The sequence below is a fragment of the Hemicordylus capensis genome, chromosome 11 (assembly GCF_027244095.1).
Source record: "Hemicordylus capensis ecotype Gifberg chromosome 11, rHemCap1.1.pri, whole genome shotgun sequence".
Lineage (NCBI taxonomy): Eukaryota > Metazoa > Chordata > Lepidosauria > Squamata > Cordylidae > Hemicordylus > Hemicordylus capensis.
In genome coordinates this window covers 11972809-12549524 of record NC_069667.1, presented here as the reverse complement: position 1 = coordinate 12549524, position 576716 = coordinate 11972809, and the positions used below count along the sequence as shown (strand labels likewise).

Sequence of the window (576716 nt, the reverse complement as noted above, 5' to 3'; positions counted from 1 at the left end):
ACAGTCCTGAGCAAGTTGCTCTTTCCTAGACTAGCATTGTGGTGGGATGAAATGGGATAATCCCATGCATACTGCCCTGAGCATCCTGAAGGAAGGCATGATAGATTACTTGCTTTCTTGATTGCTTGATTAAGTGCCATCAAGTCGGTGTCAACTCTTAGCGACCACATAGATAGATTCTCTCCAGGATGATTTGTCTTCAACTTGGCCTTTAAGGTCTCTCAGTGGTGCATTCATTGCAGTCGTCATCGAGTCCATCCACCTTGCTGCTGGTCGGCCTCTTCTTCTCTTGCTTTCAACTTTCCCCAGCATTACGGACTTCTCAAGGGAGCTGGGTCTTTGCATAATGTGTCCAAAGTATGATAGTTTGAGCCTGGTCATTTGTGCCTCGAGTGAAAATTCTGGATTGATTTGTTCTAGAATTCATTGGTTTGTTTGAGGATACCATGGACCTGGTTGCCCATGGTATTCTTAAAAGTCTTCTCCAGCACCTAAGGTCAAAAGCGTCAATGTTTTTTCTGTCTTGCTTCTTCAAAGTCCAGCTTATGCATCCACAGAGTGTCACAGGAAAAATTATTTGCTTACTATTATTATTTAAATAGCACTTTTCAACTTAAAAGTTCTCAAAGCGGTTTACATAGGCTGCCTTCAGACACAATGTGGAATTGGACCCACGGTTCTGCTCTCGACCTCCACCCGCTCTCCTGTCTGAATTTGAACATTCAGGAGAGCTCCCTCTCTGCAGTCTTGCAGAGTACAGAAAGAAGGGGGAAGTGGCTGCCACCTCCTCCTTGGTGTGCTTGACATCCAAGGTCTCCACATGCAAGATGGCCCACCTGTGCTGAAATGTGGGGTGGGATGCGCTGGAGCCAAAGGCAACACCAGAGGTCCTCTCTCTCCCCAGATCCCACCAGTAGGAGGTCAGGGCCAGGAAAGCAGCATGCATCCCACTCACACTGTTTCAGAGATCAGTGGTGAAATGCATGCTGGTGCCAGCCGGTGCTGCACACAGCATGGCTGTCACGAGCTCCCTGCACCACCTGTACAGGGAGGGGACAACGTTCCAGCTGAATGTGGTCCTTGAGGGGATGGTGTAGTCAGGCACTAGCAGCTGGAGTATCCGGCAGAAGTCAGAATTCTCGACCACCTGAAAAGGCTGGTCGTCAGTGGCTATCACCTCCCCTATAAGGTGGGTGAGGAGACATATGTCCACATGACCAGGGTAACACTTGCCCGATGACTGTGTCCACTGGTTGACTGGCAGTGTGCCCTGCTTCATGGAAGCTGGTGCACCGCCCTTGTCAGCGCTAGTCGCAGGCACACGAGGAGCACTAGTGCTGCCAGCGGAGTCAAGGAGCTCCAGGTGATGCCGTCACATGTGTCATAACATGCAAATCGTCCCCAGATAGCACCCTTGCCCCGACTGACCTGTGCCCTGCAGTGGACACAGCGAGCAGTGGTTGGGGCATCTTGAGGGACCTCAAAATGCCACCAAACATCACTGCTCTGGGTGGCCTTCGATGTCCTGGGTGCCATCTTGGGCCTCTTGGGTGACGGCAGACCTAGGGGGGCTGCTGGTGTTTGCCCACTGCCATCACCCACCCCCCTTCCACCCTGCATGGAAGAAGAAGGGCCCATCATCATTGGAGGAGAGGCCGTCCCCTCCACCTCAGCAGCAGATCCCCCTCGGAGACAGACTGGGAGGACCCAGCACTGGACTCCACCGTGACCTGGGCATCATGGGGTGGGGCACTGAGTGGTGAGAGGAGTGTTTCAGGGGCCGCAGGAGGGAGGGAAAATCTGGCTGTACTGCCATCTGTAAAGCCCCTGCCCTCCACCCCCACCACAGAAGAAGCTTCCCTGGCAGGAGATCCCCCTGCACCACCAGGCTCTGCACTGGGCACCAGCCCCGGCAGTGCATCACCCGATGGACCCACCACTGGTCCAGGACCTGGCTCTGCCACAGCAGGCTCCTCCAGATAGGAAAGCCTTTGTGCCACCCCCTCACCTGGGCCAAAGAATTCACCGATGGGGACCTGTGGGACCCCAGGATTGTGTCTTATCTGCCCCCACTCTGTCTCCTGCACCAGCTTGGGGAACCCTGCCACCCTGCTGCGAGCTTTGCTCTCCACATGGCACTCAGACATTCTCGAAGACCCTGGGGGCTTTTTTAAAAAGAAAAATTGGGAAAATGTAAAAAAAAAAAAAAACCCAAATGGAGGGGGATTTTAAAAAAACTATTTGGTGGGTGGGAAACCCCCTCATTGTCCTAGAGATCTTCTGCCTCACACACTGGTCAGGAGAAAAAAAGACGGAATTCCAGACCAGTGGCAGGCTGGCACAGCTGGGGCAGGGGTAGGGCAGAATGAAAAGCTTTCCAGCTATTTCACCCACCCCAAAAAACCAAATTAAAAGTAAAAACACTGAGTAAATAAATAAAAACGCTGGTGGGGGAAAAGGCTGTGGGGGTGGGGATGGGGGGGGAAGGGAAGGGAAGGGAAGGGCAGAGAGGTGCTGGACTCTAGAGCAGGCAATGTGCTAAGCACAGCAAGAAAATAATTAACAAAGAAAAGGACCTGCTCCAGAGAGAACAAGGAAACCCCTCCCCCCCAAGAACCCAGAATAAAATAAAAACAACTGGCAGTGGCTGCTGAGCTGAGGACTCTCTCTCTCTCTCTCTCAACTCAGCCAACAGATTTAAAAGCAGCAGCCACCAAAAGCAAAAAAGGTGGGGGAAAGTGGGGACTGGGTTAGGGAAATGGGCCAGAGAGAGGCCTCAGGCCAAAGGGCCTGGGAGTCAGGAGCCTGTCTATCCAGCGTCCAAATCAAGGTCTCTGTCAAGGTAGCAGGCAGCTCCTTGAAGTCCTCCCTGACCTGCAAAACATGAGAACACTTTACTGGAAGTATCAGGTTCAAACTGCCTTCCCCCACAATCTGGTTCGCTTACCAAATATCCACAGGTCCAGAGCCCAACAAGGTGCAAGGCCTCCTCCATGGAAGGAATAGTGACTGGGCACAGCAGTCTGGTCATGAGCAGGGAACAAGGGTTGATCAGGAACAGCCAGAAACTCCAAAGCCAACACGAAGCTGGAATCCGTCAGAGCCTGGAGCTGCAGCAACGCTCCAGGAATGACACGTTGCTTCTAGCAACTTGGTCATGGTCTGTTGACAGATGTATAGCACTTGGCTAATTGCCTCCTCTTTCAGCCAGCTGCTGTAAATTCAGCATTTATCTGCCTGTTACAGAGATGTTCACTTCATTTCAAAGGCTGCAACTGCACCTCACGCTGTAGCTGACGCTTGGTACACCTTCATTCTTTGGGGTTACCACTTGTACTTCTAGCAGCAACGAGTCTGACTGCTGACCCCGCAGCCTGTCTGCTTCTGATGGCCCCTCGAGACCTGCAGCCTCAACTTGGGCTGCCTCAGCTTCTTCCTGCAGCCCAACAAACGAACTCTCCTCCTCTTGCTTTGCTGGAGGGTTGCCAACTTTCTCCTCCTCTTCGCTAACCGAGGGTAAGGGCATGATACTGCCCCCCCGGCCCAAAGGAGAGAGAGAGAGAGAGAGAGAGAGACTCACTCACTCACTCACACGGGGGGGGGGGGAACAGCAGAACAAACACACACACAATCACTCGGGGGGGAGGTTTAAAGCAGGGGAGAGAAAGGGGGGGCAGAGAAACAGGCAGAAGGGAGGATGGGGAACAAAAACACAGCAGTCTGCTAAGCAGACTCTCACCACGCCAGCAGTAGCTACAGCAGGCCAGAAGGAAGCCAAGGATCCCTGCAGCCAGAGTGATTTTGCTAGGTCAGAGGCTTGGCTTTAAATAGGATTTGAAACTCCCTCCTTTGGGAGCCCCCACTTTTGCCCTCCCCCCTGGCCAATAGAGTGCCAATTCTCAAGGACTGGCACAGTGCAGAGCCTACCAGAGAGCCAGTCTCATCTGGCCAATCAGGGAAGCAAGCAGGCGCGAAGCCTGACCTCCAGCGGCTTGTGTGCGGCCGCGACCATGGCCCTGCTCACTCCATCCCTTGCGTCGGATGTCAGACGCGGGGGCTAGCCACACCCTTGCATCTGATGTCAGACGTGGGGGGCGTGGTCTGGCTCCTGCACGGAGCCCTGTGGCTCCGTTTGGGAGTCGTTCGCAGCGCCGGCCATTTAACTCCCGAAGGGATCCCATGGCCCCTTTGGGAGCTAGACTGGGGCTGCACTGCATTTGCAGCGCAGCCAGGAGCAGCTCTTCCCTGCCTTTAGGCAGGGAAGAGCTGCTCCTGACCACGCTGTGAATGCAGCGGCCATTTAACTCCCAAATGGGGTCTGCACGGCCCCTGCACAGAAGCTAAATCAGCAGCCCCGCGTCTGACGTCAGATGTGGGGTGTGTGTTGGGGCCATGAGGCTCGGCCCCTGTTTGGGCACAGCCCGGGTTCTTTGAACCCATCCGCCCAATGGTGGCTCTGCCTCTAGAAGCAAGAGCTCAGCAAATGAAATCAAGCAACACAAGTCACACAAAATGGAGGACAACCTCTAAAATGGCCCCTAGAACCTTCGAACTGGCTCGAACCGAACCTGGCTCAATCATTTTGAATTCAGACCGGCATTGCCAATGCAATGCCCTGTTTGGTCTGAGTTTGAACCTTTGAACCGAACCAGTTTGAATTCAAACTGGTTTGCACATTCCTAGAAATGGAGACATAGTCACAACCATAACATAGTTCAGTACTCAGCTCCGTCAAAGGCTAGGCAGAGCAAATGTGCCTTTATCAATCTCCAGGAATTCTCCAGAGATCGCACCTGAAGGACATTCCACCAACTGGAAAGCCCTTCCCCCCACAACCACCAGTCTTACCCCTGAAGGAGGAACAAAGCTGTTCAATACACAATAAACTCTGCAACCATCTTTAATAAGACTAATCTAATTTCTGCACATTTGTGAACGATTGCTCCGTCCATCTTGATTGAGCTGTTCCAGCCAAATAGTTTCCAACATATGGTGACCACAAATGTCCCCTAGATTCACCTGTCTCTAAAATCAGTTGCTCATTTGTGAAGGAAATGCATCTGGGACAATTATTGAATCCTGCATGGAAAATCTTGCACGGACGCAGAGCATATGGCCTCTGGATGATACTCCAAAGCCTTCTTTTAACCAAAAATAGCTCCGTACACGATCAAATGAGAATTTTCAAAAGGGCAACATCAATAATTCAAATGGAAATGCTATTTTTTGCTAGGATACTGAAGAGAAAATAAGGTAGTAGGATTGCTCCATGGTGAAGATAAGTCCACTGTGCTATTTACTCTGCCAACAGATGGATGAGATTGCAGAAATCTACTTTCCTTTTCCTCAGAATTGTACCCGGAATTTGACCAACTCCTTGTTCTGTGGGTTCTGATCTATACTAATGCCCATATTATAGGGGGAGTTCAGATGTAGTGGCATCCCCGCGAGAGCCTCCATGTCTGGTCTCGCTAACAATATGCTGAGATTGATCATGTTGTACAAACCCACCAGTCTTGACATATCCTACCCTACTTACAGCAGGGAACCCAACATCCGGTTTAATTTTCTGCATTAACTGTTGATTTTAAAGTTTATAGATGATTTGATGAGCTGTGAACTGCCTGTTTATAGGCAGTATAAAAATGTGCTGAATAAATACATAAAACAAATACACCTGTTATTCACTTAGAATCTTAGTTACGGATCTCGGGTTTCCTGCCACAAGTAAGGTAGGATATGCAGAGACTGGTTGTGTCATGTGACAAGAATATGGTTACCAAGGCCAAAAATTGGGCTCACTTGTGCTCTTTGGGTGGTGGCAGCTCACGGCAACCTGGGGTGCCATGTTATGTGTGAACTCGGCCATTGAATGAGAACTCAGCTCAAGAGCTGGCTATGTCTCACTTCTCCTACAAGGTATATTCAAGCCACTGAGGCTATAATTGGATGCGGGTTTGAGAGTGTTCCACTGAACACAGGGAATCTTGCTTCTGTGTAGCATTGCATTGCATTATCTCTCAGCTCCTGCCTCTTCTCCCTACTTGCAGACTTCCCAAGTTTGCCTGGTTGGCCTCTGGGCGAGGCAGGGTGTTGGACTGGATGGGCCTTTGGCCTGATCCAGTAGGGATTTTTTTCTGTTCACTCTACCTACCCACCTAGCACACACAATGGGTTTATTATCACAAGGGAAAAGTGGTTCGGAGAAGCATGCTACCTGGCTTCAGGAGCTGAGTTGGATGCCATTTCCTCCACCCATAATAAATAAATAATATGCTGCATACAACTTCGGCTCAGGACAAGGGCACCCTCTGGCCAGCTCCTGCCTCTCACACAAACACTTCTCTCTTCTTCCTACCTAGGTTTTTCCAAGTACACAATTGAAATTTGGGAGTTCTCGAAGCCAGGTAGGGCACTTCTCCGACTCATTTTTCGCTTGCGAGAACTGGCTAACTAGATCTTATTTACATTGTTTCTGAACCTTTTACAACATGCATTTCCAAGGCAGTTTAGGATATGAAACCAAGCAGAGTGTGTATGAGGCAATTACATTACAACCAATTTAAAAATACAAACATGAATTAAAGCAGCACAAAGCAAACCATGTGCAAAGGAGAGGACACAACATCTGAAGGCACAGCAAAAAGGGAACATCTTTGAGTTCCTTTGGAATTATGACAGAGAGGAAACCAAACAAGCATTCCAAAGAACCTCTGGGGCTAATGTAGAAAATGTAGAAAAGGGGCTAATGTAGAAAGGGCCATGTTGCTTTCAGAAGTTAACTTAGCTTCTAGACCAGATGACATTTTCAGTAGGGCCCCATTGGTGGATCTCAAATCTCAGGGAGGTGGAGATTAGAGAAGGCCTTTTCCACGATTTTCAGGACCTAGACTAATCAGGGCTTTATAGGTCAAAGCCACCATCTTGAACTGATCCTGAAAAGAAACTGGCAACTAGTGCAGCAGAGTAGATGTGATATGAGTAGATGTGATATGCCTTTGCTGACTTACACCCCACAGTCATCAAGTGGCAGCATTCTGAACGAGCTGGAATTTACAGACAATCTCCAAGGGCTGGTCCCTGAAGCCCACATCACAGTAGTCTAGTCTAGAATTCACAACAGAGTTGTGCGGATTGCTGCTAAGTAGAAGTTTGTCTGAAAAGATCTAAGAAGCTTTTTAAAGTGAATCTAAAGTATAGATTCTCCAATCCAGTGACCAATACATACCAAGTCCCTCCAAATGTTGTTACCAAAGTGTAGCAACTGCAGATATTGGTGTGGATAGAACTGGGTCATCTGAATTCTCTTTCAATTAAGAGTAGAGTTAAGGTTACATCCAGTATTATTCTCTGTTTCTTCATGCATGTATGTGGAATAATCAGTAAAGGTGTTGATTCAGTGCCTGGTAATTTATGCTGGTTGTAATTTCTGCTTCAATTTTTTTAAAAAAAATTGCATTTATTTCATTTTTACTCCAACATCCTCCAGGTAGTTCAGTGGTGTATAGGGCCCCCCATCCTGCAATTTCATCCTCCCAGCAGCCCTGTAAGAAGGGATCTCAAACTGCAGCCCTCCTGAAGATGTTGCTCTATAGTTCCCATCTCCCCTGCCTACTAGCCATTTATAGCAGGGTATGATAGGAGCTGTAGTCCAACAACAGCCAGAGGGCTTCCATTAAGAGCCCTGTTTGTAAGGTGAATGAAGCCGAGAAAAATTGATTTGCCCAAGATCACTCTGTGAGCTTTATGGCTAAGCGGAGATTTGAACCCAGGTCTCCCTAATCCCAAGACAGCACTCTAACCACTACACCAGCTCTTTTTTCAGTGCACCATTGAGTTCAGTAAATCCTTTATGCATCTTTACCACCAGGTGTCAGCACAGCAGCACAGATGACAGGGAGGATAGAGATGGTGCTCCTCAAGGCCATGTTTTCATCAGACAGGGTATGCTGCTATTTGACCCATTCATTTGCATGCCTCTTTTAAAAATGCTCTCACACATCAAGACTGCTTACTTATTTCATTTGGAATGATCTACAAGGAGAATTTTTACTGGTAGGGAGCTCATAATCCAAAAGATGCCATAAGCTTCCGAAAACCTCAGCTTTCTATGACAAAACTATAACAAAAGAGCAAATTATTAGTGCTTATGATTCTGGAGATTAGGATTTGGGTATGTTCCTGCACCCCCCACCCCCTGCCAACCCCCCCCCCCAGCAAACAACAACAACAAAACCCATCAGGTCAAATTTTGAGATTCCAGCACAGCCAAAAATTAAAATAAAATAAGGTGTCCAAAACCACAAGCTGATGCACTAAATCCCACCTTATCATGTGTAGCTCAGACAATAAGCTTACTGTATTACTGGGATATTTTAGCCTTTTCATGTAGTGTATATGCATGAGAAACAACAGTTTATGTAGTGCTATGATCACAAAATCCATAGTGTGGTGAGAGTGTGAAGGACAATCTGCATGAACTAGAATAACATGGACCTGTAAATGAAGGGAAAGATTGCCAAATCTCAAAGGTATTGCAGGACTGTGTTGAAAATGCATCACTGCTGTTGTTTTTAATGCAACTTTAAAATGTTCCACCTTGATCAACCCACAGTGCTTGCTAATAGCAGACTATTCCCTCCAGATATCATTTTAACATCCATGGAAAGATTATTCATGGAAGGTAGAGAGGACAAATTCTACATATTGACCCAAAAATTCAGTCTAGGTTAAAGGATGTGCAAAGGCGTAACTAATTCACATTGAATCTACTACTGCAGGGGTTCCAAACATTTCATCTCCAGAGGTTGATGGACTACGACTCCCAATATTATTGTTAGGTATGTGGGAATTGATTCATTGCTGAATTGATTTGACTTGAATCTGGTTGATTCGAGTGATTTGACTTCAAATCAAATCACTCTAGGAGTTACTGACCAGATTCACGGTCAAATCGAATCACCCTAGATTCGAGCTCAAATTGATTCAGCGAACCAAATTGCCATTTTGTCCCCACAACTACATGGACTACAGCTCCTGAGATTATTGTGGCTGGAGATGCAGGGAGTTGCAGTTCACAAGGTTGAGAACCCTTGACCTACAGGATGCACCCATGATTTACAAAACACTCAAGTCATTTTTTACTTTCCCAAACCAGTTAGCTAAGCTCCCTATATACTGCTGGATGGAGCAAATCAGGGGCGGAGCCACCGTTTTGTGAATGGGTTCAAAGAACCCAGGCTGCCGCTTTCAGGGGCAGTGACTCATTCTCCAGCCACGCCCCCTGCTTCTGACATCAGATGCAGGGGGCGTGGTTTGCAAGCAAATTCCATTTGTGAGCAAATTCCATTCACAGCATGGCTGGGAGTGGCTCTCCCTGCTTTAAAAGGCAGGGAGACACATTTCCAGCCAGGATGGAGAGCCTGCGCTGGCTAAGCTTCTCAAAAACGGAGCTGCCTGTCAGTGTAGACAGTACTGAGCTAGATGAAGCAATGGCCTGACTCACAAAAGGCAGCTTCCTATGTGCTTTTACGATGTTTAGCAGGACCCTATTGTCCCATGGCTGTTCCCTCGCCACACACATCTTTAATGCCTGGTGCAAGTGAAATGCTTTCGTGCATGGCTTTGTTTTCCAGGCAACCATCTGGCTTGCTCCCTCTAGCTGAAGCTGCTCATTTCAGCTTGGTATTCATGTGCTTTTGCAGGCTGCTAATCGCTCTATCAATATTGCAAGCCTCACACTGCATTAAGGATTTCAAGCCAACCTTCTCTGCTTTGCCCCAGTGTTGATACTGCTAATTAACAGCTTGTAGAGATGGAGAGTGGCAGAGCAAGCTACAAAGGCAGCGGCTCCACGCAGGACTTTCATCTAAGCAGCGACATCTGGCAGCCATCCAGATCAGCCGGCAAGGGGAATTCTTCCTTGTTTGGGTGAGAGAATGAGAAACCAGAGTTTTCAAAGAGAAGCAAGAGCATCCTCTCCCATTTAGTCAAATGTTATGGTGTTTTTAAAACACACACACACACACACACACACACAGTAGTTGGCATTAACCTACGACAACGAATATGACTAATATTTGCATACCACTTTTCAATGAAAGTTCCCATAGATAGATATAACTAACCAAATAAATAAATAAATAAAATGGCTCCCTGTCCCCAAAGGGCTCACAATCTAAAAAAGAATCATAAGATAAAAAATCATAAGATAGACACCAGCAACAGCCACTGAAGGGATGCTGTGCTGGGGATGGATAGGGCCACTTGCTCTCCGCTCTGCTCAATAAAGAGAAACACCACATTAAAAGGTGCCTCTTTGCTCAGTTAGCAAAGCAGATGCCTCTTCACTGAACTATGCCCCATTCCTAACTGATGGGAACATAGGAAGCTGCCTTACATTTTAGTTTAATTAATTAATTAATTAATTAATTCAAATCATATTTATATACTGCCTGATATATGCATCTCTAGGCAGTGTTCACAGACCTAATACTTGCAATCGGCTTAGGCCTGGAGCACCTTCCTTACAAGGCAAGGCTACAACATCTGGGACTTTGTCATTTAGAAAAAATGGTGACTGAGGTAAGACAAGATAAAGATGTATAGACTTATGCACGGTGTGGAGAGAATGGAGGGAGAGAGAGAAGTTCTTCTCCCACTCTCACAACACTAGAACCAGGGGTCATCCCATGAAACTGATTGCCAGGAAATGTAAGAACGGCAAAAGGAAGTCCCTTTTCACACAGTGCAGAATTAATCTTTGGAACTCTCTGTCACAGGATGTGCTGATGGTCACCAGCTGAGTTAAAGGTAAAGTTGTGCTGTCGAGTCAGTGTCGACTCCTGGCAAACACAGAGCCCTGTGGTTTTCTTTGGTAGAATACAGGAGAGGTTTACCATTGCCATCTCCCATGCAGTATGAGATGATGCCTTGCAGCATCTTCCTTTATTGCTGCTGCCCGATAGAGGTGTTTCCCATAGTCTGGGAAACAGACCAGTGGGGATTTGAACTGGCAACCTCTTGCTCACTAGGCAAGTTACGTCCCGACTGCGCCATTAGGTGAAATGGCCACCGGCTAGAATGGCTTTAAAAGAGGCTCAAATTCATGGAAGGCAGGTCTATCAATGGCTACTAGTCTTGGGGGCTATAGGCCATCTCCAGGCTCAGAGGCATGATGCCTCTAAGTAGCAGTTGCAGGGGAACAACAGCAGGAGAGGGGGGATGCCTTCATCTTTTGCCTGCGGGCTTCCCAGAGGCATCTGGTTGGCCAGTGTGGGAAACAGGATGCTGCACTAGATAAGCCTTAGGCCTGGTCCAGCAGAGTGGTTCTTATGTAAGCCGCATGCCTACCACACTGGCCAGAAACCACCAGTTGTGGGCATTGGCACACTGGGGTTCTTTAGTGTCCTGGCTTTGCTTCCAGTCTAGGGCTTCAGAAACTGCGCAGCTTTAACAACTGAATTTACCACTTCCAGAGGGATAACCGTGATAGTCTGTAGGGGCAAAAACAACAGAGTGCCGTGCCATTCTAAAGGCTCATCAGTTTATTGGCGCAAAAATGTTTGTGGGCTACTGTCCACTTCATCAGATGCACGAAATGTGTGCATGCCTATTCAAAGATCTTGGGGTCGAAGAGGAGAATTGATGCTTACAATTTTCACACGTGCTCTAAGAAGCATAGAGATTGCAAGTTAAGGTGCAACCTTGACTTCTGCAGCATGTAAGCCACAAGGACTCTGTACATTCTCATATATTATGCAAGCGTCACAAATTAGGTACCATGCACACAGCATTTTGATCTTTCAGCTCCACACTGGGTTAGGGAGGGATTCACAAAGGCACAGAGGGAAGCTGGCAGCAGCCCATGTTTAGCCGCTGCCGTGGCCCCCTGGCCCCGTCTCCCACATCTGACATCAGACGCAGGGGACTAGCTAGAGGACAGCTGGTCTTGAGGTAGCAAGCATGACTTGTCCCATTAGCTAAGCAGGGTTTGCTCTGGTTGCATTTGAATGGGAAACTACCTGTGAGCACTGCAAGATCTTCCCCTCAGGGGGTGCAGCTGCTCTGGGAAGAGCAGAAGGCCTCCCTGGCTTCTCCAAGAGAGGGCTGAGAGAGATTCCTGCCTGCAACCTTGGAGAAGCCACTGCCATCTGTGTAGACAATACTGAGCTAGATAGACCAATGGTCTGGCTCAGTATATGGCAGCTTCCTAGGTTCCTATGATGCCAGGCATGGGGGTGTGGTCTCTCTCCCAAACAGGGCTGCATGGCCCTGTTTGGGAGGGCGATTGGCTCCGCTGCATAGGCAGTGAGGCCAGGAGCGACTCTCAGAGAGTCACTCTGGCCACGCTGCCAATGCAGTGCAGGCCGATATCGGTCCCAAATGGGGCTGCGTGGCCCCGTTTGGGAGCAAAATAATGCCCCCCCCTTCTGACATCAGACATGGGGTGTGTGTCTGGGGCCATGAGGCCCCAGGGGGGCCACCCCTGGGGATGGTGGCCCGAGTTCTTTGAACCCATTCGCCCAATGGTGGCTCTACCTCTGGATTTGCACCAGCAGGAATTCAACAGGTGTAGCTTCCAGAATCCCTTCCACTCCAATTTGGCTTCATGGCAATATCAATCAGAGCAATCCGAGTGAAGCAATCCGAGTGAAATCAGTGTTTCCAAAATGGCGCTTCCACTCATGCAACTGCAGAAATCCCTACCAACTTTGCATGCTATGACTGAGGTGTGGGATTCAGCCCAGCCTGAATCATAACAGTCCTGTCCAAAAAAAGAAAAAAAGGAAAAAATCCTCTAAGAACCAGGCACTGTGTCCATTTTTCTCTTGTACCCACAAATCAGCTCTTTTGAGTTGAGAGAAGACAGTGTAAAGGCATGTCTTTCTTACTGGATTCCCTTCAGGCCACCCCTCCGCCCCCACCTCATCAAAAGAGGACTTGATTTTGCAGTCTCTTTTACTGTCAAAAAATGACTAATGAAATCAGTTGGATAAGGCAGCTCGTAACTCAGAACGACTCGTTATCGGAACTGGGTTACGTCCCATGACAAGCCACATTTGTATCAAAGACCCTTATTTATCCAAATAGATTCTACTGCTATCTGCATAATCACAATTCTGATAGCTGGCATATAAAAAAAAGAGAACCCACTGGCAATATCTATGTTAATGAACCAAAGAATACATTATTCTCGGCACTAAGAGAGCTTCTTTAAATAACCTTTCCTACATGGATGCAGCACACCTTAAAGTTTACTTTTCCAAATGACATTTAAATGCTGGAGAAAGGAGATCTAGTGTCAGACGAAACCCACTCGATGGAGACGAATGGATTGCATCAATGCCGTCAGGTCCCACCAGGTCTGGCTCTACGTGTTGCTGCCCCTGATGGTAGCTTGCTGCACAGCAGTTCATTTTTAAGCCTTTAGTCCAGGCCTTCTTAGTTTAGGCCTCTCCAGCTGTTTTTGGACTACAGCTCCCATTGTCCCTAGTCACAGTGGCCAATAGCCAGGGATTATGGGAGTTGTAGGCCAACATTTGTAGGAGGGCCCAAGTTGAGCAGCCCTGTTTTAGGCCATCATGCTTGGCCCAGGAGCCAGTGGTGGCTCCCACCAACCATAAGTGTGGCTCCCTCCCAGACTAATATATTGGGCCTGTGCGAAGCTTCGGTTGAAGCCAAATACTTGGCAGTGTCCCCTGGCACCATATGGAGGCAACCATCCCCATCCTGCCCTGCTGTGCTTCACCCAGCATCAATGGGGCTTCTTTAAGGGAAATGGAGCCCTTTGGAGCCCCTGCACCATCTTGGAAGGTGTGCACAGAATGCTGGGAAGTGTAGCCTTTCCCAAAGAGCTTGTGGGAGAGGGCTCCTCTCTTGAAGGGCCCTCCCAACACTGAGAAAAGTGCAGTCAGTGTTGGCAGCCTGCCTCTTGGGGTTGGGGGGGGCAGAGGGAGGAAGCCGGGGTAACCATAGATGGGGCTAATAGTAGGCAGGTCCAACCCTAAGTTAGAAAGAACCAGCCTTTAGTTTTCTCCATCTGTAAAGTCTCCCAACCCCAATCTCCATACCAGCACTCGGCAGCTGGCTATCTAAATGCTGATTTAGTGCTAAATTTGTCCCTTGGTTGGCTGTGGCCACTTTCGGTTATTACACCAATCCTCAGGCAACCATGCCAGAGGTTGGAGTTTCTGGTTGTCCGAATGCGGGGGCCCTCAGTTCCATTCAAAAAGCGACCTGAGGTTTCTGGTCACAAACCTGAATTTGTACCCTTAGTTGCTCTTTGGTTTTACAGGCAATAACTCTGTTTAGAAAGCAGCATTGCGTTATCTGAAGGCTGTCACTGTTTCCAACCAGAGCTGAGGCTTATCCCTCTTGTCATATGTGGTTGGCTGCCATGGCTGTCCTTCATGAGAAGGAGGAAACCTGTTCAGCCAGCCCCTCCCCCATTTTAGGTTCCCAGGTTCCAGATCAATCATCTATCTTTATTATGGTTCAGGACCAGCATACAATAGAACAGTAAAGCATGATTCAAAATACTAAAAAAAAATTATGGAACCATAATGTTGCTCTAATAGTATAGAGCTATATTATAATACTATAAAGCTGCTGCTATCCTTAGAAAAGAGGGTAGCTATGAGATTATTACACAAAAACTATGAACATATAAAATGTGAAATATATAAAATGCAAAAAGCGGTGGCTAAAACGGGGTATATAAAATAAGGCATCTAAATGGGAACACTAAAAAAGATAAAATAGTCAGTGGTTTAAACCTGTGCAGAGCTGATGCAAGAGAATGGCCTGGCAGTCACGACCCTGCGGATCCGACTCGCTGCCACGCAGAACCTGGCAGTGTTCTACGTTAAGGCCGCACCTTCATCTGAAAGCAGCAATGGGGTATAGGCATGGCCAAGGTACTTGCGAACTAGCGGAAATACGAGCTTGGCCCGAATGTCTCTGTGAAAGGGGCAAATGAGGACTATGTGTTCTGTGGTTTCTACCTCCCCAGTACCACAGGGACAAAGTCTCTCTGCAACTGGGATCTTTCTGTATTTGCCTTCCAATACAGCAGAGGGAAGGGCATGCCAACGGGCGAGGGTATAAGCCCTTCTGTGGCTTAGGATTTCTAGCTGTGACAGGTACTGTACATGGTGGGGGAGGCAGATTATCTGAGCCTTTCTGAGGACAGGAAGGATCGAGCCCTGCCTAGGTCAGCCTGGCGCTCAGTGTCATTATCCTTTTTTTGATGACTGTTTTCGCCTGGTCACGATCCATAGCAAGGGGGGTGGGTAAAGCTCAGGAGCAACCATTTAGTCCACAAGGCCCTTTTCCAGGAAGATTGAAATTGTCCTGTAGGGTCAGAGGGGCCAAGCCCCAAGGGTTGAGGAATAATTTAAGCCAGAGGTTAAGAATGGACAACCACACTCCAGCCTCAACCTTTATCATGCCTGTTGCAAAGCGTAGGGCGGCATTTGAGACGCAGTGAGGCACTTGGAGGACTGCTCATAGAAATTTGGACTTCACCCATTCCAAGGGCCCCCCCGATTGGGCACCATAGAGGAGTTCCGCAGGCTTGGCCTCAAATAATTTGAGCGCTGTGGGTATGTATTGGCCTCCTCTAGTCCGTAGGAATTTTAGAATGGTGGTGGAGCTCCTCTGAGCAGTGAGGGCGACATGGTCACAGTGGGCCTTTTTTGAGCCAGAGGCATGTAGGACCACTCCCAGATATTTGAAACAAGCGACCTGTTCGACCTTGTGGCCATTTATACTCCAGGGACAGGTCTTGGCTCTTCTGGTGAAAGCCATAACTATAGTTCTTTGATAGTTGATTTTTAGTTGATAATTCACTACTGAGCAAGAGCCATTAGTGATCTGAGACCTATAGGAGTCCTAGGGAGGATTGCAGCATCGTTGGCATAGAGCAGGGAGAAAATGTTTCTATCTGCCAGCTTGAGCTACTAAGCTCTGGGCTACTAAGGTGTCTCACCATGTCATTGATGTAAAAGTTGAAAAGGAGCGAGGCCCAGATGCATCCTTGTTTGACTCCCTTATGTGTCAGGATTGGGCTCGTGAGGTACCCTTGTGGGTTGCACCTTACCTTGAGGGTCGTGTCTGCATGAAGAATGCAGATCAGATAGAGAAGATGTTGGTTGATTGAGGAGGCTTCCAACTTCTCCCATAGCTTGACTCGGGAGATGGAATCAAAAGCAGCCTTAAGATCAATGAAGGCAGCGTAAAGGGAGGCTGAGTTGCTGGAAGAATATTTTTCAACAAGGTGCTGAAGCATCAGACATTGATCGATTGTGGATCTACCCTCCCTAAAGCCAGCTTGCTCCTCTGCACGCAGATTTTTTTTATTTTTTTTTGGACTAGCCAGTCCTTAGGTTTCCCATGCAGATGTCTAGCATAGAGCTTGCTGATGGTGTTGAGCAAACTGACGGGCCTTTAGTTGGTGGGGTCATCCTTTCTTCCCTTTTTGAATACGGGGCTGATAATCACCAGCCCCTAGTCCTTGGGATTACGGTCATGAGAGTCGATGTAAGTAAAGAGCGAGGCAAAGACTGGAGCCCACCACTCTATTATTTTTGTATAAGCTCTGGAAGGATAAAGTCTTCCCTTAGACTCCAGATCGAGATTGTCTTGGAGTGCAGCAGGGGAAATGTTATGTGCCAAGGTGGCCTGTGAGTAAAGGAATCTTGCCTTTAGACTGGTTAATTGTAGGTGTCAGTGTGGAAAGTTGCAATGCCCCCTCCCCCCCACCAACCACTGGTCCCCATGCCCTTCTTCTCTTCAGTGGCTCTGTCCTGCCTTCTATCAGCATTGCCTCCACTTCTCCCCCTCCTTGCAATCTCAGCCCTCTCCTCCTCACCCCACGCAGGACTAGGCTAAGCAGGTCAACTGAAGTGGGGAGGGGTTGGAGTTTTGAGCACCTGTTTGCAGATAGCACCTGCATACGCACATTTCACATTGCTTGAAAATACCACAACGTATTTGGCCACACAAAGAGCCCCCTAGTTTCCTTTCTTCTCACCAATATGCACATACAGTACATATTTTCTTTTTGTTTTTAAAGCAAGCCTCATTTCTCCCTTTCTCACAATATAAACATTTCTGGGATATGTCCTTGGGCTGCAATCCTATGCACATAGCAGTTACTTGGGAGTAAGCCCCAATGAGTGCATTCAGGCTTTACTTGGAATAAACTGTACAGAATTGGCTGCAGTTCTATGCAACATTTATTTGAGAAAATCCTTTATCAGATTTGAACATGAAGCCATATAAATCACATATCTGTCCAAAGAACCTAGGCCGAGGGCCTCTCCTTTCAATACTACTACCACCCACCTCCCCCCACCCAAAAGGGGGTAAGGTAAAGTGTGCCGTCAAGTCGATTTTGACTCCTGGCGCCCACAGAGCCCTATGGTTCTCCTTGGTAGAATACAGGAGGGGTTTACAATTGCCTCCTGCTGCGTAGTATAAGATGATGCCTTCTAGAATCTTCCTATATCGCTGTTGCCCAATATAGAACCAGCGGGGATTTGAACCAGGAACCTTCTGCTCGTAACACACAAAATAGCCAACCAACAGTGAACAAAAACGGGCATAAGTACTCCAGAGGGGTGGAGCTACTTGACTATTTTGGACTGGGCTGGTTTCCAAGCTGTGCCTGTTAGGTTGCCCATGAAGGGAAGGCAGAATCCTCAGAATCCTTAAACAATTAAAACAAATTTGTCTGCATAAGAGACACACACATTCCAAACAGGATAAGTTGTCCAATTAACAATTTCCATTAAAATGCCATCTTTTATTTGGAAGCCATAACCCCCTCCCTCTCTTTCACCCTCAAGAGAGTAAGAGAAAGAGAAGGGAGCTGGCAAGAGGCTTTGCTTGAAGTCCCAGAACAAGAGTGGAGGCAGGGCAGGGGCTGCTTGCTGGTGGTTGGCCTGATAGGAAAAGAACTACCCAGAGCAAGTGCCAGCCCACCATATCTCCCTCTCTGCCCCTCATTCTCTAGATCTTGGAATGTTGCCATGATTTGCCAGTGGCATCTTAAAAAAAGGGGAAAGGGAAAAGAAAGGGAGGGAGCTCCCAACAAATGCTGGAGAAACCCAATGCCTCAGTGTGCTGAGTGAAGAGAAGAGGGCTGGCTTCCTTCTGGAGAAAGGTAGCCAGGGCTCCTACCTGTTCTGAACTTCATTTGCTTGCAGACTGTATGTGACCATTTCACACAAAGTTCTCCAGAAAGTCAGCTCATTCTGGCCAGAAGGAGCCTGGGAACTCAGTTTCCTGGGCTGACTTTGTTTGCTGGCTATTGGTCAGAATAGGTGCCTGTAACCTATTCTGACTTCTGATTGGTTGGGGGCAGGGCTAGCCTCTGCCCACCCGTGTGTGTGTGTGTGTGTGTGTGTAGAAAATAAAGGCACATCTTGTGCCTTTATTGTTTATTTAATGTTGGGGCATTAAATATGCAATTTGGGTAGTGACTAAGCGTACTAATTATGACATTTGGAACATTGGAAGCTGCCAAATACTGAGTCAGACCATTGGTCTATCTAGCGCAGTATTGTCTACATAGACTGGCAGCGGCTTCTGCAAGGTTTCAGGCAGGAATTTCTCTCAGCCCTATCTTGGAGAAGCCAGGGAAGGAACTTGGAACCTACTGCTCTTCCCAGAGCGGCTCCATCCCCTGATGGGAATATCTTACAGTGCTCACATGTGGTCTCCCATTGAAATGCAACCAGGGTGGACCCTGCTTAGCTAAGGGGACAAGTCATGCTTGCTACCACAAGACCAGCTCTCCTCTCATTTGGGAGCAATGGATCCCACTGAACACCCTAAGAGGGAGGAAATGGATTTACAGAGGAATTTAGGGAAAAGACTGAGCCAGTGCTGGCATGCAGCAGAAATGCAAGAGCAACATTCAAGCAAGAGAGACATGAAAGACAGAAAGAGATATGTTGGTGAGAGAATGGGGGGCTGGCACAGAGGAGACCAACACCCCCTCTGCCCAAATGAGCAGCCTCCACTGAGTGCAGTACTGAGTTGGAAACAGCTCTCATGTTTTAAGTTTTCTGTTTGATTGTTAAAGTGCCTCCAGCTTGAAAGATAGTGAAGACTGCTGCTTTGGGCCCTGGGCACCCCGTCCCATGAGAGCAACCATTGGATCTCCCTGCAGCAGGAAAAGTAAAAGCAGCTTCCTGCCTGAGGCAGGGCTTGCCTCGGTATTGAGACCTTGTTGTTCTTTGGCAGTTAACTCTTCCTTGACCACCAGTTCAAGCCCCAGTTCCTGGCTGTCTGCTTGGCTTGACCTCCGATCTCTGGCTCCTTCTTTAATCCCTGATCTCCAACTGGTTGCCTGGTTTGCCAGTCCTGGTTTCGAGTCTTGCCCTGCCTTGCAACTGTTGCCCACAGCTCAACCCTGAAACAAATGGCTGCCCGCCAGATGCAGAACCACCACTTGCAGGCCACGGCAGATGTCCTAATGAAGCAAAGGCATAACCAAGTTGTGTTACTGTAAGGAGACTGCCAGAGTTGTGCAAAACACAGGGACCAGCAGAATTGTGATAAAGCGCAAACATTCCCTGTAAAACAAATGGGGCATGCTGAAATTATGGTAATTCAACACTGAACTGGAACACAATCGGCAGGCTTCGTGCAAGTAGCTAGCGCAACAGGTCTGTGTTGGTGCAAAATCCTTCTGCAAGCACTTCATTAAGATGTCAGCCAGTACATCTCTGTCAAAACGAAGCCGAAGAATACCACGAAACAGATATAACAGTCATGCCTTCCTTGCAAACCTCCCTGGGGCTTCTGGCTGTGGTTAGAAAACAGCAGGCAGGCAGTTGAAGTCAAGTTGCATTAGGGAGGCTGCTGAAATTGGAATTCCCTGGAAACTGGTCATGGATTTTAAAATCCAGGGCTCTGTTTGACTGGTTGGGATGTCACACTCTCCAAGGTCTCTGGAAGAAGCTTGGAAAAGTATTTTTGGGGGGAAATCAGTCTGTCATCATTTGATCCAAGTTCAGTTTTTCCCTGAACAGGAGACTGTGGAGGCTACAGAGGAGGCTAGGTAACCCAGGACAAAATGGCTGCCCTTCCTAATCTCAGAGATTTGTCAAGAACCCTGGGACGATCTCACCTGTGCAACGTCTCCTTCCAAAAAAGGGAGTCCCTCATCTATTTTCTAGAAGCTTTCCCTTTGGTAGTCTTTTTTCCTCTTCAGACATTCTAGGGTCAGGTTCTGCCCATGAGAGTTTTCTTTAAAAGATCAAACAAGATTAATCAAATCTGGGAATAGTAACTGTGAGACTGGAAATTCTGATCTCCCCAAATTCTGTGGAGTCAGGTGCTGTAGGATCTGGAGATCCTAGAGCTGGGCTGCTCAAAGTTGATCCTCCTGCAGATGTTGGCCTACAACTCCCAAAATCCCTGGCTATTGGCCACTGTGGCTGGGGATTATGGGCACTGTAGTCCAAAAACACCTGGGGCCCCTCAAAGCTGAGCAGGCCTGACCTAGAGGATAGACCTGGATCTGTCCAACTGGGACCTGCTCACCTTGGAGTGATTGAGAGTAGGGCCTTTATGAGCAGTTGTCAAAGAATCAGGACCTGTGTGGTCATCTGCATCAAGACTGAGATCTCTGTTTAGAGGACATGCTTGACCTGTGAATATGGGCTCCCCAAAGTTTCCCAAATCTAGTGTGCCATTTGTTTGGGGAGACACTGCTGGGATGTCTCTGGAGAGTATACTCATGGGCAAGGATGGTGGCAAGGGGGATCTTGTATGCTCACTGGTTGGGAGGGTGAGGTGTCAGACATTTTGATCAAACACAGGGCTTAGAAGATTTGCCTCCAATATGGATTTGATTTAACAACTTATTCTAAGCATATGGAAATACAAGCCCTTGCAATTCTGAGAAACCTTGCCCTGAGTGGGGTGAGAGTGGGGGATAGAGAGCAGGGAACCCATAGCATTAGATAACACAATCTAAGGCTTTCTTTGAATTTTTCAGGATCAACAAAAAACTGGGCAGCAGATATGATAGTACAGGAGCCAGCTAGGGCTGGTTGAAAGTGTTCAGTGTGGAACTGGTTTGGTTAGACAGTTCGGGGACAAACTGAACCCCCCCCTCTTTGGTCTAACCCCGGTCCAACCCCCCCCCGGTCCCGTTCGAGGGGTTCATGAGCGTGGTTTTTAAAAATTCCCTCAGGGGGGTTCTCCGAGGCAGTGGGGTGTGTGTGTGTGCATCCATCCTCGGAGGATCCCCCTCCCCTGCCAGCCTCCCTCCCAAAACCAGCCCATTTGGCCATTCTTCCCCCCAACGAGGTGGCCATTTTGGAGGTCACTGCACCTGTGCAATGGGCCTCTGTGTGGGGGCCAGTTTTGAAAGGGATGGAGACCAGAGGGAGGGGAGGGCAACCTCCACAGACAACCCCCCCATGGAGAACCCCCCCAGAGGAGATAAGTTTTTTAAAAATTCATGGACCCCCCCCTCCCTGGACCAAACTGGGAGGGGCGTTCGAGGGAGTGTCAGACTGAACTGGCCTGTGTCCGGACACCCCTAGAGCCATCTGGGGTGGTCAGAGCCATCTTGGGGGATGAATGTTCATTGTGATTGTTTACAAGGTCTACACTCCTGGAGATGGGAAAAAGTTGAAAGCATTGCACTACTTTCAGTGTGCTATCATGCTTTTATTGTCCTAACCATCAGGCCTGCAGAGGTCAAATTTGCAATGGTGTTTTAAAGGCTTTAAAAGTTTTAAAAACACAAACTTTGATGCTGTCAGAAGAATGGAAATACAAATTGACAGGAATGTCCTCCAAAGATTAGTCCATGGAGAGAGTACAGCCATTTGTTCAGGTGTTACCCTAACCCTCTCTACTGTGTAAAAAATGCAATTCTACCTGAATCGTTTGGGGGGTAGGGATAAAGGGGGGGGCATTATAACTCACAGAAAGCTATCAGTGCAACAGTGTTCTCACCTATTATCCATCACTAGTGGGGTAAAAATCTCTATAAGCATTTGTCCCCCAAGATAGTATTGACAGCCAAAATTTGTGGGCCTGGCTCATGGGCGATGAGGCCCATTTCCCCCAGGACTATTTTTATCAGGCTCCGGAAGCAGTCAAGTCACCTGGGCTGAGGTAAGGACGGTTGTCATTTCATGCTCTCAGCCTTTGTTACTGTTTACAGCTGTTGCATTCAATACTGTGAAGTCTAGATTAAGTAGTGAATTCTGCAGGCCAACAGTTATAAACATAGAAACTGAAAACTTCATGTAGGAAAACGAATCACTTATCCTTTATTGAATTTTTCCAGTCTTTCAGATCTGGTAGATGTAGAAAAATATCCTTGAGTGTAATTAGACAAAGGTAATTAGCCCTTTACTCTGACCAATTTGACCTAACAGATACACTTTTGTAAGAAACTCAATTTATTAATTAAGGTTTTGCCAAACTATGTCTGGTAAACTGAGGGGAAAAAAATCAATCAATGACAATTCCTAGAATTATTCAAGCGTGCATTTCACTGTGGATGCAAAAGCTTTTTTAAAAAGGGAGAAACAGTAAGAAAGAAAGAAAAGATGCAGCTACAGAGGACAGATACATTTGAAGAACAATTGAACAATATGGATGAATTTGAAACTATCCAATAACCAAAATATAAATGTTCATATTTTACTTACAATTTGAACCAAAGTCTTGATAAGCTATAAGTTAAAAAACTCTATGGCACAAATTTTCACAAAAAAAGTTAAGGCAGAGAACATTTTATATAAAAATAGCTGAGCAGATTTCTAATGAAGGAAATAAATGTTTCTGTGTGTGAGAGATGGATTTTGTTAATACAAGATTATAAATATTCTTATATATACACTGGAACAAGATCAATACAAATGGATAGAATCCATATTTCCAATAAGCCAAGATTATCTGTCTTGGATTGCAGTGGAGGTACTCAAGTTAAATATCTGTCATAGTCTTCTTGCTACACATAACCATTTACATGTCATAAAACTGCAATATAAATACTGAGTTTCACAGAGAAATTCAGTTTTAAACCACACTAAGTTTACAAAAAACCTGTCAAACTGGCCAAAAGGACATTATACTAAAGATAATTACATAGACTTCATTGGCACATTTGAATAACATACCAGTTTATTTGCTTAGAAAAACACACACACTCAAAACCTTCAGTAGAATAAGCTTCAACAAAAATTGAAGTGTCACTATAGCAAAAAGAGTGGAGAAACTTTACAAGCGTAGCTTCCATGCCTAGATCACGTGGACTGCTTCATCTTGGGGTCATCCGTGCAGCTGCCAATGTATACCTAGGGCCTTAACACTGAACCGTGAAAGAGAATTCATTGCAAACACTTCTACAGTGTGTTCGGTTTTGATCCACACTGGTTTGGCATGTGACTAGTTAGGGAATTAGCAAGCAAAATAATGGATATCAGGCAGGGACGTGGGCAGGGAGATGGTGGAAGGTTTTGTGTTTGGATATTCACCAACCCAAGAGAATGACAACACGTAGTTCATCTGTAGTCTCCTGCTCTTTACACATTGCACACATTCAAGGACGGCACCCACTAAATTCTTGGCCAGTGGAAGAGGCTGACAGCAATACAAGCAGCTGAAAGGAGAAGAAGCTCACACAGCATTGTTCTGTTGTTAATAGTCCATGAGCCAAATTTTGGCCATTGGTACCATCCAGGGTAGCTATAATTGAGCAGATGGGTTCAATGAATCCAGGGCTGCCCAGCTCCGGAGGGCCCTCCAGCTCTACTCCTCCCTATTTTCATTATCTCCCTTACTCCAAGGGGCCACTGGGGGGGGGGGGGAACACAGGCCCCCTCTCTCCTAGCTATGCCCCTGGTACCATCTCAGGGGATGAATGCTCCTGGTGATTTTTGGCAAAGTCTCCCCCGCCCCAAGATGGAAAATAGACAATCACATTCTTGAGCTTACAGCTTTCTGATCACCTTTTATTATCCCTACCCCCAACAATTCGTCATTTTTGCATGGAGGAAAGGATCAGGCTAATGATAAGCAAATTGTTGTCCTCTCTCCATGGAGTAATCTTTGGAGGACATTCCCGCCAATTGTCATTTCCATTCCTCTGACAACGTCAGTACAATTTTAGAGTAGTTGGTGTTTTTAAAACTTTTGAAAGCTTCTAAAACCCCATTGCAAATGTGGCCGCTGCAGGCTCAATGGTCACAATACAAGCATGGTAACACACTGAAAGCTGGAAGTCCGGCAATGCGATCACCTCTTTCCCATCTCAAGGGGTGTAGACCTTGTCAAAAATCACCATGAGCATTTATGTCCTGCCTGCCCCCAGCACAATGGTACCCACCACCCCAGCAGGCTCATGCACTACAACTCCTTGTCTTCCTTCCTCTTCATCACCTTGTGCCATGGGAAGCATTCTCAGCTAGAAGGAGGCACAAACTGATGACCATTGCTCTTCTAGCCACCCAAAACCTTTGGGACCACATTCCATAGTTGTGTTGGGGTGGAGAGGGAGGGGCAGACTTTTCAACTGGCACACAAGTGTTTGTACAACATCTGTTCAGAGGGCAAAACCCCAGCACTAGGCCAGGGCTGTAAGAGGTACATGCTCTTGTCTTTCCCTTCCCTGCTTCTTAGTAGGTGTAAGAATTTAAAGTCCCATTTTGTGTATATGTGTGTACCAAACTGGTAAAATAGAAAAGGGTGCAAGTGTGACTGAATTGTTTTACATGAAAGCCTCGCTGAAACAATCGCATTAGTGCAGGGCACAACCTTGGCTCTCAGGGGTAGCCAATGTTGCCTACCCTTGCATTAGTGCAATGTCCCCAGGCACAATCCAGATAACCTTCACAGTGTCCAAGACCTACTAAAACCAACATGACTGAAGCATCTAATTGTGTGATCATTTTTCACTGGGACTGGGCCTAATTGTTCAACAGCCAAGTTGTGTTTGGAGTCATGGCGCCTGAAAAAGTGGGGTCACAATCCCAACCACATATTTCTAAGTGCAAAAAGACTCCAGAGCAAGCCACTTATGTTGGAAAGTCTGTCTTGTTCTCTTGTCTGCTAAGAAAAGAGTATTTCATTCAAGTGGTGTTTTTCGTTTCAGTTAAGCACCTGCTTTAACTCCTGCACTCCAAATGTTCTAGGCAGAGAAGGGGAGCTAATTCACCATTTCAAGAGGCTGTTTCATGCCAATGAATTTTATTTCAAGGAAAAATTGCCGAGGAGAAGGAGCATTTTAAAGTTGCAACATTTCCCCCTTGTGCTGAAAAGCCAATCTGTTACATGCTCAATGTGGGGGTTTTATAGCAATTATTCAGATATTATACATGCTACCTTTGACAACAAGTAAGTTCCCATCCATTGATGTAGCTGGTAAAAAAGGGTGTGCAAGAACACACAAACCAGAATGTTCTTTAAAACATAGTGTACAGGAATTCTAGTTAGGCACAGGTAGTGCCAGGGATGGGCCAGTCAGGCCTCGGCCCGGAGGGGAAGGAGGTGCCCATTTTGAGGGCAGGAGTGTTTAATACAGGAGAAAGAGGCCCTTCCATTTTAAAACACAGTCCCTATCACTCTAAGCATGACAGTCTAGAAGGGAAGGGGTTATTTCCCCCTTCAGCAGAGAGGCACCTGTTAGAAAGCTGGAAACTCAAAAGGGAAGAAGACAATAAGCTCGTTCACATGGCCAAATTTGGGGATAAGGAGCAATCCAGCCAGCCTCCAGGTCCTGTGTGCACTCCCAAGAACCCATCCTGGATTCAATTGTGTCAGCAAAAATTGAGGCAGGAGGAGGGGAAATCTGGGTAGGATGGCCGTGGCCAACCCAGCACTGTATTGAGGATGAAGGGAAAATGTGTCCCATGCTGCTCTACCCAGATCGTGGCCAGCACATGATCACTTTCCCATCCTCCTGCCTTGATTTTTGCCAATACATGACCTGATCTCGGGAGCACACATGAGGCTTGGAGCATGGCTGGATGTTCTCTCTACTCAGCCTCTGGTCATGAGAATGGGCCCAATTGATTACAAGGGTAGGGTTACATAAGAACATAAGCTCAGGTCCAACAAGGCCCATCCAGTACAGCATCTTGTTTCAAACATGACCCACCAGACACCTCTGAGAAGCCCACAGACAGGGGGTGAGGGCATGCCCTCTCTCCTGCTGTTGCTCCCCTGCAACTGGCATTTAGAGGCATCTAGCCTCTGAGGCTGGAGGTGGCCTCTAGACACTAACATCATGGGTTTTGCTCCATGGATAAGATTGTGCATACGGGCCCATGCAAATCTGAAGCTGGCCCTGTGCTAGGAACCCTTTGGCACTGGGACTCACTCAAGCACCACAAAAGCTGCTCTACTGGAAAAGTCAGGAGAAAGAGAAGAGGGAAGAGTTACAGCACCAGCTTATTTATCATCATACCCATTTTAGCTTTAAGGCACAAGCCTGTGGGGAACTTGTGTAACTCCCATTCAACAGGACATGCTCAGGAAGTGTTCCCAGCAAGCTGTGCCCTTACAGTGTAGTCAGATTTCACTGTCATAAACACACTTTCTCAATCGATCTCTCTGCCACACATACACACGGAGCTGCCTATCGTATCAACCATCCATTCTCATAGCATTAACATTTTAGGACAACAAAAATAATTTCCAAACAAAATAACTTAAAAACCTCCCATAATCCTAATGTTGCAATGTAAAGTTACCTAGGCAACAACAATAAAAAGGAACAGTATCCATTTTCTGGAAGCTATGTATTGCCTGGGGAAGGGTGGAGAGAGAGAGACAGGAATCACATTGTAGCCCAGTGTGGCATCTAAGGTGGTGCCATCTTTCAGAGGTAGCATGTAAACACATCATGGGTTTTTTCTTTAAAGTATTGGGTGCATTAAATAATACAGTAAAAGGCGTCATACTCCAGATCTAACCAGGAAGCATTAAGTATAAGCAACATTTGTCATTTTGTTCAATCTATTCTTCTTATAACGCCTTATAGCCTTTCAAACAAAACACTGTTATAATGTGTTGCTTATCTGAGATCTTTGAAGATTCATAGGAAAAACATGGTTTTTCAGCAAGAGCAGAACTGAGGAAGCAACTCTGTGAAAGAACACAGTTCAGTACCTATGACTAAGGACTCCTAAGGTATTTAGATACATTCTGCTCCCTCTTCTGCCCTCAAATATAATCTTGCTTATTACATATTTTGTAAGGCAAATGTACAGGGAGGTTCATGCACAGGGAGGACATAATGAAGAAAGTCTTTAAATGAACAGCATGTTCACATGTGGGTCACACCCTGACCTAAAGTGGGTCACAGCAGTGAACTCTTTGTGTACGGGTTTTTGTTTTGTTCATTGACGAGAGGATGACTAGAGGCAAAGAAATACAAGCCTTCTGTTGTCTGTACTAATCGTGCAGGAAAAGACATTTCAACAGGCACAACTTTTCTCTCCTTTGCATGAGATGTGGCTTCTACCAAACTTGCCTCTTCTATGCAACTACAAAAAAAGTGCAAGTGCCAAGCTGTCTGTCTGGTTGCCTGAGAGATATAAGCAGAAACAATGGAGCCATGTTGCGGGTTATAGTAAGAGGTACGTTCTGGGTCTGGGAAGGAAGGGCCAATTGATAAGAGCCAGCATATTTTCTATTTGATAATTGAAGTAACAAATGCTGTATCTGTTGATGAGCCAGTCAAGCTCACAGTCAGAATGTTGCATCTTTCATAATGGCCTGAAACACAACCCCTTTTCAAAAGTCAGTTCACACATGCAGTTGTGAGTCAAGTGATCCACATGCCTATGTGAAGTGGCCAAAAGAGAATTAGATTTAAGCCTCACAGAATTGCATTTAAAGCCCATCTCGGCCATGGACACACAGAGGCAATGGGCAAGCCAAATATCTCAGCTACTGTGCCATGCCTGTAAAATTGGAATAAATGACTTGACTATGTTGATATGATGGATACAGTTTCATATAGCACTTCCAATGTGCAAAGAATGTCATAACCCTGGATCTAGGACCTCCCCACCATCCTAAAATGGAGGATGCAGTGGATGAGATAGGGTAGGAAGACTCCGATGACCCAGATCCCAGGTGACTACTTGACACCTAGAAAACCTAAGCTAGCAACTTCAACATGACCCAATCACACAACCTGCCTTCATCTTCCGACTCACTGGAGTTCCCCGAGCACCTGCCAGCCCTAACAGAGGCCCTTGGGTTACCAAAGCAAGCATTTAGAAAATGAGGGAAGGCTCCTTTAAGAAACAGCTTTTCCTAGTGTAGAGGAGGGGCCGATCCACTCTGTCTGAGCAGCAATAATAAAAACAAGCAGTCTGCTGCAAAGACGTGCTGGAGCAACATCTCTCCCACTTTGCTAGACCCAGTCCTTGTGGATTCCTGCTTGGAGCTAGCCAAGGTCCTGAACCCTTTCCCCTCAGAGCTGTCTGTGTCCTACCTTGGCAGAGAGAAACACCCTGGTTTGACCTAGAACAGAATAATAAAAATGATCTGACTTCTGCATTTTTGCTTGCCACAATTGCTCTGGCAAGTGAACTCTACCATCTGGAGAGTGCAGAAGAATATGAAGAGTCTCAGATTTCCTCCCAACATGGGAGCTGAAGAGATGGGCAAGGATCATCCTGGTAGTTGTCCAGTGATTCCCATCCCCTCTCTAGCATCAAGGTTTTGTTTAGTTGAGAGGGCTTGGAGTACCTTGATGACATTGGGAAGAACTGGCTATTCCTTCTGCGCCTCTCTTTTCTGTTTCAGATGCTGCTTGGTCATGGCACCTTGAGCACCCCAAATGGGCATGCTTAGTGCCTCCCTTTCTTGGTTTTGAGCAGGAAAAACCTTGCTTGAACCTCTGCTAACTGAGCAAAGAGGCACCTTTGAAAGTGGTGATTCTCTTATATTTAACCGGGAGAATGACTGGCCCTATCCAGCCCCAGCACAACATCCCTCCAGTGGCTGTTGCTGGTGTCTACTTTGTACTTCCTTTTAGATTGTGAGCCCTTTTGGGACAGGGAACCATCTTATTTATTATTATTCTATGTAAACCACTTTGAGAACTTTTTGTTGAAAAGCAGCATTATAAATAATCATAGTAGTAGAAAAAGTAGGGGGCCTCCTGGCATATTCTCAGTCAAGGAACTTCATGCTCACTTACTGCTTTCTGGAGGTGAGGAGCAGGGCAAGGCTTAGATGACCACAATTCTGACATGGTAACCACGGCCAGCCAAAAATCATGGAACCCTGAAAAGAATAAATTTCTCAGAAGTTTCAGCCTAAACAAGACAAAAGGATGTGCCTAAGCAGTATTCAAGCTCTCATACTGCATTTCGAGCCTAATTTCAAATTTGAAAGAACAGTGAGAGATGCTAACTCCTTCATGATTGGAAGATTTGGAAACCCACACTGGAGGTAGTTAAGTAAAGAAACCTAAACTCTGGGTTGAAATGTTTGCAATGTCTTGATTCTTCTGAGATTCTGCTTGGGATCAAGCATTCAATACCTACATTAAAAATGCACTGGTGCCTAGCAAACTGTACAAGTCCTTGCTACTCTCTATACACAACAGTGATACCAAGCAGTGTGATCAGGGAAGCCCTCTAGGGCTGCACTGTGCCAAACCGAAGCAGTATGCGGGACAGTTTCCACATAAAAAGATACTTTGCAGGGCAGTACAGATTGAGAGAGGGCTTTACACACTATGCTATGGCATAAAACCCACCTGACCAGATTCTGTGCTGTCTGAAAGGATCTTGAATCACATGCCCTGTCCTACAGGTAGAGTTCAACTGCTGGAGAGAGCAAGGCTGGAAGGAGAAGCAGCCTGGCAGCCAACTTCCTCACACTGCTGAAATGTTCTCCTTCTCTCTCTATTTACACTTCATATTTTTCACCAGTGCCATCCACTGCCTAAGCCAGTGATTTTCACTATTTTTCAAGTGGGGGGCACTCTAGCAAAATACCTTCACCGTGAGAGCCGTTTCCCACTGTGCTGACCTCCACAAAGTTCTGCGCTTTTCTCAGTGCTGGGAGGGCCCTTGAAGAGAAATGGAACCCTCTCGCAAGAGCTCTAGGAGGAAAGCACTTCTTGGCACTCTGTGCATGCCTTCCAAAGTGGTGTGGGGCTCAAGAAGGCTCTGTTTCCCTTCAAGGAGCTCCCAGGTGCTGGGCAAAGTTCAACCCTGCACAGTGAGAATGGTCATCTCCACATGCTGCCGGGGGACTGTGCAGAGTATTTTGCTTTGACCGAAGCTTCACAAAGGCTCCATAAACAATTAGTCAGGGAGCCACTTGATGGGAGTGACCACTGACTTCCAGGGCCTTACAATGAACAACACTAGCCTAAGCCCATCAAACCGTTTTTTTATGTCAGGTAAGAAACTCATCTGGCCCTGCTGTGAACTGCAGACACGTTTCAAGCTCTATTTCTATTCTGCAAAGCAAATGTTGTACAAATGCCACAATTCTATGGGAACACAGAAAAAGTCTGTGACATGGCGGTGAGTGCAGAATTAAGCTTCCTGAGAATCAAAGCTTTATTTTTTTTAAAGGCAAGTTTCTTAGCCCTTATTGTTGTGAAGATCAAGCTTGAAAATGTTTGTGATTTGCTGTAATGTCTGGGGGTGGGGAGAGTGGGCTTCAGCCCCCTCTATAGCTCCTCCCAGAATGAGCCAAAGAATTATACACAACAGTAAAAGTGGCAGAAGTGAATTCTGCAAAATAAATTTGCTTATTTTGTACAGATCAGAGAATACAGCCTTTCTTGATGCTGAATACTGATTTCTCAGGTTCAGAGAAGTGTGTAGGGGTGTGTGTGTGTGTGTTTTGTGCAAAGTAAATCAGAATTTTCACACAGAAATGTAATTCATTAATTGCCTCCTGGTCTGGAGTAAAGAGCAATTGCCTGAAGGCAAAAGATTAGGTTTCCTCTTGGCCACTTCAATAACATCCTATCTTGGTGCCTCTTGCATCCTATCTTGGTGCCTCTCTTGGAGCTTTCCCAGACAGTAGGCTTTACCATAGGTTTACTGCGAGTTTGAAGTTGCCCCCGCAAACAGACACAAAAAGTTGATTTTTTAACCCTGGATATAAACCGGGCAACACTATAATGCGCAATGAAAAATCTGAACTGTTTGTGAAGTGCTCCCTGATAGCTCACAAGGACTTTGGGTTAAATTTGGCCAATAAGTGAACACACACTCCATTCCGGAGATGCAAACTAAAAGCCAAGTGTGAAAAAAATCCTGGACCTTGCAAGCTGGGAGAGTGGCTAGGAGGACAGCACATAGATTAAGTGAGTGAACAGGGAGAACAATGAACTGATGATGGACAAAGGAAGGAGCATACAAGCATTAGGAACGATATTCATCACTGCTTTAGAAGTAGGATGGCAGAGTTCTTTCACCAAAGTTTCAGTAATCGGAATTTACGGGCCCAAAAGGAGAGAAAAATTGCACCTTTTAGCTTTGTGCTATGGCACTATGGCAACCTCTCTTACTTCTCTTGTATTTTCATGGGATAAATGAAATACCATAGAACAAACTATACATCTTCCCTGGAAACTGAAAATCAGTATCTGACATTTTCACTACCCACTAAAGACACAAAAAACGATTCTAGATCAAACATGAAAAAGGTCAAGGTTAAGCAGGTTCGGCATGGGTTGAGAGAAAAATGGGCAGTTTACACAGTTGGCACCATTATTTTGATGCGCATTCAAGATTTTGCTCCACTCAACAGCCCAATGGATGACTGAAATGCATCTGTCACCAAGCTCCATTCTGCATTGGCTTGCAGCTTCCTAGAAATTGGAGGAAGTGACATCTGATTTAGAACTGCATGCAAGCCGCTTCCACTTGTTGGCCCATACGCTGGAACCAATGGATAAATCATGTTTCTATCTGAATGTATGTTTGAACAGAGCAGTTTTTTTCAAATCACAGTACTGTAAGTATTTACCGTGGGGACTTCTTTAGTTAAGGCTTCTTTCAGCCCTCCTTTTCCTGGGGCAGGTATTGAGGACAAGGGAGGATTCAGTGATCCTACCTTTTCTCACTCTCTTAGTCAAGGGCACTGGGGTGGGAGTGGGAGACGTGGGGGGGGCGCTTGGGGAGAGTCTGAGCAGCTCAGCAGCCTTCATTTATGGTTGAAGTCAGGAGCAATGCATCTTTTGGATCTCTGCACACCCTTATTTTTGTGCACCAGTCCCACGGTGTACTAGATGCCAAGTCCCCACTTGATTGAAAAACTGTTACTATCCTCCCCCAAACTGAACATTTCTAAGAAGAGTTTTTGATTTCAGAATTTCCATCTGGCATTATACATAAAATAATTTATTGGCATTAATTAATATGGAATAGGTTTAGTTTTCAGATAATTTCCCAGGCATCTGGGGATGGATGAGGTGAGGGAGATAAGATACAACAATTTGCTGTTACACACAGAAAAGAACACTTCTTTAGCTTGATCCCTGGTTTGAATCATCAGTTTAATGAAGGCCCACATTTTCCCACTGATCTCTTCAAGCCCATAATTTCCGATTATTAGTCCACCTACCTGAGAAAGGGGCAAGAAAGGGAGAAGGCAAAAGTCACACTAAACAGGACTGGTGGGCCACACAGGAAGATACTGTTGAACTGCTAGTTTTCTTCCATCTTTAACACCCTGCTCAGACCAGGGCATTGTTACTAACACGGTTAGTGTAAGGTACCATAATCAAGGCATAGCTGCTCAGAGTGCAATGCCTTTTTCTCAAGTAGCTTTCACATTTGTCAAGTACCCAATTTGCAGCTACCATCAACTACAGCCACTATGCAACACTGCTAGTCTGGGTGCAGCTGTAGTTCACTGGCAGAGCACATGCAGAAGGTCTCCGGTTCAATCCCTGGCAGCATCTCGAGGCAGGGCTGGGGAAGACCTCTGCCTGAGACCCTGGAGAGCGGCTGCCAGCCAGTGTAGACAGTAATGAGCTAGATGGACCAAGGGTCTGACTCGGTCAAAGGCAGCTTCCTATGTTCATATGCCTTCCTCCACCCCCTCTCCTGTTTCCCCTTTCATAATTTAAGGGTATTGGCTAACAAACTGTAATTAGTTCAAAACACACACAGTTAGGCAAACTGAGTTGTGTGGTTTCCCTTGACAAAAGAAAGATCACAAACTGTCCAAGGCATTTTTCTCCGATGAAGATGACAAGCTGAATGAGGTATCATCAGGTTCTGGAGATGCGTGGTTGAAATCCATCTCTTCTAACTCTGGGGGTAAGTCTGCCAGAAGTGCCTGAGTGAGATACACAAGGAACAGAATGAAAACCGGGCCCCAGTGCTCTGGCTCCATGCTACAGTGTGGGAAAGGGAAGGGAGAAACGCCAGAGCTGCTCCTTGGGGAGGCAGACAGACCAACACCCACCACCTGGCAGCACTACAGTTCATCCCCGCCAACCCTGGCATAATAACTAGATGGTGGACACTCATTCCATTAAAAAGGCAATTATATTAAAAGCCTTTTAACAGGAAGTTCTACATTTCACTGCAGAACTTGCTTCTAAGTAAGCATGGATTAGACTGCATGGGTACCAGTGTCCCTTTGGGCTGGAAGAACAGGGCCAGCCTTCCTTGACTAACAGAAAGGATATTATGCAGGAGCCCTGTTAAGGGCTAGATTTCTGTGCCTAACAGTAAGGTTCTTCTCATGAGTTTTGCACAGCCTTCCCCACTTCCGGTCATGTGAACAGCCTTAGTATCTAGAGGCTACAAGCATAGATAGAATATACACCCTGATCTAGATGGATCCATACGTGTGCCAATGTTCCAGTGCACTTATGGAGTTCTCACATGCACAAGGTCTTCCTCATTCACTTCAGTAGCTGAACCATATCTGTATGTGGAGAGCCACTCCTATCACTGAAGTGAACAAGGTACCACCAGAAATGTCATATGATGGCTGGAGATTCCATGATGTTGGATCAAAGCCATTAAGTCTTAAAAGTAACAGACACAGAAAAGAGTAAAATATGGTTAAAGTTTTCCATTCTTACCTGTTGCTGTTCTTTATCATCTGTTTTGATAGCAAGTATCAAACTCCTAGTGAAAGCCTGAAGTTCAAAGTATTTCTGTTTCTGATGCTCCAGTTCATTTTCAATGAACCTAACTTCCTCATTCTAAGGGGAGAAAGAGAGATACAAGTGACACTTTAGAACCATCTTTAGCACTTAAGAATACTCCTCAACTAATCCTGTAATGTAATGTAAAAAAGGAGACTGCAGTTTCAGGCTTATGGCCAAAATTGAACTGAGTTTTATTTTTCAAGCACATTAAAGTATCCTAGAACAGCATTATTGTGGGGGAAAGTCCTAGGAAGAGGACAGTACTGTTTAAACTTTTTAGATAAAACAAGACATACTTCATGCTTTAAACATTGCAAAATGGAAGTGATCCGACTGGCTGATGTGAACTCATTCCACATCTTGCATACCCCATTATTGCATATGCCAAACTAGTTTCTGTTCAACCAGAATTTGGTTCAGCCAGTGCATGTCATCTCTCCGGTGGCTGTCAGCAGCTTGCACTGGAAACTTCATGGTTTGTAGTTAGGAACCCAGCTACCTATGACAGTCTGCGCTCAGGTTTTAGAGTTCAGAGAACAGGGACTTCCAGCAGCATAACCTGAGATTGGCAAGGAGGATGCTGTCTCTGGATTGGCCAGCCATAAAATAGTAGGCACCTGGTCCTTGTCTGGCAAACAGAGCAGTACTTCCTACCTGCTTTCTTAAAGCTCCAGCCCAAGCCCCAGAAACCCTGGTTTGAAGAATGCTCCCCTCCCCCCAGGTTCCTGTTATGGCTACCTGCCTATAGTACTGGCCTATAACTGAAAGTGTAAAGCAAGACAATAAGAGAGGGAGGTGGGGGTGGGGAGGCTCTCCAGGAGGCTGGACGAGATGGTCTTTTAGATCCTTGGAACTGTACAATTCTATTCTATTTGAACACAAGAAGAGCCCTTCTGGATCAGGTCCAAGGTCTCTCTAGTCCAGCATCCTGTTCCCAAAGGGGCTTACCAGATGCCTCTGGGAAGCCTACAATCAGGAGATGAAGGCAGGCCCATTTCTCTGCTGTTGCTCCCCTGCAACTGGTGTTCAGAGGTAGCCTATACCATCAGGATAATAGTCACTGATAGATCTGTCCTCTATGAATTTGTCTAAGTCCCGCTGAAAGTCATCCAAGCTGGTGGTCATCACCACATCCCACAGCAGAGAATTCCATATATTGTGTGCTGTGTGGAAAAACTACTACTTTTTGTCAGTCCTAAATTTTCTGACCATCAGTTTCATGGGGTGACCCCAATTCTAGTGTTTTGAGAGAGGGAGAAAATGATCATCTTTGTTGTTTAGCGACAGATTGACCTGCTCTGCTTCCCTTTTTCCTCCCCCAGTTTTCTATACAGGTAGCACTTGTTATTTGTGGCAGTTCCGTTCCCACCTACAATCATGGAGAATGAAACTGTGAATAACAAGACCTTGAGTCTATGGGAATGGGGTGTGTGTGTTAGGTTCCAGAGACCTGGAAAATGACATCCCCAACCAAAAAAAAATCATGAAAAAACTGGGGGGAGGGGGAGATAAGGACGGAGCACAACGTGGTCCCTTGGCCACCTCAGCTCTCCCACTGCCGCTCTCCAGGTGCTCCAGCAGTGGTCCCCAGCTCCTCCAGTAATTCATAATAGTGAAGTTTCCCCACCCCGCAGTTGAAGTCCAACACTCAGCAACATAAACCTTTGGCCTGACAGGTTGGTAGGTTGGCCAAAGAGGCAGCACAAAATTTGTTTCAGTTCTAGTAAATGCACGTGGGGGAGTTTCTTCACTCCACTGATGGGTTAGTGAAACTCCATCTCTCTTCTGCAGTCTCTGGTCTGCAGTGGTAAAAAACAAACTGAAAAAGCACTGGAGTTCTTTCACTCCACTGCTGGAATTAGTGGCACTCCATCTCTAGTCTTCTGCTTGGAGCACAGATCAAGTAGCAGAAGCAGGGACTGCCGAGTCAGGCCTATCACAGCTATTGTTGTCGTCATCACCATCCTCTTCCTCCATGAAAGTGCAGGTGATGCTTTCTGGTGATGACCACTCTGCAGCTGTGGTTGTGGGTGTAACTACCTTTGAAAAATAGCTGGTGATGGTGCTTTGCTTGGTCTTTCTTTGCAGAGCCTTGTAGGCAGCTGCCTTCTGAGCGTGATGTTGCGCTCCATCAGGGGATCAAGTTCAAACACTTTGTCCAGCAAGGCAGTCGCCAGCCACAGGATCTCAGAAAGCCCCTTTGTTGTTAAAGGCTTGGGGAGCGTCTCTTTCTCCTCTTCTCCCGCACTCTCAGGAGCTGCCTGGATGATCTCCTCCAATTCTTCCTCTGTGAGCTCCTCCTGATGGGATTGGAGGAGTTCTTCCACCACATGTGGCTCAACATCTTCCAGGTGTTCTTCACCAATGGTGTGCACAAGGTTGGCAATCTCCTGCACCTTGTCGACTACAGAGGGAATGGCTGCAGTAGATGAAGAGGTGACTGCCCAGGACACAACTTTGATAGAGCGGGATCGGCTTCCATGAAATCCAACAGCCTCCTGAAGGTGCAGCAAGTATAGTAGGACTTGAAAGTTGTGATCAGACCTTGGTCCATCAGTTGGATCAAGGAGGTGGTGTTGGGTGGCAAGAAGGCGATCTCTAGGTTTGGGTGTGCAAGCTGCAGGGCTTCAGGATAGCCAAGCAGCAGGAGGACTCTGAAGGCCAGGTTCCTGGAGACCAGATATCACTGCACCTCAAGAAAGCAGTTGTTTGCCCAGTCAGAGAAAACCGCTGTGGTCACCCATGCTCTCTAGAAGACAGGAAGCTGTTTTTTATCCTTTCCTTTCAAGGCATGAAAGGCATTATCTCATACTGCATGGGAGATGGCAATGGTAAACCCCTCCTGTATTCTACCAAAGACAACCACGGGGCTCTGTGGTCGCCAGGAGTCGACAACGACTCAACAGCACACTTTACCTTTTATAAGGTACAGTACTGTACTATAATTACCAAGAGTAATTTTTTTAAAAAATTTAAAACTAAATATAGAATTTCATTTAAAAAAATTAAACTTATTAAAAGTGATTCAACAGTGTAATTAGCATCTTACCAGGGCTGTACAATGCTGCAAGAGGCTCCTCTAATAATCTCCATAGGGATGGCTAAAGAAAGGCTCCCAAAGGCTCCACAGAAAGACACAAAAAGCCTCCAAAAGCTCTACAGCAATGGCTTCTAAAGACACCAAAGTCTACCCAAGGCTGGCAAATGCTCTCAAATCTATCTTTTAAGACAACAACAACAACAACAACCACTTAAAACCCACACACCAAATGACTCTTCCATCCACCTCTCACTACCCGTAAGCATGTGCAGGAGAAGCGCGCCAAAAACCACGGACAGGCGAAACTGGTGAACCGCAGATACCGAGATCAGGTTACGGTATATATTTCCTGACTGCAAATATGCAGAATCGCAAATACCGGAACCGCAAATAACGGGGCCCACCTGTACATCTATGGCTTCCTGAACTCCCTAGTTAAAAAAAAAAAAGTCAAGTTATGTAGAATATGTAGCATTTTGGAATAAGGAAATGGTAATTATCATCGGAGACGGGAGGACACTAGCATGATGTTCTAGAGAACTTGTTCAATAAGCACCTCTGTGAGAATAACACCATAAAAACTGCAGTTATCCTTTGCTGCTCTTAAAACACTGCTTGATCTGCATTTCCCCCTCTTTTGAAAAGATGTGAGCCTTCCTGAAAGGAAGGTGTGAAGGAAGATGGTGTGCAAAAAAACCCAACTCCACACACACATTTCAACAAGCATGAATGATTTCCTTTCTCTCATTTGTGAGGATGATTTGCAAATTAGAACTCCAAGTGTATTTGCTTAGAAAGAACACTGTGGAGGGCACAGCAGCTGTGTGACAGAGCAAAGATCAGCTATGGGGCAGCAAAAGGATTGATTGTTATGTTCCTCGTCATGTAATACAAGAGGAAAAAATATAAAGAAAACATTTTTAAGAAGAAACCTCACTTGACTAACAGAAAGGAACATACATGACTTTCATTCATTTTTAAAATATGTACAGCAAATGGTTTGAAGACACTTGATCAATACCATAAGTGCTAGATTAGATGATGTTTTTTAAAAAGTGTATTAGACAAATTGATGGAGGATAGGGCTGTTGACAGCCATCTGGCATGCTAGCTAATTGGAACCTCCCAGGTTCGGAGACTATACACCACTGAATGCAAGCTGGAACATAGGAAACTGCTTTATACTGAATGAGACCCTTGGCCATCTAGCTCAGTATTGCTTACACTGACTTCTTCAAGGTTGCAGGCAAGAGTCTCTCCGAGCACTACCTGGAGATGCTGCCAGGGATTGAACCTGGAACCTCCTGCACACAAAGTGGATGTTCTGCCAATGAGCTACAGCCCCACCCCCAAAAGATGGTATATATGGGTCTCCTGTCCAGGTACTGACCACACCAAGTCCTACTTAGCTTCAGCAAGGTGGGCGCCTTTCGACATGCTTTGGAACCCATGCTGAAGGGCAAGAACAAGGGAGAGGGGTTGCCTATGCCACTTAACACAGAGCCCATGGTTTGTGCATCCTTCCTCAGCCCTGGGAGCTCATGCTCCTCCTTCCCATCACCACACACACACTTCCTTGGTAGGTTAGGGTATGCCAAGACTTGTTGCGATGTCTGAACCCACCAATTTTGGCATTGCCTTACCTACTTGCTCTACCCTTGGGTTCTGATCTTGGGTTCCCTGGAGCAAGTAGGTTAGGCCCATCACACTCTTCTCAACCCAATGGGCATTCCAGATAGGACAACCACATCATAGGCATAAAGCAGTACCAAGAGATATTTATTGGCTAACTTAGTGGGATGAAAGTCTGGATTAGCCAGACACTTAATGTAAAAAGTTAAAGTTTTACTGTAAACAAAAGCTACAGGAAGCCTTGGTTGCTTACTATAATGAGGAGCATTAGTATATTAATTATCAAGGGACGAAAGCGATGGTTTTTGCCAGGAGACCCATTTTGCATAAATGGCAGATAAACAGGACCAGGGCTGAGCAGGTACCAAGGTCATTCTCACGACTGGCTCTACCGGTCTGCCCTACCTGAGTAGAACTGGTTGAGAGAAGCACTGGGATTGGTCCCAATTCTGGGTTTTTTAGCTGGGCTAATAGTGGGGTTGAAAGGCCTGCATGCACCTTTCTACCCCACTCCCCATTATGTGAACGGTCGGGCTGCCTGCAGCCAGAGCATGCACAAAGCCAGGCAGCAAGAGTGCCCAGCAGTAGGGAAATCCCCCAATGCACCACGCTTCAGGCTCTGGTGCTTGCTGTGGGTCAGCTGTGTGTTGCGGTGAGCAGCAGATCTATCAGGGAAGGGCAATCGTGTGCAGGGAGGCAGGGAGGAGCGTGCCTCCCTATGGAGATCATGTGAATGACTGTAACATGTCACAAATATCTTGGAGTTGTTTTTCATGCGACTGGTAATTGGAAGGTGCAAGTCAAGCATGTCATTGAGAGCACAAAGAGAAGTGCTACTGCCATCTTCCAGTTCTTTCACTCTAGTGGAGGCCTGTACATCCCTTCAACTATTAATGTGTTAGAGGTAAAAGCTTTAGACCAATTGTTATATAGCACCCAGCTAAGCATCTATGGTACTTTTGGCCTTTTGGAATTACAGTAGTTCCATCAAAATTTCTGAAAACTATTTTCTCGGTCCTTGCGGAAAAGCTTTTGTCTTATATCACTGGGTTACAAAAATGCCAAAATGACTCTTAGACAGCATATTCTGGATATGGAACAGCAAAAAGAACCAAGTTTGGTTCCTAGGTACTCTAGTCTAGGGGGTGCTAGGATTAACTTTGGACCAGCTAATTATTTTACCAATCTCATAATCCCAAAACAGAGGGTGGCATTTACAATGGCATGTTTTAATGTTCTGAGGCTTTGCTTGAGACTAGATATCATAACAGCCCAGTCCCTGAACACACATGCCCTTGCAAAGCGGGTGAAGTTGAAACAATGAGTCATGCTCTTTTGTAGGGATGCCCAGAACATTTTGAAACATTTCTACTTGAAATGGGCCATTTTGAGTGTTTCGAGCTTGGAACAGAACAACCCTGTTTCAATTGAAACACATCAAGCACCATGCTGGAGGCCTGTTTCCCCCTTGCTGATTGGCTTGTGATCTCCTTGCTTCTTGATTGGCTTATTATCATACAAATCAGGTGTTTTCATGGTCAACTGTGCCCTTATTGGCTGTGTGGGAGGGAGAAGGGACAAAAAAGGATTATGGACTTCTTAAGGGAGCTGGGGTTTTGCACGTGTCCGAAGTGTGATAGTTTGAGCCTGGTCATTTGTGCCTCGAATGAAAATTCTGGATTGATTTGTTCTATGATCCATTGGTTTGTTTGAGGATACCATGTACCTGACTGTCCATGGTATCCTCAAAAGTCTTCTCCAGCACCAAAGTTCAAAAGCGTCAATACTTTTTCTATCTTGCTTCTTCAAAGTCCAGCTTTCGCATCCATAAAGTGTCACGGAAAAACCACTGCCCAAATGATTCTAATCTTTGTAAGTAGAAACATGTCACAGCATCTAAATATCCTTTCCAAGGCCTTCACTGCAACCCTACCAAGTGCTAGTCTGCGGCGTATTTCTTAACTCCTGGATCCGTTACTGTTGATGGTCAATCCTAAAAGGCAGAAGCTACCCACCACTTCAATGCCTTCATTATCAGTTCTGAGGCTGGCTGCTGTACCCGTTTCATTAGTTTAGTCTTCTTGACCCTATTGGGAGTATACCTCCCGGCGTACTTTGCTCATCCCTTCCAGGAACACCCCACCCCCACCACCATGAGTCAGCACAGCAGGACTTGAGAGGGGGTAGCTCCTAGGGACACCCAAGTGGCTTGGGTGGTAGGATTTGGGGGGAAAGTTAAAAATTTGTTTAAAATCACCCACTTGCCCATTTCTTTTGCGGGTTGGGTGGTAGGTAGCATCCATCATGTCTTACCTCCCAACCCAATTTGGTGTCCCTAGGAACTACCCATGGGGAACAATGGCAGACCACATGTGAGCACTGTAAGAGATTCCCCTCAGGGGATGGAGCCACTCCGGGAAGCGAGAAGGTTTCAAGTTCCCTCCCTGGCTTCTCCAAGAGAGGGCTGAGAGAGAGAGATTCCTGCCTGCAACCTTGGAGAAGCCACTGCCAGTCTATGTAGACAATACTGAGCTAGATGGACCAGTGGTCTGACTCAGTATAAGGCAGCTTCCTATGTACCCTATAGCTGGAATACTTTTGTGCTCAAAACAGGACGCAAAATCTGTTCTGTACCATCCCTGTTCTTTTGTACTGTCCTTTTCACAGAGACATTTGTAATAGTTTTATTTTGCTTTAGAGAATTTGCCAGGCAGGTCTGTGGAACTTTGTTTTTCTCCTCCTTTCAGATTAGAACCCTACTACATTGTATAATGTAGCTACATTATCTGCTGCAGCTTGTAGTATCTGGCAACAGTTAACCAAAAGTAATTAATTCCGGGTGCTAGGGTTGAGTATTTTTAACCTATTTATATACCGTACAAAACTTGTGTCTCTGGGCAGTTTACAATAAAACAGCACAAATTAAAATGAAATTAAAATGAAATTAAAACATTAAATTTTTTTAAAAAAATTTAAAACACAATGTTAAATCTGTAAGTATAATTAAAAGCCTGAGTGAATAAATGTGTCCTAATTGGCTTCTTAAAATTTATCAGAGATGGGGGACACTCTTATTTCAACAAGGAGTGTATTTCAAAGCCTTGGGGCACCAATGGAGAAGGCCCATCCCTGAGTAGCCACTAGACGAGTTGGTGGCAACTGCAGATGGACCTCCCCAAGATGATCTCAACAGAGGATGTGCTTCCTCTAGTGTCCGTCTTCGCAGTTCATTTCTTAGGAGGGAAGTCGTCCTCCTCCTCATCCGTGGAATAATGTCTATGTTTCCTGCGTCAGTGGTGCTTCTTTTCCACCACTTCTGGATGCTTGAACTCTTGCTCCTTGGTGGCTTTAGACTGCGTCATTGCAGGGTCCACCAAAGGAGTTGCAACCAGGCATGATCCCATGCTCAACGACTTTGATGGTGTGTCGGTGTCCGTGTTGGTGGTTGAAGCACTTCGTCATACAAAGCTGCTCGAAGATGCAGTGTGCGATTCTTGAGAGTTTGTTTCGAGAACGAGCAGCATCTCTTACATGTTGCCAGGCTATGCTGCTCCCCTAAGCAAAGCAAACACGCGTCATGGCTATCTGTCATCAGTAGCTTTGCTTGGCATTCCGTGCAGCACTTGAACGTAGTTTTTGCTACAGGCTTGGACGCCATCATTAGATTTCTTTCTTTCCATAAAAAAACTTATGTACTGTCTATCACGCTTTCAATTTGTCGTTAAGCAGTCCTTCGGTCGCTAGTCTGTAATTCCGAGTTGTGCGTCCCCCAGACAAGTCTGGGGTACGCTCCATTTTTATTCTTCTGTTTGAATTGATTAGAGTTATTTCGTTATCTTGAATCCTGTCTGAAGTCCTTTTACCGTGTTTATCCAAACTTTTATTATAATTCACTGAGGAGCTAAGTAAACGAGGTGTAGACACATAGGCGGTCTAATAGAAACTGAGCAAGAGCACACCCCAACTGCTGAAAATAACGGAAGCACGGAGGATATGCAGGGCAGTTGGAGGCATAGTGAGGAGTTAGTCAATCATCTATCTGTGAGGTCCCTGCGCAGGCACAGAACCCATTCATTATGAATGCAACGAATCATGATCCAGATAGTTTTCTTATATACTAGCTGTTTAGGGCTTTATAGATTATAACCAGCACTTTGTATTTTGCCCAGCAGCATACTGGTAGCCAATGCAGTACTTTTAGTATAGGTGTAATGTATAACTGCACTATACTAATTGCATACATAACTGTATAATACTAATGTTAATGGCGCAGCAGAGAAGCAACCTGGCTAGAGAGCAGGAGGCTGCTGGTTTGAATCCCTGCTGGTGTGTTTCCCAGAATATGGGAAACTCCTATATCGGGCAGCAACAACCCCCCACCTGCCTTATTTCAAGTACTGGAATAAGACAACAGAACAGCAAAACAACTAACCCACCACTCAGCTGGTTTTTTACCAGCAACAAAAGCTTGCAAGTCACCTCCTCAGCTCATGCTTTGGCCCAGTCAAAGCAAACATGCATATTTATTTGGAAACAATGCGGCCAGGAAGACTAACTGCTTGTGTCAAAAATGTATTAAAAAAACCAAACAGGGCTGTGTAGGGCAGGCTGTCATAACACGCCATTCAGCTGGGTGACAAGTGACATTAAGAAAAGGTCATATCTCCCTCTCCCCATCTATATTCATTCAGCACTGACCTTACCCTGAAGGCAGCACTCAGGAAATTAAACACGGGGGTCCCAATTATGTACACAGTATGTGTGTTTTCAGAGACACTCCACTCATTCCAAATCTAGACACAGTTCTAGTACAAAATACATCTTTTTTTCTAACACCAACTGAAATTTGTTTGAGGGCGTTAGTTGAAAATGAACCACCCCCATTTCTTATGTACACATGTAACCTTTGCAGTTTCGGCAAAAAGAAACAGTTGTCACGTTTCCAATAGTTTTTTTCTTATATTGCATCAGAAACAAATGTTAGGGCTGCAGTCCACAAGCTGCTGAACTTGGCAATGCCCATCTGTCTTCAAAGAAACCAGCAGCCTCCTCCTAAACATCTACTCTAGCACCATCTGCCTGTGACGCTGGGATAGCATTCACACAACCCCAATTAAAACTGCATTCTTAATTTTAATTCTTGCTTTTTACCACATATGAAATCATTTCCAGCTATATTACTATTTTAAATTCCCCTTTTTATCTTTTCTGTGCATTTTATTATGGAAATAGTGTTCTCAGTGGTTTTAATTTCTTAGGATTGCAGCTTGTTTCTTTTTATTCTTAATTCTAGCCTTTTCACAATATCTGTCATCGTATTTGCAATCACCTCTATCAACATGTAACTTTTCTCTAGTATTACCTTCATTTAATGTGCAATTTTATGCTGGTCTCTGACCGTAATAAAGTTTACTTTACTTGAATTAAAACTAGGGATGTGCATGGTCCGGAGCAGTCCGGACCAGCACCGAAGGGGGGCCTTTCTTTTAGGGCAGGGAGGGCTTGTTTACCCCTCCCGCCTCTTTGCCCCCTCCAGCGCCCGTATTCTACCTTGTAAATGGGGCGCTGGAAGCCAACCGCCCCCGCCGCCCCCCCGCGAGCGGATTAGGGCCCAAAATTAGTAGGGTACTGCTGCTGCCGTCCCCCCCCTGCCGTCCCCCCGCCCCCCGAGTGCTCACCGTGTTATTTCCAAAAAAAGGGAGGAGCTCGCGAACAGAGCTCCTCTCTCGGCAAAGTCTGTAGCAAAACTGGGGCCTGGGGCGCGCGTGCGCGCGATAGACGTCGAAAGGAACTTCCGCTGGAGGCCCGGTCTACCCGGAACGAGGCCGGGTAGACCGGGCCTCCGGCGGAAGTTCCTTTCGACGTCTATCGCGCGCACGCGCGCCCCAGGCCCCAGTTTTGCTACAGACTTTGCCGAGAGAGGAGCTCTGTTCGCGAGCTCCTCCCTTTTTTTGGAAATAACACGGTGAGCACTCGGGGGGGGGGGACGGCGGCGGCAGTACCCTACTAATTTTGGGCCCTAATCTGCTCGCGGGGGGGGGGGGAGCGGGTGGCGGCTGGTTTCCAGCGCCCCATTTACAAGGTAGAATACGGGTGCTGGAGGGAGCAAAGAGGCGGGAGGAGTAAGCAAGCCCTCCTGCCCTTAAAGTAAGACCCCCCCCACCCAGACCCGGACCAGCCAGGTCCGAACCGGTCTGGCAGTTCGGAGGCCTTTAGAATGGCCTCCAGACCGGTTCGGACACACCCCTAATTAAAACTGCATGAGCATGGCATTGCACTCTCATAGTTGGCAGTAATCTCCATCCCAAGCACTAAGATGTAGTCCATTTTAGGACTAGGCCATGAGCTAGCTTGAGAAGCAACAGATTATCTTAAAAGTGGTATGGATCATGTTGTTGGATCAAAATGGAGGGCAGAGTTGCAGTGCTGTACGGCATCCAGAAACTAAAAATTGGAGCAAAAGGGAAGAAGAGGAATGGATCTCCTGTTTCTCTACATGAAATCCAAAATATAATGCAGTAAGAAAGATAGAGAAGCTTGTGCCCTCCCCAAAGGAAAAGCTTGAGTCCTGAGCCAAGTGTTCAACCACAATGTGAAATGCACACACGGAAGAAATTGTGTAAATGCTTAGAGTGTGGAAAGAGCTTCAGAATAAGGGGAAATCTTACTTTACACTTTAGAAACCACACTGGGGAGAAACCACACAAATGCTTGATGAGCATGCCCCCAGCTCTCTCTTGTCCCCACCAAGCTCTCTCTTGGTGGAAAGAGCTTCAGCAGGAGTGGAGCACTTAGTTCACAACACAGAACCCACACTCGGGAGAAACCACATAAATACTTGGAGTGTGGGAAGACCTTCAGTCAGAGTGGAAAACTTACTATACATCATATATATCACACAGGAGAAAAAAGATATGTATGTCTGGAATGTGGAAAGAGCTTCAGTGGAGGTCTTACCTTAGAGCACTGTAAGATATTCCCTTTAGGGGATGTAGCTGCTCTGGGAAGAGCAGAAGGTTCCAAGTTCCCTCCCTGGCAGCATCTCCAAGATCGGGCTGAGAGAGATTCCTGCCTGCAACCTTGGAGAAGCCACTGCCAGTCTGTGTAGACAATACTGAGCTAGATAGAATCATGGTCTGACTCAGTATATGGCAGCTTCCTATGTTCCTATGTCAGGCTGCAACTGATGCTCTCCAAGTGGTCACCTGTGCAGACATATGGAAGATCTGCACCCGTGTAGGGCAGCATTACAGAAACTTACAGAACTTAGCAGAGCATTCTGAACCTCCCCTTGAGTAAAGAGAGTCCATGCCATATGCATGCCTTGAGAATAGGAAGAATGCCCATTTCCCTTAGTTACTTGAAGAGCACTGTAACCATGGTATCAAGCCTGCAGTGGGGAAGGAAGTGTGGGTTGTGTGTCTGCTTCATGATGTTGCTTATCAGTCATGACAAACCTGCCCCACTTATTTCACTGGTACTTCTAATTAATAACTTGGTTTGGATATCAGCTGATGGATGACATCCTGACTAACACTGTTCCTGTGTAGTAAGAGGATGCCCAGACATAGTGGTATTGTATCTGTTTCAGAAGTGGTGACACAAAGTGTTGTTGAGGTGGGGGAGGGAGCATGAGAGATTTGCTGATCTTCCCTTCCCCTGGAAGAGCTCTTTGCAATCCAAGAATATGTCCCTGAGAGTTGCACAGCCCTCAGGGACATATTTCCAGGTTGCAAAGAGCATTTCCAGGGGAAGGGGAAATCAGTGGAAATCCCGCACCCCTCATGCAAGCATCCGTGCTTCCAAAGCAGGGACACTAACACTGTGGCAGAGCATTTTTTCATTGCACAGACAAAGCATTAATCAGGATGTCGGCCAAGATCACTCCACCAAAATAGGGAGTGAAGGATGACTGGTAGGAAAGAAGCAGGGACTGAGTATATGGTTGTGATTTGAACACAGACAGGAACTGCATTTGAACTGGATGCACATGGGTCATGCAAAAAGAAATTACAGTTATTTTCCAATTGTAAAAAATTATTGCTGTTATTCTTAAATAAGCTAAGAACATTTGAAAATGAAATTTGAAAAAATCTGAGCTATTCTTCCCACCCTCAAGGCATGTACATGGCAGGGGGTTTCTCAGCTTGAGGACAGGAGCAAGAATTTTCTGATGAGCTCTAGAAATTTCTGAAGTGCTGCTCTGCACATGAGTAGACCTTCCATATTTGTGACTGCATAAACACCACAAAGAAGAAGAGCTTTCCCACCTCTCTATACCAGTTTGCCAGCAGTACTTTGTGTTAACAAGACTGGGAGGGAAAAGAGATTCACTACCCAGAGTGTTCAAAACGCAGTCAGTAAACAAAGAAAAAGTGAAAGAAAACCATGAAATGCTTTAAAAAAAGGTTAGTAATGGATGAACTGAGGAAGACAGAGACACAAATCCTTATACAACTGGGGGCCTGTCTGAATGACAGCAGGGTTATTTATACAACTGCAAACTGGATAGGACAAGAGACCTACCCAGTTTCAGGAGCTGAACACACCCCTGATTTTCTATTGCGTGTGAGCAAACTAGGGAGGAGTGATTGTGTGAGAGAGGGGAGCGGGGTAGGACGGTGCTGTCCTACTCAGGAATCATACCCAGTATTTTAGCAAGGTAGCGGGGAAAGGCATCCTGCCCAGCTCCTCTCTCACACAAGGTCAGTTCCCCCTCCTCCTACCCACCCAAAACAAGTCTCTGAGTTATTACCTAGCTGTTTGCTCACACACAACTGAAAATCAGGAATGTGCACAGCTCCCGAAGCTGGGTACAACTCTTGTCCTACCAGTTTGTAGTTGTGTGAACAGCATGAGTGTGTTCTATGTTTCCATAGGGTAAGAGAAAAGCAGTAGTAATGGAGTAGCAATTCTGCATGATACTCTGAAGACCCGTCAGTCTTTTATACTAAACTGAAGCTCAACTTCAGCACTTGCTGGTGTCCTGAAATAACCCCATCCTTCCATACTCCTAATTCAGTTCCTGGAATGAAGCCTAAATTTTGGTTTGGAGTAACTTAACCAACCTCCTACTTAAAAAACAAATGTAAGTTACTTGCTTTGTAGTCCAGAAGAGAATTCATTTGATCCACTTCAGAATTACTTATCATATCACTTTCTTCATCATCTATGATTTCTATTTTCTGAAAAAGAAGCAAAGTACACATTTTATTTCAAGTTCAAAGATTCTAAAGTCTTGTCGGAATGACAGACACTCCCCCCAATTAATGTATTTGCAGTAATAAAAGTTAAGAAATGGAGCATTGGTCACTTACCGTGAAGGCTTCTTCTGGTTGCTGAAGTCAAGGCATCTCATTGGGTTATCCTCATCACGTGCTCCTGGGCAGGACTATGTAAAATACTAATAGAAGCCTTTAGAGCCCGACGGGGATAACCCTGCCCCAGTTCTTATAGGCCGCGTTAGCAAAGAGAAGCTACATCTAAACCAGATATAATGGACTAAAACTGAATACAACATCAATAAAACATTGGTATGTAACATGAAGGCAATATAAAGAGAAGATAGGAATTGGAATCCAACAACTTTTCCCATACCTATCCTAAGAAGCAGTTGTCCTGGAGTAGAGCAGAATTTATTTAAGAATGAGACGGGTGGGCTGAGATGCCTTGACTGCAGCAACCAGAAGAAGCCTTCACGGTAAGTGACCAATGCTCCATTCTTGGTGCAATCAAGGCATCTCATTGGGACATACCAAAGCAGTACGTCTCCGGGGGGGAACCCACATATTGCTCTACTCCTGGGGAAGTACTCCCTGGAGAACCCGCCTCCCAAAGGCCGCCTGAGCGGAGGCATATAAGTCCAGTTTATAATGTTTGATATATGTGGATGGGTTCTTCCAAACTGCCGCCTTACAGATCTCCTGAAAAGGGGCATTGCTTGCGAAGGCAGCTGAAGTTGCAGACGATCTGGTGGAGTGGGCTAGTATGTGTTCAGGTGGACGGACTTTTCGGAGCTCACATGCTAGAGAGATGCAAGCTCGTATCCATCTTGCAACTGTCCTGGAAGACACTGCCTCTTCCATAGAGGCCGGTAAGTATGACACAAATAGCGAGTCTGTCTTACGAAAACTGGCGGACCGTGCAATGTATTTCTTTAGGCAGCGCCGGACATCCAGCTTATGCCACAACTTTTCTTGAGGATGTGTCTGATGTGGGCAAAATGATGGTAAGTATACATCTTGTGACACATGGAAGTCGGATAACACATTTGGGCAGCTGAACAGGTCCGGTATCAGGTGAACAGAATCCTGTGAGATTACACAGAAAGTCGCCCCTCTCAATAAGTGTTTTAGCAAAGGATGAGTTATTGAAACCTTTGAGGATTCCCCAGTTATGAGAGGAACCAGAGAGGCTGCCTGTCTTCTCAATGTGTTCGGTCTTAGTCCTTTATCTAGGCCTTCTTGCAAAAATTGAAGGAGGTAGTTTAGGTTGGCCTGACCCTTGGCGATATGGTGATGACAAGCCCATCGGAGAAACACCCTCCATGTGTACTGGTACATTCGATTTGTTGATGAGCGACGTGAGGCTAGTATGGTAGTGGCCACCTTTTCCATCACCCCCTGCCTGTTCAGCAGCCGCCGCTCAGTCTCCATGCGGCTAGCTGAAACCAGGCTGGATCCGGATGCTGGACTGGTCCTTGTAGTAGCCATGGCTTGTCCATGCTGAGGGAAATCAGTTCGGCAAACCACGGTTTTCTTGGCCAGTAAGGGGCCACTAGAATGACCTCTGCCTTTTGTTCCCTTATGTGCCTTAACACGCGAGTCAGCAATGGGATTGGAGGGAAGGCATACAACACACCTCTTGGCCACTGGCTGGACAGTGCATCCGTCCCCACAGCCATCCGACAATGGAATCTGGTGATGTAACGCGGCAGCTTCGCATTGAGAGGTCGCGAATAAGTCCACGACAGGGCATTCCCACCTGTGTGCCAGTTGTTCGAACACTTGGAGGTTCAGTGCCCATTCTCCTGGAAGGAGGTCCTCTTCCCTTGAACAGAGTACTGATGACAGTGTGCTCCCCAACCTCTGATGCTGGCGTCCGTCATCACAATGGTCCTTGGGAACTCTAGGAATCTCTTCCCACAAGATAGATTGTTGATAGATTGTTGGGGGAGCTCCACCAGCTAAGAGACATCTGGACGCTGGAGGGCATGTGTACCATTATGTTCCGTTTCCTCAAGATGAATGATTGGAATGGCTAAAGGAATCACTGCAGTTCCCTGAGGTGGAACCTCACCCAAGGTACTGCCTCTAAGGAGGACACCATTAGGCCCAGAAGCCTTGCTAGGGATAGCACGGGTGTCTCCCATGTATGGAAGGCCATTTGTGTTTCCGAGACCAGAGTTCGAATTCTGTCTTCTGGCAGAAATAGTCGGTCTTGCATGGTGTCTATAAGCACCCCTAGATGCAAGATCTTGTGAGAAGGCATCAGGTGGCTTTTCTTCCTGTTTATTAGGAACCCGTGTTGTTCCAGGGTAGCCAACGTCACTGCCAGGTCGGATGTTGCCGACTCTGGTGACCCCGATTTTACGAGCCGATCGTCCAGATAGGCAAAGACGTGAATGCCCTGTAATCGTAAGTGTGCCATGACTGGTGCCAGGATCTTTTTCTCCCAGCATCGCACCTGACATTTTGGCGGACTTTTGAGAAGAGCTTTCTGTGCGGCCGTCATTTGCCTCCCCTCTGAATCGCCCGATTTTCCCACCATTTTCACTCCCCTGGCTAAAGCCCTGATCTCGCCTTGTGGGAGGGGGATTTGCGATGGGTCTGAGGACCCCTGCCTTCAATTTGGAGTTCATCAGCGCAAACACGGCTCACGCCTTTTCTTCCCGCCGCATTTGCTCTAGGTAAAACACAGCTGCCGTACTGCGCGTCAGGTGCTTCCGCTGCGGGCTGCCTTCTTGCTCCCCTTCTGTTTCCTCCCCGCTCGTGCCGCTCAGAAGTGGGAGTGAAGCGGGGGCCTCTCACTCTGCCCACTCGGTCGGTTCAGAGACTGCCGAGAAAGGGACAGGGAGGCGGGAGACTTCTGTGAGCGGCAACGCGGCCCTGGCCATTAGCGGGCTACTGGCGAGCGGGAGAGTTGAACCGGGAGCCTTAGAGCCCCATGGAAAGTCCAGTTTAGCTCGCCCCCTTGGCACATAAATGTTTAAAACCCTCCCTGCGTGCTCCATATAACAGGGGAGTGGAGAGTGGGGCGGGGAGGTAGACAGGGGAAGAAGGAGTATACACGAAGTAGCTAATAATTTTTTTTTTTAAACAGAAATGAGAGAAGAGCTAAAAAGGACAGTAACGACAAATAGGTCCAAGTACAGAAGAATGATATAATAACCTGACCAGAGGAGTAAGGGAAAAACCTACCAGGAGCAACGCAGGACTATAAGAACTGGGGCGGAGTTATCCCCGTCAGGCTCTAAAGACTTCTATTAGTATTTTACATAGTTCTGCCCAGGAGCACGTGATGAGGATAACCCAATGAGATGCCCTGATTGCAGCAACCGAGAAGCTGCTCTTTAAAAATGAAGCTAGAGATTTCTAAGATGCAGTTTTACACACAGTACATCTGCTGTACTTAGATGGTATAGCCTTGTGTATACCCTCTCAGAAAAACATGAGCGTGGCAATCAAACAGTTTTCAAATGTGACTATATTAACTAGATGCAATCAAAATTACTACAGGGTAGGAAGTGTACCTACCACATTATCGGCAGATACAGGAGTCTGCCCCCCCTCTTTGTGACCAAGGTCTTCATTCTGAAGAACTTCACTGTGTTCTTCTACAGAAATAGAGAAAATAAGTTGCTGAATTGCAGTGCTGTTAGGAAAAACCACTAACTCTTACAGAAGCATAATTTTACTTGTCTCTTTCACACACCCCATACCTTCCTTTTTTCCAGCACTGAACTTGCCTGAGGATTGACAGCTATGACCAGTTATGCCAAGACAAGCTTCTCAGACAATTTAGTATCCAATTTGTTCAGCCTCCAGTTTCTTCACCCCCATGTTGAAGGCTGAGTGGTAGCAGCCCCATCACAGACCACATTAGATCACTTATCCTGGGCTAAGTCCAATACCACTAACTAGAAGTTCTCCTGCCTACACATAACACTTTTTGTACAAGCCAGCGCTGTACAACTTTGGGGTTCCAGGTGTTGAACTACAACTCCCATCATCTCTGACTGTTGGCTACCGTGATTGGGGATGATAGCGCTGTAGTCCAATGGCTGAAGTTGTGCAGCCCTGGTTTATACCATGTTACATGACAGAAACATCCCCAGTTAGAGGTTCTGGACTTAGACCATACTGGATCACTTATCCTGTATTAGATCATCATTTATCCTTTATTGTCTTCATCTCCCCTCCTGGGGGGTGGGTTTTCAGTCCTGCCTTCTAGGGATAGGGCCATAGCTCAGTGGTGGAGCATCTGCTTTGCACGCAGAAGGTCCCAGGTTCAATCCTTGGTATCTCCAGGTAGGGTGGGGAGAGATTCCTGCCAGAAACCCTGGAGAGTTGCTGGTAAGTCAGTGTAGACAAGAATAAGCTAGATGGACCAATGGTCTGACTCTGTATAAAGCAGATTCCTATGTCCCAGAGGTGGGACCTAACCTATCTAGGAATGCCCTCCTACCCATGCAAGGAGAACCGCCACCATTTCCTTTCTTCCCTTGTATTTTCCCCACAGCTGTGTAAGAACCAAGTACAATAATCTTCTCATTGGCTCTCCCCAACGGGTCTATCATAAGCTTCAGAGTGCCAGAACCAATTGTTATTAAGACAATTTTCACTGGAAATTGCCAAATGCTCTGAATTCACTCAACTCTCCTGTAAGAGGGATTTCTTCTCTCTCCAGGCAAAGAGAAGATTCTCACATTTTGGCAAGTTTTTCAGCTTTCAATCACTTCTCCCCAATTCTCTGTTGTTGCTCTTTTTAAAGCTGAAATTTTGACAAAGTTATGACAAGTATTTTCCCAACAGTTCTCAGTTTCTCAACTCCTTTCTCACTCTCCAAGTTGTTCAAACAAAACAGGAAGATCAAGCCTGGAGACACATCTGCAGCTGTGCCCCAGAAATGGGCTATTTTTGAAGTTCAGAAGCTGCAGTCTCAGTTGCTCCTGGTGCTTCTGACTGGAACAATTAGTTGAACTTGTGAAACTAGAGCAATGTGTGAACACATCAAATCCTAACTAAAGCTGCTTCTCTACTGCAGCCTGCCTTTATCAGTGTTAACATGGCTAGGATTGGATACAAGGAGAAAGTAATACATTCAAGAATTTATGACTTTCTCCTCATACTCTACATCTACGTATTTTTGCTGTCACTTTAGGATTGGTAGGAAAAAATAAATGCATGTGAATTTGAAAGAAAAAGGAAGTGAGGGAGGAAAGAGAAAGTCAGGATTGTTAAATAGCATGCAAGATGGAACAGAATTTAGAATATGATACCAGTGATAAGTCTGAATACCTTGTGAACTTCCTTCTGATAAACAGATTGATACTTCATCATTCCTGTCATTATCATCTCCCACGTCAGTCAAAGCATCATCTCCTGGAATGGGCATTGATTTACTGCTGGAATCCAATTGGCTGGAGAAGTCAGCAGGGCCACCCCGAGGAGGAGGAACTTCAATTCCCATCAGACGATATTTTCGCCTTCGATTTCCAATCCAAGTCTTTTGCAATGAGAAACAGATATGGAAAATATCACAAATATTTCTATAATTCAGTCCGAAGTAGTTCATAAGTCAGCCTCCTTTGCTGGACGTTTTCAGCCAACGGCTGGATGGCCATCTTCCAGGGATGCTGTCCCAGTTTCCTGTGCTGAGCAAAGGGCTGGACTACAGGTGAAACTCGGAAAATTAGAATATCGTGCAAAAGTCCATTAATTTCAGTAATGCAAATTAAAAGGTGAAACTGATATATGAGACAGACGCATTACATGCAAAGCGAGATAAGTCAAGCCTTAATTTGTTATAATTGTGATGATCATGGCGTACAGCTCATGAAAACCCCAAATCCACAATCCCAGAAAATTAGAATATTACATGGAACCAAGAAGACAAGGATTGAAGAATAGAACAATATCGGACCTCTGAAAGGTATAAGCATGTATATGTATTCAGTACTTGGTTTGGGCACCTTTTGCAGCAATTACTGCCTCAATGCGGCGTGGCATGGATGCTATCAGCCTGTGGCACTGATGAGGTGTTATGGTAGACCAGGATGCTTCATTAGCGGCCTTCAGCAATTCTGCATTGTTTGGTCTCATGTCTCTCATCCTTCTCTTGGCAATGCCCCATAGATTCTCTATGGGGTGAGGTCAGACGAATTTGCTGGCCAATCAAGCACAGTACACTGTATACTTTTCGGAGGTCCGATGTGCAAAAAATTTCGGGCACAGATCGATCTGTGCCCGAAATGAGCAATTTTGGGTGATTCGGGGCCGAACCGAATCACCCCCGATGTCCCCCGATATTTTTCGGGGCCGAGCCGAATTACCCGAATTTCGGGGCCGAAAAATTCGGGTGATTCGGCTCATGGCCGATTTGGGGTTTTTTTTTAATTTTTAGTGACTTTGGGGCAGTTTGGGGGCATAGAATGGGATCTGGGCAAAAAGAATGGGGTGGGGTGGTAGTGCCTAATGGGTGCAGACTACCACCCCAATTTCAGGGGGATTGGGCAAAGGGGTGATTTTTGGGAAATTTCTGAAGTTTTCGTGTCTTTGGGGCAGTTTGGGGCAGAAAGTGGGGCCTGGGGCAGAAGAGTGGGGTGGGGTGGTAGTGCCTAATGGGTGGAGGCTACCACCCCAATTTATGGGGGATTCATCATATTCATAGTAAACGCGAGTGTGAAAAAGTGAAAGCGGGGTCATGAGTTCTTTAATTGAAAAAAATCTCATTTGCTATCATTGAATGAGAATTCACACCTCAGAAAATAAGGGAATAACATCCCTTCAGAAAAACTTCTGAGGTGTGAATTCTCATTCAATGATAGCAAATGAGATTTTTTTGAATTAAAGAACTCTCATGACCCCACTTTCACTTTTTTCACACTCTCACTTACTATGAATATTGAATGACTCAATCTACCACACTGCACTTTATGAAGAAAAACCTCAGAAAATCAACAAAATCCAGCCCTCTGGCCAATCACTCTGAAATTGGGGACAGGTGGTAGCCTCCACCCATTAGGCACTATCTACAAGCCCACCCCACTCTTTTGGGGCAGATCCACTTTCTGCCCCCAATCTGCCCCAAAGACACCAAAACTTCAAAAATTCCCAAAAAATCAGCCCTCTGCCCAATCCCCCTGAAATTGGGGTGGTAGCCTCCACCCATTAGGCACTACCACCCCACCCCACTCTTCTGCCCCAGGCCCCACTTTCTGCCCCAATCTGCCCCAAAGACATGAAAACTTCAGAAATTTCCCAAAAATCACCCCTTTGCCCAACCCCCCTGAAATTGGGGTGGTAGCTTCCACCCATTGGGCACTACCACCCCACCCCAAAATTTTGCCCCTGGGCCCTTCCCCCCCGAATTGATTCAGATTCGGGTTAAATCCAAATCCGAACCGAATCAAGGGTGATTCGGGTGGCCCATATTCGGGCACAAAAAAGAACAGGGGTGATTCGGTTCAGGTCCCGAACTGAATCACCGAAAATCCGAATTGCACACCCCTACTAAATGGCCTAGTGTTAGGACATCTTAGAATTTCCTCCTCACATATGAATCTATCCTCTTGCTCAGATCTTCCAGTGGGGCCTGGCTTGGCACACCTTGTCACCTGAGACTAGGCAAGTGGGAATGTGGGAGGGGGCTTTTTTCCAGCCACACAGGCTTTGGAAAACACTTATCTGGGATGCTCTTCTGGTCTCCCTCCTCTCCAGCCTTTGCGAAGACCTTTCTGTTTCAGAGGGCTTTGTGGGTGGGGTGTAGATGTTTCCTTTTTCACAAGCCTTTGGATTGTTCACTGTGAATTTATTTTTCTGTGTTCCTTTGCAATCATTTCTCCCTCTGCTGCTCTTTAATGTTATTATTGGATTTCTATTCTTGATGTTAGCTACCTTGAGCATTCATATGGGTTGGAAAAGAAACATATAAACGTTAATTACTACACAGAGCACAGATCATCTGGGCTTCCTTTCTGGGACTACTGGTATCTTACAACCTAAAATGGTGGGTGATATACTTCAGTAAATGAAGGGGTAGCCATTTGGTCAGAGAAGCAAGACATTCAAGAAGCAATTGTGGCTCTTGTGAAAGTGAGCTGCATCTTTAAAATTAAAGATTAAGGTTTTTTAAATTAAATTAATAAACTAATCTAATTGCTTAGATATTTTCTTCTATAATAGAATACCACTAGCAATTTTAAAACATAGTTAAATTAGATCAGGCCATAAGGCATTTTAACTATTTAACCTTAGAAGTCCAAGTGCTTAGAAGTGCTCATGAACTGCTCCTTCAGCTGAAAAGTCAACTGTTGCAGCAAATCAAGCTTTTTTAAATAAATAAATATATATATATATATATATAGTATGCTTCCATTAATTGTTGATTAAATTAAATTGTACTTGCCAGACACCTACTTAGTCTTTTTGAAAAGATACTATTTCCATTCCAGCAATATTTAACTGAGCACCTGAATGTTATTTTGAGAGGGAGAGAGAGGGAAAGAGAGAGGTGTAAAATAGTACTTATAAGTACATTATTTCCTGCCCCCTAGTTTAGAATCTATATAATATTTAGCTATGGAGAGGCAGGAAAAGGGAGAACTTCTGCCATCATTTCCATCCTCTCAGTAGTTCACAGTTGCCCAGGGCATCTCTCAGCAGTGGAGCCATGCTTCTTTTCTTGGTAGGAGCACAATGAAAGGGGTGCCCTGTACCCTGGCATTTCTCTCCTAGCCTGAAAAGGCATTAAGCCTGCAGTCAGGATTAGAACTCTGGCTTGGCCCAAGGCAACTCCTAGAAAGAATTTCCTTTTCTATATTCCTTATCTAAGCCAGCCCCCTGACCAGTTCCAAAGTCTACCCCGCCGTGATACTTCTGAATGTCAGCTGATGATCTGCCTGGATCAGATGAGGTCCTTGTAGAGCAAGTGCTAGTTGGTATAGCATCCAATTGTCTGAAGAGATTTCCTGCCAAGCTGAGAAAATCAGTAGGTGGGATCCAAAAGTGTGAGTGTGTCATATGCATTTGGGGTGAGTGGAATATCTAGCTTTCCCCAAACAAGGTCTGGCTGAGGTGCTCCAGTGGCACACCAACAGTTATTTATTTTCAGTTTCCAAGAAGGTCCTTGGTTGTTTAAAAAGCTATATGAACCTCAGCTCAAGTGGAGTGTCAATTTGCAGATTAAAAGGTCTGGGCAATAGAGGAAGAATATGGATATCTTTGCTTGAGGGACTAATTCCAAAATTTTGAACAATTTCAAAGTTTTGATTGCATTTGAGGGATGTCAAACTCGATTGCATTTTATTTATATTTATTTTTCATATTTTTATACTGCCTGATATGTACATCTCTAGGTGGTGTGCCACTTGTTCCATGGACATTTTGAGGGATGCCCATGGAACAAATAGGAGAGTGCAGTTCTTTTACTTTTTTCATTGTGTCATTGGGTCTGGATCCAAAACTAGTAACTAGCTAAGTAGTCTTTGGGAACAGAATGTCCTTAGTTTAAAAAAAGGTGAGATTCTAGGTGCCAAAAGACTTATCTGAAACAAGTACCAATTCCAGGTAGAAGTGAGAAATCTGCTTTTTTGTGAAACTGTCTTGAATGGTTTTAAAAGGAAATCAACTATCTTACAACTGAGTAGCCCAGCTAGACCAGTATCATCTCTATGGATGGGCACAGAGGTCTCTCCTAGACTCTAACTCAAGAGAAGAAGCACTCAACCTGCTTAGCATCTTGACGTGCAAGGCATGTGCTTCTGCCACCGAGCTCCATCCCTCTCTTATGAAAAAAATTTCAACTTCCTTCTTAAAGGACCTTTTAATTCTGGTCAACCAACAGTTATTTCTTTTCAGTTTCGAAGGAAGTCCTTGGTTGTTTAAAAAGCTATATGAACCCCAGCCCAAGTGGAATTTCAAACATTCAGCTCATGCTACTGATTGAGAACTGTCTCACCTGAGGGATTTTAGCTATAAATAGTCAGGAAACAGAGCACTTCCGAACGTGGCCATTCATTATGTAACACATGCAATCTATTTCAGTGTACCTCATGCAATTTTTAAAAAAAGCTTTCATCTAGGCTATTTTTGCTCCTGCAACTAGAAACAAGAGGACTGGAGGTTTCTTACCCGTACTATTTCACAGTCAACATTTAACTCTGCAGCGACAGCTTCAATTTTCTCTCTGCAAACAGAACCAAGGCTGGTCATGCCCTTGTCCCAGTATTTCTTGAGGGTAGCTAAATCCCGGTCACTGAATTGTGTACGGTCCTGTAGCTATAAAGACAAGCATCTGTGCTTTATTTTTTATTGTCCCTAAGAGTGGACAAGGTACAAGAACAGATATCAAAAATGAAGAAATTCCACACAGTGGTGTAAAAGAAATCAAAGCTTTGTTCACAGTTATTCAGCTTGAGAAAACTTGCTTTTTATTTTACTGATAATTTTATTAACAAATATCACTCCATAAAAATATGATAAGTACAGCATAGATCAGGGTTTATATATTGTAAATAAAGCACAAGTCTGGTCACCTGTGTTAAATAAAAATGGTCACATTCAGCTAGAGATGCAGAGTACTTTCCCTCCCACAAAGCAAGGCATGTGCCCAAGTGCATGGCCACCCAGCAAGCTATTAGCTGGAAGACAGATACAGACATTGGAAATTATACTATTAAAAAAGAACTCTTCATCTTCAGCCCCTAAAGACTGGCGCCCAACGAGAAGCCTTACATCATCTGCAGAAGATGCTGAGACTTGGTGGCAATGTGAAGAGGAAGAGAGGGTTGGAGCTGGCAGAAATCTCATTCTGCATAAGGGCATATGGTATGCAAGGTGGGGTTCTCCGGCAACTGTCCTCAAACTGTGGCAACAAGCCATGCATAGTGGCAGTGGGTACCGCTCCCATCACTGGCTGCCTTGACTGCAGACAATTCCATTTTTTGCCATACAAAGAAACCATACGAATATAGCTCCACTGTATGAAGGAGGAGGAAAGGCTGCAATTGTGGAAACCTAGGAGAAAGCAAGGCACACTTGCGCCTCTCCCCACAGACACACCGCAGCCCTTGGTGCTCCCAGAGTGAGGGTGGGGACAATTCTGCCACTTCTCCATTAATGGTTCCAATGCTCCTGCTCCAGCCCTCCTCCATCATTTCTATTCCCCTCAATTAATTTGAACCCACATCTAACTCTCCAGGGTTTTTAATTAGTTTTAATTGTTTTAATGCTCTAACCTGGTTTTTAGGGTTTTAATTGTTCTGTTTAATTGTTTTTTAAAGATATTTTAATTGTTATTTCTATCTATCTATCTATCTATCTATATAATTGGTTTTAATGGTTTCTGTTTTAATTGTAAACAGTCCTGAGCCATTTCAGAAGGGCGATATAAAAATCAAATCAAATCAAATCAAATCAATCAATCAAATAAGAAGAGTGCAATTTAAGTTGTGGGCAAAGCCAGAACTCTGGCCAAGGTTGTCACCAGCCAAGCATCAGGAGGGTTTGGATTAAAAGAAAAAAACTATGTTAACTATGTAAACAAGCTCTCCAACTGAGATTTTACTTTGTCCTTTGAAGCATCACTGTTTGCTAAATCACTTGCAAAGTGCCTGGTGTTAAATTCATCAGTCATGTTATACACATTCTGAAGGACAGGTTGTCAGACAGTTTTCTGGTGAAGAGCTTCAAATAATTCACGATAAAAAGCAGCCCTGGCGGCTAAGCAGAGGCTGAGTCTCCATCATGTTCAAGATTACACATGGTTTCTCATGTGTGAAGGTCAACATTTGCTTCATTTCACCATTGGGCAAGTACTTCCCAAAAACAACACTGGCTATTTGAAACAGTCTGTAATAGGCTGCCTAAGCCCCCCAATGCAGGCAAAAATATTCCTGACATGAGTGGTCCTCAAGTCCCCTTAAAAGCAACAGTACATGTTACATTAGAGCCGATGTGCTTGGGGTTTTAAGATGGATATTAACACAGCGCAAAAGAACAGGTTGCTTACCTGTAACCATAGTTCAAGTGGTCTTCTGTGCATCCATGCTTTGGTATGCACCTGCACAGAGCCACAAACTCTGAATGTTCCAGAGCGTGTCCTTAAAAAGGGAGAAAGAGTGGGAAAACCCATTATTGGGTAAACTACTGCTCTACTTCAGTCTAGGAGACTGATGCAGCCAACCAAGGAATTTCTTTTTTAAATTTTTTATAGGCTGCTGCGGAGAGGCAGGGAGAGAAGTATGAATGCACAGAAGACCACTCCAAGAACTATGGTTACAGGTAAGCAACCTGTTCTTCTTTGTGGTCTCTGTGCATCACACTTGGGATATTAGCAAGCTAGGCTCATCTGGCTGGAGGGAGCAACCCAATTTCATACTCTGCAAGAAGAACCTCAGAACCAAACGCAGTCTGTGCCCAAGACTTGACATCTAGGGCGTCGTGTCTAACAAACATGGAAACCTGCCTTACAGACATCCTCCAGAGGAACTCTGCTCCAAAAAGCTGTAGAAGCTGCTACTGCCCTGGCTGAATGTCCCCATATGGGGCAAGGCAGGGGCTTTTTAGCCAGATGGTAAGAGAGGGTGATGGTTTCTTTTATCCAGGCTGAAATTCTCTAAGTTGAGACTGGTAAATCCTCAGTGGGGCCAGCATAACTAATAAATAGTGAACTGGTTTGTCAAAACTGTTTATTCCTTTCCAGATAAAAAGCCAATGCGCTCCCCTTACATCTAAAGAGTGAGATGTTCTGTCTTCTGTTGCAGGGTTTGGGTAAAACACAGGCAAACATATGTCTCGGGAAAGGTGGAAGTTGGAAACGACCTTAGGAAGGAAGTTTATGTCTGGGTGTAATACCTCTACCCCATGGAAGATTAGGTATGGGGAGTCACATCTTAGCACTTTTATTTCACTAACCCTCCTTGCTGAGGTGATTGCCACCAGGAAGGCTGTTTTAATGGTCAGTAACTTAAGATTACAAGAGGCGACCGGTTCAAAGGGATGCTTCATTAGGAAGGGCAGAACCAACTGCAAATCCCAGGAGAGCAACAATTAGGAGCTACTAGAAAAAACATCAACCAAACCTTTAAAAACCTTTTTAACTGCTGGGTCAGAAAACAACCCTATTAACTGTATGCTTTGCAACAATCCCTGCCAAATGAACACAGAACAAACAAAGAGCAAGACCAGTGTTCTTCAAGGTTAACAAGTAGTCTAGCACTACCAGTATGGGAGCATCTTGGAGGATATGCCTCTGCTGGAGGTATAGGCTGCAAATCGCTTCTACGTCAGGGTGTAACTCTTTTGGGTGGAAGGCTTCTTAGAGGCACAATAATTCTTTTCACATCCTCACTGAGCCCACTGAGCCCTCTATTTTCCAGATTGCCAAGAGCAGGAAGTCCAGCTCAGGGTGCAACTTTGTTCCCCGATCCTGTGTGAGAAGACGAGGCGACAGAGGAAGAGGCGGGTAAGTCCGCCTGGATAGATGTAGAAGGGCAGTGAACCAGGGCTGTCGTGACCACCAAGGGCTGACCAACAGGACTTACGAATTGTCTTGCTTTATCTTTTGGATTATTTTTGGAATCCGCGGAAACACTAGGAAGGCATAAAGAAGCTGATGACTCCAATTCCTGAGGAAAGCATCGCCTAGCGACTTGGGGTCCTTGCCTGCCCTACTGCAGAACCAGGCATACTTAAAGTTGAACTGAGTTACAAATAAATCCAATGTGGGTGTGCCCCATCTGTGAAAAACCTTGTGCTGTGGTCTTTGGTCCAACAACCATTCATAAGACAGGCAATCCTGCCTGCTGCGGGTATCCACTAGGGTGTTCTTTTTCCCTTCTACAGGCACAGCAATTGGCCAAATGGTCCTCTTAATGCATCAATTCCACAGATGGAGATCTAGGCACAAAAGATGGTAAGAGCCCATGCCACCCTTTCTGTTGATGTAGTGATGTTTCTGTTGATGTGAATGCGCAGTTGTGTTGTCCATTAGGATCAGTACCGGGGATCCCTGGATCAAACGACATAAAAAATGGTGAGCAATTCCAGGTAGTTTATGTGCCCGAGTTGTTCTGCATGGGACCATCTCCTTGCTACAGCCAGGTTCTTGAAGTGTGCCCCCCAACCCTTAGTGGATGCATCTGTGGTTACTGTCAGGGTCTGAGGTGGTTGTTGAAAAGGGACCTCCTTTGTTAGGTTGCTACATTCCACCCACCAGAGGGCAGATGCCCATATCCTTGTGTGGACATGAAGCCTTCTGATGTAATTCTGGCAATGGGGCTTGAAATGCCTAACTAGGGGAAGAACTGCTGTCATGGAGGCCATCAGAACCAATAAGCACTGGACAAAGGAGGAGGTATGCAGCTTTTGTTGCCAAAAAATTGTATACTGCTTCCTGAATAGCCAGGATGCAGTGTTTCATGAGGAATGCTCTCCCCCAGCAGGAGTCTAGGGGCGTGCCCAAGAATTCTATGGACTAGGTCAGCTTTACCTTTGACTTTTTGTGATGGATGTGTAGGCCTAGTAAATTTAACAGGAAGAGTGTGGTCTTTATGATGGGCGAACTGACTGATATATCCTGCAGCCACAAGTCATCTGAAGTGATGGCCACCCACGTGTGGTAGTATTGACACAGTTTGGAGGTTGTAATGTCATTGCCTCTCTGTGTAGTGGGGCTTGTATTTCGTTGAAGAATTGGGCTTTGTCGCACAGAAAGCAATTGTTTCCGCTGCTGGCATTGGTGCTGATGGTGACGAAAGGCATCACCTGAATAGTATGATGAGGGCGATTGTCTAGATCAGGTCTAGATCAGGTCTACTCAGCTTCAGCCCTCCTGCAGATATGGGCCTACTGCTCCCATAATCCCTGGCTATTGGGCACTGTGGCTGGGGATTATAGGAGTTGTAGCTCAAAAAGAGCTCGGTGGGGTGGGGGGGCTAACGAGCAGGCCTGGTCCAGATTGATGCTGCTTTTGCCAGAATATTTTTCCTAGGAATGGAGACAGAAGAGGAGCAGCAGGAAAAACCCATAGACCGGGCAGCGGTTTGAAGCTTCTGCACTGGCATCTGTTTTCTGCCCAAAGAGGACTTCCGCATCGAAGGGTAAGTCCTCTATATGTGCCCTAGCCTCTTGTGTTAACGATGAGGAGTGTAACCATGCGTGTCTCCTCAGAGATACAGCCACAGCCATGGAGCGTGCTCCACAGTCTGCCACATGGCATTTATAGCTGCTGTATTTCCACCCAGAAACCCTCCTGCAAAAGAGTTTGCACTGTAACCTTCTGTTCCTGTGTAGACTTTCCAGGAGGGGTGCCAATTTTTCTAGAATGAAGTGTTGGTATCTGGCCCAACATGCCTGATGTTTGGCTACTCTCATGAGGAGACTCACTGAGGAACAGGTTATTTTGCCTACTACATCTAATTATTTGCCTTCTCTATCCACAGGTGCTGATGAAGATCTAGAATGAAGTGTTGGTATCTGGCCCAACATGCCTGATGTTTGGCTACTCTCATGAGGAGACTCACTGAGGAACAGGTTATTTTGCCTACTACATCTAATTATTTGCCTTCTCTATCCACAGGTGCTGATGAAGATCTTTCGTGGGACTTGGACTGTGCAGTCTCCACCACCATCAAATTAGGTATGTGATGCTTAGTGAGGTACTGTGAGTCTTGTTTACTTTATACATGCTCTCAAGATTCTTTGAAGTCGGTGGTATGGAAGCCAGTTTCTCCCATGCTGCCTTTACTACCTAAGAAAGAGTAGGAACTTGGGGCAAAGCTATTGCACCCTGAATGCCAGTCTGGATAAGTTGAAAAATTGGGTCCTCCAGAGGGGCTGACTGTTGTATTTCAAGCCCCAAGGAGGAAGCCATGCAAAGGAGATGATCAGTATACAGCTTGAACTCTTCTGATGGGGTCTCATCCTATGGCAACTTCATCTTCTGGGTTGTAATTCCTGGCTGGGACCGTGGGTGTTTCTGGGTCCAACTGAATGTCAGGTGCATTATTTACACCTGGAGAGTGTTCTGGTTGGCCAGCCAGTGGTATTAACAGTGGCTGATGCACTGGCTGGGTAGGAGCTGGTGGGTCCAGAGGAGGATAAGCTATTTTCCCGTGTAGACTTGGTATACGAGGGCTTTCCTCTTTATGCAGCTGTCTCTCTGGGAAATTTGAGGGAGACCTGGATGTAGTACGTGACCAGGAACTGCAGCAATGGCAATGACAGCCCTGCTTGCTTCCAAGGGCATGATGTGATGGGTAGCCCAAGGCATAATAATGTGGCTCTAGAGCATAAAATTCAAAATAAGAGTCTTTATAACATGGACATGGTCCATAATAATAATAATCATAGTCCCATGAACCCTGGGGAGAGCGTGATCTGTACACCTCAGGGGACCAGAATCTGCACCTATCCAGACCGGAATCTGTGCCAGTCATAGGGCCCATATGGGTGCTGTGGTGACCTTGGCTAAAGTGCAGATCTGCTGCCATCACTCGCTTCTGAGTCCCTGTGCTGGAACTCAGGCTCCGAAAAGGTTTTGTAAGTATGCTTTTTCACATCAGATAAGGATGTAGTGGAGCGCTCTGGGAAGGCAACAGTGGATATTGCTCAGGGGAGTACGTGACAGGGATGGCCAAATGCTTTTGCTTTTTTGGCTGGTCTCCCTGAACATCCTGCGCATCTGGTTGTGTATGGGGACACTTCTTCCTATTGGCTTTCATGCCTATTGTTTGCCCCATGCCCTCCAAAGGCTGCACCCCATCAATATTCCCCTTCGCTTTTTTCCACACTGTACCTTCATGGTACAGCTGAGTAAGGTTGGAGGCAGCTCCCTTTTTAGCTGCAGGGATAGCACCCGGGTTGCCTTTCAGGATCGGAGGAGGAGGTGCTGCTGGGGCTCATGATATAAGAACTGCAGGGGCTGGTACCGAAGGTGGGGCTCGTGGTGAGGGCACTGCTGTGGTCGGTACTGATTTTAAAACCAGCTGAGCAGTGAGTCTGGCACCATCAGGTCCAGCAGCAGCGGTGGGTGCTGGGGAGGTGGAAGCAACTCAGGTCTCAGACCCGACACCTCTAGTGGGTTTTGAGTGGTAAGATGCAACAGAACAGCTTGTGAGCCCAAGCCCTCCTGCATCCTCGCCAGTGCAGCTCACCTTGAAAGATTACGCTCCATAATGGAGATTAACCGTGGGGAGGCCATAGATGAGTTCTGCTCCATACTGAAGACTAGTTTGGGTGTGTTGCTTGCAACTGAGGAGCTAGCTTGGAGTGCGCTCTCCCACAGGAGTGCCCGAGATAGGACACCCTATTTTGGTGAGTCTGTCTGGTGAAAGATAGAACAGACTCCTGCAAAGACTGCCTATGTGCCTCTCTGAGGCAGCAGAGGCTATTGGAGTGCCTGTCTGAAGATGGGATCTTTGAGCAGCATTCCGTACACTGCTTAAAATGGACTTTTGTGGCCATATGGCACCTGCAGCCCAACTTGGCTGGGGCAAGAAAGTGGGATGGGGGTGAGGTGGTACAAAAAACCAAACATGCAAAACAGACAGACTATAAATAAAAGAAGAAAAGAAAGACAAAACAACAACAACTAAACAGAAGTTGGGAGGGGAAAAACTTGGACTAAACCTGCCGTTCTCCCACAGATGAATCTGATGAAAAATTCTGAGGACCTGCTCAAGCAGCTGTTGACGAAAAACTGAGGTAAAGGGATAGTTTAGCCAATAGAGGGATCATTTCCCCACTCTTTTTTCCTTTTAAGGACAAACTCTGGAATGTTCCAAGTTCATGTCTCTGCACAGGCATATACAGAGACCACGAAAAAGAGCCATGGATTCCCAAGCAGTCTGTTTTTGTGATTTTTCCCAGAGTAGGCCACTCACTTGTTCCAGGGCTCCCTCTCTCAATTATACAGAGATGGACTTTCTTCTCTTCAGAAAGCAAGACAAAATACTCTGAGATACCCTCATACAAGAGTGGATAACAAAGAATTTACTTTCGTCACACTAGAACTCAAGGCTACTCAGTGAAGTTGAATGGCACTAGATCCAGGACAGGCAAATGGAAGTACTCCATACAATGGACAATTAATTTATGGAATTGATTACCAAAAGATGTAGTGATGGCCACTGGCTTAGATGTCTTAAAATGGGGTAAGACAAATTCCATTTGATAAACCTATCAACGCATACATAACTAGTTAAGTTGTACTGCTGACTCTGTATACTGCAAGCCACACTGAGCATGTATCTCTGAGGATAAGAGATATATAAGTTAAAATCTAAATGCCATTTTGGCACATAGGAAGCTGACTTATACCAGGTCAGACCTTTAGTTCACCTCACTAAGTACTGCCTACACCAACTGGCAGTGGTTCTCCAGCGTTTCAGGCAGGAGTAGTCTAGCCTCACCTGGAGAGGCTGTAAAGGATTGAACCTGGGACCTTCTACATGCAAAGCAGGTGCTCTACCACACAGCCACAGCTCCTCCCCAATTTAGGGAATGTACCTCTGAATACTAAATGGTAGCGGCAAATAATAGGGGGATGCTTCCTGCCTTACTTGTGGGTTTCCCAGAAGCATCTGGCTGGCCATTGTTAGAAACAAGATGCAGAAGAAATGGGCCCTTGATCTGATCCAGGAGAATGTTCTTAAAAAACAGGACAGCCCCATTGACCTTGCACCTGCGGAAGACCACTTTGCTCTCTGAGAACGAAGGCTTTAAGCACTTTTCTTTTGAAGCATATTAACATGCAATGAGATCTCCGTACAGGCATTTCAGCTTTGGGCAATTTTCTCCACAACTTGCTTAAGAAAGATTACTCTTGGTTGTGAACCCTAGTGAACTATTGTATTATCCTACTGTGACCAAAAACACTTACCAATTACCTCAACCCTCTTCTCAAATCTCATTTGAATATAATTTCCTTGTGCAAATGGAGAGATTATATGAAAACCTAGACATTGCACCATTTGTTAGACTACAATGCCGACAAACAGCTTTAAAATGGCTTTTAAAGCATCTTCAATCACAGGGATTCAGGCTATTTAACACTACAGCAAATTAATAGTAAGATTAACCAACAGCACTAAAAGAGGAGTCTGTGCATGGTTATTTTTTCAGGGTAGATTTAAAGTTACTGCAAAACTAAAAGATATGTGGTTTGCTATCACATTGCGTTCATTTCTATATGTGCCAGGGCAACCAAGATTTCATTCTCTGTAAATTAATTAAACTATATATAGAGAGAGAGAAAGAGAGAGAGAGAGAGAGAGAGAGAGAGAGAGAGAGAGAGAGAGAGAGAGAGAGAGAGAGGTCAAAACTATTTGGAGGCATGCAAAGGAGAACTTTCAATGGTGAGCTGAAATGGACTATACATTTTAAATATGAAGGTTTTACTTTGAAAGCTATCGATTAGAGTAGTCTTTGTTACTCTATTAGCAATGCTCATCCTTTAAAAAACAACAACACCTATGTTATGCATTTCCAGAGGGCTGTGCTATTTTTCACTCCACTGTTTTCCGCACTTGCTTCTAGTGACACCAATCCATCAGTAGAATTATTTGACAACTGAAAATATATCACAGTCCACATATACATGAACAGATTTCTAACAGCAGCTGTAATTTCAAGTTTGAATTGCTATTATGCCATTATTTAAGCTGACAATAGAAACTGTATTATTGATAACTAGCAATTAATACACTATTACCATATAAGACAGTAATCTTCACTATTTTTCAAGAGGAGGCCATTTTGAAAAAAGAAAACACACTACTGTGACAGCCATTTCCCACTGTGCTGACCTCTGCTTGTATTCTATGTGATATAGTATATTAACAGATGGTCACTGACCATAATAAAATTCAGTTCAATTCAATGCACAGTACTGCACTTTTCTCAGTGTTGGAAGGGCCCTTGAAGAGAGACAGAGCCCTCTGTAGGGAAGTGCATAAACCAGATTTTGCATTCCGTTTCAAGCTCGAAACAAAAATAAAAATGGTGTTTCGTTGAAAGAAGTGGCTTTGCTGGCTGAAACAGACTTGAAACATTTCGAGTATTCCGGCCATAGGAACAATGGGGAAACGCGAAATACCCCCATTGTTCCCCATGGGTAGGTCCTAGGAACACCAAAGTGGGTTGGGTTGTAGGACATGATGGGTGCTACCTAGCACCCATTCCACAAAAGATATGGGCAAGCACAAATTTTTAACCTTTTCCCCAAACCCCCATAGGATCCTACACTCAAGAGTCCATGCACACAAGTTTTGCATTGCAATTTTCATAGCCATAAGCTCAACTAGAGCAACTTGAGCCACATTTTGACTGAGTACACCTTGCGATGCAGATTACAGAGCAGACTAAAGCAGTGAGTGAAGCGCATGTCAAGGCCAGACATGGAGCTCATCAAAGCAATCACCGAGAAACATCACACACACAGACACAGCTATCAGTGTCCATTTCTTGCCACAACACTATCTAATGAACAAAACAAAGCACAATTTAAGCAAGGCAGGAACCCAAGTCCTGCCTTAGTCAATGTGAGATCGAGACAAGTTGTTCTAGTAAAAACTAATTAGTGTACTTTCCTTTCATTGTCTCTACAACTGGACTAAATTTGGTTCAAATTGAGATCCACAAGTTAGATCTCTTGCTCCTCAAATGTTCATGTGTCTGCCATTTTGGATCGGGGTGGATGGCATCATTACAAACTACACCATTGAGGTGTCCCTGTGTGTGACTCAGTACAACTATACCAAATATGTTTCAAATCGGTTAGACAGTCCTCAAGTTAGTACACTTGCGCCTTAAAAGTTCACATGTCCATCTTGGATTGAGGTGGATGACATTACACACCATACCATTTGGGCATCCCTATGTGTCCCTTCAGCTATAGCAAATTTTGTTCAAATCAGTTAGGCGGTTCACAAGTTAGCCCACTCGCACCTCAAAAGTTTACCCGTCTGCCATCTTGGATCGAGGTGGATGGCATCATCACAAACTATGCCGTTAAGGTGTCCCTACAACTGTACCCAGTTGGTTCATATTGATTCAGGCGTTGCCAAGTTGATAGTAGGGACACACAGACAGACACACGGACATACACACAGAATGCTGGGTGATCTCATAAGCCTACTGGAAAGTAGGCTAAAAAACCAGATAGAAGTGACTCTCCTGATTTTCCCTTTTGTTTTTCTTTCACCATACTCCTCATTTTGGAGAAGTTTCCTCTTCTGAAATTCTAAGTGTCAATGACTTCTTTGGTGATTCTCTCCCTGCATGTATGCTGAACTTGATCGCACTATGGTCATTGTTCCCTAAGGGGTGCACAACACTGACATCACGCATCAGGTCCTGGGTGCCACTCATGATTAAGTCCAAGATCTCTCTGGTTGGTTCCAAGAGCAGCTGTTCTAGGGCACAATCATTCGGAGTATCTAGAAATTTGACCTCTTTGTCATTACCTGATTGTGAATTTACCCAGTCTATGTGTGGGTGATTGAAGTCACCCATTATTACTGCCCTGCCTCTCCTTGACGACTCCCTGATTTCCTCCTGCAACTCTCAGTCACCGTCAGCGTTTTAATCCAGAGGGCAATAGCATATACCCAACAGCACATTTCCTTTCAGGCCTTGTATTGTCACCCACAGGGTTTCTGTGGAGGACTCCAGTCCACCTAGGTTTTCTAGCTTGTTAGATTCTATCTCTTCTTTAACCTACAGTGCTACACCACTTCCAAGGTGCCCCTCCCCGTCCTTTCTATAGAGTTTATATCCAGGAATAACAGTGTCCCACTGGTTCTCACTGTTCCACCATGCTTCTGTTATGCCCACTATATCTATTTCTTCGTTAGCAACCAAGCACTCCAGCTCGCCCATCTTGGCTCGGAGGCTTCTGGCATTGGCATATAAGCAAGCACCTATACGCTGAATCTCTTACCTGGTATATGGTATCTTTCTTTTGGCTCTTTGATCTCTTTGACCAGCTAGCATGGCCTCCTGTCTGCTCTTTATGGGATTCTGCTCTGTCCCCTTCTGTTTTATCAGAATTTTTTACACCCTCGCACCTTATGGGACGGTATTTGCCGAACCCGATACTGCCCAACTCCTGTCAGTGCAATGAGGTTGTTCCACTCAGAGCTCCAAACAGGCCTTTTATTAAAAAGGCATTCTGTTTTGAGCTCGAAACTACTGCCCGTTTCAAGTTGAAATGTTCTGCACATCCCTAGCCCTCTTTCAAGAGCTCTGTGGGGAAAGCCGAGGGAAGAGCTACACTTCCCAGCACTCTTTACATGCCTTCCAAGATGGTGCAGAGGCTCAAGAGGGCTCAGTTTCCTTTAAGGGAGCCCCACTAGGGCAAAGTACAGCAGTATATGGTGGAAATGATAATCTCTACATGGTGCCAGGAGACCATGCAGAGTATTCAACTTTGGCAAAAGCTTTGCACAGGCTTAGTATAGACAGGGAGCCATGGCTCCCAGACCTTACAATGAAGAACACTGATTTAAGATTGTGAAGTCTTAAATCAAAGACTTAATGATTTAAGTTATTAAAAAGATATTTCAGAATATCTGTTTATGCATGTTATAATCTTTATCCTTACAAATTCCATGCTATCAGTAGAGTCAAGAATCTGACAGGGTTATAAGCAAAGAGTAATTTAAATTGGAATTACTATAAATGTACAACGGTAAGTCTATATGCAAAATTGACTGGAAAAACAGTAAAGAGTGAATCCAAGGAAGCCAGGAGGAGGAGATATTTCCTTTTAGCTCAAACAGTACCAAAAAAGTTTAATACTTGCTAAGCATTACAGTTAACAAGATTTAAGTTGAGAAATACAACCTACGTCTATGCTTGGCCATTGCTTCAATGAAAAGTACTTACCGCTCTTTTTCGGGAACACCCCATAATCCAAGGCACAGTAAGGTTTCCTGAAATCTGCAGAACGGGGAAAAAATGTTACTGAGAAGGTATATTTGCCAAACTTGGTCAATGCAAATGGATTTGAGAAACGTGTTCACACAAAAAAACTGTGCCTATAACTTTAAATCGGGGAGCATAAATTCTCCTCCTCCATGAAGGAGAGGGAGGGGGAAAGTGATTCCATAAAGAGCCAAGTTCTGTCCTAACATAAGTAACGAACTGGACTTTATGTAAAGAATTACACATTCGCTCAAACTAACGAGGAGGCTATTCACACAAGATGCAAAATTGGGCTAAGGGAGCCCAGCCCTGTTTTGCACACTCGTGTGAACCACTGGGATTGTGCCCAATCTCAGTGGCTACACATTGGCAAATCCGCCTATTTATTTATTATTATTTATTTAAAATATTTATACCCTGCCCCTCCAGCGCACTACTGCTCGGGGCAGCTCACAACAAGAAGATAGATACAATAAAAGTAATAAAATTAACTAAATTAAACAAAAAGGTTGTCAGATTAAAAACCACAATCATTATTAGGTTCAAATTAAAGGTTATATTAAAAGCTAAAAACTGAATTATAAAAAGCTGAAGAACCTACCAGATATAACCAAAATAAAAAATAAAAAATGGAGCATTAAAAAGTCTCCTTAAAAAGGGGTGCTTTAAGATGTTTTTTTAAAAAACTGAGGGAGGGAGCATGGCGAAGCTCTTCAGGGAGGGTGTTCCAAAACCAAGGGGCCACAACCAAAAAGGCCCTGTCTCTAGTCCCCACCAACTGGATCTCTGTTATTGGTGGGCCATGAGCAGGGCCTGAGACGATGGGTGGGGGGCTCTGGCAGATTCATTTGGGCGAAAACGGCCCGACAGATACCCTGGCCCCAAGCCATGTAGGGCTGGAAAGATCAATAGCACCTATGAAGCCTCCTGCTTAAAATGAGGTTAAGGGAGTGAGCGCTCCCTTAACTTCTTTTTTAAAATTGTGTGTCAGCCATGATCCACCCACCCAGGAACTGACGGGAGATAGTCTGCGGGGAGGTTAAGCGAAACTCTCTCTCCCCACAGACCTCCATGGAGTACTTCTCTCTGAGCATGAGAAAAGCTCCAAGTTCTTGCTAAGCCAGTTGACAAAAATGAGCTGTCCCAGTCAGGATCCAACCCTAGCTATGTTCTAGTCAGAGTCAGTTTGGAACAAGAAGGGCTTCCCCTCCTTTTTGGCTATCATGTGCTTGTATCTCTGGCACCACCTTTCTGTTGCCTTTTTAATGAATAGTGAATCTCAAGGCCCAATAATATAAGAGATGCAAGAAGAGAAGAGAAAAGCTTGCCCATATCAAAATTCCATAACCCCATCACTAAAACAATTTCTGGACACAATCTCTTGAGTTATAAAACAAGTGCTCAACCTCATAATTGGATTCTCTAGTAATAGGGGGCATAGTCCCCCAGGATTTTTTTTTCCTCCTGTGCAGTCCCCCTGAATTCATAACACTCATTTACTTCAGCTGAGCTGAAGCTTGCCTATGACAAAGTCTCACAGCTTGTGCACAAGTGAATTTATCCACTGTGTACCATACCAGAATCAAATTTTTGCATCTCTCATTTATTTCACTAGCTTTTTTTTTTTTTTAACATGGCCTGGCTAACACCCATATTCAGCCCACAAAGAGAAGGAAAAAGACAGTAGGTTAGTCTAAGATTAGTGGATTGAACACTTTTATTCCTATGTTACAATTTGATTCTAACTGCTGTAATCTTTGTTTTTCCGAGTTCCTGCAGGTTTATACTGTGTAGGTTTTTAGTGACTGAAAAATAAGAGTCCCCAATGATTAATAGGGCTTCAGGTACTAGTCAAAGTCTAGTCAAATAGATTGTCAAAGTATATTTATCTTCAATCCACATTTTGCCCACACCACACCATGCTAAAAGCGCTATGTGCATTTCCTTGAATTATACACTTGTCTGAAGATGCTGCCATCTCTTAATACATGCACACGGGCAAATTCTGTGTCTGAATTTGTAGTGAAACTGGACACTTGAGCAAGAGTCACCCTTATTATGCTGGGAAATGTTCTCATGAATGTAAGAGTAAGAATCACCATTCAATGGCTGACATACAACAAGAGTGTTAACTGGCTAACAACTAGGGTGTTAGGCAGTTAGCCTAGGGTTAACAACTAGCTACACATCCTGCAGAGCCATAAACAGCATCTCTCTGAGTGTGGCATTGAGTTAGTTCAGGAAGCTGTATCAGGTACCATCCTAGATATTTATTTATTTTAAAATTATATTATACTTATACACTATCCTTCATCCTAAGACCCCCAGGCCGGTTAAAAATTTAATAAAAACATAAACACAGAATAAATACATCTAGTAATTTAAAAAGAGCAAGGGACAGTTCATTGGCCAAAAGCCTATTTTATTTGAAGCCAAATGGTCTTGCTCCTCTCCCTCTTCCAAAGGAACCAAAAGCTCCCTTTCTTCCAAGGGGAATGAAGGGGAAACCAGCAAAGGTGCATGGGGGTTTCCATAAGGTCTCATACTGGGCAAAGCTTTTTTAGTCGAAGCTGGCAATGAAGGAGAAACAAAAGGCAGATGCTGTCTCACTAGGGGAACAGCGGAAGATTAAGAACATAAGAACAGCCCAGCTGGGTCAAGCCCAAGGCCTATCTAGTCCAACATATGCTTTCACACAGTGGCCCACCAGATGCTTCTGGGAAGCCCACAGGCAAGAGCTGAGGACATGCCATCTATCTTGCTGTTGCTCCCCTGCACCTGGTATTTAGAGGCATCTTGCCTCTGAGACTTGAGAAGCCTGAAAGCCTTGATCCTTGAGAAGAGAGCTGGTCTTGTGGCACTGAGCATGAATTGTCCCCTTTGCTAAGTAGGGTCTGTCTTGGTTTGCATTTGGATGGGAGACTATGTGAGAGTGTTGTAAGATATTCCCCTTGGGGGATGGGATCAAAGCTCAGTGGAAGCGTATCTAGGCTACAGGTTCAATCCTTGATAGCAGCTGGGCTGGGAGAGACTCCTTCCTGAAACCTTGAAGAGCCACTGCCAATCAGTGTGTAGTCAATACTGAGCTAAACAGACCAATGGTCTGACTTGGAATAAGGCAGCTTCCTAAATTCCTATGAGCCCTCCCCTCCCAACCTCCACTATAGTGGGAAACTCTGTATCTGCATGTATCATAGCGGAGGGGGTCCAAGAAGGTAGAATGGAATTCACTGCCTTTTCACAAAGAGGGAGAGAGGCTTCCTGTCCAAAAAAGAAAAAGAAAAATCAGCCCCAACTTATGACACTGAAATTAATGAGTTGGTGCTCCCACTTTGCAACGGAAAAGGAAGACAATGCCCTAAGCATTAAAACTTATATGAATACAAATTACCTGGTAGTTATTTTGGTTTTGAGATAGCCTTAGTTGATTGGATGCTGAAAAATGAGAAGACAGGTTACTTCTTGAGGGGCAAGAACTGCTATACAGTGCACTGGATGTATTATGCAATGAGGTCCGTGGAGGCAAGCGGTAGTCTCGGTTATGATACAGAATATTGTCATGCAAGTCCCTAGTATTCACTACGTGTGAACTGCAGCTGACGTTTTTGCCTGACCCAGATAAACCTGTCCCTGGATTCTCGACTCTGAAGGATGTACCACTGAGTCTGGAGTAGTTTTGTATCTGGGCACCCATTGATGCCAACTCTTCTTCTCTAGCATATTCATCATCAACGTCCCCAGTTTCCATGGCAATCGACAAGCAACTGTCTTCTCCTGAAGAAGATTTCTGCACATTTCCTCCCAGAATTCTCTGAGGTTGATCAGTAACGGCCAAGGAAAAAACCTCACGGATTTCCAAGTTGTGCGTGCTACAGGAAGGATCGCGAATGTTAGCCCTTTGTCCAGAGGGGATGTGTGAGGTGAGGATTGGGTGCTCTTGCTTCTGTAGTCTCTGGCACCCCACCTGCTCCACTTTACATGGTCTGTGGTACAAGACGGGCTTCTGAGGTAAAACCAACTCTGCGGTCTGAACTGAAGAACCACCATAGCTTTTCTTAGTATGGTTATAAATGGAGTTAGCTGAATTCAACACACTGGTTTGCCTTGACAGGATAATTGTTTTTTCTCCCAGGAAGAGTGAAGCATTTTTGCAGTGGGGCGCCTGGCGGGCCACAGCAATGTGCTGCCGCTGAAACTCAGGCTCACTTTTTCCTGGTGGCCTCTGAAGAGAGTTTTTATGTATATCACTCAAAGAATTAGTCTGTTTACTGGACACCAGTCTGCCAGATGAACTAGCTGGATTGTAGATACCAGTTACAATGACATCATTGTTGGAGGATGTCCAAGATGACTGTTGGCTTTGGGATCGAGCAATGCTGACCATATTTCGGACCGCAACCTCTGGAGGCATGGTCAGCGTGCTGGCAAGAGTCCCCGATGGGGAACCTCCAGTATTCACAGTGTTCTTGCTGCTCATCTTCCTTCTTTTATTGCCAACCCAGGTCTGCAAACACAAAAGGGCTTGTTAGCAAAATATGTTTATCTATCTATCTATCTATCTACCATATCTATCTATCTAAAATCTCAGGGTGGTTTACAATTTACAACAAACAACCGAAACCTAAAAATAATAAACAGATTAAGATTACCATAAATAAAATTTTAAAACATCATAAACTAAAACTCTGATGAAACAGGTGTGTTTTCAAAAGTCATTTAAAAACAACCAGAGATGGGGAGCAGTGTTCCTTGTAAGAGGGCTTCCCAGATGATGTTGACTACTACTCCCAGCATCCTCAGCTACAGTGGCCTTTGGCTGGGGATTATGAGAGTTGTAGTCCACAACAACTGGGAAGCCCTGTTACAGGGAACACTGATGGGGAGATTCTGATTTCATTTGGGAATGTGTTCCAGAGCCTCAGGGCAACTCTAGAGAAGGACCGCTTTTAGGTTGCCACCACGCCAGCAGGTGGCAACCACAACCGGACCTCTCCCAATTATCTTCAAGTTTTCTCATCCAAATTCATTTAACTCAAACCAGAATACCATTGGAGCCTCTGAGTTTGTAACATAATGCAGCACTAAACAGCCTACATGGATGAGAAGCATAAGTAATCTCTATCATGAACCCCCACTGGCAGTCTTCCAGTTGATGGCTGTGAACTGCCATTAAGTACTATACATACAAAGTAGGTATGAGAGGAACCAGAGATCATGTGCTTCCATCAAGCATGATGTCTAAACCTATCCAACTCTGGTTCCCAATCCTGATTACCCACTTCTGTCTTTGAAACTGGCCTGACAAAAGTAAGAAAAATCTAAGACAGATGTGGGTAACCATGGTTGGGAACTGGACTTGGGCAAGTTCAAGCATTACACCTGAAGGGAATGTGCACTCCCCACAATATCCAGTTTCTCTTGTATCTACTTTTAAAGTATTTACTGACAGTTATATGTCTCACCTATCAGTGAGAAGCTAGAGAGCATGATTTTCCTATCCAAAAGTGGCAGGGAGGCCCCAAGCTTTGATTTTTGTGGACACCCAGTAACTGGAGACTTCAGCTGTTTTCACCCATGGGGAAGGATAATCAACAGCAAACATCTAGAGATATGCACAAATAGGTTTTTGCAATTTGTTTCTAACTCGAATCGAATAGCAAATACTTGAATCGATTCACTGAAACAGCAGCTGTTTTGACAAATCAACTCAAATTGATTCAAGTGATTTGGCCATAGGGAACAATGGGGAACTCAAATCACCCCACTGTTCCCCGTGGGTAGGTCCTAGGGACACCAAAGTGGAATGGATGGTAGGGCATGATGAGTGCTACCTACCACGCAACCCACAAAAGAAATGGGCAAGTGGGCAATATTTTTTAACCTTTCCCCAAAACACTAATAGGATCCTAAGGGGGGGTTGGTGAAAGGTTAAAAATTTGTTAAAAATAACCTGCCCATTTCTTCTGTGGAAGGTAGCACACATGGAAGGTAACCTGCTTGCCCATTTCTTCTGTGGATGGTAGCACACATCACACTGTACTACCCAACATACTTTGGTGTCCCTAGGACCTACCCATGAGGAACAATGAGGTTTCGAGTTCCCTACTGTTCCCTATACAAGCAGAGTGCACAGATTTTGCAACCTGTCTTGAAAAACATGGCAGGACAGAAGCACACAAACCCAGCACAAAACACCGCATTTTGCCAAACACACAGTCCAAAGATGTCCCCCCCAAAGAATCACTGACCCAGAATCCATTGCCAGCCAAAGTGCCTGCACTGCAGTAACATCATTGGCACAAGTTGCTCTCTCACACAGTTATGACTCCTTACTTCAGCATTGCAACAACTGCCACAGCAGCACCCTTAGCAGCAAGCATAGCCATAAGCACAACTAGAACAACTTATTCAGCCACATTTTTACTGAGTACAACTTGCAATATAGAATGCAGATTACAAAGCAATGAGTGAAGCACAAGTTAGTCTCAACGCCAGACATGGAGCTCATCACAGCAATCACCAAGAAATATCACACACACACCTGAGATGCCACTGGTCATTTCCCGCCACAACACCATCTCAAACACAGACCAAACTACAATTCAAGGGAGGAAGGCAGCCAAGTTCTGCCTGTCAATCTAAGATCCAGCAAAACCAGGTAGTTAAAGCAGCAAGCATATTGTACTTACTCAGTGCTGAGAAAAACACAAAATCAAACCTTCCTTCCTCCCATTCTGCCGGCTACAGAGAGACAAAGCAGTCACGGCCTGATGGACAGGAAGAAACAAAGTTTCTAGACTCTTAACATGAGAAGAACTCTTCTTCTCCAGCGTACATCCCAGCCTGCCTGTGTCTGCATGACACCATGGTCTCAGATTTGTGCTGGTCCCCACCTGACAGCCTGACACATGGGTCAGAATACCAGTCCATCATCCCATCATTGGCCATGGCAGTAGCATGCGTGCATGTCTGCATGTGTCAGCAGCACTAATGGGCAGACCGTAACACATCTGGTTTGGGGGCTGGCCTGCGTGGGGCGAGCTGCCAGTGGTGGTGCACTGGGTGGGGATGACCATGAGTCACTCACCCTCCATGACCAGCTCTGGATACCCCAGCAGGGGGAGGTTGTCCTTCAGGAAGACCAGCCGCTCCACCAAGTCAGCATCCACACATGCACAATAGGCTGTCATCCTTAGTCATGGAGAACACCCTCTCGCTCTGGATGCTGTTTAGTGGGCATAAGAGGAATTGTCCGCCAACCACCAATTCCAGACAGACTTGGCAATGCATTGCCCAAAGCTGGATTGGCTCCATCTCCCGGACTGCCACCGGCTCCTGCAGGTACTGCCACCAGCTCCTGCAGGTACACACTGCTCAGCACTGCTGCAGGGCTCAGTGGGCTCCACCCTGGCAAGGCACCAAGGAACCCCCCCATGAACCACCAGGTGGAATGCAGAGGCAGAACCACCGGCTCACCTGGCCCTGTCAGGGTCACCACATTGCTAGACTGGGAAGTGGTGGTTATTTATTTATTTATTAAATTTATACCCTGCCCAAACTTACGTCTCTGGGCGGCTAACAACAATTAAAACACACATAAAAGTTAAAACAGTTATGCTGTTGATAGGGGTGGACTATGCACTAGAAGTAGGTGCTCCAGCATCCTCCACCTGGTTGCCTAACCTCTGCAACCAGGAGATCCCTCCATGGGCAGCTTGTCATGGGTGATAGCTTTGCCCTTCATCCATGGGTCACACAGGCAGGACAAAACACCCAGTGCATCCAAGGAGGCACCCAAGGATGTGCAGAGACGATCCACCACTCCAGTCCTCAGCTGACCTACCAAAGGGATTGCTTTCTCCGTGGTCAGCATAGTCTGGAGCTCATCAATTGTCTTCTTGAGGAGAAGAGTGGTGGGCAAAGCCTGGCTCAGCATTTCTGTCTGGGCACACAAGCTGCTCATGGCAACAATGAATGGCTTGAGTCCCAAGACATCCTTGGAAAGTAGCACCCGTTCCTAGATTGATAGGTCTCACACTTCTAAGCCATGGCTCTTTGCCAAGATGTGGATGGCTGCCTCTTGCTCCTGCAGGTGCTGGAGCAAGAGAAATGAGGAGTTCCACCAGGTCACAACATCCTGATGGATCAAGTGTTCAGGTAGGCCCAGCTCACGCTGCCTCTCCTTGAGCATCTTTTCACTCCAGCGGAAGAAAGCTGCTCTCTTGCGGCACCTCTTCACAAAAGCAGCCATGGCAGCAACAGGATGGTACCCAGCACCTGCAGTGATGATGTATTGACTGGCTGCAGCCCCAGAAGGGCCAAGTACATCCTGTACAGTCAGGTTCAGAATGTGCGCCACACAACGGATGGACACAAAATGAATCTGGGCTTATGTTGGCAGCATAGTTGCCCTCCACCTGGCGATCCATGGCCACCGACAGCTCATCTGCCATATGGTCAGTGTCCAGCACCTGCACATGCACCACCTGTGCTTTGATACATGGGAGGGGCTGTCCCCTCACTTTCCTGCCCCCACCAGTGCACTGTGAGGGACCGGAAAGCAGCATGCCTCCAATTGTGGCTGGTCCACAGATCTGTAGTGAAGTGCACTCTGGTGTCAGGGGCTTCTGCGCACAGCAGCCCTGACACGGCCCTCCTGCATGCCCGGTACAGGGAGGGTACCACCTGCCTGCTGAAGGTGGTGCATGAGGAGATTTTGTAGTCAGGGGCAAGCAGTCAGAGCAGTTGGCAGAAGCCAGCATTCTCTACCACCTAGAATGGCTGGTCGCCTAAAGCAATCTCCCCAATGGCTGGGGTGATGAAATAAGGCTCTGGGCAACCAAACTGCTTGCCAACCGAATGCACCCACTGCACAGGCAACATCCCCTGCTTTGGAGCAGGAGCCTTGTTGCTAGTCGAGGACACACCAGGCCTATGAAAGCTGGTCTTGTGGCAGAAAGCATGACATTTATTTATTTATTTTTACATTTATATTCCGTTCTTCCTCTAAGGAGCCCAGAGCGGGGTACACAGTTATGTTTCTCCTCACAACAACTCTGTGAGGTAGGTTAGGACATCTCCCCTTTGCTAAGCAGGGTCTGCCCTGGATGCATATGAATGGGAGACTACATGCATGAGCACTGGAAAATATTCCCCTAAGGGGATGGAGCTGCTCTGAAAAGAGCATCTGCATGTTTGCATTTAGTAGGTTACAAGTTTCCTCCCTGGCATCTCCAGTATAGGGCTAAGAAAGACTCCTGCCTGCAACCTTGCAGAAGCCACTACCAGTCTGTGTAGACAATACTGAGCTAGATGGACCAAGGGTCTGACTCGGTATATGGCAGCTTCCTATGTCCCTATGCTGTCAGCAGGAGCATGGATGCCCAGGTGATGCCACTGCAGGTCCTGAAGCACCCCTGTCATCCCTGCTGACCTGTATGCCACGGTAGATGCATGGTGTGGTTCACCAGGGCGGAGGTCAAAGTGGTTCCACACAATGCTGCTATCAGTCCATCAGTCCAAGACCATTTGAGGAGGGGGTGTACTGGGGCCCACTACTACCCACAGTTTGTAGCCGAGAAGGTCCAGGAAGCGGAAGTACTTCCTGCTCCTCCTCAGTCTCAAGACAGGTGTGTGTGTGTGTGTGTAAGGATGGAGCGAGCGATCTGGCTGGGCTGGCAACTGATGACACCTCCTTTTTTCTGTTGCCACAGGAAGAGCTTCTTCTCTGACAGGGGAGGGGTTCCCCCCATTCTACCTCAGCCGCCACAGGCTGTTGTGCTGCGGGACCAGGCTCCTCTGGGAAGGAGAGTCTGTGCGCAACTACATCAGTGGAGATGACTCGGAGAGTAGACCCCCCTCGACACAGCCCATCACAACCAGCAGCATCACCCCTCCCTCTGCCTCACCCCAGACATCTTGGGAGTTCTTTAAATAATTGAAGCCCTAACTCTGATGCAGTCAGAGGGGAGTATCTTTAAGGGGCTGTAGGATCGGGGGTGATCTATTAGTGCACACACAGAAGCTAGAAAAATTAACCCTAACCCCCGCAATAAAGAAGCAGGCTGGGGGTGTGTGTAGGGGAGCGAGCAACAATGGGGTAAGTCTAAGGCAGGCCTGCTCAACTTTGGCCCTCCAGCTGTTTTTGGACTAAAACTCCCATAATCCCCAGCCATGGTGGTCAGTAGCCAGGGATTATGGGAGTTGTAGGCGAACATCTGCAGAAGGGCCAAAGTTGAGCAAGCCTGGTCTAAAGGAAGGGAAAGAGCAGATGATAACTCTTGCCTCTCTAAACCAAACCCACCCCTCTTGTCCTAATATCTCCCTTCTCTAAACTTGGCCTATTTAAAGAACTATGTTCTATAACCTGACCAAGGCAGGGAGGTCTCACCTTCTTCACCCTAGTCTTCTGCTGGGGGTTTCCGGTGTCTCCAGCTGGAGTCTGCCAGGCATTTCTCTTGGAGACACTCTTGGGCTGAACAGACACCAGCAGAACTCAACAGCTGGGGAGAGGGCAGGCACGTACCAGTCAAGCACCCACCCACAACGCCCCCCCAAAAATAACTGGGGGGGCAGAGGGAGGAAACAATGAGAGCCTAGCAAACGGGGCACCAGACAGAATACACCAACCTACAAAAATAAAACATGAATCCACTAGGCACACAGACAGCAGCAGCAAAGGCGCAGCTTGGGGCAGCAAAAAAAAAAAAAAAAGCACACAGCACCTCAGTTATTAAAGCCACTGGGGGCTACGAGGAAGATGGGCAAAAAATGCACAGAAGAAGAAAAAATAATCTGCTACTGTTTCTATCCATGATGTGAAAAGCCTCATCTACTCATTATCAAACTTCTGTTAAAGATGCAAGAGAGCAGGCCAGGCCCTTTACTTTTTCTGGTGAATTGGCTTGGGTAGGTGGGTGGGAGCAGTATATGCCATTTTGTTTTAAGGACGGACATTCAACTATCTAGTAGAAACCTAAATATCTAGTTCTGCCAACACAACAAAAGGTTTTACAAAGATGCATTATCACCTTAAGCTACACAATTTTACACTTTTAATGTTTAAAATAAAAGAAAATAAAAGGGGGAGAACTCTTTAATAAGTATTGACTTTCTTGAGTTTCAGTTGCCCAATACATCATTCTGATGGCTCACTGGGTCCCCCGCAACCCCGTCACATACCTTGAACTTCTGTCATAAAATAGCCCACATATATCAGCACCTCAACACAGAGTTTTAATATTTGAGGCTTGAGTATTTATTCTCCCCCTCACACGGTGATAAGTATTTTTCATACAATGTATTTTTCATACAATTTTCATACAATGTAATTTTCATACAAAGTATTTTTCATACAATTTTTTCTAATGGAATCATACTCTCAATACACACACACCCTTGATCCCTAAACTAAATTTTCAATGGCCAGTTCTCAAATTATGGCTACCAAGGGGAATCTGTGGAAATGTAGCTCCATACCAGGCAAAACCAGCCCCCAGCAATGTGTGGAGCTGGCAAAAAGATGACCCCATAGTTAGGGATGATCCACATGGTGGATGGTTTTCATACCCTCTGCAAGGAGCTATTGTGTTTTGTCACATACAAGCATTTCCAACAGCTTCCATAAGGAACCCTAACATGAAAATTGCCACCACTGGAAACTGAAAAACTAACATGGGGTGCTCCAAACAAAAAGGCCAAAGTGAAGGAAGGAACTTTTCTAGTAAGATAATCACTAACTGGAGAACAGGAATGAAAGGCCAACAGTTGGGTTTAAAACAAAAAACAAAAAACAACAACAAGTAAAACTGAAAAAACAGTAATGTAAACCCAAAATGTCCCCAAAGGTACCATATATGTGCAATTGCATCAATTTCCTACTAGAATCAATTAATAGGATGAGCTTTGGAGAACAGTTTCCCACAGTAAATGTTTATTATGCAAGAAGTACTTTCTTTCTGTGGTTTCATACCAATAAACGTTCCTAGTATTTCTATAAATATATGCTAGAAACCATCCCCTTTAAAGATAATTTCAGTATAGCTGTACAAATTGCTTATTAGTATACCCACTAATGCCACATACACAAGATCACAGCTTTGCAATGTGCATAAATCTGAAGCAGCAATATCCCTTGATTCTGCATTCAAAGTGGCACCCACTTCATACAAACTTTCTTTTTGTATTACAAAAGTTCAAAATACACATATCACACATCAGCTATGAAGCATTCATGTATTTTTAAAAATGTTTGTTCCATTAAAATATATGCTAATGAAAGTATGACCCCTTTCAATAACAACTAATTTATCATTTAAGGCGACAAATAATAAAAAAGACAGAGTAATATGAGGTGTATTACTAAACTGAGTGATCTTAGGTATGTGCTCTAGCAAGTAGTACCAGCTACAGCAATGAGGAGGGATCTACATAGCTATAAGAGGGAGTTGATTGCATCAAACTGCAGGCAGCAGGTATACCGTGGTTTGCAAGGAGTGTCATGAACGATGGGGGTGGATACAAAGGGATGAAAAGAACACCAATTGTAGGGAGCAAGTAGAAATAGATGACCCTGGGGCTATGAGAAGCATAACTGTATAGAAGTAAGGTAAAGGAGTCTGGATACCTCCTATTGCACATGGCCAAGAAGGGCTTGCTAGTTTTCCTGAATAACCTATAGTGGGTATCACCCCAAGGGTTTAAAACTAGATTAACTCAAACAGTGTATTCAATAGAAAGGAACATCAATCAATAGTAGTAAGGTTCTTCAGTCAAAGTATTGTCTGAAAAGAGACACGTCTTGTTCACAAAAAGCCCTCTGCTGGGTTTTTATAGCCACACAAATGTTTTTTCAGGTATTAAACTCTTCCCATTTTTAGTCATATATACAGGCAACAGATGCCAAATGAGGATCATCATCAAGTTCATTGCGGCCTGCAGTGGGTAGGTAAGGATCACTGTACGATGGTGCTGTTTTCAAGCTATGGTCTTCATGTCTTGCAATGCAGCATGTAGGTAATGTATTACCAATCCCCTGAAACAAATCCTAAGCAGTACACAGGGATATAGAAGGGATATAGAAGCTACCATATGCATCAATCCAGCTAGCTCAGAACTGTCTTCACTGACTGGTAGTGGCTCTCCAAGGTCTCAGGCCGGAGTTTCTCCCAAGGCTACCTGGAGCTGCCAGTAGGGATGTGCATGGAACTGATTTGGAGGCCCTTTATGGGCCTCTGAACTGGTTCAAAGAACCGGCAGTTCTGCCGGTTCGAAGGTGGCAGGGCTTTGCCTTTAAGAGTGGGGGAGGGTGCGCTGACCCCTCCCACCGCTTTCCCCCTGCCAGCGTCTGTGTTTATTAATGCCCATTGGGGTGGCAGCGTACTTCCCTGCCACCCCGTTGCCCTCATCTTCCGGATATGACTGGAAGTTGCCGACATGCCTGCACGCGCCAGCACAGGCACGTGCACATCACGCATGCACTTGACTTCCGGTTATATCGGGAAGATGAGGGCAACGGGGCTGCAGGGAAGTACGCTGCCGCCCCGATGGGCTTTAATAAACACGGACGTCAGAGGGGAGGAAGCAGCGGGACGGGTAAGTGCACCCTCCCCCGCTCTTAAAGGGAGAACCTCGCCGCCTTTGAGCCTTCCTGCCGTGATTCCGTGCACATCCCTAGCTGCCAGGGATTGAATCTTGGAGCTTCTGCATGCAAAGCAGATACTCTACCCACATGTCTGGGGAAAACGTTTCAGCTTCTCAGGCAAAGAGTGCATTCCCCACCCCACCCCACCCCTAGCTTGCCCCAGAGCTACCAGGAGTTAATATCTACCCTATCACCAATGAGAAACACAGTATGCTCAATTCAAAAGGAAGGGTTTGATATCTCTAATTATAGGAACAAGTCCTCACACTGCAAGATTCTTCCTGATCTCCAAGCCAGTTCAAGAACTTCTCAGAGCTTCAAGTCTAAAATGTTCCCCATGTCCTCCTTACCAGCCTTGAAGGAAAAAACAGAAACAAAACAGAAGTGTTGTGAAGAAGAAAGCTGTCTTAAAACAAGCGCCCCATGTCACATGTTATGCCTGCCAAGGAATGAACTGAACTGCCTGCTCCTATTTTAGCATAATTAAATTGCAACATTTTGCTAAAGTCACACACACACACACACACACACACACACACACACACACACACAGAGCCAGCCATTTCCGAGCTATTTCACATGTATGCAGAGACAAATCCAGATATGATGCCAATCACGGCTTCCTGATGAGTATACACCTGTATTTCACAGGTGTATGCAAACACATATTCGTCACATTCACACTTTAAAAGCTTAGGTATTCATCTACAATGCTTTAAACGTACACCTTTTTAAAGGGTGTTTTGGAACACAGCCCTTGCATCTTCACACCATCTAGCTTTTTGAAAACATCAAATATCTAAGCTGTTGATAGCAAATTTTCAACGAGTTACAAAAGCCAGATTTTCAACAAGAGCTCTAACTTCAGATGTTAAAGAGACTCATGTTGCTTAGACAAGATGAAAGTACTTCAAGGCACTCTCTCAAACAACATAGAAAACTACAAAGAGCTGTCAATAGGTGGGGGGAAACTGTCAATAGAAAAGCAAATCACATGTTATATCAGGGGAATGAGGTTTTCCATTTCTTAACAACTCCATCCCCCGCAGATAAATAAGCAAACAAGTGTATTTAATAAACTGTTATGTAAATTCAAGCATGGAAGGCCTCAGTACTTACCCTGACTACACTGAAGTCCAGCTTAGTTTCTTGTGCACACTGTAATATGAGCTGAAAGCAATTTTTACTCTGATTTGTCATTCCATTTTCATAATAACGCTGCAATATCCTTTGTTGTTCTGCAGTAAATACAGAACGTAGATTCATCTAAAAATAAAAGAAGATACTCTGAAAATTGGAATAGTTTTAGACTTGCAGTTTGTTTTTTAAAAGCAGTCTCTCATTTATCTAGACAAATAGAAGCCTACAGTGACCTCAGCTCTGCTGTTTTCTAGATCTAGAATTCATCAATTTTCTTCAAAACAAACAAAAAAACCCAAGAGCTGCTGACATGCAGAACTCACTTCATCTGCACATAGGAAAAGCCACCACACCTAACATGAAAGAGGTTTGTTGATAGCATCACATATGTGAAAGTTCAGCAATGGACTTTATCTCTTCTCAGATCTTGATCACACTGAAGTGTGATCAAGAAATGGGACACAAGAAAGAGGTGCCCTTGGTTCTCAGCAGCTTCCACCAAGTTCTATCGGACAGAGTACATTGCTTGTAACCTGGGACACAGCCGATAACAAGTGAGAGAGGAACAGGCCAGCTCTCTCCGTTACAGACCTCTCTGTAACATACTGCAGTGAAAGAGCAGAGTCTTCACTCAGAATCATGGAAGCATCAAGTGGTACAGCTGGCCTACCATCACTATGCTCTAGAGCAAGAACCACCACTGTTTTTCAAGAGGGGGCCACTTTAACAAAAACCCTTCAATGTGAGAGCCATTCCCACCACACGGCACTTTTGCCAGCGCCGAGAGAAAGAAAAACTCTCTCTTAGTTCTGGTTTAAGAGAAATCAAGCCCTGTTGAGCCTCAATGCCACCTTGAAAAGCATGCCTAGAGCACTAGGAAGCATAGCCATTCACAAAGCTTTTCCCATAAAGCTTTACAGGAAAAGTGCCAGGAAAGACTACATTTCCCAACACTCCATGTCCACTTTCCAAGATGGCGCTGGAGTTCGACAGGGCTCTGTTTCCCTTACAGGAGTCCCACCAATGCTGGGCAAACCACTGCACTGTGTATGGGAACCATTACTTTCATGTAGTGCTGTAAGCTGTGAAGAGTATTCAGATTTTGCCAAAGCTTCGCACAAAGGCCTAATAAACAATTTGCCAGGGAGCTGCACTTAGGGAGGGTTGATAGAAGCTGCCACTGGTTCCCAGGCCTTGCAATGAAGAATGCTGCTCTAGGGATTTCTTCTCAGAAGGAGGATTTGGTAGCAGGGTATTCCCTCGGAGCCATCCTGAGTGCTAAACTTGGGGTCTTATGCTTCCCAATATCGAAAGGGCTTGCATCACCCATTTCTATTATTTATTATTAATACTATTAATATACAGAAGGCCCTCTTTATTCGCAGGGGTTCTGTTCCCGCCAATTAGAGCAAATATGGAAACTGCGAATAAAGAAACCTTACCCCTATGGGAATCCAGCGGTTAGGTTCCTTGCTCTTAAAAAAAGTGTAAAAAAAGCAGGAAGGAAGGAGAAATAAGCATAGAAAAGCATAGTACCTTTTTCTCCAGATCTCCAGGAACGTCCCCTATTTTTTGTTTATTTTTTTTAAAAAAAACCAAAAAAAAAAGCCACAAAATGGCTCCGTGCTTCAAAAATGGGGGCTGGGAATGATTTCAGAAGTCATTTCTGGCCACTCAGGAACTGCGGATAGGCAGAAATTACCTAAATTTCCTGCCATGGATAAAGAAAATGGGTCTCTAAGACCCATCCGCAGATACATGAAACCGCGATCTGCAAAATTGTAGATAAAAAGGGTCTCCTGTACAGCACTTCAACAGAAAAGTTATCAAAGTGTTTTAAATGGGAGAAGGAGGAGGAGGAGGTGGTGGTGGTTAGGAGCATAGGAAATCGCCATATACTGAGTCAGACCATTGGTCAATCTAGCTTAGTATTGTCTTCACAGACTGGCAGCGGCTTCTCCAAGGTTGCAGGCAGGAATCTCTCTCAGCCCTATCTTGGAGAAGCTAGGGAGGGAACTTGAAACCTTCTGCTCTTCCCAGAGTGGCTTCATCCCCTGAGGGGAATATCTTGCAGTGCTCACACATCAAGTCTCCCATTCAGATGCAACCAGGGCAGACCCTGCTTAGCTATGGGGACAAGTCATGCTTGCTACCACAAGACCAGCTCTCCTTTCCAACACTTGTTTCTCATCCTGTCCCCAAAGGGCTAATAATCTAAGAAGAAACACAAAGTTGATACCAGCAACACTTGTGGGATGTTCTGCTGGTCTGAACTGGGCAGTTGCTCTCCCTCTTCTAAAGCCACCACTTCTAAAGCCACCACTTTGAAAGGTGCCTCTTTGCCCAGTTAGCAGGGAGATACACTTTACTATATTTCTATGGGGACAGTGTTCCCTCTAAGAAGGATTCCTAGATGTTGTTGACTACAACTCCCAGAATCCCCAGCAGCAATGGCTTTTGCTTGGGCATTCTGGGAGTTGTAGTCAACAATATCTGGGAATCCCACTTAGAGGGAACACTTTATGGGGTTCCTAGGAATTTCTCAGTCAGATACTGGCCAGAACCAGAGCTTAGTTCTCAAAATGGTCTCAAAAGGGACTGCATAGTTGCCACCAGCTCAGGTCTATATTTTCTGTTCACATGCACAAGGTGAACTGTGTTATGTTCCATCCTGAAAGCAGCAGCCGCCAGAGGACTCAAGGAATGTAACATGCAAACTGAGCCTTGCTTCAATATAAGCTTCCTTAGGATTGCAGCCTTTGAAACAAGATTCACAACATAAGCTAATGGATGACACCATCCTATATTTATAGGTCTAGCATTGAAGTCAGTAGTAATTACTTGCAAGTTCCTCTTCATGATCTTCCATCAAGCCTCTGCTATGATCAACTCAGATCTCAGGAGTTCTTGTTGACTCAATTTTTCCCATACAGAAACATATCAGGTTTGATCAAAAAGTCAATAACTGCATATGAAGTGGACACTCATTAGAGAGACTTTCAACTGCAGCCAGTTAAAGTGCGAAAAATCAATAGCACAAATACTTGCTGACAGAGGCCTCAAAAGATTTCAGGTTGACTTTTATCTCCTGTGTATGCAACCAACAATTCATCAGATTGCGCCTTAGTCCAGAAATTATCTTGAGATTCATCAAAATTTCCAGGCAGAAGTAGATCAGCAAACAGTTACCTACTACCGCCAAGAAAGCGATTTACCATATGCCAGTGATCTTCACTATTTTCCAAGCAGAGGCCACTTTAGCAAAAAGCCTTCCGTGTGCGAGTTGTTTCCCACTGTGCTGACTTCTGCGCAGTGCTGCACTATTCTCAGTACTGGGAGGGCCCTTTAAGAAAGATGGAGCACTCTCTTAAGAACTCTAGGAGGAAAGCCCTGGGACGGGCTACATTTCCAAGCAGGGTGGATTTGATTTAAATCAAACTGATTTAAATCACGATTTAAATCACTAGCAGGGAGGATAAAAATCAAAAAAATCTGATTTAAATCAAAAAAATCTGGTTTTTTTTACTTAAAATGGATTTTTGATTTAAATCGGATTTTTTTGATTTTTATCCACCCTGCTAGTGATTTAAATCATGATTTAAATCGTGATTTAAATCAGTTTGATTTAAATCAAATCCACCCTGTTTCCAAGCACTCTGAACACCTTCCAAGATGGTGCAGGGGCTCTAGATCCCTTAAAGGAGCCCCCATGGTAGTCTACACCTGGTGCCAGGGGGAAGGTGCACTGTACTCAGCTTTGGCCAAAACTTCACACAAGCATAACAAACACTTAAGTCTCAGAGCTGCACTTAAGGCCTGGGGGCCAGTGGCAGCCCACATCAACCCTAAAAGAACACTGCCATATACAAAGATATGCATCTAACTCATCCTCAAAGAGTTGTGCATACTTCTTTCACTTTCAGATAGGCTGGCTAGCAAAATTTCTGGACTAAATGACTTGTACAGACATGCAAGTCAGCTGAGTCAAGCCGAGTCATCTGATGAAACGGACTCTCATCCATGAAGACTTATGCCACAAAATTTCGTTAGCCTTTTATATGTCAGAAGACTCTCTTTGCAGCTTTTGCTGCAATAAGCAAACTCAGCCATTCTTCTGGTACTTATTATCAGAAGGTACTTATTACCAAGTTGTTACTTCAAAAGTGACAGGAAGACCAATTTGCATTATCACACAAAAGACAAGCTGACGCTGGAAGAACTCTAAGAGCCTTTCCTAACAATAATGGGGCCAAGACCCAAGAGCACAAAGATCTTCGTATATAAAAGGACTTCATATATAGATGGACTTCATAAAAGTCCTTCTTGCTCTGTATGAATGGGAAACTATACGACCACTTGTAATCTCCACAGTACAAGATGAAAGAAAACTGGGTTCTCTGCTAACATGTACTGTTGACCACATCTTGAGCTACACAGATAATACAACTGAAAGTAGGTAGCGCCAGTGAATACAATGTAGCCAGCCAGAATCCTACATGCCCCCATTGTCCTTAGGTGACAAGGAATACACACATTATTTGGGATGGCAAAGTTTCAAGGGATGATACTTTCTCCAGATAGCAGGGTCATCCTAGGAGAACGTAGAGAAATGTAATTATGCATTTCTAAGCTTGAATCTGCTTCAGGATTTAATGGAAACATACCACCACAATCACAAAAATTGTTGATCATATCTATAATTGCCCAGTAAATGCATTAAATTTGCCCACACAAGCATTAACTTGAGAGAAACCAGCATAGACAAATAGGTACGGCCCCTCAGCAATATGAAAACAGGCTCACTTATATTAAGTCAGACCAGGAAGTCACTCCCTTACTATGCCCTAGATAGCAAACCCAGAATCTGACATACCATACTAAATAATGGTGGAAATATGGTGGGAATATAATATAAATAATGGTGGTGATAATCACTCTCCTTACCCGTTTTAAATAACATGTTTTTAGATTTTAACAGAGCACAGAACTGTAAACTGCTCAGTGGACCACACAGTCTGGTTTCACTCTTCACACAATGCAGCTTAATTCATGTGCATATATACCCGCCAGTTATCCCTACTTTGGAAACATCAAGATTAGATAATGAATGCGTTCTGTGTGGAGCTGCTCTTGAAAAGCATTTGGAAACCCCAGGTAGCTCAGAATACAGCAGAAATTTTTTTAACCCAAACTCACTGCAGTGGACATACTTCATCTGCATTCAAAGATTTACACTATTTCACAACATGTTTCTGGATGCAATTCTTTTTCTTCTCCATTTCCTTTCTTCTCTAACTTTTTTGCTTGTTTGTTAAAAAGCAAAATATAAACACCACCAGCTGACATCCAGACATCTATAATACAGAATACATCAAAAAACATTTCACAAGCTCTGAGGAAGAAGGGCGATTTTTGCTGATCTCCCTTTCCTTCTGAAGATCATTATGCCTTTAAAAAAATGTCCTGAAGGTTGTGCGACCCCCAGATACATATTTTCAGAAAATATACAGGGCTGCAGATGTGGAGGTGGGAATCTGGCAAAAATCACTCCTCCTCCATTACACACACAAAACATTTTGGTGAATGCAACCTTAGTCTGGATGTCAGCCAATAACAATAATTCAAAGCACTGGCTTTAAGTTAAACATCCCCTAAATTAATTGAAATTAGGGTATCTGAAGGACCATTCTCTGCCACATAAGCTTGTCTGTTCACTGAGATTAGAGATCCTGCTCCAGGTACTTCTGCCTTCAGAGATTCAGCAACTAGGGTCAGGGCCTTTTCCCCCCTCTGGTGCTCCATCTCTGGAATGCCCTCCTGACCAGTGTTCCCTTTAAGGCATGCATGTCTGCACATGCTCACACATTTTTTTAATGTCTGCTCAGTCAATTTTAGATCTCACTCAGGCTGAATAAGGAAAGCCCCACTCTGAATTCACATGCGCACACACTGCCTTGATACTTCCGACCAGAACAAAACTCATTCCACACACAGATGAAAAAAATTAGAGAGAGCATTGCTCCTGACAACTGTACTTCTGCCTTTTAGAAGTCACATGAAGATTATCTTATTCTCATAGAGTTTTACCTGATGAGATTTCTTACTGCTGCTGACCTTTATGCTTCATTGTGATTGGTTTGCTTTTAATTTCTATTGTAATAACATTTTATTCTAGGTTTTTATATTATTAGCCACCTTGGACAGATATGTGGAAAGGCGGGGTATAAGTGTTTAAATACAGTACTTACTAATACTGTTACTTTCCTAGAGCTTTTTCTTTCTTCCTCCAGACACTGCAATTTTAGAACACAAATACTACTATATACCACTTTTACATTATAAACTTGGAACATTATTATGAAGAACATCATGAACTTTGTTTAAAAGGAAGAAAGCAGGAACTAAATCGATATACTTGGGTGGCATGCACCCCACCCATTACAGCTGCTAGAATCCAATTACATTATAACTACTGTGTAGGTACTAGGCAAGCTTCAACTGCTAGTGTAACCAAATTTGACACACCCTTCCTTGCACTCCTAGTTCCTCTCCTACAGCCGGCACGAGAAACCATAAGTGAGATACTCCAACCTCAATTTCCTAACAAAAAAAATCCCCAACCTCACTACCACCATGCCCAGTTTTCCCTTTTGTGATTTCTACAACCCATCGCACCACCACGCATGCGTTGCACTTCCCATTCATTAAAAAAAATGAAAAAGAAAAAGCAGCCCTGTGGGTGAGCATGCGCAACCCTCCCACACTCAAACACTTAGCACCAGCCGCATGCGCAGAACTGTTTTCTGCCTCAACCTGCTCCATTCGCAGCTTTGTCAGACGCTGGGGCTTGCGTACGAGGGACTGACGTCCGGAAGGCCAAGGGCACGCACGGCGAGGGCTTGCTGGAGCGCGACGCTTCCCCCACTCCGCATGCGCACTTGGCTGCCGCCAGCACGCTAAGCGCACGCGCGGGGATTCTCGCGCGGCGGCGGCAGGTGACACGGGCGTCCGCTGCCGCAGATTCCAGCCGAGGGCCGACGCGCATGCGCGCCCCGAGTCATGGCTCGCGAGCGCCAGGCTGAAGCCGAACCCCGCTTGCCCCTCCCCTCCCCTCCCCCACACTCCGGCCCTCAGCCAAGCGGGCATCTTCCTCCAGCCCAGCCCCCACGCAGGCCAGCGCAGAGGCCGCCCGCCTAGATGTCCCCAGCCGCCGCCCTCCCCTTCCCGCAGCCCCCCACTCTTTCCCCTCAGGAGTCGCGCGCCGTCCCCGCCCCCACACTTCTCATGCCCTCCCCCCACCGCCGAACCCACCGTGCTCTGTGGGGCGGGTGGGGCCGGTCCGGCAGGGGGGGCTCAGGGCTCCGAATTCAGCCGGTTTCGGCTGGGTCGGTCCCGGCGTCACACAATGAAATCAGCGCCTCCGATCATTAATTCTCATCATGATCGTGACGTCAGCGTAGACAGCGGCCAATCGGAGCTCGAGATCAGCGCCGGCCGGGACAGTCTCTGCCCCCGCCTCCCTACCCCGGGGGGGAGAGCCTGATGCAAAGAACAGCCCTCGCTCGGGAGGGGAGGGGCCGCGTCCTGGCGGCCCTGGAGCGGCCCGGCCAGCGAGGAGGGAGGGCGGCAGGTCCTGAGAACGGCGGCTCCAGGGCTGCGAAGGGGTGCGGGCGGGCTGCGCGGAGGCAATCGGTCACGACGCGCCGCACGAGCCACGGAGACCCGCCACGACTGGGGCTGTCCGCCGTTGCGCCCCCTCGTCCACGCCGGGGTGGGCAGGATGGCCGAGTGGGAATTTAGAAGGAGACCACCCAGACAGACGCACAGCCCTAGGCGCTGTGGCGGCGGCGGCGGCGGCTCCTACGAGGCTGCACAGAGAAGAGTCACGGATGCCTCGTCGTTCTGACGCCAGACTGCCAGTTGCAGAATTCGACACGATGTACCGCTTTTCAGCCACCACCACGGCAGAAGTTCGCGTGGCCGAGCGAATGGGAGGAGGGTTCGTCCTGGGAAAAAGAAACCCCAGCAGCCTTTGGGTGGGAGGGATTTCACTGTGCGGAAAGGGGCTTCTGCTGTCCATTGATAGCCCCCCCCTTCACCATCTATTAAAACCTGTCAATAACTTATGCAGGTCCGTGGAGAAACCAGAGAACCCACAATAGAAGAAGAGGCAAGGAACAAGTGTCAAAAGCAGCCTCGACATTGTTATGCCCTTCTCTCTTCCTACAGATCAAGCTAGGCTGCGATGGCTCCTTCCCTGCAGCCTTTACTCTGGCCCCTGTCAAAGTGTTACCTTCACTTGTCAACTGCTCTGCCCCTGCCGCTCAGGCATGTTCCAGTCATTGGAGCATGTGTTACTTTATTGTATATTTTATAGAAATATACATTCCCTTCTTATTGGTCCAATTTTGTTACGCTATCCAGGCAGGCCCGACGACTTTTCTGTAAAATTTCTTCTTTCTGACTCTGATGCCGAGATTAGCTATTGTGGGGCCAAATTTTGGCCCCTGATGTTACAAATGCTTGTAACATCAGGAAACAAATGGTTAACCCTTATGTTATGTAAGGTACATGTGTTATTCTGGTGGTGGGCGGGTAGTTTAGTGTTATTCATTATTATTTAGTATTGGAGTATTTTAAGTTATGTTGTCTGTAACTGTTGATGATTGTAACTGCCGGACTGGTCGTGGTCAGTAATAAATGAATGTGATATATCCCTACAGGTCCCTCTTTTCGCCCCCTTTTTAAACACAGGTTTATGCCTTTGGCATGCCTTGTTTTGTATTTTTTTATTTAAAAATCTATATTTCACTGCTTCCACCCCACCAAGGTGCTCAAAGCAGCTGACAACTTAAAAACACACAAGCAACCAATAAAATTGACTTTTATTAGAGAATGTTTAACATATGGTTTACAGAAGCAACAGTAGTACATTATCTTTCAAACCCTTTAGGATGAGTAGACTTGCAGGATCATCTCATCCCTCTGCCTGCTCTTGTGCATTCTGCCTCCAGATAAGGGTTGTTAGGTGGCCACTTAGGGCAGGGCCTTTTTTGCTGTGGCCTCATCCCTTTGAAAAGCTCTCTCAAGGGAGGTTCTGTAGGCCCCCTCTTCTGTTTTGAATGGCTGGTGAAGATGGTTGTATTCAGGCATTTGTTTGTTTTGTTTTTACATTTGTATCCTGCTCTAACCCTAACCTTTTGCCCCATCCCCAACCCTCAGAAATCAGGTAGGCAGAGTAGGATCATGCAGCGACATGGTCCAGGATCAAGCTAGGAACACAAACCAGAAGCAAGGGCAACAGTAAGACCAAAAGGTCAAAAACGGAGCCAAAGATCAGAGAAGCCAACTAAGTAGAGCAGACACAAGACACCAGGACCAAGGAGTCCTTGAAAATAAACCAAGCTTTGCCTCTTATACTCTTCCTGCTGCAAGGGGAGCCAACGGTTGTTCCCAGCAGGCAGGGCTTGGAAGGTCTTGGAAACTCAAATGTCACAAGGGGCAGTGACCTGCAGAGCCATAGCCTAGGTAATGGCGCAGTGGGGCTAGCAAGCAAGAGGTTGGCTAGCGAGCAAGAGGTTGCCGGTTCGAATCCCTGCTGGTATTTTCCCCAGACTATAGGGAAACACCTATATTGTGCAGCAGCAATACAGGAAGATGCTGAAAGGCATCATCTCACACTGTGCGGGAGAAGGTAACAGTAAACCCCTCCTGTATTCTACCAAAGACAACCACAGGTCTCTGTGGTCTCCAGGAGCGGACACCAACTTGATGGCAGAAGTTTACTGTATGACATTTATATATCACCTAACAAAACATCTAGGCGGTCTGACAATGCACGTTGTGACCACACTGAACATTATTAATGAGTTAATTAATTTACAGAACTGAAGAGCTCAAATGCCCAGTTCCTGCAGGCAATACAGAGAAACCCCAAATCTTCTGAGCCAATGTGAGTCCAAGGGCAGGTTGAGGGAGGACTTGGTCCTATTAGGCAACTGGCTAGTCCCACATTGAAATAGAGAGAGGTTCCTCTCAGCCCATGTGCCATTGTGCCCCCTTTAAAACTATAGGGGTTGGACTGACCCTGATGTGTGGAGCAGGGTTCGGGTATGACAATATTTGGTGTCTTGTCTTGGGCACTCAAATACCTTCAGCCATTCCTGAGTGTGAGAATGCATCTTGACTCTAGAGCCCATGCAGGTAGATGCATGTACACAGACACGATGCCTGAGTTCAGATGTAGCATGAAACGAGGCTGGCGAACCCAGTTTCAGTTTCAAACTGTGAATCACACCGTAGACGTTCGTCCAGCCATGGCCAACCAACCTCCAGTTGCAGGAGAAGGGGAGCCACTCCCTGCTTCCCGGCCACTGTGACCAATCCCAGCAAGCACCACGGCCAGACTGGGCAAAGTGTCACCATGTCAACGGAGTGGCCAGGATTTGTCACGATCTCAAAGGGGGCATGCCGAGTGTGATTGGGCATTTTCGGAGTGCTTTGCCCACCCTCAACACGGAAAGGGCTTTAAACCCCTTTAAACACCATGCCATGCTAGCACCTCTTCTGACACTGATGGCACCGTTGCCCCACAAAGAGCCCTGCACCCACATAGTCCAGAATTCTGTGGTGGGAGGGATGGGGGACCTCTATTTCCACGATTCCGTGGTGGGAGGGAGGGGAACATGAAGACATCCTAGGAGGGGATATGTAGATGAGAGGGCAAAGGATGCGGGGGTGGGGATCTGTCTCACCGTAACCTGGGGAAAGTGAGGGAGAACCCTGGCAAAGCAGTTCATGCGGACCCAACCAACATCCAGCTCCACACTGGCAGCTTGCTGTCGGTGAGCTTGCCCTCTCATGAGAGGGCTAGTCTACTGGGGAGGACCATGCAGCTTTGAGGGAACTGGTTAACACTCGGACCAGTTAAGCCAACCCACCTAAGGGTTGTGTGGGGTGCCCAACTCTCCATGGTAAAAGATAGAACAGAATCTCTGCACGCGCACACACACACACACACACACACCACGCAATTCCCTGTGAAGCCTTGTACGCACCCAAGAGAGATTTTGATGCTCCATGTGCCGTGGACTGGCCACATGCAAGGGCCAGGTGAGACACTGGGATGGACCTTTAAACCCATTCGAAATTCCTGGGTTTGGTCCGGCGTTCTGCCGTATGCAGATCTGCCAGCGTGGGGATTTGTGGGAGAGGGGAGCCCCCGCTTTCCAGTGACCCCAGGACAGCAGGGTTTCCATTTCCATCCGGGCATTGGCAAGAATGCTCATGTCCACATGGGTGGATGGGCAGGCAGGGGGCATGCTTTGACAGCAACTTGGCCACAGTTGCCAAGACTCTGCGAACAGTAGCTGGGGTCTCTGTCCCCACTGCTTTCCTCCGCACAGTAACCTGACTCAGTAACCTGCCACTATCCAGCGCCTTTCTTCCAGCTGAAGTGGCCCCTCCCTCCCCCAACTGCCACCACAAAGTGACCAGGGATCATCTTGCTGTGAGGGGAAGAGAGAAGAAAGAAGTGAGACTAAGGCCCATGTAAAGATGTAAACGTGTGGCTTGATATATTGTTCTTTATTCAAGTTTTTTGTAAACCGTTTTGGGAGGTTCACATGAACAGCAGTTTATACTTATTTATACAGTGTATTTATTTATTTAGCTAGCTAGCTGAATAAATAGATAAATACTAAGCCCCAATGGCCTGTCACTCCCATGAGAGAGCAGTCCGTGGGGGAAGGGGAGGTTTTGCTGTCGGGCATCATTAGAGATCTTGCTTGGCAATTTTCTCCCCTCTGACGGTCCTTTCCATGAGTTGTATGGCGGTGTCCCCATGGCCTTATGCTCTCATGACTGAGCGGCGCATCCCAGGTTGGGTGACTCTGTCTTCACAGTAGTGGGGCACTCTCCTTAGACCACAGCTCTGCTGAACCTGAAGATTGGCCTTGCTCATGAGGAAACCTAGGGAGCACAAGCCCCCTAAAGGGGAAGGGGCTTGGGTCCCCCTTCCCCAGACTTTCAGTGAGGGAAAAATAGAACTTGTTGGGTTGTTCAACTTGAACTTGTTGCTCAAGAATCCCTAAATTATTATTTTTTAAGGTTGTGTAAATTGTGGATGATGCAAGTCATTTAATGGTCCTAGAGAAAGACAGGTTGTTCTGGTAGCTCCAGGTCTTAACACTCACATCAATTTCGGAGGATGAATACAACTGAAGGAAGCCCGGGTGGGTGCATGGCTGGGGGAGTCAGTCATGTGACTTGCCTCTCCCCCGCCCCCGCCAAGGCATTGGGTCCCCAGGCAACTGTCTCCCCTTGCCCTATTATAGTTACGCCCCTGCTTAGTGGCCAAATTTGAGCTCTTGGCGGTGAACCTTTGTGCTAACTGAAGGTTTCGTTTGGAGTTTGGTGAGACAAACTGGAGGCCGCTTTTGCCATAAAACAGCAGTTTTACACGTTCAGACAGTGTGTAAAACTGTCTGAACAGTTGGAACGATAATCTGCGGGGGAGGTAAGCACTTTCAGGCTTCCTCCCCACAAACTGGATAGCCCTTTCTCACTGCTTGTGAGAAAGGGCTCAAAGTATTTTTAACTGTCTTTAATGCACACCTGCCCAACTTTGGCTCCCAGCTGTTTTTGAACTACAATTCCCATAATCCTGGGCCACAGTGGCCAATAGAAAGGAATTATGGGCATTGTAGGCCAACATCTGCAGGAGGGCCAGCAGCCCTGCTTTAATGGTATTTAGCAGATACTAACTTACATGAACAAATGCTCCATCCAAACTCTGTATTTTTTAATATCAGGCTACAAGAGTTTCTTCAGGATAATGGGGGAATAGGGAACTGTTTCTGAACACGGTATGTGGGAATCTACAGACGATAGAGGTTACATGGAGCTTTTACTGTAGAGTCTAAATGATAGTTATTTTCAAGTACATAATTACATACCTTTAGCTAGCAATGAGCTTATTATTTTAATAAAATTTCAAAGAGCTGTAATAGCCCATAATCAGTACTCAGCATTTTAGATGGCCTGAGATGAGCACATGATAATGAATCCCTAAACCATAAAGAGATTTTCTTAGGGGAGATGCTTGCACAGTTAAAGGGAAGTGTGATCTAGGACTAGAATGCTACCTTTTATTTATTGCACATTGCTGGAAAGCATCTTCTGTTCTTGTCTATTTGCTGTATTGCTTTAATAGTTCAATTCACTTGCTGCCTTAAAATTACCAGGCATAAATACAAAACATATCAAAGAAATGCAACTTAACTATGCTATCATATGGCACAAACACTGAAATCAAATTTAGAGTACTTTATTTTTGACTGCTTTCTTTTCAGGGGGAATAAAGAAACGGATCTTCTGCGATATAGTAAGATAACATGCCATCTACTGGTAAAATTACCATTATCAAGGAATTTAAGATATATCAGTTTTGTAGGACTAATCCCCTCTTAATTTATTTTCTTTTTTATAATGCTAAGCATTTGCCAATATTAAGCATGTTTAGGTCTCATTGGCTGACATCCTGACTAGTAAAGCGTGGGTGTTCTTAACGTCAGTACCGTGCTAGGGATGTTCACAAATCGCTGTTCAAACTGCGGTTCAGGCACAACCCTAGCCCATGCAATGCCAGTAGGAATGTTGTCATGACTCAGACTTCTGACTCAGAAGAGTCAGAGCAGGAATGGGAGGATTCGCCTGCTAGTGAGGACTCAGAGGCACAGCAACAGGATTTGGCAGGGAGACCAGACTCTGGAGCTGAGGATTCAGAACAGCTGCCAGACATGATTTCTGATGAGGAGGAGACTGGGATTTCACCTGTCTCAAGAAGACGTCTCAAGAGGAAAGCTCAGTGGGAGTCACGCAGGCGCAGGAGATCACAAGAGAGGAAGCAGAAGTGCTGACTCAGGGAAGCCTGATTGGCTGCTGGTTCTCTCGAGCCATATATATTAAGCAGTCTGTCAATTGCTCAGATGCTGTTAGCAACTTTCGCTGACCGCAGACCGTGTGCTATTTTGAATTCCAAACTTTTCTGAGTTCTATTTTGCCCTTGTTTGTGCTTTCCTACTTTGTTCTATTAATTCCTTGTTCTGGTGTCCTCTGTTCTTTTTTCATTCCTTACTTTGTGTTTTATTTTCAGTTATTACTCAGTTATTGTTAGAGGGGGGTACCTAGTTCAGTTCAGGGGACTTAATTCATTTACTATGTTCTTTGTGAGCCTTTTATTTTCCTTCGTGTAGCTTCGCTGCTACTTTCTGTTAACTCACAGGGGGAGTACTGAAGGAGGTTGTAAGTCCTGTTGGGTTAGCTGAGCTAACAGACTTACGACAGATGTGCACAGAACTGGCAAGGAGTGGTTCAAAGGTGGGGAAGCATACCTTTAAGGGTGGGGGAGGGTTCCCTTACCCCTCCCACTGCATTTTCCCCACCGGCGCTCCATTTAAAATGTCTCTGTCAGGATGGAAGTGTACCTCCCTGATGCTCCAGTGTCCTCCTCGGCCAGAAGTAAAAGGAAGTACCCATCACACACTCTCACCCTTAAAGGTATCCCCCCTCTGCCTTCTAAATGGTTTGGAGGCCCATAAAGGGCCTCTGAGCCAGTTCCATGCACATCCCTAAATGCTAGTCCCCGAATGGTTTCTGCACTTCCCCAAGTGCAGACACTCTTGCACAAGAGCGCAAATATATTTCAGAGCTTGCTCGTGCTTTGAAACTGCTTTCTTACACCAGAAATATGTCATTAAGGGTCAAGCGATAAGTTTCTGCTCTAACAGAGTTAGTTCCTTAGTCTGGGCCAGGTCCAAGAAGTAATTGCACCAAAGCACCCATGCTTTGGAAAGTGTGACGACCTGCACAGGCACTGTATGGACACTCAAGGTAGGAGCACCAACGCTTCTTTAGTCAGGTTGTCAACAATGGATTTCAGTAGGATAATTAAGAGGTTCGTTCTCATGATCCAAATAAGAGTAGGCAGAGCAGCCAAACAGGTGCTCATGTGTTTGTAAAGAAGGAGGAGGAGAGAGTGATCATGCGGCAGCTGGGTAGGAAGGCTTTTCATCCACCCTCCGTAGAATGCTGGAGGCAGAATTTGAGTTCGCCATGTCCATCCTACCCAGTTCCCATATTCCACACGATCATTCTCCCCTCCTCCTACATTGATCTTTGCAAACACATGACTGCTGATCAGAAGTGTGCACAGCTCTCCTACCTTGGCTGGGCACTCCCTCAAATCATGATTAAGAACCTGAGAATGAGCCTACATATTTTTATAACTGTCTTCTATTGACATCTATGGGACTTAAAGGTGTTTAACTTTGGCTGGGTCATGCCTTGCTTTCCCTTTTAAACTATGGGATACTGCAAAGGTGCTACTTATTTAGTGCAGTCTTGCATCACCAATGTACTGAGCAACTTTTTGCTGAACAAAAATCATAGATAGCCATGTTGGTTCACTAGATAGAAATCCAAAAGCCAAAGGAGGGTGCTATCTTTATTAGAACCAACTAAATTATCACGAAGTAATCAGCAAGCTAAATTTTTTAGTTTACGACTTTTTGGAATTTCAGGTTCTGCAGATCTTCTGGCTTTTGGATTTTTGCTGAGCATTTCCCACAAAATAATTTGTAAGGGGGAGAGGTGTTTTTGTTTATTGCCTGTTACACTCATAATCAAGCAATTTGAACAACAGGCTGAGGAGCATTTCTGGATATCTTTAGCCTGTGCCCTCTCAAAGTGATCAGATAATAGGATACGTGGTGTCCCCATGTCCCATTATGTTATTGTTCCACTTGAGTTCTGCTCTATTCATCTTCCAGTAGGAACCCCAGACTTTGGAACACCAGTAATCGATTATGGGCATGCACCCTCACAGTTTAATAAATAAAGCAACCCCATGATCTGCTTCCTAAAAAGAATATATTTAAAATCTTCATGCAGAAGCATAATTGTGGTTCTGCAGTGTATGAATGACATTCTCCAATTTAAAAGGCTTTAGAATCAGCAACATTTACCCCTACTAACTTGGCAAAGAGGCACCTTTTAACGTGGTGATTCTCTTTATTTAGCAGGGGGAGAATAACTGTACCACCAGTGACTGTTACTGGTGTCTATCTTGTGTTTCTTTTTAGATTGTGAGCCCTTTGGGGACAGGGATCCAACTTATTTATTTATTATTTCTCTGTGTAAACTGCCCTGAGCCATTTTTGGAAGGGCGGTATAGAAATTGAATAAACAAACAAATACATATTTGCTATTGGAGTTCATTCACTGGAGCTCATTTTACCCAAGGGGGCAATTCACAATATTTTCTTCAATTGTTGAAACTGGGATTTTTTTTAAAAAAAATCTTCCTGTTATTGTATAATTGTGGGTTGCAAAGGTGGATTCTGTAAGCATCCTTCATAATTTAATACATATCTCATTAAAAACCAAATAAAGCAAATACTGTTAAATGCCCTTGATCACAATTCTGTTCAAAGTTACTTTGGGAAGTCTCAAACTAACTGAAAAACCAAAGAAGTGCAAATGAAATTTATTAAAGATATGTGTACAGAGTGATTACTTGAGTACAGTTACCTGGAGCTTAGTTATAATTGCTGTTTGGGGGGAAATGCGCTCATCTTTTTTAGCTTTTAGGTCCACGACATAACACAAGACCACCAAAAAAAAAACACAACCCACATATTTTGCCAAAAGATCACTCTATATCAAAGCCTGCTATCTCTGTTGTTAGAAACTCATTTCAGTGAAGAATTTGTGTGATGAAGTCAGATGCTGATGTTCCATTAATATCTCAGCATAGCTGTAAAGTTGAGGTATCGATGATATGTTTTCACATTATTTTCCTAATGCAATAAGCTTGTCATCATTTCGTATTTCCAACAGCAGAATCCGTTCAACTTCAGACATTTTATCTTCCATAAAAGAGAAGTGTTATTGCTGCTCTTGTCTTCTTCAGGCTGTAGCCCTGCTGTGTAATGTCACGTTTCAGCACACAGTATGTGAGTCCCAATTCAGTATTATCCTTTCACATGTGGGTGTCATTTTGGCTGCATTAGAAAGAGATGGTACTAATGGCCAGAGGGGAGCATTAAAAAAAAAAAAGTGTCAAAGACCATGTGATCTCACTTGCTGTCTATTCTCAAATTAGGTCACAGTTACTAGAGAGCTGTTCTTCTTAACTTCAGGATAGCCATGGCATTCACAATATTTTCCCCTTCTTTCTTTCAGTCTTTTTTTGGACAATTCTTTTTCAGATGTAAGCTTAGTCCCTTCCTATTCCAAAACCATTCTGCTGCAATTGGCCCTTGCCATGACTGAGAGCTGTGAAATCTTCAAAGAGCAAGGTGGCCTATGCCAGGGCAAATCAAAAGGATTTGATTTCAATATCAATGAAGTCTTCTGCATTTGGCTGTCTTAGCCTTTTTACAATGCATTCATTGGTACTCCCCTCTCCAGGCAAATGTGAATGCCTTTTCAAGAAAATGCAAACAGAAGCCCTGCTGGTCTGTCTTTGGGGTATTGTGCAGTAGCTTTAATAACTTTTGCAGCAACTTGAGATCAGAAAAGGAGCAGAGGTTCTACAGAGAGGACCAACACAACCACGTGGTGTAGTGGTTAGAGTGCTGGACTAGGACCAGGGAGACCCAAGTTCAAATCCCCATTCAGCCATGAAAGTAGCTGGGCGACTCTGGGCCAGTCACTTCTCTCTCAGCCTAACCTACGTCACAGGGTTGTTGTAAGGAGAAACTCAAGTATGTAGTACACCGCTCTGGGCTCCTTGGAGGAAGAGCGGGATATAAAATGAAATAAATAAATAAATAAATAAACAAACAAACAAATAAATAGTCAAGTCAAATCCAGCACAAGACAATAACACTTCTCAGGACTGTAGCTACGGGGGAGGGGGAGAAGGAGTTGGAGAAATCCTTCATCCATGGGTTCTCAGCCACAGGTCCCCAGATCCAACACCAGCACAGCATCCCTTCAGTGGTTGTTGCTGGTGTCTACCTTACATTTCATTTTAACACTGGCCATGGATCAATTTTGCAAATATGGTTTTTATTTTGTGTACAGTTACGTAAAGTTTAATATGGGATTTCGCTTGAGTCTTTGATAAAGGGGCCCCTTAGAGTGGTGGCCCTCCAGTCAAAACTCCAGGAGTCAAACTAAATCTGAACCCAGACCCTCTCTTTTCCTAAACCACAACAAAAACCTGAATGATTATTTGAAAGTCTGGGATGTGGGGGAAATGGAGCAAGGGAGGATGAGTGTCCCTGGACCGTCAGGGACTGGAGAAGGCCAAGGTGCCCCTTGAATGAAGCGCTCACCAGCTGGGACCACAAGGCATACCTCTCTCCTGCCCAGCTTTGTTCCAATGCTGGCTGGCTGGGTGCTTCTTTCCCTGCCTCACTTCCAGTGAGGCAGAGAAAGAAAGCCCCAGCCAGTCAGTGCTGGAACGAAGCACTGACTGGGGTGCATCTAAGCAGCTCCTCTTCCTGGCAGTGGCCACGCCCCCTGCATTAATGTCAGATGCAGGAGGCATGGCCAGTATTGGGAACAGGGACACTCAGCCTCACTCCCAACTTTGTTCCAGCGTGACTGGGAGCTCCTGCCTCTGTCTCGTGCACACAGCAGTTTCCAATGGCGTGGGAGCCACTGGCTGGACCTTGTTCCCCAGTCACTAATGAGCTTGCTACGCCCTTGGCTGAACCTGAATGGAAAGAAAGCCATACAATAATTAAGTGCGTAAGTTCAAAATAATAAAATCATCATCACCATCACCATCACCATCATCATCATCATCATCATCATCATCATCATCATCATCAGTGTGCTGATACACCCACTGACCCTAACCTGAATGAATCACCATGAGCATGTCAAATGGATGTCTGGAAGGATTCCTTTACACATGTTTTAGCTTTTCTGAGCTCCAGCTTCTTAAAGGGCAGGGGAGGAGCAGGCAGGACACATAACTGATTGAAGAGTGAATTCCATTGTAATTAGACAGTATAAATTAAAATCTTATAAATGTATCATTAAGTGTTCTATCTATTTTTATTTCATGCATGCTTCCTAGGCTTGTGGGTTGGAGTTGACCCTTATTAGTAACAAATCAAATCCTTTAGCATGTTCCACCCAACCCTGCAAATTGGCACTGACTAAGCCACCTAATGGCACAGCAGGGAAATAGCTTGACGACCAAGCCAGAGGTTGCTGGTTTGAATCCCTACTGGTATGTTTCCCAGACTATGTTTCCCAGACTATGGGAAACACCTACATCAGGCAGCAACAATATAGGAAGATCTTGAAAGGCATCATCTCATACTATGCAGGAGGTGGCAATGGTAAACCCGTCCTGTATGCTACCAAAGACAACCACAGGGGTCTGTGGTCGCCAGGAGTCAACACCAACCCGACGGCACACTTTACCTTTACCTTTAATGGCATTTAGGTTTCCCCACACAAACCAGAACTGGTTCCAGTGTGCCAGACCAGTTACTGAGCCATTCTTGGTTTGAACAAGAACCAAAGTGGAACAATTTGAGTCAAGGCTGGAAATGAACTGGAATTGAACTGAAATATGTAATGGTTTGCCTCTCAGATCTCTAGTCTACTAAACTGTGGAGCAGGCATTAATGCATCATTGGGGACGCATCAGGGCTGGACTGGGGGCACTGAGAGGGCGCCGGAATGTATATGGGGAGGGTGCCAGGTTTGAGCAGAATAGATAATTAAGGGTAAGAGTTGGGGCGCAGGGGCACCGCGTGGGTAGGGCGCACCGGGAATATGCCCTGTTGACCTATGGGCCAGTCCGAGCCTGGGACACATTGCCCTCTATCCAACCCCAGCACAGTACCTCCAGTGACTGTTGCTGGTGTCTGTATTATGTTTCTTTTAGATTGTGAGCCCTTTGGGGACAGGGATCCATCTTATTTGTTTATTATTTCTCTGTATAAACCGCCCTGAGCCATTTTTGGAAGGGCGGTATAGAAATCAAATAAATAATAATAATAACAACAACATCAATAACAACAACTAGCCGACCCCGCACAGAGCATCTGTGCGGCGCCTTGGGGCCGGCTGTTTTCCCCTCCCTCCCAGCCTGGTCTCTCCTCTCTTCCCCTTCCCTCTGGCCCACGCTCTCCAGCCCTCCTCCCCTCCCGTTCCTCCACACACACAGAGCTGTGGCGGGTGGCCAAGAAGGGCCCTGCCACCGCCACTTTTTCTCCATCCTGTCTGCCTGCTGCCGTGGCTTTTTTCTCCCCCCTCCACCCACCCACTGCCCGCCGCCACTTTTCTCTCCCCTGCCCACTGCCCACCACCACCTTTCTCTCCCCCATCCACTGCCCGCCACCGCCTTTCTCTGCCCCCACCTGCTGCCCGCTGCCACCTTTCTCTCCCCCCGCCCGCTGCCCACTGCCACCTTTCTCTCCCCAGCCCGCTGTCCGCCACCACCTTTCTCTCCCCCGCCCGCTGCCCGCTGCTGCTTTTCTCTCCCCCGCCCGCTGCCCACCACCACCTTTCTCTCCCCCCACCTGCTGTCCGCCACCACCTTTCTCTCCCCCGCCCGCTGCTGCTTTTCTCTCCCCCGCCCGCTGCCCACCACCACCTTTCTCTCCCCCCACCTGCTGCCCTCCACCACCTTTCTCTCCCCCGCCCGCTGCCCACTGCCACCTTTCTCTCCCCAGCCTGCTGTCCACCACCACCTTTCTCTCCCCCCACCCGCTGCCCGCCGCCGCCTTTCTCTCCCCGCTCCTCCACCGGCCGGCCACCGCCAGCACTTTCTTCCCCCTCTCCTCCTTAGTCCTCCTCAGTCCTCCTCACTTTGGAACTCTCGCAGCGTGTCGTAAGAGTTCCGCCACCAAATCCTGGGCACGCATGTCCCAAGAGAATTAAATATATAGCTAAGAAGAAGTCAAGAACCGAACAGAAAAATGGAAAAATAAGCCACTACATGATCAATATTTGCACAATGTAACTGGAAAATCAAACATCACCAAGACCTGGCAATGGCTTAAGAATGGCAACTTGACGAAAGAAACAGAGGGTTTAATACTGGTTGCAGAAGAACAGGCACTAAGAACAAATGCAATAAGAGCAAAAGTCGAAAAATCCACCACAAACAGCAAGTGCCGCTTTTGTAAAGAAGCAGATGAAACAGTGGACCACCTAATCAGCTGTTGTAAAAAGATTGCACAGACTGAATACAAACAAAGGCATGACAAGGTAGCAGGGATGATACACTGGAACATCTGCAAAAAATACAAGCTACATGTAGCCAAAAACTGGTGGGACCACACAACTGAAAAAGTTGTAGAAAATGAAGATGTAAAAATATTATGGGACTTCCGACTACAAACAGACAAACATCTGCTACACAATAAACCAGAAAGAACTGTAGTCGAGAAGAAAGAACATCAAGTTAAAATAATCGACATAGCAATACCAGGGGATAGCAGAATAGAAGAAAAAGAAATAGAAAAAATCACCAAATACAAAGATCTACAAATTGAAATTGAAAGGCTGTGGCAGAAGAAGATCAAAATAATCCCAGTGGTAATTGGCGTCCTAGGTGCAATTCCAAAACACCTTGAAGAGTACCTCAACACCTTAGGGGCCACAGAAATAACCACCAGCCAATTACAAAAAGCAACTTTACTGGGAACAGCCTGTATTCTGTGATGATATCTATAATAACAACAACAACAATATTGATAATAAAATTCAGCCATCCCAGGTCCTTGGGAAGGACTCAATGTCTGGATAAAACAAACCAGTCAATAACACCTGTCTGACTGTGTAAACAACAATAAATAGTAAGTGGTAATTAAATCTAAGTGGTAAGTGGTATTAAATCTAAATAAAAGGAAGAGCTGTCTGCTTTGGATTGACTAAGCGTTTACGCAATCAGGTGCTCCTGGGTAATCCCATGGCATATAGACTAAGAAACTCTAGACTTGCAGTAGGACTAACAGTTTTTCTACTTGTTTGGATGGTTTCTATACCCACCCATGCTGCTCCTGTGACAATACAGAGCCGTCTGGCTTCTATGCCATCCAGTAACATTTTTCTCAGGATCATGTCATTCTCCTTGCTTTCTGCAACATCTCCCAGGCATGTGTCATGAGCTTAATCTGACTGAGTTTAGCTGAGGGTGATCTTTGATGTAGCTATTCAAAGCAGGGAGACATAATCATATTAGCAAGACCCTGATAATAACCTAGCTGCCAGATCTGGAGTCAGGGTTTCTGAACAAGCTTTGAAGGCAACCTCACATATAATGCATTGCAAAAATCTAATCTGGTTGTTACCGAAGCATGGATAACAGCAGCAAAGCTTCCTCTATCCAGGATAGTTTCATTTGATAGGACAAATGGTTGCTAGGGTCGGTGGTTGCACCCCATTTATGGAATAGCCTCCCCAGTGAGATTCTCCTGGCTTCATCACATTGTTCTTTCTTTCTTTCTTTCTTTCTTTCTTTCTTTCTTTCTTTCTTTCTTTCTTTCTTTCTTTCTTTCTTTCTTTCATATACTGCCCAACATCCAAAGGCTCTAGGCGGTTCACAAAAACAAATGCAAGAAACAAAATAAAACCAATTATTTAAAACAGCAATTTTTATAAGGAGTTCATTTCATAGCCCAGGAGTGACTATGGAAAACACCCACCCACGAGTCTCTGCCAGATGAGCCGGCAGCATATAGAGACGGACCTCTCTCAATGATCTCCATGTGTGGTGGGGATCATGCCAAGGAAGGCGCTCTCCTAGGTAACCTGGTCTCACGCCTTTTAGGGCTTTAAAGGTAATCACCAGCACTTTGCATTTTGCCTGGAAACCTATTGGTAGCCAATGCAATTGCTGTAAAACAGCCTAGATTGGTATCTAATATGGTAATTTCTGAGACACCCCAGAGACCAATCTAGCTGCTGCATTTTGAACCAACTGGAGTTTCTGAACAACATACAAAGGCAGCCCCAGAGTGCATTGCAGTTGTCAAGCCTAGAGGTTACCAGAGAGTGTATCACAGTTCTGAGATTACTATCTTCAAGGAGTGTACACAGCTGTCTATCACTCCAAAGTTGATAGAAAGCACTCCTGGACATAGCCTCATCCTGAGAAACCAGAGTGAGGCCTGGGGCTGGAAGCACTCCCAAGCTACATACCTATTCATAAGGGGGGCATGCAACCCCATCCAGAAAAGGATGATCTATCACGTCCCTCAGAGTATGGCCCCTTAGCATGAGTACCTCTGTCTTGCTTGGATTCAGCTTCAACTTATTATCCCTCATCCAGTCCATTACTGCCTGTAGGCAGGCATTTAGGGGAGGAGGTTATGCCATTTCCTGATAATGTTATCATGGAGAAATAGATTTGGGTGTCATCAGCATATTGATAAAACCTAGCTCCAAACCTCCTGATGGTCTCACCCAGTGGTTTCATGTAGATGTTGAAAAGGAGATAGGATGGAGCCCTGAGGGACACCATACAATAGCTCTCGTTTTAGAGAACAACTATCTCTGAGCAACACCATCTGGAATCTACCAGAGAGATAGGAATGGAACCACTGCAAAACAGTGCCACCTATTCCCAAAGCCCCCGGGCTATCCAGAAGGATATACCATGGGTGATAGTATCAAAAGCCACAGAAAAGTCCAACAGAGTCACATTCCCTCTGTCCTTGGTAGAGATCGTCCATCAGGCTAACCAAGGCTTCCACCCCATAACCTGCTGTAAAACCAGTTTGAAATGGATCTAGATAACCAATATCTTCCAAAACTGGAAGATATTGGAAGCCCGGATCAGCCACCACCCTCTCAGTTATCTTGCCCACTCAAGGGAGATTGGAAACTGGCCTATACTTATCTATCACTGAGAGCTCCAGGGCAAGCTTCTTAAGCAAAGGTCTCACGATTGCCTCCTTCAAACATGAAGGCATCCTGCCCTTCCTCAGTGAGGCACTTATGATGGCATCTAGGCCATCATAAAAGGGTTGCACTTGATTTAAGAGGTTTTGTGTCAAGCACTGTTACAACAACATTAAAAGCAGTCTCACATTTCAGGTCTGGACTAAAGATGGGTCTCAAGACTGTAAAGGCTGACATATGTTGTCCAATAGGAAGGGACTATGACAATGTATAGTGTTAACTGAGCAAAGATGCACCTTAACTGAGCAAACATGCAACTGAGCAAAGATGCATCTTTTAAAAGTGGTGATTCTCTTTTTCTTGAGCAGGGGGAGAGCAACTGACCCTATCCACCCCCAGCACAGCATCCCTCCAGTGGCTGTTGCAGGGGTCTATCTTCTGTTTCTTTTTCGATTGTGAGCCCTTTGGGGACAGGGATACATGTTTATTGATTTTTATTTCTCTTTGTAAACCACTTTGGGAACCTTTGTTGAAAAGTGGTATATGAATATCCATTGTTGTTGTTAATTCCAACCCCAAGATCTCATGTAAATACTTCTCATAAATGTATTCAGTATGCTTTAAAATAAATGACATTACCATTGCAAAACAGGGATAATCAGGACTAAAAAGGACCCAGTGTGTTATCTGTTCTAGTGAACCTTTTCTAATTTATCAGCCTAAGCACATATTAGTGTTATCTAGGCAAAAGTGTTGGAGGTGGGGTGAACAAGCTGGACAGAGTTGCCTAAATTAGAGGCAGCGCTTTCATGAGGCAAGATGAGTCAGCTCAGGTGGCTGGTTATTGGGGAGCTGCAGGGTGACAAGATGCCCCCTTGCTGTTGCCATCAGGGCAGGAGAGCTGGTCTATTAGAGGAGAGCTGGTCTTGAGGTCTCAAGCATGACTTGTTCCCCCATGACTTGTTCCCCCCACCCTGGTTGCATATGAATGGGAGACCACATGTGTGAGCAGCACTATAAGACATTCCCCTTAGTGGATGGAGCCGCTCTGGGAAGAGCAGGAGGTTCCAGGTTCCCTCCCTGGCTTCTCTAAGATTGGGCTGAGAGAGATGCTGCTGCCAGTCGGTGAAGACAATACTGAGCTAGATAGACCAACGGTCTGACTCAGTATATGGCAGCTCCCTATGTTCCAGTTCTTTGGGACCAATCTGACTCCTGCAGACTTTGCAATGTGTGCCTCTCCTCATGTTTCTTGAGAAGTCTGCAAGAAGCACAAGAAGAGAAGAGGAGGCTGCTGGTGACCTTCCCTCCTCCCTGCCCCCCTCCCCAAGCACTTTCAAAACTCGCAAGGGATGGTTTTTGAAAGGGGGCTGGCCCTTCTCAGGGGCATGGGGCAAGGCGGCCATTTGCACTTTGCCTCTGTCACTGCAGTCCCTTGGGCACCCCTGGCCTAACTAGGGCTGGGAAATGCAGCCTCTTTCTACACCCCCCCCCCAAAGAGTGGCAGCACACAAGCCTCCCAATGAAGCCTCATGGTTGATGGATTTGGCTTGCAGCTGCCTGCATGAGGATAATTGTTTGGGTTTCACAATTGATGAAGACTACTGGAGCATATTAATTAAAAACCCTTCCCATCCCTTCACCCCCGAGCTGCTTCTTCCATCAACTCCAATTTTGTCACCCTCAAACTCTCAGAACAAAGATGCCCAGGAAAGTGCTGGCAAGAGCTATAGTGCCACCATCGACTTGTTTGCCATTGTGGAAGCATTTCTGCAGAGAGGCCCCAAAGACACTGAAATGAAACAAAAGCAAAATGGTGCCAGGAAGGACCAAGACACCACAGCAAGCTTTCCAAAAAATAGAAATACACCTCTTTGGCAGGGGTTGGTGGTCAGTTTTTGCAAATATTCGGTAAATGCACCTCTGCTTTGCCTGTTTCCTTAGGAATCCCCACAAAATATGGAGCAAACATAATAAGCTCATACTCATGAACCTAATCCTGGTACGAGGAAGGCCCTGACGGCATCGGAGAGCTGGGCACATTCCCAGTTGGTGGTTGTGTAAACCCAAACAACAGGTAGGATGTGGGGAGAGTGGTCATGTCTGAGGTGGAAGCATGCCCTACCCAGATTCTGAACCCAGCATTTTTCTGAGGGTGGATGAAAAGCCGCTCCCATATCTTGTCTCCTCCTATCATTGCGTTCTAACCCAATGACAGCTGAATAAGAGAAAATTCAAATCTCAGATGTGGTGTTAAATCATGAACCAAATTATACAGTATAAATGGTTCCCACATTGAAACAAGTTTATCCTCTGATTGCCATGTGTTATTTTTATGTGTTTGAATGAATCAGGTAAATCTTCAGATACATTTCAATCATCATCATCATCTTTATTTGTTATCCGCCCCATAACAAATTCTTCTCTGGGTGGTTTACAACAGAGGATTAAAACATACAATAAAAACACATAACATGTTAAATCATAAGAGACAAAAAAAAGGTGAAAAGAAAATACAAAAAAAATACAAAGCAGCTTTAAAACTCATTTTAAAATTAGTTTAAAATCAGACAAATCTGAAAATCAGAATTTAAAAGGCCTGGATCTTTTAAAAGGCCTAGTCTAACATAGATTTAGTAACCTGAGGATAACAGCTTCCATTAAAAAAAAAAAGTAGTTAGTGGCCAACACTGTGACTAAATTTACTTGAGGAAGGCTCACTGAAATTAAAAGGAGATATTAAACATGCGTAATGTGTCCTTTGAATTTCAATGGAACTTCCTCAAGTAAATTTAGTCATGATGCCAGCCCATTATACTACACTTTTCTCCTTGAGGAACTCCATTCCTCACTCCAGCATTCCAATTTTTAAAATAACCCATTGGATACTGAAATCAGAATAAATTATGCACAAATGGTAAACTTATTTGCCAGGACCTTACGGAAGATGCTGTGATTCTGTCCAGCTCTTTCTCTGCAGGAGAACAAAAGCAGCCATTTAACCTGATCATGTCTTGTGGATGATGTATATGTTGATGCATCATCATATATTCTAAACAGAGACTGTGGATATTTTTGTGCAGAGGGCACATGCCCCTGCCTAGCAGCGTGATCCATTGTAGTCTATGTTTAAAAACAGCTGATGGAAAACTAACGATGACCGGGTGCACAAGTGTGACGGATTTTGCTGGGCTGGATCAACAGTCCCCATCCAGCCCATTCCCCCTAGAGAAGACTGCCTTTTCTTGGGAGAGACAGCACACCTGCAAATATTTGCTATATGGGAATCAGCCATTTTTATATTTAGGTCACTCTGCAGTATTCCCAAAGGCTTCGAACAAGAGATCGGGAACGTCTTCGGATAAGATCTGAACAACTTCAGATAAGATGCAGACTTCTCTCCCCCCCCCCCCCCCGATTTACCTCCGGTTGCCCCAAGTTGTCCAGAAGTGAGCAGAATTTGTGAAGAATGCTTCAAGTTCATTTTTGATGCATATTTGTGAACTCCTTATCATTACAGAAGATGAAGTGTGCTTGTGTCCACTGGAGACCCTTTGTTGAGAGAGCACAAAGTGCTTCCATATTCTTTGCTGTAAGGCCCCAGGGACCAGTAGTGGCCCCCATCAAGCAAAAATGCAGCTCTTTGGTTGTTTATTGGGCCTGTGTGAAGCTTTGGCTGAAGCTGAGCATTCTGCACAGTCCCCCCGGCACCATGCAGAGATGACTATATTCACTGTGCTGTGCTATTCCCAGAGCTGGCAAGGGGCACTCCTTTAAGGGAAACGGAGCCCTCTTGAGCCCTGCACCATTTTGGAGCTCATGTACAGAGTGCTGAGAAGTGTAGCCCTTCCTAGTGCTTTCCTCCTAGAGCTCTAAAGAGAGGGTTCTATCTCTCTTAAGGGGCCTTAACGGCTCTCAACTAAAAGGTATTTGCCGAAGTGACCCTCGCTTGAAAAATAGTGATGATCATTGCTCTACACGGGCACATTACCCTTTTGGGGTCCATGTTAGGTTGCAGCACCAGGTTTCAGAAGCATTTCTTGGAGGGCAGTGCCCCCACCGCCACCACCACCTCCTCCTCCTCCTCCTCCTTCTCCAAGTAAATAGTAAGGATGCACCCAAATCATTTTGGCACTTCTTTGAAGAGGTGCCAAAACGATTCCACTCCCTGCAGCCGAAACGTTTTGGCGTGGGGTGCAGGGTGCCTTTAAAAGGAAGCAGGAAGGTCCCACCTGCCCTACCTGCATTGCTGGCCCCACAAATTGCGGTAGCACGTGCATCAATGCCATTTGCATGCTGCGAGGGCTGCTGGGAGCAGCATCCTGTCGCCGCAGCAGAGCACTTTAATGGAGGCAGGCTGCTACTTTCAGGGAGGAGCTTTCCGAAGAACCAGAGCCAGGAAAGGACTTTGGCTCACTGAGCCAAACTGACATGTTGCTTTACGTGATTCTGTATGATATCGTTGTTTGCACAGGAATGTTTTTATGGTATGATTTTAAATGTGTGTAGTTGTTTTATGCGGAACTTGTAAATTAAATTAATATACAGTATACCCATTTTCAAGTACATTCTGCATTTTGGGCAGCCTATTGAGCCACTTAATGGTGCAGCGTGGAAATGACTTGGCTACCAAGCCAGAGATTGCCAGTTCAAATCCCCACTGGGGACCAAAGGGGTGGCGGCGGCAGCAGCATTTTGAACCTACTGATAATACAGAAGAGATTTAGAAGAAGCCTAGCCAGGCAGCTCAGCAGGGATGATTCAGCATTTCTTTCCCTTATGTGAGCTTGCTCTGAGACAAAGGCTTCAATACACTACACCACTCTTCAACAGAATTCTCAAAGCAGTTTACATAGAAAAATAAATAATACATCAATAAGATGGCCCCCTGTCCCCAAAGGGCTCACACTCTAAAAAGAAACATATGACAGATACCAGCAATAGCCACTGGAGGGATGCTGTGCTGGGGTTGGATAGAGCCAGTTGTTCTCCCTCTGCTATATATAAGATAACCACCATTTTTAAAAGGTGTCTCTTTGCTCAGTTAGCAGGAAGAGTATAAGAAACTTCCTGTCTGAAGCTACTCTTGCTCATTATCAGGGTTCCGTTGCTCCGGTGCAGTTTCCTTGTGGTATATCCTATCTGCTTGGTTTGATCCTTGTCTTGTCTTTGACTTCTGATTACCTGCTTGGTCTTCTAGCTCCTGACTACTTCCTCAGATTGACCCTCAGCTTCTTCTTGACTCTCCGCTTCACGGGCCACCTCCCCTCTCCTTATGGTGCATCCACCTAGTGGTGGTGCATGCGCTCATGCGCTTATGCGCACAGGCACCCCACAGCTCCTGTGTAGCTCTTGGCCAATGGAAGAAGAATGGGCAGAGCAGGGCCAGCTGCCAAAGGGAGGCAGCGGCAGTGAAGCCCCAATTGGGGGAGCTTGATGGCTCCTCTGGACACTCCGCAACTCTCCAGCACAGGCATGTCGTTCTGTAGGAATAATCAGGCGAGCTGGTTGTTCCGACGAAAGAGGCTTGGAACGTTTGAATGTTCCGAGCATTCTGAGTGCCATTTTGGTGGGCTGTTTTTCCCCTTGCTTCCTGTTTTTGGCACTAGCTTCTGATGGGCTTGCAATCTCCTTGCTTGTCAGTTGGCTGGTTGTCATACAAATCAAGTTGCTTTGTATGATAACAAGCCAACCAAGAAGCAAGGAGATTGTAAGCCAATTGGAAGCCAGTGCCTAAAACAGGAAGCAAGGGAAAACACAGCCCGCCAAAATGGCACTCGGAATGCTACAACTGGGAATAGTTCCAGTTCCATTCCAAGCTCAAAACAGGCCCTTCATTTGAAGGGCATTCTGTTTCAAGCACGGAACACTCAAAACGGCCCGTTTTGAGTCCGAACATTCCAAGCTCGGAACATTCTGCACATCCCTAATCTGGTGGTTGTAGAGAAACATGGTCGCTGGCAGTATATAGGAAAGATGCCTGGAATCCATGGAAAAACAGCAAGGAAAAGTGGAGCATCTGAGGAGCATGAAAATGAGCGTGTCTACAGGCACTGAGCCTATCAATAGTCCCAGTGGAGCTGTTAGGAATAAAGAGCTTGTAACTAGAAGAGCAGTGAAGGCTCATTCTTTCACAGTAAATAGGGAGTACTCTAAGCAGTGGGGTACAATAGCTGCTGCCATTCAGGAGAGAAGGAGCCAGACCTCTGAGATGCAGAGGCAGATGCTGTAGCCATCACAGGAGGCCTGCGAAACCAGAGAACCTTCACCTCTCCAATTTCCTTTGAGGCTTCCTCTGGCTGTGACATGGCTCACTTCCTTTCCTTCTAATGGCATGGGGACTCCAGCAGGCCTAGACATCCTGATGGCTCCTTGTGCCAAGCTAGCAAGATGAAGGTGGATGGGAATTGTCCTGTCCTGTCCCAGGGCACACAGAGCACGAGGTCTAGTGGCTCATGGAGCAAGGTGGCAGGGCAGCAAGGCAGGTCAAGAGAGCACCATGGGCAGCTTTATGGGACATATTGATCTGACAACAGCCAGAAGCAGACACAGTTCTTAAATACCCCTGAGATCAGTCTAGCCCTGCTGGGCTCTCTGCCTGCCTGCCCGGGTGACAGCCTGTTGGCCTGGGGTCAGGCACTCCTACTCTCCAGCTGATCCTGTCCCACCTGTACTGGTAGGAACATAGGAAGCTGCCATATACTGAGTCAGACCATTGGTCCATCTCGCTCAGTATTGTCTGCACAGACTGGCAGCGGCTTCTCCAAGGTTGCAGGCAGGAATCTCTCTCAGCCCTATCTTGGAGGTGCTTCCAGGGAGGGAACTTGGAGCCTAGATGCTCTTCCCAGAGCGGCTCCATCCCCTGAGGGGAATCTCTTACAGGGCTCACACTTCTAGTCTCCCTTTCGTTTGCAACCAGGGTAGACCCTGCTTAGCTTAAGGGGACAAGTCCTGATGTGCAGCTATCAGGAAGGGTGACAGAGGCAGAAGAGCTGGCTCTCTCAGGGACTCAGGTTCTGAGTGGAATGCTGTGTGTGTGTGTGTGTGTGTGTGTGTGTGTGTGTGTGTGTGTGTGTGTTGGGGGCGGGGGGAGGTCCAGGCTCTACAGGTGCTGGTTTTCAGGGGCTCCATCTGTGCTCTCATCTGGTGTCAGAGCCCAAGGCTGGGCTCAGTGCTGATCCTGTCTCTTGGGGTCAGACTTGGAGTCCCAAGTCAGGGCTGGGATCATGACACCAATACTCCCACGACACTTAATTAAAACATTATCTCATTAAGGAGCTCCGAACAAGTAGTTCTAAGTAGAACTAATGGAGCCTACATTCTGCTTTATTCAACATCCAAGTCACATTAAGGGTTTAGAGTCCCCCCGCCAACAACACATTCTCAGTGTCAACCATTCTCCCCTTATAGTGTTAAGACACATATGCTAACTTAATATTTTGCTGCTGTAATGGCATCACCATGTTGCCATAACTTGGATTTATGCTGGCGCATGGGGTATATGGAGACCCTATCCTTCTTCGCCACTGTAATTCAATGAGAGGATTGCACTGTTCGTGTTTTAGATGTCCCTGGACCATCCTAATAGGTGAAATTGTATTCTGTTTCTCTGGTTGTGGCTGTCTAATGATGATGAAGTTGAAAATCACATCAGCTCCCCAAATCCTCCTCCCCTGCTCATTCTACTACCCCAGGACCAAAAGCAATTAAAATGAAAAAAATATATTGTCATGCAATTAAATAAACTCCATCTATGCACTGGAATACAAAACATTTAAAAACACAAGTTAAATGTGTTAACTTGCAAAAAGGAAAACAGATTAGGGTGATCTGTTGTGTGCAGATTTAGACTGGGCTAGCCCTGTCTGACCTGCTGGAGGATATGCCGCCTTCGTTTGACTTGATGAGAACTTCTGCCCCATTGCCTCCCCCACTGTGGTAGCAAGCATGGATTGTCCCCTTGGTAGGCACAGTCCCTTCTACAGCTTAGAAGGGCATCTGCTTTGCATGCAGAAGGTCCAGATTCAATCCCTGGCAGCATTTCCAGGTAAGGAAGGGAAAGACCTATCTGAAACCCAGTGGAGATCTGCTAGCAGTCAATACTGAGCCGTATGGACCAAACGGGCTAACTCAGTATTAGGTAAAATCCTACTTTCCTACCTAGTTTTTGTTGTTACTCTGCACAGTTCCATGCATATTGATGGCACTATATAGATATCTAATCATGGATGCCAAGAGATTCCTACCACTCGGGGAAGAGAAAGCTCAAAGCAGAATTGGTCCCAAACTCTTCTTCATTGCACCCACACGGTTTCCATGTTGAGAACGTGGCAAACAATCCTGCCTCATTTTCCTCTACGCTCTTGTGGTGACAGCAGAGTATCACCCACTTACTGTGAGTGTTGCCCACTTCTAGGTTATTTTTAAAAAAGAAGGCGCTCCAGCCTCCCTGACTTGCCACCATGCCATGCAAACGTGAGCAAGGAAAGAGACAAGTGCGGGCACGAAAGTGCTGGCAATGAGTAAGGCTCGGGGAAATGTGTCTGCAGTTTTGATATTTTTAGACAGGATGAGTGCCACTTAAACCATGATACACAACTCTATTTTTGAAACCTTTTTTAAAACGACAAACCCTGCAAGTAACTCTGAACAGACTCTCTAGCCCTTGAGCAATAATGCGAAGGGCATCCCTCAAGAGCTCTTTCAAGGACTTAACTCTGCTAGCTTTTCTTTTCTTTCCCCCTTCCCTTCCCTTCCCTTTTTTCAAATCAGTATCAATGGCCTTACTGAATTCTCAGTGAAAACATTGCAGCACCAACATGGCATTACATGCAATTAGTATTCTTTTAATACAGCCCAGAGCCCCCCTTTTGCCACTGCCTCTCATGCCTGTTGCTCTTCTGCAAAACACAATATAGGTCCAGCAATATAAAAACTACGATGCAACAGAAAGAAGGGATAGAGGGAGGAGAGCCAAGTGACACTGGGGCTGGAACGAATTTGGCAGAAACAATTACTCCAGGAAATGCTCCTACTTCAAATGTACTTGCAAAAAAGGTATTTATATGCTCCTAATTAAGGCATGTTTTCAGTCTGCCCTATTATGGATGCAGTTAGATTTAGGGCTTTGGAGAAAATAAGCTGTGTAAACAGTGAAGTTGATAATTGGGTGCTTCACAATACTGCCTTAAACATCACCCACAAGGCATAAAGTGCAATCCTGTACACCATCCGGGAGGATTTAGGATCTGATGAAAGCTCTGTACGCGGGTGCATCTTGAAAGGCACCCCCACCTTGATAACTATATTGGCACAATTCCTGTGGCAGTGGGGACAAAGAGGGTGGCAACAAAAACATTTGGGGGTGTGTGTTCTGGACGGAGCAGATTTATGCTGAACTCTAGAATCTCACAGATCCTAGACAACATCCAGACTAGCTGGTCACAACGATGCACCATTTAAATCAATGAGACCAGCCAGCCACGACTAATTTAACCCTCATTAATGTCAACGACTTAGTCATGACTACCGTAGTCTGGATGTGACCTGCTCCCAGCCCCTTGTAACATCGCATTGTCTTCAGAGATGGTGTGATTTTTAAAAATCAAGTATCTCATTGAATCAATGGGAGGGCAAGATATAGCGCCCGCACCCCTGCCCCCTTCTGGCCACTCCACAGCAGAGAACAGGATTATGATTAAAGCGCTATTTGCACCTTAATATCCAACAACTGCAACATCGATGTACAGTGTAGATGTTGCACAGGTACTATGTATCTGCATTCAAGTATAGTTGTTCACATGCTATGTTGAATGCAGCGTTATGTAGGTCCAGTTTCTGGCTATATCCTGCATTTCAGGGAGTCTGTACCCAGGTTCAATTCTAAAATGAATGCAGGTACAGCGATTCAAAGAAGAAACATTATGTGTGTGCAGACATTGGAATGTAGGCACAACACAATAAAAGCCCTTTCTCATGAGCAGTGAGAAAGGACTACAGGGTTTGCGGGGAGGAAGCTCGAAAGCGCTTACCTCCCTGCAGACAATCATTCTGCCTTCCCTGGGTGGGTGGACCACCCTCCGAGACACGCACCTGCCGCTGCTGGCAGATCTGAGGGTTGGGGTGCCGGGATGTGTCACCTCACCCTCCGGAGCACCAATAATGCACTGCGCGAGTACGCGGTGCATTATGGGGATTCCCACCCCTCCCCGAGCCTGCTAGCCACTTGCAGTGTCAGCTGATAGATGGTCTTAACAAAGAGGTTAAAGGAGAGCCCACTCCCTTAAGCTCGTTTTAAAGGGTGTCTTAATGGGCAGGTTGGCCACCATGGTGCCGCTGGGATCGGCCCGATCCTGGCGGTACACACGCAAGTGCAAAATCCGTCTGGGCTCCCTTAGCCTGGTTTTGCATGCCTGTGTGAATAGCCTCAGAGCCTCTTCACGCGATCATTTAAACATGGGCTAGAGACAGATAACCCAGGGTTGCATGCTTGTGTGAACCAGGGCAAATCCCCCAAGCCCTGGTAGTCCAAATCTGGGCAATCCTGCTTCTAACCCTCAAACCTAACCCAGGTTAGTGAAGAATAGGAGTCCTGCTGCCTCAAAGAGGGGATCAGGTGTCCACTTTCCTCTCTTTTTTGTAGGTGCTGGCCAATGGCCACTACGTGTGTCAGAGAAAGCTGCAGCTAAAGGGGCTGTGATCTGTGCATGTGCCGCTCTGCACAGCACACTCTATGATTGCTTGCTCAAAAAGGCTTAAATGGGACTTCTCCTGACTCCTCCCCCCATGGCCAATCAGAGGGCAGCTGTGATGTAATAAGGATTTTCCTACTTCTGGCAGCACAGTACATTGTGGGAAGTCTCTCCTGATACCTGAAAGACTTTCCCTCATCTTGGCTCTTGGAAGCCACTGGGTGGTAAGTTAGGAGAGCTGAATGGGAGCTCTGTGGGCATTAGGCTTAGGGCTCTTCCTCACCCCAAACCACCCATTGATTGTGTGCAAGGCCCCAATGCCTGAACAAGACTTTACAGATGTATTCCCACTCCAATATATACACCCCTGACAAGAGAGGTCCTAACTCCGATGAGAGGGCACGTATCAAAGGGCTACATCTCTCCAGCCTCACCTTGTGCATGTTTGGGGCACGCAGTTACTGAAGTTATGCCCTTTGCACCAACAGGCTGGCCTCAGAAATACAGCGTGAGTAACCCGCTAACACTTGTCTTCACAGAACTCAACCAACAGAAACATCTACTCCACCACCCCAGCTGGTGATGCAAGGACCACCACACAGGTAAGCAAAGAGAAGTGGGCAATACCATATTTCAGCCTGTGAATGCTGGAAATGTCTCCTACATCTCTTTCCACCACCATCCCATCCTTCAGTACTGACAACTGTGTCTTGGCTAAATCGTACTGGCTAACCGTTGCATTGTAAGGACACAGGACCTGCCTTTTTCTGAGTCAGACCATCTAGCTCAGTATTGTCTGCATAGACTGGCCGCAGCCCTCCAAGGTTTCAGGCAGGAGTCTTTTCCTACCTGCAGGGATTGAACCTGAAACCTTCTGCATGCAAAGCCAATGCTCTGCCACTAAGTTATGGCCCAGTCCTTCAGCAGCTAACCCACATAGGATGAGTAATCATTGCACAGAAAGGTGTGGGGCTGGTGGACAACATGAGCCCCCACATGCAAATAAGCTCTCCATTGGTGAATCCCAGGCACTCCATTCTGACTGTAAGGCTGTTCTCATGAGCAGCCAAGACCAAACTAAGGAAGCCAAACCAGTAAGAACCACCAGGAGGCATGTGGCTCCCAGCAGCACCTTGGCAGCAAACCCTCCAAGGGAGCCCACCACATAAATAGGTTAAGGGAACGACTAACCATGTTTCCCTGATGGTGTGCCAGCACCAGCTGCTTGCAGCCAGCGCTGAAGCACTGACGGGCACCCCCACAATGCAGTGCATTGTGGGATTTCTGGGGGCCAGAATGATGCATCCGAGTCCCCACCCCATGCCCCTGCATTCCTTGGGGCAATGGCAGACCATCTGGGTGTGTGACCCACATTATTTATTTATTTATTTATTTATTTATTTATTTATTTATTTATTTATTTTATATACCGCCCCATCCAAACCGCTCTGGGCGGTGCTCACCGGCATGCCCAGACAGCCCTCGGAGATCATTTGTGGGGATGGCTTCTGCAGCCTTCCCTGCCACCTGCCTGCCCGGTCATGAGAACAACCTCTACAGCTACTCAGAGCATGCACAATCTTCTTTCTGGGTGTGAGGAAGCAGCAGAGAGACAAATGCTGGTAGAGGATCTCTCCTATCCTGCCTTATTGGCCACACATTTGTTTGAATCGAGGTTTAATGTGGGTTACCAAGATTGAAGTGATTGTGTGAACCCATTCCAAGGTGGGAATCTTGGGCCGTAAACCACTTTGGCAAGGGTTCACACAGTGATGATAATGGTTGTAACCCACATTAAACCTATGGTAGGTTCAAACCATTGTAGGATCAAGCCTGTTTACTACCATCCAGTGACACTTTCTTGAGTCCTGATCAGAGCAGAAGTCTATATAAAGGGTCTCATGTTAATTTGAGGACTGCTGTAGCTCAGTGGGTTAGAGAGGCTGTTTGGACAGTTCAAGTCTCCACAGGCGGAAATAGAAGACAGACCTCCAGGAGCTGCTTTGATGAGGCTATAGCTTCCGCCTTGCATGCAGAAGGTTCCAGGTTAAATTCCTGGCAGCATTCCTAAGTAGGTTTGGAAAGACTCCTGACTGAAGCCCTGGAGAAGCCACTGCCAGTCAGTGTAGACACTACTGAGCTAAATGGACTGATAGTCTGACTCAGTATACGGCAGTTTTCTATGTTCCTGCATCTCGATCCAGAGAGCACCCTTTTTTACTCCTTTGGGGTGGATTTGTAGTAGCTTCGTGACCTCACCTGCGGGCATTCTGTAATCCACTGGGCCACCTCATGTGGCTTAGAGAGGCTAAGATCCTCTTATTTAACAGCCAGGTAAGCCATTTTCTGTAACCACCCAGGCACGTGGAAATAAAGCCATTTGCTTGGCCCTCAGATGCATACATCATCCATCTTGAAATCCCTTGAAACACTTGGATAAGGGGTCCTCTCAGGGCAAAGCGGCACTAATAAGACAAATTAGAAGCCAGGCAGGCAGAACTGATGTGAAGCATCACCTGTACATGATCAGCCTCATCTCTGAAATATTCCAGAGATGTGTAGCTGGCATTGCAGGGCCTATGAAAAACAGTGCCTTGCTGGATACCTGATCCTAGGAAGCGGCCTTATACAGAGTCAGACCATTGGTCCATCTAGCTCAGTATTGTCAACACTGACTGGCAGCGGCTCTCCAAGGTTTCGGGCAGGAGTCTCTCCCAGCCCTACAAGGAGATGCTGCCAGGGATTGAACCCGGGACCTTCGGCATGCAAAGCAGATGCTCTACCAATGAGCTACAGTTCCATCCCACAAATACAGTTTTATTACCCAAGATAGGAGCGTAGGAAGCTGCTGTCTACTGAGTCAGACCACTGCTCCATCTAACTCATCATTGTCTACACTGACCAGCAGCAGCCCTCCAAGGTTTCAGGCAGGAGTCTTGCCCAGCCCTACCTGGAGATGCTGTCAGGGATTGAACCTGGGACTGTACGGGAGATGGCAATGGGAAACCCCTCCTGTATTCTACCAAGAAAACCACAGGGCTCTGTGGTCACCAGGAGTCAACACCGACTCGACAGCACAACTTTACTTTCACACTGCTCTGGGCTCCTTGGAGGAAGAGTGGGATATAAATACAAATAAATAAATGTTTTGCTTGCTTATTGCAGATGGGTACAGGCTTACTATTGAAACAGGAGAGAGAAAGAGAAGGGAGATACTCTATTTCAGTAGTACCCTTTTGAGATAAGCAAGCAAAACGTGTATTTATTTTTTGTCACTGCCGCTCTACACATTGTTGTGTGCTAGTATTTTATTATGTTTTAAACTTTAATATACTGGTATTTTAATACTGAAATTTAATATTTGTATTATTTGAATTATTTAGAATATTTGTCCTGCTTTAAATATATTCTCAATGGCCTTGGGATTGTTTTGCTGAAAGGCGGTATACAAATCTGACAATAAATAAATAGATAAATAGATAGGGATAAATTTAGGGGTACATTGAATGAAAACTGGTTATTTAGGGCATCCTTCAAGGGTTGGTTTCACTGAAAGAGACTGCAAAGACTCTTCGCAGAGACAGCTGGCAATTTTCTCGAGGCTTTTTCTCCTCAGGGCTCACCGCCAGATTTCCCGCCAAAAACCAACCGCCCAAATCAACGGTCTCCCCCCACCCCAAACACCCCTGCAGATTCTTTCTGTAAGAGGGACTCCTCTGCTGATTGGCAGCTCTTCAAGCCCAACAGAACCCTTTTACTACTAATAATATTTACTACTAATATTTAGCTGGAGTCAAGACCTACTGAATGTGGAACCAGGTCATATCATAAGACTTTATACAGTCAGAGACCATCATAAAATCATACGTTAAATGAAGGTAATTCTAGAGAAAGGTTACATGTTGATAGAGGTGATTGCAAAAATGATGGTAGCTATTGTGAAAAGGCAAGAATTTAAAATAATTACAATTTAAAAGAAACAAGCTACGCTGCTAAGAAACTAAAACCGCTAAACATAATAAAATGCACAGAAAGGATAAAAGGAGAATCTAAATAGTAATCTAGCTGAAAGTAATTACATATGTGAAAGTAATTACATATGTGTGGAACCAGGTGCATGTTTCAATAAAGAAGCAAGGCCTAGGGGAAGCCAAAGACACCCCACAGCAGAAAAATAGGCCTGGCCCCTAGGAAAGGATATCTGTATGCAGACATAACTGACTGGTCTGGGGAAGTGAAATCCCACTGAAGTCTAAGACTGGCTTGGCCACAGAATTCTTTCATATAATATTGTGTTGCACAGGACTGGTGTATCCACCGCGTCAGGTCAATGAGCTGGTTGCCTGAGAAAGACCTGTCCCTTAGAAAGGCTGAGAAGTAATAGCTCCACTAAACTCTGTCCTGGTCAGAGCTTGCCCGTGTCCACACATTTTAAGAAAGATGTTGATTTTGTTTTGTTTTTTGTTTTGTTTGTTTGTTTATTTATACCTTTATATTGCGCTCTTCCTCCAAGCAGCCCAGAGGGGTGTACATGGTTATGTTTATCCTCACAACAATCCTGTGAGGTAGGTTAGGCTGAGAGATACATGAGTGACCTAGAATCGCCCAGTGAGCTTCATGGCTGAAGGGGGATTTGAACTAAGGTCTCCCCAGTCCTAGTCTGACACTCTAACCACTACGCCATGTATCCCAATCAATTTAGTCCAATTGATAAATTGGAATGGGTTCTGAGGAGGGCAACAAAGGCAGTTAAGGGTTTGGCAGAAACCAAATTCTATGCAGAAAGGTTGAAGGAGCCAGGAATATTTAGCTGGAGAAGAGAAGGCTAATGGAAAGCTACATCCATCTGAAGGGCTGTAACATAGAAAATGGAGTGGATGTTAGGAAGAATTTTGTAATTGTAAGAGCGGTTTTGACAGTGGAACATGCAGTGGAGGGCTCACCTTCTCTAGGGGTTTTCAACCAGAGACTGGGCAGCCATCTGTCAGGGATGCTTGGAAGTGCCCTGTACTGAGTGGGGTGGGGGTTGATCTATATGACCTTCAAGGCCCATTCCAGTTCTAAAATTCTATGATTCTAACGCATGTAATCCAACACTAGTAGACCTGGCTTTCTAGCTTTATCCTGAGGACGATTAGGCTCCTGCATGTCAGAACAGTGCAATATTTCTGTGGTAGCTGGGTAGTTGTGGTAGTTTCAAATGTGGGGCAGGATGTGTGGGAGTCTCCAATTTGGGGCGGTCCTGCCATGCCACTGTATGTTTTGTACACGCTTCGAGGGACACGGGTTTAGGGTGTTAGAGCCGCCCTTTCCCAGATTCTTTTGCCATGATCAAATGGCAGCTGTTCTCCTCTCAGGTTTCTCAGTGAAAAGATTTTCAGTTCCTCTCCCAAGTCTCCTTCAGACTGAACAACAGACCTACATTTTATTTTCAGCCTGTTCTTCCTATGGGACTTTCTGTCTAACAACAGCAGATGCATAAATCAGACACGCTTAGTAGGAACGACAAAAACTGGGAAGGTTGGCCTAAAATAAATAAATAAATAAAAGCAAAAGAGCTGAAGTCCCCGGTCCCCGTAACCATGTCGTTGCTGCCTAGGCTTCCAGAAGGTTTTGACCTTATTCCCATTCCCTTGAAACCCCCGATCCTCTTCTTATGGCTTCTTCTTTGAACACTTACAGTTTCATATCAAAGAGTAAATAAAAAGACTACATCTCTCCAGGGGAGAATGAGCTTGAGAATCTTTCTGGGATGTAATCCATGCTGATGCTGCAACTGAAGCCACTTTTGGCTGCCCAGAATGTCTCTCCCCCCCCCCATGTGCTTAGTTCTGTGAGAGAAAGCTGTGCCAAAGGTATGACATGCAGGCCCAATCCACACATGACATTTTAATGTGTCAGTGGCTGTTTAGTTTTTCTTCAGTCCAGAGGTTCCCTTCCCAAGCCTGATCCCCAAATGTGGTGGACAACAAAACCCATCGTCCTCAGCTGCAATGTCCAAAGACCACAGCTTTTGCAGTCCAACACAATCTGGGGACCTCTGGGTTAATAACCCCTGTTTTATGCGATAGCAGCTGGAGGGTGAGCAGGGAAGTGATGTGATATTTATGTTTATGTTCCCAGGAAGTGGAGCCTTTGGTACATTAATGACCTGACTAATTCTGGTTTTCTTGTTTTTACATTTATATCCCGCTCTTCCTCCCAGGAGCCCAGAGTTATGTTTATCCTCCGAGAACCCTGTGAAATAGATTAAACTGAGAGACAACTGGCTGGCCCATAGGCACCCAGTAAGGTCATTCAGATGACCATTTTGGGGCTAGGGAGGGTGGGTGGGGGGAAGGGCGGGTGTAACCTACCTTCCCCACAGACAATCCGCCAGAGTCCTGAATGACGCAGCACGCATGCCCACACAACGGGCACTACAGCGTGATGCACAACGTTCTGGAGACCAATCCAGCCTCTGGACATCCCACAATGCACCATGTGATAAGCACAGTGCATTGGGAGATACCCCTGTGGGAAGGGTGCTCTAGGTGCCGGCGCTGTGTTTACCTCAGCTGCTTGCAATCACTGAGCCTGGGTTAAGGGTGCACTTGCACTGTTAGCTCTGGCTAACAGGCAGGCTCTGGAGCCAAGTGTGGCAGCGTGGCAGCGCTGTGGCAGTGTGGCAGCGTGGCAGCGCTAACCCTAACCCTAACCCACATGGATTCTGGCAGTTCTCACAGGCAGCCAAACCCAGGCATGGCTGCCCAAGACCGGGCTTGGCAGCTGGTGAGAACAGCCTCAACGAGTTTCTAACTTTTATTTTTTTTATTTATTTGTCGTCTCTATATACCGCCCTATATAAAATCCCAGGATGGTTTACAGTCTAACCAAACTGCAGCTAAAACCTAAAACTCATATTAAACAGATTTAAATTACCATAAATAACACTTAAAAAATCTGAAACATCATAAACTAAAAGCCTGATAAAACAGGTGTGTTTTCAAAAGTTGTTTATAAACAACCAGAGATGGGGAGATTCTGATTTCATTTGGGAGCATGTTCCAGGGCAACCCTAAAGAAGGCCTGGTTTTGGGTTGCCACCAGTGGCAACTGAAACCAGACCTCCCTCGATGACCTTAATAAGAGGCGGGGTTCATAAAGAAGAAGGTGCCCTCTTAAATATCCTGGACCCAAGCCATTCAGGGCTTTGTAGGTAATAACCAGCACTTAGTGTTTTGCCCGGAAACTAATTTGCAGCCTATGTAGTTCTTTTAAAATAGGAGTAATGTGGTCTCTACAGGTTGCCCCGGAGACCAACCTAGCTGCTGTGTTTTACACCAGTTTCAGTTTCTGAACAATGTACAAAGGCAGCCCAAAGTAGAGCACATTGTAGTAGTCTAGCCTGGATGTTACCAGCATATGCACCACTGTTTTAAGGTTGTTTATATCAAGAAATAGATGAAGCTGCTATATTAGCCAAAGCTGATAAAAAGCATTCCTGACCACTGCCTAAACCTGTGATATCAGGGAGAGATTTGAGCCCAGAGGTACTCCCTAGCAACGTACCTGATCTTTCAAGGGGCGCATAACCCCACCCAGAACAGGCAGATCTAAATCATTTTCTAAGTGCCACAATGAGTACCTCCATCATGTTTGGATTCAGCTTCAGTTTGTTCTTTCTCATCCAGCCCATTACCGATTCCAGACAAGTATTTAGAGAGATTAAGCCTTCTCCTGACAAAGCTGATGGAGAAATAGATCTTGGTGACATCCTCAGTGGGTGAACAGGGATTTGAACTTGGGTCTCTCCAGTCCTAGTCCAATACTCTAACCACTACATTGTTGTTTTTAAAGATGGGGACATTGGTGTGTCTTCTGCAGCTCCCAATGAAAAATGAAACATTTTATAAGGTCCCAAATGGATTGGTATATTGTACAGGCTGAGGAGTCTGAAGATGGATTTACAAAAGCATTACGCACCTGTACACACACACACACACACACACACACGATTTTATGATCATTGTCTTCTTATATCCACAGGACCATAGACGGCACAAGGAAGCACACAATGCTATTGGAACAGGTCACCTGAAAGGAAACTAGAAGGTAATTCTACATGCATGACTGCAGAGACACAAGAACTATGTCAGTGGAGAGCCAACACAACAGAAGAGTGAATCAACACAACTCACGAGGTAAGGCTCAGCTGTCTACAAATATACCTTCACAACTGTATCGGGCACCTGACTGGATAGTGCCTGTGATGTTTCTGGCAATAAGGTACATATTCTTTCCCCTGCTCCATCCCAGAGGTACAGACAGAGGGATAAGCTGTGGGAATGCCCACATTGTTTTGGTGGGGAAGGGGGAGACCCTTTTAAGGAGAGAAAATATATTTGGAGGACTGAAGATATGAATTACTAGGTGTATTGGGGAAGGGGGTTCAGCAAAATAAGGAAGGGATTCCTCAAATGCTTGGCAGGGAGATCTACATTTTTGCTCCATCTACACTATTTTCAGCATTTTCAATGGTTAGAAAACAAGAACAGCCATGCTGGATCAGGCCCAAGGTCTATTTAATCCAGCACCCTTTTTCATATAGATGCCTCTGAGAAGCCCACAGCAAGAGGTGAAAACATGCCTTCTCTCTTGCTGTTGCTCCCCTGCAACTGGTATTTGGAGACATCTTGCCTCTGAGACTGGAGGTGGCCTATAGCCACTGGACTAGTGGCTATTGAAAGAGCTGCCCTCCATGAATTTGTCTAAGCCCTTTTAAAGTCATCCAAGCTAGGCCCAAAAACTGGGAAACAAGAGTACAAACTAAGAGCCTTTGCGGATGATGTAGGTTTTTTAAAGAAAATCCATTAGAGAAGATTGGAAGACTCTTGGAAAAAATACAATAATTTGGCCAACTAGCTGGGTTTTATATAAAAAAAGATTAAAACAAAGGTGTTGACAAAAAATATGGATCAGAGATCTAAGGAAAGACTTTTTGAAATAAGTGAACTGAAAGTGGAGAAAAAAATCAAATATTTGGGCGTCTGGTTGACAAATAATAACTCTTTGTTGTTTTCAAATAATTATATTAAAATATGGAATACAGTAAAAATTGACTTGCAAAGATGGTCTAGAATGAACTTATCTTTAATGGGAAGAATTGCAGTTGTGAAAATGAATGTTTTACCTAAAATGCTGTTTCTTTTTCAGACTATTCCTATAATTAATACTTTAACTTATTTTAAGCAATGGCAAAAGGGCATAACTAAATTTGTTTGGCAGGGTAAAAGACCAAGAATTAACTTTAAAAATTTAACAGATGCTAAAGAAAGATATGGTCTTACCCTGCCAGACTTAAGGTTGTATTTTGATGCTGTCTGTTTGACGTGGTTAAAAGATTGGATAACATTAAGAAATCCTAGAATACTTGATTTGGAAGGATTTGATAGAAGGTTCAGATGGCATTCATATTTGTGGTATGAAAAAAGTAAAATACATAAAGATTTTCTGAATCACTATGTAAGAAGGAGTCTAATGAGGGTGTGGGTAAAATATAAAAAATGGCTGGAACCTAAAACTCCGTTATGGTTATCCCCGATTGAAGCTTTAGTACGTAAAGAGATAAATATGCAACCACAATGGGATCTGTTGTGTTTTCAAGAAAAGGGCTGTAAGTTAAAAAATTTAATTGAAGTACAAAATCTGGTTAGTAATTGGTTTCAGTACCATCAGTTAAATGAAGTTTTTAAGAAGGATTTCAAACTTGGATTTGAGGATCAAATGTTGAGATTTGAGAAGGAGCTATGTGAAAATTAGTGTCTAAGATGTATAGGCTGTTGCTTTTGGAAGAGACAAGAGATGAAGTGGTTAAAATGACTATGATAAAATGGGCTCAAGATGTGGGTCATAATATAGATATGGCAGCTTGGGAAAAATTATGGAAAACTGATTTAAAGTTCACTGCATGTTACACTTTAAAAGAAAATTATTATAAGATGATGTACAGGTGGTATTTGACGCCTAAAAAATTGGCGATAATGTATAAAAATGTTTCAAACAAATGTTGGAAATGTGGACATTGTGAAGGAACTTTTTTTCATTTGTGGTGGTCTTGTAGGAAGGTAAAGGCCTTTTGGGACATTATATATAATGAGTTAAAAAAAAATTTAAATGATATTTCCTAAGAACCCAGAATCCTTCCTGTTGGGAATAATGCAAGGAGAGTTTTCCACAAGCAATTTAACATCCTTCATGTATGCAACCACAGTGGCCAGAATAGTATATGCACAGAAATGGAAGGACAATGAACTGCCCTCAAAAGAAGATTGGCTGATAAAAATTTTGGAATATGCGGAGATGGCAAAACTTATAGTACTGATAAGAGATCAAAATTTGGAAGGTTTTAAAGAAGATTGGAAATCATTCTTACTGTACCTAAAGAACTATTTTCCTAATATTGATTTTTCAACAGGGTTTGAAATTTAGTAATATTAGCAGGTTGAGTAGACTAAAATTGAGTTTGGTAAGATATAGGATATATGTTTTGAATTATTATAGCAAGGGATAATTGTATAGTTAGTGATTCGCGCTGATTGGTGAGCTGGAAGTCAATTTTTGTTTAATTAGATGTAATGAGATGTTCAAGACATTGTTAAAATCAATAAAAATTTAAAGCAACAAAAATAAATAAATTAAAGTCATCCAAGCTAGTGGCCATCACCACATCCTGTGACAGAGAATTCCATAGATTAATTATGTGTAGTGTGAAAATTATTTCCTTTTGTTGCTCCTAAATTTCCTGGCATCCAATTTCATGGGACGGCCCCTGGATCTAGTGTTGTGAGAGAGGGAGAAAAATTTATCTCTATCCACTCTCTCTACTCCGTGCATAATTTTATACACCTCTATCATGTCTCCCCTTAGTTACCTCTTTTCCATACTAAAAAGCCTTGACTCATAAGGAAGGTGCTTAAGGCCCGCGATCAACTTAGTTGTCCTCTTCTACACACTTTCTACAATATCAAGAACCGTACACAGTACTCCAAATGTGGCTGTACCATAGATTTGTATAATATTAGGATTTTTATTTTTAACCCCCTTCCTAATGATCACTAGCATGGAATTTGCCTTTTTCACAGCTGCCACGCACTGAGATGACACTTTCAACAAGCTGTCTACCACTGCCCCAAGATCTTTCTCCTGGTCAGTCACTGATAGCTCAGTCCCCATCAGTGTATATGTGAAGTTGGAGTTTTGCCCCAATATGCATCATTTTACACTTGCTTAAGAACATAAGAACAGTCCTGCTGCATCAGGCCCAAGGCCCATTTAGGTCAGCATCCTGTTTCACACAGTGACCCACCAAATGCCGCTAGGGAGCCCACAGGCAAGAAGTGAGAGCATGCCCTCTCTCCTGCTGTTGCTCTTACATTTAACTGCATTTGCCATTTTGTTGCCCACTCCCCCAGTTTGGAGAGATCCTTTTGGAGCTCCTCACAATCTGTTTTGGATTTCACTACCCTAAATAGTTTGGTGACAACTGCAAATTTGGCTACCTCACTGCTTACCCCAACTTCTAGATAATTTATGAACAAGTTAAAGAGCACTGGTCCCAGTACAGATCCTTTGGGGACCCCACTTCTTACTTTCCTCTATTGTGAAAACTGTGTATTTATTCCAACCACCTGTTTCCTGTTCTTCGATCAGTTCCCAGTCCACACATGAACCTGTCCCCTTATCTCATGACCACTAAGTTTACTCAAGAGCCTTTGGTGAGGAACTTTTTCAAAAGCTTTTGGATGTCCAGGTATACTATGTCAACCAGATCACTTTTATCCACATGCCTGTTGATACTCTCAAAGAACACCAAAAGCTTAGTGAGGCAAGACTTGCCCTTGCAGAAGCCATGCTGGCTCTCCTTCAACAAGGCCTGTTCTTCTATAGGTTAAACAATTTTGTGCTTAATTGTGCTTTTCCCCAATTTATCCAGCACAGAAGTTAAGCTAACTGGCTTGTAGTTTCCCAAATCCCCCCTCGATCCCTTTTTGAAAACTGGAGTTAACATTAGCTACTTTCCAGTCCTTTGATACAGAGCCTGACTGTAGGGACCAATTACATATTTATGCTAGGAGATCAGCAATTTAACATTTGAGTTCCTTCTGAACTCTTTCTTGGGTGGATGCCATCTGGCCCTGGAGATTTGTTTATTTTTAAAGACAGTTTAAAAATCACCTCCAAGCCTAAGAAGCTCAGATCTGGAGTGGGTATATGGTCAGTATCCTCCACCATGAAGACAGATTCTCTACAATCTCCTGGTCTTGTGGCTGCAAGCATGAATTGCCCTCTTTGCTAAGCAACTGTCCTTTTTGCTAAGGTCCACCCTGGCATGCATTTGAATGGGAGACAACATGTGAGCACTGCAAGATATTTCACTTAGGGGATGGGGCCACTGTGCGAGGAGCAAGAATGTTCCAAGTTCCTTCTCTGGCATCTCCAAGATAGGGCTGAGAGAGACTCCTGTCTGCAACCTTGGAGAAGCCACTGCCAGTCTGCATAGACAATACTGAGCTAGATGGACCAAGGGCCTGATTCAGTAGAAGGCAGCTTCCTATGTTCCTTAATAATCCCTTTCACACCCTCATCATCTAAGGGTTCAACTGGCAGGTTTTCTGCTTCTGATATCGATATTTATTTATTAATTATTTTTATTTTACATATTTTTATACCACCCAAAACTTACGTCTCTGGGTGGTTTAGAACAAAAAGTAACAGAAAAGTTAAAACATTAGTTAAAACAAATAAATTACAACAGAGAAATTAAAACATTGGTTAAAATAAATGGCAACAGAAAGTTAAAACATTACAACAATTTAAAACCTTAAAACAATATTTTAAAACAATGTTAAAACTATTTAAATGGTATTTAATTAAAAGCCTGGGTGAACAGATGTGTCTCTAAAGATTTTTTTAAAAAATGTCAGAGATGGAGAGGCTCTTATTTCAGCAGGGAGCATGTTGCAAAGCTTCAGGGCAGCAGCGGAAAAGGCCTGTCCCGAGTAGCCACCAGACGAGCCGGTGGCAACTGCAGACAGACCTCTCCTGATGATCTCAATGGGTGGTTGGGTTCATGACGAAGAAGACGTTCTCTTAAAAACCCAGAAGAAAACTTAAAGAAGTTTTTTTGTTATTTCCCTTGACACTTCTAGCTATATGCTGCTTAAACTCTATTTTTGCATCCCTTCTTGTCTCTTAACATTTCTTTTGCCAAAGTTTATGTTCCTTTCTGTTCTCTTCATTTGGGCAGGATTTCCATTTTTCTGAAAGAAGACTTCTCCCCTGACTCTACTTGTTATCTATACTGGCATTCTCCTGAACATGGTAGTACCTTTCCTCCTTCTTGGTATACATTCCAACTGAATTTCTATTATTATGGTTTTAAATAAGATCCAGGCTTTCTGGAGTGATTCGACCCTCCTGACTTTCTCCTTCAGCTTCCTTTTTACCAGTCCCCTCATTTTTGAGAAGTTTCCTCTTCTGAAGTCCCATGCATCTGTATTGGATTTCCTCATCAATGCTCCACTCACATATAAGCTGAATTGGATCACACTATGGCCACTCTTCACCAATGGTTCTAGAACTCTGACATCTCGCACTGGGTCCTGTGCACCACACCACTCAGGATTAAATCCAAGGTCACTTTATCTGTGGTTGCTTCCATGGACCATCTGTTCTAAGGCACAGTCATTTAGCATGTCTAGAAATCTGGCCTCTTTGTCAATACCTACATGTGTATTTGCCCAGTCTATATGAGGGTAATGGAAGTCACCCATTATTACAGCAGTGCCTCTCTTTGATGCCTCTTTGATTTGCTTCTCCAACTCCAGGTCAGTTTCTGTGTTTGATCTGGAGTGGAGGGTGATAGCACATTCCTAGCCACACATTTCCTTTCAGTCCTCATATTGTCACCCATAATGATTTGACCTTTTTGTCCAGCTGTCATGTGCTTCCATCTGCTCTATTCCTGGTTCTACTTTGTCCCCTTCTGGTTTTTCTGAAATGTTTGCACCCTCACACCTTAGGGGATTTTGCCTGCCAAGCCAGATACCACCCAGCTTCTGTTGGCAACCCTCTAGGCATCATTTTAAAAGTTGCTCTACAACCTTTTTGATTTTAAGCACCAGCAGTCTGGTTCCACCGTTGTTCTAGAATCAGAATCAGCTTTTATTTCGATCAATGACTAGAACAAAAAACAAGCAAAAAAAGGAGAGAGTAAGACGTCATAAAATGGTAATACGCAACTTGCAAGCAATATAACAAAACTTTTAAGCACCAGCAGTCTGGTTCCACCATCGTTCTAGTGGAGTCCATCCCTTTTTGTACAGGATTCACTTGCCCCAAAATGTATCTCAGTGCCTAACATATCTAAACTCCTCCTCCTGGTACCACAACCCACAAATTGAGACCCCTCAGGGCCGCCTCTCTTGCTGACCCTGCACATGGAACAGGTAACACTTCAGAGAATGCTACCCTTCGGGTCCCGGATTTCAATATGCTACCTAGTAGACTAAATTTGACTGACCTCCCAAATGCATTCCCCAACATCGTTAGTTCTGCTGTGCACCATGATAACTGACTCCTCCCTAACACTGCCTAACAATCTATCTCACTGCTGCGTGATATCCACAACCTTCGCACCAGGCAGGGGAGTCACTGTGTGGTCTACATATGAGTCACAAGCCCAACTCTCTATGCCTCTAACAATCAAATCACCCACTACTAGGAGGCCCCCAACCCCCAGAGGAGTATCCTCTGTGCGAGACGATATGGGCACATCATCCAAGGAAGTGGATCCTTCTGAGGGAGCATTCCCCTCCTCCTCAGATTGATGTCCTCTTGCCCTGAAACCCTCATTCTCCATGATAGCAGAGGAGCTGTCAGCCTGGGAGTGGGATGCCTCTATCACATCCCTGAAGGTCTCATCCACATATCTGTCTGCCTTCCTGAGCTCCTCCAAGTCAGCCAACTTGGCTTTGAGGAAATGAACTTGTTCCCTGAGAGCCAGGAACTCTTTGTACCAAACACACAACCACAACTTCTGCCTCTCAGGCAAATAGTCATGCATGCAATACTCCATGCAATATTCTCCATGCAATGCACTCTCTCTCCTGCTGGAATTCTACATTCATAAGTGGTTTTATTGACTATTTAGAATATATATATATATATATATATATATATATATATATATATATATATGTGTGTGTGTGTGTGTGTGTGTGTGTGTGTGTGTGTGTGTGTGTATATATATATATATATATATATATATATATATATATATATTTACTTGAAAGCTAGGTCTTAGCTGTAGTTGTCAGCTATTTAAAGGATTTAGGCTCTGTCCTCCAAAAAAATTGCAAAAGTGGGTAGTACTTGCCTTCGCATTGTGCTGGATGCCTCCTTTGTGATGAAGGGGAACCACTTGTGTGCCTCCTCACATACTTCCCCAATAAGCTCCTTGCAAAAACTCCTTCAATATCAGTTAGCAAACTCCTTTTAGCAAAGCTCCAGGTAGCAAAGCTAACCTGGTCTGAGCCTTGTTTTCTCAAAAGTTGCTTCTGAAATGAGCCACCTCAGGGATTTGGCCCCTCCCACAAGCTGTGTGACTCACCTGCAGCTAATCCTCACCCACTGTCTCCCTAGGCAAAATGAAACTGAAATTGCCCTGTCAAAAACAAACTCCTAGCCAGCCAGAAATCAAACCCTAGAAAAGACTAGCCACCTAATGGCACCACGGTGAAGTAACCTGCCTAGAGAGCAGGAGGCTGTTGGTTCGAATCCCTGCTGGTATATTTCCCAGACTATGGGACACACCTCTATTGGGCAGCAACGATATAAGAAGATGCTGAAAGGCATCATCTCATACTGCGCAGGAGATGGCAATGTTAAACCCCTCTTGTATTCTACCAAAGAAAACCACAGGGCTCTGTGGGCGCCACGGCACAACACACAAGCACAAACATACCTTGTCCTTTCCCCTTTTTTCTCAGTTTATTTGTGTATTTATTTATTGGCTTGCTTGCTTGTTAAGGAAAGAAAACAAATGTTTGCTATCTCCGCTGCTCTGAGCTGTCTTCTCAAGAGCTGCTTCCAACCTCTTCCAAATTCCAATAATTCCAAAGTTATTTTGCTTTAAATTTTATTATGATTAAATTATTTCCAGGGTGATCCTCTGATGTGCTACTTTAACTCTCATGTAGCCCCTTGAAAGTGCACCTCTATGGAGGAACAAGATTCAGTGTCTATTATGTTTGAAGAGTTTGGGATGCTGGTACCTGAAGATTTGAGGGGAAGAGTGCCTGGATTGGAGCCTCTGAGACTGTGTTGCTGGCTTTCCTCAGGATCAGTGCAAATCTTGAGATATAAATCATCCTATTATAACTGGACACAGATCTGAATGACTGCTGGGTTGTATATTTAAAAAGAAAATGGGTTGGGGGAAATCAATTTTTATTTCCTACTCCAAGTGGCCCTCATGGCAAACTGAAATCCATCTGGCAGCTAGCAAAGACTTATCAGCCTGTATAAAAGCTCCTGCGCTCATCTTAAGATATGTATAAAAATTAGATTTTATTTATTTATTTATTATTTATTTATTTATTAGATTTATATACTGCCCTTCCAAAATGGCTCAGGGCAGTTAACAACATGATAAAAACAATTAAAACAAATTAACAATTAAAATCAAACTATTAAAAAACAATAAAACCAATAAAACAGCTAAAAGCCCTGAAAATCAGGGCAACAGTTTAAAACAATTTAAAACAATTAATCATTTAAAACCCTGGAAGGCCAGGCCAAATAAGTACGTTTTAAGGGCTCTCTTGAAGGACAGCAATGATCTCAAATTACGAATTTCTGCCGGGAGTGCATTCCATAGCCCAGGAGCAGCTACAGAGAAGGCCCGTCTCTGCATCGCCACCAGACGAACCGGTGGCAACTGGAGACGGACCTCCTCAGATGACCTTAACGTGCGGCGGGGATCATGTAAAAGGGGGGTTTCTGTCATGTCCAACTTTGTCTCTTTCCCCCTCTTTTGTTCTGCTTAGCACCTAGCTTAAGAAGAATAATGGAGAACCAAAAAGTTTGCTCACTACTTTGTGATGTATTAGTTGTAGTAATAACAGTATTTCCCTACTTGGGCTTTTAGGTCTTTTTATAATGGACCTGTGTAGCTACCTGCAATTTTCATCTGCTTGAAAACTCTTAAGACCCTTGGCCTCCAATATCCAATTAGGAGAGTCTGTGGTGTCCCATGAGGTCTGGCTTATGATTTACTGAAGTGATGGGAATTCAGCAGAAATGAATTATTTAAGAGGTCTAATGTGTGATACACTCTCAGGTCCTAATGGAGATAGAAGGCATGGCCCTCAAAGCTCAAAAAGCTAGCTTGCTGAAACATTGAGAGCAGCACCCTCACTGCAAGGTTGGGGTGGGACAAAAAGTAAACATGTCTGGACATCACTTGTACTCAGACTAGTATGTTCAAAGAATACCTTCATAGTGAGTTTGTGCTGGTACTGCACAATTTTTGACTTTGCCTTCCAAAAAATGTTCACAATCTTGATTGGCCTGAAAATTATTGGCTTAAACCTAAGCACCTGGTTTCATCAGTTTTTGCAGGTTGTGAATAATGACATTTCTCACTATTTTGGGACATTTTAGCTGGTCCTAATAAAAGGTGTTTCAGGCTTTTGCATTTTTTTCTGAATGGGCCATTTTTGTTTTAATCCTCATTGTTACTACTCCTTGCAGTTCTAGAGACATACATATTAAGGTCGTTCTCATGACCCATGATGGCGGGATGGGGAGGGCTAGGAGCTGTGGGGATTGGATGTTTCCTGGGACTGAGGGGTCGCTAGGCAGGGCAGGTAATGGGTGGAGCCACAAGTAGTGAGAAGTGGAGCCAATTGTGGGCAGCCGTGGAGGTGAAGCCAGAACTAGGCGGGTGGCAAAATGCAGATTGGTAGCTAACAAGTGGGATCAAAATACAAACACACACACAAATCTCAATTGCTGATCAACAGAGATACAGAGAAATATAGTTCTTAATAGGACTACAGTAGTATGTAGATCTGTATCTAACATGGCAGGATCAAACACAAGCATACACACAGGAAAAGAACTGTACAAGCCACAAGTAAAGCACAGACCAACTACAAAAGGCTGCTTCTGTGGAGAGTAAATGCATTCTGAAGTCACCACTGGGCAGCTCTGTCTGCCTGATTATTTCAAAAATGAATACTACTACTAATAAACAACAAACAACAACAATAATAATAATAAAGGACTGAGCCAGAATGGTACAGTGGTTAGTGTGCTGGACTAGACTGGGGAAATCCAAGTACAAATCCCCATTCAGCCATGAAACTCAATGGGACAGTCACTTATCTGGGACAGTCACTGGGGCTGTCGCCCTGGGACACTCACTTATCTCTCAGCATAACCTTCCTCATATGGCTGTTGGGAGGATAAAGGTAACCACATGTACCACTCTTGGCTTCTTGGAGGAAGCACAGGCTATCTATCTATATAATTCTCTAAGGCGTTCCTGTGGTTAATCCCATGTTAATTACGGTTAATCCCGTGCTCACAAACTCTCACAAGAGTTTGCGAGCAGAAGCACCTGCTTGGGCAGAGGGAGGCAGTAGGCACACTTAATTGAGGCAGAGACAACATGGCTGACTGAAAAATTTAAGGTGAGCTCTGCCCACTTTGCCCATAGATAAGATCCTCCCCTGAGTTGGGGGAAAGCAAGAGCACTCTTACCCCCTGTGTTAGATAATCTTCTGTGTTCTTCGGGTCATACTGCCCCGAGCTGCCCAGCAGCCATCTGGAGGCTGGGGGAATGCAGCCTGGCATGTAGTAATCCAGAAATCCCTCAGTCCACCACGAGTGTGCTTCATTGGGGGATTTCCCCACAGCTGGGTGTTCTAGCCACCCAGTTCTGTGTCTGCTCAGGCTGCATGCTTGCGCCCTTCTACCTCAGTAATAGCCCCGGGGGAACCTCGGGCTACCCGGTGGGGGGCAGCAAAGGAATTCGGCATAATCCCAGTGCTCCTCACAAGCAGCCCGGGTAGGGCTGCTCATGTGGACAGCCTCATTGTATTTTACTGTTATAGAGAAATATCCTCATCTTCTTCTTTTGATGATGTTCCAGCTCTCCCCATAATTTATTCGCCATATTGTGAATCTCTCTAATTAAAATGACTATAGCATTTGTAAATCAAACCACAATTTCAGGGCTTCTGTTCTCTTCCTCTCTGAAACTGCATTACAACTTAAGCAGTGTTGGGGAGATACAGTGAAGCTATTCTCACATGCAGTGGGAACCAGGCTAAGGCAGCCCAGCCTGTTTTCCACTGCCCATGTGAACCAGTGGGAGCTGTGCAGCTCCTGGTGGCAAGTCTGCTTAAACCACCACCCCCCTGCCTTAAATGAGGTTAGTGGAGCGAGTGCTCCAGTCACCCTGTTTTCCTGGTTGTGTGTCACCACGGCTCAGCTCTGCACCGCGGCAACTCACGAGTAGCCCCCCAACCGGGAGGCTACAACAAGCCTCCCCATGTTGCCCCCCACCCACCCACCCAGAATGCTCCACGCACTTGCACGGGTCATTCTGGGACTGCCGGGGGCCAGGAAGCCCCCAAACCCCACCACCCCAACTGGCTCCATCATGGAGCCGGTGATTGTGTGGGCAGCCAATCCAGCCACCCAGGATAGGCTCCCTGCTCGTCTGCAGGGAGAGCAGGTCAAGCCCGCTCTCCCCGCAGAACCCTCTTAGGCTCTCCACACTGCTTGTGTGGAGAGCCTTAGTAAGCTATTTATTTCATTTGCTTTTATTGTCTATTATTTCAATATGCTTAAAATCTATAAAAGGCACATATTTCCATCATTGCTGCTTATTTGCCACTCAAGAAGTCTTGGAATAAAGATACATTAACGAAAAGATAATATCTTTATTTTGGATCCATGTTAGTGTTTTAGGTTTTGGGAAGTTAGTTATCTTGGGAAAAGAGATAGAAATCAACTCTGGTTTTGGTTTTGATTTTGATCACTTTGAAAATCAAGTAACATAGTTTTGAGCCTCAAACCAATCAACATTATCCTGATGAACAGAAAGGTGGCAGAAATTTGATGCATTTTGAAATATGCTAATGCAATGCAAATTGCTGTATAAACCAACTTCTGCTGGATCCTTTGATGCACCTCCCCAGTGGGATACACACATATCATTAGCATTGTGATATACATAATAGGCAGAAGATATAAATAGGTTTAAAATTAAGAAAAGCAGGCTGCCAACTTCTTTAAGAAAAGATGCAACAGAAAGGCAGGAGTTATTCTCTGTTTCTTGTGGCACCCTCTAATAATCATGCCATCTCACCTCAGCATTTGTTCCTTTGGGCAATGCCTCTGCATGGATAGATTCTTGCATATATCCTCTTATCTGCTCTACAAATGTGGATCAGGTCGGTTTTATAGTAAGGCGACATAAAAAATGTACGTAACACTTGCTTAAATGTTTTTCTTTTTCTTCTTTTTTTGCCAACGCCTGTTTTGTGGAGGAGGCAATGGTGATGTTAATCCTAACACCTGCAGTTGACAGCTCCTCCACCCACCCAAAGTGATGCTCAGTTCAGACACCATGTGAGAACTCCATTAAAGTTGGGCTCCAGACTATGTCCCCGAGGAAGTAGACACTCATGCAGGGATTGGAGGGGGAGGCATACATTCTTGAGGCTCAGGGGCATTGCACGGATCCCGGCTTTAATTGAGGTTCCGTGTGATGTCTGAACCAGCCATGTGAGATCATGGGCTGGTTCTCACAGTCCTAAACACCCAGCCAGTGTAGGAGAGGCAGGCATGCTCCCGATTGGCAGTTGTGTGAACCCAAATAATCAAGGTTGGAGGGGAGGAGAGTGATCATGTGGGAGGTAGCAACTGAGTAGGATGGGTGTGCCCAACCAGTGTCCCTTCAAACAAGGATTCCCAGATCTTGTGGACGACAATTCCCAGATCTTGTGGACGACCCCAGAATCCCCAGCTGCAATGGCTTTTGCTTGGGAATTATGGGAGTTGTAGTCAACAACATTTGGCAATCCCTGTTAGAGGGAACATTGTGCCCAACCCAGATTCTTTCCCCAGCATTTTCTCAAAGGTGGACAAAAAGCCATCCTACTCAGCTTCCACAAGATCATTCTCCCCTCCTCCTACCCTGATATTGGGGTTTACACAATCGCTGATCTGGAGCATGTTCTACCTGGTTTAGGATTGTGGGAATGAGCCTCATAGTTAGGACAAAAACAAAAACAGCTTCAAAACTTGGGTTCCACTCATGGTTTGACTGTCCAAAATAACACCTTGGGGTTTTTTTTTACCAGCATGGGTTCAGACATGCAAGCTAATAACAGTTAGAATATCATGGTTCCACATGATGTCTGAGCCCATCCACAGTTAGAATGTGTTTTCCTAATGTCCCGTCCAAACCTAAAACTCCCTTCCTGCCGTTTGATCCCATTGCTTCTGGAGCTATCCTCAACAGATAGGTTATTTTTGCCGCTCTTTTTTTTTCTGGCAAAAAACTTTGGCATTGTTCAGCTGTAGGGAAACTTTTGTAAAGAAGAAAGAATGTCTCCAGATGGAATTTGCTGTGCTTGAGAAGTAGTGGCCTGTGAAGTATGATATGGGGAAGAGGGAACTGGGTCACTGGAGCCCAAGATTAACAAGAGGTGACAGCACTGCCATTAAGTGTGTGTGTTTGTGCGCGCATGTGTGTGTGTAATGTTGTAGGTTAACCCTTTTGTCTTGAACGCCCGCCAGACATTTATTGGAAGACCTTGTGTAGCTTTCAGTTTGGTGCTGCATATTCTTCTCAGTGGTAGCAGTGTCCTAAGAACATGCTGCTTACATCCCTTGTAGAAATGTTAGAAAAATGAGGGAGAAAAGAAATCAGAAAAATAAAGTGAGACTTGGAGTCAAGCTTCCAAGCTGTGGCTCAAACTGCACATTAAATGGAGTCCAGTATTTCTTTCTTCTGTGCCCTGTGCAGATTGCAGGTCTGAAACTGAACTCATGCGGGGCATCTTGGGACTGACGGGGGCCGAGTGGCCCCCGATCCCTGCCCACCCACTCACACCCGCTCCATGACAGAGCCAGTAATCATGTGGGTGGATGATCCAACTGCCCGGGGCTAGCCACCCGATCGTCTGCGGGGAGCAGAGCAGGCAAGACCACTCTCCCCACTGAACCCTCGTAGGCTCTCCACACTGCTCTTTCACAACAACCCTGTGAAGTAGGTTAGGCTGAGAGAGAAGTGACTGGCCCAGAGCCACCCAGCTAGTCTCATGGCTGAATGGGGATTTGAACTCGGGTCTCCCCGGTCCTAGTCCAGCATTCTAACCACTACACCACACTGGGTTATTGAGGGCACAAAGAGCAACTGAATTCACAAGAATGTAAGACTATAAAACAGGTCTAGTTATGCAAATATGCAGTAGCAGAAACATTTCAACACACCACTTCACATATTCCCATCCCACCTATTTCTTTCCCCAGTCCTCCCTCTGTCTCTAAAGCAGAGGTCATGCTCGGCCACCTGGTGCAGTGCAAGTCAGCCATGCAGCGCAGTGACCACACCACCCAAGACAAACTAAAGAGGATTTGGGGGCCCCCAGAGGGTGTGGAGGCCCTGGACTTCTGCCTGGAAGTCCCAGGTAAGAGTGCCTAACCCTCCCTAAACTCCCTTTCACTGACAAGGCAAAATGTATAGGCTCCCATATCTTTTCCACTATGGGTGAAAAAGAAGTTTAGGGAGAGATATTTTAAGCTCAAAAATGACTGTAGGGGAGTTAATCAGCTTCTCTCTGCCTGACCTCCCACCACTCAGTCTCACAGACTATGCAGATTAAATTTTAAAAGTTTGGAGAGAGAAATGCAGAGCTTTGTGTAACATGTCCCTCAGCCCCAAGGAATGGCTCAATATGCTTCTCTTCAGATCAAAAGAATGAAGGGTGTGTGAAAATTGGTTTTTGGAACTGTTTTCAGTCTAGAGGCCTGAGTTCAAATCCCCACTCAGCCATGAAACTCCCCGGGTGACTGGGCCAGGCACTTATCTCTCAACCTATAACCTACCTCACAGGGGTTTTGTGAAGATAAATATAACCATATACACTGCTCTGGGCTCGTTGGAGGAAAAACGAGATATAAATGTAAAAATAAAATAAATATCCAGGGATGTTTTCATGCTACATTACTTAAGTGAAAGGCAAGATTTGTAGGGGTTTCTGAGGAGGCTTCCCAGCTAACTAGTTTTTGCAGACCCCAATATCATAGTATCATAGAATTTTAGAATTGGAAACATCCTTAGAAGTCTTGCTCAGAGCAGAAAACTACAGAATTCCTGAAAGATGGCTATCCAGCCTCTGTTTGAAACCCTCTAGTGAAGGAGGGTCCGCCCCTGTGCAGGAAAGACTGCTGCACCATTGTGGAACAGCACTTGCATTTTGGAAACCCCTTCTAATGTGTAGCCTGAATCTGCTTCCCTGTAATTTCAGCCTATCTGTTCTAGTCCCGCCCTCAGGAGTGCAGAGAACATGATAGAGCCCTATCAATGGTCCTGGGGTAACCTTGGAACCTTGCTTGAGTCAGAAATGTTGGGATAAGGGCACCAGCCAAATATGCCTGGCAGTGAAGACTTTGTTAGAAAGCAAGCGGTTTACTTTGGGCACCCTGTTTCCCCTACTTAACTCTGCCTTTGATTAGGATGAAACCATCTGGAAAATCCTCTACCCTGGCTTGGCTTGGGTGTCAGTCCAGATGCCAGGCCCTCAGGAGCACGTGCTCCTCCCCTTGCAAGGCATGCAAGTCTTGTCACCATCAGTGTGTTGTCCTATTGCCTGAGAGGAAAGATTAGTGCTAGGGATTCAAGTTTAGGAACCCCTGCCAAAGAGAACACCTGAAGTCACCGTCTTCAGGGCTGGAAGAGATCTGATCTATATGTATGCTCACTACACGTCCCTCCCTTGGCCAAAGATGGTGCACTTGATTCAAGCACATCATCCAGGTAGGAAGTGAAACAGACTGCTCGTGGGGCTTGAGAACCAGGCAAGGTAGGCTATTTCTTAAGCAAGGCCAAGTATTCATACCCAGAAGGGGTCAGCAGTAGCCAACTGCCTTCCTCAGGACAGGGCACTACAAAGTGGCAACCCACTTATCAGAAACGTCTTCTGGATCAAGCCTGCAGCCAGATTGGCATAGGAACATACCAACATAGGGAGCTGCCATATATTGTCAGACCATTGGCCCATCTAGCTCAGTATTGTCTACACAGACTGGCAGCAGCTTCTCCAATGCTCCAGACAGGAATCTCTCTCAGCCCTTTCTTGGAGAAGCCAGGGAGGGAACTTGGAACCTTCTGCTCTTCCCAGAGCGGCTCCATCCCCTGAGGAGAATATCTTGCAGTGCTCACACTTCTAGTCTCCCACTCACATGCAACCAGGGTGGATCCTGTTTAGCTAAGGGGACAAATCATGCTTGCTACCACAAGACCAGCTTCTAAAGGCATGTGGGCTTTGGGGATGGGGTTGTAGCTCAGTGGTAGAGCATCTGCTTTGCATGCAGAAGGTCCCATGTTCAACCCCTGTGACCTCCAGGCAGGGCTGGAAAGACTTTTGCCTGAAACTCTGAAGATCCTCTGCCAGTCAGAGAAGATGAGGAGGCAATTTACACGGTTGCCCTGGGTGGGCAGGGAGGACATGGGGGAAAGGCTGCCTTCACCTTACTTCCCCCCACAGATGACCATGCAGATCCTCCTTGGTGCACCTCTCACATGCCCACACAGGCAGCCCTGCTCCATATAGCTCCGTGAAGCACGGAACAGGGTGGAGAGATCTGGGGCCAGAACTTGTTGTTCCGGCTTCCAGGAATCCCTCAGTGCAATGTGCAGTATGTGTGTTGCATCGGGGACTCCCCCCTCAGATGGGCGCTCCATGTGTCTGTCTCTATGACTTGGGCTGCACAGAGCCCAAAGGATCACATGACATCTGGGTCAGCCCAGGCAGGATTAGGCTGGCTGTGAGGTAGGTTAGGTTGAGAGATAAGTGCCTGGCCCAGTCACCCAGTGAGTTTCATGGCTGAGTGGGGGTTTGAACTCAGGCCTCTGGGGGGCCTAGTACAGCACTCTTACCATGACACAACATTGGCTTAGTTTAGTTTATTTACAGTCAATGACCAAACAAAACAGCTCCTGAACAATAATAACACATTGACAAAACTAAATTAATTAATTACTTTATTAATTAATTAAAATCCAACTTGTGAGCAGGGGCATATCTATGCTGGGGCAGGTAGGGCACATGCCCTGGGCACCACCTGAAGGGGGGGCACCATTTTTTATTTTCTATTTTTAAAATTTAAATGGCCACCGAAAACAAAATGACCACTGCGTATGCTCAAATGGCCTCTGTGAGGCCCTACGCCATGCCAGGCCTCACAGAGACCATTAGAGCATGCATGGTGGCCATTTTGTTTTCAGCAGCCATTTTTTTTTAAAAAAAAATTTTAAATGGCCACTGCACATGTTCAAATGGTCCCTGCGAGGCCCTAGAGGCCAGTGGGGGGGACCTTTGCAGACCCCCCACAGCCTTTAGGAAGCCCCTCGAAGGGGCTACAGTTAAAAAAAATCTTTTAAAATTTAATATAATATAAATCACTGTACACATATTCAGTTTGGCACTATGTACAGAGAACCAGGGTTTGTGAATACTGAGCTGAAGCTTATGAGCTAGGACTGTATTCATTTGCTCTTACTTTGCTTCTTGTGATGTGAGTTAAATGTGATGTCTTAATAATATGGCTATTAATGTTGAGTTTGTCTTTGAATCAGTGTGAAATCCTTAGTATTAAGGCCCACTGGGAGTTTCTTGCTCTCTTTCTCTCATTTTAACTGTCTTTCTGAAATACTAGAATATATTCTAAGCAGTGACACAGTTTACTCTGTATATCCTTTAATTATTTTCAGAGTATCTGGGAAAAGTCAAATTCTCCATTTATTTTTAAACTTATGTAATAGTGATGTTACAATGCATAGTAGAGAATTAGACAGGCACTTCTGTTTAGTTTTCCAAGTACACCTCCACATAGTATTTGGGTATTTAATGAGCCCTAGCATACTGCAATTTGTAGTTTTCCAGCATTTTTTGGTCTGGCTACGTCCACTGCTAAATAGTTTTTGAAATATTAAAAGATTAATAAGCTTTACTTGTATTTTTCAGCTGATATTATGGTAAAGTTATCTGAAAGAGGGGGGTCAGATGCTTGGACAGGGGGAGCAATTTCAGTGCTTGCCCTAGGCGCTATTTCCCCTAGATATGTCTCTGCTTGCGAGCATCAGCACAGCACAAAAATGTGGGAACCCCTTCTGAGATATTTTGCTAATGTTATCAATGTTCTTTTAACTTCCCTCAGACGTCCTATGGATGTGTTGCCTGAGGAGGACCTCCCAAAAATGTACCTGAATTGTTGCTGTAGGTTAAATTCATTGACAATTTAGAGAGGCACGATCCTGCTCCAAGAGATGGTGCTAACCTCAGAGAAATTTGCTCAGCTGCCCTCAGAATTCCTAGAGACGTTTTGTGCCAGCAGCAGGTGACATTTGGCAGCAGATCTCTGTGCTACTGATTTTATGCTATATCACCCAACCGTGGAAGGAGGAAACTGGAATCTGGAATCTGGACATGCTGGGAGGAGAGGGAGGGAGTGGGGATATGGGAGGCTTCTGTGCAAGAAGCTGATATTCCAGAGGCAGGCAGGAAGTGGTGGTCCATTGCTCCTCTCCCCCACTTTCACTTCCCCTGAAAGAGACTGTCCTGCGGCTTCACATCTTGGACAGTGAAAGATCCCAGAGCATGACTGGCTCAGCCCTATGACAGAGGACAAATGCTCTTTGATGCTCTGGAGATCCCCCCAGGATGCTCTCCTTTGCAATAAGCAATCCATCCAGGACGGACATAATGCTTTGAATGCGATGATCACTCTCCCCCCCCCTCCTCTTTAAAGTACCAAAAGTTTAGCATCAGCACTGTTGCAAAATATGGCCAGCCCGGTGGGTTTCAGAAGGAATTGAGCACCGGTGGTTAGTTAGCAATGCTCCTTAGGCGAGTGGCATTACAAGCCATGGCCAATGGCAGTGAAGTAGAGGCTTGGGGAGGCTCTGCCTCTCCTTTGCCATAAACGAGGCGGGCAAACGCAACGAGGAAGGGCACCGGGGTCTGAGCACAGCCCGGAGAGGGCAAGGAAGACCCCGCTCCGCGACGCGCAAGTTCTGTTGCCAGCCTTGGTACGGCTCCCTCTCCCGTGTTTGACATTCTGAATTACATGATTATAGATTCTGGTGACATCCTGCATTGTGAATATGGAGACGCTCAGCATTTTTGCCAGCTGCCAAACGCGATCGCGCTTTCTTTTAATTCGTCGGTGACAGTCAGCATCTTTGCCACTCGGCCGAGACAATCTGCTATCAAGTTCCAGTTAGCAATATTGTTGGTGGTGTTTTTTTTCCGCGGGGGGGGCCCGCGTTATTTTCTTCTCCTCTGCCCCCGCTCTCCCCTCTCGTCCGTCATCCCAGTGCCAGCCAGATCTTGGAGGCTGGGATAGCAGGAGAGGAGCAGGCTGAAGTGTGTGCGCTGTAATTTCGTATTTGTGCCAGCCTAAATAAGTAGATCATTGGGTGTAGAGGAGGCTGCCCTTTTTTTTTTTTTTTTGGTAAGTAAGTAGAGACATACTGCACCATTTCCTGATTCAGTGAGCTCTGGAGGGTTGCTGGCTGTGTGCAGCAGGGGAGGTGCTAGGGCTGATCAAGCTGTGTAATTTTATACATTACTGAATCAGTGCAAGGAAAACCTGGAGGGACAAAGCATCAGCTCATCTTTGGACTGCATTGTGGAATCCTCCCGCTTTCTCCTCCAGCCATGCTCTGAGAGACTGGATCGTTCCCCTCGCACACCCCCCACCCCCATTGCTCCCCACTCCTCTCCTCTCTCTCTCTCTCTTTCATCCCCCCACCCCGCCGCTTTCTGGTGTGAATGATAAAGTGGTCTGATGATGGCCCTCGTAATGGAACCTATTAGCAAGTGGACGCCCAAACAAGTAGTGGATTGGATGAAAGGTAAGAGCCATTCTGGCTGGCGATGGGGCTCGCTGCTTTCCCTTTCCCCCTTGCAGCCTGCGTGTTTTGGGCATGGTGCATCCCCCCCTGCTCCTTGCGATGTGGCTGTGCATAGCGCGGAGTTCTCTCACTTGGCGGGGCGGGCGGAGGGTGGTGGTGGCGGTGTCCATATGCTGTCTCATACAAGCGAGTTGAATGGAGGAGCTGGTTAATTGGGCACTCCGGGTTAACGTGCCGCTGGCATCTCTGGCCGGGAGCTCGTGCTTCCGCAGGCACAGACCCTGGCTGCACTACAGAGCGCGTTTATGCCTTCAGAAGACCCCGTGGAGGGATTGCACGGTGCAAGGATCTCCTGCGTTGGTCCTGCTGAGCTCTGACGGCGGGCTCCGAACAGGGGACTTGGTGCAGTCCGCTGGGCGCAGCACTGGGATGTCTGGTTTGGGAGGGTGGCGAAGGTGGTGGCAGGATGGCCCCCTGCCTCCTTGGGCCACATGCGGGCTGCTGGGAGCCAGGCACCCTGTTCCCTCCTGGCTTTCCCTGGGTTCCATACCATGCATACATTAATCCCCCAGCACCGTGGACAGTGCAGCCTTGGCCATATATGGAGAGCGCAAGGAGGAAACAGGAAGGAACGCCTGTCTGAGAACAACCTTGCCGGGGAAACTCTTTAGGAGAACTTGTCAGGAATGATGGATTCTCCCCCCGCCACCCCCACCCGCCGCCGCACCGTACGTTGTAGTGCTACAGACAGGCTAGAGCTGGGAAAGGTTTTCCTCCTGGATTCCTCCAGCTCGTGGTGCCAACAGGCATAACTGGGGTGGGGGTGGGAGGGAGCTAAATTCTTTTTCCGGGGGGCGGAAGCGGGTGGAAACCTCTAAATATCTGTAGAGTAATATCTTCACATTGTGAAGAAAGCTTGGCCTGGGGCGGTGGGTGTGTGTGAGAGCAAGCCCCCCACTCTCTGCAAAAAAAAAGGTCCTTGCATTCGAAAGAAATCTGGTGCAACATATGTTGGTGATATATGCAGGGACGCAAATAAATCCATTCTAAGCGTGTGTATGTGTGTATATACACGTGCATAAAATGACTTCATATTCTTGTAATGTTTGAAAGGCCATCATCACCTTTTCTTTTTCATTTTTTTTAAAAAAAGAATGCTTGTTACTTAGCCCAGGAGGAGGGTATGCTTTGTATGAAATTGAAAGAGAGAGAGAGAGGACAGCAGGAAAGTTGCTACTATTATGCTGTTGATCCCCCAAAGTGTCTCCACATGCACATATGTGTTATTCAGTGTATGCCAATACATGACCCGAGTCATAGTCCCAAAATGGTTTGTAGTGCTTATCATAAGAACAGCCCTGCTGGATCAGGCCCAAGGCCTATCTAGTCCAGCATCCTGCTTCACACAGTGGCCCACCAGGTGCCTCTGAGAAGCCCACAGGCAAGAGCTGAGGGCATGCCCTCTCTCCTATTGTTACTTCCCTGCAACTGGTATTTAGAGGCATCTTGCTTCTGAGGCTGGAGATGGCCTATGGCCCTCAGCCACTGATAGACTTGTCCTCCATGAATTTATCTAGACCCCTCTTAAAGCCATCCAGGCTGTTGGCTGTCACCACATCTTGTGGCAGATAATTCCATTGGTTGATTATGCATTGTGTGAAAAAGTACTTCCTTTTGTCGGTCCTAAATTTCTTGGCAATCACTTTCATGGGATGACCCCTGATTCTAGTATTATGCGAGTGGGGGGGGGGAATTCTCTATACCAACTTTCTCCACACCACGCATGACGCTATAGACCTCTATAAAAGATATCTCCCCTCAATCATCATTTTTCTAAACTAAAAAGCCCCAGGTGTTGTAGCCTTGCCTCATAAGGAAGGTGCACTAGTCCCCTGATTACCTTGGTTGCCCTCTTCTGCACCTTTTGCAGTTATCTGAGCACTATGTGATGGTATATATGGTGCACTGTTTTTAAGATTCCTAAAATAACCCCCACTCCTTCCTTACACACCATACCCTACTATCCATTCATGCAATAGTTTGTGTAAGTGTTATTGTCAGCACAGCTGTGTATATTATACACCCAAACTCTCCACATACACTATGACATTGGCTGGTAACTTTGAAAGAATCCACAGAGCTGGTTTATCAAATAACCATCAGTTGAGGTTAGTTGAAGATCTCCTTAGTATGATTAAAAATAATTATTCCAGACTGGCTCAGCTAAGGAGGGTCTTGATATTCCTCGATGTATACGACGACCCACAGATCTAGTGATACTTTTGGAAGGTGGATGTTGATGCCTTAGAGAGGAAGGAGTGTCCTGGGAATTCATATTCATATTGCCAGAGAGGGTTTTAATTTTGGTGTGTATTGTCGGGGGGGGGGGGGCAGGTGGAGAGAAAACATTTTCGTTATCCAAGCGTTGCAATAGAGAGGCACAATGCAGCGGGCATTTTTAACAGGAAAAACAGTGTTTAGTTCTGGATTCAGAATAAGGCTTGGCATCCTGGTTCTTGTTAGCTTCACATCCTAGCTGGGCACTAAATATCCACCACTGGTAGAATGAACAGCTTCATCCCTCTCCCAGATGGGCAAACAGTTCTTGGAACAACACATCAAGATCTTGCTTGTCTCCTTTTAAGCAGCTGCAGCAGTTATAAGGCAAGCTAGACATTGGAGTGGCACAATCTCTCTGTGAGAAGGCAGGTCAAGCTGAATACTTATAAACTGAGTGGGTGAGGATTAAAAGCGCTGCATTGGAAGATGCTGAACCCTTCCCCCCACTGGGCTTTCACCCCTAAACTTCCAGTTGGAATCCCACCAGGAGAAAAATGACTGAGGGGTGGGAGCTTCATGAGGAGAAGGGGGTGAGGGTAGGGCTCAGTCTAGCAACTCATTGCTTTATAAGAATTCAGCAGTGACCCAGTTCTAATGCATGGATTTGCTGCTGTAACACTGAGCTTGGCTCTGAGTCCCTCAGTTGGACATGGTGCACATGTGAGTATAGAACCTGCGTGCATCTGTCTTGTAACAGCCCATCTTCCTCGTCCTGACATAGCAAATGCCAAGGGACTCCTTGCAGTGTTACAGGTTGTCCTTTCAAAACTAAATGTTGCGAGACAGACAGGAATGTGTGTGGCAGCAAGAGGTTTCCTTCCGTGGGGGGCTTCCTGAGTGCCCACCGGCCTGCACACTTCACTGAAAACCATTTTAGAGCTGCATCTGCAATAAAGGATTCGGTATCCCCTTAGCTCTGTAACAGAATAGATATTACAGCATGAACTACACACAACCAACCAGAAAAAGTTCATTACATGTCATATTGTAGCCAAAATGTAGTGCGATATGACTTGGGGGCTTGTCCAAATTAAGGCTAAGCCAAAATGGCTTGTTGTTTCTGCACTCTTTGTAGAAATTGCCCTCAGTGGCATAATCTATAGCCAGAATTGATTGATTGTGTTGACCCACATGGCTTTATTTACTGCTGTCTGGTGGTGGCCTGCTAACCTCTGCTAACTGGGCAAAGAGGCGCCTTTTTAAAATGCTGACTTGCTTACAATTTAGCAAGGGGGGAGCATCTATTCCTATTCAGCCCAACATAACATCCTTTCTTGTGGCTGTTGCTGGTGTGTGTGTGTGTGTGTTTTATGATGTGAGCCCTTTTGGGACAGGGAAGCATCTTCTCACTTATTTTGCAACCTAAACTGCTTTCAGAACTTTTATGTTGCAAAAATGGAATATAAGTATTCCATAGGACTTTTCAAGCTTGGGTCTCCAGATGTCATTGGATTACAGCTCTCATCATCTGCCGGCTACAGTTACCTTTGGGGGTGAGGCGAGTTGTAGTCCAATGACATCTGGGGACCCAAGGTTGAGAACCCCTGTTCTAAATGATAAGCAATGTCATCATGTCAGATCGATGTAGCAGTCTGTTTGCAAGATGCTCCCAGACTGGGTGGCATCACCAATGGGATTAATTAAGGAAGGAAAGGAGCATCAGCATCCAGGGGAATCAACTGAAAATATTTGTTGAAAATATTTGTAGAGTCTAAGCCGGCAATGAGGGAGGCTCGGTTGTCGTGCACGCGTGACAGGGCCTTCTCTGTTGCTGCCCCCAGACTCTGGAATGTTCTCCCAATGGTTATTCGCTCCTCAGTCTCCATCACAGCTTTTAGAAAGCATGTTAAATCTTGGCTTTTTACCCAGGCTTTTATATGATTGTCTCTGCTGTGGCTCTTTGTACTTTGTATTGTTTATATGCTTGTGTTTTAAATTTTTAAATCAGATTTGTTTTATATTTTTAGCTTAATATTTTAATTGTGTCATTTTTACAATCTTGTTTTTAAATTTTGCTGTAAAGTGCCTTGGGATTGTTTTAATGAGAGGCGGTATATAAATTTAACAATAAATAAACAGATAAATAAATAGATAGATAGATAAATAAATAAATAAAATAAGCCTTGACCAGAAAAAGTGTCTAGTCAGCCCACCAAAACTGCTTAACCTTAAAATAGAATAGCCCGGGGTGGCCCTTCCATTAAGCAGGGTGGGGCAGATGCTTCAGGCGTCAGTATTAGGAGGAATGCAGAGGATGGCAAATGATGGACATATCCACTCTGAAATGAGGGACATCAAATTGTCCTTTGCCCCAGGCAGCGAAATGTCTTGGGCTGCCCCTAATGCAGACCAAATCCAAATGTTTACATTTATTTTGGGGGTAATTGCGATAGTGTCCCAATAAACATTTTGGGTTGATTTTGTAGTCCTTGAGGCTTAGATCTGACACTGAGTTTGCACAAGGGCTGTAATTCATTTTTAATTTCCAAGCAACTCTGGAACATGGGTGACTACATTTGAGTGCTTTAAGATATTCCCTTTAGGGGATGGGGCCATAGCTCAGAAGAAGAGCATCTGCATGCTTGCATGCAGGTAGAGCTCTCTAGGTAGAGCTGGAAGAGACACCTGCCTGAAACCTTGGAGAAGCTGCTGCCAGTCAGTATACTGAGCCAGATTGACCAATGGTCTGACTAAGTATAAGGCAGCTTCCTATGTTCCTAGAATGGCCTTTCACTGAGGAAGCCTTATGGAACTCAGAATTAGCTTGGACTATGAGAATATTCCAACCTTATATTTCCTTGTAAGGTCAAAATCCATCCTTTCACTCTTCTTGTTGTGGAAATCCAGCTAAATCCTGATCTGGTGAGTGGTTCAAGGCTTGAAAAATTCCAAGTCTGAAGAAGTTAAGATTTGCAAACTTGAGCTGGAATGGACTAAGACATCAGCAAAGGCTGAACCAATCATAAGTCTGACGTTAACAAGATGACTGAAGATATGGCCAAAATATTATTGGACTCCACCTTTGCGTGGGCTAAAGGTAAAGTGTGCCATTGAGTCTATGTTGACTCCTGGCGACCACAGAGCCCTGTGGTCTCAGACCACAGAGCCCTTTGGTAGAATACAAGAGGGGTTTACCATTGCCATCTCTCGTGCAGTATGAGATGATGCCTTTCAGCATCTTCCTATATTGCTGCTGCCTGATATAGCCAGGGTCTAATCCAGGGCAGGGGAAGAATGTTTGTGGCAAAAGTTAAAAGACCATTGGTGGTTGTCACATTCATTAATCTCATGCTGTTGGCCTCAGGGGTGGAGCCACCATTGGGTGAACAGGTTCAAAGAACCCGGGCCGCCACCGATCAGGGGCTACAAGTGCGGCCCCAGACATGCCCCCCACGGCTGATGCCAGTTGCAGGAGGCATTATTTTGGGGCCGTGTGGCCCCGTTTGGAGCCAAAATCAGCCCGTTCTGCATTAGTGGTGCAGCTGAAGTGACTCTTTCTGCCTTAAAGGCAGGGAGTGCTGCTCCTAGTCTCACTGCCAATGCAGCAGGACTGATAGATCTCCCTCCCAAATGGGGCTGTGTGGCCCCATTTAGAAGAGAGCTCAGACCACGCTGCATTGGCAGCGCGGCCGGAACAGCTCTCCCTGTCTTTAATGCAGGGAGAATTGCTCTGGCCCATGCTGCCCAATGCAATGCAGGCTGCCCTTCCTTCCAAATGGGGCTGCACAGCCCCATATGGGACGGAGACCACATCCCCCACATCGAGGGTGGGGCCAGGTGGCCACGGTGGCTGCCGCCGCACACAGACTGCCGCCAGCATCCCTATGCTGTTGGTTGTCCTCTGGAACAAATCTCAGAGCTGAGGGCAGGCAGTTATCATGGAGACAGGTGGGACACACTGAAGATGCTGGCTGACAAGCAAGCTGGAACCAGGAATCTGGCAATGCAGATGGAGGACTGGGATGGGGGGATCTTCCCCAGAAACAAATTGCCCAGACTGAAGGAAGGTGACAGACTTGCAAATCTTTATATCCCTCAGCACGGAAGGAGAGCTGGTCGTGTAGTCACATGAATTGCCCATTTGCTAAGTGGGTTCTTTCCTGGTTTGCATTTGAATGGGTGGCTACATGTGAGCTCTGTAAGTTATTACCCTTAGGGGATGGGGCTGTAGCTCAGTGGTAGAGCATTTGCTTGGCATACAGAAAGTCCCAGGTTCACCCTCTGGTATCTCCAGATAGGGATGCAAAAGACCCCTCCCGGAAACCACCTTGGAGAACTGCTGCCAGTCAGAGTAGTCAGTGCAGTCATCACTTGCCAACTGCAAGGGTTCTGTTCGTGGTTGGCGAATTCACAGTAGATGAGCCATTGAAACCAATGGCAAACAGGAGGTTAGGGGAATCACAGTCGTGGAAATACCAAAAATAAGGCAAACAATAGATAGAATCACCCCCTGACCCCCCAAAATCACCTCCTGACCTCTGGAAATGTCCCCCTGATCCCCAACTGCCTGAAAATCACCCCTTGACCCCAGAAATTACTGCCTGACCCCCGGAAATTACCACCTGACCTCAGAAATTCCCCCACCAAAACCACCCAATTAAAAAAACCCTCACCAAGTCATGGATACTCAGGTCGCGGTTGGTGAGGGCGATCATGATTTCCCAGTCATGGATACTCAAAGCTGCGATTGGGAAAACCGTGAGTGGCGAGGGACAACTGTACTGAGCTAGATGGACCAATGGGCTGACTCAATATAAGGCAGCTTCCTATGTAGCATCTCCTGACTTCTCAGGCCAGAAGGATTATAGGATGCTGTAGCAAACTCCTGGCTGGAGCAGCTTGTAGTTCCTTCTGATCAGCAGTCCTGGTGGGGTAGGAAGCCAGCAACTGATCCATAGGGCTTCTGATTTAAACCCCATGGCATCTGATTGAATGTTCTTGCTAACTGCCTTCCTATTTGCAGCCCTGGGTGGAAGCAGCAAAAGTGGCACCTGGTATTTATCCTGGATCCTTTCTTAGGAACAACCTAATAGTATACTAACCAGACAGTAATAGTCTGTCTGGTTTTCACATTGCAGATATCCTGTGAAGGCTGTGAGAAATCTTGAGAAATTGATTTTTTTTTTAAAGGCCTCTACAAGTCTTGGCACTGAGGATCCTGGGTAGCTTTGTATGACTGAATTTGTCATTGTATACACACAACAAGCAAAATTATAGGAGGATTTCAGCATGGAAGCAACAATGGCTTACAAGGGGAAAAATAGATCTGTAATAGAGATGGATGTTTAGGGTTCCAAAGACAAAAATGCAGCCATCTTCATTCGTCTTTATTTCAACTTATCGAAGGGTGCTCGGCTTTCCTTTCCACTTTCTTTATGATTGTCACAAACTTCTTCCTTATTCCATTAGAATTGAAATATATCTTTGGGCTAACAAAATAATTTGCAGTGGTGCACTTCATCATTGTTTAGCTGATGCGTTTATTTAGTATCACATTAGGTATACCTATATGCTTTGTGTGTCAAACCGTATTCAAGATGGTATGCTTAACTCTCCCTTCATTGAATGGTGGGTTGCCTTTAATAGCCATAGGAATTCATCAGTTCAAATGACATGCAGAACCATGATTAAGTCTTGGTTCTGAATGACATTTCTAAGCCCCAGTTCAATCTGAGTTTTATATTCTGTCTTGTTCGTAAACAATGGTTAGAATACATCGGCATACAGGATAACCACAATTATAGCTGTCTGAGTTTGTAACTGCAAGACACCCAAACACACGAAACCACCCAAACACACAAAACCAAAGCTAACTGCAGTTTGCCTCACCAAACTCCAATTGGAACCTTTGTTTATCTTTAAGTTTTGCCACTGACAACTGAGGTTTTGTCATTGAAGCGTTACACCCAAATGCTGACTCAGCTATAACTGCAGTTTCATGCCTATTCCAAACTCCAATCATAGAGGCGGCAGGGATGAACTTGGTGGCTAGGAAGTAGGCAGGGGCTCCCCTCTCTTTCAACTGGAGTTTGGCTGGCCACGGTTTAGTAAACAAAGCGATCCTCACAATTGCTGCAGGAGACTACTGCCTTCTGCGGGGAAGAAGCCTGAAAGGGCTTACCTCTCTGCAGACGATCACTGCCTCCCCTCTGGGCGGCTGGATCGGCCACCCACATGGCTGCCGGCTCCGTCACAGAGCTGGCGGGGGGCTGCAGGGATCAGGGGCCGTGCGGCCCCCGGAAGTTCCAGGATGTCCTGTGCGAGCATGGGGGCCATCCTGGAGAGACCCCTGGCAACCTCCTGGCTGGGGGTCTACTCATGTGTCACCACACGACGTGGCAACAGACGAGCAATGAAATGTAGTTAAAGGAGTGCTCGCTCCATGGATGGATGGATGAATAATAAACTTGCTGCTGGAAGAGGCAGGCCAAGTCACCCTCCCTGAGCAGCAGGCTATAAAACCCAGAAGTCCACTGAGATTCACCCTATGGAGCAACTTCCTCCTTTGTTGTGATATCTAGCTCTGAATTCTGCTGATCAGCTCTGACCATGGTCCTGATGCCCTGGGAGCTGTCCAAAGCCTGGTTTTTGTCTTGGAAGAGACAGGGGCAGTGCCTGGAGCAGGACAGAGTGAGATATTGAGCTAGAGCTAGAGTCTGTCATCAGCTAGGACAGAAGCCAAAGCTTCAACTCAAAGGGGGCTGAAATAGGCATGGCAAGCAGAAAGGTGAGCAGGCAAGCAAGACCAGAATCTGGCTATAGACCTGATCAGGATGCATTTATAGCCAGGCCACCTTTGGAAGAACCAATAAGGCTACTTGTGGGTGGAGCCATAGTTAGACTAGGGACAACAATACTACCCCCTTCTTCCAACCTGAAATTGCTCACCACAAGGGGGCATCATTGTATTGACCACAAGGCTCCTGATATGAGTCCTGGCTGATCCTGAAAAGTAGGAATAGGGGATGGCTATTTCCAAGTTTTTCTGGTTAAGAGTTTCCATGCAGGGCACCTGGTAGCCAGCAGGAAATGAAATGCTAATCTAGTTCTTGTGTCACTGAATAGTGGAAACTTCACAAAGAAAACAAGATATGTTCCATAGCTGATCTATTGTATTTCCATCTGTTTGGTAGTAGTGATGTGAATTCAGAGCATGTGGCAATGAATGCCAGGTGGCAGAGTGTACTTTGATGTTTTCTCTTGATGACTTACAGCTTGGGGGACTACCCTTGTTGTTTTAGCTTAGAGTAACAGCAAACACCACACTTTACTCTGTCACTCTACGAAGCATAGCAGATAAAAATGCCTGTTTTTCCAGGCGCTGCATTTCCATACTGAAAAGCCACCCATTTTCTTACATTTTATTAATGTAATTACTTATTAATGTGCTTCTGAATTCCTATGCCTGGGTGTGTGTTTGCCACCAAAGTAGTACCTGAAACCGCGCAGAGCACAAGAAATTAAATTCACACTTTAAAAAAGCTTAAACTATAAACAAAAACCCAATAATTTGTAACTAATAGTGGAATATAAAATGTATAACCACAAAGGTGTGTGCACTTGGCTGTTACTGACAAATCCATTTAGTTCTGCTTTGAAAATAATTATTTCATGTATTAAATTGCAATATTTCTAGACCACCTTTCAACAAAAATCATCACAAGGCTGTTTGTGAATGTTTTATAAACAAATAAAAGTATCAGATAAACCCAATGAAAACAATATAAAACAATAATTAATTAATTAATTAATTAATTAATTAATTAATTAAAATCAGCACCATAAAATCAATAGTAAAAACCTCCAGCTAATTTCCAAGACCTAGGGCAATAAGCAAATTATTCAGCTTCCTCCACAAAGAAAGTAGGGAACAACACATATGGGATCATTGCGGGAGTACAAACCGTAATTCCGGTGACAATACAAAAAAGGCCCTGCTCCTTGTAGATGGCAGTCTTACCTCCTTAGAGGATAGGTCCTGGGGCAGGACTTGTTATCTATCTTAAAACTTTGCACCTATCAGCTTTTTTTGCAGACTAGGCTTGGGCCAAACTCTAGTATGACAACTTAGATCTATTATTTCATCTGTGTGGAGGCAACCGAGTTCACCAGCTGTCCTTATAGAAATGGGGAGAATAACACCAAGTCCTTCTTTCTACTCCATGAGGCCAGTAGATGTGAAGCATGTATTGGTGGAGGCTTGGTGCCTTTCTTCTGAACCACTGCAGAGTCTGTTACATGCCCCATAGGAGTCTTCCCACAAATCCACTGGGGTTAATCCAATAATCATCATCCAGAATTTTGAGGATATTAGTGGCACCCTGACTATTATCAGTGTGTGACCTGGTTCACACAATCATTTGAATCTAGGTTTAATGTGGGTTACTAACATTAGTGTGCTTGTGTGGACCTATGCCCAGGCATGAATCTGATTCATCTTGGTCCGTAAACCACCTTGGCATGGGTTCACACAATCATGCGAATGTCATCAATCCACATTAAACCTAGATTCAAGCAGTTGTGTGAACCAGGCCAATGTTTAATTTAGGAGTGTTGGTAGTTAAATGACATATAAAAGTCTTGTTTCATTCATTTAAAAAACCCAGCCATGGCATTTCTTTCTGAATGAGGCAGCCAGCTTTGTCTTCCTTTGGATACATTTATTCATAGCCGAGAGATGTCATGTGTGGGTAAATTAAAGGTTCTGTGTGTGGCAACCTAGCGTTTCCCATAAAACAGCAGCAGCAACAAAATTAGTTGTGGTCCTCAGGAGCCTGGCAGGTGATTAAACAGCCGGGGTTGTAAATATATAAGATCAGTCCCTTCCTAAATGCACCTTTTTAGTAATCGCTTCACATGGAGTCATTTATTCAAAGTCCTGCTGATTGATAGCAGTTTGCCTGCCAAAGCTCTGGAGGTTCTGATGATAATGAATGTTCAGAAGTGAGTGCAGGTTTCACAAATGGAGACCCATTCCCCCCTGCCCCACCCTGCATCCCTTGTTCTCAGCAAGGCTGCAGTCATGAGCCCAAACGCAAGGATGTTCAGTTGGTAAATTGATTAAGCATGCTGCATTGATCCTGTGCAGAATAATTGCATGTTCTCAGTAGAAGGGTTTTCCTTAGTTTGTAATCCCTGGATTCAAGATGGTTCATTAAAAAAAAGGCGGAAGGAGGGGCCGGGAGCAAGGCTGCTGATGACGTGAGCAGGCTTGTTAACATTCACATCACGCCGGGTTCTGGCAAACCCCTGTTCAGCCTCTCTCTCTTTTTGCCTCCCATTAAGTCACTACCTGCTTTGTAGCTGTGTGTCATAAAAAGGGAGTCTCCCTCGCTTGCAGAGAGCAATGCAGAAAACATTCGAGCACCATGGAACACCAAGGCAATTTTACCACCTACTAGACAAGGAGCTGGGCACAGTTCTGTTGTCTGCTTCTTTGGTATTTCCTCTTTTCAAATATAGTCTGCCACTTTTGCTCTCTGAGGGCATATCCATCCATACAAGAGCCCTCCGCTGGTTTAACCGGCATTCCTTCTTCTCAGGGAAACCTGGGAATTGTGGGGGTTTGTCAGGAAGCAATAAGAAATTCTAACAGGTCTCAGCTTTTTGCCAAATTGTACTTCTCAGGACTCACTGGAAGTAGGCATGACAGCAGAACTGGTATAAAACTGTGTTTGTATGCAGAGAGGGCTGAGATCACCATCTGAAATGAGGCGGTGCTTACTCTTATCAGTTCGCCAGAGAGAGTCACTCTTTAATTTGCATGAAAGCCCTCATCTGTTTTTACAGTGAAAAGGTTATGCAGGAATGAGACTCAGCCAAGGAGCCTCATTGGATCTGAAAGCCAAAATATACCTGACATGTGGCCCTCCCTGCCCAGTGATTTGCCTGTCTGAACATATTTTCTATGTTTTCCACATGTATATCCAAAGGGCTGGGACAAGCCATTAGAGCAGCTGTTCTCACAATAGTTATTAGGGTAGGAGGAGACACATCCCACCCACAGTTAGGAGTGGTGACTGTTCCCATTTTGTTATTATCTGCAAGCAAAAAGTAAGGGAGGAGGGGGAGGAAATGGCAGTCTGCTGAGGAGCAGCTGGGTAGGAAGGGTTTTTGTCCTGCCTCATTAAAGAGCTGGGTTCAACTGTTGGGTAGGACGAAACCCTCAAATCTAACTACTGCTTATCAGACAGTAGGGCTATTCTGACGATCTGCAAAAATCGGGCTAGGAGAGCCTAGCTCAATTTTTGCAGATTGTCAGAACCACCGGGCTTGGCTGAGAGCCCGGTGGTTCTAGAGTGGGTAACCCACTCAAAAACCCCTGCCCCCAAACCACGTTTGCGGAGCGAGTGCTCAGCAAACCTGGTTTTCAAAATCGTGAGTAGCCGCAGTGCGGCTTCATGCCGTGCCTACTCATGAGTTGACTCCCGGAGGGGAGGCGAAAAGCCGCCTCCCAACTTACTGGGGCTTCCGGGGGCCGCACGGCCCCTAGCTCCCCAGCCCCCGCCGGCTCTGTCACGGAGCTGGCAATTGTGTGGGTGGCTGATTTGGCCGCCCAGGGCTCCCTCCCCACTCGTGAGCGGGGAGGGTGGGCTTAGCCCTCTCTTCCCACTCACTGCCCCAAACCGGGTCCCATGGATCATGAGACCTGGTCCAAAGAGGCTATTCACATGACTCTAGAAAATTGGGCTAGCCGCCGCTAGCCCAATTTCCTACAACCATGTGAACCACTGGGCTCGGCTGCAAGCCTGGTGGTTCCTGAGCAGGTAACCTGCTCAAGTAGCCCGCCCCTTAAACCTGGTTTGTGGAGCGAGCACTTCACAAACTTGGTTTTTGGAATTGTGAGTAGCCGTGGTGCGTCTCTGTGCCACAGCTACTCATGAGGAGACCCCAGACCGGGAGGCTTAAACGCAGCCTCCCAGCTCGAGGGTCTCTCCAGACTGGAGCTTCTGGTTGCCGTGTGGCCCCCAAACTCCCCAGCCCCCACCAGCTCCGTCACAGAGTCAGCAGTTGTGTGGGCGGCCGATCCGGCCGCCCAGGCAGGGCTTCCTGATCGTCTGCAGGGAGAGTGGGCTTAGACCGCTCTCCCCGCAAACTCAGACAAAGCGGGTCTCACTGATCATGAGACCCGCCTCAATGAGACGTTGCCCACACTGCTGCTGGCTCTGTCACGGAGCTGGTGGGGGCTGCAGGGATCAGGGGCCGGAGAGACCCCCCAAGTCCAACTCTTGTGTTGCTGCCCACCGCAGCGACACACACACACACACAAACAAGGTTAATGGAGCAATCGCCTCGTTAACCTCATTTAAGGGGAGGGGGATTTAGCGTGGCTAGCTGCCAGCAGCTGCTTGGCTCCAGTTGCAGCACATGATGGCCCAAAAGTGGGCTGGGCTCCCTTAGCCTGCTTTTGGGTGATCATGGGAATAGCGTCATTGAAGCTATTCTGACGATCACTGAAAACCGGTCTAGGGGAGCCCAACCTGGTTTCAGTGATCGTTGAAACCACCGGGCTCGCAGGTGAGCCCGGTGGTTCCACAGCGGCTAGCCCGCCTAAAATCCCCTATCCCTAAATGAGGATAACAGAGCCAGCGCTCTGTTAACCTCATCCTTTTGATCGTGTGTCAGCAGCCACGGCTGACGCACTCGGGCTGGGGGGGGGGGGAGAGGGGAGGGGGACCCCAGGATGGCACCACACGTTCATGCGGTGCCTTCCTGGGGTTTGGGGGGCTGGGGCACCATGCAGCAATGCTCCCCTTCTCCCAACTCCTGGAACCCCCTGACGGAGCCATGGCTGGGTGTGAATCACCTCAATGAGGTCATCCACACAATCAAAAGCAGTGTTCTACCCGGGTATGGGAGCTGTGTGTGCTCCTAATTTTTGGTTGAGTGGAAGCAAGGTAAGAGGGAGACCAGGGTAGAAGTGATTGTGTGGAAGTAAGGTAGGAGGAACAGCTACTCAGGTTTTCCTCCTACCTTGCTTCCACACAACCAAAAACTGGGAGCACAGATAGCTCCTAAACCCAGGTAGAGCACAATTTATGATTGTGTGAATGACCTCAGTCACTTCTGCCCCTCCTCCCTTGCTCTTTACTCGCTAACAATAACAAAACAAGAATGCACACAGCTTCAAAACTTGGATAGAACATCCCCCTACCCAATTAGGGTCATGCAAATCACCCTGTTGTTTTGTCTGAAGCAGGAAATGTGAACAGCCACTTCACTTGCCTCTAAAATGTAATATCAACTGATGGACAATTGCCGCTCTTTAATGGTGTCCAAAATCTGTAGCCTGAGGCAGCCTGCCTACAAGTTACTAATATAGTAGGGCATGGTATGCCCTGCCTAATGTTTTATAGCTGGAGTCTATCTGGAGTCTATCTTTTATAGCTGGAGTCTATCTTTCCAAAAGCCACTGACTGTGATGCAGTGTAGCATGTTGGCATGGGCCTAGCATCAGGCCTCCCTCAGGCTCAGACCCTGATGAGGTCTCTTTGGGGGAGGAAGAGGAACACACCCCACCCCTGCACTAGGGAGGACCTCCAGGAACCATAGCCCCTGAAACCCACTTCAGTCCAGGAACGGGGGGGGGGTGGTGGTGGGTGGGATACAGAAGGGGGATTATAGGAGTTGTAGTCCAACAACATCTGGGGACCCAAGGTTGGGAACACCTGTTACAGATCATCTTGGAGCAGACATGACTTGATGTCCTGCACAGAGCATTGATAGTCTTTTGCTAGGTTTTCTGTTGACAATGTTGTTTCTCTTCTATCCTTCCTTCCACGGCATATTACAGGGATGGAGAGGCAGTCTTGCGATAGCGGGCATCAGTTGTCCCCTTTGGGTCAGCCCTGGGTTGCATTTGGATGGGTGGCGACGTATGAGCACTATTATTCTTAGGGGATGGGTCCATATCCAGTGGTAGGGCATCCACTTTGCATGCAGGAGGTTCCAGGTTCAGTCCCTGGCATCATCTCCAAGAAGGGCTGGGAAAGAGTCCTGCCTGAAACCTCCTGCATGCAAGAGTCAGCCGCTGCCAGTCAGTGTGGTCAATACTGAGCTAGATGCGAAGTGAGCAAAGAGGCACCTTTTAAAAGCTGCATGCAAATCCATCCCCAGCACAGCATTCTGCCAGTGGCTGTTGCTGATGTTTATCTTGTGTTTCTTTTTAAGATTGTGAGCCCTTTGGGGATAGGGAGCCATATTATTTATTTACTTACATCTATGTAAACTGTTTTGGGAACTTTTGTTGAAAAGTGGTATATAAAATATTCATCGTATTTGTATTCACCCTAGATGGACCAATAGCTTGACTCGTGTAAGGCAGCTTCCTCTATTCCTATGTTTAAACTGCTCTTCCCAAATCAGTGACTGAGTCATAACCAATACTGTACCTTACTGTCGTGCATATTACAGGTGGGAGAATGTTTTGATAGCATTAAGACAGGCATAGACAGAGCAGCTTTCAGCATCTTCATGCAATACCTGAGTTATTTTTAGACCTCGTTATTTTTGCAGCAGGGTTTTAGGAGAGTCTGAGTCTCAGAGGAGGAGGTGGAACCAAAAGTGGGGGCTTTTACAGATGAATAGTAGTTGCTTGAGTTGAAAGCTAGTCTCAGAAAACATGTTCTTCAAAAGCATTACCTTCTGCATAATATTTGTAGCTATATTTGCTCCAGGCAGGGTAAACGTGCCTTAACATGAGGGCCGTTGCTGGCATCCCACAGGGAGATGGCATCAGTACTGGGAATCAATGCAGGGAGAATCATCAGTGAACTAATAGGTCTGCCATGTGCAGAATAAGATTATTGTTCCATTTAGCCTAGTATTGACTACCATGACTGGCAGTGGCTTTCCAGAGTCTCAAGCAGAGAAGACCCTTTCCCAGCTCTGCTACCCGAAGTCCTTTGAAGAGAGACGGCAGAAATCTGGGACTTCCTGCATACAAAACATGGCCTGCACAAATAAAGGATTTTGTGTTATTCCTACAAGCACATTATGATATTAGTTCTGGGCTACTGTTCTGTTCCAAGTGCTGCTGCATTCTCATGTGATAAGAGCCAGAGGTTGCCCAGGCCTTGGACAGCTCCCAGGGCAACAGGTCAGGACCATGGTCATTGCTAATCACAAGAATTCAGACAATGGCCTCATTCGTACATAACGCGGAACAAAGGGTCTAATGGATCTACAGTTCTGTTCCCCCCGCCTCCCCCGCCCCCTGCTCACCTTGGGATGAGACGGAGAGGAACCAACTGCAGAGATGATGGGTAACTGGCTGTGTGGGCTTCCTCCTGGCATGAAGGACTGCCCAAACAGCTAATCACAGCCAGAAAGAGGTAGGAGCTTCCTCCCTCAACTCTGGTTACAGTGAGTTCATCCTCCAGTTATGCATTCGCATGTAATACTGGAGGCTGGAAACCTCGCGTATGAACAGCAACACTCACTACAACCCGAGGTTTCAGATTGGAGTTTGGCAAGGGAAACCTCAGGTTGCTTTTCTGACGGGACCAGGGTTTCATGCATTTGCACGTACAGGTTTGTCAACCCCAGGATCCATCACTTCTGGTTTCCCATTACATGCAAATGCAGCCTTTTTATCACAGCAAAAGAGGAAGTTGCTCCAGCGCAAACTGCTGGGTTTCATAGCCTATTGATCAGGTTGGATGCTCTTTCCAGGATCAACCTTTTGTCTTTAAGAGGGCCTTTCCTGATTTTTCATGCACTTGCTCCAACAATATTGGTGGCTTCCATCATGTCTGGGAGATCCTTGGAAGATTCCTCTTAACTAGAGAACATTGGCAGGGCGTTGGCAAGGCCATATCCTTTGGCCTTGGTGAAGGTTCTTCCGGTTTATCTGTTGTGGGTGTTATTCTCAGTGGTATGGAGTTACCAGTTGCCTGGGTAAGTGGTGCTTCTCAATTCGACTCTTCTCCTAGACTCTCCACTTCATCTCTTACTCAGGGAGCTCCCAGGTTCAGGTGAGGAGAGCTGGTCTTGTGGTAGTGAGCATGAATTGTCCCCTTTGCTAAACAGGGTCTGCTTGGGTTTTCATTTGGAAGAGAGACTATACATGAGCATTGTAAGATATCCCCCCTTAAAGGATGGGGGCTATAGCTCAGTTGGAATGGCATGTAGAAGGTCCCAGGTGTCAGAGACCCCCTGGCTGATCCAGATGGACTAACACACCAGGAGACCAAAGAACTCTCAGTGGATGAGGGCTGTGGGAGCGGACTTTGAACCTGCCTTGATGCCAATCCCCGAGGAAGTCCTTCTTCCAGGACCCCCACAGATCCTTCAGACCCTATCCTACCCAGTTTCACTGAGCCCCTCAGAAGTACCCCTGGAGGAGGTACTCACCGCTCTCAGCTCCAGCCAGCCCCCTCCCCCACCGGATCTTCCCAGCCACATGCCAGTTGCTGATTTCCCCAGGACATCCTGAGTCCCTGACCATCCCCAGGACTTGCCAGGAAACCGGTTTGGCATCCCCAACTCACCGTTGTAACCAAGCTCATGAAGCCCTTCACCAGTGCTGTAAAAATGCTCTCCTAGCTGCCAGGAACCAAAATCCTGGAAGGTCTCCTCGAGAAGAGGAATACCAGTAGGACTCCTCAGGAGTAAACTTTGTTTGCCACTCCAGGAAAGAGGTGTGGCCCTTTTCAAAGATACAAGACACTTCCTCTTCCTGGTCAATTGCTGGCTACAACTGTTTGCCTAGGACTTGTTTCTAGGACCCCCTACTAACTGAGCAAAGACACACCTTTTAAAGTGGTGATTCTCTTATATTTAGCAGGGGGAGAGCAAATGGCCCTATCCAACTCCAGCACAGCATCCCTCCAGTGGCTGTTGCTGGAATCTGCCTTATGTTTATTTTTAGACTGTGAGCCTTTTCAGGACAGAGAACCATCTTATTTATGTATTATTTATTTTTCTATGTAAACTGCTCTGAGAACTTTGGTTGAAGAGAGGTATATAAATATTCGTAGCAGTGGTGGTGGTAGTAGTTTCCTGAGTGCTCTTGTTGGCTCCACTCTGGAATCCTCCCAGTTTCTGCTTTGCCTGTTCGCCTCCTTCTGCCTGTTTCAGCCGCATCCTTGCTGTGCTCACTTGCTTCTGTGCAGTGAACCTGGCCTCTATGCCTTGGCTACCACAGATCTAACACTGGAATGGTGGTGCTAGTGGAGGTCCTCCCTGCATTGCCCTGCCTCAACCCCAGACCAGTCACCTGATAAGCCTTATGAGACTGGCACATGACACCAGGTTCACTCCCTGGCAATATCTGCAGGTAGGGATGGGAAAGACTCCTACCTGAAACCTTGGACAGTTGCTGCCAGTCAGTGTAGATAATATTTAGTTAGATGGGCTAATTATACCAGGCCTCACCCTCATAGCCTCTCAGGTGGAGGCTATGGCCTGGAGTGCCTTCTATCAGTTTTGGCTGAATCACCAGCTGTGTCCATTCCTTGAAGAGAATGATCTCAAAACAGTGGTGCATCAGCTGGTAACCTCCAGGCTTGATTATTACAATGCACTCTATGTGGGGCTGCCTTTGTACATAGAGTGAAAACTTCTGTTAATCCAAAAAGCGGCAGCCAGATTGGTCTCTAGGGTAACCCGGAGAGACCATATTTTGCTGTCAAACAGTTGCACTAGCTGCCAATATGTTTCTGGGCAAAATACAAAGTGCTGGTTATTACCTTCAAAGCCTTGAATGGCTTAGTTTAGAGAAGACCACCTTCTGTATGCCCCCCACTGCATGTTAAGGTCATCTGGGGAGGTCTGTCTCCAGTTACCACCACTTGTTGAGGCTCTCCACATGAACAGTGTGGAGAGCCTACAAGGGTTCTGCCGGAAGTCCGCTCTCCCCACAGATGATCGGGCAGCTAGCCCTGGTTTCACCTGGTCATGGGAATAGCCTCAAAGTTGGCCTTCAGGAGAGTCCTTAAAACCTATTTGTTTGGTCTGGCCTTCCAAGGTTTTAAAATTGTTCTTAAAAGTTTTAACTGTTTTTAAATGGCTTTAAACTGTTTTAAAGGGGCTGAGGGAAAGTCCCAGTGGCCTTTGGTTGGGGATTATGCGAGCTGAAGTCCAAACATCTCTGGGAACCCAACGTTGAGAATCCCTGGTCTAGACCAGTGGTTCCCAGCATGGGTACCTCCAGATATTACTGAACTACAACTCTCATCATCCCCAGCTACAATTTATTGTGGCTAGAATGCTGGGAGTTGTATTCAGCAACATCTGGAGGAAGCCAGGCTGGGAACCACTGATCTAGACTGACTGGCAGTGACTTCCCCAAACAGGAATTTCCCCCAGCCCTACCTGGATATACTGCAGGGACTAAACCTGGGACCTTCTGCATGCAAGAAAGTGCTCTACCAAAGTCATAGCCCCTTTCCAGAAGCAGATCCATACAGAGTCAGAACATTATTATTTGTTTATTACATTTTTATACCACCCTAACCAAAGGCTCTGGTTTTTATACAAAAAAACAAAAAAAGAACAATCATTTAAAACAATCAGCTGAAAACAATATAAAAACAAATTTAAACAGTTTAAAGCCATTTAAAAACAATTAAAACTTTTAAGAACAATTTAAAAACCTTGGAAGGCCAGACCAAACAAATAGGTTTTAAGGACTCTCCTGAAGGCCAACTTTGAGGCTATTCCCATGACCAGGTGAAACCAGGGCTAGCTGCCCGATCATCTGTGGGGAGAGCGGGCTTCCGGCAGAACCCTCGTAGGCTCTCCACACTGCTCGTGTGGAGAGCCTCAACAAGTGGTGGTAACTGGAGACGGACCTCCCCAGATGACCTTAACATGCAGTGGGGGGGGCATACAGAAGGTGGTCTTCTCTAAAGTAAGCCGTTCAAAGCTTTAAAGGTAATAACCAGCACTTTGTATTTTGCCCAGAAACATATCGGCAGCTAGTGCAACTGTTTAAGGACAAGCAAAATATGGTCTCTCCGGAGAGAATCCCTAGTTTAGACTACACTGAGCTAGATGGACCAATGGCCTGACACGGTATAAGGCAGGCAGCTTCCTATGTTCCTTTGTTGTGACAGTTTCATCAACCAGCATAGAGATCAAGATGAGGTCCATTGTATGGGACACCCAGGTGGAGCATTTGATTCCTACAGCATTCAGCTTGCTTCAGATATCCCAGCTGACGGTGTCTCTCTTCTCTGTGAGGTTCATCTGTATCTGTACGTGGTAGCTGGATGCCCAGTCGCAATGATGCTCACTCTCAAGAAAGCGTTCATAGGACCCAAGCCTTATTTATCTCACCAGATTCCAGATTTTGGCGCCAAATGCAATCTTCAGCTGTCCTAAAAGTTGGATGCCTGCATTTTGTTTGCTTGAAACCACAGAGAACAGTGTAGCTGCCGGGAGATGATGGGCAAAAATAAATAAAAGCTATGCTTTTTCTCTTGCATTAATGTTAGAATGGAGTTTCTGCTGAAGTCATCACTAAGTCCAGGAATAATGGATACAGAAAATGGTCTTGTGTGCCCAGAATATGTTCACTGGGCTTGGGGGCAGTCCTAACGGCTTCATTAGCAAGGCAACCTACAAGCCCAGAACTCTCAGAGGGACATGGTTTTCTATTGAAACCCTTTCATGCCAGAGCTGTGCAGGGCCACTATGTCTTTTAACCCAGCCTTTCTAGCCCGTTTGCTTTAATAGGCGATGAAGTCAGTGGCATGTTTATCACTAACCAGTCTAGACTCTGCATAAATTGCCCCTGAGAACATGTGTCATTGAAAGAGCCAGCAAAATGCTGACAAGGATTCTCAAGCTACAGTTACAGATGCAAAAGTGATTGACAGTGGCATCACGTTGCTCCCTGTGACATGTGGAACACGGTTTATTTTTATTTTGTTTTGTTTTGTTTTGCTATCCTTTTCAGCTGTTAGCTAATTTTGTTGTTAGATCATGTTAGGGACCAACTCTTATGGAGAGTCTGTCCCACGGGCAATTACAGAAACAAGATTTAATTCTGACAAGTTGGAAGTTCATGGTGAGAAGCCTGGGGCAGATACTAGTGATAAAATTGGGATGTTGGATCCTAGATGGAAGTGTTTCTAGGAACTTTAGGCAAACAGGAAAAAATCAGGGCCAGAAATGCAAGCTTCATTGAGTCGGAAAACGGGTTTAGTTCTCAAGTTATTGATACCATGAGGCAGATAAAGCACAGGACAGAAATAATAGGCAAGGCAGACTTAGGGATGCTTCTGAAATTCTCCTGCCCTCTTCCCCTTTGGGACCAATTCCTCAATTTCTTACTTTCCCCCTTGCTATGCCCTCATGATGTCATGGTTGGCCCTTCTCTGATTGCACCGTGGGTGTGACTGATAATCGGTCAATTTCCTTTGGAAGCCAGTAAGATTTCCTCTCCCATTTGAAGATGCAATTAATACTTTGTTTCATAGTCCACTTAGAAAACAAGCAAGCAAACAAACAAAGGGGGGGGGAGATAACAGCCCACAAGGAATTTGGGGAGAAATGAGTGGGGCAATGGAAGGTTTTTTTTAAAGGATGTCCTTTGGCATGCCTTCCTGCTGTAATGGGTCAATCTTTGCAGATGACTAGCTCAGGGAAAGCTTCCTAGAGGTCAGGGTTTCAAACAGTGGTACTCCTGCAGATGTTGGCCTACAACTCTCATCTTACCTGGCTACTGGCCATTATGACTGGTGATAATGGAAGTTGTAGTCCAACTGGAGGGCTCCAATTTGAGACCCCTGCTCTGAGTAAAATCCCACCTCCCCATCCCTATCTTTTCCAACAGGAGGCAGCTTTCATCTGCACCAAATATGTGGTGAGGGGAGCTCAGAAAAAGAATGTGAAAAAGCTCAGCCTCTGAAGAAACTGAGGTGACTCAGAGACAGCACCATCACAACCCAAGAGCTCTTAGACTGTGGTACCAGCTTCCCCAAGTCCTCTTAATTGCTGTTGCCCTAGAAACACTGCGGAGGGTGATTTTGCAGATATCAGCACCTGCCAAAAGGTTCTCAGGCCTTTTCTCCACCCCCGGGTGAGAGGAGTCTGGGGAGGCTGCTGCCAGCCTCCCCAGGATTATGTTTCCCACAGTTACTTCAGTGCAGGATAAAAATTGCCTTGAAGAAAGTGCACCAAAGGAATCGAGGGATGCTGAAGTAAGCCAGCTGTGCTAGCTTCACATTCATCCAACAGAATTCCTCCATACATACCACTGCCTTGTAGCAAGCATGAATTGTCCCCTTTGCCAAGCAGAGTCCACCCTTTGAATGGGAGACTACATGCGTGCGCACTGTAAGTTATTCCCCTCAGGGGATGGGGCTGCTCTGGGAAGACACCTACATGCTTGCATACAGAAGGTCCCCCAGGTTCCCTCCTTGGCATATCTGCCACTGCTGCTATTGATCAACACTGTAAAAATGAATCCCTACTCATTAACTACCAAAAACCCTAAGATAATGTCCCCCCCACACACACACCGCAACAGACCCAAAGTCTATTAGTGGACCATCAATAACCATAAAATTGAGCAGGTCAATACTTTTAAATATCTTGGGGTTGTATTTGGGGCCAACGGCAAGGGGGTCTCCCATGCCAAATATGTTACTGATCTTGCCCACAGGAGTGCATCGACCATCTTAATATACCATCACACTCAAGGCAATTGCTTCCTGCCTGCTGCGATTAAACTCTTCCAGGCCAAGTCTGTAGCACAACTCTTATATGGAGTGTCACTCGGCCATATACCAACTTTGGTCTGCTTGAGAGTGTACAATCCAGGTTTTTCAGGTCTTTCTTTAGTACATCTAAGTGCTTTGCCAATGCTGTATTGAGATTGGAGGCTGGCTTTGTGAGAGCAGAGTCCAGATTATGGATAATAGCAGTTAATTGTTTGCATAGGTTGAACAGGGGACTGGCTCCTCTTACCTTGAATGATACTTTCCATTCTAGTTGGTGGAAATGCTTTATCTGAGAATAAATGCATTGCAAAAGTGAGAGCTTTTGTATGGTGTCCCTCAGGGCTCCATCTTGTTTCCAATGCTTTTTAACATCTATATGAAACCATTGGGAGAGATCATCAGGGGATTTGGTGCAGGGTGTTATCAGTATGCTGATTACACCCAAATCTACTTCTTCAAGTCTGCTTCATCAGGCAATGGCATAACTTCCCTAAATGCCTGCCTCGAGGCAGTAATGGGCTGGATGAGGGATAACAAACTGAGACTGAATCCAAACAAGATGGAGGTGCTCACTTTAGGAAGCCATAGTTGGGAAATGGGATAGATCTGCCAGTTCTGGATGGAGTTACACTCCCCCAGAAGGAATGGATCTGTAGTTTGGGAGTACTTCTGGACCCAACCCTCTCCCTGATACCTCAGGTGGAGGCGGTGGTTAGGAATGCTTTCTATCAGCTTCAGCTGGTTCGCCAACTGTGCCCTTTCCTGGAAGTGAGTGACTTTAAGACATGTGCACATGCTGGTAACCTCCAGGCTTGACTACTTCAATGCACTCTGCGTGGGGCCGCCTTTTTACATAGTCCGGAAACTGCAGTTGGTACAGAATTCTGCTGCCAGATTCATCTCTGGGAAGTCCCGAAGATACCATTTTACTCCAGTTTTAAAAGAACTACACTGGCTACCAATAGGTTTCTGGGCAAAATACAAAGTGCTGGTTATTATCTATAAAGCCCTTAATGCCTTGGGCCCACGGTATTTAAGAGAATGCCTTCTTTGTTATGAACTCCGCCACCTATTAAGATCTTCAGGGGAGGTTCATCTGAGGGTGCCACCAGCTCATCTGGTAGTGACTCAAAGGCATGCCTTCTCTGTGGTTGCCCCAGAACTGTGGAATGCCCTTCTTGCTGAGATTAGAGCTGCTCCATCCCTGTTGGCTTTTAGGAAACACCTAAAGGCATGTCTCTTCAACCAAGCATTTTAGCTGTTTTGCAGTTTTTATGGATAGTTATTTTAATTTGATGTTTGTAATAGTTTTAAAATTTCTTGGTTTATTTTATTGCTGTAAACCACCTAGAGGTTTTGGAACTGGGCAGTATACAAATATGTTAAATTAATACCCAGAAATTACTTTCCTGTGGCCTATCTCCGGACAGTCTGTATGCTAAACAGGGAGAAGGCCAAAGAATTTAATGTACAACATTTTTTAGAGCTAGAACAGCAATTTAATTTGAGTGTAATTCCTACCTTTGGCAGGACCCTACCCAAGACTGATGGGAGAGCAATGGCACCTTACTTTACATGCCCAGATTGTTTGCCTCTGGCCATAATAAAGAAATCAATTCATTCATTCCCTGGCATCTCCATGATAGGGTTGGGGAGCTGGTCTTTTGATAACAAGCATGACTTGTCCCCTTTGCTAAGCAGGGTCCACCCTGGTTGATTTTGAATGGGAGACTACATGTGTGAGCACTGTAAGATCTTCCCCTTAGGGGATGGGGACACTCTGGTAAGAACATCTGCCTGCTTGCATGCAGAAGGTTCCAAGTTCCCTCCCTGGCAGCATCTCCAAGATAGGCCTGAGCGACATACCTGCCTGCAACCTTGGAGAAGTCACTGCCAGTCTGTGTAAACAATACTGAGCTAGATGGACCAATGGTCTGACTCAGTATATGGCAGCTTCCGATGCTCCTAGGCCTGGCACATGCATGTTGCCCTCTGCCACCTCCCTAGCAACATGAGGAAAGTGTACACTCATTTGGACAATTCTGGTGCATGATAAAAGCAGGTTGGCTCTACTATTGGTAGGGATCTTGCCCTCCCTCTATTTAGGGACCCAGGACGTTGGCAAATGGCCATCACACTTTAAAAACAGGTGGATGTCCAGAATATATTTAATCTGCCTTGGCTTGATTGTTGTTGAACTTGGTCCATGTATGTGGGAAATCATTTTGACCTGGGTTAAGTCATGATTTCTAAAGTGGAATGAGGTTTGCCATGTGCCAGGCCAGACACAGGCACTGGAATTCTCATTGTCAGATAGGCCTGTATTTCTTCATACCTCAATCATATTCATCTGGTTTCTCAGCAGCTCCTTTTTTACTGGGCTATTTTATTGTCTGCCATTTCATTTTCCTTTCTCATTTGTGTCATAGCAAGAGATGAGAATCTGAAAACTAGTCAACAGAGGATGCTTGCTGTTTACCAACAAGAATTCCCACTATAACGATACTGTTAGGAAGAAGCGGAGTGTTTCAATCCATTCTTTGCCAGTGGTACCATCACTTGGCATTGTCTCTAGTATTAGATAAGAAGGAGGGAGGGAAGGCAGGCAGGCAGGCAGGGAGGAGAACACACTTAAAACGTGGAAATCAAGGCAGAGAGAAAAAGTGGGCCTGAGGAAGTGTGAATCACTTTCTTTCTCCAGTGTACAGTATTTGCATCACAGATTATCACAGATATGATTCAAACATGCATGTATATTATTTGGTCTCTTGTATGTTGACTGAGGGTCAGATCCCTTGGGGGATAATGGGGGCTATTGCCCCAAGCCTCAGATAATAGGGGCATGTCATCAACATTTTGACTCAGAAGAGAAGGAACGTAGACCTTAGAAGGCAGCCCAGAGTCTAGCTAAAGAGAAGTAGGAGCTAAACTGGCCATGAAGGCCTGCAGCACCAGCGGTGGAGGCAGTTGACTTGGCCCAGCACAGAGTCTGAGCCTGCCAGTAAGCAGCCCTCAAGCTGGAGACCCCTGTGCCACAGCCCTAGCAACACCCTCCACCCAGTCTGATGCTCCTCAGGGAGTGCCCCCTTGCTCCTGGGCCCTTGAACTGCCTGCTGTCTGTTTACTGCTGCAGACAATACACCAGGCAGGGATTATCAGAGAGGCAGAAAAGTGCTGTGGAGGCCAGAGGTCTATCCCTTTAAAGCTTGCCAGTCCTCAGAAGGGACTGGAGCTTAGGAGAGTAGTCCAACCCAGAGGAGTACCTAAAGACTCAGTTACGTTCCAAACACTGTCAGAGTAATTTCTATGCTTGATATAGTTCACACAACCATTCAAATCTGGGTTTAATATGGGTTACTGACATTAGCATGATTGTGTGAACCAACACCAAGGTGGAAATCTCAGACTCATCTTGGGTCATAAACCACCTTGGCATTGGTTCCTACAATCATGGTAATGATGCTAACCCACATTAAAGCTAGATTTGAATGAATGTGTGAATCAGGCCCTCGGTCTGCAGCTCTTGTCTGACTCCACCAGCTAGTCTTTGCCACCCTCAGGTGCTTCCTGTGGACTCCCACTCATGGTAAGGACAGAACACCCAGAAAGACAGTATTGCTTCTAGCAACGTACACTGTCAAAATTTGAGCATGGCATTTCAAAATCAGAAGTAGGGACAGTGATGTTCTCAAGTCAGGGATCAGAAAATAGGGAGGCTATTCTCACGATTAGCAAAAATTGGGCTAGGAGAGCCTAGCCCAATTTTTGCTAATCATAAGAATCACCGGGCTTGGCTGCGAGCCCAGTAGTTCTTGAGCGGCTAACCCGCTCAAGTAGCCCGCCCCTTAGCCTGGGTTTGCAGAGCAAGTGCTCCACAAACCCGGGCTATTGGATTGTGAGTAGCTGGGGTGCGGCTCTGGGCCATGGCTACTCAGGAGGAGACCCCCGGATAGGAGGCAAAAAGCCACCTCCCAGCTCTGGGGGTCTCGCCAGCATGCCCTGCGCGCTTGTGCAGGGCATGCTGGAGCTTGCGGGGGCTGATTGGCCCCTGCTGGTTCCATCACGGAGCTGGCAATCATGTGGGCGGCCGATCCGGCCACCCAGGGCTCCCTTCCCACTCATGAGCAGGGAGAGTGGGCTTAGCCCGCTCTTCCTGCTCACCGCCACAAACCAGGTCTCACTTATTGTGAGACCCAGTCCAGGGTGTCTTCCTGGTAGATAGGGGCAGTTAGAGTATGGTCTTTTGAAACCCAGTGCTTCATTCTGATCAATCTGCCAGTTTACCGGAGTGGATCCTGTGTGGGGCCAAAGTGGGCACAGCCCTCTTAAAGATCTCTACCTGCAGCTGCCATATTACTTTAATTTGCAGGCACCATTTTGAAGTCAGTAACAGAGGTGTCCTCTCTGTCTCTCAAGATTCTACTGCTCCAGGTCCTGCAGTTGGTGTGGCTATGGTGGGCTCCAGACTCTGTGCCCACCATGGACAACATTAGCATAAGAATCCTCTCCCCAAATTTAATATTTAAAAGCCTCATGGCCAATAACCAGCTTTTTGCTTGTTGTTGAAAGGTGGGCTGATCCTCCGGGAGCTCCAGCTAATAAGGGCCCAGATATGCTTTACCTGACCATCAATCAGGAGCACCTGGAGGCAGGTACAGTTTTTGAATGGGGCTAGAAGCAAGCAGCAATCCTCATTCTTATTGGAGAACATGATGTGTTGGTGGTTCCATCTTTTGTGACCAGGGAAGGCCCCAGGTGAAGACCTCATTCCACCAGAGGTTGTTAAAAATAATCTGGATTGGTGGGCCCCTATCCAGGCATTGCTCTTCACTTATATTGACACGAATAGCCAAATTCCCATGGACGGGGGGGGGGAGTGATAATTGTTCCTATATTTTAAAAGGACAAGAAGGATGACCCCACCCATCAGCTTGCTCAATACAGACCCACCAGCTTGCTCAATACTATCAGCAAGCTTTATGTGAGACACCTATATGGGAAACTTAGGGATTGGATGGAAGAGGAAAATCTTTTTGCTGAGGAACAAGCGGGCTTCAGGGAAGGGCACTCCACTATTGATCAATGCCTGGTTCTACAGCATCTTATTGGGAAATACTCTTTCTGCAGAGTGACCTCTCTTTATGCTGCCTTTATCGATCTCAAGGCAGCATTCGGCTCCATCTCACGTGTCAAATTATGGGAGAAGTTGGAAGCCTCCTCCATTCACATCCTGCATGTAGACACTTCACTCAAGGTGAGATGTAGCCCCCAAGGCCACCTCACAAGAGCTGTACCAAATCAGAAACGCGTCAAACAAGGATGCATTTTGGCCCCACTCCTCTTCAGTTTTTACATCAACTCTTGGTGGGCCAGCTCAGCAACCCAGATTTCCAGCCCCTAAAGTTCGCAGGGAGACACACTGCCATCCTGTTATATGCAGATGATGCTTCCATCCTCTCAAGGACTCCCGTTGGCCTTAGAAGAGCACTGAGGGCTCTGACGTTGCACTGCAGGGAGGATTGCCTGGAAATCAACTTTCACAAAACACTTGGTGGATTGAGGGACACAAGATTGAGCAAGTTGCACACTTTAAATACTTGGGAGTAGTTTTTCATTCTGGCGGCTCTAGGAAAGCTCATGGAAAACACGTGGCTTTAAATGCCCCAAGAAGCTCCTCTGCCATTCTCAAATTCCTGCGGACAAGAGGAGGCCATTTTATACCCGTGGCTCTTGAACTGTTCACAGCTAAGTCAATAGCTCAGCTTCTCTATGGTGCTCAATTGGGCCCTTTCCCCAACATTGCGACTCTCAGACTTGTACAATCTAAATTCCTGAGGGCAGCGCTTCAAGTACCGAGATGTGTCTCCAATGCCACTCTGCGCCTGGAGACAGGTTTGACCAAGTTGGAGGCTAGGGTGTGGGTGGCCAGTCTCTGTTATTGGCTCAGACTATCTTATTGCCCAATTGGTCTTGCCCTCCTAACCCTACACGATGACTACCAATCTAACTGGATTCAGACAACTAGGTCTGGGCCTCTCCCCCCGCCGGCCTTGCTCAACATGGGTCACTATCAGGCAAAAGCAACCATCAAGCAGCACATAATAGACATTGAGCGCCAAACTGATCTCAGCAGAGTTCCAAAATTTCCTATCAGTGATGGACTTAGATATTCTAACTCCCCAGCAGCATACCTCACCCAACTGGAGGTTCCAAACCACAGAAAGGCATTCACTTTGGCTCGCTGCCATGGCCTCCCCTCAGCAGTGCTAGAAGGCCATTACAGAAGGACCCCACTTGCAGAGCAATTATGCCCCTGTGACTTAGGGCAGATCAAAACTACTTAGCATGTTCTCCTATACTGCTCGTTTTCTAGAGACACATGTGCCCCTCTCATCCTTCCACTGCTAAGCAAGTATCCAGGTCATCCAAGCCAATTCTAGAGCTCCCTGCTACTCTCTGACTCTAAGCCTGCCATCACATATAGCATAGCCAGGTACTGTGCAGCTGCGATCAGCATTCATCGGTGGATGACGGGCAGTGAGTCCTATCAACCTTAATCTGACTCCCGGTGACTCTGGGCAGGCCCTACAATTGCTCACGCACCCCCCTTTTAATGTTCCTCATAACCCTCAATTCAGCTGTTTTCTAGTTTTATTACTCAGGATTTTATATATTTTATATATTTCTGGTTTTTTATGCCTTTTAACCTTCATACAACTTTATGCCCCTGATTTCTTACGCTTTTAAAGCTTTTTGTGTGTTTTTATGACTGCATAGACTATTTTACTGTTTCTCAGGTGTGATTCTGTTTTTAATATTTTTAGTCTTTTTAGTATTATTATGTTCCATTTTACTTGTAATCACTTTTACCTGCTATCATTTTAACTTGTAATCACCCTTGTGCTTTATGCTGGTCTGTGACCGTAATAAAGCTTGATACATTTCCATTTCCATTTCCTTCTCTTTTTTTTTAACTTTTAAAAAAATTGCTGCCTGCCTTATTAAGACATGAATTTCACCCTAAATGAGACGAGTGCTTCAATCACCTGCTACTGGTGGGCCATGCTGCCTGAGCTCCTTCCCAGGACTCTATGCTCATAGGAACATAAGAAGCTGCCATATACTGTCTCAGGCCCTTGGTCCATCTAGCCACGAGTGGCCGGATGAGGGCAGCACTGGGGATGCCGTGACAGGCATCTTTAATACTAAGCAGGTGCTTACCAGAATGTGAGCAGCACCTGCAAGCTGCTGTACTCCACCTGTAATCCTGCGTGGTGCAGCAGCGCTCCGCTCGGCATCTGGCCATGGCATGGCCTTAGCCTCTGCGTGGAGTCACCGCACACATGTAGAGATCAGGTCCAGGGGAATGCTGCGGCCGCACCAGGTGCTGGACGGAGCGCTGCTGCCCCACGCGGGATTGTGGGCAGAGCACGGCAGCTTGCAGGTGCTGCTTACACGCTGGTAAGCACCTGCTTAGTGTTCTTTAAAGGTGCCTCTCGCTGCCCCTCCGGCGCTGCTCTCACCGGCTGCTCCTGCATCTAGCTCAGTGTTGTCTACCCAGACTGGCAGCGGCTTCCCTGAGGTTGCAGGCAGGAGTCTCTCTCAGCCCTATCTTGGAGATGCTGCCAGGGTGGGAACTTGGAAAGTTCTGCTCTTCCTAGAGAAGCGTCACCCCCCTAAGGAGAATATCTTATATTGCCGACACATGTAGTCTCCTATTCATAATCAACCAGGGTGGACCCTGCTTAACCAAGGGGGGACAAATCATGCTTATTGCCAGAAGCTCCTTGCATGCTGCTTCCACCTCGACCCACCAGCCGGCCTTCATCCCTCTCTCCCACAGGAGAAGAGAGCAGAAGGAACGCTGGCCCCTTCTAGGGCTAGTGCGTGCTCCCCACTCCCCGGAGCCACCAGGCCCCCTTGGTATAGACATCCAGGTGGTTTTGTCCTAAGCTTCTTGTTTTGTGAAGGTTAAGCTGTCTTTGAAGGCATGAGAACAGGAATCTAGCAAGTACAAAAGTGTCCTTGTTTTCCTCTGTGAAATGCTGGAGCAATTGTTCTCTTACACAAATACCAATAGCGTTTTGTTTCACTGCAGGTGATGCAGACCAGATTAATTTTTGACATGTGCCTATAATCAGGACTGGCGCACAGAACAGCCATGCAGACGCAGGCTAAAACCAGGACTACCTTGCATAATAATCTTATGCTCTTGAATGTGCTTTTCATTTATTCAGATAAGAAATATACTCGATAATCATCTAAATAATATAAAACCCAACTGCTTTGTCCTTCTGTCTCTGCGCTCTGTTTTTCAAATGCAAATATCTCAACAACAAAACTCTAAAAAAAGAGAATGTGTCCTTGTTAAGCATAAAAAGGCAGCAAAATCTCATTCATGTTGATGTGGCATTATCCACAAGCTTTGATCCAGTACTCAAAAAACTACTGATATTCCATAACTGACAGCAGTTATGGAACAGATTTTTTTAAAAAATAAAAATAAATAAAAATGGACTGCCTTTTCATTAATATTAAAATTCCTTAAAGTGGACTGAAACTTCCACCTGTTCTTGGACTACAATGACTTTCAAAACAAAAGCTCTGTTTTGTTTTATAATCTGGACCCAGTCTTTAAGATTTCAGTGGCTATTCTTGTTGATGCTGTGCTGAATATCACAAAGATGTTCTCAGCTGCATTCCATGAGCTTGTTTTGAACTGAATGAATGACTCTGTAGCAGCAACCACTGAATAAATCAAATACAGACAAGCTAATCCTAATGAGGGTTGCCACTTTCCCTTTTTTTATTCTGCTCTTGTGCCTTAGCAGCAGCTGAACAGAGCAGTGGAGTAGGTGAAGCTTTTTCTAGTCTGGAGATAGGAAAATTTTCACCTGCTAAATTGCTTTTTGTCAAGCCACTGCTAAGGAAAAAGAGGACCACAGTTGAGGACTTTGAATTTGGTCAGCGGATCAGTGGGGGCCTCACAGGTGGGACTGGGCTGTCACCCACTCAACATATGGGATTATGAGGTGAGGTGGGAGAGGAGCCACCACCAGGAGGAGTAGGCTGGGTAGGGTAGGTACCTGCTCAAAAAGGAGGTTGCCCAGTGACTGTAAGGAGAGAAGGACACCTGGGCAGAGGAAGCTCCATCTTATGCAGAGGCTGGCATCTAGACTAGATTACTCCTGAGCAATTCACACCTACTGAAATGAAGTAGTCCTTTAGAGTAACTCCTGAGTAGTACTATTCAGTATGTTAGTCTGGATGTCAGCCAGTGTAAGATCAAGGCATGGGCCATGATGGAATATGCCATGGGTGGGAAAACCGAAACAGTGTGCAGTTATCTCCCTGTATGTCCTGCACAATACTCTGCAATAAAGAAGTTAGCAGTTGAACCCCCCCACCCCCAATATCATTCATGAATCTGGGGCCAACACAAGGGCTGTTTTGACAAGGAGCTGAGCCTAGAGCAGGCCTGCTTAATGTCCCCCCACCAGCTGTTTTTGGACTATAATCCTGATAATCCCAGTGGCCAATAGCCAGGGATTATGGGAGTTATAGGCCAACATCTGCAGGAGGGCCAAAGTTGAGCAGGCCTGGCCTATAGGGAGGAGAACTCGACAACAACCTTACTCATATCTTATGGGTTCCATGATCTGTGTTCATGTAGGCAGCCATTTTGAAGTCTGCAAAACATACACATGTATGTAGTTATACTATCACTTGAGGGACCACTGGCTACAATAGCTAAATACAGAGACTGCATACTTCCTAATACCAGATAGTGGAGGCAGACAGTGGGGGATAATGGGTATATCTTCACATCCTGCTTGTGAGTATGCTCAAATGGATTGGAGTTCAGTTTTTTTCTGTGTAAACTGCTTTGAGCACTTTGCTGCAAAGTGGTATATAAATATTAGTATTATTCATAGTGTGAACCAGCAAGCCAGTTATTATACTATTGATTGAATTTGTTGTTGATTGAATCTTGAACCCCACAGGACTTCTAAAGCTTGATAAAATGAAACAGCACAAAAGATATTACAAGGTGGCGACATCTTAGCTGTGTTGGGGTGATGGGCTGTCCCTATTTCTCTAGTCTCCAAAGTGCAGAGAAAAGGACCTTTATGGTTTTTCATTAAGACTGATATTTTTCCCCCACTCCAGTCTGAATGTCAACCTCATCATTAATAACTAACCACCAAACTGGGGATGCTCTAACGAGCTACTAAATGACTCAAATGATGATGTGTTCAGAAGACGTTTGTTATAAATGTTTGCTATTTTTAAATGGTTCACTAATGGCTGCAATATATTATCAATTCCCCCCCATTCCACCTGTCAGAGCCATGCTCTGTCCAGGGACAGATTGAAACAACAGAACTGTAATAAGTACAATATTCTAGGTCTCTATACTTCTCTGGTGCAGATGCCTCATCTTTCTCCTGGCTTCCTTAATTAAAACAGTGAGCCCTGAACTGGGTTTGCTTTGAGTCAGAGATGGTCAAGCTGGGTTTTTATTTTCCTAATGCAAATATCTTGTCCAAATTCACCTAGCATTGCAAGGTTGCATTTCATACCATATGTTTCTATCACTTTCATATCCCTGTTTGCAAAATCAAAACTGATTTTGCATAATCTGCTAGGACAGAGATTCTCAAAACGAGTCCCCAGATGATGTTGGACTACAGCTCCCATCATCCTCAGCTACAGTGGCTGAAGGCTGAGGATGATGGGAGTTGTACAATTCCTGGGAACACAAATCTGAGAACCCCTGAGTTAGGAGGTTATTCACAGAAAGACAAATCAGATACACAGTTAAAGCACAGAAAATGTAGATTTGAGGGGGAAATGGGCTGTGCGGGGGGGATTTGTCCTCCAAATAGAAAAATGTTACCAGTACAGGCTGCAGTCTAAACCTTCTCTGACTGTTGGCTGTAAGAGCTCTAATTTTTTTAATGGGCTTTCTCTATCCCCATTTACTTAATTAATTAATTACTTTTTTGTACCTCCCCATCCAATGGCCCATATCCTTTGACTAAGCTTCCAAGGTATTAGGGAATACTTATGAACATTTCAACTGTCCAGAATTTTTTTTTTTAATCTATCAGGACAGCAGTAGCAGATCTTACTGGTGGGCTATGCCCCCCTTTAAATTCCTGCAGCTGCTATTTTATATTGCCCTTTGCTCTCTTGCCTGCTGCTATTACAGGGTCTCTGGGGGTGCTGCTACCAGCATCCTGAAAGTACCAATTAAAAGCATGGGCAAGTGTGAAATGTTAATATTTATGAGGCTACAGCCAGTCATTATCCTTTCTTTTGTTTTCAGAAAGTGGGCAGTCCATCAATTGCCCTATGGCCAATCAGAGATGGGCTAGGGTGGCTGACTACTTACCTGTAGGTGCCTAATCAGAGCACTTGTAGAGTGGGCAGGCATTTTTCCTTTTCAGTATTCCAGGGAAAGCAGTAATCACCGTTTTGTTCTGGTTGGAAGCAAGGAGAGTTAGTGTGGTGGCTTGCTGCAGTGAAATCCTTGTGCAGATCGATTCAAAGCTCGCTGGACTCTTGCTAACAAACCTTAACGTCCCCAAGTAAGAGCAAAAAATGTTTTTACTTATGCTTTTAAATGTCTAAACGTTTTTCCTTACGAGTACTTGGGGCAGCAGAGCCTCGAAGCTGCAAGGAAAGGCTTGTTCTAGCCCAGTACTGGGGTCCTCCAGCACAACCAGCATGGTTTGTGTGGTCCTGATGGCCAGGCTGGGCAGGGCTTGTGTCTCTCTCTCTCCTTCCAGGTGAGGGCCAAGTCCCTAGGATGTACTCTGCTGCATATGTCGGATGCCTGGAGGGGCTCCTCTCCAGGGACTTTTATGCACAGCAGGTTTTACTACAAGTTTATGGGGATGCTTTACTGTGAACTCGAAGTTGTCCAAAAAACCAATGCATAGTGGATTTTTTTAAACTCCGGATATAAATTGGGCTACACTCTAACAAGCAATGAAAAACCCAAATTGGGTGTGAACAGTTCCACCATAACTCACAGGGACTTCGGGGTAAATCTAGCCGATATGTGAACGCATATCTCCAGGGGAGATATGAGTTAAGCTTCCAAGGCATTTTTCACACAACAGAGTTTACTGCAAGTTTACTGAGAGTTCGAGGTTGCAAGAACAAACAAAAAACCTGACGCAAAAAGTGGATTTTTTTTTTTTACCCTGGATATAAATTGGGTTACACTCTAAAGTGCATTGAAAACCCCAAATCTTGTGTGAAGTGCTCCCATGGACTTTGGGGTAAATCTGGCTGATATGTGAGCTAAAAGCCCTGTGTGAAATAGGCCCAGGGCTTTAGCCCAGGCTGGCCCCAAGGCCGGAGCTCCTGGCTGGAGCTTCTACACTGTGCAGACAGCCAGTCACATTGTTGGGCTGGGGAGAGTATTGGTGAGGGCTCTTGGTGCAGCCAGAGGGCCCGAGGCAACCTGGCTGGGTTAAAGGGCTCTCCGAGGGCCCTTGTGGTGGTGGTGATTTTGCCAGCACCAGCACAGAGCAGAGCAAGATGTGCATGCAATGTGCCTTCTTCAAAGGGGAAGGGAGAAGGATCAGGTGCTTGGAAGAGCTTGCTGAGGATCCTCAGTACAGAGGGACTGATGCTAATGCACAGCAGAGCTCATGGGATCCGGCTGGGTTGGGAGTGGGTCTGGAAGCAGCAAGTAAAGAGTGTCTTTGGTGGGCTCGTGTCTGCTGGGATGTGTGGGGATGAGAACCTTACAGGGGCGGAGGAGGCGCAAAGCAGAGAGGAGCTAGTTCATCTGCCATAGGCAGAGATTGCTGCCTTGTTTAAGACCCCCACGAAGCAGTACTCTCCCTGCTAACTGAGCAAAGAGACACCTTTTAAAGGTGGTGATTCTCCTTATTGAGCAGGCAGAGAGCAACTGGCCCTATCCATCCCTAGAACAGCATCCCTCCAGTGGCTGCCACTGGGGTCTATCTTATGTTTCTTTTTAGCTTGTGAGCCCTTGGGGGACAGGGAGCCATTTTAGCCATTTAATTTACTTATTTACTTTATTTCTATGTAACTACCTTGGGAAACTTTTGTTGAAAAGTGGTATGTACATATTTGTAGTAGTAATATCTCTGCATTTCCCACTGCATCAACTGAGTCTTGAGTAAGTGAGTATCACAGCAGTAATATCTGCCTGCAGCTGATCAATCACTAATCTCAGGTAGCTGCCAGGTAGCTCGGTAGTTTAAATGGCCAGCCCCGCCACAAGATGCAGGGGAGGTTGGGCTGTGCCTCCTCCAAGAGGAACTGTTCCCGTCTGGGTCTGAAGGTGCAGCCTCCTGGGCTGCTCAATGGTAGATTGGGCACTCCCAAATCCAGCAGTCCCATTGGGCTGTGCAGTGAGGCTTGCCATGAGAAAAGGTGGAGAGAAAACCTGCATGGGCAATGGTTGTAGGATTTTTCAAGTGGTGTGATATTTCAGACTCCTCTCTTGGTTTAAGAATCACTTGAGATTCAAGCTCTGTAGGATAAAGAGACGATCCTTGTAGCAAACTCGCCCACGCCCTGGGGATGGGGTAGTGGGGTGGGTAGGTGGAGTGGGGTCATGTGAGTGGTAGTGGTCTCTGTGTCTTTTCTTGCTTCCCCACTTTTTAAGTTTAGACATGGCGCTTACATTTTTATGGACTGGTCTTGGGTAAAATATTCCATGAACACCAGCAGTAGCATTGCTAGTGGTTCAAAAGGAAGAATTGCATGTATACCTGAAACTCCTTGTGTGGTTTTAAGAGAGAATAACTGTATGTGTGTCCAGTTCTTCTTCTTTTTAACAACAGAGAGCTAAAGTATTCATTTTCCCTTTCTTTCCCTCCTTGGTTTGGTTCCTGTATTCCATCCCTCTTGTCCTTTGAATTATCCCCCTCACTTTGGTGCTGTGTACGGGAGTTTTGTGGTAAGAAACATTCACCCACATATTATAGTAGGTGCTCAGGTTTTGGTCCTGGTGCGTAGATGGAATGGGATGCTGAATTTGGGGTCATGCCTTGCTTCCCTTTTTTGTTTTAGTGTGTGGGGCATGCCGGTTGTTGTCCTGTGCAGTTGAAAAGGAGGCAGAGGAAGGGATGGGGTGATGCACATGGTGGCCTTTGCACCGTTTTTGTTGTAGTGTATGGCATGCTCGGCCACCAATTTATGAGATATTCATTGCTGGCACTACTGCCCCCCCTACTTTTAAAAGCATAGGTGGAGTGTTCCATTATGGTCCTCAATTTTTGTGGCTTTTATTGATGGCACTGCCTGTTTCCTTCCCTCACTTATCTTTGGTAAAATAGCCCAGCCCACTTTCAAGTGGTCCTCAGGAGTGGCATTGCTAGTGTCACCCCTACCCCTGCTAACTTAGCAAAGAGGCACCTTTTAACATGGTGATTCTCTTTATTTAGCTGGGGTAGAGTAACTGGCCCTATCCACACCCAGCACAGGACCTCCAGTTAATATCTCTGTGCAAACCACCCTGAGCGATTTTTGGAAAGGCAGTATAGAAATCAATCAATCAATCAATCAAATAAATGTCTTCTATTTATTTTTACACTTCTATCCTGCTCTTCCAACAAGGAGCCCAGAGTAGTGTACATAGTTATGTTTATCCGTAAAACAACCCAGTGAGGTAAATTAGGCTGAGAGATAAGTCACTGGGCCAGAGTAACCTAGTGAGTTTCATAGCTAAATGGGGATTTGAACTAATGTGTCCACTGTCCTGGTCCAATACTCTAACCAATAAACCACGCTGCATTCTTAGATTTTCAGTTTTGCATTATTTTAAGAGGGAATGACTAAAGGGCTAGTCTCACGACTGCTTGAAAGTGGGGTAAGGGAGCCCAGCCCGCTTTCAAGTGGTCGTGTGCAGCACCAGGGGCTGTGTGGCTCCCGGCTGCTAGCCCTCCTAATCCCCCTTCCCCTTAAATGAGGTTAGCAGAGCCAGCACTCCGCTAAACCCATTCCCCTGATCGTGAGTCACCCCGGCACGGCTCCGCACCCCAGCAACTCATGAGGTGACCCCCAACCACGAGATTACAACGAGCCTCTCAGTGTTGGGGGTGCTCCCTAGGATGCCCCACACACTCACACGGGGCATTCTGAGACTTCTGGGGGCCAGGCGGGCCCTGATCCCCGCAACCCCAACTGGCTCTGTGACGGAGCCGGTAATCGTATGGGTGGCCGATCTGGTTGCCCAGAGAAGGCAGAGTGCTCGTGTGTGGGGCGAGTGGGACAAGCCCACTCTCCCCACCAAACCCTCCTTGGCTCTCCGCACTGCTCATGTGGAGAGCCTCTAAGTGTGCCAGATCCTTTGAAGTTAATAGGACAAGTCAACTTGAACTAATTTCAGTAGCACTACTCATGAGTGCATAGGAAGCTGCCTTGTACTGAGTCAGGAGTGCACCACCCACACTTGGCTCTGGCTCCAGCTACTTCTGGCTCTGCCCATCACCTGCCCTGCCGGGCACCCCCCACCCTGTCTCAGATGACACCATCCGGCCCTGCAGAACAGGTGAGAGTGATTGCTGGTGGGAAGGGCGGGGGGGGGGCAGAAAGAGAAGGGAGGGGACAATATTCCAAGAGTACTCAGGTGCTGGTCCGACCAAACGAATGTGTGATTGGTGTGTGCATGAGAGAGACTAAATGGGGAGAGAAGGTATTCAACTATTTAAAATTTTTCACTTGAAATGCATAATTTAAAAAAGATCCGCATTTTTGTTGATGCAAGTTTTTGAATGAATTGTTCCCTGTCTTGTTTGAAATACAAGTGTTCAACTGTAAAGTTTGTAAAATAAATTGTAGGAAACCAAGATTATGGGGGTGGGGAGGGGTGTCTTTTGATCAAAGTTTCAGCCTGCTTCTTGTGGACTCCAAAGAAGGGAGTAAAATCTCTGTATGAGGCTAGAATAAAAACAGGCTGTCTGTCTTTTGCCTGGATTAATGGCAATGTTTGCTTTTAGCTGCACCCCATATCCATTAGACTCCACCCTGAGCCATCAATCACAGCTGGGCTCTGCCTTCTGACCCACCAAGTACCACAAAGCTCCACTGTCACCTGACCTGTCCCCACTCTTTGTTCTCCCAGGTTCCACCCACTAAATCTTTGGGGCTAGGCCTCAATTGTCTGGATTACAGCTGTAACTGATGAGCTGGCAAGATTTGTCCCATGAATGTGGGAAGAAGTGTCCTGAATCTTGCAGCCGCTCCCCCACTTCTTGCACATTAGCTTTTGTTGGTTTAGGGATCCTCAACGTTGGGCCCCCAGATGTTCTTGGACTTCAACTCCCATAATCCCCAGCCAAAGGCCACTGGGCCTGGGGATTATGGGAGTTGAAGTCCAAGAACATCTGGGGGCCCAACATTGAGGATCCCAGGTTTAAATGATAAGGTGGCTGCAAGTTAAGAATATGTTCATTGGGTTAAGGCTATTTTTGTTCTAATGTGAACAAAGTGAAAGGCAATGATTTTAGGAGGCTCTTCTAACAATGAGTGGAATAATCTCTTAAATAATAATCTCTTAATTAAATTATAACGCCAATAATTCAGAAAGAGTTACACTTATTTCAATATCTTGATTCCCCCCCACCCATATTTGAAGGTTTGCCCATATGCACTTTTATTTAAATTTAATTTATTGGTTAATGTTGTATTCTATCTAGTCCTTTATGTTTGCTGATTTTGGAAGTTTGTCCCAGTGGGGATCCTATAGAGTGTGGGGTTGGAGTGAGAGAGAAAAGGGAGGTGAAGGAGAAAAATTGAGTTTTTGAATAAAGTCTTAGTTAAATCAAGTCAAGACTACTTCATGTTTGTCACGATCAAAATGGGGTGGGGGAATACAAAATCCCTCCTCAAGCTGTGAGGAGTCACAGGTAGGCAGCCACCATCCACTTTTTATATGAGCAGATTCACCCTTCCAAGGAGTTATTCCGGGAGAGTAAAGTGGAAAACCCCTCCCTACAAGAAAGGCTTGAGCAATCTTGGGCCTTCAAGAGTGTGTGACTAGGGCAGGACCCAATCAGGAGTGATACTCTTTAACAACAACAAAAAGAAGAAAGAGGTATTAATAATTGGATAGTAAGGAAAACTATAGAGGCATCAACAATCATTGCTTCCGTTCAAATAAAACCCTTTCCCCAGGAACTAAAAGAACCATGCAGTCAAATCCAAGCACATAAGAATAAATCCCCTGAATCATCTAGCTAAACTAGTCCCTATATTTCCTAGTTCCAGGTAAGGAAGTTCCAGTTGATTCCCAACCCAAGGCTGTTAGTCTCCCTTTTCTTACAGTAACTGCTGATCAAACCTCATTCTAAGGCCTCCAGGGAAGAACTGAACTTTCTCACACCCCTCCCCTACTTCTCTATAGGCTGTTGTCTAGTAAGCCCTGCCCCTCACTCTGGATTGGGCCCCAGGGATTTCATTCTCCTGGGCTTTCTTCCTTATTTGGAGAGGCCCACCCTAATTGAGGCCTATCACTACAGTGTTTTTGAGGGAAGCAGCTATAAAAGAATTTGCTGAGGTGTAGATTATTATTGTTGACTAATAGTGAAAGGGTATCATTTATTTATATTATAAAAATATGTTAATAGGAAAATGACTCGTTGAGAAAATCAAATTTTATGTTCATGGATACATTTCTACTGCTCCTCCCTTGGTTTTTTTAATCCATCCAGCCTGGATAAAAGGTTTTTCTTGTTTCAGAGTTATCCTACACATTACCTCTGAGCAATTTATGCCATTTCTGTATTTCAACTAGCTGCCTCAGTGCTAAAATTAGCGCACGTAGCAGACTGGAGGAAGCAAGGCACAAGCTGTGGATAGAGTTGGAGATGGCATATTCCTCATGTTATTCCTCGGGACGTGCTGGATCATCTGTATTTTTGGCCAACTCTGATTAATCACTTTAGCTCTTTTCAGTATGCAGTTCTCCTGTGTTGTTGTTGTTGTTTTTAAATATTTGTACTCCACCCTTCCAGTACACTCTCTCTCTCTCTTTCTTTCTTTCTTTCTTTATTTTATTTACAATATGTTTATACTGCCCAAAACTTGCATCGCTGGGTGGCTTACAATTAAAATCATTTAAAGCATTAAATACATTTACAACCCAATATTATTTTTTAAAAACTATTAAAGAAAAACATTTTTTTATTATTTTTAAAAAAAACCTACTGTTTGGGGTGACTCACGACATTAATAAAATAAACACAATGTAAAATAAGACTAATAAAGTTAATCAAATTACCTTAAACAAGTTAAAAGACCAGGCTAAAACCACAATTAGAATTGCATTTTAAAAAGTTTTTTTAAAAGCTATAAAACTAAAGAACCTACCAGATGTAAGCAACGGTACCAAAAATGGCATCAGTTTTGTTTTCAAACTGCTGCAGGAAAAGAAGCACTTCCAACAGGAAATGAACCCCTAGAGAGCGGCTGAGGAGAGAACTTGCAGGAGTTGTGAACTAATAAGAGCTCTATTCACAGTCTGTGTGCACAATCTGAATGCCTGCAAAGGGCTTGTGGCTGACCATTTTGATGAACAACTAGAAGTCCTCATGTCCTATGGATGCATACACCCCCTTACTTAGAATGGGAGAGGTTGGTGGTTGATCTACGTTGAGAATGTTATTGTATCATGTTCAAGTTATCCCAGCAAATATTCCTAAAAATTTTTATTTTTATTTATGTAAATATGATTGACTATACCCAAGAACAGACCTTGAAACCTTGTGGAGAATCTTGCACTCTCCCCTAATGTCTCTTCCCTTCCTGGAAAAAGCTTGCCAATTCCAATTTAGGAAGACATAGCAATATTTGAATACGGTTATGGGTAGCGACATGGCCCTCAAAGGCTTTCCAACCTAGCAATTCTAGATTTGCTGCCACTTTGAGATATTTTCTGTATAAATCAGGCATTCAGAGGAGCCTAAGATATGCTCAGCCTCAGTGGTTTTTACAAGCTTCATTAAGGTCCAGGGCTGCTCTATTCCTTCAGGGTCCTTTCTGGCTGACTAGCCTATACTGCATCGCACTATGATTGAATACCCTGGCTGGATTACTTGCTTATAGAGATGGAGAACACACCACCTGCTTAACCAAGCTCTAATCCTTATACAAGAATAAAATAGGTTGGCTTTTAAAAAAACCCAAATATAAGGAAATAGATCAAATATTTGAGAAGATAAATCAGAAATGGCTCTGATATGGTGCCTCTGAAATCTTCATTCACTGTAGAATCATGGCAAAGTTGTTCCTCCATTATGAACCCAAAGGAGAAGGTCTCCAGTACTGTTTTATTGTTTATTAAAATGATTTCTACTTGGAAATGGAACTCTCGAGATGACATACATCAATACGAGAGAACTGAACTGGGTTCAAATCCCAGCCGGGCCATCAAAGCCAGACCAGTAAAACAATGGCCTGTTTGTTCCTCTTCTTTTGTTCTAGCTAAGGATTTTCAGGCTTGCATACAGTGGAACATAGGAAGCTGCCATATATTGAGTCAGACAATTGGTCTGTCTAGTTCACTATTGTCTTCACAGACTGGCAGTGGCTTCTCCAAGGTTGCAGGAAGGAATCTCTCTCAGCCCTATCTTGGAGAAGCCAGGGAGGGAACTTGGAGCTTTCTGCTCTTCCCAGAGCGGCTCCATCCCCTGAGCGGAATATCTTACAGTGCTCACACTTCTAGTCTCCCTTTCATATGCAACCAGGGCAGACCCTGCTTAGCTAATGGAACAAGTCATGCTTGCTACCACAAGACCAGCTCTCCTCTGGACACTGATCCCAAAGGGAAAAGGTACATGATGTCTGAGTTTCCTCCAGAGCCTTTGCCTGACAGCAACTACCAGCAGGCACACTTTGCTGGAATTTAAAAAAAGAGAAGCTGTGATTGGCGACTTCTGGGGGAACTGCTGCCAGGAACGACTCTAAGGGAGATTTGGGTTTGTTTCTAGACCTCTTCTATTGTTTCTTGGGAGAGTGACCAGTAATATTATTTCAGTAATAAGTAGGCTTACCAAAAGTGTAGAGTGAGCTCTCTCTCGCTCACCTTGAAATTAGCTGGGCTTTCCTGAGGTTGCTTGGAAAATTGCAGAATTGTTGTCAAAATTTCCCAGAGAAAGTTTGAACTGTAGGCTTGCTTAGTTTTCCTGCCAGTGGCCTGCTTTCTCAAACCAACTTAGCTTTGTGATGGTGGCAGGAGCGATCAGCCATGAGGTCATTGACCAGCTCTTCCCACTGCCAGTTCCCATCTCTTGTGCAGTGGTAAATTTTATTGGGGAAAGGGAAGGGGCTAGCTCTTTTGTGAGCTGGGCTCAAACTTCAGAAGAGTTTTAGGCTCAATTCATAAAGCTTGAGGGGCCTTGTGCCATTACAAGTCTCCCATTCTGAACTTCAGATGGGCCACTAGTAACCAGACAGTGCTCACTTCTCTCATCACTTTGGTCAGATAATCAGTTTCTCAGGCAGGCCCCAGAACTGGCTAACTCTGGATTCTTCCAGGCTTTGTCTCTGATCTGTCAAGCTCTCACCAGCCTCCACTCTTAGGAACATAGGAAGCTGCCATATACTGAGTCAGACCATAGGTCCATCTAGCTCACTCTTGACTACACAGATTGGCAGCGGCTTCTCCAAGGTTGCAGGCAGGAATCTCACTCAGCTCTATCTTGGAGATGCTGCCAGGGAGGGAACTTGGAACCTCAGATGCTCTTCCCAGAGGGGCTCCATCCCCTGAGGAGAATATCTTACAGTGCTTATGCATGTTGTCTCTCATTCATATGCAACCAAGGCAGATCCTACCTGCTTAGCAAAGGGGGCAATTCATGCTTGCAACCACAAGACCAGCTCTCCTCGTGACATTCCACCCTGACTCTGCCTTTGGCCTGCCCATTACTGCCTGTCCTAGTTCCACCCACGGACTCCTCTTTTGTATTCTCGAAATCCAAAGTTGGCCACCCAAGTAGTGACCTCCACTGGCATGTGCTTCAGCTATTGTTCTGGCACTCTTAAACAGGTGGGTCCAATAGGTGATAGGCTCAGGGCATGATTTATGCTGAACTGCAGGGAAGCTAAAAACTGTTAGGGGGGTGCTAATGAAAGGAGGGAGTCTGGAAATGGGGACTTTGGATGTGATGTAGTTCAGAAAGAGAAAGGAATAAGAACAGACAGAACTGGGCTTCGGTCCTGATCAAGGTCCTCTTGGGTGCAACTGTACTATAAATGTTTAATGCTAACAACAGAAAGAGAGAATTGAGATGAGATTGGGATGCAGCACAATGGCAACTGGCAAACCAAGAGCTTGCTTGTGTGTCTAATATCAGAGGGGAAACATCTCCAAATGTTCTGTTCTAGTTTCAGAGCTGCAGAGGGAGATGATTTCCAAAATTAGTGCTCTCTTTTGTGCACAGATGCATACCCGAAGTGGCTAGGTCCTCAAATTATGGCCCCTGGCACATTTTCAAGTGGCCCCCAAGGCCACAATGAGATAACTGAGGGGAACGTAGGAACACAGGAGGCTGCCTTATACTGAGTCAGACCATTGGTCCATCTAGCTCAGTATTGTCTTCACAGAGTGGCAGCGGCTTCTCCAAGGTTTTAGGCAGGAATCTCTCTCAGCCCTATCTTGGAGAAGCCAGGGAGGGAACTTGGAACCTTCTGCTCTTTCCAGAGCAGCTCCATCCCCTGAGGGACTATTTTACAGTGCTCACACATCAAGTCTCCCATTCAGATGCAACCAGGGCACAGCCTGCTTAGCTAAGGGGACAAGTCATGCTTGCTACTACAAGTCCAGTTCAGAAAAGCCAGAGATTGTGCAGATATTTGTATTATGTACATGATCAATAAGAAGAGCTCCTCTGAAGTCTGCGGGGAGAGCGGGTTTGCCCAACCCTCTCCGCAGACGATCACTCACCTTTTACTGTGTGGACAGATTGCCCGCCCAGACGAGTGGTGGCTGTCCTGCAGTCTGCCTGTGATTTGCCCAGCAGCTCTGGGGGGGGGCAGGGAAGTGCCACTGTGTGGCGCCCCACCCCCCGGAGCCCCAATAATGCACCGTGCGAGTATGCAGTGCATTCCTGGGATCTCCCTCCCCCCTGAATGTGCCTGCCGTGGCTGCAAGCAGCCACAGTGGAAACACGATCAATTAAATGAGGTCAGGGAAGTGCTCGCTCCCTTAACCTCATTTAACTAGGAGGCTACATAGGCGGGTTTGCCATCGGGTAGCCGGGTAGGTGCAATTCTGGTGGTTCACATGAGCATGCAAAACTGGGCTGGGCTCCCTTAGCCCAGTTTTGCACGCTTGTGTGAATAGCCTCTGGGTGTCTCAACAGTGTTCCCTCAACAAGGATTCCCAGATGTTGTTGACTACAACTCCCATAATCCTCAAGCAAAGGCTATTGCAACTGGGGATGCTGGGAGTTGTAGTCAACAACATCTGGGAATTCCTGTTAGAGGGGACACTGTCTCTCACTCTAATACACTGTATAGGGTTGTTGTGATGACAAAACCTGAACCTCACGTACACTGTCCTGAGCTTCTTAGAGGAAGGGTAAGAGGTGTGACTTGAGATCGGGCTTGCAAGAGTTAGTCGCAGATTCTCCTTTGAGAGTTGAGGCCCAGCAGTGGAAATCAAAATGTCTGGATTTAGAGAAGGAGGGGGCTCTGTATCTTAACTAGGAGAGGTAGGGGCATGACCCAGGGGGTCGAGCACATGCTTTGCATGCAGAAGGTCCCAGGTCCAGTTCGTATAGGCATTTCCACCTGAGAGCTAGCATGGATGGGCAAATTCTCTCTCTCAGAGTTGTCACCCATCAGAAACAGGATGGCCCAAGGTCTGATTTGGCAGAAGACAGTTGGGCCGCACCTGGTGTGGTGCTTGTGCTTTTCTCATCTCTTCATGAAAAGCTGCACCTCCTGAGGCCTTTTCAGCACAGCTAAGGTCTCATGTCCTCCTTTAAGAGTTCATGTCCCTCAGCACTGAATAACCCAAATCAGCTCTCACATTTCTGTGATAGGGAAGATGATTTCCAGGCAGCCCCACCCACTTCCCATTTTAGAAGTGTTGCCCTGAATAACACCACAGACTAACTTGGGCCAGGATTCCTCACGCAGGACAGGAAATGCTTCTGTCTGCACTCCACAGTCACTCCGTCCTTTGTCCAGTCATTATATCCTGTTGGATAATGAGTGTACTGTATTCAGACTCATTCTATTCACAAATTAGCTCTGCCCCCAGAATTGTAACCGGAATGTTCATTTTTTTAAAAATACACTAAAGTCAGTCTTTGTTGCTTCTACTTGTGCAGATACAAGGGACAATATGCAGGCACGATTTGGCTCAGTTTCTCATTGAGATCTCATTAATCTGTTCCTGCCTTCCAATATTTTGTCCAGTGAGTGCAAAGCACTGGATAACTGTCAAGCACCAGACACTTCAAAAACATTTATAACCTTAAATTGCATTTTATTCATATTTAATACAATTAAATTGATTTCTGGCCTTGTCAAGCGCCTACTTGCACCACAACATTTCTACCTATGGGCTGTTCCCCTCCCCTGTTAAATTTTGCTAGCTTTATAGACATGCTTTGTTCCTCTCTCTAAATTCCTTGGACGTTTCTCCAGAGCAAGAATATGCCCATTCACTTTGGAATGTATCCTGAGGTAGACCTTAAGGATACGCAGAATTTCATGAATCCTTCCTTGCCACCTTTGGTGGCCTGAAATGGACAGAAAGGTGGATTAACAATGCTGCATTTCAGTTGTTTACTCCTGTTAATATTGGAATGACTTTTGCTTATTTTGAAATGCCGTAGACATTTTGCTCAAGCAGGAACATCCCATTTTTCCTTGACATTTTTGCTTGAGGTGAAATTTTGTGGCAACACTCTACTAATAATCTAGTATTGTTGTTATCCGGCACCCTGAAATGGTTCCTCTGAGAAGAAGAAATGTGAAGCTTCAGACAGCTGGCACAGCCATATGGGTTGGGGATCATTAGCTAATAGCTATGAAAATATAATGAAAATATAGCAAGACTAACATTTCATGAGAGCTTTAAAATCCTTTGTAGAGTAAAAATCACCTTGCCATCCTATGCTTAACAAAAAAAAAGGTTGAAGGTTCTCATTGTGCATGAAATGCACCAGAAATGTCTTATCTTATAAAGCCTGTTGTGTTTGCTGTCACACACCAACAAAGTGCCTGTCATGATGAAGGATGCTTGCTCTCAGTGATCCTCTGGTGTAGCCCTGAACAGGAACAGTTCTCTTGAGGACTAGTGAGGGGTACACTCCATAATTTGGGGATGGAAAATTTTCATAGTGAGCCTGGATGATCAAGTGCCTGTTAGTTTGGTAATGAATCAGGACCACCCGAAAAGAAGGTGGGGGGTTCTACATACATGGAACCCCCATTGTATGCAGAAGTATATATATTCATTAATTAAGAAAACAAGATGGGGGGAAACCAACAATCAACAACAAAGAACATGATGGACCTGTGAGTTTCTAGGACCTATCAAATTTTGAAGGTACAGAGGTAAGAGAATACTATAGTACCCCATCTCAGTGTCTGGAAAAGGAACTTCTAAGTTCACACTGCCTTTGATAACCAAAGACAGGTATTCATGTCTTTAATGCTACCTTTTGCTCTTCTGTAAATGGCTGGGAATTCATAGCAACATTTTATTTATTTTTCATATTTCTATACTGCCTGATATAGACATCTCTAGGCAGTATACAAAGCTAAAACATAACAAATGTAAAGGCAATATAAAACAGTTAAAATGCATAAAACAGATAAAGACAATCTTGGTGAATAAAACCATTAAAAAATTAAAATTTCAGTTAAAAGCCTAGGAAAACAGGAATGTCTTGAGGGTCTTCCTAAAAGGAAGCAGAGAAGTAGATACTCTTATTTATTCATTCATTCATCACATTTATATACCGCCCAAACTTTTGTCTCTGGGTGGTTAACATAAAACAATTAAAACACATATAAAAAGTTAAAACAATTCAACGACTTAAAATCAATCACAAAATTAAAATCAACAAATTTTAAAAGGCTGAGAAAGCTTGGTTAAAAAGATGGGTTTTTAGATGTTTTTTTAAAATTGCCAGAGATGGGGAGGATCGTATCTTAGTGCGGAGTGCGTTCCACAATCTTGGGGCAGCAACCGAGAAGGCCCGTTTCTGTGTAGCCATCAGACGAGTTGGCGGTAACTGGAGATGGACCTCCTCAGATGACCTCAATGGGCTGTAGGGCTCATAGTGAAGAAGACGCTCTCTTAAATACCCAGGGCCTAAGTCATTTAGGGCTTTATAAGTTATAACTAGCACTTTGTATTTTGCCCGGAAACCTATTCCTTTCAATGGGGAGTGCATTCCAGAGCCATGGGGCAGCTACAGAGAAGCTGGTCCCAAGTCACCACCAATCAAGCCAGTGGCAACCGTAAATAGACTTCCCCAGATGATCTTAATAGGCAACAGGGTTCATGACAGAGAAGGTTATTAAGGGCTTTATAGGTAATAACTAGCACTTTGTATTTTGTTGCAGCTCCCCACTTGTATTACATGCTAAGGGTTTCAACTAGTTAGTGAAATCTTTGTCATTAATTGGGCTGGGCAATCTTATGATCCCACCAAGCTGGAGACAGCTCACACTGGGCAACATCAGTGTAACCTAGTTGGGCTACTATGCACTCCCAGCCCAAAATACAAAATATGAGAAGGAAACCACATAACAGTACAATAAACTGCAGAGAATGTAGTACACTTACTGGGGCGCTTTCCAGTTTGCATGCTATCAAAGTGTTGCAATGGATCCCTTAAGTGTCCTTCCGTATTGCCTGTGTTCTGACATTGCACCCCCTGCATTGTAAGGAAGGTGCCGCTCATATTTCCAACACCTTCATTTGGATTTTATTGCTGTGTCACAGCCTTATAATGTTGCATCTGCATTGCAAAAAAGAAAAAAAAAGCTGTATTTGCCCATTGTAGGAGGCTTGCATACTTACAATGGATCTCTAATGCGGTTTGAATTCGGTGCCACAAAACATTGCAGTTTACACCGCTTTTTGCAGTGTAAGGCTCACAATCTGGAGCGCCCAGCCACTCTTAGGTTGCCAGTGCTGGAGTCTGGTGAAGATATCAACAATCATCCTAGCAAAGAACTAGGGAGAGAAACAGGACCTGCCCACTGCCTCAGAACAGGACAATGGACAGAGCACTGGGTACCAGGCATCTTCCACAGGTAGCAATTTAAGGTGTTGCTTCAGCAACAGTCTGGAACTGAATGAGGGCTTAAATAAACATGCCCTTTTAGAAGGAGAGCTGCTTTTGTGGTAGTAAGCATGAATTGTCCCCTTTGCGACCAAAGGGTTGCATTTGTATGGTGACTATATGTGAGTGCTGTAAGATATTCCCCTCTTAGGGGATGGAGCCATAGCTCTGTGCTAGAGGATCTACTTTCATGCAGAAGGTCCCAGGTCCAGTCCCTAGTAGCATCTCCAGGTGGGGCTGGGAAAGACCTTGGAGATGGATGGAGCTATAACTGGGTGGATAAGTTCAAAGAAGTTGGGCAGATAGGTTCAAAGGTCCCTCGAAGAGAGGGAGAGAATACCCAGCGGACAATGAAGCCGGCTGGGAAGTGAGGTCTGGGGGGCTGCACTGACCCTTCTGGTGCTGGCCACACCCCCTGCATGTGGCATTGCGTGCAGGGGGCACGGCTGGCATGTGCAAGAGACTGCCAGGGAAAGGGGTGCACACAGGCCCACTCTCCCCTAGCTACATGCCTGCTTGGTGAGCTGCTGACGGTCAGTGCAGACAATCCTGAGCTTGATGGACTAGTGGCCTGACTCCGTATAAGGCAGCTCCCTAGGTTGCTGTCTCCAGCTCTATGCCTTTTTTTTTTTTTTTTTTTAATGCTGGGTCCAGTGGTGCTGGGGAGCTTTCTGTATTTTTGAGTGAGGATTCCTTGGAGTCGGAGAGGAAGGGCAGGGCTGTATGAATGAATGTTCCTGGGACTTCGTCTGGAGCTGTTTCCTGCACCCAGTCCCCCCCCCCATCTTCTGTGTCTTCACAGAAGCGGGGTCTGATCCTGAGCTCATGATGACAACCCACCAGTTATGGAGTGGAATACCCCCCTCAGCGCTCAGACAGAGAAGGCGCCGATGCACGGATGCCAGCTGGAACATGGCCCACAACACCAACATACCAGACGCTGGGACATCACAGTACCCTCAGCAGTAATAACCACGGTGGCACAGGGAGCAAGGAGTAGGGTGCCTCCCTCAATCTCTGCCCTTAGAGTGTCAAATCTGCTTATCACACATGCGCAGAGAGCTACTAATCACCCTTTTGACAGCACAGCTGGAAGGGCCCTATCCCAGTTGTACATTTGCTGCACCCCTTTGGAGGTGGGGGGACAAATGGCCTTGGGCCCCTGAGGGAGGGGTCCCTGCTGGTCAGGTGCCAGCTTGCTCTCCCTTGCACACCTCTCTGAAAAAAAAGATGGAGAAGGGGTCAGAGGACCACCTTCAATTTTGTCCCAGGGCCCACTCCAACCTTGCTATGCCTCTGCTGCAACTTAGTGGCAGGGGAATTCAGAGAGAGGCCTCCATCTTGGAATGGCACAGGCTCATAGGGAAGGAGGCAGTTCTTGGCATTAGAGATGAGATGAGGTGAGATCACATCTGTCTATATCTTTATCTATATCTTTATCTATGATGTTTTTACCTTAATAAACAGGCTAATTACTAATTGCTAAAAGCAAGATCTCCTGCTTTGAAAGGGAGTTTTATTTTCCTTCTGCACTCTGATTTCATTAGAGATTTGTTAAGCTAGAACTGATTTCTCTATCTTCATCCCTAAAAAATGCTTTCGTACATTTTAGTTTACCTTTTCTCTCTCTCTCTCCAGTTTGTCTAAAAATGATAGACCTTTTCATTTAGTTTAGGAGGGAAAGCCCAGCTTGAAAGCATGACTGACATTGAGAATGCCAGCTGCTCATCAGATAGCTGACAGTTCAGCTTACAGAAGATGCCAATTAACCTAAGCAGGTCATTCAGGAAGAAAGCTGAAATTGCTAGCTCGGAGTTAGATTCCAGTGCCCATTGACTCAGCCAGCGATGATATGCTGAAGAGGTATGTGGGATGGGGAGAATGTGCTAGTATAAATCCTGTCAATATTTAATAGAGTAATTATATTAGAGATGAAATTAAAGCACGCTGGTATAAATGTCAAGAGACGCCTAGGCTTGTATCCAGGAGCATGATCAAAAAGCAAGGAAGTACCATTTGGAGAACAGCAGCAGGGTGTGTGTGAGTGTGCGTGTGAGAGAGTGAGATGGAGAGCTTTGCTTTGATGGGGGCTGGTTAAGGAGCTGAAGTTCTGAAAATGCAAATAGTGCTTACTATTGGTGGGTTTGTGACAAGTGCTCTGGTTCGAGTGCTTAAATGAGCAAAGAGACACTTTTTAAAGTGGTGGTTCTCTTATATGTAGCAGGGGAAAGCAACGGGCCCCATCCAACCCCAACACAGCATCCCTCCAGTGGCTGTTGCTGGTGTCTATCTTATGATTCTTTTTAGACTGCGAGCCCTTTGGGGACAGGGAGCCATCTTACGTGTTGTTTGTTTTTCTATCTAAACTGCTTTGAGAACTTTGGTTGAAGAGCAGTATATAAATATCCATTGTAGTTTGTATATAAATATAATAGTTTGTATACATTGTAGCAGTATATAAATATCCAAGTGCTAGCAATCTTTTGAGTGCTAGCAATCTTTTGATTGCTAGCAAGGCCTAGCTCCGCTCTGCCCCCTCCCAAACCTGGAGAATTGGCAAGCCACTGGAACAGAGGGGGTCACAGACAGGCAAGGTACCATCTGAGGGGCAGCGCAATAGGGTGCTGGCGGCTTCCTTAGGCAAGAAGTTGGACAAACTGGGGAAGTGAAGCAGAGCTGGAGGCTTTGTAGCAGGCTGGGGCACAAGATTGGCTGCCTGGCATCACCGGATCCTAGGACCAGCAGGATTCTAGTCTACGGAGTTAGCATTCCAGCTTGAACTTCACATGCTTCCCTCCTCCAGCCAGCAGTCCCACTGGTGCAGGGCATAGGAAACTTTGAGAGCTGCCACTTAAAGCCTTGCACAAGCCTTGCATTCTGCACAACACCACTCTGTTGACCGATTTAGGTGAAAAACTCCCTGCTTTATCCAGTGTCTTGTTGGCCATCCCTGCCTAGGCTTCTCCAAACAAGAAGGAAAAGAGGGCTGGCAGATTTCACACATAGATTACACAGGCAGCTGCCTTCTATCGAGTCAAACCATTGGTCCATCTAGCTTGGTATTGTCTGCACAGACTGGCAGCAGCTCTCCAAGGTCTCAGAACGGATTTTCTCTAGCCCTACTGGAGAATGCCAGGGATTGAACCTGGGACCTTCTGCATGTAAATCAGATGCTTTTTCACCAAGCCACAGTCCAAGCTATGGTCCATCTCATAATAATAGGGGAGTCTGGAAACTCTTTCCTACCAATTATCAATCTGAGCCAATCAGGATTCACACAGGTAGAAGTATGTCTTCTTATCTTGCTTCTAAAAAGAGCTGAGTCGCTTCCAGACATCTACTGAAGGAATTTTGTGTGTGTCCATTATAATACCAAATCAGTCTCTTTCCCCTGACTCTGCTCCTGTATTATTCTTTTGTTTTCTTGTCTGGAAGGCCTCTTGTGATGGACGTTCCTGTAATGAACTGTGGCTAGACCTTGATAGTTTGTAAACATGTGCCACTGAGCCCTCCAAATGTGTTTATACGTCTATCTGGGTGTTCATGGCTAGAAATATCTATGGTAAGGCTGTGACTCTCAAGTTTTGAATACAAACAAATAACTTTGCCAGGGTATATATTTTCCTGATGAAGAATTGGGTTGTCCAGTTATATTGCTCAGCACCATTATTTCTCCTAGTAGTTACTGCTTTCTCCTTCCTGAATTAGTCATATGCATCCCACCCACTCAAGGTTCATGTAGTAAATGAGATAATGCCATGATGCTTTATTAGACATAACAGTAAATAAAAGGGATCAACACATCAAATCTGGTGACCTAACAATGTCACTGAGGGCAATTGATAGAGCAAGTGAGAGCAATTTTAACTAGTTTTCCCAACCAGGATATTGCCTGGTGTATCATGACAACTTGCTCTGAGTCAGCTCCAGACTTGCTGCTCCTGGAACCGATTTGCCCCATAATGCACTGGGAAGGAGGTGTCCCTCCTGGTGCATAATGGAGTGAGTGCCACAATTTGGGAGTTTGAATTTCCTACTTTTGGAGATGACTTGCTCCCTACACACAAATAAATAAAATAATGCTGCAGCTTTGCCACTGCAAAAATTGGAGAACATGGTGTGTGTATTGAGGGAGCAGTGTGCCTCCATTTAAAAAAAAAAATTAAAATGAGTGGGAAACACAGGTTTAAGTGAAGAAGCAAACATTATCCCCAGACCCTAGCCCAAGAAGACACAGACAACAGTATAGTGGGTATAACGGATTACAACTTTATTAATCAAGATCATTCGCCCCCTCCGGCCTTCGTGGCCTGCAAGCACTGGGGCTGCCGCTCCGTCCCTGACTGCCAAGCTGCCTCCACTGCATTGCCGCCGCTGCTGCAAAGCCTGCAGGCAACCCCTGGTCACGCTATCGGCCACTCGGTAACTTGGAGGAGCCGCACTGGCGAGCTCCTCACAGGACGAAAACCTCAAGCCAACTGAGAGTTGGGGGCAGGGGATCACTGGAATGGCCATGTAATCCCTGCTCCCTGCAGGCCCTTGGCCAATCAGAAGCCTTCTAGGGCTCGTGCTAGGGAGTGGGCTGGGACAAACTACCCTCCCTTCAGCATGAGGCCTTGGGTGGGGCATTTTTGCAAAATAGTGGCTAAAAGGAAAATGCCAAAAACATTCACATATATGTAATCCCACCTTAGTCCTGGTCTGGGGTGATGATGATAGTAATCCATTCTCCTTTATCCTCTTAATTCTTCTCAAATTAGGACAAGTCGAAGTTCTGATATTGTATGGAACTATTCATAGAGTACATGACAGCTATGGCAAATAATACTGCAGGTTTTAAACATTTTGAGACGATTCCATTCTTGACTGGAGGTTGGTTTGAGTTCCTGGTTTTCTGATCAACTGTAAGGAGGCTTTTAATAGAACACTGTGCTTCTATAATTATACAAAACCAATTTGTAACAATCAATGCAGATTGAGTTCAGCTGAAGTAAACAGATTTATTTTTAGATATTCTCACTATAAGAACTATTAGTTCTGTAAGGAGTATCAGTGTAATTATGCATACTCTGTGTAAATAAAGAAGATAGTTACAGAAATAGGCCCAAGACGCTAAGAAGCTAAAACTCTGTATACCCAAGTATCCAATCATATCTGAATAATGGGGACACAACATATCGCAATCGGTTTTTCTGTTCCAGTGGATCTGGGTAAAACTATACCAAATATTCCACGTAGCTGTGTGCAGCCATATTTTCTCCCTAGGGGATTTTGAGAACCAGAGAGCGCTCTGTCACCAGGACTGAAGGGCAAACATCTCTCCAATCAAGGGTGGAGAAACACAATTAAAAATAATTTAATTACAAATTACTGGGATCTAGGATCTGGTGCATAGATGGTCAACAATTATTAAGCTCACTGATCAGTGGTCTAGCCACATTGAACGAGGAGGGAGAAAAGCTCCAGGTCGCTGGACTTGGGGGGCTGCCCATGCCCCCTGTGCTTGCTGCTCACCCCAGTGCCAGCCATGTTGCTGAGCCAGTGCAGAAGTACACTAGGTCATTTTTGAGCCTGGACCTAAAGGCCTTTTGGGCCCTCCCGCCGCCACTGCAAGATAAGCGGCAATGCCTCAGAACATGCTCAGGGAAAGCCAGAAACCTTTTAAATTATTATTCTAAGAAGAAATGGTTAATAAGATACTTCCCACTGAACTGCAAATACCTTGTGACACGAGGAGTACCCGCTGGCCTGTCTGGCTTGCAGGGGCTGCTGCTGCCGCAGTGCCTCTCCTTTTTCTCCCTGCTGCTTGCGCCACTGCTTGGGGAGTAAGCTCTGGAGTCTCAGCCTCTGAGAGTCGGTGGCTGCCTCTGTCAGACTCTTGCCGGTGGCCCCTACTGGTCACGGTAATAGCTTGGCTCTTCTGAGCACCTCACAGCGCTCGTGCATGCAGCCTGCCATGCGGCAGAGTGACACCAGCTGATGCAGCTCACATGTATGCGAGTGCAATGAGTGCACACACACACAGAGCACTGGCTGGCTGGGGAGAAGCAGCTGTCTTCTCCTCGGTCAGCAGCTTCTCTCGCCCGGCCCCACTGCCACCATGAGATCTCCAAGGACTGAGCTTGGCTCTGGCTGGCCTGGAGGCAGAGATCAGGCAGCCCGGCCATCATGATGGCACGCTCAGTCGCCTGGCATGGTGTGAGCAGGCCACAGTGGCCCACCACGTCTCTGCTGCTGCTCCTCAACACAAACAGCAGAATTGGGGGGGGGGCTTTAGGGACTGGATTTCTGCACTCTGATCCAAAGGGTGCCCCTACATCCCAACACAAACAAACTGCCCTTTTAAGGCAGGCCTGTTCTCCTCCTGGCATGGGGCAATATACCAGCATGGTGACATCACCAGACAAAGTTGGGTAGGCACTACCAGAAAAGGTAGGCTGGTGGCAGTGGGCAGGAGGGTTGGTGGAAATGGCGGGGGCCTGTGAAGGCAGGTGGTGGCAATTTGATGCCTCAGATTTCACACCAGGGCTGCCTTCAACCTCTGGCCACTGATCACTATCCCTCGTTACTTATCCATGGGAAAGAATGACATTGTCAGGCACACCTACAAACATAGCCCGCATCTGACGATGAGGGCTACAAAGAGAAAGAAGAATACCAGGTGAATGATTGCTTACACAAATAGTATGGATGGGAGAGGTTCCTTTTCTGGGACCATGATTTAACCTCCTTTAATTCAAGTTTACTGGAAGATGATGGGCTGCACCTCACAAGGACTATATTCTGTATTTGGAAGAAGCCTTACAAATTTGACCAAGAGGGCTTTAAATCAAGTCATGTGGGGGGCAGAGATACAAGTCCAAAGTCAAGTACCAAAGGAAATCCTAAAGTCTCCTGGAGACACTGGGGGAGTTGTGGGCTTGCCTGGGAAAACCCCACAATAGAATATCAGCAGAGACACTGGAGCATAATGTGGCTTATGATGTCTGTATATACACTAACACAGAGAATATAGGAAATCAACGAGATGAGTTTGCACTCCTATTATAGGAAAGTAAATACAACTTGAGACTTGGTGGGATGACTCCCACGTGTAGTGTGTAGCAAATGAAGGATATAGCTAGTTCAAAAGGAAAAGATGCCACAGAAAGGGAGGGAGAGTAAAACTCAATGTCAAAAATGTGTACAACTGCCATGAAATTCAAGAATGAACATGGTAGCCCATTAGAGAGGATTTGGGCAAAAAAAAATGGGGAAGGGAATAAAAATGACATTGTAGTTGGATTCTACTACAGAGAATGATGTTTTATTGAAACAAATTTTAGAAGCTTCAAGAAAGTAAAAATGAGTAGTATTGTCAACTTCAGGTACCCTGAAATACGGCATGTTTCTGACTTTTGTGGTGTGAGAGTTTCATGTCAGTGAGTGAGTGAGGCCAAGCAGTTTTCACACACACACACACACACACACACACACACACACACACACACTTGGAAAGCTAGAAAAAAAATCCTTCCATACAAATAATAAATTAGCTAAAAATAAGGATGAATATAATTACAAAACTTATTGTTCCAAAAGAGCTGGAACATGGCCTTTTCAATATAAACATATTCTGTATCCTGAGATTTTCTCGTGTTCGCTCCTGGTCTGCTTCTGGTTTGTTTCCTTGTTTTGGTTCTCTCTCCACTAATATTTAGCTGAAATGCAAACTAGCAGGCAGGAGGTGGAGGAGATCATGTAGGATGTCATGTGATGACTCAGATTGCTTTGTCAGTCCTTAGGTAGAATCTCCATCACCCGATGTAGTGCACTTATCTTCTCCCAGCCCCATCTCTGCAGCTACAATCCTGGCTGCGGATTGGCTGCGTAGCAGTTTTCTCCTCCTCCTCTTAAACAGGAAAATACAATTACTGCCTCCTGGGGTGGAGAGGAAGCAGCCCTCTTGAGAGTCCATTGCCTGCTCATTGGAGCACACACTGTGGGAAGAACTTGTTGCCTGGTTCCAAAGAAAGACAAGGCACCCCAAGGCGTTCAGGGTCTCACTCAACTGGGTGGAGGAGAGTCTATTTATGTAAAAAGTGTATACCCTGCTTGTGCCCAAGTTGGCTTACAAAAGATAATAAAAAGCATAGATAGGATTTTTAGTTACTTTAGTTTTATTTAGAATGTAATTTTAGTGCTGTTTTGTTTTGCATGTTTTTGTACACCGCCCAGAGTCTTTGGAGTGGGCGGTATATCAAGTGTTTCAAATAAATAAATAAATTTGCAGCAGTTGCCAAGGCAGGGAGAGGTGTTGCAGGTGTACCCATCTCCGCAGCTTGCTTGTCTCCAGCAACTAGACTGGGTGGCATCTGCCATCCAACCCCCATTCATGTTTCCATGGCTTGACACTCTTGTGAGAGAATGGTCCTTGGAAGAAGGATGCCATCACACATGATTAGTGATTCTGCCCGACACCCCTGTCCCCACAGATGCTTCTTCTCATGAGTTATGAAGGGGTATCCCCATGGCCTTCCACGCTCATGAGGAAGCGGTCCATTCAGGAGCAGCATCCATTGTCATCACAGATGAGGAATCTCCCCTGTCACTGTTGGCAATGCTGATCCTGCTGCCTGGCCCTCCACATGAATAAGCCTAGGAACCGCACACATTCACCCGAGGGGAAGGGGCTGGGTCTTTGTACAAAAAATAGACCTGAGCTATTCAAGAATTCCTGATTGGGGCTGCCCTTTAAACCCAACTCCAGTTTTGCTGCCTTGCCATATGTTCCTGTCCCAGCAATCTAACAGGCTTGCCCTATTTTGCCATTGTGATTGCATGTGCTTCTGAACATACATCTTGATCACTTTATTTTCAGAGAGCTACGCATTCGGTGCCCATCTTGCCATCCCATCCCCTTTCTCTCCAAATTGCCAGGAGGGGGAAACAAGGGACAGAGTGGGCAGAGGGCATGCCCCCGTGTGTGACTTTCTCATTTCACAGGCTTGGAGGCTTGGGATGGAACATGCCGGTGTCCCTGTTGCCAGGCAACTGCTTTCTTAGATCAGAGTAAAGGTGTGGGGCAATGCTTGGAGGGACAGTCAGAGAGAAGCGCTGCAGGCATGGAGCAGGCACGATTCCGGCCGCTCTGTGATTTCAGTTCCAGAAACTGCATGGAACTGTGGTTATGGTGGCATCCACATTTGGACATAACGCTGCCACCTAAAAACCTCTGCTTGCGGCGGCAAAACTCACTACAAACAAAGTTCAGATTGGAGTTTCATGAGGCAAACAGCAGGTCACTTTTGCTGCAAAACCATGGTTGCACGGATTCGGATGTTGACAAATGCCAACCTCTGCCCCATTTAAGTGCAGTTTCACATTATGTGTGAATGTGACCATAGTGTTTCCCCAATGCTGTTGCTGAGGTCTCCTTTGTGTATGTTGCATCTTTATTATAAGAATAATGCACATCTCTGCTAGACCCTAGCTTAAATCGAACCATATATTTGTCCACGAGACTGGAAGAATTTGACCTTTTAAATATTGTGGAATGGAATGGTTTCATGGTTGCCTAGAGTTTTTGAAAAAAGAAGTTGCATGCAACCAGAAGCCTAACAGTTTAAAAGTGTTGATGCATTCATTGTTTGGGTTCTGGGCAATGCGTGTATATTTTGTATTCTCTTAAACATGCATAGATTCATTAACTTATGTGTGACTTCTAAATGAAAGTGTTATGTTCTACTTAGACTTAGACTCCATATACTGCTGCCCCTAGTGGTAAGTTGCAGCCCTGCAGCAGCCCTGGAGTTTTTAAAGACCTAGCCTGGCGCTGCCTAGTGAGACTAGACATTGGCTCTCTTCGTAAACAGGAAGCGTATAAGAACTCTTCCCTTAGCATCAGGGTCTCTTTGCTTCTGGTGTTGTGGTTCTTGCTTTCTTTCTGACTGGCTGCGCAATTTGACTTCTGGTGTGTTCCTGACCTTTGGCTACAGGTTTGTCCCCTGACTGGCTACTGGCTGACCTTTGGTTTGTCTATGTTGAGCTCCCAGTTCTGCATTCTCCAGGCTAGTTGCCTGTGACCCATCTGTGACAGAAAGGTGCTGGGTGCACAACTTGGTCTGGAAGTCATAGGATATTAAGCATTGGAAGGGCTTTTTATTTTATTTATTTAGTGCATTTTTATATCACCCAATATATACACCTCCTGTAGGACTGATTGATTAAGTCCCATCAAGTCAGTGTCGACTCTTAGTGACCACAGAGATAGATTCTCTCCAGGATGATCTGTCTTCAGCTTGGCCTTGAAGGTCTCTCAGTGGTGCATTCATTGCTGTTGTCATTGAGTCCATCCACCTTGCTGCTGGTCGTCCTCTTCTTCTCTTTCCTTCAACTTTCCCCAGCATTATGGACTTTTCAAGGGAGCTGGGTTTTCTCATAATGTGTCCAAAGTATGATAGTTTGAGCCTGGTCATTTGTGCCTGGAGTGAAAATTCTGGATTGATTTGTTCTACGACCCATTTGTTTGTTTTCCTGGCTGTCCATGGTATTCTCAAAAGTCTTCTCCAGCACCAAAGTTCAAAAGCATCAATGCTTTTTCTATCTCGCTTCTTCAAAGTCCAGCTTTCGCATCCATAGAGTGTCACGGGAGAAACCATTGTCTGAACGATTCTAATCTTTGTAGGTATAGACACATCATGGCATCTAAATATCCTTTCCAAGGCCTTCATTGCTACCCTACCAAATGCTAGTCTGTGGCATATTTCTTGACTGCTGGATCCTTTACTGTTGACTGTCAGTCCTAAAAGGCAGAAGCTATCCACCACTTCAATGTTTTCACTGTCAATTCTGAGGCTGGTTGCTGTACCCATTATCATTAGTTTAGTTTTCTTTACATTTAGTTGTATTCCCATTTTTTCACTGTGCTCCTTGACTTTCATTACGAGAGCTTGCAGACCATCCTCATTCTCAGCTATCAGAGTGATGTCATCAGCGTAGCGCAGGTTACTGATGTTTCTTCCTCCAACTTTAAATCCATGCTCATTTTCCAATCCAGCTTCTCTCAGTATATGTTCAGCATATAAGTTGAATAAATAAGGAGAAAGTATACAGTCTTGTCTTACTCCTTTGCTGATCTGGAACCAGTTTGTTTCACCATGTTCCGTCTGCACTGTGGCTTCCTGTCCTCTGTATAGGTTTCTCATGAGAACAATGAGTTGTTCTGGGACACCCATTTTCCTAAGGATATTCCACAACATGGCCGATGCAATCGAAGGCGTTTCTGTAGTCAATGAAGCACATATTCACTTCTTTTGGGTATTCTTTGGGTTTCTCAATTATCCAGAATCCATCAGCAATAATGTAGTATTAACACACTAAAACCCATTAAAAACCAGCAATGATAACATTTTAACACGATTAAAACAATTTAAAATCTCAATATAAACTTTTAAACTTGTTAACTAAAAGGCCTGATTAGAAAGGCATGTTCTCCGCTGTTTATTAAAAACCAGCAGAGGTGAGGAGGCTCTGGTTTTATTTGGGAGTATGTTCCAGAGTCCCAGGGCAGCCCTAGAGAAGGCTCAGTTCCAAGTCCCCATCAAATGTGCCAGTGGCAACTGCAACCAGACCTCCCACAATGAGGCTGGGTTCATGGGGCGAGGCACACTGTATTGATACAGTCACAGACCAGCAAACAACCCAATTCATGTCAAACAGGAGGGAAAAAACCAAGTGTTTGAACATAACACAATAACACAATTGACATAGGAACTATACCTAACAGTATCTACCTATACTATACAGAGTAACTGCATTCGCTCAACCTGTACCCGCTATGAGGAAGCTAGTGTTTGTTTTCTAATTTTGCTAGCAATCAAACAGAACTTGGCAACATTTAGAGAAATCTCATCTTTCTGGCCAGACCGCAAAAAACTGACATAAAATAAATCTGTGTGGCCTAGAAAATTAATTAAAAACGGAGGGATGTAATGTTGATGAAAATCCCTATATAACTCACAATATAATATAACCTGGGAAGTGGTTTTGATGGTGCCTGATGCACAGAGACAAAGTCTTTGAGCATATGGGATTTCCCCCCCTAAACTTTCCTTTGAGATCTGCAGTGGGTAACACATTAAAACGAGCTAATGTAAACATCCTGCAATATTTTAAAACTGTAATTTGAGTTAAATATCTATCAGGGTTGGAACTAATGGGTTGGCTTCCGAGAAAAAAATCCCTTGGGAATCAAGGATTGCTCTGTTTGCCCATGTCAAAAACACATTGAGGCCATTCTCACAATCAAAAACTGTGTTCTACCCAGGTTTGGGAGCTATATGTGCTCCCAATTTTCGGTTGTGTAGAAGCAAAGTAAGTGGGAAGTGATTGTGTGGAAGCAAAGTAGGAGGAAAAGCTATCCATGTTTTGCTCCTACCTGTGAAGTGACACAGTCACTTCAACTCAGGTTTTCCTCCTAACTAGCTTCTACACAACCAAAAATTGGGAACACACACAGCTCCCAAACCCGAGTAGAACACAGTTTTTGATTGTGTGAATGACCTCATTGTCTAAGTACTGTTTTGACTTGGGCATACCCCATTCTTAATAAAATCTCTGGGTTGAAGCCATATAAATTTAGCTTCTGGCAAACTGCTCTTTTCCAGGATGAGTTAAAATTGTCTACTAGGATTAAGGGGGCTAGCTGGGTTAATGAAGAAGAAGGCACTCTCTTAAATACCTTGGACCCAAGCTGTTCAGAGCTTTACAGTAATGACCAGCACTTTGTATTTGGCCCAGAAACTTACTGGCAGCCATGTAGTGCATTTAGAACAGGAGTAATGTGGTCTCTTTGGATAGCCCTGCAGACCAACCTGGGTGCTGCGTTTTGCGCTAATTACAGCTTCTCATCCATGCTCATGTCCTTTCATCTTAATGGCTATGTAGAGAGTAGCTGGCATTTTCCAGTGCAAAGATGATAGCACTCTGCATATTTGAAGATGCCTTTGCATTTGTAAGTGTTGTATAACCCTTGGTGCAGGGAAGGGAGAGAGGTTTACACATTGTGATCTTGCAACAACTCTGAAAGCTGCCACAGCTGGGAATGGTAGTTCTGTGATGGGGCAGGGATCTTTCACCTGGTTGCCCACCCATTCTTGATTTCCAGGATAATTAGAAAGCAGCTGTGACAGCTGGGCTAGTATAAAACCTATAGAATTTGCTAATGGATACATGCCTTTCTGGAAGCATCCAGTAGGGATTAGGTCACATAGGGTGATACACACCAGGACAAAGTTTATGAACCTTTGAGACAATAAAAGGAGACATTTGGTTGACAAGTGTTCTTTGAACAGTTGCCTAAATGGATCATAGGAACAGAGAGGAAAGGAAGAGGACTGACTCACTACAGGAAGTATCTGAGGAGTCAAAGCAGAGGTCATTGAGCAGGGGCAAGCAGACAGGTAAGACGACCGTCACTAGCTACCTCTACTCCCAGTGCCCCTAGTGGTAATTAGGATAGTTGGTACAAAAGGTTGATGCACTGTAATTCTATCTCCAACAACAGTGAGTCAGACCATTGGTCCATCTAGCTGCATATTGTCTACCCAGACTGGCAGTGGTTTCTCCAAGGTTGCAGGTAGGAGTCTCTGCTAGCCCTATCTGGAGATACCAGAGAAGGAACCTGGAACCTTCTTCATGCATGAATTGTCTCCCATTCAAGTTCAAATGAGGGTAGACCCTGCTTAGCAAAGGGGACAATTCATACTTGCTACCACAAGACCAGCTCTCTCCTCACATGACACTTCCTACATTTGAGGATTTCCCCTCTAATGGCTTCCTCTGAGAGAGCTTGACAAGGCAGCCTGGCTAATGATGCTATGACACACATTCTCCTCTTTCTGTATGAAATATATGTATTTATTTTAAAAGGGCTTAGGTGACATTTGAAAGTCAGGAGGTGTTTACCGCTGCAGTGCTAGAATTAATGTCTCTGCAATCTAGGCAGTGTCATTGTTAAGCCAATTTACATGTTAAAAGGACCTTCTCAGGCTGGAATAAATCACAAGGTAGCAGAGGGATTCCCCCTCCCCTGTGATTCCTCTTCTGCCTGATTATCTTCCACTCCCCACAGCAGAAACAGTGAAATCGCTAAACATGCTACTTGTGATGACTGTCGGGTCTATTTCACCTTATTGAATTAACCTTGTGAAGAAGGACCCTTGTGTGTGCCATGTGAAAGGGGGCTGCTACAAATCACTCCTGCCGCCTATCTTCTGTCTACCATCTCCTCTGAAGCTGTAGCGTATGATGACTGTTCTTGTGACCTGCAGTTCTGCCCTCCAAACTCCAGAAGCTTGATCTGAATTGCACGATGCAACTGCATGATGCAGACTGGCATAGTCTCGCATGTAAAAAGACTCTCTATATGTGGAAAGCTAGCCTGTCAGGGAGAAGGGTTCTCCCTCATTTAAGAGAATGTCATGTTCGTCATGATCCCCACTACACATTAAGATCATCCGGAGAGGTTCGTCTGCAGTTGCCATTGGCCCATCTGATGGCTACTCAGGGACGGGCCTTCTCTGTTGCTGCCCCAAGGCTTTGGGATGTGCTCCCTGTTGAAATAAGAGCCTCCTCATCTCTTTTAAAAGGTCAGTCAAGACGCATCTGTTCACCAAGGCTTTTAATTAGATTTACAGTTTTAATATTTTTAATACTTTTAATATATCTTAATATTATAGGGTGTTAATGTTTTATTTTGTTTTAATTGAATTTTCTATTGTAAACTGCCCAGGGATGTGAATTTGGGGCAGTAATAAATAAATAAATAAATAAATAAATAAATAAATAAAATGTGCTAACTTTCCATGTGCAGAGATTATTTAACATCCAGTCACCCACTTGCATTCTGATATGGGTCTGTCTCGGCAGATATGGACTATGTATTTTCCCCCTCTCAGCTTGTGAATTGGCATGGTTTGCCCTGTGACGTTTCATTTCTAGGAATGAAGTAAGGGCCAAACTACATGTTGCAGTAGTAATCACTTACTTGGCCAGGATTTGTTCAGTCTTTCTGAGCTAAATAGCAGCGGGGGTGAAGTGGAGGGGAGATCCAGATTGGGACCATGTTGTGGGGGCAAAGGTGCTATGCTCCCCTCTCCCCACTGAAGTCCTGATTTGGATAGCTCTTCCTTCCTGTCACTGCTTCCTGTGGCAGTTACATAGCCCAGAAAAGTCGATCATGTCAGGGCCAAGCACAGTAACATGAAATCTGGTGCTAATTCTTAGAGTAGTTTATGGTCTGAGAATGGAATAGTCTTCTTTAAAACCTGCAGTTTTGACACCCATGTGTTGGATCAGCCCTGGGACTGATTAACCCATGTGACACACAGTTACACAGCACTTGATAACTTGCAGCTTTGGACACCATTCAAAAACTGTGGTGGAGGTGATGTGTGCAGGCATGGGAAGACAGGAACATAGGAAGCTGTCATATACTGCACAGACTGGCAGCAGCTTCTCCAAGGCCCTCAGAACAGGGGCGTAACTATAATAGGGCAAGGGGAGACAGTTGTCTGGGGGCCCACTGCCTTGCCCCCCCCGAGGCAAGTCACATGACTGATTCCCCCAGCCGTGCACCCACCCGGGCTTCCTTCAGTTGGATTCATCCTCTGAAATTGATGTGAGTCTTAAGACCTGGAGCTACCAGAACAGCATGTCTTTCTCTAGTACCATTAAATAACTTGCATTGTCCACAATTTACAAAACCTTTAAAAATAATTTAGGATGATAATTTTTACTATGCTTTTTGTTACCACTATTCAGCCTCATTTAAGATTTCTTTACTTCATGAGCTGAGCTTCAGTGAGGCGGTGGGGGTCCATTTTAAAATTTTGTCTCTGGGCCCACTCCAACCTTGCTACGCCCCTGCCTCAGACCTATCTTGGAGATGCCAGGGAGAGAATGTGGAACCTTCTGCCTGCAAGCATGCAGATGCATTTCCCAGACTGGCCCCATCCCCTAAGGGGAAGATCTTACAATACTCACTGTAAGTTTCTGTGATAACTCACCAAGAGCCTGGCTACAGGTTACACTAACTGCCTCTGTTTGCAAACTTCTGGTGAGGTTTTCTGCATGAAGCAGACAGTTCCACTATGGAACAATGCTTGCAGTCAGAAAACAATTCTGATGTATAGCCAAAACTTGCTTTCTTATAACTTCAACCCACTGGTTCTAGTTCTGCCTCTAGGAGCAGCAGAGAACAAGTCTCTCAGTCCGCTGTGTGACAGCCTTTCGGGTATTTGGACTGCTGTCATACCCACCCTGCCTAGTCTTCTCTTCCCCAGGTGAAACACACCCAGATCCCTTAAACTGTCCCTCCTAGGACTAGCTTTCCAGACCTCCTGCCATCTTGGTTGCCTCCTCTGAATCTGTTGCAGTTTACCAATGTCCTTGTTCAAATGTGGTGGCTGAAACTGGATGCAGAATTCTCATATCTTCAAGTTGTCGGTGCAGAACAGGCATCTGTGAAAGCCACCCCACCCCCAATATAGTGTTGGGTTTCAGGGTGGGAGACCAGCATCAAATATGTAATTGGCTAAGAAATTGACTAGGTAGTTCTGAGCAAGTCTCTCTTTGTCTCTTTCCCCTTAAACTTTTTATTTTGATGTTTTTCCACATAACACATTGGAAACATCAACATAGTAAATAATTTCACCTTGGACAGAAAAGCCCCAATAGAGACATCCCATATTTGAAAACAATATTACAACTGAATACAATATTGTACTCAGTTGAAAGCACTGAATACAAAATTCACTTTTTAGTATCATAGACTGACTTCTTTTAACAGAGCTGTAATGAGGGCATCAGTTTTGTACACCTGGAAGTTCTAAAGCAGGGATTCTCAACGTATGGGTCCCCGGATGTAATTGGACTTCAACTCCCATAATTCCCAACCAAAGGTCATTGGGGCTGGGAATTATGGGAGTTGAAGTCCAATAACTCCTGGGGACCCACACGTTGAGAAACCCTGTCTAAAGGAATGATTCATAGCACAGAGCTACTTAAGAGTGTCAGACTACTGGTCCATCTAGTCGGGCTGTGGCTACTCAACTAGCAGCAGCTCTTGAAGGTTTCACTCTGGGCTCTTTCCCACAGCCCTGTCTGAGACTTTTTAGAAAACCAGGGATTGAACCTGGGACTGTGTTACTTGTTCTGAACAACTGATGGACTCACTTACAAAGCTAAGTGCATGAGTCAAAGATACCCGGAACAAGGGTTTAATTTTCTCCTTGTAGTCAGTGAGCCCTTTCTCACAACCCATGAGAAAGGGCTTGAAGGGGCAGGGGAGGGAGCCTCAGAAAGGTTACCTCCCCCACGGACAATCTTTGCTGTTGGTCTGGGTGCAGAGCTCACGTGCCCAGGCCTACAGCTGCCTCCTCAGCTCATGTGGAAGGGCGTGGGATGGGACGCATCACGCCAGCCCCCGGAACTCCCATAATGCACTGTGTGAGTGTGCAGTGCATTATGGGGATTCCCCCGACACCAGCCAGGAGCCCCACACTCTCCCAGCCCTGGTTGAAAGCAGCTGGGCCTGGCAGACAATTAAAAAGTGGGGCTATGGGGACACTAGCTCCCTTAACCCCATTTAAGAGGGTGGCTGGCTTGGTGGGTTTGCCATGGAGGTGCCACTGGGATCCGGCCAGTTCTCATGCATGGGCGAGGTTGGGCTTGGCTTCGTAAGCCTGGTTTTGCCTGTGCGTGAGAACGGCCTCCTTGTGTAGTTTGCTTAAATCTTCCCAGGCTTGTGAATTTTAGGCAGACTTCTAGATTTCTCTCATTCATCAGGAGATACGGACACGACAAAAACTAAAACCTAATTTGGTTGGTAAACTGATTAACTTTGCTGCATTGATCCAGTTTGCAATAATTACATGTTGAGTGAAAGGGTTTTCCTTGGCATGTAATCCTGCTGGCTTCAAGCTGGCTTAAAAAGAGAGGGTTTGCAGGGAGAACGGCAGGGATGCTGGAGACATGAGTTGGCTCCTTACCATTCTGCTCACACACGATTCCGGCAAACCCCTTTCAGATCCCCGCCCCGTGTTTTTCATTAAATTGCTGTACCTTCCTTTGTAGCACATGAGCTCAGTCAGTGAAACTCCCACATTTACATAAGGCAGATGCAAGCGGTGTGTTAAATATCTTTGTCTGAGTGACAGTCACGTGAGCTTTGCCCTCCGTTGTGTTGCTTTCTTTTAATCACGTTTGTCTATTCTGTCGGGGGGGGGGGAGGGGGACATCAAGCAGACAGACAGGTAAGCTTAGAGCCTTTTCCTGTTCATATGGATCACTGCAATTTAAGGAGGCACTGCTAGGCCTTTGATTGCGTTTTGTCACCCAGACATGTTAATTTGGAGCTGCAAGAATTTTCTGAGACCAATGGAACGTGACTTACCACTGAGCAGGCTGCTACAGTATGAGAAAGTGCGGCTGTTTTCCCTCAGAAAACCTCTTCTCTTTTAATTATGTCTATAGCTCTGTCAGTGTTCATTTTGCTTCACAAAATAAGGCTCTGCCCCAAGTACCCTGCAGTTTTAAATCCGGTAGAGGAAATGGAGGGAGAAGGGCAGTGCCAGAACTAGGCACAAACTAAGCAAGCTACAGCATAGGGCACAGGTATCAAACTGGCTGCCTGCAGGCTGGGTGTGGCCCATGGGGCTCAATAGACTAGCCCCTGGAGAGGTCCCAGATGGAGATTTTACTAACCATGGCAGGGCAGGTGTGCATTCAGATATCTTCCAGCTTTAAGTCGAAGTCCCTGCGAGCTATCAGGGAGCACTCCAGACACAATTTTGGGTTTTCATTGCTCATTTGAGCACAGCCTGATTTGTGTCCAGCGTAAAAAAATATATCCACGTTTTGCATCATTTTTAAAGGCAAATTTGAAATATCCGTAACTCGCAGTACTTCACCCCTCTTAATCCCCTGCTAACTGAGCAAAGAGGCACCTTTTAAAAGTGGCGATTCTTTTTATTGAGCAGGGGGAGAGCAAGTGGCCCTATCCAACCCCAGCACAGCATTCCTCCAGTGGCTGTTGCTGGTGTCTGTTTCTTTTTAGATTGCGAGCCCTTTGGGGACAGGGATTTTCTATCTATATATCTATCTATCCAGCTTTGGGAACTTCTGTTGAAAAGCAATATATAAATATTTGTCATATTTGTATCTCACGGTAAAGCCTGTTGTTAGGAAATCTCTGGACGCACCCAAGGACTATCCACCATGTTTCGTCCCTCCACCATGCGCTGAAGCAGCCACATTTCTTGCCTGGCCCTGGAGCCAACTGTTGCTGCACTGCCTGGTGCGAGGTGAGTGCGAGGCAGCCACATGCAAAGCGTGAGGCAACAGAAGGCAGGGCAAAGCTAGCTGCAGCCTCCCCAGGAGTTGCATTGGAATCGAATCTGGCACACCACCTGGTTGAGTTTTGATTCGGGTTTCACATTACGAAGGGCCTCTGAACAAATATATTTGAAAAGACTAAATTTTGAGTTTTACATAGCAGGGCATTTTCACAGGATTGTAAGTAGGGCTGGGGAAGTCTCCCATCCTCATCTGGGAGCTAGGCATCCTCCTGTTTGCTGAACATCTGTTGGTTAAAAGCAAGACTGGGGGTGCTGTCCATGATTGTGTGCTAAGCTGAAGCTGGATCGGAGGACTTGTCCCCCTACCTAGGTCCAGCTGCTGAGTAGGAGGGAGTCTTCCAACCCAGCTGCTGCGTACCAAGTGATCACAGATGGCTCTTCTGACTTTGCTTTTAACTGGCAGATGATCAGCGGACGAGAGTTCACCCAGCTCCTAAATTGGGGTAGGAGGCTTCTCCTACCCTAAATTATAATCATGTGAACTGCCCTAAAGTGATTTCATTTAAAGGTGCTCCTAAGGCATGTTTTGCGGAAGGACTGTTTTTGTTAGATTATTAGTTTTTTGTGGCATCTTTGTGTCTGATCCTGTAGGATCAGAGATGGCAAGGCAGTGTGGCAAGCTTTAAGCACCCAGGTGGGAACAGGGCAGCATAGCACCACCAGCAGCAGCAAACAGGGGACCAGAGCAGGAGCTAGATGAGGAACCACGAATCAGGCAGCAAGTCAGGGAAGCAAGAACGAGAGGCTGGGATAGGCTCTCTAGGAGAGTGGAGGAACCAGCAAAGACCAGGGCTAAAGTGGGAATCTTTTAGAGATATGCACGAAATGAAATTTTCAATTCCTTTCGAATTGAATTCCACAGATTCTTATCATCTTTGAATCAAATTTGAATCTGGTCCAAAAATCCAATTTGTATTTGAATCAAATATGAACCAATTCAGCCTGTTTTGATGCCTTTTCAAAAACAAATCAGGGGACCTGAATGGTTTTTAAAAGGTGCCAAACAGCTCTCGAATCAAATTAGAATTGAATTTTTAAAATTCAGTTCAAAATTGAATCGAATTGCCCTTCTAAGGGGTGATTCAATTTGAATTCGAGTCAAATTGATTTGAATTCAAATTTATTTGCACATCTCTGGAGTCTTTATAGCCTGGAACAGCCATGCCCTTTCCTGCCCTGCCTGAAGTACCTTGTTTCCGGCTTCCCTCTCCTCCCTAGCCTTGTACTTCTCCATTGCTGGATCTCTGCACGGGCACATTGTAGTCTCCTCTCCTGAGCAACTGGGGATGAGCCTGGGGGTCAAGGGTAGTAGCCGGCTGGCTCCTGGGGGCCACAGGGCCCAGTGTCTCCTTAGAGGTTTCTACAGGGGCACCAGTTTCTATAGGCAGCAGAACCTTTGCAGGAATGGTGGGCTCAGGGGGCAATGTGGCCTCAGCTGGGGTGGCAGGTTCAGGTGGCATCAGCATCTCCATGGAAATAGCAGGTTCAGGTAGTTCTGGCAATGGTGGCATCAGAGGTCTGATAGCCAGAGTGGCTTCATCTAGTGGTGCAGCATCTCTCTTATGCTCAGAGCCACTGACCTCCAGACCAGGTGTCAGGGTCAGTCCTGAAACCTTGCCAAGTAAAAATAAAGCTTTAATATTTCTATAATATATGTATTATACGTGCATACATTTTTAAGCTATGTTCACTAGGGCTTAGTTACATATTACAGTGTGTATAAAATGAGTCATCTGGGGCTAGGTTGTGTGGACAAGGGAGATCTATTGATAGGCAGATATTAATATTTGTCTGAAATATTAACAGATATTAATATCTGCCTATCAATAGACTGTAGCATTGCATGAATAGGGAGACCACAGGGAAACAGTGAGGATCTCTTTCATTTTCTTTCCTCTGATAGAGGAGGGACCTTTAGGTCTGGTTCAGACATGCATGTATATCACTTGATGATCTGCATGTGTGAATGGCTCTTCACAGGGAAGCTTTCCTATTCAGGGAAGAGTGGTCTCCATCATGAGTTGAGTAAATGACAGCTGATAGGCCCCACTCCTCTGCTTTGGAGGTCTTTTTCAGGAGCTATTGCCTTGAAGGTGAAGAGAGTGGTACCAAACAGTAACTGAGAATAGCCAAGGATGAGAGGAGGGATTTCTGCCTCAGTCATCTTGTCACCACATGGAAACAGCCTTATTTCTATTCTTGGTACTTAATGTGACTTTGTTGTGAGGGTCTCTGTAAGCTATTTTGAAAACCCCTTGGGATTATGTTGTAGTAGAATGCAAATATTTGTATCAATAATATCTCATCACACAGGCATGTTCTTTGCCTGATGGCTGTAATATCAACAAAAATGCCTCTGCAGAGATGAATGAGCCATCACAGAATACTGCAGAGAATACCTCCATTTCACCTGCAACAGAATGGCTGACACACTGAGGATGTCAGTGAGGCATGTATGGCACACCTCTCTGTCCAAATATCTGCTTCTTAGTTCTTAGGGCTTAGTTACCAAGGCCTCTGTTTCATCTGTGCTGTATGTCTTACTAAAGCTCCACAAAAACACTTGCCCTATTCAGACATTACATCATAAATGCCCCGGCCAAATGAAGTGGGCAGGAGACCTGGTCTTGTGATAGCATTAATTGTCCCCTTTGCTAAGCAGGGTCTGCCTTGGTTGCATTTGGATGGGTGACTTCCTGTGATAACTGTCTGCTGTAAGATATTCCCTTTAGGGGATGGAGCCATAGCTCAGTAGTAGAGCATCTGCTTTGCATGCAGAAGGTCCCAGGTTCAATCCTTGTCAGCAGGCGTGGAGCTTGACTGCCACGGCCTCGCTGACCCCGCCCCCCCCCGCACCTGACGTCAGATGCGGGGTGTGTGGTCTGGCTCCTGAATGAAGTCTTGAGGCTCCATTCGATAGTTGGAGTTCAACTCCCGAAGGGGCTGCGCGGCCCCCGCTCGGGAGCTAAACTAGCACCCCCGCAACTGACATCAGACGCGGAGGGTGTCGGGACTGCGAGGCATGGTCCCTGATTGGGCGCAGCCCGGGTTCTTTGAACCCGTTGGCCCAGTGGTGGCTTCGCCCCTGCTTGGCAGCACCTCCATGTAGGGTTTGGAGAAACTCCAGCCTACAACCTTGGAGCATCACTGCCAGTCTTTGTAGACAATACTGAGCTAGATGGGCCAATGGTCTGACTTGGTAGAAGGCAGCTTCCTATATTCCTATGAGGTCAAGTGGATGGCTGCTAGGGAGAGGCCTTTTTAGTGGTGGCACCCCATTTATGGAATAGCCTCCCTGGTGAGGCTTGTCTGGCAGCATCACAGAACCGGAAGATCAAAATCATCTCCCGAGTTCCGACCCCTCACAATAAGTACCTCTGTCTTCTATGGATTCAGTCTCAGTTTGTTAACTCTCATCCACCCCATCACCACCTCCAGGCAGGCATTTAGGGAGGTTCTGATGCTGTTAACATGGAGAAATAGATTTGGGTGTCATCAGCATACTGATAACACCCTGCACCATATCTCCTGATGATCTCTCCCAGTGGTTTTCATGTAGATATTAAAGAGCATTGGAGACAGTATGGAGCCTTGGGGGACACTGTATAAAAGACCTGCCCCCAACCCCCTCAGATGCTCCAGAAGGAAACTATGGTCAATAGTATTGAAAGCCACTGAGAGATCCAAAAGGACCAACAGAATCACATTCCCTCTCTCAATTCCTAATTGCAGATCATTTATCAGGCTAACCAAGGCAATCTCCACTCCATAACCTGCCCGAAAGCCAGTTTAAAATGGGTCTACATAATCAGTTTTCTCCAAGACTGCCTGGAGCTGGGAGGCCCCCACCCCTGATTACCTTGCTCAGCCAGTGTGTGTAAATTACACACACATAAATGTGGTGTAAACTAGAGATGTGCACGAATCAGATTTTGCAATTCAAGCTCGAATAGCAAAATCTTCAAACCGATTTGTCAAAACAGCCAGTTAGACCAGTTCTCCAAAGCGAGCCGACATGCTATGTCCAGGGCAGAGGGCTGGTCTGGTCTGGAGGGTTGATAGAAAAATGGCGCTTGAATCTCTTGAATCAATTTGAGTCGAATCAGGGTTGATTTGATTCAAACTTGAATCAGGCCCTTTATTCTAAGGCTAGTTTAATTCCAGTTCGAATAACTTGAATCACCCTGATTCGAGCTCGAATTTATTTACACTTCTCTAATGTAAATGTTTGTATATGCATTCATTTTAAAAGGGAACCCAGGAACAGGTCCCCTCTAGTCGAGGGTACAGATAAGGATTCAATGCATACACAGCAGTACAATATAATATGGGAATGACTGTACGTGCATACAGATCTTTATGTGCAGATATTGCACAACTTGCACATAAAGGTAAAGTGAGCCGTCGAGTCGGTGTCGACTCTTGGTGACCTCAGAGCCCTGTGGTTGTCTTTAGTAGAATACAGGAAGGGTTTATCATTGCCATCTCCCACACAGTATGGGATGATGCCTTTCATCGTCTTCCTATATCGCTGCTGCCCGAAAGAGGTGTTTCCCTTAGTCTAGGAAACATACCAGCGGGGCTTCAAACTGGCAATCTCTGACTTGCTAATTAAGTCATTTCCCCACTGTACTATTAGGTGGCTACAACTTGCACATACATTGAGCATAATATGTAAACAGGACAGGTGTGTTCCACAAATGAATCATTTACCCAAAATTCTAGTTAGATTTTTGTTCCAGTATTCTGAACCAGAAATTCTTGTCGTCTTTGTCTCTGTTTTGCAAGCCCACAGTTGAGGATGCACATGGCAGTACTGGTTTATTTTTATCCATGTACAGTAAACATATTGGGGAAGACACTGGCATTAAACAAAGATCAGAGCATCCTAGCTCTATCATGTGACTGCTTCACTGAGTCACCCGGCATCTCTCCAGGCAATCCTCTGTACTTCTTCGTCTTAATGAGACCTTTAACCACAGCATAGATTTTATGGGAATTCCCGTTTGGTACATATCTTTCCTACCTATCTTCTGCGAGCTCCAAGCTTTTATTTCCTTTTTGTGTGGTGCAGTTTAATAAAGAAATTCCTTGTGATGCACAGATCGTTAGTAGACAAAGTAACAGAATCAGGTAGGTTGTGTGATTCTTTTAGTTTGGGGATCTATATTCACAAGACTATTTCAGAATGTGGCTGCTTGGGGAAATCCAGAATTGGCTACTCTTTCTACTTGCCTGTGATAAGCTGGGTATGTGTGCTTGGCTTTTTATCCATCACTGGAAGTGTCACTTCTTGAGAGTTCATGCCAAAGGGTGGGCCTAGTTTTGTATTCTGTGTGTAGCAGTAGCTGTACATGTGCAGCTGGGAGTCAACATGGGTTAGGCTTTCTGCAGTCAAGAAGGACTACAAGTCGTAGGCCCCACCTACTAATCTCTCTTGCTCCTTTAGAACATAAGAACAGCCCTGTCGGATCAGGCCCGAGGCCCATCTAGTCCAGCATCCTGTTTCCCACAGTGGCCCACTAGATGCCTCTGAGAAGCCCACAGGCAAGAGCTGTGGGCACAGTCACTCTCCTGCTGTTGTTCCCCTGCAAACTGGTATTTAGAGGCCAGTTCTGACCAGAACTGCACGCAGTACTCCAAATGTGGGTGCACCATAGATTATAATTATGGTGCATTATAATATTAGCATTTTTATTTTCAGTCTCCTTACTAATGGTCCCTAGCATGGATTCCATGGATTCCTAGCATGGAATTTGCCTTTTCTACAGCTGCCGCGCACTGAGTCCACACTTTCTCTGTTCAGACGGCTCACTGGGAAATGTGGTTTCTTCATATTTCCCTTCCCTGGAGCAAGGAGGGGCCCTTGCTAATTCACAGGAATCTCCTGGGTGCTTGATTTTGGAACCACCTTCTCTGAACTCGTCATGTTTGGGGTTTATTTCTGGTTTAAGGCAACTAAGAGGTTTTAGTTTTGGATTCAGTTCCTCTCCACCGAAGATCTCTCTGTGTCGATTCTTGGATTTGGTCCAACTCCTTGGTTATGATAACTCAATGGAGAGGTGTGATTATTACTGCATGTTTGCTGTTACCACAACCATGTGGTAATGAACTTTAAAGCTTAATTACATAAGAATATAGGAAGCTACCTTATATCAAGAAACCTTAAGTGGCACAGCGGGGAAATGCTTGACTAACAAGCAGAAGGTTGCCAGATTGAATCCCTGCTGGTACTATATCAGGCAGCAGTGATATAGGAAGATGCTGAAAGGCATCATCTCATACTGCACGGGAAGAGGCAATGGTAAACCCCTCCTGTATGGAGGGGGCCCAAAGACAACCACAGGGCTCTGTGGTCGCCAGGAGTCTACACCAACTCAATTGCACACTTTACCTTACCTTACCTTACCTTATATCATCTAGCTCAGTATTGTCTGCACTGACCGGCAGTGACTCTCTAAGGTTTCAGGTAGGAGCCTTTCCCAGCCCTCCCTGGAGATGCTGCCAGGGACTGAACCTGGGACCTTCTGCATGCAACGCAGGTGTTCTTCCACTGAGCTTCAGCCCTATCCTCAATTACATGTTGTATGTAGCACTTCTGATGGTCTTCAGCCTACTGTCAGTCAGCTTCATTGTGCGATTGATCCCTGAATGTGTGTGTATGTGTGTGATATTTAATGCTGTTTCTAGAATTAAAACTCTAAAAAGTCATTTACCTTTTAGGGAAATCTATTTCCCCCAAAGTCTCCACTTGACCATTCCATATCAGTTAATCCTTTTTGACAATTTTTAGGGGTCATGCTCAGTTTATCTCCTCCGGTACCTTGGTCTGTGGCAGAAGCAATTAGATTTGGCTGTCCCTTAACCTCCTGCTTCTTATATTCGTGTGAAACTAGAATCATTGGAACAAAATGTTTGTGTCCCTTGGAGGACGGCCTGCTTGAAACTCCAGATATGGGGCAGAGCAATTGGTGAGTTTAAAAACATCTGACAACTCTAACCACTGCACTGCATTTAAACACACACACGCACACACAAAAGCGTATGGTGTATTCCCTTTCCTTGAGGCTTTCTAACCCAATATTTTCACAGTAGCTGATGCATTAAGGTAGCCAGGATGTTTAGATTCTATTCTGTGCCTCTCTAAATAGCATTCTTTTTATTTATTTATGTGGATTTGATTTTTATCCCACTGTAGCCTGAGTGGGTAGCAATCCTTGAAAGCAAATCTTGTGTGTTGAAAAAACAAAACAAAACCCATGTCCTTCAGCAATTCTAATGATGGGCTAAGATTGCATTTCTGTGCAGCCTGACTTGGAAGGAAGCTATGTTGGACTTACTTTAAAATAAGCACAAGGTCTGTCCACACAATCCTAAACCGGGTCAGAGGAGCACTCAGCCGGGGGAGAAGAGCTTTGCATGCTCTTGCTCAGTGACCTTATAATTGCAAAGATCAAGGGGGGAGGAGGAGTGGGGAGTGATTATGTGGGAGCTGGGTCGGACACCTCTGCATCAACCCTCAATAAACTGCTGGGGACAGAATTTGGGTTGACTGCACCTGTCCCACCCAGCTCCTACATGGTCACTCTCCCCTCCTCCTACCTTGGTCTTTTCAAGCACACTGCCACAGATCCAGAGCATGCCTATCTCTCCTCCAGCCCAACCTATATATCGCCTACTTCTCTACCAATGGACACAGGGCGGCATATATGGTCCCTCATGCTATTTTAGTCTCACGACAACCTGGTGAGGTAGGTTAGAATGGCCTCAGATCACCCCCTGAGCTTTACTACGGAGTGGCAATACAAAGAGTGCTTTTTATCCACTTCAGCTGATACATCAGCTATGCCCATTTCTGGAGATAAATGACCTTAAAATGGTAGTGCATATGCTGGTGACCTCCCAGCTTGATGACTGTAATGTGCTTTACATGGGGCTGCCTTTGTATGTAGTACAGAGGATGTGGCAGCCAGGTTCATCTCTGGGACAACATGAAGGGACCATATAACACCAATTCTGAAGAGAAATAGGTCATTACCTATAAAGCCCTGAACAGCTGAGGTCCTGTGTGTTTAAGAGATCGCCTTCTTTGTCATGAATCCTGTTGCCTGTTAAGATCATCTGGTGAGCAGAGGTGCACATAGATAATTTTGGATCCTGGACCTTTAGTTCCTTTGGGTCCTTGGGTCCTTTGTCCTTTAGGACCTTTGGAGCCCCCCCCCCCCCCGCCCCACGATGCTAGTTGAGCATCATTTTTAACACGTAGGTTCTTGAGGACACAAACCACGCCACCCAGGACATACTAAAAAGGATTAGGGGGCAGGGGGTGTGGAGGCCCTGGACTTGGACTCCACAGTCAAAGGGTAAGAGCTCCTCTGCTGGTAAGGTCAAGTTACAGTTGCCTCCAGCTCATTTGGTGGTGACTCAGGACCAGGCCTTCTCTGTGGCTGCCCCAAGGCTTTGGAATATGCTCTCTGTTGAAATAAAAGCATCTCCTTCTCTGCTTTTAGGAAGACCCTCCAGATGCACCTGTTTTCTCAGGCTTTCAACTGAAAATTCTAAACTGTTTAAGGTGTTTTTATCTTGTGAGATTGTTTTTATTTTATTTTGTCAGTTTTAACTGTTTTTATACTGTTTTTACTTGCATGTTAAATTTGTACACCACCTAGAGATTCACATATTACCTAGTACAGAAATGTGATAAAATTAAAAAATGGGAACAGTTCTTACATTTCCAAATAAACATAGGGTTGTGTAGCCCAGCATTCTTACTGTGTAAGAATGTGCTGTAAATGCTATAGCAGGTGCTATAATGTATTTCTGTGCAATACCAGGAGCTTGCCTTCCAACTGCAGCTGCGTGGCTGCAGAGACACAGTCCGTGGTACCCACAAACTGAGGCTCACAGCTTTGCAACTGTGCACTGAATATTTACATTCTGAACATTGAAGCTCTCAGGAGCAAAAATACTGGGAAGCACCCAGACTACAGAATCATAAATGAGAACCATTGACATCAAGGAGACAAGCTAGTTGTGGCTGGCTTTGTCTGCATAGTGTTTATACCGTACTGTTGGCCTTTTGCATCAGTAACAACCAAGATAGGGACCTGCCCCAATGAGTCTACAATCCAAAGCTTGCCACTGCAGACAGAACAGATAAGCCATGAGGCTGGGGAGGACATTGGAAAGGAGGTCGTATACCTCTGAATAGCAGGTGATGAAGGCAATCACCAGTGAAGGGTTGTTGCCTTCATGCTTGCCTTACAGGCTTCCTTAAGGCCTGGCAGCTGCTGGAAACAGGATCCTTGAAGAGACAGGTCTTTGGTCTGATCTAGCAGGGCTCAGTTATGTCCTTCTGAAGCTACAGATGATCTCTATGTGCAGAGGGCCATCAGGAATGAACAGGAACCAATGGAATCCTACATGGACTTTGTGGTGGTTGTGAATGAACAGGGGTGGCCCAGTGAGGGTTCTGCCCCAGGCAGCAGATTATGGGAGCACCAGCAGCAAGGTGGGAAGATGGCACCACCAACGCCACAGCCATTCCTCAGGTCCAGTCTGACCCTGGCAAGGGAGCTCTCTTCATTCTCCTTGCAAGGTAGCAAGAGGCAGGAAAGGAAGCTGCTGGCAACCCTTCCTCCTCCTCATCCCCTGCGCCACATTCAAAGAGGTGACTGGGGGTCTGCTTTGAAATGGGCATGGGGCAAGGCAGGATTTTGCCCTTCACTTGGGGCGCTGCAATAGGGCCACTGCAATGTAGGCACTGCACTTAGGGCCACCCTGGGAATGAAGACTGGGAGTGGTAGGTTGAGCAAAGAACAAAAATCTGCATACCATATTTACCTGTCTAGAAGACGGCTCTGGATTTAAGATGACCCTCTTTAAAAATACAAATATAAAACATGTTATAACCTTCACTGGGAAATTTAATCCATTGGCTGAGTATTCCACCAGAATAGTGAAGTAGCTGGCCTGTTTGTCTTGATCTCTGCCATATCATGGACCCCAGATGCACTTAACAGGCATCTGATGAGCCGCAATACCTGTTGCTAGGCTGTGGACAGCGGGATGGATCCCAAGTTGTGAAGGGCTGGCATATACTGGGGCTGCTCTCACAATGTTCTTCAAGGCAGGAGAAGCAGCCAGGCTGGGCTCCAGGGCTGTGCATGGTCTGGACTGGCCATCATGAGAATTCCACAAGCAGGGCTAGAAGAGGGGGGATGATAGTCTGTGAGCTGGGTAGGGAGGTGAGAGGCGGGGAAGTGCTTTCCCTCCATCCTCACCAGTGATGTTGTTGCAACTCCAGAAGTGCAGGTGCTCTCCATGATAGCCCCCGTAGCCACACCCACCATGACAGCCACACCCATTCTAATGGTCACACCCCTCCGATGTATCCTGTAATTTGGGGGAGTCTGTTACCAGAAGTCAAGGATCATGTAGACTCTAGGGAATATACTAGAATGAATGACAGGGAATGCCCACTGAAAGGCTCTGGTTCTTTCCAAATGGCCACTGGCCATTTGGAAATTCAGTGCATTCCATGGCTATTTGGAAGAAACCAGAGTATTTTAGGGGGCATTCCCAGTCATTTGTTTTAGGATGTCCTGACACTAGTCCGCTGTAGGATTTGCATGCTGACAGTCCCAGATTCAATCCCTGGCAGCATCTCCAGGTAGGGCTGGGAAAGACCATGGAGAGCCTGAAACCATGGAGAGCCTCTGCCAGTCAGTGTAGACCATACTGAGCTAAATGGACGAATGGTCTGACTCAGCATAAGACAGCTTCTTCTGTTCCTAAGACTGGAAGAATTGAAATAAACAGGTGGAATAGCAAGAGCAGCACATGATTTTCACGTAGAAAGCCAAGGGCTTTGTGTCCCTGCTGAGACCCTGGAGGGGGAAAAGTAGTGGGACTGCATCCCTGCCTGTCCCTGCAGCACTATGCCACTGATCTGGAGCTGAGTACAAGTTCTGGGTTCGTAACTACTGCCCACTTCCATGTCCAGCTCACAGAGGAGCATTTCCCTTCCTCCTACCTTCATTGTCAAATTCTCCACAATTGCCGCCCGAGAGCATGCAGAGTTCCTATGCCCAGCCTGGCTGTCCTTTCCACCCACATAAGGATTGCAAGAACCTGCCCACTTTGTTTTGCTCTTCTTTGTACAACTTAGCAACCACTAGAATTTGGATGCTTACTCAGAATCCAGAACGGCCTGCTTCAGTCACCTTAGAGTCAGAGCTGAGGCATGATCAGCCGTGGCAATGTTGACAAAAGTATCAATATGGCCATCTGCAAGCTCCACCTTCTTACAGAAGAGTTAAGTGGAGAACCTGCACAAGTTACTTGGAAGTCTGCTAATGAATTTAAAGCAGCCAAGAGCTCTGGAGAGTGCTGGTTTGTGGCATTGCCTTCTCCCCAGCCAACAGTGTGAGCACAACTCTCCAGCCAATGGTGGGCTGTGCGTTTCTTTTTCCTCTTGGCAAATTGGCCATGCAGGAACCTCCTCCAGACTTTAATCAGGCTCAGCGTTTGTCGAGGTGGCTCTCTGAGGTCATTTAAATTCTACCCGATGGGCGCCATGCTGCAAGAACTTGCTACAATCCTTTTGCATCGTTGCGATTTGACAGTCAGTCTCAGAGCTCCAGTACAGACTAAGCACTGGCCATTCGAACAGTGCTCTGAACGTGATGTGTATTTTACAAATGCCATTGCAGAAACGTCACACATCTTGGATTGACCCTCAATGACATGTCAAGTGAGCAGATAATTGAGATCAACTTCTTATGTTAAGTGATGAATGTGTGTGCTCAAATCATCCAAGCAGGGCTGCAGAAGAGAGGTGTTCAATGCTCGAGCATGGCCACTTTGCACCAAGTTACCCCCCCCCCCCATTTTAGTTGCCTGAAACTATTAAAACATTTAAGGGTAAGATAAACCTGATTTAAATTAAAGTAACATGGGAACCTTTTGGGGTGGGTGGGTGAGGGCAATTGCTTGTTGTTGCTGTTCGACATGCTTTGTTTCTGACTGCTGATATGATGAAGCCAGCGTGGCATAGTGGTTAGAGTGCTAGACTAGGACCAGGGAGACCTGAGTTCAAATCCCCATTCAGCCATGAAACTAACTGGGTGACGCTAGGCCAGTCACTTCTCCCTCAGCCTAACCTACTTCACAGGGTTGTGAAAGAGAAATTAAAGTATGTAGTACACCGCTCTGGGCTCCTTGGAGGATAAATGTAAAAATAATAATTAAAAAAATGAAGCCAGCTTTGTAAATAATTTGCAAACATGCATGACAAGTGGTGGGACCATCGTGTATGAAGATGTGCTCATAAAGATGAACTGAAGTTGCACAGATGGGCAAGTGGTGTTCTTTGCTTCCATCTGTAGATCCACATTCATTTTTGAGACTTTGGCTTTGTAGCCTGTGAAGCAAAGCAGCCTTTGCCCTCTGGTTCCTAGCCATGCACATGGGTCTGAACTCAGGGGGGAAATTGGTGTAATGACTCTGGTGTTGCAAAGGTACTGATGATGTTCTCGTAGACAATCCGTAGGGGGAAGGAGCATTCAAGAGATCCTCTTCTGGGTGAAAAGTTGCAGGTTCCCCAGACACAGCCTATTACTGCCCCTGCTCTCTCAGCTTTCTGTCTATTTTCTCCTGGGCCTTCCGCAGACAGCAGACTTGACCACGGGATTAAGAGGGGTGAAATACTGCAAGTTATGGGGCATACTGCATATTTCAAATTTGCCCCAAAACTTGACGCAAAAAGTGGAATTTTGTATCCCTGGGCATAAATCAGGCTAAGCTCCAATGCGCAATGAAAAACCCAAATTCTGTATGGAGTGCTCTCTGAAAGCTTGCAGGGACTTTGACACAAATCTGGGTTATATGCGAATGGACACCTGCCCTTCCAAAGTAAAAGAGCCATCGGGCAGGGCTCCTGCTCATGCTAGCAAAGCCATTTGAGAATGTGGATTGACAGAGGTGTAGAATATTTATTGCATAGCTCAGGTTTCCAAATCTGTGGTACCCTAGATGTTGCTGAATGACATCTCCCATTTTCCCCAGCCACAGTAAATTGTAGCTAGAACCTCTGCCCTACAAACAGCATACAGGGAGGTGATTCATACAACTGAGCAGGTGGTGTGTGTGTGTGTGTGTGTGTGTGTGTGTGTGTGTGTGTGTGTAAGGCTGGCTATAACTTACCTCCCCCTCCAGTTGAGTACTGTTTTGTTGCTGGGAGCATGGACCATCCTCCCAGACGTTCTGCACTGTGTGCTGCAGCGCCGAGCTCCAGAGGCCAGGGCAACACGTCCTGGCTGCCGGAGATCCCACAATGCACCACGCAATATGCACAATGCATTGGGAAATTCCCCCAGGAGACAGCATTCTGGGCACCCGTCTCTGTGTCCCCTAGGGCTAAACATAGCCCCTGTGAACACCCAATCCAGTAGCCCAGGTAACAGCTGGGCTTAAAAGCTGGGCTAGGGGGCACTGCCTTGCTGGAATTGAGCCCGATCCCTGCAGTCCTCAATCACAGCCTCACCCAGGCTGGGTCCCTAGCCTGGGTTAGGCTGCACGTGAGAACAGCTTCAGGGTTTGCCTTCCCCAGGCACTGAGGCTTTCCTCAGCTAAACGTTTCATTTCATTAAAGGAATCAGCACTGTCTGTCAACATCCCATGCTGACAACGTTGTCTTCAGCAGTTTTTTGTACATTCCATGACATCATGGCAGATCCGTACATTATTTGGAGGCAGAGAGGTTTTAGGCAACAACCAATGTCCTGCTTAGTGTCAAGTTGGATGAGATATTTACTGTCTGCTTGTGTGTTTCACTTATAAACAGCAAGTGGATCAGGGCCTGATCTGGACTGAGACCATGCCAGGGAAGCTTTAACTCTTTGTCTCTGCAGTGATCCCAATCTGGACTGGGGTCCAATCCAGTTCTTCTTTGCCTTGAAAGGGAAGCTCCCATTGGAGGCAATTTACATTGGACAATGTCCTTTTGATCTCAAATCTGCATCCAGGGAAGACGGTACCCTTCTCACTGGGGTACTAAACCTATGTCTGGACTGTACCCCATATGAGTGGGGCTCATGTAACTGGATTATCTTCCATGCAAAAAATTCCCTCCACCTAGATAATTGGATGTTGGGGACCTTCACCACCATCTTGGCATGCTAGTTTCTATATAGGGGAGCATTCATTCCCGTGAACCCTCACCAGAAGTGTGAAGTGCTACAGCCCAGGAACAGCTTTATTGCATCAGTGAAAGCTAGGCCTTAATTAATCATTCAATAAAACATGTCATGTGCCTGGAAATTCCACGTCTGCATGCTACTCTGGGGAAGGACAAGCACACGTTTGCTGAGAAGATACATAGAACTGTGCATACTGCAAGCAACCCTCCCTTTCCCAGTTCTCCCTGAAGGCTACCTAAATTTTGGATTACCAATTATTTGGGTTAGAGAAGTCATAGCTACTGTCTCCATTTACTTACTGGCCTTACAAACCCTCCCAGTCAATGGGACCCTGTTTGCAGGTGCACCATAGAGGTATGCCTAGCTAGGAATGCTTGCAAAATTCTTAGTACAGATACACAGAAACAAAATTGGTTTTTGCCAGCTGCTTTAAAACGACATCTTGTTATGTTTATGGGTCTTTATATTGCTAAACAGTCTAAATATTGTAATGCAACCATTAAACTTGTAAACAGATGCACATTTGCTTCCAAACCCCTCAAAAATTGCACATATTATTACATACACATGGGACCTGATGGGTGGCTCATGGATTTCTAAACTGGTTTTCGTAGTGATTCAGTCTTGCAAGAATGCACATGGGTAATCCAGGTTGGATTCGAATAATATATCTCTATTGAGTGAGGAACAGGGCTGGCACCAGGGTGTGTCAACCCTTGGCTCATGCCCACATGCCATGGGCCCACCACATATGGTGGGGCACAGTATCCTCTCCCCCTCCCATCCTTAGAGGTGAGAACAAAAGCATATGTTGCTGCTGAGGCCCTTGTTGGCTTTGGCAGGGACTTGTTCATCTATCTTCTGATACAATTTGCTGGCTTGGATGAAAGCCTATTGGCTAGTGGGAAAGGTGGTGGATGAGGATGAGGATGAGGATATCCTTGCAAACTGGTAGCTGGAGAGGTTGCTGCTGAAATAGAACAAAGACCACTGAGGCCAGTGTTTTTCTTTCCAGTGTTCCACTAGATGCCCCTAGGAAGCCTACAAGCCACGCATGACAGCAAGAACCCTTCCCTATTGCTTCCAAATACCAGTTGCAGGGGAACAGCAGCAGGAGAGGGGGCATGCCTTCATTTTCTGGTTGTGTGGCTTCCCAAAGCATCTGATGGGCCACTTTGGGAAACAGGTGCTGGACTAAATAACCCTTAAGCCTGATCCATTAAGGCTCTTCTTGTGTTCTTAAAGGCTTCATTTAGCTATCTTCCAAATATTTTGACAATTCCTTAAAAAAAAATAATAATAACACCACAGAGGCAGTTATCACATCTTGTGCTTGTGAATTCCACTCCATTCCAAGTTAATTATACATCGTATGAAGCAGTCGATGCTGGCTATAATTGCTAAACAAAATAAAATGTCTATATTTCTATCAATCTGTATTGTAGTTTCAGTGTTGGGAATCCATGTAAATGAAAGGGATTTGTAAAAGAGGAAGAGAGATACTTTTAAAAATCTGTATTTGTTCTGATCAAGAAGGAAATTATCCGAACAAAGTTACTTGTCGGATAGAAGTGCCAGTCTCATTTGCTTGGTAATGACTTGAAATTTATGACTAAATGGGAATAACCTGCCTGAAGAATATTGTGACAGGGCTCATTCAACCTGGGTTACAACAGCCTTGTGGAACAGGGAAGAAATAATGATGGAATAAGAACATTGCTAACCAAATTTTTTACTTCTCTCAGATCATGAAGATCTGTACTTGTTTGCAGCTAATGGGGAAGTGGTGGCTCTCTGGAGGAAGATGAGCCCGTTGGCTTGGATAGGCGTTGTGTGCAGAGACTGCAATTAACATAGGTCAACTGCATACCATAATTGTATTGACCATTGGCATCACATGGGAAAACTCTTATTTTCCTTTTCATACTGTATCAAATCTCCATGGAAGTGGAGGGAAGGTTGAGATTTGCCCAGGAAGGAGATTTTGTCTTGCAGTAGCAAGCATGAATTGTCCCCTTTGCTAAGCAGGGTCCACCCTGGTTTGTATTTGAATGCGACATGACATGTGTGAGCACTGTACGATATTCCCCTTAGAGGATGGGGCTACTTTGGGAAGAGCACTTGCATACTTGCATGCAGAAGGTTCCAAGTTCCCTCCCTGGCATCTACAAGATAGGGCGGAGAGAGATTCCTGCTTGCCTGCAACCTTGGAGAAGCCACTGCCAATCTTTGTGGACAATATTGAGCTAGCTGGACCAATGGTCTGACTCTGTATACAGCAGTTTCCTATGTTCCTATAATCCACCGGGCTCACTTGCTTGAACTATCTAGAACTGCTTCTGTGAAAGCATCTCCTTATGGACCTTGTTGTCCTCTGGTCTTTTGGCTGTTGGCATGAGACATTGGCATGCAGGGATCCGCCCCATGATGAAGAATGCTGGGCACCCAGCAACTCCTATCCTTTCCAACTCTGTCCTCTCTTCTCCTTTCAAATACATTAGCCCAAAAGGAGGAGGATTATATGGGCTGGCTCACTGTGGAGGAGTAGACGGAGTCGGGCCTGCCATTTATTTATTTATTTATTTATTTATTTATTTATTTATTTATTTAACTTCTATACTGCCCAAATTTTCATCTCTGGGCAGTTAAAATAAAAACAATTAAAACACATATAAAAGTTAAAAGAAAGCAACAATTTAAAAACAGCCATAAAATTAAAAACAGTTTTAAAAATTAAAAGTTTTTAAAAGTGGGGAAAGCTTGGGTGAAAAAAATGGGTGTTCAGGTGTTTTTAAAAAATTGCTTAATGATGAATGTTTATTCATCACCTAATGATGAATGTTTATACAAATTTGATGAATATTTATATACCATTTTTCAACAAAAAGTTCCCAAAGCGGTTTACAGATAAATGAATGAATGATGGTTCCCTGTCCCCAAAGGGCTCACAATTTAAAAAAGAAACACAAGACAGACACCGGCAACAGCCATTGGAGAGATGCTGTGCTGGGGATGGATAGGGCCAGTTGCTTTCCCCCTGTGACATAAAGAGAGCCACCTCTTTAAAAAGGTGCCTCTTTGCTTAGTTAGCAGGGCACTTTTGTGTGGCAGTGACCTCAGGTGATGCTCGGGGTAGCAAATGCTGGGTCCTTGCCAAAACAGGCACCACCTCTGGCTGCTGTCCTTCCTTTCCCTTCTGGCCAGGCTGTTCAGTTCCCCCCACACACACACACACCCTGCCGGGGGCACCCTCTTCTCCCCTGCTCCCTGACATGAGCTAGGAATGTCTCTCCCACTACCTGGATTGGTGGCATCTTCTGAGCGTGCTTGTGTGTGGCCGCTACTGCCGTGCTCAGCATGGCCTGAGAATGCTGAGCAACTACCTGCAGCTGTGGAGCGCCTCTTATTGTCCTTTGCCGCAGACAGCAAATTGTCTTGGACTGGACAGGCCCTGCAGATGAGGCAGCAAGGGGCCTTGGCCTGCCCCTGCATGACCTGCCACCTACCTTTGTGCCTCTGTGCATGTGTGAGAGCCATTGCCAAGGCAAGCATCTGTCAACCCTACACAAAGCAAGGTCTCGCTTCCTTCACTTGCCAGGTTCTAAGATACTAAGAAGAGCTGGGCAGCAGAGAGATGCTCGCCAGCTCAGCAAGGCAGTCCTTAAACTCTTGGCACAGCTAGAACCGTGGTTGGCCAGCTTTCTACCCAGGGAACCCTTTTGGAATTGATCTGTCTGCCAAGTTACACTTGCACAGCTGCTACTGAACCCCTGTGACTTGCAGAGGATTATGAGAGCTTAAAGGCACATGTGCAGTCCTACCTAGAATGCTGGCCAAGTCTGTTGGAGCCTCACTACCCCACTTGTGAACTGAGAGTGCCCCCTGGAACATACCCAGCTCTACCCTGCAACTCTGGATTGCAGGGGGAGATCAATTGCTTGAGGCAAACCATTTCAGAGGTTGGTTTGCCATCTATATATTTATTTCTACTAGGCGTACCTCTCGCTAATCCCATGTGTGGCAGCTCTTGCAAGAGTTGGCGAGTAGCTGCCGGACTAGCTATGGGGACAGGGAGAAAAGGGCCACCAGGATGAGGAGGTGGTGGTGGCCTGGCCAGGCCACCAGTATGAGGGGACAGCAGCAGGCCAGGCCTCCGGGAACAGGCAGCGGTGGGCAGGAAGAGGGGACGGGCTGGCTTGGAAGCAGGCCAGGCCGGCCGACAGAGGCGTAGATGTTTTGCGCCCAGCTCAGCTAGTTACTCAAATTTTTATTGAAGGATGCTTGAGAAGCTTCCAAGGACCTCCCCTAGGGATGTGCAAGCCAGCCTCCAAATGGCCAGTGTGCATGCATGGCGGCCCAAAAAATGGCCATCACACATGCATAGAGGGCTGAACCAGCCCCCAAATGGGCTGAATTGGCCCAGAGAGACTCAGGGGGAGGCTGGGGGAGGGGAGCTGGTGGAGACTGCCCCGAGGCCACTGCAGCCATTGGAGGTGGTAAGTTATTACTTTTTAAACCCAATTGTATTGCCCACTGACACCCTCGAACCGGGCCCAAACCAGTTCAAACCAAACCAGGCCCACCTTGAGGGGGTGTCAACTCCAAACATGTCCGGTCCAGTTTGAATCTGGTTTAGATTCAAACTGAACCAGGAAAAGTGGTTTTGTGGATATCCCTAACACCCCACCCCCATCCCACCGCAGGTTTCTCCTGAACACCATTTGAGAACACCACCAAGCTAGAGAAGCAAGTTCATCCGATGCAATGATGATTTATGAATTGGAGACCAAACTCAGCATTTTCTACACATTTGAGAGGACTGAGGCATTAGTGCAGTTGATGAAATAGCCCTTCCTATGGATCTTGCAATAATGATGGTGTTTGGAGCTGGCACGTGGCCTTCATTGGTAATGACAGTGAACCTTCTCCTGGAGCAGAATTCTGGCATGTCAGCCATTTCCCTAACTCGACTCAGCAAGGGCAGAGACAGTTTTCTAGAATCATTAGCATTCTGCCTCTTGCAAAATTAATGCCGAAAACAGCCCTCAGGACAAAAAAAATACTATGCTGCCAACTTCAAATAGGAAATTAGGTCACTAACTCGAGAAGCAACATCATTAGCCAGCTCTGCAAGTGCATTTTTTTTTTTTGTCTTTGACAGATCAAACAGTAATGGACCATGGGATTTGGCATCTGCAGTCTTCATGACAGTATCTGTACCCTTAACTGCCTGCAAAGCCCCACTTTTGAATTTTGTTCTTAGGGTAAATAGCTAAGAGATCAGTGGCAGCATGAAAGAGCGGTAACATGAAAGAGCTGTGATGATCATGCTCAAGACAGATGTAGGCTGCTAGTGTCTGAAGAAAGCACCTTATGGGAAATGTACAGTATAACAATGCACTCAGTAAACCATATAGACATTGTTGACCTGTTGCCAAAGAACTGGGAATTATTATTATTTTTTAAAGAAAAAACCTAGCCCTCCAGGGGTGTAATGCTGCAAGGACAGGCAGGGATGCAGTCCTGACACTTTCCCCCCTCCAGGGTCTCAGCAGGGACTCAAAGCCCTTGGCTTTCTACATGGAAATAGTGTGCTGCTCTTGCTATTCGAACCAATAACTACCATTCTTCTTGTCTTGGGAAGCTGCCTTATACTGAATCAGACCACTGGTCCATCTAGTTCAATATTGTCTACACTGGCTGGCAGCAGCTCTCCATGGTTTCAGGCAGGAGCCTTTCCCAGACCAACCTGGAGATGCTGCCAGGGATTGAATCTGGGACCTTTTGCATGCAAGTGCTACAGTGGACTAGTGTCTGGACATCCTAAAAGAAATGACTGGGAATGCCCCCTAAAATACTCTGGTTTCCTAAAAATCAACCAATCAAAATGTCTTTCCAAGATTTGGAAAGAACCAGAGCATTTCAGTGGGCATTCCCTGTCATTCATTCTAGTACATTCCCTAGAGTCTACATGATCCTTGACTTCTGGTAGCATACCTCTCCAAATTATTGTGTCCATCTATGTGAGGGGTGTGGCCATTGGGATGGGTGTGCCTATGGGGGCTGACATGGAGAGCTTCTGCACTTCTGAATTTGCAACTACATCACACAATACCTTTTGGGTCCGCCTTGTTGCCTTTGCTGCCCATTGCAGCCTCTCTACCTTTATTATCCTTCTCCCCAACAGCCCAACATCCCTGGGCCCCCTGTGATGCTTTGCTGCTTTGCCCCCTCTGGTTCTTTGCCTCCTACCTTGCCACTACATCTTCCCAAGCCTCCATGCACCACATGGCAGTTCCTATAGTTGTAGGTGTTGGAGTCTTTCCCACTCCCTGGTGCCAAACTTGCCTTACAAAAGTGGAGCTGATTATCAGCATTCACAAATGTTCTTGACATTCTATACCTCTCTTGTTCCGAGGTCTGCGTTGGTGCCTTTCTGGGCCCAATTCAGTACTTTGCCTTGGTAGGACTAGGGAGGAGAGCTGGTCTTTTGGTAGCAAGCATGACTTGCCTCCTTTGCTAAGCAGGATCCATCTTGGTTGCATATGAATGGGAGTCTAGAAGTGTGAGCACTGGAAGATATTCCCCTTAGGGGATGGAGTCACTCTTGGAAGAGCATCTGCATGCTTGCATATAGAAATTTCCAAGTTTCCTCCATGGCATCTCTAGATAGGACTGAGAGAGACTCCTGCCAGCAACCTTGGAGAGGCTGCTGCCAGTCTGTATAGACAATACTGAGCTAGATGGACCAAGGGTCTGACTTGGTAGAAGGCAGCTTCCTATGCTCCTATGTACTCACACTGATTACTAGGGCAAGAGAACCCCCCACCCCCACCCTAAATTGGTCATTGTGAGAAGTCAAAATAGGAGGAGGGGAAAATGCTGGTCTGTGAGCTGGGTACAGAGACGGGAGGTGCAGGGAGTGCTTTCCCTCCACTCTCACTCTGGAGCTGGGTACAGGTTCTGGGCTCGCTGCTAGAGATGTGTGCAGAACTGGCTGGGCTGGTTTGGTTTGAGTCTGAACTGGAACCGGACCAGGTCAGTTCAATCTGGCACCCCCTTGAAACCCGCCCCAGTTCAGTTTGGTCCAGGAGGGGGTTGCGGACCAAAAAGATTCTATCTATCTATCTATCTATCTATCTATCTATCTATCTATCTATTTTCAACTTACCTTACCCCCTCCGGGGGGCTTCTCTGAGATGGCAGGGGGTGTCCATGGAGGTCCTCCCTCCCCCTGCCAGCCTCCGTTATGCACCCATCACTTGGTCTGGCAGTCTTTGGCCCTTTCTGGGTCTTTCCCCCAGCACGGTGGCTATTTTGGAGGCCACTGCGCATAAGCAAATGATCTTTGCATGGCCTGGGTTGTGACCCAGCTGGGGGAGGTTCAGTCCAGGGTCGAGCTGAACGGGGAGTAGTTTGGTTTGACCCTGAAATGTCAATCTGAACTGGTTCAAAGTCGAACCTGTTCTGTTCCAAATCTGTTCACACACCCATACTCACTGCTGCCTCCCACCTCTGTATCCAGCTCGCAGATAAGCATTTTCCCTTCCTCCTATCTTGCTTGGAGAATTCTCACACTAGCCAGTCAGGAGTGCAGGTGGCTCCTGAATTAGGGTAGGAGGCTTACCTTGGGTTAGGATTAATAAATTAATTAGGATTACCTTGGTAATCGGCATGGGAACAGCCCTAGTACTTTGAAAGCCCTGAATGGCTTAGGTCCAGGGTCTCTGAAAGACTGCCTGTTAACTAGCTCACCCTTTGAGATCTGCTAGGTAGACACTGCTTTACAGTTCTTCTCCATCCACAGTGTGTGTGTGTGTGTGTGTGTGTGTGTGTAACACAGCCTACTCTGTAGCATCCAACATCTTCCCTCAAGAGACCAGGCTAGTCCCTTCCATTTTAACCTATTGTAGGTTAGGGAAGACCACTTTTTTCCAGTGATCCTTCAATATGGGTTGGCTTGTACCCCACTGAATAATTATTTCAATATGGCTGCACGGTTGTCTATCTTATGTGCAGTTGCTTCTACATTGTTTGAATTATGTGTTTTGCTGCCATTAAGACAGCTGAATAATTATTGTGTGCTCTGGTCTCCCTGGTCTGGCAGGGTAGCAAAAGTATAATTCCCAGTTCTTGGAGTTGTGCATGCATCTGGTTTTTGGTCATGTGCTTGTGAAAACCTCAGTGGGAGGAGCGGAGCGTGACTATGCGCAAAGCAGTAGCTGCTTAGGACAAGCGCACCAGACCAAGATTCCATCACTAGCATTTTATTTATCTGTCTATCGTATTTATATACTGCCTGAAATATGCATCAGGTGTACATAATTTAAAATACAAGAAATATAAAACAGGACAAGACAATTAAAATAATTTTATGAAGTAAAACAAACAGTTTCAAATTAATTAATTTAAAGCCAGAGAAAACAGGTGAGTCTTAAGGTTCCCTTTAAAAACAGCCAGAGAAGGAGGAGCTCTTATTTTGACAGGGAGTGTATTCCAGAGCCCTGGGGCAGTCACAGAGAAGGCCTAGTCCCGAGCTGCCACCAAACAAACTGGCAGAAACCACAACCAGATCTCCCTAGATTATTTTAATAGGCGGGAGGATTCATCACAAAGGAGGCACTCTCTTAAATACCCTGGACCCAAGCCATTAAGAGCTTTATAGGTAATAACCAGCATTTTGTACCTTGCTCAGAAACATATTGGTAGCCAGTGCAGTTCTTTTAAAATTTGTGTTATATGGTTTTTGGGGGTTATTTTGCCAAGGTAGGAGGAGGAACTGTCCTATCCAGCTGCTGCTGACTCCCACAATCATTTGCCTGCTTGCATGTAGAAGGGTCCCTCCCTGGCAACATCTCCCAGAAAGGGCTGAGAGAGACTCCTGCCTACAAGCTTGGAGAAGCCACTGCCTGTTTGTGTAGACAATACTGAGCTAGATGGACCAAGGGTCTTGGAATAAGACCCTATATTCCTATGATCATGCTCCATTCCTCCTATCTAGGGTTTTGCAAGCACACAATAGATAGAAAATCAGGAGCACACACAGCTCACAAAGTCAGGCAGGAGCTGCATCTACCCTGCCAGTGGTTGTGTGAATGAGCCTAACTATTAAGGCCTAGCATATTTTGTCATACTATGATTTTATGAACTCTCTTTATTCTCAAAACTCGTATGAGAATAAATTACTGTTTTGTCTTGTGGGGATAAGTAATTGCTTTCAACTGTGTTGCAAGAAAAGAAGTGTGGAAACCACTGATTTAATATACTTGCCAAAACGAATAGAGAAAGTATTTAATTCGTGGGAGAAGGAGAATCTTTTCTTGTCTTTTTCTGAACTGCAAACCTCTGCTCCAAATCTCTGCTTGCACAAGACTGGAGAGTGTTCTGCATGGGTGAAACGGGGGGGAAACTGGAGCATGAGTAACCCAGCTGGAATCATAAAGCCATTAAGACATCGTTCCATCATTCACTAACTGGAAACAAGTCCAGAGACCCTTCACAATATATATATAGGTCAGCATATGCCACTCAGACTTAGATCTTTTCTCAGAGCCAGATTGCAACTAGAGGGGAAAAAATAGCTCACTCAGTAAAAAGTCCTGAGTAGGACCGAAAGTATTTACCAACACAAATTAATTTGCCATCCTTTACCTAGGAGTTCTAGGAGCCATTTATAGACATGTGGCAAACAGGAAAGGGATCTTACGTACTTGATGCTGTGTGTTATGGAACAGGTGGTGATAACCACATGTGATATTCACACAGTGAAGAAAATCCCAAAGAACTTAGTACACAAACAAGTGACACTAGTGGATTATGTGACACAGACATGATTAGACTCACTAGATAACACAATGACCTTTGGGATGTGTTCTCCCCTCAAGGCATGAAGCTCTTGTGGATACAATTTAAAGGACCCAAATCAAGTCTTCCTGTACCTGAAACAGAACATGAAAGGCACTTCAATTGATGAGGTTTCTTTTCCTCTTTGGGAGATTGCAGAAATGTAACTCCACATGTTGTAAAACTTGTCTGAGCCACTTTGGCTTCCCACATTTGGCAGGTAAGTTTCAACATAGTTGCCATGTTCCTAGGTTTTATCATCCAGTCTCTGTAATTTGGAGGATTCAAATATTTCCATTCGTCAATTCAAACTGTTTTTTCAGTTAGCAACAGACTGAAAAGCAACTCTTTGTGTTGTTACTCACTGGCTTGTCTTTCTTGATAATATGTAGCAAAATAATCTTTAGATCTTTTTTCTGTTGATATATTCTATTGATATAATATATCAATATATTCTAAAAAACATTCCCTGGAATGTAGGAAGTTGCCTTATGCCAAGCCAGGCCTTGGTCCATCTAGTTCAGTACTATCTTCACTGACTCCCAGGTTCTAGGCAGGAACCTCTCCCAGCCCTACCTGAAGATGCCACCAGGGATAGAACCAAGAACCTTCTGCCTGCAAAGCAGATGCTCTACCACTGAGCCATGGCCCCATCCCCTGTCCCAGGTATCCTGAGCTACTGGGCAATTCCACCAGGTGTGGTGGTAAAAGCCTTTCCAACGGCCTTTCCAACATTTGTTGGTATTCCATCATGGATGTGAGATATATAATGCCTTCAACTGCAACACAATGAAACCTTACAAAAAGTAGGTCCCACTAAAATCAAAAGAACGAACTTTAGAGTAAACATGCTTAGGATCAAGCTGTACATTTTCTTTTTGATTAATCCTTTGCAATTTTATGTTTATGGTACTGACCTAAATACTAAACAAATCAGCTATGTATGTATGCATGCTTGCTTGCTGGGGGAGGGGGAGGTCTTTCCTATTTAGTCTCTGTAATTGGGTCCTTTGTTTGATCTTGCATTTTGCTTTTTCCCTTCCCAGACTCCTTGCAAGCATTAGACAAACCTCCTCCAGTCTAACTTCAAAACCGACTGACAGCAGTAAGACTTGCAAGGCTGTTAGCTTCTCTCAAGCTATGCCACCCATTGATCCGTGAATAAATGTTCTGGCTTCAAGGCACATCCTGGCTGTAAAGCTATCCCTTCAAATTTCAGAGAGAGAGAGAGAGAGAGAGAGAGAGAGAGAGAGAGAGAGAGAGAGAATCAGCTCCTTGTCTGGTGCCTGCTATAGTTAGAGGGGGAGTCAGAAGTGCAACTCATGGTACAAGCAGCAGTCACTTTGGCTCTCTGTCCTACTGGCCCCATCAGCCAGCACTGCTCTGTTTAGATGAGGCATGCCTGCCCAACCCAGCTCCCCCATCCCACATGATCACTCTTCCGGCCAGCCTCCTACCTTTCTCTTTTGAGTTCTCACAACTGCCATTTGGAAGTGCACCCAGCTCTCCTACCCTGAGGAGGATCTTGTGAACGAGCCTATTGTGTTTGAGTGATGCATGGAAACATGCAACTCCTACCAGTAATGTGATACTTGTGATGGCCCATTCATGCCTCTGAGCCATCACTTGATGCTGATGTGTGTGAATGAACATTTATCAAGCACGTGTGAACAAACACTTGATGACTGGCAGCTGAAGGTGTATGAAATGAGTGTATTGGAAAATGTCATGTTTGAGTTGATAGGGTTTTGGGGGCCCTATGCAAAGTTTTGGTTGTTTTGGTGCCCCCCCCAGTTTTTTTTGTAAAGTATTTTAATTGGTTTTAAATGGTTTTAATTGTTTTTGAATTGTTTTAATATTGTTTTTAGTACTGTGTTTTGAATTGTGTGTTTTAATGTCTTTTTAAAAAGTTGTTGTACACTGCCCAGAGCCTTTGGATGGGGCGGTTTATAAATGTAATAAATCAATAATAAATCAAGAAGAAGAAGAAGAAGAAGTGTAGAGCCCCAGCTTTAACTTGAGCCACCAGGCTGCTCATTTGCTGGGTTGGATGACTAGCAAATGCCTAGCCTGTGTTAGTTTGCGGATACAGTGGGAGAAAGTTCCCAGTCTATTTGGGAGGCAAAACCCTAATGCTTCAGAGACGAAAAGATGAAGCTGTTGGCTTAGAAGTCCAGCCTGAGGCTTTAAATGAATGCTGAGGCAGGCCAGGCATCTCCAAGAGACAGAGTGCAGCTCATGAGACTAGCTGTTTATGGGGGACTGAGGTGCAATGAGCAAAGAAGACTGTGAGCCCTTTCTCACAATCAGTGAGAAAGGGCTTGAGGCCATGAGGGTAGGAAGTGTGACCAATTATTAAGGGGGTCACCTTTAATTAGGAGTATTGCTTCGGATAAGGCTAATACAAGTCCCAAAAAGAAAACAGATCCTGGACACCAGCTGGATTTAGTTCATCAGTTTATTGTTACATCCTAAACATTAGCTAAACGATAGTCCATTCTCTCTCTCTCTCTCTCTCTCTCTCTCTCTCTCTCTCTCTCTCACACACACACACACACACACACACACACACACACACACACACACACACACACACACACTCACCAGCCCCATTTAAAAGGTGATCAGTCTTTAAAACGGGGTGTTGGGAGAAGCTGTGGGCCCCATGATCTTCGGTGCTTCTCAGAGAAACCTCTGTTGATGCCTGATTTTAAAAAGGGTTGCTTTTCTTTGAAGCTGTTTGATGTTCTATATTGACGTCCATCCTTGTCTCTGGACTGACCATGGTCCTTGTTTGAGCAACTCCTTTCCTGCTGCCTTTGGCATTTTACTCTGGTTTTCCCTGGTCATTTTGGGGTGATCTGTATCTTCTTCCCAACATTTATCCTGTCTTCAGGGCTGGTATTTCCTTTGCTCACTCATGCATTCTTTCACGTACACACACAGAGTTGTTTAACCAGTCTATTAGGTTTGCTAACAATCCTTGAAGTGGGAGCAATTCCCCTTATCAACATCAATACTTCATTTGGTTATACACGTAGGCTATAGAACTACAACACGGACAATCACTTTTAATCAAATAATTATACTAGCTGTATTATATGTCACAAGCCTTGAAAAGCTTACCTCCCCCACAGGTGGTCCCTGGTCTGGGCACGGAGATTGTGTGCCCAGATGTGCCCAGCCTGCTCTGGAAGCACGGAGGGCCAGGGGCCGAGACGCGTTGCCCGGCCCTCCTGTAATGCACCGTGAGGTGCATCAGGAGGCTGCTACTGTGTTGGTGCCACACAGCACCCATCATTTAGTGGCGGGCCTGTTTGGCGGGTTTGCTGCTGCGTCGACTTCAGGTTCTTATGATCTGCCAGGACCAGACTTGGCTTCCTTAGCCCGGTGGTGGCTGATCATAAGAACAGTCTCTGAGTCTTTGGGGGTGCAAAATGTGCAGGCCCTTTAGGAGCACAAAATGTGCAGGGTCTTTGGGGGCGCAAAATGTGCATGACGCAGTATTGCAATCTGCATTCTTACACCACCGCGCAGGACCTTAGGGAAGTAATACAAGAGGGGGGGAGAGAGAATAATGGGTAGTGCTATATTCTGGCACTGTTAATGTGTCCCCCAAGAACTGGTGTCCTAGATGACTACCTAGGTCTGCCTGGTAGACAGGTTGGTGTGAAAGTTCTGTCCGACCCATTCAGGTCCTCACTGGTTCTTGCAAACTCAAAGGAATGACTATACACATGGGAGCCAGCCTGTTGGGTAAGGCGGAAGGACCCTCTGTTCTAAATTTGATATCAAATTGCACCCCAGCTAAGCAATCTTTCCTTTGAGTTGGGGCATTTCAGATTGTTTGTCTGCACACACAATAGATACAGGTTCTCCTCCTCCCTGAAAAGAGCAAATATCTGGCTTGCAGAGAGAGAAATTAATTGCATCATTTTTCCCCATTATAATGAAGGCAAATCAGTTTTCCTTGTTAATCCCTTTAGATAATCTGAAAATCCACTGTGCCCATTCTGTGAGTAATAATCCAAATTAGCTGGTTTACAGTCTCAATTTGTAAGGAATTACTGGCAGGGTTAAATTATTAACAGAAATACTCTGATATTTGCTTTGATATAGCAATTACTACTTAAAAGTTCTGTATACCTGGTTCCCGGAGCCCACTGTCTCTAAGGTACAGAGAAGCATCCTTAGAAGGGATGGGGCAGACCCTAGCCTGGCAATAATTGCATAGAATTGTATGCCTCTCTTTAAAAGCAATTGGCTTGTTTCTCCCTTAACCCATTGCTCATCAAATGGAGTGTGAAAGGTCTGTTAAACTCGAGTAACCATGGGCTGAACCATGGGCAGCTTTGCATGTCCCCCAGCAAGTCCAGTGCCTGGGAGAATGTCAGGAACTGGGAGGTCACACTCCCAGCAGGCATGTTATGAGGAACATAGGGACATAGGAAGCTGCCTTCTCCTGAGTCAGACCATTGATCCATCTAACTCAGTATTGACGACACAGACTGGCAGCAGCTTCTCCAAGTTTACAGGCAGGAGTCTCTCTCAGCCCTATCTGGAGATGCTGCCAGGGAGGGAACTTGGAACCTTCTGCTGGCAAGCAGACAGGTGCTCTTCCCAGAGCAGCCCCACCCCCTAAGGGCAATATCTTACAGTGCTCACACATGTCACCTTCCATTCAAATGCAAACCAGGCAGTCCATGCTTAGCAAAGAGCACAATTCATGCTCCTTACCACAAGACCAGCTCTCCTCCCAAGTCCAGTTCCTCAGCCGTCTGCCCGACATTTATTTAATTAAATTTATTTATTTATTTAATTACATTTCTACTAATGTCCTCCATCCAAATCTTGGTTCTAAGTGGGTGGAGGATGTCGGGTGAAAGTCAGTAGCATGTTGTGGGGGATGGGCTGGGAACCAGACCTGGACAGGTTTGCATGAGATGCCAACCGGGAGCATGCTGTCCCACCCAACATTTCCTTAGACACTGTATGAAGCTGCCCTATATGTTACTGGAGAGATCTATGACTGGATACCCTGAGGTATTTCACCCCACTAAAAGCAGTGGTGGAGTGGGGGAGGGATTTGGATCAGAGCCAGGGTGCAAGGGAAGGTGAGTACCCCACCCGCCGGCCTGGTCAATTCCCTGATGCAAATCCTCCATTTAGAAGGATTTACTTTGGGAAATTGGTACACGGTGAAAAGGTAACATCCATCTTCTCCCATGGCATGGTCCGAGTCCAGATTCCCTGCTCCCATGCAGAGCTATGTTTTAGAGCTGCTTCTCTCACAAACATAAAGTCATCTTATATAGATTTAACTAAGAGTTTATTCAGAAACGAACTCCATTTTCTCCTTCTTCTTACCCTCCCTTTTCTTTCTGACTCTCCTCTTCCCTCCCCCCCCCCACACACACTCTAGAGCAGGCCTGCTCAACTTAGGCCCCCCAGCTGTTTTTGAACTACAACTCCCATAATCCCCAGCCACAGTGGCCAATAGCCTGGGATTATGGGAATTGTAGGCCAACATCTGCAGGAGGGCTGAAGTTGAGCAGCCCTGCTCTAGAGGGTCCCCCACTAGGACAAACTTCTAAATATAAAAAATACTGGATAGAATTCAACAAGCTGCTTTTAGGAGAAAAACATGTTGGGAAGATCCAGTCTCAGATCTACCATGGAATACATAGTGTGGCCCGGTGTGAATGTGGAAGATGAAATATCAGTTCTATCTTGGAGGAGGTGAAAGGATCAACTGTAATTATCACTAAATGTGTACTGCTCTGCCTCTAGTTCTGATTTTCAGGTAGAAACCAGGAACTTCTGAAGGGTAGAATTTTCCCCTGGAAAATTGCTAGAATGTACAATTATCCACCTTTTCCTGTTCAATGCCATCATTTTATCTGGCAGCAGCAGCAGCTGCGGCTTCATCCTTCCTTGATAGGTGACATAGGTAATCCCACCCAATCAAGCATCATGCAGTAAAAGGCATGATTTTGCAACAATGCTACATAGCCAATCTGGGCTGACTGTGTAGTGACATCACTTACAGCAAGTGAGGCAAAGTAAATGGGGTGAGTGGGAAGGATTTTTCAGCATTGATGGAATTTTTCATTCTCTCTCATATGTGTGTACATACACATAGTGAGTAATTTTAGCTCAGTTCTAGTTCTAGTTCTAGCATAGCTCCTACCAGAGCCAGAGGAGGAGGGAGTTCACTGGGGTGAATCCTTGACTGTAAGGGATTCACAGTAAGCTGCCACCATCCACTCTATTCTAATATGGGACAAAGCACTCTCTCCATATAAGATTTCAGAGGTGGGGGTACAAAACCCTCCCTAGAAGGGGTTCCACATTCCTAGGCCTCCAGAGACGTGTGACTAGGGCAGACTCAAAATGAAGAGTAGCACACTTCACCAACAAGGGTTTATTATTAAATTAAAAGAAAAACAAAAGTATGCAATAAGAACAATTGTCTCCCCATAAAGCAGATTGTAAGAGAGAGAAGTTTCTCATTAACTACCAGGCAACTCAGATTCAAGCAATACGATAAAGGAAAATAACTTCCCTCATACATCTAAATGAACTGGTCCCTATCATTACTCACAGACAGGGGCCTTCCTACTGTCTCCAGCCTCCAGGCTGTGGCCTTCCCATTTCCCCAGCTGTTTCTCAGCCAGCTGCTTCCTCAGGGCACTCCTGGGACAGAACAAACAAACAAAGCTTTCTCTTCTTCTGTTGGTGACTGTGTGTGTTGTTCCTGCCCAGTCCTTTGTTCTTTTTTTATTTCACCAGGTGTTTCCTCTTAATATGAAAGGTCCATCCTCCCAGCAGTTGTTCTAAGTGAAGCCTAGTCTTCCCTCAAATTCTTTCCATCACCACACAGGCAAGATAAAAGTAAGCCTTATAAGAATCAAGCAAGAAAATGTAAAGAAATTGAAAATAGATTGCACAGACTAATCCAACAATTACATGGCTGTTTTATAGCCTATTGTTTTTGCCCTTGGAATATTAAACATTATAATAATTTGTTCTTATACAAAGCAGTAAATCTCCCAAGCAGTTCCCCAACATTTACTAAGTAGGTTGCCCAAAATGCATGCAAGCTCCATTTGAAGAAGTTGCTAATTAGTGATGCATTGCACAAGCCTCTACAACTTCTAAAGAATAATCATGCAATTAAGTGGCTTCTCAAAATGTTAAAGGAACTTTGTCCCATCTTTAATTACATACAACTAAAACCACTGATATTTTCTATCTGTACAAGAAAAGACTCTACTGTAATTTCCCAAAGATATTAAAATGTTATGTTTCTCAGATGTTTGCACAACGTACCAAATTTGGAGCAGTTCTCTGAATGAAATGCATCCATCCCAGCGACAGTGGCAAGACTTGAGACTAAGCATCCTGCTGATGTCTGAGAAATGCTTTTGTTCCTGGTTCGTGTTATAGACTGAAAAATAAGCCCTATTCACATTTTGTATGCAATGCTCATACAATGAGTGTACAGTGTACACAGATACAGACCAGTACACAGGTTCGGTCATTCACACATCATGTTGAACATGGGTACAGCAGCAGTACACTTCCCATCTGTACCATGCATTTGAGGGGCCTGTACCCAGGTACACTTTTAAAATGAGCACAGGTACAGTAATCCACACAAACACATGTACGAATCATATAGCATGTGTGGATAAGAGTGATCCAGCTGACATAGTATACCTGGACTTCCAAAAAGCTTTTGACAAAGTTCCTCACCAAAGGCTCCTGGGAAAACTTAGCAGTTATGGGATAAGGGGACAAGTACATGTGTGGATTGCTAACTGGCTGAAAGACAGGAAACAGAGGTTAGGTATAAATGGAGAGTTTTCACAATGGAGGGAAGCAAGAAGTGGGGTCCCCCAGGGATCTGTACTGGGACCAGTGCTTTTAAATTTATTCTTAAATGATCTAGAAGTAGGGGTAAGCAGCGAGGTGACCAGATTTGCAGATGATACCAAACGCTTTCAGGTAATGAAATCCCAAACAGATTGTGAGGAACTCCAAAAGGATCTCTCCAAACTAGGGGAGTGGGCAACAAAATGGCAAATGTGCATCAATGTTGGTAAGTGAAAAGTGATGCACATTGGGACAAAAAAACCCCCAACTTCAAGTATACGTTGATGGGATCTGAGCTGTCGGTGACTGACCAAGAGAGGGATCTTGGGGTCATGGTGGACAGCTCGTTGAAAGTGTCAACTCAGTGTGCGGCAGCTGTGAAAAAGGCCGATTCCATGCTAGGAATCATTAAGAAGGGGATTGAAAATAAAACTGCTAATATTTTAATGTCCTTATACAAAACTATGGTGCAGCCACACCTTTGTACTGTGTACAATTCTGGTCACCACATCTAAAAAAGGACATTGTAGAACTAGAAAAGGTGCAGAAGAGGGCAACCAAGATGATCAGGGGCCCAGAGCACCTTTCTTATGAGGCAAGGCTACATCACCTGGGGCTATTTAGTTTGGAAAAAAGACGACTACGGGGAGACATGATAGAGGTATATAAAATAATGCATGGTGTGGAGAAAGTGGATAGAAAGAAATTCTTCTCCCTCTCATATAACACTAGAACCAGGGGTCATCCCATGAAATTGATTGCCGGGAAATTTAGGACCAGCAAAAGGAAGTATTTTTTCACACAATGCATAATCAGCTTGTGGAATTCTCTGCCACAAGATGTGATGACAGCCAACAACCTGGATGGCTTTAAGAGGGGTTTGGATAACTTCATGGAGGAGAGCTCTATCAACGGTATCTAGTCGGAAGGCTATAGGCCACCTCCAGCTTCAAAGGCAAGATGCCTCTGAATACCAGTTGCAGGGGAGTAACAGCAGGAGAGAGGGAATGCCCTCAACTCCTGTTGTAGGCTTCCAGTGGCATCTGGTGGGCCACTGTGTGAAACATGATGCTGGACTAGATGGGCCTTAGGCCTGATCCAGAAAGGCTGTTCTTATGTTCTTATGAAAAGGGATAGAATTGCAAACAAGTGTGTTTCTCTTGGGATGAGATGATTTCCCCCATTCAGTTCCTTTTAATTGTTATCCTGGTTCCCTTGGTCCTGCATTCCAGTTCCACTAAATTCAAGTTATCTGTGTGTGACCAAATAAACAGAGTAAGGATGAACTATTGCTGAGATAATGGCTAATGGGGAGGGGATGAGTTTTCCAAGCAGGGGTGCCTGACTGTGTGAGGGCCCCTGCTCAGGTTAGATTCAGGTGGGCACAGTCCATATTGAGCATGTCTTCCATTCCAATTCCATTAACATATAGAAGGCAGTATTAATGCTATCTCCTCCGCTATGGGTGTGTACAAACCTGGTTTGTTTGGTTTGAGTCTGAACCGGACTTGAACCAAACTGGGCATGTTCAGTTTTGCCTCACAAACAAAACCCACCAGCTCGGCTTGAATTCGGGCTGGTTCAAGGGTTCTACAGTTTAATAATTTTTTTTTTTTAAATTCACCACCTCTGGGGGGTGCTGCTGTGGCCATAGGGGAGGGTCTCCGGTGCTGCCCCCTCCCTCGGCCTCCCCCAGGCAGGTTTGGCCCATTTTCAGGCTGTTCTGGCCCTTTCTGATGTGTTGGTGGCCATTTTGGATGTCGCCGTTCATGCCCTGGCCATTTGTGTGGCCAGATCAAGATCCAGCCACACAAATGGCCAGGGCACATGCATGGCGGCCTCCAAAATGTCCACTGCCATGTCAGAAAGGGCCAAGATGACCAGTAAATGGGCCAAAATGGCCCAGGGAGACCGGGGGAGGTTGGCAGGGAGAGGGGAAACTTCTAGAGACTCTCCTGTGGCACCCCCCGAAGTGGTTAGTTATTTAATTTTTTAAACAAATTCTTTTTACTGTAAAACCCCCAAACCAGCCCTGAGCTGGCCTGGAGTTCAGCTTGATCTTGAGCTGAATGGGGCCGGCTCGAGCGTGAGCCCTCAAGCTGGACCAGTTCGATGGCTCAAGGTCAAATCGGTTTTCACATCCCTATCCTTTGCACAAGGAGAAAGGTGAGCTTTTTTTCTTATGGAGAAAAGAGGCAGGGGATAGCAGACAGAGAAGAACTTCACAGAAGACTGGAGAGCCTGATAGGCCAATATTCTGGTGGGCAGTGATGTTCTGTATCTTGTTTGTTTGTTTATATACTACTCTTCCAAAAATGGCTCAGGGTGGTTTCCCCACATGTTTCCTCTCCCCCTGCCGCCCCCACTAGGAGTTTGTAGTCTCCCAGCTCCATCATATCTGGGGGGAAGAGATACTCAAAGCATCCTTTCCCATTGAACAAGAGTCTAATCATTCCTGTCTGGTATTAGTGGAACCCTCCTCTATCCACGATCCCTGCCTCTTCCCAATTAATTTTTCTTAGGGGAGGGGAAGAATTTTTCTCTTTTCTATCAGGCTTTTGGGTGTTTCTGTTGAATGCTGAGCATCTCAGGGATTTGTGAGTATTTATTAAGAACTCTTGAACACCATCCCTACTAGCTACTGTCCTAAGATCCAGAACTTCTATCTTCTTAAAATAAAAAAGCCTTCAGAGTTGAATGCCTAAACTGGCATCATCTTTACTTAGCTCATCAAAGCATATGTCCTCCTGGATGAATGTTGTCAAGTGTTGAAATTTGGAATTGTTTTCAAAACAAAAACAGCAGCAGAATATTCTGTGAATAAATGATTTCCCCCACCAGGTTAGAAAGACTTATCATATTAATTAACTTCTCTAGCTTTCTCTGCTCAATAAACTTCTAAGTGCCTGTTCTTTGGATGGGTACCCAAGCAGCAACTCCTTGTGATGTTATTCATATGTATGTTTAAAAAGAAGACAAGGCACGATAAAACTGAATTATAGTAATAACCAGGAACTATAGATTTAATCACTGTAGTAAAATGTCAGCTTTCGAATTGGAATGATTGCTGATTTTTGCCAGCGTAATTGAAATGGAATTTCCATTTTCCTCTGGACCAGGGAATGCTTCTCCTGCACCCAAGCGACTTTTATACTGCAATAGTCAATTCATCATCCACGGGATAGTCTCTCTCTTTTAGGCTTTGTACATGCTGCTTATACTTTTAATTTGACTGCTCATGCCATGAGTATTTGGAGTTCCTCTATCCAAAAGGTGAATGCACTTAGGATGGCATGAATTTTAAGTATGCATCTAATGGGCTCCCTTTGTTAGTCTGGATGTCAGCCTATATTTTTAACCATCAGCATTAAAGTGGCACCAATGCAGGGTGTTTCACTGTAAGGCTCAGGGGACAGTGGCGGCACCCATCAGCCAAAAGTGTGGGTCCCTGACTAATTGTGTATTGGGTCTGTGTGAAGCTTTGGCTGAAGTGGAATATTCGGCACAGTCTCCCGGGCAACATTTGGAGTCCATCATTCACCAGTACTGCACTTTGCTCAGGAGGTTCCTTTAAAAAAATGCATTAAAAATCAACAGGTAGACTGATCACCTTTAAACTGAACACATGTAGTTCCACTGTTGGAAATTTTAAGTGACTTTCCATCCAGCCATTCAGGAATTATTTATTGTGTATGTGTATGTTTCTCATTGATTGATCACTATGGGAGGGTGGGGGATCTGGTTTAACTAGGGATTTTCAACTTAAATTCTGATACAATCAGACTATACAATATTCAAAATGTGTGGTAATTAAAAAAAAAAATCTATATCAGATTGGATTGTGCTGGATTTGATACAATGTTTTTTGAAGTGCAGAGACCATCTGGTTACATTACTTAGAGCTGCCATACCTTTTCACCTTCCCCATTCAACTCATGTAAGGCTTTGGGCATTTACGTAGTTCTGAAAATAGCTAGTTAAAGTGAGGGACCATCACTCAGTGACCAAGGACAGACTTGCTATGCAGAAGGGCCCAGGTTCAATTCCTCATATTTTCATTTTCTGCCTGCTACCCTTGAAGCCTCCAGCTCCATTGCGTGGCCTGAGGGAGCCAGGGTTGGAGAAAGAGCACAGCACATCAGGTCTGGATTCAAGTATGGCTGTTTATGATCACAGGATCATTGGAAGCTGCCATATACTGAGCCAGACCATGGGTCCATCTAGCTCATTATTGTCTATACAAACTTGACATCTCCAAGGTTCCAGGCAGGAGTCTCTCTCAGCCCTATCTTGGGGATTCCGGGAGCATGCAAATGCTCTTCCCAGAGCATTAGATATTCCCTAAAGGGCATATCTTGCAGTGCTCACATGTCATCTCCCACTCAAATGCAAACCAGGGCAGACCCTGCTTAGCAAAGGGGGGAATCCATGCTTCTTGCCACAAGACCAGCTAGGCCCTGACAATATCACACCATTAATTGCTGCAAGCCTTTTTAGAATAAATATCAAAAAATGTTTTGTACAATAAAGCCCTCTAATTTAAACTGAAATTCCAGTGCGGCAAACATGTTTGTGAAAATAATAGGACAGTGTCTGGTGCAGCATTGGGCTTTATATGAGATTTCTTTATTAACTGTCAAGCACGAGGAAGTGCAAACTTCTTAATAATGTAATGAACTAATAAAACACTTTGGATTGCTGCTACGGATTTGAGGTAATTATATTGCCACTACCTTTCTGCTGACATGCTTGTCTCCCCGCACCTTATTAAAACTATATTTGGAAAGGTCTATTTGAGTCACTATAAATGAATATCGCCAGATGACTGGATAAGCAACACATATTCTGGAAAATAATGTCCTTAATGTGAGTCAACAATTTTCATTAACTTGTCAAGTGGAATAATTACATTTCCACTAACTATAAAAATATACAGGTTTTCAGCTACAAGCTTGTCATGTTAGATAACCTCGTAGTGTATAATTACTGAATAGGGTGCACTGCTACATTATCCAACACCTTGGATGCCACTTTACTTCTAGAACGATGCAACGTTTGTGTGGGTGGGGCCAAGTTCAATGGTGGAGCATCAGTCTTGCATGCGCAAGCTCCCAGGTTCAATCTCTGGTAGCATCTCCAAGATAGGGCTGGGAGAGACTCCTGCCTGAAACCTTGGAGAGCCACTGCCAGTCAGTGTAGTAGACAATACTTGGTATAGGGCAGTTTCCAATGGTCCTATATTTCCAAAGCAAGAGGCAGCGATTGACATCCATAATAATGCTGCACATGTGCAGCCTAAAAATTGCATATGTATAGTGGCTGCATGTCTGCTTTTGAAGTTTGTGTGCTCAAGTGCAGGAAGATGCAACTTCGTCTTTCTTTCCATCTTTCCCTCCCCCCAAAGTGGGGGAGAGCTGGTCTTGTGGTAGCAAGCATGACTTGCAGGAGTGCACCAAGGTAATTTGGGCGCCTGGACTGCCCAGCCATGAGGGGCCTCCCCATGCGCGCAAGGCCCCGTGAAAGCACCTTCAGGTGGCCTGCCCCACCCAACCTCAGCTGTTTTTAAAAAAATTCTTACTGCAGCTGAGGGGTAACTCTGGGGGGGGGAGCGAAGCAATCTTTCTCCCTTCTCCCCCCTCCCCCAGTGGCGGCGGGGACTGGAGCAATGCTGGTCCTGTCCGTTTGAGCCAGCGTCTTTAACAAATTGCAAGGTGCACCTGCGCAGTTGAGATTGTTGCAAGCCTGTGATATCTGACAACAAGTTAAAATAATAATAATAAATATAATAATAATATAATAATAATAATAATAATAATTATTATTATTATTTCTTGTTTACACAGTCAGACAGGTGTTATTGGCTGGTTTGTTTTACCCAGACATCGAGTCCTTCCCAAGGACCTGGGATGGCTGAATTTTATTGTCAATTGTTATAGATATCGTCGCAGAATATAGGCTGTTCCCAGTAAAGCTGCTTTTTGTAATTGGCTGATGGTGATTTCGGTGGCCCCGATGGTGTTGAGGTCTTTTGGAACTGCACCCAGGGCGCGAATGACCACTGGGATTATTTTGGTCTTTTTCTGCCACAGCCTTTCAATTTCAATTTGTAGATCTTTGTATTTGGTGATTTTTTCTATTTCTTTTTCTTCTATTTTGCTATCCCCTGGTATTGCTATGTCGATTATTTTAACTTGTTTTTCTTTCTTCTCGACTAGTTATATCTGGTGTATTGTGGGGCAGATGTTTGTTTGTAGTCGGAAGTCCCATAATATTTTTACATCTTCATTTTCTTCCACTTTTTCAGTTGTATCGTGCCACCAATTTTTGGCTACAGGTAGCTTGTATTTTTTGCAGATGTTCCAGTGTATCATCCCTGCTACCTTGTCATGCCTTTGTTTGTAGTTAGTCTGTGCGATCTTTTTACAACAGGTGATTAGGTGGTCCACTGTTTCATCTCCTTCTTTACAAAGGTGGCACTTGCTGTTTGTTGTGGATTTTTCTACTTTTGCTCTTATTGCATTTGTTCTTAGTGCCTGTTCTTGCGTATTACTACTACTACTACTACTACTACTACTATTATTATTATTATTATTATTATTATTATTATTATTATTATTATTATGCTATTTACACACAGTCTACCAGATGTTATTGACTGGATTTGGTACTTTAATTATCGGGCCGTTTCCAAGGGTCTAGGATAAGTAAAGAAATGAATTATTATTTCTTGTTTACACAGGTGTTATTGACTGGTTTGTTTTATCCAGACATCGAGTCCTTCCCAAGGACCTTTGTTGTTGTTGTTGTTGTTGTTTTAAAAACAGTTCATTTTGCAACAACGTTGTGTACTCTAATGAGAGTCTGCTGTTTCCTCTGTTCCAAGGGAAGGTAGCATATGGCCAATGTGTTGCATCCAGGCCCATAGGGCCTTTCTGCCGGCTCTCCAGTCCCACACTTTTGGATGGTTGTAATTCATAGATGGATAATTTTGTTCTTGGGGGGATGCCTTGTCCTTTCCAAAAGTGGTCCTTCTGACTGTGGCCTCTAGTTTAGCATTGTCTGACCCAGAGATCTCTCAGCCCCTGTAACTACCATAAATATTGGGGAGGGGGTGTTTGTGTGTTTGTAATGCCCTGTTAACCTTTCTGAAGTACATGTCACATTCTGAATCTGGTACTGATATTACAGACCCTTTGGGTGAAGAATCTAATGTCTATAGACATTTTAAGGAATGGCCAGACTGTAAGAGCTGTTCAACAGTGGAGCAGTGGTTGGCTTTTTGTGCAGTAGTTGGCTTTTCTTCACTGGAGATGTTCAGGCAGAGGCTGGACCGTCCTTAGTCAGGGATGCTGTAGCAGTTTCCTGCCCTGAGCAAGAGGGTGGACTGGGAGACCTCCAAGGTCCCTTCCAACTCTAAAGTTTCTATAACCAATCCACTAGCCACTCGGGGCTGTCCACTTTAGCAGAGCTCACCACCCTGCTCTCTTGTGTCTTCCCAGAAGCTTCTGATAGGTTATTGTTGGAAACAGGATGTCAGAGGAGGATACAGGAGGACCCTGTTATTCGCGGGGATTCCATTCCATGAGGGAGCCATGGTTACCGAATCCGCAAATAATGGGGTATTAGAGCAATGGGAACTGGGGGTGGGGAGAGGTTTAGGTTCCCAGGTGCAAAAAATTGGCCAAAAATTGTGCACCCATTTTGGCCCCAAATTGCCTCCTGATAACATCCCCCCCCAAGTACACTACCATGCTGAAACCTAGTATCAGCGTGGAAATTGGCTGGAAATCACGGTTTTTGCCCCAGTTTCAGCCATAAAATGGCTCCCAATCACTCCCACAATCAAATTGGTGGCCGGAAATGACCTCTGAGGTCCTTTATGGACACACCTGACCCACGGATACGTGGGTTTAACACTTTATTAAACCCGCCCCCCTGCCAGCGTATACTGGGGTTGGGTGCTAATTTCCCAATTGTGGATACACAAATCCGTGAGTGCTGGACTTGCAAATTGTGACGTCCTCCTGTATAAGCACAATCTGAGATTATTCAGTGGTATCATCGTGTACAGATCTAAACCAGGTCCACACCTCTTTAAGTCTCTGGCACATTCACCTGACAGAGAAGGCTCTGGTAGTTAGTACGCCTGCCCAGGACACACAAAGGTTCCTTTGCTCTTAATAGGCTTAGAGAATTGTGGGCAAGCAGCTTCAGCCTCTGTGTCTGCAGTTTCCTCCTTCAGCCTGCTGTTCTCCATCTGTGACTTCTTGAGGCCCAGCCACTTACCTAGAGATTTCTTTCTGTACCGAGTGTGGCAGGCTAAAGGTCTTGTGATAGTAAGCAGACTTGTGCCAGAGGCTCATCTCTGGAATTTAATCAATTCATTATTAAAATTAAAGACATCTATAGTGTCTTCTTACAGGTCTGTACCCCACAGAATCCTTTTGAATTCAGCAAATCCCATCTGAAATGCAGCACAGTAGCTGTGAGATTTTTTTTTTTTTTAAGAGGTTAGAAATCTGAGGATATTGATATTATTCGCTGCATTGCAGTTTGGCCATATCTAATATTATCATTGTATCAGTTCAATTAAAACAGAAAAATGTGATTACAACTCTACTGAAACACCTGCTTTAGGAACATGTGGTATGAAATCTGGATTAGTTATTCACATGAAGAGCTTATAAACAGTGAAAACTATGGAAGGTTGACTCAGCCTTCCATCCTTCCGAGGTCGGTAAAATGAGTATCCAGAATGTTGGGGGGCAATATGCTAAATCATTGTAAACCGCTTAGAGAGCTTCCAGCTATAGAGCGGCATATAAATGTAAGTGCTATTGCTATTGCTATTGCTATGTGGTTCTAGAAGAGATAACTAATGTCTGATTTTAATGGAATACTGCACCAGAAAGAATGAACAAGTGAAATGTTGTGGTTTTAGTGCATGTCCCAGATTGGAAGCTAAGAGCACTTTGAAAATTTGTCATGACTCAGCACTCATGATGGTTGAAATCAGGCTGCTGGCAACTTGCCTACTCAGTACTTTTGCCCCTGTGGTTTGCTTTTAGCAGGAGTTAACCTGTTACAATTTCTGGTCTGGAGCAGGTTTGGATTCAGCTCTGTTTGAAGCTGATTTTGTATAGAGTGTCAAATAGTGTTTCTGGTTTGGAAAAGTAAACCTTTGCTTTAGTTTTAATTTCAGATTTTGTTTGACTCATTGGTTTTTAGAAACCCCGGGAAGATATTGGTAGATGTCTAGTGACAGGCAAAATTTGTAATGGCTACTTGTGCATACCAAATGAGTGGGTTTTGGTGTCATATTGAACTATGGTTAAGCTTAACTGAAGTTGACAAGCAAACTTCAGACCTAGGGTTCAGATCTATGTTTCAACACCCATAAATAAACTGTGGTTAGTACTGTGGCATGAGTTTGGATGATCAAAGCAACCCACTTAACAAACCAAGCGGTTGTTCTCTTATGTGGGAGAGGAACTGTTCCTAACCGATTCCAGTACACTATTCCTCCCAATGATTGTTGCTGTTGTCTACCTTATGTTTCTTTTTAGATTGTGAGCCCTTTGGAGATAGGGAGGCATCTTCAGTTTTCTATGGCCACATTTGCATGTATCGTGAAACTGGAGGTTGCCAAACCCATGCTTAATTTTTCTAACTGTGAATCGCATCACAGACGTTCACCCAAACGCAGCCAGGCAACCTCTGTTTTCAGGGCAGGAGAGCCCCTCCCTCTTGCTGGTCCCAGCAAGCTCCATAATGCTCACATGGCCAGACTGTGGGCAAGGTGTCAAAACGTATCCAGGGCAGCAGCCATTCGCCATGATCTCCAAGGGGGCGTGCTGAGTGTGATTGCGCCTTTTTGGAGTGGACCGCCTGCCCTCAGCAGGAAAGGCCATTTAAATCCCTTTGAATGTCATGCAAGCACTTATTCCGACTGCAGTTGCACCACCTCCCTCATAAGAGCCCCAGATCAAAACAGTTTCACACAAGCACTATTTCTGGCAATGGGAGGGATGCAGTGGGGCACTATCCCCATTCCTACAAGGGGATGAGTATATGTGGGAGGGCAAAGGATCCTGGGGTCTGGCCCACTGTGACCAAGGATGCTCTTGTGATGGCTCACCACGGCGAAGCAGTCCATGGAGACCAAGCCACACTCCTGCCACCATGGCAGCTTGTTGCCAGAGGAGCAGCACTCTCATGTGAGGAGGGCCAGTCTACTGGGGAAGACCTTAGGCTCGCCAAGCTTCGGTCTTCCATTGGACTATGCGCTCATGAATTGAGCTATCAAAAAAAAAAAAAAAAAGAAGAAGGAGATCCTGCTTGCAGAGTTATCCCCTCCTCTCCAGGAAACCCAAAGAAGATTTTGACACTCCATGGGCATAGTTTGGTGGGCAGACTGGGGAAAACTGGGACTAGAGACAGATCTCAACTTGCATTTAGATCTGACCGGCGTTGTGGCTTATGCAGATCTGCTGCCCTGGGGAATCACAGGAGAAAGGAGCACCAGCTATCTGTGACCCCAGGAGAGTGGTGTCACTATTCCGGGCAAAATTAAAGGTGGCCGTGTTTGAATGGATGGATGGGCTGGCAGAGAGCCTGCTTTGACTGCTTTTTCACGACAGTCACCAAGACAGGGAGAGGTGTTGCTGGGATACCCATCCCCGTGGCATGCTTGTGTCGAACAACCGGGCTGGGTGGTACTGTATCTGCTGTCTGGCCTCCTACATGCATGTCTTCATGGCCTGACACTCTCATAAGAGAGCAGTCTGTGGGAGAATGCAAAGTCATCACACTTTAATAATGATTCTGCCCATCAACCCTGTCCCCACCGACAATTCTTCTCATGCATTGGGAAGGGGTATCCCCATGGCCTCCCAATCACATGAGGAGTGGTCAGCTTAGGAGCAGCATCCATTGTCATCACAGCGGAGGAATCTCCCTGTCACTGTTGGCAGTGCTGATCCTCCAATGGCAGTCCTATAAGGGAAGTCCAATGAAAGACCATATGCTGAGAGATTTTGCCCTTGTAACTGTGGGAGTATAGAAACAACAGCACATGTACTGCTATAATTTTTATAGGGATATTTGAGATTATTATTTGTTATCCCTCATAAAAGAATTTCTGGGGCATTCAGATTATTTTTTTTACCTTAATTTGCTTTTAGCTGATACATCTGATGAAGTTTCTTTAAATGTTGCCACATTTTGTTCAATAGTTGGGAAGGTTCGCTGGAAGCTGGTAACTTCATCAGTTTAGTGTACAGTTTGAGTGGTGGTGATTAAAAGTGATTTTCTCCCTCTTTATTGGGATTTTGGATATTTTTTAATTTTATTCTCTGTATTCTGGACAATGATCAAAATAAATGATTCATGCATCCATCCATTTGATCCTGCTGCCTGGCCTTTCTCATAAGTAAGCCTAGAGACTGCACACGTTCACCCAAGGGGAAGAGTCAGGGCCCCCTTCCCCAACATCATTGTGCAAAAAACAGACATGAGCCATTCAAGAATTCCTAGTTGGGGCTGCGCTTTAAACCCAACCCCTGGATTTCACCACCCTGCCATATGTTGCCATCCCGGTGATATTAATGGCATTTCCTTGTTTATGTTTCCACTATGACTGTACTTCTGAATATACATCTTGATTACTTCATTTTCAGAGAGCAAAGCACATTGTGCCTGTCTTGCCATCCTGTCCCCTTTCTCTCCTGGCTGCTGGGGGTGGGGGAGAACAAGGGACAGAGTGGGGAGAGGGTGTATCCCCATGTGACTTTCCAGTTTGACAGGCTTGGAAGCTTGGGATGGGACGTGGTGGCTTCCCTGTTGCTGGGCAACTACTTTATTTGATCGGAGCCAGGGGGCAGGGCAAGTGCTCAGATAGGCGGCCAGCAAGAAGCACTGCAGGCATGGAGCAGGCACGAACCCAGGCAGGTCTGCACCACCCACTCTAGGTTTACGGTTCCAGAAACTTCATGAAACCACAGTTATGGTGGCATCTGTGTTTGGACGTAATGCTGCTGCCTTCAAATTCCAGGTTGGGGTGGTGAAACTCATTACAAATCAAAGGTTCAGATTGCAGTTTAGTGAGGCAAACCACAGGTTGCTTTTGCTATGAAACCATAGTTGTAGGCATTCAGACTTTGACAAATTCCAACCTCCACCCCATTGAACTGTGGTTTTGCGTAATGTGCGAATGCGACCTATGTAAGCCCCTTTGAGAACTTTGGTTGAAAAGCAGTATATAAATATTCCTAGTAGTAGTAGGTTCTGTTGGGCATACTCAATCAGCTTGACTGTCATTGTTGGGCATACTCAATCAGCTTGACTGTCACTTAGACCAAGGTAAGCCTCTGTCTAATTTACAGTCAAGCAGATTGAGTATGCCCAAACATTGGGTGGATTCAGATGTCAGTACAGCCATCCTCCTTCCACTGCCAAAGGAGCTTGAGGTGGCCTCAGAGTTTTCAGCCGGGGGAGCTTTAAGGCTTACAAGCAAGGTTGGTTCCATTCACCAACGCCACCCTAGTGTTGCTCCCCCCATCCAAGGTTCAGTTAGAGTCCCAGGGCTCCTTCCACACCAAGCCCTCCTCCTGGACTGGCCCCTCATCACTGCCCAGTCCTCACTTATATAGCTCCTGACAGCTGGGGCAAGTCTCATGTGATCTCGCCTTGAGATCCCGCGAGAGCTGATCCTGCGAAACTACGCCATCTATTGATGGCAAGGCAACATCTCCCTGCTGGGCCCAGCGTTAATGCCTCTAGGTGAGCATATTGATGGCTACTTCTTCCCTCTCCTGATAGGGTCCTCCCTGTAAGACCCGGGCTGGGGAAGCCCCGACATGATGCTCGCCATGTTTAACTGTGGTGATCAGCTCCACCTCCAGGGTCCCCTACAAACTAGAAAAAAAGAATGTTGGTGTAACAATGAGTCGTGTTTCACTTTTGTGTCAAGGCTTTTGTTTTTCTTATACAAGAAAAAAACTAATATGCACTCATTTTCCTCTATCAGACTTCAGAAGCCACGTCTGGGAATCTCCCCCCGCCCCGCACACACAGAGAGACATTTTTAGTTATAGAAGCAAGTACCCTTGTCAGTCCAGCCCATCTGTGCTAAAAAGCTGAGAGACTTCAAGATGCCGCTGTCGATAAATTTGGTTGTAGGCTTATTTTTGCCCTGATTTACACTCCGTGTGACTCCACTTCTGCACCATAATGCGTGCCGTTGTGAGTTCCTAAATCCATACCAAAAGCAAATCATTGCATATGCTTTATTTTTTAATTTGGTTCCATCTTTTTAACAATCTGTTATTTTGCTTCCCTGCTTCCCCAGAGAGATGTGAGGGAAAGAAAACTTGAAGCAGCTCCCATTAATAATACAGAAGGAGTGAGCACGCAAATTTGCTGAGCCAATGTTTTTTAGATGAATAGCCTGTGAAGAGTCTCTCTCTCCCCCCCGCCCCCGCCTTTGGTGTACTGCATACATGTAAAAGATTTGGTCCGATCTTTTCCTTGATGGAAATTGGAGCTGTTTTGCCCATGCTTCTCCAAGGAAATGGCCTAGAACTGAAATTCAAGGGGAGATGTTGAGGGAGCCCAGTTCTTTTCTTCTCCCTTTGCAAGCAGGCTCATGCAAGGCTTCGTTTCTGGAGTACAAAGGCAGTCCCTGTATGCAAGGATCAATTGCAGTAGGACTGAGTTGAAATGGTGGAAGGTGTTCACAAAAAACATTGCTCCTTCAACAAAGGCACCCTTATTTCAGTCTTTATTTTGGAGAAGGGGCTGTGAAAGGGCAAAAATGTTTGGTCTTTGAAAGTGAAGGAAGGAACTTCCTTCTTCAAGGTTTGAGGCAGGAGTCTCTCTCAGCCCTGCCTGGAGTTGCTGCCAGGTATTGAACCTGGGGCCTTCAGCATGTAAAGCAGATGCTCTACCACTGAGCTATGGCTCCACATCTGAAAATGCTGCCCTTCCTCTTATTTGGCTTTATGATGCAGTTGCATAACCAATAAGCTCACTTGTCCCATTAATTTAGATGGGAATGCTCAGTGCAAAAATGTAAGTAGAAAATTTCAGAAACCTGTCAGTCAAGCAGAGGGGTATGCTGAGCCAGTTAACCAAAAGAAGCAGAGGAGGAGGGTCTTCATCCTGCTCCTCCCCTTCTGCAGCAGACACATTGCGGAGAACATGTTGGCTTCAAGCTGGCAATCCTTCGATGGAGAATAAATAGCATGGTTGGGGAGGCAAGAGGGTTCTGAGTACCCCCTGGGAGACTTTCAAGTACCCCTAGACTGTGGTGAACCTAGGTAATTTTGGAGCCTGCACCTAAAGGCCTTTGGCGGTAACCTCCCACTGCTGGAGGCCCCCCCATGCAAATTAAGCATCATCAGACCCACCCCCACCACATTAAGGACAATTCTACACACAGAGACACCCCATGACGCACACAGATATGTTTCACACGACACGTGTGAAGCGCCTAATGGGGTTCTGCAGGGAAAATGGTGCTGCCCACATGGCAACTGAACCCACAAGAATGTAAGAATATAAAACAAGTAGAGTTATGCAAATATGCAGTAGCAGAAACATTTCAACATGTAACAACATATTCCCATCCCACATATTTCTTTCACCACTCCCTAAAGGATCCAGTATTTAAGCAACTGAATTTACAATAATGTACAATTGTAAAAAACAATTTTTGGGGATGGGTGGGGGAAGAAGACCTTGGGGGCTTTGTTTCTTTTTAATTCAATGTGGGGGCTGGGTGGGAAAGAGGACCCACCATTCAGAAAAGCAGGTAAGAAGTTGGAACTGCTTTGCTTTTCTCTCTTAGAGTTGCAATAAATGCAACTGAACAAAATGTTGGTTTTTTAAAGGGGGGGATCTTTAAAAGATACTTCCCACTGACCTGCTCATTCCATATTTTGCATTGAGAGTTCTGGCTTTTACTGAATGCACTATTTTTTACACCAGAACCTGGTCAGGGAAAGCTGGAAATGTTTTTGTTGTTTAAAGAAAAAATTCTGAAGATACTTCCCACTGCGTGCGCACATGCACATGCACAAACGTGCGCACGCACACATACACGGAGGGATATTGTTTAAACAGCATTCTGAATAAAATACTTCCCTAGTACATTCTAGGCTTGTGTATTTTGATTTGGGTACAAAACGTTTTGTGCCCAAAAATGGCAATTTCTGAGGTTTTGTAACCAAAACAAAATCAAGAATTAAAAAACAGAGATTTTTGTTTCAAATCAAAATGACTGTGTTTCGGGCAGAATGCTTTGTTCTTAGGAAAAGCATTGCAATTCAAATTGATTTCTCTGACTCTCTCCACTCCAGCTGAGGCACTGAGTGATTAGCAGAAGATAAGATATGCAAAAAGATATGCAAAAAAATGCTCATGAATGGTTTACTTAAGTATGTGTTGTATTCAGTGTGATTGAAATGCAAACTGACCTTGCAAAGGGATTTGGAAGACAGCATTTTGAGACAGAAATACCCAGATATCTTTGGGAACTCAATGCAATTCCAAAGCTCTTGCTAAAAGCCATGGTATAAATTGTGTGGAGAAGCTTTTCGAGAAGCTGGTTAGGAAAGTTCTGAAATTACACAGGTTTTTCTTTCTAAAGGTTTAGAAAGAATCTCTTGATTTGTTCAGGGGTCTTTTGAAGAGCTATTTTGTTTTTCTTCTGATTTTTATGAGTTATAGTGGTGTCTAAGTTTTGTTGCCCAAGTTGAGCAGTCTAATGTAATTTAAATTTGGTGGGACATGATGTCTAAGCCAGTGGTTTACAACTTTTGCCATTGCAGGGACAGGTCATCCACATGGGACTACAGGAGACAAAAGGAGGGGGGTGGGGAAAACCCCCTGTCAATCTATTGACATCCCCAGGAATCTTAGTTGCTTCTCTCTTTCTTGTAACCATGATCCATGGTTTTGCACTTTCTTAAATGCAGTGATGATAAATCTCAACAATTCTGAACAGTAGGCTGATTTGTTTGGGCTACGGCTCACTCCACTTCAGTTAAATGAACATTTGAAGCTTTTCCATAGTACCAAGGCAGTTCATTGGTCTATCTTGCTATCTCAAATGACCTGTGGTCACTGTTCCGTGGGGAGGGAGTGTTTTTATTGAAAGATTGCTTGAATCCACAAATGGGTTGTGCTGCTGTGCTAGTGCCACAGGGACAGGCACACAACCGCTGCAAAATTCTCAAATAACTGTGCCAAAAAATTAAGTGTTGTTGTAGTGCATCATTCTCTTCACTCTTTCAACTTGTTTATGTGGGACTTCAGGGGCAAAACAGTGGGTTGAGTGTCAGTGCCCCAAGGGTGGTGTACCCAGATTCCAAATAAGGCAAAGGGTTGATTTCTTAGGAATTTTTGAGGTTTACGCGTCTTTAAGATTTTTTCCCCCATAGGGAATAATGGAGGTTTCAGCAGCACCATAACTCCACCTGGGGGGCACTGGGATGGCCTGAAGCGAGTGATGGTGTAGTGCACAGAGGGTGCCAACCATGCCCCTGGATTGCTAACCCATTGGGGTACTGGGCTTTGTTGTTTCTGAGGTGTTGAGTTTAGATTCTCTGGTAGCAAATGAGATTTTTAATGAAAAACCATGGATCCACTCTCATATGCTACTAGAGAATCTACTCTCAGAACACCTCTAGAACAACAAAACCCTGTACTTCATGGGTTGGCAACCCATGTGGGTGGTTGGCACCCTATGTGCACTACACTGCTAATTGCTCTTGGCCACCCCAGTGCCCCTCAAGTGGAGTTATGGGACTACAGAAACCTCCATTATACCATACAAGGAAAATCTGAAAGACACATAACTTCATTAATTCTTTAAAAATCAGCCCTTTGCCAAATTCCTCTGAAAAAATTGTGGTAGCTTCCTTGTACCAACTGGGCACTACCACCAACCACACTCCACTCTGGGTCACCCCTCCACCCCTCCTGCGTGAAGCTATACTTTTCCTGAAACCTCCATCATACTCTATGGTGAAAAACTGAAAGACTCGCAAACTTCAAAAATTCACTAAAAATCAGCAGTTTGCCCAATTCCTTTGAAATTTTTGTGGTAGCTTCCACTCATTGGGCACTATAACCCCCACCCACTCTTTTGACCATGTGGCCCATTTTTTTAATCTGAATTAATTCAGATTTGGATTAATTCATATACAAAACAAAACTGGTGATTCGGAAGGCTTAATTTTGGACAAAATACAAAATGGGGTTGATTCGGATTTGGTACAAATCAAAACAGAAAAAATACAAAACGTGCAACCCTAGTACGTTCTCCTGACATTCTCCTCAATGTCTGGAGCCCAGGAGCAGGAAGGAAGTTCGGCATGCTGGACAGCCTTTCTTTCTTCTGCTATCCATGCTCCAATTGGCAGCATTCCTCCCCACACGCTGGGGCTAGTTGTGTCGCCTCCAGCCTGCAGCACTTTAAACAGGCAGAAATGAGGCTCCATTTGTGTCTTCTCACTCCTCTTCGTCTTGCTGGTGTTGGCGTCGCTGCTGCTTCCCTTGTGGTGGTGGTGCCGGGCGGCATGCATGCTGCTGCTACCGGCATGACTGAGATCACGTGGCGTTGCATAGTAGCACACTGCATGCTGCTGACTGCCTCAGACCAGAAGAGGGGGCTGGGGCAAGCTGCACACATGGCTGGTCTTGACTAAGCCCCCCTGCTCCCTCCAAGCACAGACAGTACTTCTTGAAGTTGATGCAGTACATGTTTGCTGCTGGTCTGCCCGCACTGAGGCCCAAGCACAGGGCCAGTGGGCGGTGCTAGGAGGGCGCCCCCCATGCCTGCCCGCCCAGAAGTACATGGCAGCGGCCGCAGGGGCTGGCAGCAGGGCCGACTGAGTGGCGAGTGTGCAGTGCTTTTTCTTCTCTGTGTTGGGCACTGTGGTGCTGTATAGCATGGCTGCTAGTGGCAGTGGTGCAACCTCCCTGCCGCTTAGACAAATTCACGGAGGACAGGTCTGTCAATGGCTACTAGTCTGGGGGCTATAGGCCACCTCCAGCCTCAGAACCAAGAGGCCTCCAAATACCAGTTGCAGGGGAGCAACAGTAAGAGAGACGGCATATCTGGTGGGCCATTGTGTGAAATAGGATGCTTGTCTGGGCTTGTCTGGGCCAAGGATGGGCCTTGGGCCTGATCCATCTGGGCTATTCTTATTAGGGATGTGCACAAATCGAATTTTTAAATTTGATTTGTACCCAAATCGAATTACCCCCAATTTGTTTGGGGTCCAATCTGCCACCCCAAATCACCCCAGATTCTATTTGTACCCAGATATTCTGAATCCAAATCAATCTGGGGCAAAAAAAAGGGGGTTTCCAGGGGCAAAAGAGTGAGGTGGGTGAATCCACTCTCATTTCCTACCAGAGAATCTACTCTCAGAACACCTCAGACATTGGAAACAACAAAACCCAGTGCCCCATGGACTTGTCATTCTGCGGGTGGTTGGCACCCTATGTGCATTACATCAAAACTCGGTCTGGGCCACTCTGGTGCCCCTAAGTGGAGTTATGGGGCTGCTGAAATCCTCATTATTCCCTATGGGGAAAAGCTTAATGATTTTTCAACATTTTTTAAAAAACCACCCCTTTGCCCATTTTCTTTGAAATTTTGATGGTAGCTTCCACCCATAGGGCACTACCAACCAACCCAGTTTGGCCACAAAATGGAGGTCTGAATCTTCAAATTCTTTGGTTCCGAATCTGGGGTGATTTGTTTTGTACCCAAATCTGGGCAATTGAGCACAGGGGTGATTTCTTCTGTCTACAGCTCACCAGAATCAGCCAGATTTGGATACCCAAATTTTGTACCTAAATTGAACCAAAAGGTTTTGTACCCAAATTGATTTGCACATCCCTATAATTCTTATGTTCTCATGTTGTTAAACTGCCAGCCAACTGCAGTGTCCAGTGTTACAGACCATCTATACCCTTTGTGTTCCATGCTGTTTTTGAAAAAAAATGCAGAGGTCTCTGTCCATGGGGAACTAACTTGTCCAAGACCCAGTCTCAGATCCTGAAGCTTTGAGCACAAGCCCTCAAAGTCCCTGGCAGCTTGAATATGTTAGAATTGGTAGCTCTGTCATTGCTGAGTGTAAATTGGCAATAGGCAAAGGCTTGCCAGCAGTACAGAATGATTTTAAATTGGTTTTTGGATGTGGGTGGCTGAAATAATGGTTAATCACCCTACTAATCAGTGTTTTCCAGCGTGATCATGGTTTGCTTTCATTCCTGGCAATAAAACATGTTATATTTTTATATCTTCAATCTCCCTTGTTGTCCCCCCACCCCCTTTATCACAGAGCCATTAGCGGGTGTATGTGTGTGTTTTAAAAAAGAAATAATATTATGCTTTTTAACTGAAGGGATGTGCTAATGGCGAGCATGCTGGTTTCTTAAAGAAAGGGCTGTGAATGGCAATTATGCACAGCACAAGTGAATATATCGGGCTTAGGTAGACAGTCATTAGCTAGTTAACCAGCAATCAGACTGCACCCCCCCCCAGCACACGCACACACACACACGCACGTGTGCACACACACACACACACAATTCTGTCAACCCTTTTGCATTCCTTTTGTATTCTGAGAGTGCTTTTCACAAAACAACTATTAAACGTAAACATGTGGCACTGAGAGAGGGCTTCCCTCATGTGCTAAAGAAGAGAGCCATTCTGTTGTATGGTTGTGGTCGCATCCACACCCCAGAATGGAGCTCCAAGACCGGATAAACGTTTTTAACTTATGGGCCACCTCTTTGTGTACTTGAAGGTATGATCCAGAATGTCCTTAACTACTTAACTGCCACACCCCTCTAGCTCAGTGTTGGTCTATGTTAGGTGATAGTTTATAGGCATTATCTCCTGCTGCCTGGGTCTCTTCTTGGCTGGGCTGCAGGCAGCCAGGTTAGCTTCCCATTTTGGAGTGGGAAATTCTTTCCAAGAACTTCAGGTGAGGGTTAAACAAGGAAGCAATCTCTGCCTATGGCAGATGAACCAGCTCCTCTCCTCTCTGCTCTGCGCCTCCTCCACCCCTGTAAGCTTCCCATCCCCACACATCCCAGCAGGACAAAAGCCCACCAAAGACACCATTCACTTGCTGCTTCCAGACCCACCTCCCAGCCCTGCCAGATCCCATGAGCTCTGCTCTGCATCACCATCAGCCCCACTGCACTGAGGACCCTTAGCAAGCCTATCCAAGCACCTGATCCTTCTCCCTTCCCCTTTGCAGGCAAACCGCATGCAGAGCTTGCTCTGCTCTGTGCCAAAGCTGCCAAAAGCACCGCCACAAGGACCCTCGGGAGCCCTTCCCAGCCAGTTCAGCTGCCTGACTTGTGGTCGCCGTACCAATAGCCTTTGCCAGTACTCTCCCCAGCCCAACTGGCTGTGCTGGGGTACCCTGGTGCTGGGCTGGAGCAAGCATCTCCCTGCAGCTACGAGGCTGAGCAGCCTTGGGGGCCATTAGATTAAGTACTCATAATTAGTGAGTCTCCTCAATCTGCACAAGTATTTCACCACGACAAGCCACCACACTAAGGCTGCTGTCTTCGCACATAACAGGAAACCATGGCTCCAATGGACCCACAGTTTGTCCCCATTCTCCCCATTGTGCTCCCAGACAATCCCAATCTGGACTCTGGGAGCCTGAAAGTGGGGAGGAAGTAGTTGTGAGGGCTTTCTCCTTCTCATGAAGGACAGCTGTGGCAGGCAACTGGATATGGGGAGAGGGAGGAGCTTCCTATCATGAACTCCAATTAGAAAAAGTGGCAGCCTGTGGATGACACAATGCTGCTTTCTAGCCTGATTTATCACCTGTGAAACCAAAGAGCAACCAAGCATGCAAATTCAAGTGTGTGACCTGAAACCTCAGATCACTTTTTGAACAGAACTGATGGCTCCCAAAGTCAGATGACCAGAATGAAACCCCAACCTCTTGCATGGTTGCCTGAGGTTTGGCGTGATGTTCAAAGGTGGCCTAACTCTCCTTGCTTCCGACCTGAACAAAATGGTGATTACTGCCTTCCCTGGAGAAGGAAAAGTAGCTACCCACTCTACAGTTGCTTTGATTGGTTGCCTAAGAAGTCAATCACACTAGTCTGTCTCTGATTGGCCATAAGGCAGTTGATAGACCGCCCACTTTCTGAAAACAAAAGAAAGCATAATGACTAGCTGTAGCCTTATAAATATTAATATTTCACAGTTGCTGATGCTTTTAATTGGTACTCTTAGAACGCTGGTACTGGCGGCCCCAGAGCCCTGGAAAAGCAGCAGGCAAGAAATCAAAGACCAATAGGGAAAGCCAGGGAAAGAAGCATATAAAATGGCATCAGGCAGCGGATACAAAATGGTGGCTGCAGGGGGGCATTGCCCACTTTGCCCACAGGTAAGATCCACCACTGCTTCAGAGTTTTAAGATTTTGTTTGGGCTATGCTACCTACACACTTGTAGAAAAGATGATATTTCTGTATTTTAACATGTGATTAACATATACAGGAGAAGAAAATGGAGCATTTTATATTTCCAAAGCTGTAATGAAGATGGAATTTAATTTTGAGGAAAGGCAGTTATTACAAAAATCTAAAGAGGTGCAAGAATAGCTTCATTGCACTTAATGGCAAAACTATTTTCTGCTGTAGTACATCTGGCTGTTGTTAACAACACACACACGACCAAATCCATGGCATTTTAAGCAAATCAGAGGTGTAGATATAATTGAGCGAAAGGGTTCAAAGAACCCAGGCCCCCAGCTCCTGAGGGGCCCCAGCTCCACCCCTCCCTATTTTCTTCATGATCTGCCTCACTCTGGGGGGCCACCAGAGAGAGAGAGAGGTGAACACCAGTGTGCCCTGAGAAGAAGGCAAGAAAGGATGCACCCAGGCCAGGGAGCTCTTGTCCTCAGCCCTGAAAAGACCAACAGCCTAAGACAACATTTTATTAATTGGTTATTTGCTTCTTTTAATATCGTAAACCATTTTGGGTGCCTTTGTCAAGGCAGAAAGGCAGTATAAAAATGTAGTAAACAAACAAACAAACACGGGCCCCCTCTCCCTTAGCTATGCCCCTGAAGCAAATGGTTGTTTATTTTGAAGTTAGTAAGATTAAACAAAAATATTGTTAACTATTAATATTAATATTAATTAATATTAATTAATATTAATATTAATAATATTGTTTAAATGTAGGATTTGTCCTGCATTTTGAATCGAATTCTCACAATGAAAACATTTGAAATGATCTTTTATAAAACATCCTAATATACACTCAGGGCCCACGCAGCTAAATGTGCATAATTAGATACAATTTCCATTAATGAAAAATAATTGTTTCCAAGAAAAATGACTATTTTGTGAAAACTTGTGTTCTGTCTGAAAACCTTAACTTTGTTAAATTGGTTCTGAATGTAATAAATTTTAGACTATTTAGAAAGTGATGAATTTCAGATTATTTCTCTTCTTTCATGTTGTATTATTGCATATGGAATTTGTGCATTGTTGAAACAAAGTTTTAGAATAATGTATGGCTTCTGCCCTACCCAAAGAAATCATTTAACATTTCTAACACAATATAGCTGCCTTTTTGGGCAGGTCTTCATTTTTTACTTTACAAATTGGGTAAAATCCTTTCTCTGCATACTCAAGTGAGACGAAACATTAAAAGTTGGTCTTGTAAGTATCTGTGATCATTCTGTCGAAACATGCTTCTTTAATAAAATTACAGCGGCACTGCTAATTTCAATCAAAGTCACACTCCTAGAGTTTGCCATTAATTACTATTTGTAATTGATGGATTGTTGCCGTGTAATTGTGTGTACAGCATTTATGGTGAGACACGAGGCATGTCTGCAAATATGAGGCATTGATTTGGTGGTCGTCGTGCTCTCTCCCCACCCCACCCCACTGATACTCTCCCTTTTTAAAAATTAAATTTGCCTGAAAGTCATTAACTCAGGCTACAGGAAGCTGTACATTTTGTTGCAACGGATTATGACTGAAGATACAGACAGATCAGATTTGCAATTAGTCATGAAGCTATGAACCATTGGCAAATGACGATGAAATGGTTCAGTCTTAAGCCTCTACAGTCAGTGTCGGGGTGGGAAGAGGATTGCTCCTGTTCATCCCATCCCCCTTCAGCCTCCAAGTGTTTATTGGATTTTCTCAGTATAATACAAGCTCATGGCTGGCCCATCCATGCCAGTGACCTGGTCGGCTGCGTAGGGGGATGAATACTGAGCCGTGGTGAATTTTGAGGTCTTGTTACCACTCCCACCCGTTTGCCTGCTTACGAGGGAGGAGAGCTGGTCTGGTGGTAGCAAGCATAAATAGTCCCCTTTGCTAAGCAGGGTTTGCTCTGGTTTGCATTTGTATGGGAGACTACATGTGAGCATTGCAAGATCTTCCCCTGAGGGGATGGGACTGCTCTGGGAAGAGCACCTGCCTGCTTGCCTGCAGAAGGTTTCATGTTCTCTCCCTGGCATTTCTAAGATAGGGATGAGAGAGACTCCTGCCTGCAACCCTGGAGAAGCTGCTGCCAGGCCGTGTAGACAATCCTGAGCTAGATGGTCTGACTTGGCATAAGGCAGCTTCCCATGTTCATATGTTCAGGTTGCTGTTGCTGCTCCTGGTGCTGCTGTGAAAGCAGAGAAGATGCTCTACTAGGCCATCACTCTCTCTCCTCCTCTCCTCCACTTCCTTTCCATTCCTCCCACTCCTCCTTTTGAAATTCAGCAGCGGAGGAGGAGGAGGAGGAAGAGGAGGCGGAAAAAGAGAAGCAGCCATTGGCCTGTCTGCTGCTGGGTGCTACAGATAATCTCCATGAAAGGAGGTGGGGATGGGATAAGATTTATGTCCTTCCGCTGGCAGGAGCTCTCCAGACCTTTCTCCAGGTGTTTTCCAAAGCTTCCCTTTATCTGAGATACTCCTACAGGTGACAATGTGGACCGAATCTGGTACTTTCTGTGTGCAAAGAATGTACTCTGCCATTGAGTTATAGGCCCCTTTAGACATTTTAGTTCTGTAGAGAGTGTTGGGGGGTAGGGCGGTATGTATGTAGATAGAATGGATGTGCCCCTGCTAACTGGGCAAAGAGGCACCTTTTTAATGTGGTGATTCTCTTTATTTAGCAGTGGGAGAGCAACTGGCCCTATCCATCCCCAGCACAGCATCCCTTCAGCGGCTGTTGCTGGTGTCTATCTTATGTTTCTTTTCAGAATGCGAACCCTTTGGGGACAGGGAGCCATCTTATTTATTAATTATTTCTCTTTAATAATTTAATTAATTATTAATTTATTAATTATTTCTCTTTAAACACATAGGAAACTTTAGTTGAAAAGCAGTATATAAATATTGTGTTGTTTTTGTTGTTGTTGATGATGTTTATGGGCATTAGGCTTCATCCATAATCAATATGTATTTGTTTCAAGATCTAAAAAGAACCCTATGCACAAGATGCATTCATTGTACATCCAGGAATTCTAGGAAAGAATAGTTCCTGATTAAAGAGAGATAATCCTCTGCACTTATAAAGCCCTAAACGGCTTAGGCCCTGGGTATTTAAGAGAGCGTCTTCTTCACTACGAGCCCCACCGCCCATTGAGGTCATCTGAGGAGGTCTGTCTCCAGTAACTGCCAACTCCTTTGGTGGCTACACAGAGACGGGCCTTCTCAGTCGCTGCCCCGAGATTGTGGAATGCACTCCTTGCTGAGATACGATCCTCCCCATCTCTGGCAATTTTTTAAAAACACCTGAAAACCCATCTTTTTGCCCAAGCTTTCTCAGCTTTTTAAAATTGTCTGTTTTAATCTTATGGTTGATTTAAACTGTTGATTTTTTAAAACTTTTATATTTTATTATTATTTTTTTATGTTAACCACCCAGAGATGAAAGTTTGGGTGGTATATAAGTTTAATGAATGAATGAACGAATGAACGAACGAATGAATGAATGAATAAATGTATAATTGTATACATGGGGCACTCTTCAGACTTCCACATGAACACATGGAGAGCAGGTGGATGTGATCTCACCTTCACACACTCATTAACCTGTCTGAAAGGGGTATCCACCATTGGACCCACTGGTGACTGAACCACCCAAGTGTGTCGTTAGATATGTCGTCCAATACATTTTAAGAGCCGCCTTTCTGTGCAACTGCAGGAATTCAGCAGCTGATCTGGTTACAATGCCTAGAATTCTTTGTGAGAAGCCTTGACACTTCGAGCCGCATAAAACCAATATACGTTTATGGTGCAGCTACATCTTGTGTGTTCTTTAGGCTGTAAAAAGTGGCCTGCCACTGGAAATGCTATTTATGATCTGGAGATTAAACCTTAAAACAGTCTATGAAATATTCAGCTTTTTTTGGAGGGCCTTTATGTTAGTTCGTGATTATAGCTTAATATGTTTTCAGACTTTGTACATCCTGTGAACAAGGGAAAGATGTTAGATAATTTGTTCATCAATAATGCAGGGACAGTAACGCTTCCTTGTGGACCATTCGGCTTTCCCTGTGCTTTACGAATGCAGTGAGGAAGTCCGTGCCTTCATTTCTGCCTGTGAGTCACATGAATTCAAATCGCTTTAACCATAATCCAATTAAGCACTCTATTTCCCCACTAATTACCTGTTTCTTAAGAATTTCCCCCCTCTTTCTGCTTATACTTCTGTTTAAAGAAGTACAAAAGCTTACAGATTTCCTACCTGCCTTTTGAAAAGATTAATTGTGTTCTATTCACCACCAAACAGGGAAGCTGTTTGACATTGTTTGCCAGAGTTTCCTACCAGGAAAGTTTCTAATATAATTTCTTTGTGGCATTCTTAGTATAACCAGATTCCTTTGCTTTTTAATTTTTTTTAAAAAATCATATTTTGGGGGAGTTAATTAGAATCTGTCCAGGGAATGATTTAGAATGAATTCTATGGTTGACAGTGTGTGCTAATTACACGTCACATCATCCTAATGGCTTTTTGGTGTTCTTGCAATGAAAACAATTACTGTTTTGATATTTTAATTATAACTTTTTAAACTGTGCAAAGCGATCTTAATAAATGCTCCGCATAAAATAACATTATTTTCTTAAAAGCCTACAAGAAAGAACAGTTAATGTGTCGGCTCATTCTGATTAGAGCTGTTCTATTCCACCCCACAACAGACACAACACACACACACACACATACATACACAAAGACTTCAATGCCTCCACTTGAGTGAACCCTTCATGTAGGTCAAAAAGTGATTACATCATTAAAGAATTAATAAGAAAGCATGCTTATTGTGTTTGAAAGCTTCTACAGAATAGGAATCAAAGCATGTTGAAATGATGGCATCAATGAAAGCTCCAGCAAATATATGGATTCAAAGGCTCAGAGCTTATCCTATTGGGACAAAGACCTGGCATTTGAACCTTGCATCAGGAGAATGTGGATGTGGGCTTGAGACATACATGAAAAAGATTATGCCTCTGGGCTTTCATGCCCCCACCCCTTCCTCAAAAAGCCAAGTAAAGATCCTTTTTCCTTTACTGGATGGCTTTGACTCATAAAATCTGTCACCAGGAGGATGCAAACTGAAGGCTGAACATGCAATTCTCAGGAGATATCCTAACATTGTGTTGCAGTAAGATTCAGACTGTCTTTTTGGGAAACCTGGCCTCACATTAATAATGATTTTCATGGCTCCTAGGTTCTCCCTGATGGCATCAAAAGCTTGAATATGCCATTAATATTTATTCAGAGAGGAATCGTGTCCCCCCCTTCATTCTGTTATGTGGAGTTTCATTCTTGAATGTTGTCATTTTATTCCCTGAATCAATGCCAGCTACCAGCTGTGATTCTAATTGCAAGAATTTTTTTTTTAAGTGGATGGATATTGAGAATTTATTTTCATCTTATGCAAACATCCCAGTACTATTTAGCCATTATCTAGGCAGTACCCAAGCCTTTCTGGCATGGGGCATGCCGCTAATGTGCATGGGACTCAGGTATGTTGTCCAGTTGCCTTTCTTAATCTACTAGCAAAATGGAACACAGTAAGCTGCTTTCTACTGAGTTAGACCCTTGCTCTATCCAGCTCAGTTTTGTCTACATTGACTGGTGTGAGGGTTGCTGCCAGGGATTGGATCTTGGACCTTTTGCATGCCAAGCAGGTGCTCCACCAGTAGGCCCCATCCCCTAAGAGGAATATCTTACAGTGCTCACATGTGGTCTCCCATCCAAATGGGAGCCCCTGATCTACACTGACACTACACTCTCCAAGGCAATAGGCAGGAATCTCTCCCAGCCATATCTGGCAATGCTGGGGATTGAACCTGGGACCTAGATGCTCTTTCTCTGAGCTATGGCCCCATCCCCCTCTGGGGAATATCTTACAGCACTCACATTTAGTCTCCCATCCAAATGCAAACCAAGGTGAACCCTGCTTAGCAAATGGGACAATTCTTGCTCACTACCACCTTAAGTTGTGCAGCAGGGAAATGCTTGACTAACAAGCAGAAGGTTGCCGGTTTGAATCCCTGCTGGTACTAGATTGGGCAGCAGTGATATAGGAAGATGCTGAAAGGCGTCATCTCATACTGTGCGGGAGAAGGCAATGGTAAACCCCTCCTGTATTCTACCAAAGACAACCACAGGGCTCTGTGGGCACCAGGTGTCAAAATCAACTTGACGGCACACTTTACCTTTACCACAAGACCATTGTGATGAACAAGGGTAGTCATGATGGGAAAAGGCCCCTGTGTTGCATATACTTAAGGGACTGGGGCAAGATATCCCAGCTGCAAAATGGTACCAGTCCACCAATGACTAGTCAAGTTCTTTGCTAACAGGAACTCTCATCCATTGCTTTGGAGTGATCATGGAGCAGAGTCTGTGCTTTTGGCTAGTGTACCTGATGCACACAAGCCCTGTTAGCATGTTCAGTATCTGTGAATCATGCAAGCATGGCATAGGAATAGGATTGTGTCCCTGTTCCCAGCAGGAATCAATGGGGTCTCAGGAATCCCAAGGCCAGCTGTGGAAGTGGACCTTTTCAGAGCAGGAAATCGGAAGGGGGACAGGACCAAGGATAGCTCCCAGGACACCGGGGAGAAGCAGGGCTGGGTGCAAGGCATCCAGCCAAGGATAGGATGCTTTGGCCAAGATCAGATCTCGCCTAAACCCTTAAATAGCCCTGGCTCCTGTAGAAATTGCCAGAACTTCTAGGGATGATGTGTTAACTTGCAGGCGCTTGCCATATAGTGCTGGCAAGCCTCCACCTAGGCAGACTAGTCCTTGAAGGAGTCCTCTGAGTCCAAGGATGGAGGCAGGGGCATTTCCTCTGGTTGTGGTGGAGCAGATGGATCTCATTCTACTGGAGCTTCTCACTCTGGCTCATCCTTTGAACTGTCCATGTTTTCACCTACTTGCAGGGTTTCTGGACCCAAGATCATGACACCCCACAGTCACCTCCATACATTCATCTGAAGGTCTGGATAGAGCCTTTGCTTGTATAAGTTGTGCATGCATAGACTTAGTTCAGACTTTCAGGTGATTGTATGGCAGTCAGGAGGAGTGGTCTGCAAAGCAGTAGTAGTAGTAGTGGTCTGTGTAGTAGTAGTAATAGTAGTGGTTTGCAGGAGGAGTGGTCTGCTATTTAGTTGTTGGGAATATTAGTCACCAGAGAATCAATGAGTTAGCCTGAAATAGTACTCCTGAGGAATAATTGCATTTGCCCTGAAAAATGGGGCAGGATTATGCCCACCCTTCTGAGGGAGCACCAGGGCACCCCCAGCACACACACTCAAACCCTTGCTCTAACGGACATCTAGGTTTGTCAGTTGTAGGGTGTCCTGACGCTGATGAAGGAAATTCCTCATTGAGCAATTCCTGACCCCAGTGGTCTGCACAGTCATTTCAAAATTTGTTCTGCACTGTTGGGAAATAAAAGGCATCAAGACCTCTACAAAGCTGGGAGATGGGGCTGCTTAATAGCCATGCAAAAGTGACAATATGGAAATAAGTTATGTGCACGTAGTTGTTAATAGCTATGAAATGAATACTTTGGGGAAGAAGTGAGAAGATCTGGAAACTGCATTAAAATACTTTAACCTATGATTTCTGAGCATTAGATAAAATGTCCAGTTAATGAGTGGTTCATAGGTCTCAGTGAGATCGGAGTTAAAGCAGCCATGGCTTTTAAACGACACTCTTCTTGGTTTCTCCTTTTGACAAAGCCCCTCACCAAAGATTCCTGAATAGACTTGACTGCCATAGGATAAGAGGACTTGTCATCAAATGGGTTAGTAACTGGTCAAACAAAGAGAAGCAAAGGATAGGTGTAAGCAGATACAGGTAGTTCTCTCATAATGGAGTGTCATAAGTTCTGCAGACCTTTTGTGAACATGTTTCAGTGTGAATAGCAATGAGAGCTATCTATGTCTCTCTCCAGAGGTGCTCTTCCCTCTGGACCTCTGGGTGCAGGTCCAGGGCCTCCACACACCCCTGGGGGCTCCAATCCTCTTTTGTCTGTCCGGGTTGATGTGTTCGCCATGCTGCCAGCCTGCACCGTGCAAGGAGGTGGAGTGTGACCTGACCTGTGCTGGGTGGCTGAGGTGACTGTGACCTGCTGCGCCAGGCACCCGAGCGTGACCTCTGCTTTAGAGACAGAGCGGGGAGTGGGGAAAGGAATAGGTGGGATGGGAATAGGTGAAGTTGTGTGTTGAAATGTTTCTGCTGCTGCCTATTTGCATAAATAGACCTGTTTTGTATTCGTACATTCTTGTGAGTTCAGTTGCTGTTTGTGCCCTCAAGGAGGGAGGAAAGCTGGTCTTGTGGTAGCAAACATGACTTGTCCCCTTAGCTACGCAGGGTCTGCCCTGGTTTGCATTTGAATGGGAGACTACATGTGTGAGCGCTGGAAGATATTCCCCTTAGGGGATGGAGCCACTCTGGGAAGGGCACCTGCAGGCTTGCATGCAGAAGGCTCCAAGTCCCTTCCCTGGCAACATCTCCAAGATAGGGCTGAGAGAGAGAGATTCCTGCCTGCAACCTTGGAGGCAACCTACACAGACACTACCAGTCTGTGTAGGCAATACTGAGCTAGATGGACCCATGGTCTGACTCAGTATATGGCAGCTTCCTGTGTCCCTATGTTCTAACCCATGTGTTAAAAATACACTCTGTGTGTGTGTGTGTGTGTGTGTGTGTGTGTGTGTGTGTGTGTGTGTGTGTGAAGCTTAACTTGCAGCCGGTTGGGGGGTGGGGTTGCTCCAAAGGCCTTTAGGTCCAGGCTCCAAAATTACCTAGGTGCACCTCTGTCTCTCTCTTTGCCATTTCCTTCTCAATGCTCCTGTTAAGAGCAATATCGTAAGCATAGACTCAAAACCTGTTGTGGACTCAAAACCTGAGAGGTCTACCCCCTGGGAGCCAATCAGTAAGGAGTTGTGGCTCCTCAGGTTGAAATGGATGTAACGGTAACCTGATGGCAAATTTTAAAGGAGGAAGAGCGGCCCGTAGTGGGGGTGAGGGGTGTGTGGAGAAGCAGCCGTGCAGGGAGCCCTTCCCCCTTTCCCCTGTCTACCATCTCTACCCTACACCTTGTTCACAACATCTTCCCTGCAGGATTTTAACCGGGAGAAAAAGATACACACACACCCCCGGGGGAAAGCCGCTGAGTGGAATTCTGAATGGAGAAGCAGGAAAAGGATTAAATGCTGCCTTCTCTGCTCCCTGTCACCCCACTGGAAGCTGCTTTTCTTCTTTCAAATGGTCCATGACACACACTGAGATGTAGCATGTAGTTTTGGCCCTCAGTGTTGAGGGAAAGACATGTTTCATGATGGACTCTTGGCTTTTAAAAGGGGACCGGAGTTCATTCTAGGCCCTGGAATTCTAGGTATTTTCAGACACTTGACTGAACATGGGAGAGGGCAGCAGCTAAGGGGTGGAGGGCTGCCAATCCCCAAGATAACTCCTGTGTCCAATGCCTTTGAGGGGTGGTGGTAATGGAACATCTATCTTGGCCAAGATAGTTCTCATCTCCTCTCTACCATCCCATCTGCCAAGGTAAGCCACACCAGCAACCAGATAGGGGGCATTCTGCGGTTTGCTCCTGAAACTTGCTCCTGAAACCTAAAGCAGGGGTATAGTGGCAATCAATCCATAGAGGTCTGGGATGGTGCCATGGAACTTAGGAAGCTGGCTCAGACCACTGGTCTATCTAGCTCAGTGTTGTCTTCACATACTGGCAGCAGCTTCTCCAAGGTTGCAGGCAGGAGTCTCTCTCAGCTCTATCTTGGAGATGCTGCCAGGGAGGGAACTTGGAGTCTTCTGCATGCAAGCATACAGGTGCTCTTCCCAGAGCGGCCCCATCCCTTGAAGGGAATATCTTACAGTTCTTGCACATGTAGTCTCCCATTCAAATGCAAACCAGGGTGGACCCTGCTCAGCAAAGGGGACAATTCATGCTTGCTCCCACAAGGCCAGCACTCCTCCTCTAGACCAGCTCTCCTCCCCAAGATTGCATGATGTTGCTCCCTCTGCATATATGCACACCGTGAACACATTTTGAAGAGATAATTAGAGCTAATAACAGAAGAAACATTAAACTGCCCTCACCAGTGATAACAATAGTTTAAGGTTGCCACGTTCTTTCTTGCCCTGGAATGAAACAGGTTTCGGACTAAATGAAACTTCATTGCAGCCAGTTATCTCAGAATTCTGCTAGTTATACATACACCAGCTTGCAGTGGAAAGAATGCCTGCTAATAAGAAAATTACCGTTTAGAAGATGATTCACTACTTAGATGAACCTTGAAACAGCTCTAGAGATGGTAAAGAAGATCTGATTACAAAGTGAGCGGATGATCTGGGGTCATTTTTAGAAAGACAATCTTCTGAACCAACAGCAAGCTGCTGAGATGAGTTATGATGAAACTTTCCTCTCAGCAGCCACCTATTTTTCATCCCCTGGCAATAGAATTGTACTTGGCTAACCAGTTTAATTTGCTTGCTGATGAATCCGTTCAGAATTTAGGCTTCCGCATCTGTCTGGGAAGGTTTGGTTTGAAGAGCCTGAAGGGAAGATTATGGCAAAAAGCAAAATGTTTGTTCCAATTACCTAACCTTGGGAATTAGTGTTCCTCTGAAGCTAAGTGTTCACACATTTTTTTTCACTAGGCTGGTGATTATCTCTGCCTATTGGGAATGAAAGCAATAAGTTAGACATGCTCCAACAGTCTCTTTTGTGGTACTTCCCCTGGCAAAATATTGCCCTAATTGATCCTGATTTTTCTTCTAGGGAGCTGTTGCTTTAAAAAAATGTGTTAATGTGCACACACACACACACACACACACACAACATGGTTCCAGTCATTTTCCTAGGACAGTAGTTTAGAGGTCTATGATCAGTACAGGAATCTGCTACCGCATCACTATTGGATTGAAAACCTTTAGAGAAGGAGAGCCCACCACTTCATGAGGCAGACTGTTCCAACTGTTTAACATCTCTTTGGGCTGGGAAACCCTCCCCCTCCCACTGCCAGTGCCTAGCATGAATCTGCTTCCTTGCAGTTTCCACCCCTTGGTTCCAGGTTTGCCCTCAGGTGCAACGGAGAACAAGTCCATTCCTTCTGTGTGACAAAATGGAACTGCAAACTGCAGATGGAATGCAAACAGTTATGCAACCGTCATCAAGAGATTAGAATGCATGTGGGAACCAACTCTAAGGCCTCATTCAAACATAGGGTGAAACCTTGGGTAGACGAAGCCACGGTTAATCTGCGAAGCTGAGAATCATGATGCAGATGATCAATCACCTGAGGTTTGGCAGCCTTTGGCTTCTGGGCAGAGAAACCCTTCTCTCTTCCTGGTCTGCTGAGAGTGTATCCCAGCAAGCTCCGTGCCACCCGCATCGCCAGGCTGTGGGCAAGCTGTCAGGACGTCAGTAGAGTGGCAACCATCAACCATGATCTTTGAGGGGGTATGCTCAATGCAACCATGCCTTTTTATTTTTATTGATTTATTGATTTGATTTGATTTGATTTATATACTACCCTTCCAAAAATGGCTCAGGGTGGTTTACATCAAAATAAAAACAATTACAATCAATTAACAATTAAAATCAAAACTAAATCAATTAAACATTTAAATTAAAAACTAAATCGATTAAACAATTTAGATAATTTAAATCATTTAAAACCAACATTAAAAGTTTAAAATCATAAATCTAATTAGAAGCCTGGGTGAATAAATGTGTCTTGAGTGCCTTTTTAAAAGTTGCCAGAGATGGGGAGGCTCTTATTTCAACAGGGAGATCATTCCAAAGTCCAGGGACAGCAACGGAGAAGGCCCATTCCCAAGTAGCTGCCAAACAAGTTGGCAACAACCACAGACAAACCTCTCCAGATGACCTTAACAAGTGGTGGGGCTCATGGTGAAGAAGACGTTCTCTTAAATACACAGGGTCTAAGCTGTTTATTGCTTTATAGGTAATAACCAGAACCTTGTATTTTAATTGGAAATGTATCGGCAGCCAATGTAGTTCTTTCAACACAGCAATCATATGGTCTCTCCTAAATGACCCAGAGACCAACTTGGCTGCAGCATTCTGGACCAACTATAGTTTCTGGACTACATACAAAGGCAGCCCCACGTAGAGCGCATTGCAGTAATCCAGGCTAGAGGTTACCAGCATATGAACCACCATTTTGAGGCCGTTCATCTCAAGAAATGAACACAGCTGGTGTATCAGCCGAAGCTGATAAAAAACACCTCTGGCCACTGCCTCAACCTGGGACACCAGGGAGAGGTTCAAATCCAGAATCACCCCCAGACTGTGTACCTGTTCCTTTCAGGGGAGCGTAACCTCACCCAGAACTGGCAGATCAAAATAATCTCCTGAGTTCTGTCCCTGCACAATATGTACCTCCGTCTTATTTGGATTCAGCCTTAGTTTGTTATCCCTCATCCAGCCCATTACTGCCTCCAGGGAGGCATTTAGGGAGGTTATGCCTTCTTCTGTTGATGTCGACATGGAGAAATAGATTTGGGTGTCATCAGCATATTGATAACACCCTGCACAAATCTCCTGATGAACTCTCCCAGCGGTTTCATGTACATGTTAAAAAATATCGGAGACAATATGGAGCCCTGAGGGATACCATAGGAAAGTACAGATTCGGAAGAACAACAGTCTCCAAGGGACACCATCTGGAATCTGCCTGTGAGGTAGGAGCGGAATCACTGCAAGGTGGTACCTCCCACCCCCAATCCCCTCAGACATTCCAGAAGGATACTATGGTCAATAGTATCAAAAGCTGCCGAGAGATCCAAAAGGGCCAACAGAGTCACACTCCCTCTGTCAATTCCCAATTGGAGATCATCCATCAGGCCGACCAAGGCAGTTTCCACCCCATAGCCTGCCTGAAAGCCAGTTTGAAATGGGTCTATATAATCAGTTTCCTCCAAGACCGCCTGGAGCTGGGAGGCCACCACGTTTTCAATCACTTTGCTCAGCTATGGAAAGTTGGAGACAGGCCTGTAGTTGCTTAACTCTGAGGGATCCAAGGCAGGTGGCTTCAAAAGTGGTCTAATGATTGCCTCCTTAAGCCAAGGAGCATCGTGCTCTCCCTCAGAGAAGCACTTATCATCTCTACCAGGCCCTCTACAACAGCCTCCCTGCTAGATAGTATAAGCCATGTCGTGCAAGGATCAAGAGGACAGGTGGTAGGCTGCACCATTCCAAGCAACTTGTCCACATCCTCAGGAGTCACAAACTGGAACTGATCCAGAGTCAGCACATAAGAGCAGCTGCTGGACACCTCAGCATCAGACTCTGTAACAATTGTGGAGTTTGAATCTAAGTCGGCCCAAATACAAGAGATTCTGTCCACAAAAAACTCATTCAAAACATCACAGCGAGTAATTGTTGGTTCCAGGTACCAATTCAAGGGGGAAAGGGCACACATTATTCCCTTCACAACCCTGAACAACTCTGCTGGATGTAAACTTGTGGACACAATACGGGAGGAAAAGAATTGCTTCTTTGCCGCACGTATTGCCTGAGCATAGATATTCAAATGTGTTCTATGTAGTAATCTGTCGGATTTGAGTCGAGTCTTTCTCCACTTGCACTCTAGTCATCTACCACACTGCTTCAGCCCCTGTAGTTCTTCTGTATACCAAGGGGCCAGTTTTGAAGCGGGTCAGAGAGGATGCTTAGGAGCGATCCTGTCCATTACCCTGGTGAGTTGATTATTCCAATTCTCCACCAGAGTGTCAACAGGGTCATATGCAGAGCCAACACTAAATCCCTCCAAGGCTTCTTTGAATCCTATTGGATCCAATAACCTCCTTGGGCAGACCATTTTAATGGGCCTCCCACCCCTGCGGAGGTGGGGCGTGGTTGTGAGTCCAACCTTAACCAGATGGTGGTCTGTCCATGGCAATGGGGTCTCCATCCAGGAGAGGAGTCTCCATTCACAGAACACCACCCTGATCAGAGTGAAAGACCAAATCAAGCGTGTGACCAGCAATGTGCATCGGTCCTGAGACACTTGGGATAGGCCCATCATTGTCATGGCCGCTATGAACTCCTTAGCCATCCTGAACAAATTGGTCCCAACATGAACATTGAGGGCATCAATCTCTTGCCCTTGGCAGGGAAAAGACATTTTAACCCTTTTCTCACACACTTGCACCTTGACAAGAGCTATACTGTCTTATACAAGCACAATTATTGATACCAAGGGATAGTGAGGGGCACTTTCAGCTGATGATGGGGTCTTGCAGGGGGGGCAGGGAGAATGGGGGCAGGGGGCCAAGGAGAACTGCAACTGATAATAGGGGGCGGTTGGTTAGTGGTTTGCAGTGTTCTCAATGGAGTACCTATTTACTTCTCTCCCACCTCCTCTACACCTAGGACAACCCCCCTGACCCTTTACTGGTAAAAGGGAATCCTCAGCAGATTCCCTTTTATTAATATGGCTCCGAGCTAGTCAAACCGGCTTGTTTTGAACTCAAACTGGTTCTGATTTAACCAGGGGCAAAACCAGGCCGGGTCAGCTGAAATCTGCTCTGGATTCAAGCTTAACTGGCAAAACCAGTTTTATGCACACCTCTAACAGATACAGAGACCAGATTTGTGGGGCGACATGTTGTCTCTTTAATTGACTAGACCACAGGAAGGTTGCCACACCTGGACTTTCCTGATGTAGCACTGATGGGAACCCGCTGTGCACAGGGTCGGCACATTGGTATTTCTGAGAAGCACCATGGTATAACTCCCCCAACGATCTGGCATCTGTGCCCTTAGTGAGAAAACAACCCAGTTGTTCAATTTCTTGTGTTACCGGGGCTTCATTGGTTTGTGCACAAATCACTTCAGTCCTGAATTACTGGAGACCTCTCTTGCTGTCCCCATCTTGTCATCCCATCCTTTTATTGTGGATGGTCAAGTGGGGGGCATAAGACACAGGGGAAAGTGGGCTTTCTCCAATGTGGTTATTTCCCTTTTAAAGAATAAAATCAAGGGACATGGCATCCCTGTTGCCAAGTACTGGCAGGAAGAGTACAGAGAAGACACCAGCTCTGAGAGGCGGCCAGCGATAAACGCAGCTGCCCTAGAACTGACGCATTTATGGGCTTCTCTGAGCCCCCCTCGCTATGGTATCAGGAGTAGCTGGAGCACAAAACTAGGTTGTGGTGGCAACAGCATCTAGAAAAAACAATGGCCCTTTGAGACCTGAGATTTCAGCAGCGGAACTTACTACACAACCACGGTTCAAATTCAGGTTGGAAGCTAAAACGGAGCCATGGTTGGGTGACAAAATCATGGCGACACACTATTGGACGATAATAAACTCCAGCCTCTGGCATGTTCACCTCCAGAGGTTTTGCGTTATGTCCCAAGCTGGCCTAAGTGTATCTAGTGGGCACATGATTATGTGAATGAACCTTAGGCAGGGTTTAAGAGAGTTGGAGCATCAAGCTTTTACTTTTTCATCCTGCTGAAGAGTGTCAGAACATGGTGAGTTGAAATGGAGAGAGGGAGAAATCAAGGTGCTTAACTCAACAATGCTGATGACTCAAAGAATTTTAGACTCAAAGAAGTCTATTTTGTTTCTCCTCTCAGAGCTGAGTGGGCTTTTCTTTCTTTCTTTCTTTCTTTCTTTCTTTCTTTCTTTCTTTCTTTCTTTCTTTCTTTCTTTCTTTCTTTCTTTCTTTCTTTCAGACCACATAAATGAAATAATCTCCAGCCTGGCTTGCTGTTACTAATAGATCACTGGGATGTTTGCATTCTGCCAATGAATAATTCTGGCAGGGTTTCAGAAGGAAACAAGCAGACAGATACAGAAAGGCATATGTAATAAAAGAAAAGCTTAAGAAAACTGTGAACTGTTGACAGCACCAGCCAGTACAAAGTGTGCAGCTGCCATGGGGTATTTAACAAGCTGCACAGCCTTGGCCTGAAAAGAGCTTGAAGGCTCCTTGTGAGGCATGCTGTGGGCAAAGACGTTTAGACTTTGGGGTTAAGTGTGACAGAATGGACACTCAGGTCCACAGCAGGTCGTAAATCTGAGACTGGAGGGATGTCTGTGTCTTCCTTTTGGCAGAGCTGGGTATGGAAGATCAGCTGGCATGGGGGGGCGGTTCTTAAAAATAAAGGGGCTTCCTAAAAATAAAGGCCTCCTGGAAAGGCTTCCAGGTCATCAGGCTGGCTTAATGGTTTCAAAGGAAGCTGCCTTATACTGAGTCAGACCATTGGTCCATCTAGCTCAGTATTGTCTACACAGACTGGCAGCGGCTTCTCCAAGGTTGCAGGCAGGAATCCTTTCTAGCCCTACCTGGAAATGCTGCCAGGGATTGAACCTGAGACCTTCTGCATACAAAGCAGATGCTCTTCCACTGAACTACATCGCCATCTGCACAAGCCTTTTGAGTGGTGTCTGTAGGAAACTGCCTTATACTGAGTCAGGCTATTGGTCCATCTAGCTCAGTATTGTCTACACTGACTGGCAGTGGCTCTCCGAGGTTTCAGGCAGGATCTTTCCCTGCCCTCCCTGGAGATGCCACCAGGGATTGAACCTGGGACCTTCTGCAGGCAAAGCAGATGCTCTACCACTGAGCTATGGTTTCATCCCCATCCACCCATCTTTTCAGCAACGAGTTTTGTGCTAGCCATTATCTTCACCTTTGGAAGCATTCTACAGAGATGCTTGCAACCAGAGCCCAAATGCTGGGGGGCCGGGGGCAAAGAGCTTGTATGTTTTTTTCCAGGGCCAGCACCATCAGACAGCTGTTGAGGCCTTTGCGCCCCAGAAGGCCCCACCAATGCTGACCCCTAACAAGCTGCCATTGGGCAGCAGCCATAGGATCTTACACCACTGGTCTCTGCCTGATGCCGTTGACCCACCTAGCCCAGGGGTTCCCGACCTCCGGTCCCCAGATGTTGTTGGACTACAGTTCCCATCACCTCCTGTTATTACAGCAAAGGATGGTGGGAGCTGTGGTGCAATGTCATCTGGGAACCTGGTCTACAGTGAATGGTTGCAGCTTCCTAGATTTCAGGCGTGGTCTTTCCCAGCCCTACTTGGTGATGGCAGGGAGTGAGCCTGAGCTTTTCTGCAGGCTCTACCACTGAGCCAGAGTAGGGCCCCCTTTGAGGTTTTGGTTGCCACTTGCCCTCTGATCTTGGCCGGTATTCATTGATTGATCAAGCCTTTTTCTTTTTTACAGCCACTTAGAAACGAATCCATCCATTGGGTTTTTTTTTTTTTTTAATTAAGTAACCCAGAGATGTGTAGTCGCAGATAGTTGTAGAAGAAAAGTGATGTAGCATCTGAGAATCTCAGGGGAAGTGACGGAACCTTAGAGAATCTTCTGCTTTCTTTTTAAAATTGTGAGCAAAATAACTTGCTAAAACTTCTTTAAAATTAGGAAATAAAGGCAGCCAGATACAATTCAGAAGATCTCCCCCCCCCCGCCTGCACCAAACATTATCGGGGTGGGGAAGAAGCGGACTCCCGATGCTGTTTGGAGTTCTGAAATGTTCCAAAAGTCCCCAAATGGTGCTGGATGACTCTGAACCAAAATAGGCTCCCCTAGGTTGGATTTGGATAATCTACTATGCCCTCTGAAAATGCCCAAATTGGAACATTTCCCATCTTACCGATCTGATCTTGCACAGCCCTATAAAGGAGGCACCACTTTAAAGGTGTCTCCTAGCTCATTAGCAGGGACTAACTGGCCCCTATTCAGAAGAAGGTGGCTTGTCAGCTAAGGTAAATGTAGGGGAGACTGATCAAGCCAATTAATTAAACGTTGCAGACACAATTTCAGACCCCTTGCTTTCCTACTCATTTTGCTCTGGAATGATTGGACTGGGAATATTTGCCAGGTTGACATGTGACCAATCCCAGGAACAATGTGATTTGTGTGTTAGACCAGGATTCAGAAGAGACCTGGGTTCAAATCCATGCTCATTTGGGATCAGTGACTATTTCTCATCCTGACCTACCTCATAGGGTTGTTGGGAGGATAAAATCTGAGGTGTGTGAAGAACCATGTATGCTCCTTAGAGGAAGAATGTGATTTGTGTGGAGGTACCTCTGCTTTACCTCTCTGCAGTGTACTTCCAGAAGCCACCTAATGGCGCAGTGGGGAAATGACTTGCCTAGCAAGCATGAGGTTGCTGGTTCAAATCCCCACTATGGCTTTTCTTTGGTAGAATACAGGAGGGGTTTACTATTGCCATCTCCCACGCAGTATGAGATGATGCCTTTCAGCATCAGCAGTAAAAACTGGGTCTCACTGATCATGAGACCCGGTCCCATGTGTCCAAGTGGTTTCTGGTGGGCAGAGTTGGGAAATACCAGGGATGGATTCTATGTCCACAGCCTGACAGACTGGGTTGGAACCAGCATTGTGTTGTATGTAAATCAGCTGCTGTGGGCATCCTGGAGAAGGGCACCTACTGATTTCAGTGCTTCCTGGAAAGCCAGGTGGCCTTTTGGGGCAAAAGAAAGACATGGAACTGTCTTGAGTGGAGACAAGACTATCAGAGGGGCGCTTGGACTCCTGCTTCATTGCAGTCACCGGGACCATGGAAGGTGTTGCCAGGGTACCCTTCCCGAAGGCTTGCATGGATCTAGCAAACAGGCTGGGCAGCAACAGCCCTCTGGCCTACATATGTGTGTCAATGGCTAGTCACTCTAATGATAGAGCGGTCCTTGGGAGAAGGGAGCATGCATCTATTGCACATGTTGTCATCACAGGGGCCTTTCAAGCCCATCCCAGTATCACTTTGGAAGGTTCCGCTCATGAGTTATGGCCGAGACTGCATGCTTGCACCCAAGAGGAAAGGGTTGGGTCCCATTTTCCCTGCAAACTGGTACAAAAAATAGAACATAATCTTTTTTAAAAAATCTAGGGGCTAATCTAGGGGCTATCTTTTAACCCTAAACTCAAAGTATCCCATTTACGGTAGACTTTCCTTTGCTGGTGCACATGGTACCACATCAGTCTGAAGTACCTCCAAGGCAGACCAGTTGAATGTGTGTGTGTGTGTGTGTGTGTGTGTGTGTGTGTGTGTGTGTGTGTGTGTGCTGAGTTGAGGTCACCCCTCTATGCAGTTGGAGGGAGCAGCACCATCCACCGGAACCTTAAAAATACAGACAGGCAAAATACAATCCTTAAAAATACAGTCCAGGCAAAATAGAGGGCAATCAGTGCCCAGCACCAGCACACCCTTGAAAGGATGCCTTGCTGAGCAGCTGTGCAGGATCAGGTGTGAAAGGGTTCCTTGTGCATGTGCCCCCTCTCCTGCCCCTGATGGAAGCTGTCAAAAAACATTGTATGGTAATTCCAAGTAAATCTCCTGCATGCTGGGCAACACGCCAAGGGTTTCTTAAGTCATCCCATCAAATGGACAGAGACAGGCACCAGATTTGTGGGGCTCCAGATGTTGTCTCCTTTATATGACTAGACAGCAGGAATGTTTCCATGGCTGGGTTTTCCGTGGGTTGATGCCCAGGGTCCACACATAGGTATTTCTGCCAAGCGACATTCTATTACTCCCCTGGCACATGTGCCCTTTTTCGGTGGGAAACAACAGACTTGCCCTGTTTCCGGTGTTACCAGGGCTTCGTGTGTTTGTGCACATAATTCTGCAGTCCTGAATTGCTGCAGAACTCTCTTGCTGTGCCCATCTTGTCATCATGTCCTTTTTGTGTGCATTGACAAAGGGGGACCATAAGATGCTTTCTCCAATGTCGTTCTCTCCCTTTAAATTCATTTCAGCCTGGGATGCGGCGTCCCTGTTGCCAGGCAACAGCAAGAGGAGTGTGGAGATGGCGGAGGGTGGGGCAACTGCTCAGAGAGGCAACCAGGGAGAAGCATGGCAGGCATAGAGTGAACACATTTCTGGCTGGTCTGAGCCACCCTCTCTGTGGTTTTGGGAGCAGCCACAGCACAAAACCCAAGTTACGGGGGTTGCAGAATTCAGACAAAATAATGGAATCCCTTTGGAACCTGAGGTCTCCACAGCAAAACTCACTAGAAACCGAAGGTTCAAACTCAAGCTTGCGGTCGAAAACCAACCCATGGTTGGGTGATGAAACTGTGGTTGCACACATTTGGACAACCACAAAATTGAACCTCTGGCACGTTTGCCTCCAATTTAGTGTTACATCTGGAGGCGGTCATACATCTCAGTAAGTTTACCTGGGTGTCTAAACATCTAAACAGAGATTTAGTTCCAAAAAGGAACTAAAGGAGCACTTGGAGAGAGAGAGAGAGAGAGAGAGAGAGAGAGAGAGAGAGAGAGAGAGAGAGAGAGAGAGAGAGAGAGAGAGAGAGAGAGATGGTTCCCAGCAGCAAACCTAACTAAACCCACTCCCTCTTTAAACTAGGTTAGTGGTGCGAGCGCTCCACTAACCCTATTTCCCAGCTCGTGAGTCAGCATGGTGTGACTCCACACTGCAGTGACTCATGAGGAGACCCTTGACTGGGAAGCTACAACCAGCCTCCCAGCATGGGGGTATCCCCAGAATGCCCAGTGCACACGCTCAGGGCATTCTGGGACCCCTGCTGGCTCCGTGATGGAGCCGGTAATCGTGTGCGTGGCCGATCTGGCCACCCGGGGAGGGCGGAATGCTCCCGCACAAGCTCTTCAGGCTCTCCACACTGCTCATGTGGAGACCCTCAATGTCTACTTCACTCTGAGCCCATCACCTATTGAGATCACCTGCTTGTCTGGTGGCAACTCAGGGACGGACCTTCTCTGTTGCTGCCCTGAGCCTTTGGAATGCACTCCCTGATGAAATAAGAGCCACTCCACCTCTGACAGCTTTTTAAAAGCCTTTCAAGACACATTTATTCATGCAAGCTTTTAAACTGGACTCGTGGTTTTAAATTGTTTTAATGTTTTAAATTTGGTTTTAACTTGTTTTACGTTGTAAACTGCCCAGAGTTGCAGACTGAGGTGGAATGTAAATAACATTTACACTCTAAATCATATTTACTCTATAAATAAATAAAATATAGATATAGGTTGTTGGGTGCCTGATGTACATATTAAGGAAGCAGGCACCCTGGAACACATTTTTCAGGGTCCCTCTTGCACATGTCGTGCTGCCTTTACCTTCTTCAAGGTCCAGGGAGAGATTTGATTGTAGAATGAGCTGAAGACGTTTGAGCACCTGGGCTGTCAAACATCAGTTGTGTCACTGATGCCTCCTCACCACGAGGTACAATTTCTCTCCATCCACATGGCTTTCCCATTTCTTGTCTCACTAATGGAGACAGTTGTGATGTAAAATGTTCATGACCAAGTAGTAGGTGACACCACCCGTCTGGCCTGAGGAAATATCCTGGAACACTGGAAGTTTTTGATGTGGTTCTGCTTTGTGGAAGAAAATTTGCTCCAAGCAAGGGATTAATCTCTTCTTTTTGTTTCTCATTTTGTTGTTGTTCTGCAATGTGATTAATTTGTTAAAGTCTCCGCATCATCAAAGGACACATGGTGGGTGGAATTGAAGGATTAAAAATAGCTATATTTTCCCTTTTCACCATTGATATGCAGCACATTCTGACACTTACCTAAGTGCCAAATTCAATAGAAAGCAATTAACTCTGATCTGAAACTTGACATAACGAGGCTGAGTAATTCAGAAGCTTGAACAGGCAAATATTGTCATAAGAGACTGGTATTGTGTGCCTGTGTTACAACATGCTATCTTCCATTAATCCTTGCTTGTACGTTGTTCAGTTGGGTTCAAAAGTACATTGCATCCCGGTGACGGGGCTCTAGCTGAGTTTCTGGGGCCAAGTTCTTATTGCGGTGGAAAAGCTATGTCTTCTGGGTTGTTTCACTTCAGACAGCATGTGAGGAGCTCAGTAGGCTGAATGCTCCTCCACAGGAAAAGTATCTTCTACACAGGAAAGTAATTTATCAGGAAGGAGGCTAAACTAGAACTCTTCTGAGTGATGTATGGTTTTGAGAGGTAGAGAGCTAGTCTTGCGGCAAAAAGCAAGAATTTCCCCCTTTGCTAATCAGGGTTTGTCTTGGTTTTCATTTGGATGGGTGATTGCATGTGAGCAACTTGTCTGCTGTAAGGTATTCTTCTTGGGGCCAGGGCCGTAGCTCAGTGGAAGAGCATCTGCTTTGCATGCGGAGGGTCCTAGGTTCAACCTTCTTCTTCATCAACCCCGCCTCCTGTTAAGATAATCTGTGGAAGTCCAGTTGTGGTTGCCACAAGCTCGATTGGTGGCAACTCGAAACTGGGCCTTTTCTAGAGTTGCCCCAGGACTCTGGAACATGCTTCCTAATGAAATTAGAGTCCCTCCTTCTCTGAATGTTTTTAAGAAGGACCTAAAAAAACCCTCACATACCTGTTTAGTCAGGCTTTTAGTTTATAATTTTAAAACCTTGGTTTTAGAGTTTTTATTGTATTTTAAATTGTTTTCATGATGTTAGTGTTTTAATGGTTTTATATTGTGAACCACCCAGGGACCTTTTTATATGAGGCGGTATATACATGCAATAAACAAGCAAACAAACAATAAAATAAAATAACCCCCTGGCAGCATCTCCAGGTAGGGCTGCATAAGAGTCCTGCCTGAAACCTTGGAGAACTGCTTCCCCTTCAGACTAGACAATGCTGAGCTAGATAGACCAATGGTCTGACTCGGTATAAGGCAGCTTCCTATGTGTCCCTATGTTCTAGGTGGAAGGATTTGTTTTGTTTGAAGGTGCATTCGATCATGTGAGCCTCTACCTGAGGTGTGAAGTGGAACAGCCCAGACACAGATCTTCTGTCTCACTAAGATCTGTCTTGATCCTTGCTCTGAGCAGTGATTCTGATCCTGAAGGGGCAGGACCAGCAGTGGACCTGGTCCCAGGCCATGACAACCAGGCCAGAGCTTGAGAGAGAACCACAGAGTTGGAGTTCCTCCCCCCACCACACCATACAATGTCCTTGAGTCTGAGCTGCCTAAAATGGCATCCTCTAAACCAGGGCTGCTCAACTTCAGCCCTCCTGCAGATGTTGTAGATTATGGGAGTTGTAAACCCATAATCCCTGGCTATTGGCCACTGTGGCTGGGGATTATGGGAGTTGTAGTCCACAAAGAGCTGTGGAGCCTAAGATGAGCAGGCCTGCTCTAAACCGAAGCCCCTGAAGAACCACCCCCTCTTATAGTGTCTCACTCCTTTATATCTGCATGCCACCAATAGGCTAGGCAGGATCAGATAGAGAAAAGGAGGGGTGCAGATTCTGGGGTGGAAAGTAGGGGTGCGGACTCTTGGAAGGCTTCCACTTGCCACATAGGGAGATGAAGTCCAGGAGGGGAGGGGAGCTGGTCTTGTGGTAGCAAGCATGACTTGTCCCCTTTGCTAAGCAGGGTCTGCCCTGGTTGCATATGAATGGGAGACTACATGTGGGCACTGCAAGATATTCCCCTCAGGGGATGGAGCTGCTCTGGGAAGAGCTTTTACATGCAGAAGGTTATCATGTTCCCTCCCTGACATCCCCCAGACAGGGCTGAGAGAGATTTCTACCTTCCTCCGGTGGGAGAGAAGCCACTGCCAATCTGTGTAGACAATACTGAGCTAGATGGACCAATGGGCTGACTCCGTATAAGGTCACTTCCTGTGTTCTTATGAGGGGTGACCGGAGTTAAGACATATTTAAGAGCTCTGTCTACCTCTGGCTGCTAGTCCAGAAACTTGTCCCACAGAGCTGTCTGTGGTGCTGAAATACTCCTCACTGCTTTCCAAACCTCCAGCGTGAAGCAATTAGGAGGGACGTTTTCTTTAAAATCACCATGTGAAAGAAGTGAGTGTGAAATTCTGCTTTGGTCCGTGGAATTGCTATAATGGTGCAAGAAAAGCCCTGCTGTATGAGACCAAAGGCCAATCCAGTTCAGCATAGTGCCCCATGCAGTGGACTACTGGTGTTCAGCAGCATGCCCCTCTGATCCTGAATGAAATCTACAGCTATCCAAACTTGTAAAGGGGAACCCAGTAAGGATTCTCCTTTACAAGCAAAGGGGATTCCTAATCCTAACTCTAAAAATGGGTTGAAAGTGTGGGCAAGGGGACCCTGTCAACCCCTTTTTAGAGTTAGGATTAGGACTCCCCTTTGCTTGCAAAGGGGAATCCTTACCTGATTCCTCTTACAAGGATCCCAAACTGGGTCGAACGAGGTCGACCCGGTTTGACCCCATTCAACTGCACAAACCAAACTGCTGGCCGGTTCGAATGAACCGGTTTGTGGACTGGCAGTTTGGTTCAAATTTAAGCCAAACTCCCAGAACGGTTCCACGTACATCCCTGCTATTCTGCAACTTTTTATCCCAGAAATGCAAGACTTCATTTATGACCTTCTTACTTTCTATCCAGGGAGTTAAAAGGTGTGTGTGTGTGTGGGGGGGGATCTTCCTCCTATACAAATCGGATTTTTTAAAAACCCTACCCTTTGGGGGGCTTGTAAATTGTATTTTGTACACCTGATTCTTTTTGAAAATGCTTGAGGTTTTGCTGGGAAGTACTCTCCACCAAAATCTTCCATTTTCAATACACTCAGCTTTTCAAGCCATTCTCCTTTGGGGCTGGAATGTACTGTGTTTGGGCTTTTAGTGCATTTTGCACAAAATCCAGTTAGCTGTTAATGAATTTTGAGACTGTGAGTTTTGAGAAAGCTTTGCCTTCTCAAAGCAAAAAGGAGAGAGAGAGAGTACATTGTTTCTCACTCTCTGCATTGGGGTATTGTGATTGAGACAGAGACAGAAACTGCTGAAGTCTTGAAAACTGAAACTTGCTCTGGATGACGTTTTCCATGAAATCCAAACTTTTCCTTTTCATTAAGACCCCTCTGCAGATAGGAACATAGGAAGCTGCCTTCTACCGAGTCAGACCCTTGGTCCAACTAGCACAGTATTGTCTTACCCTAACTGGCAGCAGCTATCCAAGGTCGCAGGCTGGAGTCTTTACCTGGAAACACCAGGGACTGAACCCAGTATCTTCTGCATGCAAAACAGAGGCCCCACCACTGAGCTACGGCCCCATCAAGTTCATGAAGTGTAGAGCTAAACTCATTAGGATCATGTCCACTGCTCCCACCACCATGTGTGCAAGTTCCCATTTATACAGTAGTCTATGCATGTACACATGAAGGCTCCTTGCATGTTGTCCATACCCTGTGTAACTGGATACGGATGCAAATCAAGCATAGAGGCAAAGTGGTGTGGTGTTTTTGGCTAATCAGTTCCTTGATCCAGGCCAGCTTTTGAATGGGGCTTTAGTTACTTGTATCCCAGTCCTGGAGTAGAGGCGGGGCTAACAAGCAGCCAGCAGCAAGAGCTTTGAAAAGCAGTCTGCACTTGCCTCTCTGTACAGAATCTCTATTTCATTCAACTGACCACAACTCTTTCCCTTGGATTCTTCAAATGGTAGAACACATTTTGCATGTAGATCTAATCCCAGATCTAATTCTCTGCATTTCTAATAATACTAAAACTGCAGAGCTGAAAGAATCCCCTGCCTGAGACCTTGAAGAACTTCTGGCAATTGGACAGTGCCACATGGATCACTGCCAGTGGTCAAAGAGATCAAATGGCCAGAAGAGAGAGGATTCAGAAGAGGGCAACCAAGATGATCAGGGGCCTAGAGCACCTTCCTTAAGAGGCAAGGCTACAACACCTGGGGCTTTTTCATTTAGGAAATGAGGCAACTGAGTGGAGACATGATAGAGGTCTTTAAAATCATGTGTGGTGTGAAGAGAGTAGGAAGAGAGAACATTTTTTCCTTCTCGCATAACACTAGGACCAGGGGTCATCCCAGGAAACAGATTTCCAAGTAATTTAAGACTGGGAAAATGAAGTACTTTTTCACACAATGGATAATTAACCTATGGAGTTTTCTGCCACAAGATGCAGTGATACCTACCAGCCTGGATGGCTTTAAGAAGGCTTAGATAAATTCATGGAGAACAGGTCTATTAATGGCTACTATTCCTGATGGCTATAGGCCACTTCCAGCCTACTAGGCAAGATGTCTTCAAATATCAGTTGCAGGGGGGTAGAAGTAGGAGAGGGCATGCCCTCACCTCTCTCCTGTGGGCTCCCCAGAGGCATCTGGTGGGCCACTGTGTGAAACAGGATGCTGGACTAGATGGGCCTTGGGCCTGATCGAGCAACGCTGTTCTTATGTTCTTACAGTGGGAAAACCAGAAAAAAGATTGGGAGGACACACAGAAAGGGTAAAGTGCATGTGGTGTGTGTGAGAGAGCTTGCCCCATATGTTAGAAAAACATTGTAGGGCTGTTCACGTGACTCTAAACAGGGTTAGGGTTACATTGATTAATCTATTCCTGATCCAGGCCGGCTTTTGAAGGGGGCTTTAGTTACTTGTATTCCAGTCCTGGAGTAGAGGCAGGGCTAAGAAACAGCCAGCAGCAAGAGCACGGAAAAGGCAGACTGCACTTGCCTCTCTGTACATAATATCGATTTCATTCAACTGTTAATATTCCTGATTCAACTGCCTTGTCCTTGCATACCACAACTTGTTCCTTTGGATTCTAACTATTCTTCTTTAAAAACCACTTTGATTCTAACTAAAGACTAAGTACAGTCCAGAAATTTCAGACAGTATACTGCAGCTGTTTCTTATCAAGAGATATACCATACCATATGCCTGTCAAAACAGTGGAGTGTTTAGTTAGTGTCATCATTACTGGCTCTGGAATGGGGAGCTCTGTGATGCACCTCTTGCGGTCCTTTCAGACTGATGAGATAGATCTACATCTTTGATACTACAGAGGTTTTTTCATGTTCTGTAGGAAGCGTGTACAAAAAAGAAATGGCCAAAAAAAAAAAAAAAAAAGGTTTTGCTTTCAGATAGATGTAACCCGAAGCATCCCACTGACATGATCAAACACAGAAGCTGGAACTTATTTACATGCCTGTGAGTGTGGGGTTCTGTTTTGAGTCAGCAGGAGATCCATGCAGAAGATCGTTATTCTTGCTGTTATGGACAGCTCGGTGGAAAGAATAGCAAAGCACACCTATATTTTCTCCATGGGAAATGTTTTGAAAATAGTCATCCCGATTTTTCTGCACTCTGATGCATAACTGCTCTGGCGTGTGTCATCATACAATCGAAAATAAACCCACAACCACAGTCTCAGAGAGTGGCCAATCACTCTCAGATTTGTAGTTTTCCATTGCTGGACCCTCTGGTAATTTGGAGGAAATACACTTTTATAGTGCTTTTCTTTAGTATATAATATACTATAAAGAACTGTTCTTTAGTATATATACACTATAAAGAACGGGTCATAAGGTATTTGTGCCTAGGAGATTAGAAGGTTGTTATGATATGTTTAGTAATGTGGGGCCGTAGCTTGGTGGTAAAACATCTGGTTTGCATGCAGAAGATCCCAAGCAACTCCAGACAGGGCTGACAAAGGCTGCTGCCTGAAACCTTGGAGAGGTGCAGCCAGTCAGTGTTGAGAGAACTGAGCTAGATGGACCAATAGTCTGATTCGGTTTAAGGCAGTTTTCTGTGTTCCTGTGTAATGTGTCTGGTTTTCTGGAGCTGCACATAAGCTTCTTGAACCCTTTGAGTATGACCCCTGCAAGTTGCTTTTTTTTTTAAAGGTAAATGCAAATAAAGGAATAAGTGAGCATGTGTCATGGGGATGTGTAGGGTTTGGGGGCAACTGCTTAATTAAAGACCATATAAAGTAGAAAGTGAAAGAATGGATAATTAGCATGTAAGCAAGCCAACAGTGCTGGGAGTGCCAACACCAAAAAGGCCAGTCACACCATCTGCCTGACCCCAGTGCTACAAGAAGGGCCTCTGACAAAGATCTGAGGAACACACCTGCCCCACCATGCAAACTGTGTTTACATGTAAATATGTACTAGAGGAGGAGTGCTACATGCTCTGAGATCTTTCTTTCTTTCTTTCTTTCTTTCTTTCTTTCTTTCTTTCTTTCTTTCTTTCTTTCTTTCTTTCTCTCTCCCTCTCTTTCTCATTGCGTGACACCTCTCCAGTCGGCAGTGGCCAAACTAAGTCATCAAACTCACTGAAGATAAGGGCTGCGATGTTCACTGTCTCAAATTGGCTCCCGCAGCGAGCCGTTCAGCCATGCTTTCTGTTGTGTGTGCTGTGTCCTGTCACGTTACGAGACAGCCAGGTTCTCCATCAGTGACTTCCTTCGTTCCTTCCATTGTCAGCTGCCATACTTTTTGAACCATTAAGTAAATGTCTTCTTAAAAAACCATGCCCCCGGGAGTCATAAAAGAGCAGACTGAGTCATAAAAACAGCAGATTTTGCTTTTCCATAATAGATGTACCTGGCACAGTGGCATATTTAGATCAAGCAGCGACACAGAATTTCCTTATCAGAGCATGGCACACTTGTTTCATGTATCCCAGAGCAAGGCAAATGCACAAAAGGGAGGTGCTGGGAAGATTGCTTGTGAATATTTTTAAGTATAACCACTGTGTCTCCCCCACCTTCTTCCTTCTTCTCTGTTGCTTTACACATTTCAACAGACAACCAGGGTCACCAGGTTTTCTGCAAGAGTGCTCTGCTGAAATGGCAACACTCATGACAGCTTTTGTGGGTCAGTGGTTAACGAGAGGAATTTGCAATTCCAAATAATTCAAGAAAACTGCTACGATTAGCTTCAGGGTGGGCGGACTGCCCACCCACACAATTGCTGGTAGTTGCTGGCAGCGTGGAGGGTCGGGGGATGGGAAGCCCCGCCCTGCCCACCCAAACTCCCATAATGTACCGTAATATGCAGTGCATTGTGGGGATTCCCCTGATGCCGTCTGGGGACCCCACAGCCTCCCAGCCCTGGCTGCAAGCAGCCGGAGATGGCAGATGACCCCAAACCCCCTCATTTTGAAGGAGGGCTTTGCAAGCGGGTTTTCTGCAGTGGCGGCAGCAGCCTCCTGCCTCCTGCTGTTTCTGTGGGCTTGGCTGCCTTGGCCAGCTCTTGGCTACGCATGAGAACAGCCTCAGTGACTTGAGTAGCTCCATGTACTGGTTTATTGCAGACATTCCTAGCCTGCTTTTGAACTTTAGAAAGTTTTCAAAACACTGTGCAACAGAATTAGAAACAAAAACCACTTTAAAAGACAGCAGATGACAAAACTCGGATCAAATAACACGACCATTTAAAGCTCTGCCTACTATTAGACATCCAAACAAAGCCTATTTTGAACTGCTGCGAACAGCTTGTAGGGCAGTAATTCCCCCCCCCCCCCAGCATACCTTTAAGTAAAAAAATGCCAACACCTGCTTGGTTATTAATTTTAACACAAAGAAGGAAAAGCGATTGCAGAGCAAGCAAGTCCAGCATCCAGCAAGTGGAATGAAGCTCTCCCTGGTGGCAACGGGCTCGGACCGTGGTGGGGTCCAGGCTGCGATCTTTGCTCTGAGAACAGATGTATGACAACCATGTCCCTATTTTCGTCTTTTAAATAGGGATGTGCACGAATCGGTCTGGAGGCCATTGTAGAGGCCTCCGAACCGATTCAAACATAGTGCAGTTTGGTGGTTCAGCACCGGGGGAGGGGTCTTTAAGGGCAGGGGGGTCACTTACCCCTCCTGCCACCTTCCCCCCACCAGCACTCTTTTTAAAAAGCAATTCTTGGGGTGGCAGCATACCTCCCTGCTGCCCCTGCCCCTATTTTTGGCTGGAAGTGGCCGGAAGTACCGTGTGTGCACACACCACGATGAACCACCCCCCTGCGATGAACCACCCCCACCCCCGGTGCCAAACCACAGAGGCATGATTCCATGCACACCACTACTTTTAAATGTTGGATATGAGTGTTTTGTTGGAGAAGCAGATGGGACTAGATGGCGTCCTGCTGCCCTTGAATCTCTTTTTACTGGCTACTCATGCTGTGTCCCTTCTTGACTTTTTGTGCTCTTCTTCACAATCTGCATCCCGAGTTCAAATCCCCATTTGAAACTTGCACTGCTTCACAGGGTGAGTCACGTCTCTCTCAGCCTTCACAGAGCTGTTGTGAGGATAAACATAATCATGTGCACCACGCTGGGCTCCTTGAAGGAAGAGCAGGATATAAATGTTAAAATAAATAAATCTTCAACACGTGTACAATCTGGGTACAGTGTACATACAGATCTGTACATACATACGATTATTCACACATTGTATTCAGTAACACACTTCCTATTTCTACCTGGCCTGCATTTGAGAGGAGCTGTACCCAGAGGAGGAGGAGAGCTGGTGGCAAGTATGAATTGTCTCCTTTGCTAAGCAAGGTCTGCTTTGGTTTGCATTTGGATGGGAGACTATATGTGAGCAGTGTAAAATATTCCTCTTAGGGGATGGGTGGAAGAACATCTGCTTCACATGCAGTGGAAGAACATCTGCTTCACATGCAGCAGGTCCCAGGTTCAATCCCTGGCAGCATCTCCCGGAAGGGCTGGGAAAGACTCCTGTTTGAAATCCTGAAGAAGGCTGCTGTCAGTCAGTGTAGACAATACTGAGCGAGAAGGACCAAGGGTCTGACTCAGTAGAAGGCAGCTTCCAATGTAAAGCACACAAAAGGCTGTTGGCATTGGGGTTGTACCTCAGTGGAAGAGCATCTCTGCACGCAGAAGGTCCCAGGTTCAATCCTGGTAGCATCTTTGGGTAGGGCTGGGAAAGACTTCTGCCTGAAACCTTGGAGAGTCTAAGGCAGCTTTCTATGTGGCTCACTTTCGAGAGGAACACATGTACAGCATTTCACATGCAAACATGTATATGTGTTCAAACATCTGTATGCACATATAACATAATGCCTGCATAGGACTTACATTTCTCATTCCAGCTTGAGATCTGCTGTCCCATCAGAGTAGAATCCAATGCAAAGAACCTAGTTCATTTTCGATCAGGGGCATCATGCTTTAACTGTCTCCCCTTGCCTGGCCTATAGTCCAGCCTGAAGTACCACCTTTAGGAATCTAGTGCCACAGGAGCAGTCTGCAGTACCTTCCAACTTTGAGCCTTGCCTTTGTAATGTTGTGCACACAATGTTGTCTAAATATATCCTGCAAGGCAGGGCTGGGGGGGTGGGACAGTAAACATTTCCCCTCTTTCTTTCCACACCTCTACTAATTTTCAGTAATGGATGAAAATAGCAAGAGATGATTTCATTGTGATGGCACGCTGGATTTATTTTTCTCCTTAAAGCCACCGAGGAGTTTTCATGCACAGACTGTGAAAGATAATCATAAAAGGAAATGGTAATGGTAATTATAGAAGTGAGGCCTGATCCTGCAAGTGCTCAGATGGTGCTGCAGGTGCCATCCCTTCTGTGATGCTTTGCCACAATGAAGTACCTTGAAATGTAAACTGAGACTCTAAAAAAGAAGAAGAAGAAGAAGAAGAAGAAGAAGAAGAAGAAGAAGAAGAAGAAGAAGAAGAAGAAGAAGAAGAAGAAGAAGAAGAAGAAGAAGAAGAAGAAGAAGAAGCAGCAACAGCAGCGTGTATTAGATTTTTAAAAGAGTCATATTTTTGGGAAGGCAAACAAGGACATGGGCTGGATCATGTTTACTTCTGTTCAAGTAGCTTTTCCAGAAAATTATTTCAAAGGCCATCTCAGGGGTAAATTGAAATAAACTATTTCCCCTCTCCTCTTTCTCATTTCCCCCCTTGTCCTTCAGAATGGTCAGAAACAAGCAGGTTTCAATAATAGAGTTATAGCATTTTAGAGCTGAAAGGACCACTTGAGATCTTCTAGTCCAATTCCCTGCCCAATGCAGGAAACCGCCATGGCATCCCAGAGAGATGGCCACCCAGAGTTTGTTCAGAAACACCTAGAGAAGGAGAACCCAGCACTGTGGAAGGCAGATTGTTCCACTATAAAACAATTCTTACAGTGATAAAATTCCTCCTCATATCTCCCCTGAAGCTCCTTCCTTGTAATTTCAACCAACTGATTCTAGTCCTGCTTCCAGGAGCAACAGAGAATGTCCACTTCTCCTCCTGTTTAACAGCATGTCAAAAACCTGTAGACAGCGATCATATCTCCCCTTATTTATTTACATATATACCCCACTCTTCCTCCAAGGATCCCAGAGGTTATGTTACATGGTTATGTTTATAACCATGAAGTGACTGGCCCAGAGTCACCCGATTTGTTGCATGAATGACTGAAGATGTGAATTCAGGTTTCCCCAGTCCTGGTCCAAAACTCTAGCCACTCTTCCATGCTGGATTTCCCTTAGTCGCCTTTTCCCCAGGCTAAACATTCTCTGTTCCTTATAGAACTGGGTTTCCAGATAGGAAAGCTTGAGAAGTATTTGTGAACCAGAAGATCCAGAAGAGAGATCCTTGATGTGTTCCCAGTGTATTCACACAACTGGGATACGCACCTGCGCAGGAGATCAGGGAATCATTCGGGAAGATTCTACAAGCTTCTCCCGACGCTCCCGATGGATGCGCGCATGCATCCGTTTCTTCTGGAGAAGTGTGACCCCATCCAGAACAGGCAGATCAAAATCATCTCCCAAGTTCCAACCCCAAACAATAAGTAACTCCGTCTTATCTGGAGGTACTTCCTTGCCCAACCATGGAAGGTTGGAGACAGGCCTATCGTTGCTTAACTCTGAGGGATCCAGCGCAGGCTTCTTCAAAAGAGATCTAATAATTGCCTCCTTAAGGCAAGGAGGCATCCCGCCCTCCCTCAGAGAAGCTTTTATAATCTCTACCAGGCCTTCTACAACAACCTCCTTGCCAGATAGTATAAGCCATGTCAGACAAGTATCAAGAGGACAGGTGGTAGGCCACACTGCTCCAAGCAGCTCATTCACATCCTCCGGAGCACATTACTTTCTCATTTGTGGATTTGAAAGATATTCGCTTGGTTGGCAATTTTAATCTCGTCAGTGATGGCTAAATCCCAGGGGAGTTGCTTTTTCACCCCACCCCCTCTGCAAATAAATACATTAAACTTAATGAAATTGCTCCCAAAGCACCACTCCTGGTATTTATCATGTGGGATAGTTGGCAAGCTTTTTTATTTCCTGTGTTTATATTTTCATTCTGCCCTTCTTCTGAGGGTGAAAGGTGTTATGCACAAGCCCCTAGTTCTTAAAGCAACCCTGTGAGGTAGGCTAAGCTGAGAGTATCGGTCAGGGCCCAGGGGGGCTCAGACTCTCAAATCTAGGCCAATTCGGATGATATTGTACCTGCCTGATGTTCCTCACATGGTACCTCCTCACAATGTGCTGCTCCATAATTACATGAGGCAGCGTCAGATGTTATAAAAATGCCTCACTGTAGCTGTGTACGGGGGGTGAAGGGGGAGGAAGTCCCGCCCTCATTGCATCATTCACTCATGTGTCCTGCCGCTCACACTTACAGTGGGGCTCATCTGAAAAGAGCAGAGCCCTACCCCTGATAGCGGGCACTCTCATGAATGGGAGGATGGATTGATCCAGTCCTGTGCTCACGAGCGCGGTGGGGCACATGGGTGAGAGATACGGTGGGGGCGGGACTTCCTCTCCCTTTGCCCCACTGCAAACGGTGGCATTTTTAGAATCTGAGGAAGGCTATGGTTGGTGTCTCGTTTGAACTGCATCTCTGCTATTTATTTATTTATTATTTTTCAACTTTGTAGACCGCCACAAACTTCTGTCTCTGTATGGTAATATTTTAACCACATTTGAAGGGATGGTTTGGGTTAACCATGCCCCTACTTGATGGAGGAATGCTGCACTGTGGGGAGATGTGTGCATTCATGGTGCACTCATGCTTTTCTCATGGGGGCAGGAGAGTTAGGCAAAGTATTGTCTGAATTAGCCCTTTGTCATTCAGCGGCTATAGAGACATGTAGTGTGGCTCAGAGAAGGGAGGGGGTCGACTTCCAGAAATAGCAATCAAAGGGGCAAGAGGCAGATAATGTCATCCAGCAGGAAAGAAAACAAGTCCCAAAGGTGGCAATTGTAGGTCCAAAGGACCAGAAGCTGGTGACATATTCCAAACAGTCAGATTTCTAAAAGGCAGCAGTACTGACAAGGCATGAAAAGGCTTTGGGAGTTATCTTGTTTTTAAGGAGTTCAGCTTCTTAGTAAAAACATCTTTAGCTGATAAGTTGCTCAGATGGGAGAGCCAAGCCTGAAGAGGCAGTTATATAAGGCTATCAGGGTCTCTATTAGCTCCCCAGTTCACCTGATCTGTTTGGACCGACAAGCTGCAGTACACCTTTCTGCCATTATAAGGATGGTGCTGTGGAGGATCAGGCCAGCCATTTCATCTGTCTGCAAACTGCCCTGGTTGCTCAGAGGGTAAGGTGTTTGGGCTCTGCTGCTAGATTCCTTCCTGTTGCTGTCTTACAGATGGTTACTTGCCCTGAACTGAGCTGAGGATAGCAGTCTGAGTGGAGCTAGGAGCAGGGAACAAACTAAGAGTCAGGAGACAACAGTTGCCCATGTGAGTCCTAGCCCAGACAGCCTTTGTAGCCTTCCTGTTTGGAAATAGTGTACTGAAGTATAATGTAGTGGTTAGAGCTGGGAAAACCTGAGTTCAAATCCCCACTCATCCAAGAAACTCCCTGGGTATCTTGTGGTAGCAAGCATGTCTTGTCCCCTTAGCTAAGCAAGGTCTGCCCTTGTTGCATATGAATGGGAGACTAGATGTGTGAGCACTGTAAGGTATTCTCCTTAGGGGATGAAACCGCTCTGGGAAGGGCATCTAGGTTCCAAGTTTCATCCCTGGCACCTACAAGATAGGGCTGAGAGAGATTCCTGCCTGCAGCCTTGGAGAAGCTGCTGCCAGTCTGTGTAGACAATACTGAGCTAGATGGACCTATGGTCTGACTCAGTATATGGCAGCTTCCTAGCTTCCTATGTTCTTGGCTAGTCACTTATCTCTCTCAACCTTCACAGGGTTGTTGTGAGGATAAACATAACCATGTACACTGCTCTCTACATAAAGAGTGGAATATAAATGTAAAAATAAACAAACCTTTATTGCCCTCTCAAAGATGTTCCAGATTGCAGCCTCATGGCTCATCAGAGAGGGCAGCTGTACACCATGTCAAGGATTCCTGATTTTTGTCCTGGGGGCTTCTGACATCCCATGAACTGAGTGGACATTTGAACTTGGATCTCCCCTTTCCTAGTCTAACTTCCTATCTACTACACCACGCTGGTGTAGTCCCTGCTAACTGGGCAAAGAGACACCTTTTTAACGTAGTGATTCTCTTAATTGAGCAGGGGGAGAGTAACTGGCTGTATCCACTCCCAACACAGCATCCCTCCAGTGACTGTTGCTGGTGTCTATCTTATGTTTCCTTTTAGATTGTGAGCCCTTCGGGGACAGAGATCCATCTTATTTATTTGTTTGTTATTTCTCTATGTAAACTGCTTGGGAAACATTTGTTGAAAAGTGGTATATAAATATTTGTTGTTGTTGTCATTGTTATTGTTGTCATTGTTGTATCCGTATCTATTAGGCAAGGATGTAATCCAGGGGAAACTAGACTGTGATCCTGGAGGCCCATATTCAAATCCTTGATCAGGTCCGGTCCACACAGTTACTTTTTCTACACAGATAGCTTGATTAGGAAACTGCATGAACCTGTGCGTCATTAAATATGAGCAATGATTGCACCTAAGTGTGTTTTGTGCCATGCGCACACATTGTGAAATCGCAACTGGCAGCAGCTTTATCACCCACATATGGCCAGTAACTCACTACACTAGGAAGCCGAAGGAATGACTTTGCAGTACCCTTTGCATTGGGATATAGTGCTTAATTTCAGAGGGGTACAACATAAAATATATCTACCATTGCACAAGGCATAAAATGATATTATTCCTTACAGTATTCCTTTTGTAAAGAACATAGCCTTTTATGTTGCATTGAGATGAAAGCATTCCCATTTCAAAGCGAACAGAAGCTGCAATGAGGCAGCCCAGAATGGTTCATTTTTCGCTCTAACTGTGTGTCTCCGTTGCTGCTGTTTTAAACTAGGTCTTGATGACTGCCTGCAACAATACATAAAAAACTTTGAGAGAGAAAAGATCAATGGAGAGCAACTGCTACACATCACTCATCAGGAGCTTGAGGAGCTGGGAGTCACTCGGATTGGCCACCAAGAACTCATCCTGGAAGCAGTGGACCTGCTCTGTGCTCTAGTAAGTGGACTCACTTCCTGGGAGCAGTCCCCACGTTGACCTTAGTGTACCTCTCCGTTTCCTCAATTCCCCTCGTTTCAAATGTCTCTCTGGTGTTCAGAGTTTGAAATTATCTGCTTCTGGAGTGGAACCCATGCATTGCAGATTTCCCCTTGTCCTGTTGTTGTTGTTGTTGTTGTTGGTTGGTTGGTTGGTTGTTTGTTTAATTCAAAGTTTGTACAGAGCACTGGGCACTAGGGATGTGCAATTGCCCAGATTTCTGACCTGAAAAATTGGTAGATTCAGACCTCCATTTTGTGACAATCTCTCTTGCTGTCTCCATTTTGTGTCAGGATTTTTTTTAAAAAAAATCCCGCCCTCCCAAGGTTCAGATTGGTGACTTACAGTGTGCAACAATTGGCTGGTGATTCCTCCCTGATTCCAGATTGGCTCGTTTCCATTCAAATCTTGTGTTGCCAGGGGAGACTGGCCCCGCATTGGCTACGGGAAGGGTAACAAAGGGACAAGGGTGGGGGGAATTTGAAAGAGGGATTTTAAAATGTATTTAAGGAGGCAAGCAGCCACCATTCTGTCATTCTGAGGGGGGGGGAGAGGGAGAGGGAGGGAGGGAGGATGGATGTTTGCCTTGCCTTGCCTTGCCTTGCCTTGCCTGCTGCCTGGAGTGGATTCTCTGCTTTTTGTTCCTGCTTTCCTGTCTGAGGAAAAGAGAAGAGGTTTTTTTTTCACCCTCTTCCTGCTGCTGAGAGAATCACTTCCTGTGCCTGTTGTCTGTGCAAATCGATTTGGGTACAAAACAATTTGTACCCAAATCTACCTGTTTGGGGAGATTTGTGGACAAAACAAATTGCCCCTGTGCTAGCTGGCCAGATTTGGTCCCAAAACAAATCGGGGGTTATTCGATTCGGGTACAGATCAAATCGAAAAACCGATTTGTGCACATCCCTACTGGGCACACACATTTTGATGAGGTTTGGGGGTCTTTCAGTTCTGCCCCATCCTTCCTCCAGGGGTGTAGCTATAGTTCCACATGTGAGGGACAAATATTCTTGGGCTCATTAAGCAGCGGGCCCCACTGGCTGGGAAGCAGCCCACCTTTTGCTCTCCCTTGCCTCCTTGACTCATTGGCAAGCTGCGGGCTCCTAATGGGAGTGAGGGGAGTGTATGATATTGCTGCACAGGAACAAGGGAGAGGGTGCCAAGAATGTTTTGTTTTCCAGTAGGTGGCAGGAGGCCCCAAGGGCCATCTTCACTTCAGGCTTGCTGTGGCCCTGCCTACAACAATACCTATACAGTATCAGCTGTTGCCTTTGGTGCAGAGAATGAACCATTCACACAACCAAAAACTGTGTTCTAACCAGGTTTGGGGTGTGGGAGCTGTGTGCGCTCCCAATTTTCAGTTGTGTGGAAGCAAGGTAGGAGGAAAACCTGGGTAGCTTTCCTCCTACCTTGCTACCTCATAATAACTTCTACCCAGGTTTTCCTCCTAACGTGCTCCCACAAAACCAAAAATTGGGAGCACACACAGCCCCCTGGGTAGAACATATCCACTGTATCATGCGTTCTTATCCCTTATATATAGAACCTAGAGAGAGATTTCTACTCCCTTTGTTAAATAGGAGAAAAAATAATTATCTCGTTGAAGTTTTATGTTGTCTATTGGGTGACACTAATTCTTTGTAACTCATAAGGTGGCCTTGTTTGGTTTAGCAGCAAAGAAAATCAGAAAGAGGGAATAAGATAAAAATGCTGTAAACTGTCATGGAGATGAGAAAAAGGTGGAACAGGTTGGATTGTAACTGATTGTGAAGCTTTATTCGGTATATGTGGATGCTGTTCTATCATGGGCTAGCAAGTGTTCCCAAACTTCAGACTCCAGATGTTGTTGGACTTCATCATTAATGATGATGGAAGCTGCAGTCTAACCACATCTGGTTAACCTAAGCACTCAGAGACGGAAGTTTGGGGCAGCATACAAATTTGAGAAAGAAACAAACAAATAAGTAAAACAAAATCTGGGGGTCCAAGTTTGAGAAACCCTGGGCTATAATTAGTCCCATAGAATATTGTACTATACAGTCCACATGTGTTCACCCTGGGAAAACACTGCAAAAAAGCAAGCTTGATGTGATTGTACATAAGGTTGTTTCAAGATTCTGTTGCTGGGGTGTTCTAACCATGTTCATTGTGTGCACACAGAATATTGATACAATCAGTATTTTATCAGTGCAGAAAATGTGCATTGGTCATGTAGCTTGTTGGGGGAAGTGCACACATTCCAGTTCTGAAATGAAGTCTTTGGGTTCAAGATGAGTAGCATGCAAGGCAAAGCCACTCCATGGGGCAATAAAAGGACAGAAGGGTAAAATCTACTCACTCGTGACAAGTGCCACCTTGGAGCATCCTTTTATATGATGGACTCCAAAGGCCAACTTGAAGGCCCTTTGGGTGGAAAAGGTAAAGTGTGACATCAAGTCAATTTTGATTCCTGGTGCCCACAAAGCCCTGTGGTTTTCTTTGACAGAATACAGGAGGGATTTACCATTGCCTCCTCCCACGCAGTATGAGATGATGCCTTTCAGCATCTTTCTATATCACTGCTGCCCGATATAGTACCATTGGGGATTCAAACTGGCAACCTTCTGCTTGTTAGTCAAGCATTTCCCTGCTGCGCCACTTAAGGTGAAAGGCAGCGGGGAGAAATGGAAAGGAATAGATATGTTTGCATATTGGCTGTATCCCCGCTGGAGCTCTTTCTTGAACTTTTATCTGTTCTACTCATCACTCACTGAACACCTGAAAACTCTGCTTTAATCTCTCCTCCCCCATTTAAAAAAGCAGCTTTCAACTTAAGTCCCCTTCTAAACTTATTGTGCACTATTCTGCCACACAAATATGCTAATCTGCAACCCAGTGCCAACCATCTGTTTCACAGATGAGCATGTGAGATTCTGGAAGAGAGCTGAACATCTCTGGACCCCCTACAGATGGGAAAGCATAATGAGAACCAAAGCAAATCGCTTCCTGAGCTTCCTGAGCGTTGGTCTCATTAAACCATTAATATTCCTGATTCAACTCCACTGTCTTGTCCTTGCATACCACAACTCTCTCCTCTGGATTCTACAGAGATGAAAGCAACAAGTGTGACTGTTATCTCCATGTCCTGTTTATGGGCTTCTGGATTGATTGATTGATTGATAAATTTATATACCACCTTTCATAAAATTATCCCAAGGTAGTTTACAAAAGTTAATACAATAAAATTCCATAAAAATAAATTAAAATCAATCCCATTAAAACCAATTAAGACCCTAAAACCACCAAAAGTACCTAGGGATGTCACTTTTCCCCCTCCAGGACTCCATTTGTTAGTGAAATTTTTGGGGCAGCAGCGTTCCTTCCTGCCCGCTTGTTGCCTGAGAAAAGCGGAAGTAACTTCAGCACATGCGTGCACCACACACATCACACACGCTGTGCAGCACACGCATGCGCGGAAGTTACTTCCATTTTTTGCAGGCAACAAGGGGGCAGGGGCGGCAAGGAGGAATGCTGCCACCCCAAAAAGTTCACTGACAAATGGAGTGCCAGAGGGGGGAAAGCGGCGGGATGGGTAAGTACAACCCCCCGCCCTTAAAGTGACACACCCCACCTCAGCGTCAGACCGCCGGACTGGGCCACTTGCAAACCGGTTCGCAGGCCTCTGACATGGCCTGCGGACCGGTTTGTGCACATCCCTAAAAGTACAAGCCATAAAAACAAAACAGAGCATCCAGAGAGTAGGGACTGGCAACCCTTGAGGGATAAAAGCTTGGACGAATAAAAGTTTTTTTCAGTTGTGGTTTTTTTTAAGCAGCCACAGACACCAGCTACAGGCAACAACAGAGAAGGCCCTGTCCTGTGTGCATGCATTTTGGCATACGGAACAGAGCCCTCCCTGAAAATCTTGTTGGGTGGGCAGAACCCCTGGGAGCAGAAAGTCCTTCAGATATCCAGGTCCTTCAGCTATTCAGATAAACCATTAAGGGATGCAGCTGATTAGCCACTGTGAGAGACAGGCTGCTGGGCTAGATGGACCAGCAAGGCACTCCTGACCATCTTAACGTCTGAAAGCAACATAATACTGACTCACACCTGCATGAGCTGAGACGCAGGTAAAAGGCTCTTCATTCCCCCACCGACCCCATCTGCTCAGCTGCTCAGTATCATTCCTAGGGATGTGTGAATTGATTTGGGTACAGATAGATTTGTACCCGAATCTAGGTGATTTGGGTGATTTGGAAACAGAACAAATCGCCCCTTTTGGTCCATTGGCTAGATTCGGGTCCAAATCAAATAGTGCCAGATTTGATTCGAATCAATTCAAGATTAGAATCCCTCCTATTACATTCCCAGATTCCCAGCTTTCATTTTTTTTAAAAAAAGCTAAGCTCTAGCCCTTGTATAAGTGGAGCTATGGAGCAAAATGTGTGGTCACTATTTTTCAAGAGTTTGGATTCTTTCTTGTATTATAACTTTTCCTCAATGAATCCCTATGAGGATTCATTACACACCTTCATTTGTTCTATTCATTTTGACTCTCTTTGGACCATGCCAGATGTCAACTGCCATGTGCCAACTATACCCCCCTCCCACCTGCAAGGCAGTGGGGTACTAATCAGTTTATGTTCTAGGCATTTTTTCAAGTGTTTAGACTCTTTGGTGTCTAATAAACCACCCTGAGCCATTTTGGGACGGGTGGTATATTAATCAAATAGTAAATAAATAAATAAATAAAATTTCCTCATAATGAATCCTTATGTGGATCCATTACACACCAAAGAATCTAAACATCTCAAAAATTCCTAAAATATAAACTGAGTACGCAGTGGCTTGCGGATTGGGGGGTAGTTGGCACATGGGATGACACTAATTCCACACACCCACCTGCAAAGCAGTGGGGTCAAAATGAACAGAAGAACTGAAGGTGTGTAATGAAGACAGCAAAGAATCTAAACACTTCAAAAATATCTAAAAAATAAACTGTGTTGCCCAGCATGGGGGGAGGGGCATGTAGTTGACACATGGCAGTTGGCACTGTCCAATGACAGTCAAAATGAACAGAAGAAGTCAAGGTGTACAATGAATTCTCATAGGGATTCATTATGAGGAAAAGTTATTATACACCAAAGAATCCAAACACTTGAAAAACAGTGACCCCACATCTTGCTCCATAACTCCACTTCTAGAAGGGCTAGAGCTTTGATTTTTTTCAAAAAATTAAAGCTGTAGATCCATGTTAGGGTCAGGATAGGGTGACTTCAAATCCGCATTATCTCCTATGGTGGAAATATACAAAATCAGTAAAAACATTTTTTAAAAATCATTAAAAATAAACTGAGTGCCCCACTGCCTTGAAATGTGGGTGGTAGGTGGCACCCAAGGAGACCTACCTACCACCCAAATCTGGTTCCCCTAGGACTTTTCTACATGGTCCAAATCAATCCGAATCCAAATCAAATCAAATCCAGTTCAAATCTGGGGTGATTCAGTGGGACAGAGATGGACACACACACAAAATCAGGAATGATTTGATTTGGGCACAAATCAAATTGAAAAAATTGATTCATACACATCCCTAATCATTTCCCTGCGTATCCAACCCCAACACGGCATACCTCCAGTGGCTGTTGCTGGTATCTGCTTTACGTTTCTTTTTGGATTGTGAGCCCTTTGGGGACAGAGCACCACTTTATCAATTTATTATTTATTTATTTTCCTATGTAAACTGCTTTGAGAACTTTGGTTGAAGAGCTGCACATAAATATTTGTTGTAGTAGTTTTGCCCAGAAGCTGAGGTGACCTGATGTGCTGAGTCCTCAAAGTGTCAGGAAGAGAGGCATGGTGGCTGGGAGTTGCAGTCTTTATAGGGTTCAGAGCACTTGATCTGAGGAGCAAGTACGGGAAGGAGAGTTAGAGGTCATTCACACAATCAAAAACTGTGTTCTACCTGGGTTTGGGAGCTGTGTGCTCCCGATTTCTGGTTGTGTGGAAGCAAGGTTAGAAGAAAACCTGGGTAGACGTGACTGTGTGAAAGCAAGGTAGAAGGAAATCCTGGGTAGCTTTTCCTCCTACCTTACTTCCACAGAATCACTTCTACCCAGGTTTTCCTCTTAGATTTTTAAAAAAAGCATCCTGAAAAATTCTCCAAGGGATGAAACAAAGGCAGTGGACAGGTTTCACAAAATATGGGCTGTCTCTGGTAAACAAGGACAGTTGGGGAATTTATTTATTTATTTGCTTATTTATCAATCAAACTTCTATACCGCCCAAAATCTGGGTTTGGATTCGGTCAGAGAGAAACAAAGATTTGAGGCTACCAAACTGTCTAGCAAGAAGCAGCTTGGGGTGGGTGGATGTTGGATTTGCAAAGAGTGTTCTGTTGCTTTTGGGCGACTGATGATGCTTTGGGATTAACATGGCCTATTTGGTGTGTGTGCCTGTCTGTTTCCATCTGCTCTGCTGGTATATTTGTAAATAGAACATTCCTATAAATGCACCCCAGATCTCGGTAGGCTCTCCTCGCAAGGAAAGTGGTTCTGTGCAGCTGCCCTCGAATTTCTGCTGCTTGGGAAATGGGGGAGCACAAAATACAGTACATTGCATGCACTCCTTTCTCAGAACACTTGCAGTGTATTGATTGAGAAATGCAGAAAGAACTCAGTCTTTGATGGGCAGCCAGGGTGGGGGTGGGGGACAAAATCCCAATAGTTTTAGGCATACCAACTTAAACTTTCTGCTTTTATGTCTGGATGTCTGGACCCTTCCAGCTTCCCTTGAACATTTCCGTTCCCTTGAACCCTTTATAGAGATGTATCACAAGCTTGTTAGGTTTCTTACGAAAAGATCTCTGGTCAAGTGGTAAAGATCTTGTCTGTGAATTTCTTTTTCTAAAGATTCTGTCTGGAGTTGGTTTTCCTCTGAATATATCAAAGAAAAAGTACGTCTTGTATGAACTGCTGTAACCCATGTTGGAAAATCTAACATGTTGGAAAATGTCTTAAGAAAGTGTAGCGATGATCTCTTACCATTGGTTAAAAGCAGGCATTTGCTTGGGGGAAAGCGTGAGCCAATTGCATAGAAAATGGCTTTAGAACAGATTTTTTAGAACTTTTAAACATAGTTTTGTGTTTTCAATTTGCTTCTCCCCAGTATGTTTGGAAGCAAAGGAGCAAACCCAGAGAACTATTTAGGGACTCACAAGAGCTTACATGTCCTCACTGGAAACCAACTAGCTGCACTTAGAAAATTAGAGAGAGGGAAGGTGGTTGTCCAGCTTTCTTCAAGTATGCAGGCTTTCCATGTGGTGGAGGAGCATTAAACCACACAAGGGGCCATTTGCAGGCTGCAGTGTTGTGGTTCAAACACTGGTTTGCCACCTCAGTGAGAACTAAGCCTTAATTCTCTGGTCAACTCAGCACTATATTTGCTGGATGGTCACTGATGATAGAGTGGGGCCTGCTGCTCTAAAATGCCCTACTGCTGGACCCCATTGTCACTGAGGTTGCAGTCCTCCCCCCTCCCTGCATGGAATTGGTATTCGGAGGGGGGCCAAATGGAGATGGATGACATCTCTTCTTAGTGTGTGATGTGGTCAAAGAGCTACCAGTTGCTCTCTTGCTTTATTGGTGCTCAGACATCTTCTTTTTCCTGCAGCTAACGTTTCATACAGCAGCTTCTGAAATGTCTTTGGTGTAGAGTTGAGATTCTACTCATGCAAATTCCATAATCTTTCTTTGTGTGTGTGTGTTTATAAGCCAAAGGAGCAATTGGTGGCTCTTATCAAAGAATTGTTCTTTCCAGATGACTTTGACCTTGTAGCTCATTCTGAGCAAAAGGCTAAAGATAATGATATCTCATTTGCGTCTGGCTTTGCAGACTCTCACTTGACAATTGGCATTTTGACGGCCAATGCTGTGAGATGGCACTAGTATCAAACCTCTTGATTAACTACATGCCAGTTTTACTAATAGTGTTGTGGGGAATACATTGATGGGGACTGGCAATGATCAAGGTAGCTTCTCTGCAGTGTGCCAGCTCTAAATATGTAATCATAGTTTTGTATCATTATGGTAATGATGGTTCAAGACTTCATAAGGCCTTTCTGGTGCAGCATCCTGTTTCACACAGTGGCCCACCAGATGCCTCTGGGAAGCCCACAAGCAAGAGTTGAGGGCATGCCCTCTCTCCTACTGTTGTTCCCCTGCAACTGGTATTTAGAGGCATCTTGCCTCTGAGTCTTGAAGTGGTCTATAGCCCTCAGACTAGTAGTCCCTGATAAACCATGAATTTATCTAGACCCCTCTTAAAGCCATCCAGGATACTGGCAGTAACCACTGGCAGGAGAGGAGAGCTGGTCTTGTGGTAGCAAGCATGACTTGTCCCCTTAGCTAAGCAAGTCTGCCCTGGTTGCATATGAATGGGAGACTTGATATGTGAGCACTGTAAGATATTCCCCTTTGGGGAAGGAGCCACTCTGGGAAGAGCATCTAGGTTCCAAAGTTCCCTCCCTGGCAGCATCTCCAAGAAAGGGCTGAGAGAGATTCCTGCCTGCAACCTTGGAGAAGCCACTGCCAGTCTGTGTAGACAATACTGAGCTAGATGGACCTATGGTCTGACTCAGTATATGGCAGTTTCCTATGTTCCTATGACTGGAGCAAGTAGTAAGCGTCTTCCCCTCCTCTTCAAGAGAGGAGAGCTGGTTCTTGTGGTAGCAAACATGACTTGTCCCCTTAGCTAAGCAGGGTCCACCCTGGTTGCATGTGAGCACTATAAGATATTTCCCTCAGGGGATGGAACCACGCTAAGAAGAGCAGAAGCTTTCAAGTTCCCTCCCTGGCTTCTCCAAGATAGGGCTGAGAGAGATTCCTGCCTGCAACCTTGGAGAAGCTGCTGCCAGTCTGTGAAGACAATACTGAGCTAGATAGACCACCTTGGCCACTCTGCTGCTAACCCCAACTTCTAGTTCATTTATGAATAAATTGAGAAGCACTGGTCCCAGTAAAGATCTCTGGGGCACCCCACTTCTTACTTCCCTCCATTGTGAAAACTCTCCATTCATCCCTACCCTCTGTTTCCTGTCCTTCAACCAGTTACCAATGCACACATGAACCCGTCGCCTTATCCCATGACAGCTCCGTTTTCTCAAGAGTCTTTGTTTAGGAACTTTGTTGAAAGCTTTTTGAAAGTCCAGGTATACTATGGCAGGTGGGTCACCTGCTGACATTTTCAAAGACCTCCAAGAGGTTGGTGAGGCAAGATTTACCTTTGCAGTAGCCATGCTGGTTCTTCTTCAGGAGGGCCTGTTGTTCTATATGTTTAACAATTTTATCCTTGAGGATGCTTTCCATCAATTTGCCTGGAACAGACCTTAAGCTAACTGGCCTGTAATTTCCCGGATTCCCCCGAATCCCTTTTTGATAATTGGTGTTATGTGGCTACTTTCTAGTCCTCCTTATAGAGCCTGATTGTAGGGATAAGTTATATATTTTTGCAAGGTGGTCAGCAATTTCACATTTGTGTTCTTTAAGGATTTTTGGGTGGATGCCGTCTGGCCCTGGCAATTTGTTAATTTGAATTTCAAATTGGGTGTGTGTGAAATGCAAGATCTTCCCCATCACTCGCAAATTCTGACCTCATTTTGAATTGGGTCCAGCCCTCTTCAAGCAGGGCCCAAATCAAAATGGAGTCCATGCTCTGCCTCCACTGCTACCTAGCCTTCTCTGTTTCCACCTTCCCCAAGCAAAACAAAAAACAAAAAAAATGGGGGGGGGTTTAACCTTGGGGTCAAAGCTTATTTCTCTATAGGGCAAGCCCCAGTGAGGCCCCTTCTTAGCTGGAAATAGTATGCAAAAGGTTCTTTCTCTCTCCCCTAGGTATCGTGGTGCTTGTCTTTCAGCTCATTGAATCATGTACTTTACTATTAGCTATGCTTCATCAAATCTCATTAAAATCTGACCCGTGCGAAGTTTGCTAGTTTGTGCAAAGTACATAGCAGTTTATTTAAGGGGCCAACTGCGCATTTCTCTGTAGTCACAGAGCCCTAGTGGGTTCTTCTCAGTTGCAGCCTCTGGATGGGACAGCGGGTAGAAAGGTTTGCACCCAAGAAAGAGTGGGACAGAGTGCTTAACCAACCCATCCCCTGCCCAGAGGCGTAACTAGGGAAAGCGGCGCCCGGGGCAAGCACTGAAATGGCGCCCCCCGCCCCCCCAACATACTACATTATACTTAGGTTTTTCCTCACAAGCGCCCGCCGCCGCCGCCAAGCCAGGCCACTGACTGGCCGCTAGGCGCCAGCAAAGCAATGGGGGGGGCGCAGGCGGCGCGGAAGGGACCGCTCGTGGGGAACGGGGCACCAACGTGCTCCCTTGACTGCTGCAGCGCTGCTGCACTGAGCAGGAAACATTTGTATTAAGAAAATTGTTTCAATTTTTTTAAAAAAATTTGGTGATGGCGGCGCCCCCCCACGTGACCAGAAAAGATGGCGCCCGGGGCACGTGCCCCCCCCTGCCCCCCTGCCCCCCCTATAGTTATGCCTCTGCCCCTGCCCATCACATTTCTCTTGAAACCCCAGGTGTTTTTACTCCCTTGGGACTCTGGATATATGTTTGTGAAGTAAGCCATGTCTGGAGCACTGGGAAAGGGGGACCTTAGAGGGAGAGTGAATGGGGGAAAAAGGGTTAAGTACTCCCTCCTGACCCAATTACCTTCTCGCAAGAGAACAGGTCATTGGGACTTCATTACACATGATGCAATGTAACAAATAAGGTCCTCTTGAATTTCTTTGCAAAGGTACTCACTGAAGACAAGGATTTTGTCCTCTCCATCTTGTCTTCTACTTGATCACTTCTACAGATAATATCTTTCCCCCCTGAAATGCAATCTTCTATTTCCATATCCCAACCTATTCAAGATTTTTTTACAAAACAACCCTTTGTATTATGCCGTCATATTGTTCTTCTGTTGCTCTTTAAAGTAAAGTAATATCATTTTGCTGTTTTGCTGGTGATGTCTTTCATTTGTAAATATAGAGGAATGAATTTTTAAATCTGATTATTATCAAGTTTCCTTTTGATAAAAACCACTGAATTCGCCAACCTACAAAGGTTTCTTTTTTGCTAACCTAAGATTAAAATCCTCATTTTCATATATCGGTGCTTAAAGAGCTGGAAACGGATTTTGTTTCGAGATGCAGAAACATATTTTTATGGTGACAGTAGCTATATGAGCATTATATTTCTAACATACTAGTGTCTTTCCCCTTGGTTTTTTTCTACCTTTTTTTACAGCTGAGGAGAGCTGTACTTCATAATTGTAAAGTGCTTCCTTTATAATGCAGTTCTCAGTCCAAAGATGCTCTTAACTTGGTAATTATTTATAAATATGAAGAAGGACAAATCTTCTTTATTGCCTCTTGAGATGTTTCCTTTGCTTGTAAAAGCCTAGAGGGATTTTTCTCTTCCCCCGCCCCCAGCTGGATAAAGAGTCCGTACTGAAGCGATAAAAGAGTCTGAGGTGCTTTTGTTATTGCTCTCAAATTATTTATATAGCACCAAAACTGTTTGTGGTGCTTTCCAGACCCATCCCCAAAGACAGGCCCTTGCCCAAGGAGATTATAGAATTAATGTGTGAGAGGTTTTCTCTGGTTCCAAAATTTACATGGAACTGTGTAGGTTCAGAGGAAAGGATACATTATTATTATTATTATTATTATTATTATTATTATTATTATTATTATTTTTAAAACATTTATATCCTGCTCTTCCTCCAAGGAGCCCAGAGCGGTGTACTACATATTTGAGTTTCTCTTTCACAACAACCCTGTGAAGTAGGTTAGACTGACAGAGAAGTGACTGGTCCAGAGTCATCCAGCTAGTTTCATGGCTGAATGGGGATTTGAACTCGGGTCTCCCCGGTCCTAGTCCAGCACTCTAACCACTACACCACGCTGGCTCATTTGTCATCATGCTTCTACTTTCCACTTCTTTTCAAATATTGAAGCCCCAATGAAGCCAGGTTGGTGCCTCTTTCATTCCCTTGGAGCTTCGTGGTGGTTTTAGTAATCAATTTCCATGGCGCTTTCACAGGAAAACCTCATATGAAATTACTGGTAGTACTAGCATTTTATTTCTAATATCTTAGTGCTGTTCACAAATGATATAGACTTTCACCTCATAAGAACATAAGAACAGCCCTGCTGGATCAGGCCCAAGGCCTATCTAGTCCAGCATCCTGTTTCACACAGTGGCCTACCAGAAGCCCACAGGCAAGAGAGGAGGGCATGACCTCTCTCCTGCTGTTGTTCCCCTTCAACTGGTATTGAGAAGCATCGTGCCTCTGACTGGCTGGAGGTGGCCCACAGCCACCAGACTAGTAGCCATTGATAGACTGTCCTCCATGAATTTGTCTAAGCCCCTTTGAAAGCGATCCAAGCTGATGGCAATCACCACATCCCATGGCAAAGAATTCCATAGATTAATTATGTGGTATGTGAAAAAGGACTTTCTCTTGTCAGTCCTAAATTTCCCGACCTTCAGTTTCATGGAATGACCCTTGTTTCTAGTGTTGTGAGAGAGGGAGAAAAATTTCTGTCTGTCCACTCTCTCCACTCAATGCATAATTTTATATACCTTGATCATGTCTCCCCTTAGTTGCCTCTTTTCCAAAGTAAAGAGCCCCAGCTGCTGTAGCCTAGCCTCATAGGGAAGGTGCTCCAGGCCCCTGATCATTTTGGTTGCCCTCTTCTGCACCTTTTCCGGTCCTACAATATCCTTCTTAAGATACGGTGACCAAAGCTGTATGCAGTACTCCAGATGTGGCCACACCATAGATTTGTATAAGGGCATTATAATATTAGCATTTTTGTGTTCAATCCCCTTCCTAATGATCCCTAGCATGGAATTGGCCTTTGTCACAGCTGCCGTGCACTGAATAGACACTTACAATGAGCTATCAACCATGACCCCAATATCTTGTATTTGTGAAGATGGGGTTTTCTTGCCCCAATATCCATCACTTTACACTTGCTTACATTGAACTGCATTTGCCATTTTGTTGCCCACTCACCCGGTTTGGAGAGATCTTTTGGGAGCTCCTCACAATCTGTTGTGAATTTCACTACCCTAAATAGTTTAGTGTCATCTGCAAATTTGGCCACTTCACTGCTTATCCCAAATTCTAGATCATTTATAACAAGTTAAAGAGTACTGGTCCCAGTACAGATCCTTGGGGGACCCCACTTCTTATTTCTCTCCTTTGTGAAAACTGTCCATTTATTCCTACTCTCTGTTTCCTGTCCTTCAACCAGTTACCAATCCACACATTAACCTGTCCCCTTATCCCATGACTGCTAAGTTGACTCAAGAGCCTTTGGTGGGGAACTTTGTCAAAAGCTTTTTGGAAGTCCAAGTATACTATGTCAACCGGATCACCTTTATCCACATGCCTGTTGACACTTTCAAAGAACTCCAAAAGGTTAGTGAGGCAAGACTTGCCCTTATGGAAGCCATGTTGGTTCTCCTTCAGCAAGGCCTTTTCTTCCATATGTTATTGATTGATTTGATTTGATTTCTATACCGCCCTTCAAAAAAATGGCTCAGGGCAGTTTACACAGAGAAACAATCAATAAATAAGATGGATCCCTTTCCCCAAAGGGCTCACAATCTAAAAACAATTTTGTCCTTTCCTGGATCGCCCTCTAACCTCTATATAGGTTAGAATAATAAACTTTTTTTAATTGGTTAGCAAAACACACTGAGGTTATTCACACAATCAAAAACTGAGGCTGTTCTCATGCGCAGCCTGACCCAGGCTAAGGAAGCCCAGCCTGGGTTAGGCTGTGTGTGAGAACATCTGGGACCGGGCCCTATCTCCATGAGGCAGCACCAAATAGCCCTGCTTTGTAGCCTGGCTGTTAGCCAAGGTTAAGGGAGTGAGTGCTCCCTTAATCTGGGCTAGTGTGGTTCGCTGGGGCTATGTTTAGCCCCAGCACAGAGATGGCACCCATCTCCTGCAGAGATTCCCCAATGCATTGCACATGTCACTCTGGAACTCCATGCTGCAGGCATGTAGCACAGATTGTCTGGGTGTATGATCAGTGCTCCCAGCAACATGGAATTGGCAGTCTGGGAGGAAGGTGAGCTTAACAAGCCTTCCCCGCCCCCACCTGCTCCCCTACCTTTCCAGTCATGTGAAAACTGTGCTCTACCCAGGTTTGGGAGCTGTGTGTGCTCCCAATTTCTGGTTGTGTGGAAGCAAGGTAAGAAGAAAACCTGGCTAGAAGTGATTGTCTAGAAGCAAGGTAGAAGGAAAAACTACCCAGGTGTTCCTCCTTCCTTGCTTCCACACAACGAGCACAAACAGCTTCCAAACCCGGGTATAACACAGTTTTTAATTGTGTGAACAACCTCACAGGTTGACATCCAGACTAGCAAAGCACTTGTGCAATGAACAGCATGCATGAAGATTACAGAGGTGCACAAAGTCACAGGGATGTTTGAAATTGCGCTATTGTACTCTTGTGCAATACACCTACTAACTGAGCAAAGAGGCGCCTTAAGTGGTGATTCTCTTATATTTAGCTGGGGGAGAGCAACTGGGCCTATCCATCCCCAGCACAGCATCCCTCCAGTGGCTGTTGCTGATATTTATATTATATTTCTTTTTTGGACTGTGAGCCCTTTTGGGACAGGGAACCGTCTTATTTATTTATTCTTTATTTTCCCATGTAAAATGGAAAAATTTTACTTTGGAAACTTTGTTGAAAAGTGGTATATAAGTAGAAGTAGTAGCAGAGCTGTGTGAAGGTTGCCTGCAAGACATATGAGGCATGCCACAGGTTGCACATCACAAGCTCCAGACCTAGTGCAACAGGCTTGCGCTAGCGTAACACGTTTGCACAAGTGCTTCGCTTGTCTGGATGTCAGTCACTGATCTTTTTGCAGACACTTGGTTGTTCATTTCACTTTAAGCCTCAGTGCTAACTTCTGAAGCGGGAAGAACTTGGGTGTGATTAAACTTAATGCAAGCGTTGGTGCTTCATTATGCTGCTGTTTATTGGCTGACACAAAACTTGATTACTGTCCATTGGTGCATGTCCAAATTGATTTACTAAGTCCACATTGCCAGATGCGCTCTGACTCATACACAGCCCAATGTTACAATGTCAGTGCGTGGGTTAGTTACCCTTTATTCTCTCCTAGCAGCCTTTATAGTCTGCTCCTTGCAATAAGCTAAAGAGAAAAGCAGAAAAGAAGTAGCATGGATTTACCATAGACAGGTGGCGGCCCTCATGGACAGGTCTTGGAGACCTGATTTCTTTATCCGCCGTATGAAAATAGGCTAAAACTCACTTTCATGGTCTTGAGTGGCTGTAAATGACCTGTAAATGACTTCTGACATAGTTTCCGGCCGCCCTTTTACAGTGCAGAGCCATTTTGTGTCTCTTTAAAAAAAATTCTTACTTTTTTCGTGAAAAATCAGTGGGTTATGGGGCTGGAGACGTCGCGAGCAAGGTACAGTACTTGATTTCTGTCTCCTCCCCACTTTTTTTCGCCCTTTTTTGTGTGTAGGAACCTTACCCCTGGATTCCTATAGGGGTAAGTTTTTGTTATTCATGGTTTCCATATTCACACCTATATCCGAGAACAGAACCCTCGTGAATAACGAGGGCCACCTATACATAAAATGAAATAAAGATCAGAACATGCTTTCAGAATCTTCAACCCTTTTCGTATTGCTTGCTTAGAGCAGCTGCAGAAATTTGAGCAAGCGTGTGCTTGGCCCCACTTCTGTGGGGAGATGTGCAGGCTCCCTTTTTAACCATTACAAATAAAAAATGGAAATGCGGCTACTTTGAAGCCGTTGTCTGTCAGCAGATATGGCATTTCAGCATCTGGCATCCTTAATGAGCTTCAGGCATATCTAATCCACCCAATGTTGCACTTATCCATTCTGTTTCCATCTTAATGGAGCTGTGCATGGGGCTCCCACAAAAATCATATTGAAATTAATGAAGGAACAGGGCTTGGTAGCTGGTAGAAACAATGAGTGAGTCATAACCTGCACCGGGAAGTTCACAGAGTCTGACAGATGCACTCAGACCCATCATCAGCCACCACCACTCTCTTCTGTCTCTGTTCTCACTTGGCTTAGAGCCCTTTCAGATCGGAAAGAGCATGAATCCAGGCTCTGTGATTGGTTGATCCTAGACTGGGATAATGGAAGTTCCGTAATGGAGATTGATGGTGACAAAAGCAAGCAAGGGGATTCGACTTACTGCGTAGATGTCAATGCGTGGCGAGTTCCAAGGGAGAGCATGGAGGCCCTTTGAAAAATGGAAGGAGTGAAGACTGGGAGACCTTGCAAGCAATTCTGGAACACATCTACACAAGTGTGTGAATGATTCTTTTCCATACAAACTGCTTTGAGAATCTATCTATCTATCTATCTATCTATCTTATCTATCTATCTATCTATCATATTTCCATGCTACCTGATAAACACATCTCTAGGCAGTGTACAAATTAAAGACCACTTTTTGGAGAAAAGTGGTGCATAAATGACAGTAATAATTTGTTGCTGCTTTGCACCCTCTCCTAATGTCTGAAGTAACTTGCAATACCAGTTAAGTAGAAGAAAAAGATAGAACTAAGAAAAAGATAGAATAATCCACTTGTGGAATTCCCTGCCGCAAGATGTGGTGACAGCCAACAACCTGGATGGTTTTAAGAAGGGTTTGGATAACTTCATGGAGGAGAAATCTGTCATCGGCTACTAGTCGGAGGGCTGTGGGCCACCTCCAGCCTCAAAGGCAGGATGCCTCTGAATAATAATAATAATAATAATAAATTCAATTTCTATACCACCCTTCCAAAAATGGCTCAGGGTGGTTTACACAGAGAAATAACAAACACATAAGATGGATCCCTGTCCCCGAAGGGCTCACATTCTAAAAAGAAACATAAGAAAGACTCCAGCAACAGTCACTGGAGGTACTGTGCTGGCGGTGGATAGGGCCAGTTACTCTCCCCCTGCTAAATAAAGAGAATCACCACGGTAAAAGGTGCCTCTTTTGCCCAGTTAGCAGGAGTACCAGTTGCCGGGGAGTAACAGCAGGAGAGAGGGCATGCCCTCAACTCCTGCCTGTGGCTTTGAGCGGCATCTGGTAGACCACTGTGCGAAACAGGATGCTGGACTAGATGGGCCTTGGGCCTGATCCAGCAGGGCTGTTCTTATGTTCTTAACTGATGACCAAACCTACAATACCCCTGCTCTTTTTGTGCAAAACTGCAGCTCTTACATCTTTTGCTAAGGGTAGACCCACAGGCTCGATTCTGAGTAGTGGAGTGACAAACACAACTGCAATTTCTGTGCACAAGGGATAAGCACTCCCACAAGGCAACACTTGGGAGTTGGGCTATCCTTAAGATGCTTGTCGACCCCTCATGGTTCACATGCAGCTACATCCAGGAGATCACACCACTGGGAAGCCACCTCTGCATAATGAAGAGAGCCTACCAGAGAAGAAGGACTGAGAGATGGGCGTTCCTAAGACCTAATTTGAGCATGCCAAGCCTCCTTGATATTAATCGGCCTGGAAAGCCAATCTTGACAACTACTTGTGGATTCAGCCTGTTGTTGGAGGTCCCAGGTGGTGTTTAGCTGTTGCAGAATTGCTAGGTGACCTTTCCTCTGAGATCAAAACACACAGGAGCACTCATGGAGAAAGAAGATGTGGCCAGGTTATCTTTGCCTTCTGCACAGCTGGCTTCCGTGCTGGCTTTAGGCTATGCCAGCTTTGCATAATTTAGAACAGCCCGGGATTTTTTGCTACCTTCATATTCCCAATTGTTCCGCCTACCAGGCTAATATTTAATACAAAGCTCATTTAAAGCGGTCTCCCTTGCATTCCCCCGCAAGCTTTGCATTACAGAAATGCTGTCGCTCAGAGTCTAACTTGGGTGTCTTTGAAGTCAGGGAAATCTTTTATTAAAAATGAATTCTCCCTAATATAATCAATGCTGCCCTAATGCATATTTTAATGTAGCCAAAAGGAAATACAGGAATACAGAGGCCTTGTGCCCTTTGATCTGAAAAGGTTTCTCAATAAAAAAAGAGCAAATGGGAGAAAGCTATATCTTAAAAGCGGTGGCGGGGGACATTATATCCAGCAGACTAGGAGGCTATTCCCACGGTCCCTGGGAAGTGGGCTAAGGGAGCCTAGCCCACTTTCTACTGATTGTGAGAACTACTGGGCTCATAGGCGAGCCTGGTGCTCCCAAGGCAGCTAACTTGCCTCATTCCCCCTTCCCTTAAATGAGGTTAATGGAGCAAGTGCTTTTTTTTTTTTTTTGCTTGTGTGTCACCACGGCGTGTGGCGACACATGAGTAGATCCCCGACCGGGAGGCTGCAGCCAGCCTCCTGGGCTCAGGGGTCTCTCCAGGATGCCCCGCATGTTTGCGTGGGGCATCCTGGGATTTCCGGGGGCCACGCGGCCCCCAATCCCTGCAGCCTTCACTGGCTCCATGATGGAGCCTGCAGTCATGTGGGCGGATGATCTGGCCACCCAGGACTGCATTTTGATCGTCTGCAGGGAGAGCCGGCTAAGCCCACTCTCCCTGCAGAACCAACAGAAGCTCTTCTCATGGATTGTGAGAATTGCTTCTAGGACTAGGTGAGTCTAGGAGAGCTGGTCTTAGGGAAGGAGAGCTGGTCTTATGGTAGCAAGCATGGATTGTCTCCTTAACTGACCTGGTTTGCATTTGAATGGGAGATAAGATATTCTCCTTAGGGGATGGAGCTGCTCTGGGAAGAGCATCCACATGTTTGCATGCAGAAGGTTCCCGGTTCCCTCCCTGGCATCTCCATATAGGGCGGAGAGAGACTCCTGCCTGTAATCTTGGAGGAGCCGCTGCCAGTCTGGGTAGACAATACTGAGCTAGATAGACCAATGCTATGACTCAGAATGGGACAGCTTCCTGTGTTCCTGGTTCATGCACTTGCCAGTCTGGGAATCCTGCACAAAAAATACAGCATTGGCCAGTGCATGCTCTATATTTTAACATGCACAAAGTATCAGCTGCATTGGGAGTAAGGATATACAAGCGTATGGGCATAGCTGCAGTGGCTTGTGTGGGCACCGCCGGGGGGCGGGGGGAAACAGCAGGATACACCTTTAACTGTAAACTAGTAGGTGCCCACCTCTCCTCCCACCTCACCTGACAACTATTTGAAGCAGCGGCTGCTGCCCAGCACCCACTGTGGTGGAGGATCAGCTCCACCACTCAGCTGGCCTCTGCACATACGTGGAAGCCATTTGCTAGCCACACAAATGGCCTCCACCAGCGGAGTGGCAGAGCCAGTTCTCCACCGCAGCAGGTGCTGGGCGGCACGCTGCTGTTCCTAATAGCTTTCAGGTGTGGTGGGAGGAGAGGTAGGCACCTATTTGTTTGCATTTAACGGTGCCTCCCGCTGACCCCCCAGTGGCTCCCACACCAGCCGCTGCTGGTGCATAGTGCCCCGTGCAGGTGTTGCCTTGCTTTACAGAGGCTCTGCCTGTTTTGCCTCCTATGCAACAGGATCCTCAGGAGGTGTCTAGAAAAGGTGGAAATATTTAAAACAAAGAGGAGGAGGAGGAGGAGAGCCACGAACAAGGGGAGAATTCCAAGAATCAATTCATTTATTACATTCGCCCAATTCAGACATTGTGGCTATTCACACAATGGGATAAATTTTCTCCCATCGTGTGAACCACCAGGCTCGGCTGCGAGCCTGGTGGTTCTTCAGTGGGTAACCCGCTAAAGTAGCCCTGCCATTAAACCAGGTTTGGGGAGTGAGTGCTCTGCAAACCTGGTTTTTTTTACTCATGTGTTGCTGCGGTGCAGCTCCGCGCTGTGGCAACTCACAAGTAGACCCCCGACTGGGAGGCTCAAAAGCAGCCTCCTGGCTCGGGCGTTTCTCCAGCATGCCCTGTGCGCAGGGCATGCTGGAGCTTCCGGGGGCCACGCGGCCCCCAATCCCCCCAGCCCCCATCGGCTCTGTAACGGAGCCGGCAGTCATGTGGGCGGCCAATCTGGCTGCCCAGGGCTGCCGCCCTGCTCGTCTGCAGGGTGAGCGGGCTAAGCCCACTCTCCCCGCTAACCCCCTCATGGCTCTTCTCACGGATTGTGAGAAGAGCCTTATTATCTATCTATCTATCTATCTATCTATCTGCCTGCAACCTTGGAGAAGCCACTGCCAGTCTGTGTAGACAATACTGAGCTAGATGGACCAATGGTCTCAATCGGTATAAGGCAACTTCCTATGTTCCTATCTATCTATCTATCTATCTATCTATCTATCTATCTATCTATCTATCTATCGTGTTTTTATACTGCCTGACATGTACATCTCTAAGCAGTGTACAAAATTTAAAACAATATTTAAATGTCAACACAGTTTAAAATACAAAGACACAATAAAAACAATAGCATAAATCACTTATTAAAACAAATTATTACAATTAATTCTAATTAAAAGCCTGCAAGAACAAGAGAGTCTTGAGGATCTTTCTGAAAAAAACAACAGAGAAGGAGATGCTCTTTTTTCAGCAGGGAGCATATTCCAAAGCTCTGGGGCAGCCACAGAAGATGCCCAGTCCTGGATCTCCACCAAATGAGTCGGTGGCAACCCTAACCTGACCTCTCCAGAAGATCGTAACAGGTGGCAGAGTTTATAACAAAGGAGACGCTCTCTTAAATAGCCTGGACCTATGCCGTTGAGGGCTTTATGGGTAATAACCAGCACTTTGTATTTCACCTGGAAAAATATTGGCAGCCAGTGCAGTTCTTCTAAAACCAATGTTATGTGGTCCCTTTGTGTTGTCCAGGAGACCAATCTGGCTGCCACATTCTGCACCAATTATAGTTTCCAGACTACATACAAAGCCAGCCCCACATAGAGTGCATTACAGTAGTCAAGCCTGTAGGTTCCCAGCATATGTACCAATTTTAAGGTCATTTACCTCCAGACATGGACGTAGCTGACGTATCAGCCAAAGCTGATTTAAAAAGCCCTCCTGTCCACTGCCTCAACCTGAGAAACCAGGGAGAGCTTGGGGTCCAGGAGCACTCCCAAGCTATGCACCTGATCTTTCAGTGGGAGTGTAACCCCATCCAGAACAGGCAGATCTAAACCATCTCTTGGGTCCTGGCCCCACCATCAGTACCTCTGTCTGTACCTTACGCTTTACAGATGTCTGTACACTTGTACCTGTGTTTTTATGTGAATGACTGTGCATGGGTTCATTTTGAAAGTGGCCCTGGATACAGGCCCTTCAAATGCATGGTACAGACAGGAAGTGCACTTCTCATGTGAATGACTGTACTTGTGTACAGACGTATACCTGCGTACATTGTAAACTTGTTGTACAAGTGTTGAACATAACGTGTGAATGGACCTATTATGTCCCACCTTTCTTCCATCACAGAATTCAAAGCCATCAGAATTCCCAAGCAGTTTCCCATCTAGGCAGCCCTTTCATGAGGCGAGGTGAGATGGTTGCCTCAGGAGGTGGATTATTGAGTCAGTGGCAGCAGGGTGGCAACATCCCCCTGCTGCCGCCCTCGGAGCAGCTCTTCAGCACAAGCCTGAAATGTGCAGTCCGAAATGTGGCACAAGTCTGAAATTTGCGAGCACCTCTCCTCGCGCTCCGTGCAAGCTTGCAAGGAACACAAGGAGAAAAGAGGAGACTGCTGGCAGCCTCCCCTCCTCCCCACCCCCTGTGCACCCTCCAGAGCATGGAAGGATCCATTTTCAAATGGGGCTGACCCCCACCAAGGGGGTGGGGCCAAGCAGCATTCCACACCTCTCTTGAGGCACCACAATGCCTCAGACCACCTCTTCAGCCACTGACCAGCCCCGAGGCTTCTGCAATCTGCATAATCACTTTTTATAATATTTATATGCCATTTTCCAACAATAGCGGTTTACATAGCAGATACAAATACAATCAATATTTATATACCACTTTTCAGCAAAAGTTCCACAAGCGGTTTACATAGATATAAGTAAATAAATAAAATGGCTCCCTGTCCCTAAAGGGCCCTCAATCTAAAGAAAAGAAAAGAAAAGAAATATAAGGCAGACACCAGCAACAGCCCCTGGAGGGATGATGTGCTAGGGACAGATAGGGCCAGTTGTTCTCCCCCTGTTCATTAAAGAGAATCTCCACTTTTAAAAGGTGCCTCTTTGCTCACTTAGCAGGAGACTGCTATTTTTGAGCGTGAATTTTAAAAGTTCCTTGTCCCAAAGGGGCTTATGATCTGGGCGGTGGGGGGGAGACACAAGGGAAACGCCAGCAATAGCCACTAGAAAATCTGTGTTGGAATGAATTGACTCATCTTAGCTTTCCATTTTATGTTTGCAATTTTCCCATAGGATAAGGGCCAAATCAAATGTTTGTGTTAGGCAGAAAGCAGGGAAGGGTGTTAGAGTAGCAGGAGCTGGATTTTTTCCAAGAAGCTTCAGCAGGGGTAAACCAGAGCTTCTTAGTTAGGCTTTTGATGTGCCCATTTAAATGGATTGGATTAATTTTCCTAATAAAGAACAGAGCCACCAAATTACATTTAATAGACTGGGCAATGATTCATGCAATTGTGTGCTAAACGTTGTGCTCTATCCTGACATCACCAACCAGAGACATACTCTGAATAAACTGAATGTTATGAATCAGGATAGTGAGAATTGCCCTGTAGTAAGTCTAGCAGTCAACAGTAATTCCACTAGACACTTTTCCTGCAAAATGAAGTTAAATTATATGGAAGTGGGTTTCTGTGATAAGACATTGTAGAAATTAGGTCATGTTGGGTTCAATTGCCTCTTACTCAAGTATCTCTGTCTCTTGCCCACGAAGTATGTGATTATCATCATTACCCAATTAAAAACACCGCTGTGGAGTGACAAGGCTGGCAGGGCATGAATAACACCTGACATGGGGGATTCCTTAAGCAGATTTTTCTGTGCTTATTAGACTTTTTTTTTTTTAACATCTCATTTAACAATGCAAGAGCTTGCATTTTAACATTGCGATCATCACATCTTTTGCTTATGCTGAAAAGTGCTACTTGTTATGCATGAACACCTGTCTCTAAGCTCTGGTTTTTAGGATACTGGTTTAAGTGACAGCAAAAAAGGGTTTCCCTGCAGGTAGCTCTTTTGCCTGTGAATTTGTGTCAGAGTCTATCCTCTAATTTTATGCCAGTGTGGTGCAGTGATTAGAGTGCTGGACTAGGACCAGGGAGACTGGAGTTCAAATCCCCATTCAGCCATGAAACTCACTGGGTGACTCTGGGCCAGTCACATATCTCAGCCTAACCTACCTCACAGGGTTATGTGTTTACACACACACACACACACACACACACACACCAAGTCGGGTTGTTCACACAATTATAATCAGGGTAGGAGAAGTTTCCTGCCCTAATTTTGGAACTTTGTGTACTCATGTTTGCTAATTGTCTGCAACTTAAAACCAAGGTCGGAGACTCCTTCCACAATCGTGTGGTAAGCAACAGCTTGGAAGTAGAGATTTTTGTCTATCTCAATAAGAATATAAGAACAGCCCTGCTGGATCAGGCCCAAGGAGGCCTATCTGGTCCAGCATCCTCTGGGGAGGCCACAGGCAGGAGTTGAGGGCATGCCCTCTCTCCCACTGTTACTCTCCTGCAACTGGTACGCTCTGTCGCTTGTTTAGGTTTAAGTGTTGACCGTGTGAACAAGCAGAGGCACTCTTACCCCTGGACTTCTGGGCCAAAGTCCAGGGTCTCCACACCACCTGGGGGCCCCCAAATCATTTTTAGCCTGTCCTGGGTGATGTGGTCACGTTAGCAATGTGTTAAAAATATGGTGTGGGTGGGTGGGAGGAGGGCCTCCAAAAGCCTTTTAAGTCCAAGCTCCAAAATTACCTCTGTGAACAAGCCTAATGTGGAGATGACATGAGGAATCCTTTCTGAAGAACCTGAAGAGAGATGAACTGTTTCTCTTGCGTGTGCCCTAATTCATAACTTAATCAACCAAAATTATTACTGATTGTGGTGGTTGTAAGAAAAGGCCATCTTTACTATTTTCCCCATCAATGTTAGGGAACACGTAATTTGCCCAAGAAGACACAATGGCACAGACGACATGGCTTCCGAAATAAGCCAGCTTCTCTGCTTTCTCTTTGACAGCCACTGACCCCACCCTGGCTCCACACACCCCTTATTTGGTTTCCATTATGTTTCCATTCCCCAAAGCTTTAGAAGGAAGTGGTGAGGGAATCTGTTTTGAAGAGCAGAGTATTTGACCTACTTTATAAAATGCCAGTAGATACTTGGATGTGAGTTATTCAGAATGTTGACAATCTGCTTCTTTCATAAAAGCCAAGTATCTGGTGATTCTGAATATCCAGGTGTGTGTGTGTGTGTGTGTGTGAGAGAGAGAAAGAGAGAGAGAGAGATTTCAAATGCCTGGCTTCACAGTGTTATTTAGAAACACTCACTTTAAATATCATTAGCTTTATATCATTGTCAGTTAGGAGTTTTGTTTTTATTTCCATGTATCAGTCAGCTCATAGTGTGGTGCCCTTTCCGTTCTCTGGTATTTGTCTCTCGGCTGAAATGAAAAGTGTAACATTCTTGAAATACCAAACAGCACAGAAGCCAAATGGTGCAAGCGGCTGAGAATAGTGACTAGTCTTTGTTTGCCATCACAGCACACAGGTACAGTTGACTGAAATCCGAATTCAGAGATCTAGCATTCCCTGGTTTTGGGGTTTGTTTTTTTTAAACCCTTGTCCTAATTTTGCATTAAGCCACCTAATGACACAGCAGGAAAGCAACCTGCGTAGAGAGCAGGAGGCTGTTGGTTCGAATCCCTGCTGATGGGTTTCCCAGACTATGCGAAACACCTATATCGTGCAGCAGAGATATAGGAAGATGCTGAAAGGCATCATCTCATACTGTGCAGAAGAAGGCAATGGTAAACCACTCCTGTATTCTACCAAAGACAACCACATGGCTCTGTGGTCTCCAGGAGTCGACACTGACTCAACGGCACAATCTTTCCTTTCATAATTTTGTGTTATTCTCTAGTGCTTGTCATGTTGCCTATTTCCAAAGTCAACTGGCTGTGATTCACTCATTTCCCCTCTTCAAAGTAAAGCCAGGCTAACTTATTGTGCATCCATCCAGCTTAGCTTCCCCATTCTGGGAAACTGACAATTCCTTGTGAAACACCTTGTGAAACAAGTTGTCGCCTTTCTTGCAGATCTGTGATAACAGTTTGGAAACCTGTGACTTCATGTTGGACCTTTACCAGCAGATGTGACTAGGCAGTTTTCACATGGGGAAACAAAGCTCATAGATACAGTAAATGGGCTACACACCCTTGGCTCTGATAAAGGTGACCCTTGTCCTGGTCAATTGCTCTCTAATGGATCAGCACAGCTTGCTCTTCTTGGCTTACCCTGCCACATGTGAGCTTTTACAGGAAAATGCCGGTCTGTGTTGTAAGGTGACAGCACCATATGCAGTTGACATGGAACAGATTGGGGGTCTCCATGCTGCTGTTCTCCCACTTTGTACTCATTAAGTGCTTGGCTTTCATATCTTCCTTTGGCAGTGTTAGCGATCATCCTGATGAATACTAGGATTTTCGGCAAAAGATCTTCAAGTAGCTGGAAAGAATTCTCTCTTTTATCTGAGAAGCAAAAAAAAAACCAGCCACCAAAAAACAAGAAAACGCATGAATAATCTACGGTTCCTCCATTTCAAAAAGCACCAGTCTCTCAGTGTTGTCATTCTGCTGCTTCTCAGCAGGGCATTTTTCACAGAGCAGGCTTTACTGCGAGTAAAAAACCAACACAAAAAGTGGATTTATTTATTTTTGCCCTGGATATAAATCAGGCTATACTCTAATGCACAATTAAAAATCTGAATCATGTGTGAAGTGCTCCCCGATAGCTCACAGGTGAAATGTGGCCAATATGTGAACACACACCTGCCGTTCCGGAGGACATGTGAGCTGAAAGCCCTGTGTGAAAAATGCCCAGTTTCTGGTGGTGGTGATCACTGAAAAGCACAAACAAAAAATGAAGGAGATAAATGAAGAACAAAGTGAAATAGTGCATGTTATGGGAGAGGCAGGCCTTTTGCCAATTCACACGCTAGAATTGTAAATTTTTTCTCCCGCAAAGATACCTGATTTTACAAATCAATGACATTTTGTGGAATTGGCTTGGAGTAGGTATCTGATGGAGAACTAGAAGCAAGTGATGGGTGGAGTCCACCCCCACCCAACACACAACCCATGCCTTTCTTATTCCATTAGTTTGCTCTGCCCAGAATTCCAGTTGAACCAGGAGAGCAAGTAAAATTAATTCCAGTTCTGAAGTATGCCTGGTTTGCCATTTTTAATTCTTTCCATTTGTTTGCATTTCTTTCTCCTCTGTTTTTGTGATGCATGTGGAAAATCCCACAATTTGAATTCACACTGTTAGCCAGGCAAGGCTCTTGGGATATATAGGGACTGACTTCGGCTGTGTGCCTGCTACCATTTCACTTGGATTACCCTGCTGCATATAGGGATCTGCAAACCAGCTTGACGGCTCGCCATCAAGCCCATTCAGTTTTATGGCTCGGCATTGAGCCGAACGCCCCCCTGCCTGGTTCAGTTCAACATGAAGCCAACCCCCAACCCCCGGTGGCCGGGGGGGGTGGTCACTAGCCTTTTAAAAAAATATATTTATTTTTATTTACCTTAAAAACCCTCTGGGAGGTTGCCAAAGGCGGTGGGGGGGGCGTCCATGGAGGTTCCCCCTCCCCCTGCAGGCCTTAATAATCACTGCCACAGCCAGTTCTATAGCACTTTTCGGCCTGTTCAGGTCTCCATAGCACAGCACAGCGGCCATTTTGGCCACTGCCACGCATGCGCAAATGGCCTCTTCAAGGCCCAGGCCTAATTATTAGATCTAAGAGGTCTAATAATTCCTTCCCTAAGATAAGGAGGCATCCTGCCCTCCCTTAGAGAAGCATTTATGATTTCTACCAGGCCTCCTACAAGAGACTCCCTGCTAGATAGAAAAAGGCATGTTGGACAAGGGTCAAGAGAACAAGTGGTAGGCCTCACCGCTCCAAACAGCTTGTCCACATCCTCAGGAGTCACAAACTGAAACCGATCCAGTAGGATTGCATAAGAGGAGTTGTTGGACGCCTCCAGTTCAGACATCAAATTAATTGTGGAGTCTCCATCTAGGTCGGCCCGAATCCGAGATATTTTATCTGCAAAAAACTCTTTAAACAAATCACAGCGGGTAACTGATGACTTCAAATTCTGGTTCAAGTGAGGGGGGATGGATACTACTCCCCTCACAACCCTGAACAACTTTGCTGGGCATAAACTCACAGAGACAATATGGGCAGAAAAGAACTGCTTCTTTGCAGCACTTATTGCCTGAGCATAGATCTTTAAATGTGCTCTATGTTGTAATCTGTTGGATTCGAGTTGAGTCTTTCTCCACTTGCGCTCCAGTCACTTACCTTGCCGCTTCAGCCCCTAATTTTGAAGCAGGTCAGAGGAGACACTTCGGAGCAATCGTGTCTACTGCCCTGGTGAGCAAGTAGGGCTCAACCAGGGCATCAACAGAATTACCGGCAAAGCCAACATTGAATCCCTCCAAGGCTTCTTGGAATCCTACTGGATCCAATAACCTCTTCAGGTGGACCATTCTAATCGGCCCCTCGCCCCTGTGAGGGTGGGAAGTGGTTGTAAGACCAACTTTAACCAGATGGTGGTCTGTCCATGACAATGGGGAGATCACAGGAGTCCCCACCCATGGAACACCCCCCTGATCAGAGTAGAAGACCAAATCAAGCATGTGGCCTGCAATATGTGTTGGTCCAGAGACCTCTTGGGATAGGCCCATAGTTGTCATGGCCACTATGAACTCCTGAGCTGCCCTGGACAAATTGGTACCAAAATGACCACTGAAGTTCCCCAGCACCAAAAGTCTGGGAAACTCCAACATGAATTCCATGACCAACTCCGTGAGCTCAGTAATGGATTCCATTGGGCAGCAGGGCAATTGGTACACCAACAGAAGTCCCAATCTATCCCTGGTCCCCAAACTTAAGTACGCACATTCAATATGGTCTGATACCCTAACAGGGACCCTGGTGAGGGAGATGTTATCCTTATAGACCACAGCCACTCCACCTCCCCTCAGAGCTTTACATTAGATACTAAGCCTTTGGATTCTGATGGTGGTGGGGTGAACATGTTGATAAAACTGCATCAACATGTTATTTGAATCTATAAAATGTGAATAGCTGGATATACATTCTTCTTGAGTGTGGTAACACTCAAGTCTGTGAACACAATGGAAAGCAAGATAAGCGTTTCTCACATACAGAAAAGCAAACAGCACACTGGATTTAAAGAACAGGAAACAGAGAAAGATGGCCACAGAACCAAGTGTTTCAATGTAGCAACCAGGAACGAGAGGAATTTTTTTATTATTGATTCAGACACTGCCCAAAATATGCTGAATTCCCCTGAACTGTTTATTGATTTAGACAAAAATTACAAAGTTGCTGTTTGTGTTGCTGATGGGAACAATCTTTATTTGATGGGGAGAGGATCAGCTGAACTATATTGCAAGCAATTTGATGGGAAATTTGAAAATATTTGGATCGGAGATGCACTCCTAGTCCCTTATATGGAGAGTAACTTGATCTCTGTGGGACATGGAGTCAATAAAGGTGACTTTTGAGGACAAAGTTTGCTACATCACCAAAGATGATGATTTAATTATGACCGTCTTATATCCATAAAGTTGGTCTTTTTCAATTAGACTGTGTAACTGAACAGGCAAACCTTGCAGCCTCATGCAAACACAAGAAGTTTTCTACCGCATGGCATAAAAGACTACTGCATAGGCAAATAAATGTGATAAATGAGCTTGGGGGAAATGGATTAATTAAGGACTTTAAAGTGGAGTCACGCCAAGAAGCTGCCACAAGATGTGTTGCTTCTTTAACAAAGGGGTGAGACCCAGCTTCTCTGAACAGACACAGACAGAGGCACAGCATCCTCTCATGCTAGTACATTCTGATGTCTCTGGTCCACTTGAACACAGTATGCCACATACTCACATTCATCGATGATTTTTCAAGATTTACTTATTTATATCTTCTGAGAGAGAAAAGTCAAGAGTTTGAAAAATGTAAAGAATACATTGCACGGGTCAATAACAAATTTGGAAGAAAGCCTCAGAGATTAAGGTCAGACAATGGAGGTGAATACATGTCAAATGCCATGAAAAGATTCCTAAAGGAAGATGAGATTTCACATGAAACTATTCCTGTATACACACCTGGTGTGGCAAAGATTTTTAAAAAATCACTCTCTACTAGAAATAACCAGATGCATGTTACGTGATGCTGACTTGGCAAATAAATTCTGGGGAGAAGCAGTGATGACTGCAAATTACTTGCAAAACAGATTGCCAAACAAAGCAATAGGCAAGACACCATTTGTACTATGGCATGGGTGCAAGCCCTCTTTAAACCATGTCAGATTGTTTGGATAAAAGGCTTATGCATATGTCCCAAAGGCCAAGAGAATCAAACTCAACTGCAGATGCGAACTGGGAGAGTTAGTTGGATATCCACCTGCCCAAAAGGGATACAGAATCCTTGATCCTGCAAGTGGAGAATTCAGAACTTGCAATGTTGTGTATTTTGATGGGAGACAAGGGCCAACTAGAGGTGATGTACCAGAACAGGTTCCAGAGATCCAGGTGAAAGAGGAGCCACATGAGTGGACTCTCATGAGGCGAGAGCCAGACAGTGAACCCAAAGAATCTGTGCCATAACCAGAAGACAGTTCAGAAGGGAATACAGATTTAGAAGGGGCTGCATAGCCTGAGCCAGAACTGAGGCACTCACAGAGGCCCAACAAAGGGGTTCCATCCAAAAGGCTTTCACTCATGACCAAAAGAGAAGATATAAAAGAACCCACCACATGGCGAGATATAGAAAAGATGCCAGCTGATGAAGCTGAGAAATGGAGAAAGGCAGCATTAGAAGAAATTGATTCCCTGCACAAAAATGAGACTTGGAGACTTGTGGAACTACCGGTTGGGAGAAAAACTGTGGAGTGCAAGTGGGTCTTCAAAGTCAAGCAGAATGCAGAAGGGGATTTACAGTGCTACAAGTCAAGGCTACCAGCCAAAAGATACTCCCAATTCTATGGTGAGGACTATGATGGGACCTTTGCACCAGTTGTGAAACACACTTCAATTAGGACACTGCTCAGCATGGTGGCAGCAGCCAGAAAGATGCAAGTTGGCCACTTGGATGTAAAGACTGTCTTCCTGGCATGGGGAAATTGAGGAAGACATCTACATGCAACAGCCACCAGGCTTTGAGGTACCTAGAAAGAAGGAGCTTGTGTTGTGTGCAAACTACAAAAGAGGCTTTTTCATGGCTTAAAACAGGCAGCCAGAGCGTGGAATGAGAAACTGAATCAACTGCTACTTAAAGAGGGGTTCATGCAAGGAAAAGCTGACCCCCTGCCAACATTCAAGATTCAGAGACAATAGATGGACTTACATCCTGACTTATGTTGATGACTCGATTATTACATATGAGGAAAAACAAAACAGCCATGAAATTGTACAGCACCTGAACAAGGAAATAGAGGTGAAGGAACTTGGAAGCATCTCCTTTTACCTTGGCATCCAAATAGAAAGGGAAGGGGATGGGACATTCCTTCTCAACCAGAAGCAGAAGATAAAGGATCTTTTAGAATGCCTGGGACTGACAGATGCCATTGAAGTCAGTACACCAATGGATGCAAATTTCTGGAAGCAAGATGGAGACAGTGAGCCATTACTAGCCAACAATCAATTCAGAAAGGCAATTGGAAAACTTCTGCATATAGCCACAGTAACAAGGGCAGATATTGCTTCAGCAATGGGAATCCTGAGCAGAAAAGTAAGTTCACCAACCAACAACGATTGGATTGCAGTCAAAAGACTGGGAAGATACCTAAAGGGTACTGTACATTACGCATTGGAGATACCAGCATTGGAGATTCAGACTAGGCCAAAGACAGAACAGACTGCAAGTCCACAAGTGGACACCTGTTTTTATATGGAGATAGTGCCATAAGTTGGGTTAGCCGCAAGCAGTCACTTGTTGAGCTCTCATCCACAGAAACAGAATATATTTCAGCTGCTGAAGTGTTCAAGGAAGCGGTGTGGATACACCAGCTACTATCGGACTTTGGGACTGAGGAACCAAAGCCCAAAATAATATTTGAGGATAACCAGATGGAGAAGATGAAATTTTGAACTAAGCACATTCCCATAAAGTATCACTATGTTCGAGACATGAAAGAAAAAGGGGTAGTCCAGTTGGAGTACTGCCCAACAGAAGAGAGGGTGGCAGATGGACTGACTAAGCCACTGCCCAGAAACAAATTCCAGGTGCTTCATGAGAAGATGGGAGCTGGTGCAACAGGCGATGAGAAGGGGTGTTGGAGATGGAGTTCCAGTGCATGATGTGCATCGACCTTTTGCACCAAGTATCCTAAAGGCCACTAGGGGCATTGGGAGCAGAGGTAGCTAGTGAGGGTCTTCTTACCTGTCCCTGCTTGCCTCTGCTCTATAACCCTTGCCTTGACTCCTCAGATATTTCCTGTAGTGAGTCAGTCCTCTTCCTTTCCTCCTAGAGAGAAGATGGAAACATCTCTCTTTCCCTTCATTATGTAGCTGATAGATAGGATAGGTCTTTTCTGTCTCAGAAGGTCCTGTCTCACAATGATCTCCATGAGTGTTTCTCTAAATAGCTGCAACAACTAAACTCTGCACTCTGTAACTGGAGTGGTAGCTTCCTTGGTACTTTTCTAAATAATCACAAACCCCAACAATCACAAATCCAGAGAAGAAAGTAGCAAAATAGGGCAATGGCTTAGTCAGACAGCTGACATTGCTCAGCTTCCAGTGAAGATCTGAGGACAGCCTCTGTATCCCATACAATAGCTTTTACACAGTTGCCTTCCAGGCCGTGCGTCATCAGTTCCAATTTCAAGAGTCTAGATTGGTTACATTCTAAGTCCCCCTTTCCCACAAATCCCCTATTGGTCATCTATGCATAATCACGTTTGGTACGTGATCAACACCTGTGGGGTTTCCCAAATTTTGTCTTGTTTTTCACTATGTCAATGATGTTCACCTTATTCCCTGTCTCCGTGTGTCAGTTCCCTTTGATTCTAACTACTGTGCCTACCTATGGAGTTAGATCGTTCACACGACTGGGTGGGGAAGGAGGCTGCTTAATCTCACCTTCCTCCCAGATGAGTGGCCGCATGTTTCTGGGAGCACAGACTGTGCTCCCAGATGAACAGCGCTGCATGACACAGTGCATAGCTCCAGAGGCCAGGATGTATCATCCTGGCCTCCAGATATCCCACAATGTGCTGCGTAACATTCATGATGCATAGTAGGATTCCCCCAGGAAATGGGCACTTTAGGTGCCTGTCTCTGTGTGCGGCCCAGCTGGAAGCAGCCCGAGCTCACACACGAGCAGGAAGCCTGCTGGTAAAATCTGGGCTAAAAAGCTGTGCTAGGCAGTGCTGAGCCTACTTCAACCTTCCTGTTGCTTGCTTGCTGATTTTTGCTTGCTGATTTTTAATTTTTTAAAAAAATCTAGTCTGGTCCTCTTCTGCCCATTTTCATCATGTGTTCTAACATTCCTCCATGCCAGATTCTACATCTTGTTAATGCAGAGGTGAGAATGTTAGACCAGCCTTGTGGTGATGGGGGGGAGGGGGCTGACAAAGCAGCACCATTTTATCCAGCACTTGGGAATTGTCTGGCTGAGAGAGGGAACAGCCTTGACTTATCTGAATTGCAACAACACCAAGTTGTTTGCTTTTGCTGTACCTGATAGTGATAATGGCCTTCCTTGATAGGAAATTGGCATGTTCCCAGGGTGTCTAGAGGGAGATGAATTATGGGCAGACACAGTGACTTGCCTTGTTAGCATGGGAATGGAGGAGAAAGTGGGACTCTGAAAAACAAGCAGGACAAGACAACTAGGATGCCAGTGGTGGCTGAAGTAGTTAGGAAGCTAAATTAGGTCCCTACATCTTGCTGTCATTTCATATTCGTACTTTCCCTGCCTAGCCACCTAGCTGCAAATGTATAACATGTCTATATGGCTGGAGAAGGGCCAGATATGGATATTGGGCTAACTGCATTACTCAGTTTTACCACACAGATTGGACAGGGTCTACCATCAGTCCATGGCAGGGATGTTGCCAAGATTCCTATACTTTGGTCTGGGAATGTTTCCCTTTCTTCCCCCTCCCACCCATTCCTCTAACAACCCCTTTTCTCTCACCTGCTTACCTGGCTGCTGCTATTGCTGTTCCAGGAGTGGCAAGAAAAAGAGAAGGAGAAATGTCTCCCCCAACCCTTCCCAAGTACAAGTAGCCCTTAGGAAATGTAGTTTGCACCCACAGGCCCCAATGAAGATAGGGCATGCTTAGTTCGAGTAAATAAGGGCCACTTTATTATTGTACAGCAGATTAAAAACTAGCAATGAGGTCCCTAACTAATCAGAATGCAGGTACTCCTCCTGTGTTGTGGCCCCTCCAAGTGAGGGCCATCCCACACCAGGGCAAAGGGTTAGGTGCCATGTCCTGACCTCCTCTCATCCCCAGGCTTCCCCCGCTGAGGTGGGGTGGCCCTACCTACCCCAAACCTAAGCCGCCAAAGCTCTGAGCCGGTGAGTTGTGCCACATAGGAACATAGGATGCTGCCATATACTGAGTCAGACCATTGGTCTATCTAGCCCAGTATTGTTTTCACAGTCTGACAGCAGCTTCTCCAAAGCTGCAGGCAGGAATCTCTCTCAGCCCTATTTTGGAGAAGCCAGGGAGGGAACTTGAAACCTTCTGCTCTTCCCAGAGCAGCTTCATCCCCTGAGGGGAATATCTTACAGTGCTCGCACATCAAGTCTCCCTTTCATATGCAACCAGGGTGGACCCTGCTTAGCTAAGGGGACAAGTCATGCTTGCTACCACAAGACCAGCCACCCCCTGAGTGGAGGCCATTCCCAGCCCTCCAGGCCACCAAAACTCTGAAGGGCTGTTTCTTGACCCCACCCCCACCCCAGCTGCCCCTCCAGCCAAACACCGATACTGAATCTACCTACCCAACACCTGCACTCTCCTGCCACAGAAGTGGGGCAAATATCTGTTTAGCCCCACTTCCCCAACCCAGAGAGCACTCTCTAGAGACCACGTTGCAAGACCTGGAGGAACAAATTGTTCCCCTGGTTGGACAAATGTATTTTGTCCCCCCATAAAGTGCTGCGTCCTGCACCCTGATGTCAGGATGCTGGATTACTTGCCCACCCAGGGCGATGACCACTCTCCCAATCTCCCCATTCACTTTCTTGCATGCCCTATTGAAGCACAGGGGTCCCCTGACCCCTCCAACTCAGCTTCCGAAGCAAGTTAGACCAAATCTACCGCATATCCGGCTATCTGGTGGCCAGGCCTCATAAATCCTTGATTGCCTAAAGAATCAGGGCCCTTCCCTGTAGCAAACCAGTGTCATTGCCCCCCAGGTGAATGACCAAGACCTGTGGTGTCCCCCTTGAGGTGGCATACTCCTCAAGTAGTGGAAGGAAAAGGTTTCCAGCATTCCTCGGCACCCCATCCAATCCACTTCTGCCACTCCCGGAAGGCCCAACTGAGTACCCATGCTGGTCTGCCGAGCTCTCTGACTGGCCCAAAACACATAGCTGTGCCCATAGATGAATACCCGCAATGGGCAAGGGAGTCACAGACGGTCTGCAAGACAAAACAGGTTGTTACCTCACATGCACACCCTCCACTGCTGCAGAGGGCATATGTAGTGGTGGCAGGTGGACAAACACCACCTCCTCAACTCCCGGATACAGCTCTCAGGCAGCCCCACTGCTGCCACCAAAGAGGCTGCCCCTATCCAAAAAGAGTGGGTGCCATATTTTCTTGAGTCGAGGCCCACCCTCCTCAAAGCATCCTTTACCAGAGCCCAGAACTGGAAGCGGATCAAGGGTGTTGTGTCTGCATGGTGGAATAGCTGGCCGCAGCCCTCCCCACGCACAGCTAGGTAAGCTTGCATGGCCTGTACTAGGCAAAGGCCCACGTTAGACCCCTCGGCCAGGGTGATGGTAGCACCCCTATCCTTCTGGTCGTTCTTTGCCCGACGCAAGTGCAACACCACCCTGTCCCTTTCCAACCGGGCATCCTCGTACTACAGGGCCTGAGCCGACACATCAAACCTGGAAGTGGCGACCAGCTCGCTGATTCACAACACACCAAAGAAGGCCACTAGGCAGGAGGCCTTACGCAGCCGGACCTTAAAGTTGGAAAAACAAATATCCTAAACGCCTCATCATAACAGGCCCAAGCAGGCCCACTGAACTCCGAAAATGCATGATAAATGGTCTAGATACTTCACCATAGATGCTCCCCGTGCTGGCTGCTTCTGCAATACCACCCCCATGTACACCATGTACCCGACCAGCCAGTTCAACCAGTTGTGGTCAACCGCCTTGTACCTGAGCCTTTCCTTGTCTTTCAGGTCTCCCTTGTCCCCATCCCTGGGTTCTGTTTCCCGGAGCAACAATGAGAACATCTCCACATATTCGTTCCTCCAGATTTTTTCCTTATTGGCCAGCAGCAAGTGATCGCCCAGTGGCACAGACACCCACCCCTGGGAGTAGTGTTCAATTTTGTCATTTATTGCCACTGATCCCCTGCCCTTGGCTACCTGTCCTGGGTCTGTGCTTGCTGCCTTATCACACACCCCACTTCAACTCCCAAGGTGTAAGCTGCTGCTCCTGGGCAGCTGGTTCTGCCTTCTTCTCTGTTTCCCCAGCAGTCCCTGTCACGCTGGGGGCCAAGTAACCTGGTCCTACCAGCCATGTTGTCATTCCATCCCAGACATTGTCTAGGTGCCCGGCCCAAGGGGGATAGCCCCAACCCCAGCTCACCAAATGATCCTACATCTGCATCCAAAGTGGTCCGATCTGGCGACCCCACAGGTCCAGCAGCATCCGCTGATCCAGTCACCTCGCCTTCGTCTTTCGCCAGTGCATCCAGCCTCGCCTCAACTGACTGCAAGAATTGTAGCTGCTTGTTAGATCAATTCCCTGCCTTCCCTGCACCCTCCTTCCTGACTGTCTTGGAACCCTCGTCCCGAGGGCCCTTCCTCTTGGCTTCCAAAGCTTCCAAGTGGGACAAGATCCTTGCCATTACCAGCTGCCCTTCATCCTCTGAACCAGAGGAGGGTTCAGGATCTCTGGGCCAAGTTGGAAGCCACATAGGGGTGGGGGCCTTCTTCTTGCCCTTCACTTTGCTGGGCCCCTTCCTCAATGGCATGACTCAGCAAGGTCAAGAATAGCCAGCGAATGCTCTGAGTAATGTAACTATCCTCAGTGGGATAAAATGGCCCCCCAGTGAGCTGCCCAGTGGTGCCCAACTAGCTTATTAAATGCTGCAGATAAATTTAAAACCTGCCTCCTGCAATGAATTTAAAGAATGCCCCAAAGAATTCAACAAATGCCCCTAGTTAATGAATGCCCCCAATTAAACTACACCATCCACTGAATTAATAAATGCTTCCCACTGAGTTAACAAATTTATTCATTCTATACCACCATTCCAAAAATGGCTCAGGGCGGTTTACACAAAGAAATAACAAACAAATAAGATGGAACCCTGTCCCCGAAGGGCTCACAATCTAAAAAGAAACATAAGATAGACACCAGCAACAGTCACTGGAAGGATGCTGTGCTGGGAGTGGATAGGGCCAGTTACTCTCCTCCTGCTAAATAAAAGAGAATCACCATGTTAAAAGGTGCCTCTTTGCCAAGTTAGCAGGGGTCCCACCAGTGGCCACCAGTGCCCACCAATGACCACCAATGAATCAACTACCCCAATTAATAAAGGCCTGCCAATGAATTAACTGCCCCAATTGATAAATACCCTCCAACGAACTAAAAATGCCCCCCAATGAATTAATGCCCAATTAATAAGACCCCCAACCTCAATCAATAAAGGCTCCCCATTCAATACCAGTTCCCTTGAATCAATGAATGTTTCCCTGTTAAGTGACACTCCCCACCAGCTAAAGGAGCCCCCACACTGAGTTCTAATATCACCAGGGTCCAGAAAAAGCCCCCGGCTGCTTGCTCCCTCGACGTTCCACTCAATGCCGCTTGTCCAAAGGCGCAAAATTGGGTCCGTTTCCTTGCACGCCGCTCCACTCAGCTCTCAGCTCCACTCGGCTGCCTGGCGTGTTCGACCTGCCCACGTGGCCACTCAGTGAGACTGAGGAAGAGGTTGCAGGTGGTCACTTGAGGAGCAAGCACTCCCTCCTCCTGCCCGGCAGCCGAGAGACCCCTGGCAGCCAAAAGACCAAAGAAGAGGTCCACACGCCTGCATGTGGTTGCCCGAGAAGTGACCAAACAGCACTCCCTCCTCTCACCCAGCAGCCGACAGACTCCCGGCAGCCGAGGGACCAAAGAAGAGGTCAGCACATTTCCACACTCAAGGAGCGACCCAACAGCACTCCCTCCTCTCTGTCCGGGAGAGTTGCAGTTTGGGGGCTCATACATCAGTTTGGATTGGCTCAGAAATAAATCAAGCTATTTCCCCATTTCCCCCCAAGCCACTCTGATTTGAGCCTGAAGGAAGACATCCATCCACAGCGATTTGCTCTTTGGTCCCCTAGCACATTAACAAAGAACCAAGTGGGCCCTTGAGACTATTAGTCCAAGATATGGACTATCTTGGTTACAATTCTAGATCCTAGCCAGGAAGCAAACTCTTCCCACATCCTAATCTTTATTAAATTATATTTTATGGTAAAAGAAAAACAAAGCACCCAATGCAAGACCACCCATCAGCCAATCTGCATCTGGTTCTATTTGGAAGAAACCGATTGTCAAGGTCCACCTTCATTGTTCTGGTATGACAGTTAGGTATAAAACAATCTCCCTCTGCAAAACAGAATAATACATATTCAGGTATGTTGTTGCTCATAGTTGCTGTCAGGTATTCAGCGATGCGTGTTGGTAAATGGCTTGTACTGGGATGCCATACAGTCATGCCATAAGCATTTGCTGAATGTTGTAATGTTAACAATTACTTTGGCATACTATTGTTTTCTGATCCCCCTCCCACCGTGAGAGGGGGAGTCAAGTCTGAATGTGTTAGGTGAGAGCAGTTGCTCTTGGGAGTTTTTGCGTGATTTGGGGGTTATGTGATAATACTGGTGTGGGGGTTGTCGATAATCCCCCCCCCCCAATGAAATGCACCAGCAGAGCATTGGAATTCAGACTGATTGCATTCCTGGAGGTGGTTATAATGTATACATTGTATTGTATCATGGCTGGCCAACCTGAGGATCTCCAGCTGTTGTTGGGCTACAACTCCAACAATTGAGGCTGGGGATGATGGGAGTTGTAGTCTAGCAACAGCTAGGAGGCCTTAGGTCTGCCACCCTTCTGCAATATTGTGGCTGTTTGTCCTTTCATGGCTGCTTGAGGCACATGGGGGAAGAATGAAGCCCACTGAGGACAGGTTGGAGTCACATGAGACAGGCAGGGGGGTAACTGGCAATACAGACTTATATGTAGGTATCTGCGGGTACAGATGCAGTGAGCAGGAATCAGAATGAGACAAGCAGAAGGATAAAAAATTAGTGAAACAATGTGCAGGACGAGATAACTCAAAAACAGAAAACAAGGCAATTCTCATGATTGCCAGGTGTGGGCTGGGAGGCTGCGTAGGGAAAGCGTGCTCTTTGTCCCTGTCTCTGTGTGTGTCTCCTTGGACTGAACTCATCTGGGCCTTGGCTAACTGCCGGGTTTCTTAAGAGGGTTAGGCAGGCGAGGAGCAGAGGGATCCATGAGGATCCCTCTGCTTCTCATGACCAGGCTAACCCTGGCTGGACTGCTCCAGGGTGGGTTAGGCTGGTCGTGAGAACAGCCTCATTCCAGCAATTGCCAGAGTCAAACAGAGCCCTAATACCTTGGTGCAAGAGGGGGGTGATCACCTTCTTTCAAGGCTTTCAAAAAGAGGCTGGTTGACCATCTGTTAGGGATGCTGTAGCCATTTCATTTACTGAGTGGGAGGATGGACTAGAACAGGGTTTCTTAACCTTGGGCCCCCTGTTGTTGGACTACAACTCCCAGAATCCCCAGACATGGCCTTTGTGGCTGGGGATTCTGGGAGTTGTAGTCCAACAACATCTGGGGGCCCAAGGTTAAGAAATCCTGGACTAGAAGACCTCCAAGTTCCAACTCTAAATTTCTATCATATCGTTCTATATCCAAGCCAAGCCCTTTTCCTTACTGGTCGTGAGTGGATTCTTAAGGTACCACACACAGGCTTGGACTCTCGCATTCCTCCAATGATCTGTAGTTTCCTGGTGGGACTTCAGGCAAAGTGAACAGGATGAGCATGGGGTGCTGGGCATTTAGGGGGAGGGGTTCCTCTTGTGGCTCCTGTTCAGGTGATCTGGATTTCAGCCCCCTGTGACTGAAACTGACTGCCAGTTCCTTCCTGAATGGCTTATTTCCAGGCTGGATTGCAGATGAACCCGGTCTATGTGGGGCCTCTATTTTTACCCCTTCCAGGTTGGTATTTGGGTCTGTGTCGGATATGATATTGCCCCTTCCTCTAAGTTGGTATCTGAGCAACTTGCCCGACAGGGCCATGAAAGCAGTTGCACAGTTCAGACTATTAGCTGAAATACAGCTACACAGAGAAATTGTTTGTATTCTGTCAAAGCCATGAGATAGAATGAGATGTGAACCTAAATGAATAGATAAATTTGGTTTTTGTGGCTCAGACGTTGAGCAAAATCAAAGCACATATAACATGCTTGTAGTGATTGGGTTGCCTGCATTACAACTGTACCCATCTTTTTGCTTGCTTTCAGAATTATGGCCTGGAGACCGAAAACCTGAGGACTCTTTCCCACAAGCTGAACGCGTCAGCCAAAAATCTTCAGAACTTCATAACGGGTAGAAGGAGGAGTGGCCATTATGATGGGAGAGCGTCCCGGAGACTGCCAAATGATTTTCTTACCTCTGTTGTTGACCTGATTGGTGCTGCCAAGAACTTGCTTGCCTGGCTGGACAGGTAATTGAGTCAGTCTTTTGGAGAGAAAAGACCTCCCCGCCCCAACCTTCAAGATTCCATTTATGCTTTTGTCATATCTTGAGGTGAAGACAAATAAGTAACTTTAAGGAGTTGATGGTAGTATTTGGAGTCCTTCTCCTCTGGGTAACTGCATACCTGCCAACAGGTCTCTATTTTCCCACTCATTTTTTTGTAGTTCCAAAATATATCATATATATCAAGCACAGTTTCCAGGTATTCACACATGAGAAAATATAATAGTTCTTCTACCTGGTATTTTGAGAATTCCCATTCACCTGAATGGGAAAATAAGGATATGTGAGCAGGTATGTATTTGCTACAAATATGATTCACAATTAGGGCTGTTGCACATGTCAGTTTTGCTGGGGTAGACATTTCCCCCCCCCCCAAAAAACCCCAACCCCCCCCAAACCATGAGATGTGCAAATACTCACCTTTCTTAAAACCAATATGGGGCCAGTTGCTTTGGCTGCTGTACCCCACCCCGCTTCTGCTGTTGTTTTCTCCATCCTGGATTAGTCACATGGACGGTCTTACCCAAACACAGTCCACGGACAGTCAAATCAGATACGATACTAAATGTGTCATTGGTGCATCTGTCTCTCTCTTTTTTTCCTAGCTGTAATGCATGGCGAGGAGACATTTAATCCTTTCCCTTCATGCTACATTCCTGATGAAAAGAGGCTCACATACCTGCTGTAACTAGGCAAAGAGGCACAGTTTTAGTGGTGTATATTTAGCAAAGATAAAACTGTCCCTACTCAACCCAGCATAGCATCCCTCCTGTGGCTCTTGCTGGTGTCTCCCTTCTTTTTATTTTGAGTCCCTTTGGGGCAAAGAAACATCAAGGCTCTCCACATGAGTAGTGCGGAGAGCCGTGAGGGGGTTTGCTTGGCCCACTCTCCCCACACACGAGCAGTCAGCTTGCCCTGAGCAGCCGGATCAGCCACCCATATGATTACTGGCTCCATGATGGAGCCAGTTGGAGTGGCAGGGATCTGGGGCCTCTTGGCCCCCGGAAGTCCCAGAATGCCTCGCATGAGTATGCAGGGCATTCTGGGGAGCCCCCCCCAATGCTGGGGGGGCCCCTTGTTGTAGCCTCCTGGTCAGGGGTCTCCTCATGGGTCACTGTGGTATGGAGTTGCACCGCAGCAACACACAATCCAATAAATGGGGTTAGCTCGTTTAAGGAGAGGGGCACATTGGGGGGTTTGCTGCTGGGAGCTGCACAGCTCCCGTTTCAGCCCATGACCAGGCGAAACTGGGCTAGGCTCCCTTAGCCCGGTTTCACCTGGTGGTGAGAATAGCCTCATCTTCTCATTCCTTTTGCCATGTAAACCACTTAGCTTTATTTGTGGGGAAGTGGTCTGTAAATATTCTGAGTAATGAGAAACCATTTTTGGAAGGGCGGTATATAAATCAAATAAATAATAATAAATAAATAAATAAACCCTGGGAGGAAAACCTCCATTGTTCCTAAGGGAAGCTTCCCTCCTGGGGCTTTATAGCAGATGTTGGGGGGAGATCTTAGTCCAGATAATGGCAAGAGAGGTGTGGGTTAAAAGCAGCCTCTCCATTTAATTTGGGGGCGGGGGGGAGAGGCAGGTACATGATCAATGATGCAGTCTGGTTTGGCCCGTTAATGAACAGTGGCAATGTCCCTGAAGGCAGATAAATGAGGGCAAAGGAGGGCAATTCAAAGAAGTATGTGAACATTTTCACAAAGAAGTGCCCAAGGGGGCATTAATTTGGCTTTGCCAGAAATTTCTCCTTAAGGATCTTCGTTGATTGCATAAGAAGAAAAACAGATAAAAACAAACAAACATTTCAACGCCAAATACAACAGCAGCTTCAGTGTACTTCTTATTATTTCTGTGGATCACAATTCTAGATTGTTCTAGCTTCCACTCTAATTACACACAACCAGGTAGCAATTTCTTGAACAAATAAGGCAGAGGGAAAGACAGAGGGAAGGGGGCAGGGAGAGAGAGGAAAATAAACTGCCAGAAATGTTCACAAAAGCAGGAGTATAGTTTAAGCTCCACCCTACTTCAAATCGTAAATTCATACCTACTGAATTGGACAGATTCACATGCTTATCTGTGCTTCAACAGGGCTGATAAGCAGCAAAGGAGCAAGGAAGTGGTGATGCCATTTGTCAGATTGGAAAGCAAGTTTTTCTTAGTCAAGCTGGACACAAATTTGAGCTGAGGTTCCTCCCCCCGCCCCAACATTTCCCCATTCCCAGCTCTACCTTTTACAAGTTTAAGGAGCTTTGCAAGCTTAAGGAGATTTAGAAGCTTAAGGAACAATCTAGCCAGTACTGTGAACGGGTCTCCAAGGACTCTGTTAGAAATTTTTGCCAGCCATGCTAACTGGGTTTCTGAGCCCAGCCAGGGGGCATGGATCATGGCACAGGCTTCTCTTGGCCTGCATCCTCCTCCTGTCTCAGACTGCATCTGGAAAATGGCTTAAAAGAAAACATTTCTCATGGATCAGATCTGCCTGCAGGTGGACAGCTAATGTCCCGTCATATTATCTTTCCCCAAAGTGGAAGAAGATTTTGATTTAAGGCTGCTTCCAAGCAAGCAATTCTTCATGTGTATTTTGTGGTGGTGCAAACATGTGACAGACTATAGCACATGTCTACTCAGATGTTTCAACTGGAAATGGCAGGAAATAGGAAACTTTTTACTTGCAAAGTTCTGTTGCTGAACAATGTGGCCCATCTCATTTTGCATTATTTGATCATTCCCAGTGACCATCACTGAGGCCCGGAGGTACACCTACATCTTCGGGAAACTTTTCTTCTCTTGAGGTGACCTGTAAAACCCCCAAACTGCTTCCTAACTTTCTGTTCCTTAAACTGCTCCTGAGTGTTTGATTTTCCTGAATTTTTACAAAGCTCTTATGACAGCCCTTCTGAAGCTACCTACTTCTGTATTCACATTCGGGGGGGGCACTTTATGGAGGCAGCTGATGAAGACTATTTTTAATTCTTTATTTCATTATACAAAATGGTATAACAATTAAAGAAACCAAACTAATATATTGGCTACAGAAATCATAATAACCCAATGGGATTTTTTAAATTTCTCCCCCCGACACACACTAAAAATTTGAGCTTTACATCTGAAACATGACTTCTATCCTTTCTGGCAAGTGATTCTCCCACATGAGCTGGGAGGTGAATCACATTAGGGACTGCATGGTTGGGTCAGCCTTCATTTCGCTTGCCTTGAGAAAGAACATGTTTGGATGTTACCAGCTTGTCAACAGATCTAGAGACTGAAATCCAAGATCTAATGAGCCTGTTGATCCCAACTGGTTCTTACTCAGAGCTGTGTGCATGCCCTCATTTTTTAAGGTTGTACCGCAAGAGCTGAAGATCAGTGAAGCTAGATGATGTGGGGGTCTTCTGAAAATTCCCCCTTCCCTGATTGTTTAAAGCTATTAATCCTTTGGTGTATTTCTAGTCAAGCGCTACAAAACTGAACCAATCAGAGTGTATATAGTCATTAATCATGGTCTGCTTATAGGAAATACGAATAGTACATATTCATTATAATGCTAGTATGATTACAGGAATTGTAAATGAGGGCATTCATAACTTTTGAAATCCTCTCTTAATAGGTCTCCATTTGTCAGTGTGACAGAATACTCACTGCTGAAGAATAACATTGTTCAACTGTGCCTGGAACTAACAACCATCGTGCAACAGGTAAGAACCAGTTATTGCACCCAGACCCCAATGAAGACACGACTCTTGGGTGGACTAAAAATGGGCCACAACTTTATTAAATTAATCAACAAAAGGAGGAGGATTGGTTCTCCACCCCCAGCCACCCCCATAGTGTGGAAACTAAATATTCACTGACTGCAGTGAATCCACCTAAGAGAGAACAGGCGATACCCCTTGGCTCCAGCCAGCATCATCCCTGTGGCTAATACTGCCATCTTAGCTGACCTATGTCAAAGCCACCTGCCTCAGGATCACCCCCTCAAGCTCTGGGGTCCTTTAAGGAGGGTCATCCCTTGCCAGGGAGGAGTAAATCCAGGGCCAGCACTCTGTGAGCCATGAAGCCTCTAAGGACTGCCAAGGGCTCCTTCTGATGCCAAACTCTTGCTTTAAGGTGCTCACTAGGGAATGTGTAAATCCATTTGGGTATAAATCAATTTGTACCCAAGTCTAGCTGATTCGGGTGATTTGGAAACAGAGCAAATCACCCCGGTGATCCATTGGCTAGATGTGGGTCCAAATCAAATTGTGCCAGATTTGATTTGATTCAAATTCCTCCTATCATTTCCCCCAGATTCCCAGCTTGCATTTCTTTAAAAGCTAAGCTCTAGCCCTTGTAGAAGTGGAGTTATGGAGCAAAATGGGTGGTCACTATTTTTCCAAGTGTTTGGCTTCTTTGGTGTATAATAACTTTTCCTCAATGAATCCCTATGAAGATTCATTACACACTTTCATTTCTTCTATTCATTTTGACTGTCTTTGAACAGTGCCAACTGCCAACTCCCATGTGCCAACTACACCCCCCCTCCACCTGCAAGGCAATGAATCCCTATGAGGATTCATTATAAACCAAAGAATCTAAACACCTCAAAAAATCCTAAAATATATATTGAGTACTCAGTGGGTTGCTGGGGGGGGGGTAGTTTGCACATGGGATGCCACTAATTCCCCAACCCCACCTGCAGAAGCCACTGCAGCCCTGGAAAAGACAGTTCACCAAAAACCTTGTGCCTTTCCCGAGACTGTGGGGAAAGAAGAAGAAAAGTATTCCTGGTTTCATTTAAAAGGTTAAGCCACAGAAGACTCTGCTCCCTCGCCATACCCAGGAAAACGAGAAGCAGAGCCAGCCTGTCTTCTGCCCATGCCAGCAGGATGTACCTACAAGGATCAAGGAAGGGCGATAAAGAGCAGAAGTGGCAGCATTGCTTTTGATGAAGAGCTGGTCTGAAGGAGGAGAGCTGGCCTGAATGGTCCCCTTGGCTAAGCAGGCTCTACCATAGTTTGCATGCAAATGGGAAACTACATGTGCGAGCACTGTAAGATATTCCTCTTAGGGGATGGAGCCGCTCTGGAAAGAGCATCTGCTTGCATGCAGAAGATGCCAGGTTCCCTCCCTGGCACCTCCCAGATAGGGCTGAGAGAGATTCCTGCCTGCAGCCTTGGAGAAGCCACTGCCAGTCTCTGTAGGCAATACTGAGCTAGCAATAGCAATAGCAATAGCACTTACATTTATATACCGCTCTATAGCCGGAGCTCTCTAAGTGGTTTACAATGATGTAGCATATTGCCCCCAACATTCTGGGTACTTATTTTACCGACCTCGGAAGGATGGAAGGCTGAGTCAACCTTGAGCCCCTGGTCAGGATCGAACTTGTAACCTTCTGGTTACAGGGCGGCAGTTTTTTTACCACTGCGCCACCAGGGGCTCAGATGGACCAAGGGTCTGACTTGGCATAATACAGCTTCTTATGCTCCTATGAGAATCAGCCAGGGCTGCTTTCATTCCGATTGGAATAGCAACTTCAATAGTTGACTCAATTGCTTCTGAATTGAATTGGCCATGAAGCTTATTATCTGAATTGAATTGGCACGCCACTTATTAGGGCTGTTCTCATGATCAACAGGAGGGTGGGAGAAGCCTCCTCCTCCTCTAATTCAGGAGCTGGACACACTCCTGGTTTGTCAGTCGTGTGTTAGAGAGAAACAAGGTCCCAACCTCTGGCCTTGTTTTTGCCTAACACATGATTGAAAACCAGCAGCTTCTTCGAGCCTAATGCCGATCATGAGAACAGACCTAGAGGCTGGTCACACAATCACTGGAAACCAGGCTAAGGGAGCCCAGCCCAGTTTCCAGTGATCGTCGGAACCATGGTGGTGCCTTCCTGAGGCTCCAGGGGCTGGCTTGCTGAATGGTGCTGCTCCCCTTCCCCCTTCCCCCGGAGCTCCCCGGCCCGCAGAAGCAACTGACCAAAGCTGCTGCACATCTGGGTGGCCAATCTGACCACCCAGCAACGAGCGACTACCGAACGCCATGAAGCTCTACACCTTGATCGTGTGTAGAGCCTCCTAGCATTTTATAAAACTCTGTTGCTGTGTGTCTGTCCCTGAGTCTTTTTTTTTTTCAAATGTAACCCTTCTCTTACTGCAAGCCTTAAGTAAATTGAGGACTGAGCATCAGTCTTGAACATCTGACTTCCTGAATACCTTGGCAGATTCCCAAAGTGTTTGAGATACTGCATTTATGTTGTATATCTAGGTATAAAGTTCCATCTCGCCAAACCCTAATTTAAATTAGGTTGATGTAAAAAGCTAATAGATTTTTCTGTTATGCAATGTGAATCCCAATCAATCTTGGAAAAGAAAGCTTTGCAAATCAAATAGAAACCGTTGGAATCCTCTGCCAGAGCCTGTGCTGTTCTTTAAAATTAATTCATTCCGCTCTACAAAACAGAGGAAATTTTTCAGATACACTCTGCAACTGAAGTCCTTTATTCTTTGACCTGAAATAATTAGGTTTGCTGTGAAGGAAGCTCAAGTTGCATTTCTGATGCATAAATTAAAAGGAATAATGTCGACAGAAACATCAACTTGAAAGTCTAGCAGTAAGCCCAGCTCCAATTGATTTATCCTCTTGGTGTTTTGAGAGTTAAATGGAAACCGTGTATAATAAAATGGATATTCCATTTGAAGTATTTTAAACTAGGAAGGGGAAAAATCGCCTTGGGGTCTAATCAGGCAAGCTGACTGAGTGGGTTTTGGGGGGGGGGGCGGTGCTGTAGAAATAAAGAGGGAACTTCAAAGAAGTACTTGACCATCAAGAGCAGGGAAAGATACTTCCATATCCCTAGATTCCTTGGTTGTTGAAACTGTGTCTCACTCATTATTTCAGGTGTTGATTTTTAAATGTTTCTCCATCAGAACTTAAGATAAGATTTATATTTCTAGAAAAGAAAACCAGCAGAATAAATATGAAGTCCTAACAACTAACTCTTTGGCTTGACATACAGACTGCACTAGGGCAAGAAACAAAGATGCCCCCATGCAAAGAGCGGATGCTGAAAGCTTCACAATCTCTTGCGTGTTGCACTTGCACAACAAGAACAGTGGATAGCTTTGCATCATTCTCTGCAACATATATGGAGGCTGTTCTCACATGCAAGTCTAATTCAGGCTAGGGAAGCACAGCCTGGATTAGGCTGTGGGTGAGAACCACCAGGATCGGGCCCAATCCTGGTGGGGCAGCACTGCCTAGCCCCACTTTCAAACCTAGCTGTTAGCCAAAGTTAACGGAGCGAGCATTTAACCCGGGCTACCAGATCGTGTGTTCACTGGGGCTATGTTTAGTCCCAGCAGAGTAGGAATGTGCACGGAACCGCGGAGCTGCAGTCCGGCACTGGTGTGGGGGGCTTATTAAGGGCAGGGGAGGGTGTACTTACCCCCGCCGGCCGCATTTCCCCTGCCGGCGCGTTCATTTTGAAAAGCTTTTGGGGCGGCAGGATACCTCCCTGCCGCCCCTTCCCCCAGTCATCAGCAAAAGTCTTCAAAAAGCCTTTTGCACGTGTGCACATCACACGCGCACGTCACGTCTCTGCAATGTGTGCACACACGTGACACAGAGACGTGATGTGGGTGCACGACGTGCGCATGCGCAAAAGGCTTTTTGAAGCCTTTTGCCGACGACTGGGGGAAGGGGCGGCAGGGAGGTATCCTGCCGCCCCAAAAGCTTTACAAAATGAATGCGCCAGTGGAGGAAACGCCGCGGAGGGTAAGTTCACCCTCCCCCACCCTTAAAGAGCCCCTCACACCAGTGCTGGATCGCCCTCATGTCCAGACCAGTTTGGAGGCCTTCAGAATGGCCACTGGACCGGTGCACATCACACGCGTACGTCACGTCTCTGCAATGTGTGTGCACACGTGACACAGAGACATGATGTGCGTGCACAACGTGCGCATGCGCAAAAGGCTTTCTGAAGCCTTTTGCCGACGACTGGGGGAAGGGGCGGCAGGGAGGTATCCTGCCGCCCCAAAAGCTTTACAAAACGAATGCACCGGTGGGGGAAATGCCGCGGGGGATAAGTTCACCCTCCCCCACCCTTAAAGAGCCCCTCACACCAGTGCTGGATCGCCCTCATGTCCGGACCAGTTCGGAGGCCTTCAGAATGGCCTCTGGACCGGTCTGGGCTCATCCCTACAGCAGAGTCTCCTGGCAGAATCCCCCAATGCATCGTGCATGTCAGCGGTGCATTGTGGGCTCTGTAGGGGAAGAATGGCAGTTCAGTCCCCAAATAGCAAAGCAAAACTAGTTTGGTGAGAAAGCAGCAACGCCAGAGGTCTTGAGACAGTTCTTTAATGTTGAAGAACTACAAGGATTTGTTTAAAGAAAAGGTTACAAACAAATGTGAGAAGGCCTGCAGCTTAATTTCAGCTGTAGCCAATGGCTGAAGAGAGAGACCAAAATGTCATCTCTGGAGAGACAAAATGGAGACTAATGCTGGAAGAACAAAGAGGGGAGGAGTCCAGCACTTTTATCCATGACCCTATACCTACCCCCCAGTGGTCACTATGAGACATTGCAGCTGAGAGTGGATGCTGCCAGGGCCCTAGCTCCAACAGGATCTCCAGAGGTTGGGCCACGTCATCCCAGGCTCCAGGGCTATGCGTTTCAGGCATGCAGCATGAATCACCTGCTCCGCGCTCCCAGCAACATTGGAGCAGTTGTCTGGGGGGAAAGGTGAGTTAAACCAGGTGTCCCCACCACCGCCACACCCTCCTGCTGCCCTGCCCGCCCCGTTGTGTGAACGACTTCATGGACTGAAAGGGAGTTTGTACAAGAGGAGGCATGTAACAGGGTGCAGAATTGCAACCTGTTGCATCAGCACAACACTAGACTGGGACACTTGGATGACTTAGTGGGACTATCTAGTTCAACATCCTTGCATTACTGCAGTGTATTTTGACTTGTGTGGTGTTAGACCAGAGGAGCACTGGTCTTGCAGTAGTGAACATGAATGGTCCTCTTTGCTAAGCAGAGTCCACCTTGGTTTGCATTTGGATGGGTGACTAATATGAGTGCTGTAAGATATTCCCCTTAGGGCATGGGGCCAATGGAAGAGCATCTGCATGCTTACATGCAGAAGGTCCTGGGTTCAATCCCCAGCATTGCCAGGTATGGCTGGGAGAGGCTCCTGCCTATTAGGGAAGTGCGAATCAATTTGGGTACAAAACAATTTGTACCCCAATCTACCTGTTTTGGGTGATTTGTGGACAAAACAAATCACCCCTGTGCTAGCTGGCCAGATTAGGGTCCAAAACAAATCAATTTCTGACCTGAAAAATTTGTAAATTCACACCTCCATTTTGTGCCGATCTCTCTTGCTGTCTTCATTTTGTGTACATGAAAATCTTTTGAAAATCCCGCCCTCCCAAGCTTCAGATTGGTGATTTACAGTGTGCAACGACGGGCTGGCAATTTTCTCCTTGTTCCAGATTGGCTCATTTCCATTCAAATATTGTGTTGCCAGGGGCAACTGACCCTGCATTGGCTAGGGGAAGGGTCAAAGAAGGGACAAGGGTGGGGGGAGTTCAAAGGAGGGATTTTCAAACATACTTAAGGAGGCAGCCAGCTACCATTCTGCCTTTCTGCCTTGTGGGAGGAGAGAGAGAGAGACCAAGAGCAAGAGAGAGGGAGGGAGGGGAGTTTTGCTTTGCCTTGCCTGCCTTCTGCCTGGAGTGGATTCTCTGCTTTTTGTTCCTGCTTTCTTTGTTCCTGCTTCCTGCTAAGAAGAGAATTTTTTCCCCACCTCCTTCCTGCTGCTTAGAGAATCACTGCCTGTGCCTGCTGTCTGTGCAAATCTATTTAGGTACAAAATTATTTGTACCCGAATCTACGTCTCTTGGGAGATTTGTGGACAAAACAAATCACCCCTGTGCTAGCTGGCCAGATTTGGACCCAAAACAAATTGGGGGTGATTCGATTTGGGTACAAATTGAATCGAAAAATCTATCCGTGCACATCCCTATTGCCTATTGCCATGGAGAACTGCTGCCAATCAGTGTAGACCAGGGGTTCCCAACCTGTGGTACTCCTTGAGCCTCTTCTCATGGTTTGCTGCCCGATCCCAGTGCTTCACATGTGCAAGCAAAACCAGGCTGGGCTCCCTTAGCCCCTTAGCCTGGTTTTGCACAGGCATGTGAATAGCCTCCACATGTTGCTGAACTAAATTCTAACTGGGGATGATGGGAGTTGTAGTTCATCAACATCTGGAGTACCACAGGTTGGGAACCCCTGGTGTAGACAATACTGATCTAGATGGATCCAATAATCTGACTTGGTATAAAGCAGCTTCCTATGTGCTGAGTCTGAACGTCGGCCTTATTTATTGATTACATGTATAGATGACTTCTTGGCCAACATGCTCAAGGCAGTTCACAGTTTAACATAATGGTTTTCATGTTAGTAGATTTGAGAGAAAAGAGAAAAGGGACAGGGAAAGGAAACATGCAAATTCAGGTTCTGTGGTCACTCACTGCATGGGACAGTTCTGGGAAGGAAGTTGGCCCTAACCAGACTGACAGAGAGTGGGGCTTGGTCTTTCATTCCTCCCCTTAGTACTGCCCCCTTCTGCTTCAGCCCTGGTGAAGTGAGGTTATAGAATAAACATAGCCCTAACTGCAACCCTGTTCGCAATGTACAATATCATAAGGAAACATGACAACCTTTTCTGGGTGTTCACCACCATGGGGAGCAGCAGAGAAAGATGAAGAGATAGTTAGCATTGGTGGGAGATGTTGAATGGGCCAGTTGGAGAGAGGTGGTGGATCCAGTGTGGTCTAGCAGGCTGGCAAGTGAGGAGCAGGGGCTCTGGCACACCTGCTTCACCGCATTTCGCCAGTATTAAAATTAACTCGCCTGTTAAGCTGTGTATCAACAAACAACAAAAATATGCCAGATATTTTCTAATGCTGAGCATATAATCATGTTTTCGGGAGCAGTTCTGAAGCAGCTTGAGAAGTAGGTCATATTCTTTTAAAAATATGAAAATGATTGCTCAAGTCAAAGCATTTCTCCCAAATGAATACTCCTTTCACTAACATTACTAGAGACTCAAAGCAAAATTGCAGAAGACCCTGGATTACCTTTGCCATTACACTTATTAACCTATCACATATTTTATTTTCTAAATGATTTTTCTTTTCTTTAAAAAAAGTCCGTAAGTTGGTACATCCCCATAGAACCAGGTTCAATGCCAGAGTTTGATTGCCTCCTAGTTGCTGTTCAGCGGTGTCAGATCTCTTTGGTTTGCACAGAATATCCTGACATTTCGGCTGAAAGAAGAGAGAAAACGAAAGAGGGAGCTGAAGTGGAAATCTTGTGGAATGTTAGGCTTGAAGCAGAGAACTTGGCAGGTGAAAGACTTTGGAATAATGCTTGGGGAGACGAGCCAGACTTTCTCAGAATAACTGCATTTCCTACAAAAGCCTTTTGTAGGGAAGGAAGGTCACATGTGCTTAATACAAGACAGTAGGTAGGAGAGAGTCCGCAACTGAAAACGTGCTTCATTTTGCTCATCCAAGAAGAGAGGGAGGTCATTCACACAATCAAAAACTGTGTTCTACCTGGGTTTGGGAACTGTGTGTACTCCCAATTTTTGATTGTGTGGAAGCAAGGATAGAGGAAAACCTCAGTATAAGTGATTGTGTGGAAGCAAGGTAGGAGAAAAAGCTACCCAGGTTTTCCTCTAACCTTGCTTCCACACAATCAAAAATTGGGAGTACACACAGTTCCCAAACCTAGGTAGAACACAGTTTTCGATTGTGTGAATGACCTCAGGGTGTGAGTTATTTGTTTGGTCTCACGATCAGTGAGACCCGGTTCCTAGCCATGAGCGGGAAGAGCGGGCTAAGCCGGATCATCCGGATTCTAAGTTCTGGGCCCGATGGATCTTCTGACTCATCCAGCAGGGCCCTTGTGATGTTCTCTCATTCGCGCAGTATCTGTTAACCCGGGGCACAATCCTGCTTGCTCCATGCACAAAGACCAAGGTAAAGGCTGGGTCACTGGAGGCCAGATATCAAGGCTGCACAACTCTGCCCCTCCTACATGTGCTCCTTTAACCTCGTTTAACTGCTGGGCTTCATAACCAAGTCTGCTGCACAGTACACTTTTGTGGTGCATTGTGGGATTTCCGGGGGCCGGGATCCTGGTCCCTGCAGCTCTGTGCTGCCTGGGGCAGCAGTGGATTGTCTGGTCATGCGATCCAGGCACCCAGCAACTGGGACCTGGTAATCTGTGGGTGAGTTAAGCTTCTGTTGCCTTCCTCCCCGCGCCCCCTACGGCCCGGGTCCGTGATCGTGAGAAAGGGCCCACTATCTCCAAGCAAGCCTTCCTGATAGGGTTGTGATGAAGGTAAACCATGTACACCACATTGTGCAAAGGGCAGGGTAAATAATAAATAAGTCTGCATTTGGCTGCCGATTTCCTTCACACAGCATGAAGGAAAACAAACACAACCAGAGATATATTTTAAGTGAATGCATAATAGATGAAATTGTGCGTACACGACATTTACTGTCAGACTCCTGCTAAGGCAAGAGTGGCTGCATCCGAAATGTCTCTTTGGGATTGAAATGCAAGCATTAGTGTACCTGAACTCTCCTGACCAATTATTATGTTAATGCGCACAAATACAAAAGATAATTCTACATGCACTTCACTTGAAATTGAAAGTTGTTGTTGGCTTTATCTTTTTTCAGCTCTACTTAACTGAATGTAATTGAGGGGTGGGGTGTTTTTTTTGTTTTGTTTTAGTTTGGATTTCCTGCTAAATTTCAGCACAGATCAAGAATTCTTACAAGCGAGCAAACAAATCAAATCAAACACAAACTGCAGAAAGGCCTCTCTGTTGCTCAGGCCGGGTTCTTATGTGTGAGATGGAATTGAAGCTGGGGGTGCGGGGAGGATGTAGCAAAGGAGAATATACTAGCCCACAATGGTGGTCTTTGGACTGGACTTCTGGGCAGAGGTCCAGTCCCACGTAGACCTGGGGGGCCTCCAAATGCTGATGGGGGGGCTCCAAATGCTGAGTGTTCAAAATGTGGTATCTCTCTGCAAGTCAGTGGGAAGTACTATATCTTATTCAGAATCTCTTCTAAAAATAGAATTAAAAAGAGTTTCCTGCTTTCCCTGAGCATGTTCTAGTGTAAAAAAATAGTGCACTATAGCTTATCTGGCAGTGGCAGCTGTGGGGGTGGGCAGAGGCCTTTAGGTCCAGGGTCCAAAATTACCCAGGAGCACCTCTGCTAGCACATCATGACAACATCTTGATAAGGATACCAGCCATACGCAAGCATGCATCCGGGGGACAAGGGGAGGTATTTGCCCTCTCTAGACTGAACCTGTATGCCTATCCCAGCACCCTTTCCCCCAACTCCCAAAAGGCAACGAAGGGGGGAAGGCAGAGGTGGTATCCTGGCATGCCGGATGCTCCAGTCTGCCAGCCAGCCAGCCAGGGAGGCAGGCAGCAGGGCTCACTCCGCCTCCAAGGGGCCGGTGTTACAGCAGCAGGAGAAGGAAGAGTGGGGTGGAGGACATACCACTCATTTTGCCCCAGCCCAGCCCCAAGAAGTGGTGGTAGCAGCTGGAGCTCCTGCATGGGGAGTGAGCGAGCGAGAGGGAGCTGGGGTGTGGCACAGGGCACAGTGCCCAAGCTTCCGTCCCATAAAAGTCCTCCCCCACTTCCTGCAGGAAAGAGTTCTGCAGATGCCCATGCACACATCCCTGTTTTGCTTCAGGGACAAATCACCCACTTTGGAAGGGTGATTTGGGGCTGGGAAATGGGGCATGGGGAAGAGTGAATCTCACCCCAGTCCCAGCCAGGCTCACTCGCCCATATGGCAAGGTTGTGAACTAAAAAAGGGGCACATCTTTTGGGAAGCACATCTCTATGGCATGTGTTTGTGTGCATGAAAGAGAGCACATTGTGGCTATCTCATGCACAGCCATATATGTTGTGATGGCTGCAGGCTTCAGTGGCTGGAAAAGAGGGCTAGGCAGATGTGTGGAAGAGAAATCTCCCAATGGCTGTTTGCTACGATAGCAGGGAGATGACTTGACTAGCAAGCCAGAGGTTGCTGGTTTGAATCCCCACTGGTGTGTTTCCAAAACTATGGGAAACACCTATATTGGGCAGCAGCAATATAGGAAGATGCTGAAAGGCATCATCTCATACTGCGTGGGAGATAGCAATTGTAAACACCATCCTGTATTCTACCAAAGAAAACCACATGGCTCTGTGGTTGCCAGGAGTCGACACTGACTCGACGGCACAACTTTACCTTTATGATAGCTAAACAGAACTTCTGTGTTCAGGAGGAATATAGCTTTGCAAACCGTTGCAGTGCTGGCGGAAGGCTGTGCATACATCTTCTTGTGGTTTTCCTGGAGACGTTTGGCCGACCATTGTAAGAAACAAGATGCTGGATTAGGGTTTGGGGACTGATCCATCCACCCGAGTTGTATTGCATATTTTCTTATGTTCTTTAATACCCAGTCTGTACAGGAGATGACCCGGCCCAGTTTCTGAGGTCTGGTTTGCACATACATATCCACCACTTGGTGCCTGCAGGATCCATAGGTGACGTGTGAAGATGCCACCAGAGATCAAGCAAATAACACCCAGCATTGTCTCAAGTCAGTGGCAGCAGTCAGAAAAGTAAGGGGTGGGAGGCAGTTGAAGTGGAGATGGCGGAGGAGATGCCATCCAAATCAGGAAGCAGCTTATAAGTACATGAGCCAGCTTGGGTGGTCAGTCCCATTGGGCAGGCAGAGAATGCTCATTGTGATTTTTGACAAGGTCTGCACCCTTAGAGATAGAAAAGAGGTGATTGCATCATGATACTGTCCACTTCCAGTGCGTATCATTCTTTTATTGTCCTCACCCTGGCCCTAGCCCTTTGCTCTGCGCATAAGTGTCTGCAATTTTACCCTAATTATTTGGGGATGGGGATGAAGAAGGGGTATTAACACAGAGAAAGCTGAAAGTGCAACCATGCTGTCATCTATTTTCTGTCTCTATGGGGGCAGACATTGCCAAAAATCACGATGAGCCTGCATCCTCTGAGATGCTCTCGATGGCCAAAATTTGTGGGCCTGGCTCATGGACTATAGAACCATCCTGAGAAGCTGATGTTGCTTTTCAGCGGAGTTTCTTTACATATTTGGCTGTCAGACAAGTGTTGAAATAAAAAGGCCTACACAATCAAGTGATCTGCAGCCATGTGGGAACATAGGAACATAGGAAGCTGTAGTATACTGAGTTGGACCCTTGGTCCGTCTAGCTCACTATTGTCTACCCAAACTGGCAGCGGCTTCTCCAAGACTGCAGGCAGGAGACTCTCTCAGCCCTATCTTGGAGATGCTGCCAGGGAGGGAACTTGGAACCTTCTGCTCTTCCCAGAGCGGCTCCATCCCCTAAGGGGCATATCTTATAGTGCTCACACTTCTAGTCTCCCATTCATATGCAACCAGGGTGGACCCTGCTTAGCTAAGGGGACAAGTCATGCTTGCTACCACAAGACCAGCTCTCCTCTCTCATGTGAGATCTGAAGCCAATGACCCTGCTTCCCCAAATCTCATGCATCTTTAGGAAGCTGGGAGGGTTGTGTTTGTGCGGAAGCAGCCTCCCACCCCCAGTGTTAAACTCCCTTTCAAATTAAAGGCAGAAAACCCCCGGAGTCTGCCGGCGCCCACCTCTTTTGAGCTCAGCTGGATCCTGGCCATTATCATTAAGCCTTGCAGTGTCTTTGTGGCTATTTGCAATCCTAACAACTTTTGCAAGGGAACAAAGCTGACAGTGCCGCTCATTTCTCTGCTGCGGAGCTGCCAAGTACTTTAATTAGTCTGCATTTTGCTTATTCGGCAGGTTATTTCTTTTAATATCTCTTAGCAAGAAATGTGTTGTGGAGGGGGAAAGTGCCTCACACACTTTTTTCCCCTGCCAGGTTCGTGGCAAGTTGGCATCTATTGCTTTTCATTGCACAGGTCTGTCACCAGAAATCGCAGACAAACACAGCCTTGCGATTCCCCTGATGTTACACTTCAGGACAAGCAAATATATCTTATTCTGTTTTAGTTTATTGATTAAAAGGAGTGCCCAGCTGCTAAGCAAGTGAGATGGCGAAGCCTTGAGGCTATCTACACACGCGTGCCAAACCAGGCCAAGGGAGCCCAGCCCAGTTTGGCATGCACGTGTCAACCTCCGGGATCGGGTCCAATCACCGTGGCTCCATGGCAGCAAACCTACCCATTTAGCCACCCAGGAAAACGAGGTTAAGGGAGTGAGCGCAGCCGTGGCTGGCACATTTGGGGGGGGGGGATACCCATAATGCACCGTGCACTCACACAGTGCATTATGGGAGCTCTGGGGGCAGGGCAGCACGAGGCAGCACATCCCGACACCTTGACCCTGGGAGCTGCTGGGAGAGCCACAGATCATCTGGGCGGGCGATCCACCTGCCCAGGGAAGGGGAGACAATCGTCTGCAGGGAAGGTAAGTCTAACCCACCTTTCCCGCAGCCCACCTGCAAGCCCTTCTCACTGCTCGTGGCTCCTTAGCTCCTCTCCTTAAAACAAGCAAACAGACAAACAATCCTAAAACCTGCTTAATGGATTACTTTCCCTATGTTGCAGACTTGAGCCGCTGAAGTCAGGACTGTAACCCCCTGCTAACTGGCCAAAGAGGCGCCTTTAAAGTGGCGATTCTCTTACATTCAGCTGGGGGAGAGCAACTGACCCTATCCAGCCCCAGCACAGCATCCCTCCAGTGGCTGTCGCTGGGGTCTCACTTGTGTTTCTTTTTAGATTGTGAGCCCTGTGGGGACAGGGAACCATATTCGAGCCTTCTTGTGGCACACAAGGCAGGTTCACACTAATTATTATTATTATTATTATATCAATTAATTAAATTTATATACCACCTGACTCCAAAGGCTGAAAACTGGGTAGGATAAGCATCCTACCCAGCTTCAGGAGCTATGCATGCTTCTAATTTTCATTCACGTGGGAGCAAACAACTAGGTAGGAGGAAGGTGAGTGATGGGTAGGGATGTGCACGGACCGCGGAGGCGTGGTCCGATGCCGGGGGGGCTCTTTAAGGGCGGGGGGGTTTACTTACCCCTCCCACCACTTTTCCCCCTCCAGCACTCCATTTTTTAGTGCAAATTTCAGGGCAGTATCGTTCCTCCTTGCCACCCCTGCCCCCTTATTGACTGGTAAAAGCAGAAGTAACTTATGCGCATGCGCCCGCCTATTATGCGCTGCACAGTGTGCGGATGCAACATGTGATGTGTGCGGTGCACGTCAGCGGTGGGCGCATGTGTAGAAGTTACTTCCGCTTTTACCAGTCAACAAGGGGGCAGGGGAGGCCGGGAGGAACACTGGAAAAAAAATGCACTGAAAAAAGAAATTTGCACTGAAAAATGGAGAGTCGGAGGGGGGAAAGTGGCGGGAGGGGTAAGTATACCCCCCCACCCTTAAAGAGCCACCCCCCAGTGTCAAACTGCCAGATCGAGCCACTTGCGAACTGGTTCACAGGCCTCTAACATGGCCTGAGGACCGGTTCGTGCACATCCCTAGTGATGGGATGGAGCAGTCATAGGGCAGATGGGTTCAAAGAACCGGTTGTGCCCTGTGTCCGTGAGCCACTGAGCTTCTGGGAGGAGTTGCAGAGTTCCCCCCTCCCCCTGGCCGGGGCTCCCACCACAGCCACCTCCTTTGGCCACTCGCCCTTCTCTGCCCATCCTCTTTCCATCGTCCAGGAGCCCGGCCAATGGAGGGAGCCAGGTGGAGCTGGGTGAGTGACTGAAGGAAGTGGCTAATGATGTTGGCAATAGGAGTCAGGCCTGGGGAAGGGATGAGTGGGAGTTGTGCTATCATGAGTGGGGAGGCTGCCACTATGTGAACCTGGGCCCACTCTCCTCCACACCCTGCGACCTGGGGAGTGATCATGTGAGAGAAGGGAGCTGGGTAGGATGCACTGAGTAGAGTGCATGCAAGACAGGCCCGTAGCCAGCTGGTGGCATGGTGTGTACTTGTCACACCAAAAATTTCTCTTTCCTCCCCAGCCTCACTGACTGTTTTCACTGAACATCTTATAACCTGCCTCCCCTGACTTCTGCAATCCCTCCACCAAATTTTTTTTTTTTGAGGCTGGTTACAGGCCTGGTACGAGAGCTGGGTAGGATGGCACTGTCCTACCCAGCTTCACTTTCACACATGATCACTCCCCCCACTCCTCCTACCTAGTTGTTTGATCATGTGAAGCTGCCTACACTTTGGGAATCAGCCCTGCTAATGGAGACAAGAGACACCTTTTAAAGTGTCTTTCATTTAGCAGGGGGAGAACAACAGTCCCTGTCCAACCCAGCATAGCATCCCTCCAGTGGCTGTTGCTGGTGTTTGCTTTTTGTTTCTTCTGGGATTTTGAGATTCTTTGAGAACTTTATGTTGTTGAAAAGCAGTGAGGGATGTGTCGTCCATGAATGCAAGTGAGCAGTGCATCATCAGGATCCCCCCTCCCCTGGCTTCCTGCAGCTGCCAGACCATCAGAAAAATGGGGTTAAGGGAGCACTCATTTTAATGGGTGGCTAGTTAGGCGGGTTTGCCACCATGGTGCCGCTGGGATTGGCCCAATCCTGGCTGTTCACACGGACGTGCAAAACCGGGCTGGGCTCCCTTATCCTGGTTTTGCACGTCCATGTGAATAGCCTTGGCATGTTCTTTAACATGGCACGTGGCTGTTCTCATGTGCAGTCTAACCTGGGCTAGGGATGCCCAGCCTGGTTGAGGCTGCATGTGAGAACCACTGGGATTGGGCCCAATCCCAGCGGGGCAGAGATGCCTAGCACTGTTATTTACCATGGCTGTTGGCCAAGGTCAAGGGATACCCCCAGCTACTTGCTTGCATGTGCGCACGGGCTGCTTCCAGCCTGCCTGCACAAAGAGACAGGTGTCTGGAGCAGTGTTTCTCAACCACCGGTCCGTGGACTGGTGCTGGTCCATGAGGAGTTGAGTGCTGGTCCGTGCTGGTCCATGAAGAATTAATCCCCCCACAAAACAATGTCAAGCCGGTGGGGGGCACCGCTCTTGGGAGCTCTCCAGAGCTCATTTCTAGGCAGGCAGCCCTCGCTGCTGGGATAACATTCATTTTGAGGAAGCTTAATGAGTGTATTCCCAGCACCGAGGGCTGCCTGCTTAGAAATGAGCTCTGGAGAGCTCCCAGCGGCGGTGCCCCCCGGTGGCTTGAAATTGTTGGGGGGGCGGTGCCTGGGGGTGTGGGTGTGGGGGGGAGACCCCTTTACTAACTGCTGGTCCAGGAAACGGCACACAAAGTCTGTACCAGTCCATGACTCCAAAAACGTTGAGAAACACTGATCTAGAGTGCCCATCTCTTGGGGGAATCCCCCAATGCAGCATGCGTTTTGTGTGCTGCGTTGTGAGCTTCATGGAGGCTGGGACAACAGGTCCCAGCTTCAAATCCATCTGCCCTGTTCTGTGCTGTATGGAGCAGGGCTGATCGTGTGGGAGCGTGGAGTGCGCTCCCACCAACAAAATGACAATTGGGGGAGAAAGCAAGGTTTGAGAAGCCTTCCCCCCTGCCTGCCCATCCATACAGTAGGTCACGTGAATGGCCCCCATGTTTAACACAGCATGTTTACTACTACAACAACAACAGCAACAGCAGCAACAAATATTTATATACCACTTTTCAACAAATATTCCCAAAGTGATTTACATAGAGAAATAATAAATTAATAAGATAGATCCCTCTCCCCAAAGGGCTCACAATCTAAAAAGAAACATGACAGGCACCAGCAAGAGGTACTGTGCTGGGGGTGGATAGGGCCAGTTACTCTCCCCCTGCTAAATAAAGAGAATCACCATGTTAAAAAGGTGCATCTTTGCCCAGTTAGCAAGGGTTAACACAGCGCATTAAATATCTCATTCTTTAATGAAAGGATCTTGTTGTTTAATGGAAGTTGATATATCTCAAGTTTAAAAGCCTTTTCTTAAAGGGTTAAGGTGGGACGTAATGGTGCTCCATGTAGAAGGCGCTTCCACTGGCTGTAGTCCCTGAATTAAGGTTTTGATATTGACATTACATGCTTACATGGCAGAGAACTTCTTGACATGCATAACGTTTCCATTTATGTCGTTTTCTTCCATATAATGGGTTTTACCTTTGGGATATGTGTGTAAGAGATGAACCAATTTTGCTTTTTTCAAAAAAAAAAATCAAAGAATCAATGACATTAGCTGAGACAAAGCAGATTTATAGTAATATTAAAAATGGCGTGTATGTGTTTTTGTTTTTTTTACACAGGATTGCACAGTATATGAAGCTGAAAATAAAATTCTTCATGTGGTAAGTACACATTACAGAGTTCTTGCTTATTTATACTTTGTCCAGGCCTATTTCATAGGAAGGCTCCCTCGTGAGAGAATTAAGGCTGCAATCCTGTAAACTTGGGCATGGGCCTCATTGAACGCCACGGTCAGTTGAACTGCCAGCACCAGAACTTCCACCCTGTCTGGATCAACCTTCACCTTTTGGGCCATCGTTTAATTCCAGATATCTTTTCAGCACTTCCACTGAACAAACAGGAGTGGAGCTGGGTCTCATCAGTATACTGATGGTAACTCACTGGATCTCCAGATGACTCTACTCAGCAATTTCATGTACATGTTAAAAACTTTGAGAAACAAGGTGGAACTCTGTGGCACTCCACAGAATAAATACATGGTGTCGAACAGTAATCTCCCAGCATCACCTTCTGGAGTCGGCCATCCCAATAAGAGCAGAAGAAACCACTGAACTACAGTGCACCCAATCTCCAGCCCAGGCAATCGATCCCGGGGACATCATGTTTCAATGAGGTTCTAGGCAGTCTTTGTGAATCGCCTAGAGCCTTCAGAGTCAACTGTATCATAAATAAATCATAAATAAAAGCCGCAGAGGTCCAGGGGAATCAACAGGTTTGCATCCCCCCTACCCTTCTTCCAGCACCAGTCACCATCAGGGTGACCAATTGAGTTTCTACACAAAGCTAAATCTAGGGCTGGCCCTAGAGTTTTTGGTGCCCTAGGTGAAGCTTGACTTTGTCACCCCACCAGCCGAGCCATACAGAGCCCCGGCTTTGACTTCAGCCATGAAGGCTGTTTATTCAACAGGCTGGATGACCAGCCTGCACAAATTACCAGTGAGTGAGTAGCCCAGGCTGGTTTAGAGATACAGTAAAAGAGAGTTCCTAGTCTATTATGGAAGCAGTGCTTGTGCCCCCCCCCCTGCACCCTCCCTCCACCCCAATTTGGTGCCCATCTGCCTAGTGGACAGGACAGACCTGGCTACATCTGAAACAGTTAGTAGTTCTTTGCATATCTGATCTAAGAAGTGGTTCTCCAAGCTTTTCAATCCCCCTTAAAATTAACAGCTGAGATGCTATTTGAAATTCTTGCTATGGATTCCTACCTCATTTTAACTTTTACTTCTTTTAGCAAGGATATTGGTAGTGAATAATTAACTTTACAGGCTGTGCTATTTCCACTAAGCTGTCCTGTCTATAGTAAATGTCACTTTATTAAAACCCAAGATAGGTTTTAAATCAATATTGACTGCCAAGTGGCTCTGAAGGAGCTGTTGTAATCATTTTGCTATTAATATAATATTATTTTAAAATGTATTGATGCATCATGTTAATTATTTAGTTGTAACTTTTTAGTTTGGAAAAGAGGCAACTATGGGGAGACATGATTGCGGTGTATAAAATTATGCATGGAGTAGAGAGAATGGACAGAGAGAAATTTTTCTCCCTCTCTCATACTAGAACCAGGGGTCATCCCATGAAACTGAAAGCCAGGGAATTTCTTCAAAAGGAAGTACTTTTTCTTACAGCACATAATTAATCTATGGAATTCTTTGCCACGGGATGTGGTGATGACCACTAGCTTGTAGGGGTGTGCAACCTTGAATTGATGAGGGAGGTAATTCACAAATCCAACCCCAAATTGAATCAGCTTCAAAATAGGAAGCCCGATTCAGGGTCAAGGAGAATCACACCTGATTAGACCTGAATCGATTTTGGTGATTTGAAAGCCATTTTGAAGCCTGCTTTGCTGGAGAAACAGGCCTCAAAATGGTGTTTTCCCCCACAGGGAGCTGGTCCACAAATCGGGGTTGGTGGGTGGACCAGCCCTCTGCTCCAGACTTAGCACATCTGCCCGCCTTGAAGAACAGGTCTACCCGGGTAGACCAGTCCTCTGAGGTGGGCTGATGTGCTAAGTCCAGACTGGAGAACTGGTCTATCTGCTGACCCCAACTGGGAGGGGCATTCCCCCTGGTTGGCAGGTAGACCAGCTCTCTGCTCCAGACTTGGCACATCAGCTGACCTCGGAGGACTGTTCTACCCAGGTGGACCAGTCCTCCAAGGTGAGCTGACATGCTAAGTCTGGAGCAGATGGCTGGTCTACCCACCAATCCCAATTGGTAGACTAGCTCTCCCCCCGCAAAAAGTCACCATTTTGAGTCCTGTTTCCCCCAGAAAAACAGGCCTCAAAATGGCAGTTGAATCACTTGAATTGATTCGAGGTTGCTTTGTTGAACAGCCAAACTGGCTGTTTTCGTTGAATCAATTTGTATGCTGGTCAAAGATCGAAATAAACACTATGCCTATGATGAATCAATTTGAGTTTTTGCGATTCAATTTAAGCTCAGATTGAATCTCAGAAACTGATTTGTGCACACCCCTACTGGCTTGGATGACTTGGGTGGCCACACCCACAGCTGCAGGGCAACATATATGTTGCGGGCAACATATTTCCACAGTTATTAACTCCTTCAGTGCCAAAATGGACTGGAACGGTGATATCGAAACAACAGCTCATGTGCTCCTTTATTGTCAATTGTACCAAGATATACTTGGTACCAAGATATAATTGTACCAAGATATACTGCGCCCCTGGTGGCGCAGTGGTAAAAACTGCCGCCCTGTAACCAGGGATGGGGGAACCAGTGGTAAGAGCAGAGCTCCCAGGTTGCTCGGGGACCAGGGAGCAGCCCTGGCCTGGAAGCTTGATAGAGGTCAGGGCGTCTCCCATCACCTCCTCTGCCCTTATTGCTGTAAGTAGGCTTCCTTGGTTGGTGTGGCAGGTCTTCCTGCAGTTTTCTCCTTCTGCTGGAACTAACTAAGTCCCTGCCTAAGAGTCCCCAGGATTGCTACCTTTTACAGGTTCAGGTCCTGGCAAACTGGAAAGTATGATGTAGTGGTTAGAGTGTTGGACTAGGGCAGGGAAGACCTGAGTTCAAATCCCTATTTAGCCATGAAACTCACTGGGTGACTCTGAGCCAGTCATGTATCTCTCACTCCAACCTACCTCACAGAGTTGTTGTGAGGGTAACTATAACCATGTTTCCCTCTGAGCTCCCTAGAGGAAGAGCAGGATATTAATAAGTATGTACGTACGTACAATAAACGGAGATATGAACATGTGCTCAGCAAAATCTTGTTTGTGTGTGTGTTGGAACTGGCTGTCTTGGTTGCTGAAAGCAGACACCAAGCAGGTCAGATTAGGTCCAGTGCAGGACCCTGAGATATGCCATGATGCTTGGCAAAGCATAACCTGTGAATCCGACCTCAGCGCAACTCAAAATATGGTTGTTTTTAGCAAGTCACTGTTCTGGAAGTCGCATTCTCAGCGCTGTTGCTTTGATGGCCTCTTGTCTAAACAAGTCCATGACTGCTAGGAAAGGCTAAGATGTGTAAATTAGTATGCTGATGGCATGCTGCTCATTATCTCCAGCCCTTCTGACCCTGCCGGAACAGCGGAACAAACTACCCAGTGCTTGATGCTTGGACAGGTGCCTGGCTGGCCCCAACTCTTTTCAGACAACACTGCAAATGATGATGGTGTGTTGGGAGGAGCAGGTCAAAAGGCGAACTGGTGGGACAGGAAGCCTAGCTCAGAAGAGCTCTTGAGTTATTCTGTTCTGTCCACAGAATATTATCCATACCTAGCAAGTCAAATGCTAGATTTATTTGTTGCATGGTTATCCTGTTCTTCCTCCAAGGAGGACTCAGGTCCTCCCTGCCCCACACTACATCTGTCCACCAAAACCCCATGACGTAAGTTGGGCTGAGAAATGGTGACCAGCTCAAGGCTGCCCATTGGACAGCACCACTGAGTGAGGATTTCAACCCAGATCTCCACCATCTTAAGGGCCATTCACACAATGAACATTAGAGTTCTTACCCTAATTCAAGAGCCAGGTACACTCCTGATTTTCATTTGTATGTTAGATAAAAGCAAGGCAGGAGGCAGGAAGCTTGATCGTGAGCCAAGTCTAGCTGGGTAGGAGGAGCACATCCTACCTGGATTCTGTCCCCAGCTTCTGAATGAGGTAGGCAGAAAATCACCCTACCCAGCTGGGGCTTGACTGATGATCAAGCTCCTCACCTCTGACCTTGTTTTTTTTAATCAAATACACAATTGAAAATTAGGAATTTGCCTTGCTCCCAAATTAGGATAGGAGACGTCTCCCACCCTAACGTCAATCATGTGAACTGCTGTCTAGTGTAGCACTGGTCTTGACTGCATAGCCAAGAGCTCCTTTGATCATGCTCATTGAGGCCCACTCACTCATATCTTTGACCCAATTTCCTTCAAAAGAAACAGATATGAAAGTACACCTGAGCATATCCAGAGTGTACCTTTCCCTTTCCACCGAACAACTGTAGCCTGTTCCCACACATTTTTTGCTTCCTACATGTGAGCAGTGAAACATGTCATATGAAGGAGAACTGGTCTTGTGGTAGCAAGCATGAATTGTTTCCTTTGTTAATCAGGGTCCGCCCAGGTTTGCACTTGAATGGGAGATTACATGTGAGCACTGTAAGAGATTTCCCTTAGGGGATGGAGCCACTCTAGGATGAGCACCTGCATGCTTACACATAGAAGGTTCCAAGTTCCCTTCCTGGCAGCATCTCCAAGATAGGGCTGAGAGAGACTTCTGCCTGCAACCTTGCAGAAGCCGCTGCCAGTCTGTGTAGACAATACTGAGCTAGATGGACCAAGGGTCTGACTCAGTAGAAGGCAGCTTCCTATGTTCCTATGGCTGGAGATACAAGTCTTTTTCATGTGAGAATACTTAGGTGTGACCAGAGAGCCTTTTCTCCTATCCATCTCTGCCTGTGGCATGGTCTGGGGAAAATGGTATATGCTAACATCCAGAAGGGACAAGGAGCAGTACTACAATGACATCTGTAAAGACCTTGAGGATGGAAGTAGACACTGAAAAACAAGGCAAGTTTTCCAAAAGATCTCTGAACTCAGAGGGAGGTTCCAACCTCAAATTGGTATGTTGAGGGATGCCAGATAGCAACTGATTCAGAGAAGATCAAACAGAGACGGGAGTATACTGAAAATCTGTACAGCATGGACGTCAACATCCAAAATACTCTAGAAGATATTCCCTACTTGCAAGGACCTCTAGTACGGGAAGATGAAGTTAGATCAGTACTCCGGTCATTACCGAGTTGGAAGGCTACAGGAATTGATGGAATAGCTATAGAAATATGGCAGGCAACAGAAGAAGAATCAGTCAAGGCTCTAACCAAACTATGCCAGCAAATTTGGAGAATGACACAGTGGCCAACAGATTGGAAGAGATCAGTCTACATACCCATACCAAAGAAAGGAGACTTAGATTGTGCAAACCATCGTACAATATCCTTAATTTCACAAGCTAGCAAAATAATGCTCAGGATCATCCAATGTAGATTAGAGCCCTACATGGAAAGGGAAATGCCAGATATTCAAGCTGGTTTCAGAAAAGGCCGAGGAACAAGAGACATCATTGCTGATGCATGCTGGATAATTGAGAAAGCCAAAGAATACCAGAAAGAAGTCAATATGTGCTTTATTGACTACAGAAAACCCTGCAATTGTGTTGACCATGTCAAATTGTGGAATATCCTTAGGAAAATGGGCGTCCCAGAACACCTCATTGTTCTCATGAGAAACCTATACACAGGACAAAAAGCCACAGTCCAGACGGAACATGGTGAAACAGACTGGTTCCAGATCGGCAAAGGAGTAAGACAAGGCTGTCTGCTTTTGCATTCTTTATTCAATTTATATGCTGAACATATACTGAGAGAAGTTGGATTGGAAGATGAATGTGGTTTTAAATTTGGAGGAAGAAACATCAATAACCTGCGCTACACTGATGACACCACTCTGATAGCTGAGAATGCAGATGATCTGCAAGCTCTAGTAATGAAAGTCAAGGAGCACAGTTCAAATATAGGACTACAACTAAATGTAAAAAAGACTAAACTAATGACAATGGGTACAGCAACCAGCCTCAGAATTGACAATGAAGACACTGAAGTGGTGGATAGCTTCTGCCTTTTAGGATTGACTGTCAACAATAAAGGATCCAGCAATCAAGAAATACGCCGCAGACTAGCACTTGGTAGGGTAGCAATGAAGGCCTTGGAAAGGATATTTCAATACCGTAACGTGTCTACACCTACAAAGATTAGAATCATTCGAACAATGGTTTTTCATGTGACATAGAAAAAGAATTAATGCTTTTGAACTTTTGGTGCTGAAGAAGACTTTTGAGGATGCCATGGACAGCCAGGAAAACAAACAAATGGCTCATAGAACAAATCAATCCAGAATGTTCACTCGAGGCACAAATGACCAGGCTCAAACAATCATATTTCGGACACATTATGTGAAGATCCAGTTCCCTTGAGAAGTCCATAATGCTGGGAAAAGTTGAAGGAAGGAGAAGAGGATGACCAGCAAGGTGGATGGACTTAATGACGACAGCAATGAATGCACCACTGAGAGACCTTAAAGGCCAAACTGAAGACAGATAATCCTGGAGAGAATCTATCTATGTGGTCGCTAAGAGTCGACACCTACTTGACGGCACTTAATCAGTCAACACCCACCCATATCAGCCTATGACAATGTGGCCATGTATAATTAACTGCCTGTTTGCAGTGTTTTATCACTAGAATATATTTACTGAAAATGTAGCTGTTGAAATAGTTTGTCATGATCCAAGAGAGACTCCCTATGATCAGAGGAGATCACAGAGCATTCATGGAGAGAAGACTGGGTGCAGGAGCCATCCCCAGAATGAGCCTCAGAAGTTACCACCCTGGGAGCCCAGTCCCAGGAGCCTTCATTAACATGGCCTGAAGAGGTGGCCTCCTCTGACTCCAAGGACTCCTCCTCAGAACACTCAGAAATGCAGGAAGTTCCCCAGATCTGCTGAATACTCTTGAAAAAGTAGCACTTGAAAAATAGGTCATGGCCCCTTTAAACTCCAACTGTTCCTACAGAGGGGGCAAAGCTGGAGATATCAGTCTGATAGCAGGACTATTTAAGCCCTCGGTTAGCTTCAGGTCATTGCTGCAGCAACATCCTAGCTTGCTGCCTGGGGATGCCTTATATCCAGCCTGCTCCTGCCCAGTGATCTGTCCAGGATGCTGTTCCTGTCTAATGAGCTGTCTCTGGTCCTGCTTCCCTGCTTGCTTTCCTGATGACTTGCCAGACCTTGTCGCCAGTACTCCTAGGGGCCAGAGCCCTAGAAAAGAACACAGTTATGCTTTAAATGATAATGGTAGTGTATATGCTGGTGATCTCCAGGCTTGACTACTGTAATGTACTCTATGTTGTGCTGCCTTTGTACACATGGTTTGGAAACCACAGCTGCTACAGAATGGGGCAGCCAAGTTGGTCTCTAGGACAACTTGAAGGGACCATACAACACAGATTATGAAAGAATCTCACTGCCTGCTGATAGGTTTCTGAGAAAAATCCTAAGTTCAATTGCAAATACTAAGTTCAGCTGGCCTCCAGGAGAGGCAGGTTGGTCTAAGATCGAACCGGATCAGTTCACCGGTTCGAGTGGCAGTTATAAAATTAGATAAAGCTATTGTAAAATTAGGAATAGGATAAAGCTTAGGACAGCCATGGTGAGGACAGGCAGGTGGCACCGAGCAGGGGGGCAGCGAGAGGCACCTTTAGAAGTAAGGAAGAAGGTCCTGCTAGTGCTTACCAGTTCATACTGCCATGGCACTTCTTCCAGCAGCCCACGGCACATGGCGGTGGCACGAAGTTCTGGCTCCTGGCTGGGCCCTCACTCAACTGCCCTCCGCACATGTGTGGAGGCCACTTGCATGACCACAAGCAATGGTGTGGTCATGCAAATGGCCTGTGCTCATGCACAGAGGGCCGTTGAGTGAGGGCCCAGCCGGGAGCCGGGACTCTGCACTGCTGCCATGCAAGGGAAGCGCCACTTGGGGAAGTACCGCTGCAGTGCATGCTGGTAAGAACTATCAGCACCTTCTCCTTTACTTCTAAAAGTGTCACCCACTGCCTGCCCCCTGCCCTCACTGCCTGCCCTAAGTTTTATCCTATTCCTAACTTTACAATAGCTGCTTGAACCGCTGAACGGGTTTGATCACACAGACCGGACCAGCCGGTTGGTTTGACCGAACCAGTTCGCAGATTATGGTACGGTCCAAATTTGTTTCAAATTTGGACTGAACCACACAAAAAATGGTCCATGTGCACCCCTGCAGATAATCAGTGCCTGGAGAAGAGAGGTGACAGTTGTTTGCTTTTACTGAAATTGCTGATTCTTAAATGAAGTTGCTGCAGTTCAATTCGTGTTTTGCCCTTTTGACTTCTGTAGAGAGGGTTAATGAGTGGAAGACCATATCTCAGGTCAGTAGGAGAGACAGGGTCAATACAATATGGTTTTATAATCATTCAACCTTATGATTCTTTGTTGTTCAAGGGAAGGATCCAACCATGCTGCATTAGGGCTCCACCAAATTTTTGTAGGTAACCATTTTCGTGTGAAAGGGTTTTTTTGGAGGACTTGCAATGGTTTTTGAAGGACCACCACCCCGTCCGAAATTTTCTTTTTTGCACCTGTTTTCTGCTCCTCTCAGCAGCGGCTTCAGTGCCGTCTTCTTCAAACAGAGGTCTTCATGCTGATAACATGATCCAGCCAGTCAGGGATCACATCACAGTGCCATGCAGCCTATGCAAATGTCCCTCCTTATTCAGCCCAGAAGTGCCCCTCCCAATGGGTGTTGCCCTTTAGTTTCTTTTTAGACTGTGAACCCCTTTGGAACCGAGAACTTCTCATTCATTTTGCTATGTAAACTGCTTTGAGAACTTTGTTGTTGAAAAATAGTATATGAGCACCTTTTGTTTATACAGATAGATTGATTGATAGATTGATAGATTGATAGATAGATAGCTGTACATGCATAGAATTCAAGCAGACATTGATCTGAGCACACTTGTATGCTATCGACCCTCATTTACTTGTTATGACTGTGTCACATGTACAGCTCATGCAGATTTTTTTTTAAAGAACAATGGTACAGGTGAACCTCATTATCCGCGGGGGTTCCATTCCCACAGATTCCTGCAGGTAACAAAACCGTGGATAATGAGTAATTGAGTCTATGGGAACACAGAGGTTAGGTTCCCATCAAATCAGGCCAAATTAAGTACCCTACCATGCTCCATGGGTCTCCTGCTGTCCAGCAATGAACCCACAAATGCCCCCTCAAAGTCCAAAACAGTCCCCAAAATTGTGGATTTCCCCCATTTTTTTTGCAGCAATGAGCCACAAAATGGCTCCCATGGACAAAATGGTGGCTGGAAGTGACCTCCACAATCACTTCCGACCCTCTAGGAACCACAGATATGTGGGTTTTAACCCTTTAATATCCACGGATATTGAAATCAGGTGTTAGTTAGACACGCCTGAATATGCGAAACCATGGATATATAATCTGCGTGTAACAAGGTTCTCCTGTACTGAAGTGCTACAGAGTGAATGCTCTTTTAACATGAGCCATTTAATGCTTCTGTTCATGTGCTTATGGTAGTTTCTTTTTTCTGTCTCTCTTCTCCTCCCTCCCCCTGCCCCCCACATCTTCCCTCTCCCAGTGTAAAACGCTCTCTGGAATCTGTGACCACATCATCTCTCTCTCATCCGACTCTTTGGTGTCTCAATCAGCTCACCTTGAAGTTGTTCACCTTACCAGCATCATGCCCAGTGAAGGTTTGGTAAGTGATAGCACAGTGAAGGTCTTTCGTCTGGAGGCAGACAATGTTTGTTTGCTTTTAAGAAAGCTGAAGTCAGCATGACGGGTACATTGTTTCCTGTGGTGTACACATTTCTGTTTGTTGTGCCACTGTTATCTCTGGTCAAACAGATATTTGAAGGCCTAAAAAACCTGTGAACAGAGAGAGACAATAGTTGGCTGGGTGGACACATTATGAGTGATAATGGCTCTTTTATCCCACCACCTTCAACATTCAAAGGTTCAAAGCGAAAGCGCAGCTTGAGCACTTTTAGGGAAATTAGAAAGGGAACATTAAGAAAAAGGAGAACAGGTCCTTTCAGCTTCATGTGCCGTGCCATGACATCCCAATAACCCCCTGGTGACACAGGCCCCATTTGTGTGGTCAGCATGATGTTGCTGACCATGAAAATGGCAACCGCACATGCACGGATGCTTTGTGCAAGCTGGTGCCTCTCACGGGGTTAATGGGATGTGCACCACCCCAGCAGGAAACTGAATGTGGCAGGGGAGAACATTGTGGTTTCCTAGATGGAGGAGCATAAGTCATGGGACACCTTAATGGAGAAGCATAGCAGAAATATTCCTTGGCATTTCTGGATCAAAATCTATTTTGCCAGCATCACTCAGATGCTGGCAAAATAGAAATGAGTGGTGTTAATCATGATTAACAGTACCTCCAGTGACTGTTGCTGGTGTCTATCTTATATTTCTTTTAGATTGTAAGCCCTTTGGGGACAGGGATCCATCTTATTTATTTATTATTTATCTGTGTAAACTGCCCTGAGCCATTTTTGGAAGGGCGGTATAGAAATTAAAATAATAACAACAGCAGCAACAACAACAACCCAGTGAGGCACTACCTTGGCGTAGTTGTGGGGCTTGCATGCTCTGAGGAAGGTGAGAGCTATGCCAGAGGTCCAACCATACTGGACAGGTCTCACCAGAGGAGCCAGACAAAGAGTGCCTCTCCCATCAACAATATGGTGAGACGTAACTTTAATAAAGCTATACCAGATCGGTCATCACCCGGGTCAACAAGGACCACGACAGGTGCTATAGTCCCTGGACATCTGGTGGCAAGTGGGCAACAGGACTCAGGATCTTCAGTTGAGCAACCAGGGCTGAAGACAGTAAAGTTACTGGAAGAAACGTCACTTAACCGAAAAAAAATACGAAAAATGCCAACAAGGAAATAATGATCTGCTATTACAAGTCTAGTCCAACTAGAAGAGGTTATTTAAAAAGAATGTACCAAATTTGGAAAGAGAAGCATCCAGATACAGAAATAACAGAACAAAGGCTAGCAGACCAGAGAAGATTCATAATAAGAAATAAAGCATTCACAGGAGTTGAGCTGGAAGAACTGCAAAGAGCAACACAGGCTCAAGATATGGAAGAAGAATTACCACCAATTGAAGAAGTTGCTCAGGCGCAGGTGGAGGAGGTGTTGGAAATCGAGGATGCCACTGTTGCTGAACAGTTTCAAAATCAAAACCAAGCAACTGCCCCTTTGCCTTCACCTCAAAAACCCGAATGTCGTTTAACAGAAAAGCAACAAGAATTAAAGCAAAAAATAACTGAGCACATGAACCAAACAACCACCAGGGTTCGACTTCCTGCTCTAAAAACAGTTGCCAAAAAACAACTTGCTCAGGCATTAATAACAACCAATAATTTGCAAGAAACAAACCAACTAATGTACAGTGCAGCAACAATAACAACACAAGAGCTTGGATATAAGATCAGTGGACCTGCAAAAAAAGAAAGTAGTACATCACCTAAATGGAAGATTAGATTAGAAAATGAAATCTCCAGGCTTAGATCAGATGCTAGTAAATTGAAAGATATGAAAGACAAGAAGCTGAAGAATGAAAACACCAAACAGTATCTGATCCAAAAATACCACCTAGATTCAAGGAAAATTAGAGAAGTCCTGGAAATAATAAAACAGCAAATAACAGCAGTGTCAAAGAAGATTAGCAGATACAAAGCCAGAATTACACAACACAGGCAGAATCTCCAGTTCCAATTGAATCAGAGACATTTCTACCAAAGCACAGAAGGAGAAACTACAAGAAAAATAGATACAACAAATAAAAAAGAAACAGTGCAATTCTCGGGGAAAATATGGGACAATCCAATAGACTATAATAAAAAAGCAGGCTGGATGAAAGAGGTCAAAAAATGTAACCAACAAATGCAAGATCTAATAATAACACCAGAATTAATAAGTGAAAGAGCAAAGAAAATTAAAAATTAGACTGCACCGGGCGATGATGTACTGCATGGCTTTTGGCTTAAACACCTAACAAGCCTTCATAAACAACTATCAAAACAGTTCAATCACATTTTGCATGGAGGTGATATTGAACAATGGCTAACAACTGGGAAAACTCATCTCATAATGAAAGACCCAGCAAAAGGTGCAGTTCCAAGTAACTATAGACCGATAACCTGCCTGCCAACCATGTTCAATTTATTAGCTGGAATAATAGCAGATGAAGTGATGCAGCACTTATTAACTAACATCCAGTTGAACAGAAAGGAAATTGCCCGAACACCAGAGGCACAAAAGACCAGCTGCTGATTGACAAAATGATTTTAGAAAATTGCAAGAGAAGAAAAACCAATCTAAGTGTTGCATGGATTGACTACGAGAAAACCTTTGACTCATTGCCTCATACATGGATACTAAAATGTTTAGAAACAACTGGTGTCAGCAAAAACATTCAGATATTTATAAAAAAAGCAATGAGCATGTGGAGTACACAGTTAACAATCAATGGCGAGACACTTGAACAGGTTAGCATTAGAAGAGGCATTTTCCAAGGGGACTCACTATCCCCTCTGTTGTTTGTAATCGCCATGACCCCACTTTCACAAATAATAAACAAAACAGGCCTTAGATACCAAACATCTAAAACATCAAGTAAAATCAACCATCTGCTGTACATGGACGGTCTGAAGTTGTATGGAAAGTCCCAATCAGAAATTGAATCACTGCTAAACACTGTCCATATATTCAGTAGCGATATAGCAATGGAGTTTGGACTAGACAAGTGTGCTGCATTAATAATGAACAGAGGAAAAATAAGAAAAACAGAAGGAATAGAACTGCCCAATGGAAGCAAGATCAAGAATCTGGAAGAGAAAAAACATTACTAATACTTGGGCATTCTCCAGGCTGATAACATCGCACACACTGAAGTTAAAAGAAAAATTGGAAGTGAATACATCAGGAGTGTTAGAAAAATCCTAAAGTCCAAACTCAATGGCGGGAACACCATACAATCCATAAACACCTGGGCTATACCTGTTATCAGATACACTGCAGGAATAATAGACTGGACCCAGGCATTGCTAGAGACGCTAGATCGTAAGACCAGGAAAATCATGACCATCAATCATGCTCTGCACCCCCGCAGTGATGTCAATAGGCTATACCTCCCACACAGCTCAGGTGGAAGAGGAATGCTGCAAGTCCATCAAACGGTAGAGGAGGAGAAAAGAGGCCTTGAAGAATATATAAAGGACAGTGAAGAAGATGCACTTCGAATGGTCAATAACGAGAAACTATTCAACACCAATGAAACAAAGCAGGCCTACAAGAAAGAACAAGTCAAGAACCGAGCAGAAAAGTGGAAAAATAAGCCACTACATGGTCAATATTTGCACAATATAAGTGGAAAATCAGACATCACCAAGACCTGGCAATGGCTTAAGAATGGCAACTTGAAGAAAGAAACAGATAGTTTAATACTGGCTGCACAAGAACAGGCACTAAGAACAAATGCAATAAGAGCAAAAGTAGAAAAATCCACAACAAACAGCAAGTGCTGCCTTTGTAAAGAAGCAGATGAAACAGTGGACCACCTAATCAACCGTTGTAAAAAGATCACACAGAGTGACTACAAACAAAGGCATGACAAGGTAGCAGGAATGATACACTGGAACATCTGCAAAAAATACAAGCTACCTGTAGCCAAAAATTGGTGGGACCATACAACTGAAAAGGTTGTCGAAAATGAAGATGCAAAAATATTATGGGACTTCTGACTACAAACAGACAAACATCTGCCACACAATACACCAGAGATAACTGTAGTCGAGAAGAAAGAAAAACACGTCAAAATAATCAACATAGCAATACCAGGGGATAGCAGAATAGAAGAAAAAGGAAGAGAAAAAATCACCAAATACAAAGATCTACAAATTGAAATTGAAAGGCTGTGGCAGAAGAAGACCAAAATAATCCCAGTAGCAATAGCACTTACATTTATATACCGCTCTATAGCCGGAGCTCTCTAAGCGGTTTACAATGATTTAGCATATTGCCCCCAACATTCTGGGTACTCATTTTACCGACCTCGGAAGGATGGAAGGCTGAGTCAACCTTGAGCCCCTGGTCAGGATCGAACTTGTAACCTTCTGGTTACAGGGCAGCAGTTTTACCACTGCGCCACCAGGGGCTCAGTAGTAATTGATGTCCTAGGTGCAATTCCAAAACAACTTGAAGAGCACCTCAACACCACAGAGGCCACAGAAATCACCATTGGCCAATTACAAAAAGCAACATTACTGAGAACAGCCTATATTCTGCAACGATATCTATAATAACAGCAACAACATTGATAATAAAATTCAGCCATCCCAGGTCCTTGGGAAGGACTCAATGTCTGGATAAAACAAACCAGTCAATAACACCTGTCTGACTGTGTAAACAAGAGGAGGAGGAGGAGGAGGAGGAGAAGGAGAAGGAGAAGGAGAAGAAGAAGAGTGCATTAGATTTTTAAGAGTCATATTTTTGGGAAGGCAAACAAGGACATGGGCTGGAACAACATCTTCACAGTCCAGTTTCTGGGGAAAGGTATCGCCGTCCATTGTGTTGTGGTTAAAAACTAGAAAAGGGGTCTTTGGAAGGGTGAGCTTTGTCGGATGGGCTAACAATGGGAAAACTGGGAGAAGGTCCCAGAAGGCTGGGGATTTAAGGGGCATTCAAGAGTTACCGGCAAGCAGCCTGTTTTTCTCAACTAAGTCCCCATTAGCAGCAAGTAGACTCCAGAGCAGGAGAGCACAACTCAAATGCCCCAGTGGGCCGAAGCTCACCATGACGGTGTGCGGGAGCCGAGGTCAATTTTAAAACTAAAAATGAATTAAAATTACAATTTTTTATGTTTAAAAATCTAATTTAAAGTTTTAATAGATAGGGGAGGGTGGGCCTGTGTTCACCCCCCTCCCTGGCAGCCCCCACCCACTCACCCCGTGGGGCTGAAAACAAGGAAATAATCGATCCCCTTTTCTCCTCCCAACAAAATCTCCCTACCCCAAGGGAAACATTTCTCAATCCATAAATAGGGAAAGGGGAGAGATTTCCGCAAATAGGGACCGCAAAACAGGGTGGGCGGAAGAGCAGCAAGGGAGCTCCTTTGGCCAATGGCAGCAAGAGCACTGCTGGGGGCGGAAGTAGCTTGGGCCCACAAGCTCCCCAGCTGAGGTAAACTGAGCAAGCCAGGCAGGCAGATGGGCGGAATGAGGAGCCGCGAGGGAGCTTTTTCAGGCGGCAGCAGCAGGACCGGGGGAAAGAGGTGGCGAGCAAACCAGAACGTGCTCATGGGCTGGATCCAGCCCTCAGGCCATATGCTGTGCACCCCTGCTCTAGAGTGATGCCATTTTAGCATGCCTTTGCTGTTCTTCTCATGTACTTACATACATGTTTTCTCATGTGACTACAGTTTCCCTGTCCACCCCAACTCATGCTGTTTCTTACTGAAATTATCAAGATTCTGGCAAACAAGTAGAAACTGACTTGTGTTTGAGCCCAAAGTGCAAAGACAAACTAGGCAGTGGGGTGCTTGAGTAGGCCCAGCATGGGTGTCAATGACAGCTCCATAAAAAATATTGGGGCACAGAAGTGCATGGCAGGTGTGAGGTGTGTCTGTGTGTGTGAACTTTGTTTCATATGTCAGACTTCTGAAAGAAAAATAATTGCACATTCCAGTGTATAAGGCTAGTGTACAATATTCATAGGAACAGAGGAAGCTGCCTTATCATGAGTCAGACCATTGGTCCATTTAGCTCAGTATTATCTACACAGGCTGGCAGCAGCTCCTCCAAGGCTACAGGCAGGAGTCTCTCTCAGCTTTATCGTGGCAATGTGAGGGAAGGAACTTGGAACCTTCTGCTTGCAAAGATGCTGATGCTCTTCCCAGAGCAGCCTCATCCCCTAAAGCAGGGGTGGGGAACCTTGGCCCTCCAGCTGTTTTTGAACTACAACTCCCACCATCCCCAGCCACTGGGGATGATGGGAGTTGTAGTTCAACAACAGCTGGAGGGCCAAGGTTCCCCACCTGCCCTAAGGGGAAGCTCTTACAGTGCTCACAGTGTAGTCTCCCATTCAAATGCAAACCAGGGCAGACCCTGCTTGGCAAAGGGGACAAAGCATGCTTGCTACCACAAGACCAGCTCTCCTTCCATCCCAAGTGAGCCCATGAGGAAAGGCTCCTTTTCTATGTTGATGCTTTAAATATATTAATTAATGGTAATAAAGAAAAGCATTCTGTGAAAAGTGCCTTTCCATCAAGAGCCACAGGGAACCAGGGATGGCAGTGGGTGGTAGAGAGATATTTTTGGGGGGGCAATGGATCCCTTCCACAGAGACATCGGTAGTCTAATCCAAAAGGCAGGCTGCCACATTCTGATTGCCATGGTGTGGGGAGAAATTAATCCCTTTTAAGAAAAGCCAAAATGGTTTCAGCTTCTAGAAGAATGCTAGCCTACAGAAGAACAAAGGAGAGTACTAGAAGGAAAACTGGTACATTGGCAAAGGATGTTTGCATACTGAATAACAGATAACAGAGCCCGAGGAGAAGGAGTGAGAGCAACTAAAGGCCGAAATGAGTGCAGCTCAAAGCCATACAGAGCAATGGTGCCATTTTGCTCTCATTTGATGAAGCAAATTAAGACAAGGGTTTTCAGCTGTAATCAGAGAGTACTAACAGTCTTTCTTAAAAAATAAGAGATATCCAGGCTTCTCCCCTCCCAACCAATAAATGTTGCTAGTCATATGAAAATTTTGAGTTTCCTCAAAATTTGCTGAGAGAAGAACCTCCAATTTCCCTTCAAATGTTGCTTTAGTCCAAATTTGGTGGCATTTCTACAAAAGGGCTCATGGATCTTGGATTCCTTTGCATCAGGCTGTTGAGCTCTTGTCATTAGGGATGTGTAAGATGGCCGTTAGACCAGTTCAGTATGAATCTGAACCGCATTCTCCGGGCTCAGGCTCGGTTGAACTGGGTCCAGTCTGGTTCGACCATCTAACTGGGCCGAACCATTTCGCGGGCTGGATCGGGGGCAGGCGATGTATATTTGTAAAGGAGAATCCAGCGAGGATTCCCCTTTACAAGTAAAGGGCATTCCCTTTTGCTGGAGTAAATGGGGGGGGGGAGAGAAAAGTAGTTTTAATCTTTAAAATACAGGCGGCAGGGATGGCAGAGACCGTGGAGGCAACTACGGAGACACTAGCACCGGACACTCCTCCAACCCGCCCTGCCCCCAGCCTCCCAAATAACAACCTGGGCTGGCTGTGGTGCAGTTCAGGCCTCTGCACACATACGAGGGCATTTTCATGACCTCCAAACATTCGTACAGTACCACACAATTTGTCCAAATCACCTGTGTGCATACGCGAAAGTATGGCCTCCACGTGTGCGTAGAAGCCTGAACCGGGCTGCATCCGACTCGGGCTGACATTTGGGATGCTAGAAGGGGGGTTGGAGGAGCCTCGCCACTGCCTCCAATGTCTCCCCTGCCACCCCCCTGCCCCTGTTGCCTGTATTTTAAACATAAAAACTACCTTTCTTCGCTCCCCACCCCACATTTACTCTAGGGAAAGGAAATGCCCTTTACTTGTAAAGAGGAATCCTCACTGGATTCCCCTTAACAAGTATACCCCCGAGGCAGCTTGTGAGCTGGTTCTTCAAACCAGGGATCGGTCCGGTTCGAACTCAGACCACCTGAACTGGGCCAGCTCAATGTCAAGCCCAGCTCAAAGTGAGCCAGCTCGCACATCCCTACTTGTCACCCAGTTGCTCACTCTGAGCAATTTCTCACTGAAGGAGGCCACTGGCTGTTCCTTTGCGATGGCTGTGTTTGCCCCCTGATGGGCCACTGTGTGAAACAGAATGCTGGACTAGATGGGCCTTGTGCCTGATCCAGCAGGCCTGTTTTTATGTTCTTATGACTACCCGCTGGCCCACTTTCTCCTTCTGCCCTTTACCCCTCTTGCTCTGCTCCACCCCTTCCTCTTATTTTATGGATTGCTACCTCAGCCTTTGGGCCTTTTGCCGGACTTCACAACACCCTGCTTCTTTGGCCGCACTTTCTGGAATGTCTCTTCTACTTCTGTAGCCTGATCTTGCATATGCTTAGGCATCTGACACACTGACACTTGCCTTCACCCTCATTTGGATTCCAGCAAATGCAGTTGCTGAATTCTTTCCTTTCTGGCAAGGACCGCTGTAAGCAAATCCTTGATATATGAAATTTCCCTGGTGACCAATGGAGATGTCTCTTTTTCAGAGTGATATGCAATTCCTGCTTCACTTCTCTCAGCATTTTGTCAATTCAGGGGGCAATCAACCAAGTGCTATTCCTATGCAATGGGATTTCTGCAGGAGCTGTGCTTGGTGGATAGATCTCATAGAATGGATAGCACTGTGTGATTAGTAGGAAAGTAGGAACAGCCGCAAGCTATTTCAGGGATGGGATGTTTATCATTTTTCCCCTCTCCATGCACAAGCGTTGGAGCAAGATGGCAGAATTTTCTTCTTGTTTCATCCAAGGCCTTGATTGTGCTGGGGGACTTTTCCAGGGAAAGAGAGCTGAAACCAGGGCAATGTCAGAAGTAGATAAATTTCATCAAAAGGTTCAGGGGCTTCCGTGCTGCAGCAGTTCCTTTTGTTTAACTGGGAATTCTTCTCTGATTCATGTTTTAATTTGAGATGGAGAAGATTTGGGGCTTCATCTCTTCTTTGAGGTGAGCATTACATGCCCCTGAAAATGTGTGTCACTTTGAGCCCTGGATAAACGCATTTTGCCAGTGCAAGTTTTATTAGTGCACACAAGTACACATGCACATCAATAAAGCATCACACAAAAAGCATCCTAATGCCATGATGTGTATGATCACATCAAGGCTGCTTTTTTGCAGTGTTTTATGAATGCACGTGTGCACATCGGCAATACAAAAGGGAGTAGGTCATGATGGAACTGAAAGCTGCATGCACAGCACTCATTATCAGAGCACTGCTCATGCACAGTTTGTTATATATTTTTTAGTTCTTAATACTAATACTAATAAAGCATAATACTGTGATCTTCACTATTTTTCAAGCATGGAGCCACTTTGACAAAAAGCCTTCAGGATGAGAGCCATCCCCCACTGTGCAGATATCCACACAGATACACTTTACGGATGTGCCCGAACCGGTCTGGCACCTCCTTAGAGAAGCGCCGAACCGGCTCGGGTGCCCGCATTCGGACCAGTTCAGCAGGGTGGGGATCAGTTCCTTTAAAAAGCAGATGAGCAGTTTCTTACCTGCTCCTCTGCCATCACTGCTTTTCCGGTCACAGTGGCCGCTTTCCAAAAGGCCGCGCACAGGCTGCTGGGAGCAGCACTGCAGCTGTGCGCTGCCTTTTGGAAAGCAGGTGCCACACCTGGAAAAGCAGTGGGGGTGGAAGAACAGGTAAGGAACGGCTCATCTGCTTCTTAAAGGAAACGGCCCCTGCCCTGCCCATGGCTGCCCAAGCCAGTTTGGGCACATCCTGACTGCAATTTTCTTGGTGCTGGGAAGGCCCTTTAAGAGAGACAGAGCCCTCTCTCAAGCACTCTAGGAGGGAAGCACTGGGAAGAGCTCTACTTGCAGACCTTCCAAGATGGTTCAGGGGCTCCAGAGGGCTCCATTTCCCTTGAAGGAGCCCCTTTCGTTCTGGGCAAAGTGCAGCACTGGACAGTGGGAATGGTCACCTCCACATGGTGCCAGGGGGACTGTACAGGAGAACCTCGTTATATGCGGATTCTGTACCTGCGGTTTCCCACATCCATGGGTGTCTAATTCACACCCGGTTTCATTTTCTGCAGATACAAAAGGGTCAAAACCCACATATCCGTGGATCCTAGAGGGCTGGAAGTTCTCTGTGGGAGCCATTTTGTTGATCATTTCAGCCAAAAAGATATATTTGGGGGGATCCATGATTTGGGGGGCCATTAGGGACATTTTGGGGTGGGGTATTGCTGGAGACCCATGGAGCACAGTAGGGCACTTTATTTGGCCCGTTTTGGGTGTTCTTTGGATTTCGGGGGGTAATTTATTTTTCATCTGGGAACCTAACTCATTCATCCCCATAGACTCAATGAGGCTATTCACACAATGGTAGAAAATCGGGCTAGCCTCCGCTAGTCCAATTTTCTACCATCGTGAGAACCACCGGGCTCGGCTGCTTAAGTCACCCGCTTAAGTAGCCCGGTGCTTAAACCGGGTTTGCGGAGCGAGCACTCCACAAACCCGGTTTTTGCAATCGTGAGTTGCCGCGGTGTGGCTCTGCGCTGCAGCAACTCATGAGTAGACCCCCGACCAGGAAGCTCAAAAACAGCCTCTCGACTCAGGGGTCTCTCCAGTATGCCCTGCGCGCTTGCGCAGCGCATGCTGCAGCTTCCGGGCGCCGCGTGGCCCCCAAACTCCCCAGCCCCCACCAGCTCCGTGACGGAGCCAGCAGTTGTGTGGGCGGCCGCTGTGGCCACCCAGAGCAGACTTCCTGCTCATCTGCAGGGAGAGCAAGCAAAGCCCGATCTCCCTGCAAACCATCCCCAGGTGGCTCCCACTGATTGTAGGAACCGCCTCAATGACTCATTATCCATGGTTTCGTTATCCACGTTAATATGGAGGAACGCAACCCCTGCGGATAATGGGTCCTCCTGTACTCAACTTTGATGGAAGCTTCACACTGGCCCAATAAACAGTCAAGCAGCTGCAGTTAAGGTTGATGGGGGCTGTCACTGGCCCCCAGGCCTTGCAGTGAAGACCACTGCCCTCATATATCCAGAGACAGCCTGTGGCCTTTTCTCCTGTTCGACCCTCTAACTGTCGGCAGCAGAGTAAAATCCTGTATGAGCAATTGGGACAGCTCAAGCTTCCTGTCTGATTAAGCACAACACAGAACAGTCCCTAAAGCAGTGTCATCATGACATAGGCTGTCTTGCAGAAACAATACATTTTCTTTAGTGTCAGTGTCTTCTTAGCATGAAGTATAAACTGGCCCTTTGAGGAATAGGGAGCGCAGTTGAAAGTTAAAGGAGAGCAGTATACACAAGATGTTGTTGGCTGACAGAGAGAAGCCAAAGCAGGCTGTGAAGTTATTGTATAGTGCTGTGAAGAATGGTCTGAAGGGCCCTCTTTTCGAGAAAGGTATTTCTCATCACACATTTATTTATTTGTGACATATATATATATATATATACACTGCCTTTTCACCAGACCATGGGTGGTGGTTTACATTTAATGAACATGGCTTCCAAAGCAATGTCGAGCTCAGATCCCATGCTTTTCATCTGAGTTTGTGCAGGAGAACTTCCCGGTGGATTGTGCCCTTAGTCTTTGGTGCACTTGGCTGCTGCATCCAAGGAAGAGTTAAGGAAGGCCAGTTGGCCCTTCCCCTCTCTGGACTGTCTCTCTCAGTGGCTTTTCTACTTGGCCATTCCACTATGTAACTTCATTTTGTGTTAAAGCAGAACTGCACAACTTTTGGCCCTCCTGCTGATGTTGGACTACACCTCCCATAATCCCTGTCTGTTGTCCACTGTGGCTGGGGATGATGGGAGTTGTAGTCCAAATACAGCTGGAGGGCTGCCAAAGTTGTACAACCCTGTATTAAAGTCTTAGTGTCTGAATTCACTTATTTTTGTCTTCCTCCCATCCCAAGTGAATTTGGGTATCCAAACATTTTACATAATGGTTACCTAATGTCCCAATCACTCAGAATGACCACTGAGGGAGACAGTTTAGTGAGAGGAGAACGCCAATGGCTGCAGCTTCCAGCCAGGTTCATGAAGGGAGCCTTGCCAGGCTCACCTCTTCCTCAGATGCAGCCAGATGGCCTAAGAGCAAAGGCAGAACACACCTGAAAGTTCTCCTGCACAAGCTCCATTGAAAAGAAGGGGAGCTGAGCACAGCATTTCTGTATACTGAGCAGCTAAATCCCCTCCCCACAGAATCTGAAATGACACTCGGGGCTGTAGCCAGGATGGGTCCAACATGTGTACCCCGGACCCCCCTACCCAAACCAATGATTCTCCCCACCTAAGAAATTTTCAAAAGAGAGGATTTTTCATTTGTGTTGCAGTGTCTTCTGTTTGAAGAATGAGGCCTCACTTTAGAATAGGGAGCTTTCTGGTTTTAAAAAGCACGATGGTACCTGAGAGTTGTGCTCCAGAAGATTCCATCTGCCTTAGCTCTTCTCCCTCTGTCCACCCAAGATCCTCCCTGGTTCAGGGTAAAGATTCCTATAATACTTATCATGCCTAACCAATTTAGAAAAAAGCTAGTAAGAAGAAGCCGGGGTGTTTCAAGGGTGTAAGAGTTAAGAAGCCTGTTTGTTTATTCATTTGTCTGCAGGAGATATTCATCATAAACAGATAAATACTTCTGAAGATATGTAGTCAGCTTATATCTTCTGGCATGTGGATGTGGCAACAGGTTCTAAAAGTTTCTGTTGGTTACGAGGAAATCCCTGATTTTCCACTTTTTTCTTCAAAGACCCACGTAGAAATGTGTCAGCCCCCCGTTGCAAAAAAGGCCCTCATGACACTGCTGTCTGTTTGCTGTCCATTTTTAATGTAGTTTTCAAAGAGGTGTCATGGGGCATCTCTCCTAAGTAGAAAATGCAGCCGCAGCAACCTTGTTCTAGATGCAGAGAGAGGCATCCGTGTGTATGGAAAGAAGGCAAGCCAAATAAAATCAGCGCCTACCTCCTTCAGTGATTCTATAATGAGATGTTCGGTACTGTGCAGTAGAAACAGTGACAGAAGTAGGTTCTGGTGATAAAATTCTGTTTGTTGTTTAATCTTATTCACATTTTGTTACTCATTTTAAAGTACTATTTTTGTCAACTGAAGTCTTTTGCTCTTTACCTTCAACAATAATGGCCAGAAACAACAAAAAATAGCTTGTTAACTTTCTGTTTGAGGATGCAGGTGATAGAAAGTTTGTGGAGCAGAATTTCTTTTCAGCTCTCAAGTGGATTCATCCTCCCCCCGTCCAGCCATCAGATTGCGAAAAGAAGCAGATTTTCTTTTTACGTTAAATTCTCACGGCCCAGTCTGTTCTGGCAGCCATTCGCTTCCCATCCTAACGGTTTTGTTGTTTTGTTTTAAACTGCCCAGAGACGCAAGTTCTGAGCGGTATAAAAATATGTTTATTATTATTATTATTACATTTATATCCCGCTCTTCCTCCAAGGAGCCCAGAGCGGTGTACTACATACTTGAGTTTCTCTTTCACAACAACCCTGTGAAGTAGGTTAGGCTGAGAGAGAAGTGATTGGCCCAGAGTCACCCAGCTAGTTTCATGGCTGAATGGGGATTTGAACTCGGGTCTCCCCGGTCCTAGTCCAGCACTGTAACCACTACACCACGCTAAATAAATAAATATTCATTTGTAGATACAGCAGCTCATAGGATCAGCATTTGGGACATTTCTTTAAAAACCATCTTACTTTTTAAAAAAATAAATGAAGCACACTTGCATATTTATATGCAGTCTCATATAGCTGGTCCATCTAAGTTCAGCATCATTTATACAGACTGGCAGCAGCTGTCTGTTTCAGCCCTATCCAGAGACAGAACTTCAGATCCTCTGCATGGAAAAGCATGTGCTCAACAGCTAACAGGCTAATTAGCTAACAGGCTAATAATAGTTAAAATAATGTCAAAATACAGTAGAACAGCAAAACAAAAAACAAAAAAACAACAAACCACCAGCAATAAAACCCACCCACACACAAACAGAAAACAAGGTGGGATGAGGGGTGGGGGAAGCAGAGTTGCACCTAGGTAATTTTCGAGCCTGGACCTAAAGAGGAGGCCCCCTTTTTTGGAGGCCCCCTTTCCCCTGGAAAATAAGCATCATCATGCTTCGCCAGGCAACTACACCACCCGGGACAGACTAAAGAGGATTTGGGAGGCCTCAGGGGCTGTGGAGGCCCTGGCTGGCCCCAAAGTCCAGGGGTAAGGGCACCTTGGTGGGGGGGAGCCTATCCAACCAGTAGCAATAGGAGCACAATTTCAGTGCATTGCATTCATTTGTGCTATAGCTGAATTATAGGTATAAACCCTTTTTACATCTTCACCAGCAAGTTTGGATCTCCCTTATTTGTCTTGCTTGCTGCTGAACTCTGGCCGGGTTTCTGTTGCTCATTGTGAATTGCAGAGGATCTGAGCTCTTGTGAGGTCTTGTCTTCATCATAGACAAGAAGGATATCAGAATTGTCTTGCTAGATCAGATACAGAGGTCCAGCCAGCATGGAGCTCTGTATCCAACAGTTGCCAGTCAGATAAGGAACTTCCAAGTAGGGTATGGCAGAGATGATGATGATGATGATGATGATGATGATGGTGATGATGATAATAATTTGATTTCTATATCGCCCTTCCAAAAATGGCTCAGGGAGGTTTACACAGAGATATAACAAACAAATAAGATGGAACCCTGTCCCCAAAGGGCTCACATTCTAAAAAGAAACCTAAGATAGACACCAGCAGCAGTCACTGGAGGTACTGTGCTGGGGATGGAAAGGGCCAGTTACTCTCCCCCTGCTAAATAAAGAGAATCACCATGGTAAAAGTGCCTCTTTACCCATTTAGCAGGGGTATTAGACAGTCGTTCCCTCTCATGTATCTCCAGCATGTAGTTCTGAGAGGTACACTGCTTATGCTCATGGAAATTCCATTTAGTTATCCTGACTATTTAGAGAGATCCTTTTGGAACCTTTCCCGTTCTAGGATCTTTAACTGAATTACTAGCTTTCCCCGCAAGTTATTTGATGTTGAAAATCAGGGAATCATCTTAAATACAGAGTCCTCTTCCTCTGGGGTAAATACAGGTATAACCATCTATAACGTCTGTTTTTTAAGGGGGTCATCTTTAATCCAGAGTACTATTCTGGTAAATAAGGTATTTGTGATGTCACTTTCCTGGAGAAAGTGGTGTCATCAGCAAACCTGGCTACGTGTATCCCTGACTCTAGATGCAAGGCTGATGTGTCTCTGAGGGCCAGACATACAACCCCTTGTGCATTGTGCTAGTGCAGCGCCAGCTTGGATGTCAGCCTGTGACTTATCCAGAATAAGCATTTTACCTAACGGTACTCAAGCAATTTTACCTTTTTGTTGCGCTGTCCAAATGAGCTCATTTATATACCATTAACCACCCATGAATATTAATTATTTCTCATTTTTTCTCAGGGGATGTATATCAAGTCAACATATGATGGGCTGCATGTGATTACTGGAACAACTGAAAACGTATGTCTTGTTCATTTTGGTCACTTTCTTTGTCCTCATGTCTCCATGAGCTGAATGTTACCACTGTATCCTTGGTGTCATCTGTGGGAAGAATCCACTAGGAATATCTCTTCTTGCACTGTTGAAATGAATGGAACTGGCTTAATGTCCAATTAACTGTGTTTGCTTTAGTTATCTCCTGCATGAAATTTATCAGAGAAAGATACATCATGAGTATCTGTTTCTGGGGGGAAAATCAGTATTCTATACAGTGCAGAGACATGCTAGTGCAGAAGCCAAATGCCATTGTGGCTGAGTATGATGTGAGTTGTAGTCCAATCACATCTGAGGACCCAAGCTTTGGAGCATCTACACAAGTACATAGTCCAGTGCATAGACACTATTTTCACCCTCCCCAGTGACTGTGATAGAGTTGCCACAGAAAAGAATACTTCACATTGTTGAGTGTTCAAAGCGTTTCACGTGTATTATCTTCTTGTAATCCTCACAACAACCTTGTGTATTATCACCCCCATGTCCAATCAAATCAATCCATCTTAATTTCGATCAAAGATCAAATACAAATTTTAAGAACAGAAACAAAACAGAAGTATTACAACCAACTGGATCATGAGTGAGTCATTTGCTGTTGTGTCTTCACCGCTGCTGCACAAAATTTAGCTACCATACTAGAGGTTGTGGATTGGTTTGTATCTGAAAGCAGTAACTTAGTATAGAACCCCTCCAGTCTATCTGGACACCTCAGCAATAGAGGGGTGGTATACCTTGTATGGGACTCCTTATAAAAGAGACAATATAAAAAACATGCTGTATCATTCCCATCTCCTTCTTATCCCCATGTTGCATTGTGTTACCCCAGTATTGCACGTGAGACAGAGAGAGAATGACTTGCTTAGTGAGTTCCTGGGGGAGAGAGAATTTAGACCCAAGACTTAGCTCTGTCTCCTTAGCCATTGTTATGACAGAGATGAGATTTTGAATTTCATCTTGGTTTCTAGCTCAGTCTGCTAGTTTCTAACTCGGTCCCCAGGTTCTTGGTTTCTAGCTCAGCCTCCTGGCCACCCTGCTACATCAGCTCTCATTTGAAAGAGAGGGAATATTATACTTCTTGGGTCTAGCCTAGACTTTTGGCCTATACTGACCCTTGGCACAGATCCATGAAATGGGATTGAAGCTTCAGTTCCCAGATGAAAATTGTTATGGTCCAGATGGGAAATTTTATTGAGGGTGGCAGGGTTACCAGGATGTTCACCTCAACACCTAAACCCATAGACTCTAAAATGGAGGACATTGTTCGTGCCACAAAGTAAGCTACATGGCTATGAACTGAAGCACAATGGGAACTCATGATGACTCTTCTTAAAGTTGTGTGTCTTCACAATGGAATGCAAAGCAATGCCTGGGGAAAGTAGATCACCATGTTAAATGTTCCATTCTGCTCAGTTCACGGCAACTCCAGGTCAGTTCAGTGCAATTTAAGAATAATGGAATCAGACCCTCAAAATTGGAGATTAAAATGAAAAAGTAGCAGTGGCCAGACTTCATATTTGCAGCTTAGTTCATAATTCATAATTTGCAATTTCAGAAAGAAGATTAGTTTCAACCATAAAATTCTATGCAAGCCATTGAATTGAGAATGATGAGGAATGTCCCTTCTCTTTCCAGTTTGCTCATTAAATATTATACATCCATCACAGATCTTTTGGTCATTACCTAGACATGAAAGTCCAATCCATGCAACTCTAAGAGGGATGTGTATATCCTTTGCCAGGGATGGGCATTTGTCAGACCATGGGTCAGATCCAATTGCAGAGTGCAACTTTATCGTGCAACTTTATATATATATATATATATCCATCCAATTGCAGAGTGCAACTTTATATATATATATTTGCAGAGTTTCAGTTATAGGGGGAAAGAAACAAAAGGATTCTACTGCATTACATATCTATTGTTTGTATTGCTATTCTGAAAAGGCAAAAGACCATTGTCAATCTGCTTCCTGAGCTGATGATTTTCCAAGAAGCAGAATTTGGTGGTTCCATCTATACACTAAAATAGCTCAATAGTTCCAAATCTGCAATTAATTGTAGAAATTATCCTAGTTCAACCAGCATTCAGAAGGAGTGGAGTGCAGGAGTGGGACAATGAAGGCAAAGCGTGGGGAAAATCCCCTTTCACCCATAAATCTCACTGGGTGGTCTCGGCTATGTCATTCTCTCTCAGCCTAATCTACCAAAAATAGGATAGTCCCATGTAGGAGGTTTTGAGCTCCCCTATGCTAAGGATGCAAATATGTGATAAATGTCAACTTCAGTTGTACTGTGTTTCATTTTCTTTCTTCAGCTAGACCAGAGGCGTATCTAGGGAAAATAGCGCCTAGGGCAAACACTGAAATTGCGCCCCCTGTCCAAGCATCTGACACCCATCTTTCAGATAACTTTACCATAATATCAGCTGAAAAATACAAGTCAGGCTCGTTAATCTTTTAATCTTTCAAAAACTATTTTAGCAGTGGACTTAGCCAGACCAAAAAATGCTGGAAAACTACAAATTTCAGTATGCTGGGGCTCATGAAATACCCAAATATTATGTGGAGGTGTACTGGGAAAACTAAACAGAAGTGCCTGTCTAATTCTCTACTATGTATTGTAGCATCACCATTACATAAGTTTTAAAAATAAATGGAGAATTTGACTTTTCCCAGATACTCTGTAAATAATTAAAGGATATGCAGAGTAAACTGTGTCACTGCTTGGAATATATTCTAGTATTTCAGAAAGACAGTTAAAATGAGAGAAAGAGAGCAAGAAACTGCCAGTGGGTCTTAATATTAAGGATTTCACACTGATTCAAAGACAAATTCACCATTAATAGCCATATTAGCAAGACATCACATTTAACTCACTTATCACAAGAAGCAAAGTAAGAGCAAATGAATACAATCCTAGCTCATAAGCATCAGCTCAGTATTCACAAGCCCTGATTCTCTGTACATAGTGACAATCTGAATGTGTGTACAGTGACTTATATTATATATTATTATTTTTTTACCTGTAGCCCCTTTGGGGGGCTTCCTAAAGGCTGGGGGGGTTTGCAAAAGTTCCTCCTCCCCCCACTGGCCTCTAGGGCCTCGCAGGGACCATTTAAGCATGTGCGGTGGCCATTTTTAAAAATCTTTTTTTTTTAAATGGCCACTGAAAACAAAATGGCCACCGCACATGCTCAAATGGCCTCTGCAAGGTCTGGCATGACCTAGGGCCTCACAGAGGCCATTTGAGCATGCACGGTGGTCATTTTGTTTTTGGCAGCCATTTTAAAAAAAATAATAATTTTACAAAATGGCGCCCCCCTTCAAGTGGCGCCCAGGGCACGTCCCCTGCCTGCCCTACCCCTAGATACGCCCCTGAGCTAGACCTTGGTTGACATGAATGGAGTATTAAATTCAATTTTAATTGAGAAGTTTAGAAGTTATGTCTGCTTCTCTTCACTTTAGTCTATTTTATTTTTCCCCATTTCAAACATATAACCTTATTTTGATCATTATGAAGTTCCATGTGAAGGGCTCTGGCTTAATTAAGCATATTTGGGTCTAGGAAATTTAATGGACTTATAGTCATATATAATTGAGCACTAAGCTACACAACAGCACTAAACAGAGATGGAAAAGTCCATTTAGTTCAAGCATGCAGTCTCCCCTGCCAGTGCAGATTATCCTCTCTAGTGCTCAGAGCCATTTTAAAATGTGTTAAGCCAAATTCCTTAAAGGGGACTTATGCCAGGTAGCAAATAAACCTGTTGCACAGCAATAAGCCAGAGCAGGTCACTTGATAAATTGTAACTTTCTGTAAAAGCTTCCAGCTTGGGTCAGGCTTGCTTTCTGGTGTGAGAAACAAGAGGGCCCTTCCATGTAGATTTGGGGCCAGACCTGGGACCCTTTGTTGTTGGCAGGCAGGCTGAACTGGCAGCAGCATCAAGGTGGCATAGTAGTAGACTCACATTTCAAAATGGTTTGCAAGGCTGCTTCAAGCAATTTTCTCTCCAGTTTCACAAATTATCCAGCATGATCATAGATATCAATTTAGCCAGCATTTGCACTGTCGCGTCATTTGCCACCATTATAGCAGCATCAATGTTTTAAGACTGGCATGTCTTAACATTCATCTAGTTGGAGATTTAAATATTTTATTAAACGGGCTAATAAACTGCTTTCAGAGTATTGCAAAGGGAGAAGGAATTTCATTTGTGGTCCACTATGTGCTGATGCCAAGAGAAGCTCAGTTATTTCTGGGTAACTTACATTAGATCACTTTGATTATAAAAAGACATGATGTTGTCTCTGTAAATGAATATACTTATGAGAAATGAAGCTGAATCACAGCTTTAAATAGCAAGGTCTTCAAAACAATTGTCATTACTTCTGTGTTTCTGATTGTCAGAAAGTGGAAGACGGATGATTGAATGATTATATTGTCTTCACAGATGTTTCTAAAATCTATATAGAACAAATTATTACAATCATTTTTAATTCAGCAACAAAGCACATACACTAATCTTATTCTGATATTTACTTCTCTTCATAACAATCACAGTTTGGTATCCCTACAAACCAGATCATGCTTTCTTTCTTTCTTTCTTTCTTTCTTTCTTTCTTTCTTTCTTTCTTTCTTTCTTTCTGCTGGTTCTCATGATCACAACAAGCCTGGTAGGAAGGGAATCAGGAGATTCCTGTGGCATGCATGCTCCTGATTTCCAGTGGTAAGAACCTTTGTCAATGTGGGGCTGGCATCATGCCAACCCAACATGTAACAGAGATCAGTAATCTGGGATTTGATCAAGAGAGGAAGATCTCCATTGCCCGTCAGTGCCAATTTACATCATCATCATCATCATCATCATCATCATCATTATTATTATTAATTTGATTTCTATACCACCCTTCCAAAAATGGCTATGGGCGGTTTACACAGAGAAATAACAAATAAAATGGAACCCTGTCCCCAAAGGGCTCACAATCTAGGAGGTACTGTGCTGGGGGTGGATAGTGCCAGTTACTCTCCGTCTGCTATATAAAGAGAATCACCACATTAAAAGGTGCCTCTTTGCCAAGTTAGCAGGGGTCTAACATTGACAAAAATTTCCATGTTCTAACAGTCAGAAATTGGGAGTGTGTGCACCAGTGTCCCAGATGTTGTTGACTACATGTCCCATAATCTCCAAGCAAAGGCTATTGCAGCTGGGGATGCTGGAAGTTGTAGTCAACAACATCTGAGAATACTGGTGTGCACACCATGGGAATCTCCCGATTGCTTGTTGTGATCATGAGAACTAGCTTCTTCCTCCCCTCCCCTCCTCTGGAATTAACTAAAGGAACTCTCTTCTGGCTTAAAAAGAGACAAACATCCCAATAAAAGCGTGTGAGTGAAAGCTTGTCTGGGTGAGGGCTGAAGGGAGCAATTTGGAGCCAGCAAAGAAATCCGTGCCTGCAGTTAGTTGGCAAGAAGTAGTCTTGATAGGACTGCATGCTGTTTGCTTTTGAGGAACTGATGCTGATTGAAAGGCCACGTCCTAAGGACTGGGTGTCTGTCTGCTCAACATGCAAACAAAAAGCTGTTGCAAGAACACCATTAAGGTCTCTCCAGTGCTCTCTCCTTGTAGGGGAGTTGACCCTGTAAAAACTTTCTGCTGCTTGAGGAATCAGAGAGGATGGAGCCATGCAATGCTCTCCGCAGCGAGGGTCTTTGCTGTCTCCCCCTCTCTTTGTGTCAGCCGCAGGGTGGCTGGCAACTGATGGACTCTAATGGACTCTAATGTGGATGGATCTTAAAAGCTGCTAATTGACAGCATACTGGGCTGCGTCCACTCTTTTTTTATTTTTGCTAAACCATCCCCCACCCCCAGCTTATGCCAAGGAAACAAGTTCCATGCTGAGGCTGAGAACAGACAAATGTTGTCACCTGAATAAATGATGCGAGTTACACTCATTGGCATAGGTTGGCCAATTTTGTATAATTGATTCTGTTTCCACTAGCCATGGATATAGATCATTGGACTTGGTGGACTTTTTGGTCTGATGCAGTGGCGGTTGGTGGTTCCTGGGACTGGGGGGTGGGGGTGTTGCTAGGCAGGGCAGGTGATGGGTAGAGCCACAGGTAGTGAGAGGTGGAGCCATTTGTGGGCAGCTGCAAAGGTGGAGCCAGAACTGGGTGGACACCTTAGCAATAACTGGCAAAATGCTAATGTGTAGCTAAGGAGTGGGATCAAAATACAAACACACACACAAGCACACAAATCTCAATTGCTCATCTGCAGGGATACAGAGAAATATGGACAACATCATGTGCTTTAAAGTGCTTAACAGGTCTACAGTAGTGTGTAGATTTGTATCTAACATGGCAGGATTAAAACACAAGCATACACACACAGGAAAAGAACTGTATAACCCACTAGTAAAACACAGACCAGCTACAAAAGGCTACTTCTTTGGACTGGAGAGTCAATGTATTCTGAAATCACTAGGGCAGCTCTGTCTGCCTGATTATTTAAAAAATGAATACTGCTAATCAACAACAAAACCTGGTTAGTGTGCTGGACTAGACTGGGGGAATCCAAGTTCAAATCCCCATTCAGCCATGAAATGCACTGGGTGACTCTAGGACATCCTAGTCCCTCTCCGATTGGTTTATAGGGTGGTTCTAGGACTGCCCACTTTGCAAAAACAAAAGTGAGCATGCTTATTGGCTCCTGCCTTATTAATATGAATATTTTAAAAGATCTGGAGCTTTTCATTTGTTCTGTGCTACCATCGCCACCTTCACAACTCTTTAAGCAGCAGCAGGTTGCAGGCAAGAGCAGGAGGGAACAACAGAGGGAAGCAGTAGGCACACATAATGGAGGCAGAGACCACATGGCTGAGTGAGAAATTTAAGCTGAGCTCTGCCCATTTTGCCCATAGATAAGATCTGCTCCTGGTCTGATATTATCCGCGCAGCTCTGCTGTTGTTTTCAAATGCCTTTAAAATGAAATATCCTGAAGAATCACATCTGGATGAGTAGATGGGAGATAAGGCAGTGAGTGCAGTGTAGTGGTTAGAGGCTGAACTGCGAATCAAGAAGAATGTTCCAAGTTCAAATCCGTCATGAACTCACAGTGTGACCTGAGGCAAGCCTCTCAGGTCTCATATGCCACATGGGGAGGATTATAATATAGAACTGAGCTCATACGTGGTTGTAAGGACTGCAGTGATTTATCATATGTGAATTGCTTTGAGCATTCTAAAGCACTAAACAAATTCTTACTGTCACAATGAAGTGTGGAGGCTTTTTCTTTCTTTCTAAGAATTCTTATGGAACCACTCTATATCTCCTGGTGCATTTCAAATGGAAAACCCACATAAAATCCATATAAGATGATGCTGGGATGCAGACAGAAGGATGGGTGAGTCTGTGTGAGCTGTATCTTCTAGGACTTGGCACATCACCTCTGTTCTTGGATGGAGTGCATTGCACTTCTGCTTACCTAGGTGAAGTTTTAATGCTCTGCTGAAATATAATCCCAGGCACTGAGGCAAAGGCAGTTTTTGTCAGGCTAATGGAAAATGCTGGCAGGAAAGGTCTGGCCCTACCAGCCCATCATTCTGAGGGAGACTGAGGAGAGGGGGGTGGAAACGGAGGGAGGGCTGGGCTGCACTCTAAGTCACATGATGTGTTGCTGGAGATCAGCAGCTGGGAATCCCTGCCAACCTGAAATGAGTTGATGTCGTGTGCTTGGGCAGAACCTGTTTGGTGGTGACAACAGAAAAATAGAACATCTACGAGCTCAAAGGAAGTCCCCAGTAGACTCAAAGGAAGAAAGCTCAGTCACGCCTTCACAGCTCTTTGGTGCTTGTGTCATGCAGCTTGAGGAGCCCAGAACTGGAACTACCCTGCATGTCTGTAGATTCTTGGACTACTGCTGGGAAATCACTGTGCTGTGACACCAGGGAGAACCACAAGCACAGGTTCATTTGTAGTTTACCAGCTGCATAGGGAAGAGGACGTGACACCCTTCCTGGAGGTTTCATGAAGCCGTAGAATGAGGGTGCGACATCAGCAGTGTTCAAATCTGTGACTGCTGTGTAGGTAGGCAGCATTAGAGATGTGCACGGATTGTATTTTGGAATTTGATTCGAGCTTGAATCAAATAGCAAAATACTCGAATCGATTCACCCAACCGTGGTCATTGCCATTGTCTCGACGAATCAACTCAAATAGATATCAGTGATTTGGCCATGGGAAAGTCTAAGGGAAGGGAAAGCAAAGGCAGGGGATTACTGTGGCCTCTTTCACTCAAGCCCACCCCTCCTGTCCTACAGTACTGCCACTACCCACCTAATTCCTTCCCCAAAGTAGGGCCTATTTAAAGAAATCTAACAACCCTGTGAAGTAGGCTAGGCTGAGAGAGAAGTGACTGGCCCAGAGTCACCCAGCGAGTATCATGGCTGAATGGGGATTTGAACTTGGGTCACCCCGGTCCTTGTCCAGCACTCTAACCACTACACCATGCTGGCTCTTACTGAGGTGGGGGTGGGGTAGTGCTCACCTATCCAGCATCTTCGGCTGGGGGCTTCTGGCATCTTCAGCTGGAGTCTGCCAGGTGTTGCTCTTGGAGGCACTCTTGGACCGACAAGACACTGGGGGGAGGGCAGGTGGGCACCAAACAGGCAACCACCCACCCAAACAATCAATCAAAACAAACAAACAAAACTGAGAAAAGGGGGAACCAGAGAGAGCCTGACAGTTGTAGGCTAGGTACCAGAGAGAACAGACCAGCCTGCAAAACACACACACACACACACAGAGAGAGAACCACCAGTCCAATCCAGGCACACAGCAACAGCCACAAAGAGGTGAAGCTTGGGGCTAAAAAAAAACACACAAGCAAAAAAAATCAGCATTGCACCCCAGTTATTAAAGCCCCTGGGGGCTGGCTACAGGCAAAGAGAAAAAAATCAACATAAGAAAAAAGATAAAGATCAAACAAGCAGCACCCAGTGAAAGCCACTGGGGGCTGCTGGTACAATTTTTTTTAAGGAAAGAAAGTGGGGAGTCCTCCTTTGGCCTCCCCCCATTCCCCCTCCCCCAGCCAATGGGGACACAGTTGCCCATGACAATACTTGATTTGAATTATAACAAGCAAGGAGATCTCAAGGCAATCAGAAGCCAGTTCCAGAAAGCCAGTCAGCAAGGGGGGGAAACAAAATTGGACTCAAAATGGCTCAAATCGATTTGAGCTTGAATCAGGGTCGATTTGATTCAAATACAAATCAGTCCCTTTATTCTAGGGGTGATTTGATTTGAGTTCAAATCACTTTAATCTCTCTGATTTGAGCTCGAATTGATTTGACTCAAAATGATTTGCACATCTCTAGGCAGCACAGTGCTTAGCACAAGCCACTAGATAAGCAGCCTGCATCAGGCATTGCTACTCACGCAGTAGCCACACACTTGCATGATGCTGAAATATCAGCCCCAATGTCTCTGGGAAGGGCCTTGGGTCTGTGGGAGGATCTGGTGGTCTGCCAGCAAACCTCCACACAAGAATGGAGAATGGAGAGTGTGTGTATGTGGATCACACCTGAGAGAATTCTCTAGTATTTTGCTCAAATAGTTCACTCAAGGAAGATCCTCCACATCAAAACACACCTTAAGCAAAATTCAGGGGTAACTCTTCTCCCAGGTTGGGTTGGGTAGATCATACTCTGGCTTCATTCTGTACCTCTTCAGCAGATGAGGTACATTGTACAGTCTGCTCTTTTCTCTTTTGCCTGTGCTCAGTGAAATTCTCCAATGGGTTTTGTTTGGATATACATAAGATACAACTGTGAAGCACACAGGAGCAACTGAAGTGGCCATTTCAGCAGCAAGCAAGAAGCAGCATTCTTCTGTGTGCTTGTTTATGGCAGCATAAAAGTGGTACTCTGTTTTCAGCATCGAATAGAAGCATTTCTGATAAATTCTGGAGCAAAAATAGCCTTTGTGCCAAGTTCATAATTTTATCTCCAGCTTCTAAAAGTAAAAAGGTGCCAGCAGCCACTTACTCTCTTCATTATATTGTAATGTGCTCAGAGATAATAAACTGGGTTGAAAAAGAGGGAGGCTAGACAGAAGCCGAACGCTGACAGAGTTGGAGTTTTAGGGGATTAAAATCTATGTAATACAAGAAGGGACTTGAAAGAAAATAGGTATATTGTTGCCTTCCACTGCTGTTTCTGTAGGTTTCCATTAATTCACCGCAGTTGGAGGAGTCAACAGGGAGGGAGGGAGGGAGGGAGGGAGAGATCTGTATGTGTGAATGAACCAGCAAGGAGAAAACACCACCGATTGCCTCACATCACTTCGAACACAATGGGCCAGTTCAAATGATATGTCCAACTGGCCTCACCCAACTCACAATCAAGGATAGGAGCATACATACTCTTGTACCTGGTGTATCATTCCCGTTGACATAATTTTGAGGCGAATGAATAATCTGAACAGCCCTCACACACAATTTAAACACTGCTCTAACATAGGACCAGGCAGGAAAATGGGAGGAAGGCTGCATGAAGCTTACCTCCCCCAGATGATCCATCTATCATTGCTGGGAGTGTGAACCGTGCTCCCAGACAACCCGCCTCTGCACTAGGCAGCACGGAGCTCTGGGGGCCTGGATGATGTATCCAGGTGTCCTGCAACGCGCCGTGCGCTGAACGCTATGCACTGGGGGGACCTCTGGGATTGGGCCCAAGGAAACACACGATCTTGGAGCCTGGGCTAATGGTGCATTGCTGCCATTAACCCAGGCTAAAACCTGGGTTTCAAAGCTGGCCTCTGTGAATCATCCTTTTGTGAGTCAAAAGTGAGTACAAACAACTCTAACCTAGACGGAATATTCAGTCAAGTAAGCCAAGACAGAGCCAATGCAATCTGGCACATCCCAAAAGCTAAAAGGCAGCTCATTATCTTGTTTTAGGCTGCGTAGCATACTGGCCAAACGTGGTAAGAGTGGATAGGACCATGGACAGCTCACTGTGAGGATGGTGACAAAGGTGAGCTGGATACAAGGCAGTTCAAGAGGCCGAGAGCTTGTACAGTATCTCAAGCCAGCGGTACTAGTACCTCAGGGCAACCTGAGATACTGAGTGGTTGTAAAGTGCCCAGAGACTAGAGTTTGGGGTGATGTACCAACAAGGAGAGGAGAGCTGGTCTTGTGGTAGCAAGCATGACAATGATAGGGCTGAGAGAGATTCCTGCCTGCAACCTTGGAGAAGCCGCTGCCAGTCTGTAAAGACAGTACTGAGCTAGATAGACCAATGGTCTGACTCAGTATATGGCAGTTTCCTATGTTCCCATGTTCCTATACTAAATACACTCAATAACTTGCCCAGGCTCAACACACAGCCCTAGCTATTGTTGTTCAGAAACTATGCCCCCAAAAGAGTATAACCTGAAGATATGGGGGAAAATGATATATATGTTCCTAAAATCTGGCATCTACCAACCAGATGAAGGACAAATGTGTCTCTCTTTTTCAAAAGACATTTGCCTGAAAAATTGTCCATGTCAGATTTTAGAAAGAAATCCATCAGTTCCCTCCCATTTAAAAGTATTGCCCTATTTTGAGACAGGTTGCTGGATTCTGTGCTGGATTCTTTTTGTCATATGGGAATCTGTTTTGCATGCCTCCTTCCTGTGAAGAAATTCAAATTTCTTCACAACCCTTTCCCCCCTTCCACATTTAATTCTTCTTCATGCTTTGGGCCACAGCTTTAATTGAAATGTGGACATACAAAGCCGTCTCCTCTCATCCAAACCGGCACTCCTTTGTTAGTTTGAATAACGAATATGTTATGTGGTGTTCCCTGTGGCCTTCTGAAGAGATGCTGGTTTTTGTCACTTTTATTCTTTGTCACTTTGGGGTGGGTTTGGCTTTTGGAGCTTTTCTGAACTGCCTTTTTAAGGCTTTTCATTTTGTTCTTAGCCTGTGTGTACACTACCTTCCTGGGCCTTCTGGTTTCTGACAAGTACAATAAAATTCCCTTGGTTTCTCAAAGTGTCTTCTTTAGTCAAACACTTTCTGCTGCTTAAATATATTGTATGGTGCCTTCTAGATGCAGAAATCGGCAGTGGATTATAGCCAAAATCAATTGTACACTATTGTATTACAGATTTTTTTGCCCAGAGTGTTTGCTACAGAAGACAAAATACTTTATTAGAGGCAAAAGGGGGGCTGTGGGCAGTGGAGAGTGGAGAAAAAGAAGCATCTCTTGCTAAAGAGCTTATAAAAATTTTAATGAGAAATTTGTCAGTTGACCAAATGAAAACCATAAATCTTTTAAAGGCTAATCTTCCCATCTTTGGGGCTGCTGCTCAGCCAACTTAAGGAAGTGGGACATAGCCACAGCTTGCTGCTTTGTTTCTGTACAAAATGTGCAATGAAATAAAAGCAACATCAAAGACATTTCATTCCTACTACTTTAACCAATTGATTTGGCTTCTCTTTTGAAGGAATAATTGACCCCAGCCAAGATGTAATTGAAAAAGATAACAGAAAAAGCTGGGTCAAAGTCAAGAGACAGAAAAAAGGGAATATGGGAAAAGATGAAAAGAGACCACCCTGAGCCTTTACAGCTTGTGCTGGAAAAGGACCAAGGATGAGTTCACACATTCATGTTCGTCAAGTGATGACTGCTCCATTAAGTGACAACTTCCATCTCTAGCCCTATTCAGACATTATATTGCACATGCATACAGATATCTGCATATGTGTACATTGTTTATGTGAATGACTGTATATGCGTCGGTCGTTAACATGAATCTGGGTTCAGGCTCACCCAAATGTAGTGTACAGATAGGAAGTGTACTAAGTTCTTTGAGCATATTGGATGACATGACAGTCAGCCCTCCGTCGACATAAGAGTCCTGCTGGTGCAGCACAGCAGGGCCACTGTGGAATGACATAAAACCCTTTCTAGGCAGCAGCATAGCACTTCTTCCATTTCAGTGGAACAGCACTGCTGCCCTGAAGTGATGTTAAGTCATTGTGCAGCAGCCCTGTTGCACCACACCATCAGGGCTGCCTTTCAAGTTGCACTACGGCCCCTGTGGGTACCTAACATTAAAGGAGAACCACCTGTCATGTCGGCCACTATTTCTTCCTGTACACTGCTTTGAGTGCAAATGTGGAAAAGTGGGTATACATTTAATAAATAATGATGATGATGAACAGAGAGTATCATATCATGAACAATGACATCTTATCTTTGTATTCAGACAAAATGAGGACAAATGTTTGAGGATCATAGATGTCTAATACTACAGTCACAAAGCCTGAAAGACAGCAGTTTTGGTATTTCATATTGCCAAATTTGCTTTCCCCCTCCTATTTCTTGCCTTTAGTCTCCAGCAGACCAGTGCAAGAAAATCCATGCTGGGGATGAAGTGATCCAGGTCAATCACCAAACTGTGGTGAGTACTTTTCAGACTGGCCATATATGACTCCTGTATAAAGGTTCTCACTCATGGAGACTACCCAGCTGATTGCAAATGTTTGTTTATTACATGTCTCAACAAAATGTCAGTGAACTCAGACCAAGTTGTGATCTGAAGGTACATGATGCAGCTATCTTGCTGAGCAGGTCTGGTCTAGTATTCAGTTCCTAGTCAGTGAGAGATGTCCTGAAAACCATATAACACTCCTTGAGTTGTATCTCATCTTTCTTCCATAACAGAAGGGTCATAGGATAGTTTGCAGGAGGTTGCTCAGTGAGTTGGGACTGGCTAGACCAGACCTGCTCAACTTCAGCAAGGTTGCTGCATCATGTGCCTTCAGACCACATCTTGGTTCATCATGAATATTTCCATAAGCAGAGGATAGCCAAGTATTTTATACACGGTTGAGAGAAACAATGAAGAGCTTCCTGGCACCTTAAAGATGATCCTATCTATTATAACATGAGCTTCTGTGGACTAGAACCCACCATCAGCATAGGTGGCCCCAGAGGGACAGTGAAGGCATGACAAGTAGCCCTCATCAGTGGTGGCTGGTGCGGGTGCTCCAGGTGGGTGGCACCTTTAAGTGTAAATTAGTAGGTGCTTACCTCCCATACCGCAGCACCTGAAAGCTCTCCCTAGCAATGGCGCACCGCCCAGCACCCACTGTGGCGGAAGATCGTCTCCACCACTCAGCTGGTGGAGGCCATTTGCATGTTCAGCAAATGTCCTCCACACATGTGCAGAGAGGCCAGCTGAATGGCAGAGGGAAGCACCTACTAATTTACACTTACAGGTGCCTCCCCCCACAGCACCCACACTAGCTGCCACTGGCCTCCATTCCTCATTGGTGTACCCATGTGATAACTTGAAGGAAAAGCACACTTGAAATTCTTCTGTCTGTCTATCTATAGATAGACATAGAAATGCACTTTGCCCCTTCTGTGCCCCTCCAGTTTATATTACACTGCAAACAGTGGGGCCAAATGGATCTCTAAGCCATTTTGCCTTACTGTTTGCATATGTTTTCACCATACCCATGTATGGATGTATGGACGTGAGGTGTGGAACACATGCTATATTAGTCTGATTCCTATGCAGAATCTTTGTGTGTACTTTTTAGATTCTAGCTATCCCTCAGCCCTAGGGATATAGAAGGCTAGAAATCAAATAATTAAGAAAATACCTTTTTAAAGCACCTCAAATTAATTTTTAAAACATCTTTGAATCATGCCAGAACCAAATGCATGCTGGGAAGTCCACCCATGTTGCTGTTGGAATCTCATCTTTGGAATGGCTTTTTTAAATTTTTGACCAAGCAACTTTAATTTTGCTTTCAAACAGTGCTGCCCTCTTAATTAAGGAATCATTCAACACACACATTTCTAATTAGTTACACAAATACTAATTTTAGTAGGTAGGAACAGTCTGAAGAAATATCAAAGCCTTCTGTTCAACATCAGTTTCAAGAGTCCAAGAGCAGCTCCACTAATTAAATCACCATAACTATGGAAGAAATGCACTAATTGTAAACTGGAATACTTGCAGCCATTTCAGAGAGATGGCATACCCATCCGTAACTGGCAACTTTTACCCAACATTAACAGATCTTTTTCATCCTGTTTGGTAATGAGATTTTTGTTTCCTCTCTCTTTCTGGTGGATTCAGACCATTTTCATTCTGTTCAAACTGGCAAACTAGGAGCATCATTCAAATTGCAACAGGTTCTAGTTTTCATCATAAATACTGGCTAATTTTAAGCAGTACAACTGTGATCATGTATCAACTCGTTGAATTGCATTTAATATCCTCTCCAAACCAAGGGTTTATTTCAAATGAGCAGTCAATTTAAAAAAAAAAATGAATGTACTTCTCCCTCCCTCCCCCCTCCCCCCCTCTCAAATAACCTTTTTTCATAAGGATCATATACAAAGGGTGAAAACAGCCAGAAGTCCTTAATCTAACAGAATTATCATGGCATTGTTTTTTTATGAGCCAAAGTCTACTTCATGAAAACCTGTGCCAGAACAGTATTTCTGGGGAGGAGAGCTGGTCTTGTGGTAGCAAGCATGACTTGTCCCTTTAGCTAAGCAGGGTCTGCCCTGGTTGCATATGAATGGGAGACTAGAAGTGTGAGCACTGTAAGATATTCCCCTCAGGGAATGGAGCTGCTCTGGGAAGAGCAGAAGGTTTCAAGTTCCTTCTCTGGCTTCTCCAAGATCGGGATGAGTGCGACTCCTGCCTGCAACCTTGGAGAAGACGCTGCCAGTCTGTGAAGAAAGTACTGAGCTAGATAGACCAATGGTCTGACTCAGAATATGGCAGTTTCCTATGTTCCTAGTATTTAAGGTGCCAGTGATCTCTCAATTGCTCTTGCTGCCTTATTAGACCAGCTCTGTCTTATCTATTCTAAAGCCCCAGAGCTCCCTGCCCCACCCCACCCCATCAGAAGACTAACAGGTTGTCTTCTGGCACCAGAGTATGTTCAATTTCCTATGTAGGAAGTATGTCTTAAACAAAGGGGCTGGAATGTGGAGTCATGTAGAAATTACAAGATGAAGTGACTTCTGCCTTCATCAACATAAGTCTGAAAACCTCATTTGCCTATCCATGTATGATTGGCTAGTTTTTCAGTTCCTTCTCTCCTTGGCTAAAGAACCTTCACATAAGAAGCTGCCTTATAGCAAATCAGACCCTTGGTTCACCTAGCTCATTGACTACACTGACTGGCAGCAACTGTCCAAGATTTCAGGCAGGAGTCTTTCCCAGCCCTACTTGGAGATGCTGCCAGGGATTGAACCCGGGACCTTCTGATACAAGCCAGATATTCTACCACTGAGTTATGGCTCCATCCCAATTTCCCTTTCTGGCAATGCTAATAAGACATTTCCAGTTTCATTGTTCTGAGATTATAACATGTTTGGGGGCCATGGCAGTAAGGCATTCTTCCCCCCTCCCACAGTGAACCCCTTGAACATGACTTGAAACCAAAAATTGAATCCAAGAAAGTTTGGGAAGTTGCCTAGGCAAAACATCATACCAGGCATTGGGGGGGGGGCAGGGGGGAGCCATTTACCTAAGGAAACTAGTAGTCTGTTAATTTTATGCAAGTTTGTCCGTTTAAATGTCATGTACATTTTTATTTCATTTATAATATCCCCCCCTTTAAATTGCATTTCTGTGCCTTGGGTTTTTCATTCTTGCCTACCCATGGTATTGCACATGAATATCAGGGCTGACCCCCATATAATATTGGGGTTTTAAGAGGATTTTAATAATGCATTCTAACTTCCTGATTAAATGCTAGATGAGGGCAATGCACTGAAGTTTTTTGTTTTTGTTTTTAAATAAAGGGGCTCAGATAAGTAGGTGAGGTGCCAGGCAGGAGCTCCAGAAAAACTCTGCACACCCATGGCACACCACATTGCTAATTTAAGGACCAGATGGTGTAGATCTTCAACTGGACCTAATGTGTTCCTTTAAATCTTTGAAAAAGAAGCTCATGGTTGGGGAAAATTCATATCAGGACTGCAGTACGCAGAAACTTAAGCTTGTCCCTCCATTTTTCCAAGGCACCTCCCTGAAAGTGCTATTTCCTGCATTCAGGAAATTGCATAAATGTGCTGGCATCTGGAACCTGTGGGAAAAGAAGGATATGGATATCCAGCAGTGAAGCTGCCTTCCCTCCTCTTGGAGCTGTCCATGGTGCTGCTTCAGCTTTGCAAAGAAGATGATAGTCTTTTCAGTACTGAAGGCAGATTGAAACAAGAATAGCTGCTCTCTGGCAAGCAGGATTTGAAAAATTATGTATTATTTGATAAGAAATATGGGAAGCAAAGCCGCTCTCTCAAAGCACTTTCCCAGCTTTCATATAAGGTATCATCTCTCACCAGTCTCAGTGGTACATCTCAAGCCATAGAGTTCTTCTCCAGGATCCTTGACGGCTGCAGTCCTAGTTGGTCCAAGTTTCTTGCCTTAATGAGAAGCATCATTTCTTGCCCTGTCAAAAACAAGGTGGTTTTGTATTTTATTAGTTTTTATTCAGCATGGCAACCTTTTGCTTTCAGCTGTTTTTGGATCCTGGCGTTTTTCCATTTCCAGAGTTCTGCCTAATGACCTTCTGCCTATTGACCCAGCCTTCACCTTTCTGCACTCACTTGAACCCTAGACAGACCTTCTGTATTTCATGTCTTGCTGCTTTACTTCAATATCTCTTCCTGTTTTATTACACACCATGGCTTCTTTCCCTGGGTTCACTCTCTTGAGTGTTCCCTACATCTGTCATTGGTTCTTCCACAGTTAGGGATGTGCACGGACCTGTTCAGAGGCACTTTTACGGGCCTCCGAACAGGTTCGAACAGTTCGAAAGGCCATTTCGAAGGTGGGGGGGAACACCTTTAAGGGTGGGGGAGGGTGCACACACCCCCGCCACATTTTCCCTGCCAGCACTCTCTTAAAAACCGATCCGGTGGGGCAGCAGTGTACCTCCCTGCTGCCCCGTTCCCTCCTCGGTCCAGAAGTGACTGGAAGTACCCTGTGCACATGCGAACATTAGGGATGTGCACGGAACCGTGGAGCTGCGGTCCAGCACTGGTGTGGGGGGCTCTTTAAGGGCGGGGAAGGGTGTACTTTACCCCCGCCACGTTTTCCCCACCGGCACGTTCATTTTGTAAAGCTTTTGGGGCGGCAGGATACTTTCCTGCCGCCCCTTCCCCCAGTCGTCGACAAAAGGCTTCAAAAAGCCTTTTGTGCGTGCGCATATCGCACGTGCATGTCACGTCTCTGCGATGCACGCACGCATGTGACACAGAGACGTGACGTGCACGCGCGATGTGCGCACACGCAAAAGGATTTTTGAAGCCTTTTGCCGACGACTGGGGGAAGGGGTGGCAGGGAGGTATCCTGCCGCCCCAAAAGCTTTACAAAACGAACGCACCGGTGGGGGAAATGCGGCGGGGGGAGGGGTAAGTACACCCTCCCCCGCCCTTAGAGCCCCACACACCAGTGCCGGACCGCCAGACCGCCCTCATGTCCGGACCGGTTTGGAGGCCTTCAGAATGGCCTCCGGACGGGTCCGGGCTCATCCCTAGCGCACATCAGCACACAAGCACGCAAGCACCGACAGACGCATGCATGCAGGGTACTTCCAGACACTTCCAGACCGAGGAGGAACGTGGCGGCAGGGAGGTTCACTGCTGGCCCGCTGGACCAGTTTTTAAGAGCACACCAGCGGGGGAAACATGCTGGGGGGGTGTTAGTGCACCCTCCCCCACACTTAAAGGTGTCTCTCCCGCCTTTGAACTGGCCTCCGCCAGTTCCATGCACATTCCTATCCAAAGTTAATTTGACCCGCATGCTAAATATATGCTTGATTTTTAATGATGCAATTAGTTATGTAAACAAAGACTATGGTGGAAGGTGGATACGATGTCAAGGGTTGAATCTCTCAGAAGCCTAGTGATGATTAGAGGGGAGCCTTGAGGCTATAAGCACTGAGCATTGCAAAGCACCTGTCTTGTGTCTTCTGAAACAAAGTCTGGACATATGAACACTTGCACAGAAAGATTTGAGGGGAACTTGAGAATGCACAAACTTCCAGAACCAACCATGACAACAGTACTAGTTAGAGTTAGCACAAAAATTTAGAGCAGGAAGGAAGTGGGTCCATGACTTCAGGCTGAAACAAAAGGTGGGTCAGGTCCCCAACAGTCAGGGGCGTAGCAAAATTAGAGTGGGCCCAGAGACAAGATTTTAAAATGTCTCCCCCCCGAAGCTCAGTTCATGAAGTAAAGAAATCTTAAATGAGGCTGAATAGTGGTAACAAAAAGCAAAGTAAAATTTATATATTTATAACACCTATGTGCCACAATAGAACATCATGCTAAATTATTTTTTTTAAGGTTTTGTAAATTGTGGACGATGCAAGTCATTTAATGGTATTAGAGAAAGACATGCTGTTCTGGTAGCTCTGGGTCTTAACACTCACATCAATTTTGGAGGATGAATACAACTTAAAGCAGTGCGTGGCTGGGGGAGTCAGTCATGTTACTTGCCTCTGGGGGGCCCCCCAAGGCAGTGGGCCCCCAGCCAACTGTCTCCCATTGTCCTATTATAGTTACGCCCCTGCCAACAGTGTTGGCACTAGAAAACAATTGAGGGGGGCACAGAAAGGGTAAAATGCATTTCTGGGTGGGCAAGCTGTGTCCCACATGTTAGATTTCTGAAACAGAAATGGGTGTGTGTGGAACTGGGGGACTATTTACGTCATTGTCCCCCCTGGAACCACCCACAATCCCCCAAAGTTGAAGGCTTTTGCCCTATTGCCTTGCAGTTCCATACTTTGACTCAAAGAGTGTTGGTGGTGGCTTCTTGCAGTCTGATCCCTACCTGATTCTCTTCAAGGGTAACCCTGCCATCTGCCCCAGCTCTTTAAGATGAAATGGTTAAGTGCTGGCAGTAAGCCCTATTTTCCATTCTCCCTCAAGAGTTCCAGGCCACCATGATGTCATCTTTCTATTTTTGCCCAAATGTAATCTCTCAGCAGTACCCTCTGTAGTGTCCTAAGAGCTTTCCATTGTAGCCTGCTGACATTCAGGGCAGGCTGCCCTCAATTGCTTATATTCTTAGTATTTTAATGGTTCCCTCATTAAGGTTTCTCCTTAGAGCAATTTATCTTCAGGACGTTAATTATTTAACATTCTTCTCTAAGAAGGAGCCAGCGAAATCACAGAGGCTCTTGGATGTTCGCGTTTACACCCAGCCTTAAAATTGCATCAGGTTCTCCCAAGGCATGATTGCATGTTAAGAAAATTAGACTTCGTTGATTTCAGGCTTAAATGCAGGAACTAATAGATGGTTTTGAAATAAAGTTAAGATGAATGTATATCCAAGGACATTCTCTGGGTTAAAAAAAATCATCTCATAAGCTTACGCCCGAAGGAGGAGTAGGATTCATATGTCTGCCTCAGTCATTAAATTAGTATTAATTCTGGATTCTGTAAAAACCTTTTGCAAAAGGCTAAATTTTAAGTCCACACTGCAGGGTATTATCTCCTTTGTAAATACAACTGGCCCTAGGTATTCACGGGAGTTTTATTCTGGCCTATAACTGCAGGTATTGAAACCGCAGATAATGAAAGCTTAAGTCAATGGGAATTGGGGGGTTGGGTTCCAGAACCCAGGTGATTCACCAGGCAAAATGACCAAAAAGAAAGGGCGAAAGCAGAAGTAAGGATGGAGCACAGCACTCTGTCTTGGCCTTTAAATTTAAAAATACAGTACTCATCAGAATTAAAATTACTGTTTTTAATTTGAAAATTTTAACTAAAAGTAAAATTTCATCAAAATTAAAATTAAATTTCTAAAAGTGATCATTAGCATCTCATGAGGGCAGCACAATGCTGAGAGAGGTTCTGGAGAATGACGCCAAGGAGCCCCACAGAAATGGCTCCAAAAAAGGCTCCAGAAAGCTCCAGAGCAAAGCTCCCAATGGCTCCTTAAGGAGACCCAAAGCTACCCAACTGTACCCCAAATAGCTTCTAGAAGCACCAAAAAATATGTTCACCAGGCTTTTAATTAGATTTATAGTTGTAATAGTTTTTAACATTGACTTTTAATGTTTTGATCATTTTTAATTTTGTTGTATTTGTTTTTGTTGTACACCATGTGAATATTGAGACGCCCAGAGATGCTGGTTTGGGGCGATATATAAATAAATAAACATGCAGACCAAAGCACTCCACTGACCTCCTCCAAACTCCTCTCACAACTCAGGAGCTCACGCAGCAAGAGCATGGCCATGTACAGGCAGAACTGTGCTGAACTTATGCGAAGCCATGTACCAGGGATAATGAGGTCGGGCATATATCGCCCTACTGCAGATACATAAAACCACAAGTGCTGACAGTGCAGATAACGAGGGTGACCTGTAATGATATTGCAAACCTGGAGTGCCATTTATTTGTGTGTGTGTGGGGGGGTATTCTTCACTCCTGTGCTCTCTTTCTCTCGCTCTTCTAATCAATTAGCTGTTTCTACGCCCCAAAGCTCACTGTCGGGAGTGCTGCTGCTTGTGCAGGAGCAGCCCAAGAAATTGTGGTCCTCCCTGTGCCCCAGAGGTAATGTGAAAAGTCCAGCCACTTTGGCTCCTCCCAAAATGTGGGGCAATATTGACATGGGGAGGAGCCATGGCTTGTGATCCTTGGTTTCTCATGTTATATTCACACTGCAGAAAGGAACCAAACCACAGCAACCCCCATGCCATGAAGACCAAAGCAAAGGAGGGGCCTTGAGTAGTTATTTTTATACACATCAAGTAAACTTGTGCCATCAAATCAGTGTCAACTCGTGGCGACCACAGGAGTCCCATGTGGGTTTCTTTGGTAGAATACAGGAAGGGTTTACCATGGCCATCTTCCGCGCAGTAGGAGATGATGCCTTTCAGCAACTTCCTAGATTGCTGCTGCCTGATATAGGTGTTTCCCATAGTCTGGGAAACATACCAGCGGGGATTCGAACCAACAACCTCTTGCTCGCCAGGCAAGTTACTTCCCCGCTGCGCAGTAAGCATTACATTTGTCTGCATGCCAAGGCAAAATCCATTTGCTTAAACAAAAAACGGAATGACTGCTTGATCTGTTGATAACAGTGCTATAATTTTGAGATACAAAATAAGTACTTACAACAAATATGATGAGAATCCTTTGCTTTCTCAGCATCTTGCCCACCACCTTGGAATCTCTCCCAATGCATGCTCTGCCCCTCAGCCACAGGAATCTGGAATGGCACCTCTGGGAACTATCCATAAAACAGTTTTTAGACCATTTGTTTTATGCTCTGGCCTTTTGTTCAGACTCTGTTTAATAGCCTTTCCAAAACATTGTTTATGCATTGCACTTTTCAGAATGATGCCCTATTTTTTTTTGGTAGTAACAATATGGGAAGTTCTTCCTCTGCCATTATGCAGGCAGGATCTATGTGGGAAAGTAAAGAGGAGTTTTGAAACACTTAGAGGCTGTTCACATGAGCAGCCCTACCCAGGTTTGTGCAGTCCTACTGGGGTAGGGCAGGTCGTGTAAAGCACTAGGATCATGGCCGATTCCAGCACTGCCTCACCGGGTAGCCTAGGGTCTTTACCCAGGCATTTACCTGGCTAAAAGGGTGCGAGTGTCTTCAGGCAGCCCAAGCAGACACAAAGCCAGGCACCTAGCTGAGGGGAAATTTCTTGATGCACCGCACTCCTTGTGTGGTGCATTTAGGGATATCAGGAGGCTGCGCTGCATTTTCCCAGCCTCCAGAATGCCACACTTCCAGAAGCAGCATGGATTGTGTGGGCACATGAGCTGCTCAGCCCACAAAGAAAAGAAGATAATCTTGAGCAAACACTCCTGCCTTCCCTCCCAGCCCTCCCTGATGGATTGATTGATTAAGTGCTGTCAAATCAGTGTTGACTCTTAGCGACCACATAGATAGATCCTCTCCAGGATGATCTGTCTTCAGCAAGAGATACTGGAGTTGCTGCAGATATTCAGGCTGTGCTGGGGTAGCCAGAGAGCTGGTCTTGCACTGATTGATTGATTAAGTGCTTTCAAGTCGGTGTCGACTCATAGCGACCACATAGATAGATTCTCTCCAGGATGATCTGTCTTCCACTTGGCCTTGAAGGTCTCTCAGTGGAGCATTCATTGCTGTCGTAATGGAGTCCATCCACCTTGCTGCTGGTCGTGCTCTTTTTCTCTTTCCTTCAACTTTTCCCAGTATTATGGACTTCTCAAGGGAGCTGGGTCTTTGCATAATGTGTCCAAAGTATGATAATTTGAACCTGGGCATTTGTGCCTCAAGTGAACATTCCGGATTGACTTGTTCTAGGATCCATTGGTTTGTTTTCCTGGCTGTCCATGGTCCCCTCAAACATCTTCCCCAGCTCATACTCCAGCCCTGGTGAAAAAAGTTGTGTGAGCGACTTTTTAAGCAACCATGGAATGCCGCTAAGTAATTTTTAGAAAGGCGAGGCAAGTGAGTGGCCCGTCTGTGTTAGTGAAGCTTTAATTTCAGATGGTGGTTATAGCTTGTAATAACTTAAATTCAGTTCCTCTCCATGGAGTTTTCGGTAACTCAGATAAATGATGTTTTATCTTTAATTAAACACCTTGAAGGAATTGTACCAATATTATGCTACAATATGCTAGCAACCTCCACTCCCCCCTTCTGCCACCCCCACCCCCCAAATTAACAGGTTCTATTACAGCAGCAAGGATTCATTTCGTAATTATTCTGAAGCTGCTGTTTTGTAATCCTCCAGTGAAACACACGGATACTTCAGTGGAAAAGATAATTAAAAGCAATAATTCAGTTTGTTTAGAGAGTATAAAAATTAGAGCAGTACATCATTGTCTTTAAAAAAAAGAACTCATTTGTGCTTTTTTTGGAATGAGAATGAAACATTTGTTTAATATTGCCATATTTAAGAAACATAGAAACGATTACCTTTTCTGTAGAAAAAGGTTGCAAAGTGTTTAAAAAGGATTCCACATATTCTGGGTTTTTTTCTCTCTTTCAAAGAATGGTGTATATAATGTGTTGAGTGGTGTGAGGAGAAACATTAAAGTCCTCACACAGCTGAATATGCTCTGGTGGTAAAGAAGTTTAGCCCAAGATATTGTCTAATGACATTAGGTTGAGTTAAAAAAACAAACAAACAAACAAAAAATAAAGATATATTAAGAAACTAAACATCACATGCAGAGAGAGAGAGAGAGATTGAACAACATACCCAAACAGGCATTAGCCTTCAACAACAACTGAACAGTTCTAACTGGCTCTTAACTGACCAAGAGAGACCTATTAACATGACTCCTCATGCCTCTAGTGGCCAGAAGAGGTACTGCGGTGCTAAGAGCAACACTTTTGGATTCTGACTTCTAACATAATGTAGTATATAATCCATATATATGGCATAATCCATATAGGATATCAATAATATGGCAGTGCTTAGCTACCATACAGAATCAATATGAAATGTCATTTTAGAAAGCTACAATGAAAATCTTTCAAAAGCCCATTCTGGGATTTTTCTTCAGGTTGGCTGGCAGCTAAAGAACTTGGTAAATGCATTGCGTGAAGACCCCAATGGAGTGATCTTAACCTTAAAGAAACGGCCACAAAACACCCTGGTCTCTGCTCCTGCCCTTTTGAAGAACGTGAGGTGGAAACCTCTTGCCCTGCAGGTAAGAAGAAAGTCACCTAAGATTGCATTTCTTCATTGTAAATGAACAGACAAGTCAGTAGACGGGAATTGAAAAGACAAGTCAGAAAAGACAAGTCAGTCTCATTTTCTGATAGCAAGAAGCAACTCTCAGTTGGTCTGATGGCCAATAGAGCAGAGGGAAATTACAGCTCAGATGAGCCCAGTGGGCTTGCGGGATTCCTTCTCAGGTAATTTTGCTGGCTGACAACTGGACTAATGAAGCACTTGTGCAAGAAACAAAGTTGTCCCAGTGCAAGAAAGCTGTGGAGCTGCACAAACTCACAGGGCCTTTTGGAACTGTGCTGTTGTGCAAGAGTTCCTGGCAAAATGTGTGAGGCAGGCCACAGGCTCGTGCATATGCTGCACCGGCCCAGCACTCGTCTGGAATGCAGTGCCAGACTTGGCACAACAGCTGTGCACTAGTGCAACATGTGGGTGTGCAAGGGCTTCATTGGTCTGGATGTCGGCCATGATTTTATACAGTACAGTTATACCTGCTACATTTATGTCCCAGCCTTCCTCTGGGGAGCTCAAGGTGGCATGCATGGTTCTCCCTTCCCCCTCCACATTTTGTCATCACAACAACCCTGTTAGGTAGGTTAGGCTGAGAGATGATTCAGAGCCCAGTGAGCTTCATAGCTGATTTGAACTGGAGCCTCTGCAGCCCTTATCTAACCTCCAACGCAGCACACTGGCTGGCATACGTGTTATTCAGAGTATGAGTATGCCTTTGCATTTCCTCCAAAGCAAAGTTTGTGGATACTTGAACAATGTTTTAAAGCTCTGCTACCAGTCAATGCCAGAGATCTCAGGACCTTTGAAACAAATCTGAAAGGCTGGGCAGAATGGATATTTCTTCATATGGAAGAAAACGATCCTTTAGGTTCCAAGATGCATGATCTCCATGTCACAGATGGGGAACGCAGGCTTAGAGGACATGGCTGTATGGCACTTCCATGTTCCGAAGCAGAATACCAGTGAGTAGCTGGGGAACTCAAGGCTATTGTCTTCTATCCTTCTCAGGGGCATCTGGTTCGCACTAGTGAAAAGCTGTTATGCTAAGCCTGGCACTACATTCCAGACTAGTGGTGGGCAAGTGCAGCAACATGGGCCTGATCCAACAGGGCTCTTCTTAGGAGCAATAGCTTGTCTGAGGCGACCTGTGCAAGCTCATGGCAAGAGGTGAAATTTGAGCATGCCACAATGACTCGTGTGCTCTGCTGCCTTTATCAGTTCTACTGCAACTCAAGTGTAATGAATTTTTTGGGAATTGCTCCTTTGAGAGCAGAGGACATAAATCTGATGGCTTTCACTTTATATCTTCTTTTTTATTACTGGAATGCGAAATGGAAGGAGAACACAGTTACAAACGCTTCATCGTATACTGGCTGCCCCCTTAGCCAACTGCTGCTTGTTCGCTGGCTTGCCCAGGCAGAGTCAATACCATCACTTCCCCCGTTTCCAAAACATCACATCTAGTCTCTTTCCCTCTGTTATAGCTACAGTTTTCAGGCAGGGGGGAGTTAAATCCCTCTTGGTTTTATCAGCCTGCTTACTCTCAAGATTTTGGGCCCAAGGATTATGAGTTGGAAGACAAGTATGATTTGTTTGCCAGTATGAAAACAATTGAAACTGTTATGAATTATGGCTGGTTGGTCTGCCTGCGGAGTTTCCATTTGATCCTTTGCAAGTGCTTTGGAAAGAGAACTCTCAGCAGTCTGCTACATACACAACTGTGACTTTAGACTCTTACTGCACTTAGCTGCTTTGAATGACCATTTTGCTTCTAATCCACCCATTCCATTGTCAGATTTGTATATGAGTGACAGATTTGAAACTCAGGACCTACCTTTCATCCCAGTCTGCAACATGGGACTCAGTTATAATGTTTTAAGATATGCATCCCACTTTCTTTTCCTACCCTGAGCACACTTTTGAGCCTGCTCCATTAATTTGAATTGTCCATGCCCTACAACACTCCTTACCTGCTGACATCAGAGAAATCTTCCCCCGCTTTTCTTATTTTAGCCCTTTCTTCGTCGTCATTCTCTAAGAGCATCCAAGTTCACCTCTCCATCAGGTCTAGCAAAAAGAAAGAGTACTCGCAAGATTTCTTTCAGCTTTTCTTTCTCATACCTTTATTGGATGAATTGCACTCGAGGACTGTGGGATGTGCTACCTGAAAAGGTCCAAATCATTGTAGATTTTCCTGTCTAGCAGATAAGAATAGAAATCAAACTTCCTTTTGGACTAGGATACTTTAAGAATAATCGGAAAGGTGAATTCAGGTCATCTCACATAGGATTCAGGTAGTCCGCATTCTACTCTGAGCCTTCCTGTTGCCCCTTAAAATGAAAGTAATCTTTAAAACAAAAATTTCTGGGTGATGCTAGGGCAAGAAACTCCATTTCTGTTGCTATGGTTAAGGATCTTGAAAGGAATAACTAAGCACACATCCCAAAACTTCCATCTGTACCGAAAGCCATTGATGTAGGAAAAATATAGCATTGTGTGCACTCTGCCAGTTGACTGATTGCTTGGTTGTCATCAGAGTTGTGATAGCTGAATAAATATTTAGGATATTGCTCATCGTGTGAAATATTTTCTGCTCATATGAACCCATTTGTCACTCCTCATAAATTTCTGCATTTAAGCGCTGAGTGTGATTCTAGACACGTGGGATTGATTTAAAGCAGCAGCATCTGAGCTTTATCCAGCCAATAAATGCTGTCTGTGCGGTGTTCTTTTAGCAGCTAGCATTAAGATCCCCTCTCTCTCTTGGGGTGGGGGAGCTGACCAATGGCCTGGGGCCTAGAGAAGAGCCAGCTTTGGGCATCAGGGCCTGTACCATGTCCTTCAAGGCACAGGAGGGCCTTCCCGTCCCATAAATGCCCCAGTGCAGTGGTATGCTCCGAGTCAGGGCAGTATGTCACAGAAAGGGACCATGACAGTGGGTAGGAAGCCCCTCTGTGCACTGTCCTCCATGCACAGAGGGATCGGGATCACAGCCATGAGGATCAGGAATTTCTTCTGTGGGGCTTAATCTACTGTTGTGTAGCAGCATCACAGCTAAGAGACTAGACTGCAAACCAAGAAATCCCCGGTTCTTCTGTTCTTTCCTCTGCCATACACAGATCAAGGGATGTGTGAGCAAGCTATTCTCTCCATCTCGGCTGCCCCCTCTGCAAAATGGAAATAATAAGGATGGCAGTGATCTGTTGTGAAGGGTGGCTGTAAGGATTGCAGCCCCATAATGGAAAATCCATCCTTATTCTGATGGTGATCTGGAATGACCAATTCATTTGATGCCATAGCTAATTATTTCATTTGGTGCCATCGTTACAGGCTCTAATGGTGTGAACCAGCTCTGCGATTATGTGAAATGAAGGCTCTAAAGCAGAACTCCCCAAAGATCTATCTTGGCATTTCCCAGCGATGAGTTGGCCTTGCCATAGTGTTTCGTGTAACAGCAGGAGGACATTCTCCTGTGCTAGTGTTTTATTCCACTCTTGTCAGCTTTTAATTAGAAAACATGGCAGTCGTGCCAGCCTTTGCTACAGTCACCCCTGGTGGGTGTTGCCTGATATATGGGCTGCTTTCCTCTTGGAACCCCTATGGATACTTGAAAGCATCTCTTTCCCTTTTACTTATCATTCTAGGTCTTTGGCCACCGAGTTGCTTTAGCAGCCTGTTTCCAGAAACCTTATCCAATGCCTCAAACAATCATTTCATCATTTGCAGAGTATTTGTGGAGTGGGGTGTTGATTACTTCATCACTTTGCTACATCGCATTGCACTGTCAACACTGACTAATCTAGGGCATAAATTAATTTTTTGCAAATGGTAAAAGCAATGTATTTTAAGATCTATGACTATCCATATTGGCATGCATATATATTTATAAATCTGACACACTATATTGCAGGTGCGGGGTTCTTTAATAGTTTCTCTGTAAGTGTAATGTCAGTTCCTGGGATTGTAGCAGCCAATACTACAACAACCAATATGTATATACCTCTCTTCAACCAAAGTTCTCAAAGCGGTTTACATAGAAAAATTCCACTGACTGGTATGGAGGCAGCCAGGCTCGATCGGCCCGCCCCCCTCCCCTGATTGGCCGGTCTAAGGGGAACTAAGATGGTGGCCCCTGTGCCTGCTTCTGGTGATGTGGGCGCAGGTGCGGTGGCAGGAAGCGGCATACACAAATCTGGTCCCCTGTCCCCAAAGGGCTCACAATCTAAAAAGAAACATAAGGAGGGGTAATAAACAGTATCATTATCATTATCATTATTATTTACATTTTATATCCCGCTCTTCCTCCAAGGAGCCCAGAGCGGTGTGCTGCATACTTAAGTTTCTCATCACAACAACCCTGTGAAGTTGGTTCGGCTGAGAAAGAAGTAACTGGCCCAGAGTCACCCAGCTAGTTTGATGGCTGAATGGGGATTTGAACTCGAGTCTCCCCGGTCCGAGTCCAGCACTCTAACCACTACACCATGCTGGCTCCACCACCAGTGGCCACCCTCCAGCCGCTGTGCTGGGACTGGATAGGGCCAGTTGCTCTCCCCAAACCACATTGCCAGGCAGAATTAAGGTTGCCCTTCTTGTTGGTAGCTAAAAATAAGTCCTGATCTGCTATATTTTTGGATGCAGGGACAGCTCTAAATACACATGCACAACCTCCATCTCCAACCTGTATCTTTCTTTGAGAAAAGATAGAAGTGAAGCCCCATCCCGATCCCAGTAGGACTGGAGTTCAGCCCCTTCTTTCCCTTCTCTTTGTGGGATAAAATGTAATGGGCAGAAGGGTGGTAAGACGGGAGCAAAGCTCCAGGCAAGATCTTTGGTTCTTGTTGGAACTTCATGCCAAATCCTTACTCCGTACCCAGGAGCCTTGGGAAACTTACCCAGGAGCCTTGGGAAACTCCATTTCCCAGGCAGCTTGGCACTCTCAGTGCTGCTGTTGCTGCCCTTTTGGTTGCCAGGCAAGTTTCATCAGGAGGAGAAAGGGGGCTGATGCAATGCTAGGGAGAGCCGGTGCCAGGGCCAGGAGGGGCTGAGCATACTAGGAACTGAGCTTCAGTCTTGGGGAGGTTTGTGCTCTGCCGAGAGGCTCTGAACTGGGGGAGTTCATATTCTGAATTCCCCACATTTAAACCTGAGCTGCGTCACGCAGGCAAACCTGTTGCAAAGTGCACCATGAGTGTCCATCTGGCCTGGTTGTGTGTGTGCTGATGAGAAATGTATGGCTGATAGGCCTCCATAGGCCTCCAAATGAATGAAGCTGGCTTAGGGGTCCATGTAGGCTCATCCTTTCAACAGGACTCATTGTGGAGGTCTCTTCCATCTGGTGTTGCATTTTGAACCTATATTTTCAGACTTAGGGTTCCTGGAGTAATAGAATGCACATGCACCTTGTCAAGTCTGAAGGATGAGTACATATATAAAATTCAGCTCATATCCCTTTAAAACACTGAGAAGCAGCAATCGAAAAAGGATCTGGAATTCCCACGCCTGTATCTCTTAAAGGGGGTATGCACTGGGTTTTAGAGTCACACCCTTCAAACTTAGGTGAGAGGCTTGTCTGTGTTGTATTTATATACCTTTGCCCAAATACTGAATGTAATGTGAGACTGTCTGTTAGGCAATAACCCTTTCCTGCCCTGCACCCTGCAATCCTGTAACTGGCAGTGACCTGGATTAAATCATGGACCTTAGCTCATGTTGTTGCACTATAGCTGCAAAGTAGCAATTTATTGCTGTTAAGTATTTATTTTTTAAAAAAATGGATTATTAGTGTGGCAGGAAGGATTAGTTTGCTTTTATGCCATCTCTTTCCCAATAATGTTGGGCTTGAAATGCTTTTCCTAATAGAGACTTTTCCACCAATCTCTCTTTTGGGAGGAATTATTGCTACAAGCAATCCAGAAGGGGAAAGAGAGTTTGCAAGAAGCTGTGATGCCTGCTGGAGAAATGCACATTCCAATGTTGTTGCTGCAAAAAGAAAAGAAAAGAAAAGAAAAGCATCCAACTAGCTAGTTTATTCAATGCATTTGTTTCTCTCTCTCTCTCTCTCTCTTTCTCTTCAGCCTATGATTCCAACCAGCCCAACAAGCAACTCCACGACTCCAACCAGCACGATGGGACTGAGCTCCAAAATGGACAGCTCAACTCTCCAAGATGTTTTCATCCTCTCCCCTATGTCAGGACTCTACGGCCCAAGGTACATCTGGACTTGCAGATGCAGATCATCTTGGTTTTACAGGACTGTCGTTCCAGGCAAGGAAAGAGAAGCTCTCTCTCTCTCTCTCTCGCTCTCTCTCTCTCTCTCCCCCCCCTTCACACACACTTTAGGAACATAGGAAGCTGCTGTATACCGAGTTAGACCATTGCTCCAGCTAGCTCACAGTCTACACAGACTGGCAGTGGCTTCTCCAAGGCTGCAGGCAGGAATCTCTCTCAGTCCTGTCTTGGAGATGCTGCCAGGGAGGGAACTTGGAACCTAGATGCTCTTCCCAGAGTAGCTCCATCCCCTGAAGGGAATATCTTCCAGTGCTCACATGTGGTCTCCCTTTCAAATGCAAACCAGGGTGGACCCTGCTTAGCAAAGGGGACAATTCATGCTTTCTACCACAAGACTTCCCTTTTTGGGTTGGACACTTTGTTAATGGAAACCTTTACTTTGATCCAAACAAGTCGCAGCTGTCAGTGCAATCCTCTCCTACAGACGCCTTTGCAGTTAGTGGAGAGATCTCCCCTGCCTGCCTACTGCTCAGTGTGTCTGTCCTGCCTCCAGCCCCACCAGACATCACCCAAGAATATAATGTTCAAATAAGGTGAACACACCCCGAGTCAACTGTCAGGTCCCTCTTCCATATGAGGCTCCATATCATAGGGCAGGAGCTCCATATCACATGAAGCTTTCCTAAGTCTTTATAAAGCACACAGACTCAGGGGTGTGGGGGTCTGTATGTGATAGGTTGCTGGCAGCTGAGTTTCCAGATAGGAAAATATGAATACAAATTTGGCAAATATCTATATACTGCTTTCAACAAAAGTTCCCAGAGATATAGATAAAGATGGGTCCCTGTCCCAAAGGGCTCACAGTCTAAACAAGAAACACAAGACAGAAACCAGCAACAGCCCCTGGAGGGGTGTTGTGCTGGGGATGGATAGGGCCAGTTGCTCTCCCCCTGCACAATAAAGAGAATCACCACTTTTAAAAGGTGCCTCTTTGCTCAGTTAACAGGGGAACCTGCCTAAACACTTAAAGGAATGTGCTTGGTTTTAAACCCAAACACAGATTCATTCAGCACAGCCAGAAGGCACGGGTCTTCAGGGCCAGGCCAGTCTCTTCCCTATGGGAAAATGCTCCATGCACCTGAGACAGGAATTACCAGTATAATGTGCTGCGTGTTTCCTTTATGGATAGCAAAGAATGGCGAAGCCCTTTCATCTGGAAAATGTGCAAAGCAACTTCTGTGTTCAAAGACATTGAGGAATTACAACATGCTGTGGTGCATTCTGCTCTGTGTGCATTTCTTTTGTCGCTCTGGAAAGTCTGGTATGCACTCCCCTTGCCTGTCCTCCATGGGATATCATGGTGTTTGAGAAATAGAAGGCCAGCCTGTGGTAGGGTGAGTTGGCTGCCCTGGGAGGGAGACTTTGGAGCCATAGAGAGGGTGGCGCGTGGTCAGTTCCTCAATTTCCGCCTTGTATTGACTAGTCAAATACATTCTTTGTCACATCAGTGACACATGAGAGAGATTTCCCAGCATAAAAAGTAAACAGTGAGTGGTCTAGACACAGCAGGATTGTGGACGCTAAGCAGGCGTGGAATTGATTTATATCTGGATGGGAAGGAGAAAGGAAGACAACGTCTCAAAGCACCCTCAGCCTCAGGCTACTGCTTCAAAACAGCAATTTGTTGTTGTGTGGAGAAGGCCTCCCCATCTTTTTAAGTGGGTCTTGAAAACAGCCCTCCCTAGGGGCACTAGAAGTACAAAATATCTACAAAACGTAGGAAGCTGACATATACTGAGTCAGACCATTGGTCCATCTAGTTCAGTATTGTCTGCACAGACTGGCAGCAGCTTCTCCAAGGCTCTCTCAGCCCTATCTTGGAGATGCCAGGGAGGGAACTTGCAACCTTCTGCATGCAAGCACATGGATGCTCTACCCAGAGCGGCCCCATCCCCTGAGGGGAATATCTCACAGTGCTCACGCAGGGAGTCTCCCATTTATGTACAAACCAGGGTGGAACTTGCTTAGCAAAGGGGACAATTCATGCTTGCTCTCACAAGACCAACTCTGATGACTAAAACAATGCTAAAACTAACCAATAAATGCTTGTTTTCAGACAGAACTTATATATGATATGGTATTACATGAAAACCCAGACAGTAATCAGCATACATGCATCCTCATGTACCTTATACATCCATATTTTGAAAACAAGGAATGATAAAAAGAGAACTTGTGCAAGAGATATGTTCCTTCAGTTATATCAATACCATTTCCCTTTTATCCATGTGTTTTCATCTTATTTTCATGTCTGTAGAACTTTTTACTTCTTTATTTGTTTTGGAGGGGGAGGGGGACCTGGATGCACTGCCATTGGGATCTCCTTGTAAGCTGTACTAAGCCTTTGGACGAAGATCAGGGTATCAGTATAATTAAAAAAATAATAATCCGTGGCATGCTTATTCTTTGTATTTCTCCCTTTTCAAGAGATGAAATTGGAATCATGCCGTGTGATGACATCAGCAAATATGGCGTCGGAAAGCCCGGGATGAAGGGTTCTGAGTCTCCCAGCTACTTCTTGGAGCATGAAAGTGGAAAATATTACACCTTAATTGAAGGCGAGGGCCATCCCGCCAGCTCTGAATTTGAAAGGGGGAGAGCAACAGGGGTGCGGCGAAGAGAAAAGACCCCCACACATGGTAGGCTTGCTGGCTTTCGCCTTCCAGAGTTGTTATCAATATATCGTTTATTACATTTACAGGCCAATTTTTAGCCAGAGTTGAAGTGGGAAACTCTTGCCTCTGAGCACCCATTCTTGGCAAGATTAAAAACATGAGACACACGTCCAAAAGTTGGTTTGCAGCCCCACAGCCCAGCCAGCGCTTAGTGCAGCTCACCATCTTTCCACATCATAAAAACAAATGTCTTTGTCATTTGGGAGGAGGATGGAAAAGGGGAGACAATAGACACAGCATCCCTTTCTGATACAGACCTTGGGCTTTGTGTGGGCCTTAATAGAACAGCTGCTCATCTGATTGTGGGTAAGGTTTGCTCCTGTGGTTTCCCTTGGAAATGCTCTTCTGAAGTTGATTGTTAGTCGATTGCCAAGAAGAAGTGCTCTCCTGGAAACTCATTAGCTTTTGCGCCTGATCTTTAATTTTGCATTGCTATTGAAAGAAATGACGATAAATTAGATGGTCATAGATGGATAGGCACCAGAGGAGCTTTGCTGGAACCTGGACGGTGTTTAGGGCCATTTCTCTTGCACTGATTCTTTGCTTTGAACTCATGGTGGGTAGGTCTTTCAATGGCTTTTAACCATGACAGCTAATTGCAACCAACTTAGTGCCAGATGTTGTGGGCAAAGGGGTGGCTGGCTTCCCTAGCTCCTGCTTGTGGGCTTCCCAAAGACATCTCTTTCTGTTGGACTAGCTGGATCGATCTCACAAGGCATTTCTTACATTCTTGCCCAGGGTCTTGGTTGTGTGGGAAGAGGCCTATGTGTTTACAGTTGTACACACATATGTACCATGCAGATGTTAAACCGGACGTATAAATCCCCCCAACCTGCAGGAGATGAAAGGAAAAGGAAGGGACCACTTCAGTGGGCCTCTGTGTCTCTCATCATCATTGGCCTTGGCTTTAAAGAGCCCTCCACCACTGCTGCAAGTCTCACAGGAAGCAGAGCCCCTACATTGTGTGGGCTTCCCCTCTAGCAAGACAGACCAGAGCTGGGAATCTTGGTTGAGCACCTCCACCACATCATCTGGTGCCATCCAGCCAATGACATGACCAGCTTATCCACCCCAGCCCCTGCTGTGCCTCAAATGGTCCATCATTCAATGGGACATTGGCTATAGAGTCACCCCTTGCCAACCGCGAAGGAAAACCTTGTGGTTGACGAATTTGCAGTTGGTGAGCCATTGAAATCAATGGCAAACAGGGGGTTAGGGGAATCGCAGTCGTGAAAGGAACGCAAAATACAGTGGAAAATAGAAAAAAGAGTCAGGAGTCAGTAAGGAGGAGTGAAGGGGACCCCCCAAAATGACCCTGACTGCCAAAAATGACCTCCCGACTCCCCCAAATTACCCCTGCTCCCAAAAATAACCCCCCAAAATGACCCTGATGCCCAAAAATGACCTCCTGACCCCTGAAAATCACCAAAAAAAAACCCAAATTGCAAAAAGATCTTGCCAAACCACAAATAATCTTGATTATTCACAATTTCCCTGTCACGTCTCATGGATACTCAAAACCACAATTGGGAAACCCGCGGCTGGCGAGGGAGGACTGTGGAAGGGATCTCCTCTCCTGCTCCCAAAGGTTTTTTCCTGCCTGGAGGGGGCCCTGCTCTTTCTTCCACTGGAGAGAGAGGGCCCTGCTCTTTGTACCAATGATAAGGGAGGCTCAGTTGTGCAAGTGGGATGGGGCATTCTTGGTCATTGCCCCCAGGCTTTGGCATGCTCTCCCAATAAGCATGGAGAGCATTCTCGGCTTCTATAACAGCTTTTAGAAAGCAAGCAAGAAAAAGGTTTTTTTACCTAGGCTTTTAGATGACTACTATTTTTTGTCACTGCTGTTCTGTATGTTGGTGTGTATTAGTGTTTTATTATGTTTTTAACTTTACTATATTGATATTTTTAATATTGAACTATAATATTTATATTATTTTAATTATTTAAAATATTTGTCCTGTTTTAAATATATATTTTCAGCCGCCTTGAGATTGTTTTGGTGAAAGGCAATGTACAAATCTGACAATAAATAAAATCATCTGGGCCAAGTGTGGCCATTCAGGGGCCAGGGCTGGTACTCCACCTGATCCCCGGCCATAGGGCTATTGTCATCAGCACGGAGAACAACATAACATGATTGTAATGTTAAACTCTCCACCTACTCCAGAGGTGAGTAGGTCAGGCACAGGTCGGAATCCAGGGGCAGCAGTCAAAGGAGCCAGAGGCTGGCAACCAAGTCTAAAACCTTGCTAACTGAGCAAAGAGACACTTTTAAAAGTGGTGATTCCCTGTATTTGGCAGAGGGAGAGCACAAACAGCTCCCAAACCCGGGTAGAACACAGTTTTTGATTGTGTGAACGACCTCACAGGCTGACATCCAGACTAGCAAAGCACTTGTGCAATGAGCAGAGTGCATGAAGATTACAGAGGTGCACAAAGTCACAGGGATGTTAAAAACTGCGCTATTGTACTCTTGCGCAGTACACCTGCTAACTGAGCAAAGAGGTGCCTTTCAAAGTGGTGATTCTCTTATATTTAGCAGGGGGAGAGCAACTGGCCCTATCCACCCCCAGCACAGCATCCCTCCAGTGGCTGTTGCTGGTGTTTTTCTTATATTTCCTTTTTAAATTGTGACCCATTTGGGGACAGGGAGCCACTTTATTTATTTATTTACACCTGTGTATTTATTTATATCTATGTAAACTGCTTTGGGGACTTTGGTTGAAAAGCGGTATATAAATATTTGTTGTATTCATATAAGATAGGCATACAGGAGGGTCAGAGTCCAAAAGGCAGCTGTGTGAGGAAAAGAGCTAGGCAAGGTCTTCTTGAATGAGCTGTTCTGGCTGAGGTGAAGCCTTTATAGAGCCTGCTGAGCAGGGATTGGTCCTTGTGGGTCAGCTGATTCATTCATTCATTCATTCGATTTCTATACTGCCCTTCCAAAAATGGCTCAGGGTGGTTTACACAGAGAAATAATAAATAAATAAGATGGATCCCTTTCCCCAAAGGGTTCACAATCTAAAAAGAAACATAAGATAGACGCCGGCAACAGTCACTGGAGGTATTATTATTATTATTAGTAGTAGTAGTAGTAGTAGTATTTATTTACACAGTCAGACAGGTGTTATTGACTGGTTTGTTTTATCCAGACATCGAGTCCTTCCCAAGTACCTGGGATGGCTGAATTTTATTGTCAATGTTGTTGCTGTTGTTATAGATATCGTCGCAGAATATAGGCTGTTCCCAGTAAAGTTGCTTTTTGTAATTGGCTGATGGTGATTTCTGTGGCCCCTATGGTGTTGAGGTGCTGCTTCTTCTTCTTCTTCTTCTTCTTCTTCTTCTTCTTCTTCTTCTTATTATTATTATTATTATTATTATTATTATTATTATTATTATTACTACATTTATATCCCGCTCTTCCTCCAAGGAGCCCAGAGCGGTGTACTACATACTTGAGTTTCTCCTCACAACAACCCTGTAAAGTAGGTTAGGCTGAGAGAGAAGTGATTGGCCCAGAGTCACCCAGCTAGTATCATGGCTGGATGGGGATTTGAACTCGGGTCTCCCCGGTCCTAACCACTACCCCACAATGGCTCTCAGGTACTGTGCTGGGGGTGGATCGGGCCAGTTACTTTCCCCCTGCTCAATAAAGAGAATCACCATGTTAAAAGGTGCCTCTTTGCCAAGTTAGCAGGGGTGATTGAGTACTCAGCCAGTGGACAGGGTCAGTATTGCAAACTAGGTGGCACAGAGCTAATTTTTCCAGACTTGGTTGACACAGAAGTAAGGCCTTGCTTCAGTGCGCGTGTGTGTGCATACACCTGCACACACTTACTTGGTGTCTTACAGCAGCTTTTTATCAGCTGTGAGCGAGTTCTCTTCTTATTGCATATAAATAAGTGCTTTGTTGAGTTGCTGCTTGGTTAGCACTGGAGAGCAGGACTTAAGAGGACTCTGCTCCTTGTTCTCGGCCTTTTCCCCAAGCAAGAAAATCTCATTGGCATTTTGCCTTAATAGTAGGATCAAAGCAAAGCTGGAATGGTTCTTTGAAATGTGAGCCAATAAGATGGATTTGGCTTGCTTTCATAAACTCCGAATGAACAATGAGTTACAGTTAAGACACCAACTACATTATACCAGTGTCAGGTTTCAGCAGTGTTTAAATTTCCTTCTGATGATCACATTTGGACTGTGGCATTTCTTTGAGGAAACGAATTTGAAGAGCAGAAGATTAAGTCTGCTTTCTAACACATACACACTTTAGCATTGCTTCCTAGGTTCCAGAAATATTGGGGTCTTGTATTTCCACTGCAGCAACACTGCAATTTTTAAATAACGGTAGAAAATCATTCTTATTTTTTAATAAAGTTAGAAGATTGATTGGAATTTCTTGGAAAGTGCACAGTGGTGCATGAGTTTCTGTGACACCATGGAATGTTCTTGGACATTCTAACTGCTCTGGGGGAAAATGTCAACACTAGAGAGTGAACAAACAGTCAGGCTTCTGTGGGGAAAATGAAATAGGCCAGGAGAAAAACTTAGGTAAGAAAGAATTATGCGCAGTTGGCAGAAAAATTTTAAAGTATGGGAGACTGTGGGTAGGAAGGCCATGGAGGAAGAGATGTGTGGATAAACATTAATTTATTGATTTGGAAGTGACAAATCTTTGACTATACATCTCTAGTATTATGAAGGATAAAGGGAAGATGTTGGTGTTAACTGAGCAAAGAGATGCCTTTTTAAAGTGGTGATTCTCTTATATTTAGCAGGGGAAAGCAACTGTCACTATCCAGCCCAAGCACAGCATCCCTCCAGTGGCTATTGCTGGGGTCATAGGAACATAGGAAACTGCCATATACTGAGTCAGACCATTGGTCTATCTAGCTCAGTATTGTCTTCACAGACTGGCAGCGGCTTCTCCAAGGTTGCAGGCAGGAATCTCTCTCAGCCCTATCTTGGAGATGCTTCCAGGGAGGGAACTTGGAACCTTCTGCTCTTCCCAGAGTGGCTTCATCCCCTGAAGGGAATATCTTGCAGTGCTCACACATCAAGTCTCCCATTCAGATGCAACCAGGGCAGACTCTGCTTAGCTATGGGGACAAGTCATGCTTGCTACCACAAGACCAGCTCTCCTCCTCCTATTTCTTAGATCGTGAGCCCTCTGTGCGCTGGGACTCATCTTATTTTATTTATGTATTTGTTTATTATTTATTTTCCAGTGTAAACTGTTTCGAGAACATTTGTTGAAAAGCAGAGTATAAATATTTTTAGTAGGACTAGCAGTTGCTTGGGAAGAGCAATTTCTAAAAGGAACATTGCTACTGGACAAAAAGCAAGATTGTCCTTCTGGCTTCCCATGATGCCTGGTGTTGCTTATCTCCCTTTAAGGTCCTTAAAATAACAGCATGTTCTACAGTGGTAGTTGTCAAAATGTGCTGTGGAGGACCGCACGGTTCCTGGGAAGTTTATCTGGGGTTCCTCAATGAAAAGACTGCTAATGGCAGAGACATTTCCCCAAAAGATGGGGAGACATGATAGAGGTGTATAAAATTATGTCTGGAGTAGAGAGAGCGGGCAGAGAGAAGTTTTTCCCCCTCTCACACAACACTAGAACCAGGGGTCATTCCATGAAATAGATTGCCAAGAAATTTAGGAACATCAAAAGCTAGTACTTTTTCACAGAATGCATAATTAAACTATGGAATTTTCTGCCACAAGATGTGGTGACAGCCAACTGCCTGGATGACTTCAAGAGGGGTTAGATAAATTAATGGAGGGCATGTATGACTATTGCTCCATGGGCACAAGTCATGGGTGTGTGCTTGGTGTAAGGAGCTCCTGGCTCTCAGGGAACAAGTTCATTCCCTCGAGACCAAAGCAGCAGATTTGGAGAAGTTCAGAAAGCAGTTTACACAGGAAAATGAATGTAACATCTCAGAAACAACAGAACCCAGTACCTCATGGGTTAGCAACCTATGGGAGTGGTTGGCACCCTATGTGCTCTACACCACCACTCACTCTGGGCCACCCCAGTGCCCCCAAGTGCAGTTATGGGGCTGCTGAAACCTCCATAATTCCCTATAGGGAAGAACTTTAAAAAAGCATAACATCCATTACACCTTTAAAAATCAGCCCTCTGCCCAAGTCCTTTGAAATAATTCTGGGAGCTTCCTTGCCCCCACTGGGCACTACCAACCACCCTACTCTACTCTGGGCCATCTCTTTCCCCCCAACATGAAGCTATACTTTTGCTGAAACCTCTATTATTCCCTATGGGGAAAATCTTAAACTTCAAAAATTCACCAAAAACCAGCTCTTTGCCCAATTCCTCTGAAATTTGGGTGGTAGCTTCCACCCATTCGGCACTACCACCCCCACCCACTAGTTTTGCTCCGGGGCTGTTTTTTTAAAAAATCCCAAACGTTTTGGATTCGGATTTTGCAATTTTGAACAAAGAACAAAATTGGGGTGTTTTGGATTAGCTGATTTTGAACAAAGAACAAAATGGAGGTATTTCGGAGTTGGGCCAAAAACAAAATAGGGGGAAAAAACCCTAAACACACAATCCTAAAGTGAAGGTCTCAGGGAAAGAGGACATCACTCTGAGGAAGAGGGGAATGCTCCTTTAGAAGGGACCCTTCGGCGGATGATGAGCCCATATCCTCTCACACAGGGGATACTCGTCCAGGGGGTGGGGGCCTCCTTGTAGTGGGACCTGCGTGTAGACTTCATGGTGACTTGCCTGCGTGGTGTGAAGGTTGTGGACATCACGCGGTGTCTAGATAGGCTGTTAGGCAGTGCTGGGGAGGAGGCAGCTGTCGTGGTGCACGTCGGCACCAACAGTGTTGTGAAGTGTAGTCGGGAGGTACTGGAAGCCAAACTTAGGCTGATAGGTAGCATATTGAAGTCCAGGACCTCCAAGGTAACATTCTCAGAAATGTACAGGTTCACCAAGACAGGCAAAGCTGAGATTTGGGTGGGAGAGGGAGGGGGGCAAGAGAGAGTGGGGCAGGGGGAGGGGGGAAGAGAGGGGGCAACAGAGAGTGGGGCAGGAGGCTAGGGGCAAGAGAGAGTGGGGCAGGAGGGTGGGGGCAAGAGAGGGGAGGGGGAGGGAGAGTGGGGCAGAAGGGAGGGGGCAGGAGAGAGTAGGGCAGGAGGGGGAAGGAGGGTGAGATGAGAGAGAGGAGTGGGAGAGGGAGGGGGCAAGAGAGTGGGGCAGGAGGAAGGGGAGGGGGCAAGAGAGTAGGGCAGGGGGAGGGAGAGTGGGAACAGCCGGCCCCAAATAGTGCACAGATGCTCTGTGTGGGTTGGCTAGTAGATTAAATAATCATAAATAGCTTAAAAGATGGCAGGTGGGGAAATGAATGGAGTGTCAAGGGTCAGATAGAAAGATGAAGCCGGTCTCATTTTAACCCAGGGGTTCTCAAACTTGGGTCCCCAGATTTTAACTCCCAACGTGTAAGGGACCCACATTCAAGAACTTGTGTTGTAACCTTTGAGTCTGCAGTTTTTCAAACCTGTCCTCAAGACTTTGGGGTACACCTGTCGGGTTCCAGGAACATGGAATCCCCTATGCCCAGAAGTGAAAAGATGCAGAGCTATGCTTTATGTTCTGCTAAGCGGAGAGCTTCTCCTGTCATTTCAATAGGTTGTGCCACACACAGGTGCTCCACAGACAGGTTGCTCTCAACAGAGGAGAGAGACACTGCTGTAAACAACCTGCAATCTCTTGGGATGTCAATAAGTCAAAGGAAGAAAATAACAAAGGAAAAAGAGCTTGGAGAGGAAGGGGAAGGGAAATAATGGATGGAATATGGTTTTGTGGTACAACAGCATTGCACAGGTGATGCCATTCATTGAATAGATGCTTCTAATTGCTGGCATGTTTGTTATCCAATCCCTCACTTCCCCACTGCCTCTAAGTTAGTTTTAGTTCAGTGCCAAAAAGTTTGAAGTCAGGGTGCTGTGAGCCAGCTTGGCATGTGCCTTAGATTAGGCATGTCCTCATAATCAAAATTAGGGTCGGAGGAGTCACCAGCCAGGAGAGGAATGCCACTCCCAATCAGTGGTCATGTGTCTGCAAAGATCCAGGGAGGCGGAGGGGGAAACGATTGTGAGCGAGCCAGGAGCTGGGTAGGACAGCAGTTCATCCACCCTCAACAAATCGCTGAGGGTTGGCCCTGCCCGTCCTACCCAGCTCTCGCTTCCCACACGATCAGTCTCCCCTCCTCCTACCTTGATCTTTGCAAACACATGACCACTGATCAGGAGCATGCGCAGCTCTCCTACCCACTACCTCCTACCCTGATTCAGATCATGAGAATGAGCCTGTTAATTCTTCATTGCCCTGGTCTTCTGTGCTGCCCGACATAGAGAAAAGCTTGTGCTTATGTGCTTTCTGTGAGAAACGTGGTATGACTGTACCTGTACATCTTGACTTTGGAGCTGTGTACACACTGTGCTGTATGATTAGTTCCTTGAAGATTCTGAAATGTGGGTTTCATACATAAAGACGAGATACCCCATTTCAGTATTTAGCTGAGTTCATCTTGCAAAGTTCATAGCAATAAGGCAACAAGATAAATAAAATCTAATTGCTCTCATCACATGCTGCAGAGATTGTAATCAGAGAGGAAAAAACCTGGCCTCTTCAAAGGATATAATGACATTCTGAATTAATGGCATCTTATTTAACAGGCGGAAGAGTCAGTGAAGATGTGTCTCAAATCAGTAAACAACAACCTGTATTTATCCATCTGCGTAGCTGCACATTGAAAATCTTTGTTGGGGCGGGGGTGAGTGTGTGTATAGTGCTTTCTCCCACGACTTCAGAAAACATTGAAATTGCGGAAATGAGCCCATGGACTAAGAAAAGAGGGGGGGAATCTTGATTGCATTCAGCCTTTTTCAGCTTTGGATTTTATTTTGGGAGCTGGAAGATTGGTCAATGTCTAATGTTTCAGAAAATAACTTGAGTGTCTAAAGCAAACAGGCCAGGAAACCAGAGCCAGACTGGCATTTGTTAAGGGTTCCCCCCCCCTTTTAATCGGCTGTGTATTTCAGATGGGAGTTGACTCATGAACTGGAGGGTAGTTTTATGTTGATGTTGATCTGCACTGACAAGGTCAGAAAGATAATCCCACATAGCCAGTTTTACAGATCTGCTTCTCTCTTAATAGTTCCATTTCTCCAGCTACCCCTGATTTTCTCGGTAGAAAATTAGGATGTAGAACTACACATTCTATGTGGTGACGGTGGAGACTTAAAATATTGTATGAATAAAACATAATTGCTAGGTCCAAGTTTCAAATTATTTTAGATGGCTTTCTCTTTTCCCTGGAGACTTCTTCAGTTAGTTGCTAGTCTGCATTGATAATGCCCAAATTGAATACCCCTTCCAAACCTATTTCTGGGTGAGATATTCAAAGTTCCCAGACTTTAAATTGCAGCAGCTGAATGCCCATTCACATATTACAGAGGGAATGGGGTTAAACTGTTTTAAGTGCACACATGAAAATTAGGGATGTGCGTGAAATGGATTTTGCATTTTGTTTAGAGCTCAAAACAAAACACAGGTGGCTGAAATGTTTCATTGAAACAGCAGTCGACACAGTTGTTTTTACAGAATAAACCTCAAAATATTTTCGGTGTTTTGGCCATAGGGAACAATGGGGAAACTCCGAACAGTCCATTGTTCCCCATGGGTAGCTCCTAGGGGCACCAAAGTGGATTGAATGGTAGGGCATGAAGGGGGCTACCTACCACCCAACTCACAAAAGAAATGGGCAAGCAGGCAATTTTAAACAACATTTTGTCATTTCCCCCCAAACTCCCATAGGATCCTATAAGGGCTCTCTCTGCCTCCCCATCTCTTTAAATACGTTTTGAAACTTCCTCTTTTGAGCTCCCTCTCCCTCCCGCCAGCCAGTGGGGGCAGAGTAGCCCATGACAACATTTGATTTGGATGATAACAAGTCAACCAAGAAGCAAGGAGATGGCAAGCCATTCGGAAGTCAGTGCCAGAAAACCAATCAGCAAGGGGGAAACAGGCCTCCAAAATGGCGCTCAAAATGAATCAAAATGTGGTTGTTTTGCTCCAATCTCAAAACAGGACCTTTATTTAAAGAGTGTTTTGTTTCAAGCTCAAGACACTCCAAATGGCCTTTTCCAAGTTTGCATATCCCTAATAAAATATGAGCGATGTTGCAACCTAGTTTTTGCAAACACAAATAATTGTATCATACATAAATCCTCATTAGGGAGCCGGGATTTATTTGTTTGTTTGTTTATTTGGCATATTGATATCCTGCCCCAAACTTGCATCTCTGGGCGCCTTTGATTGTGGTGCCCTCTTAAGGGTACTTTGAGTAATGTATGAAAATTCCCTAAATGTCAGCATGCTAATCACCTCCCTTTTCTTCTTCTGAACATGTTATCTCTTTCAAAAATAAAGAAGTCATGTTTCATGCCCATCATGCATGAATTGATTTCATTGCAAAGTGTTGTGCTTGAGGTGACATGAAAGTTCTCTCTAGCGTGACTGATCACTATTAATCACCATTTATGCCACATGCAAGTGATCACTTGATTCTACAAAGAATGGATGTTTTAAAACTGATTTTTAAAAAATGTTTTAAAATGTTTTGTACAGTAAAACCTCATTATTCACTGAACAACTATTCACGGGTCCGCATATCTGCAGGGTGTTCGATTGATACCCGTTTTCAGTGTCCGTGGATATGAAAGCATCATACCTACATATCTGCAATTCCTAGAGGGCCGGATGTGACTACGGAAGTTATGTCTGGCCGTCATTTTATCTGCCAGAGCCATTTTGTGGCTCATTTCCTAGGAGAAAAACTCATTTTCTCCACAGTTTTCCTCACTTTTGGGGGGCATTTTGCACTGGAGCATGGTCCACTACAGAATTCCATGGTTTTTTTTCCAGTGCCCTCCCTTTAAGTCCCCTTTTCCTCCATCCTGGAACCTAACCCCCCATTTCCCATAGGAGGAATGCCTCATTACTTGTGGTTCTGTTGTTCACAGTAGTAGATGAGGAACGGAAACCCCATGAATATCGAGGTTCTCCTATAATGTATTTTGTATTTTCTATTGTAATTTGTTTGTTTGGTGTTCCATGTTTTAGAACAGTTTGTTATGAGGCAGCTAACAAATAAAGTTGTTGTCATCATCATCATCCATCGTCATCATCATGCAATCATCTTCATCATCATCAAAAAACTTTATATGTTAGCCGCCACATAACAAATTGTTCTCTGGGCGACTCTCAACAGAAGATTAAAACATACAATAAAAACACATACATTAAATCATAACAGACAAAAAAGGTGAAAAGAAAATACAAACTACAATACAAAGCAGCTTAAAATCTCATTTTTAAATGAGTTAACAATCAGAACAAATCTGAAAATCAGAATTTAAAAGGCCTGGGTGAACAAAAAGGTCTTTACCTGGCGTCTAAAAGAACAAAGTGATGAAGCCAGGCGAACCTCACTGGGGAGGCTGTTCCATCAACGGGTGCAACCACTGAAAAGGCCCTCTCCCTCATAGCCACCCACCTCACCTCATTTGGCAGGGGCACCTGGTGAAGAGCCTCCAAAGAAGACCTTAAGGACTGGGTTGGGGCATGTGGCACTCTCTCAGGTAACCAAAGCTAATACAAAGGCATATCAGTTGAAGTTGATACAAAGGAGTCCAGATAAGGTCGCAGTTGGCGTATCTTACACAGATACGGAGTTGGCGTATCTGTCCAGGTACGGTCACAGTTGGCGTATCAGCTGAAGCTGATACAAAGGAGTCATAAGGGGTCCAACGGCCCTCTGTTCCAATCCTCTAGCTGAAACCAGGATTATACACCCACCAATCCCACCCCTTATTAATACTAATCCAGATTTCACTAGCTAGCATGAAAAAACAGCCAGATGGAGCAATGGTGTGACTTAAGAGAAGACAGCTTCATATGCCAATTTGTTACTTCTGGTACAGGAGTGTAGCTACAATGGAACAAGGGCAGACAAATGTCCCTGGGGGGCCTTGCTGGATGACAGTGTGTTCTTTGCTCTCCTCTTCATGCCTCTCTGAAGGAGGTTGGAGGGCCCACCTTCACTTTTTGTCCCAGGGCTTTGCAGCACGCTTGTTCCAGCATGCATGCAAAAATGGCAGTTGGGCAGATGTGCAGTTGACAAAAATGGCGGTTGGGCAGAACACCCCCACCCCCAATGTGGGGTTGTTCAGTGCATGAACTGGGGAGCAGGATTGTGCCCGCAGTCCTACTACAACCTCTATGCATTGACCGGCTGCTGTTCTTCACAGAGCTTAGATACTTACATGCTGCATGCAAAATACAGATCATATAGATCATGCACACAGCTGGTAGGCATGTAGGGTCTATGCAGAAGAGCTCCCAATTGATGAAACCATTGATTACCCGCACATTTAGTCATCTGAACAGGGCTCAAGTCATTCCAAAGGAATTTTGGAACATAGGAAGCTGCCTTCTAACGAGTCATACCCTTGGTCCATCTAGTTCAGTATTGTCTTCACAGACTGGCAGGGGCTTCTCCAAGGTTGCAGGCAGGAGTCTCTCTCAGCCCTATCTGGAGAAGAATTCTCTCCGAAAATCCGGTAACATACAATTCTATAGCACTCAACATCATGTTGTCAGATCACTTTGTGCCCTCACGGTTGCTCCCCTGCAACTGGTATTTAGAGACCTCTTGCCTCTGAGGCTGGAGATGACCTATAGCCACCAGACTAGTAGCCATTGATAGACCTGTCCTCCATGAATTTGTCTAAGCCCTTTTTAAAGCCATCCAAGCTGATGGCTGTCACTACATCCAGTGGCAGGGAATTTCATAGATTAATTACACACTGTATGAAAAAATACTGCCTTTTGTCGGTCCTAAATTTCCCAGCCTTCAATTTGATGGGATGACCCTTGGTTCTAGTGTTATGAGAGAAGGAGAAAATTTTCTCTGTCCACCCTCTCCACTCCATGCATAATTTAATACACCTTGATCATGTCTCCCATTAGTTGCCTCTTTTCCAAAGCAAGGCCCTTTCATGAGGCAGGGTGAGGTGGTTGCCTCAAGCAACAGAAGATCACGGGGGTGCTGGCAGAGTGGCAAGATGTCCCCCACTGCCATTGGAGCAGCTTCTCAGAACTGATCTGACCCTTGCAAGCTTTGCAAGGAACATGGGATGTTGTCTTATACCGAGCCAGACCACAGGTCCATCTCGCTCAGTATTGTCTACATAGACTGGCAGTGGCTTCTCCAAGGTTGCAGGCAGGAATCTCTCTCAGCCCTATCTGGGAGGTGCCAGGGAGGGAACTTCAGACCTTTATTGATATTTTTTTAAATTGTTAAATTTATATACCTTCTTTCATAAAACAATCCCAAGGCAGGCTCTAACTAGGGACATGGTTCCATGCCACCTTTGGCACCTCTGCTCCAGTACCACAACATCCTGGGCTGGAAGTTGCTTCTGCCTACCATTGACTGCATCAGATTGCTTCTTTTCCCCAACCAACTTAGCACGCACGGAGTCTAGTGTAAATGAACCCTTCTTTTAATGAGTTCCAGCATTTTAATGGGTTTCCTTTTGCACTTTTCCCAGGTGATCTGAGACCAGTTTCTATGCCCACAGAATACAGCTGGATAGGAGAATCAAAAGAGCCAAATATGTACAAGAGGGGCAGCCGAGGTGAGTGCTTTTGCTTCTGCACATGCACAAATCCACGACTATCAAAGCTCTGACTTCCTTCATATTTCTCAGACTTCTCCTAAACAGGAACTTCCAAATTCACCTTGAAATTCTGCTTGAGGCAAAACTGACTATGTAGGGATGTTTCCTATTATTTATTAATAATCACATTCTAATCCCATTTTTATCTTTGTCCCTGGATCTCAGGGAGGTCTGGCTGTCTCTTCCACCTCCGCCCTTTTCATCTTCACAACAACCTTGTAAAGTAGGTTAGGCTGAAAAATAGTGGCCCAGTTAACTCTATGCTGAATCTCTCGGGTCAAATTTCACCACTCTCTATACACCAGGCAGACCTTTCTATATTCATAGAGAGCCAATATTTTAATTCAATTATTCTGACTTCCTCAGAATTCCTCAGACATTTTCACCCAAGAAGGAGCCTCTGACTTGGCCCTAAAATGTCACTTTAAACTGAAATGCAGTAGCAGTGCTAATGCAAGCGCTCCAAAGTGTTTGGAGCAAATGAAAGAGCAAAGAGCTGTTGTCTTCATATATCTCCCCAGGGAAAGAACCAAAGTAAAGTGCGTGTTGTAGTTATCATGCTGTACAGAGCAGTGGTTTGAAGTGGATCTGGTGTGCCAAAGAGCTGCGATTTAAAAAGGTTCTTGTTGGCATTTCTTGGAAAGTAGGGCCTTTGGATCAATAGGCTGTGAAGAACTGATAGAATAGTTGTTTCATTTCTCATGTGCCTTAGCAAAACACCTGGGTCTAGAGAATATACCCACTTGAGCCATTGTGGACTGTGGGCTCACTTGAAAATGTCATATCACAGCAATCAGTAGCACTTGATTGATATCCCCCCACACACTAAAAAAAATTACACTTGGATGTTTTAATGAAGCTGGGTTCTCTCTTTAGCTTTCTTTCTCGTTTTTTCTTTCCCCCACTGCTGACAACAGATTCGGAGAACTCACTCCTACGATACCTGAGCGATGACAAAATCTTGGTGATCCAGGAAGAGCCTTTGACTCAGAAGGACAACAAGAGAGATACAGGCCGCCGGTCAAGGAAAAAGGGCAAGAGCAGTGGAAGTCCCAATTATCCTATCAGCCCCTCCCTGCTGACCTCCTCTGTTAGTGTACGGCTCGAACCCGGACAGCAAGATGTCTTGAACTTCTCCTTAGCTGAGAGCAACACAGTTCCACTTTATCATGTAAGTTTGTTACTTCCGTTTAAAACTGAAATCCCAAGAGGTGGTCTGTGCTAGTCTTTCATAGCAAGAAATGACCAAGAGGTCTTATGTTTCCTTAAAAAAAGCAATACATTTGGAGTGGCATTAGCTTTCATGGGTCATGGATCAGATATTTAAAGCCCTCAGTTACCTGGGGTCAGAGGATCTGGGGGGTGGAGAGCCAGTCATGGGGTAGCACGCATGAATTGTCCCCTTTGCTAAGCAGAGTTCACCTTGGGTTGCATTTGGATGGGTCACTATGTGAGTGTTGTAAGATATTGCCCTGAAGGGATGAGGCTGTAGCTCAGTCACACCTTGCATGCAGAAGGTCCCAGATTCAAACCTTGGCAGCATCACCAGGTAGGACTGAGATAGACTCCTGCCTGAAACCTTGGAGAAGCCGCTGCCAATCAGTGTAGACAATACTGAGCTAGACAGACCAATGGCCTGACTCAATATAAGGCAGTTCCCTGTGTTATAATGGCCTGTATGAAACTACCTGTGACCCTCAGTCTTCTATGGAGGTCCTCCTTTGTATTTGTCTGCTCACTGAGGTGTGTCCCCATATGGGACAGGGTCACCTTGACTGTGGTACCCAGACTGTGGAATAGCCTCCCTAATAGCCCCCTCACTGCCTACTTTCAGAAGGGAAGCAAGGACTGTCCAGGCAAGTGTTTTAGACTTGTTAACGCTTCCTAACTGCTTTTGCTTTGCTGTATATTTCTCTCAGTCTCAGCTGAGATAATATATGGCAGTAATCATGCTGAACTTCCATCGGGAATTGTTGCAAGGATTACTGGGACAATGTAGGTGAGGATTATTATTATTTATTTATTTATTTATTTACACAGTCAGACAGGTGTTATTGACTGGTTTGTTCTATCCAGACATCAAGTCCTTCCCAAGGACCTGGGATGGCTGAATTTTATTGTCAATGTTGTTGCTGTTGTTATAGACATCGTCGCAGAATATAGGCAGTTCTCAGTAACGTTGCTTTTTGTAATTGGCTGATGGTGATTTCTTATTATTATCTCTTGTTTACACAGTCAGACAGGTGTTATTGACTGGTTTGTTTTATCCAGACATCGAGTCCTTCCCAAGCACCAGAGATGGCTTGTAATTTGTAATTGGCTGATGGTGATTTCTGTGGCCCCTATGGTGTTGAGGTGCTCTTCAAGGTCTTTTGGAATTGCACCCAGGGCGCCAATTACCACTGGAATTATTTTGGTCTTTTTCTGCCACAGCCTTTCAATTTCAATTTGTAGATTTTTGTATTTTGTGATTTTTTTCTATTTCTTTTTCTTCTATTCTGCTATCCCCTAGTATTGCTATGTCGATTATTTTGACTTGTTTTTCTTTCTTCTCGACTACAGTTATCTCTGGTGTATTGTGTGGCAGATGTTTGTCTGTTTGTAGTCGGAAGTCCCATAATATTTTTGCATCTTCATTTTCTACAACTTTTTCAGTTGTATCATGCCACCAATTTTTGGCTACAGGTAGCTTGTATTTTTTGCAGATGTTCCAGTGTATCATCCCTGCTACCTTGTCATGCCTTTGTTTGTAGTCAGTCTGTGCGATCTTTTTACAACAGCTGATTAGGTGGTCCACTGTTTCATCTGCTTCTTTACAAAGGCGGCACTTGCTGTTTGTTGTTGACTTTTCTACTTTTGCTCTTATTGCATTTGTTCTTAGTGCCTGTTCTTGTGCAGCCAATATTAAACCCTCTGTTTCTTTCTTCAAGTTGCCATTCTTAAGCCATTGCCAGGTCTTGGTGATGTCTGATTTTCCACTTCCACTATCAGTGTATCTGATAACAGGTATAGCCCAGGTGTTTATGGCGTGTATGGTGTTCCCACCATTGAGTTTGGACTTTAGGATTTTCCTAACTCTCCTGATGTATTCACTTCCAATTTTTCTTTTAACTTCAGCGTGTGCAATGTTATCAGCCTGGAGAATGCCCAAGTATTTGTAATGTTCTTTCTCTTCCAGGTTCTTGATCTTGCTTCCATTGGGCAGTTCTATTCCTTCTGTTTTTGTTATTTTTCCTCTGTTCATTATCAATGCAGCACACTTGTCTAGTCCAAACTCCATTGCTATATCGCTACTGAATATACGGACAGTGTTTATCAGTGATTCGATTTCTGACTGGGACTTTCCATACAACTTCAGATCATCCATGTACAGCAGATGGTTGATTTTACTTGATGTTTTAGATGTTTGGTATCCGAGGCCTGTTTTGTTTAGTATTTGTGAAAGTGGAGTCATGGCGATTACAAACAACAGAGGGGATAGTGAGTCCCCTTGGAAAATACCTCTTCTAATGCTAACCTGTCCAAGTGTCTCGCCATTGATTGTTAACTGTGTGCTCCACATGCTCACTGTTGTTGTTGTTGTTGTTGTTGTTACATTTATATCCCGCTCTTCCTCCAAGGAGCCCAGAGCAGTGTATTACATACTTAAGATTACTGAGATAATGTATGTGAAGTACTATATAAAATTTATATTATAAATGCTCAATATTATGATCATGTAGACAGTGGAAAACCATATGAAATAGTCTACATCTGAGGTAGACCATTGGTCCATATAGCCGAGTATTGTCTGGTCTGATGGGAAGCAGCTTTTTGAGACCTTTCCTATCCCTGCAACCTAATATACTTCTAACTGACCAAATCTTTGTTCTTGGGAAGACTGGAAATATGGACACTTCTGCCCTCTTTATAGTTGTCACAGAGATGCCAGAATTCCATTTCATATTGATAGTGTGACACATCCTGAAACAGTGGTTATATATTTTCTGGCCCATTATACCTTCTCAATGGTAGTCATTTCAAGTCTCGGATCAGGTACACACTCTAAGGGAGGAATACCGTTTTGTTGTCTCTGGATGGTAGCGTGAAACCCACCAAGGTATTTGCATGGAACACTGGCCATCTGTGGCTGGTGTTTCCTTCATCCCTGACTACTCGGTGACAATCTTTCGAGGCAGAAAAGATTCAGAGAGGGAAATAGATTTATACAAATGCAGTGCAGAGAGCATGCACTATCACCCAGTCAATCCATCATGATACTGAGGCAATCACGTCATTGGAAGAACATTTGGGAAAGCATAACACCAGTTCCAAACGCATCATTGTAATTTACAAGTTTGATTTAACTGCTCCAACAGTGTCACAAATCTTTGATGCCTCTGCCTTGAATGTATACAGCACTGATCTGTCTTGGAGAGAAGTCGATACCTTTCAGTGGACCTTGTGATAATGAACCAGCATGCAGTGGCAGGAAAAAACATGCCCTGGAAATGAGCCTGTAACGTATTCCAGCCTTCAGTGTCTGAGTCTCTTATGGTGCCCTAGAAATTGTGCTTCAGCACAGGATCCAGGCAACTTTAGGAAAGATACAGATCTATTTCAATACTGGCAGCAAATTCCCTGTTCAGCTACTCTTTGAAATGGGTGGTCCTCTTCCTTCATAATTTCTTCTTTTTAAACTAATAGACAAATTACCTTCTTCTTTTGATCATAGTTTAAGATCCATTTACACAACTGATGGACACATGGGAGCCAGCGAAAGAGCATTTGAAATGACCTTTTGCCATTGTAACTGGGGTATGATGAGAGTTGTAGTCCAACAACTCCAGGAGCTTTCCCGTACAGCAGGCTTTCCCCCCCGGTTTGCTGCAAGTTCAAATTTGCCCCCCCAAACCCAATGCAAAAAGTTGATTTTTTAAAACTGTGGACATAAATCAAGCTAAGCTCCAATATGCAGAGGGAAACCTGAATTGTGTATGGAGATTTGGGGGGAAACCCAAATTGTGTATGGAGATTCAGTAGGGACCCCGAATCGTGTATGGAGATCCATGCGAAATATCGCATGGACTTTGGGGTAAATCTGACTGGTATGTGAATGCACACCCACCCTCCCAAAATAAAGTTGCTGAAAAGTCCCCATCTGGGAAAATTCCTGGGGACCCATTTGAGAGCCCCTACCTCGGTGCATTACAATGTGGTGGGGGTTTTCTAAGTGACTTTGGGTTGTTTTCCATATTTTGACATCATCTACACTCTGCTACTTCCACCTGCTTCGCCAGGCTCATTCCCTGAAGTGTTCCTGCTGAATGTGTTCCGCACACGTGCACTCTTTCTATCAGCCATTACATGCAAAAAAAATCTTTCTCCTGAAGCTATTCAAAACGATAACCCCTGAGATGTAATTAAATTGTTATGCATTGGAATTTAGCTTAGTTATACTTCATTAGTCTCAGTAAACAAAAGGCATTTAATTTAGACCATCATATCTACAAGCATAAATGTGCAATTGGAAATAATGTCTATTTTTTCCTTTGCTTTCTGATGCAATATGCAGTAGTTAGGGTGCAGCCAAACCAACACACTTTATTTCACTTTCTCTCCATTTACTTTTGCTCCAGCACTACTGTTCCAGCACTACAGTTTGTACAGTTTGATATACTATATATATCTTGTGAAGCCACCTGATGGCACAGTGGGGAAGCAACCTGCCTAGAGAGCAGGCGGCTGTTGGTTCAAATCCCCGCTGGTGTGTTTCCCAGACTATGGGAAACTCCTATATTGAGCAGCAGTGATATAGGAAGATGCTGAAAAGCATCATCTTGTACTGCATGGGTGGCAGCAATGGTAAACCACTCCTGTATTATACCAAGAAAACCACAGGGCTCTGTGGTCAACACCGACTCAACATCACAACCTTTCCTTTCCATATATGTTTTACACAGATGATTCTTGCTCCCAGAATTGCAAGCTCTTGATGGTTTTCAATCCAGCCCCCCACTTTATTTTTATTTTTTTTGTACTCAAAAAATGGAAAGTACCATTATAAATACTCCATAAGAAGAGTCCTCCTGGATTAGACCAACAGTCTGCCTGGTTTCCAGCATCCCAGTTTCCATAGTGCTGCTGTTCCTCAAGGAGTCCCACAAGCAGCACGTGGAGGCAATAACCTTCCCTGCTGGTGTTTCCTAACACTCCAACTGGTATTCAGAGCCAATACTGCTACTGACTATGGAGATTCATTCAGTTTTCAAGGGAAAGAGCCACTGATGTTCTCCACACATTGGCCAAATCCCCTTTTATCTGAGCCAGAGTTCACCACCACATCTGTTGGCAGAGTTCCATTCCATTAATGAATGGCATGTTGTGTGGAAAAATACTCTCTTTAATCTGCCCTGAATCTATTGCCGCTCAGGTTGATTGGGTTCCCCTCAATGCTAGTCTGACAGAAGAGAGGGGAAGTTCTCTCTAGCCACACCATGCATAATTTTGCCACAGGGAATGATTCCATCAGGCAAGGCTGGTCTCCTGAAGGCTTGACCTCTCCCATGCAAGAAAATGTACAAAAAAACGATGAACTTTAGATGTGCATTTTGTAGGCTGGTGTGTTGCCCAGATACAGAAGATACCAACAGAAAAATTAGCTGCTTTTTGTGAATGTATGCTTTCTCAGGGGTGTATCTAGGGGTAGGGCAGGCAGGGCATGTGCCCCGGGCACCACTTGAAGGGGGGCGCCATTTTTCTAGAATAAAAAAAAATTAAAATGGCTGCTGAAAACAAAATGGCCACCGTGCATGCTCAAATGGCCTCTGTGAGGCCCTAGGCCATGCCAGGCCTCGCAGAGGCCATTTGTGCATGCGCAGTCGCCATTTTGTTTTCAGTGGCCATTTAAAAAAATTATTTTAAAAAAAAAAAATGGCCACCGCACATGCTGAAATGGTCCCTGCGAGGCCCTAGAGGCCAGAGAGGGGAGGGGAAACCTTTGCAGACCCCCACCCCCACAGCCTTTAGAAAGCCCCCCGAAGGGGCTACAGGTAATTTTTTAAAAATTATTTTTTTTAAAAAAATTAAAAATTAATATAATATAAGTCACTGTACACATATTCAGTTTGGCACTATGTACAGAGAATCAGATGGGTGTCAGATGTTTGGACAGGGGGCGCAATTTCAGTGCTTGCCCTAGGCACTATTTTCCCTAGATACACCTCTGTGCTTTCTAGCCTTTTATACCCTAGAATCCAAAAATGGAACCCATACATTACAATGGCATTGGGCCAGGTTATCAAAAGCATTGTCTCCTCCCATAGTAAGTGGCTTGCTGTTTGGGATCAACTACTCAATAGCAGCCCAAGTCATTCTGCTGCCTGAAACACCTTCATCCCTGCCCCTTGTCCTAACTTGCTTTGAGTTGCACATGTACAGAAGGCGGATAGATAGGTGCTGGTGCTGCTCCTTCTCCTTCTCCTCCTGCTCCCATTCTGGATTTCAAAAGCAAGAAAGGAAAAACAGAAGAGGAAGTGCAGAAGAGAGACTAGAGAGTCTCTTCTCCTCTTCTCAGCAGCAGCAGCAGCAGCAGCATTGACACCAGGGATGAGCAAATCTATTCAAACTTGAATCAATTTGACTTGAATCTGGGTGATTCAAATGATTTGAATTCTAATCAAATCACCCCTTAAAAGGCAATTGTATTCTATTTCTAATCGAATTTTTGAAATTTGATTTGAGTTCGATTCGAGAGATGTTTGCCACCTTTTAAAAACCATTCAGGCTCCCTGATTGGTTAAAAGGGCATCAAAACAGGGTTGAATCGATTTGAATTCAAATGGAATTTGATTGAATTTTTGGACCAGCTTCGAATTTGGTTCGAATTTGAAATGAGTTTTTGGAATTTGAAATGAATCAAAACTTTTTTTCGTGCAATCTCGGGCACCATCAGAAGAGCAAGCAGGCAGGGGGTAGTAGGATGCCCCAACTTTGCTCCGTCCCCAAATTCATTGCCTTATACAACTTTCTTCAGTTCACTGTACAGCCCTGTATCTTCTACTGTGGCCACTTCCTAAATGTCTCCACCTTTAGGTGATAGACATATTATCTATCTATCTATTTATTCGATTTCTATACTGACCTTCCGAAAATGGCTCAGGGCAGTTTACACAGAGAAATAATAAATAAATAAGATGGATCCCTGTCCCCAAAGGGCTCACAATCAAAAAAAGGAACATAAGACAGACACCAGCAACAGTCACTGGAGGTACTGTGCTGGGGGTGGATAGGGCCAGTTACTCTCCTCCTGCTAAATGAAGAGAATCGCCACATTAAAAGGTGCCTCTTTGCCAAGTTAGCAGGGGATATTTCCTTGGCACATTTTCCCATTAGGCTCTCCATCTGGTTTGGGCTACATACAGTACATATGATGATCAGGACTAGGACCTTTTCTGTGGTGGCCTCCAGCTATGAAATTCCCTCCTTACCTAGCTTCACCTGCCACCTACTTTGCAGAACATTTGGTTCCAGACTCAAAATTTACCTAGAGTTGTAGTGAACCATTACATTCTCGTCCTAGCTGCTGCTGTTGAAATCTCTTTTAGTTTGCTCCATTATTGAGTGACTAATTGTGGTGTCCAGCATTGTTATGATCAAATTGTGGTGGTGGTGGTTTATTCTTACAGGTTAGCTTACAAGCACATTGAGTTAAAAAGGATATACATTGTAATGAATAAAGTTGCAATTCCCTAGAAGAGACCAATAAGAAGTTCTATGCCCTCGCGACAAAAGCTCAGTTGCAGATGAAGTTTAGCTTCTTCTCTGTTTGGACAGATTTTTAATGGTTATATCAACCACTGTGTGCAATGGAGTCCATAATGTAACTGCTTTTACTGAAGGCTTTAAGCAAAACTGTCACTCAGAGTCAGTCGCTTTATATAGATGGCAGTTATGGAAGGAAATGCCTGCTAGAATGTCCCTGTATTCCAGCTGTGTTTCTTTTCAACCCTTCCTCTGTTCGTTCACAGTTGGGCATTTTTTGAAATTACTGTTTTCATTACAATGGCAGTGAGAAATGTACTGTAGGTAGCCCAAACCAGACGGAGAACCTAATGGGAAAATGTGCCAAGGAAATAAAATTTACGGTGGTTGGTTAAGAGTCACTGTTGAGTGCGTTTTGGAAATCAGAGCGTCTACCTGACATGGGTAGAAAGTTTAAAATGGCAATTTAGCCAGAGACACAGCTCTTCCAGAGTAAACTCATTACCACAGTATAGCTTGTTGATTTGATTGAATCTGGAACCTGGCACACACACTGGCCTCTCCACAGTGTTCAGGAGGTTTCGGTCACAGTGACTGCAAACCTTGAGGGCCTTTATGAATTTATATGGATGCAACAGAGAGGTCCAATCAGGCAAGGAAGCAGATCAGAACACACTTGCAGGACAGATCAGAGTGGAAGGCAGGTAAACACCAGGAGAGAAATGGGCACAAATTGTGCCCATTTCTCTCCTGGAGTTTACCTGCCTGTCCACTTTGATCTGCCCTGCATGTGTGTTCTGATCTGCTTCCCTGCCCATTTGCCGCTCATAGAAGAATAGACCTGTTTCCATCCCAGTGTGCTTGGAGTTCCCAGGATGTCATTCTGAAAATATCTCTGGACCATTTTAGATGCCTTGGTTCACAGCTCTGAAGGTCAACAAAGTCCTGAGTTTGGGAACCAAGATTAATATGTATGACATGTTTCAACAACAACAACAACAAAATGTTCTCAGATGATTTTGCATCGAAAAAGATTATTCCCTGCCCAAAGGGGCTCAGAATCTAAAATAAGTAAGACAAGTTAAATCCCAGCAACAACAGTTCTTGGAAAGATGCTGTGCTGGGGTTGAATAGAGACAGTTGCTCCCCCACCCTTGGACACATAGCAAGGGGAGAGGAGGCTCATGTTTGCCCCTCTCCCCGGGGGCCCCTGTGCATGCACCAGCCACACCCCCTGCATGTGATGTCACACAGCAGGGGCATGGACCGCACCCAAAAGGGCCCACGTGGCCTTAATGAGTTCCTCTTCCAGCCAGGTGTTTCCTTCATTCTCTCCCTCACTCAGAGCAAGGGAGAGAACGAAGAAAATAGGGAGGGCCGAGAGGCAAACCAAGCGGCACTCGGGAGCTGGGTGGATTATTTGAGTCTATACGCCCAATTATAGCTCCACCCTGCTCCCCCTGCCATCAATAAGGGAACTGCCACTTTAAAAGGAGCCCCTTTGTCCAGTTAGCAGGGGTTCTCCCAACAAGTGTCTCAACTGGTGGGGCAAGACACTGTTTGTGGGGGTGGGCAGGATGTGGAGCATAGTGGAGAGTGCCTGATAGTGAATGACAGTGAAGAGGTCTTTAATAACACTTAATTCCTAACTCTCCACAAGCTTGGTTCTGACCACAGCTGGCAATTATAAGCAAAAGTAAGGATGTTCAGGAAAAGTGATGTCCCTCCCTCCCTGATTGCCATCTCTCTCCATTCTGAGTCCTCTCGCCGTCTCTGGTGCCTGCTGTGGCAGGAGCAGCTGCTGCTCCAGGGATGGTGGCTGGAAGAGGTGAGGTTCTCTCTCCTTTCCTGCTTCCTGATGCCTGTGGCAGCTTCTCAAGCAGCAGGAGCCCTGGGAAATGTCACTTCCAAATACAGTCTGTCATCCATACATCACTCCCCTGGGAAAATTACATTCCCCAAAACTCCCTGTTCTTGGAATGCTGCCCAAGGAGCATTGCATATGCCACGGCTGGGGAGAGGACAGAAGGAGGGACACTTGCCATGAAACACTTGTTGCCACTCCTCCAGAGGAGAAGGGGAAACCAAGTTTCCAGCTGTGGCTATTGTCTGATGGAGAAATTAAGGGAATTCTGGGTTCATTTAATGTGCAGAGGCCATCCTCGTCCATCAGGTTCAAGCTTTTATTGAACACGTAAGAACATAAGAATAGCCCTGCTGGATCAGGCCCAAGGCCATCTAGTCCAGCTTCCTGTTTCACACAGTGGCCCACCAGATGCTGCTGGAAGCCTACAGGCAGGAACTGAGGGCACACCCTCTCTCCTGCTGTTACTCCCCAAAGACACAAACACTTCCAGCCTGCCAGAAATCAAATCCTCAAAAATCACCAGCTGTCAGCAATCTGACCACCTAGAAGGGAAGTCCAGGAAGATCGTCCACAATACAAACTCGGCTGCAGAAATGAAACACAGCTTGGAATAGTTCTTTATATCAGGCTTGGGCTGAAAGCTGTCGACACGAGGGTTGACAAATGTTGTCTTCCAGAAGCTAACAGAAAGCTGCTGATGTGCTTTATAGTCCAAGCTGATAGCTCTCAGCTGTCAGGATTCAAGGCTTATCAGCCCTCTGCAAGAGGCATTTACTCCTCCTGATAGTTTCCAGCTGTGCTCTCCGCCCTGTGACATGCCATTGCTGTGGAGTCAGTGGGGGTTGCCTGCACAGCTCATCTTCTAGTCTGTCCGTCACTGTCTCTGCTGCCTCAGACTGCTGTGCCTGCTCTGAAACATCAGCTGGACCTTCCTCAGCCGTCTCTTGGGAACTGACAGCTGGGCTCTGCCCCTCAGGCACCCCTGCATCAGCTGAAAGGCTGCCAGCTTCCCCTTCCTCCTCGCTATCTGAGATTGAGGGCATGACACCAACCCTAAGTTTCTCCTTCCCCTCTTGTTTCCTTGGTGATTGATTGATTGATTGATTGATTGATTTATCTATCTATCTATCATGGCATGCCAAATGTTTCTCTTTCAAGAAATGAGCACACCCCCAGGTTTTTGGCCAGAGTCTTTTATACTGTTTACATACAGGCTATAGGATTGAGTACAGAGCCTATCAGAGGCCAAAGTTTCATGGTATACATCAATCATACTAATAGAAGCAGAATATAGCTTAGCCATTGGTAGATAAAGTGAACCAATTACAAAGCAGAAACCAGCAATAATGTACCAATCAGTTTTAGCTGTGCCTATTTCTAGTCAAGGGCAAGGTATGGTCAACAGGGGCTTATCTCTAGCCAGGCGGGGCAGAGTATTGTGTCAGGGAAAGGGGCCCTGTAACAGCAGGGTACAGAAACATATCACCTTTAGGGTTTATGTATGTAACACAACTAGGTGAAAGGGGATATTGGAATTTTCCTTCATCACGTCCTAGCAGCTATTGCAACGGTCTGGTCAGTGCTTCCAGTGGCAGGGAGGAGTTCTTCTCAGGCAGATAAAAAACCAAGCTGGATTTTTCTGAGCGAAAGAATTGCAAATGTCAGTGACCACCACTTCTCATCCTGTGGTTCTCACCCTCAGCCACTGTTCTCTCAGCTGCGGCAAAGCCACAGCTGGGGACACAGCTGGGGAAAGGAATGCAGAAGATACATCAGATGGGAGAAGGATTACAGAAACCTCTTCCATCTTCCACTTCCCCCTTAGGTCTGCCACTGACCATCGGTTTTGGCCTTGAGTCCTGACAGCCTGCCTAGGTGAACAGGAAGCATGCAGTTCTTTGCAAATAGTTTGGTAAGGAATGCTGTATCCCGTACAACTTAGAGGCTGTTCTCACAAGCAGCCAAGCCCAGGGACCCATGTGGATCCTGGCAGTGCCACGGCGCCAAACCTGGTGCCGAGGCTGAGCTCTTAGACCAGGTTAAGTATGCAAGTGCACCCTTAACCCGGCTACCGGGACTGTACATCAGCGTGGGCTGCTTGCAGCTTGGGTTGACACAGAGACAGGGGCCTAGAGTGCCTGTCCCCTGGGGGAATCACCCAGTGCACCATGCTCAGTGCGTAGTGCATTGTGGGATACCGGAGGCCGGGTCAATGAGTCCCATCCTCAGAGCGATTTGCCCTGCTCTGTGCTGCACTGATCATGTGGGAGCACTGTCTGTGGAAGAGCACTGATCATGTGGGAGCGTGCTCTGAGCTCCCATCAAGCACAACATGATTGTCTGGGGGGAAGGCAAGGTTTGCAAAATCTTTCTCCCGCCTGCCTGCCTGCCTGCCTGCCTGCCTGCCCGGAAGGTTATGTAAATGGCCCCTTAGGCTACTGCTTCATTTGTTATGGGAAAATAGCTGCTGGATGCATTAATCTTAGATTGTTTTTTTAAAAAAAAAAATCACAGAATTGATAATTATACAGAGCTATCTCATTTAAATAAATGTTGAGGAAGTGGTGTGGAATCGAAACCTAAAATTAAAACATTTGGAGTGGTTTCATAAATTGCTTCAAGGATGCAAACTTTGCTGCATAAAATGGGATCTTTAACTAATGCACGATTGGCCCGATGCCCGGGTTCGATGCTGCCGCACCACACTGGACTAACTAGAATATTAATGTCAGGAAATGCTACCCTTTTTGCTACAAGGTCATGAAGGCAATTTAAAGGGTTTGCCATTTTTGTTCAGAAGGGAGGGCTTTCCTTAGTTTTTACACTCTGCCCGTAATAGGACTAATGAATTTCATTAAGCCTGTCCTTTGGGAGACGTCACTTTTTAAAGAGGGGGAAATGCTACACTGAATAAAATGTGCTTTTGTTGGTACAGTGCACTTTTACAGAGATCAAATCACCAAAGTCTTGAGATGCCTAATGCCCATAGAGGTTGACATCTGAGTGTAGGGTCCTCAACCTGGTTCATGGAACCATCCAGTCTTTTCACTGATCAGCCTTTCTAGGATACAGGGGACTGAAAAAAGACTACCGTACATTTCATGCCAGCTGCATGCAAAGGGGCTGGACCTAATCCGGGGACATCCCCAACTTGCACTGGGTCTTTCTTGCATGCTCCAAAGACTCTGGTGCAGCTCTTGCCCTGCTAACTGCGCAAAGAGGCACGTTTTTAGCATGGTGATTCTCTTTATTTAGCAGGGGGAGAGTAACTGGCCCTATCTACCCCCAGCACAATACCTTCAGGGGCTGTTGCTGGAGTCTTTCTTATGTTTCTTTTTCCATTGTAAGCCTGAGCCCTTTGGGGAAAGGGAGCCATTTTATTTATTTATTTATATCTATGTAAACCACTTTGGGAACTTTTAGGAACATGGGAAGCTGCCATATACTGAGTCAGACCATTGGTCTATCTAGCTCAGTATTGTCTTCACAGACTGGCAGTGACTTCTACAAGGTTGCAGGCAGGAATCTCTTCTCAGCCCTGTCTTGAAGGAGCCAGAGAGGTAACTTGAGACATTCTGCTCTTCCCCTCCATCCCCTGAGGGGAATATCTTACAGTGCTGCTCACACGTCTAGTCTCCCATTCATATGCAACCAGGGTGGACCCTGCTTAGCTAAAGGGACAAGTCATGCTTGCTGCCACAAGACCAGCTCGCCTCTCTTTGTGGAAAAGTAGTATATAAATATTTGTTGTTGTTGTCGTCGTTGTCGTCCCAGAAGTAGGAGATCATGGAAATAACATGCAGTCCCCAGACCAGTCTAAGACTCGCTTTGCACACTGTCTAGAACCAATGTCCAGGTGTGGACCAGGTTGTCCACACACAGCTATGCATGCACAAGCTCCATACACATGCATGCACTTACACTACCCTTCAGGAATGGACAGGTGATACAATCCGTTTAGGCGATCAGGAGTGGGAGCATCAGGCACCCATCAACATATCCTCCATGCATCGCCTGTCCCTGGTTATGTTGTCTGAACCACGCTAACATTACAATTTCATACATTCCTCAGAGGGAGTCATTTCTCTGTCTGGAAAGTATGGCAGTTAGAAGGGTTTTCACCCTTGTATTAGACATCTGGAAAGTCTTGATTTCAAAGAAACAGAATAAAATATTACAATTTTCTGCCAGGGCATTTTGATTGTAACTGCCTCAGTGAACTAGCAAATGTAATGAGACCAGTTATCTGAGAGCAACTACGACAGGAATATTAAATGGCTGCTATCCATACCCTGTTTTCATGTGCGTTTTGGCTGTTGGAGCCTATCTGTAAAACGATGATAAACCTTCCCTGCCTTGCGGAACAGTGTTAAGCGGCATTAATTATTGTGTGTAAAATACGTCCACAGCTTGGGATGAAAAGTGTGCTGTATAAGAGCAAAGTATTCTTATTTCTGAAGTCAGGGAAGATAACATCCTCTAAATTGCATATTTGCCCACAATCTGCTTGTGTAAGAGGGTTTTCCAGATGCCAAGTTTCACTCTTGGGTCAATTCAGGTCATTGTAGCAGAGCTGGTATTTTGTAAAAAAGAAAGAAAGAAAGAAAGAAAGAAAGAAAGAAAGAAAGAAAGAAAGAAAGAAAGAAAGAAACATGATCAGTTCCCACATCACACCATTAATGTATGGCTATTCCTATCTTCTGGGTAACCCAGATCTCACAGGTACACATTTTAGACTTCAGATAGGTGTTGGGAATGGCCTGAATTGAGTCGGAGAGCCGTAAGGCTCATTTGGATGATGCTTCTCTGACTAGCCCAACCCCACGTGTGAGCCACGAGCGTGCATCTCCTCCCCTGCCCCCAGTATCCCAGGATATCTTTCCTAATCACATGAGGGTGCATTTTGTCTAAACCGCTCCTTTACATGTGCTTCAGACATTCTTGGGATGGGGCCATCGCTTAGTGACATGCCAAAGGGCCCAGCTTCACTCCCTGGCACACTTCCAGGTAGGGCTAGGAAAGAGTCCTGCCTAAAACCCACTGCCAGTCATTGAAGACAGCCCTGAGCTGGATGCCCCAATGGCCTGATTCGGTATAAGGCAGCTTCCTATGTTCCTGTATAGTTTAAATTGGTATTTGCAGCAAATGTAAAGGAGCCTCTGGCCGTTGGGGATGGTGATGGGGGTTTGGTTGGGAACCCCTGGGCTAGCATGGACAGGAAATGACTTGACTAGCAAGCCAGAGGTTGCCGGTTCGAATCCCTGCTGGTATGTTTCCCAGACACCTCTATCAGGCAGCAGCGATCTAGGAAAATGCTGAAAGGCATCATCTCATACTGCACGGGAGGAGGCAATGGGAAACCCCTTCTGTATTCTACCAAAGAAAAAACACAGGGCTCTGTGGGTGCCAGGAGTCGACACCAGCTCAACAGCCCACTTTAGTACATATGGGGAGATGGTTATACCACCAGGTTTCCTATCTTCCCTGCCTCTTGGCCATTCCCCTGCTTAGCAGAACAGTTTGGGAGCCGCAGTGCTAATAAACTTCAGCTGCTGGGAGTGTGTGGGGGGGATGCCTGGATCTGCTGGCCTCTTCTCCCTCCCTCCTTGGAACTTTGTCCCTCCAGGTGTCTACTGCCCCCCCCCAGTGCCCCCCCACAGTGTGAAAACAATTTTTTCCAAGAGCTGCTGGAGATTTGGGGCACCTGTTCAGCTTCAGCCCTGAACCAGTGCTGGCATTCATTAATCAAATGCAATGGAGCATTTCTCAAAGTTTTCTGTTCATTGTTCCTGTGCCGCACACAATGAACAACAAAGATGCAAAAATTTGTACTTCTTTTGAGCTGGCCTTTTTATCCCCACCTCCACCCCAGTAGTTCCCTTTCTGGCTTCCTTTTGCTACATTTCTCTTTTTCATCATGGAAATTAAGAACTGTAAATGTATGTCGCTGGGAGGAAAGTTCCTTCCTGTCGCCTCCCTCTCTACTATCCACGAGCAAGTTGGGGGAGGATCCTCAAAGGCGGCTTTTATTTTTAGCTCAGTGTGTTAAAAAAAAAAAGGCACGTCTCTTGTGTCTTATGATGGGTTTAGTGTCAGCTTACTGAACTAGAGAGATAAGTTAAGCCTTCTGGCATCGGGGCTGCTGCTTGGTGGGGAGAAAAATGCTAAAAGTGTAGGATCTGTCATTTTCAAGGCAGCAGCAGCAGCAACAACAACAACAAAAAGGAAAAATGTTTTTGTACAGCCTGAAAGGCGCAAGGGCCGCGATAAAGAGGGGGCCACTTGACATCCGTAGCTCAATAAACTGCTTATCTTGATATGCTATATGCATCACAAGAGAACCCGAGAGAGAGATTGAGAGAGAGAGAGAGAGAGAGAGAGAGAGAGAGAGAGAGAGAGAGAGAGAGAGAGAGCATGACTGGGCAACCATACGCCCTCTTCTAAGCCGCACTCACTGCTGTAGGTATTACACAGGAGCATAGGAAGCTGCCTGATACCCAGTCAGACCTCAGAATTGTTTGCACTGGCTGGCAGCTGCTCTGCCACTGAACTTGCTGATGGGATTGCTTATTGAGCATAGGAAGCTGCCTGCCTTATACTCAGTCAGACCATTTGTCCATCTAGCTCTCGGTATCATTTATGCTGATTGGCTGCAGCTCTCCAGGGTTTCAGGTAGGAGTCTCTCCCAGCCCAGCCTCGAGTGAACCTGGGACCTTCTGCATGCAAGCAGATCCTCATCCACTGAGCTACAACCCCACCCCAAAGGAGAATATCTCACCATGCTCACACATCACTGCCCATCCAAATGCAAACCAAGGTGGACCCTGCTTAGAAAAAGGGTCCCACATGACCAGCTCTCCTCCCCAGGAGTAGGTATTATTGTTCCTGCTAATATTCAGAGACTCCATTCACATGAGCAGTGGTATCCATTTACTTCTTTGCTTCTTGCCATTTAACGATGGCACTAGAGGCATCTATTAGGCTTGTGCGTTTTGTTGTTTTTCTGTTTTGTTTTTGGCCCAAATCTGAAACACCCCCATTTTGCTCTTTGTTCAAAACCAGCCAATCCGAAACACCCCAATTTTGTTCTTTGTTCGAAATTGCAAAATCTGAATCCGAAATTTTTTGGATTTTTAAAAATGGCCCTGGGGCAAAACTAGTGGGTAGGAGTGGTATTGCCTAATGGGTGGAAGCTACCACCCAAATTTCAGAGGAATTGGGCAAAGGGCTGATTTTTGGTGAATTTTTGAAGTTTAAGATTTTTCCCATAGAGAATAATGGAGGTTTCAACAAAAGTATAGCTTCACGTTGGGGGGAAAGGGCGTGGCCCAGAACAGAGTAGGGTGAGTGGTAGTGCCCAGTGGGGGCAAGGAAGCTGCCAGAATTATTTCAAAGGAATTGGGCAGAGGGCTGATTTGTAAAGATTTAATGGAGTTTACGCATCTTTAAGGTTCTTCCCCATAGGGAATGATGGAGGTTTCAGCAGCCCCATAACTGCACTTGGGGGGCACCGGGGTGGCCCAGTGGTGGTGTAGAGCACATAGTGAGTGGTGGTGTAGAGTACAAAGCCAGCTAGTAAATGGGGTTAGGAGAGTGAGCACTCCCCTAACCCTGTTTTTTTTAATTGTGTGTCAGCCGTGGCTGCAAGCAGCTGCAGTTGGCAGACCCGGGGAGGAGAGCGGGGGTCTCCAAAATGCACTATGCACTTGTGCAGTGTGTTATTGGAGCTCCAGGGGGCGACACGTGGTGACACATCCAGGCACCTCGACCCTCAGAGCTATCAGCAGCAGCCAGTGCTCGTGTGGGCAGGCAATCAATGCCCCCCCCCCAAGAAGATCGGCTTCCTCCCTGCAGACCAGGTAGCTCTTTCTCCCTGCTTGTAAAAAAGGGCTCATTATGTTCAATGCTCAGTAGAACACTGCTTATCTGTATCTTGCACTAAAGAGGACCTGTGCCCAAGTTCACTTTTAACATGAAAGCATGTGCAGTCATTCACACAAAAACATGTACATGTGTGCAGACACGTGTATGTGTGTTCAGTAATATCTGGAGCGAGCGATTGTGCATGCCTTTTCCTTCCATGCCCATCACCCACCCACCCCCGCTTCATGAGCTGCAGATTTGAAAAGCATCCCCTCTACCCCCCACTCCAAGTCATTTGCAAAAGTGTCCAACAGCACAGGGTCCACCAGGACAGAGCCCTGGGGCCCTCCACTTGGTACTTCCCTTCCGAATGACATGGAGCCATTAATGTGTGCTTGTTGGGCATGGTTGTTCAACCAGCTGTATGCCAGTAGCATCCTTTAGCCCACCTTTTTATTAACTTGTCGACAGGAATATCATGGGAGATTTGGCCAAATGCTTTGTTGAAATCAAGATACTCTATGTCCACAGCATTCCCATGCTGGTTTAGCATTCCACTAAACTCTCAAAGCAGGAGATGAGGTCAGTCTGGCATGACTTGTTCTCGACAAATCCATGCTTTACTTCTAAAGTAAGGGTAAAGTTGTGCCGTCGAGTCGGTGTCAACTCCTGGCACCCACAGAGCCCTGTGGTTGTCTTTGGTAGAATAGAGGAGGGGTTGACCATTGCCTCCTCATGCACAGAATGAGATGATGCCTTTCAGCATCTTCTTGTATCACTGCTACCCGATAGAGGTGTTACCCATAGTCTGGGAAACAGACCAACAGGGATTTGAAGCGGCAAGTACAAGTTGTGCTTGTACTTTCTCCATGTGGTCAGTGGTGATTTTGGTGAGGTGTCTTTTTGTTTCTTGCTGGTGTGTTTTCATAGATCCCAGTAGGCCTTATTTATCTTCTTGGGCTTCTATTCACCACCTGATTCATTCCTAAGTCCAGGTTCAGGGCCAGCCACAGCATGAAGCTGGATAAAGCAGAAGCAGGTCATTTTGGATGGCTGGTTATGAGCCAGGGGCAGCATGGCAGCTCAGCCAGCATTGCCCCTGCCAAAGATGGCCTGCAAAGGGCGAAAGAAGAAATGACACCACTGTGTGTTTCTTCTTCCCTTATTTATAGAAAAAGAGGAAGGGGAAGAGATTTGAAGAGATGAATTGGGGGATGATGTAATGCAGGGGAAAGGGAGAAATGGAAGGAGAGGGGCACCACTTGATGCTCTGCTTCAGGGCTACAAAATGTCAGGGGCCAGCAGAGTCTGTCATTATTCATAACTCTACAAATTATCTGACTTTTGGTTTCCTTTTATTTTGTGGTGGATAGTTGCAGGCAACGACACAATCCCATTAAGAGCTGGATCCAATCAATCAAAAAGTGGCTTGGAGCTGACGTTCAGAGATGCTTACTTTAATTAAAACATTGCAATAAATCAGGAAGTCCGTTTCACAATGGCAGGAGAAGCTTCTGCTGCGAATAATCAGGGGAGAGCTGTCCAGTGCCAACAGAAGGAAAGAAGATAAACCAGATATTTCCCAACGGTTGAATACTGAAGCACTCGCAGTGAGGAAACATAGTTGAAAAATACCCATGAAAACATTGAGACTATCCACATGCGTGTGCAAAACTGGGCTAAGGGAGGCCAGCCTGATTTTGCACATGTGTGTGAACCACCAGGATCGAGCCCGATCTTGGCGGCTACACAGCGGCAAACCCACCTAAATAGCCACCCTATAAAACGATGTTAAGAGAGTGAGCACTTCCTTCACCGCGTTGTTTGGATCATGTGGCAGCCGCGGCTGCCACACTTCAGGGAGCCCTGGTAGGGGGGATACCCATGATGCACCGCGCACTCACGCAGTGCATCCTGGTAGTTCCGGGGGTTGGGACAACACATCCCAGCCCCCGTCCCTACCTGCTGTCCTGGCGCATGGGTCATCATCTGGGTGTGCAGGGAGTGCACCCAGCAACACCAGCTCAATCGAGGCTTCCTTTTCTGAACAGGAGAGGAGAGCTGGTCTTGTGGTAGCAAGCATGACTTGTCCCCATAGCTAAGCAGGGTCTGCCCTGGTTGCATATGAATGGGAGACTTGATGTGTGAGCACTGCAATATATTCCCCCTAGGGGATGAAGCCGCTCTGGGAAGAGCAGAAGGTTCCAAGTTCCCTCCCTGGCTTCTCCAAGATAGGGCTGAGAGAGATTCCTGCCTGCAACCTTGGAGAAGCCACTGCCAGTCTGTGAAAGCAATACTGAGCTAGATAGACCAATGGTCTGACTCAGTATATGGTAGCTTCAGGGGCGTAACTATAATAGGGCAAGGGGAGACAGTTGTCCGGGGGCCCATTGCCTGGGGGGGGGCAGAGGCAAGTCACATGACTGACTCCCCCAGCCGCGCACCCGCCCGGGCTTCCTTCAGTTGTATTAATCCTCTGAAATTGATGTGAGTGTTAAGACCTGGAGCTACCAGAACAGCATGTCTTTCTCTAGTACCATTAAATGACTCTCATCATCCACAATTTACAAAACTTGAGCTGAGCTTCAGTGGGGTGGGGGGCCCATTTTAAAATCTTGTCTCTGGGCCCACTCCAACCTTGCTACGCCCCTGGGCAGCTTCCTATGTTCCTATGATCATCTGCAGAGAAGGTAAGTTTAACCCCCCTTCCCCACATCCTGCCCTCTAGCCCTTCTCACAGATTGTGAGAAGAGGCCCATTGTCTCCCTCAGGTCAGGGGCAAGCAACTTGGCTCTCCACCTGTTGCTGAAGTACAACTCCCATCATCCCTAGCTGCCTTGGTTTGCATTTGGATGGCTGACTACATGTCAGCACTGTAAGATATTCTCTGTAGGGGTTGGGCCATAGCTCAGTGGAGGAGCATCTGCTTCTCATGCAGAAGATTCCAGGTTCAATCCCTGGCAGGACTGGGAAAGACCCGTGTCTGAAACCTTGGACAGCACCTGCCAGTCGATGTAGACAATTAAGTTGCTCACACAGGGCCATGCATGCAGGGCGGCAGGTGGGGAGCGGGGGAGGCTGTTTACCCTCCCCTTCCCCCCAAGACGAGTGATTGTGTGATTGCAGGTTTCTGGGAGCGCGGATTGTGCTCCCAGATGAGCAGCGCTGCCTGATGCAGTGTGCAGGTTCAGAGGCCAGGACGATGCCTCTGGGAATCCCACAATGCACTGCACGACGCATGATGCATTGATCAGAAGGAGGAAGTCACAATTAAAGTTGCTAAGTTTTGTGAGGCAGCTAAGAATGCTAGACAACAGATGGTGAACCAGATTATGTAAACTGGAAACTGCTGCTTAGGATGAGATAATATTGGATCTCTGTATATATTACTATTATATCATATGTGTATTATTATGTATGCCTTAAATTTTGGTCTATGGCTGTAAATAAACATGACTATGACACTGTGGAGACGGGAGTTCTAGGTGTCTGTCTCTGTGTCTGCTGGGGCTAAACAGAGCCCCAGCGAACACTCGGTCCCGTGGCCCGGCTTAAGAGAGCATCCGCTGCTCTCCGCACCCTCAGGTCACTCAGAAATTCCCAGCTGGCTGAGCAAAGTGTAAGGCAGCTTCCGACTCCATATAAGGCAGCATCCTGTGTCCCTGTTTCTGAGAATCGGAGCCCCCCAGCCCCCTGGAACACCTGGTCAGAGGCCTGGAACACCTGGTCAGAGGCCATAAATGGGCGGCCTGGACACATAGATGGAGTCATTCCGGAGCTTAAGGACTTATGATGGGTCAGAGACGCCTGTGGCCTTCAGCTGGGCATATGGAGGAGGAGCCCACAGACTCCTAGGTTCTCAGGCCTAGCCTTGGCTGTTTCTAATGCATGGCAAAGTGGGGGGCAGGCAAAAAAAGGAGGGTCCATTAGAGGAAACAATGGAGCGAGTGGAATCGGTAACCTTTCTGCCCTGCTTCCTAGAATGCCTAAGAGCCAAACTGCACATTATACCGGGAAATCTGCCATTGATCCTCTGGTTTTTTTCTTTCTTTTAATGCAGCTGTAGTGGAGCTGGTAATCCAAGGAGGCTGGGGATATTTAACCCATTCTTCTGTGCTACTTGTGTATGCTCTCCTATTTGCTATTTTCAGAGAGAGAAATGCATGCACTGTTTCCTGCCTGTCTTTTCCCTACAGAGCAAATAACTAGTTTGGTGAAGATCCCAATTGACACAAGGGAAAGGGATAAACACCTCTGTGCCGCTTCCCCATTCAAATTAGCAGCCCCATCCTTCCCCCTGCAGCTGCATTTATCAGTTGTAGATCTCCTGCCATGACATGTACTTTGGCCCTCAGACTGTGGGTTAGTTAGCAGCTGCCCAAGACGTGGTAATTGAAGATATAGCTAAAATCTCCATATGAATGTATGAGCTGCTGTATACTGAGTCAGAACTTGACCCATCTAGGTTAGTACTGTACACGGACTGGCAGTGGCTGTCCAGGCAGTGTTAGTTCAAGACATTTTGTTGCCTGATGTTGATTTCCCCTCTCTTCCCTCTCTTTTCTCTTTACTTATGTTAAAATTACATCCTTCCTTCCTTCCTTCCTTCCTTCCTTCCTTCCTTCTCTATTTGGAAGGGGAGAGCCATTCCACCTCCGTTTCCTCTGCTGGTAACACATGGGGAGGATACTGGTTAGGCTGTCATCCTGCCCCTGAGAACTGGTGTACCTTCTGCTGCCTCATGATAGGGGCAGCCCTGTCAGGGTTTCAGGCAGGGATCTTTCCCAGCCCTACCTGGAGTTGCCGCCAGGTCCTGAAACTGGGATCTTCTACGTGCAAAGCAGATGCTCTACCACTAGGTACTGACCCTGTAGCTTAATTTTTGTGTGTTTGACATTTATATCCCGCTCTTCCTCCAAGGAGCCCAGGAGTACATAGTTAAGTTTCTCCTGACAACAACCCTGCGAAGTGGGTTAGGCTGAGAGAGAAGTAACTGGCCCAGAATCACCCAGTGGTTTCACGGCTGAATGGGGGTTTGAACTCAGGTCTCCTCGGTCCTAGTCCAGCACTCTAACCACTGCACCACGCTGGCTCCTTATTTTTATCATGTGGTATAGCATTATTGCATCTAAGTATTGTCTGCACTGACTGGCAGCAGCCCTCTGAGGTTGCAGGCAGGGGTCTCTCCCAGCCCTACCTGGAGATGCTGCCAGGGATTGAATCTGGGACCTTCTACATGCCAAGCAGATGCTCCACCACTAGATGTGGAGAGGAGAGCCGGTCTGTGGAGAGAAGTGCTGGTCTTGTGGTAGTAAGCATGACTTGTCCCCTTAGCTAAGCAGGGTCTGCCCTGGTTGCATCTGAATGGGAGACTAGAAGTGTGAGCAGCACTGTAAGATATTCCCCTCAGGGGATGGAGCTGCTCTGGGAAGAGCATCTAGGTTGCAAGTTCCCTCCCTGGCTTCTCCAAGTTAGGGCTGAGAGAGATTCCCCACTGCCAGTCTGTGTAGACCAGAGATTCTCAACCTTGGGTCCCTAGATGGTATTGGACTTTAACTCCCATAATCCCCAGCCACAATGGCCTTTGGTTGGGGATTATGGGAGCTGAAGTCTATCAACATCTGGGGACCCAAGGCTGAGAACCCCTGGTGTAGACAATACTGAGCTAGATGGACCCGTGGTCTGACTCAGTGTATGGCAGATCCCTTTGTCCCTTAATGTACTATCTATCCTTCTCCTATGAAGCTGCCTTATATGGACTTATTCCATCTAGCTCAGTATTGTCTAGCGGCTGGCAGTAACTCCCTAGGGTTTCTGATGAGCTTCTTTCCCCGTCCTGCTTGAAGGTGCTTGAACCTGGGACCTTCTGCATGCCAAGCCGATGCTTTACCAGTGAACTCTCTCCCCTCCTGTGTTGTGCATCTGATTGAAATCCTTTCTCCAGTATAATTTGCAGAGATCCCCTTAATCCCCAGCATATCTCGCTTTTGTGCGATAAACAAAAGCATTTGTGTCAGAGCCCCTTGAAGGGGCTCAGCCTTTCATGGCCTGTGACTCACACTCTTGAAACATGCTTGAATCTGATGTGATGCTTCTTGATATTCTAATCTCGCAAGACAAATTTCAATAGGCTGGGACTGGATTCACATTAGTGCAATTACCTGCAAACATAAGCCGAAGCCTTCTGTGATTTATAGATCAAAAGCCTGCTGCTCAGATCTGATATCAAAAGGTGTATTTAACCTTATGAAGCTTGTCGCCCAAATAAATTACAACTAAGCCTCCCTCTCGCTCCTGTTGAAGCCGAGGGGCTTGACTTTAATGAAATCGCAGGCTGTCGGGGAAGTATGCTTGTTTTAATACTATCCAGCATTAATGTTTTACCCTCACAGTATCCCCCACCCCAAATGGTGATGATGGGAAAATGTAGAGGATTTTAGCCATGGCAGTCTGAGAAAATGAAACCCAGATTTCCCTCAAGGGACCTCAAAGATCAGGTCCCAAGGGTGTGGAATGAACAGATGATTAGTAGTCTATAAACCAGAGCTGTTTAGCTGGTTGATGTGTTCAAATAATCGATTATAACTCTTCATTCCCTGATTAACTGGGAAGCAGCTTTTTTTATTTATTTATTTAACAAAAATGTCTGTGTGTACACTTCTATATGCAATCTGTACCCTCCATTTCCCCAGGGAGTGGGTCACATATACGGCAGCCTTCAGATGTAAGCTCAGTGCAGACAAGACCATTAAATGCTTATATGTCAGCGGCAGGGCTGGTAGGTCTACCCTGATTTTATCCCCTAGAACACACATGCATAAAACCTTGAACCCATCTGGAGATTATACTATGATGAACAGAGGTGTTTATATCCCTGGACTTCTAGGCCAATGTCCAGGGCCCCCCACACCCCCTGGGGCCCCCAAATCCTCTGTAGTCTGTCCTGGGTGATATGGTCGCCATGGCCCGCTGCTGGTCCCCATTGTGCCAGGCGGCCAAGTGTGATTGTGACCTGCGCCGGATGCTTTAGAGGCAGAGGGGGACTGCGGAAAGGAATCGGTGGGATGGGAATATGTGAAGATGCATATTGAAAAGTTTCTGCTAATGCATATTTGTATAAATAGAACAGTTTTATATTATTACATTCTTGTGAATTCAGTTGCTGTTTGTACCCTCAAGAACCCACGTGTTGAAAATACTGCATGTGTCACAGTGTACGTGTGTAGCGGGATGATGCTTAAGTGGGGGAGAGGGTGTGCTCCAAAGATCTTTAGGTCCAGGCTCCAAAATGGCTTAGCTGCACCTCTGATGATGAGTGTCCATGCCACAGGCAAATGTGCCAAGTCAAACCATTCCTCTAGCTCAGTATTGTCTGCATAGACCGGCAGCTGATCTCTGGGCATTTCAGATTAGTCTTTCCCAGCCCTATGCGGAGATGCCAGAGGTTGAACCTAGTACCTTCTGCATGCAAAGCAAATGCTCTTTCGCCAAGCTGGGGTCTTTCCCAGTCATTCATCTGTCACGTTACAGTATTTCTGGTGCTTTCAAAAAAAGTGTTGTCTGTCTTTAACCCTGATTAACCATGGACCACTATGTGAGAAAACACAAGGGCGCTTTCCAGACTAGCTGCTCATCAGCAGCAAAATGCCTCCGTTTGGAGAAGTCTCATTCAGAACGTAAACAGCAGGGGGAGCAGTCTCGCAGCAACTAACAACCCGAAAAACCAGCAACTTTTTCATGCCGGATGTATGACGTCCTTGCTCTATATCACAGTGATTAAATTCACAACAAGGCATTGGAAGTGTGAACTGCATCCTGCTGTCCACGTAGGGACTGTGGTGTCACGACGCAGGAAGTGTGGAAGCACACTTCCGAGATACGTCCTGACCCCGTTGTAGGGGCTAGTCTGGAAAATCGCCTTGGATATTTAAAGAATGAGAGAGAAACAATGCTTCTTTCATACTGCCTTCTGACAAAGTATGATCATAGAGAAGTTTGAGGTGGTTAGAGTTATAGTTATAGAATTACTACTACTAGTACTACTACTACTGCTACTGATATTTATATATCGCTCTTCAACTAAAGCTCTCAAAGTGGCTTACATAGAAAAATAAAGAATACATCAATAAGATGGACCCCTGTCCCCAAAGGGTTTACAATATAAAAAGAAATATAAGGCAGATAGAAGCAACAGCCACTGGAGGGATGCTGTGCTGGGGTTGGATAGGGCCAGTTGCTCTATCACATGCCACATCACAGCACTTGATTACTTAATCCCTTATTGTCTTTAACTGTAAACTTGAGGAAGGGGCCAACTTTGCCTTTGAAAACCAAAGCTATTCATATGAAACGCGAAATTCATATGAAAAGAGAGAAGGCATTGTGGAGATTCAAGAGATCGCATGGTCTTCACATGCTTGCAAATTTTCACACAAACAAATCTTCATTTACTGTGTGTTTTTGTTTCTTTTATCACCAAAAGGTAGAATAATCACTCCTTTACTTTTCTCTCAAACTGTTAATGTTCCTAACCTCCTTAATACAAATGAAAGGATTCTTGATATGCAAAATTTATCTTTTGGTGTGATGTGGGCATTGATTGAGTGCAAAATAAACACCCTGCCATCCTTTTGACTGAGCCCTACTGAAATCTCAGTGGCACTCTGTAACGCCCATCTAAGTGCGTAGCCTAATTTCCCTGTGCAAAGTACTAACTTTGCAATTCTGGAGATGGACTCCTTTCCCTAGACAGTGGTGCAGATGGCCATTCCTCAGTCATTCTCATGCGTGCCTCAATCTTGAACAGGAAGGGCAGCCTCAGCAATGGCAGGGTGTCATTCACTCTCTGCGTTGAACAAAATCGTGACTCCAAGAAAGGCTCCAATTAGGTTCAGCTACACTGGAAGCAATCATGTTCCCTTGGGTAAACAGGCTGAATCACTGAGGTTGCCTTTGGCTGAAGACGAATTCTAGTTTTCAAGGGAGTTGAAGGTATAATAGCCATTGATGTCCATATTATCTTGCTGGCCAAAGTCTATTTTTTTAGCCTACTTTCCAGCAGGTTTATGAGATCACCCAACATTTGCTGTGTGTGTCCATCCGTGTGTCCGTCTGTGTCTGTGTCCCCCGCATATCAACTTCGCAATGCCTGGACCAATATGTAGGAACACATAGGGACACCTCAACGGCGTAGTTTGTGATGATGTCATCCACCCCAATTCAAGGTGGCTGATGCATAAACTTTTGAGGTGCAAGTGGGAACCGATTTGGACCAGATTCGGTCCAGTTGTAGGGACACATAGGGACACCCCAAACTCATAGTTTGTGATGATGTCATCCACCCCAATTCAAGATGGTGGAAGCATACATGTTTGAGGTGCAAGTGGGCTAACTTGTGAACTGCCTAACCGATCTAAAAGTAGACCATGCAGTAGCAATGTCAACCCACCCATAGTGTGTCCAGTGCTATGTCCTATATTTCCAAACTAGCTCAGGGCCACAGTTAAGACACAGCGAATCTCACATGAATCTGTCCGGCTTATAAGAACTTTCAGGGAGGACCTCTTGCTGTTCTTCCAGTATTGTATATGGTTATCTCCCCCTGCCCCGCACACACACCACTCTTCATTATCAATTTTAGTGTAATTAAGAAAATGATTTGTGTTTTTCTTTGGGGACAAATTGTTATTCTGGCACATTCTCTGCTTTCAGTTTTTGTAATTACTGTACACTGTCTTTGATTTGTTGCATTTCATTCACGTAAACAGGGTGTGCTGTACTTCCTTTGGCTTCAGTATGTCCTGCACCTGTCAACCCTGGGCCTTGGAGCATCCAAGGGGTCAGCAAGGGAGGGAGGAGATGGGGCATGAAGAGTGAGCGTTGGCACGACTGGGACCACGGGAGGATGGAACCAGAGGTGCTCTTACCCCCAGACCTTAGGGACTCGGTCCAGTCCTCCAAGGTCCGGGGAGGCCTCCAAATAGCCGGGCCTGGGGGCCTCCGGCAACCAAACCCCCGTGCTTTAAAAGATATATATATATATATATATCATTACCGCAGATGAGGGGTGGCTGCAGGAGTGAGGAGTGAAGCAGTCCTTCTCCCCTCTCCCCACTCTCCCCCCTCCCCCTGGCGGCGGTGGGGACCAGAGTGACGCTGGCCCCGTCTGTTTTGGCCAGCATCTTTTTCCAACTGCAAAGCGTGCCTGCACAGTTAAGATAGTCGTAAGTCCGTGACATCACGGGCTTGCGATGATCTCTCATGGCTAGGGAGCCATGCAGGCAAGGCTAGACTAGAGTCAGGTGATGCAGGAGCCCTGAGGATCAGTCATTGGCTCCTTGCACCAGTAGGGTTGCTGGCCAAAGAGGGGAACTAGAGTCAATTCCAGTAAGGAGACTTCTAATCCTCCTGGCATGGGAAGGCAGGCAGCGATAGGAGAGCCAGTCAAGTGCCAGCAGGAAGTATAAAGGAGGAGAGCTGGTCTGGTGGTAGCAAGCATGAATTGCCCCCTTGGCTAAGCAGGGCCCACCCTGGTTTGCATTTGAATGGGAGACTACATATGTGAGCACTGTATGATATCCCCCCCTTAGGGAATCGGATCACTCTAGGGAGAGCACCTGCCTGCTGGCATGCAGAAGGTTCCAGTTCCTTTCCTGACATCTCCAAGATAGGGCTGAGAGAGACTCCCGCCTGCAACCTTGGAGAAGAGGCTGCCAGTTTGTGTAGACAAGACTGGGCTAGATGGACCAAGGGTCTGACTCAGTATATGGCCGCTTCCTGTGTTACTAAAGTCTTGCAGACGTGCTGCCTTCCTCTGTCTGGGCAATTTATTGCTGGAGAACTCCACTCTGTACTCCAGTGGTTTAGGGAGGGCATCGATGTCTGGAGGTTCTCACGGACAGCCCCCGCCCCACTCTTACCTTGCACGGCTGCGGCAGCCCACTCCCTGACCCGGCAGCCTTCGGGGACGCTGCCCTGTCCCTGCCCCCAGCTGGCTTCTGCACATGCTCAGATGCCCTATGAGTGCTGGCCAAGTGCCATGCCAACCACACCAACGGCTGCCACACATGTCCAGAGGCCAGCTGAGCAGTGGCAGAAGGGCAGCTGGGCTAGGGAGTGTGCCGCCATTGTGGGCTGCTGGGTCGCGCGCCACAGCAGGGGTGTTGGCTGCCCGGTGCCCACGGCAGCGAGGTGAGGATAAGGGGCAAGCAAGGCAGCCCCCGAAAAGAGCGGGGTGGCCCTTGGCAGCAGGGCAGACCAGGTTCTTGGGGCCCATGTGCCCAGTTACAGCTCCACCCCTGCTGGACTCTCTCCAGGCACTGCATAGCGGCTTCTGGCCTCTGGGTCTAGCCTGCATGTGCCCAGCTGCCCCCCCTGCCACCTGCTTTCTGCCTGCTCACCTCCATTTGCTTGAGTGCCTGGCTGCTGCTGCTGCTGCTGCTCAGGCAAAAATGCAGGCCTGATCTGGAAGGAAGGATTTAAAGCCAACGCAAGTCAGAACCAGTGTTCTCCCTCATTTTTGCCGTCTGTGTGCGGAGTGAGTTTTGTCCTGGGTGGCAGTATCAAGGCAGTGTGTGCGCGTGTGCATCCAAAATGGGGCCTTCCTGATTCAGCCTGAGCGGGATCTAAAATGTGTTGGAAATTATCTGTGGTGAGAGAATCCCTTTCTCATCATAGCAGAGTGCACAGAGGCACAACACAGCGGTAGTTTAGTTAGGCATGCATGTATCCTGAGAGTAAAGTAACTTGGAGCCAATTCATAGTTTCAAATCAATATAAAAGGCATTTATTAAGGAACTCCATTCTAGATAGGAAAGTGAGGAGTTAGGATCTCTAATCTAACTATCTAGCTGGATGCAGATGGATTCTGCATCCTCTCTGCACATATGGTGCAGGGAGAGAGGCCTGTCATGTTGCAAGGTAGGCGGGCAGGTAGGAAGAGAGAGGAAGGAGGAAGTTGAATCCCTAAGAGTAGCAATCTACATTTCAAAGGGATAGCATCAGAGCAGTGGAGAAGGGATGACCAATGTCTTGACTCTCTAGCCCTCTGATTTACTAGTCTGTCCTCCACTGTCTGAGGCAAAGAGACAGCGCAAAGTCCTGAAGTGAAGTTTGGGGGATCCTGCTAAGGCGAGACATCTGAGAATGTTCAAGAGAAGCCAAACAAGTTTCTCAAAGTCAAGAGAAATTTCTCAGAGAATTTCTACTCATCTCTAGCTCCCACACTATGAGCCCTTTATCTTGAGGAGTGAGAAAGGGCAAGAGGGTTAGCAGGGAGGGAGCCTTAAAAAGCTTCCTTCCCCGCAGACAATCCAGGGCTCCCTGTTGGGTCCACCCAGACGATTACCAGCTGCTGCCAGTAGTTTGAGGAGTCAGAGTGTTCACCTACTCTGGTTTTAGAGAGTGGCTGCCTGGGCGGATTTGCCGCCAAGGCACCACCAGGATTGGGCCCAATCCTGGCGGTACACACGAGCAGCCCAAACTTGGCTGGACTTCCTTAGCCCGGTTTTGCCTGCCCATGTGAATAGCTTCTATGACTGTTCCAGCCAAGTCTCAGCAAGACCAGCATTAGGCTGAGGAACTATCTTTATGGTGTGCGTTAGGTGAAGCTGGGAAGTATGCTCAGGGTCATCCAAGGAGCTCTGCAGGGATTTGAACTCATAGCTCCCTGGCAAGGGAGCATCTCTCAAGCCATGATGCCACACCCTTTTCAGCCCTAGCCGCTCTCTCTGGTTCCCCCACCCCAACCAATCTTAAAATGTAACTGCTCCGTTGATTAACACAGAGTGGAGACAGTTAAACGAGCCAAATGAGAGTTGCATTTTTCAGTGTCTAAAATTAATAATGTGAGAATGAAGAGGCAGATGAGAAGAATATAATTTAGCCTCTGAACATGAATAAATTATGGGACAGTGGCAGTGCTGAGGAGGACTAATTGAATGATTCTCTCCAGCTCTTTGATTGAGTCACTCTGGTTGCCTGTCCACCAGGAAGAAGACCAGCATGCTTCATTCATATGTTAATGCTGCACTGGCATTAAAAGTTAGAGTATCCATTACTTACACTTTTCATCATTACCTTTGAAACTATAAGGATGGTGCTGGGAAGTTTTGACTCTTCTTTCAAGCTGGGCTACCACAAGAGTCTCTGTGATACAGATTGTGAAATTACTTGTTACAGAAATGTGAGTTCTGTTGTAAGGCAAGGCAAAGTTGTGCCGTCGAGTCGGTGTTGACTCCTGGCAACCACAGAGCCATGTGGTTTTCTTTGGTAGAATACAGGAGGGATTTACGATTGCCATCTCCCACACAGTATGAGATGATGCCTTTCAGCATCTTCCTATACCGCTGCTGCCTGATATAGGTGTTCCCCATAGCCTAGGAAACATACCAGCAGGGATTTGAACTAGCAACCTCTTGCTCCCTAGGCAAGTTACTTCCCCGCTATGCCATTAGGTGGCATAGGAGTTCTGTTGTAGGCCCCACAATTTTCTCTTTTCCTGTCTGTCTTTTTATTTATTTATTTATTTATTTATTTATTTATTTATTTATTTGGCATATTTCTATACCACCCCAAACATTTCTATACCACCCCAAAAGTTCTCTGGGTGGTTCACAAGACAATAAAAACAACCAATAAAAAGATCAACGTATTTCAACAATTAAAATTTAAAAATTTTAACCCTGCCAAATTCCCATCTGATTCTAATATTTCCAATAATGTATTGATTGACTCTAAAGTACAGGTATCTTGTAAAAACACTATATCGTCTGCAAAGGCTCTTAGTTTGTATCTTTGTGTCCCTATTGACAATCCTTGTATTTTGGTCTCTTCCCTTATCATCCTGCACATAATTTCCAAGACCAATATAAATAATAATGGAGACGGGGCAACCTTGTCAAGTACCTTTCTGAATACTAATACTAAAATAATCTGTAAATTTTCCATTAACCTTAATGTTTGCTTTTTGCTCAGAATATATAGACCCAATCGGCCTTATATAATTAGCTCCAAACTCTACAATTTCCAGGGTGTTCAACATAAATTGCCAGGAGATGTTATCGAAAGCCTTCTCTGCATCCAAAAACAACATAGCCAGTTGTTTACCATTATGCTTTTCGTAATATTCTAATACATTCAAAACAGTTCGCACATTGTCCTTTATTTGCCTTTTTGGTAGAAATCCAGCTTGATCTTCATGAATTAATTCTACCAGGACCCCCTCCATTCTTTTAGCAAATATAGAAGCAAATAATTTATAATCATTATTATGTAAGGAGATTGGTCTATAATTTTCAACCAGAGTTTGATCGTGGCCAGGTTTTGGTATTAATGTAATAGTCACTTTCCCCATTAATTTCTAAGCATGTGGGAAGGATATCCCAGCTTCGAAAAACAATGCAATGAGCAAGCAGAAGAAAATAACCATTCCTCGGGCTGTTAGATACAATCATATCTGGGGGAGGGATCCTTTTCTGCTCTGTGACACTGTGAGGCATTAGAATTTGAGCACAACGCAAAATGCATCCACCAAGCCTCCTTGTTTTCTGTTGGTGGGGGGAAAGAAGGGAAAAGGTGGCAATTCAGTTTTAACATCTTTTCCCTAAAATGACCACTTTCTGCTGGAATTTCTCACTAGCTCGCCTACAGCTTGTCAGCAGCCCTTGGTGTAATCCGTTGAGACAGTAAAATTCCTTACCATCCTTGGGCAAGGCCATAGTGTCATTGCTGTGGTAGCATTTATTTCTCTGGCCAGTGACTAGTTTTTCCCCCTGGAAGCCATCTTGAGAAGAGATGAGAGGGGGGTGGGCAACGTTTCTTGCATCCCCGCTCCCCATAAGTTCTGCTGCCCAAATCTCATTGCTAGCAATGCTGCTGATCTACACCTCTCAATTCTCGACTGGCTTATCAATTGCCAGATGGGCCAATCAGAGGGATGGATTTGAGCCAGTGGACTCTATTTGCCGATCCCTAACCTCTCCTTCTGGATTTTCTTACGGTGAGACCATACCCAATACTAAAACTTGGGTCTTCTAGATCAGGTACCAGAATAAGGAAGACCTTTTGTTCTGGTAGCGGGAGAAAGTGCCATTCTTTGGGAAAGGACATCTCCAGCTGCAATCCTATGTACAATTTTCTAGCAGTAGGATTTACTTTTTAGTATAGGATTGCACTGCACCGCTATTACTGAGCAGAGCAAGAATATAAAGCTGCAAGTATGCTGTGTACTCTTTCTCTGGGGCTATTCCCACGACTGCGCTCATGTGCAGTCGGGCAGGTGTGGGGGGTGAGGCAGGGTTCAACCTACCTCCTCCCCGGCAACTGCGGTGAGCCCCTGCAGTGCGCAAGCCACGCACCCAAATGACCAGCACTGCTGGGAGCAGTGCGGAGGACTCTTTGTGTTGCTCCTGGCCGTGCTGGTAAACAGAGGCTGGGACTCATTGTCCCAGCTTCCATGAATCCCACAAAGCACCGTATGCTGAGCACTGTGGGATTCCCCCCCGAGACAGGAGCTCTAGGCACGTATCTCTGTGTCAGTGCGAGCTGCAAGCCCCTCATGCTGACACATGCTCTTTGGAGCCACATTAAGGGTGCATTTGTGCCCTTAACCATGGCTAACAGCCGGGCATCAGCGCTGGGTTTAGCACCACAGTGCCGCAGAGATCCATGTGGATCCTGGCCGTTCTCACAGGCAGCAAAGCCCAGGCTTGGCTGCTTGAGCCTGGGTGTGGCTGCTCATGAAAACAGCCTTCCCCTCCCTCCCTCCCTCCCTCTATCTCTCCCCCCCTCCCTCCCTTCCTCTCTCCCTCCCTCCCTCTCTCCCTCCTTCTCTCTGTCTCTCCCCCCCTCTCCCTCCCTTCCTCTCTCCCTCCCTTCCTCTCTCCCTCTCTCCCTCCCTCTCTCTCCATCATATGCCTTTCTTGTATTTTCTCCATCATTTATTGTCTTCTGCTTTCTAGAACACTAGATCTGAACTAAATACGTGGAAATTAAGCCAGAAATGCATGATGATTCTGGTCATTACACTAGGGAATTGACGAGGGATGTTGAGCTTTCCTTAGGGTCTCATAAAATCTGTGTAAAATGCCCATGTCCCACTTGTACAGAGGCTGTTGCCTCTGAAAATTCAGGCCATGGTAAAGCCATTTGGATGACCCAGAACCCATGCAAGAGCTGCTTTAAAGGTGTACCATGTGACACCTGTAACCATATGAAGAAGCAGTTTTGTGTAGCTTCTAACTGCACATCAAGCCTAGTAGTACCTGAGGCCCCCAGATTCCCAAGTGGCAGCAAGGGGATGAGAACACTGCCCTGGCCCATTTCCAGGCCCAGTTCAAAGTGCTGGTTTTCACCATTAAAGCTCTAGGCAGCTTGGGACTGGGTCAGCTGAGAGAGTGTCTTGCCCCATATCTCCCAGCTCACACCTTAAGATCTTCCTCGGAGGCCCTGCTCCAAATGTCCCACCAAATAAGGTGAGGCAGGTGGCTACTAGGGAGAGGGCCTCGCGCCCCATTTATGGACCAGCCTCCCCAGTGAGGTTCTCCTGGCACCTTCACTTTGTACTTTTAGATGCCAGGCGAAGACCTTACGGTTCACTCAGGCTTTTGAAATTTTATTTTAAAAATTGTTGTTTTTTTTAAAAAAAAAGTTGTAGTTTTTTGTGTGTTATTTGATGTGTTTTTATTGGATGTTTTAATTTTCCATTGTGAGCTGCCCAGAGAACAATTTGTGGCTAGCAAAGTTGCTTATCATTATCATTCATTCATTCATTCATTTAACAATACTACACTTAAATTCATAGGGAGCTGAGGTTTGCACAGGATCATGTGGCTGCCAACCAATTTAAACCATTAAAGGAGCACTTTCAGAAAATTCTGAATCCCTCTTCATCCTTCCTGTTCCTCATGAAAACAAGGTCCTGAATGTCTTTGCATTTCATATGTGTTTGTATATAGCAGAACACATTATTGTACTGTTGCATCAATTTAATTTACCTTGGTTGTACTGTTTTAATTAGGCTATGATTCTGTGCACAGAAAAGGCAATTAGCTGACATTTCACAATGCTAAGTAACCACTTGGTGCTTATTTTAATCTGTATAGTCTTCTGTTGTGTGTACCAGAGTTTAAGAATTTATAGATTATTCTCTGAAATACCTGATATTGCATGCAAACCAGAACTAAACCACAAATACATTTATATCAGTTGCACTATCAAGCAGGCAATGGAGAGAGAGAGAGAGAGAGAGAGAGAGAGAGAGAGAGAGAGGTCTGTGACCTTGGATTTTGTGATATTTCACATGCAAATGATCAAGTATCAACTGCAGGTTGCCTGGGTTTGGGAAATTATATTGAATTATAAGCCAAAAAAGAAGATGGCATAGCCCATATAGCATGTATGATAACACCAGACTGAACAGAAACATATTCTGGGCACATTTTTGTTCTTGAAAGAGACTGGTCCTCTGTCCTCTGAGATGTATTAGAGACATAACAAGATAAATAATTAAGAAAAATGGAGGCTGGTACAGCCATAGCAGAATAGCTCCCAGGAGAAATCTTTCAAACCTACCAAGATAAGCAGCAAAGTGGGAAGATTAATGATGCCGGTCAGTATCCAATTCCAGTAGATATAGTACCACAAATTCTTCCATGGAGCATCCATAGTATTGAACAAGCATCTTTCTCCTTGACGATGGGTCATGGGGCCTGTCAGGAATATTTAAACAGTATCTGAGTGTATTAATTGTCTTATGGGTATGCCCATACTGAGTCACTCAGAAGCATTGTGTATGGCCACATCTTTGAGGCTGAAAAGGATAAATGGGCATACATCTGACATTAAAAATGACACTGAGAAACTAGGGGGAGGTCATTGCAGTCCTCCAGGACTCTCTGCAGCTGACCTGAACATCAGTAGTCTACCAAAAAGAAACTTCAAAGAGAGTCGAATGTGAAATGGCTGAAATAGGAGATTTTAATCTATTTATCTGATGTTTTATCAAGAAGACCAAGGTTTTCTCTTTCACTGTAGAATTTAAATTTAAATTGATTGATTAAGTGCCATCAAGACAGTGTCGACTCTTAGCGACCACATAGATAGATTCTCTCCAGGATGATCTGTTTCAACTTGGCCTTCAAGGTGTCTCAGTGGTGCATGCATTGCTGTTGTAATCAGTCCATCCACCTTGCTGCTGGTCATCCTCTTCTTCTCTTTCCTTCCACTTTCCCCAGCATTATGGACTTGTCCAGGGAGCTGGGTCTTTGCATAATGTGTCCAAAGTATGATAGTTTGAGCCTGGTCATTTGTGCCTGGAGTGAAAATTCTGGATTGATTTGTTCTATGATCCATAGTTGCATAACAACATCCAAAAAGGTTGTGTCATTACATTAGGTGCCTGGGATTTCTCCCAATCAAATAAAAAAAAGCACACCTTTATTCTTCTAAGTACTACAAAACATTTCCTTAACACATTGGTTCTTCAGGAATCTGGTTTTGAAGTAATGGATCTTAAAATAAAGGTTAACTATGGAAGTTCAACATGTCAAGAGGCTCTTAAGGAAACGGATTCATACAAGTGAAAATGCACAAGTGAAAATTCACAAGCAGTTCCTCATGGTGTTATAGTTTCAGAGGGTAGAATAAGAAATCCATTCCTTGGAGGGAAAATGGGATACAAATTTGGATCAGAGAATGATATCCCATATATTCGGAATGATGACAACGTCACCGCCTAGAGATGTACATATCAGGCAGTAAAGAAATATGATAGATAGATAGATAGATAGATAGATAGATAGATAGATAGATAGATAGATAGATAGATAGATAGATAGATAATGTCCCATAGTACTCAGTAAAGTAATGTCCAGGAAAAGCTCTGGGTTATGCAAAGAGGCTGAGGCTGAAGACCAGAACAAGAACAAAACACCACAGCTGTGGATAGTTTCCACAGTGCTACCAGATCTGAAAGTGCCACTGTCGGAATAAATTCTGACATGATTTTCATTGATCTCTGTTGTGTTGGAAGTGTTGGGATTCTCTGCTGTGTCCAATCTATGTTGGAATTGTCAGCATTGTCAGAGCGGATCCTGTTTCTGAACTTTTTGTAGCTGTTTCTGCCATGAAACATGGCAGAAAGTGCATTTAAAATTATTATTATTTATTTACACAGTCAGACAGGTGTTATTGACTGGTTTGTTTTATCCAGACATCGAGTCCTTCCCAAGGACCTGGGATGGCTGAATTTTATTGTCAGTGTTGTTGCTGTTATAGATATCGTCGTAGAATATAGGATGTTCCCAGTAAAGCTGCTTTTTGTAATTGGCTGATGGTGATTTCTGTGGCCCCTATGGTGTTGAGGTGCTCTTCAAGGTCTTTTGGAACTGCACCCAGGGCACCAATTACCACTGGGATTATTTTGGTCTTTTTCTGCCACAGCCTTTCAATTTCAATTTGTAGATCTTTGTATTTGGTGATTTTTTCTATTTTTTTCTTCTATTCTGCTATCCCCTGGTATTGCTATGTCGATTATTTTAACTTCTTTTTCTTTCTTCTCGACTACAGTTATATCTGGTGTATTGTGTGGCAGATGTTTATCTGTTTGTAGTCGGAAGTCCCATAATATTTTTGCATCTTCGTTTTCTACAACCTTTTCGATTTTATGGTCCCACCAATTTTTGGCTACAGGTAGCCCGTATTTTTTTGCAGATGTTCCAGTATATCATCCCTGCTACTTTGTCATGCCTTTGTTTGTAGTCAGTCTGTGCAATCTTTTTACAACATCTGATTAGGTGGTCCAGTGTTTCATCTGCTTCTTTACAAAGGCGGCACTTGCTGTTTGTTGTTAACTTTTCTACTTTTGCTCCTATTGCATTTGTTCTTAGTGCCTGTTCTTGTGCAGCCAGTATTAAACCCTCTGTTTCTTTCTTCAAGTTGCCATTCTTAAGCCATTGCCAGGTCTTGGTGATGTTTGGTTTTCCTCCATATATTGTGCAAATATTGACCATGCAGTGTCTTATTTTTCCATTTTTCTGCTGAGTTCTTGACTTGTTCTTTCTTGTAGGCCTGCTTTGTTTCATTGGTGTTGAATAGTTTCGCATTATTGACCATTGAAGTGCATCTTCTTTACTGTCCTTGATATATTCTTCAAGGCCTCTTCTCCTTCTCTACTGTTTGATGGACTTGCAGCATTCCTCTTCCACCTGAGCTGCGTGGGAGATATAGCCTATCTACATCACTGCGGGGGTGCAGAGCATAATTGATGGTCATGATTTTCCTGGTCTTACGATCTAGCGTCTCTAGCTCTGCCTGGGTCCAGTCTATTATTCCTTCAGTGTATCTGATAACAGGTAATAGCCCAGGTGTTTATGGCTTGTATGGTGTTCCCGCCATTGAGTTTGGACTTGAGGATTTTTCTAACTCTCCTGATGTATTCACTTCAAATTTTTCTTTTAACTTCAGTGTGTGCGATGTTATCAGCCTGGAGAATGCCCAAGTATTTGCAATGTTCTTTCTCTTCCAGATTCTTGATGTTGCTTCCATTGGGCAGTTCTATTCCTTCTGTTTTTGTTATTTTCCCTCTGTTCATTATTAATGCAGCACACTTGTCTAGTCCAAACTCCATTGCTATATCGCTACTGAATATACGGACAGTGTTTAGCAGTGATTCAGTTTCTGACTGAGACTTTCCATACAACTTCAGATCGTCAGATGGTTTATTTTACTTGATGTTTTAGATGTTTGGTATCCCAGGCCTGTTTTGTTTAGTATTTGTGAAAGTGGGGTCATGGCGATTACAAACAACAGATGGGATAGTGAGTCCCCTTGGAAAATGCCTCTTCTAATGCTAACCTGTCCAAGTGTCTCGCCATTAACTGTGTATTTCACATATTTTTTTAATTATATTATTATTATTATTATTATTATTATTATTATTATTATTATTATTATTATACATTTATATCCTGCTCTTCCTCCAAGGAGTCCAGAGCAGTGTACTACATACTTAAGTTTCTTTTTCACAACAACCCTATGAAGTAGGTTAGGCTGAGAAAGAAGTGACTGGCCCAGAGTCACCCAGCTAGTCTCATGGCTAAATGGCTGAAAATCAATGGGTGGACTGATTCTCTTCAAATTCAACACACACAGTGCTGTCATCATGTACTACCACCATGCAAAGTCTTAAAAGCTTTCTGCGCAGCCATTCTGGAGTTATTTTTGTGTGTGTTTGTTTTCCTCTGATCCTTATTGGTGGGGGGGAGGGTGTGGCAGAATCCAGTGTAAGATGGAATTTCTGACATGTTCTGACATTAAACACAAGTGCTGATTCCAATTCTAACCATATTTATGTCTGATTGTATTGCGTCTGATCAGAGTTCAGATCAGACTATTGTTCCTAGTAAGCACAGTCTTACAAAACACTCAGGGGAGCAGGTGCAGGTATAGGACACCAAGTCTTTCTCTCACCTGACCCCAAACCTCCAGATGTGTGGTACAGTACTAGCATCAGGGATAATAATTTTGATACTTGTAGTCCATCATTGTGGGGTATGTATACAGCCGCTACATCCATTTCCCCCCTTTATTTCAAATAATAAGTAATACAATTAACATTCATATATGATCACATTTTAGGAACACACACACACACACACACACACACACACACACACACACACCCTCTACCTCCATGCCTGCCAAGCCAATCTTATACTTCACGGTGTCACAATACGTCTTTGCATTTACATTTTTAATCTGAAATCTCATCACTTTGGACTTCATTTCAGAAACCCTCTTAATGCCAGGTTTCATTGGTGAAACATCACAAAGCATGTCATCATCTGGACCAGATAGGGCTTTCGCAATGCTATTGCTGTGAAACAGCTGCAGATAATCCTGTTTGATCCGCTTGCAATGTATGACTGTCAACCTATCATGGAAATCTCTTCTCATTGTTCCAAAAGGCATCTGATATTTCATGCATTCATTTTCATCTTGCAAAACTCTTTGGCTGAGAATATTTACTTTGAATTGTCACTATTTCCTCGGTGGCCCCAAATGTTTTTGCAAAGCCTTGGGTGAGGTTGGGTGAGAGGGAGAAGCAGCATCTGTCAGGGGGTGAATGGTGGACTGGACCCATGTTGAAGCCTGAAGACGGCATGATCCAGACAGGAAGCAAGCAGGGCTAGAGAACAATGCAGCCAGAACTCTTCCCACCCTCAAAGCTGCTTGAATCCAGCAAGAAGTAATTATCCAGCATCTTGTCCAGTTGTGTCCATTTTTACTCAACTTGCGAAAATTTTAATAGGGGCCCTTCATTTTTCTTCAGTATTGTGGCTGAAACTCTGGGAAGTGCCTCCAGATTAATATAGCTTGTGAACTGCAAATTAATAAGCTGAAATAAATGAAGTGCTCTGTGTCGTCAGGCCATTAATATGATATCAGGATGTAATGTCAGAAAATGATGATAATTAAGGGCCTGGCGTGGTAACCTTGAAGGACGCTTCCATGAGCAATTCCCATGGAGTCAACAGGGCTGCTCATGTGACGAAGTACTGCTTAAACTAAGTGTCAAACCTTCATTAATTAAATCCAGATTTCATAGAATTTGTTTAAGAACCTATTAGCAATCAGGCAAAATTGATATTTAGCACCACGACAACGCAGCTTCCGTTGTGGAATAATTAAATTTGATGACTCCTATCAGATATGGGTTTTTATTTTCTGTAACTTCCATTTTGCATGCTCTAAAAGGAGGTGACATGTTTAAAAACCAGTCGAAAGGAAATATGTCCCTGTAGGTTTAAAGAGGCAGGGTTGCCTTTCTGCATTGATGGTGTTTTGTATTAGGGTAAAACAAAAGACAAAGGAAGAGAGAGAGAGAGACAGAGAGGGAGGGAGGGAGGGAGAATGAATAAAATATATTTTTTAGAATTGCAATACCTATAACATACTCATAATATAATGAAGTGTACAAAGGATTGTTAATTCAAGAATAAAACCAGTATCACTACAAAGTGGAAATATGTATACTCCACCAATAGTTAGTCCATGCTTAGAACATAATTGGATATCCTGGTATCAGTCAATTCCATAAACAATCCGATGGTGCATTCTTCTTTTAAGTTCTGGAGTTGAAGAAGTCCAAATGCAAAATAACTGCTGTCCCAATGAATTGCCAGATGTGTTTCGACCAGGATATCAGATTATGTCTTAGGCGTGGACTAACTATTGGAATATACCTATTTCTACTTTTTTCTTTGTGGTTTTATTTGATACTGGTTTTATTCTAATTCTCAATAACATATTTTTATACTACAAACAAACACACACACACACACAATATAGGTTCTTTTGTGTTTTGTCTTTGTATATGTGAACCCAGTCACCAGTCCTTTGGCGGGGGGGTTGTTTTGTACTAGTGTCATTTGTGTGCCAACTGTCTCTGTTAACCAGAAGGTCCCTAGTTTTTGGTAAATGTACAGCCCCTAGTACATCACTGTCCCTATTTTCTCACTGTTTTTTCCTTTGGGGAATCACTTGTTACAATTTGGGAGACGGTTTGTTCATGTGAGTTGCTAGCGCCATCATTTTTCAGGGTTTAGTTTCTTTCCTAAAGTTTCTAGAAGTTAAATCTGAGAGAGAGGAATTGGTATAATTTCTCTCTTGTGCATATTCATGTACATCAGAGGTTCTCACACTTGGATCTCCAGATGATGTTGGACTACAACTCCCATCATCCTCAGCCACAATGCTGGGGACCCAGGTTTGAGAACCCCTGATGTTGACACATGCATGCCAACCAAGCTACCTGTTTATATATTGCAGCTGCTAAACCACATTTTGAGCCATTGAGGGCCTGAGAGCAAATATGTTTTACAAGTATATCCTTCCAGTTGGTCACCCTCTTCGCTCTTGAATCCTTGGAGGACAGGCTATTCTAGAGCACAAATGAGCAGCAGCTCTGCTGATGATCTATAGGGTGAGAAGTGGGGTGCTCCAAGCATATCCCTCTTTTCATCTGTGAAATGCTGGGGGAAATGGTATCACTAAAAGCAGATGACATATGAAACAGAACTAATGTAAGGTGCGGCATTTCAAATATACTGCAAATATTAGTTTTGTTAGTTTGGTGACGCAGTACGTCCAGGGATTATGAACCACAGAAATAGGAAACTATTAAATAACCCAATTCTACCTGTAAGGTTCTTCATACACTGATGTCTTTCTTTCAAAGGGAGGGAGGGTGGGAGAGGGAGAGAGAGGACACTCTTTAATATTGTAACTTAAAGTTTACTTGGCCTTGTAATCTAGGAGTAACAAACCGACCTTGTAGTCTAGGAGTAACAGAGGAACAAGATAGGGCCTGGATTGGTTCCCATGCAATTTTGTGCATAGACATAGCAATCTGACCTCCACCTAACCAATGAAATGCAAACAAAACAAGAGGAAGAAGCTGTCTCTGTGACATGGTATCATGGTAACATTTTTAACAGCTATACCAGCGCTTCCTGCATATGTTCTTTCGTTTATAAGAACAGGTGGCACCTGACATGTCACTCCAACTCCAGCCACAAGGTGTAGATGGATTGTGTGTGTCCATGGAACCACAGATCCTATTTAACTATTCTTGCTTTGACGAGAACAGATGTCATTAAGGCAGCAGTCCTAAGCACTAGGGAGTAAGTGTCATTGAACTCTGAACAGACATGTATAAGATTGCAAAGCGCCTTACCTGAAGGAAGCCACTGAACCTCTTGGACCTAGTATTTACACAGTAGGGATAAAAATGTGCTTCCAAACTGATCCCTCCCCAAGACAAAAAGAGAAAAAAAGAATCATAGTGTTGAGGGCTGACTTTCAATAGATCACAGCGAGGGAGCTACTCTGCTGCATATGAAATCCTAGGAGGCACCAAATAAATGCGGTTGTGCACATGATGTTTCAGTGGGGGGGGGGGGAGGCAGGATTGCACCTACCTTCCCCCTAGATGATGTGGTGCAGACCTGAGGCCCCGCGGCTCATGCACCCACATGACCTGTGCTGCCGTGAGTCCTGCAGCATTCTGGAGGCCGGGGAAATGCAGCCCAGCCTCCAGAAATCCCACAATGCACCATGTGAGGAGTGCACTACATTGGGGGATTTCCCTGTGAGCCACCGGGTGCTCCACGTGCCTGGTTCTGTTTCTGCAGGCAGCCCATGGAGACACACGACTGGGGACTGAAGTAAGAGGGTGTTTTTACCTCAGTAAAAGCCCAGCGGTGGTGGGGGATGGGGGCAGGCTACCAGGATTGCCCTTGATCCCAGCACTTCACACGAGCAGCCCTACCCAGGTAGGGCTTTGCAAACCCGGGTAGGGTTGCTTGTGCGAACCGCCTTGATGTTGGCTAACAAAGCCACCTTCTTGACCGAGAATGGACTTCTGCTTAAATTCAGAATAACTGAAATTACACAATCTATTTCTTTAAAAAGGAGCTGGTGAAGTAGAGATCCTTGACCAAGGATGGACTTCTGCTCAAGTCCCGAACAACTGAAATTACACAATCTATTTCTTTAAAAAGGAGCTGGTGAAGTAGAGATCCTTGACCAAGGATGGACTTCTGCTCAAGTCCCGAACAACTGAAGTTACACAATCCGTTTCTTTAAAAATGAGCTGGTGAAGCAAAGATTCAATAGTGTGGGTGTTAGTAGAGCAAATATCCGTTATCAGTAGTGTTTCACTTCTGGGAATGTCCCACAGAAGAAGTTTCTCCTTGCCTCTTGGGTGGTCCAGTAGCAATCCTGCCACCTTTCAAAGGGTCAAATTGACAGAATAAACGTTGTAGTCTTCCCAAATCCTGATCTCTGATGTGGTGTCACAGTTGATGGGTCAAGATGTTAATGTAATGGCCGGGTATGCCAGACTTCAGAAAGCATCTTCTCTTCATTTTGATCTTGTTGGTACCCTGAGAAGGAGCCCACAATAGGGAAGAGACTATTGTAAATGTGCTTACAGCATCACAAAAATCTTTCTAGAATTTTGCAAGACACTTCTCTAAAAATACTTGCATGTTTAGCAGCCATATGCCCCTGCCCAAAATGTTGCCTGCCGCAAGTACTACACACACGAGTCTTGCAACATCAAAAACCTCATGAGGGGCGGGGGGCACCATGTGCCAGAATCCCTTACGATTCACTGTTGTGGCTGTGAACAACTGACTTGCAAAGGTTCCGGAGTGCAGTTCTAAAATTGCTCACACATCTTAGCAATGTTTGCAAATAGACAAATGGTATGACAATTTTAGAGCTTGCCTGTTTGGACTTTCAAGCTGTTTGACTGGCTTCAAAAGCGACACACCATCTTCCTGCTTGATGTTTAGTAGCTTTTAGCTTGATGTTGTTCTTTGCCAGCTAAAACAATTTACAGATTATTTCCTGCCACCAGCTTAAACTAATTTAAAAATAGTGTGTTTTTTTCTGGTATAGTCTCCTGAACCTATCCTCTAACTTTACAGGAGCAGCTTGAATCAATATAGCAAGGCGGATCAGGGCACAAAGGCAGGCTTTTGTACATAAAAGCAGGTTTCTGTGCTTGTAACTGATGTAAATTGTGTAGTGTAAATGCAATTGTGTACAGGACAACCTCGTTGCTTCCGGAGGTTACATTCCTCACCTATTACCACGAGTAATGGAACAGCGACTAAGGAGGCATTATGGCTATGGGGGAAGGGGGGTTAGGTTCCAGGGTGGAGGGAAAAGTTTTTAAAGATTGCCAAAACCAGCCCAGAACTCACTGTGATGTGCTTCGCGGGCTTCCTGTGTGCCCAGGAATGCTCCCCAAAAGATGAAATACATCAAAATATGTGAAAAAGGGGATCCAATTTCATGAAGAAACGAGTCACAAAATGGCTCCTTTAGACAAAATGGAGAGTAGAAGTCACCTCTGCAGTCACTTTTGGACCTCTAAGAACTGTGGATACATGAGTGTTAACCCTATTGTATCCATGGATACTGGAAACGGGTGTCTATTAGACACCCCACGGATATGCGGAACTGTGGATAGCAGTTCCACGAATAACAGAATTGTCTTGTATTTGAATGTGAACCATGCGGTCACATGTTCCCATCCAGTGACACTAGATATGGGCCAGCCAGTTTGCCAGGATTCTGATAACAGTACCTTCCCCCTCATTCATTTGAATGTTCATTGGCATTCTGTGACATCACAGCAGCTCTGGCAGTGTCTAAGCAAGATCATAGACAGGCAAGCAGATAGCAGGCAGAAGACAGTTTTAGAGCTAAACTAAATGTCATGAAGGAGACCTATGAATAAGATGTAATAGGTCACCTGAGATCATAGGTCACCATGAGGTCACCATGATGTAATAGGTCACCATGAGGTCACCTGATTTGGCTCTGGACTGCAGAGCTAGTGGGGTGTAATCCTTCTCCCCACCAATACACACCATTTTCTGTGAGCAACTTGACCCCTGAAGCTTTTTATTGTAAACCACCCAAAGATGTGAGTTTGGGGCAGTATATAGATGGATGGATGGATGGATGGATGGATGGATGGATGGATGGATGGATTAAATAAAGCAAGCAAGCTGCTTTTGCATTTAAGTCCATATGGACAAAATACACACACACACACACACACAATTTCAGGAGTGAAACTAGTTTCGGGGAGCCAAGTGGTACAAAGAACGTTACTAGGGAGGTGGGATTTTGCTATACATTGAATACTTATAGAGGTAAGGTAATTATTAATGATTCTCATACCTAGCAGGATGCACAGGCTTCTGCAGCTGGTTTTGGGGCAGAGGAGTGAGGAGAGATGGCTCCCACTTAGATTACTGCAATTGTACATGGGGCTGCCTTTGAAAATGGTCCAGAAACTGCAGTTGGTACAAAATAGGAACATAGGAAGCTGCCATATATTGAGTCAGACCATTGGTCCATCTCGCTCAGAATTGCCTACACAGACTGGCAGCAGTGGCTTCTCGAAGGTTGCAGGCAGGAATCTCTCTCAGCCCTCTCTTGGAGATGCTGCCAGGGAGGGAACTTGGAACCTTCTGCTCTTCCCAGAGCGGCTCCATCCCTAAAGGGAATAACTTACAGTGCTCACACTTCTAGTCTCCCATTCATATGCAACCAGGGTAGACCCTGCTTAGCTTAAGGGGGCAAGTCATGCTTGGGACCACAAGATCAGCTCTCTTCTCCAAAATAGGGCTGCAAGATTATTAACTGGGTCTACACGTTTTGAGCATATCATGCCAGTGCTTGTCAGCTGCACTGGTTCCCAGTCCGCTTCCTGGCCCAATTCAAAGTGCTGCTTTTAACCTTTAATGCCCTAAGAGCATCTTGCCCCATATGTCCCAACTAAGACCTTAAGATCTTCTTCAGAGGCCCTGCTCCGAGTGCCCCTGCCAAACAAGGTGAGGCGGGTCACTACTAGGGAGAGGACCTTTTCCCTGGTGGCACCCTCTATCTAAATTGTTTTACGTTTTTCTGTATGTTTTAACTTGTTTTTATGTTATTGTTAACCACCCAGAGATGAAAGTTTGGGGCAGTGTACAAATCTGATTGAGTGAGTGAGTGAGTGAATGAATAAAGTTCCAGGCTGGTAGAGGAGGAGTGAAAGGAGAAATGTTTTGGGGAGAGCACCCACAATCTCTTGCTACCCCTTGGAGTCATCTTTTCCAAATTGTCCCCTTCCTCTCCACAATTGCTGTGAGACACTTTTGAAATTCAAATATCTCCTTCAGGTCATTCACACAATCAAAAACTGCATTCTACCCAGGTTTGGGAGCTGTGTGTGCTCCCAATTTTTGGTTGTGTGGAAGCAAGATAAGAGGAAAACCTGGGTAGAAATGATTGTATGGAGCAGTGTAGGAGGAAAAGCTACCCAGGTTTTGCTTCCAGGCAATCACTTCTATCTAAGTTATCCTCCTCCTCCTCTTCCACGCAATCACTTCAACCCAGGTTTTCCTCCGACCTTGCTTCCACCCAAGGAGGCGCTTCACATGATTGGTGTGAAGCGCCATTAGGGTTAGTACAAGGAGAGCCCGCTTTCTCCGCACACGGGCAGAGAGCTGTCCCTGGGCGGCCGAATCGGCTGCCTACACAATTGCCGGCTCCATTACAGAGCTGGCAGGGCAGGTGGGGATTGGGGGTCAGGCGGTCCTTGGAAGTTCCAGGATGCCCCATGTGAGCAGGGTGGGGTATTCTGGAGAGACTCCCGGGGCCAGGAGGCTTGTTTTAGCCTCCTGGCTGGGATCTCCTCATGTGTTGCCACAGCGTGCAGCCGCACTGTGACAGCACACAATCAACTAAACAGAGTTAGCGCTGACTCCACTAACCTCATTTAAGGGGAGGGGTACTTTTGGTAGTTTGCTCCCATGGCAACAGGTGACCAGGAGAAATCAGGCTAGGCTCCCTTAGCCCAATTTCTCCTGGTCGTGAGAAGAACTTCAATCACTTCTACCCAGGTTTTCCTTTTACCTTGCTTCCCCACAACTGAAAATTGGGAGCATACACAGCTCCCAAACCCAGGTAGAACACAGTTTTTGTTTGTGTGATGGACCTCAAGGTCTAATCTGCCCCTTCATTCATTCTATTTATATTTTTCACTAATTTACCAGATCAAAAATTGAAATGGCATTGTCGCATCCCAGAAGATTCCTACTGTCACTTTTCAAAACAGGAATGCAGTAAACCCTTTTCTCTTTTTTCTGCTTTTTACATTCATGGTTTTTTCTTCTTCGTTTCTCTTACAAAATCATAGCTGAAAGTGAAAGTCAGTGTACAGCTAGCTTCCTTCCCGTTTGCACTAACAACTTGCTGATTTGGGGTTGTTTCTGTGGCCTTGTTTTCCTGCAGATAGTGCAGCTTTGATCATGTTAGGGAACTCTTTTCTTTTCTAGTCCCCCCCCCTTCGTTGTCTTAAACCCCAGATGCTAAACGTCACTTTTTCTTCCTTTCCACAGAGAGCAGGAGACACAGGCGGAGGAGATTCTGAAAGGTAACTCATCTTTGCCTTCTTGCCTTTGGAACGTATTTATAGAGTTGCTGCCAACTGTATTAATTAGAGCTTAGAGGATTTTGTTGAGATTTTCAGTCATAAAATGAACTTTGTGCTGAATAGAGAGCCTGAATAGTTGCTAGATTGCAGGCAGAAGGTAATTAGCAGAGTTCAAAACCTCTCTGGACCAGACCACTTGATGACGGTGAAAGAAAAAATGAGCACAGGATAGAAACAATTAGATGCACTTTAAAAAATGAAAAAAGGTTTAAATTGGAAGGGAAAGGTGTGATGAGGAAGCTAATAGAGAGCAAAAGCTTGTTTGCTTTCTCTGCTCTTTATAGTTACCCCCCTCTCTCTCCCTCTTTAAAGGCTTCTGTTTGCAAAGACATTTCCAACCTGAGAGATGCCAACCTAAATATTTAATCATATCGCTTTGACTTTCCAGAATAATATGAAATAAAATATCTTCTAGGAGCAAGTTGGTTTGATGTTAAAATACTGAACACAACTGTTTCCCCTGCTAACTGAGCAAAGAGGCACTTTTTTAAAGTGGTGATTTTCTTTATTGAGCAGGGGGGGGAGCAACTGGCCCTATCCATCCCCCAGCACAGCATCCCTCCAGTGGCTGTTGCTGGTGTCTATCTTAGGTTTCTTTTTAGATTGTGAGCCCTTTGGGGACAGGGATTCATCTTTCTTTCTTTATTTTTATTCAGCTATGTGGACCGCTTTGGGAACTTTTGTTGAAAAGTTATAAATATTTGTTGTTGTTGTTGTGAAGTAAGTAAAGTGTGCCGTCAAGTCAATTTTGACTCCTGGTGTCCACAGAGCCCTGTGGTTTTCTTTGGTAGAATTCTAAGAATCCAGGAGAGGTTGACCATTGCCTCCTCCCGAGCAGTAGGAGATGATGCCTTTCAGCATCTTCCTATATTGCTGCTGCCCGATATAGTACCAGCAGGGATTCGAAGAGGCAGCCTTCTGCTTGTTTGTCAAGCATTTCCCCGCTGCGCCACTTAAGGTGACTTAGTAGTACAAGCATGTAAACGACTGTTTCTCATTGATGTGAAGCCAGTTTTTGTGTGCTTCTCCTGTGTTTGCCGTTGGCCATTGATTGGGCAGGCCTCCAGCTGTAAATGAGACTAAGATTAATTTCAAGTCTCCCACAAAATGCCAACAGACTGTAGCCCATTTTGGGCTGGTGACTGTTCAGAATCTTTCCATCAAGTTGGAATCCGCCCCGCCCCCCCCCCCCCCCACATCTCCGCTGCTCTTGAGAAGAGCTGTTGCTTGTCAAAAGCATCCCCACTCAACATCCTTCTTTGTGCACCTATAACTAAAAACTTTGAGGTCCTATAACTAAAATATCCCCATGGGCAGCAGGGTGGGGGTTCCATTATGTGTATTAGGGTTTCTATATGTGGAGTGAAGCAAGAGGTGCCCCTGTTTTTCCCAGCAATGACGATGAGAAAAATGCTTCTTATTTCTGTATGTGCAGGAGGTTGTGAAGTGTGCAGCTAGGTAATTTCAGTGTGTGGATCTAATTGCATTAGGGGAGCCCCCTGGTTATGCTGCCCAGGGCAGACTTGAGGGTGTGTATGCTGACATTTCTGTTAAGTAATCTTTGCACATGCTCAGAGACCCTCTCGTCCTTGTTATTTGTTCATGACTATCCTGTTACCATTACTCCAAGCTGGAGAAGACATCATCTGATTAACTTCACCTGATTAACCCACCCCCACTCAACAATAATGTGCAAGAGTTCAGTTGTGAAGTGTGCAATGAATTGTAGGAATATAGGAAGCTGCCATATACTGAGTCAGACCCTTGGGCCATCCCACTCAGTATTGTCTGCACAGACTGGTAGTGGCTTCTCCAAGGTTACAGGCAGGAGTCTCTCTCAGCCCTCTCTCAGAGATGCTTCCAGGGAGGGACCTTGGAACCTTCTGCATGCAAGCAGGCACATGCTCTTCTCACAGCAACCCCATCCCCTAAGGGGACAGTGTTCATGCATGTAGTCTCCTATTCATATGCAACCAGGGCAGACCCTGCTTAGCAAAGTGGACAAGTCATGCTTGCTACCACAAGATCAGCTCTCCTCCCATAGACCAGCTCTCCTGTGGGGGTGGGGGGGAAGGAGGGGGAGATCTTCATGGATCTTGAAGCCATGTGATGTAGAGGTTAGAGTGCTGGACTAGGACTGGGGAGACCCGAGTTCAGATCCCCATTCAGCCATGAGACTTGCTGAGTGACTCTGGGCCAGTCACTTCTCTCTCAGCCTAACCTACATCACAGGGTTGTTGTGAGGAGAAACTTAAGTATGTAGTATGCCACTCTGGGCTCCTTGGAGGAAGAGCGGGATATAAAAAATGATTTTAAAAATAAAATAAAACAAAACATCAGGGGTATAACTATAATTGAGCAAGCGCCCTTGGGCCCCTCAGGAAGAGGGGGCTTCCAGATGCCTCACTCCAGCAAAGAAATGGGGGACAGGTGAAGAAGTCTGGGGTCCCATCTTCACTTTTTTTCCCCATGGCCCACAACATCCTCGCTATGCCCCTGAGTCCTATATGAAATATTTCTCTTAGAGGATGGAGCCGCTCTGGGAAGAGCATCTAGGTTCCAAGTTCTCTCCCTGGCAGCGTCTCCATGATAGGGCTGAGAGAGACTCCTGCCTGCAACCTTGGAGAAGCTGCTGCCAGTCTGTGTAGAGTTACTGAGCTAGATGGACCAATGGTCTGACTCAGTATATGGCAGCTTCCTATGAGGCAAATATGCCAACCGGCTTGCAAATATGCCCATTGAAGCAAGGTAAGATATATGCCTTGCCTGATCATTTTCTTGGTTCATCCTTCACCTCTCTAAAAAGGCAGAGAGCTCGGAAGTACTAAGCTCTGAAGATTAGTAATCCTCATGCACAAGACCAGCCTGTGTGAAAAATGCAATACACTTTGCAAGACTTGCCTCATTCATAGCTCAAGGCTCTGTAAGCCACCTCTTTAAGGAGGTGATAAAGAAAGACAAAGAAAACAATTAGCACTTCTAAGATGCAAAGAGGATGAGCAAGAAACTCATCAAACTGCTTGCAGGCAACACACAACTGGTTTTTGAGTGGTTTAATGGGAACTTTGATGTTAATTGATGTTCATTGGGAATTTTCATTTTAAACTTCAGCAGACTTGTTCCGAAGATCTGCTAATAATGGTGACACTACTGAAGTGTCTTTTCTGAGAATTCGAAGTATTTCACATACATCATTTTAGTAATGTTTACCATCAGTACAAATGGAGGTCTGAGGCCCAAAGAGGCCTACCAACCATGCAGAGCTGAGATCTGACCCAGGCACGTCCACCCAATAATACATGCTCTTAATACAAGCTATCTAAAAATATATTTAGTAAGTACCTGTTTTCCCGCAACAGAGAAGGCATTTTAAGAGGTACTGTATAACAGCAAATAGTTTGGAGCCGTGGATGCTCATCTGTGAATTGGGTCATGTTTCAAACCTGAGGCCCCAGTCTTTAAGATCTGGGTCTTGCCCAAAGCCACATCTGCGGCTTTTAAAAAGGATATTTGTCTAAATTAGTCACTTGCATTTTGTGTATATGTGCGTGTGCAATAGATCAACAGAACTGCTAGGAAATAAGCGTACATGCTGCAAATATAAATATAAATACCTTCTTGGCTACTCCTGGAAAATATACATTCCCCCTGTGTGTGAAGAATTTTTCAGGGGAAAGATGTACTTCCGTAGCTCTCCAGTCTGTTCTTTGTGTCGCTTGTCTTGCTTTCCGACTCACATTCCTGGCTGCCACTGTAAATAGCCCTTCCTTTAGTCAAAAGCCCTCTTTGCTTGTTATGTTCAACACACAGGCAATCTGTGTACAGTGTACACATGTACAGACCTGCATGCACAGACGTTATGTTCAATGAGGCAGGATGCCTCTGAGTACCAGTTGCAGGGGAGTAATGGCAGGAGAGAGGGCACGCCCTCAACTCCTGTCTGTGGCTTCCAGCGGCATCTGATGGGCCACTGTGCGAAACAGGATGCTGGACTAGATGGGCCTTGGGCCTGATCCAGCAGGGCTGTTCTTATGTTCTTATGTTCTAATGTTCAATGCTCAAACCCTGCATTTGAGATGGTTTCTTTTCAAGGTTCACTTTTTAAAACGATTCCGTTTGAAAATGAATGCAGATACAGTCATTCACACAAAAACCTGCACATGTGTACAGGTGCCTGTGTGCATGTGCAACATAATGTCTGAAGAGGGCTTAAGACTGTCTGAAATATGTGATGCGGGAATTCTTTTCTGTCACATATCTTGATATGGCTTGACTCTTTACACATTGGCTGCTATTCTGAGAATTTATATTGCAAGGTTTGAATGATTAATGTAAACATGGCCTACTTTCAAGTGTTTCAAATTATCAGGAAATCTTGGACAGGATTTGTACCCCATGCCAGTTTTTGCTTTGTTGTAGAAGTGTTTTTGTCATGTTGAGACTCCCGTGAGGGCTAATGTCTTTAAATATAGGTTAAGCATTTCCTCATATTTGCATCTAATAAGAATGGCAGGACCTTGTTTGGTGAACTTAGGAAAGCAATTTCATCTGCAGCCCAATCTCTGCCTTTACAAAACATGTGCGATGAAATTGGAGGTCGATGCATTTCGACTCTTTTTCTGCCCTTCAGAAAGCTTTGCCTCGCCACTTCTTTGGAACGGTGATACAGTCAATCATAGAACCATTAAGGCAGAAAGAAAAACATTTGGTATTGAACGCTCTGAGCATTATGTTACTTCTTACGCTCAATGTCAGAAGTTGAAAACCAAAATGTAGGCTGAGATGGATGGTTTATCAGGCCACGTTTTATCATTACAGCTCTTTCCGGCATTCTTAGCAGACTGAAGTTCTCAAAAGGAATCTGTAGGGTTTGTGGCCCAAATAAAGGCACATGTAAAAATGCTGGAGCAGACTTCCTAACAAAAGAACTCTTCTTTAAAGTTTCATGTCCAGATGGATGGTGTAGAAAGTGACAAAAATATATGGCCAATAAGCAAACTCCCAATGAAGCCAGGCTACCACATCTGGGGCTTTTTCGTTAGAAAAAAGGCAACTAAGACATGATAGAAGTCTATAAAATCATGCATGGTGTGGAGAGAGGAATTTTTCTCCCTCTCTCACAACACCAGAACCAGGGTCAGCCCATAAAATTGATGGCCAAGAAATTTGGGAAGTACATTTTCAATCAGTGCATAATTAATCTGGAATTCTCTGCCACAGCATGTGGTGATGGCCACTAGCTTGGATGACTTTAAAAGGGGCTTAGACAAATCCATGGAAGACCAGTGTTCCTTCTAAAAGGGATTCCCAGATGTTGTTAACTACAACTCCCAAAATCCCCAAGCAAAGGCTATTGCAGCTGGGGATGCTGGGAGTTGTAGTCAACAACATCTGGGAATCCCTGTTAAAGGGAACACTGTAGAGGACAGGTCTAGCCATGGCTATTAGTATGCATGGCTATAGGCTACTATAGCTCCAGCCTCAGAGGTAGGATGCCCCTGAGTACCATTTGTAGGGGATTGGGCATGCTCTCATCTCTTACCTATGGGCTTCCCAGAGCCCACAGGATGCTGGACTATGTACATTTGGAGGATCTCCATGTTTTTGTTTCACCAATAAATTTGGTTTATTAGTTGAAGACAGTTCATCATGGAGATAATTTATCTATGTGGTTCCTAAGAACCAACACCGACTTGATGGCAGTTAATCAATCAATCAATCAATCAATCAGGCCCAGGAATTGGCATGCACCTTTGTTTTATTTTACCCACAACATTTACATTCTGCCCTTCCTTTGAGAAGGTCAAGGCAGCGTACAGAAAGGCTATCGATGCAAGGGTAAAGATTTGAACCCAGGTCTCCCCAGTTAAGTGCACTATACCATTCTAGCTCTCCTGTCTTTTTTCTACCATGCTGCATTGGCCTAAAGCCATGAGCAGGCTGGTCACTCATCCACAAAGCTTCTCCTACCCACAAGTCAATGCCTGGCATTTGCAACAGGCAGCCCGCTATTAAGCCAATGCCCACACTCAATGGGCCAAAGCCACAGTTTGGCGAAATTAGAGTTCTCAAGATGCAGTCCATCCCAGTTGACACCACCTCACCAGGGAGGCGAGGCAAGACAGAGCCAGGGAGTCCAAAATGTTGGTGTTAGTTCCTGTTCAGGTTCATCCATATTTTTAAAACTCTCCATTTCAGTTCTGGTTAAGGCACTAACTGTACAAAAATGCTTCCACAACCAGTTCAGACACTGTAAACCAGCTAAGGGTCCAATGACCGGTGATGTTCAATGCATCACTGACCCTGATCTGCTCTATTTTTCCTCTGTAAGTAGCAGCCAGAATTGAGCCCCCCACGGATGAGGTGATGGGCAGAGGGACCTTAACCATAACCCCACTGTGGTCCCAATCAAGACCACCTTGCCCCACAAATGTCCCTTGCCAAGGAAGAATGCTTCCACAGTTGTCAGTGGACCAGGCAACATTTTCCTAGTGGGATTCGTGGTGGGGATGGAATCTGGATTGGAAGCCTAGGGGTAGGGTTAAAGGCTCCCCACCCCCTGGCATGGTCCCAATCTGCAGAGTAGCCCCATTGAAGATACTGGACTCATTCACATAATTGTTTGAATCTAGATTTAATGTGGGTTACTGAAATGAATGTGATGGTGTGAACCTATGCCAAGGTGGGAATCTCCCATTCATCTTGGGCCATGAACCACCTTGGTATGGGTTCACACAACCACAGCTGGTAAACCACAATAAACATAGATTTGAATAATCGTGTGAACGAGGCCACTGTTTACTAAGGAAAACTAAAGCACACCACAGCCAGGGACATGAGAAAAGCCCTGCTGGATCATGCCCAATACCCATCTAGTCCAGCATCCTACTTCACACAGTGGCCCACCAGATGCTTCTGAGAAGCCCACAGGCAAGAGGTGAGGGCATGCTCTCTATCCTGCTGTTGCTCCCCTGCAACTGGGATTTAGAGGGATCTTGCCTCTGAGGATGGAAGTGGCCTATAGCCCTCTGACTAGTTGCCTGCCCTCTATCGGGTCTAGAGGACATGTTAAACATGTTAAACACCACAAGTAGAATGGTCCCTTGATACATTTCATACAAAACAAACTCAGATTTTTGCTTGCCATGTAATTCTATAACATGAAAACAATGATAACTGCTTAGCTTCAGAATAAAAATATTTAAACTGAATTTTTAAGGAGTTTCCCAAACAAAATACAATAGGATAGAAAAAACAAAACAGAAAAATAAATAAAATCTGCCCTTGAGAGGCATCGGGATCTGATTTGCTTCAGAACTTCCCACGTCTAATCTTATTTATTTAATGAGAAATGCAGATTGCCTTTTAGGAAAGGCAAAAAGACAAAACCATATTGGCCTTGGATTGTGAAAATGTTGTCTGTGGTCCTGCAGAACGAAAGCTGAAACCATGAATGAAACTGTTCTGAAGTGAACCGACTTGTGTTAATCTTTCATTTTTACCCTAATTAGCAATGCACAAACTGAAGAAAGACTGGCATCTTAATCATATAATTGCCCTTATTGTTGGTGTAATACATTTATTTAAAGGGTGTGTGTGTGTGTGTGTGTGTGTGTGTGTGTGTGTGTGTTTGGTGAATTTTTACAGGGTAGCAATTCAAATTCAAGAAGCCCGTGTCTTCATTTTGAATCAGAGCTTTAGGAAGACATCTTTATAGGCAAGACCCCCAAGAAAGAGCTCAACAGATGAGTAGGTTCACAATAGGGATGTGCAAACCAGCTCATCCTTGAGCTGATTCGACATTGAAATGGCCCAGCTCAAGGGCTTGACATGGCCTCAAGCTGTACTGGCCCAGTTTGGCTTGAAGTCAAAACTCACTGCCTCTGGGAGGCATTGCCATGGATGTGGAGAGGGTCTCCAGCAATTCCCCCTCTCCCCACCGGTCTCCCACCAGTCTAAAGACAGCCTGGTTTGGGCAGTTTTTGGCATGTTCTGGGCCTCTCCGTAGTAAGTGGTGGCCATTTTGGAGGCCAACTGGCATGCACAATGGAACCAGCATGACCAGGGTCACACAGGTGTCCATTGCGCATGTGCGGTGGCCTCCAAAATGGCTGCCACCACTACACAGAGGCACAGAACAGGCCGAAAACCACCCGAACTGAGCTGTTTCAAGACTGGGAGAGGCTGGCAGGGGAAGGGGGAACTGCTAGAGAGAGACACACACACACTGCAGCCACGGCAGTCCCCTCCTCCCTCGGAGGCAGTGAATCCTTTTTTTAAAAAATTGTAAGTTAGAAACTCCAAACCAGCTCGAATTCAAGTTGAGCCGGGGGTTCAGGAGTGTGCAAAACTAAATGTGCCCAGTTGTTTACAAGTCTGATCCAGACTCAAACCGAACCAGGCAAACCGGTTTTGTGCACTCTCCTAGTTCACAGGGGAGTAGGTGGTCTTTAAGGTATCCCGGGCCCAGACCATTTGAAGCTTTGAAGGTGAAAACTGGCCCTTTAGATTAGACCCAGAACTCAACCAACTGGAATAATTTGAGCAGGGAGGTTATGTTTGGTGTAGTATCCCCACTGCAACCATCACAGACTTCCGGCAAGAGATCTGTAATAAAAAACCAATGTGTCTTTTATTTAGCTATAAGAAAAATGACAATAAAGCAAGTTTTCAATCCTACTCCAAAAACCATACCCTGCTAGGGGGCAACTCAACAACGCAGATCCATCCTCTTCGCCAGCCCAGAAATGTACCACATTTGTCGCTGGCATTTCTGTTCAGCAGCCTCCAGTCCAAAAGCAGCAGGAACTAGGAAGGAGAGAAAGAGGCTTCTCAGCCACAGCTGGGTTTCCTCCGCCAGCGCCTCAGGCTGCTGACCCTGAAAGAACGCTGACTGCCGCCAAGTCAGCAGCAGGCTAGCTCTGCTGCTATTGAACGCTGTTAGCATCCCAAATGCAGGCCAGGGAGAGAGACATCTCAGATCACCTTGGCATCTGTGCAGCTGCCCTCGTGCCTTCACACTCCAATTGCGGTCGGAGGCCAGCAGCTTTCTGGATCTCGCCCATGTCCCAAATAGCTTCTGTTCTTCATGCAGTATATGTGAGACCTTGCAGAGGTCGTGTGGCCCTTTGGGATGTGCCACAGGTTAAGTCCATGTTCAGTGCTGTGTGCAGACATGTGGGGAAATCACAGCTAGGCCCCTGTGAGATCCCACATCAACTGGCTTGGCTCCCACTCGCCAGGAATCCAGCTGGAACAGCAGAGACCTCCTGGCTACCTCAATCACCACGGTGGTTTCACTGCTCCTTGGCATAGCTGTCCTGTCTGCCATTGGATCAGAGGAAGTTCTACCTCAAAGCCAGCCACAGACATGCCCAGCGAAATGTACATGTTGAGAGCAGCTTTGGACATGAATGGGCCAAGGAAAGAGGAGCAGTACAAGAAAGTCATAAGAAAATAAGAACAGCCCTGCTGGATCTGACCCAAGGCCTATCTAGTCCAGCATCCTGTTTCACACAGTGGCCCACCAGATGCCTCTGGTGGGCCAGTGTCATGCTTCCTGTGTTTGCATGTGCCATGAATATCCACAATGGAGACCACAGGGGAGGAGGAAAGTATACCACACCCATTCCTCCACTGTGAGGTCTGGTGAACGGGATGCAGGCAGGTAATTCAGCAGGGAGTATGAATCGTACTCGAGCAACAAGTGGCTTAGACTGAAGAACCAGGCCAAGGTCACCGGCTTTATCGGCTCAGATGGGACGCTATTGGCTCCTTGCATCACCCAATCCCTGCAGTACCCTCCTCTTGTTTACTGCTGAATAGTACTGCAGTGCTGCAGCACAGCACAGAGGGGGCTGCCACAATAGGGTGGGCAGTAAGGTGGCCGCCCCTCTGCAGCCAGCATCCCGTTCGGAAGCTCCGTTGCCTTATACACATCAGAGAGTCATCCGAGGCCACACTTCAGACATGAAGAACTGGTCGCTAAATGCTGAGTCGTCCTTCAAACCATTTTTGAACCTGTGGTGCCCCCCCCCCCACCGCCCCCCACCGATAGATTCACTGGATGCGTTGGCATGCTGTTTGATCTAGTTCTTGCTAATTTAGCTGTGTGTCATATTTTGGCAGCTGCAAGCAACGTTTTCTTTTGGGGATATCTCCTTCCTGTTTTCTAAATATAACGAAAGACAAGATATAATTTTCTTTCACTTTTGTTTGTCAGAGAGACAGGGAGAGGAGAATAGGGACAGTTTTAAAAAACCTGTACCCAGAGAACCTAGCCTGTGGGGAGGGAATTGAGTTTGTAGCCCGCCCTCCACACAAAAGCATGAATTTGTCCATGTTCAAGGAAGAGTGCATCACTCCACTCCACTCCATTCCTTTACTGTTCCATAGATTTCCTCTGCTCTGCAGAGAATTCTAGGTTAATAAGGAGAATTTCAAAAATGAATTCTGGAATTGCTGCATATCAGGTTGCATCAGGACATTTGCATTCTTCCCTTACTGATTAAAAGCGGGGGTGGGGGGACGACACCATCTTAGGAACCTAGGAAACTGCCATATACTGAGTCAGACCATTGGTCTTTCTAGCTCAGTATTGTCTTCACAGACTGGTAGCGGCTTCTCCAAGGTTGCAGGCAGGAGTCTCTCTCAGCCCTATCTGGGAGAAGTCAGAGAGGGAACTTGAAACCTTCTGCTTGGCCGCAAGTGGCTGCCTCCCTTCACTTCAGGAAAGGGTCACCCCTAGTGTTGATGGAGTGACATATAACTCAAAGGAACTGAAAGCTGCATCCAACTCTGTACAGCAGAGAGGAGAGCTGGTCTTGTGGTTTCAAGCATGACTTGTCCCCTTAGCTAAGCAGGGTCCACCCTCGTTGCATGTGAAAGGGTGACTAGAAGTGTAAGCACTGTAAGATATTCCCCTCAAGGAATGGAGCTGCTCTGGGGAGAGCAGAAGGTTTCAAGTTCCCTCTCTGACTTCTCCAAGATAGGGCTGAGATAGATTCTTGCCTGAAACCTTGGAGAAGTCTCTGCCAGTCTGTGAAGACAATACTGAGCTAGAAAGACCAATGGTCTGACTCAGTATATGGCAGCTTCCTATGTGTTCCTATGTTCCATACAAATGTTGGAGTCTTTAAAAATAATAGTAATGAGAGTTCCTAATGCATTGATTCCACTTTGGAAACAAGCCCAGGACATTTGGGACTCAGCCTTCCTGGGGGAAAATCCAGATGAAGCAGATTTTGAAGCATTCCTGTCAGTCTCTATCAGCCTCAGGTATACCTGATGTGCTTTTCCCATATCAGCCCTCCTTTTTTCAACAAAATGCGAAACCTGGCTGTACAAATACAAAAACGACAAATATTTATATATGACAAATATTCATACCTCCAGCACACTAATTCCAGTGACTGTTGCTGGTGTCTATCTTATGTTTCTTTTTAGATTGTGAGCCATTTGGGGACAGGGAGCCATATTATTTATTTATAATTTCTCTGTGTAAACCGCTTTGGAAACCTTTGTTGAAAAGCGGTATATAAATTGTTGTTGTTATATACCACTTTTGAACAAAAGTTTCCAAAGATAGTACATAGATATTAAAAAAAATTTAAATGGCTCCCTGTCCCTAAAGGGCTCACAATCTAAAAAAGAAGTGAAAGATAGACACTAGCAACAGCCACTGGAGGGATGCTGTACTAGGGGTGGATAGGGCCAGTTGCTCTCCCCCTGCTCAGTGAAGAGAATCACCACTTTTAAAAGGTGCCTCCTCTTGTGTGAGACCTCAGTGTACATGTGACAAAAAAAAGGAGAGTTGTGCTACTATGCCCCTCATTACAACATCCATATTGCCTCTAGCATGTTGATGCATGTATACAGCCCAAGATGCATGCACATCATCACAAGCCATTCTACACATTTGTTTGAAAATTACCCTTCCTGTATGGATGAGGTCTCCTGTAGGAAAAGCATTATGTGTGGACCTCTTCTCAGAGGCGTTCTGTAGTCTCTGGATTATTAGTCTCTTCCCACTCTTTTAGAAAAGGATGCCTCGCTCTCTACAGAAACACTGCCAAAAAGATTCATGTCATCACCCTAGGAAGTTTAAGTTTCTCATTCCCATTTTGTGACATGAAGTCAACCTTTGCCTCCAAAGAATTTCTCCGGTCAGGAGGGCACACATACATTGATCATAAGAAATGAGGTACAGCATTGGAACCGACAAGTTCCCAATGGGTCAGAGCAGCGGCTACAGAAATAGACCAGAAGAGAAAACTCCCTGGCAGGATTGAACAAAATTCCTAGCAACCTTATAAGCAGTGGAGTTGACTCTGGAGGCAAAACATGCCTCCAGACATACAGAGCATGCGGAGCTCTGTAACAAACCACAGGAGATGAGACAATCAGATACCTAACGTTATGATCTGGTTCAGACCCGTGGTACCTATTGCAGAGATACCAATACCAATGCAGCATGGGCCGATCTCTCTCCTAAACGGGGCCGTGCAGCCCCATTTGGAGCCGAAATCGGCCCGTGCTGCATTGGCAGCATGGCTAGAGTGACCCTCCCTGCCTTAAAGGCAGGGAGAGTTGCTCCTGGTCTCGCTTCCAATGCAGCCGGGCCGATCAATCTCCTTCCCAAATGGGGCCACGCGGCCCCATTTAGGAGAGAGATTGGCCCATGCTGCATTGGCAGCGTGGCCGGAATGGCTCTCTCTGCCTTTAAGGCAGGGAGAGTCACTCCGGCCATGCTGCCCAACGCAGTGCGGGCTGATTTTGGCTCCAAATGGGGCCGCATGGCCCTGTTTGGGAAGGAGACCACATCCCCCGCGTCTGGCATCAGACGCGGGGCGTGGCTAGCTGGTCCCTTGCGTCTGACGTCAGACTCGGGTGGGGCCAGGGGGCCAGGCGGCCACACATGGGCTGCCACCAGCCTCCTTACACTCCTGAGAGAGTGTATCATTCTCTCTTGAGAGAGAATGATATATGCATGCAGGTCTTTACCTGTACAGTGCACAGATTGTAGATTTGGTGAATGTAACATGTGAACAAAGCTAATATCATGCTGGAATGAACTTCTCTTGAAGTTAATTCCTCTTTTTTTTAAGAGCTTATGAAATTAGGGATTCACTCGGCTCTCTTGGATTCACAGAAGGGCCAAGGCAAAAAATAAGCAAGTTGCCATGACTTTTGACACAGACAGCTTTTGAGAACTTGTTACCAGAAAAAGCCTTATGGGAACATAGGAAGCTGCCTTATACTGAATCAGACCATTGATCCATCTAGCTCAGTTTTGTCTGCTCTGGTTGTGGCTCTCCCAGGTTCCAGGCAGGAGTCTCTCCCAGCCCTACCTGGAGATGCAGTCAGGGATTGAACTTGAGTCCTTCAGCATGCAAAGCTCAGCCACTGAGCTTGTGTTGAGATTTCCTCAGAATCTGAAGTTGGCCTAATCAGCAACTTGGCTGCCTGTCTCCTTAAATTCCTAGGTCTTCCTTCCCTTTTCTGAACTGGCAAAACCTCATCATTTTTCAGTTTTGTAGCCTCTCCAATTTTTCTGTCAGAGAAGGAAACATCATGAGCAATTTCTTGCTGAGAAAAGGGAGATGAGAGGGAACCTGTCTTTGCTTTCTTTCAGCACTTGCCCTGTCCATGTGATATTATCATTCTCTGGGACAGAAAACTGCAGGGGCTAAGGGTTACCACTGGTGTCATCATTTGCTCTGCCAAGTTGTTTGTCTTAACAGCTACAAAATGAGGACTGGATGAGTAAAATGGCCCTTTAGGGAGACATGAATTGTCTAGCAGTTTAGGAGATCTTCCAAAATGGTGTGAAGTTGATGACACAGGACAGCAAGAAGGAAAGGAAACACATTTGGATTTCCTCTCACCTGGCAAAGAGGGACCTGCCAGTCGGCTTCACACCAAACAACCTCTTGCCTGCTAAATCAGTAAGGCTTAACTTTCACTATTGTCCTTACTATTGACAATAACATATTAACACTATTGTCAATGGGATACAAGCAGTTCTATTTATTTGATTGATATACCGACCACCTAATGGTACAGCGGGGAAGTAACTTGCCTAGAGAGCAGGAAGCTGTTGGTTCGAATCCCTGCTGGTGTGTTTCCCAGGATATGGGAAACTCCTGTACTGGGCAGCAGCAATATAGGAATGTGTTGATAGGCATCATCTCATACTGCACAGGAGAAGGCAATGGGAAACCCCTCCTGTATTCTACCAAGAAAACCACATGGCTCTGTGGTTGCCAGGAGTCAACACCGACCTGACGGCACAACCTTTCATTTCCTTTTTGATTTATATACTGCCCTTCCAAAAATGGCTCAGGGTGGTTTGGGAACTGGGAGCACTCCTGGTTTTCAGTTGTCTGCTAGCAAAAACCTAGATAGGAAGAGGGGGAACTGGTCGTGTGTGAGAGAGGAGCTGGACTAGAAGACCGTGGTCCCTTCTGATGCTAACATTCCATGATTCTAAGGTATGCCTGTGGCGGGTGCTCAGGGCAGCCCTTAGGAAAGGGCATAAGAGGGTGGCAATGGGATCTTGGCTGGCTGGCTGGCTGGCTTAGTTAGTTAGTTTTTACATTTATATCCCACTCTTCCTCTAAGGAGCTCAGAGCAGTGTATATGGTTATGTTTATCCTCACAACAATCCTGTGAGGTAGGTTGGGCTGAGAGATAAGTGTCTGGTTCAGAGTCATCCAGCAAGTTTCATGGCTGAACAGGGTCCTAGTCTAACGCTCTAGCCACTGTACCTTGCGCCACCCATTGGTGGTGCAATCCCAGGGCAGTTTGCAATAGTGTGGAAAATATCAAAATAAAACAGTTGCTGTTGAACGGAATGCATCAAAATCAACATTAAAACAGCAGAGCGGGTTTTCAAAGGACATCAAAAGTCATAGTAGCAGAATTTAAATTATTCTTTTTAACCAATATTTTAAAAGTGTTGGGTAAGTGCAAAAATAAAAAGAGTAAATTACACTGTGTCCAAAAGGACACAATTAGGTGATTTAAAGTACAGAAGATCTGGTATGGAGTAGGAATGTGCATGGAACAGATGTAGCTAAAATCACGGATCATTCACGGATCCTTCCATCATAACATCGGTTGAACTGGTTGTTCAGAGAGAATTATCCCATTCTGAGTCGGAATGTTCCAAGTGCCGTTTTGGAATTCAAGAATAGTGCTCTTCTGGCCTCTGGACATGTGCAGCAACACAAATGGCCATGCTGCATGCATAGAGGCCCTAAGAGCACCATGTCGGGTTCCAAAATGGCACTTGGAATGTTCTGAGTCAAAATGGAGACCTTCCTTTGAAAGGCATTCTGTTCTGAGCTCGTTTTGAGGTGGAACATTCCAAGCGCAGAACGTTCTGCACATCTCTAGTAGAGAGTGCGGAACCCTTCCTGCACTTGCTGCTTGTTCCTCTGCAGTCCATTCCTTGAGGTAACTTTCCTCCAGCCAGGCATAGGTCAGGGAAGGGCTGCAAGGAGGCAAGCCACAGATGGAGATTGTTCAGCATTCCCTCTTACACCTGCATGTCTCTTTCACATTTTAAATTGATATCTTTACATGTGACAGTAGTAAGCCTATAACTTTAAATGGGGATCTTCCCAATCAAGTATAGTTGGGCCTTCAACTGGTTTCATAGTCCTTCACTCCCTAAAGATCCCTGGGAACTGCAATTCAGTGGGAGGTTCTCACTTGCTGAATTTTCAATGCTCACCAAACTACAATTCCCAGGATCCTTTGGGGGACCCTATGAAAGCTTCACTAGTCTAAAACCGTCATAAGTCTGCATTCAGGATAAGCCCTTAGAGACAGGCCATCTATTTCTACATTACATTATTTGATAGATTTAATGCTATGGACATTAGTGGTCCAAATTATTCAAAGGGATTTACAGAGTTGTACATCTCCGGATGCACAAAAAGTAATTTATTTCTGTACTGTGGATGTTTCAACTTCAATAATAGCTTTCTCTTGGATCACCAATTTGCAGCTATTTATTATAACTGAACTCTTAATTACATGAGGGGCATCAGGCTGCAAGATGCTCATATTAAAAAGACCTCTGCTATAAATAGCCAACACCCTCGGGGGGGGAGTGGGGGCTGGCTGGAATTTTGCATAGGAAGTTGCCATCTACTGAGTCAGACCCTTGGTCCATCTAGCTCAGCATTCTCTGCACTGACTGGCAGCAGCTCTCCAAGGTTTCAGGCAGGAGTCTCTCCCAACCCTACCTGGAGATGCTGCCAGGGATTGAACCTGGGATCTTCTGCATGCAAACCAGATGCTCTGTCACCAGGCTATGGCCACACCCCCATTTCTGGGGTAGGGGTGGGGTTGGAGGAGTTAATTATCTATTTTACTTGCTTACTTACTTAATTCTTTATGCACTGGTTTTCCCCAGAGGGTTTTTGTTGTGGTTGTTTTAAGTCTGGGGTGATTGCATGTTGTTGGCTGACATCTAGATAAAGTTGCTCACCAATAGTCCTGTTGAAATTAATGGGACAAATTAACCATGTCTAACCTGCCCCATTAATTTCATTGGGCTACTTATGAGTAACTTAGTCTGGAGGTCAGCTATTAATTTGACATGGTATTTTAACAAAGTTTGTTGTTTTTGTTGACTGTGCGCACCATGTTGGGTGCCGTTGTTGGTGTGGAAATATACAAATGGAATGAATGAATAAAATGAAATGAAATCAAGGGCTTACATGCGGCTTCTTGGGGGTCTCCCATCCAAGCACCTAACAAGGTCAAACTTACTTTGCTTGCTGGCTTTAGAAATGTGACTCAGTGTACCCACATTTTGCCAGTACTTAGCCTGGAGTCAGCCAGGAGAGGTTTCCAGGACTGAAACCGATTATTATTTTAAGACTGCAGGTAAATAGGTGGCCTTTGGGGGTAGCACTGTGCCTTGTAGAACTGTAGCAGGCAGAAATTCATCAGGGGCATCTATAGGAAATGATTGAGGAAGCTGCACCTGTTGAATGGTCTTCCTGGATGCATCTCTCCCCAGCCCAATGCGCAGTTGAAGGACCAAGACAAAGTGTTGGTGCATGGAGCCATTTCTAAAGCCTGCATGATATACGAGACTGTTAAAAGTCTTTGCAGCTTCTATGATGAAGACGTTAAGCTCATTCACTCGCCCCCTCCCTGCCCACTCACTCACCCCTCCCCACCACTTGCTCACTCACTCACCCCTCCCCACCCACTCGCTCACCCCTTTCCCACCGCTCACTCACTCGCTCACCCCTTTCCCACCGCTCACGCACTCACTCACCCCTCCCCACCCACTCTCTCACTCACTCGCCGCCACCCCTCCACTCACTCACTCACTCACCCCCTACCCGCTCATCTGCATATGGTATCCCCACTGCCCAATCACCACGGTGCTTCTGCTCTGCTACCTCCGATTGGCAAAGCACTGTGTGGGCAGGGTTTGCCACATATGACCTTAGTGTATTATATAGAGAGATCGATAGGGGAGGATGAGGATACAAATGACCATAAAGAGCAGAAAGCTGCAACAGACCGTGCATATTCAGTTCCGGACTTCCCTTGAGACATTGCCCTACTTCAGCTGCCATTCAGAAGAAGCAGCACGCATGGTAGAGTGGTGGACCCATGCAGCAAGAAAGGAGCAGGGTGGGAGGAGACACTTGCCCCTGGAACGGTGCCCTGTGCCTCGCGATCACTCTGGAGATGCCTGCCACCTGCTCCTTCCCAACCCCCAACCCCTTCTGCTTGCATTAATAGAGATCAACTAATCAGCTTTGAGGATTTGTAAACCAGATGCTTTCCCAAGAACCAGTTACATTTCCCTGATCCCTCCTTGCTCCTTTTTTAAAGCTCGTTTCTTTCTCCAAGAGAGACTTGTGCTCTCACATCTTAAAAATCTGCTTTACAAACTGAAACTGCAGGGGTTGTTTTAAGTAACTTGAAGCCTTTAAGTACACTCTTTGGAGTACTTGGAGGGACTGTTGTTTGTGTGATTCTTATGGAGTGAGTCTGAACTGCCTTCGGTCCATTGATCCTCTCTGGATAACGCCTGTGTTTCATAGAGGCAGACTAAGCGAATAAGCCGTAGAAGACAGGCAGGTAAATGTGGATTGAAAACAGAACTGTGTTTATTGTTCATTCGGAATGTATCTGTCTGAAGTGATGAACTCTTCCCCCCCCTCCCTCAATTTCTCTCCAGGTATGTGAGTTCTGCCATTGAACGACCAGGAGGCTCATCCATGAGGAAGGTAAATCATTGCTAAATCACTATAGTGGCCTAACAGAAACTTTTCATTGGGCAGGTTCTCATGATTTTTAAAAAAACAACCCTCTAGCTTACTGAAGAATCCCAGTTGCAGAGCGATGCACAGTCTCATGGTGTGTGTCACGAGAACAGACATTTCCATCAGTCCCTGATTGGTGCTGCAAACACCCGGGATTTAACCAGGATCGACCAGCCAAATCTATGATTAATGATCCTGGTTAAATATCAGTCGTTTAAATGTCAGTCGGATCCTGGTTAAATGTCAGTCGGTTAAATGTCAGTTGGAGCTGGGGTTGGCAAAGCGATCTTGAGTTATCACGGCGTCTTCCACAAGAGCATCCATGGCCTGCCAATTGGGCTTGTCTGGCAAGCTAGAGGATTGGGTTTTTTGATTGTGAGAACTACGCCATTGTAATTTCTAGATTTTCAGTGATGTCTCAATTTTTGTTTTTCTTGATGGACACATCTCACAGGGTTTCCAAGCAAGGAAATGCACACTTTCCAATTTATGATGAGGAAAACGTATTGCTGAAACAATTACGCTCTGGATCTTGCCACTTCATGTAACAACTGATTTGTTGGATTGCACCAGAGAGTCTGGGCAGAGTACAGACTTAGTCATGACGAAACACCATTGATATAATTGAGACATGGCTTATCTCCCATTAATTATGACTTATGTCTCATTAACAAGTCCCATTAATTACAATGGGATTTAGTCACGACTGGTTTTATCTGGATCCTGGCCCTCTCCTGACAACAGTCCATGCTTTAGAAATGTTCGCAAAGAGGACGTGATGGAAATAGCCACGCTCTGTGCCCCCAGCATAGAGGCGTCCTTACCAATATGAAGGATCTGTTTTGCAATGGGTTTGTGTAATTCGTTTTGAAAAGCCACCTGGCCATCACCACATTCTGTGGCAATGAATTCTCTGAGCCAGAGATTCTCAAACTTGGGTCCACAGATGTTGTGGGACTACAAATCTTATCATTGCCCTTCAACCATGCAATATACTTGTCCCAACAGGTGTGTTGCATGGTTGTTGGAAACACTAGGGATGTGCATGAACCACAGTTCAAGCACAGTCCAGGAGCGGGGACCGGGAACTTTAAGAAAGAGGAGAGCAGGTTCTTGCCTGCTCTCTGCCACCCCATGCAGCTTTTTTCTGGACATCCCAAGAATCCCCAGGCAGTGCCAGCATGCCCATGATGCCCGCACATGCGCAGAGATTCTCAGGACACACGCTGTCCCAGCAGGAAGCTGCATGTGGCAATGGAGTTCCAGGACCCCACTGTGCTCAAACCACAGTTTGGACCACAGTTTGTGCACTTCCCTACCAGTCACTCAGTGCTCTGGGCCTCTCCATTGCCCCTCTATCTATCTATATATTTCTCCTGGGTGTGCCCAGGAAAAATGCGTCCCGGCAGCCCAGCTGATTGGCTGGGCTGCGGGGGCGCCTGATTGGTCCTGGCGCACCCAGGAGAATTGCCTGGCTGGGCGGCTGCGGAGGCAAGGCGGCGGGCCCGGCTGTGGTGGACCAGGTGGCGGCGGCGGGCCCGGCCGTGGAGGCAAGGCGGCGGGCCCGGCCGCGGAGAAATGGCAGCAGGCCAGGCCGCAGCGCAGGCGGCAGTGGGCCAGGCCGCGGCGGCAGGCCAGCTAGAGGCACAGATGCTCTGTGCTCGGGCCCACTAGTTAATATTATTTTTATTATTTTACATTTATATCCCACTCTTCTTCCAAGGAGCCCAGAGCGGTGTACTACATACTTAAGTTTCTCCTCACAACAACCCTGTGATGTAGGTTAGGCTGAGAGAGAAGTGACTGGCCCAGAGTCACCCAGCTAGTATCATGGCTGAATGGGGATTTGAACTCGGGTCTCCCCGGCCCTAGTCCAGCACTCTAGCCACTACACCACGCTGGCTCCCCACACTGGCTCCCCTCTACCCAGGTAAGTCCCCAAAGCTACTTTCCTGAGGATGCCCTGCAACCTGGAGCCAGCTCTGTAAACTGGGCTAGTTCAAAGATGTGCTTCTGAGTCTGTAAGAAAGCAGTCCCCAGAAAAGCGGATGAGAAGAGAAACAGGGGCTACTGCATGGCCCTGCGGTCTCTGCCTTCCTCTCCTTGCACTGAAAAAGGCATCTCTTGGCTGAAAAGCATGCATTGCAAGCCGGGGGGGGGGGTGAAAGTAGAAAAGCTGAGTGACAGGATGAGTCAGGCTGGCAGAGAGGGGTCTCTCCAAAATCGGTGGACCCAGCCCTGTTCAAATTATCGAATCCGTTCTGACAATCTCGGGTCCAACCTGTCTCCCTCATCTTTGCATGCTTTGTGGAGGCCCTTCCCTGCCATTTCCCCAGGCACCATTCAGCCCCCTGCCCCCCAAACATCATCATGCAGATGCTCTTAGAAATGGGCAACGCAAGGCAAGTCGTGCACGTTTATGAGCCGAATGTCGCCGCCTGCCAGCCTGCTAAGAATTTCCACTTCCTCTGGGCTATTCTTCATGGAGTGAACTGGGGATAATTAGCTGAGCTGCCGAATGAAGCTGAACAGAAGGCCTGGCGTCCCCACTGCCTTTGGAGTACATTGCTTGAATTCTAAACTATATTCTAAGTAACCGACAGCAACGTTTTTGTAGCAAAGTGCACAATTAGGTAGGCATTCAGGGTTTCAAACAAGACGCCGGCGTGGGAAGCGGCTGCCAATAACAGTCATTTCCGTAAGTCTGAGATCCGTGACTCCTGACAGGGGCTGAGTAATCTGTTGCATCTGAGAGTAAATTTGTCATTGGTAGATGAAGCTGCAGCCCTGAGACAGAGATAATATAAGGGGTGTGTGTGTGTGTGTGTGTGTGTGTGTGTGTGTGTGTGTGTGTGAAAAGTTATAGCTTGGCTACTTTGATAGCAGTCTGCTGCAGTTCCCTAAACCTTGTTAGGAGGTAAAAACAACTGGGAAGATTATTGGAAAGCTGATGGAAGATTTAAGAATGAATCATACTGCTCCATAAGCAGCTCTGATATTTTAAAATGTATAGCCCTGGGGTTCTCAACCTTGGCTCCCCAGATATTGCTGGACTACAACTCCCATCACCCCCAGCCACGATGGCCTTTGGGCATTGGGGCTAGGGGTGATGGCTGTTGTAGTCCAGCAACAACTGGGGACCCCATGGTTATTGCAGAGTCTATTGTGGAGATATCCAGCAACTCCTCTTATAGGATTAGATTGGATCACTCTGCAAGCTCACATCTAGCAGAACTGTTTAGGGTTGTGAGAGAGCTAGTACATGCCCCTCCTTCCTTGAATTAGAATTTGGAACCATCAGTTACCTATTGTGATGTTTTTAATGAGTTATTTGTGGATAAAAAATTCACAAATAACATATTCAGGCTCATATTCGAGCTGACTTAGACTCAGACCCCACAATTATTGCAGAATCTAATGCAGAGGTATCATCTTATGTGGTTAGGCTGGATCAGTTTCAGTTTGTGACTCCTGATGATGTGGACAAATTGCTTGGAACGGTGTGACCTACCACCTCTTCTGGACCGTTGTCCAACATGGCTGCTTATACTATCTGGCAGGGGGGTTGTTGTAGAAGGCCTGGTAGATATTATAAATGCTTCTCTGAGGGAGGGCAGGATGCCTACCTATCTTGAGGAGACAATAATTAGAACCAGATTTTAACTGAAAATAGCACCTAGGGCAATACTGAAAATAATTAAAGGATATGCAGAGTAAACTGTGTCACTGCTTGGAATATATTCTGGTATTTCAGAAAGACAGTTAAAATGAGAGAAAGAGAGCAAGAAACTCCCAGTGGGCCTTAATATTAAGGATTTCACACTGATTCAAAGACAAACTCACCATTAATAGCCATATTATTAAGACAACACATTTAACTCACTTATCATAAGAAGCAAAGTAAGAGCAAATGAATACAATCCTCGCTCATAAGCTTCAGCTCAGTTTTCACAAGCCCTGATTCTCTGTACATAGTGCCAAACTGAATATGTGTACAGTGACCTATATTATATTATTTTATTTTTTTAAAAAAATTACCTGTAGCCCCTTCATGGGGCTTCCTAAAAGCTGGGGGGGGGTCTGCAAGGGTTCCCCCTCCCCCCACTGGCCTCTAGGGCCTTGCGGGGACCATTTGAGCATGTGCGGTGGCCATTTTTTAAAAATAACAATGGCCTGGCCTAGGGCCTCACAGAGGCCATTTGAGCATGCATGGTGGCCATTTTGTTTTTGGTGGCCATTTCGGTGGCCCCCCCTTTAAGTGGCACCCAGGGCACATGCCCTGATTGCCCCTTAATAGATACGTCCCTGGGTTATGTGCCACCTTGCAAACCAAAAGCAAGGCCAGTTCAGCTGCTAGCTAGGTGGGTCCAGACAGACGCCTGGGGCGGCAATCTGTGTGGTGCACTGTTGTACCCCACCCCCTTCACCCATGTGGGTGCCCCCTGGCCCTGTGGGTGCACATGCTCTCCTGTTCACTCGCAAGTGGGCGAGTGACTGAATGAGCTCTCGCCATCTCTGTCGCCTGCTTGGCTGCCCACCTGCTCTCCTCGCCACCTTCACCCGCAGCTCCTGTGTCACATTATAACTACGCTGCTGCATTGCTCGACTACATCATTGTAATGCACTGTGCTAGGCTGGCTGCCCAGAAGGAGCCAGCAGCCAGCGAAGGCTGCAGGGGTGTGTGTGTGTGTGTGTGTGTGTGTGTGTGTGTGTGCATATATATACATATATATATATATATATATATATATATATATATATATATATATATACACACACACATATAAACATATATTTACTTACGGTAAAAGACCAAACATAACATACATACAACAAGCAGCAAAAATACAATTATCAGAAGAAGAAAAAGGAAAAGGAAAGAATAACCCATAAAACATAAAACTATCTAAAGATGCATTTCTTCACCCAGACGTTTAACTGATATTGTTTTGATTGTTTTAATGTTGTTTTTAGAATATTGTTTTAAAATTTTAAAATGTGTTTTTAATTTCTTGCTTTAAAATTTTTTGTTTTTGTTTTTAATTAATCTTTTACTTTTAATCTTGTTGTAAACCGCCCAGAGACGCAAGTTTTGGGCAGTGTAAAAATATGATAAATAAATAAATAAATAACATATCAATTAAAATTTGTTAAAACATTTCTTATGTTTATAGCAGCTGCACAAAATCTGGCTGTGGCCAAGGTAATTCCCTTGTGCCGACCTGACAGGAAGAGCTCAATATAGAACTGTCCCAAAAATTTGCACAAATAAGGTTCAAACCAGGAAGTATGGATTGTTTTGTAAAAGGTACAGTGTAAAAGCGCATGTGCAGTTGTCTCAACCACTTCTGCACCACAGGGACATAGTCGATCCTTATAAGGGACGCCCTTATACCTTCCCTCCAAAACCATAGATGGCAAGACATTAAATCGAGCCTGGGAGAATGCTCTCCTTTGGGTCAGAGCAGACAAGTACGTAAGATACATTGCCAGAAGTGGGTAACTTGAGAAGTAATCATTATAAACTCCAATAGAGACCCTACTCCGGTCCCTTTGTTGCTCCAGGTCCCAAATTCTCTGTTTTAAGACTTTTTTTGACTAAATCTGGGCCTAAAGGGCATATGAATTGCTCAGAAAACCCACGATTACCCAGTATAACCTGTACATTTTTCTTCCAAATAGACTATTCATCCTTTAAAACCAAAGGAACCAAGCCCAACCCACGAGAGTTAATTTTGTGCCAGTAGTTAATTAAATGTAACCAAGCCTGGGCTACTGTCCTGGTAATGCCCGCCTCTAAATGAAGTGACACATTTGAGACACAACTCGAATGGAAAATACCTCGTAGAAATACCTCGGTGAAATCTCGTTTGAACCCGTTCAAGTGACTGTAGATTTCCTGTCAAAAAAAAATCTGTATTCCAAAATTTTAGCAGCAGGAATGGAATAGGCCCCTTTGGTGTAAAAAAAATTTAATACAGCTGTGACTGTATGTTGAGCCTTAGTGGTTAAATAGTCACAGTGGGGTCTCTGTGAGAGACGCTCATGGAGCACAAGGCCAAGATATGTATACACTTTAACTTGCTGAACACTATTATCATTTATGGACCAGCAATGCTTTTTTGATCTCTTACCACATACCATCACCTTGGTTTTGTGAGTGTTAATGGCCAGAAATTCCTCAGCACAAAGTTGTGCAAGAGTTCTCAGAGCCCTCCGAATGCCAACAAGTGTAATAGATAATAATGCTGCATCATCTGCATACAGCAAGATAGATATCATTCTGCCTGCTAGCTTGGGCTGATGAAAAACAGGGTCATCTAAGAGGGGGATTAAATAATTAATATAAAAATTAGGTAGGTGGGTGGGCGATGGGGCTGGACTGCCTGTCCACTCTGACAACAGGGACTATGAGACCACTCAGTCAACATGGCCTGCCCACCCACGTCCCTGCCCACCCGCTCAGAGTGCTCATGCAGGCAAAGGGGGTGGGGACAGTGTTGTTGACTACAATTCCCAAAATTCTCAACAAAAAGCAACTGCAGCTGGGGTTTCTGGGAGTTGTAGTCAACAACATTTAGGAATCCCTGTTAGAGGGAAGACTGGGGGTGTGGGGGGGGGCACTAAAGACCAGCTTGACCTGGGCACCAGCAATCCTTGGGCTGGCCCTGGATTAGGGGCTTCTCTTCCCAAAGGGGAAATTGGGAATTGTACCTCCATAGTGGTTAGGAGTTGCCATGACGCTTTCAAACACAACTGGAGACCTTCCAGGAAAAACAGACAGCACATCTATGGAGCACTGGTTCCTCCCACGTGCCCATTAAACTCATCATGATGCAATGGGTGCAACAGGACAATTAAAAATGAGTGTTGGAATAAGCAAAACAGCAGCAAAAATGATTCAATCCAACTATTGAAGTCAACATGATAAAAGCTTCATGCCACCCAAGAGAGAGAGAGGGGTGAGGCTGTGCCTGCTGCATTTTTCCAGTGGGGGGGAGTTCCATATGGGAAGGAGATGAAGTGGACACGTGCAGTGCTGGAGAGGCAAGGGGAGTCAGCAGGCCCGTGTTGGAATGGGGTGGCAGTATGAACTTTGCCCGACACACAAAGCTGGATGGATGCTGCCTTCGACAGCAAGCGGCGATGTGGGTGGGTAGGCAGAATGGGCCCAGAGGCGGGGCCAGATTTCAGCACAAGTGAAGAAAGCGGCAGTTTAGGGCCTCACATCATGTGGATTCTCTGAATGCCAAAGAATGACTAAATTTCATTTTTAACATAATTGGTTGAAAAATAAAGGAGAAAAGTTGGTGGGGGGGGGTGGAGACTCTAAAACAGACATCATTCTGAGAAGATAAAAATATAAGTATATGGCTACACAATTATTTATCATATTGAGTCTATGAATCTGTGCAGAAATAACTGTATGTTAAATTGAAATTTTATTAGATCAGCACCTTGTTTAGAGAGGTGCTCTTAGCCCTGGACTTCCGGGCAGAAGTCCAGGGCCTCCACACCCCCTAGGGGCCCCCAGATCCTCTGCAGTCTGTCCCGGGTGGTTTGGTCACCATGCCACTGGCACACACTGCGTGTCCTCTGCTTTACGGGGGAGTGAAGAAAGAAATATGTGGGGTGGGAAAATGTGAAGTTGTGTGTTGAAGTGTTTCTGGTAATGCATATGTACGTAAATATCCCTGTTTTATATTCTTACATTCTTGTGAGTTCGGTTGCTGTTTGTGCCCTCAAAGACCCATGTGTCAATAATAGTGTATGTGTGCACACGTGCATGTGTGTGTGGGTGGGGGGGGTGTGTGTGATGCTTAACTTGCAGCAGGAGTTGGGGGCTACAAAGGCCTTTAGGTCCAGGCTCCAAAATTACCTCAGTGCACCTCTGCTTGTTTAGACCAAAGGCCACCATCACAGTTACAGGCAGTGGTCGCCTCTTTGTACAAATGGTGCTGTGACCTTCAGCAGCATGGCAAGCAGGGGTGAGAGGCACACCGTGGTGGGGCTTCCAGCCCATTTCATAATGCTATGGGGCCTTTTAAGCTTGACAACACTTGGGTCCTCATCATGTCATAATCCAGCCCCACCCAGAATGTACCATAGCAAGCGGGGTGAGTAGGAGAAACGGGCAATGTCAGGGTGGACTCTGGCCCAGGGTGGAGACAGTGAGGCAGGCTGGAACAGCATCCTGAATCCTGCCTCAGATCGCAAAAGGCACCCAGCTACACTGCCCAGCAAAGGAACCTAGGGCGCTGCCTTCTACTGAGTCAGACCATTGGTCCATCTAGCTCAGCATTGTCTACGCAGACTGGTAGTGGCTTCTCCAGGGTTGCAGGCAGGAATCTCTCTCATCCCTATCTTGGAGATGCCAGGAAAGGAACTCAGAACCTTCTGCTCTTTCCAGTGGCCCCATCCCCTGAGGGGAATCTCTTACAGTGCTCACACATGAGATCTCCCATTGAAATGCAAACAGGGCAGACCCAGCTTAGCAAAGGGGTCGTTCAGGCTTGCTTCCACAAGCTCTCCTCAAGAGCTCTCTTCCTACTCAACAGATAAGTCACTGCAACCTATTGGTCAGAGAGAAGCTACTTTGTACAGAAATGTTCCTCAAAGCTAGAAGCAGGGAGCAAGATCCAAAAATAAAAGAAATTTTTTTTAAAATCACTTTGAGAAATTCCAGCACATTGCATTATAGCACAGTTAGCCCTTACCCATCAGAGTACTCAGTATAGAAATTTATCCAGCAATAGGCTGCTCAGTATGTGGGAGCGGGGGAAGAAGCAGTGATGTCAGACCACTGGCTGCAAGGGTGTGTGAACCAAAACCACAATCTCAGCATCCTGCGTGGCAGACACAGACACCGATGACGTGCCACATGCTGCGGTTTGTGAAAGAGCTGTAAATTAGGCTGGCGATTGCACATGCACACCCCTTCCTGTTTCCTTTCGCAGTTCAAAGCTCTGTTTGCTTGTAGGAAGCTGCCTCCTTTGAACCAACTCAGGCTGCTGGTCCATCCAGCCCAGTTTTGTCTGCTCTGTCTGGTTGTGGCCTCCAGGATCTCTAGCAGAAACCTTTCCTGCCCTGCCACTTGAGACCTTTTTCGGCTGAGATGCCTTGGCAGACAACTGGGACATCCTGCAGGCAAGACATGTGCTCTGCCACTGCCTTGTGGCCACTTGCCTTGCTTAAGGCCTGCTCCTTGTGCCACATGGAAGCAATGGCGGTGCCAAGGGGGCTAAGTGGGGCCTGAGCCCAAGAGCGGCAGTGGTGGCAGGATTATTTCCAGCCAGATAGTAAAGGGTTAATCTCACCTCTAGCTGTGAAGGGATGTGGAGGGTTTCATTTCTAAATGGGTTCCCGGCATGCCTGCTTTTGTGTCAGCTAGGCAGACAGACCAAAACAAAAAGGCCATTCACACAACCAACCACTGAGGCTGGGGCAGGCGGGTGGGGGGGGAGGGGGAGGCAGGCTTCTGCTTACCTTCCCCCAACACGACCGGGGCTTCTTCGGCAGCGGCGGCACCACTTATGCACCCACATGAGTGGGGGGCCAATGAAGAGGCCAGGTGGGGGAAAGAGCATCCCAGCCTCCAGGAATACCACAATGCACCCTGTGAGCCGCTCAGTGCAATGTGGCCATTCTAGAGGCTGGGACACTCTTTCCCCTGGCCTCTATGGTATCATGGGCTGCCGGTCGCCCGAACCGGTCTGCTGGCAGTCTGTGCTTTCACACAACCGGGCAGAAGGCTAGAAGGGTGTGGACACACCCTCCTACCTCACTTTTAGCCTGTGTAGAAAACCTGGACTACCTGGCAGGAGAGTGCCAGGATCCGTGCCGATCCTGACGCTCCACACAACCAGACCAACCCTGGCAGGGCTGGTTGTGTGGATGGCCCTAAAGACTCATTCAAGCAGACTTTTCTCTCCATCCAGACATGTAACTCAGCTAAACTTTTCCTTATTTTAAGTAAAGTTTCTTATAGTTATGAATTATGATTCTAAGTGGTTTCTTCAGAACCCAACGCTGCTAATAGGACCCAGCTGGAATCTAGCAGCCAGACCCTCTGAGGCAGGGGCGTAACTACCATTAGGCAAGGGGAGGCAGTCAACTTGGGGCCCCACTGCCTCGAGGGGCCCCCCAGAGGCACCTCACATGACTCCCCACCCGCCCATGTTGCACCCCCTATGAATTATGTTGAGTCTCTTGGAGATCGGCAGGAGCAGAGAGTAAAAAAACTAGGTTCAATGTGAACTGGATATTCACCGTATTCATAATGGGAATGTGAGTGTGAGTGCACTATATATTGTGAAGTGTGTTTGTGTGTGTATATCAGCGAGGGGCCCATTTTAAAATCTTGTCTCTGGGCCCCCTCCAACCTTGCTACGCCCCTGCTCTGTGGTAGAGGCACTGCTGCATGAGGTGCGTATGTAGATATAAGGCAGTCTAGAGTCATGTCATGTGGTGACTCTGTGCCCTTATCTCTATATGTGGTCCTGTATTTTCTTATCTCTAGTTGTGACTTGCGCAGCAGCTCCTCCTTGCCTGCCCTTCCCACCAGTCAATGGGCTCCCCCCCCCAACAGCCCCTATAATAGTGGAGGGGCCTCTGGAAGAAAGCAGTTGTATGGAGAGAGGGGGAGGAAATGAATTGCCACCAAAGGTTTCTCCATCCAAGGGTTGGAGGAGGAGGACTGGAGCTGCTGTTGCCTCCTACCCAGTGAGCTATGGGGAAGCTCACATGTGCCACTGGAGGGGTTTCCTGCATCCCACCTACCCTGGGAGCGAGTCATACCCCAAGGCCCCGAACAACCTGGCTCTGGCCCTCCAGTAAGACTCCCAGTGATTTTCTTTGCATTTCATAACCTGAAGCTCAGTGCTCAGCCAGCTGCTCGTTTCTCAATGAACTTGCTTAGATAGATTTTTTAAAAAACAAAAAAATCCTTCTTAATTATGTTCCTCTGAACAATGCAATTGCACATGGTGTTCGGCATACGAGGAGGAAAACAAAAAGAATGAGGCTGATGTATTCCTATTTTTAGACATGCTAATCCCTTCTGCTTTCTCTGATCTCTTTTGCTTGCCTGATCATCATCTTCAGAGTCTTTTGCAATGAACCAGCGAGGAGTTTGTTGAATGGATAATCTGCCCTGCACATCTTCTCCTTGGTTCCTATGGAGCTGTTCTCTCTTGTGTGTAATGCCTTTATGCCGTGAAGAAAGCGTTTCCAGGAGATTCCAAAAGTAGCATTTACTCTGGATTGCACCACGCCAGTTCAAGGGCTCTTTCGCCAGTTGTGAAGGAGCTGTGCACACGTGCATGTTGCCTTTGACTGTACCATGCAGTGCTTTTGAGCTCTTCAGCACACAGGGAGAGGGAATTTCTCTGCAGATCTCAGCACTGAGACCCCCTTGGCCAGGAGCCTTGTGGGGTCTGAGTTGGTAGCTTCACAAGCACAGACCTAGCAAGAGTGCCAAGTCCAAATCTCTGGGCCACAGTGTGCCTAGGCATGGTGAATGTTTCTGCTTTTCCATTAGCTGGGGGGAAAGCAATCTCTGGGAGCAGAACAATGGTGTTCCTAAGTCCTTTGTTTGTGACTAATAGTGCCATCTTGTTGAGATTTATTCCTTGAGCTTTTGGTGAGACTTGAGTTAGCTCAGCGGATCGGATCAATACATAGAGAGCGGTTGTGCCGCTGAGCCGCCCGTCTTTCTGCTATTTTTATCTCTAATTTCAGACTAGACTGTCGGAAAATATCCTGACAAAATAGAATAGTACATGTGCAATGATATTTGTTGGCTTTCTGCTCGCTTACTTGAGCCAGAAGAATGCCACAGAAAGTCGTCTTTGAACAGAAGGCTCTCACAGCCTTAAAATAACACGGAGTGGTCATGTGTCATTTTCTGCAGATTGTTTTCTTGTAATGGTTTTTTGGACACGCTTGGAAATAATCTGGACCAGAATACAAGTGGCGCTCATTATCCATAGTCCCAGAACCTGCAGTTTCACATGTCCACAGTTAATAATAATAATAATAATAACAACAACAACAACAACAACAACAGAGGGTTTAATACTGGCTGCGCAAGAACAGGCACTAAGAACAAAAGCAATAAGAGCAAAAGTCGAAAAATCAACAACAAACCACAAGTGCCGCCTTTGTAAAGAAGCAGATGAAACAGTGGACCACCTAATCAGCTGTTGTAAAAAGATCGCACTGACTGACTACAAACAAAGGCATGACAAGGTAGCAGGGATGATACACTGGAACATCTGCAAAAAATACAAGCTACCTGTAGCCAAAAATTGGTGGGACCATAAAATTGAAAAAGTTGAAGAAAATGAAGATGTAAAAATACTATGGGACTTCCGACTACAAACAGGCAAACATCTGCCACACAATACACCAAATATAACTGTAGTCGTGAAGAAAGAAAAACAATTTAAAATAATTGACACAGCAATACCAGGGAATAGCAGAATAGAAGAAAAAGAAATAGAAAAAATCACCAAATACAAAGATCTACAAATTGAAATTGAAAGGCTGTGGCAGAAGAAGACCAAAATAAACCCAGTGGTAATTGGTGCCCTGGGTGCAGTTCCAAAAGACCTTGAAGAGCACCTCAACACCATAGGGGCCACAGAAATCACCATCAGCCAATTACAAAAAGCAGCTTTACTGGGAACAGCCTATATTTTGTGACGATATCTATAATAACCAACAGTATCGATGATAAAATTCAGCCATCCCAGGTCCTTGGGAAGGACTCGATGTCTGGATAAAACAAACCAGCCAATAACACCTATCTGACTGTTTAAACAAGAAATAATAATAATAATAGTTCGGTCATACAGATCCAGTTTCTTTATTCGTGGGGCGAAAATAGGGTTATTTTCACCTATCCTTGGTTCTTGAGTGGCCAGAAATTACTTCTAATGTTTTTTCTTGCCACCATATTGAAGTGCTGGGCCACTTTGTGGCTCTTTTCTGCATACACACACACACACACACACACACACACACACACACACACACACACCCCTCATAGAAACATAGGAAGCTGCCATATACCAAGGTCCATCTAGCTCAGTATTGTCTACACAGACTGGCAGCAGCTTCTCCAAGGTTACAGGCAGGAACCTCTCACAGCCTTATCTTGGAGAAGCCAGAGAGGGAACTTGGAACCTTCTGCTCTTCCCAGGGCGGCTCCTTCCTCTAAGGGAAATCTCTCCCAGTGCTCACACATCAAGTCTCCCATTCATATGCAACCAGGTTGGACCATGCTTAGTTAAGGGGACGAGTCATGCTTGCTACCACAAGACCAGCTCTCCTCAAAAAGAACAAAAATTGGAGGATTGGAAATTTGGGTGACATTGCTAAAGATCTGCAGAGTGAAGCACTGTGCTTATTTCTGCTCTCCCCTGCTTTTTGTTGTGATTTTCAGCACACTTGAATGTGCTTAGGAACCTAACCCCCCAATTCCCATAGGGTTAAGTTCTCTTTATTTGTGGTTTCGTTATCCATGGAAATAGGCGAGAATGGAATCCTCATGTATAAAGAGGGTCTCTTGTATGTTGAAACGGCAAGTCATCCACCTCCTGTTTAGAGGTTATAACCAAGTGGAGAGAACCAGCTGTTAAGGAAGTATCTCCCATCCATCACAAATGACAGCCCGTTAAGTGATGATGAGGTTAATCCAAAACATCATCCAAAAGATGATGGGGTTAATCCAAAAGTGGTGTTTGGTGTTACAGAGCAGGATCTTTCATTTGTGCATATTCTCCTTTGCATCTCCCTTTCATTCCTTCAATCCGGTTTCTCTCCTAGATTGTAACCTTCTTGGGGACAGGGATCTCATTTTTGCTTTAACCATTCTGCAAAACACCGAGGCGCTTCACACGACATGTGTAAAGTGCCTGGCAGGGTTCTGCAGGGAGAGCGGGCTTAGCCCACTCTCCCCACAGATGAGCAGCTGCTCGTAGCTGGGCGGCCAGATTCCTGAGGAAACTTAGCAGTCATGGGATAAGGGGACAAGTACATGTGTGGATTGCTAACTGGTTGAAAGACAGGAAACAGAGGGTAGATATAAATGGAGAGTTTTCTCAATGGAGGGAAGTAAAAAGTGGGGTCCCCCAGGGATCTGTACTGGGACCGGTGCTTTTTAATTTATTCATAAATGATCTAGAAGCAGGAGTAAGCAGCAAGGTGGCAAAATTTGCAGAAGATACCAAACTCTTTCGGGTAGTGAAATCCATAACTGATTGTGAAGAGCTCCAAAAGGATCTCTCCAAACTGGGGGAGTGGGCGACAAAGTGGCAAATGCGGTTCAGTGTTGGCAAGTGTAAAGTGATGCACATTGGGACGAAGAATCCCAACTTCAAGTATATGCTGGTGGGATCTGAGCTGTCGGTGACTGACTGGGAGAGGGATCTTGGGGTCGTGGTGGACAGCTCGTTGAAAGTGTTGACTCAATGTACGACAGCTGTGAAAAAGGCCAATTCCATGCTAGGGATCATTAGGAAGGGGACTGAAAATAAAACGGCTAGTATTATAATGCCCTTATACAAAACTATGGTACAACCACACTTGGAGTACTGCGAACAATTCTGGTCAGCACATCTTAAAAAGGACATTGTAGAACTGGAAAAGGTACAGAAGAGGGCAACCAAGATGATCAGGGGCCTAGAGCACCTTTCTTATGAGGCAAGGCTACATCACCTGGGGCTATTTAGTTTGGAAAAAAGACGACTACGGGGAGACATGATAGAGGTATATAAAATAATGCATGGTGTGGAGAAAGTGGAGAGAGAGTAATTCTTTTCCCTCTCACACAACTCTAGAACCAGGGGTCACTCCATGAAATTGATTGCCAGGAGGTCTAGGACCAACAAACAGTACTTCTTCACACAATGTGTGATCCACTTGTGGAACTCTCTGCCACAGGATTTGGTGACAGCCAACAACCCGGATGGCTTTAAGAGGGGTTTGGATAACTTCATGGAGGAGAGGTCTATCAATGGCTACCATTCGGAGGGCTGTGGGCCACCTCCAGCCTCAAAGGCAGGATGCCTCTGAGTACCAGTAACAGCAGGAGGGAGGGCACACCCTCAATCCTGCCTGTGGCTTCCAGGGGCATCTGGTGGGCCACCATGCGAAACAGGATGCTGGACTAGATGGGCCTTGGGCCTGATCCAGCAGGGCTGTTCTTATGTTCTTATGTTGATACTAGATTGGAAGGCAGAGGGGTTCTGGGAGGAACCACTCTGGAAGCTTTTCCATATGCTCAAATGGAACAAGAGACATGGAACTATACTGTAATTAGCTAAACTTTTTGTTAGAAATGTAAGAGTTTCTAAGGCTGACCCTGGTAATGACCTCGGCTGGGTTTGGAGGGACTTCTTGTGTAGAATGTGGCTTAACTCATTTTTTAAGTCATTGGATGTCATACAGACACATTTGGAATGATGTTCACAGTTCTGGCTGACCCATCTCAAAAAGGATATCATAGACCTGGAAAAGGTGCAGGAAAGGGCAAGAAATGATCAAGGGAGCATCTTCCCTACAAGGAATTTTTTAAAGCCTAAAATGATTTGAGGTTTTTTAGTTTAGTAAGAAGGCAACTAAGGGAGGACATGACAGAGATCTATGAAATCATGAATGGTGTGGAGAGAGTGAAAAGAGATGACTTTTTCTCCTGGTCTTGTATAATTAGAGTTCAAGCTCACCCAATGAAATTAATTCACAGTAGATCCAGGACTGACAAAATAAAGGACTTCTTTATGCAACGCGTAATTGATGTGTGGCATTTGCTGCCATGAGATGTGTTGACATGGATCTGAATGGTATGCAAGGAGGCTCATAATAATATTTGCCTTAATATGAGGCAAGCATTGCAATGCCAAATTTTCCTCTCTTATTCAGAGTCAGAGAGAAGCATAAGCTTTCTTGCCTCCCACACGGCCACCTTACTGCTGCCATCCCCTCCCACTCCCTGCCCTCCTCCTCCTCCTCCTCCTCCTCCTCCTCCTTTTTTCCTGTTCTGACAGAAGTGGAAGATAAAGGATCTGTCTTCCGATTCCCTTTCTGATACTCTTTTATAGCCAAGTGCCAGGCACAAGAAGCACTGGGAAATGCAGTTTTCCTAGGGCTACTGATCCATGTTAGTTGCACTGGGGAAAAACCCCTACATTTCCCAGGATTCCCTTTTCCCGACACCCAATATTTGCCAGACATCAGAGAGGGGAGTGGGAGGCAGATCTACTCCCTTCCCTTGCCACAGGAAAAGCAACAGTGTAAAGAGCAAGTGGAAAGGGGCTTGGTGGGTGAGCAGGTTGGTGGGGAGGTGAGGGGAGTTAGATGCTCATTGGTGGGACTGAAGGGATCAGATCCTGTCACATGCCCAAAATCAGAGAAAGATTTTTCCAAGTTTGGGGAAATTGAGCTCTGTTCCAAGCCTGAGCGGGTAAGTCACCGTGATGATCAGTCGCTTAGCTGAGTTTAAAAGTGGATTAGAGACATTATTGGTGGAAGATCACCCTGTAAATGCCGGCTATTTGCTGTGATAGCTAAATGTTCAGAGGCCATGTACATTTGAATGCTGAAGGAAGGGCATGGGGGCAGGTGATGCCTATTGCATCCTTGCTTTGATTATGAGCTTCCTGGCTGGCCCCTGAGGAAAACTGAATCATGGATTAGATTGGCTGTTGGTCTGATCCCGCAGGGCTTTTCTTAAGCACTCGGTATGATGCACTTTATTCGTCATTGCCCTCTGTGGCTTGTACCACTGTGGTCTGGGTAGTGCTTCTGAATCTAAAAGAGGCTGATGAAGTTGGACTCAGACACCTTCTCTAGCTGTCCGGTTTTGACCCATAATTCAGGGAATTTGCACTTATGGAAATGTAGGGCATTGTGGAGGCTGCCCTTACACCGAAGCAGAGCAGCCTCTGCTTAGCCAAGAGCTTCCACTGTGATCATCTGTGAACTGGAAACTCCCACTGAAAAAATAAAGTCAGCTAATCTAATCGATGTGGTTGCAGATTTCATTCTGAAACCAGAAATGGAAAACCTGAAATGGCTTTAAACGGATGCAGAGACATCTGCAGGGTGTTATGAAGAACTATTCCCTTCTGGGCCAAGACATGTGATTGTTGCCCACCTACGGGGAAAGTGCTTGGGGAACTCAGCAATGCCCTCTCCCCTTGCCTATGGACAGATAGTTGTGTGTACCTGGAGACAGAGGTGTGCCTGTCTCCTGTTTCATCGTTTGCTCTTCCTTGCAAACATTCTTTCCTTGCTAACACATGCTAGAAGATCCTGCTGCTGGCCAATGGGAGGGAACAGGCAGGAGTGAGATTTTCTCATTTTTCTCATAGCTACCAGTGATGCTCAGCAGCTGTGAGAGGTGGAATAGCCTGCCTCGCACAATAATAGGCTCTTCTTCTCTGGAGGTTTTCAAATAGAGGCTAGATAGACATTTCTTGGGGAAGCTGTAGCACACTACGAGTGTGCCACGGAACACTGCTGATGTGCCATGCCGACTCGCTCTGAGTCAACTGCAAAAGTGAGGAGTTGGGACTCCCTGCTTTTCTTGCTCCTTGATGCTCCCGGAGCTTTCCCAGACAGCAAGCTTTATCGAGGCTTTACTGCGAGTTTGAATTTGCTCCCAAAAACCAATGCAAAAAGTGGATTTTTTTTTTTTGATTTTTTTTGCCCCAGACATAAATCAAGCTAGGCACTATGAAAAATGCAAATTGTGTGTTAAGTACTCCCCAATATCTTACACAATATCAGCATAAATCCAGCTGATGTGCAAATGCACACCTTCCATTCCGAGCTGAAAGCCCCGTCTGGAAATGCTCCAGGAGGGATGTGTCCTTCTTGGTGCTTTATGGGGCGAGTCAGCTGCAGAAGTGAAGTTCAATCTCCCCGCTTTTGGTGTTCACTCAAAATATTTTTTAAAACAAAAACAAAAACCACATGGTGGCTTTCAGTGTGTGGGAGAGTGGGCAGTGTCCATTATTGTTGTTGTTGTTGTTATATATTTTTAATTTAAGTGTGTCTTAGGATGAAAAGAATTGGGAAACGCTGTAGATTAGAATTCTATTATTTTAATCCCCTCCCCTCCCAGTCTGAGGTGCTGGGAAGTTAGGCCTGGGATAGGATTAACCAACAGACACAGTTCTGAGAGGAGAAAGTCTGATAATGAGGCTATTCTCACAACTGGGCCAGGGACCTTCCTCCCAAACAACCCCAACATTCTATTTGGCACGCCGCCCCGTGCCCGCACGATCCACGCTGCTCCATGAAGCACAGATCTCTGGAGGCCGGAAATTGTCCCAGCCTCCAGGAATCCCACAATGCACCACGTGACAAGCACAGTGCATTGGGAGATTCCCCCAGGAGGCAAGCACTCTAGGTGCCTGACTCTGTGTATACTCAGGCTGCCTGCAACTTGAGCATACACACAACCCTGGCGCCAGGGTAAAGGGTGTGCTAGCGCCCTTGAACCTAGGTAAAAGCCAGGTTTGTGGGGCAGGCAGCACCAGGGTCGGGATCGATCCCAGCACTCCACAGGAGGTACGGCTTCCGTAGCCTGGGCAGAGCTTTTCATATGCATAGCCTTATGGTGTTCAAACCAGAGGTGCACCTGGGTAATTTTGGAGCCTGGACCTAAAGGCCTTTGGAATCACCACCACCCATACACACAATATTTTAAACACATTTTTAATGTGACCACACAACCCAGGACAGACTAAAAAGGGCTTGGAGGCCCCCAGGGGGTGTGGAGGACCTGGACTTTGGCCCAGAAGTCCAGGGGTAAGAGAACCTCTGGTTCAAACCATTCCACTACGCTTGGGCTTCAGTCCAATACCACACTGTGAACATTCCTGGGATAAGCCCTATTGCATGTAATGGAACTTATGCCCAGATCAACACCCACAAGTTTGCTCTGCAATCATGTCTGTTCTGCCTTCACCCTTTGCATTGTCAGGGTAGACATGCGACTGTGAGAAGTAATTGGCATGTTGTGTTGTTTTTGTTGAAATTGTCTTATTTTTATCTTGTTGACAGCCCTGGGGGGCGGTCTTAGGACGAAGGACAGTTTATACATACAAATAAAGTAAAGTAAAGTAAAATAACGTTTAAGCATGAAAAAATGGTGACTTTTGTGATGTTTGCAGAGCATTGCCTGTCTTGAAAAGCAGCTTTGTTCAGCTTGCCATGTGCTTCGACTGACAAGTCTTTCTCTCTTGTCTTTCTTTCCAGACTTTTCACTACGCTTCCCTGCGGGTAAAAAGCAAAAAATGGCCCAAAGGTAAGTTTCTCAATGATCCAAATGAATAAATAAGCATTAATATGAAAACTGAGAAGTCAAGGTCATGCTCAGGGGGGAGCTTGGTCTCCTCCCCCATACAAAATAGATTGTACTGATAGGTATACATATGATGTCTATATAGCAACACCTGAACCTTGGGGGGGGGTGGACACACGTGGATTTTGCTCAACAAAAGAGTAACATATTGTCATGTGTTCTACTAAAAAACTCACAATGCAGAGTGTTCTTAGGAGTGTGGCTGAGCCCTAACTGCTCAGGCAGTATTCAGACAGGGAATCATATAGTTTAGTGAGTTTCCATGCAGGGTTCATAGGAAACTGTTTGATCGACATCTCCTGCCTAGAGCAGGGATTGTCCCCCCGCTCTGCCCAGCCCCCAGGATAGCTTCCCTCACTTTGCTGTTTTGCTAACTTCTGAACCTCCTCCAACTTCAGTGTGGATTTTTGGCCAGACATCCTTTTTGGAGCAGACGTCTGGCAGTAGGGCACTTCACATTTTATTCAGGCACCTGGCATGTTTATCCATTTCCGTGTGTGTGTGTGTGTGTGTGTGTGTGTGTGTGTGTGTGTGTGTTTGGTTTTGATGCCTTTTTTTCTCCCAGACCCAATCCATTTTTTTATTTTTTATTTTTTTTTAAAGAACTCTGGGTTGAAGGAGGGAAGTGGTTTCCTGATTGTTACAAGGTCTAGCCGCTCAGCGCTCAGCGGAGCTAAAATGGGAGGTGGGAAGGAAGTTGCTTAGCGATTGGCCCAAGAGCTTCCAAGCAGCACTCTGCATAGCTGGTTTCTTCACGAAACAGGGAAACCTAATTGTACTCACACTCAAGTCACTGTGAAAATAGGTGTGTCTGTCCAGAAAGGGGCTCCTCCCTCAAATGTGTCTATCTCAGGCCTAGGAGGAAGCTTGTTATGGGTTTCTCGAGCTTATCATTGGTTTCTTGAAAGTTTATCATGAGAGGATCAGTGTGGGAGACCAGCTGCTCCAAAGACGGCTTCCCTGCACCCTAGTGTGGCAAGGGAGTGATGGCTGCATTCTAGGCGCCCCTCTTCTTACCTTACCAGCATGCAATGTGTGCTCTAGCAAGGTCACCAGCTACAGGTCACATGCAAGAAGCCCAAAATGTGGCTTCCTCCCACGCCCATATTGTCCTAGATCCTGGTACAGATGTGTCGCTTTCCATATGACCTGAGCTGCTGGAGTTAGTTTCCAGAAGAAAGCACATACTGCAGTCGTTCTCTTGGACACACTCAAACTGTGCAGAGTGGAAAGGAGGCCTACCAAGGTTGGCTAGTGCAGCAGGTGAACTGGGTGTGCGCTCTAGAATGTGCCCCAGAATCTGCAGCTGCACACAACGGTTCCCTGACAGGCAAACTGATAGGGAAGGTTTCCCGGAGGACAGAAGATCCAGTGGTATACTGTAAACTTGTTTGCAGGATTGGAGGGTTGGGGGAGTGCCCAGCTATGATAGGATTCTCTCTATTGGCCATTGTATGAACCCAAACATTGAGGGAGAAGGAGGGGAGAGTGATCATGTGGGAGCTGGGTAGGACAGGCGTACCCAATTCACATTCCATCCCCAGCATTTTATTGAGGGTAGACAACAAACCACCCTACCCAGCTCCCAGATGATTACTCCCCCCTCCTCCTACCTTGATCTGTGGATTCACATGACCACTGATCAGATGTGTGCATGGCTCTCCTACCCTGGCTGGGCACTCCTCCTACCCAGCTTACGGTCCTGCGAATAAGCCAATGATATACATACCAACATGCCTTCCTGGTATATATTACATTAATTTAACATATCTTCACCCCACCTTTCCACCATAAAAGCAGCTTACAATGTAGGAGTCCAAAATAAATCTTTAGAAAATAAAAAATAAAATTAAGACAAGGGTGTGTGTGACACTAGTAGAACAAGATGAGGAACAGCATCAAGATGAGAAAGAGCAGCCGGAGAATTGGCCCCCACCAAATTAAAAAAGTAATGATGTCATTTCAGCAAAAGTCTTTGAAAATAAAATGGCATTTACTTGGCACCTTACCATAGGTGCTAAGCACCCATCTTTGGGAAGGATGTTCAGCATGACTTGATGAGGGCAGGCAGAGCATGGTCTCGGCTGCTGGCGCATCTGCGGGATGGGCTGATATTGTGGTGCCTGAGGCAAGGTGTCAGATGCTGCCTTACCCCATGACCGGGGGGGGGTTGGCCCCCTTCCAAAACCAGCCTTTCCAAGCTTTGAAAAAGTGATGGGCTGGGGAGGAGGGCAGGTTGTCGGCAGCTTCCTCTCGTCTTGCTAGTTTTGCAAGGAGTGTGAGGAGAGGTACGCTTGGCAAAGCTTGCAAGGGGTCGCCAAGAGTTGCTCCAATGGCAGCAGTGGGGAGCACCTTGCTGTCCTGCTGGCACCACAATCATCTGCTGCCTGAGGTGGCCGCCTCAGCTTGCCTCATGAAAGGGCTGTCTCAGGGGAGCCAATCCTGATCACTTGTCCAGAGCCTTGCATCTTCGTCTCCAGCTGGTACATTTCTGAGTGTACATTTTAAATGGATGAGAATTTGGAATGCCATTTCAAAAGGAATAAACTTTTCAGAGCTTAGCTGTGAAATACCACAGAAGAAAGAGTAGTAATTTAATGTGATCTAAACTCTTGACACTGCTTCGCAGCTGCAGGACAAATATAATTAATATAACAATGTAAACTCAATTTTTCACAGTGAACAGTCTAATGTTTTAATTAAATTTGCCCTAGGCTTTTAAAGAAAAGTGATATGAATATTAGGGGGGAAATTCTGTTTCTGGTGATAAAAAAAAATAGAGAAAGAGAGTGAATAAAATTTCAGGGTTCTCAAGTCAAATATGCTGAAATAATGGAAATAAAGTCTTTCTGTGTTTTTAACATTGGCTAAGACCAATGCTAAAAGCAATGCTTTTAACATCGGTTCTATAACCCCCTCAAAACTCCTGATGAATTAGCTTCAGAGTTAAATCCTCATGGCATATACAGGTTATTCTTTCCTACTTTGCTAAAATAGATCAGACAATGAATCATGATGCAGGTTAATCACAATAAACTGTAACGTCATCTGATCTCTGTGAAGCATTAAGAAATCAGGAGCCAAGACAGAGTATTTTAGACATCTGTGCCCTGATCAACTTCATTCTACATTTGGCTGTTCGGATTTAAAACAGAAGAAAAGCCAAGCCAGTACTGCAGAGGAGTCAACACAATGAAGAACTGATAAATCCAGCTGTAGGACTATTTGATGCTGTTACTCATTCAATAAGCAATAATAGCCCACTAAAACCGCTTTGGGATTGTTTTAATGAAACGCGGTATATAAATTTAACAATTAAATTTTGTGTAAACCGCCCAGAGACATAAGTTTTGGGCGGTATAAAAATGTTTTAATAAATAAATAAAATAAATAAAATAAAAAGGAAGTAAGTAAATGGTGCCTGTGTCGTGAAATAGCTATGCAAATGTGAGCTGAGGTATCCCGAGTTCAAATTTCACTTTAGCCATGTATGAGAGCATAGCCGGTCTTGTGGTAGCAAACATGAATTATCCCCTTTGCTAAGCAGGGTCTGCCCTGGTTGCATTTGAATGGGAAATTATATGTGAGCACTGTAAGATATTCCCCTTAGAGAATGGGGCCGCTTTGGGAAGAGCACCTACATGCTTGCGTGCAGAAGGTTCCAAGTTCCCTCCCTGGCAGCATCTCTAGATGAGTCTGAGAGAGGCTCCTGACTGCAACCTCGGAGAAGCTGCTGCCAGCCTGTGAAGACAATACTAAGCTAGATGGACCTATGGCCTGACTCAGTATATGGCAGCTTCCTATGTTCCTATGTACCTCCTAAGTAAGCTGTTATGCTCTCAGCTCATCGGCAAAATGGGACTAACCATACTGATAAAGTGGCAGCAAAAGGATTTGGGAATTGCAGTGGGCCGTCCTGGCTTCTGAGCTTCTTTTGTCACTGTTTCCATTCAAGGAGGTTCACTGAACAACAGCAGCAGGAGACGGATCTCCTGCAAAGACCTGGGGCATGGAGACTGTGAGGGCTGGCTGTGGAAGAAAAAAGATGCCAAAGGCTACTTCACCCAGAAGTGGAAAAAATATTGGTTCGTCCTGAAGGACTCTTCGCTGTATTGGTACACTAACCAGAACGTGAGTACTGACTACTGCTAGGAGAAAGAAGCAAAGCCAGAACTCAGTATTCCAAGGGAGGAGCTATCATTGGGTGAATGTGTCTGAAGGACGTGCCTGGCTTCCCCTCCCGCTTCCATCCCCGCTGGACAGCCACTCCTGCCGCTGCTGACCCCCTCGCCCGCCACCCCACACCCTTGTGCGTTGCTCCCACTGCCTTCTCTCCAGCCTCCTCCTCCTGGCCAGTGGGAAGTGGGAATGACCCGAACGGGCCCTGCCCGCTTCCCACCAGCTGGGAGGAGCCGGCAAGTGGGGGCGGGGGATGGCATAAGAAGCATGTGGCATGGCTACAGGTGAGTGGGAGGCCCGTACTACGGGGGGGGGCATAGGACTGCACTGTGTGGGGCAGAGGGGCCATTGAACACAGGCTCTCTCTGCCCTCGCTACGCCACTGGAATATTCGCATTTCTTCTTGGTCAAGGCTAGCAAATAGACCCAGGTTATTATTATTTATTATTATTTATCAAAAATATTTATACCCCACCCCTCCAGTGCACTACTGCTTGGGGCGGCTCGCAACAATAAGACAGAACACAGATACAATAGAAGTAATAAAATTAACTTTAAAAAATTGAGAGATTAAAAACCACAACTATTAGGTTCAAATTAAAACAAGGAACCTACCAGATATAACAAAACAATAATGGAGCATTAAAAAGCCTCCTTAAAAGGGTGTATTTTGAGATTGTTTTTTAAAAACACCGAGGGAGGGAGCATGGCAAAGCTCTTCAAGGAGGACGTTCCAAAGTCAAGAGGCCACAACCGAAAAGGCCCTGTCTCTAGTCCCCGCTGACCGGATATCTGTTAGTGGCGGGGTCATGAGCAGAGCCTGAGATGATGAGCCAAGGGCCCTGGCAGATGCATATGGGAATCAGGTTATCTTCCATTTTAAGATCTTCTTTAAGATCATTTTAAGATCATTAAGATCTTAATTCAGATTCTTCTGAGGACAAGTAGCAGTTGGCAGCACCAGACTTAGTGGTCACACCACTGAGGGGATGGTGCCAAATCATACTCCTGTGTCACATCCTTCTCTGATTGTTACCTCATATCCGTTTCCTCCTATGCAGGAGGACCTCATGAATCACGGGTCCAGCACTCGCAGTTTTGCATATCCGTGGCCGGGTTATAGACACCCAATCTCAATATAGGCAATCTGGAAATGGCAAACGAGGTGTTAAATCAGCATGTCCACAGATCAGAGGCAGCCAGAAATGACAGTGGAGTTCATTTCTGGCCACCATTTTGTGCATCAGAGCCATTTTATGACTCATTTTGAAGGAAAAACAGCACCAAACATGCAAATTTGGGCCACCTTTTTACTTGTGGGGTGAGATCCATGGACAAGTGAAAGGCAGTGGACCAGAGTAAGGCACTCTATTTGGTCCATTTTGCCATTTAGGGGTGATTTTGGGGGGTACGGGAACCTACTCACCCGATCCCCATAGCCCTAATGTCCCATTATTCACAGATTCACTAAACACCCCACCCCCACCACCGGAGCCCCCGCAAATAACACGGTTCTCCTGTATATCAGTTCACTGTTCCTCCTGCTCACTTATCCAGGGTGTCGACCCTCCATCCCATGGGCCAACTAGGCCTCAGTCATATCTCTGAAGTCTGTGTCACCTTCAGGGTGGACATATCTATCTATATATTTAATTCTCTTAAACATACTCATCGCTAAGCCCATGTGTGGCAGCTCCTGTGAGAGTTCGCAAGCAGCTGCCGGACTAGCGATGGAGGAGAAAATAGGGATGCTGGGGGCAGGTGGAGGCGGGTTGGCCCGGCCGGTGGGAGCAGCAGGTGACAGTCGCAAGCCGGCTTTGGATTGTAGTCTTCTTACTGAGTTTTTCGGAATAAAAAACAATCCATGTAACATCAACTTCAGAAGCTGTATTTCTGACACAGAGAGCCACAATGCAAATCACTAGGGAGCACAGGACTGAGTTATTAATAGGTGTGAATTTGCCTTTCCCCCCACTCCCCAGACATTTTTATATCTAAAGGTCATCAACAAACACAACTGGTATTAACTGTCCCTTGCTCAGTAATCTGGGAATTGAGCACCTTTAATGAAAAGAGTGAGTGAGTTCTCTTCTCTCAGCCCTTTGCTCTTTGTCAACAGTATTTCTGTTTTTCTCTCCTGATAGGATGAAAAAGCAGAAGGATTCATCAGTTTGCCAGAGTTCAGGATAGACAGAGCCATTGAATGCAGGAGGAAACAGTAAGTATCACAGGAGAGGTCTCCAACTTCTCATTGCACAAATTGTTTCCTGAATTTTGCAGTTCAAGATTACCAGGTCTCATTGCCAAAGGGTCTTTCCTAATTTTGTACAGGGAGGACACTGAATGTGCAGTTTGCTTTAGCATTCCATTCCTATGCATCCAACAAAGGCTGGACAGCCACCTGTAGCAGAGTTTCCTGCTCTTGGCAAGGGTTAGCCGAGAAGACCTCCAAGGTTCCTTCCAGCTCTAACTTTCTATGATTCTCTCTTTCCTAATTCTAATCTGCAGCAACTCCTGCCTTTGCACCATAGTGAGAAATGCTGTCTCCAAGGCTTGTGCCCAATTTACCTAAACGGTCACTGTCTTCCTTATAACTCAACATCAACTTTCTGATTACCCCAAATCTGAAATAATCATTATATAGTTTTTGCACTAAGTTAGGGCATCAAGAACACAACCCACTGGGGAGTTCTTCTACATACACACTGCTTAAAGTTGGGGTAGGCAACCCAGGCTCTCTAGCTGTTGTTGAACTACAACTCCCATCATCCCCAGCCCAGCCACAATATATTTTGGCTAAGGATGATGGGAGTTGTAGTTCAACAACTGCTGGAAAGTTGTAGTTCAACAACTGCTGGAGAGGCTGCCTACCCCTGGTTTAAAGAAGCGACTCACAAGTGCTTAAGAACATCCTTAGATAAATATTTTCAGTGGCCTTGTGGGACATCTTTCTCATTCAATCTAACGCTGGCACGTCTTTGGGGGTGCAATTGAAAATCAACAATGTGGTTATGCCTGCTTCTTCTTTTTTAAGCCACTGGTCCAATAGAATAAAAATGTGTTCACACTTTCTGGAGCATCTGGTTATAAAAGGCAACCATGGCACCAATTCCTACATCTGACATCCAGACGAGACCCTCTGAAGACTTGTGACCTTTAGTTTGGAATCTTGTAGAACTGTCTTGGCATATGGAACTCTTCACATTTTGGAGCTAGGCATTGTCACTGACATTCTCCATGTTGCCAATTGGTTTCCTGTCGGATATAATGGCCTTGTTTAATATACAACTAAATATTCATTCATTCGCTCACTCTTTGGTAACACATCAAAGACAGAGAAATAGGTCACAGCTGCACTGGCCCGAGGGCAAAGAAGAAAGAATATGTAAGAATCACTCTTACGCCACTGAGAACTAGAAATCCAGCTTCCCCAGACAGCAGGGTACACCTCTTGGGTGTTAGAGCTTCGTAAGATATGTGACAACCCACACAATTTAAACCATCATAAGTCATAGTACAATTGTTGTATCCCAGCCTGATAGCTTTTCACTACAGAGCCTCCTTTTACGATCTCGCATTCTGAATCCTGAGTATCATAACCAAAACATGATGCATCTCTAATACAGCAGGCAGATTTCCCAGTGTTTGGAGGCTGACTCCAGAGGGTGGTGAGGTCAGGTGCTTGCTATGGCCCAACACCCCCAAACTGCGCCCATTTCCCATGATCAAGAAGCTCACAGGCAATATGAGATAATTCTTTGTATGCACTCCTAGCATTGCTTTCTAATTAAAGGGAAGGACCCGTTGTGGGTGCCTTGCCCAATGGAGCCCCTGAAATCCTGGAAGCAGCACGGAACGCACATGTCCAACATTGCAATGTAAATATACATTAATTCAGTTTATGATCTTGCTGAGATTCTAGTTTATGGTTCTGCTCTCCGAAGGCACACCCAAGTTCGGGGCATGGAAGCCAGCACTAGCATGCCAGAACAGCTTGTGCCCATACATTTCAAGGAGTGGCTCTTCTATTATCCTTCCTTGGCCCCGCTATTCTTGGGAACCCTCTTCTATGCTGCTGTATTAATTAGTAGCTACTGTGTGCCACCTAGTGGACGCTCCCGGGTTTTTTTGATCCCCCCATGTTTTCAGTGTGTGTGCTCGTCTTTGTGAAACAGAATTTATTCAGGTTGATGGAAGACATTAAGCAATAAAATTTCTGGCTGGCTGTTTATTTCCCTTCCAATCTGACGGCGCCTGATCAGCTCTCATGAAAAACACACATGTGTGAGTTTCTGATTTCCAATTATGTGCTACTCAACAGACTCTTCTAGGCAATGCTGGCTTCTGGAGGTTCTAGACTGTCTAGATTGTGACTGGGCAGCTTGCCACATCCTTGGAAAACCACAAAACCACTAAAGGAGGTGGTGGTCAGTGACAATCTCACCAGATTACGAGAAGTCTTATGCCTTTTCTTCATGTAGAAGCTGTTTAGCCATGCAGGTTGATTGTGGCCTCGGATCACTATTCCTGAGCTAACCATACCATCTTCAGCCCTTAGGGCTACTGTCTTGTTAGATTCTCATAGCTGGGTGCTATGTCAGTTGCTTTATTGTCATGCAAAACTCTTGTCTGAACTGATAAATGCCCAGGACTAGTTCTTAGGCAAGATCTATGAGCTTCCAAGCTCTGGAAACAACTTTTCAGCTCACAGAACTTTCTAAAGATCTTTCTCTTACAGGGCTGCTCAGACTTGGGTCCCTAGGTGTGGTTGGACTAATTCTAATCAATGGTATTCTAATCACTTCTGGGCAGAGGGGTATCTAGGGAAAATAGTGCCTAGGGCAAACACTGAAATTCTGCCCCCTATCCAAACATCTGAAACCCATCTTTCAGATAACTTTACCATAATATCAGCTGAAAAATACAAGTCAAGCTCATTAATCTTTTAATATTTCAAAAACTATTTAGCAGTGGACATAGCCAGACCAAACAGTGCTGGAAAACTACAAATTGCAGTATTCTGGGGCTCATGAAATACCCAAATACTATGTGGAGGTGTACTTGGAAAACTAAACAGAAGTGCCTGTCTAATTCTCTACTATGCATTGTAGCATCACTATTACATAAGTTGTAAAAATAAATGGAGAATTTGACATTTCCCAGATACTCTGAAAATAATTAAAGGATATGCAGAGTAAACTGTGTCACTGCTTGGAATATATTCTAGTATTTCAGAAAGACAGTTAAAATGAGAGAAAGAGAGCAGGAAACTCCCAGTGGGCCTTAATACTAAGGATTTCACACTGATTAGACAAACTCACCATTAATGGCCATATTATTAAGACATCACATTTAACTCACTTATCACAAGAATCAAAGTAAGAGCAAATGAATACAATCCTAGCTCATAAGCTTCCTCCCAGTATACACAAGCCCTGATTCTCTATACATAGTGCCAAACTAAATATGTGTACAGTGACATATTATATTATTAAAAAAAAAAAAAAAAAACCTGTTGCCCTTTTGGGGGGCTTCCTAAAGGCTGTGGGCAGGTCTGCAAAAGCTCCCTCTCCCCCCCCCCACTGGCCTCTAGGGCCTCGCAGGGACCATTTGAGCATGTGCAGTGGCCTCTTTTTTTAAAAAAATTTGTTCTTAAAAAATGGCCACTGAAAACAAAATGGCCACTGCACATGCTCAAATAGCATGGCCTGGGGCCTTATAGAGGCCATCTGAGCATGCTCAGTGTTTATTTTGTTTTCACTGGCAATTTTTAATTTTTTTAAAAAAAAAATTAAAATGGCGCCCCCTTCAAGTGGCGCCTGGGGCACGTGCCCTGCCTGCTCCACCCTAGATACGCCCCTGCTTCTAGGAACCTGAGTTTGAGAACCCCGTCTTAAGACACGGGAAAGTCATGGGAGTCCTTTATATCCACATACTAGGTATAATGAGAAGCCAGTAACAGTCTTTAGGAATTTCTTATTGATCAGCATCAAAAGAAGACACATTGAGTTTTGAGCACAAAATAACTGGCTTTCATGTTGTCAGAAGCATTAAAGTGTCCTGTACAAGAGGAACGAATAATGGAGGTAAGAGATCTGAAAAGCAGGCCCCACATGGAGCTCTTCCAGAAGAAAAATGTCAGAGGGGAAGGTCTCTTTGATGAGCAAGACACAATGGAAAAGTTGGGATTCCATTGCACTGTATTTTCTTGGTGGACGGAGAGTAAAGTGTCAGCTGGGTGCTGTTTACTCCAATAATTACATCACAATGGCATTGAGGTTGCTTTGAAGCTCCCCACTGCTTTAAATGCATTAATATTGTCAGCTAACTCTGCAACTCGGCAAAGAAACACACCAAAACAAAGAGGAGGGGTTGAAAATGATGTATTTCAAGTTGGCTCTCCCCCCGCCCCCCCTTGGCACGCCCCTCCAGCGAGCTCTAGCCTCCGCTTCCCTGCAGAGCCATTTCTGAAGAATTATTCAGTGGACACACCATCAAGAACCCAAGGTCTCCAGCATGCCTTTCAATTTCTTTTTCCTACCAGCAAATGCCATCTTCCATCAGAGAGCTATTGTGCCAAGGAAAGCGAGCTTTTTTGGAAATCGTTCCCTCTGCGAACAGCAAGTGTCTGCTTTGAAAGGGTTTCCAGTTCATTTCCTAAAAGGTCACACATTGAGGGGTATTACATGCACTGCTCTGCTGTGACCTGGTCTGAGTTTCTAATGAAAATGCAGAAAATGGCTCTTTGAAGGCCCTCCTAAGGAGCTTAATAAGAGAATGATACTAAAAAAGATTTAGGTAGTTGCACATCCTGGACCAACAGCCGGGCACACAAAAAAACCCCATTGAGTGATCCTTTATTCAACAGAAACATTCTTTTTGGTGGCGGTGAAGTGACAGATGTTACTTTCATGGTTTTTTCTCTCCCGATACTGACTTTACTGCTCATCAGAGTTTTTCATTTAATTCTTAGACTTTTAACCTGCCTGACCATGGAGGATAGTTCAGTCAATGACTATTAGCCATGAGTGGAGGTACAATTTCATGCTCAGAGGTACAATACCTCTGAATACCAGTTGTTGAGGGATGAAGATTGGAGGAAGGCCTTCACACCCTGCTTCTGGGCTACTTTGAGGCACCTGGCTGGACACTTCTGGAAATAGGGTGCTGGATCTTGATCAGATCTAGCAAGACTGTGAGGCTCAGAGGAGCTATGCAATTTAGAAAACAGCGCTGATACACCTCCTTAAAGTATCTTGTGGGGTACTTGGGGGCAAAGCTAAGACCACTGCTAACTGGATAAACTAATATTTTAGCATTGTTATCTTTGTTATTGATTACCTTGCTTATTTTGTAGATTGTAGCATTGCATGTATCCTGGTCTATGACCATAATAAAGTACAAGAGAACCTCGTTAATTGTGGGTCCAGCACCTGCAATTTCACGTATCCGCGGTCAGGTAATGGACACCAGACCTCGGTATACATGGGGGGAGGGGAATGGGGGGAGAGTTAAACCCACGTATCCACAGGTCAGGGGGTGGCTGGAATTAGAAATTTCAGAAGTCATTTCCGGCCACCATTTTGTCCATGGCAGAGATCAGGAGCAATTTATGCCTCTTTAAAAAAAATAAAATGCCCCCAATGAATGCAATTTTCAGCTGATTCTTTACTCATGCGGGGCATTGCTGGACTGCTGGGGACTCATGAAGCATGGTAGGCCACATCCCCCCTGTGTTTTAGGGCCATTTTACCCATTTCCCAGACATTTTCCTGACCTCCGGGAACCTGACCCCTGGATTTACCTTGCCCCAATTACTCAGGATTCATGGTTACCATATCCGCGGTAGTAGCAGAGAATGGAACCCTTGAATGCTGAGCGAATACTGAGGTTCTCCTGTATAAGTAAGTAACTGGATAAAGTTAGAAACTTTTTAAAGTGGGGGGGTCTCTTATATTCAACAGGGGGAAAGCAACGGCATAGCCCAGCCTAACATACCTCCCAGTGTCTGTTGCTGGTGTTTTCTCTCCCCCCACCGACCCCCCGCCTTTGCTATTGTAGCTTTAGACTGTGACCCCTTTTTGGACAAGGAACCATGTTTCTTTATCTTTCCCCCTTAAATTGATTGGATACTTTTTTTTTGTTACGAAGTTTGGATGCTCAAAGCTGCACACGCTCTTGCAGTCTTGGTCTGCTTGCACAAATGTTGCTCATGCACGACAACGATACTGGATAGCTTTGCATTGTTCCCTGCAGTAGAGATGGCCTGGGGAAGAGGGTGTTTACCACCGGTGGCACCCTGCCGCATTGATGCAACACTACTCTAGAACACCAGCTCCCAACTTAGAGGAACTAGCATGGTTCCAGCGTGGAACCGCCCTGACCCATTTTGGAAGGGCGGTATATAAATCAAATGAATAAATAAAAATAAATAAATAAACTAGCTAGCACATCCTTGCATTCGTGCAACATATTTGCACTTCGGGGATGGGGCCGTAGCTCAGTGGCAGAGCATCCACTTGGCATGGAGAAGGTCTTGGGCTCAATCCCTGGCAGCATCTCCAGGGCGCTTTCCAGACTAGACCCTACAACGGGATCAGGACGAATCTTGGAAGTGTGCTTCCCTACTTCCTGTGTCGTGACACCGCAGTCCCTACATGGACAGCAGGGTGCCGTTCACATTTCCAATGCCTTGTTGCGAATTTAATTGCTGCAATATAGGGCAAGGACATTGTATATCCGGCGTGGAAAAGTTGCTGTTTTTCCAGGTTGTTAGTTGCTGCGAGACTGCTCCCCCGGCTGTTTTTGTTCCGTATGTGACTTGCCCGAATGGAGGCATTTAGCTGCTGATGAGCAGCTAGTCTGGAAAGCACACCGGTGACTCCTCCCTGCAACCCTGTAGAGCTGCTGCCAGTCAGTGTGGACAGTACTGAGCTAGATGGACCAATGGCCTGACTCACCATAAGGCAGCTTCCCCTGCTCCTACTGCAGTGTTAGTCTGGATGTCAGCCAATAACAATAATATACTAGCTGGGCCGGGCACAGAACATCTGCGCCTCTACTTTCCCCTGCCCACCGATGCTGATTTCTTTCTCACCCTGCCAGCTGCTGCTGCTTTCTTGCCCACCCACCACCACTGTTTTCTTACCCTGCTCACCACCACCACTGTTTTGTCCCCGCGCCGCCTTTGTGTTTTCCGCCTCGCCTCCGGCGTCGCCACTTTCCTCTTCTACTTCTGGCAGCTTGCTCGCGAAATCTTGTGAGAGCTGCCACACATGAGATCAGCGATGGGTACCCCATATATATATATATATACACACACACACACATACACACACACACACACACACACATAAACACACACACATCCTGATTGGCCTCAGCCACTGAATACCTGACCAAATTTAAAACTGATTAACCCCTGCTGAGCAAAGAGGCACCTTTTTAGTGGTGATTCTGTTTATTGAGCAGGGGGTGAGCAACTGGCGCTCTCCATCCCCAGCACAGCATCCCTCCAGGGGCTGCTGGTGGTGTCTATCTTACGTTTCTTTTTTAGATGGTGAGCCCTTTGGGGACAGGGGGCCATCTTTATTTATTTATACCCATGTAAACCGCTCTGGGGACTCTGGTTGAAAAGCGGCATATAAATATTTGTTGTATTCATACTTCCAGCAGATACTTGAGTTTCTGAATGAGAGAAGTTTTGAGGCGGGAGAAAAGCCACTGAAAATGTCTTCCTTGTCTTTCCCTCCCTAAAATAAAATTAAAAAATGAGAGGACAAAGTAAGAGAAGAGCAAAGGACACGTGGGTCTCCAAGAGTTGTCCACACAGCAGAAAGCCACGGTTTCCCATTATGTCTGAACCAGGCCATTGTGCCAGTCACTATTGCTCAGCCTCTAGCCTGCTTCATTGGGTTATTGAGAACAAATGGAACAACGGTTCTGAAATGATTGAGTTGTTTAAGTGCTACAGGAGGGGCAGTGGTGGCGCTAGTAACAATATTTGGTGGTGGTTGCTTAACTGGCTCATTCAATTTATATCCTGCCTTTCTGTCAGCATACTCATGGAAATGATCAAAATTACCGGTGCACAAAATGGTTACAGGAATTCTGCACCCAGTTCCTAAAGAGCCTGGCACAAAGTCCTTGCAATCTCACTGGAACTGTGTGATGTTTTGTGTTTTCTTCACCGAGTTTTAACAAAGAAACTTACAAAGTTCTTTTCCCATGTCTGCTTTTCTTGCAGTGCTTTCAAAGCTTGCCATCCCAAAATTAAGAGCTTTTATTTTGCAACTGACTGCCTGGAAGAAATGAATAGGTAAGACACATTTATATTCTGCATAGAACTAGAGTAATTTTATTCTGATATATATGGAGCAGGAAAACGAAAGGAAATTACTCTTCCCTGGGCGTGTTGAGATTTCCCAGGGCTCTGAATAGATACTTCTTACACATTTAATGGAGATGACTGTGGAGCTATTTGTACAGCTGAAACTGGGGATGGATTAACCATGATGCTAAGTAGGCCACAAAGTAGGGCTTTAGCCAGATTGGTCTCCTGTTCAAGTAAAATTATCTGAGAGGGTGCAGGTTTTTCTTGCATCTGGAATTGCCATTCACTTCTATGGCACAGCCACATGGTGTCATTTTCTTTCTTCTTCTTTTTTTAACTTCCAGTGTTTTTTGCATTTCCCTTCTGTGCTTTTCAGACCTGATGGATGGCAGGTTTTGGTTTTTGGTTTTGGTTTTTTAAAAAATGCAGTTGCAGTTCTAGCCTATTTAGTGTCAGCAAGTGGCTTTTCAGGGCTCCTGTGCTTTTAAATTAAAAATGTTGTCTTTGCAAGTTTAGCCCATTTTATTGCTTCTCTTGAACCCAGATACAGGTTTAGTGAGTAATTCCCTTTGAACAGCCATTCTCTGAATTGCCCCATATCCATTTTTGTTCCCACATGGTAGGGGGAGTCTTTACTGATTTCCTCTCATTCTTTCTTTAACAGTGAAATAGTACTATAAATAGAATAGTCTGGGGCCTTCCCTGGGGTATCATCACGTGTAGAGCTGCCCTAAAAGAGGCGTGAGATATACAAGGCGAAGGGAAGAAAGAAAAAGAATTGAACATGGGGGGAAAACTGGGTTATTTTATACTCTCTTCTCTGGAGAGGGAGATCTTTCTGCTCTGTCCCTGATTGCTATAATTTGGGTATTGTTCTCTTCCGGGTGAAACCAAGTGCTCTTGCCTATTGTGTTCTTGCTAACAAACAAAAGTTGATAGCACTAAAAATCTATAGCCCATTAGCAGAATTGCTTGATTTCTGTCTTAATATTTTCCATGATGCAATCACACACCTTTAAACATAGTATGCTAGTTGGGGAAATCCAGACATTTCCAATGACACTATAAGGCTCTTCACATGAGCAGCCTAACCAGCCTGGGTTAGACTGCCGACATGCAGTGCCATGATTGGGTCCAATATTGGCACTGCCGCCTTACCTAACCTTTTTTTCAACCCCAGCCTTTAGCCAGACTTAAGGGTGCAAGAGAGCCCTTAGCCCTGACACCAGGGTCACACGTATGCATGAGCTGCACACAGCCCGAGCATACACAGCTGGACTCCTGGAGTGCCCAACTCATGGGGATCCCCCAATTAACTGCACTCATCATGTGATGCATTGGGGGATTCCCAGAGGCTGGGACAATGAGTCCTGGCCTCCAGCGATCTACGCTGAACTAAGGAGCATGGATTGTGTGGATGTACAATGGTGCGCCCATGAGCACACAATGGATCATTTGGGGGGAAGGTAGGTGGAACCCTGGCTCTCCTCCTCCCCCCTTGCCCTCTCTGGGGATCGTGTGCATTGGCTTTATATTGTCCATCTTTCTAATACCTGTTTTGGTTTCAGCTATCCATTTGCGTAGACAGATGAGTTTTTCTTGCTTTTTTTCTTGCTTTGTTTTTAGAGCTGCTGAATATAAACTGCCCATTTTTTATGGGTGCATGCATGTATGTATATAGTACATTCATGTATGTACTATATTTATATGCCATGTTTCAGCTTAAAAAAAAATCCAAAGTGGTTTGCAAAACAGATTAAAAGCAAATATCAGCAATTAAGATCAGAGAGAGAGGGGTGGGGCTATATATCGGAGTTCTCAAACTTGGGTCCCCAGGTGTAACAATGCCCATAATTGCCAGCCACAATGGCTGAAGACAGTTGATGGGAGTTGTATTCCAACAACATTTGGGGACCCAAGTTTGAGAACCCCTGATGTATATGTGTACACACACACACACACACACACACACACACACACACCCCAAGCAGCATAAATAAGAAAAACACCAATAAAAACCTCACCCTGAAAATGGCCATCTCCCACAGCTTGAGGAATGTCTTCACTTTTGAAAATTTTAAAAATGTCTTCACCTGCCTTCAGATCTGAACGAGAGGAGGAGCCAGGAGGGCTTCACTGGAGACCATTCCAGAGTTCTGGAGCTATCACTAAAAAGCCTGCTCTTAGCATAGCTTCCCCTGAGATCATTTGTAAAAGTCAGTGCTCAAGGGAGAAGACTCTCCCTGAAACAAAGCAGACCCAGACCACTTGCGTCTTTCTAGGTCCAAACTATCACCTTGAATCGAGAACTCCTTCCTAATTTGAGAATTCTGATGTGCCAACGGAGCTCCTGGGTGCAGAGAAAGGCTTCTCTTACCCCATTTATGGAACTCTTTACATGTCAGAGCACATCTACAGAAGAAGGGGATGTGGAAAGGAGTGTGCGTCGGAGTTTTGTATGCATCAGAATGGCTGAGGAGCTCTGGAATGGAGTTTAGTCGGTGCTTCTAGTTGGTCACTGCATGAAGCCTTCATAAGCACATCAGAACATCCCTGCTGAATCAGGCCCAAGGCCTATCTAGTCCAGCATCCTGTTTCCCACAGTGGCCCATCAGATGCCTCTGAGAAGCCCACTGAGAAGCCTCTGAGATGCCTCTGAGAAGCCCACAGGCCAGAAGTGAGGGCCTGCCCTCTCTCCTGCTGTTGCTCCCCTGCAACTGGGATTGAGAGGCATCGTGTCTCTGAGGCTGGAGTGGTCTGATCCATCAGCGCTCTTCTTAGAGGTATGCCACATTCCCTAGGCTGGCTCCAAATTTGCAACCTATGATTTGCAGCTAAGCTGGCTACCTCCATCTCTACTGGATCTACATCTGTACTGATGAAAAGGTTCTGTATCAATGGGTGAGGACTCACCCTCAGCCCACATGGCTGTTCTTCAGGGCCTTTCCTGCTGTTCTGCTTGTTGCAGACAGATGATGCTTTGCAAAATTAATGTCCTCATGCTGCTTTGTCAGATCTGCACTCACACGCTTGTGTTCCTGCCATGAATTATTCATGAAATTAATACATGTGTTCCAGTTTGTCTTGGTCACTCAGCACCTTGTCAAGAGAACAGTATTAGTGCTGGGGCACACATTTACTTGGAAGCAAGAGTTCCTTCCTTCCTGGCATATGGGCTTGTACGGATTTATTCCATCTGAAAAAAAATCAACAAGGAATGTGGTGTCTTTTCATTGGTTCAGGAACTAGAGATGATCATGGATTTTGAGATTAAAAGGAAAAGGAGAAGAAAACGGTTGCCCAGATTAATTCCAATTAGACAAAAGCAGCAACTTATTAATATTTTTAACTGCCCTAAAGACAGTGCTTGCTAAGGACAAGGGAGAAGCTGGGACTGTAAGGAACCCCCTGTTTTGGTTCACTCCAAAACAGATTTTGAAAAGCATTTCAAACCTGTAGTTGCAATGAGTGTGAACAGTTGAAAATTATAGAAAGGGATGTTTTTTGTTCTGTTCTGTTTATTATTTCTTATTTGTTAAGAATTATTATAATATTATTATTATATTATTTGTTCTGTTGTTATTGTGTTTGGTATTGGTGATCATTGTACCATAAGTTGCCCTGAGACTATGTGGAAATGCAGAGTATACATGTTTTTTAAAAGGATGTTTTTTTAAAAAAAAAAATCAGATAAATAGGAATGCATTGCTGTATTTTGCAACTATGCATTGCTGTTTTAAATCCAACTGATTTAAAACAGTAATTTTTTTCTTTTTAAAAAGCAGAATACTATTGTAAACAATGAGCTCTTATAAGAATTTTCCACATCCCAGCTATGAAAAAAATGGGAGGATTCACATAAGCCCTTTTCTCTGAAATTGCCATCCTTGGTTCACTCACTTTTGACAGAGGATCTACTCGACATCACTTCCAAGAAATTGATTTCCAATATTTTCTGCATTCCCCTTCCTGTATTTTTCCAGACCTGATTTGTGGTGATGGAGTGGTGGTAATAAAATGCAATTGCATCCCCCGTATGTCCAGTGTAGATAGGCAAAATGCTATGAAGGCTTTTCTGTGATCCTGTTCCTTTACATTGAATACTCTCTCTTTGCTTGTTCAGCCCATTCTATTGCTTCCATTGACCCTGGCTGAGAGATTAGTAATTGCCCCTTGAATAAGCCTCTCTGTGAATTGCCCCATGTCAGTGCCAAGTTTTTAATCACTGTGCTTAAGTGAGAGACACTGGCAGGCACAGAGCCAGCCGAGCGGCGGCCTGGGTCCAGCCCCGCTCGGTGGCCCCTCGAGGTACGCCCGTGCGCATGATGTCACGCATACAGGGGCGCGGCTCGGGCTCCAGAGGAGCCCAGAGCGAACTCCCCCCTCCCACGCCTGGGCCACTGAGAGCCAGCCAGGGGAGAGAATCAGCCAGGGGCGCTGAGAGCCAGGGGAGTGTTTTTCCCTTTCTCTCCCTCTCTTCCGCTGGCAGCACAAGTGAAGAAAGGGGTTGGGAGAGATCTGGTGGGGCTTCTCAGGGCCCAGTTTATGTTTATTTTATTTATGTATTGGTTTGTTTGTACAATGTCTATACTGCCTTTCATAAGGCATCTCAAGGCAGTTTACAAAAGTTAAAAACCAATAAAATTCCATTAAAATCATATTAAAAACCCTAAAATCAGTTAAATAGTAAAAACCATAAAACACACCAAAAAAATCTGCCATTAAAAACAAAACAAAACACCACAAGAACTGAAAGACGTGGCAGCCCCTCAGGGATAAAAGCCAGAATAAATAAATAAAATGTCTTGAGTTTGTTTGTTTTTTAAAGCAGCCACAGATTTCAAAGAGTGGACATCCACAGGGAGAGAATATGCCAGAGCCTGGGGGCAACCACAGAGAAGGCCTTGCCCTGCATGCACGGCAATTTAGCCTCTCTCAACATCGGCACACAGAGCAAAGGCCCCTCTGACAATCTTGTTGGGTGTGCAGAAACCCTTGAGAAAAGGTGGTCCTTCAGTTATCTAGAAGGGTTTTAAAGGTAATAACCAAAACCTTGAATTGGACCCAGAAACAAATTGGAAGGCAGTGCACCTCTTTCAAAATAGGTGTAATATGCTCCAAGAGAGCAGTTCCAGAGAAAACCCTGGTAGCTGCATTCTGCACCAACTGAAGTTTCTGAATTCAAGGGCATCCCCACATAAAGCACATTGCAGTAATCCAGCTGTGGTGTGACTAAGGCATTGGTAACTGCGGCTAGATCTGCCTACTTGAGAAAGGGCGCACTAGCCAAAACTGTGCAAAGGCACCCCTGGCCACCTCCTCCACCTGAGCATCCAATAGTGGTCTGACCACCACCTCCTTGAGGCTCAATGGCATCTTGCCTTCCCTTAGTGGAGCATTAATAATTGGTTCCAACCACATAACTGTTCCTTCCCTGGCAGATTTTACTAGCCATTAAGGGCAAAGGTCCAGAGCCCATGATGTTGCCTAGGATCTTAGCCACTTCCTCAGACTGCACTACCTGAAAAGAATCCATCACAACTGCGCCAGATGGTTGTTGAGGCATGTCTCCTGGATCTGCCAAAATCCTGGAGTGCAAATTGGCACCGTTGCAAGCAACTTTATCAGTTAAATGAACTGGCTTCTGATAATTCTTCCTTTGTCACCCAGGGGCCTATATGAAGCAGTGACTTTGCCACACAAAACAGCTCTCCTGGCCTATAAGAATGCTGACCATTCTAATTGGCAAACACAATGGAGGCAGGGGGGCGGGGAGTTTGATGCATGACACACACATACCCCACCACCACAGAGTAGTTCCTAAAATGGGCTCTAGACCATGTTCAGTCAGATTCATTACGGGTCTTCCTCTAGCATCACTCTAGCCATCGTCCAAGTTGTTTCATTGCCCTAAGCTCCAAGGAGAACCAAGGAGTGGAATGGACTCCACCAAGCCAGAGAGGCCATTTAGGAGTCATCATATCAACAGCCCAGGCTATCTCCACATTCTGGAGATTCACCAGGGCCTTGACAGAGTCCCCAGTTCTGGACACTGGAAACTCCCCAAGAGCTGTCTGGAGACTGAGCGGATCCATAAGCCTTCAGGGGTGGACCATTCTAATTGTTGTAGTAGTAGTATTGTTTATTTCGGCCCAAGGCCAGCATGACCATTCTAATTGGTCCACCACCCCTTCAGAGGCTAGAAGGAGCAGTCAAACTTAACCCACAAGATGATTTGTCCATGACAAGGGAGTTGTATCAAATTTCCCCCACCTGCAGATCATTCAGTTCCTGGTTGGCAAAAACCAAAATCCAGCATATGTTCCACCACATGAGTAGGGCCCAATATTAGTTAGAGATAGGCCCATGAAGTCCTGAGTTGCTCCTACTAGGGGGGCCTCAGCGTGGACATTGATAATAATGATAACTAGCTGGGCTGGGCGTAGAGCAGCTGCACCTCTAGTCCCCCCCACCCCCGTTTTCTTCCCTGATCGCTGGCCTCCGCTCCCTCCACCTGCCTGCCCGCTGCCACTGCTTTCTGCCCACCCACCCACCACCGCCATCTTCTTTGCCTACCTGCTGCCTTCGCCCGCCCGTCGCTGCCTTCTTCCCCCACCCATCGCAGCCATTTTCTCTGCCCAGTGCCCTCCCTCCCTCAGGCAGGCTGGCCAGATGCTGCTGCTGTTCGCCACCAGGTTTTTTCTCCTACCTGGGTGCCTGGCTAGCTGCCACTGCCGCCATTTTCTTCCCTCCCACCCATCCCCATCGCTATCCGGCAGCTGCTCGCTAACTCTCACAAGAGCTGCCACACATGGGATTAGCGACGGGTACGCCTAAGAGAAATATATATAAAGAAGATAAGTCTTGGGGAACACAATGCCACCTCCAAGACCACCTCCACCAGCTCAGGTAGAGAGGCCAGGTTCAGTGGGGTGGTCAGTACACCAACAGAATACCTTTCCTATCTTGTAGGGCCACCCTCAGGGACAAACACTTGAAATTCTGATATTGCCTAACCAGGCATCTGGAAAGGGGAATGGACTCAAGATAGATGATGGCAACGCCTACTCCCCAAACCTCAAGGTGGGGCTGCTGTAGGGTCTGTAGTGGAGTGTAACAGATTGGAAACTGAGGCTTCTTAAGTTTATTGAAGTGGTCCTTCAATATCCTTGAGGGAGGGTTCCCAGAACTCCCTGGAGCTTCAGGATTGCGAGAAGAACAGTGGGCAGAGTTTAAAAGGAAAGAGTTTTTTAAAGGCAGCATTTAAAAAAGTTTCCTCAAGGCCATGCAAAGCTCAGGTTCTTTCATTCTCAGGCCATCAAGAAGAAATGAGATGCAAGCTAGAAGCTGCATCTGAAGTCTGATCACTCTCCACAATTCCTTGCAGCCCACAGGCTGTTCTCACAGGCTGAGAGCGCAGGATGAGAGCCCTTGCACTCTCACCCTCAAGCCTGCACCTCTGCCTCCAGGTGTACTCATGTACCTGCAGAAGGGGAGGGGTCAGAGCAAACAATTCAGGGCTCCACCCACAGCTGCCACTTTCCACTCTCCCCTCCCACTCTCCATCAACATGCTAAACATGTTGATGAATGTTTAGCAGCTGTTCGACAACTTAACTCATCTCCCCAAATTATTTCCAGTTCAGATTGGGGAAGTGACTACCCATCAGTAATTTCTGTAGGTAGAGCTGTTCCTTTTATAGTAACACCTATAAAACACCTTTTATAGGAACACCTTTATAGGAGGTGTTGCTTTCATAGGAATATGTTAGGTGGATTTACAAGAAATCTTCCTACAATACTCATGGCCTTTTGAAACTTGTGCTGCTAGCAGGAGGGCCATCTTATAGAATTTGTAGGATTGCTCCTGCTGAGAGGCATAAAAGATTCTGCAAAATATAAGGCAGATAGGAGCCATCATGTGAAATTACCCACATTATATCCAGGCTAGGTGCCCCAAAATAAAAGCACTAGGCACCCAAATCAAAATCTGGGGTTATTTCAGGAGTCTTTCCTTTGAAATTATTCTTATCTTCAATACATGTTTAGACACTACTACTACAGTATGAACCATAGTTCCAAAACTGATGGGGGCACCCAGATGGAGGGGACTGTGTAACTCATCAGGAGGTCTAAAAGCCTGTGTGCTCCTTACGTATTTCAGATGAATATCTATAGTTGTTAAAGATGCATCTAAAAATGTGTGACTGTGACTAAGAGGTATTGGAAAACACAGGTACCATAATCAGAGAAGCAGAACTGGCTGTGACTCTCTGGGAAAGCTAAATTAAGGCCCAAATAAAACAAGACACTAGCTGTGCACACTCACACCCTTACCTGTTTGGCATTGCCCTTGCCTGAATTTCATTTAAATGACTCACCTGTGTGCGCAGCGTGAGCACGTCAGTGAGTGCTGCACTGGTATGCTAGTGCATGCGTAAGCACATGACAGCACATTTTAAATGGGGAGCTGGAGGCATGAAAGGCTGCTTCCGCATATCTTTTTGTGCATATCTGATGTGCACCTCAGGGACAAATCCTGGTTTCTTGCTTTGTAATGTGTACAACAGGCTTAAGGGCAACAAAAGTCGCAACAAAATATACACATGGCCACAGTAGCATGGATGTCCATTGCCAGAAAAGGTGGCAATGGTCAGTAACTCTGATGACTTCAAAGAGTGTTAGACGAACTGGTGGAAGGTAGGTTGGCATTTTGGCAATTTGGCTATGTGCCAAACTAAATCTCCAAGTTTAGTTTGTCACCGAATTCCACTTGTTGAGGGTCAGCAGCACTAGTACATGAGCCAGCTGGTGTGGTTGGTTCCATCAGGGAGGGACGAATGCTCATTGTGATTTTTGACAAGTCCTACATCACTAGAGATGGAAAAGAGGTGATAACAATGCAATATTTTCAGCTTTCAGTGTGTTATCATGCTTTTATTGTCCTGACCATCCAGCCTGCAGTGGCCAAATTTGCAATGGCATTTTGAAAGAAAGTTTTACACACACACAAACTACTATACAATTTTATCATTGTTGACAGAGGCATAGAAATGAAAATTGGCAGGAATGTCCTCCAAAGATTACTCCATGGAGAGAGTACAACAATTTGTTCATTTTTACCTAATGCTTTCCTCTGTGCAAAAACGACTGCAATTTTACCCTAATCATTTGGGGGTAGGGATGAAGCAGGGGTGATAGGGATGTGCGAGCCTGCTTGCTTTGAGCTGGGCTTGACATCAAGCCAGCCCGGTTCAGGTGGTCCGAATTTGAACCGACCCGGCCCCCCAAAGAGGGATGCCGCTCCGAGTTCTAACCGGACCAGACCCCGGTTCAAAGAACCAGCTCCTGGACTGGCTCGGGTATACTTGTAAAGGGGAATCCTTGAGGATTCCCCTTTACAAGTAAAGGGGGCATCTCTAATACTAATGGTAAAGGCGGAGGGTGGGTAGTGAAAGAAAGCGGCCTCCGTACCTTTAGAGGAGGCAATGGTGGAGCAGCAGCAAAGAAGCAGCCAAGGCTCCTCCAAGCCCCCTGCCAGCCTCCCAAATGACAGCCCAGGCCATTTGCGTCACTAAGCAAATTGTGTGGTGGTGCAGATGGCCTCTGTGCATGTGTAGAGGTCACAAAAATGGCCTCTGTGCATGTGCAGAGGCCTGAACCGGGCTGCAGCTGGCCCGGGCTGTCATTTGGGAGGTGGCGGGGGCTTGGAGGAGCCCCCCCCCCCACTGCCTCCCCCTGCCGCTTCTTCACCGCTGCCTCTTATAAAGGTATGGAGGCGGCTGCTTTCTTTGGCTGTTCCCCAACCTGCCACCTTTACCATTAGGATTAAGGATGACCCCTTTACAAGTATACCCAATCCGGCCCGTGAACTGGCTTGGCCCGGTTCAACAGCCGGACCAGAATGGATGGCTCGCACACCCCTAAGTGATAACATAGAGAAAGCTGTAAGTGCAATGTAACCTATTTTCCATCTCTAGTGGGGTAAGGTAAAGTGTGCCGTCGAGTGGGTGTCGACTCCTGGCGACCACAGAGCCCTGTGGTTTTCTTTGCAGGGGTTTACCATTGCCGCCATCTCCCGTGCAGTATGAGATCATGCCTTTCAGCATCTTCCCATATCGCTGCTGCCTGATATAGGTGTTTCCAGTGGGGCTTCAAACTGGCAACCTCAGTTTTGCCAATCCTGAAGTAACATTTTGTTATGCTTGCAGAAGATCCACTTCAAGCAGAAAACTCATCTTCAGAGTCTAAACCTCATTCTCCAAGCATTTTTCATATTTTGCTGTTTCAGCTAAGACATTAAGCTGGCAATTTATTCCTTGAAAAGCAGCCTTAACATCCAAAACAAGAAGACAATTCAAGCAACTACAAAAGCCAATCAGGAGGGGGAAATATGCTAATACAGCTATGATCTCAATCCAGTCATTATGTGGATATTTGCATGCAAGCTAATATTTCAGTCAAACAATTGCAGTGATTTGGAGAAATAAGGGAAAGAGAACCAGATGATAAGATGTTATTTAGAAGAACCGACCAGGACATACAAAATTGCATTCATGAGGGCAGGGGAAACTACTTCAGAGCCATTATGCTATTGCTGAGATGGCTGACAGGATTATTTGATACCTATATTGGGAAAGGCAATGGCCTTATTCACAAAATAATATTCTCTCTTTTGCTGAATGTCCAACCTGAAGAGTTCTTCAGAACTAAAGGCTTAACAGAAATAGTAAAAAAGGAAGAAAAATGTGGCTTGAGACCACAAAAACACAACTAGGCTTTGAAGAGATAGGATGAAGAGGGTAAGGAAGTCCATTAAGCACATAAAAGATCTGCACATGAAAGCATGAATTGTTATGGTTCACTTCTCGACTGTTAAGCCATCGAGGGCTTATTTCTCTGTTGCTGGCTTGACAAACCTAAGCAGGCGCTGCGTGAAATGAGATCAGCAAAATCATGTCAAATTATTGAATCAGAGAGAATACTTAGCGCATATCCCATGAGTGATTTTTTTTGTCAAAATGCAGCAACAGTGACAGACGCAATTGCAGGAACGCAAGCGCTACAAAGACTTGATATGTTTGAAAAGGGCAGACTTCTTCATGCGAGATGCAGTATATCTGTGTGTGTGTGTGTGTGTGTGTGTGTGTGTGTGTGTGTGTGTGCGCGCGCGCGCGCATGTACATATACTTCCAAACAAACATCTTCCTTGGAAGAAAATCCAAATAATACCTGAAATATTGTTTATATAGCACCCCCAGTGTGCACAGTACTGGAGGCCAGGTCCTTATTCTGAGGGGCTTATAAACAAACAAACAAAAATTACACAGGAAAGATGACAGAGGGAGAGAAAGGAAATGGAGGAAGAATATCCATTAATTTCTGTGGTATTAATATTTCTTTATTATTTAGTTATTTATTTTATTGATATACCGCCCTTCCTAAAGTGGCTCAGGGCAGTTTACACTAAAATCAGAAATACATAATTAAAATAAAAAACCAATTAAAAGCAGGTTAAAATTGCAATTAAAACTAAATATCATTAAAAGCCAGGCTATTATTATTATTATTATTATTATTATTATTATTATTATTATTATTATTATTATTATTATTGAGCCACCATAATAATAATAATAATAATAATAATAATAATAATAATAATAATAATAATAATAAAAGATGGTTCTTTAAAGCTCTCCTGAAGGCCTCCAAAGAAGATAATCCCCTCAAATCTGGGAGGAGTGCGTTCCACAACTGAGGGGCATGTATGCCAAGGCCTAATTATCACAGAACAGGGATTCCCAACCTTGGGTCCCCAGATGTTGTTGAACTACAACTCCCATCAGCCCCAGCCTTTGGCCATTGTGGCTATGGCTGATGGGAGTTGTAATCCAACATCTGGGGACCCAAGTCTGAGAACTGCTGCAGGAGGGTATGTCGCGTAAGACGGTGTGCCAAAGCCTTCACATAAAAGGTGGATTTTGAGGAGGGATTTGATGGAAGTGGCATGTTGTGGGAGTCAGTTCCAGGCACAAGGGGCAACAAGGGCAAAGGGTGACATCATGTGAGGGAGCAGATCAATTTTGGGCAGCTGAAGAGAGGAAGGTCACAAGCAGGCATGCATCAGGAGAAAAGAGCAGAGAGATCATACGGGATGTGGTGGGGGGGAGCCATGGGAGGATTCAGAGGGGAGGCATTTGTGGTGGTGGTGCCTCCCTAGCAAGTGGTATTAATTGCAGAGGCAAGCTGAATCTGCAATGATTCTTTTTATTTGAGGGAGGGGTGCTGATTGGGGTTGTGGCATGGGGTAAAGGGTTAGTGCCCCCTCCCCCACCTCAGTCCAAATTAGGGAGGTCATGTGGCTACTTTGTGCTTTTTTGTAAAAATAAAATTCCCGCATGATTTTTCATGGGAAATCAGCAGAACTGGGGGGGGGGCATTGCTGGACAGCTGGACACCTGGAGAGCACAGTATGGCATTTTATTTCTCTTATTTCTGTTTTTTTTTTCCCCTTCAGCCCTTTTTTCTCCTCCAGGAACCTAACCCCCAATTCCTATTGCCTCAAAGTCTCATTATCTGTGCATTCTCAAACTCTGCAGTCCAGCCAAGACTTTACAGAATGAAACCCTTAAAAAAACCTAAGGTGGCTAACAGCAAAAAAAAAAAAAAAGGCACTTTAGAATTAACAAATTCCTTAAAACTTCACAAAGTTACAATTAAAAACAAATGTTCTCTTCATGTCAATATCAATCCAAAGATCCCTATGAGTCTGTATGCTTGAGGTCAAGCAAGCACAGTCTCCCACCAATTACAGATGGGATTTATGCCAGAGTAATTTCTTTAGGATAAGGGTGCAAACCAGTGTACACAAATGTGAGCTTAAAATACATGCAGCACAAGCGCTCATTTGGTTCAAAAAGCAATATAAGATGCAATCTGCAGATTAAAGCTGCTTCAAAGAAATGAAATGTAGCTGTTCAGTTTCCACTTTCTTGGTTCATGTTTGCCACTGTTTCAAATGTTTGGAGAGAATGTTGAACAGCTGTTATTTTATTTTGTCTTACTGATTTAAGAAATTTGCAGGAGAAGCAAAATGGCTGTGTGCTCATCTTTTGAAACCACTCAGGCAGAATTAATGGGTTTTCCACTAAGCTACGAGGCAAAATATGCATTGCAGCTTTTAGCTTTACTCTTTTCAGTGGCATTGCTATTTGTTTGCAAAGCAATTATGGTCATTTGAAGGCTTGTTTTGAGGTGCTTCCTAGCTAGCAATTAATACATTGGTAGAGCTGCCTGCCATAATGAACAGTGGGGTCAAACACAGTTTGTAGAGCTTATTGGCCTACCATATTGTCATTTATAAATAATGTTTTGACATCAAATTGTCCTTCGTCAATCGATGCCTTTGCCGGACTCTGCGAAATAATTTGCCACTAGCATATTATTATTGGATGCGTAAAGAGAATCAGACAAGATTGTGATGTCATTTTCTGCAAAAGAAGCCCCTTTTGTTTGCATCTGTAGTGCAACAGGAAAACACTCCAAATCAGAAAATGACTTTATAGATGCTACGGATGTTCCTGCTATAACAGTGATAATTAAAATCCTGTTGTATTCATATGACATTCAAGTGTTTACTAATCCCACTAACAATTAATATGGATGAATTTGCTGCTACTGCCTTTGAAGAATTATATTCTCTCTCCCAGTACCATGGATTATTCTGCCATATCCCATCACTCTGGGTGGTTTTCTCACAGGAGCACTTGGGCTCTGGTGCTCTGAAAGAGCTCTAAGTGAAGGACTGATGCTTCCTTGCCTTAGTACTTGTATGTCAACATTCATTCTGTGTATATTTGCTTTCTTTCCGATTCTTTCTTTCCCATTCTTGCCCACATCAGAGGTGGGAAGGGGACAGAGTCCAGCAGCAAGCACACACACACACCCATGTGCAACCCCCAGGACCTCAGCCAAAAGAACTCCAGGACGTATCTGGAGGAACTGGTCTCACCATAAACCCTTAATAGATTTATTTTTTAACAAATCCAGATCTTCCAGTCATAGACTTTACAGATCAGGGAGGCTGAAGAATGAATTGGGACGGAGACATTAACACCTGGCTGAAATGCATGTGCTAAACAACCTCCAGTTGCAGGATTTGGGGTGACATTTTCAGGCAGGCCTGCTCAACTTAGGGCCCCCAGCTGTTTTGGGACTTCAACTCCCATAATCTCAAGACACAGTGGCCAATTGCCAGGGATTATGAGAGTTGTAGGCCAACATCTACAGGAAGGCTGAAGTCGAGCAGCCCTGTGTTAGGATCATTTTTTCACAAGAGTTAAAAAATAAATAGGCTGTTCTCATGACCAGCCTAATTCAGCCTGGGGCAGCCCAGCTGGGGTTAGGCTGGTTGTGAGAAGCAGCGGGACCCTCATGGATCCCTCCACTCCCTGACCACCTAACCGACTAAAGAAACCTGGCTGTTAGCCAGGGCTAAGGGTGCACTCACACCCTTAACCCAGCTGCCGGGTATCGTGCGTCTCCTTGGGCTGAGTGCAGCCCAAGACGCAGGGGCAGGCACATAGAGTGTTCATCAGACAGGGGACTCCCCCAATGCAACACTCATGCTATGCATTGCATTGTGGGATGCCCAGAGGCTAGAACAACAAGTTCTGGCCCCAGATTTCTCCGCCCTGCTCCATGCTTCATGGAGCTGCATGGAGCAGAGCTGCCCATGTGGGTGCACGGGAGGCACGCTGATGATGGATGGTTTGGTCATCTGGGGGGAAGGTAGATTAAGAGCAGTCTTCGCCCCGCGTCCTCCCCTGGCGATCATGAGAATCACTTCACTAAAAAAGGCACATATGTGCTGAAGAATGTAGTTTATTCTGCCAAAACCCAATGAATTGTTACCAGTTTTCCAAAAATATATTACATTTCTGTCTTCCTTCCCCATGTCTAACATAACCTTATTCACAATTATTTATAACCTTATTCATTCCTTTAATCTAACATATTTTGCCATTACTGTAATGTGAGATATTTTTGCTTTCCATTTTGCAGGTAACTAAGATATTACCTTAGTTTCCAGTACCTCGTGTACCATAATCTAACTGCTGTTAACATATCTGCAACTAATTCAATGAGGTTTTCTTCAGTTTTCCATTATGTACTAGCTTAACCCACGCAGAGCATCTGCGCGCTAGTAATTGATGGCTCTCCTCACCTCCTGCCACAGCCCCCCTCACCTCAGAGATCTCTCCACCCTCACATGAGCCACACTCCTGCTCCTCCTCTTCCATCCCATTGCTTCCATCCTCCTCACCCCTCTTGTTTTTGGCTACAGCATTGCTGGCGCCTATTGGCCAAGCTGCAGCCCCCTATCCCTAGAGAGTTCCCCACCCTCATCCAAGCCCTGCTCCTCCCCACAGGATCAGCAGCGGTTGACTGGGCCGCCACGGCCATTTGTTCCCTTCAGGCCGCTGACAGGCTCAGGCCCATCCCTCACCCTTCCTTCTTTCTCTCTTCCCCTCCCTTCTTTTTCTCTTCCCCTCCCTTCTTTTTCTCTCTTTCTTCCTCCTCCACTTTGCTCTTCCTCTGTCTTTCTTCACCTCCCCTCTTTTTTTCCTTCTCTCTCTCTTTATCTCTCTCTCTCCCTTCCTGAGTAAACAGATCTTGTTAATCTTGTTTCTTTATCTAATTCACACAACAGCAGTCTCCTTCTCCTAAAGGGGCTCTTTCCTCCCTCATGGCCCCTCTCTTCACAAACCCCTGCCCACTATCCGATAGATAGATAGATAGATAGACAGACAGACATTCCTCTCCTCTACAATCAAGAACATCTTCCAGTCAGTAACAGTTGCATTCCAACTGACCTTAACCATCACAGGCTCCTCCCCGCTATCTGCATATGTATGTATGTATGTGTTTATTTCGGCCCAAGGCCAGCATAAATACAAGAAACAGAAACAACAACAACAATAAAATACATAAAATACATAAAACATTAACACCTTCAAATACCATACATGACTAATTTCATTCAAATGTAACCGGTTAATCTGAAATGCACAGCCCGGCATCTTGTGCCTCAATCACTCTAAACCGAATCTTGCTTGCTATGCTATCTGCATATGGAATCCCCACTGTCCAATCAGGTGCTTCTGCTCGCAAACTCTCGCAAGAGCTGCCGTGCATGGGATTAGCCACGGGTACGCCCTAGAGAATTATATATATTGATGTGTTTGCTCTGTTGTTGTAGAATACACACTATAGCAACGCATATAGGGCAACCCAGCCTGGGCTAGGCTGCGTGTGTGAAAAGTCAACATCAAGCCTGATCTTGGCACTGCCCCAGTGCCAAGTCCAAGTTTTTAACCCACTGTTTAGCCAAGGTGGGTATGGTTCACTTAACATTGGCTGGCCATCATCTGGGCAATCACTGCTGGGTTAAATGGCTCCCGCCCTCCAACCTGCTGCCATTTCCGGCCGTGAGCCGGCAAGAGAGGAGCAGCCATGCTTGTAGTGTGGGGCACCCTGGAGTGCGGGGGCGGGGGGCAGTCCTCCCACTCCCAGCTCCTGCAGTTGCTGTGCCGCAGCTCGTGGGGGGTGGGGGGCGGCCACCACTCATCTGTCAGGGAAAGCAGGCAAGCTCCTGCTTTCCCCTCAGCCCTTCCCTGCAGCGGCTGCCAGAGGTCGTGTAAAAGACCTCATAATGTAATACACCATCTCTCCAAGAGTGTTTTCTCATTGAGTTAGTTGCAGAAATACTGTGGTATGTATTTTAAAAGAACAACACACAGATACACACAAGAAAGCTGAAGAAAATCTTCGGTGATGAAGAGTGCTCTCTCATGAATTAGTTAATTATTGAAGCGTGGGTTTTTTTCAGCATGTGTTGGGGAGGGTGTTCTTTTAAAATAGAGTAACTATTGCAGTAAATATAATATAACACACTCTGGCACTTCACATGAGCAAAGTGAAGTGCCTCGAGGTGGAGGGTGGGGAGAGCGGGCTTAGCCCACTCTCCCCGCACACGAGCAGGGAGCTGTCCCGGGGTGGCCAGATTGGCTGCCCACACGATTACCGGCTCGATCACAGAGGTGGTAAGGGTGGCAGGGATCGGGGGCTGCCCGGCCCTCGGAAGTCCCAGGATGCCCTGCGCGAGTGCACGGGGCATTCTGGGGAGACCCTCGAGGCCGGGAGGCTTGTTGGAGCCTCCCGTTCAGGGGTCTCCTCGTGAGTCACCGTGGTGCGTCTCATGAGCGGAAAAGCACTCGCTCTGTTAACTTGGTTTAAGGAGAGGGGGTATTTTGTGTGGTTTGCTGCTGGGAGCCATGCGGCTCTCGTCGCAGCACATGGACACACAGAACTGGGCTGGCCTCCCTTAGCCCGGTTCCACACGGTCATGAGAGTAGCCTCACTGTCTCAAGATGTGAGGATTTTTTTTTTTTTAAGGATTAGACAAATTCAAGGAGAAGTCTATCAGTGACAATTCATTGTGAAGGCTAGAATAACCTCCATATTCAAAAGCCAAGTACTAATGTTAGGAGCAAGCAATGTGGGATGATAATGATAATACTTGGGAGCATCCAGAAACAACTGGGCAATCAGAGATTGGAATCAGAACACTGCCCTTTGGCCAATCCAACAGGACAATTCTTATGCTTGTGCAAGTCTCTCCAACATAAAATAGCAGAAGGTGCCTTGGACAAGCAGAGATGACCAACAGCCATGCCAAAACCTTCTAAGTTTACCATTTCAGAAGCTGAGTTGTTTGTATGCATGAAGTTGTCAAATATATAGAAAGGCTAAGTAAATATACAAGTATTTGCTTCTATTCTTTCCTTGTTTCCCATTACGTCTTTCTCTGTGTTTTCTCCTCTCCTGACTTCTAAACTTAGATTGGAACCTTCTTGGAGTAGAGACCTGTTTTCTCCCAACTTACATTATTCTGCAAAGTACCAAGTACGCTGATGACCCATTAAATAATACACAAATAAGGAAAGAGTGAGATATTTTTCAACACTCTGAAATACTGTATATGCAGTTGTTACATCTTCTGCTTCCTTTACTTTGTTTTTTGAAACTTCTATTTAATTCCTGGTGAAAAGCGTCACCAGTGCTTAAAGCTGATGCTGGCAATTAATAAAACAGCCTTCTCTCTTTATTATGCCACCAGATGGATGAACCGTCTCGGCCTCGCAGCCATTGGTTATACACCTGATGAAAAGGATATCCGGCCAGATGAAGGTAAGGCCAGTGCTAGTCTTTGATTAATCTGTATGAAGAGATTCCTTTTAAGAGGGAAGGGGAAAGGACAAAGGCCCTGAGAATGGTCTGGATAATACTAGATAGTAATGACTGTAGAGAGACAGATTCTTTTCCCCTCAGAGGGGTGGCCCTGTTAGTTTGATGAAGCAAAACCAACCAAGAGTCTTATAGCACCATGAAGTCTCAAACGTATATTTCTGCATAAGGTTTCATGGGCTGCTAAAATAGCCAGATAAAGGTGGAACTTCTGTCACTGCAGTGCCATCACTGAGGAGGCCCTGCCCCAAGCACCCAGATTGCTTACTTTCCTAACAGATGGCCTAGCCTGGCTTTGAGGCTGTCCATTTCCAGGGACTTGGTGCTGTAGCTTAGTACTGGGTAATATGTGGCCTTTCTATTTATTTATTTTTAATGGCTGTTAAAATCAATTCAACAAAATTCCTTTCAATAACTGTTCCGGAAAGGTGCACACTTCCGCATTAGAGATCGGCCTATTGTCCTTTCCCAATGAAGACAATGAAGACAAATCAGTTCCAATGGAACATGCAAACACTTTTTTTTAGCAGATTACTGGAGTGAAAGTGACCAGGAAGACATTGATGGCTCCTTAACACTGAAGCAAGAGGGACCCATAACACTTTGTGATACTTACCACCGAACACCCTCGGTAAGTTATGCAGGGCATGCAATAGGCCTGGTGCTGCATTTTTCATGTAACTTCTGGAAGCCTGTCTAACTAACAGCAAGACAGAGCAAAAATGAATTAACTTAATATGACTTAGGGTTATCACCTGACAAGTAATGTCTATCATATCAATGGGGCAAAATGAGCAGGACCATTTTATGAACAGAACTCCATTTTATGAACCATCCATAACAACAACAACAAATATTTATATACTGCTTTTCAACAAATATTTCCAAAGTGTTTTACATAGAGAAACAATCAATCAATCAATTTATTACAGCCATAGGCCAGACAGAGAACATACAAAGATTAAAACAAGATTAAAAACACAATATGCGAACAATAATATAATACATAATAAACAGGACAAAACAATAGCTCCTATGAATTAGGAGAAACAAGATCTTAATCTAATAGCAACATAAAAGAATTTCGCCACCACCTTAGTAACCTCATTATTTTGATCCTCAAGACAGAAATTCAAATAAAAGGAGTCAGCTCTTCTTGGAAATTGCCATAGAGAAACAACAAATAGATAAATAAGATGGATCCCTGTCCCCAAAGGACTCGCAGTCTAAAAAGAAACATAAGATAGACACCAGCAACAGTCACTGGAGGTACTGTGCTGGGGGTGGATGGGGCCAATTACTCTCCCCCGCTAAATAAAGAGAATCACCACATTAAAAAGGTGCCTCTTTGCAATTATGCAATATTTATATACCATTGGCCAATGTTTATATACCACTTTTCAACAAAAGTTTCCAAAGTGGAAAACAGGGCAGGAGAAGGAAGGAAGGAAGGAAGGAAGGGGAGAGAGAGAGAGAGAGAGAAAGAAAGAAAGAAAGAAAGAAAGAAAGAAAGAAAGAAAGAAAGAAAGAAAGAAAGAAAGAAAGAAAGAAAGACAGCTTCCTCTCCGCAAAGGGCATACAATCTAAAAAAAGAAACATAAGATAGACACTAGCAACAGTCACTGGATGTACTATGCTGGGGGTGGATAGGGCCAGTTATTCTCTCTCTGCAAAATAAAGAGAATCACCACATTAAAAAGGTGCCTCTTTGCCCAGTTAGCAGGGGTCATAAATGCTGAACAGGTAAAAACTTGACTACGCCAACACTTTATTTCTGGTGGGTGAAGGGGAGAGAGGAGAAACAGATCATTGGCAAATTAGCATATCTGCTTCTAACTGGAGCTGGAGAAATTATGACTGAACTAGATGTGATGGAGGCAGCCAGGTTGGCTAACGTATGCCTGCCTAATTCATGTATAAAGCAGGAGAGGGGTCTACCTATTCCATCAACAGGAGTGTGCAGAAGAGAGAGGTGGACCCTCTTTACCTGACTACCCTGTGCTTCTTTACCCTCTCCTCCCTTCCCACCCAGTTCAGCTCCGTACTGGACATGAGCAGGGCTAGAGAGAAAAGTGACAGTGCATGAGGAGACTGAAGCACAGCTTAGCTCCCCTCAAAAGCATGCTCCTTATATTGCAATAAGTAGATCCCCCCCCACCGCCAGCCACTTTATTTGGCAATGAGGCAGGCACATTACTAAACAAACAGGCCCCCCCCATGACTTCTAATTTGGCCCTTAAATACAGAGATGCAAAGAGAGTTTGTAATTAGACAATCTCTACCAATAAAATGCTTATATTCCATATTAACCACCATATATGGGAAGATTTTTCTTCTTGCTTCACAAATAAGGCTTGGAAAAAATATATGCTGCTTTTACATATAGGTTACAATTCACAAATGGGGTGGGGAGGGATACCCAATAGAAAAAGAACAAAAGAGAGAAGGTGCTTTCTCACAGTGCCACTGTAATTGTGCCCAACACATTTTGGAAATATCCTTTGTCAGCGGCTGTCTGGCTCACTCCCTCTCCTGAGATCTTGTGGATGGATATCTTCTAAGGCAGTTTAAGAGCTTTTTCCTCCCTTAGAAAATATCAACAAGATCCCAGCAGGAAGTGAGCCATTCAGAATCAAGACTCGTTCTGAATTTATTGCACACAATAAAAATGCTCAAAACCCTGTTTCTCATGTGGCCGGTAAACACACTGCTGATATACCTGAAGTTTACAGGCTGTTATTTTTGATACTTTTTCTTTTAAAATCCAACCTGTATTTCTAAGTGCAGAAAGGACTCTCTCTATTTTTCTTTCAGATTTTTCTTCGGCGCGAATGATGCAATCCTCGCACAGCCAGAACCAAAGAGAGAATGACTGAGGCAACAGCATCACATGGGTGAAGCTCAGACTGATTTTCACCCATGTGATGCTGTTCCATCTACTGGGATACAGGTTAAGCCCCTCCCTTTATATGTTTTTTCCACTTTTTTTTTTTGCCTTTCTCTCTCTCCCTCTTTTTTAAAAAAATATATGACAAAAAAGAATACAGATCAAACAGAATTAGCACAAATGCATTTGGGACTGCTCAGCTGTCCTGACTATTTTTCTTCCCTTGTGTGCTGATTTGTTGCCTTTTTTTGACCCCTGTTTGGTTGGAACATTTGTTCCCTGAAAAAGAAATGCAAATTCAGTTATGGCATCTTTTCAAGGATTTGTGGATCTCCCCCACAACATGCTGCTGGATTGGTGATGCTGCTGGATTTGCTGAGCAAATCTTTTTTCAGCAATCACCTGCTCCTCCCAGCAAGAATTCCCCTTGGGTAGAGAAATGTGTCAGAGTGATGATACAGGGAAGTAACTGTTATTTGCATATGCTAAATCAGACCTGCTGATTAACATTACCATTAGATCCCACTTTAGACTTCTAGTACAGTTGCTGCTTCTTTGCTGGTTGCTCCCAAGCCACTAGTAGAACGTCTAAAGATTTCCACCATGTGGGATGCCGATGATGTTGCTAACAAGCCAATACACCTCCAAAGAACTGGGCATTGCCTGCATGGCCGCTGACCACATTGTCACAACAATCCACGTGGGTGGAAGTCTCTAGGTCAGGGATTCTCAACGTGTGGGTCCCCAGATGTAATTGGACTTCAACTCCCATAATTCCCAACCAAAGGCCACTGGGGCTAGAGATTATGGGAATTGAAGTCCAATAACATCTGGGGACCCACACGTTGAGAAACCCTGCTCTAGGTGTTACATTTCCAGCATGTGAGCAATTACAAATTAAGCAGGAACCGTGCTGCGGGGTGGGGTGTCTTCTGCTCAGCAGCACATGCTGTGTGCTTCCAGTATGTTCCCATCACCGTGTTGTATAATGGACCATTTTAATTCTTTTAGATGAATTCTTCAAGTCCATTCCCTGAGCCTAAACACGGCCGACACTTCTCCAGCGAATCAACTTATTCACATTCTTCTGCGGAGGATTCCCGGCAGGATCCATCAGGGAGTAATCATTCATCAGGCTGCAGACCTCCCTACAGAGAAAGACGTTCATGGCAGGATCTCATAGAGACCCCACTGACCAGTTCAGGGCTCCATTTTCTCCAGACTGTTCCCCCTGACCCTGAATATGTGAGCGGCCGACTCAGCATGTCACCAGAGAGGAGGCGGCAAGCCACACTACCAGTCCAAAGACGACACAACCACGAACAAGATGGCCCCTTCCCATTGGTGGAATGCCACCGAGGTCACAGCTCGCATGCCAAGCCACAGAAGCAGCGCAGTCAAAGCCTTCCACGAAACAGAGACGTCAGAATCAAAGGCCGTGCGAAGCCCACTGGGATAACAGAAGAAAAATCTGAAGAAAAGCTGCCCATTAAAAAGCAAAGTAGTTTATGTGAAGAAGGTAAGAAATTAAAAAGCTTGGTTAGGAGGACCTCTGCCTGACATCAGGGCCTCTGCCCATCAGAGCTGACTGTATTGGCCTAGATAGACCAGTGATGTAATTCAGCCCAAGGTAGCGTCACATTCTATAAAAGAGGATGATCTTTATGTCAGTCTGCTGGCACCTTCTCTGCTAGAAATACATAAAATGTAAAGATAAAGTTTCATTTTCTTTCAGAAATCACAGAAGAACCAAGGGAAAGTACAGACGGTTTGCATCAGTTGTACAAATCTCTGGAGCAAGCTAGTTTGTCAGCATTTGGAGAACAACGTCCTTCTACCAAGCAGGAATTTCGGAGGTCCTTTGTAAAGAGATGCAATGACCCTGTTATCAATGAAAAGCTTCATCACATCCGAGTTCTCAAAAGTACCTTAAAAGTAAGCATTTTTTTCTGCTATATAAGCTATGCTAATAAGCTATCGACACAAAGGATCAATCTTATCTCCCAAAACTTATTATGGATAACAAAAAAAGATAAACATCTTAGGATATTTAGTGGACAAGTATCCATGTGTGCCTATTCATTTATTTGTCGCATCTGCACCCCAGTTCTCTTCCAAGGAATACATGGTGATGGACATAAGATTTCCCCCTATTTATCTTTGCAACAACTCTGTGAGTTAGGTTAGGCTAAGAGATAAGTGACTCATCACAGAATAAGCTTCACGGCTGAGTGGAAGCCCAATACCCTGTCCACCACAACAGGGGTTCCCAACCTTGAGTCTCCATACATTGTTGAACTACAACTCCCGTTATCCCCAGCCACAACAGCCTTTGGGATGATGAAACTTGTAGTCCAACAACATCTGGGGATCCAAGGTTGGGAACTCCTGCACTATACGATACGAGTGTTCCTTCCTACAAGGAAAGGAGAACAACAAATACTTAGGATTTTCAAATGGTCAGCATGGTTCATGTATGTCAGGCTTGCACAACATAATGCCCGGGGGCTGGATCCGGCCCATGGGGACATTTTTGCTGGTCCACAGGAAGGAAAGGCCTGCATCAACAGCAGAAGCCATGAAGAGCTCTTGGCCTGTCCAGTGGCAAGTAGCAGCAGCAGCAGCTCAATACATTGGTCCACTTGAGACCAGATGTTCCTCACCCACCTGGCTAGTCCTGCCCCTGTGCCAGAGCACTACCACCATCCCTCTTTCCTCTTTCCTTTCCCCCTCCAACCCTCTGCCTCCTCACTTTCGCTATTATTTTTTAATAATTAATGTTAGTGTAATAATTAATGTGCTGAAAATTGTCCTCGGCCCCTGCACACTGAGTCATGGTTGATTCTGGCCCACTTGGACATTTAAGTTATGCACCTCTGGTGTATGTTATCCTGTTTCAGCCCTTACAACAAACCAGTAAGGTAGTTCAGTATTCTTATCCCCTTGTTGCAGAGGCAGGCGCTGAGGATGAAAGAGAATAGAGTGCCTGAGGCCACTTACTGAGGTGGGGACTGCTTGGTTCATTGCTCAGTTCCTTCAATGTTACACTAACCCAGAAATAGGCAACCTTGACACACCAGCTGTTGTTGAACTACAACTCCCATCATCCCCAGCTACAATAAATTGTGGCCAGGGATGATGGGAGTTGTGATTCAGCACAACTTTGCCTGCCCCTGCACTACATGATGCTATTGAAACCATTTCTGTTTCCGCTAACTGCTCAAAGTCTTGGTTGGGACTGTCTGGAAAACAAAACTTGGCATGTAGATAAAACCCTTAATTCCCCATACCTGCCAACAATGAAGAGCAACACAGAAACCAAAGCTTTAGTTGCACTTTGACTTGAGATATGCACAGAATGTATCTTCTTGATTTTGGGCAGGCAAAAGAAGGAGATCTCGCAGTTATCAACAACCTGCTGCATGATCCCAGCTTGACATCCAAGAAATTCAAAGAGTGGAAAATAAAGAACTATGAATTTTTCCTGGACATTTGTGAGTACGGCGCAGCTCTGAAAACCCAAAATGGAGCCTCTGAACTTACAGCCCCACCTCCCCTGCTGACACACACGCATTCCTTCATCGAAACGCACGTCTGACAGGATGTAGCACTGGGAATACAAGGGGTGGGTGGGTGGGTGGGAAGGGACTCTGAGAAATCCATTGTGACAAAAACACTGTAACCTGTGTAAATAATGTACTCAGCTGTATTGTAAATAGGTTGGATAAGAAACTAGTGCCACAGGATGCCTACTGCACTGCATGATAAGACAGTCTTATTTTCTTTGGAATTATTTGTTTGTTTGTTTGCTGTTGCGTTCTGCATTAGAAAGAAACGGTGCAGAAGTGTTCACTGGCATAATAAAGCCCCAGTATATTTACGAGTACTGTACTAACGTCAGGCATGTAGGTAGCAGAGCTCTCCTATTATTTTATATATGTAGATATACTGTATGTAGCCATATCTATGTATATAAAATGTAACATGAAAGCTGAACTTTATTTTTTAAAGACTCTGAAATGCCCATTTCTTTCTCTTTTCTTTAAAGGGCGGGCGGGGGGAAGGAAATGTAAAGCATAAAACACAGATATGCATTGGCCACTCCTAGGGAATGAACATTTAGATTTTCAGCATTTCCAATACATAGTAGCAAGGAAATGGCAAACTTAACCCTTTTTGGTGTGCCTTAAAATTTATAGTGTTTATCCAGCAAAATGTCATCTTTCCTTTGCTCTCCAGGCACAAACTGTACATGCCGTTGAAATGCTGTGCTATTTTTACAATATCGTGCCTGCTTCTCAGAAGAATGACCCTAGGGGAGTGAGTGTGAGTGTGTGTGTGTGCGTGCATGCATGCATGTGCGGCACAGAAGCGGTTGAGGTACAAAATGGTCTGCTTGGTGATGGCATCATATAAAATAGCCTGCAGTTGCTTTTGTGCTATCACATGGCCAAAAGACACGGCCTCTTTCTGAAGATGGTAACGATTCCAGTTGTCAGCATTTATCCACTGTGAATTTAGTGCCACAGACCTGTGAACCACAAAAGTCTAGTATTGTCTTCTGCTGCCTCAAAACAGAGAACTTAAAAAGAAGAAGAAAAGCAACATCTGATCTGAGAATTGCTATTTTCTATATTACTCTGTCCCACCGAGTCAGGAAAATCTTCATTTTTATTATTCAAAATATGTTTTCCCTCCCCAAAAGGGATGAGGCCTACAAGAGCCTTGTAGGAGTACTGGCATTGTCCCACAAGCCTATGGGAATTGTATAAAGAATCAGTTTGGCTGCTAAAAGGAAACACAGACGGCCCGAGACATTTTGGTGCCTGAGGCAAAACACCTAAATGAGCCCCTGTGTCATAAAAACAGAACCAAAAGTTGCCAGTTTCCCACCTATTGGTACCCCAAAATCTGCCCCCACAAGTGGGCTACCTCACCCTGCCTCATCCCTGGCTGCAAGTACTGTAGACAGTTCAGAAATACAAATTAAACAAGCTTCATTGGCAGGAGATTGTGCCCGAAGCAGGTCTCACACCAAGAGAAATAACCGTTCCCTGAGTATAAGGTTTGCTCCGTAATCCAGCGAGGTTTATTTCTTTAGACGAAGACTGTTGAAAGCACTTCAGCACACACACTGCGGCCACAGAGTCTCCATTCATGTCAGCGGTGCTTGCTTAGGAATCCCACACCTAAATGAATGGAGAGTGAACCACAGCAGTGCTGGGTGGACTGCACCCAGATTGCTTCACTTCAGCCCTAGGTCCCTGCTTGGCAAAGAGCATAAATTCAGAGTCCAGTGCGGCAGTAGCACTGCACATCACTCCCTCCTGTGTCTGCTGCTAACATCTAAACAGTGCCTATGTGCACAAACCCCTGCAAGCATGGGCCCAGTGACATGCAATATTTAACCACCAAACGGGAAAAGACGATGTGTTGGTCACATGTGCACAGTACTCCACACGTATGCACCACATGCAAACATTACATCAAACATGTAGAGCCTAAAGGCAGAGCAGTTTTCTCCAGCAGTTCTGTAATGGGCTCAGTCCCATTACCCTGCCATACATTGACTGTAGCTAGTTTGCTGAATGCGTGTGTAGAGCTATTGCTTAGCAGCAGCAATGCACACCTTGCTAGGCGAAAGGCACTGGACTTTGATAATACCTGCTCTCTATTATCTTTTTTAAATGCAGCACACTAGAGAACAATTTGTTATGGGGTGGCTAACAAATGAAGTATTATTATTATTATTATTATTATTATTATTATTATTATTATTATTAATTCATTCATTCACCCACTCATTATAATATATTTAGTTTGTTATTCTTGTAAACAGTCATTATTCGTGTAAACATTCAGTGTAGCAAACAAATGCAGGTTACAAACGAAGGGTTTAAACAATACTGGTGTGGCCCAAATAATGTGCCAGTCACCTATCAGCACATCATTTGAGCCATACCAGTATTGTTTAAACCCTTCATTTGCAACCCTAAAGGGCCAGTTCACACATGCATGTACATCACTAGATGTCTGGTCACTTGCTGACTCACAGCTGAATGTGTGAATGGATGCCATTGGAAAGCATGATGCTGGAAGCAAGGTTGATTGTGCAGTTATACACAGGTTCTGTCATAGAAAGATCTGTGATGGCTCAGGATGAGTCTTCCCATCCAGCCGAACAAGCGGATAGAACACTGAAATGGTAGGATGGATGCACCACTTAATATTGCAAGTGAGGGATACTTTTCATTACTCCCCCCCACACACATTTTTAAAGCCCTCCCTGCAAACAGAAAACTATGCCAAGGACAAAAGATTATACTCCAGCTTCAGAGAGGTTTTAACATAGGCAAGCATTTTTTTAAAAATTGTTCATTCTAAATTATGTCCCATTTTTCATCAGAGATGTCAAGATGGCTCACAAAGTTACAGTAACAAAAGCAGGTTAAAAACTACAGAAAAACCACCATAATCATTCATTCATTCATTCATTCATTCATTCATTCAGCTTCGATTTCTATACTGCCCTTCCAAAAATGGCTCAGGGCGGTTACACAGAGAAATAATTAATAAATAAGATGGCTCCCTGTCCCCAGAGGGTTCGCATTCTGAAAAGAAACATAAGATAGACACCAGCAACAGCCACTGGAGGGATGCTGTGCTGGGGATGGATAGGGCCAGTTACTCTCCCCCTGTTAAATAAAGAGAATCACCATATTAAAAGGTGCCTCTGCCAAGTTAGCAGGGCAGAGATTTTTAAAAAACAGCAAAAGTTAGCCTTAAAATCATAGAGTCAGTGGTGGTCTTGGAGCCCATTTAGTCCACTCTCCTGCTTCATGACGCAGATCATCAAGAGCTGGAACATCCCTAAGAAATGGCTGTCCAATCTCTCCTTCAAGGCCTCCAGCAAGGATGAGCCACCCCCTAGTTAACTGATTCTGTTGTCAAACTGCTCTCACAGTTAAGAAAGTTTCTCCTAAAGTTCCATTAAAATCTACTCTCCTGTAATTTAAGCCAATTAATAATCCTTGAAGAAACTTCAAATCAGTTACAAACGTTCTTCTTTTTTTTAAAGTCTTTTGCCCTTCATCTAAAGACAGGTAAAGAGAAAGCCAGTCTAACCTCTCTAGGGAGGAAATCCCAGAGTGGTGCCACCACTGAAGAGGCTCTGTTACTGGTAGACATCTGCTCGATTTCCATTAATGGTGGACCAGAAAGCAGGACCTGGCTGTTCACAGGGCAGGGGTTCCCAATCTGTAGTGCTCCAGATGTTGCTGAACTACAACACCCATCATCCCCCAACTACAACTGATTGTGGTTGGGGATTATGGGAGTTGTAGTTCAACAACATCTGCAGCACCACTGGTTGGGAACCTCTGTCTTAGGAAATGGGCAAGTTCATATGGGGGCAAGCAGTCCTAAGGGAACCAGGCTCTGGGCCATTAAAGGCTTTGAGGCTAACTTCTGCAGCCACCCTTGTGATCCAACAGTCAGATCCTTCCCCAGGCACTTGCTTTTCCATTTTCACACTCAAAATGTGAGTGCGGACCTTCAAACTGCAATGGTCTTCAGCTGGGCCATTCTATCACTTCATGCTGCTCCATGAGTAGGTAGGCAGCATCGTTCATACAAGTATCACATATACATGCAAGTTACCAGGTGATGAATGCACATATAACTGATGAATGCACGTATGAGTGCCCCAAGGAACTTCAGTCCAACTTCCAAGTAAGGATGCTTGTGACTGCAGCACCCCCATTTCAAGGGTTTCGTAATTTATACACCGCTTTTCATTAAAATCATCTCAAAGTGGTTTACAACATATAGTTAAAAACAATACACAATTAAAATTAAAAAAGTAGAATTATTAATATGAATATAATAATCTCCATTTAAAATTTTGTTTAAAGCAATAACACCACCACTTCAAAATAAATCACAGTAGACCCAATCATTTTAAAAAACTGACCCTGAAACAATTATCTGTTGCAGCTACACTGTTAGTGCTGGCATGGCTGGCTTTTTTCTTTTTCTTTTATTTGGGACAGGTGCTTTGTATCCTATAAGGTCTTGCATTATGAAGTCTTTGCACTACAATCAATTGTATCTGAGCAGAGTATGAAGCTAAAATAATGCATACAGTTTCATATTCTACCCAAACTCCCAGTGTGCGTAAGATTGCAACCTGACAGCCTGAAATACATTAGCAGTAGCCTCATACGTGATGTATCTGTGGCTGAACTGTGTCACATCAGGTTACAGGTAGGATGGGGAGTGCAAGAAGAGAGAATCTGTACCTTTCTAACTTTTGTTCATGAGTGGGAGGAATATTACATTCTGAAATAAGCAATGGAATAAGGGAAGGCCACTTGGAATGCTTCTCTGCATGGCATGTGACACACATTCTGTGACCCTCAGTGGTATCATTTCTTTTTTTAAACATATACACACACCATGAGAGCCAGTGTGGTGTAGTGGTTAGAGTGCTGGACTAGGACCGTGGAGACCTGAGTTCAAATCCCCATTCAGCCATGACACTAGCTGGGTGACTCTGGGCCAGTCACTTCTCTCTCCGCCTAACCTACTTCACAGGGTTGTTGTAAGGAGAAACTCAAGTATGTAGTACACCGCTCTGGGCTCCTTGGAGGAAGAGCGGGATAGAAATGTAAAAATAATAATAATAATAATAATAATGTATATATTTTTAAAAAGGAATGATACCATCGAGTGTCACAGAAACATTAACCCAACTATAATTCTGCACAAGTAAGCGAACTGAACATGGTACATAGAACAGTAAGTGCAGGATTTCCGTCCAACAGTGGAAAGGTTTCAGAGGGTTCTCTCCAACATTTTAACAATTGTGCACCACTCCCTGGACATGCTGTGCCATGGTCTTGCACCCCCAAATCAGAACACACCACACAACTGTTTAGCTTAAACAGCAATTTCTTTAACAGCCTTGTGCATATGATAATTAGCTTATTATTTTTAAAAAAAATCCTAGAGAAAAAAGGTTCATAATTTGTTGCTTACTCGTGAAAACAGGAGCAGTAGCTGTGCAGCTGGGTGCACAGCAAGGCAGGAGAGGCACGGGAGGGAAGATGCTGAGCTTAGTGTACATGCAGCAGGCCGGGCCCCATCCCCACTAGCAATGGGGAGAGGCTCTCGGCTGCGGCACAAACCATGCAGTTGCATCCCCTGTCCAGGGCGGCGGGGGCGCTGTGGGGGCACTGTACAGTATGCGAGCTACCAGTGACATTGAGGATCTGTGTGAGCCCCAGATAAGTGTGGACCAGAATGGTGTCTAGGCTGCTCAAAGTGCACTGAGAGGGTTTTAAACACACACACACACACACACACACACACACACACACACACCAGGCTTAAGTTTCAAACGAAGTGGCTTCTAGAGCTAATAAGCACACTGAGAATGATCAAAGCTTTGCCTTTCCTGCTGAGGCTTCATCAATAATTATTTCTCTAACTGCTCCAGCAAGATCACCAATTGTATACATATCTTGCACATGGACAACTCTTATCTGCCAGTGTAATGTCTGCGGCACAGACATTACAGTTGCAGTCGATCACACTGGCAGTAGTAATCCAGCCAGCCGCAAACTGTCTGCTAGATGATCCACCAGATTGCTTCAAGACAGTAGCAGATTTTAACGCACTAGAAGCCTAGTGCGGTCTTCTCACGTGCTTAGTCTTATGGGGTAACCGGCAACCATCTGCCTGGGCATGACAAGAGCCGGGTCATCATTAGAGCTTCCATTGCCGAAGGAAGCTATGGTAGTGCCTATGAAATCTGCTTGTAAGAATGGAAGTAGATACAATAAGAAGCTCTGACTGCAGGGAGTGAGCTGGTAGCTGTGATGGGCCAAGGTGAGGCATCATCCATTCTCTCTCACTGAGGCCGTTATGCTTTGGATTGGTAGACTAGCTTCTGCGGCAGATGGCCTGGAAATGCTAACAAACCTAAATTATGGCGGCTCCAGGCATCCACTGGCCACACCTAAGCTGCTATTTCTTCTGCACGTTACCTGCATGTCGATCGCCACACCTGCCACGGCTCAGAGCCTCTTGTTGGGCACCAGGAACACAGATCACAAAAGCAGCCCGAGTGTGTTTCTTGGTGGCACGTTATGATCCATCCCGACACATTTCAAGGGTGGGGGCTGTGGGCTGACACCAACCGGGGGCAAGGGGGGCAAGGGCGGCTGCAGTAAGCGCCTTGATTCTGTTTGTTCTGGGGTCGTTATTGGGGTCACAATCAGAGGTGCTCTTACCCCTAGAGTTCCAGGCTGAAGTCCAGGGCCTCCACAGCCCCGGTGGGCCCCCAAATCCTCTTTTGTCTGTGCAAAAGTGGTGGTGTGGTCACCTGGCAGAACATGATGATGCTTAATTTGCAGGGGAGGGGGGCCTCCAAAGGCCTTTAGGTCCAGGCTCCAAAATTACCTAGGTGCAACTCTGGTCACAATGTTTGGTCAACATTTAAAAACCATTCTGCTTATCTAAAAAGCTGCCCCCAGTTAACCGAGAAGCAAGTTTTTAATATCTGTATTTATGAAAAGGGAAAATGTTACGTGTCGTCTTAGAGGAGGCAATGCTTCTTCGAAGACAATAATACATGTACATTATCTGAAGATAAAGAATGCTTTTTTTCTTCTCTAGAAAAATTGCTTTGGGATTTACAAGTATTTATATACCGTTTTTCAACAAATGTTCCCAAAGATACATAGATATAAATAAATAAAATGGCTCCCTGTCCTCAAAGGGCTCACAATGTTAAAGAAACATAAGATAGACAACTGCAACAGCCACTGGAGGGATGCTGTGCTGGGGCTGGATAGGGCCAGTTGCTCTCCTCCCGCTAAATAAAGAGAAACACCACTTTTCAAAGGTGCCTCTTTGCTCTGTTAGCATTTATGCTGAATTAATCAATTAAATGTCATCAGATTAATCCAGGGGCATAGCAAGGTTGGAGTGGACCCAGAGACAAGATTTTAAAATGCCCCACCCCCATCACTGAAGCTCAGCTCATGAAGTAAAGAAATCTTAAATGAGGCTGAATAGTGGTAACAAAAAGCATATCTATCTATCTATCTATCTATCTATCTCCTATGTGCCACAACAGAACATCATCCTAAATTATTTTTAGAAAGGTTTTGTAAATTGTGGACAATGCAAGTCATTTAATGGTACCAGAGAAAGACATGCTGTTCTGGTAGCTCCAGGTCTTAACACTCACATCAATTTCGGAGGATGAATCCAACTGAAGGAAGCCTGGGTGGGTGCACAGCTGGGAGAATCAGTCATGTGACTTGCCTCGGGGGGGCAAGGCAGTGGGCCCCCAGACAACTGTCTCCCCTTGCCCTATTTTAGTTACGCCCCTGGATTAATCAACCAAGATTTTTTAGTTACCACCCTAATATTCATTCACAAGCTGCGCATTTCTACAAGATTGTTTTTTTTTTAAAACAAACCCAAATTTGTAGATGATTTTTACAACAGGCTGTGACTGGTTACAGTTTATTCCGTTTTCTGCAGACATGAATTACAGTGTAGCATATAGTCTCCAGAGATGTGGACCTGACAGTGTTTCAGAGCTGCCAGCATGGAAGCAAAAGTGAGCAGATACGAAATGGTTTGAGGAGAGCAAACAAGTTGCTCAGACTGAAACCAGGGTCTGAGCTTAACAGGGCCCAGTGGGAAACTAAGAGCCCCCTTTGTGCCACCTGATGAGAAGCTGCTATACTACCTTCTGGCCATTGGTGGTGCTGTAAAGAGCAGGCTGAGTGCAGCAGAGAAATGGCTAGCAGGTCCTTCTTTTGACAATGAGGGGGAGGAGCTTGGATCTCATCAGAGTCCCCAGCCTGTGACTCAAAGCACCCAATAGTCCTGAATTGTAGCCATATTCTGGCATTATGCCTGAACATATGGCGGGATGTGGGGGGGAGGTTTCAAATAGGAACACACTGGCTAGCTACATCCCCTGCACTGATGCCAACTCGCCAAACACACACCGCCAACAGGGGTGGTCAAAGACACTTTGCTGCCTGAGGCAAAGGCTACTCTATCTCACACACCCAAACCCAGGCATCAACGTGTTGAGCTCTTGTCTGCAAAAGCCAGCACAGAATGCATGGAGGCTTTTCACTGCATGCTGTAGAACTCTTGCTAATCAACCAGGGCTGTAACTCATGCAAAGAAAGCCTCCCTGCATTCAGCGCTTGCTTAAATGGGATTTGTGAGGATCAGCAATTGAGCTAGGACTGCATAGCGACACTCAGCATTTAGTTATTCTATAGTTATTCTATAATTTTCTTAACTGGTCTTGTGGTAGCAAGCATGGCATGTCCCATTTGCTAAGCAGGGGCCACCCTGATTTGTATATGAATGGGAGACTAGATGCGAGCACTGTAAGGTAGTACCAGTTGCAGAGGAGTATCAGCAGGAGAGAGGGCCTGCCCTCAACTCCTGCCTGTGGCATCCAGCGGCATCTGGTGGGCCATTGTGCAAAACAGGATGCTGGACTAGATAGGCCTTGAGTCTGGTCCAGCAGGGCTGTTCATATGTTCTTATGTTAAGGTATTCCCCTTAGGGGATGAGTAGAGCATCTACATGCTTGCCTGCAGAAGGTTCCAAGTTCCCTCCCTGGCAGCATCTCCAAGATAGGGCTGAGAGAGATTCCTGCCTGCAACCTTGGAGAAGCCACTGCCAGTCTGTGTCGACAATAATGAGCTAGATGGACCAATGGTCTGACAGATTCCTACACTTGGAAGTCAATAGAGACTTCCAAGTGTAGTGGCTTTATAGGGAAAAAGAAATCTCCAATCTTTAGAAAAAGGCTATAGAAAAATCTTAAAACTGTGGAGGCAGTGCTCTATTTTGGAGCTTCCAGGGATCAAGAGGTGGGGGTGACTTCACTCCATACAACTTGTCTCCCACCATATACACCAAATATTTCAAAAATCTCCCAAAACAACTATTTATTCTCTCTTTCTTTTCTTTTCTTTTTTTGGTATTCCAAGTAAATGTTCAGAAAAATCTATGCAGATCTAGTTTTTACATATTGTCTAACCGCAGATTTTGGATTTCCCACCACATGTTGGCAGTTTCAGTTAGTCTGTTTCTAGACATCCTGCCTATATCTAACTTCACATTTTTAGAAATGATTTTTTCCCCTTCCTTCATGATTGTTTCCTTTTTTTAACAAATGTGAAATGAAGTGTTCTAAAGAGTTTTAAAATGGGATTTACATTCCTGTGAATATGCACTTAATTCTAAATTCACCCTCCCTCATATAAAACAAAGAGATATTTTTTTAAAAGCCAATTGTACCCTTTTAAAATTATCTGTTCATACCTTGAAGGGGGGGATTCTTTTATCACACTTTTGAACAATCACAAAGCTTATTTTTAAAAAAGAGAGTCCATGCTATTTAATATTTCATAGGGTCCAGTTCACTGGGCAGAGCTCTTGCACAAGCACCACTGGTATGAACAGAAGCTTCACAAGAGCGTTAGTGTCCTCTTCCATAGTTCCCGTTCAGGTGAATGGGATGTTTGTAGGAGAATATTTCTGGTGGACTGTGCCCATAGTCACTTAAATTTCAGATAAATACAGATACAAATATAACTATTTTTAACCGAATTGTGCATTCACATTGCATGAAGTAAAATCCTTGAAGCACTATGTTGTGTGCAATCACACCACTGCATATATAGTATGTGGAATACTAGTGAGTGGTAGGGAATTAAGAGAGGGAAAGACGGTAGAGAGCTTTGTTGCTTCACTGGAAGCAACCAATTAACTCTGCCCCCAAACCCATGGAGTATTACACATCCTCAGGCAAAGAAACCTAAGGCATTTCTGTCAGGGTGTACCTACACTCAGATATAAACCCACTGAACTGCAGTAGTTTCCAAACCAGTTCAGCTATTATGACTTCCCTTAAGCACCAGTTTACCATCATGGCTTTCCCAAAGAACCTTGGGAACTATAGTTCTTCATGGTCACTGTGAACTCACCCTTCACAACTGTGAGCCCTTTGCTACAGTGTCTGGAGTCCCTTGGTAGGGAATCATAACAGTCGAACAGATTTGAAACTGGTTTTATGAAGCTGGAAAAAACAGGGGGAAACCCATGTGCACTAGTATTACGAATCCTTTTGCGTTTGACACTGAAGCTGTACTACAAAGAAAATATCTTTGTAACACCATTAATTGCTGGGCCACAGGTGATCTTGTCCAATTTACTAAGTAGATAATAAGACTAGTACAAACAGAGAGCCTTTTAAAAAAAAGATACTGCTTAATTGTATGAAAATGTATGACACCTTTG

General features: G+C 45.5%; 2 protein-coding genes, 1 long non-coding RNA gene and 2 other non-coding genes across 30 annotated transcripts; 1 reads left to right on the top strand and 4 right to left on the bottom strand.

Annotated features, from left to right (window-relative positions):
* Positions 1-22284: 22284 nt before the first annotated feature.
* Positions 22285-93587, bottom strand: HDX (highly divergent homeobox). Of its 10 annotated transcripts, none has more exons than XM_053273737.1 (11): positions 93060-93587; positions 91997-92041; positions 85728-85874; positions 74358-75470; positions 70928-70981; positions 58169-58315; positions 53336-53543; positions 51572-51651; positions 47918-48001; positions 34076-34198; positions 22285-33318 (listed from the first exon to the last, which is right to left on the bottom strand). In XM_053273737.1, exons 3-11 carry the CDS (start codon positions 85872-85874, stop codon positions 33193-33195), a joined length of 2082 nt encoding a protein of 693 aa, XP_053129712.1. In that variant the 5' UTR covers positions 91997-92041; positions 93060-93587; the 3' UTR covers positions 22285-33192. The 10 variants fall into 10 exon arrangements, with proteins under 10 accessions (XP_053129712.1, XP_053129714.1, XP_053129713.1 ...); XM_053273739.1 differs by lacking the exon at positions 93060-93587 and adding an exon at positions 92274-92462; XM_053273738.1 differs by lacking the exon at positions 91997-92041.
* Positions 93588-122635: 29048 nt separating this feature from the next.
* On the top strand, positions 122636-565984 carry LOC128335599 (connector enhancer of kinase suppressor of ras 2-like). Of its 16 annotated transcripts, none has more exons than XM_053274147.1 (25): positions 122636-122656; positions 128351-128505; positions 306706-306869; positions 346931-347133; positions 350788-350875; positions 367552-367593; positions 377220-377339; positions 392874-392933; positions 406353-406421; positions 417524-417670; positions 423780-423913; positions 426421-426632; positions 440310-440396; positions 441356-441609; positions 488880-488914; positions 507195-507243; positions 526549-526597; positions 530610-530785; positions 532978-533051; positions 541080-541151; positions 559350-559420; positions 560005-560108; positions 563376-563883; positions 564100-564299; positions 565747-565984. In XM_053274147.1, exons 2-25 carry the CDS (start codon positions 128427-128429, stop codon positions 565960-565962), a joined length of 3213 nt encoding a protein of 1070 aa, XP_053130122.1. In that variant the 5' UTR covers positions 122636-122656; positions 128351-128426; the 3' UTR covers positions 565963-565984. The 16 variants fall into 16 exon arrangements, with proteins under 16 accessions (XP_053130122.1, XP_053130123.1, XP_053130119.1 ...); XM_053274148.1 differs by lacking the exon at positions 122636-122656 and adding an exon at positions 123425-124200 and having other exon boundaries at positions 560008-560108; XM_053274144.1 differs by lacking the exon at positions 122636-122656 and adding an exon at positions 123425-124200.
* Positions 263058-263126, bottom strand: TRNAV-UAC (transfer RNA valine (anticodon UAC)). Its single transcript has one exon. It is a non-coding gene; the product is annotated as a tRNA-Val (tRNA).
* On the bottom strand, positions 287260-287334 carry TRNAA-UGC (transfer RNA alanine (anticodon UGC)). Its single transcript has one exon. It is a non-coding gene; the product is annotated as a tRNA-Ala (tRNA).
* Positions 358131-417233, bottom strand: LOC128335600 (uncharacterized). 2 transcript variants are annotated; one of them, XR_008311655.1, is made up of 6 exons: positions 416931-417233; positions 415127-415241; positions 410336-410445; positions 377295-377509; positions 361508-361610; positions 358131-358498 (listed from the first exon to the last, which is right to left on the bottom strand). It is a non-coding gene; the product is annotated as an uncharacterized LOC128335600 (long non-coding RNA). The 2 variants fall into 2 exon arrangements; XR_008311654.1 differs by lacking the exons at positions 358131-358498; positions 361508-361610 and having other exon boundaries at positions 376455-377509.
* Positions 565985-576716: the final 10732 nt, after the last annotated feature.

Excerpts from the sequence above, each read along its gene's own strand:
- HDX (XM_053273735.1), bottom strand. Across the intron at positions 34,199-47,917 it reads ATTCTCTTCTGGACTACAAA|AATGAGGAAGTTAGGTTCAT; the intron begins GCAAGTAACTTA and ends TTCTCCCCTTAG. Across the intron at positions 33,319-34,075 it reads ATGATAAAGAACAGCAACAG|GCACTTCTGGCAGACTTACC; the intron begins GTAAGAATGGAA and ends TATCTCACTCAG.
- LOC128335599 (XM_053274147.1), top strand. The coding sequence starts at position 128,427 with ATGCATGACTGCAGAGACACAAGAACTATGTCAGTGGAGAGCCAACAC. Across the intron at positions 530,786-532,977 it reads ATTGGTACACTAACCAGAAC|GATGAAAAAGCAGAAGGATT; the intron begins GTGAGTACTGAC and ends CTCTCCTGATAG. Across the intron at positions 541,152-559,349 it reads TGCCTGGAAGAAATGAATAG|ATGGATGAACCGTCTCGGCC; the intron begins GTAAGACACATT and ends TTATGCCACCAG.